Here is a 576,716-nt window from a genome sequence, read left to right on the forward strand (position 1 = left end):
TGCCATTTTCCTAGGCACTAGTCTCCATGTTGAGGTGTTACACTTTGTTGATTTATACATACTTAGCCTCACCTCCAGAGCACACATACAGCTAGCATGCCAAGGTATGATCCATGCAAATACCAATAACCTCATAAAACCTGGAACAATTCTCATGTTGGAACTGCTTCTGAGTCTGGCTTCTTGTACCAGATGTGGTCTTTTATGGTGGATTCTTTTATAGACATCCTCTTTCCTCCCCACCACCATAACCAGTGTCCTCTACTGGAAGGTCCCTCCACTTCCAAGTATTTCAGTCAATGCACACAGCTCCTGGAGAGAGAGGTTCACTGGTTTCACAACTCAGTCTTTACTTGGGTCCTACAGGAATACCCCACAACAAAGATAACACCTTTCTTGGTAGAATGAAATAAGTGGAAGTCTAGATTTTGATTGTATTGGATAAAAAATTTTCCAATATCTTCAACTTTATTTCAGCTTTGGAATTGGATTATTTATTAATTCTTATAATTATTTTATCTTTTCACTTTGATGTGTATCATTTTATAATTCTGATCAAGTTGTGATAACCACATCAAATAGAATTAATCATTATTTACTGGCAGATGGTTGCAGAGAACATTGGGCAGAAGCTACAAAAAAAAAAAAAAAATTCCCTAAACCTCTTTCTACCTTCTTAAAAGGTATTAGTTACACATAAGTTAGAAGCTTTCATTTGAATATGGATGATTCACTGCATCTGTGCTTCTGTAATCCCCTTCACCCTTAAGATTTTCCGTGGTCTGACATCAACATCACTTTGGCCTGCAATAGCAAGTTAGTCATGTTGCTTTTCCAATTTATATAAAGACATACTACTTTCTGAATTGATCCCCCTGGACAGTGGTTTCCAGACTTTTTAGCTTACAACCCTATATTTGTTTGATATAGACTCACAGCTTTCCAAAAAGTGCTGAATGCTACATAAATATTTAAAGAAGATAAAAAGGAGTTTTGAGAATTTGAGGTTGAGTTGTTGTATAGCTAGAAAATATGGTAGAAAAATCACAGAGTAGAATGCAGACATCACCCAATTAGGATGTCACTGTTTTGGTGTAGAATTCTACAAAATGAACATCACTGTGCCCAACATTATCTCCAGTTTTGAATTACAAAGCCTGCAGTCCTACAGTGATATCCTCTAATCCATGCAGTCTAGGCATTGTTTTATTTTTTATGTTATTCATCAGTATCACAGTCCTAATCTAATTAATATATCAGTCATGAAAGAGAAACTTAGCTATGGTTCTAAAAAAAAAACCATGTCTCTGCCCTCAGCTATGTTTTCTATATTCTTCATAAAATTTTGGATTCTTCACAGTAGAGTATCAGTTGTAGCATCCTCATTAGGGAGATGCATCTGTTTATACTAGTTTTTTTCAACAAATATAGGAAGTGTATTAAAAATGCAAAATACGATCTCTGTATTTGCCTTTCAGAGAAACTGCTAAATGTTATCATCCATAATGCACAAGAGTTGGTAAACTTTTTGCATATTTCCATTTTCTCATTACTTCCTTTCTCAAACTCAGAAAATTAAGTTGGTAAACTGAAATTTATCAAAAGCTTCAGGAGGTGGTTTCTTGGTCTTTGAGCCATTGACTTAATTACCAGCAGAAAAAGAAGAGGTCTTGGTGAACATGATTTATATACACAACCACATATGGTAAGTCCATATCTTCCCCTTTGCCTCAAATACTTGTTATCAAGGCTCACACAATTACCACATTTTCCATTCTCCTTAGCTTCATGAGTTGGCGTGTGTTAATTGCTATGAATTACTATTTTTTTAATTACAAAATGAGTCTTGTTCTTTTTTGAACACTTGAAAAATATAGGAAACTAAAGAAAAATATTAATATCTGCTGAATAACCCACTTTCTAGAGACAGTAAAAGCTTCTGCACATCATAAGGGGAAATTAAGAAAATGAAAAGATAACCTATAGAATGGGGAACATATTTGCAAACCTTATAGTTATTAAGGGATCAATATCCAAAATGTAAAAGGAACTCCTCTACTCAATAGCAATCAATCAAATCAGTCAGTGACCTGATTTAAAAATGGGTCAAGGACTTGAATAGACATTTCTCCAAGGAAGATATACAAATGGCTAACAGGTATATGAAACGATGCCGAACATCACTAATCAGAGGGAAATGAAAATCAAAACTACAATGAGATATTACCTCATTCCCATTAGGATGGCTATTATTAAAAAAAAATTGTTGACAAAGATATGAGAGAAAGTGTAACCCATGTGCACTGTTGGTGGGAATGTAAACTGGTGCAGCCACTGTGGAAAACAGTATGGAGGTGCTTTGAAAAACTAAAAATAGAACTATATGATCCAGCAGTCCCACTTTCTGGGTCTCCGGAAGAGTTGAAATCAGGATCTCAAAGAGATATCTCTACTCTCATGTTCATTGCAGCATTATACACAGCAGCCAAGATGTGGAAACAACCTGAGAGTCTATAAACAAATGAACAGATAAAGAACATGTAGTGTATACATACAGTGAAATATTATTTAACCTTTAAAAAAAGGAAGGGAATCCTGCCATTTGTGAAACATGGATGAAGTAGAGGACATTGTGCTAAGTGAAATAAGCCAGTCACAGAAGGACGAATGATCCCACTTACATGAGGTACCTAAAATAGGCAAACTCATAGAAACAAAGAGTACAATGGTGGTGGCCGGAAGTTGGGATGGGGGAAGGGGAGGAATTGCTGTTTAACAGGCATAACGTTCCAATTGTGATTGAGTCCTAGAGATTCGTTAGGCAACATTGTGCTTGTAGTGCTTCATAATATCATATGGCACACTGTAAAAGTTGTTGAGAGGGTAGATTCCATGTCAAATGTTCTTACCACAATAAAAAAGAGAGAGAACCAAATGGATCTCTCTCTCTCTCTCTCTCTCTCTCTCACTCTCACTCACTCACTCTCACTGTTGGATTTTATTTTGCTTTGTTTTGTTTTCAAAACAGAGCTGGAGCTCTTTAATACTGCATTACTGCTGAATTACCTTGAAATGTAAAGTTGATACTTTTTGTGAGCTGGCACATTGTTCTTCCTCTTGAATTTTAAAATTTGACTTTGCTGAGGGGAATTTCATTTTCTCTCATCTGAAATTACAAACAGATCTCTTCTGTGCCAGAGTTAAGCATGAAATCAAGGTAATTAAAGATGAGTAAAGCTAAAAGTTCCCTGAGCAAAATCAAAGCAAAGGAAAAAAATAAATAAAGATTGTCGTGACTGAAGTAGCATTACTCATAAATCCTCTGGGGCTTGTGCTTGTGCTTTTGTTTTTGTTTTATTTTTTTCCCCCGTTTTCTTTTCCAGTGTAGAATTAGATCAAAATTTGAGACCAAGAGAATGGTCAGAAAGGATAGTAAGCAGGTAGATAATTGCAGTGGTCTCCTCTTCATTTCTGTAAATGTTTGCTTGTTTGTCTAGCAAATGTTTGTTGTGTGGCTGTGGTGTCCCATTCTACAGTACTAAGATGCCAGTGCATCACATTTAGGCAAGCAGGTGACAGTTTATGACTTCCTAACTTAATACTGTCAGTGCCTTCAGCCAAAGACCACCAGGAACCACCTTGTTCCAGTTGGGTTTATTACTCATTGCAGTGGGAAAGAACACATGGCACGGGGAACTGTGGGACACTTCAGTAAGAGGGAGTTACAAGAATCTTGTAAAGGATTTGGTCTTGGATTGAGTGATTTGAGAGAAGGTATAAGGAAGAAAAGTTTGCCCTGGACTGGATGCTGTTAGAAAAAGAGAGCATTTCTGTGTTTGGGTATTTTGTGGGTAGCACAGTAACCATGTTTTTTATCTGTGCTTAGGCAAAACCATGAAGTGGTCTTGTTCTGTTTCATTTTATCATTGTCTCAGGGTGACCTCATCTGAGGTTAGAGATTGTTTATGTCCAACAGGAGAATAAAATGACCTTGCCGTGAACGTGAGACCAGCTTGCAATAACATTAAGGTCTACCTGTGATAATCAGATCAGTTTCAGATGTCAGGGGCTTTTTTTCCCCCCTCTCCTCTCCCCTCCCCTTTCCTTTTCTCTCCTTCCTTTCTCTCTCTCTCTCTCTCTCTCTCTCTCTCTTTCCTCTCCAATACCCCCCACCTTCTTTCTCTTTCTTTTTGTGTTTTCTGTTCTGGCATGACCAGGAATTCTCCTTTCTGGGTACAGCACCGCCCTTCCCCCTCCCCCGACTCACTCTGTTTCTTCAGGCTGCTTTGCTTACAGTGGCTCACTTTCTACCCTTGCCTCTGCTGTGGCCCCCTGCCCAGGGACTCCTGCACTGTGGCCAGTGCCTGAACAGGAACAGTATCAAGGCCCTTTCACACTGCCTGGATCAGGTGAGGAAACAGGTATGTTGCAGGCATACCATATTGGAACTTAGAGGGACCTGGGCATCCCTAGCTCCTTTTTTCTCCCTTACTTCCCCCAATTCATAAAGCTCAAATCATAATTTATTCCACAGACTTGCTACCATCCTCTTCCAGTCCATATCCTTTGCCAATACCTTAGGCCAGGCTACTGTGCAATTTCATTGGCGGTATTACCCATCTGTCTCCCTGTGATCACTTTTAACCCTTACAACCCCTCCCCTGCACTGCTTCCAGAGTAACCTACAAATGCAAATCCAAGAGTATTACTGCTTACCTTTAACTCTCCCTGACATTTAAGACAAAGACCAATCTCATTACAAAGCTTGTAACGATATAACCTTTATGTATCTTTTCAACATGTAGCTTTCTTTGACTTTATCTCCAGTACTCTTGCCATATTGCAGGTTTATCTGCTACTCAAATGGGTTCTATGTGCATATTTCCACCCATGTCTTGACCTTTATACATGATTGTCCCTCTACTTAGAACCCACCCTTCCTCCTTCTTCCCTCTAAGCTCTAATTCACATCTAACTTGCCCTTAAGACCTCTAACCCTGCCTTACCTAAGTCCCAGCGTCTTGTTGAGCGCTACCATAGCATGTTGCAGTTCCCTTCATGACACCATCTCCCTCGATTATGAGCCCCACGCAGTGTCTCCTTTGCCCAGAAGACTGTGTGTTGTAAGATGATAAGGAACTTATCTGAGTTGTTCACAGCTATACCCACTGCCTGGCATGGAGTGAATGCTCATCAAAACATTTACTGACTATTTGAACGTATTAATCAATTAATTGAATTTGACATACAAATAAAAACGCTACAATAAGTGCTACTGCATTAAATATATCACTGTTAGTACTAAGGCTTATTTTAATTTTAATAAACAGAATTATATAGGTTGTCTAGGGAAATTGATTAATATGTCAATATTGTTTCCTGGGAAGATGTGCACAGAATTCTGGACAAAAAAACTCATAAATAGGGGCTCCTGGGTGGCTCAGTGAGTTAAAGCCTCTGCTTTCGGCTCAGGTCATGATCCTGGGGTCCTGGGATCAAGCCCTACATCGGGCTCTCTGCTCACCAGGGAGCCTGCTTTCTCCTCTCTCTCTGCCTGCCTCTCTGCCTACTTGTGATCTCTCTCTCTCTGTCAAATAAATAAATAAATAAATCTTAAAAAAAAAACAAACAAACTCATAAATAGCTTTCTGTAACATACCCAATTATAATAGGTGAGCTGTCCAAGAGGCGCCTGGGTGGTACAGTTGATTAAGAGTCTAATTCTTGGTTTTGACTCAGGTTGTGAACTCAGAGGTCCTGAGATCAAGAGCTCAGCATAGAGTCTGCTTGAGACTGTCTCTTCCTGTGTCTCTGCCCGTCCCCTCCATGTGCTCTCTTTCTCAAAAATAAGTAAATCTTGAAATAGGTTGGCTGTCCATGATTTCCCTTATGTTTTTGTATTAAATACTATTTTATGTTGTAGCACTTAATTTCTATATTTTTTGTTTTCTGTCTATTCAAATGGATCATGGGGGCCTTAAAGACAAGGAATATATCTGTCATTTATTTGTATTTTCCACAAGTCCAGTTTCTGACGTATATCAGGACTGGAGTAAATGTTGTTCTATTAGATTTGATTTTTGCCCTTAATAAATTGGGCATGTTTAATAAGATAATCAGTTTCCATGAAAGGAATAAATGACATCTGGCTCCCCTCTGATCTTGTGAATTATTGCTCATTCATTATTCATTTGGTCACTAAATGTTTATAGGACTTTTGTATACTTGGCTCTGTGTTAAGTATTGGTTGTATAGTGAATGAAAAACAGCTACCTTTCTTTAAGGAGTTCATAAGTAAATAGATAATAATATGATATAAATGCTAATGGTAGAAGCACAGAAGAAGCATTAACTCTGATTAAGGGAGTATATGAGGTTTCGAAGTGTGAGAAAGGAGTGTGCCTAGGTTATTGTTTTCAACAGCTGAGAGCCATACAAAGCAGGGGAGTTGATCGGCACTTAGGGTAGAGGTAGAATAAGAGCAGAGAATAAATCTAGAAAGGTAGGTTGGATCTGGCCTGGGATTGTGAGCTATATTAATGAGTTATGATCTCATCCTATTAGGTGGTATGTAGAAGCTGTAGTGTGCAGCCCAGATCCTCCTTAAAGAGTAAATAACTTCACTTCCCCCGCTGCTGGAAGAGCTGCTAAGAGAAATAGCAATCCATTGTCGGCCCCTCAGGGGATTGCCTCACATGGAAAAAGCCGTCTTGTCCAAGTTCGTGCCCCCTTCTCCCATTGTCCCACATTCCATGATTGATTCACACAAGTGGATAAGGCCTCGTTCTTTGACCCCAACACAAAAGTGTTATCCCAACCTCAGAACTCCTCAGCTGAGACCTTGCTGAGACAACTTAACATTTTCAGTTCTCCCTCTGCTTAATTCTGCTATTTTCCCCTTCCTTTCCATAAGCACAGATCCTAAAATTGTTCCTTAATAAAACTCCTGCTTAGCAACATATTTTCCAAGTCTGTTAAACTGACGAAACCAACTTACAACAGGTGGTAGTAACGAGTCACCAAGGGATATGAAGCAAGAAAGTGATATAATCCAATATATATTTCTTCAACATGAGCTTTCCCACACATACAAAAACTAATTAGGTTTTAAACAAAAATGCACATCAATTAATTTATTTCATCAGGGATTATTCCTGTAGGGCTGAAAAAGCTGGTATGGCAGCTGCAAAAGCATGTAGTGTTGATATTTTTTTATAATGCATCATTTTTCTTCATTATTGACATCATATTCATCTTTTTTTAGGATTTTTTTAAACATCAGAATTCATTAAACTTTGTCACAGAGCAAAGGAACTACAAAGTAAAATCTTTATATTCAGAACTTTTATAACCAGGAAATTATCCTGATTAAGAAGTAAATATATAGTCTTGATATTTAGGAGATCATTCTAGATATAAAATGGAAAAACAAGACATCTTTCACAACATGTACATTAATTTTTAAAACTTTTTTACTTTACTATGACAAAATTAACATTTGAATTCTACAAAATGGGAGAGTTTTGTTCCACCATCAGATGATTGAAAATTGCATTCTTTTAATTTTGCCTTTCAAACATTCAGATCCTAAAAACAGATTAGGTAAGCCAATAGAGAATTATACAAAAAAGGGTTACAGTTGATCCTTTTTTTTTTTTTAAAGATTTTATTTATTTATTTGACAGACAGAGATCACAAGTAGGCAGAGAGGCAGGCAGAGAGAGAGAGAGAAGGAAGCAGGCTTCCTGCTGAGCAGAAAGCCCGATGTGGGGCTCGATCCCAGTACCCTGGGATCATGACCTGAGCTGAAGGCAGTGGCTTAACCCACTGAGCCACTCAGGTGCCCCTACAGTTGATCTTTTCTATTCCAGTTTTTTCTTTCACTTCTGTTGAATATTATCAGATTACCTTTAAATCTATAACTCAATCTACATTCAATCTGTAATTATTGAGAATTTATTATAAGGAAGGCACAGAGAATGATCATAAATAAAATCCATCTAAACCTACTGGAAGACCCAGTCCCTGACTTCCCTTCCACATGCATTATTGGGAGTGCCTCATGTGACTTCCCATGAATCCAACACCATGGGGTCAGCTGCCATGTGGGGTTTCTGTTTCTTTTCTCTTTTTCTCTGACCTCCTAAAGTTGAGCATCACTACATTTACTTTATAGGAGTTTCCCACATTGTGGAAGCACAACACGGGACCACTGAGGTTCCTTAAGGACTCGAAGAGTGAAAAATCTCTTATGCCAATCTCTCCAGATTGTGCGCAGCACCACAGGAAGGCACCAGAGCCCTGCAGTTGACAAAACTCTGCCTTTAGTTCCAAAAAAGAGAACTGTGTTCTTTGTTACACTCTTTAGCCGGGGTTTCCATTTTACTCCTTGAGGTATTAACCATTATATTATTACAGGATATGAGTTGGGACGTGGACACCATAAATGCAGACTTGCCCTTCCCTTCAGTGACTAAGGCTTTGTCAGTCTTTTCACGTCTGATTTCTTGGGATGACATTCCTTCCAGGAGTTCTCTTAGTTCCTTATATACATAGACTCAACTGTCTCATAGTTGACTCAATATTTCTGAACTCTGTGGTGTTCAACATTTAGATTGGGGATACTACAAAACAATAAGTGATTATGAAATATCTGCTTCAGGATATTCTAGAATTTCTCTAATTGCTAACACGCCTCAAGATGAGCTGAAGTCATCAAATATTTGTAAATAGCTGAGAGAAGGGAACAAATTGCTACTATTTACAAATGGTCTGCTCTTTTTTTTCTTTTGGAGGATCATAAATTTTAGATTTTTATATTAATATATTTTTAAAAGAATAATTGATTCAGTACTGTTTCAAATTTTGAGAATTGTCTTAATATCTTATGTAAATAAGACAATCTTTGTATGAATGAGAGAAACTTACTTAAAAGATTACTGAGAAGTTTGTATAATACTTTAGAGTTGTTCTTGGAAAAAGATGATGGTAAAACATTAAGAGGGCTATCATCTTAAAAATGGAAAGAGGGTTTGTGACATTTAAAGCCAGGTAAAAAACTTTAAAAATTGTATCTCAAGGAAAAATTGTAATTTCTCAACAAGAAAATCCCTATTCATCATTCAATATATCATCATTTAATATGAAAGACAGCAGAATGCACTTATTAAATGCTGAATAAATTTGCATTTTAGAGTAATTTAATTTTCACTAACATAATTTGAATGGCTCAAGTGAAATATAAAGGAGTTAACAGATCATTTAAAGTGTTAAATTTTTTTTAATGATTTTATTTATCCATTTGAGAGGGAGAGAGTGAGAGAGAACATGAGAGGGGAGAAGGTCAGAGAGAGAAGCAGACTCCCCGTGGAGCTGGGAGCCTGATGCAGAATTCGATCCTGGGACTCCGGGATCATGACCTGAGCCGAAGGCAATCCCTTAACCAACTGAGCCACCCAGGCGCCCTCAAGTGTTAAATTTTATAGGAAAAATATATTGGCAGGTATAACAGACATTCTTATTCCTAAGATAAATTTTGAACTCTTTAAAATGATAATCAGAAAAATAATATAGTTCCAGTATACTTAAATGATTTAATTCAGTAAGACTTTTTCTTTCTTTGCAAGCATGAGTTTTACTTGTGCCTCTAGAACTTTTATTGTTCGTAAAACCATTGTTTCATTCACAATTGTTTTTTCATATGCTGGTGGTTTATTGCAGAGAATTACACAAGATACTAGGATTTGTTAGGATGGAAAAAGTAGTGAAAATTATATTTGAATAGACAGCAACACCAATATTTGTTATCTGGATTTCCAATTCCAGACATTTTAGAGCACTTGATTTTCAGATACATAAGGAAGAAGTCTACAACCTCCCTTTATCACCTCTTCCAGCAACTAACAAAGCATACTGCAGGAAGTTTGACATAAACGCTTGTTGCAATATGTGACTTAAGCCATGTTTTCCTTAAAAAAAAAAAAAAAAAGGCAAAAAAAATATGACATTATCACCCTGTCTTTTTTTTTTTTTTAAGATTTTATTTATTTATTTGACAGAGAGATCACAAGAAGGCAGGGAGGCAGGCAGAGAGAGAGAGGGAAGCAGGCTCCCCGCTGAGCAGAGAGCCTGATGCGGGCTCGATCCCAGAACCCTGAAATCATGACCTGAGCCGAAGGCAGAGGCTTAACCCACTGAGCCACCCAGGCACCCCTCACCTTGTCTTTTCTTGAGAGGCTAGAAGACAAGGAGTTAAAGGCCTAGGAGAGAGAAGTTAAAGCATTGGTGAAACCTAACAGAAGCCAAGGTCTTTACACAAAAACTTTAAGAGATATTTTATCTGAATTTTAAGAGAGATTTTATTTAGCCTGAATTTGGAAGTTGTTCTTAAAAGAGGTTAGTGTACTTAAGGATAGGATGATCCCGTGTTTTTTTTTTTTTTTAATTCACTTGGAACTGTACAACCATATTTGGAACCATTGGACTAATATTGCTGTAAGCCAACTGGTTTTTGTTTTTTTTTTTTTAATAGCAAGTGGAGTTTGCCAAATCCATGCTATTCGTAGGTTTCTAGACACAGCTATGTTACACCATACCACTTGAATCTATGGTCAGAAGACAGCTCATTCTTACTTTTAGCACATACAGAAGCAGTTATAAATCTAGACCAAAGTAAAAATATATTTAAATTTTACATCCAAGGTTTGTAAGAGACCACTTGGTTAAAATTAAGTGTGACTATTAAGTTTTTATTGGGGGAGGGAAGGATATGTAGATTTATATACAGGATATATAAAATATATGCATACATTTGTGACATGTATATCTTTAGCCTCTAGAATTTGAGACTTAATTTCAGCAAGGTAAGCTGTATTATTTTTGCTTTTTGTCTGCCTGATTTCAACATTAGGTCATATATAAAAACTAACTGATGCCATTTTAATTGAGCCATTTTAATTTAGGTCCCTATGCCATTTTAATTTAGAAACAACATATCTGAACTTATAGATGTTTAGAGGTAAATGAGGCTTCCTTTTTTCTATTTCATTTAAATGTCTTAAATACATAATCAAAGCCGTCAATTTTTTTTTATTGTGTTGAGATCATGACCTGAGGCAAAGGTAGTCACTTACCCTTCTGAGCTACCCAGGCACCCCTCTTTATAGCATCTTTTTTTTTTTTTTTAAGATTTTATTTATTTATTTGACAGAGAGAGATCACAAGTAGGCAGAGAGGCAGGCAGAGAGAGAGGGGGAAGCAGGCTCCCTGCTGAGCAGAGAGCCCGATGTGGGGCTCGATCCCAGGACCCTGAGATCATGACCTGAGCCGAAGGCAGAGGCTTTAACCCACTGAGCCACCCAGGCGCCCCTCTTTATAGCATCTTAATCACCATCATTTTTGTGGTCTCCTCTGTTGATATATAGTTTACATAGTTTTGAATTTTATAAGGATACTTTATAAGAAGCATGTGCTGTGTTTTGTTCTTGTGGCCAGATATACTTTTTAGTGCTCATATTTGCACATAATTCTCACAAGTCACTTTGTAAAGTAAAGAGACAATGTTAACATAATTTATATTCCAAAAATCTAGGACGTTTAAGCAGATTTAAATACTCACTTTACAACAATTAACAATGAACCTCATGTTGTGGTCAACCACATTTAAATCTTACAACAATTCTTATGACAAGAATTTGTTGTGTTATTTGAATGTTTTATGCTTTGCCTATCTATTTAATTTTGGTTTTGAACATGATAAACCATTACTTCAATTATTATCTTCAGTTATTATGTTTTTGATTCAGTAAGGAGCTCTCATTCTTTGGCCATTAATTCATTAGTTTGATAGGCCCAGCAACTTAATTGTGCATCTCTAAAAAGTAAACATGAAGTTGAAAATATTTTTTGAGGAAAATGTACAAATATTTATTAGTAAATTTACTAATAATTACTGGTATACTGCTGTTAATGAACTGTTACAGGTTAGATGCAAAAGACACAATTCACACGTTACATCTTCTTTCAATGAAAATATATTTCTGACTAGTACAAAGATGATTTTTTTGGCTGTGACAAACCCTTAATACAATCTGTCAAGTAATGGCTCATTTCTCCTACCATGGGGCGTTCTTGATATCTTACCTAACTTCTCTGTGCCTCGGGTTCCTAACATGTAAAATGGGGATAATAGTAACAATTCATAAGCTGCTATAGAAATTGGTACTCATTTTCTAATGTTGCCATAACATATTATCACAAATTTCGCTTCTTAAAGAACACCCATTTATTGTATCTCGTGGCTCTCTGGGTCAGCATTCTGGGTGGAGCATGACTCAATGAATCCTCTGCTTGGAGTCTCCTGAGAGCAACATCGGTAAGACTATGTTCCTTTCTGGAAGTTCAGGGGATGAATCTGTGTCTGAGCTCATTTAGGTTGTTGGGCAACTTCAGTTATTTGCAGTAACAGAACTGAGGTCATCATTTACTGTTGACTCTCAGCTGGTGGTCAGTCTTTGATCCTACAGGCTGTACCCATTTCTTCTCACCTCTCCAGGTGGCTCTCTCTAGCAATAGTGGGTTGAGTCTCTCTCATACTTTGAATTTCTTTTGCTTCTGCTACATCTCTCTGATCTCCAGCCAGAGAAAGTTCTCTGCTTTTAAGGGCTTGTTATGATAAAATTGAGTCCATCCAGATAATTCAAGATAATCTTCCTATTTAAGGTCCATAATCTTAATTACCTCTGCAAAGTCCCTTTTATTATATATGTTACACATTCACATGTTCTGGGATTTAGGATGTGTACATTTTTGAAGGGCTATTATTCTGCCTATACCACAATATTAGAGAAATTAATTCATGGGACGTGCTTAAAACAATGTTTGATGCAAGTGGTTCTTATTTTTTATATTGTAATAACTGAAAATTAATACATACAGTGTACCATGACATCATCTGAATTCAACATTTTGTACAAACCCAGCATTGGCATTTCTTAGTATGATTGGTTGTGGCTGTCTTATTAGCCTACAACATTTAAAAAAATTAGTCTGCCACAATTTTTCTGTGTCACATCATAAAGTCATATTTTAAAATATATTTAAAAGCCAAAGTCAAATAAGGATATATTTTTCAATTGTAAATTATCATTTTGGAAGAGAAATTTTGTATTTAAACTAGGAGAATAATTCAATCTGAGTATTCATCAGATTTTGGGCTATTGCTATCACTTTGACATTAGGAAATTGGCAGCAACCAGGCAAGCTTATCAATGCATTAAAATTTAAAAAAAAAAAACCTGTCAGCTTGGGGTACCAGCTTGATCAAAAACTCAAATACAGACATATTTTAAGTCTATAGTAGTTCTTGATTATAGGAAAGTCATCCCAATGTTCTGAAGTTGTACTCTAATAATATTTGAAAATAATTTAAGAATTACAAAACAAAATTTAAGATATCGGGAACTAGAAGATCTTGATGATACATAAAGTCTAGCTGGAGAAACATTTAGGCCTGTACTAAGTATTTTTGTAGAAATACAACATGTTATAGTTGCTAATGTGAATCCTTTTCTCTGGTTTAAGCTCTTTGAAGAAAGAAACTGTTCTTTTTCACATTTTGAAATTCTTCATTCTACATAGAAACCTGCTGTATAAAGTTGGTTAAGTTAAATTTAACATGTTGCTTAATAAACATAGCAAAATAAAAGGAAAATTAGCTAGGCTTCGATATCCATAAATATGCCAGGGTTTTCGTTTTAGCTTACATATGAAGTATGATTAGTTCTTCAATTTCACAGAGAAAAAAATAAAATGGAAATAAACAGGGAAAATTTCTAAGGTACTGCTTCTCTTCCAGTTTCATCAGAAGATTAAACTCTGTATAGCTAGACTGTTATATATTTTCCAGATGCTTTCCAAGCTCTTAATTTTCTGTTTATTGCTGTTTAGAGTTTGTCATTACTTTGATGCAGCAGGTAAACTGACCAAAATACTTGTGGCAGAGCCAGTAGACAAAACAAAACAAAAATATACACACAAAAAGCTCTCATGACCAGTATGGTCCTCACAGACTTTTAGATGAACATCTCCCAGATCCTTTAAGCAACGAGATGGCAGACAAATAAATACATACCTTGTTAAATACAGTGGCAAACTGACTTGTCCTGAGAATAAGCCTAGAACTAAGAGGAACTAAGACTCCTGGAGGTTCTGACTCTGAAATTTATACTAAGTGGAAAAATTCAAATGGAAAAACAGAACTCCAGTAAATGGGTTGAGAGAGAACTAAAAAGGAAACATTAAAAAAGAGAAACAAAATACCGAAAGTGTTCAGAACGTGCCCCTGGAGCCATTTTAAATTCCTTGGTATAGCTTAGTAAATTACGTGTTCCTTAAATATCTGGGCTGTAACTTACCACTTGGTCACATGTTTAGGGCAGAACACAGGACAAACAAGATCAGGACCAGTGTGAATTTGTTCCATGATATACAATTGATTGCTTACAAAACAAGGAGTGTTTAGCCTTGTCACATTGTGGAAAAGTGTTTATCTTCTTCCACAGATGCAGCCATTGGTTAGAAACATGACATATGGCTGGAGAGTAGTTAAGAAGCTGGTGCCTCAAATAGGAATAAATAAACTGGAGGGTGCAACCACCATTTACATCCCTCTGTCTCTGCTCGTATTTGTAACACAACTAGGACCCACGAACAGTGGTTCTGTTTAGTGACATTTAATGACATGGGGAACTCTGAGGAAAAAAACAAGTTTAGGGAAGAGAGGAGAGGAAATCCAGAAAGCAGTTTGCACCTGCTGAGTTTAAGGTGTCTGTTATACATTGCATATGTTGATCCAGTAGACATTCTATAATCAACTCAAGGAAAAGTTTAGGCTGGAGATATGAATTTGGGGGTTAGGCATATGAATGATATCTAAAGCCACTGGAAAAGAAGGAGGATACTGGGAATAAGTACAGAAAACAAAAGACAATTGAAAATAGAAGATAGTTTTCTTAACATTAGGTATCAAGAAGAGGAGAAAAACCAAACAAGGAGACTGATAGGAAGCAGTAGGAAGCAAAAAGAACAATGCCTTGCAACAACAGTTCAGAGGTATGCCAAGAAGGAGGCAGCCAGCGATAATGGCAAGTGACAGAGGCAAATTTAAATGAGGGCTGAAATTGACCTCAGTACTTGGTAATGTGAAAATCATTTGCGAATTGAAAAGAACAGTTTTGTGAAGTGATGGAGACTGGACTGGGGTAAGAAAGTGTTCTATAAGGAAATGGGCATCATTGCTTTTAAAAGATGTAAACCATAAAGAGGAGCAGAGAAATGTGGTAGTGGCTCACAATGACCTACTGTTAAAAGGATAGAATAGTAATTTTTTTTAAATTTTTTTTAAAATTTATTTATTTGTTAGAGAGAGAGAGAGAGAGAGCACAGGCAGACAGAGTGGTAGGCAGAGGCAGAGGGAGAAGCAGGCTCCCTGCCGAGCAAGGAGCCCGATGTGGGACTCGATCCCAGGACGCTGGGATCGTGACCTGAGCCGAAGGCAGCCGCTTAACCAACTGAGCCACCCAGGCGTCCCAGTAATTTTTTTTTTTTTTATTGGAGATTTTGTATATGCTGAATTGGGAGGGGAAAGAAGAGAGGGATAGTCACTGGAACAGCAGAGTTCTAGAGCAGGTGAAAATGGTACTCATGAAGGGATTAGTCCTAAATAAAACAGAGTTCATTGACCATTATAGGAGACCAGTAATTGCTACTGACAAGGACAAGGAGACAAGAATGTCTTGGTCAGTAGGGTGGTTGACTAAGGCTGGGGACGAGATCATCAGAAATGGGAATGTGTAGAAATGGGTTGGGGGGACAAGTTCATGGATGAATCATCTTGGCACAGTCCACTCTTTATAGGCAATAATTATTAGAACTTCCCATGGAGTGTTTTAACATACCCATGAGTGAGAACAGAGTGCCTCTTGCCTGTAATTATAGCTACTGTAAACTCTTCCATGCTGGCCTCATTTGCTTCCCAAACTGGTAGTGATAGGACAATTCTCAGGCTGCTTTGAGACAGGAAAGGAAAGTCCCCCTCTCTGCTGTGTTACAGTTTAATTGTTGGACCTGAAGGTGCTGCTCTCACTTTAAAATCGTATTTCTCCCGGGGGGCTATTACACTAGGGGAAGGACTTGATTTCGATGATTTTTAAAAAAGATTTATTCGTTTATTTTAGAGAGGGACAAGGAACAAAGGGAGAGGGAGAGAAGCACACTCTTTGCTAAGCGTGGGGCTCCATCCCAAGGGGATGTAGGGGGCTCCATCCCAAGACCCTGACACTATGGCCAGAGCTGAAATCAAGAGTCCGATGCGCAACCAGTTGAGCTACCCAGGCACTCCTGGGTGCTTCATCTTCCCTCTCCAATATTCAGACCTTGTCGCAGAATACAACTCATTGTGTCAGACTCTTTTCTTACCATGAGTTTTCTCCCTGGGCCCCAGGCATTGGAACTATTTATGTTTTTCCTACTGAAATAGTACCCAACCCTGTGTAAATTAGTCACTGCAAATATAAAGCGGGTGATACTGAGCGCCTGGGTGGCTCAGTTGATTAATAAGCAGTTGAATAATAACATGCCTTCAGCTCAGGTTATGATCCTAGAGTCCCAGGATCAAGTCCCACATTGGGCTCCCTGCTCCGGGGGGAGTCTGCTTCTCCCTTTGACCCTCCCCAGTCTCATGCGCTCTCTCTCAAATAAATAAATAAAATCTTTTTTAAAAAAGTGGGAAATACCTGCAAGCTATATCTAATATCAGTTACAGCCCTGCCCATCATATGAGACAGTACAAATACTAGAAAACATGCAGGTCTTAGGGGATAATAGTAGAGCCCAGTGATCAACACTGGAAGACGCTCTCATGCAATTTCACAGAGCACTGCCTGGTGTGAAGATTGCAGCTTGCATAGCCTTGATTTTGAAAGTGTCCTCTTGCTTTTAGGAATAATCTCCTGCCTGGCCAAGGGCCCAGTTTTGACGGGAAGTACATGGGATTGTGAGAAAAATGGGGAAGCACTGTGGCTAGATAGATAACCTCCTGAATAATAAGTGACAGGTGCTATAACTCGATCACTCTCCCATTCAGAAGGCTGAATCCATTCTACCAAGCTCCAGGGGACAGCCAATATGAGAAGCAAAGCAAGAGTTACTGAGAGGAAGGCAGTTTGTTCTGGTCTCCCAAAGATTTCTTGTCTCACTCAGAACTGGATTACAGGGACAGAGACTGATAATACATGACCTTGACTCATTGTTAGTATTGCTGATAAGTCTGGTAAGGCAACTGATTAGAGGTATCAAGAAGGAGAAGATAAACACATTAGCAACTGACCTGAAGTTAGAAATAGCATAATTTATGGATATTGAAATGTGTAATGGATATTGGGATGATTTTCAATATAATCCTCCATAATGAAATTAGGAATCACAGAAAATTGAAGTCACAGCTAAAAAGGTTAGAATTAATTAATTTCCTTTTCCTTTTGGAGGCAATAGTCTTAGGCCTTTATAGTTCATGAAGACACCAAAATCTAGGTATACATTTCATAGGTATACCATAGGTATACCAAAATCTAGGTATACATTTCAATAAATGTCTCATAAATCTCAATTTATGAGACATTTTGCCTAAAGGGAAAAAAATGTACCTGTTGGAAGTGTATCTTTTTTCTTTTCCTTTCAATGGGAAAGGTGCAGTTTGCTTGAGAAAGAAAATATCCAGAAGTCTACACTGGTTCTATAATTCACATTGTGACATTTAACTGTCAGCTATTATTTCTAAACTATTAACTTTTATGAAAGCTATTTAGACAATGATGTTGATGGTTAATAATACTGGTTTCAAAAATATCAGCGGATAAAGGACACAGTTCTCAGGGCAGTTTTTAAAAAAAAATTCTGAATCCATTCTCCTTCCCTCCCTCCCTCCCTTCCTTTCTCTTTTTCTTTTCTTTCTTTCTTTCTTTCTTTTTTTTTTTTTAGGAAAAATCTGGGGACTAGTTTTGGCATCATCATATTTTTTTTTTCACTTTTGGAAGTATTTTTTCTTTTCTCATTTTAAACACTGTCAAGGATTGATTCTGCCCTGAGAGCATTGTAAGAAGAATTTCAAACTTCAGGTTAGAATGGTCCTTGCAGATGACTTTGGTACTATGTACATGGTGACCCACAGAGTGTCTAGCACACAGTAGGTTTCCAGGAACTGGCTGCTGAAAGAGTTCTAGAAGCTGGGGCAAGTGCTTTATCCCAGTTGAGAGTAATGCACGTGTTAAGAAGGAAAAGCCAAAAGCAAAATCAACACAAAATATTCCTCTTATTGTATTATTTATTTATTTATTTATTGGCTCTGCAGTTCCTTTCACAATAATGCTGTGAACAGTTTCAACATTCCTGAGCCAAGCCAGTTATTAATTCCTTGAGAAAATTAAATTGTTTTTTTTAAAAAGCAAAAAAAAATTTTTTTCAGTCTTGTTAGTAGAGTTATTTAAATTTCACCTAACTAATGTAACAATGTAAACTCAGGGATTTTTAAAAGTATTAACTATGGATACTCTTAAGGATATTGGGGATTTTATGAACCATAAAAAGGAGTTGTTGCACTCTAATATTTTTAATTCATTTTTTAAGTGTTAGTCCATTAAGACATTTCATTTCTCTGATCTGATTTTTCCCCAAGGCAAAAAGTGTGTGTGTGTGTGTGTGTGTGTGTTTATGTAAAGGGATCAATAGAAAAGTGATTCTCAGAAGGAAAATCATTAAATTCTCCTCCCCAGAGATAGAGCTCTATTCCATAAGGCATGAAGTAGTTTTACTTGTTATTAATAACTCCAGATAAATGACTCTTGTTTCTGAATGTGCCTGTATCTCCAGATTTAAGTTAAAATGTTCACATTCTTGTTGGTGACAAGAATGTGCTCTCAAAGCACAAAAGGGAGCATGGGTTTCTGTGCACCTTCACAGGAAGCCTTAGGTTATTCAGGAAAGCTAATTCCTCTGCCCATGATGGTAAAACAAGACCAGATTTCCAGTAGAAGAGTCCTAGGGGAGACAACGAGACCATCCCTAACACTTTAAGCACAGAGGAAATTTCAAGGCACTGCCAAGTAGCATTCAGAAGATGGCCAGAAGTAAACAGTCTTCATAAAAATAAGGTCTGCTAGAGGCTGAGTGAGTGGTCTCTGTTTAACCAGGGCATCATTTTTTGTCCCTTATTCTAATCTTTAATAGTAAGTAAAAAAAAAAAAAGTTGAAGAAATATCATCTAGAACTCAAATAGCGACTATATGTTTTCAAAAATATTTTTATTGATATCATCCTAATATGATCCTTAGAACATACCTGAAGAGGTATTTTGTAAGTGGCGTCATGTTATATAGAACAGTGAAGTGACTGTTCTAAAATCACATGGAAATTGAGTGTCCAGGTGCCATTCAGATTTCATAATTCCGAGCATCAGCTCTGTGTATAGTTCAGTGCTGCCCTTTTGCAGGGAAAGAATTTAGAATTCTCGTCTCTGCCCTCTTGACAGAGACATTTGGAAAACACAGACTCACTAATTATCTACATCCTAAAGCAAAATTTGAGTTAATTGTCACCATTTATTTTCATGGAGGAATTTAGTCAAGTAATTATGAAAATTATTTCAAAGAACAAAATCTGTTGGCAATGATGGACTCTAATGAGCAAATATTAAGCTGCTACATTAGTTCTCCAAAATTAGTGCCCTTTCTATTTCTTCCTTAAATGTAACAATTTCTTCAAGAAGAATTAGATATTATTAGTCCTTGACATCAAAAGCCATGGGGAACTAATTACATAAAGTTGAATGAATATCTTAACTTTGTTGTCTGGCAGGCCATGGCCAGCTTTGTTCATGGAAAGCCCCTAAGTAGAGGTAAATAGGAAACACCTGGACCCAATAGGCACAGAGAAAGAAGTGTATAATTGTGGTTGAAGATAGCCAGTTGTCCACAGAACTCATTTCCTCTTTCTCTATGCTATTCACTAAGGTTGCAGGTAGCCACATGACTTAATGCTACCCAGTAGAATCTGGAAACAAAAGTGATGGATGCCAGTTTCGGGTCTGGCTCCTAAAAACTCCTCCATGCCCTTTCTCTATTTGCCAGCTTGATGAAATAGACACAGAAGTCTTGGAAGCCATGGGCTGAAGATAAAGCCACAGAATGGAACAAGCCCAGAGCCCCGAATCACCACACGAACAAGAGCTACCTACCAGTCAGGAACACCAGTTTTGGAAGTTACGTAAAAACTAAACTTCTATTGTGTTTGAGCTGTTTCATAGTTTGGAGTTATTTGTGACAGCAGGTAACATTTCTCTGTCTAATGTGTTTAACTCCCAGCATATGCAAAGAAGAGATATTTTTGCATTTAGAATGTTCAGCAAGATTTCAGGACTTGCAATGTGGAAAGATTGAGCGCCATGATTTTGATGAATAACAGAATTATTGTCTTACATGGAATTGTAATCACATGGGTATTAGTGTGACCTTTTCAGGAGTGAAGCTTAAAGTCTAGTGTACCTCTCCCTTTTGGTCCCCCTAGACTAAGAATATTTCTCTTCTTGAGCAGGGCATAGACCTGGCATAGACCTGAGCAGGGCATAGACCGACCTGGGTGCATCCTCATGAGGAACGAAAGGAGGGTAGGGAGGACATGATCACTCAGGGTGTCTGTGTTGATGCTCTTCTCATATCTGTTTTGTACTTGATAAAGCTTGTGAGTAAAACCACTTGGTGATTTCTGCTATCCAAAAACTGAGCCCCAGCCTTCTTTGATCATTTATATGTGCAACCACTGTGTCTATGAAGCAGAATTTATTGTATAATAATCAAAAAGCAACTTTATTTTTATTTTCATTGCACTTCTGAGAGTACACTGTGAGGGCTCCTTTGTCCTCTGCTCCTGAATTAAATTTAGGGAATGTCTGGGTATTATCATATAATATATAGGTTCAACTCAGTAATTACTATGGCTAGTTAATTCACTGTTGTGATTAAAATTTTAAAATGCCTTTTAAGATTCACATTTGGTCCACTTTATTCTTCTGCAGGATAACTATCTGCAGTGGGAGAGTGGAGTATTTCTTTCCATTCCTTGTACATGAAACTAGCTAGAAGTATTTAGACTTAGAGGTATAAAAGATCTGTTGATATTATTATGTGGAAATATAATACCTGATATCTAATAACCCAAAGGTATAAAGTTAATATAACAAAAGTGAGAATGTATACAAATAGAGGAAAGTTAATTTTTTCTGTTAATAGTTATAATCATATCTCAACTACCACCCAGTAGAAACTGTTGAATATCAGCCAAATAATGACTTTAAATTTCAGGCCTTAAATCTTAATTCCATCCAGAATGCTGGTGTTTGATTTTAGGAAAAAATAATATATTTTCTCACTGAATTATAATTCAGTGTGAGAATGTGTTACCTCAGGCAACCATATGAGATACTATTAAAAATGCAATTTATTCTACTACATAAAAATAACTAAAAATGCTTCAAATCGCAGAAGTGATGTAAGCAATGAACTGAAACATATTTCAAACCCATTAAATTTCAAAACTTTGTTCATTCTACTTCTACACATAAACTAGCACTTGAGAAAGTCAGTGTTGTTTATTAAAATCTAAATTTCATTATAAGAAGAAAACATTTGAAAAACGTTGATAATTGTTGAGGCTGAGTGAGGAGTGCATGGAGATTCATTATATGTTCTCTAACTTTTTTGTGTGTGTTTGAAAATTTACATAATAAGTGTTGTGATAATTGTGAGAACTCTACATGAACAAAAAGTTATTTACAATTTATTTAACTGCTGGTAGGAAATCAGTGTGGCTCTTTCTCTGGAAGTCAGCTTCCAAAAGGAAATAAGATAAGTAAAGGGGGTAAAATATACCCATTGGAAATAGTTGCCAATCAAAGGGGAAGATCACTTCTAGAAAGTACAGAAGATTGGGTGGGGTGCCTGGGTAGCTCCGTTGGTTTAGTGTCTGCCTTCCACTCAGGTCATAATCCCAGGGTCCTGGAATGGAGCCCTACATCGGGCTCCTTGCTTGGCAGAGAGCCTACTTCTCCCTCTCCCTCTGCCTGCCGCTCCCCCTGCTTTTGCTCTTTCTCGCTCTCTCTCTCTCTGTCAAATGAATAAATAAAATCTTAAAAAGTAAAAAATAAATAAAAATTTTAAAAAACATAAATTTAAATGGCTATTTGTGTTTCAACCGATTTGCAAGGTATAACCACCTATTTAACCACGTATAACCAGAATCCTGACTTTTATGTTAGCCACTACATTGGTTCTTGTTCATTTTGCCATATATAGATGCATCCCTAAATGACATATAGCTTGGTTTTATCTACTTCTGAACTTTATGTAAATGGAATAATATGTATGCTTTATTGACTTGTTTCTTTCATGTAAAAAGACATTTGAGAGCTTTATCCCATGTTGATGTTCTCACCTACAGTTCATTTATTTTTGTTGCAGTTCTTTGCTATGACTATATCGCCAATTTATTTTTGCTACTTTTTCATTAACAATCTACTTTTGATGATGAACTTTGAGGATGTTAATTTTCCAGTTATTATAGACAATGCCACCTTGTTAATTGTGCAGATATGAACTAATCTAGGATAAATGTAAGTGAAATTGTTGGGTCAGTGGGTAGAGGAGGTAAGGGGAATTGCTGGGTCGGTGGGTGTAGGTTCAAGTGCTTTAGGTAGCATCAAACTGGTTTCCAAAATTTTTGTGCCAATATCCATCAGCATGCTGAAAGTCCTATGGCTTTATAGCCTTACTAATACTTTTCATTTTTTGCCACAGGCATATTTTCTCTTTTAAATGAAGGAATACCTATGATGATAAATAAGCACCAGGAAAAGAGAAAAATGATGCAGTTCAAGGCCAAGTTTATTACTAGCCTCAAGAGTTTCACATATTTTTCAGACTCTTGCCAATAATAATTTTAAAAAATAAAAGTAAAGCATACCCACAGGGAGTCACAAGACAATTACTTCTAAAGTAAGTCAGAAGTAACTGTTTGGAAAAGCTACAATTAAGGGAAGCAGAACTTTTAAATGAATAAGAATTAATATTGACATTTAGGATTTATTACTTATATCAGATCTCTTCCATTTATCCATTTTAGATTAACTTCCACCCTTCGCCATCATGCTCTCTGTCCTGGGAGGCTGACCTTTTCAGGACCCATTGCCATCTGGCTTCTGGTTGGATTCAGCTGTGGAGAATTCCAACAGAAAACAGGAAGGAAAAAGCTCTCTGTTGTGGGACCTGGTCTATGTGCCAGAGGTTTCAGCTCCTCTCAAGGGATCATCTCCGTGAGATCCTCTCATTTTGGGTTCCAGTAACCTCTTACTCCCCTTATCCTTTCAGGCCTAGATATGGTAACAAGTGTTGCTGTTACAGTGTCCAAGATATCCCACCATCTGCTGTGCTTCCCTGGCCAACCTTTAAAAATACTTTCTTTATTAGTAAACCTTTCTTGAGTTATCCTAACTTGAATATACTATCTATTTCTCACTGGAACACTGATTGGTACACTATCCCAGTAGTTCTCAGACCTCTGTGTGTATTAAAGTCAGCTAGCAGACTTGTTAAACTACAGATTGTTAGGCACCACCTCTGGAGGTTCTCATTCAGTAGATCTGGGTTGCGAACTGTGAATTTACATCTCTCATAGTCTCCTATTACGGTTTGATATTGAGGGGCCAAACTTTGAGAACTGCTGTAATATATGTTTCAAGTTCAGCAGGGCTTAGCCATTGGTCAAAAAGACACAAACTCCTTTGAGGAAGGAATGTTGCTTGAGTGGGGTAATGTGCCAGAAGCCCTAGATACTTAAGAGCAGGGAAGGAGGTTATAAAACATCTTAGGTGGTAACAAATACTTTTATTCTGTCTCTCGCTTTCAATCTCTCCGTGATTTCAGTGAATGAAAAAAGAAAAAGGCTATTTCTTTTATTTTACTTTTTTTCTTCCCTGAAATAAATGAAATCTATTCTAGTTAGAAAAACTTCGTCTAAAAATTGCTTCTTTAGGAACATAAAAAGTAGCATGCTAAATTACATAGCTTGGCAAATATTGTTACTTTCTTTTCTCCAAAGGGCAAATGGATGGAATAGGGAGCATGTAAAGAGAAAATTATCCAGGTGAAAAATGTACTGTTTATTTAAAGCACTTTGCCCTATTGGAAAATGGTGGGAGGAAGCCAATATTTTTTTGAGCATCTACTATTTGTCAGTCTTTTATAAACATTAACTCCTTTTATCCTACCCCCACCCACACCAAATCCATGTAGTAGATATTATGCCCTGCATTTTAAAATGAGGAAACAGACCACGAGAAGTGAAATAGCATGTCTAAAACCACATGGCTCGTTATAAAGTTAGTACTAGAAACCAGGAGTATCTCCAATGACTACGATTTTCCCACTAAGCCACACTGACCCCAAAGTAGAACTTGAAGACTATTATGGATGCTAGGTGGCCTTCAGGACTGAAGGACTTTGCCCTCAGTGTCTGAGAACGTTGCCAGTTGACAGCTCTTAGCTTCAGTTTTCTATGGGAATTGCCCTCTATCAGAGAGAACTGCTTTGCCACTGTCATACTCCTTCCTGCAGTAGCCTGTATCTAATCATTGAGGGTGACATGGAGGTAGTATAAAGTCTTACATCCCTTGGTAGACCTTCCTGTAATTGGACCACAGTCCAACTACTCCCTCTACCCAGTCCTGCTTCCTCCTCTTCCCTTCCATAATGGCTGACCCTGACAGTGTTCTTTAATAAATTGTCAGCGTGCTAATCTCCAACTCAGGTACTGTTTCCCAGAGAACCTAACCTATGACAAAGATAGACCCTTTTGCTTTCTAGATTGATGAGACAAGGAATGGCTCACAAAACTGTAAATTTCCTTATAATGTTAGACATTTATAATTTGGGTGCTCAGAGCTCCATTAAAAATATTAACAGTGATTTTACTGAAAAGGTCAATAACTCCTGTACCCAGTCTTGATAAATAAATGAGTTTCTAGCAGAACAAACAAAAACAGAAAAATTGAGGACCAGAAATATATGGGCAGGCCAGAGAGTGACCTAGTAATCCATGAGCACGTCATATACCATGGACATCAGTTGGTATGATTTGTAAAAGGAATGGAGAGTGGTAGTTAAGTCGGCAAGCTGGTTAATTCAAAGTTGGTTAAAAGAACTGCTACATTTCCAAACCTGAAGGGTTAACTGAGTTATTCTCAGGTTATCTGTGTTCTCTGAAAATTAATTAATTTACTTTTTAAAATGTTACTTAAGTTCCATAATTTTCATCCAATCCCCATCCCCTCCATACTTGTCAGTAGTAATACCTAATGTGTCTAAAATATTGTGGAAGAATTTTGTTCTATGTGGTCATCACCATATTATGTATTTTCATAGAATAAATACTTAGAGAATTAGCCAAAATGTGTGTGTGCACGCATGCATGAGAGAGAGAGAGAGAGGGGGAGAGAGAGATATATATTAGTGGGGCCAAATTCAAGAGATATTTCAATCATAATAATCATCATAATGCATTTTTTAAAAAATTTCTGAATCCTTTTAAGAAATGTTAGTGTTCCCTGGTAGCAGATTCAGTTTTGACATTTTTCTCAGGATTAGGGATGAGCTCACAAACTAATTATAGTCAATTTAGGATTATTTTATCACTAAATATAATTTTACAAACCATGGTCAAGTACTATCATTTTAGGAAGAGAACCAGTTTTTTTTCCTCAAAAAATCAGGATGGATGACAGATACATACTAATCAAATCCTTTGACTTGGAATTAAAAATGAAATATTTTAAATAAATTTTTGAGGTATAAATATTAATTTTTTTCCTGAAAGTATAACTATACAGTAGGATAAAGGAAAGGTAGAGAGAGGTAAGCACCACCTCAATGTTTAGTACATCCCTCTTTCCACGTTTTCAAGTTGCCCCAAAATATGGATAAGTTAGGGCAGAGCTTTCTACGAATCCCAAGAAGGGAAAGATGAGCAGCAGTCCCTCTCAAATAGGTCAAACTGACTAACCACAGCAAAAATGATACCCCTGCCCACAATGAAACCATAAAACAAATTCTAGATAATATACATGTATTATCAGAAATGCATTGCTAGGAAAGATAACTAAGCTTGTGAAAGTTCAGAAGCTCTGTCAACAGAATACATCTGTTGTCTGTTTCCTACCTTGAAGGTTTCACATCCCACTGCAAAAGAGAGCATTTTAGTGAGCTCAAAGAGAAGGCTCAAAGGCCCCTCCTTACCTTGGAGAGCATTTCTTCCCCTAAAGCCTGAAGAATGACTTGCCATTTGGAAGACTGCTCTCACAATGAGGGGAGCACTCATCTACCTCTGCCACAAGGGAAAGAGAGGTTAATGAGACTGTCACATGACTTGGGTTCTGCCACAGTGGTTCCAGTCTTGAAAGAGTACCCACAAGAGTCTGTACCAAGTACATTTATGAAATCTCAGAAGTCTTAGTAAATTATACAAGATACATTTAAAGAATCTCGGATGTTAACCTTTTGGATATTTTGGATATTTTGAAGTTGTCTAAAAATTCTAGGAGGGCATTTGAGCCCTTAGCCAGGGCTCTGTTACTCCAGCCCATGAAAAGGAATTGTGAGAAACACACATTTTCTCCTTTAAATACTCATTCAAACTGATTCTTAAAAAGGTATTAAATTTTTTAATGCTTACAAAAGGAAAAGAGATCTATTGGCAGGAAGTAAACAATACAAAAACTCTTTTAAGACCTGTAGTATTTATATGATAACGAAATATACCAAATCCCAAATCAGGAGATGCATTGTGATAGATACTAATATATATGTGCCTATATGAAGAAAATGAGCTGGCTATATGAAATTGGGAGTGTGCCTGAACAAACAGATTCACAGAAGACAAAATTATATAATCAAAAATTGGGACTGGGGTGCCTGGGTGGCACAGTTGGTTAAGCATCCAACTCTTGGTTTCGGCTTAGGTAGTGGTCTCCACGTCATGAGACTGAGGCTCCCGTCAGGCTCCACAGTCAGTGCAGAGTCTGCTTAGAGTTTCGCTCCCCATCCCCTCTAAAATAAAAATAAAATAAATAAAATAAAATAAATTATTAAATAAATCTTTTTAAAAAATTGAGACTAACAATTTTCAGACACCTTTTTGAAAATATATCTTAGCCTGTTCGCAAATTTCACATTGATTTACAAAATTTTTCAGGATCAGACTTCAATAAACCTATATTTGGTACTTAATTTTAGTTCTTGCTGTAATCACTAGGAGTCAGGCTCATGTAATAGTGAGTTCTAGAATGACAGACCTAATTCCAGATCTACTGATTATTAACCAGCTCTTTTCATCTCGAACAAGCCTCTTAAACACTGCCACAGTTCCTTCCATTTGTGAATTAAATAATAATAATTCCTATCTATAAAGTTAGAATGAGAATCAAACAAAATCTATAAATCTGTTTGAAAATGAATTATAGATACAAGATATAAAATATTATTGCACAGAAGCCATTTGTTAGGGTGAGGATTAAAAGTTAAAGGCATCTCAACTCAGGATGTGGCACAGCTGGGAGCCTGTGTACATAAATATATCACTTCATCACTATTTCCTTTTCTCCCCTTCTCTCCTAATAATACAGATCTCACTTTTCCAGTTTCTTCCAAAGCTTCTTTGGTAATCACCATATTTCAAATCTTTTTATTGACACATTGACATTCTTCTCCTAAAATGCTTCTCAGAGACATCTTCATTGATCCTTTAAGTCTTCTTCCACTTGATAGACTCCTTCTGCCTGGTCTCTGACACTGATCACTCCATATTGATAAGTATGAGGACAAGAACAGCTTCTATGAATTTAAAAAAAGTATCTAGTAGGTCTTTCAATGCTTTCATATTGAGAAAAGTTATTGTGATGTTTTTAAACCAGTACAATTTTACGTAAGTATAACAGGGTATCTAGATTTGTAAACATATTTATTTTTGAACAGGGTCAAGGTCTTGATAACAGTGCAGGCAGAGTTTTTTTTTTAGATCTCAAGCAATAAATCATTCACAGTGATTTAGGATAAGAACCTTAACTCGGTCAGTAAGCAGGGGAAGAAAGGGAGATTATGACAGGATCAGAAGTCCTATGGAAAATGGAATCAATAATACTGATTGTAATAGTATTTACTGGGGGAGGGAAACACCAGGTAAATAATTTAATAAATGGTGGTACTGTCAACCCCAGTACAGAATACTCATCCCTAAGCATTCAAACTAGCAACCCATAAGTTTTCTTAGGTATGCCATTCTCTCTGGACTCTGTGCATATCCATAAACTGGACCCTTTGCACTAAAATATCTTTCTTCCCTTGTCTTCCTAGAAATCTCTTTCAAATTCATATGAAAAGTTGTCATCCCTTCTGGGAAAGTTTCTTTGAGCCATCACACAGCTACAGGCTCCTTTCTCTTGCTTCTAGATCTACTTCTGATACTTCTATTATAATACCTACATTTTGTACTATATTTACAAGTCCATCTCCTGTTCCTCAAGGTCAGGGCTGTGTTTTACTCATCTGAATGTCTCCAGGGCAGCAAACAAATACCTAAAACGTGATATAGATTCTACAAATGTTTACTAGAAACGTGACTGGGAAGAAAAGTTAGGTTTGGTGTCTTGAGTATGAATGTGGAAATACTAATTATGCAGTTGAAAATATAGATCAGGAACACAGAGATGGCACAAAAATATGGATGCAGGATTGACTTAGATCACTGAGAAAAAATGTGTGCCTGAGTGGGAGAAAAAAGGAGGGGACAAAGGTAAGGGAGTGAGGGAATGAGAGCAAAAGCAGTCCCCAAACCAGGTGGAGAATCAGGGAAGAGTAGTTATACAGAAACTAAGAGAGGAAGACAGTCCAGATGGAGGAAGTTGTTTCCTCTTTTAGTTTCCATAAAACTACAATTCGCCACCTGGCTTGGGGACCGCTTTTGCTCTCATTCCCTCACTCCTTTACCTTTGTCCATTCCTTTTCCTAAGAGAGGAAGATAGACCAGATGGAGGAAGTTGTTAAAGGTGCCAAGCAAAGCTGCTTCCTTCTGTATAAAATGTGGAATATAACACCTAATACGCAGAGTTATGTTGAGGACTGAGTAGAATAGGTGACAATGCTTAAAATAATGTCAGGGACAAAATGGTGGCAATAATTATTTCAAAATCAAATACAGTGAAAATGGAGATGAGCAAACTAGTCTGGCAATTGGGAAGTAGATGGAAGTGACCACTGTGGGAAGAGCATCCTAGAAAGGAAGGGACAGAGGCTGAATTTCTGTGGGGTAAGCAGTGAAAATGGGGTGAGAAAATAGAAAGCAAAAAGATACTTTCCTTTTAGGAACTGTATTGATGAAGGAGAGAGGAGAGTGAGGTTGGTGGCCTCAGGAGAAGGGAGACTTGTGTAAAGAATGTTTAGTTGTAGGGCACGAGAATTTTGTATGTACATAGAGGAGGAGGAGCCATTAGAGAGGAAGAAATATTTGCCCAAAGAAGGGAAGAAAAGAGGGTTGGAGATTGGTGTACATTTAATAGAAAATTAAGGGCGGTATCAAGAATTCTCTCTTTCCCATGGGATAGGAGATTAGATCTCCTGATAACAGTGAGCTTCGTTTGGGCGTATAAAAGAAGTCATAAATGGATGAAGTGGTCACCATGAAAATGGGAAAGGAAACCGTTGAAACATAAGTTAAAAAAAAAAAAACTATTAAATGGCATTAGTTCCCATCAGTTCCTATCTGCTGCTCTTGTCTTGACCTTCTAACCACAAGTATTGCCTGCCCCTTATCATTGAGAGTCCCTTCATCCTACTGAGGAGCATGGATGAGTACAGAAGTAATCTTTCATTGACGAGGATCTTGCCTTTTAGGGCCAAAATCACAATGGGTCAGAGCCCTGGGCACTGAGATGAGACCTGATCCATACAGCCCCCAGGACTGAAACAAGCAGGGGAATTTCCAAGCCTTCAAGCCAAACGAAGGTTAGCATTACCAGGATTCAAAGCATGGAATAATTTTTTAAAAATCTTTTTCAGTAAAATGGTACAAATTGACCCTAGTGTTTTGAATATGAAGCTCCTAGCCTCCCAAAGATGATTCAAGGAATCTGACTCAAGTCTTCACAAAATCCTTTCTAATTTTAATTACAGGAAAGTAATTTTCATCTGCTTTGTAGTCTCCAGTTCATTTCAGTTTTCAGCAAAATCTCTGCCACAGGAGTCAAGGGTCCTCAGATCTTCTGCCCCCTTCTGTAATAACTTCCTTGGGGTCCTACTAGGTATCCCTCCCAATCAACTTCAGTCAGGGAACCCTTATGGAGGGTGCTTTAGTTTAGTCTTCTTATTTTTTCACTTGTTTTTGCAGGTTCCCAATATCAATAATATCCAGCCGATCAGTTGTTCAGGAAATTCTTAAGAATAGATTAAATAAGATAGGCCCATAGGGAGAATATGGCCTACAAGGAGTAACTTCTCCGTTCAGATATCCAAAATGTCCAAAGCTCTTTCTCAGATGCATCTAGGCTTTGGTTCACTGTCACAGGCCTAAGCAACTCAGCTCTTCTCTCTCCTTTAGCTGAGGCCGGCATCCACTCTGTTGCTTGGGTGTCTGGGCCCTCTCCCACAGCTGGATATAGAACTGGTCAAATTCTTTTCAGCTCTTTCCACTTACATTCCTTCTACTCACCCTCCTCATCCTTTCTTTGTTCCATTATAGACAAAACCCCTGTATTCTTACATTTAAGTGTGAGACAACCTAACATTAAGAAATCATGGGTACATTATAAATTTTAAAGTAATTCAGAAAGTTCTTATGGTAAGTATTCCTGACTCAGTGGGTTAGGTGGTAACTAGAAACCTTTGAGTTTCAGCTCTCTGCTCGAACTCTCTCGACTACATGGATCCCTCATGTCACCCAGCTAGTGGGTGGAGCAGGGTCTTGATCTCTGATCCATCAGGCTCAGACTCCAAAGCCTATAACAGTTATGCTACCCTGGCTTAAGCAGAGTTTGAAAACCTGCCATACTATCTTACCTTTATTTACATGACAGGGACTACCTATATTTACATGAGAAGTTTTACTTTTGAGGATGGAAAAATTACCCTAACTTTCACATCTTTCTTCCCTGGTATTACTTGTAAACATAGTTGATAGGAATCCAACTATATGCTGGTGTGGGTCCTCTAAGCATCCTTACATAACTGTACCTTTTGGCCTTTCAGGATGAGTAGGTCTTTTGTTGTCAGAGCAGCTCTGGGTTATACTAGGGAAACACAGCATATCCCCATGGGCCTTTGTTTTCCCTTGGTTCAACTAAGTGACCCATCTCTAAGAAAATATACAAGTGGACAGGAGTGGGGAGAGGTTGATAGTTGCTCTCTCTGTCCCCTGGACCCAAACGAATACTGGACTGGCTCTACATATTAGTTTTCTAATTGCTACTATAATATATTACACAAATGTGGTAGCTTAAAACAATCTAGACTTATTATCTTACCGTTCTTTGGAAGTCCAGCTCAGATGTCACTGGACTAAAATTAGAATTTGGTAGGACGTGGTTTGTTTTTGGTGACTCTGGGAAAGATTCTGTTTCCTTGCCTTTTCCAGCTTCTGGAGGCTGCTCCCATTCCTTGGCTATTGGCCCCTTCCTCCAGCTTCAAAATTCTCTCTGAATCTGTTCTGCCTCCCTCCTCCACTTTTTTTTTTTTTTTTTAATGATGAAAAAACTGTATTTAGATTTAGCCAGCTGGACTCAGTTCAGGTAATCCCAGTTTCATTGGCAACATCCAAAGCATCATAGTCAGGGGCCAGTCGAACATATGCCTTCTTCTCTCCATCACGCCTGATCGAGGTGTTGACCTTGGCCACAGCAATGTCATAGAGCTTCTTCACAGCCTGTTTGATTTGGTTATCTTTGGAGTCATTGTTCTGCCTATCACACTTTTTTAGGAATCACACATGAAGAACGAGATCATCCATTCCAGGAAGGTCAAAGACAAAATCAGGGAGTACATAAGGGAGAATTCTGAAAGCAGAAGCTTGACACTAGAGCATCTCTTACCAATTTTCTTCTCCCCTCTGTTCCCCTTCCCTCCTCTGTTTTCCCATATATGAGACTATAAGGCAATATTCCAGCAAAGAATGTACTTACAGCACATAGAAATCCAGAGAGAAGCAAAGAGGTGATTCACCTGGAGACGCACAGAGCTGTGAACTGCCTACTTGTAACCAGGGTAGATAATTTGGAGGGTTCATCTTTCTCATCTGTAAACTGGAGTTGCTACCTGCCTCAAGTTTGCATGAGGATCCAATGAGGTAATAGATGTATGTACTTCGGCACACTGTCCTATCATATTCTGGATGCCTCATGAGTCTAAGGATGTTACTGGTTTCAGATATATCTAAGGAAAAAAAAAAAGAAAGAAAAGAAGAATAGGGGGGAAAAAAGATTTTTACTTCTCCACAGTTTTTCAGAATAGCAGAATTTAAATTGCTGATTCCTAAGCAGTGAATTATAAAAGTTTTTAATGAGCGATGACATTGACCGAGGGCTTATTGATTAGGGGACATCTTTATTGTATTCAAGTGGAAACAAAAAGTAAGTTTCTCTATACACTTAAGGAAAGCCCCATGGCTGGGGTGCCTGGGTGGCTCAGTCAGTTGAACATCCAACTCTTGATTTTGACTCAAGTCATAAACTCAGGGTTGTCAGATCAAGTCCTGTGTCAGACTCCATACTCAATAGAGAGTCAACTTGGCATTCTCTTTTCCTCTCCCTCTATTCCTCCTACCACTTACACGCTATCTAAAAAAAAAAAAAAAAAAAGTCCTATGACAAAGGAAATTTGCATAATCCTTAGGAAAGGCTGCATATAGCAAAAATATGTATTTATCATAATTCTTACTAGCAAGCATCTAAAATAATCAGTAATGATATTAAAACCCATAATATTCTTCAATTATTATAATAATATCTTACCTTGAGCAAGTATGCTGTTTTAAAGCACTTCAGTTTACATCAGTTCACTTTTAATGTGTACATAGTTCCTGCCCTAACCTCATTTCCAGTTGTCCCATAAATTGATTGATTTATGCAACTTAGTCCTTGAGATTAATCAACTGTTCCAATTGTTTGTGAATTTACCTAAATAAATAGGACTTTCTTGATATAATTAGTCTAGATATTATAAAATAACATGAAAAATGCACGTTTTCCTAGGAAATATCAGACTTTCAATAGTATAGCCTGATCATTCTTAGCACCCTTACCCAGCCATTTAGCATTTACATTATATATATAATAGGAAACTATGCCACAACTCCTTATGAGATAAAAGTTCCACGTAATATCTGCTCTCACCAATTTAGGATTTTTAAAGACAGAATAAGAATTTGCTACTATATTGCCAAATCCCCTTGCTAAAATAGAATCCTCTAACAGGAACTTCATATACAGTTGAACAAGAAAAGTTCTTCTGAACCAGCTTAATACTGACTGTGGACACCTCTCCCAGAGTGTAGCTAATGGAATGGACTCCTCTCTTGAGTCACAGGTCATTGGAGCTGACCCGGGCCCATATGACCAGCCTGTAATATGTGCTCAGTTTTTGTTTCCTAACCCAAAGTGGTCAGTGTGATGATGGAACTCTCTTGCTCTACATCCTGAGTGTTCTCCACATAATTACAAAATAGATATGTGGAACATTTGGCATGTGCCTTTTTCCTGTAGGATCAGCACACTAGGCTGGAGGTAGGGAGAGGAACTGGGATGGGGATTTAGGATCAAGAATGCCTTAGAGCATCCTTAGAGCTATACCAATTAGAGGGGTGTTTTATCCATTTTGTCAAAAATTACTCACTTTATACTTAGGGTTAAAACTGAAAATGGGTTCTCTGCACTGCATGGGACATGGGTGCAATGGCATTAGACATTTCATGGAAGGAGTGTCTAAGAATGCTTCTGCGTAATAGCTTGACACCCAGTGTTACAGGACTGAAGGCTAGAAAATGGTGTGCATTACAATGCAGAGCATTTAAATAATCACTTAAAAGAACTTCTTGCAAAAGATCAACATGAATATGAAGCTTTTTTAGCAAACTATACTTCTTACTTTAAAAATTACCTTAATTTTTAAAATTCTGAATAGCCTGTCACCTGAGAGACATTTAGACTACTTGATAATGTTGCTAATTTCATTTCCTGCCCTGTTGCGGTAGCTGAATTCTTATAAATACTGGGTGTCTGAGTTAGGAACATATGTACACACATGGATATACATATATGCACATTGAAACAGTTTCTTGTGATAGCATTTCCCTCAGCCATAATTTGTCATATGAAGAAAAATATCCAATATTATATAAAAATAGAATGTGTAGATAATTATTTTGAGGTTTTCTTATCAATTTCTTGCATATTTTTTCAAACAATCTAGATTGTAGCTAAAATACATTTATTTTTAATGTAACTATTTGCTTCTAGACAGTTCAGATGGAACCATTAACAATTTTTCCCCCATCCTCCCCTATTAAACTTAGCTGATAATGGAATGTCATTTTATTGTCTTGTTTTTAAAAAATTTTAATAACAATGCAGGAAGGTGAGAATCCTGTTGTGGAGACTTTCAGAAAATCACCTCAGGTCAATAAGCTGATACATCTTTTTCTAGGACCTAATTTGAAAACTTGTAACAAACAGGGAAATTAGGCCTATGAGATACAAATGAGTCACCAGCATCAGCCAGCCACCCCTGACAGGACCAAGAACATGACTCTGGCCTCTGCAGTGCAGTCCTATCCCCCACTCAGTGCCCCTGCCCTCTGGCCTTTTGTTTCTGATGAAATGTAAGAAGCTTCCTGTCCAAACCACATGTGCTTGCAGTTGCCTGATCTCTATAGTAACAATGAAAAAGAAAAGAAAGCAAATTGACTTCACTAGAGTTGACCAGGATGTTAGGAATTCTTTTGTGCTGATTAATCATCTCTCTGCTATTGAACTTTCCTGCCTTTAATTTAAGAAATCCTGTTTGCGTTACTCTGTAAGTGAGATTTCAGTCAGTGACGTCTTTTGTAATGAAACCAAAAAATTACGTGGAACACAAGGCGTTCATGTAAAAGTTTACTATTTATCAGTGGCGATAATTAGGAGTGGTGATATTTTGCCAAATTCCCTACTATATGAATAGGCAATTTGAGAAAAGCATTTGTTTTCTTCAAAATACTATTACATTCAGAATCTTTTTACAATAAGCCTTAAAGAACTGACTCTAAGTTTGTTGAATAAAATATTGTTTGAAGTAGATGGATGACACCTGGAGACATGATCATCATTTTGCTACATGGAGACTTCTTTGGTAACAGCTTTATTGAAATATAATTCACATCCTGTGCAATTCGCCCATTTTACATATACAATTCAGTACTCTTAGTATATTTTGAATTGTGCAATCATTGCCACAATCAGTTTTAGAACATTTACATCACCCAAAAAGAAACTTCTCTACTTTTTAGCTATCACTTTCACAATTGCCTTACAACATCTACCACCCCAGCCCACAGCCCCAGCTAACCATAGCCTTCTATCTGTCTCATAAATTTGCCTATTTGGAACATTTTATATAAAGGAATAATATGATATTTGGTCTTTTGTGACCTCCTTCTTTCATCAGCATGTATTTTCAACATTTATCCATATTGTAGCATGTCTTGATACTTCATTCCTTTTTATGGTCAAATAATATTCCATTCTATGAATATGCTACATTTTATTTACTTGTTCATCATTGATGGACATTTGGGTTGTTTCTACCTTTTAGCTGCTAGGGATAATGATAGCTATGAACGTGCCTGTACAAGTTTTTGTATCAACATGTTTTTTATTTCTCTTGGATGTGTAACTAAGAGTAGAATTGTTGAATCAAATGATAATTTTTGTTTAACTTTTTGAGGTATTGCTGAAATATTTTTCAAAGTGACTGTAGCATTTTACATTACATAGAAAATTAATTTATGGGACACCTGGGTGGCTCAGTCGGTTAAGTGGCTGCCTTTAGCTCAGGTCATGACCCCAGGGTCCTGGGATCAAGTCCCACATCAGGCTTCTTGCTCAACGGAGAGCCTGCTTCTCTCTCTGCCTCTGCCTGCCACTCTGCCTGCTTGTGCATGCTCTCTCTCTTTCTCTCTCTCTCACAAAAAAATGAAATCTTAAAAAAAAAAAAATTTATCAGAATTTAATCTTGTGGGTAGTTGCTGTTTCAGTGTCGATACTTATTCTAACACATCCTAAGGTTCTTTGTGTCGTCATGTCAGTTATCAAAACTCCAGTGAAATCAGAAGAATAAGGGGGAAAACAAGCCCCAAGGGGCCAAAACCAATACCAAATGGTCTACCCACTAAAATTCATATTCATCCCTAGAAAAATCCTATAAGCTCTCACTCCTAGTCAATTTACTCTTTTTTTAACTTCTGATTTTCTGAAACTTTGAAGATGAGAAGAAAATTGGTGAGTTTCTAGAGACCAGATTATTGATGGCGACAAGAAAAGACCGCGAAATGCCTCATAGTGAGAAAAGAAACTGAACAGGAAGTGATAAAAGAAAACCTGAGACCTCTCAACACTGGAACTATTTAGTTTCAGGGAAAGTCCCTACACACTTGTAATTACTCCGAGATGTCACTGTATTGTTTCAGAGTGCAGTTGCTGCAGTCTTCAGTAATCAAAATAAGATACAATCATATCATTAAGAAAAGTGTGAAAGTTTTTAATACGGTTTGAAGAATACATCCAAATGATGCACTTTTTGAAAATTCATCTTTTAAAATTATAGACTCTCAGGGCTGGACAAGAGTTTAATGATCATATCTTACCTAATGTAATGTCATAGAAAAACCTAATAGGGGGACTATAGAGAACTGGTTGCAGGTTCAGAGATTTGTGAACTTCAGCACAGAATAGTAACTTTGGGTCTTAACTTGCATCATGAATGAGGTGCTGGATCTGAATGGATAATATACAAAGCTTCCTTTAGATTTTTTTATTCTATCTGTCCCTCTCAAGTAAGATTTCATGAAGGGTTAAGCATATTCTAATTTCCCAGAAGAAAATAAAAGAAATAAAAGAAAATACTTTGAAAACTTTGAAAAAACTTTGCGAACTCGTAGACTATTTAGAAACAGTCAGGAAACATTAAATATCTATGAAGTGTCAAGGTTTGTGATAGGCTCTTGAGACAGAAAGATGAATGAATGAAGCCTAGTTCTTTCCCTCAAGGGTGTGCAAACCACTTCTCATGTATGGATCATTACAAATGACAGAAGTTCTACAGAGGTAATCATGCTAACATATCTCATTTACTGATAACTTACTATGTACTAGGAATTATGCTAAGTGGCTTACATGCTTCCATAATTTAATTCTCATAACTCTATGAGGTAGACGTTATTATTCTCAGACACAAAGAGGTCAGGTAAGTTGCCAGAGATCAAAGAGGTGGTGGTTGTTCTGATTCTAGAGGGAACACAATAGGAAGAGAGCAGTTATATTTGGGAAGGACCTAGAATTTCAGTTTCCTTAGTCCTTTGCTAAGCCCTTCTGGTAGAACTACACTGAAAGCATAGGATAAGGATAGAGTCTACTATCATGTAGAAGTTCAGCTGCAGGTAATAGAAAATATTTTAGCTATTTTAAGCAGGAAAAAAATTTAAAATAGGAAATTAGAAAATAATTTAATACAGAGAATAAAGTATTTATAAAATTGTTAGAAGAGTTGTTAGAAGCAGGCTCTACTTGAACCTCCAGGAATGACTCCCAGAATCACATAGTAGAGCTGACCTGCCAAGAAAATTATGACTTGCGGGAGGGAATTCAAGAGCCAACTCCTGATTCCAGAGTCACTCTTGTCTTGGCTGTAATCTGAGTCCAAGAGCCTGCCACTGCCACTGTTGGCCCCAGAGTCATGCAAATCTTGCTAAATCAACATCCATAAAATTAGTGTCTCACACACCCTTGCTCTTAGGTTAAATCAGTTCTGAATGCAAGTGTCATTTGAGAGCATCTGATTGTCAGGACTTACGTCACATCTGGCAATCCTCACTTCCAACACATCTGGGATTTTTGTCCAGCCTCTGCCTATTAGAAGGAGATTGAAATGGTGTTTAAGAACCAATCTTAAAACACACACACACACACACACACACACACACACACACACCCCAAAAAAAAAACCAATCTAGCATATCCACTATAACCAAGAAAGAATTCTTGGGCAAGCTCAGTAGTCCTCACTAGTATTTCATTCTAGTATTTTAGAAGTCCTTGTGGTTTCCCCTACGATTCTTGATGGATCATCCTACATTCCAAAATGCATTTCTTTTGAAACTTGTGGTCTCATTACAACTCCAATTTTGTTTTATTTTATTTTTTCTTAAACATAATGAACAAGCAAGAAATATTTTAAATAAAAGTATCCATTTGATATCTCATCCTCTAAATTCAACTTGAAAGTTAAAGTATTTACTTTTGAAAGAGTAAGCATTTTTTAATCTTCTCTTCTTCTTTTTTTAAATCACAAGCTGTTACTTTGCCCAATTAGTTGTTATTTGTATTTGAATCTAGCAAGCCACCTGAATTTTTATGACGTCCTAGGCTTGGGGAAAAACAAATGGGAGGAAGTTTCAGGTTTCTTAGACTCCTTTTCTGTACAGAAGGACATTCCCATAGGGCTGACATTCAGTTTTCTAATCCACTCTCAGGACCCTCACCAACAATGACTGGTGTGCACTGGGGTTACAAATTTCATCAGCAGTGCCTTCCCCCCACCCCTGAATATCATTAAGATCCTTCACTATTCAACCCATATTCGTGTGCTTTTACAGGTTTACTTCCTTGACCCAAACCACAAACATGTTGGGCTCCATATGATATAGGAAAGACATTAGGGTTCCAAGCTGATGGCCAAGAAAGAATTCTTGAGACGTGTTTGGTGCAAAAGGTGATTTTACTGAAGCACGGGGACAGGACCCATGGGCAGAAATAGCTGCAATGGGGTCATGAAGAGTGGCCCATTATATACTTTCAGGTTAGGAAGGGGTTAGGGGTAGTATAAGTCTCTAAGGTATTTTGGAAGCAAGGTTTCTAGGACCTTGAGGGAGCTAACTGTTGTTGGGAAAAGGTCGTTTATTACTGTCTAATAAAACCTTAGTCATGAGACCCTTCAGATGTGTATCAGTGGGCCATATGCTTGGGGGGTGATTATCAACATGTATCTTGAGGGGTTTGGAGATAAAGGAAGTTTCCAAAGGAATTTTTATACATTAAAATAGACTTACAGGATCCTGGTGGGGGGGAGGGAGGGTGGTTGGGGCCAGGATTGCCTTTTGCCCTTAGCAAAGTATTAACATTGAGGCCCCTGAGTCTCTAGAGGAATGTCACTCTGCCTGTTTCAAAGACTTGTTAGTGGGCTCTATGGTAGTAAAGATATTTAATAATTTTTCTTCTGCCTTTGTTTCCCATATCACTGTGTCTCTGATAAGCAGAAAAATGTATTAACATACAAAAGGCAGATGCACCACCTGGAGAAGCTCATCTTTATGGAGTTACTGAATTGCTCTCTTAAGAGTGCATAGAAAAGAAGACAAGGGTCCCCCAAATCAGATTCAATATTGATGAACTACTACACTTTAGTTTAAACTAAATTTTAGTTTTAATTTAGATTTTTAATGGAATATCTTCAGAAATTATAAAAAGCAAAATATAGTCTGTAGAAGATATTAATGATAGAAGACTTATGCATAGTCCCTAAAATTTGGAAAGACAGTCATTTCATTAAAACATAGAAAACCTGAAAATTGTGATAAACTATATACTTTTTAGCAATATCCTCTTTACTTCTTATTTTATTCTTTTCTTGATTTTTAAAAAAGTTGTGTCAATGACAATATCCTGGTGTGCCCCTCACACCCTATCTCTGCTGGTATGCGGGCGATAATGAGGCAGCCAATATGTTATTGTCTATTTCTTGTTTCCTAGCTTTATAGGGCAATTTTAAGTACTAGTGCTTGCAGCCAGAGTCACTATTTGCTTCTGATCTACCAGCTACCAAAAAAGGAAAAAAAAAAAAAAAAAGACTCCACCATTTTCCTCAGCCTTAAAATACATGTATCACTATCATCCCAGGTTCTCAATGCTGCTAAGAAAATTTGGTGCCCTAGGAAACAGTTGAAGATCACATGCTAACCAAATGTTCATGTCACTGAACTTATCATTAAATGTTTATGAACTTGGTTCTGTCCCCATTGTGAATGAAGTTAGGCTGCATAAATAAAATTACACATATATGTATGTGTGAATCTGTGTGTGTGGGGGGGGAGGTGTGTGTTACTTGACCAATATCATTCAGTAACAAACAAGATTTAAAATTTCATATGACAGCAAGGAAGCTAACTGGTTGACATGATGGGTTTCAGTCCTGATCTCATATAACTTGGCTCATGTGACCATGGGGAAGCTTCTTATTCTTGCAAGATCTGCACTTGCACATGGTTTAAAAAGGAATTAAACTACATGGTAAGGTTCTTTGTGTCCGTAACTGAGTATGGCCGAACACCTTTAACTCAAAAAGAGTATTTGAAGGATCCCTTAGAGGAGTCTGCCTGAGATGCAGGTATATCTATAGTGTGGTCTCTAACTGCTTGACTTGTTGTGTAATTACAGTATCTTATAAGCCTCTTCCAATTCAGTAGGCTACAAATAGTATCCAAAATTCTTATAGCTTGAAATCCACAAAAGAAAAATAATTTTGAAAATACTTCTACCTCTTTGTTGCTTTTTCTGAAATATTTAAAATAGCCATTAATAACCACAAGAGCTCCTCTCCTCATTACACTCATTTGGGTTTTTGAGGAACAAAGTAACATACTGGGTTATCTCACTCATAATTTCCTATCATATGATTTCAGTTTTGTAACAGCTAGTTTTCAGTGACTTTCATAAACTGTATTTCTCCAAAAACTTAGGAAATGTGTTCTATTATCATCTTAAATTTTCTTCTAAGTTATGCCTTCTTGATAAATTCAAGTAAAGTGTTTCTGACATTAGCTTAATAGTATCAGCTATTTCCTATTTATAGTTCTCCTAGAATTTAATACTTTTCTTAGGTAGATTTAATGATTCTTTTCTTTCACATAATCATGGTTTTAGTAGCAAACAACATACATTGTATACTAAACAGCATCATTTATTTTTAAAGAACATTTACGTAACAGTTGCCATATGGATATGGAAAACAAGATGGGTAATGTAAGCCTATTATGTTGCTTAAAATATATTATGAGCATAACTAAAGGAAATATTGAGCCAATTTGTCACAGTTGTTTATTCTAAAGTAAAGGAAAAAAAGCTTTTGTTTTATAATAAACAGATGCCCATATCAGCATTGGATTTTAAATTATTTCACTACTCCCTTTTCAGATAGCCTAATTTATTCATTGTAGTTTTATCAATTAGATATTTTTTCTGAGAGGGATTTAATTCAAAAATTCACTGAGTGCCAAAATGTTCACAATTATGGATGTGAACATAATATAGTGATTTCCCATAGTGCATTGTTTATTTCAGAGTTGAGCAGATTCTCCCTTGCAAGGTTACATCTCTTTTACATTTACAGCCTACTTGAACTTCCAAGGCCTTCTGGGCACTTATTTTTTCAACAAATATTTGCTGAGCATCTACTACGTGCCAGACATTTTTTGAGGTACTAGAGAATCAATAAATAAAAGGTTGAAAATCCTTGCTTTCATGGAGGTAAAATTCTAATGGGGAATACAATCTGCAAGATGTAGTCTATTTTAGAAGGTGACGAGTGTATAGGAAAAAATAAAACTGGGGACTATGAAATATAATGGAGAAAGCTATTATGGAATGAATGTTTGTGTTCCCCCCAAATTCACCTCCAATCAATTCAGTAAGTGGAGCTTCGGGGAGGTAATTCAGTTTAGATAGGATCATGAGGAGGGTGGCTTCCTGATAGGATTATTGCCTTTATAAAAAGAGGAAGGACAGGAGAGTTCACTCTCTCTTCATGTGCACACACCAAGGAAAGGCCATGTGAGTACTCAGCAAGGAGGCGTTTCTACCAACCAGGAAGAGGTGTCTCGTGGTCAGTGTCTACTGACCTTGGTGTCACCTTGATTTTGAACTTCCAGTCTTCAGAACTGTGAGGAATAAATTCCTGTTTTTTAAGTCACCCAGTCTATGGTATTTGTTATGACAGCCTGAGCTGACTAACACGATGGCAAAGTTTGAAGTTTTAGATAGAGTAGCCAGGAAAGTAAAGATGTGAAGGAAGTGAGAAAGCAAACAATGCAGATCCTGGAGGAAGAGCATTCCAGGCAGAGGGAAGAGCAAGTTCAAAGGTCCTGGGGGGTGGGGGGGACGGTCCCGGGGAAAAGAGCTGGAATGGGAGAAGTAATAGAGAAGGCAGTGGGATATGAGGTCAGAAAAGTAATCAGGAATGTAGCTTTGTGTGAGCTACATTCTACATGTATGAATGAAGCTACATGTATGAATGTAGCTATGTCTGAGCCTTGTAGCTTCACAATAGCTATTTTGGTTTTTATTCTGAGGTGGGAAACCATTAGAGGGCACTAATCAGAGAAAGGAGAGGTCTGTTAAAACCTGGATATGTTTTAACTATATACATCTTGCTGCTATGTTGAGAACAGATAGCAGTAAATCAAGGTCAGAAACAGGGGAACCAGTTTGGATTCTGTTAACATCACACAGGTGTGAAATAATAGTGGCGTAAGCCAGGCTAATGGCATTTGGGAAGTTAAGAAGTACTGGGATTCTTAGTTCATTTTGAAGGTAGAGATGAGAGGATTGCATCTGGTTATGCAAAAGAGAAATTATACAGAGAGCAAAAATTAGATTCCCGTATGTTTGAGAAAGTATGGAGGGAGAGCAGTTGAAGGTAGTGAGCATATAGATTCCTCTTCCAAGGAGTTTTGCTATCAAAGGGACCACGATATAGGGTAGTATGGGGGGGTGATTTAAGAAAGTGTTTTTAGAAGGGAAAAGTAATTGCATATATATATACACATATATATATGTGTGTATATATATGTGTGTGTGTGTGTGTATATATATATATATATATATATATTTTTTTTTGCGGTTACAGTAAAGATCTTTATTTAGGTTTGGTCAGTACAGATAATATATACTGGAGTCACAGAGCAATATGCATTAATAGGATATAACCGTTCATAAAAGCTGAGTAACTATGCACACAAATTTCTTAAACATTCAGTCACCTAAAGAGAAAATGCACAGATGTATGGTAGAAAAACTATATCTAACACTGAAACTACTATAGGACTCCATCAGCAAGTCCAACTTTTAATGATAAAACTACTATACTGGGCAAACTTGGCAGTCATAAACCCACATCTACTCTAAGTCTGAATGGTGCATAAGTATCATAACAGCATGAGTAAGAATGCCCTTACACAGCACAGGTTCTAGGAGAGACACAGATTCATACAGACATCATTGTGTTATACTTTAAGGAAAGATTTCCATTTACAATTTCACATTAACTCACATAAAAATAACTTGACCCTACACAAAATGTCCATTTAGGAAATTCAAGTTAAAATTAAGTCTTACAATTTCCAAAGTAGCAGAGGTACTGAAGCAAAGAAGGGGAAGGGAAAAAGGAGGGGAGGGGAACCACAGCCACAAAAAAAGGCAAATTTTGATAAAAGTATGCATTAATTTTCTGGAAAGCATCCTCTCCCAAATTAAGTGACACTGTATAAAAATTTGCTGGACAAAAATATTACAAAACTGAACCCTGTACATTTGCACTTGAGTCCAAGCCATTCTGAACGTGGCAGGAAGCTGCAGGTCGGTTACCTTTCCCACTCACTGTTTTCGCCTCTTGAGGGTCATGATTGGAGTCTGTGTCGTTTGGGTGGTGTGTGAGAGAGTTTTCACTGCCTGTGGGAGAGTCTACGTTCATATCCCACACTGAGCTGATTTACATAACTACTACCTCCTCTGCCAGTTCTCTCCTCTGAGCTGTTGGAGGCCTTATTACCATTCCTTGGAGAAGGAAAGTCATCTTCGGCTGTGTCACCCTCCCTGTGAAATCCAGACCCGGACGTCCTCTGCCGGGAAGATCTGCCATTACTTGTTCTGTTGGCCAGCCGACTGCAGTTTTTACCTGTGGCCTCCGGCTCAGAAGATGTAGTCCTGCTGGTACTGGGGGCTGGAGCTTGAGACTGCTGCTGTTGGTACTGAGCCAACTGTTGGCAAGTCTATTTCAGTTGTTGCTGAAGAACTAGAATGGTGCTCTGCAAACCCTCTGCTTCTTCGTCAAGTTGAATGATGAAGTCATTCAGTTCATCCTGACTGCTTTTAAGTTCCTCACTATATTTCTTCTGTTAAGCCAACTCTGCTTCAAGTTGTGTGATAAGTCCCTGGGACAGCTGCCTTCCAAGCTCTTGATTCTCCTGGATAAGCATTTGACACTTCGCCATTAACTTTTTGCCTGTTTGGCTCATTTAAGTTTTGACCCAGAAGTTCAACAACAGTCATGAGGTCCACAGTCTAATAAGACTGATACATAGTGTCTCTGAGTCACTATGCTCAAGGTTAAGAGCGATGCATATTCCATTTTTACATTTTACTGGAATTTTACATGTTCAATTCATGATTTTAAATCTCTAGGCTTTCATTCCTCCAAACTGTCTGAAGACCCAGAGTGCCACAGACTTAAGACTTCAGTTTCTCCCTCTATTTTCTTCAAACAGAAACATTTCTCGAGTGTCTACATGTTCTAGAAGGGGAATTTTTCAGAGGTGGCTACTTCTTCGGAATAGTCCAACACCATCAGGCCTCTGAAGCAAGGGGAGGGGGAAGAGAAAGAAGCTGAAACACAAAGTTCATCTGGTTAAGTTTTACATTAACCATTACAAGCTGGATAGTATAAGAATGTGGCTTTTGGGGCTCAGAAAGTCTGAGTCTTGGTGTGGAAACCAGTACTTGGCTGTTCCACCACAGCTTTCTCGTAGTGGGACTGTCAGGGAAGTCTTGACTGGGGAGTATGATTTGTTTACCTATCAGGTGTAAACTTCCAGGCACTCAGTTCATTTTGGGCTTGTTCCAGTTTGTCGTCAGTCTGTTCCGGTTCACCTTTCATTTTTAGGAAAAACAAGTTGATTGCTGGGTCTGCCATTGTTGATCTCAGTTGGGCAACGCTAGGCTGCGGGACTTGCGTGAGGTACTGGATTTGAGTAGTACACTCCGGTATCTCTTGCTCCTTGGTTGCTAGTCACATTACAAGGATGTTTTCCCTGCGTGCAGACTCTTGTTGCTGTTGCTTTAATTTTTCTTCAGATTCCCTTAACCCAGTTATATCATTAGAGTTAAGATCTGTGTACTTGCCCTCCAAAGCTTGGACATATGCTTCATATTATTTCCATCTTAGAATGAACTCATCTCGTGCCACGGCTTTGAAGTCTGTTTCACCCAGCCGAACCTTTTTGGGAAGAGGTTCCTCCTTGGTCATCTTGAATCCTCTCCAGCTGGAGGCCACACCGGTGCCATCCAGTCACACAGGCCAAGACCGCGCTGCTGGCTGGCTGGCCAGACCTCCAGGCCGTACTACCCCTGGCCCCCGCGCTCCTCCTCCTGCCGCAGCCCTGGCGCTCCCCTTTAATTTGCGGTCTCGCTGCCACAAAATGGCGCTGAGGGAGGACCAATTGCATATTTTTTTATCTGGTAGGAAAAAATAGAGAGTAAGAAGTTGATGGTGCTTGAGGAAAAGCAAGATCAGCGAATAGGTGAAAGAGGATAAGCTGTAATGCACATATGTGGAGGCCAGCTCTAGCTAGTGGGAGGGATACTTCCCTCCATAGCATCTGGAGAAAAGAGAAAGTTAATAAGCATAGATGCAAATGAGTAAGTAGTTGTGGTGGTGGAAGTTTTTGGAAATTTGCCTCAAATTTGGGGGGGGGTGCGGAAAATGTAAAAAAGCAAGATCCATTGATAAGTGGATGAGGAAGGAGATATGAATTTAATGTGAACGGAAAAACTATAAAATAGTTATCTGGAAGAAGGGGAGAGAGGACAGGCTAATTATGAAAACTGGACTGTGATTTTCCATTTTTGCATGAGTAAAAATGTAGTAATAACACAACCACTTGCATAATTAAAAGCTAAATTCAGAACACAAATACCTCAAATCAATTTAAGGTCGCTGGTTTCCCAGATTTTTCCCACTGTGGCCCTGTATTTAGTTTAGGATAAACGAAGCTAACTGTGCCAAGAGGTGAAGTTATATTTTTGTGTGTGTGGTGAATTTTACATCTCTTTATTTGTATATCTCAAGAAATAGGGATTGTCTAATATAGAGTCCTCATATTATAAAGTAATCTGGGCGATTTCTCTTGTTTTACAGATGAGGGAACCAAACCACAGGATGATTTAAGTGTTCCAAAATCTTATATTCAGTAGCTAGTTCAGGCAAAACTAAGACACAGTTCTTCCAACTCCTAATTCATTGCTCTTCTCCAAGCATTTATATGCTGATTTATATATAAAAGGTGGAAGGATACATCTACACATACTGTTTATATTTTCAAAAGAAAGCAATTAAAAGAACAAACGAAAACCTAACAAAAATGATTACCTGTAAGTGTATGGAGGAAACACAGGACATAGAAGACAGAATTGAAGTTAGACTTAAAAATATACCTGGTTTTATAATTTTCCTTTCAAAACATGTACATATTTATATAAAAAAATTAAAATGTTAAAAATCACAAAAAATTAAATCTAATTCTATGCTAATTTGTTTATATAACCATATAGAAAATTAATTATTGTAAGTGACTCCAAAATATTTTGACTCTAAATCCTTAATCGTTGTAGCCTAAAGACAAAATGAATTGCAAAGTGATCTTGAACTATACTGTTAGTTGTAATAATATTTTTGTTATCTTGAAGCTATTATAGGCATATTATAAGACTGAGCAAATAAGTTTATTAATATCATTAGGAACCATGATTATTAGTGGAAGAGGAATACAAGTCTAAAAAAGAAAATTAAGTAATGTCCCATAAGCTTAACTTAAACTGAACATATCAATATTCTTCATCTTTTCTAAAAATGCCTAGTTTCTAGCTGTGTCCATGGAAAAGCCCTAGCAACAACAATAATACTTAAGGAGGACTGAGCTTCCTCAGTGGCCACATTCTTATCTTTAAATACTATTTCCCATCCTCACTCCTCCAAAGTACCAAAGCTCCTTGGGGTGCTTGGAAAATGGGTGAATCTAAGTTGAGGGTTAGAAATATATAAAGCTAGCCTAGGACATTTAGATGTGCCCCAAAGCGCATCTTTTTTTTTTTTTTTAAAGAAGATGAAAGAGTCTATTTGAGTGCATCAAAAGAATAATGCCTGCAAAAGGTTGAAATACATTGAGAATAGGAAAATTCACAAGTTAATAATGATGTAAGTACCACACACACAACTGTCACCATTAGAGGCTTCTTGGAACCAACCAATTATTCTAAAATATAACCAAAAAAGGGACAGCATCAAGCCAGTGTTTGCTGTACAAAATCTATTTCAGTGTAATCAATTAGTCTGGTAAGGGAAAGTTCTTTAGATAATTCTAGCTAGTAAATGCAAAGGGAATGACAGAATTAGAATATCACAGTTTTGTCATTGGTAATGAAATAATGAATCTATATAATTACCAATATAGATATGAAACAATTAGTGAGAAGCATGCATCATGTTGACATCATCTGGATCCATCTGGATCTTAACATCTCTTAAACAGAACAATCAGTCATTTTGCCAGGAAGTACACGGCATCCCTTATGCAACTTTCTTGTCAAAAATTTTTAATTAAGCCTATATATCTACCATTTTACAATAAATGTAAAGAAGTAAGAAAAATTTTAAATTGCATATTGGGAAGCAATCGGCTGACTTCTGTTTGTGGGAAATTTTACAGTACAAATGACTGAGTTTCTTCAATAAACAGCATTTTTTTACAAAATGGAAGAACTGTTATATATTTCAAAAAAAGAAACTAAAAGATATAGCGAACCAAATGTAATATATGAAACTTAAGATCTTAATAAAAACAAACCAATCCTAAACAGACATTTTTGAGAAAAGTCAGGAAACCTAAACATGAGTTGTGGGTATTAGGTAATCTTAATAGCTTATTCCAGGTACATTTTATGACAAAGTATTTGTTCAGTATGGATACTGAATATTTATGGAGTTTATTATGTTGTTTTGGGCTTACTTTAATATCCTCGGTCTCCACATCCAAATAAAAGTGCACTCAAATGATAGCACAGAGGTAGACGAATGAAACAAGATCACCAGAATGTTGGTAATTGTTGATACTAGGTGATTTAGTTAATGGTTCATTATACCATAATCTCTCTACTCTTGTATGTTTAAAATTTTTCTATAAAGAAACTGTTTTTTAAAAAAGAAGAAATAAAAGCAACAGCAAACTTCGTTGTTCATAAATTCTGAGCTCACAAATATTTATCCACTTAGGATAATTGCTTAGAAGTGTAATTGAGTATTTCAAGTTTTGACATATGTTTCTAATTTGTGTTCTGGAAAAAGTGTCAATTTACATAACCCTCCAACAATACATGAGAAAGTCAATTTCCATTCTCCTAACAGCCTGAGTTTGATCAGTCTTTCAATATTTGCTAGTCAGAAAGGCAGTAATAGCTTATTATTGTATTTACTTGTGTTTATTAGATTACTAAGACATATATATATATATATGTGTGTGTGTGTGTGTGTGTGTGTGTGTGTGTATAAAATCCACTGACCATTTATATTTCTTCTTTGGTGAAGGACCTGTTTATATGTATAAATCTATATCTATATCTATATCTATATCTATATCTATATCTATATCTATCTCTCCTATATTTCTTTTCAGGAATCATCTGTTCTCTTCAATTTTAAGAGTGCTTTGAATACTAACTTTTTCCTATCACATTAACTGCAGATATTTTATTTTCATTAGCCTTGTTTATGGTGATTTTTGAAATGTGAAAATTTTCGATTTTTATGTATTCAGCGTTTTAAATCTTTAGTTATATACCTTTCTGGCTTTTATTTTAGGCTATGAAAGGTCTTTACTTTTCAAGATTATAAAAGTATCCATTTATATATTCTTCTGGTTCATTAATAATTTTAACTTTTCATCTTTGTCAATATGGAATTTATCTTTGTAAGGACTGTAGTGATGTTCCAGCTTTATTATTTTCTTTTTCATTTTTTAAAGTCTTTTTAAATTTATTTTTATTTTATTTTTTTAAAGATTTTATTTATTTATTTATTTATTTATTTATTTATTTGAGAGGAGAATGTGCACAAGTGTGTGGAGGGGCAGGGAAGCGGGAGAAACAGACTTCCTGCTGAGCAGGGAGCCAAACTCTGGGCTGGATCCCAGGACTTTGGGATAATGACCTGAGCCAAAGGCAGATGCTTAACCAACTGAACCACCCAGGTGCCCCTATTTTTTTTTTTTTTTCAAATGGCTAGTTAATTATCTCAAACCATTTATTAAATAATCTATCTCTTTCTATCCATTTTAATGCTGCTTTTACCATATGCTTATTTCCCATGTGTATCTGGTTCTATTTCTGGGTGCTTATCTACTTCATTGATCTATTTAATAATTCATGCATCCAACTGACACTTTTAATTACTCTGGCTTTATTACTTCTTTTAAAATGTAGTAGGTAAGAGTAACTTCCTATAGCTTTCTCTTTTAATTTCTGATGATTGTCACATATTTTGTGTATATGAACATTGGAATAAACTTGTCATGGTTAAAAAACAAAATTTCATTCGGAGCCATATTATCATTACATTAAAATCATAGATTGATTTAGAGAAATTTACCATTTTATAATAATGAATCTTTTTATCCAATAATAAAGATGCAAGATGAGTCCCTTTCTAGTTAAATCTTCTTTCATATCCTCAGTAGAGTCTTAAAGTTTCTTCATAATTGTCTTTGATATTTCTTACTAAGTTTATCCCTAGATAATCATACTCCATGTTGCTGTTGTAAATGGCACCTTTCTCTTTTATGTATTTTTTAAAGATTTTATTTATTTATTTGACAGAGATCACAACTAGACAGAGAGAGAGAGAGAGGAAGCATGCTCCCCGCTGAGCAGAGAGCCAGATGCAGGGCTCAATCCCAGGACCGTGGGATCATGACCTGAGCCGAAGGCAGAGGCTTTAACCCACTGAGCCACCAGGTGCCCCTCTCTTTTGTATTTTACACAATAAACTGCACTTAAAGTGTACAACTTGATAAGTTTTGATATTTGTGTATAGCTGTGAATCTAACATCACAATCAATATAGTGAACATATTTATCACCCCAAAAAGTTTTCTGTGCCTCTTTGTACTGCTACCCTCTTCATTTCCTGTACCCCTTCCCAGGTAACCAATAATCTTAGCTTTCTATCACTATTAATGAGTTTGCATTTTCTCAGATTTCTGTAAATGAAATAATACAGTGTATCCTTTTTTTTTTTTTTTTTTGCCTCACTTCTTTCACTCAGCCTCACTATTTTCTGAGATTTATCCATGTTGTTAGGTGCCTCAATACTTTATTCCCTTTTTTGCTGAGTACTTTTCTATCATATGGATATAACACAATTTGTTTATCCATTTATCTGTTGATGGACATTTGAGTTATTTCCTCTTTTGGCTATAACAAATAAAGCTACCATAAACAATCTTATGCATGTCTTTGTATGGGCGTATGCTTTCATTTCTCCTGGGTAAATACCAAGGAGTGCAATGGCTGGATCATGTGTAGGTGTATGTGTGACTTTTTAAGAAACTGCCAAACAATTTTCCAATGGAGTGTCATTTTATGCTCCTACCAGCAGTGTGTAAGGGTTCCAGTTCCTCCATATCCTCACTGATGACTTGCTATGGCCATTCTTTCTATTTAGAGCTATTTTAATAATTATGTAATGGTGTATCCTGTTTTAAATTGCATTTCTCTGTTGACTAATGTTATTGAACATCTTTTCATGCACTTATTTCACATCTGTATATCTTCTTTTTTTTTTTTAAGGTTTTTATTTATTCAACAGAGAGATAGAGAGCACAAGTAGGCAGAGTGGCAGGCATAGGGAGAGAGAGAAGCAGGCTCTCCACTGAGCAGGAAACCCAACATCGGGCTCGATCCCAGGACCCCGGGATCATGACCCGAGCCAAAGGCAGTCGCTTAACTGACTGAGCCACCCAGGTGCCCCGGCATCTGTATATCTTCTTTAGTGAAGTGTCTGTTCAAATCTTTTTTATATTTTGGTGGCATTGTTTTTATTATTGGAATTTTGAAAGTTCTCTGTGTATTCTAGATAAATCCTTTTTCAGATATGTGATTTATAAATATTCTCTCCCAGTCTGTGGCTTGTCTTTTCATTCTCTTTAAAGTGTCTTCTGAGGAGCAGAAGACTTTAACTTTTGTTCATATATAACTAATCAAATTTTTTTAATAGTTCATGCTTTTGATTTTCATAGCTAAGAAATTTTTCCTAACGTAGTGATTTTCAACCAGAGATATTTTGCTCCTCTGTGAATATCTGGCAAGTCTGAAGACATTTTTGGTGGCCACAACTGGGAAGGTACTACTAACTTCTAAAGGGATGAGGCCAGGGATGCTACTAAACTTCCTAAATGTGCAGTACAGCCCTCCGCAACAAAAAATTATCTGGCACCAAATGTCAGTAGAACTGGGTTTAAGAAACCCTGGTCTATCCCAAACCAAAAGGATTTTCCCTTTGTTTTCTTCTAGAATATCTGTAATTTTAGATCTTACATTTAGGTCCAGGACCTGTTTTAAAAAGTTGCTTTTTTTGTATATGTTATGAAGTATGGATCACAGGTTGTTATTTGTCTGTTGTTTTCCATATGGTTGTTCAGTTGTTGTTGTTGTTGTTAAGATTTTTTTTATTTATTTGACAGAGACACAGCGAGAGAGGGAACACAAGCAGGGGGAAGAGAGAGGGAGAAACAGGCTTCCCGCCAAGCAGGGAGCCCTACATGGGGCTTGATCCCAGAAATCTGGGATCATGACCTGAGCCAAAGGCACACGCTTAACGACTAGCCACCTAGTCACCCCTGTTTGGTTTTAGCACAATTTGTTGAAAAGACTGTTCTTCCATAGAAGTGCATCTTTGTAAAAAATTCAGTTGCCAGTATACATACAGTATTATTTCTGAATGCTCTATGCTGTTCCATTGATTGTTTTGTCTATTTTTCCTCCAATATCATACTGTTTTGATTACTATAGACTTAAAATAAGTTGAAATTAGGTAGTTTTAGTCCTGTAAATATGATGTTATTTTTCAAAGATGTTTAGATTATTCTAGGTCCTTTGCATTTCCATGTAAATTTCAGAAACAGTTTGTCAATTTCTACAAAAAATGTTTGGTGGGGGGCGCCTAGGTGGCTCAGTGGTTTAGGCCTCTGCCTTCGGCTCAGGTCATGATCTCAGGGTCCTGGGATCGAGCCCCGCATCGGGCTCTCTGCTCAGCGGGAGCCTGCTTCCCCCTCTCTGTCTGCCTCTCTGCCTAGCTCTGATTTCTCTCTGTCAAATAAATAAAATTTTAAAAAAAATGTTTGGTGGTATTTTGATTGTATTGCATTTAGTCCATAAAAAATTTAGGGAGAATGACAGTATTGAATCTTCTCACTCAGATTGTAACACTTCATTTATTGAGGTTTTCTCTTTCAGGATTGTTTCATAGATTTCAGTGTACACATTGGCATCTCTTTTATCAAATTTACCCCCAAGATTTAATATTTTTGTTATTATTGAAAATGATACTGCTATCTAATTTCAATTTATGTTTATTGTTGACATACAGAAATGCAACTGACTTTTTGAATACAGACTGGAAGACTTGAACAGCAGAAATATATTTTCTCACAATTCTGCAGGCCAGAAGTCCAAGATCAAAGTGTGAACAGGATTGGTTTTCTCTGAGATCTCTTTGTTAGGCTTTCAGATGTCTATCTTTTCTTGTCTTTGAATGGTCTTTCTTTTGTATAGTTCTGTATCCTAGTCTCCTCTTCTTATAAGGACACCAGTCATATTGGATTATGGCCCATGTTAATGAACTACATTGAACTTTTTCTTTTAAAGACTTTATCTCCAAATACATCATATTCTGACATATTGTGGGTTAGGACTTCAACATATGAATTTGAGAGGAATACAATTCAGCCTATAACTTTAAGTAAGGTAAAGGATTGAGGGTTTTATTTTGGAGTTCCTACCTAATTAACAAGCTCCTGGTTTTCCCTATCTACTTTTGTTTGGGTTTGGGTTTTTCCTTCCTTCCTTCTTCTTCCCAACTCCTCTCTCTCTAATTTTTTTATTTTACCATTGTATTAATTCTTTATTAAAATAAACTAATACTTTAGGCACATTGCTTTCTTCTGAAACCTCAAATTCAGTGTTTTGATATAATGTTTTCACTCATTCTTTCTTTCACTTCACCTTTGCATTCTATATATTTTTCTCATCCTTTTACTTTACATTTTAAAGTAAAATCACTTTGTTTTAGGGCCATCTCTTACAGATGACATAGGTTTCTCCCCCCCCCCCAAACTCAGTCTTATTCTTTTAATTAATGTTTTTATCCCATTTTTATTTGTTACTGTGACAAACATATTTAGCTTTACTTTTTGTCATCTCATAAATTTTCAGTTTTCTGTGAGTTTTATTATTTCTTTTGTGTTCTTTATCTCCTATCAGATAGTTACTGTGCAGTTGTCATAGCTGTTGTTGTTTCTGTTCCTACCTGAGCAGATTTGGAAGGTGTTCAAGCAGTTTCAGACCATTTGTAGTTACCTTTTGCTGAGCTAAAAACAACCACTAAACTCTCTATAATGGAAACATGCTTCTTCACAGTCATTATTTTTCACTGAAACCTTTTTGTTGTTTAACTGCAGGGGCAGTTTCTGTATTATAGTCACCATAGTCAAGGACACATAGTCTATGCTTATTCTATGGTTATTACAGCTTTTTGGATTAGGCATTGGAACTTCCCTTTCAATATCTGGTTATGATGATAAAGCATCATTCAAAGACATTTTACATACTTCCCATAAAAGAATAATTTTTGCCTTGCTTTACTTTCATCTCTTGAAATACAGACAACAGTTTTTTCCTCACAAAAGAGTTTCAAGGATCTTATCATTTTAAGGTGATTATGGCTTGTCCTGAAATGAATAATAACCATCATGATCTATCTCTAGCCAGATATAAGGGTTACATTAAAAAGAAATATATTCTATATGGTTGCTATCCTGACAAATATTCTTATCAGGCATCTGCACTATGATGAATATGGCTTCTAATAAATACAATTTATCTTTAAAAACTTGTTTTAGCAGATCAACTATTGTTTACTTAGTGAACAGAAATGATGGCCTTGGCTTAACACTCATATAGCTTTTGATTTCCGTATAAAGCTCCATTATCTAAACAGACTACTAATCTCCTGACTCAATTCTCTGTCAGAATCTAACTTTCAAAGAAGAGCATGTGCTGTTGGTGGATAGTAGGGCTATTGTCCCTTTAGGTAACTTCAGCAGTTGTCCTCAAAGCCCGCCCAAAGGCTGAAGGTAAACAGAACATAGCAGAATTTAAGGTTTTAAAGTTGGCTTTTCAGTCAAAAATAAGTTGAATAAATTAGCAAAGAAGTCTTTAAGAAAGTCATCATTTGACAAAGTAGAAGTATTCCATCTTCTCTCTCACTTATACCATGACTTAGAAAATACATTTATATTACAAGACATCCTTAGACAGTTCATCCAGATAAATAGGTATCAGAAAGGGCCCTTAGATAAACAGATATCAGAGTTGGCTCTCTTTTTGCTTTACCAAGTTGTATTTCCCACAGGCACATCAACAATGTGAATTAAATGGTATCATTCCACAACTCACCTCTCAGTATTTAAGTCGGGTGGTGACAATCCTGAGTTTAGCCACCTTGAATAATAGGTTGGAAAAACATATAAGGAGGCATTGGGAGCTGATAAATAGACTCAATTTTGTTATTTCTTAGATGGATGAGCTAAAAAACAAATCAGGCTAATCTGAGACTTCACTTGGGAGTTATGTTAGGTCTAAGTGAAAGCCGCCACTGAATAATGCCTTGCCTAAAAATAGTCTTACGGTCAGTCCTTTAGGATATGTCTCATTCAAAGGTACTGCCTCCACGCTTTTTGTGCTGCGTTGTCACTGTGATTGAGTTGTGAACTTGTTCTCTTTTACCTCTAGAAATTTTGAGAATTGTCTAAAAGGATTTTTAAGGTCAAGATTATATTAACAGATATTATTCCATGTAGATAAATCCCATGGAAAAAAGGACAAAGTAATGATTTATCAAGACATGTAAAAGAAGAGCAAGATTATAGAAAGAAATGTAAAGTGTAATAATACATGTAAAAAAAAGTGAGTGAATGAGAATCCTCATTTTTAAAAAAGATTTTACTTATTTATTTGTCAGAGAGAGAAAGAGCACAAGCAAGGGGAAAGGCAGGCAGAGAGTGAAGCAGGCTCCCCGCTGAGTAAGAAACCCTACGTGGAACTCCATCCCAGGAACCCGGGATCAGGATCTGAGCTGAAGACAGATGCTCAACCAACTGAGCTATCCAGGTGTCCCAAAAATACCTTTAAAAAGAAGAATTTGTGGGGTGCCTGGGTGGCTCAGTAGGTTAAAGCCTCTGCCTTCAACTCAGGTCATGTTCCCAGGCTCCTGGGATTGAGCCCACATCGAGCCCCACATTGGGCTCTCTGCTCAGCAGGGAGCCTGCTTCCTCCTCTCTCTCTCTGCCTGCCTCTCTGCCTACTTGTGATCTCTATCTGTCAAATAAATAAACAAAATCTTTAAAAAAATAAAAAGAAGAACTTGTACTCCAAGAGAAGATAAAGGTGAAAGGACTGGAGAAGTTTCTCCAAAAAATTATTATAAACTCCTTTACACCATAAATAGAAATGTACTTAAATCCTTGACTGATATTTGAAAATTCTTAATTCAGAAATGCAAAATTATTTGTTTCTGAGAAATTTCTCCAGGGAGTTGATATTTCTCAATAAGGATACCTGTACATCTATTATTAAATCTTTGAATTCATAAGTTAGTAACTGGTCAAGAAAATTGTGTAATTTCTAGGCAACAAAAGAATTAGGTCTGTAATACTAATTCTTTCTTCAGTATTAGTATGACAGTAATCTCATGTCTGGAATTCCCTTAAAATGTCACTGGAAATCCCCTGTATAGTTTTTGCTCTGTGAAAAGTCAGGAAATTATGAAGTTATCAAAGTGATATCCGTGCCAATATTTGCTCATCCCAAAACTACATTGCCAAATCCAAGTTCCTTCTAATGTATCTGTATAGAAACAGGGCTTTCAAGAATGGGATTGCATGGAATAGGACACAGATAATGAAGGAACTATGGTGAACGGGGTGGGAAAAGGAAATTCTCAGACATGATCTGATGATGCCAAAGATTTTAATGTTAGAAAGGCAGAAGATTTGGGATCGACTTTAGCTCCACTATTTCTGTGCAGTGGAAATCTGGAAAATTTGCTTGATTTCACCAAGCTTTTTTCTCCTTTAACAGAATGAGTTTAATGTTATTTATTTTGCTGAGTTATTATGAAAATTAGGCCAAATATTGCCATTGAAAATACTTATAAATTGTAAAGCAGCTGCTGTTGTTTTTGCTGCCATTGTGTTCTTGCTGTCTGTATACACTCTATCAGTACTTCTCAAGCAGGGCTATGCATAAACATCCACAGTGGAACAGCTTCAACAGGCACATGCCTGGACTCCATTTGGGTGTTGAAGGTGGGCTCAAACATAACTCGTTTGAAAAGACCATCCGGGCAACTCTGGTGTGCCGCCCTTGTTAAGAACCATGAGGTTTATTATACTCTACTCCCAAGCCTCCGATTTCCTGGTCCCTAATGTGTTATCACTGCCGTGAACTAGAAGGCCACGAGGAGACCTCCTCTCTGTTTACAGTCCCAGATTTCAATCAATGGTCATTTTAGCCCAGAAGTTTCTAGTGGAGTGCTGACATTTGACATTTACTATAATAGTGAAGAGTTGTTGTTTGGGGAATAAACAATTCAGTAATTAAGGAATGCCAGTATTTTTTTCCTTCTAAAACTAGCTAAATATCCGTTTCAATTCTGTGTAATCTACCTATCACAAAGCCCATTCCCAGACTGTTTGACTGACATGGTCTATTCCTAAAGATTAGTCATTCTTCTCTCCATATTATTAGAGGTATAAAGATATCAGGGTGCATGCTCCATTTGCTGCTTACTGTATCTCTCAGTGGAAGACAAAGGAGTTGAAAACTGCCCTCTCAACACACACAATTGCCAATACTTACTCATTTCACTATATCCATGTAGCCCACGTATTATATTACAGGCACTGAACTTTACTTAGGAAATACATGTAAGTAGTGTTTGGTGGTGAGAAATTCCTGTCAAACAGAATCACCAGAAAGCAAATATAAATATAAATATAAAAAATACATATAAAATATAAATATAAATAAATATATATTTATATAAACATTTATATAAATATAAATATATAATATATATATGTGTGTGTCTGTATATATATATATGTGTATATATATATATATATATATATAAAAATACCAACAATTAGACATGTGATAAAAGGAAAATGAGTAATGTCTTCAGGTTAATTTAAACCAAAGGCAGGACATGAAGAGTGCACTAACCATAAAGAAAACCTCACACCCAAAGCGGTGGTGATTAATATTGCTCCTATCTGCTTAGCATTCTAACACCCTCCAAGGCTTATCTCTGTTTATTTTAATACCATTTATTGTTCTTTACTGCATGTAAACGCCCCAATTGATATGATCCTTTCCCACCAACCCTATTTGTTTCATTCATTCCTAATGGAAGTTGCCTGGCTAACTCATATCCATCCTTTCAGTTCACTTCAAGAGTCTCTTCTCCTCTAAGTCTTCCCTGATATCTACTCTGTTCCCTAAACTTAGGTAGGTACTCCTCGTTAGCTCTTCCTTGCTGCACCCATAGCATGCTGAAAACTGCCTTCTAAATTTCTAGGTTTCATAGCACCTATTTAATAGTTCATGAGTATGGAAAATATCTTCATTACTTTAATTTTCTTTCATTCCTACAATCCTCTTTTTCCTTTGTAACGTTTGTCAAATTTCTACATTCCTTATTCTTACACATTTGGCCCAGTTAGGAGATCTTTAAGCATTTCAGTCACACAGTTCATCTTTTAAACTGGTTCAGATTTTGCCAACAAACATGTGATATCACATATTTTCACAAAAAGAAATGCATGAATTGACCTGTCTTTCAGGCTTAAAATATTGTTGTGCTTCACACTCTCAAAGAAGAGCATAACTTAAAGATAAGGAAGCTATGACCATGGGTGTTTATGTGTGTGTCAGCTATATAAGCAAAACAAAAAGTTTTTCCCTTTTTCAAAATTATGACACCAAATCATATAGTCTGAATCAGTGATTCCAATGTCCTATGTGGGCCTGTCATCCTAAAAAGTGATATAAAATCAATACAAGAAGATTAATTTATTTTAAGATAGCTATGTGTATAAGTATATGCTATTATTTGGTTGATGCAAAAAACAAAAAAAAATCAAAGCAGAAAGTTTATGAAGGAAACTCCATATCCATCACCTTGCAATAACCACTATAAATAGTTTGGCATGAATTTCCAGGCTCTTTCTGCTGTACCTATGACATATACCACACACACACACACACACACACACACACACACACACACACTATTTTACATAAATGGTATCATACATCAATTTGATAAATTATCCTTTTCACTCAGTAATATATTGTAGACACGTTATTATGTCATGAGTAATATGTATTTATGTATGTAACAGTGGCATAATATGCTATTGAATGTATTTTAAAACTTTTAGGAGAAATAACAATGATTTACTGAAATAAGAGGACATCAAAATTTCAGGATGATCCCAGAACTTTGCATGGCAGGAAATTAGTGCATTGAGCCATCTGGGAGGGCTCTATGAGCCAAGCCAATATCCTGTCAGCTCATGGTTGTTCATGCCTCCACTGTGCAAGGCCCCAAGAAAAGAAAGACAGATGCATGATTACACTGCCTAACTCTGAACTCCTTTTTGTCTGTTGTCCTGTTCATCATTCTTGGTTTGACTTAATCATCCATCTTCAGCTTTTAATTGTAATTTTCATTGATACCACATGGTCTTTAACTTCAGTTTTGGTTTCACACACACAACAGATATTCATAAATCCAGCTCAGATGAGCCTGCATATTTTGAAGGCTCCTCCAGAGACAGAGCTAATGGAAACCAGTCCAATCAACATAATCATACTAAATATTCAGTAAAGACAACAGTGAAGTCAGAGGACACACACACACACACACACACACACACACACACACATATACAGAGGGACAAGTCAGAATAAAGATTGGATCAAAGTCAATAAAAATCAGAAGTTTTTGAAGAATACCACATGTACAGAAAGACTCACCACACTGAATAGGAAGTAATTTCTTAAAAAAGGAATGAAAAGAGGAATCTTGGATTCTGCGACTATCTGCTTTCTTGTCTGTAATCAGAAGTTCTAAGTTAGTTATCAGTCAACAAAAGCATGTGGAGTTTAGTTTCTGGTCTTGCTGTGACCCTTCCAGCATGAAAGAAACCCAACTCTCCTGGCCCCTGGACCCAGTATTTGCCTTCGTTTGAGAGTTCTTGAGATTAAAACCCTTAAATAAATTCCCAACCTGTAAGACCTTTCCTCTCAATCCCCTTCCACATCATACTCTTCATGATACTGTGTACTTCTTTGCTTAAACCCAGACTCTCTTATCTATCTTTTATACCCTGCCAGTGGGCCTTACCAAATTACCATTTCAGAATTTGTTAATTCCTCTATATTTTGGCCTCTTCTCTGAATTTGCTGTCTACTTTTTGCTGTCTCTGCAACCTGCTCTTAACCTTAAAATGTCCTCAAGTTTTCTCAAGGGATAGCATCACATTATTTTCTCTCATCCCATATACCCTCAATCTAGAAAGTATGATTGATGTTCTCTTGTTCTTCATTGCTACTTTTAGATCATTATCTCCTCATTCTCGAGAAGAGGGAGGGGAGAAAATGGGAAGGGAAATGAAGGGGAGGGGAAGTGGGGGGGGGGGAGGAACAACTCTTTGAGGCTTACATCATTCAGTCACGTCAAATTCTCTACCTCTTAAATTCTGCCATCTTCTGAAGTCAGGATCACTGTCAGTGATCACTAGAGAATTTGATTATTGGGTTGTTATAGTCCTCACCATTCCCAAAACAACATCCTTGTTCTCTTGGGTCACCTGGCCTAATACTTTGGGATCTTAGTTCCTCGGTCTCTGCATCTCCAATGAGAGTGATCTTGCCTTGGACCTCTGTGTCCAAAGCAATAATTCAAATATATTTCAAATATATTCTTTGAGCACTAACTCTTTTTCTCTCATTTTTAAAAATTATTTCTGCTATAACAATTCTTTGACTTTGTCATGATCTCCAATCTAATGCTTCCTCTGCTTTCCTCCAATTTATGTCCCTCTTCCTTATTTCCCTTCTGAGAACATTTAGAATACATGCTCCACTGTTTCACTAATACTCTTGACAATACTACAAATTTCATCGCCTTTCTACTTAATTCATTATTCCCCTCTAAAGAAACCCCATAGCTGAATGTTTGTGACTCTGCTTTCTTGATGCCACCCTTTCAGGAGCAGCATGCAGTCAGAGAAAAATCACACAACAGGCCAAGTTGGCTCCATCCTAAACCTGCAGTCACCAACTTAAAATGGTGCCTTCCACACCTCCTAATCTCATCACCTCTCTCCAGTTTGGCTCCTTCACTCTTATGCTCACCTCAAGAATTATGTCCAAAGTTTTCCACTCTCCTAAAACCACTCTCCCTAACTCAGCAAAATAACCTTTTCATAAGATATAGGAACTTTACAAAGAACTGGGAATTTACCTCATTTCCTTGGTATCAGACATCCATTTACATTTTCAATCATTAGAGCTTTCTTTTTTCCTGGAAAAAAAAAAAAAAAGCTGTCTTTTTTTTCCCCAGCTAAATCTGAATTCTCTACCACCTCTACTATGGACTTATTGTTTTCTTGAATGATTAAGAAGGTTTTGCTACTGACTTTTTTCCCTCTTGCCTATATATTCAACATCTCATCTCTCAATTGAACTTTTCCGTTGAGTTTTACACAGTTAACATTTCTTTCATTCATTCTCAGCAGTTCTAAATTCCTCTGCAGCTACTTCCCCAGGCTCTTCTTTTTTTCCCATTCAGAGTTCTCAGATTGTCCGAACCTTTCGTTTATGTTTCATTTCTTCACTCCTCAGCCTAATCTATCATCTGGTTAAATGACTTCCCTGAAATGGCTCTCAATAAAGTAATAGACCTCTGTAATAATGCTTAATTCAGCTTATATTTTTTATCTTATTTGGTCCTGCGATGCAATATGTCACCATTAACTACTTTCCTTCATGTGATCTCTTCACAGTGATCTCTTGATAAATGAGAAGAGGAGAAGGCCTAGGAATTAAACTCAAGAAGCCTCATTATCTGTTGACTTCGGAGGGAAAGATGATCTTTTGAATATAGCAGATAAGGCCTATACCTTGTGGTTTTTTCACTTACTCAAACTTTCATCCTGGCAACTTTATCTGTATCCACAGACTTAATATCCAACACCCACAGGACTGGAAAACTTTATATCCAACCAGTACATTTCCTCTGAGCTCAGAGTACTATATGCAACTATCTATACATCTCATTCAGGAATTTCAAAGACATTTCAACAGATGTCCAAAACCAAATTTTATATATATATATGTATGTTTGTATATGTGTATATGTATGTGTGTGTGTATATATATGCATGCATATATATATATGTGTGTGTGTGTGTGTGTGTGTGTGTGTGTGTGTATATTCCCCTGAATCTGGTAATTTTCCATTGTTTTAAAACTCAGGACATGGTACCACCACCCAAATAATTAAACCAAAAACTTACATGTTTTTATTTCCCTCCACCCTACATTCCATATTCTTTCTCATCAATTTCTATTCATATTTTATCCTAAATATCCCTGAACATTGTCCACTTTCTCCTTCCACACCGCTACCACTCTAGTCCAGGCTATTGAGAACTCTCTCCTGGATTAATGCAGTGGTCTTCTAACTAGCTGGTCTCCATTCATCGTAACTTCTTCTCATCTGTTCTCTGTGGTAAAACTAGTGATCTTTTCATATTAAAAAATTAATAATATTACTTTCTGGTTAATTCTTCAAGGTGTTCCAGTTACTCTTAAACTCAAAATAAAAATATGTAATATAACCTAGGAGGCCATGTGTGGCCTGGCTCCTTCTTATCTCTCCAGTTGTATTTTGCATTATACATCCATTACTCTCTCCTTCAAAGTTACGCTGACCTTTGCAGCCCTTCAGACTGAGCAGAGCCTTTGAACATGGTTTCTCCAACTATAATCCTCACCTACCCTCTCCTTACATAATTAATGGCTATGTATCTCTTACTTCTCAACTCGAGTGTCACTTTCTCAAGGAAACCTTCCCTCTCTTAGCAGGGGTAATTCCATTATCTCTCTATCTTGGCCCTGTTCACAGTTGCATTTATACACTTCTTTGTGAAATTAGGTGATTAATATCTTCTTCCCTGTGTTAGATGGGAAGCGACGTAAAAGCAAGTAAAGGTTTGTTTTCTGCTCATTGTTTTATCTCTGGACTTAGGACAATGTTTAATAGCAAGCAAATATTGGTTGAATCAGTGAATTGCCTGAAGAGGATTGAAACTCTCCTAACTCTGGTGCAGCAGAGAATTATTTTATGAACCCCTGAGTCAGATCTCAGTTCTGTGCTTCTGTGACCTATGATTCTGTCCCTCCTTTCAGAAGCAGGCATTTCCCCTCTTTACACTTGCCCATCTGAGAAGCATCATCAGTAGAGAAGATAAGTGAGGAGAAAAAGAAAAACATCAATAAAAGACTACCCCTTTACTCTTCTGTTAAAAATATAAAAGTTAAATTTACTGTGTACCCAATTCAATGTCGTCTACTCACTCTGTACTCAGGTACATGCCAGAGGACACTAGAGGATTTGGGTCTCAATTGGGTTATAGACAAGTTGTTCCTCCATCCTGAGGGGACAATTGAATGAAAATCCATGCATGGCATAGTTTAATCTATTATTTTAGGTAGCAGTAAGCTTGAAACACTCAGCACTATTTGCCCTTATGATATGGTGTGGGACTCTAAGCTTTGATTGTTTATCTAACATATTTGCAAACTCACATTGCATGAATTTAAACTTTGCCAATCATCACTCCTACTTTACTCATTATTGATGGGCATGGTCTGCTTTAGTCTATTTAGCACATTATATTGGATGACATTCCAAAAGAGTAAATGTGCATTTTCTCTAAGCACACACAATAGATTACAGTCCCAATAGCTTTTTAGGCACAAATGTTGACTCTGGTAATTTAACCATGACCCTATCTCTGAATTTGATTATACAGCCCTTGTACACTTTGGTAGAGCTGTAAGTCTCAAGCAGCCAGAAAGAGGCCAAATGCTAATTCTATAACATCTCAGTCTTGGAACCAACCATTTTTAGCAGAAATTTCACAGGAAAGACCTTTAATTTAAAAAGAAAACAAGGTAAAGTACAAGTAGCAATGGGTATACAATGGTGAACTAGCACTATCCCAGGCTTCTATAAACAAAGTCTATGAGAAGGACATAGGTAACAGGCTAGACTTAGTAACTCCTGTGCTGTAGTGGATGCATTTGTTTTTCCAGCTCTGACTACCAGCTCATCTCCAAGTGGAAGATAAGCCATCAACCAGTGGAAATTGGGACCATTTTTCTGGGAAGAAGTGTAGCAGTATGCATCTAGAGGCTTTAAAATATTCTTGGGCTTTAACTCAGAATTTCAATTTCTGGAATTTATCCTGAGGAAGGGTTGCGGGAGAAATACAGAGGTGAAACTACAGAGATTCTAGTTAAAGCATGGTTTTAAATAGCAAGGAAAACAAGTGGAACAAATAGAGAGTGGTTAAAATAATTATGAAATAATTATGAAAATGCAAATGATAGAATAAATACAAAAGGCCAAAGCCAGTAGTTAGAAAACCATTCATTTGGAGAATATTTAACAACTTGGGAAAATGTCACATATGATATTGAATTCTATTGTCATTATAATACTTGCTTAATAAAAGACATGTTGTTACATATATGCACAAAAGGTGTCAGAAAGGAAAATCCCTGAAGTACTAAGTGTTTAAGTGTGAGAAGTAAAATCATGGGGGATATTTATTTTCTTCAGTATACTTTGGCATATTTTCAAAATGTTCTTCCAAAAATAGTATTATTGTGAAATAGTGTTGCTTTTTAAATAAACAAGAATAATTAACTTTTAAAAATCTCCCCACCACCTCGATATGTATCAGTATCAGCTAGGAAACATGCAAAGTAAACAGAGAGGACCCCGGGCCTATAGCAATGGGGATTATACCACCAGAAAAACAGTAAGCAGGGCCTGCGGATTAGGGTCAAGGAAGAGATTTGTCTGTTCATTGAGACTTGCCTATTGAAACCTAAACAAATGCCAAATACTGCGCTAGCTGCTGTGGGTGAAGTAGCAAACAAAACAGATGCCTTCATATCCATGGAGGTACAATTCCACTGCCTGATGGAGGAGGGAAACAGTAGATAAATTGGAAAGAAGATAAAAGGAGGGCAGTATGTGTCTTGTCATTATCTGGCTATGATTTTATGAATTCTTATTGAGAAATGACTGAAAGTTACTATCAGAACTCCACTGTAAATTATTCGTATGATGCACATTAAATGTGTACAATTTTTATAGAGTTCATTGTTCAGTGCTAGTTCAGCCAATCTCATTTAGTTATCTTGAAGTTCATAATAGAACCACCCTTGGATCTTATTGTAGATGGAATACAAGCACCTGATTTCAATCATCACTGTAGTTATGATTCCAGTGCCTGCAATGAGTAAACAGATAAACTGCTTTTCTTTTGTTACTGAATGGCAATTTTCCTCTAGGTAGCCGAAAATTGGCAGCAATTGCATGCTATCACAAAAAAGATTTTATAATCTACCATTTTGTTGTTGGGTTTTTTATTGTTGTTGTTGGGTTGTTATTTTTTGTTTGTTTTGTTTTGTAATCTGCTTACTATTTAAATACTGGATGAAGTTATGGCAGTATTCCCTGGAGAAAATTGAGTTAGACAAACTTTTGAAAATTCCTAGAATAGTCTATTTCTAGCTGAACTTTGAAAACTGAAACTATATTTATCTTTCCAAACATAAGGAATATTAAAGTTAAGAACCACATTTGGGGGCGCCTGGGTGGCTCAGTGGGTTAAAGCCTCTGCCTTCAGCTCAGGTCATGATCCCGGGATCCTGGGATCGAGCCCCGCATCAGGCTCTCTGCTCAGCAGGGAGTCTGCTTCCTCCTCTCTCTCTCTCTGCCTGCCTCTCTGCCTACTTGGGATCTCTGTCTCTCAAATAAATAAATAAAATCTAAAAAAACAAAAAAAAAAAACCAAAAAAACGTTTCCTACAAAAATTAACCATTTCCTAAAGACCATCAAAGATTAGTATTAATGGCAAATTAAAGATTGGTATTAATTGCCATCACTGGTTATGTCCTCTCTCTTAACAAAGTCTAACAACTTCTATAACTGGCTGGCTGATTGCCTAGTAAACATACTACAGCAATGTGCTCAGTGGTGGAGAAAAGTCAAGTCACTGACTATAATCTAGTCCTAACAAGAGCGAGAGACACTCATTTGTCATATCAAAGCAAATCTGTGCAATAGGTGCCCACCTTGGACTTCAGTATTTTGGACAGACAGGAGACTCAGAAGAGATTTCAAGAATTGAGAAAAATTCGGAGACATAATTCAGCAAGAGGCATTCTGAATTCTAGTATTCTGTAGTCCCCTATCCCATTTCCTGTATCATCTGCATGGAGTTCTTAATCCCTTCTTTAGACGGTATAATGAATGCAAGGCAGTGTGACTCTGCTCCAAAGCTTCAAGGCTGCGTTGCCTCCTAAGTCTGGGTGTATATTTGATGACCAGTAGATCATTTAATCTGCTAATTCTATGTCCAAATGAGTATTCATTTATTCATTATCTATTTGTGTAACAGAAACATTTTCCTTTAAAAAAAAAAATGAAAGGGCTACCAGAATATAACAGGGATATACTAACTTTTGTGCTTCGTTAAGGTAACTTGTAAGAACTGGAGAAGTATTCATATAAAAGAAAATAGTATTTTTTGTATCCTGGGGCGAAAGGGCTTTGGGGGACAGTGTGTATCATGAAGTGGTGATGAGGGAGAGAGTTAGGGCTTTTCAGGATTACCAAGTGTTCAAGATGACAAGAGCTTGAATAGCTCTTAACTCCCCCACCCCCGCTTTTGGCAGGTGGGGGGACAGGTGGTTGCGGACAATGTATTTTGTCTACACCTTCTGACTACTTCAAAAAGGCAGGTTCCAGTTTCATAGGTCAAAAATGAATCACTCTGCTAACCTCAAAATCCTGTTTTCTTTTATGGGATGGCTGCAATAGTTAGGCCCCTCTTATCTCTAATACATTAAACAGCAAGCTGCAAGTTGAGAGAGAAACTTCTCACTGGAAAATCTTGAGAATTAAGTGGTTACAAGATGTAACATATATCTTCTGGGAAATATGCACAATAATCTTAGTGTGACTAATTCTAGAGCTGTAGATGAAATTACCATTTGTTAATTCCATTTGTTTCTAGGGAGAGAAAAAAAATCATTAATGGGATGGCAAATGTTAGAAACCTAAGACCTATAAAGGAGCATTTACCAAGGCTTTCCTGCAAACCTCTGGTTTAGATGGTATTTGGCTAGTTATACACTAGGGAGTAGGATGGAGTAAACAATAGCTTCAGTGATAAGAAGTAAAGAGGACTCAAAAGAGCTTTTCCACCAGACAGTGTAGTGCCTAAAATTCCCATCACTGATTATTCCTATGAGTGAAATGGTTTATATCTTACATTACATATTTTTTCAATGACTTATTTCCCACTGCATGTTTTTGTCTTCATTATAATCCTAATAATTTTGGGTTATGATTAATGAATCTTCAGAAGATTCCAGTATAATTTCCTTACAAATGACATAGGTGGTAAGACCTATGTGGTCTTTCTCTTAGTACAGAATTGATTTTTTTTTTTTTTTTAAAGCATAGATCTTGCAGCCTGTCAGGCTGGTTTTGCATCACAACTTCACTTTTAACTGGTTGATCCTGGACCTCATATTCCTTATCTGTAAATGAGAACTTAAAACAAAAAACCTAGGGACACCTGGGTGGCTCATTTGATTAAGCATCTGCCTTCAGCTTTGGTCATGATCCCTGAGTCTTGGGACTAAGCCCTGCATCGGGCTTCCTGCTCAGGGCAAGTCTGCTTCTCCTTCTCCCTCTACTCCTACCCCGTTCCACCCCGCTTGTGTTCTCATGCTCTCCCTCTCTCTTCCCTCTCTCAAATAAATAAAGAAAATCTTAAAAAAAAAAAAACAAAAACCCTACATAGAAGGTTGTTCAAAGAGTAAGCAAAATAATCGATAGAAAGACAACATATAGAAGATAAATATTAAATATCATCACATAGAGAACAATCCATTTAAAAATCAATGTATTTCTTCTCTACAATTTGCAGAAACGTTAGAAAAAATGCATATAGCTTGGGATTTCATAAATATTCAAAATAAAGAACAAAAAAAGCACCTACAAATAATTTTTAGTTCCTTTTCATTCTATACCTTTTAGGGAGGGCACATCTCCTTCAGCCGACAAGCCCTATCACCTTTCAACATCTCATTTCTCTCTTCTAATAAATGAGATGAGTAGACTAAGTGCACAGGCTTCAAAAGTTTTTATTGTTTCAGTTGATGAGATGCTATTCATTCAAATGAAAATTTCCCAGGAGCTCAACTATTAAAAGCTGCTTCATTTAAATTTGGGAATAGGTTAGGAGCAGAACTGTACCTACCCCACTAGACCAGAATAAAATATGTTACTTCTGTTAATATTCTGTGATCTCAAATACAAATTCAAGGTTCTTCAAAACCATACAGGCAAAGATTGAAGGCAACTGCTGATAAATGAAGTGATAAATCATGAAGGAAACTTTAATAGCATTATTTACTTAGTGGCTTCATTCTGCTGGTTTTAAAACTAGGTTTTAGGGGCGCCTGGGTGGCTCAATGGATTAAAGCCTCTGCCTTCGGCTCAGGTCATGGTCCCAGGGTCCTGGGATCGAGCCCTGCATCAGGCTCTCTGCTCCTCGGGGAGCCTGCTTCCTCCTCTCTCTGCCTGCCTCTCTGCCTACTTGTGATCTTTGTCTGTCAAATAAATAAATAAAATCTTTAAAAAAAAAAAACTAGGTTTTAAAGAAATAGGCCTAAATTTCTTATTGCAGGACAATTCCACAAAGCTATGTGTCATCAGCAAATGAAGAGTGTGGCATCATGGAATAAGATCAAGCATTTTTAAGTGCTGTAATTATGGGAAAATAATAATAATAGATGATAGATACTGAGGATCTAGTTATGCACCAAACAGATACTTCTAAGCACTCATGAGTTAGCCCATTTAATTCCCATGACAATACTATGGAATCACATGCTTTTTATGAAAAAATGCTTTTTATGATATTCTATTTTACAAATGACAAAACTTCAAAAATGTTAAGTAATTTGATCAAGATCATATAGTTTAATAAGTAGAACTTCTGGGATTTAATCCTAGAGAATCTGGAACTCTACTAATATGTCCTTAAAAATATTTCAAAGATTAGATGTGATTTTGATAAATAAAGAGAAGAACCCATAGAAGCATACATTAAATAATGATGTAAAATCATATAAATATAAATAAAATGCTTTAAGCTCCATAAAGGTTAGAGACCTTATTATTAGTTGGTAAGGAGTTTTAAACAATTTAGTTTTTCTTTCATGATATCTAATTTTATTTCTATTTCATTTTCTGTTTCATCTTCATCATTCAGTTTATTAAAGTCATTTTTAAAACAAACAATATTTAATTATAAATGTTTTTAACAAAGCAGATTATTACAAATTATATAAAATATGTTGACCCTTTCACAGGAAAATTGGACAAAGTGTTAGATTTCATGTTAGTAATGCTTTATTTCCTATAGTAAGCCTATAAATAAACTCAAGAGCATCCACTGTGTGATGTCCTTCCTTTGGAGAAAAGAAACAATAGTAGTTGCTTTGAAGTAAGGACATCATAGTTTTCCCTTGAAGAGGGCTACTCTACTTTCCTTTGAGAATATCCCCATCTTGTGGAGTCTCCACTGCCCTAAGGGCCTGTCATGTGGAAACTCCCGTTCGCTTTTCAAGCTGGAGGCTGGAGAGTTCTCAGATAAATACAGTCACTTATGATCTGGGCAAAAATCCCAACTTCCAAGGGGGTGTCTACACATGTTCAGTGCATATGCCCAAAGCATGTGCCCCAAAGTCTCAACCAGAGAAATGTAGAATTGTTCCAATGGCTCCAAACTGTCTTTTTGAAGTCTTATCTCCTGTGTGTTCTGATTACTTTGGCTTACCAGCAGGAAGACTGTTTTTGCTAAATTAATGCACAGGAGATGTGAGGGAGATGAATGTCCTCCCCGTTGAGAGGCAGCAGGAGGGCCAGCTGCGGTGGCAGATGCTGCCTGTTTAAATACCTCCGCTCTCAGCCTAAGTGCCCAAACCTTGAGGAAGACTGCCCTAGGCGGGAATCAAGGTTGTCAAACTCCAGCACACTTGCCGCCCTGATGGCTCTCCTGCTTCTTAGCAAGAATGTGTGCTTCCTGGTGCCTGCTCTCTGTAAGGGCGTTAAATTCACAACACGGAGGTATGATAGTCAGCACTGCGCTAGGAAAGAAGTGAGGTTATCTACAGAAGAATCAGTCCACATTTGAAAAAAAAAAAAAAAAAAAAGAAGAAGAAATAAATCAAAACCTTCCAAGAGACAAGGAGGAAGATTTTCTTTCCAGCAGGTCCAATTCAAGTTGTTCCATAACATGAAGACAACCCAGCCACTAAGCATCAACCACTTTAGCGCTTAAGAATAAAGACATTGACATGGATGGAACTAGATGGTATTATGCTTAGAGAAATAAGTCAATCGGAGAAAGACAACTATCATATGATCTCCCTGATATGAGGAAGTGGAGATGCAACGTGGGTGGTTTGGGGGGTAGGAAAAGAATAAATGAAACAAGATGGGATCGGGAGGGAAACAAACCATAAGAGACTCTTAATGTCACAAAATAAACTGAGGGGAGCCGGGGTGGGTGGGGGGAGGAGAGTAGGGAGAGGGTGGTGGGGTTATGGACATTGGGGAGGGTATGTGCTATGGTGAGTGCTGTGAAGTGTGTAAACCTGGCGATTCACAGACCTGTAACCCTGGGGCTAATAATACATTATATGTTTATAATAAAAAAATTTAAAGAAGAAGAAAGACATTGTTCAGGACTCCCAGTGCACATGGGCAAGGGTTGTTCAGCTCCCTAGAAAGTAGCTTATGGCTTATTGGTGAATCACGAAATCAGTTTTGTGAGAGGGGAAAGTCATCTGTTTAAAAAAATGAAAATAGATGAAGAATTAAAACATCTTCTAACCATGTATTGTTTAGTATAACATACTAAATACACATGCACACATATATACACATACATATAAGTTGTGAAGCAAATTAAATCATGACCCACCCCCAACCCCTTTACTTGAATATTACCTATCCCTATTTCATGTTCAAAATACATGTGGTCCTTTCATATCCCATCTCTTGCCTCCCCATCATAGTCCAGAAGTAAATTCTATCCTGAAGGATGTGTTTCTCATTCTCAATATTCAGAACTACAGTCCCTTATCTGAAAACCCATAGAATCAGATGTGTTTCAGATTTGGGTTTTCTTCCCCCCAGAAAGATCACATAGGTCATATTCTGTGTATGACAAACACTCTCAACAGAGTCTGGAGAAAATTCTGTAGTCAAGCTCATTATTACATCCAAGGCAAAACAGGCAAATACTCACTCCTTTTATAAAGAAACACCACAAATAGCCTTGTGGGTTATTTTTTGGTTTTGTTTTTGCTTTATTTTTTGCCACCAAATAATAAAGTTGCATATGAAAATAAACTTCCATGGGGCACCTGGGTGGCTCAGTGGGTTAAGCATCCAACTCCTGATTTCGGCTCAGGTCATGATCTCAGGGTCCTGAGATTGAGCCCCCCCCCACCCCCGCGTTGGGCCCCATGCTGTGCTTAAGATACTCTTTCTCCCTCTGCCTCATCCCCCTCCCTCTCTAAAAAATAAATAAACTCTCTTTTGTAGCTGTATAGATTTTGCAACCGCGGGAAAAGGAGCTTGTGTCTCCGTTAAATTTATTAAACTTTTCTCAGGTACTTAATCCTTTTTGCATTTTGTTTAAGAAAACTTTCCTACCCTGCAATCATAAAGCTACACTTTTAAATCTTTTTTCTCTTATTTGTAAAATTTTACCTTTCTTAACATATTTAATTCATCTGGAAATTATTTTTGTGTATGTTATGAGAGAATATTCCAATTTCTTCTCCCCCCCATAGATAAATAATTATCACTGTTACATTTATAAGACTCCAGCTTGGTTATGTATCTTATTTCCATGTATGAGATCTATTTCTAGGCTGGCTATTCCAATGATCAATTTTTACCCTTGCACAAATACCACACTCTCTTAATTAGCTTAGCTTAATAGATCTGGTAGCTGGTAGGGCAATTCTTTTAACCTTATTCTTATTCATCAGGAATATCCTGACTCTTCTTGACCCCTTGATCTTCTATTCAAATATTATCATAAGCTAGTCAGGTTCCTCAAAAACCTCTTTTGGGAGTTTGATTGGATTTGCCCTGAAACTCTCATTTAATTTAGAGAAAATTGACATCTTAGCAATATTGATTCTTCCTAACCCTGAATATGAGAATATCTCTGCATTTATTTTCTTAATGTCTTTCAATGATGTTTTATAATTTTCTCCATACTTACATTTCACCAACAATATAATTATTGCACTTATTTCTGAGTATTTTATAATATTGTTTATATTGAAAATAGTTCCTTTTTTAAGTTGCTTTCTCTCTTTGTTGCTGGTGTTTAGAAATGCAATGGATTTTTTATTTGATCTCATATCCAGTCACTTTCCTAATTTTTCTTATTAATTATAAACTATCCCTACACCTGTTCAGATTTTCTGTACAGTTATTTGTAGATAAGTTTTGTTTCTTTCTTCCCAAAAGATATATTTATTTCTTTATTTAAATTTCACTGGTCAGAAACTCCAATGCAATGATGAAAAAAAAAAAAAGGAGAAGTGATAGAAATCCTTGTCTTGTTCCTAATTTTAAAAAGAATATTTCTAAAATTTATCATTAATAATGTTTGCCATAAACTTTTGATAAATATTTATGTTGCTAGGTTGGAAAGGGGGATAATCGTGAATGGATGTTCAATTATATGGAATGATTTTCTGCTTCAACAGAGATGATCAAATGGTATTTGTCCTTTAATCTGCGGTGAAACATATTAATTGATTTTATGATGTTAAAACAACTTTATTCCTGGGATAAGTTCACTTTGATCATGATATATTATCATTTTTATAAAAACCATTGGATTTGATCTGATAATACTGTGTTTTTCATTTTGGCATTAATGTTCACGAGCACGACTGATCCGTAATTTTTCTTTCACGTACAATCCTTATCTGCATTTGGTAGAAGGATTATACTTATATTAGAAAATAAGTTGTGGAGATTTTCCTCTTTGTTTATTATCGGGAAAAATTTGTGTAAGTTTAGAATTATCTGTTTTTCTTAAAAAATTTGAAGAATTCATTGATAACATTGGGCTTGCTGTTTTCAGTGTAGAGAAATTTTTAGCTACTGATCTGAATTTCTGTTTCTTACTGAGTTGGTTTCTGTAAGTTAGAGTTTTCTATAAATCTATACATTCCACCTATGTTTTAGTGAAATTTTTGGTAAAAAATTATTACACTTGTGCCTTGTCTTTGGCTTGATAAATACTATCACAGGTCCATCTGTATTACTAGCCTTTCAAAATAACTAACTTTTGGGGCACCAGGGTGGCTCAGTGGGTTAAGTGTCTGCCTTCGGCTCAGGTCATGATTCCAGGGTCCTGAGATTGAGCCCCCCATGGGGCTCATTGCTCAGTGAGGAGCCTGCTTTTCTCTCTCCCTGCTGCTCTGACTGCGTGCACTTTCTCTCTGCCAAATAAATTTTAAAAATCTTTAAAATATTATTTTAAATAAGGTAACTTTTCTTTGTTGATTCTCTTCATTATATCTGCTTTCTCTTTCATTAATTTCTCTTACTTATTATCTAATTTTTATACTTTGGATTTATTTTGTTGATTCGTTTCTAAAATCTTAAGTTTAATAATCAGCAAATTAATTTTCAGCCTTTCCTTTTTTCTATTTTTAGCATTAAAGGCTAAATACATGTATATATATCACCTTCAAAATACTCATTATTCTTTGTTTTATTATGTGGTAGTTTTATTATTATTCTGCTCTAGGTATTTGTTATTTTCCAAAGAGAAGATGACTGCAAATTTTGTCCTTTAATATATGATCTCTTTCTTAATAGTATTGAGATCTATATGATATTATTCTTTGAAATGCATAAAGGTTTAGTATATAAAGCTTCATGTGTAATGCAGAAGAACATGTATTCTTTAATTATTGGCAGTATGGTTCCATGCATGCCCATTAAATCACACTTGCTGATATTTTGTTCAAATGCTCTGTATTGTTACATTTTTTTTTCTTCTGCTTGTCCTAAAAATAACCAAAGATAAGGGGAATTTGTGGATTTGTAAATTACCCTTGTCGTACTGTTATGTTCTGGTTTTATATATTTTCGTGCTGTTTAGAAAGATCCATACAAGTTTAGAATTTTTATACATTTCTAATGAATTGAACTTTTTACAGTTCTATAGGGATCTAATTTATCCTTAATAATGCTTTGTGTTTTACATTTTATTTTTGTTCCATTTTTTAAAAGATTTATTATTTATTTTAGAGGGAGAGAAAGGGAGCACAGGTAGGGAGAGGGGGCAGAGGGAGAGGAAAAGAATCTCCAGTAGACTTCCCACAGAGCATGGAGCCTGACGTGGGGCTTCTTCTCATGACCCTGAGACCATGACCTGAGCCAAAATCAAGTTGGTTGCTTAACCGACTGAGCCACCCAAGCTGTTTTACCTTGCTTGCTTCCTTGCCTTTTTTTTTTTTTTACATTCACCAAATTGAGCAACAGAATATTACCAGTTTCCCAGAAGGCCCTTGGTGTTCCCTACCAATCACTATCCCTCTGTACTCCCCAAAATAATCATTCACAACTTCTTGTTTTATTTTGTTTGACATGTTTCTAGTTATCTTTCCATTCTTTTATGGTCAGTCTCTCCTGGTTTTTATGTTTCCCTTAAATTTAATTTGATAATCTCTTTTGACTGGTAGTAGTTAAATTGCTATAATTGGGAAAACCATTACATTTTTATTTATTTATGATATAAATAACTTGCAAACTTAATGTAATTACATTTATTGCTCTTTGTATCTGATTGTTGTTTATAAATGTTTATGTTGTTACCTTCACATCATGGAAGGAGAATACTTGTCCATTCCTTCGATTTTGGCATTGGTCACAGGACTTGACTTGGCAAATAGGATGTAGTAGACTTAATGCAGCATAGGACTGAATTATGCTTGTGTGTTTCTTTGCTGTAGCCATGAGGAAAACATCCCTAGGTTAGCCAGCTAGTTTTGGAGGAAGATGAGAGATATGGAGCAGTTCCAAACCATTTAGCTCAGGCATGACTTGATTACGAATCTTCAATCCATCTAAAGACCCATGAGCATAGATGCTTATGTGTTAATTCACTGAGCTGTAAAAGGATTTGTTACTAAGAAATTTGTGGCAATAGCTAAATAATATTCTTATTGATATGCTTATTTGTTTGTTTCTACTATTTTGACTTTGTGTTTCTTATTTGTCCCACTATTATCTCCTTTTCCTTTAGGAAAGATGTCATAACTAAGATTCAGTTGGTTTATTTATTTGCTTTTTTCTCATTATAATACCTCCCCTATTTCTTTGGAGGTTTTATATTCCTTTCCATTTTTTGATAAATACTCCTAAAATTTTATAATTATTAAACAAAGTCTAAAGTTAATATCTTACCCTTTCAAAAAAAAACAAACAAATGAGAATTTAAGAATAATTTGATTTTAATCACTTCTTTCCAACATACCATTGTTTTCTAGTAGGTTAGTTATTTCTTTTTTAACTCCCAAATTAGGTCATTAAAATTAATATTTTATACAGGTTACTTTTTAAAATAATTGTTTAAAGATTTTATTTATTTGAGACAGAGAGACGGAGAGAGAGAGCATGAGCAGAGCGGGGAGGCAGAGGGAGAAGCAGACTCCCAGCTGAGCAGGGAGCGTGATATGGGGACTCAGTCCCAGGATCCTGAGATTATGACCTCAGTGAGAGGCAGATGCTTAATCGCCTGAGCCTCCCAGCCCCCCTCCCCATGCAGGTTATTTTTATCTAGGTTTTTTGTCTTTTCTTTTTTTTTAAGATTTCTTTAAATAGCTCTTCTTTGTTCACTCATTATTTTTTCTTCCAATTCAGGTCTTCATTTTTTTTTTCTAAAATATAATCTTTAACTAAAAATAAAGATCTTTTAATGGTATATTCTACCAGGGTTTCTTTATTTTAAATACTTTGATTTTACTCTTGTTTTTAATTTAATTTAATTTAATTTTTAAAATTTTATTTATACATTTGAGGGAGAGAAAGAGAGGGAGTGAATGAGAGAGAGAATCTGAAGCAGACCAACATGGGGCTCAATCCACAACGCCAGGATTATGACCTAAGCGAAACCAGGAGTTGGACATTTAACCCACTGAGCCACCCAAGCACCTCGTACTCTTGTTTTTAAAACCTAGTTTTGATAAGTCCTAGTTTCTTCCCACATATTGAAGATATTCCTCTACTATCTTTTGGCATCTATTATTGCTATTAAAAAACTCTGCGGTTAGTATAATTGTTACTCCTTCATATGTAATATGTATTCTCTTTCTATTGTCAAGATCCTTTCTTTGTTACTAATATTCTACCATATTGCAAAAAAATTATATGATTTATTTTTTATTTATCTGCTTGGAATAAAATGAAGTTCCTATGTCGTAGATTTCTGTATCACATGTGAAATATTTTTGGCCATCATGTTTTTAAATATTTCCTCAATTTAGATGCATCTTAGTTTTTTTTTTCCCCCTTCTAGCTTCCATAATTATGGAGCTTTCATATTCCATCTCTTCCTCTTTCTGTGCTGCTTTTTAGGGTGCTTATCTAGATTTATATTTTAGTTCAGTCTCTCTTCAGTGGTATTAACTTTGGTTAAGACATCCATTGAGCTCTTAATTTTAGTATTTACATTTTTTATATTTGGAAGCTCTATTTGGATGCTTTTCAAATATGTCTATTTCTATATATTCTTGTTTCTTAATTTTTTATTCCATATTTTAACTTCAAAAAATTTAGGGTTGTATATTTCATATCAGCAAATTCTAATATTTGAAGTCCTTGGGGACACACATCTGTTGTTTGCTGTCCTTCCAACTAGCTAGTTGCTAGTTGCTTTGGACATTTTTACTGTGAACTTATTTTGTTGAACTTATTCGGAATGCAAAGTGTCTAATACGGGCATACTTATATTCAGAGAAGATTTGTACTTACTTTTGTTGAGAGTCAGAAGTTACTACTAAGCTAGGACACATTATCCTACTTCAAGGGCCCTGAGTTAATGAGAATCTCAGGTTCATCTCTTCTGCTCTACTGCTTATCCAAGACTTATTCTCCACTTACAAAACTGATGTGTACTTTTGCTTAGAAAACCCTTAATTTCACCTTTGGGGTTCCCCCCTTCTATATTTAACTCACTGCTCTTTTGTTTTATTTTTTAACTGTCATTTTGTTTTGTTGATTTGCCATAGAGATTTCCCTTACTCTCTAGGAAGAGCAATAACCCATTAAAAATTCTAATCAAAAATTTGTCTAATTATTGCAGAACCTAAAAGTATACTTAATGAATGGGACTTCAAATATCTAATGACCCACATTGTCCAAAAATATTTTTACTACATAATCTTGTTAAGGCTTTAAAACAATTTTGTTGAGGATGATGCTGCATTATCACCAATATCAGATTAGAAAGTTAAGTCTCAAGTGAATTATGACTCTGAGGACACAGAATGCCAAGACTAAACATTTGTCAAGGCTGGTGCTTTGGAGATAAACTAGAATTTATGCATTGTAGGACTCTGACCCAAAGAAGCTTTCAGTGTAATGTGACTTTCTTATTAAATCAATATTTGGTTTTCAAATGAAATAAACTTTTTCCAGTTAATAATTAATAAATCCTTTTGATATTTTAAAAATTTTATACCTGCCACCTTTAAAAGTTGTTTTAAATTTTCCTAACTTAACATTTAAAAGTTCCTCAAATATTGCAAAATTTGACCAAATACATCAATAGGTGTTAGGATTTAATGACAGTTTAACTTTAAAAATTATTTTTAGCTTTAACTTCATGGAGACTGAGATAACAAAAAGCTGGCTTTTTTTTTTTTCTCCAAATAAGCCAGTGTTCCACAGTAAGTGATTTTGAAGCCAAAGTGGGATTTCAATTTCTGTATGGATTCTTAACCATAACTTCTCTGGGGAATTTTCCAAGTCTGCAAAATAATACTTGAAAATAAGTACTTGAAAATCCATAGCACTATTCATGTGAGCCTGAGCATCATTAAGCTTTACATGACATACTCCATCTTGCAGACATTGATATAGAAACACAGAAGCATTAAGTGATTTTGGCAAAGCCACAAAAGGGCAGCCAAAGCTGAGTCACTAGCAATATATTTCATAAGTATCTAAAATAAGAATCATTTCCAGGGGATTCTCAGGCTTAAGAGACTCTGAAATATCTTAGGACGGTGGTTTTCAACACCATCACCCAGGAACTTAGATAAAAATGCAAAGTCTCAGATGCTATCTCACACCTACTAAATCAGAAACTTAGGATGGAACCCATCAGGTCATTCTAGTATACCCTACATTTGAGAACTATTACTATAGACAAAAGTATGGACAAAAGACATGATTTTCCCCTTCCCATTTCCCTAGACAAATTGCAGTAACTTTCAGAAAAGAGATGAAAAGCAGTATAACAGATTGCAAAGTCCATAGGTGCTACCTGACAGTATGGTTTTCTATAAAGATGCTTTGTAGGACTGGTCCTCAACCTTGATGTCAGACTAAACTGTCCTGATATATTTTTTAAAGATTTTATTTATTTATTTGACATACAGAGATCACAAGTAGGCAGAGAGGCAGGCAGAGAAGCAGGCAGAGAGAGAGGAGGAGGAAGCAGGCTCCCCACTGAGCAGAGAGCCCGTTGTGGGGCTTGATCCCAGGACCCTGAGATCATGACCTGAGCCGAAGTCAGAGGCTTTAACCCACTGAGCCACCCAGGCACTCCATGATATTATTTTTGAGGTAAGCAATATGTTACTACTAATAAAATAATGACTTTTATAAATTATTAACTTCATGTAAATAGTTATGAGTTTAAGAATATCCTTACAATAAGGTCTCACTCAATCATGTATATTCTGATATATCTTTCTAAATTCAAGAGAAATATGCAGAGTTATAGCTTGAGTGCTACCAACTTGTCCATATCCTTAGGGTATCTTATCTATGTGACAGCCAATAGTGAGAATCATTAATAAAGCACATGCTAACAGTTTTAGAGCTACAAGATTGTTAGAGTACCGTAATTCTCAAAAATTCTGTACACATTTATAGAATTGTTTTATGTAAACAAAATTACACATTCTAGGCTAGCAACCTCCCACAATCTCCTAATTTGGAGTAATTTGAGTGATTAGTACAAAGCAATAAAGGGTATGGAAGAAAACAAGCAAGTCATGACCTGGAAGAAACCAAGTAATGTTCTATTTAGCATGGGGAATTGGGAGCAGAGATAAGGGAATGGAAGATTATGTCCTATATACTTTTGCCTATAGCAATAGCTCCAAACTTTAGGGTATACCAGGATGATCTGAAGGGCTTGTTTTCCTTTTCTCTACCCCAGCCACACTGACTGCCCCAGAAAAATCATGTGACATACCAAAATTAGATGCATTTCAGATATTGGACAGCATCATTTTAGGGGGTCCAACCTTACAGGCAAGTGCGGTCAGGGAAGAGAGTTGACACTAACAAAGACCCTGAGAGAGTGAGTCAGGGATCAAGCATGCAAGAGACCACCCATGAGCATAGGATCACCCCCAGGACAACATAACTGAGGAGTGAAGGATGGTTTAAGCTTAACTGTGCAAGAAAATTTGGAGTAAACTGGTCAGAAGTCAAATGCCAAATGTCAGAGGTAGAAAATTAGTCCAAACCAAGATATGGGAAATAAGATTCTAGTGCAGGTATTATAGAAGAGCAGAGAGATCATCAGAGATCTCTGAATGAAGAAGATAGAATTTTCTGTAGAGGAAAGAAAAGACAGTGACTACAAGTGAAAGTAATTAAATTTTTGTTGTACTCTCTCACATCTGATTCTCTACTTCTCTTTATTCCTAAATACAAAGATGGTTCCTGTAGTTCTTAACTTTTTCCAGGTTATGCATTGCTGTAGATAACACAATCAAAAGTTAGGATCAGGCTCCTGACTCCCGAAGCTTATAGGATAAAGCAATAGCATCCAAATAGAGAGAGATCTGCTTTGGGCTGTGACTGAGCAAGCAATTGGTTTTGGTCTTACCCTACCACCATAAACTACTATAAAACTCATCACTTTTTAAAAAAAATTTTATTTAAATTCAATTAACATATAATGTATTATTGGTTTCAGAGGTAGAGGTCAGTGATTCATCAGTCTTAAATAAATACCTAGTGCTCATTACATTACTTTCCCTCCTTAAAGTCCATCACCCACTTATTCCATCCCCAGCAACCCTGTTTGTTTCCTATGCTTAAGAGTCTCCTATAGCTTGTCTCCCTCTCTGATTTCATCTTGTTTTATTTTTTTTCTCTCTTCCCCTGTGATCCTGTGTTTTGTTTCTTAAATTCCACATATCAGCGAGATCATAATCGTAATTGTCTTTCTCCGATTGGCTTATTTTGCTTGGCATAATACCCTCTAGTTCTATCTACGTCATTGCAAAAAACTCATCACGTTTATCAGATATCAGTAAGTGCATGAAATTGGCTCCATGTTACTTGGGCTTTCTGTTTTAGGGCAATTTCCTGGCCTCAGCACAGAATAGTAAAGCTCACTTGGAGAGCAGGAGTCTTCGTAAGATGAGACAGAAACAGGAATTTAGTGCTGCTGAGTTGGCGGAAAGTTACAGGAGAGATGAGGAAATTTTACTTTTGGCAAAAATAGCAAAAGTTTGTATGGGGCTTCTGCTTAGGTCAATGACTGAGAACTAGGATGTCATGCACAGTGAGAAATATCAGGAGGCCAACCAGAAAGTGTTGACAGTCAAACTGAAAGCTGAGCAGAGATGTTGGTGGTCACACATTTCTGGGAGACACTGAAATTCTGTCCCAGCAAGAGCAAAATCCCAGTGGACACCTCAGGCATTCACTTGGAGCCTCAAAAATATCATGCTGGGAAGAAACGTCATATCGTAGGACACTGAGGACACAAACAAAATATTTAAAAGACCAACCACGAGAGTATTAAGAAAATATACCAGTAATTTGGCTGTCTATCTATTTGGCTATCTAATTCAACAGTCTCCAAAGGAAGACAACATTATCCTGACTCCCTACCATATGAAACCTACAGTGTTGTGCATACAATAAAATTTATGAGACATGTGAAGAAGCAGAAACTCTGATCTGTAATCAAGAGTAAAAGGCAGTCAATAAAAAGCGACCTCAGAATGACCCAGGTGTTAGACATAGTAGATAAGGACTTTAAAAGATATATTTACAAATATGTCTAAGGACTTAAAGGAAAAATGAATGTAATGAGAATGCAGGTGCAGAACCTCAGGAGAAAAAAAAAATTTAAAGAAGGAATTCTAGAGTTAAAATGCACAATATATGAAATTAAAAAAAAAAAAACTTACATCAGGTATGCTTGCTGGCAATTTAGACACAGCAGTAAAAATGATCAATGACCTTAAAGATCAATAAAAAGTATCTACACTGTAGAACACAGAGGGAAAAGGTTAAAAGAATTAACGGATTGTCTGTGACTTATAGGACATACCAAGTATCCTCATAGTCTTGATACTTGATAGCCTTAGAGGAAAAGAATGAAGAGAATGGTATAGGAAAAAAAAATTGAAAAAATAATGCAAAAATGTCCCCAAGTTTGAGAAATACATCAGCTTCAAGAAGATCAACAATCTCCAAATAGGATAAATACAAAGAAAATCATTCTTAAGCATATTATAGTCAAATTGCAGAAAAACAAACAAGACAAATTTAACAGAGAAATAAAGAATGAAGAGAAGGAGTAGCTTAGAAAAACAAAGTGTGAGATTGACTGGGACTGAATTACTTGCAAGATTTAGTGCATATATCAGAATTCCAGAAACTGTCAATAGGCTGAATGCACAACTATGTCCTTGCTTAGAGATTTAGATCCTCAGTCTCTGGTTCTTCCTCTCTGGAGAGAACCATGGACCAACCAGAAATGAATCACCACACCGTATTTGACCAAGTATGAGTGATCCTGTGTGCTAGACACCTGAGCCCTCTAGATAATGACATGTGCCCCTGTGCTGGTAGAACTGGAGAGGGAGACAGATCCCCTGCTCATCACCATGAAAGAGCTCAAGGTCTGAAAAATCTCCATCATCATTCGCTGCTACCTGCCAGACAGGAGCTATGAAGACTGGGGGGTAGATGATCTCATCATCACCAACTGAAGTGGAATCCTCTTTCTGACTGTGCCTCATCCTAGTTTCAGTTTTCATGTTCTTAATACATGTAAATAGTAAACTGTTCAACCTTTCACCCACCAAAAAGAAAAAAATTAAGAAAAATGTAGAAAATTCCTGACAGTGAATTGGTTTACAGGATAATGTCCCCCATTATTACTTCTTGTCTTTGTGCAATTGGATACAAATGTGTTACAGGGCTGACACTGGGGTCCATATATCCCAGCCTGAAAAGCAAGTAATGCTCCACAGCAATATTCCCAAATCACATCATACAAGATTAATAACTCCATTCTCTTATCACTGTGTCATGGTATACCAAAGAACTCTCTAGAATAGGAATTTAGAAATTCTTCTTTAAAGGGTCATCTTCATAGTTTTCCTCCTTGCTGCTGGGCCTATAAATCAGATAAGGTTCCTTGAGCTTGAAGAATATGCACAAACAGTAAAAATAGTAAAAATAGGGAGCGAGAGACTTGATGTGGTGCTAATAAAGCTTGCTGCTATAACTGCTGGTCATGGACCATGTCTTTGCCAATCAAGTCTTAAGGTAGGGGATGATCTTGCTGCAGTTAATGATGTTTACACTGGTGCAGATTCCTACTAGGATACAGGCGTTCTTCAAGTTTTTATCTCATTCATTCAAGAGCACCTCACTTCGCTGACTTGGGATCCAGGGTTTCTGCCTTGTGATTTGCTTCCACAAATGAAGAGCACTTTAACTCGGCCACCTCTACACAGTGCTGGTAAAGCACCAACACCAGTGCTTACAGTACTCCACACAGAACCTTACTGCAACCTGAGGCCAGAGGACTGCAAGATGGGGAGAGCATCCAGACAAGCTGAATCTGATCGCAAATCCTTTAAATCCGTAGAGCTCTAGACGGCCCTGTGAGAAGGATTCAACTTGTCATTGCAGGCTTTGAAGATAGAGGAATGGGGCAATGAGCCAAGGAGGCCTTGAGAAGCTGTGAAAGGAAAATGAATCTCCACAAAGGAGTACAGTCCTTTGGTTGTAGCCTTGATGTTAGCCCAGTAAGACCCATGTGAGACTCCTGACCTACAAAACTCTAAGATAATAAGTTTGCATTGTTTTTAACCACTGTATTTATGGTAATTTGTTACAGCAGCAATAGAAAAGTTATGCAATCTCTTCTTTCTTGGCTAATTGCCAATCTCTGCCACTAGGACCTAGGACCACCTGGTTTTACTCCCTGGATTTATAACTCAAAATCCTCATTCTTTGAAAGATGAAACTGGTACATTTGGAAACTTTACATATAACCTTTCTTACAGACCCAGTTCAAACCTTGACCCTTCTTCTCTCAAGATCAACTTAGAAGACTGGCTTAGAAACACACCTGAAGGGACGCCTGGGTGGCTCAGTTGGTTAAGCGGCTGCCTTTGGTTCGGGTCATGATCCCAGCGTCCTGGGATTGAGTCCCACATCGGGCTCCTTGCTCGGCGGGGAGCCTGCTTCTCCCTCTGCCTCTGCCTGCCACTCTGTCTGCCTGTGCTCGCTCGCTCTCTCTCTCTAACAAATAAATAAATTAAAAAAAAAAAAAAAAAGAAAGAAACACACCTGAAGTGGTCAGGCTTCAGTAGACTCAATGTAGAATAGTTAGAGAAAGGGGAAGAGACAAAGGAATTAAGAGAGGCTGACACAATGGGAGATGGGGAGGGGGCAGGAGGCAGATGATATCATTAACAATTGAGAATATCGCTTACACAGTTCAGCCCTTCACAGGGCCTGAAGTGTCTAGATAAAAAGTGTGCGCAATCGAAGTTCGGCTCCACGTATAAACAGAGTTTTAGCTTAAGGGAAAAAAAATCTTTTAAGCCCCCAAAAGTGATAAATTGCAATCTCTAATATTAAGCTCCTTCATGAATAGTTTGATTCACTTGATTTTCACTAAGCTTTTAAATACGAAATGCATCCACAAAATCAATTTCCCATCTGCATTCCTAGGTAGGAAATGGAAAGAACAGAAGTAGTTTTAACTAGAGGTCATTTATTTAAATAGGGGGGTGGGTAATAAACTTGGACATAGAACAGTAATCTGCACATTTTAAAGGACTATTTTACATGATAACAGAAAATTGTGTGTAATCTTGGCCTGATGCTAGAGATCAGCAGATTGGTTCAAGTTTGCCACATGCATGTCCTTGTTTTGGAAGTGATTCTCAAATGTATACTTTCCCATCCATATGCAAATAGACGTTAAGTGTCATCAATAGCTTTTATTTAATCTAGAGTAGCCACCGCAGCCTTCTGCTGCTGCTGCTTCTTCCATGACGACGTCGTTGTCGTCGTCTTCTTCTTCTTCTGCTTCTTCTTCCTTTTTAGTTTAAAAACAGGGTCTAAAGATTTACCCAAATCCTGAAAACTAAATGATACTGAATTAATACCTAGAAGCCAAAATAATAATACTTACAGAAAACCCAGGAGTGCTGTTTGTTCAAAAACAAACAAAAACGGGATGCCTGGGTGGCTCAGTGGATTAATGCCTCTGCCTTTGGCTCAGGTCATGATCCTAGGGTCCTGGGATCGAGCCCCACAACAGGCTCTCTGCTCAGCGGGGAGCCTGCTTCCTCCTCTCTCCCTGCCTGCCTCTCTGACTGCTTGTAATTTCTGTCTATCAAATAAATAAAATCTTAAAAAAAAGAAAAAACAACCAAAAAACCAAAACAAAACAATTAGGCAAAAAAACCAACAGGCACTCAGGTTAAAAACAAATTAATTGGTTTTACATTTTGTAGAGTTTGATTCTTCAAATTCCCAGGAAAGGGACGACAAGGACAGGGACCCCTTTGGAGTTTTTAGAGAATGTAGTTTCTTCCCACTGTTGGCTGCAGAGAGCACTTGAGATCCCCAAGGCATTTCAGCACTGCCAAGAAGAATCTCTGTCCCCCACAAACTAATGAGCCCTCAATAGCAGATATGACCCTTTGCCTTTCCTGGGAGAAAACAAGGGTGGCCCAGGTGGAGCTGAATATCAGAAAAAAAGCACTGTAGATCTTCACTGTTCTAATATAAGTTATCTATCAACTGAGCTTCCTTTTCCACATATTTAACAGAAAAACTGTTGTTAAGGTATAAAATGAAAAATTTTAAAACTTGACACAATATTACATAAAGACGGTCTTACAAGAACACATATATATGGGTGTACATATGGCCATTTTCCACATTTGATGTAATATTCCTCCTCCAAGTTTATTTGAAGAAACTCTTGATAAATCAATATAACCCTATAGTTGTATTTTATGTACATACGTTACATATAAAATGTTCAGGTATGTTGTATTAATTTTCTTTTTTAAAACCCTTATTCTGTTTCAGTTTAATAATTTCTACTAACAAGACACCTGGAGCTTGGGTTCTACTGATTGGGCAGTAGCTATGCACTAAAACACATATGAGGCAAATTTCCCTACCTTTAGAAAACAGAGGTGTGTAACTCTGTGAAGAAAATGCATTTTCTGACCTAGGAAACCTTTCCCAGACCTTAAAAAAAAAGAGTGGAATTTTTTTCTATTAGAATTTTCTTCAATTATTAGAATTTTCTTCTATTAGAAAAGTTCTAATATGCTTTTAGAATTTTTTAAAACTTATCATCATTTACATGTGATGACAGCCCAATCATATAGAGAGACTCTATTACTCTTTGGTTTAACAGAGACTTGTGTTCAGAAGAATGTAGTACTAAGAGAGTTGGTCACCAACCTCAAAAGCTTTACACTTTAGATATACAGATATAGTGATGTACATACATGCATTATTTTTTCTGAAATGTATTGATTATATATTTATACAACCAGTTGTATTTCTGATGTAAAGTAATATCAGGGGAAAATTACACTGGACAAAGTTGAACAGGCCAGGGAGAGTTTATTCAAGCTATTGCAATAGTGGAGAGAGATCGAACTCTGTTCCACAAAAAAAAAAAAAAAGAGTTGGGAGTTTGCTGAGAATCAGGATGAGCTAGTAGAAAAGTACTAGAGAACATTAATGGAAGGTTGATTATTTAGATTTGTGGAGCACATTCCTGACTTTACAAATGTTTTCCTCTGTGATAACACCTACTGTGTTTGTTAGCCCATTGAAGTTTGGCTCCTACCCCTCACTCCTTAGCCCCACACAGACCAGGAGACAGAGGTGCTCCCTCCTTTGATGTTTACATTTCAAAGACATGGTTCCCTGGTCCTTTAGAAAGTCATATCCTGAGTTGTAAAACCAGCAAGAAGCTGGAAGAGAATTTATATCATTTCAAAGGAGCTGAGAAAGAATGTATAATTATAAGTTTTCTAAAGTAAATGCTATAAGGAAAGGGAGATCATGGTTCTAGAGTCAGGAAGACTAAAGTTTCATCAAGGGAAATTGTAAGGCCATCTTGGTCCAGAACAAGAGAAGGGAGACTCTAATGATGAAGAGGTTACTTTCGAATAGTATCTTCAAAATAGAAAGGCAGTAGCCTCCTGGGAAGGAGGGAAGATGGTGCAAGGCTGAGATGGGCTTCTGCCAAGAGCAAGCTGACAAGTTTCATCCAAGGACTGGTAAACAGAGCGTGGGAGCCAGAGAGGAAAGTCTGAGCAGCAGTGAGTGGGGGGTGAGGATGGCCCTTAGTTACAGGAAACCAGGGGGTGAAGGGCCTTGACACCTGTGATTAAGAGTGCTAATTTGGCTTAAGAGGTAATTGGGCATTGGTACAGGACTCTGAGAGGACAAATAATGCAATCAAAGAGAGGCCAGAGGAAGATGACTGTGACAGCTGTGAGGGATTTGAGGGTGCAGAGGTTGAGGCGGGAAGACCAGTAAGGAGGTCATTATCACGCTGCCTGGATGTTAGAGCGCTCCATCTCCCCACTCTTTCCCACTCTGTCCCTTTTTCTTTTGTGAAACTCTTTTCCTGTCTCTCTTCCTTAATTATCTTTTCACACTCCAGTCCCTATGACCACCTTTTAAAAAATCCAACTGCCCTTCTTGTTTCTTTGAAATCTCTCCACAAGGCACACTTCAGCCAGAAGATGTAAGATGTAATTAAATCATCAGATCCTTAAGGCAGAAGATGTGAAGCAGTAATTAAGATACTTTCCCATTGCCTGATCATAAGACCCAACCTGGGATGCTTTTTTAATACAACATGCTTAATGTGTTTTGGGGCTTTTTGAAATATAAATTCCTGGGCCCCACTGCAAACCCACTGAAACCCTATTGTCCAGGGGTGGGATATATCAATCTGGTTTTTTTTGGTGGGTTTTTTTTGTTTGTTTTGTTTTCCAAGAGAGTACCCCAAATGATGGTTATGATCTGGCAGTTTGGGAAATGTGTTAAGGGAAAACCCATAGCTGCTGATGCCATGAGAGAGGCTTCATGGAAGAAGTAAGTGTTTAATGAGTTTGACTTTCTGTTTTGGTTCCTGGTGGCAATAGTACATTAGGCAAGTGGTGGCTAATGAATGTTTTACCTGGAAAACTGGTAAAGCACAGTGGAAGTATGTCCCTGCTAACCACTGATTGGCTTGAGAGAATAAATGTAATCAGAGAAGACAAATCTGCAGAGCATCACAATGGCTCTGTAGGTAAAATCACCACACTGGGGCTAGGCCAGAGACTGAACATGAGAGTGAGGTCCTGGACACACAGCTACTGAAGTACTTTTTTTAAGCTGTATTTGTGTGTCTCTTTAGCCCTGTGACAGTATAAAAGGACTATTGTAGGTCAAAATCTGAATGAGGAATTGAATATTACACCATATTGGTACTTCCAGGTTTACTTTTTTAAAAAAATTGTGAAGAGGGGTACCTGGGTGGCTCAGTGGGTTAAGCCTCTTGCCTTCAGCTCAGGTCATGATCTCAGGGTCCTGGGATCGAGCCCCATATTGGGCTCCCTGCCCAGCAGGGAGCCTGCTTTCCCCCTCTCTCTGTCTGCCTGTCTGCCTAATTGTAATCCCTCCCTCTGTCAAATAAATAAATATATATTTTTTAAAAATTGTGAAGATTTTATTTATTTATTTATTTTTTTTTTTTTTTTACTTATTGAGAGAAAGAGAGACTGCGAGTGGAGGGAAGAGCAGAGGGGACAGGGAGAGTGAATCTTAGGCAGACTCTCTGCTGAGGGAGGAGACTGCACGACCCTGAGATCATGACCTGTGCCAAAACCAAGAGTTGGACACTTAACCGACTGAGCCATCCAGGCACCCCAACACTGCCAGGTTTTTATTGCTGTGCACCAAGGAATCAACATTGAAAATGCTCCTTTAAAGTTTTGAATAAATGCAAAATGAAAGTATCTCAAAGGAATAGGATTTAACCTGCAGTATTATTTTAATCAGCCCAATTTTCCCCGTTAGGAAAAGACATTAGTATATCCATCTTGGGCCTTCATGAAAGCAAGTTGAAGGAATCTGAAGGAAAAGTTGAAGGAAGCACTTGGAGTCACACCTAAAACAAGGGGACACTCTGGTGTCATTTGCACTTTTCTGCTGAAGAGCTTACCACCTAGTTTCCCTTGCCTAAGTATACCAGTAGCAGCTGAGAAGAGAGCTGGACAGAAAGGGGCATGCAGTTTGAGTTGGGATTTGAAGGTTGGATGAGAGTAGAACAAGATAGTAACAACTCTCACGAACATCTATCACCGTCCAGCCAACTCTGGCGGGACACAGTGCTCATCTGATTGTTCAAAGATTGTCAAGACCACCATTCTCTCTTTCCAGCTGATCCAGATCATGTCCTGCTGAAACTCAGTTATTTTCTTTTTTCAAAGTGCTATCTTCTTTTGGTCAGGACCGTTACCTAATCTTCAAACAGAAACAAAATAATGAGCAGTCTCTACAGACCTTTCCATGTCAAAAGTTCTTATTCTCTAAGCATGTGGGGGAATTATATATGCAAGGTTCAGGTACAGAGTGACATGCAAGATGCTAACAATAGCCCCATCGTGTCCCACAGTGGAGAACCCTTGGGATAATTAATTTGCTTTTCAAATGCAATGGAAAAATTGAAGGTCCCCCCCACCTTGTATTTTCTTCTAACACAAATAGTACAGAAGAAATGAAATGACAGAAAGGCAGGATATTGAAGTTCCAATATTACAATCTAATACAGACGTATTCTAGAAAAGATGTTCAGCTTTATTGAAGTTTAAGTCGATATGTTGATTTGATATACTTATGTATCGAGAAATGATTACCAAGTAGCGTTAGTTAATACCTCTATCACCTCACTTAATTATAATTTCTTTTTTGTGGCAAGAACATTTAAGATCTGGTCTCTTCACAACTTTCAATTATATAATACACCATTGTGAACCATAACCATCATACATCAGATCCCCAGAACTTACTCATCTTTTTTTTTTCAATTTCAGCTTTATCAAGATATTATAGACATACAAAATTGTAAGATATTTAAAGTGTACATTGTGATGATTTGATATACACATACACTGTGAAAGGTCTCCCCCCATGTAGTTAGTTAACACATCCATCACCTCCATATTTATCTCTCTCTCTTCTTTTTTTCTTTGATGAAATCATTTAGTTCTACTCTCAGCAAATTTCAATTATACAATACAGTGTTATAACTATAGTCATCATGTTTTACATTAGATCCTCAGACCTCGTTCATCTTATAGCTGAAAGTGTGTACTCTTCTACTAACCTATCCCTATTTTTCCCGTGCCCTTGCCCCAAGGAGCTACCATTTTATTCCTTGTTTCTGTGTGTTGGACATTTTTTTCTTTAATTCCCCATATAAATGGTACTGTGCGGTATTTGTCGTTGTCTGGCTTATTTCAATTAGCATAATGCCCTTGGGTTTCATTCATGTTGTCACAAATGCAGGATTTCCTTTTTTAGGGTTGAATAATATTCCATTGTAGATACAAAAGATTTTTAAGGCAATTTGTATATGTGCTGCTGAAGCAAGCACTGTAAGGCAGTTTGAATATTAATGTAACAGAAAAAGAAATGATAAGGTATTAGTAAAAATGGTAATGGGAAGAAAAGTATGTATGTCTGTTGCATAATATGTTGGATTTATTACAATAATAACTTCTGGCCACTTTTAAGAACTCCATGTGTTCTTCCTTCAGTACCTTGATGCTGATTTCTGGTAATGATAGTCTAGAAGATGATGCCTGTTCTCTTATTATTGTGATTAGTAAATATCAAATTAAATTTATTTTAAATGTATTAAATAAATTATTAAAACAAATATGTTAAATCAATATCTTCCTATTAAAGTAAATATGGTATTTGGTTATGATATTTATGAATAAGGACTATATAGCTTGATTTTGAAACATATGAAAAAAGTCATAAGTAAACTTAAATTGCAAATGACAAGCTTGGAAGAATATTTCCTAAAGTTAAAATGTCTATATCCTTAGTATAGAAAGAGCTAATACAAATTACTAAGAAATATTATTAACATCCTAACTAAAATACAGATATAAGCAGATAATCCTTAGAAGAAAACTAATTATGAATAGGTTCAATGGCCAATCCCATTTTATACTAATTTGCAAATTAAAAAATGAAATATAATTACATGAGAATATTTAAGATTGGCAAAGGTGCAGTGATAAAGGAAAACTTTTATGTCTAGTAAAAGTATTAATGGGCATAATTTTTGTGAAAATTTATTTGGTAATAGGCACTGAAGTTTAGAGGTTTGCACTCTAAACTCACAACTAGAATACTATCCTAGGCAATAAGTGATGTGAAATGATTCACGCAGAAGGGTAATTCTCATAGAATTATTTGTAATAATGAAAAATAGAAATAGTCCAATTTTCACAAGAAGAATTGTTACAATAAGCTTGTAGAAGATTTAATGAAACAGGGAAATACAGTATATGACATTGTTTAAATAAATAACATATAAAATACATACAGATTATTTGTTATGTTATGATCCTAATGATATATTTTAAGTATATTGACCCACAAGATCTGTTACTTCAGGAATATATACTTTGGAAGTTCTCACATTTTTAAATATTACAGTGGCATATACTTCCCCCAGATTCAGTTTTTACAGCACCTAGAAGTCATTATTCTGATGTATACATAGTGTGGGGGATTCTTAGACCCATTTCTATCACGGAGTCAGGTCACCGCAAATTCCCTTGTCCATTTTAGCTAGTTTAAAATTTTAATTTTCAGGAGCTCCTGGAGGGCTCAGTCGGTTAAGTGTCCAACTCTTGATTCTGGCTCAGGTAATGATCTCAGGGTTGTGAGATCAAGCCCCATGTTGGGCTCTGCACCGGGCATGGAGCCTACTTAAGATGCCCTCCCTCCTTTTCCCTCTGCCCATCACGCCCCCAAAAAATAAATAAATAAAATTTTCATTTTCAATTGAACAACCATAATTTCTCATACTTTCCACTCTCCCTTCATATTCTTGGCACTAGATGCTGGTTTTCTTTTCAGGAGGACTTTTACAAGCAAATGAGATTTTTCTTACTCTATAAAAGCTAAGAGATTGGAAAGAAATAGAATTTCTTCATAAGAAATAAACTTCAATTCATTCTAGAAAACTTTTAGAAAAGTTGAATTTTAAATCTCAAAACATCAACTAGTTGAGAATATTCATTCAAAGGGGCTGAGAGGAACAAATTATGCTGTTGTAATCCTGTTGGAGTACTAAAGACTTTATTATTGATTTACATAGGCTTTAAATTTTTAAACAATTAACATGTTTTGTTTAGGTTATAATGTATTATAATTATGTATATGTTTATATATTATATAATTTATGTATTGTAATATAATCATAAAGCAACCTTTGTTTCTGGCCCAACAAGACAGTATATTTAGATGAGTGGACAAAAGCAGAAATTCTGGCTCTATTAAGACTGTCTGGGTAATCTTAAATAAGTTATTTATCCTTCCTGTGCTTCAGTTTTCTCATCTGTAAAATGGGAATGATCAGAGCACCTACATCATTGGGTTGTGATGATTAAATGGGTGAAGTAGGTGAAGGGCACAGAGTAGTTGGCAGCCAAATAGTTAAATGCTGTGTAAGTGCTCACTATAAGTATTTTGTTCTAAATAAATATGTTTAGTTATGAAAACTAAATGGGCTGAAATTTAAAAATTAGAACCAGTTTTGGATAGGAGATATTCCTGAGGACTGATTTAAAGATTTTATTTATTTATTTGAGAAAGAGAGAGAGAACATATGCACACACAGGCTGGGGAGACAGTGCAGAGGGAAAGGGGCAAGGAGACACCCTGCTGCGCAGGGAGCCTGACACAGGGCTTGGGGCTCAATCCCAGGACCCTGGGATCATGACCTGAGCTGAAGGCAAACACCCAGCTGACTGAGCCACCCAGGTGCCCCAAGGACTGATTTAAAAAGCATAATACCACTACTAATTACTTAAATCATTTATTTGGTTTTTACCTTGTGCTAGAGACTATCCTAATCACTTTACATATATTTATTTAATAATCACAGAAAATGTTATAAGTTGTACATTATTATCCCCATTTATAGAAGGAAACTGGAAAAACACAGTTTTAGAAACTTACCTAAGGTTACAGAAGACGGAAGTGAAACACCAGAATTCAAAGTCAGGTCTTCCTGCCTCCAGGATTAATGTTCTTAATGATTAATTTTTCTGGCAGGTATAGTAAATCAGCCCTAGCTGTAACTAAAATATTGTTTATTTTATAATTTAGTTTGTAATATTCTTTAAAATTTTGTCTAAATATTAGTAATTAAAGATCAGTTGATACTGCTTATTATTTCAGCAAAGAGGTCATTTATTATAAGCAATCAGTAATATTAGCCATGCCTATTAAAAATCTAGTTGTTTAGGGGTGCCTGGGTGGCTCAGTGGGTTAAGCCGCTGCCTTCGGCTCAGGTCATGATCCCAGGGTCCTGGGATCGAGCCCCGCATTGGGCTCTCTGCTTAGCAGGGAGCCTGCTTCCCACCCCCGCCTCTGCCTGCCTCTCTGCCTACTTGTGATCTCTGTCTGTCAAATAAATAAATAAAATATTTTTTAAAAATTTAAAAATTAAAAAAAATAAAAATCTAGTTGTTTGGACAATACAGCATACCATTGTCACTATATTTCTGTGATGACTTTTACCAAAAGGCAATGCTAGGAGGAAATAAACAGCTCCTGATGGCTTACTCGCACAAACTCAACCAATATTACCGTGAAAAGATGGAAAAATCCCAATGATATTGTTATAGGCATGAATGCATCATACTGTTTTAGAATTGCTGTTCCTTATATACTAATGTACTATTTTTTAAAAAGAAAAAAATAAATCTGGCACAGTTTTGAATATTCAGGTAGTCTGATCCCAGTGGAGTGGAATACCTTAGAAGATTCTTAGAAGGATTCATGATGAGGAATGTTCTTATTCTGGGAATGGGCATCAAGCTCCACTCCCCATTCCCAAATATGTGTGCCTTAATGGGGCTTCAAAATGCAGGACTAGAGAAGAAAAAGCCTCGCGTACTGCTTTAAACTATTAATAAGCAGTCAGGGCAGAGATGCTCACCTTGGAACATCAGCAACTGCTCTCAAAGATGTGCCCAGTATTCGATGCAAGACATTCTTGGAAAACTCTCCATTGGTAACAAAAGAATAGCAAAAGATGGAAGAAGCCTTGAAATTATCTTGTCCCTAATATAAATTATAAACTCTTCATTAAATCATCAGAATATGTTCTAACGAGGAGTGTTCAGCTGAGAGAGGCTGTTCTGCCACTCTCCATGTTGAGGCCATTCCAGGGAGAGTAGATTCTATGATTAAGGTGATTAAGGTAATCAGCCAGGCTGATTCAGACACTCAATCCAGCTGCTGCCAGTGGACCTGCTGGTAATCACCAGAAGAGTGCACTTTGGAGGAGAATTTCTCTCCACAAGTGCTCTTGTGTTTGTTCAAGTTGAAACTAAGTTGGAGAAAAAACCGTGCTTGAAAGTTTTCTAAGCTGTACAAACTATAACCTTCATTAAAGTGCATCCCTGACCGGAAGGCCCTGACCACATACCAAGGATTATGCTCCTGGGTTCTGCATCACGTTCTCTCTCTCTCTTTTTAAAGATTTTGTTTATTTATTTATTTATTTATTTGTGAGAGAGAGAGATGGAGATAGCAAGAGAGAGAGCATGAGTGGGGAAGAGAGGGAGAAACAGGCTCCCTGCTAAGCTAGGAGCCCTATGGGGCACTTGATCCCAGGACGCTGGGATCATGACCTGGGCCGAAGGCAGCAGCTTAACAACAGAGCCACCCAGGCACCCCTGCCTGCATCACTTTCTCATAAATTGCTCTGCACACAGTGAGCCCTGGATAAATTGCGACAAGGGGACTAAAAAAACTCCAACTTTCATTAATCAAGATCCCTTAATCTTATGTTTCATTCATCGTAGCCACCATCTTGATGGTGTGACTTGAGAGTTGATGAAAGCTACCACTCCTTGATAATTTTTTTTTTTATCAAGTGCTGTGATATTTGCTAGCCATATCGACAAAGTTCATCTTACGCAAATGTCTTAGTCCCAGTGCCCTTCCCTTCTTCTAACTACACGGATATTCTTACTTGTGGAAATCCTTCCATTTTTTAAATTTTAGAGCTAGGAGAAAACTGAGAGAGAATTTAATTCAACCATCTCCCAAGTGGACCCATTTTCCAGTGTGGTAGCCACTAACCACATGGGGCTATTTAAATCTAAATTGATTAAGTAAACTTTAAAATCAGTTCACCAGTTGCACTAGTCACATTTCAGGTGTCCAATACCAACACGCAGCTAGTGGCTATCATACCGAACAGTAACAATATGGAACGTTTCCATCATCATGAATTTCTGTTGGATAGCACTGATATAGACTAAGGAGGGTACTACTAGTGCTACATGATTATAGGTGGTACACAAAGGATTTTTTTAACAGCTATTATTTTGACGTGCACTAGAAATTATATAACTTATGGGTCAAAGACATTTTTTCCACGGGTATTATTGCTGAGGATAAAAGCTAAAATGTGCATTTAAGTTGAAAATGAGAGTTGGTTCAAAGAAAAATATAGTGCAAGGCTTACTTAGATATGACAAAATTGTGAAAGTGGTAGGTGAAAGAAGGAGGCTTGGGAAGTGGGAAGGTGTTAGATTTTAAAATAAAAATAAAAAAGAAAGGGTAGAGCTTCCATTATTAGCCTGGAGCATCTTATGTCCTCCTAACAGAGATTATCAGATAAAGTAACCTACCAGGTCAACAAGATGAGAAGCGAGATGTACAGGGCAGAGGAGTGTACACAGGGAGGGTAGCCTGAGGGCCATGGTAGTGCGAGGGGAAGGAGCAGAATGGTCATGTCTGGGCACATCAGGCACTTGTTGGGGAAAGCACAAACAAGGAAAGAGAGTATGGATTTTCAGTTCAGGCAAAGTCAAGAGCCTCATGAAATCCTTCACTGTTATTTACCAAGTTTTGAGGTTTGATGTGTATAGCAAGTGTCTAATGTGAACATAGTTCCAAAACTCTCAAAACTATAATCTTCCTCGCTACTTTCACTAGCTGTGAAATTTTATTAGAGAAGATTTGAGTGGAAAGGTAAGATCAATCACAATAAAAGATTATTTAATCTCCTAAGTAAATTTTCGAATTTACTGATCCTTGAGCTAATCCAATAAAACCTTCTAGTCTTGCCAACTCACATTCTGGGGAGCTACAGGTGTTGATGGTGCTCCTCCAGTGATCTGTCAGACAACCGCAAGTGTTCGTGACGTGGCCAGCATGGCAGTACAAGAGGCTGTAACTCACATATTCGAATTCACTTTTCAAATCCAGTGTCCCCTAGAGAGTGTTTAGTACTTTCCCCTAGATTCAAGAAGTCCAAGGAATCCAAGGATCAGACTGACAGTGTATATGCAGAGAGTAGAAGCTGTGTCTTTACAGCAAAAGCAGCAAAAGCAGCAGAGGAGAGACGTCTTCCTAGAGAAGCTGACAGACAAATGTTACCAACAAGATGTCAGCTGGCAGCTGTTGTGGGGACATGAGAGGTTGCCCTGGGAATTCTAGAAACACTTGGATTTTTGGAGGAGAGATTGGAAGGTGTGAGGTACAGTGGTTTTGGAGATGAAAGTAACTGGCCAGCATAATCTGATGATAAATGTTAACACAACCTGACTTGTCACCACAGAAATGCACATTCTCAGGTTGATAGAGTTGCACTTGGTCTTAGTCTCACACAAACCCTGTGAGCATATTATCCCCTGTGAGTTATCATTGCCATTTCACACTAGAGGATCTTGAGGTTCAGAGGAAATATGTTACTCAGCTTGGTCCATCCCGTGGAACCAAAGGAATTTCAAGCCCATACCCCGAATTTCACTGCTATTTTAAGAAGATGAGTTAGAGCAGGGTGTGAGTAAGTTAGCAGGCACAGTAGATAAAGACTTTGGGTCACTGGGCCTGGGAGGCAATCAGATTGCATTTTACTAAGGATTGGTTCTGCTTCCTATATGTAAGCACACAGGAGCCCCCTTACGTCCAATGATGGGTATGAAAAAGCAAAAACCAAAAGAATTAGAAAAGCCTAATACCTGTCTCCCCCCTTCCAGGAAATCTTTATCACAAAAGATGGACATTTAACTTAGCTCAACTAAAGATGGCCTATTTTAATAGAAAAGAACCTATTCTAAAGGGACATCATCAGGAAAGAAAAAAAGTCATTATGTAGTTTGATCAAAATGTTTCCCAAAACTTCAACTCATATTTGCCTAGAAATATCTCTGAACTTGATTATTATTGGGCCTAACATTCACACCAGAAAGAAAGGAACTATTCCTCTTGAGTTTACTTTCTCTTTTTGGGGGGGAAAAAAAAAGGCTTTTTTTCTTTTCTTTTTGGCTGCCTAGCATCCATTTTCCCCCTCTGACATTCCCAGGTCTCAGATTTCCTTAGGGGAATTAACTTCACCCCTCTTTGACGGGCAGAACAGCAAGTCCAAGTGCCTGCCCTCCTGCTGTGAAAACCGAAGAGACTCCTCCTACCAGAACTCCCTCTCGTCACCATACCACCATCCCATGCCACCAAGGAGTGGGCATGTGACCCACGGCCAACTGAACTTTCCTAAGATTTTGAATCTTGACTTGAGTTGTCCAAAGATGGAAGAAATAGAGTCCACTCTTCCCAGCTGCAGTGCTTGGGATGGTCAAGCAGTTCCAATCACTGAGACTTTTCAAAACTGCCCCCTTTTCAGTAAATTTTATTTCTTTCTTAAAAATAGTTATTTGAAACTGTTTTGGTTGAATTATGTCCCTCCAAAACTCGTATGTTGAAGTTGTAAACCCCAGGACCTCAGAATATGACCTTATTTGGAAATAGGATCATTGTAGATGTCATTAGTTCAGAAGAGGTCAGGGGCACCTGGGTGGTTCAGTCAGTTAAGTGTCTGCCTTTGGCTCAGCTCATGATTCCAGGGTCCTGGGATGGAACCCGAAGTATGGCTCCCTGCTCAGTGGGGAGCCTGCTTCTCCCACTCCCTCCCACTCCTGTTCTCAAATAAATAAACAGGATCTTTATTTCAAAAAAAGAAGAAGAAGAAGAGGTCAGACCAGAGTAGGGTATGCTCCGAATGCAGTATGACTAGGTATCTTAATAAATAAAGAAAATCAGACGCAGACACATATGCAGAAAACGTGCCATGTGAAGATGAGGGTAGAGGTCAGGGTGAAGTTTCTGCAGGCCAAAGAAATCTAGGATGTTGATCTTGATCTCAGACTTCCAGCTTCCAGAACTGAGACAAGAAGTTTCCGTTTTTAGTCACCCAGTTTGTGGGCTTTGCACAGCAGCCCTAGCCAGCTAATAGAGTAACCAAAACACCTAACCTGACTTTTCTTTTTTAAACATGAATGTTTCTGAAGAGTTTAAGGGAGCACATTCGTATTAAGTTGTTGGTTAGGAAAGACCTGGGTGGCCCAAGGAGAGGAGTTGCTAAGCGGGGGGAATCTACATAGGAAGATAATAGGCTGAGCTCTAAATTTAGATATGAATATTTTATAAAATGCTTATTTTCCCTGTAGTCACAGTGTAAAATTTTGAGGAGAACAAGCAGATGATTTTGCAGTTGGCAGATAAAGGAAAGGCTGGAAATAAACAATAATGCAACTTGAACAGTTTGAGTTTGAGAAAAGGTATATGATGCACGACTGTCAGGGTAAGTTTCTCTATTACAAAAATTAAGTGTTTTGCTTTTGCTTGTAGTCTAAAAAATGATGGATTATATTCGTTATTCTCTTGTTGATACCTTGATATAATGTTAGCATCTGCTCTGAGTCAGATGTTAATAGGGCGTGGGCAGAAGGCCCAGGTTTGATCTGATCAAGGTAACTGACTTTGTCTCTCTAGTGCCTGAGGATTAAATGGTCCCTAATTAACTCTTATTTTTTTCAGTAAATATCTATAGAGTATATACTCTGGGACAGGATAGGCTGGTGAATAAGACAGGTAGGTTTTCAACTCCACCTTGGAGGGAGCAACAAATGACACAGGAATGAATGGTCGGGTGTAAATTGCGGGGAAGTAACATTTGATCTGACAAGGGAAGGTCAAGTGAGATTTAGCAGACCCAAAGCAGGGTACATTGTCTGATGGAGGACTGTCACTGGCAGGGTAGAAGTTACTGTGAAAGCCTAGAAGTAGACAAGAATACTTCGGCAATAGGGACACAGTGAAAGAAGTTCAACATGGTCAAGAAGTGAGACTGGGGAGACCAGGAAAGCTAAATTAAGGAGTGGGAATTATCCTAATGGTAACATGAGGCACCATCGAAGAATTTTAATCTGGGAAGTGACTTGATTAGATTTTCCTTCCTTAAGAAATCATTCTAGTCACTGTTTGGAGAATGACACATCGAACAACTAACCTAGATGCGTAGAAACTGATTAGAAATCTGTTGTCATGGTGAGCAAGACAGAGATTAAACTAGGATAGTGGTCACGGAAAAGGAGAGGGTGTCATGTCTGGGAGAGGAAAAATGCCATGTCACCTAACTGGGGAGGTTGCATTTCATACCAGTTTGGCCAAGACTGCTATTCTGGCTTGTTGCCTGTGGGTTCTGTGAGAATGCATGGTAGTTCCAATGTGCCTCACTGTTAAAGACCAGTGAACCACCATGGTAGATTTCCCCATGAGACTTGGAGGGGGACTCTGTGATTTCTGGCACATGCCCAAATAGACTGGCCATGACCCAGTCCTTTCATCACTTATAGTACAGCAGGTCTGGCAAGCCTATAGCCCTCATCTCATCTACTTTTTCCAGACAACTCTTCGAACCAGGAAATGTTGAATTAGGGAAAACTAGGGTATGTGTCTTAGCCCCAGGCTTCCTTTCACCTGGGAGTTCTGTCACTTCTCTCCCGAATTGCCTTTTCCTTTTTTTCAACAGTACAGGGGCAGGCAGCAAGTCTACTGGCTAAGCAGAAGTCCAGCTGGGAAATAAAATGTAAATACCGTGCAGCCATCTTTGGAAACACTGAGTTTCCTAAAAAAGGAACTCTTTCTCTCCACCCAGAAGTCCCTTTCTGTTGACTGGGGGTATGGGAGAGTTGTATTTATAAGGCTTAATTTCTGCAGAAAGTTGTTTGGTCCCAGCAACTTTCGGTTTCTTGCATTAAGAATTCTGGGTACGTGGTACTTTTCCTGCACAGATTTGGGACTTGGTACAACTCAGAGCAAAAATTAAAATTCTGCTCAACCTCTTGTTATAATAACTCAGATGTTTTATTATAAAGTTCCTTGGGGTCCTGAATATGGGAATATAAAATTGCAGCAGGACACTTTAAAAATGGCAGGATGGGTTAGATACCTACCTTCTGAAAGCATGTGATTGGGCTGTGTTGTCTTAAGTACTGAAATGCTTATATTTTAAATGTAGCTACTCACTTAGTAGGCAGCGACTATTATAAGTACTTTAATTAACTAATTAATTAGTTAAAAATTTTATTTAATTCAATTTAGTTAACATATAGTATATTGTTAGTTTCAGGGGTAGAATTTAGTGATTCATCAGTTGCGTGAAACAGTGCTCATTACATCACGTGCCCTCCTTAATGCCCATCACCCAGTTACCCCATCCCCCCACCCACCTCCCCTCCAGCAATTCTCAGTTCTTCTCTATAGTTTAGAGTCTCTTATGGTTTCCCTTCCTCTCTGCTTTTATCTTACTTTATTTTTCCTTCCCTTCCCCTATGTTCATCTGTTTTATTTCTTAAATTCCACATATGAGTGAAATGATACAGTATTTGCCTTTCTCTGACTGAGTTATTTTGGTTAGCATAATTAACCCAATACCCTCTAGTTCCGTAAGTACTTTATTTACATATAGAATATATTTTATATTATATGTGTGTGTCTGTGTGTAGAATATATTTTATATTATATGTGTGTGTCATATGTGTGGGGGGGTGTGGTGTGTGTATAATGTATATATGGGATTGGCAAAGAGGCATAATTAATTGAAAGAAAGGCATTTAGGATATGATTAGTCAAAAAGAAAATTGACTTGTGTGGCTCTCCAGTCCAAATCACCAATCTCATTTTTTTTTTATTAAGGGTTGAGTTATAGACCAGATCAGCCTTTCAAAAAAATGTTTTTTAGGGTGATTTTTGAATCTACTGAACTTGAAGTTCCAAAACTTTCCACCAGTCAAAGGTTAAGTATCTCACACAAGTGGGCACTGAGTTCTCAATATAATTAAGGCTGCTGCTTCTGGCTGTATTTCTGAGGTCACCATGCTTGCGTGGCTGATTAGATTCCACTTCTGAGAACAGATACTAAACACATTCTCAATGACAGCAATTGCTTTAAACTCCTTAAAGCCTTCAAAATAGAGAAAGTTTAATTTAGAACTCTTAGTTAAAATAATCAGCAATTAAGACTTCAGGAAATTACATTTAAATCACTCCTGTAGCATCCTCGAAAAGTTCCACACCAATCTAGAAGTTCCTGTACGATAAAAGAACAGATTGTTCATTGTTAAGATTTTTGAACTTCCTTTTCTCCACCTTTTTATTAAATCTAACGCAACTTGGCAACTTGGACGTAACTCTAACTGAGCACTAAGCTCTGGGTAGGTGTAGTTCCAGGTAAAGAGGCCCACCCACTGGGACATTTTCTTTGGCAATTTGGTGAATAATGGCTTCTCTTCAGCTTCGTCCTAAAATAGGAGCCCACCCCTATCACAAATCCAAAGATTTCAAAACACACTTCCTCATTACACACAACAATCAACTTGGGTTTTTTAAATTGCTGTGTGCATTTATCAGCTAGTATTAGTTCAGCAAAGAGGGAGCAAAAGCTCACAAACACCCTACACAGTTTTACAAGACACATTGTAGGGGGAAAAGTGACTTAGAAGGATCAACAATATTCTAGGGTCTTGGGGGATGCATTCCTGAGGAGGTGGACCTCTAATTCCTGGTGGAAGGGGTCTCATTCCTTGGGGGGAGGGGGCATGCCTATTGGCGTCCTTCCAGCAGGGAGAAGCCCAGTTGGCGGGCCCATGGGTGATCTCATACCAGGTGGAGGAGCCATAATGCCTGGAGGTGTTGTTACCCAACCCACAGGAGTGAGTGGGGTACCTCCTACTAGTGGGTATTGAGTTGTAGCAGCTTCTACAGTGCCTTTTCCCTCTGGAATCATTACCTGTTGGGATGGCTCCCCAACCCCTTAGACAAGACCTGCTAATGCAGCAGGAACTTGGGGAGTTGGACAGCCAGCTGGCACTCCTCCTGCAGCTCCAACAAGTGGTACCCAAGCAATGCCGGTATCTTTCAGGGGTGGTCTTGTAAACTCCCCCTGTCTCTGAGAAGCAGTTCTTTCAGCAACTGGAATTTAAAAGGTGATTCTGGGAGCTGCCCTTGTGAGCTTATGGCAATTCTCATTCTGTAGTTCTGCTCCACCCTCCCTGTCCACTCTTTCCCCTAATCAGGGTCCAATATTTCCAAGTTATGGTGCCCTATACGTCCTTCTGAAGGAAGAAGGATCCCTCCAAAGGCAGTGATTTTGACACTCTAGCCCAATCCTGGCTCACCTTTTCATCAAAACTATATGCCCTGTGTCCCAAAATCTTTCAGGAAGCCAGCAAGTTGACATGCTTATTTCAACATGTATTTCTACAAAGACATAATGAACAACAATGGCCTGTCTTTCTCAGAAAGTATTCGCTGTCATAGTCCAGCCTTCACTACATAAATCTGAAACAGTGACACTCTGGCAAAGACAGAGGAAGAGATATTGTGACACAGAGAAGCCCTTTGGCTCTTCCTCGGTTATTTATTCCAATTACCACTTAGTTTTATAACTGGCTGCACTCACATATTTCATAAAATTATAAAACCTTAGAGGTGAAAAGGATTAGTCAACACTTTTGCTTCAAAGATAAAGAAACTAAAACACAGAAAAGTTAAGAAAACAGTCCTACAGTCACTGAACAGAGAGAGAAGCTGGCACTCCTGGCTCCAGTTCTGACGCTTGTCCCCTTATCTCTTAGACTCTGTTGATGAGCTTTCCAGAAAAACACATGTGCACAGCTAATTCTCTCTGTGGTTTCCAATGGGATGAGGGGAGTTGGGTTAGAGAGAGCATATATAAGCGTTTCCAAAAGGCATGTTCAGATTTAAGAAACATAATTAATATCAGAATATACTTCCAAATTAGGAAAAGGAAAATGCTATTGCTTCAATAACCAGAATTAGGAGAAATAACTTGTAACAAGATACTGGCCGGGAACAATTCCATCCTACCCATGTCAGTGATTCTCAAAGACTGATGATGGTGGGCAAGGGGCACATCAAACCCTCCACAGGAAGAATGAGGCCTCCAGCTTTATCTGAAATATAGAAAATAGTTTGACTATCTATCTTTTGAAAGTTGTGATTCCAATTATGAAATGTTTCAAATACAAAAATACAGAAAAGCATAATTTCACGTATCTCCCCACTGTATTCAAAATATATTGTTCTATCACATTTGTTTAATAGGTCTCTTTTTTGTTTAACTTTTTTAAAGAAGTAATATGTACAGGCACAGATAAAAATCCACCAGCAGTGTGCCTTCCTTCCCCTCTCTTTGAGCGACAGGCACCCTGATCAAGTGTGTATGTATTTTTACCTTTTAAGTTATTCTCTTTAAACACATATGCATAGATGCATAAATAATACATATTATTGTTTGATGTATTTTTAAGGTTTATTTAAATGATACTACTAGTGCCTATATCTTCTTACAACTTGTTTTTTTCATTACATATACTACTCAGGAGGGTTTTGTTTTGTTTTTTGATATTGACATCTGTAGAGCTAGGTAATTCGGTTAGGTAATTCAGTTAGCTAGGTAAGTTGGGTTTACTTATACAAGAACTACAATTTGGTTAGCTAGGTAAGTTGGGTTTACTTATACAAGTAGTTCTTGTAATTCGGTTAGCTAGGTAAGTTGGGTTTACTTATACAAGAACTACTTGTATAAGTAGTTGTATATAAGTATACAAGTATATACAAGTATAGTTCTTGTATATAAGTATACAAGAACTACTTGTATAAGTAAACCCAACTTACCTGTCCAGTCCCCTACTAAGGGACAGTTTTATTGTTTTTACTTTTCACTATTGTAAACAGTGTTGCAGTGAAAATCTTGACATACGATCTGTTGTGTACATGTGTGAGAGTTTTTCTAAGATGTATAAGTAGAGATAGAATTTTAGGATACATGAGTGTCCATGCATACTAATTAATGAAATATTGTTTTCCAAAGTGGTTGTGCCAATTTATCCTACAGCTAAAATTACCTGAGTCTTGTTTCCCCACATCCTTACCAACATTTGGTAATATCAGACTTATCCTTCTTACCTCTTGAGGATGAAATGGTTTCTCATATTATTTTAATTTGTATTCTCTATATAACAACGAAGTTGAGTATATTTTCATATATGTATAAAATACTCCAGTTTTCCCTTCTGTGAACTGCTTTTTAATATTCTGTATCTATTTTCTAAAAGTTATTTTTCTTTTCCTTATTGATTTATAGAAGACTTTATGTATTCTGAATACTATTCCTCTTGCACTTATATAGATAGAAAATATCTTTTATATAGATATATAGATAGATCTATATAGATAGATCTATATAGATAGAAAATATCTTTTCTTAGAGTGGGTTTTTTTATCTTATTTTTTTGCTCTATTTATAGTATATTTTGTCATACACAGTTTTTTAATGAAGTCAAATTTATCATCATTGTCTTTTATTTTGCTATTTTTTGATGTTGTTTAAGTAATACCTCTCACTTGAAGTCATATAATATTGTCCTGTATTCTTTCTTCACATTTTTAAATGTTATATAAAATGATATTTGCACTTGTTGTTCAATCCATCTGCAGTTTGTTTTGGGTATGGTGTTAAGTAGGAGTCTGCCATTCTCTCCTCTATGAATTAGCCTGATGTCACAGCACCAGTTAGCGCACAGCCCAACTTTCCCTCGTGCATTTGTAAGGCCACTCCGCTTCACACAAAGTTCCTACATAGAGATGGTTCTGTCTTTAGGTACTCTGTTCTCTTCTGTTGATCTCTTTGTCTCTCCCCATGTCAATAATACTGCCTTACTTAATACGATTATATCGAAGTTTACTTCTGAAGTGTTGTGTCTCTGCTTTTTATTCTCCTTCTCCTCCTCCTGAGTCTTATTCTTCATCTCTTTCTATAAAATTATTTTAGTCCATCCTTAGTGTTTCTTACTTTTGTATGACATTTAGGTCATTTTATAAAGTCCTGTGAAATTAAATTTACTTTATAAATTAATTAGAAACTTGTCATCCTTTTAATATTAAGTCTTTCAATCTTTGTAGATGTTTTTTTCTCAGTGCATTTAACTCTTCTTTTAGGTCCTTCAGTAGAATGTTGTGATTGTCTTGATAAGGATATTGCACTTCTTTTGTTATATTTACCTTTATGTATATTTGCTACATTTTATGGAGGATATGAAGATACACTGCTGATTTTGTACATTGGTCTTGCATCTAGAAATCTAGCTGAGCTATTTTTGGTACTAATAGTTTATAGATTTTACTACCTTTTTTATGAGACAATCATATTATCAGTGATGTCTTATTTTTTTCTTTCTTATTTGTTCACAGTTTAAAAGTTGTAATTAATTAATTTGTCTTACTGCATTGCCTAAAATCTCCAGTTCAATATTAAAATGAAGTGGTGATTTTATAAGGGATTTAAATGGAGCTTCTAATGTTTCTCCATTGAATATCATTTTGTTGTAAGGTTTTTGTTGATGTTCTCTATCAATTAAGGAATTCTCTTCCTATTCTAATTTTACTGTAAATGTGTGGATTGCTCTTTTTTTTTTTTCTTTAACCCTGAATTGGTATTGAATTTTGTCAAATAATTCAATCTGTTGAGATAATTGTGACTTTCATCTTCAATTTCTTTGTATAATGAATAAAATTAGTAGATTTGTTTATTTAAACCATCTTGGTATTTCTAAAATGAATCCCACTTGTTCATGCTACATATTTTAATACATTGTTTGATTTGTTTTATGAATATTTTATTTATGATTTTACACCATTGTCATAAATGATATTAAGCCAACAGAACTCCTTTGTGATACTGCAGTTCTGACAGGTTGGGGTTTCAAATGTTTACTGTACTCATGAAATGAGTGGTAAAGTATTTTCTTCTTTCTACTCTGAAAGAGTTTGTTTAAAAAGTAATTACGTATCTTTCTTAAGTTTGTAGAACTTGGCTGTAAAACCCTCTCTTTAATTTACTTTATTTGGATTTATTTGTAACTACTGATTCAATTTCTTTAACAATTATAAAACTATTCATCTTTTATGTTGTAATTTTGGTAAATTTGGTAATTTTTCTAGAATTTTTTTTTTACTAAAGCTTTCAAATTTATCTCTGTATAGTTTCTGAATACATACATACACACAGATACACGTTCAGTCTGCAATTAAACTTTATATTCCAAATATGATTTATCTGTGCCCACACTCTTTATTTCTTTATTATTGTTGCTCAAAATCTTCTATTTTGGTTCTTTACCACTGTTCAGCTTTATTGACAATATGGTTTCTTTTTTTTTTCTGTTTTATTCATTTCATTATTCTGTAACATTTTAGTCATTTTTTGGACAAATTGTATATAAACTCCTAGGCTTGGAGTTTCCCAGAGTATTGCAAAATCATATCTAAGCTCCAGTGAAGCAGAAGCAAGGGATTGTGATTTCCGGGGGAGATGTCTTCATTTTTACTCAGCTTCTACATTTTCTTTTTATCTTTCCATGCTGCCTCGGTAGGTTTTTTTTAAGGCTGTCTTTTCATTTCTCCAAGAGACTTGACTTCAAGCAGTTCTCTCAGTGTTACCTTCCCTTCCTTGTCTGGACCCAAGGCCTCCTCTTCTGACTCCATCTAGGTGTTAGAACCAAAACATCGGGATTTCCAGGGCCCCATATACCTCTCCCTGAGCAGGATTAGTCTCCCTCAGTTGCCATTCAGGTTTCTAGTTCTTTCTTCAGTTATAACTCATGGGGAGAATTCCATTTCTGTTTTGGGGGTTCAGATATCCAATAATTTTGTTGTCATTATTATATTATATCTTCCCATTTTCCAGATGTTTATAGCATGAGGGTATGTCTGTTATCCTAGTTGACTAACTTGTTGAAACAGAAAGTTTTCAATTTATATTTTAAGACACATAAATTCAATATTTAGAGAACTCTTACTTCTATTTTTCTGTTAGATTATATTAAGTACTACCATTTATAGAACATGCAGCAATGATGCAAGATACTTCATTTTGATTGTTGTATTTTGTTTTTATAGGTGAAAGAACTGAGGACTGGGGTTATTAAATCATTTCACCCAAGTTCACACAGTTATTCAGCACCAGAGGATGCAACTCACATCTGTTTGACCTCAAAAGAGATATAGCTGATTCTCAAACCGCTGGGGTTTTCTCCCATCTTAGGCTGCCTTTTGCGGGGTTGGGGGGGGTGGGCTCTTCTGTTGTTAAGCATCACTCCTTTCTTATATAAATCTACTAGTTTTAGGGATTTCAGTAAAAATCCGAAGGGCAGGAAAAATTCTCTATGACTTTCATTTTAAAGTGCTCCCTAGACACTCTCTTTATCCCCTAAAAAATTAATAACAATGTTTGAATACTAACAATTTATAATTATTAATATTATCATTTAAGGAGAGAATTAAGGAAAGAGAAGCATGGATTTCAACAACATCAGTTGGATCATTTTTGAAGGTGAATTCCAAACATGCAAATTTGTTTCAAACCTTCCCTGAGGATTGAGTGCAAAGCAGCTGGCTGGTACTTTTAAGCCGCTCACAGTTCGGCACAGTGGCTCCTAATGCTGGCAGAGCTCCTGTGTCACCAGGATCTGCAGAGCGTGGCAAGCCAAATGAAAGAGGAAGTTTGCAATTAATTAAAAATAAATGAAAACAAAAATCTTCCCCCAGTGGCTTGCTTCTCATCTTGGTTGTAATCCACAATCAACATGTGGAGGCCACGTGGGGCATTTACCAAATGGAAAAGGTATAGGACTGTGTCGAAGAAACCACAGACTGCCGCTCTGGACCACACTAATAATTCTTTTAAATCCTCTCATTCCACCTCGTCAAGAGACACAGCAGCATTTTAAATCTGACTGACCCATATAAATTACCTCTCTACTCATCCGGCTGTGAAATTAACAGTTGAGGAAGACAGGTCCTGTCAAGCTTGCTGTGCCGAGCTGCTGAAGGGTTCAGAATAAATGGGGGGTGGGGGTGCTTTAAGAAAACAAGGAGCCCTGGAGAGCTGTGATCAACACAGTGGTCTCTGATACGGTGCCTGCTGTTCTGGAGCCTGGTATCAGCTTGGGAAGGGGGTTCATCAGAAAGGCACAAGTTGTGTGGTGCCAGCTGTCACGCTGAAACACAAAGTGCTGTGAGCCTGGGGGCCTGCTGCCAAAGTGGTTGCGAGAGATACCACTTACCTCGAAAAGGTTAAGCCATTGGAACTTGAAAAATAAACCCAGAATTACTCTCCATTCTTTGTGTCACCTAAATTCATTGGTGCCCTGAAATAGGGCACTTAAACTTTCTTGTTCTTGGTTTCCTAAATATTTATGTAATACTGTTTCTAGGTGTTAATTTAAAAAAGAAAAAAAAAGAAGTTACCGTCTAATGAAGCTTCATCAGTAAATCATCCTATAAATCAGTAAATCATCCTGTAATTTTGTGTTGTTTGACAATGTCGTTTAGAAGAGGTAGAATGAACCTCTTACTTTCAAACTCCCATAATTTATTCCACAGCCTCACCAATCTCCAAGATGACAATGCCAATAATTTCTTTCCTCTGTCCTTCCATGTGGATACCTAGTCTAATTAGGGAGAATTGGCTTTATCTTTTGTTCTGCATCAGAAAAAGACGAGTCTTATCATCAAATTCTTACACATTAGAAGTTGAAAGACAACGGGGTGGGAAGATGACCTTGCCAGTTCTGCTTTGGGCACGTGCCTGTGCACGCATGCCTGCACACACAGAAATCTAGGCTGATGTAAATGCAGTAGCACCTATGCACGTTTCGACCTGCAGTCTGTGTGAGTTGGACACCTGCCAGCATGGAAGTAAGGCAAAGAATAGCTTTGATAGCACTGCATCCCAGTAGACCAGAGAAGCACAGGCAAGACAGTTACTTCGTGATTGCTATTAACCATTTTATTAATATTATTGGTATGAAGGATTATGTTGGTGACCTTTCATTTGTCACCTGATGTTTTCTTCAAAAAGATTTTGGACAGATTTTATGATCCTTCTTTCATAGATGAGCTACTTTGGTGCAGTAATGTCATGTAATATCAAAGATCACAACTTATAAGACAGAATTGGAATTAAAACCAAAGTTTGATGCCAAAATGTCGCAAAGGCTTTCAACTCCAGAGTCCATTGTAACTCAGAAGAGAGAAGACTAACACTGAAACCGTAATACTACTAATATTATAGTAGGCAATATAGTCCTTTCCTCTTCTCGTTCCCCAAACCCCTACTTCCAAAAGAGAAAACAAAATCAAGAACATTCTAGAATGAATCACTTCTGCTCAGACTACTGAAACTGAAAAACCTTGAAGATCATTGCCCATATTCCTCTTTCAAATAGAGAAAGCTGAGACTTAAAAATGGTCTCAGTCTCTTATGACAGAGCCAGGACTAGAAATAGACAATTCATATTCCCAGACCAGCACTCTTAATTTCATTACTAAAAAAAAAAAAGAAGAAGAAGAAGAAGAAGAAAGCATTTTCAAAATCAGGAAGTTGCTTTCCTGATTGTTCACCTGCTTCCATAGTCATTAGTCCAGAAACCCTAGAATAATTTGGAGAATGGCAAAGTTTTCTTTCTTTGTACACCCAATGCATGAGTTTATAGTTAGTGCTTTCCCTCACCAGGAAGGAGAAAATCAAAGCTATTAGAAGATGTTGTGTCACTTTTCAGAGAAGGTTGTATTTTGACATCAATATATTTTTCTTTTCATCCTTAGCTCTGACAAGGAAAGTTTTGAATGAGGTCAGTGATATTAATTTTACTTTAATTTTAACTTCCCAAGTGAGTTAGTCTGTAGAGTTTCTATTTTGGTAATTTGAGTTTTAGCAGTTAAGTTGTACTCTGATATTCTGTATTCCCTGAAATTAGACACTGGAGGGAATACATTTGAGACATGAAGAAGTCTCCAAAGAAGAAATTCATAATCTTCAAGCTAGAGAAAATTTGATTTACAGGAAAGTTAAACAACAACAAAAACCCCAAGCAAAATAAATAGGGATGACGGGAGCAACTCTGCCTGTGCAGTTACATATGAATAAATAAGCTAACATTCATATTAGAAATTTAATCCTACTTTGAAAATGTAATTGAAATTGATTCATCTTTATTTGCGTTTCTAACCAAAGTTAAGAAAAATGAGTTTCTAAAAGTAATTTTCTGGGCCGTTTTCTCTCAGTTCCAAGTGCATCCTTCTTTATTTTTTACTGTTTTGGGAAACTGGGGCTGGAGGTCTGCAAAACATATTTCTCCTTTGCTGGCTGCCTTCCTGCTGGGTTCCTCAGCTAGGAGGTCATGGAGGGAAGCTGAAGATTGGAGAAGGGGAGCAAGTTATTTCCTCTTCCTCTTGGGTTCAGTCTGAGGCTTCCTTTGGCAATTCTTAGAACCAGGGTCATCATCCTCTTCCCAGGGATAAGAGCATGAGGGAGGCAGTTCCTCAAACTCAATCACTGAGCCCCAGCTTAACAGAGGCTGTCCAAACTGCTGTGGGGCCAGCACCAGTGGGCACCACTACCTTCCCTGTTGCCTGATTGCCAGCATCACAGGGCTCTTTATTGAGCCAGTGAGGTGTGGCAGCAGCCTAGCCCCTCTCCTCAGAAGTCTGAGGGCCAGTTCTACAGAGTTCCTTTTCAGGCTCCTGGGAACGGCATCCTCTCTTCAATCCCAGCTCTGCAAGGTCGCCTTCCCAAACACTGGATTCCCCTGAGGATCCCCAGCCCTAGAAGGATAGCTGCATCCTGTAGGGATTACCTCTGTGTGTTTGCTTTTTTCAGTCCTCCAAATCTGGTTTAACCAATTCCCTATATTAAATTATTTTGTGAAATACCTTAGCATGTTTTTGGTTTTCCCAACTATACCCTGACATAGAAGTAAAAATGAGAGGATGTGTGGAGAAATAGGGCAAGTTGGTGGCCTAAAGGAATTGGAGTGAGGAACACTAAAACATAAAGCTTATAACTATTATTTTAAGTCTTAATGAGAACATGAGGGAAGGAATCTCTCATTTTCTTAAACGCAAAGGTCTTTAGTCTTCCAAGACCTGTCATGTGGTGGAGAGTCTGTAATAGTAGTAGATACCAAGAGGGTAGAACTAAGGAGTCCAAAACAGGACGGCTTGGCAAAGCTGAACTTCCTTTTCCATGACAAAGAACTTCCTGACCGTCAGCAGAATCCTAAGCTGGGAAGGTCAGTGAATTGAAGACTATTGAAGAAGAGATTTAATTTAGTATTCTCAAAATCCAAGATTCAATGCTTCTAGCAACAGCTGGCAATCAATAGAAAGGTAGAGGAGGACTGTGCATTGGAACATCCTTATGCTAGGTTTAATATTACACTCCAGAAGCAACAGAGACCAATCCCATTCCCTGTGAGATCAAATCGATGACCCAAAAATTGATCTCAAAAATGCCTGGAAAAATGCAAATGATAATTGACTAACATTGTTGCCTCCTATCTGATACGCCAAAAGCAATATGAGAAGTAAGTAATTTTAAGAAATCATGCAGGGTTGAGACACCAGTTGTTTCTATAGTAGAGTGTCATCAGGGGGGCAAACTAGCCAGTGTGTGATATCAAAGACTCTGGAAACTGGAAGCTCAACTCTTAAAAAAAAAAAAAATTATTTTAATATTCTGGTGTTAACACTGTTCTGAGATTTTCTTGCTCAGTATTGCATTTATGTAAACTTCCAGTCAGGAATATCCAAAGATAGCTGAGGGAGGCTAACTCTCTAATCAAGTTTAAAATAGAACAGAAGGGGCACCTGGGTGGCTCAGGTGTTAAGCGTCTGCCTTCGGCTCAGGTCATGATCTCAGGGTCCTGGGATCGAGTCCCGCATCGGGCTTCCTGCTCAGCGGGGAGCCTGCTTCTCCCACTCCTACTCCCCCTGCTTGCGTTCCCTCTCTCTCTCTCTCTCTCTCTCTCTCTCTGTCAAATAGATAAATAAAATCTTTTAAAACAAAATAAAGCTGAAATAGAACAGAAAAGTGAAAATGAAAACACAGAGACCTTCTTCTGGTCAGCAGGTGTTCCTGGATGCTGCCCCTCTTCTTTTTAAAATTTTTATTTAAATTCAACTTAGTTGGGGCGCCTGGGTGGCTCAGTGGGTTAAAGCCTCTGCCTTCGGTTCAGGTCATGATCCCAGGGCCCCGGGATCGAGCCCCGCATCGGGCTCTCTGCTCAGCAAGGAGCCTGCTTCCTCCTCTCTCCCTGCCTGCCTCTCTGCCTACTTGTAATCTCTGTCGTCAATTAAATGAATAAAATCTTTAAAAAAAAAAAAAAAGAAAATGCCGGGAGAACATTAAAAAAAAAAATTCAACTTAGTTAACATAAAGTGTAGTACAGGAATAGAATTTAGCAATTCATCAGTTGCATAGAACACCTAGTGCCCATCACAAGTGCCCTCCTTTATGCCTATCAACCAGTTACCCCTCATCCCAACCTCCTCCCTCCAGCAACCTTCAGTTTGTTTTCTAGAGTTAAGTGTCTCTTATGGTTTGCTTCCCTCTCTGTTTCCATCTTATTTTTCCTTCCCTTTGCCTATGTTCATCTGTTTTGTTTCTTAAATTCCACATATGAGTGAAATGAGTATTTGTCTTTCTCTGACTGACTTTGTTTCACTCAACGTTATACCCTTTAGCTCCATCCACATCATTGCAAATGGCAAGATTTCATTCTTTTTGATGGCTGAGTAATATTCCGCGCATGCACGTGCGTGTGCGTGTGTGTGTGTGTGTGTGTATCACACTTTCCACTAATTTCCATAGTCTTCTCCTCAAATCCATGCACTTACTCCAGTGTTCTGAATATAAACTTTTTAAGTTCTGTGATACAAGTTTGGTTGGCCTTTTCCTCTTAGCTCAGAAGTCCCTCATAGTATTCAAGCAATGAGAAATTCCCAAATAACAGTGGCCCTTCGAGGCAAAGATAATTAGTTATAAAAGCCCCAATACCATGTATGTTCAATGTTTTCAAAGGCTATCTGAATGTCATGTGTTGGCTCCTCAGGAAGTTTCTGAATGTAAGTAATTAACACAGATATAGGGGAAGGAAAAAGTCACACGTCTTGCCTTCTTTTCATTCCATCTTTCTGTCATCAACCCCTTACCTCCCTAAGTGCTGTAATTCCCTAAAAGCAGTTTAGAATTTATGCCCATCATGGGACTTTCATTTGTTTTTGGGAAACATTTCTGCCCCCTGAAAATCTGGTGGGAAATTTCAGTTTTCACCAAAAAGTTTAAATCAGAAATCAATGGGGGGAAAAGTGCAATGCAAAACAGCTAAAGTTGAGCTCAAACCCCAGAGCCTAAGGATAAAGCTCTGTGCAATTTTAACCATACCCTTCACCCAATAAATATTTACAAATACAGATATGACAAGACCCAACCAAAGAACTAGCATTATAATGTCATTTCTGGACAGCTGTTTCTTAACATACTGTATGGTATAAAGAAGTCTCACTGCTTGTTTGCATCCTTTGGTAAATGGATTCTTCCACATCTCTATAATACATTTATATATGATAGCTCTTTGAAATTTTGTTTTGGTATGGTTCACTTTGTTTATTAACACAGTGGGCTTCAATTTTGAGTTTCCCTTAAAACTTGCATAGAGAATGCCAAATGCTGGTTTGGGAGACCTGCAGTCAAGAAGTCAGGTCTGCGTACCAAAAGCAGAACATAGCTAAATGCAAAATGAGGGAATTTAATCAGCACCTCCACAGATTTGTTAAGAATGTGGGTGGTTAATGGGGCACCTGGCTAGTTAAGCATCCAACTCTTGATTTTGGTGCTTAGGTCATGATCTCTGGGTTGTGAGATCAAGCCTTGTGTCAGGCTCTGCTTTGGGCATGGAGCCTGCTTGATATTCTCTCTCTCACTCTCCCTCTGCCCCTCGCCACCTCCCTACTTTACCCCCAACCCCATTCATGTGCTCTAAAAGAAAAAAAAATTGGGGTTGCTAGTTCCACCTCTTCATTTAAGCAAAAATGGAATCTTATATGAGTAGCCTGTGAATTCAGAGCCAACCTGCAACTGACCTGGAGGGCAGTTGTTGCTTTCCCTAAAGTTCTCACCAACACATTAGGCCACCATGGCCAGTTTGGAGACCCACATGTCCACTGACCTAGAGCTGATGTCACACAAGGACACAGGCTGAAAGCGATCATTGGAGTTATTAATTTGATAAGAGATATGTTAACCACATATAAAGACAGTGATACAGCATCCTTAGCTTTGATTCTGCAGAGTGAAATTAACTTTTTATCTTCACCTTTGTGAATCTTTCTCATTCTTTAAGACTCAGCTCCAGTTCTACCTCCCCCAAACAAATCTTCTTAATTATACTCAATCAGTGTTCTCTTCATCCCCTGAAGTCTATAACATATAGTACTTGCCTGGGTTAGCAATTATCTTGTCACAGGCATATTGTCACCTCCCCAACCAGGTATTACATTTCTTTATATCCTTTAAAATGCCTAGCATAGTGTTAAAGACATAGTAAAAACTAAAAAATACGTACTGATTAGATAATCAATTGGTTGAAGGTTTTCTCCAAAATCATTTAAAATACTTCCTCCAACCTTCAGTCTATTTTCTTTGCAGGGAGGATCTGGATTTTTTTACTTTACCAGTTTGGCTTTCCAGTTTACTCATGAGTTGTATGCAATTTTGCCTTGGTTTACACATGTAGACCGGCGATGATATTCAAAATATTTAAAATATATTGGGGTACAGACCAATGAGAATGCAGCAGTTTACCGGAGGCCACCTATTGTGTCAGGCATTAACCCTTTGAGGAATTACAGTCAAGGCTCAGGTATGTAAGGGGATGGCCCAGAATGGCCAGAACCCCTGGAAGGTACTAGCACGGCAAGGTCTCTCTCTAGCAACAGAAATGGAAGTATTTTAATAGTTTTCAATAGTTTAACAACTAGTATTGCTAGAATGGTGCAAACTAATAATTACCAGCCTTGGCCTGGCCCTGAAATCTTTGAAAGCAGCAATAGCAAGCAGGGAAAATAAGCAGCCATCAGGCAGGGTCTGTAGAGAATTGAGTCCCCACTCTTAGGTGTAGAGGTTTAAAAAAAATAAAAACAAATAGAAGAATTCCCCATCCTTTTTCCTAGCTTTGTGTAGCCAGAATTTACAGGTACTTTAGAATTAGTTGAAACTATCATAAAATTTGTTTCTAAATTACAGCTTGCAGTAATTTATTTTAGTATTACCTAATGGTACTTAGTTTTGAATATTCGTATTTGTCATTTTCTATGCATTCACTGACTCAAATGTTATTATGAGTAACTGTTATCTATGTGCACTCTACCTTGTTTCAAGAAAAATGCTTAGGAAAATTCAAAAAAGATCCCATGCAATAAGATAAAATATTTGTGGTGTATGTGGGATGAACTAGATAAAAGTAAGAGAAGAAAAGATAGAATTAGGAGTGATGCTTGTATTCAGAGTACTTGCTATAAAGTCTGATATATTTGCAAAAAGCGAGCTATGAATTTGGGCTCTAATCTTTCTAGCAGATAAAATGCAGAGGGAAACATCAGTTATAAAATATACAGAATCCATTGAGATAAAAACAAACCAATTGCTCAGAGAAACACACTGATTCATTCTCCTGAGACTGCTATCAATAATAAAGGTGTTTGCTTAAAATGGAATTCTTTTACACAACTGCTGTCTTTAATCAAAAGCTTGGTGTAAAAAGCTAATAAACAAAAACCTTGACTTTTGCAGGTTTCCCACTTACACTGAACTTAGTTTATTTAAACCTCTCTTCTCCCAACTAAGTTCTGAAGATGATCCAAACCCTTATTAGTAAATAAGCCAGTCTTACAATTTTGAATATTGGACTAAGTAGTCTAATCCTATTAGAAGTGTTTATTCCCTCTTAACTGTCAAAACCTGAATGAAATAGATGTAGATTTTATAACAGGTATTTGGCCCTTAGATCTCCTAAAAGAAAACAATAGTCAAGCATCAAGGACAAGCTCAGACCTTGTAAATATGCCACAGCATTGCCAACTTCAAGCCTGGAATCCCATTTTGAGCAATTACTAGTCGTCCTGTTTAATTTGAAATTCAGTTTATGTGGCTCTTAATTCTAAGCAACTCTGCTATGAGGGAGAACTTTTTCTAGTATACATTTGGGATGTGTCCCTTTGTGTTTCTGAAGAAGAGATGTGTTTTAGAACTTTTTTGTGATAGGTTGGTGTAATTGGCTTCAGTGATTCAGAAACAGCATTCATTTCTGAGGCATTTATGAAAAATACATATTAATAAGCAAAGAGTCTCCCTCTTTCTCCCTTTCCCCCCCCAACCCCATTTCCCAAGAGGCTTCTTGGAGGAAACTGGAAGGTGTGATTTCTTTCAGTCATTCCATCATGCTCTCTTTTCTCATCCGATATGCTAAATCAGATAACTGCAAGGAGCAAAGATAAGGGCAGGGATGGAAAAGACATGGGCTTTACGTGTCACTGTGATCACAGCCTCCCTGAAGGCTCAGTACCCAGAAACCCAAAGTCCAGTGGCTGGTACTGCCATGCCTGGAAGGCATGCAATTAATGTGATGCGGTGGTGGTGAGTGAGAGAACAGAATGTGTGTCGTTTTGATCATTTTGCTATCGACCTGCCAAATCATCAAACCGTCTGAGGCTTAGTTGATTGTTATGGTTGGTTTGCAGAATACATGATAAGGCTGAACTTACTCTGAAATTCAGACTGAACTTTTTCTAAAATTCAGAATGTATAATTAGTATTACCTTGCTTACTTTAATTGTTCTGAAACTATAGAGGACTTAAGGAGCTATACAAAATTATTTAGTTTAATGAACTCAGTTTTCAACTTATCTAAGTCACTAATCTTATTTCCTTTAATAAGGGCATGAACAGAACTCCCCTGGCTCATTAATTCTGAAATCAGAAGTCGATTCCAAAGGGAATAATACTTAATATACTTAAAATGTTGAACATTTTTACAGCCCTTTCTCATACAAAGTCTTATTTAAACCTATCTTATGAGAAAGGTGTTGGTTTTTGTTTTTTGTTTTTTTGGTTTTTTGGTTTTTTTTTAGCTTTGAGAGTTTTGCCCTTAGCACAGGTACCCTCAGTGGGCATATAATAGAGCCTTAACAAGTACTCACTGGCAGAAAAGGAAGGAAGGGAAGAAGGAAGGAGAGATGGGAGGGAGAGAAAGGTTCATTTTACATGTGAGAAAATTCAGAGGAGTTAGTGATTTGTCAAAGCATATTGGGCTGGTGGGAATAACCTGAAGTCTTTAAATCCACTGTTCTTTATTGCTCAAAATGGCTTTTGTTCGGCCTTGTATATAAAATAAAATTTTACACTTTCTAGAAAATCACAAACCATTATTTGTGATCTCCAAATTGTTGTTCACTGATAACACTTGATTTCATTTCTTCACCAGTCTCTTATTCTGATAATTTTTATTATTATTCTACTCACTGTAATGAAATATTAACTCTAGCTGCAAACATATCCCAAAATTAGACCAACATTTTTGAGTGTTACTAGCAGCTTTAAGGCATGACTTCGGTATTTAACTTTTTATGCTAATTCTTAATTTGTTTCCAAGGCTTTGAGCAGAAATTTCTCATTTGCAACTCAAATCAAAGGGGCATGATTCCTTACTTTTTTATTGTTGCCAGTTTCTCCATGTCACTCATTTTAGCTCCTAAGCAAATAACTGAATTTTTCATTCAAATATCTCAGAAATATCATAGTGAAAATAAGAATACTTAAAGGTGCAAGACATATACATGGAAGATAATGTAGTTTCCTCAGGCTTAACAGTGAATAATAAATTATATGCTGAGACTATTCATTTCATACTGTTGTTGATTGTGCAACCCCACTGGTATAGATTGAACTGTATTCCCTCAAAATTCATATGTCCAAACCCTAACCCCGAGTGTGATGACATTTGGAAGCGGGACCTTTGAGAGGCAGTTAGGGTTAGGTAAAGTCATGAAGGTAGGACCTTCATTATGGAATTAGTGGCTTTATAAGAAGAGGAGAGAAAGATACCTCTCTCTCTATCATGTAAAGAGGGACACAGCAAGTAGGCTGCCACCTGCAAGCCAGGAATAGAACTCTATTGGAACCAGGATCAAACCAGCCTGAACATTGATCTTGGACTTTCCAGCCTCCAGAACCATGAGAAAATAAATGTCTGTGGTTTGTGCCTCCCAGTCTTATGGTGTTTTATTATAGCAGCCATGTGCCAAAAATTTTAATTTAAAATCTAAATTATATTTAGTCCATAATTAATGAGATGATTAAGACTGTGTTTTAGGCCTTTAAATATTTAGCAAATGTTTCCTGGTCATCGTCATTCTTAATCTTTACCAGTGTCACAGGTAACATGTCAGGAGGCTCACCTCCTTTTCGTAAACTAGCTTGATGCAGACCGGGCTATTAAAATACCATGATCGTTTGCCAAATTAGCCACTGAGCCAACCACAGCGGCCAGACTTTAACTTGGGGGTCAAAGCTTGTTTCTTCAGACTCACTCAAACTCAACCTTTATGAGTCATAGATTTCTGAAAAGGGCATTCACGACTAAGGAAAGTGATACAAATTAAATTGCCCCTGCCTCCTTGACCTTGGTCATTTTTCTATAAATGACCTATAAACCTATATGAATGACCTATAAATGACCTATAAACTATAGGTCCTAAATGACCTATAAACTATAAATAATATAGTATTATATTTTTACCTATCAAATTCTCTCTCCTGGGCCCTGGACCATGTCTTATGTGTTGTTGTTTTTCTTCTTAGCACCTGGCACGGAAACTGGCACAAAATGAACCTTTGCAATTGTTTGGTGAGTAAATAAAGGACTGAATGAAAAGACTGACTAACATATAAATGCAACACAAGAAAGCCACTAAGAGTATGGGCTTTGCAATCAGGCAACATAGATTCAGATCCCAGTTACGTCATATCCTAGTGAGTGACCACACTTCACTACATTTCTTTTCCTCATCTGTAAGATGGGGCTGGTAACAGTGCCTCCCTGAAGTGAGGAAACAACAAGGTAATGCACATGAGACTTAGCATAGTATCAGCATCAAAGATGTTACGTGCACGAGTTGCCCCACCTCTAACTATCTATGTTGCCTCAACATAGTTTCTTATCCCTCTTTACCTTAATCCATGGTGGAAAAAAGGCAGGTCATGAGGTTTACCTTAGAGGAGTAAAAAAATTCAATCAGAGAAGATAGTGAGTTTGAAAATATAATACAAATGCTAGGAACAAATGTTATTATTTTACTGTCCAAAAAAAGGAATCTCTTGGGAAAACAGTAGGAACAAAGTGTAATGGGCATCAAACTGAAGTTTGAGAACCAAGTTCTAATCTTGGTTCCACCATCCTAACGCTAGACAAGGAGCATAAATATCCTGGGCCTCTGTCATCTTGTCTAGAAAATAAGATGGTAGTCTAGATCATTTTTCAAATTAATTCTGTGTCTAAAATTGTATAAGCTTAAATCACTGTTATTTATACAATCTGAATTTTAATCTCTTGCTTGAGAATATGGCTATAAAACATTACCGTATCTCTCTAAGGGAGATGAGTAGTCAACAGGTGTTTTAGAAATGGGTAAACTGAAATGCTGTGTGACCAGTCCCTAGTCCAGCAAAAGTCAGTGGTGGAGGACACAGATGCAGACCAAGAGATGCCGATGCCCTGTTCAGAAATATACTTTTCTACTGAGTTTCAACTGATTCTATATTTAAAATTCTCCTGGTTAGGGGCGCCTGGGTGGCTCAGTGGGTTAAAGCCTCTGCCTTCGGCTCAGGTCATGATCCCAGTGTCCTGGGATCGAGCCCCGCATCGGGCTCTCTGCTCAGCAGGGAGCCTGCTTCCTCCCTTCTCTCTGTCTGCCTACTTGTGATCTGTCTGTCAAATAAATAAATAAAATCTTTAAAAAAAAAAAAAAAAAAAAATTCTCCTGGTTAAATAAGTTATGGTACCTGCAGAGGAATACAATAGACTCACTAAAATGACCTGGTAGAAAAATTTTAATTAGATATAAAGATATTGATGAAGAATTGTCCCAAAATGAACATATTAATATCCATTAGGGACAAAAACACAGGCACGTGAACACACTCACTTCACACTTTAGTAATAATGGCAGTTTCTGGGCATGAAAGGACATGAAAACTCATTCAGATGGGGGATATAGTAAGAAATTGAAAATACATTAAAAGCTCTAAGGGTCAGACTAATGGGTTGAGTTAAGTGTCTCTCTACAGGTGCATAGTTCTCTAATACCTCCGATTCTATACCTTGTTTGGAAGCTATAAACATGGGAGCTATTGCTTGCTCAATAATTTTTTGAGAAAATTAAGGGAGAAAATATATACTAAAGCCTCCAGCCCAGTGCCTGTCCATACTAAGTGTTGAAGAAAAGCTAATTCCCTTGGATTCTCTGTGTGAGGCTCTACTTAGAAAAGGCAAAAGAAAAAGAAAAAAAATCCTTCATTCTTGTTCCGTAATTTAATCTCTTTTCTCAAAATGGCCTCCTGAAAAAGGCTTCTAAATAAATGCACTTCCCTCTTGATTGTAGAGGCTGGGAACAGTAGTTTATTACTCCATGTCTATCTAATTCTGTTTTGGTTTAATGCTACATGTTTGTTATCTGGACACATTTTGGGAGAAAGATTGTATGAGATGTGAAAGCAAAGCACTACTTTTTAGCTGTGCCTACCATAGGGTTGCATAATATATTGATTTTATAACTCACTTATTCATCTATATCTCTTGAAGTCATTAAGCATTTTTCTGAGTCCACTGATAATCTACTTCTTAACGCTAAACTTTATTTCTGACACACACAACCCCGCCCACACACACACTTATTCCTCAGTCCTTCTATACTTTTTCTTTTTCTTCTTTTTTTTCTTTTTTTTCAATTGATCTCTTATTAACAAAAAATGAAGGAGATGTTTCAGGCATAGAGTAAGTTTTAGAGGTAAGCAAACTGAAATGGACTGAGTGGGTTACAATATACCATTGTTCATAAAAATATGAGAAGACTTTTGTTAATTTCATTGTCTTAGTTACTTTATTTATCTAGGATATTGGGTTCCTGTTTCTTTCCCAGGAAACTACTATTCCTTCTGCCAAGGTACAGTCAATCAGTTCTTTCAAACTCATGACCACACCATCCATTTCATTTTTCAACATCCACTACATCCGCTTAGGTGGGTGTCATAAGAGGAGGTCTGTAACAGCTACAGCAGGTGCAACTGCAATCTGTGTGTTCCCTAAAATATTAACATTTGAATTTCTTTAACATCCAGTCCTCTTCAAAGCTACGTATCAGACCACAGCCAACAAATCAGGGAGCAGGAGCAGGATTTGAGAGATTTGTTTACTACTATGAAAACTTGCCAGCTGCCTATAGTACCTATAGGTCTAGGATATTATGCTAAGCCTTACTCTCATTAAAGAAATACAAATTAAAATAATTATAAGGCAGTAGTTCTGAAGCTTTAGAGTGCTTAAGAATTGCCTTGAAAGTTTGTTCAGCATGGGGATTTCCAGATCCCATCTCAAGAAACACTTTGAGAAGATCTGCAAGAAAGCTAGATTTCTGAAATTTTTAACAAGCATCCCTAGTGATTCTCATTCAGAAGCTTCATCTCCCAAGCTTTGAGAAAAATTCCTTGGTAGTCCAAAAACATGCCTGATGAGTTAAAAAAAAATAAAATATTATAAAATCCACAGCTGATGGGACTGTGAACAGGAACATTACTAATTGCACAATGAATTTATGATAAATTAGACAACGTGCACAGCAAAAACTGTCAAAACAACCAGAGTCTGTTGCCTGGTATTTCTTTGGGGGGAATTGTAACCCAAGGAAATATTCTAGAGTATTTACTTTAATGTTAATATTTAAAGACAGTGAAGTTCTATTTATAAAATAAAAATACTAAACAACAAAAATTATTAATAATAAGGCAGTTTATATATTAATATATGTTTATTTAGCACTACTGTGAGAGATAAAGTACTAAGCCCTATATGAATATTACCATTTAATCCTCATTTTAAGAAAACCTTATTATGACTGAGCAAATAAGATTTATTAACCTGAACATATACTATATAGATATTTTAATCTCATATGTGTGGGTCATAATGATTCATAGAGATATAAAAACTAACATAAGGTGAAAATGGCAAAACACAATAACCTAATTATAATTTTAAATAGAGATGTAGAGATTATCAAAGATTATCGAAGGAATTAGTGATATAAAAGAATAGCAACATGTGAATATTAGATGTTTAATTAAATTAGTCACTTGACAATTTTTTAAGAACACATAATTCTGTGTATTCACAAACTAAAACAAGGAATGAAATCATTTCAGTGTGTCAACAATAAGAATATTAGAGGATGGAAATTATAAAACAACCAATATATTCAAATGAATGGTAGTATTACAGATAAAGAGAAACGACAACAATGAATTTTGTATGGTCTAGATTAAGATCTGAAGTTCTGAGTTAATTCTAAAGGATTTTTTGAAACTGAGAAATATTTTCCAAAAAGTCTGGGTATGTTTTAGAAGTCAAATAAACACTGGATTTCACCACTTTCCCCTAGTGTTTTTCATCAGCTTTGGCTAGCAAATGCTGGTCAAGTTTCTCTTGCCATCAGCAAGACCACCTGGACTCCATCTCATAGATTCCCTTCTTTCAGCAATGAATCATGATTTCAGTTGTTCCCATACATACTGTCAAATAAAAGCCACAGGACAGCTGTAAAGATAACCTCTATAATGGCTCAGATCCAGAATTACATTTTATGTGAGATCAATCTCTCACTGAGATTTTTTTTTAAAGTCCCTTTGAATTGGCACATGGCCAGAAAGGGGCCGATATTCTTGATAGTTGTAGACTCAAAAAAAAAAAAGTATATATACACATATATATATAAATACATACCAATCAAATATAAATCTCTATATATAAATCTAATTTTATGCACACACAAACATACATATGGATTCGCACTAATACCAAAGTCCATAGGAAAAGTTATTTTAAGTTAATTGACATTTAGTCACTTGGAGGAAAACTGGCAGATTCATTCCAAAATAATTAATTTTTGCTGAAAACACTCAGAGGTCTGTTTTCCCAAAGCAGTCCTATGAGCCATGTGCTTCACTGGTAAGGGCATACTTCATTGGGCACCATCATTGCTTTCCCATCTGGCAACAGGTGGCCATTAATATGAAATGTTATACTAACCCTGAAATGAAATCCATGCATAATCAGTGATTCTGGAGAGGACAGACGTGTTTGAAAGTCTGAAAACTGTTCATTTCTTTAAACAAGCAAGCCTTCATTCCAAACTCTTCAAAAAGAGAGAATGAGCCACGGGTATCAGCTATAATGAAGTGGTTTCCAAATTTTTGCATTTGTAGAACTTAAATCACCTGGAAAAGTGATATGTAGAATTGGAATCCTTCTCATTAAAAGCAGAGTAAGCACTGTGATAGCCCATCACAATAATGGTAGCCTTAGTGGATGCTCTCTGGGGCACATCTTATTGGTCACTCTTCTGAAGAAACCTTTTGGGCTCAGCAGGCTTCTAAATGTGGTAGCAAGGGAACTTAGGCAGAGGGCAGCTCACACCCTCAATACTATGAGTGAGAAGCTTTAATGAATAATGGTTTCAGCTCTTACACACATCATCAGTCCATATATCTGGCGCGCTCAGTCAGCCATGATCTGAACTCAAAATGGGTTGGGGCACAAGTCAAAATCAAAGATTATCCTGAAGAATTTATATCTGTGCCTTTGTTGATTCTGGTTTTCACTATGCCTTACTTTTATCAAGGGTTATTATGTAAGATATACACAGAAATTTTAAACTCAGAATAAGAAAACAAACAACGTGATTAAAAAATGGGCCAAAGACTTTAACAGACACCTCATTAGATGAGATATACAGATGGCGAACAAGCGTATGGAAGGATGTTCCACCACTTATGTCATCCAGGAAATGCAAAGTAAAACAACAATTAGCTACTACTATATACCTATTAGAATGGAATACCTATTAGAATCTGGAACACTGACAACACCAAATGCTGATGAGGACTCGGGACCAGAGGAACTCTCGTTCATTGTTGGCAGAAATGCAAAATGGTACAGCCACTTTGGAAGACAGTTTGGCAGTCTCTTAGAAAACTAAACTTACTCTTACAATATCTAACAATCACACTCCTTGGTGTTTATTGAAAGGAGCTGAAAACAAATATCTACACAAAAACTTAAACACAGATTTTTACGGCAGCTTTATTTATAATTTCCAAACTTGAAAACAACCAAGATGTACTTCAGTAGGGAAAGGGATAAACTACGGTACCTCCAGACAATGGAATATTACTTAGCACTAAAAGGAAATAGACTATCACGCTATGAAGAGATGTAGAGGGGCCTTAAATACATAGTACTAAGTGAAAGAGGCCAATCTAAAAAGTTAGGTAATACTATGTGAGCATAACTATATGACATTCTGGAAAAGGCGGAACTATGGAGACAGTAAAAAGATCAGTGGTTGCCAGGGTTTGGAAAGTGGGTTGGGATGAATAGGCGGAGCACAGAGAATTTCAAGGCAGTGAAATACTCTGTATGATACCATAATGATAGATACATGTCAATATACATTTGTCCAAACCTATAGAATGGTGCATAATGTAAACTATGGACTTTGGGTGATTATCATGCATCATTGTAGGTTCATTAATCATAACAAACAGATACCACTCTGGTGGGGGATGTTTATAATGGGGGAGGCTATGCACATGTGGGGGAAATTTGTGATACATGGGAAATCTCTGAACCTTCCCCTCAGTGTTGCTGTGAACCTAAAACTGCTCTAAAAATAGCCTTAGTTAAAAAAAAAAAATCTAAGCAAAGTAGAATCATTGGGCTAAGTATCTATCCTCTCATACTGACTGCTTTAAAATATATCATGCTCATTTAGGTATCTACCCTACCCATGCCTTTCCATGCCATGCTCACACTACTATAGCAGATCACATATATATTTGATTTTTATGTCCAATGAGCACAAATTAATTTTCTTGAGAACAATTTGTGAGAAGTCTTTACCACTCCAGGCTGTTTAGAACTATGAAAAACAAACTCGAATGTTCTTTGAATCTGTAAAACAGTGTATTCAGTGAACCCTATGTGAAAATATTCTGCCTTTAACCTTATAGAATGTCTTGTAGAGAGCCAGGTTTGTTAAAGTTATGTTCTTTGGTTTCAATACGTCCCTTTCATGCAAATGAGCCCGACTACCTAGCCTCTTGTCTCTTCTCACCGGGATGCCTACTGCTTATTTCTAATATATTGTCTCAAGTTTGAGAACTTTACCAAGATCACAAGCTGCTGGACCAACCTTTCTCTTTTCAATTTCCTTCTTTCCCCAACTAAATCCTTAATTGTCAAAAATATTAAAATGGAGATAATCTCTCACTGGAGCATTTGTGAAAATTACAGAGTCCTCAGTGACTTCCGATGTGACTGGGACCAGCTGCTGATAGTAACTCAGATAACAACGTGTTTCAAACAGCTAATCTAGTGAGGCTTTCTAAAAATATTAATAATAAAATCCAAGTGATTTAATTTCTCTAGATGAGTATAACGCAAGCTCACTGACTCCGTGCGTCATTGGGCTCTGGTTGCTAGGAAATCCATGAATAGAACTTAATATGCATTCAGCAACAGGCTGAAGACGCAATTTATCTCCATGGATGCTCCCTCAATTGCCTTTGAAATGACATTAAGATAACTTTGAAGCATTTGAGACAAGCCAGAGTCAGTGAACACAAAGGAAACAGACCATTTTTGGGCAACCATCTGGACTTCCTGCATAGCTCTTTGAAGTTCACACTCCCTGGGCTGTGCATATCTTAATGTATATTCTATCTAGGTAGGGATTATGGAGCTATGGCCATACTGTGAGTAGCAAATGAGGGACGAAGAATGATGCAGAAATGTGGGCTTTGGAGACAGATGCATCTAAAATCAAATTTCACTTCAGAATCTCACTAGTTTGGGTACATAAACTTTTCTGAGCTTTGGTTCCTTCTTTTATAAAATGAGAGTTACAGTACTCACCTTACAGAATGATTGTAAGCATTAGATATGTGTATCTAAACTCCCTGATATACTATACCAACACAGTTAATGACATAACAGAACTAGCAATGGAGGGAAGTAGCAATGGTAGGTTTAGTAGAATTGCAGCAGCACAAGTACAAGAGTAGTTATTGCTATCAGTGTACTACCACCACTATGATAACTACTACTACCACTACTACTACTGGGAATAATTTAAAGCTCTGCATAATCACTGTGACCTAAAAACAAGCTAAAGGGGAAGAATAGTTCATAAATAGCTACAGATCAGGGTGGGTGCCTGGGTGGCTCAGTCAGTTAAGTGTCTGACTCTTGGTTTCAGCTCAGGTCATGATCTTGGGGTCCTGGGATCAAGTCCCACATCAGGATCCCCACTCAGTATGGCATCTTTTTGTCTCCTTCTCCTTCTGTGCTTCCCCAACTTACCCTCACCTGTGTGCATTCATGCACACATGCACACTTTCTTTCAAATGAATAAATCTTTAAAAAAAGAACCCCAAAACAGTCACTTTCACCAAATTTCACTAAATTAAGCATTATTATTAATATTGTCCTGAGGATATAGGGGAAGAAAACTTTCCCCTTCTTCTCTTCTAGGTTCTTTGGCTTGACCTAATAATTAAATTTTTATAAAACAGGTTAATGAGAGAAAAGCCAATTTAATTACATATGGACTTGAGCTCCACAAAGACCTGAGAGGCTTCCCAATAGTCAGGCAATTGAGATTTATATGGCATCTTGAGCTAAGCAGAAGGGGGTAGAAAGTCTGGGACTTCAAATAAGAGGAAGACAATTCACAGGAAGATGGGAAGAGTAAATGTTTGGTTAACAAATGTTTGCTGTGCCAAGTGAGAAGACTTTCTCATGTTAAAAAAAAAATCTCTGGTCGTAGCTCTCTTCCTGATACAGGCTCTTTAATCTAAATTCTTCTAGGCAGTTAATGGGGAGATTAAAAAAAACTCTTCTTGAGTATGTTGGGCCTCAATCATCTTCAGCTCCAAACAATCCACATGGCAAAGTGGCACATTCTGGGGTAAACTACCCTGAACCCCATCACTTAACAAAGGATGTGGATAATGGTGCCATCCACTGATAGGGCAATTTGTTGGTGATAAAATTTTGATTTTTGTTTTGCTTGTATTATGAAGCCCACGTCCCCTAATTCACATTATGAAGAGGTCCTTGTTTTTCTATCAGAGTAGTACTCATGACAGCGATAACAAAGACTTAAAAAGTGTATACTCCTTCCATCTGCACTAGGAGGTGTCTTTCTCTTCCTTCACCAACTGGTCCAGAAAACATTGTAAAGCACTTGCACTTAACTGTTAATCTATTTGAAAGGACTCTACAGGGTTCAATCAGAATAACCTTCAGGTTGCCTGGATGGCACAGTTGGTTAAGCATCCGACTCTTGGTTTTGGCTCAGGTCATGATCTTGGGGATGTAGGATCAAGCCCTGCATCAGACTCTGCACTCAGTGCAGAGTCCACTTGGGATTCTTTCTCTCTCCCAGTCATGTTCTTTCTCTCTCTCTAAAATAAATAAGAACATCTTAAAAAAAAAAAAAAAACCCTTTCATATAAACCATGACATCTACATAGCCAGCCAATAGGAAAAGAAGTTAAACAATCCTTATGATTTAGAAGAGTAAACTTCCCCAATATTTTCCCAGTGTGACTTGAAACTCCATGCACCCATTTCTCTGCTCAGTCCTGGGGAAGTTCTAGTTCTCTTTTCTTTCTAGAATTTGAACCAACATAAGCTTCTGAAACCCCTAAATAAAGACTCATTTCATTTTAATCATGAAAACACTTTTTTTCTTTAAAGACCCTAGGAGATGATACTGCATCAAAATTGTCTGTACATAATTGGAAGGATTTTTCCCCAATTCTTCTGCTTCTCTGCCTAGAAATTCCCTCTTACAGCTGTACTCAGCAAAGTAACGATTTAAAATGTCTTGGACAAGCAGTGTTCCACATAGGAGAAATATTGCTTAATGAAAGATAGCTTGCCTCCCTTCTTTCCTTATGGCACTGTTCTACTCACATTGAGTGCTGTGTCCTGTCCCCCAACTCTCAGCACATACCTGGAGCACACAGGATCCATCCACCCAGTGTCTTGCTGGCCATACCCTTCTTGGCAGTGCCCTGTCAAAGACTCCTGCCCCCATCTCCTATCCTGTGACACTTTGGGGCCAGGCTAGATAATTTAATAAAGTATTTCATACTAAGGTGTTAAAGATTGATACTTATTTCATTGATTCAAAAATAGTTATTGTCTGGAGGCTGAGGGTATAGAGGAAGGAGCGTTGGATCAAATTAAAGATAATTCTAGCCTCCTCTTCCTGATGACTTGGAGAGATGAGCTGTGGCAAGGAATACAGACTTTTTACACACCGAGGAAAGCCAAAGAATTCTAGGCATTTAAAGTGTAAGTAAAGTAGAATGCATGTTAAATGTATACAACACAGTTGAAGTTTCATTTTACAGTCACGGGAATTGCTGAAGGTTTGGAAGAGAAGAGTTTTGTAACCAGAGTTGTAATCTAGTAAAGGTATCCAGAAGTGGAGTACAAAATCAGTTGTACTTAGGAGCATGGAAGTAGGAGGATGAGTTAGCTTTGCCTCTGCTCTCTCCATCTGGCTCAAAGATAGCATGGAGGTCTGAGCAGATTGGTGGTTATGCAATACAGGAGAACTAAGAACGACATAGGCATCTCTCTGACTCCCTGTTTTCAGGATGTTTTGGCTACTCCTGCTATCTGTTTCCCCACACACATTTTTGCCTGGTCTGTCCTCAGAAACAGGTCTAAGAACCTCAGAAATACTTGCACACAGGCCCAGGAGAAACACAGAAAGTGCGAAGATACCAGCTCCAACAGAGAAATATTTCCTTACTATTTTCTACTAACAGTGAGCTAATTTGATTATAACAAAAGGACAAGATGGTAAGTGACAGAGCTGAGCAATCACTTCAACCAATGTCCTCAAAGTACAGAAGAGGTAACTGAATGACTGGGATTTTGAAAGTCTTATCCAAAGTCCCACACTGAAAATAAGAATAAGCCCAGCCTCCTGGCTTCTTCTCCAGTGCCATTTTCAGGCTCCACCAAGAGCTTCCTGCCAGGAAGTTGCACTTTTCCAGTGACAAAGTATCCAAGTTCACTTTAGGATAGAGATTTTCACCTGGGGATAGGGAAAGGAGGAACTAGAGGGTATCAAAAGGCAGTCCATCAGTGTCTCAGCTACTACCCAGATTTACTGAATCATGAAGTTCCTGCAATTCCTGGATATCCTACACTAAAATCATGTAGTCATTTCAGTATCGAAAACCATCAAACTTTATGTTGCATCTGTCAAAACTTTCTCTGTGTGGATATCTGTTGTTAGGGATGATTGAGGTCACAGGCAAGCTGTGTTTGTGCTCAGCCTTATGAAGTAGGAGCCTGTTTTCCAAACACACATTCAGGTTGGTTTCTAATTCCACCACTGAAAATGAGGATTTTTGAAAAATAACCCTTCTCTTTTTAGTAGTTAGGGAGTTTTGTTTGACCATTAGTTTTATTTTCCACCCTCTGCAGAGAGGAGCATGAAGCGTATAAAGAAGCAGGGAAGGTATCAGGGGAGATCTGACTTAACTCAAACACGGTTTGCTAGTTCAAGGGTGGCAACTTCTGTTTAAATGCTTTGGAAGTACTCACCCACATTGATCCAAGAAATACAAAAATCACAAGTGACATCTAGACAGCTGGTTTTTAAAAAGTGGTTTGGCTTGAAAACTTTCAATTTGACAAGGAAATTATAGAGCAGTAGAGTAAAATAGCTGGGAGAAAGGAGTGGGTTTGGTCGGGGTCTGGCCTTCCCTGGCAGAGTGGCTGTCTGGCAGGCATGTAGCCTTGCCAAGCTGTAGTTCCCCATCTGAGAAATAAGAAAACTAAACCTGCCTTCACAGCCTTCTGAGATCATTGGTGTATGTTATAGACAAGAACATTGAACTCTCAGAAATTTCCAAGAACTGTCAAGTTCACAAAGCTGGTAAGAAAAGAGCCAAAATTCAAATTCAGGTCAGCTCACTTCCAGGATGACATTCTGTACTAATGGTTTTCAACCTGTGCTCTGTGGTCATCCGCCAGGTATTGGGGTGGGGATGGAAGTGGCAAATGAGTAGGGATCTAGAACCTTCCACTCTAGCTTCAGCAAGAGTGGCTCTGTACGATCGTTTGTATATATTGACATTTCATACATAACTTTGTTCAAGAAATTATTTTCTGGGCAAAAAACACATTGAAAACCTCTCTTATATTATACTGCCTTTTATACTGCCTTCCAACATATGCCTTTAGTTTCTCAAGCAGTGTTATTCCAATGAAATTTTTAGTGATGTGGGAATATTCTATATCTGCCTTGTTCAGTACAATAGCCAGTAGCCATTTGTGGCTATAGTGCACTTGAAATGGGGGGTGGTGTTAAAAGCAAATGAATTTTTAATTCTATTAAATTTTAATTAATTTAAATTTAAGTAGCCATATGTGGCCAGTGGCTACTATATCAGACAGTACAGTAATCTACAGCAGTAGATGAGGAGGGAAGGCCCTAGGGTTAACCAAAATTGAGCTATGATAATGATAAAACTTTAAGCTCAAACACCCATTTGGCAAAGGTAACAAGAAGCTGAAGAGCTTTCACTTCAAAAAAAAAAAAAAAAAGAAAGAAAGAAAGAAAGAATCAGATAGTGTGTCTTCTATTACTGTTTGTTCTTGTAGTTGTTTCCTAGAGCTGATTAAATGGCTGTTCTCATCATCATAATATGCAGGCAAGAGAGAGCTACAGTTGAGGATATCTGTGTTCCCTGCATAGCTGTTTGCCTGCACTGAAACAGAAGCTCTGCTTGTCTTCATAAGTTATTTTATATTCATCTTGGTATTTACAAACAGGTGATTTTCTAATGTAGCAATTGTTTCCTGTCAATAGGATAACTGAAAGATGAATTGCAATTTACTTCCTCTCACATGCTTTTGAAGTGGACCACCCTCTTCTCCTGGGCTCTGTTCCTCTCCCACCCCCGCTGGTGAAAGCCCCCACACCTGCCAGTCAACTGTCCCCACCCTGAACTGAAGGGAGAAGGACCTGGGGCAATGGGACAGGCTGGGAGAAGTCCTCACCTCACTGCACAGCTCACAGAAGTGAGAAAGTAGTCAAGTCAAATGTCTGTCTTCAAAGGATTATGTTATAGCTGTCTTCTTTCTCAGCCCCTGAATAAACACAAAATCAGAGTTCATTTTTTCACCTGATTCCAGAGAAACCAGTGCATTCATAGTTCAATTCTCTCCACATAGGTATAGCCTTCCCCACCCCTCCACCCCCATAGCTCAGTGAATCAGGAATCAGGCTACCTGACAACAGAGGCTGGAGCAATCATTTCTCATATTGTCATATGATGAATAGTCTGAACAATGCTTCGTTTAAACAAAAATCTGAGTCTCACAGCTTCAAGATGCCAGTACCTTTCCCCCCCCAAGCAATTCCACAGTGGGTCTGCATTAATTCATTCAGACACACTAGAGTTAGACATTAAAATAAAAATATTCTGAACCAAATTATTCCTCTCCATTGGAATAGAAATGGGTCAATGGATCAAACTTGGAAGATAGAATGTAGAACCGAGACAGAAGACTTGGTAAGGTAAAATTCTTTAAGGATACTGCTTGCCTCCTTTTACCCACCAGAATCTTGACCGCAGTCTTTAGGCAAGGTCAACCGAACTCAGAGTATCTATATTGATTCTCTCATGTAACCAATATTTATAGTTAATGTAAGGATATTCCTTTATGGCGGGCATCCTGACAAGTCATCAGGTTACTACTAAATACTAATACAAATGGACAGGTTGCTCCCACAGACCTGAGGCTTAATAAACAGTTAAGTAAGTAAGATAATTCATGATTTTGTGAACATTAAGAGCTATGAAGGAACAAAATAAAGTGATGTTTAGAGGGAGTACGACTACCTTAAATGGCGTGGTCCAAGAAGGTCTTACTGAGAAGATGATGTTGACAGTGAGACCTGAAGCAGAAGTAAGTTATGGAGTTTGCTTGGTGATGAGGGTCCAAATGGAACAACAGAAAGAAAAGAGCTGAAGCAGAGAAGATACTGCCGTGATGGAGGAAATGGGACTAGTGCGGCCAAGCACAAGGAGGGGTGACCAACCACTGAGGTGAGAAGTAGAAACCAGATTCCTCAGGACTCTGAGGGTCAAAAAAGCAGTGGGATGTATTCCCAAGTGCACCTGTGCTAGGGTTATAAGCAGGAGGGTAATACCAGCAACAAGACTTCATGAAAATGACAGTAGGGCTTTTTGAGAATGACAAAGGCAGAACTCTGTAGGAGATCAGGTTCTCTTCATGAGGCAGGAGGAAACTTGTAGTCTGGGTGTCTAAGGAGAACGTTCTGGACCCAACTGTCTTTGGTTTCTGTGAGTACCACATGTAGGGCTTGTCATGCCAGCCTCCTGCAGGGCCTCATCCTTTGTACTTGTTCATTGTACCGTCCTAAATCTCTGAGCCTCACGAAGTCGACTGCTGTTCCCTCCATCTGGAATGAGCTTCTCCAAGTATCGGCATGCCCCACACTTCCTTGCTTTCTTCAGGTCTCTGCTCAAATTTCACATTATCAGAGGAGTTTTCTCTGCCTGCCCAATCTAAAACAGACCGCTTGTCCTTTCCTTTCCCTCAGTTCCCCTTACTCTGCTTTATGCATCTTTATTTTTCTTCATGGCAATAATCACTGCATGACATGTCATATATTTATCTGTTCATCTGTTTTTTGTCAGTCTCATGCAAATAGAATATAAGCTTCTGGAAGGTAGGGTCTTTGGCTGTGTCATTCATTCATTCATCCTCCATGTCTAAATTAGTGTCTAGCACATCATAGATGACTGATAAATATGTGTAAAGGAAGTGCAGCCATTGTCCCTTGTCCTTTTGTACCTGAGAGCCTGGAATCTTGTATAGGAAAATCTGTCAACATCTGCAGTGGCAGGAGGAAGTGAAACCCACTTGGGAAAGAAGATCACCTCCTGCTCAAACACTAAACTCAAAATAAATACCCCATGCAACCCCTCAATTTTCCCCGCTGAGCAGCTGCTCAGGAGCCTCATTGGATATAAATTTCATGCCATTATCTTCTATGGAAGACATTTCTTCTTGGAGGATAGAAAGATTAATATATGGCTCAGCAAGAAGTGAAAACACCCTACTGTGGGTGCATTAAAAGCCAAAGAGGACGTGTAAGAACCAGACTTTGTCCATTACACCATGATTTTCTCAATGGCAGATACCATAATTGTTCACCAAGGCACCCACAGCACCAAAGAACCTAGTAGCTTGTCATTTTGTGTTGAATAACAAACACTTTAGTTGAAGGGACGTGATTTACGCACGTAGAAAATCAACTGAAGAGCCAGCCCAGCATGATAGGAGTTGAAAGCCAGAGCATCCCCACTTTATCTAGGCCCTCAAAGCAAAATCACACACAAAGAAATGAGTTCTCTGAAGTATAAGGATTGCCTCCTCCAGCAAGCCTTCCCTAAAAATTCCGGCCCAAACAAGATTTGTATTGCCTTCCTACTTGCAGCCACACTTATGTCACTTAGCAGTTTTTGAATGCTTTAATACAAGGATCACTTCTCTTCAACACTAACATCTTTGAGAGTTGGGTCTGCATCAGATATTCTTTTACGTGCCAGCACAGTACCCCAAACCATGTGAGGAAAGTAAGCAGTTAAGAGTATTTTCTAGGTATGTTCTAGTTAATTAACAAGCAATCTTTTTCCATTTCCATTTCTCTAAACCATAAGCAATTTAACCATGTTTTTCCACTCTGATTTGCATATCTACTTACAATGTCATCGTGTTTTACATATATATGTTCATTTTGCTTACACAAAATGAAGCTATTTTTCTGCAATCACCGGAATACTGTTAACATCCAGAGCCTAGAGTTTCCCATCTGGTAGCAAATCCCACAACAAAGAGCCTTTTTGGAAGCTTGGTTAATCCTCTAAAGAGATGTATTTCACAACTCAACTTTTATCTGATGTCAACAGAAACATATTTTTGTAGAATATGGTTCATGTGCAAGTATGCTGAATTCCTAGTTTAAAATACAGAAAGATGGAAAGGGTTGTGGGTAAATTTGAGAAGGGAGAGTAGTCTCATCAGTTAAAGTCTCTGAAATGGCCTTGAGCCATGACCCCCTTGGCCAGGGCTATAAAGAAAAGAGCTTCTAGTCAATTAATGAGGCCATTTTTTTTTCAAGCCCTTTCTCTAGGGAAGACCTCCATGCTGGAAGGTCAGTGAAGGGAGTTCATTTGGAAAAGATCGACAAAAACCAATAGAAGAATAAAAGAAAGAAGAATTCCTTCCTTTTTCCTAGATCACTGTTTCATTCTTACTGTTTTTTCCTCAAGTCTCTAGGCCTCCTCCCTACCTCTCTCAACTGAACTGACTTCACATTTCATTCAGGGGGAGAAAAGTAACAGGCAGTGAGAATCAAATTTCTACAAGCACTGCCACTGCCACCATTTTTTACCAGCATATACCAAGATATCAGCATCTGGGCCCATTGCTCTGACTTCCCTCCCCATTACAAAGGATAAATTGTCCTATCCAAGACCAACCCCTCTCTTAACTGTTGACAGACCCTACTGCTGCGTTGTCCTCTTTCTCACATGTGTTTTCAGGGTTTCTGTCTCTCGTAGGTCAGTGCATCATCATAAAAATGAAGTTAGGATCCCCTACTCTTTTTTTATTAGTTATTTTTATCAATATATGATATATTATTTGCCCCGGGGGTACAGGTCTGTGAATCGTCAGGCTTACACATTACACAGCACTCACCATAGCACATACCTTCCCCAATGTCTGTCATCTCCTACTCTTACTTCTTCTAGCCACTTCATGAGTTCTCTGCTTCCCTATACCCTACAACACTAGAAATAATTGTTTATATTTGCTCCCTCCAATTCTTCTCCTCTCTTTCAACTCACTCCTGTCAGGCTTTTAACCCCATAAATTCACCAACAGTGGAATCTCCAAAGGCAAATTCTAAGTCAGCAGCATTGACACAGTTGGGCACTGACTTCCTTCCTGAAACAGCTTCTTCACTTAGCTCTGTCTTTTGGGTTTCCTTCCCTCTGACTGGCTGCTTCTCCAGTCTCATGCACTAGGCTTTTCTCTTCAACATTCAAGTGTTCCTAGGAGTCAGTTCTCAAACCTCTTTCCTTTTCTGTTCTCACTCTATCTAATGAATTTAAGGCAGGTTCTAGACATTGGCAGTTCCCAAATATGTACATTTTCTCCTGTATATTAGACCTATATATATCCATTTACCTACATCATGCCCCCATGTATATATATCCAAATTCTTGATTTCACTCTCAAATTTGCTCATATCACTGTCTTTGTCCAGTAAATGGAAAATCTATTATTCAAGCTACTCAGGCCAAAAGGTAAGAGTATAAGCTTCTTGGGGGCAGGGTTCACAACATTTACCTTCATCTCCTATGTGCAGTGATCCCATGTGGTAATCAAATAGCCATTTTCCCACCATCCTGGCATTCCTTTTAGGTGGGGTTCCACCGTAGAGGACTTAATCAAAGGTAGTATAAGCACCATGCCAAAGATTGGAGGTGAGAGAAAACTTCATTATCACTAGGTATTCTCTGTAATCAGGCTGGCTTTCAAGAAAGAAAAGAAAATTCATTGTCTCCCCCCTGCACTGCATGCCTCAATTCTGCCCTGATCCTCAATTCTTGCTTGTCCTATTAGTTTTATATTAAGCTCTATTATGGATTAAAGAGATTTGGAGGTAGAAGCTAGTTGGAAAACTCAACATCATTCATAGAACTATTAGTATTGAGAAGAATATGTTGCGTTTCAAACTACAAATTTATAAGTAAACTTTAGTACTTCATCCATTAACATAGGAAATAGGATTTCTTGTTCTGTTCTTTGTGATTTGTATTTCCACTTCTCTGTCAATTATTCATTATTATGCAGCTTCTAAGAGGGCATGAAGTTAACAATAAAAATTATATTAATAATAGAGTGAGTTATTAAAATTTAGTTTAATAGCCACTATATTTGTGATGATAATTATAGTTATGACTAACTATGATTATAGCAGTCATTGTAATCATAATAACCTCAAGGATAGTTTAATGCTAATTACTCCATCATAAAGAAATGAGAATATAGAACTGTAAGTGAATATACTTATGATTGTAATGCAAAAGAATACGTGTGGATATTAATTACTAGATATTAGCCTTCTCCATGAAACTGGAGCAAAGAAACATTTTGGTGAATCCAGACTTGGTTCAGATCTGCTGTAGGTCTCCTGAGGGGGAAAAAACATTCATTCTTAAAACTAAATGTCTTACATTGAAACTGATTTGAGATTTAGGGAATGTCCTGAAAAGATCTTGGGACCTTCTTTAATTCTGAGTGGGCTAGAGAAAGAAAATATCATAGATCATAATCCTTGAAGCCCACTAATGGAAGAAACTGCCCCTCCATCAAGATCACATTAAAATACCTACAAATGGAAATTCCTGGGGGGCATTTTTATTGAAAAGACTCCTAAAGCACTCTCGTCTTTTCATGTCCATTCCTACAAGCTCTAGGGGACGTGTCAGTCTTACGAGAACAATGAAGTGTATGTGCCTAATAATTATGAAGATGGATGGGTGAGATTTTGCAATTCATAAATCTTATAAAAATCAGTATACTTGCCCAGTGATTATTTGTCTTGAACTCTATCTCACCTTACTTTTCCTTCTATCCCAGAAAGATGTCATTTTGTAAAAATTCCATGAATAACATAAGAAAGCTGGTAACTTGGAGTGAATTAGTTCACCGTTAGGCATCCAAGGTAGAAGAGGACAAACTGAGCCAACATGATCTTTATTAGATAGAAGAAAATGTCAAGCACCACGTTTTTAAAAGAAACACAAGATATATTCATTTTCACACATATTTGCTGCAGATGGAAATTTCATTTCATGATGGCTGGTTGTGGACCCTGGCCAAGGGCTTATAAATACCGAGAAGACTTTATTGTATAAGATGGCCTCACTAAAAAAGCAGCCACATAGAGACCCCAAGAACACCACCAGAGCTGGTTTATAATGAAATATTTGACAGTAATGATGATGTCAAGTTTCTCCATTTGAACCAACACACATTTTTATGGAATCATAATAAAAACTTTGCATAATAAGAATTTTCAAGGCAATTAAGAATAAGAGTAATTCTTAACAGTTAGGAAAGCCCTATTGGAGAAGGGAAAGAAGGAAGAGAAGATTTGTTGCCGATCTTCAATGGTGTGAAGTTAAATAAGTTTCAGTTACATCATGAGTGATGAGCATAAGAAATCTTGTATTGATTCTCAATCTGTAGTGAATATGCCAGCCAAGAATTTTCCAAAGCTTTGTTGGCTCTCCACACTCAGGCCTCTCAAGCGTCAGAGGCCCTCTCACCAGTAGAGGATGCTGTTCTTCCATACATAGGAAGCACCCCCCCACCCCCTCCCCCACCACCCCCCCAAGTCGTCCAATCCCATCCAGAAAACCATCCGCACAGGAAGGGATTCCTACCAGGCCATTTTGTAAGTGTGATTTTGCAATTCAAACAAAGAGAAGAGAATCTTTCTCTTAGCTAAAATTAATTTAAATATTTTCGTAGTGATTTCTAGGTCTAATTATTTGTAAGAAAATGAAAATAATGGAGGGAAGTGGGAATGAAGTACATGTGGCTGCCTAAAATATAAATATCAGCCACTGTTTTCTCTTCTGTGAATTTCTAGCTCCCACGAGTGAATCTGAAAACAATGCATTTCAATGAAGGGAGGGTGCTTCTTGACTTGATCAGAATTTTCCCTCTGGTAAATAATGAGGCCAGAGTAAAGGCTGGGGGCTGAAAAGCAAATGAAAACAAGACAGTCATTCAAATTAATAATAATAATAATAATGATAATAAAAAGCTGAAGGGGAAAATTTATCTCCAAGGGAAAATGAAAAAAGAAAGAGAGAGAGAGAGATGGGATTTGCCAAGAGGGAAGCAGAGATAAAACATAAAGCCCAAGAAAATAAGTATAATAAAAAGGAAAATAAGAAAAGAACTCGTTCCTCTGAAAAGAAGAGCTTGTAAAAATACAAGCAGGACAAAATTATACAGGGACCTTTCTCTCCCAGTAAGTAGCCTTTCATTCATTTGACAAGCTTTTCTTGAGTGCCTCGCACTTGCAGAGAACACTAGAAGTGCAGGCACAGAGCTGAATGGCGCCTGGTCCGATTTCCAGGAATCTTAGCATCTAAGAGCAGAAATACAGCATATAGAAATGACAATGTAGGGAAGAAAGTAATAAATGTCGTGAGAGAAATGGGTATCAAGTATTACATATGACAAGAAGAGGGGGAGTTGTCCCTGTGTTGATGGATGCATCAAAGAAGACCTCATAAAAGGGACAGGTTTTCAGTTTGACCCTTAAAGGATGAGTAGGATTTCAATAAGAGGATTTGGGCATTCTTTATAGAAAGAAGAAATGACATGATTAAAGGTTCAGAGTTGGGAAAGTAATTTGTTTTTACTGTGAGTGCTTGAGGAGAAAAGGAGTGGGATGCCTGGCTGGTGAGAGGCTCTTAAAAATCAAATCATGAAGGCCTTGGAAAGTCAGGCTAAGAAGTGTAGACTTTGTTCTGCAAGCCAAAGTTTTAAAATCTGGGTTTGTGCATAATTTTCAAGGAGCCTGTTTAACTCCCTCTGTATCATTGCGATTGTGCTTTTTTTCCTCCTGGGAAGAGAGCCCTTAATTTTTTTGTTTGTTTGTTTGTTATTAGAGATTTTATTTATTTATTTGACAGATAGAGATCACAAGTAGGCAGAGAGTCAGGCAGAGAGAAAGGAGGAAGCAGGCTCCCTGCTGTGCAGAAAGCCTGACGTGGGGCTCGATTCCAAGACCCTGAGACCATGACCTGAGCCTAAGGCAGAGGCTTTAACCCACTGCACCACCCAGGCGCCCCTGTTTGTTTTTTTTTAAATCAGATTCTCAAGTGAATCCATAGCTCAAAACAATTTAGAACATAGAGAAGACACCTCTCTTAGGGTGTCTGCCCAGCTCACAAAGTCTCCTCTTTTTCTGGATATTGACCATGACATATAAGGATGTGGCCTCTAGCGGCCAGAGCTGTGTAGTCTGACCTTGCCACAATGGTCACAGTTGAATGAAGCTGGGGAAACAACTGATCCAGGCTGACACAATCAGATCCCAAGAGTATACAGACGTGAACTGAGAAACCTGGAGGCAAGAGGGTGTGGGAATTAGAACTCTTAGATAAAATATTCATGAATTCCTTATTTTCAGGCATCCATCCCCACTTTTATTTCTGCCTTTCATGGTGCTAAATTGTTCAAATCTCTTTTGAATTCTGTGAGATAGCCTCAGTATCCTTGCAATATCCTTTTCTCTTTTCTTTGATTGGCTAGCCAGAGTTGATTTCTTTCACTTGTAACCAAAAGAACTTTGACTGATATAGAAACTGTATTTCAAACACTGAAATGAGGCAGTGAGAAAGTATTGAAATGTTGGCACAGAGGCATGACATTATCTAAAAATTATTTCAGAAACATCAGTGTTGTCTTTACATTTTTCCTCTATCTCCAGTCTTCAACATCAAATCAACACTATCCTTTAACCATTTTGTCTGCCCAAGATGTATAGTATCCATTCCCACTGCAGCCATCCTGGTTCAGGTCTTAATCCTTCTCTTCGTAGCCCATCAAAATGAGCTAACTTCAGGCTCTAATCAATTCCTCACAAGTTTGACAAGTGTCTTTTGCAACTTGTGTAAGATCATATGCATCAGCTCAAAAATCTTACCCCACATGTTTCTGTGAAAAAGTTTAAACTCTCCGGTCCAGCATTCAGAGCTCTTAGGAGTCTGGCCACAGTCTACCTTTCCAACATTATCAATCACAGATAATACTGTCTAAGTGGTCAGACTCGATTTCAGATCAGATCTTGGACTCCAGGTCTCTACATCCACTGCCCCCAAAGTTTGAAATGATATTTCTTTTCTTTTTACCCTGGTCATTCAACATAGGTGACATCTGTGTTGTCCTTCCCTGCTCTAACTGGGCAAAACTGTTCTCTTCATCCTTTGCTTTCTTGCAGCAGAGTCTTCTATTACATTTCAACATAGTACAGCTGTTGGCTCACCTCTGCCTCCCTTTCTGTTCTATGAGCTGTTCAAGAGCATGTCTTATTTCTTTATATTTAGGACCTAACACAATGCTTTCCAACAGTGGGTACTTGGTAAATAGTTAAGAAAAATGGTGGGTATAAGAATTAATGAAGGGAATAAAGGAGACATTGGGGGAGAGGTATAGAGAGGACCCGGTGTGTAGCGTGCTTAATCTCAAAACATTCCAAGAAGAAGGATTTGGTCAGCAGTGTCTGAGACTGGGCAGATGTTTAAAAAAAAAAAAAAAAAAAGGACTCAAGGTGGGGAAATGTCGTTGAATTCAGTGATGAGGCAATGGTTATGATATATTCATAATATGAAGAACAGTGGCTAGAGAGGTTAAAATGCTATTATGTGAGGAGGTGGGAATGAAGCAGAAGAAAGAGTAACAGGTTACTTCTTTGCAAAGTAGGGAAATGAAATGAGGTTTAACCTCGGGGAACAGTGGAGGAGTGAAATCAGAATGGTCCTACAGAAGAAGGCGGAAGTTGGAGGAGTGAGCATTGTCAGAAGAGAGAAAAGCCTCCTCTTTGAAAGAGGAAATAGGTCTGGATACAATGATTATTTTGGAAGAAAAATGAGATTTCTTAAATCCAAGAAAAGAATAAATAGAAAGAACTGCAGTCCCCAGTGTTATTCGTTTTCACTCAGCAGTACAGAGTATTTCCGATGCCTCTATCAAGAACTCTCCCCCAAGCAAAGTTCATCCAATAGAGAGTCAAGACAAAGGTAGAATAACTATAATTTTGTAAAGGAGAGACGTTAAGGACATAAAGACAGCAAAGATCACTTGAATTGTATCCGTTTCACGTCAAGGGCACCCTTATAATCACATTTAGTTACACATGGATGTGCTGTAGAAACAGCTGGGTGGACCTTAATTTAATTTAACTAATTGATTTATTGGTTTCATTAATTGCTGTCAAAGGATACAAATACTGTCCCCAAGGGCCACAGTTTAGTTGGTCATCACTACAGCTTCTAGAAAAGTAATTGGATTTCTTAGTTTAGCCCTCGAGGTGAGCTATCAATGAGCTAGCAGGATTTAACACTATAGTGCCATTGAAAATAAAGACAGAGAACTACCTATAGATATAAACAGTGCCTCCTTCCTTCTCATTCTCCTCAGTGGCAAAGGCCTTTTTCCATTAATCTTTTTTAATTCCTTTTTATCAGAGTAGATTTCCTTCATTTCTTCTCTAAGCACTCTCTTTACTATCCTTTTCTTTGGATTTCACCTTTCATTTTTAATCTTGGCTTTTCTCTAATTATCTTAGGTAGCAGCAGATCTTCATACATAAATGGGATATGAATCAATAAATAATTGATTAAATTGTTAACTCAGAAACTGACCCTTTGATTTTCTCTTTTGTGTTGCAGTCTTTGGACATAATGCTGAAGCCCAGAACCTTGAGTTACAGATGTTTCTCTTTCTTTCTTAAGTAAAATTAACACCTACTTGGTTTTGTGTTTTTTTTTTTTTTAATATCAAGTGTTAGGAAGAGAAAATGAATTAGAATCCCAGATTTCTTACCATTGGATCTTTTCCTATGTATATAGATGCTCTGGAATCTCAAGGAGCAAGAGCGCTAAGTAAAACCTTCAATGGCTGGTTTACTCTGTAACGCACTAAGACATAAGCAGCACTTTTAACCATGAAACAAAATCAGAGAGAAAAATATTGTCTTCCCTCCTTCCATTTTCCCTCTGATCCTCCCTCCCTCCCTTTCTTCTCTACCCAGATTTGGCATGCCTAGAACCTGTGTCAGTTCCCAGTAAAAACTAGCAGTGCCAGACACAGTAGCTAATACACCTGGGAGAACATAAGCGTTTCTGGGTGGGGAACTAGAATGCTAGGCAAAACAGAGGCTGTGGTGTGAAGTGTAGCAGCATTCAAGGTTAGTTGCTTATGCCTGCACGTATAGGAAACATCCCCTTGAGATACTTTCCAAATATTTGGGAGAAGAATAAACATTTTGAGCTGCTCAAGACCAATATCAGTCATATAAATAAAATGAACCAATGAAATTTGAGCCATGGCCACTGATGTGACCTCATTCATTTGCCAAGTCTTATAAAGCCCAGGGAAATTCAGGTATTAGGACATTCTTAGACTTCAGGGGCCTAAAAACATTTGTGCCCCACTTCATAATGTGTTCTTCCTTTGCCATATCCCTTCTGTAATTGTTGGACATATTCACTGCAAAATGCAGATACCCTTTTAAATATTTAAATTTTGATTCCCAAATTAACTTAGGACTCCAGTTTTTCTGAGAGCATATATAAAAATTATCTTACAGTGGCAGGATGAATGCAACAATGCGTATTGTGATTAATGCAGGAATAAAGAGGCTGAAGACATAGGGATAATTTCAATATTCCAATGTCAACTCATAGTTTAGAACAAAGGTTTTATAAGAGAAACTCTGTGTGTCCTAGAGTTTATTTCTAGGACTGCTAGAAATAAACATGCCTGTCTTAAATCTATAGTTCTTAGTTCTCCTACTTAGTTTGTGGTTCAACACTGCCTCCCATGGCATTTTACACTTGAATAACATATATCTATGTTAACGTGTGTGTGTGTATGTGTGTGTGTATCTGGTGCCCTTGCTATTACACCATATTGTTGTTATAACATTAGGGAACTATCGAAATACTAGAGTTCAGTCTTTACAAAATAATAATAAGCTTACTTTAACTGCCTGTAAAATACAGTTTGCTTACTATAGTGACATTCACATTGAATTACAGCACAATTTTGCATTGTACAATTTCTTAAGACCCTCAATATGTTTTTAGCTCTATGACTGTGATTTGATTTTAACTGTATACATAAAATATAAGTACAGTGACTACAGATGATCTGTTCTATGTAGTGAATCAAATGATCTCTATAGACCAAGAAAAAAAAAAAGTGAAAACTACCTCTGTGTTTTCCAGCCAGGGAACTTTTTTTTTTAAATCAACATCACTGTTAATATCATCTTGTCAGCTGGGGGCCCTTTCACAGAAGAACTTTTTAGGCAATGTCTGGTGCAAATATCACTGTAGCAGGGTCTTGAGTAGCTGTGTGGCTACCTAGACTCTCCGGGGCAATCAGCCCTTTTGATAATAATTCTGAAAATGGGTTCATGGGCTCTTACAACTAGAAAGACTCTTAGAGATCATCTTGTACAACCAAACTCCGGCAGTTGGGACCTACTTCTAGACACACAATGGATCTGGTTCTACCCTCACTATTTCACTTAGCTTTGCTTGGGCAGTACCACTTCCTGTTCAGAATCCAGAGCTGTAGCAACAGTCTGAATACCTACCCCTGTGAATGCTTCACATTTTATTTCATGTCCATTAAACTGAAAGCTAGCATTTCTATGGCAGAGCTCTTTTTATTTAATGTGAAGAATGGGAGCCACAGAACAGAAGCAGGACAAACCTCGAGGCGATTTGCACGAGAAATTAAGATTGCACAGCTCCAAGGACTAGCTGCCCAGTGTGCTGTGGCTGTCCTTGGAAACTGAGGGAACTGAGGGTCAGTCAAAGACCGACGAACCATGAGCTGCGTGCCATATGAGGTCCCTAAATCCTGCTCATTCTTCAAAACCCAGGTTAAATATCTCATCCTTCTTACTAGGATTAATAATTAATATCACTTCCCCTGAGTCCCAAGTGCTTTGTACACATCTTTACTTCAGTTGTCTAAGAGGCTGCCTGCCAGTGAGATTACGTAGTTCATTGAGGAAAGTGACTCTATCTTACCACTTTTGTTATCTTCAGTGCCTAGAATAGAATAGTTGTTTAATAATGTCTGAATGTAGAAGGAAATATCAAAGAAAAACGTGAGGATAGCATACTCTTTTTACTGAACATCAGGGAGCATCAGGAAAGGGATATAAAAATGTAGGAAATCTCTTCTCCTCTTTGTTTGACCTGTAAAGCCTATGAATAGAGTCAGATAATCCTAACCAGTGTAATAAATTCATTTCTGGAAACGAGGCAAGTTTACATTGTCTCTGCACCCCTGATAACTCTGACCAGTGTTATTTAAATTGTTTACTATTTGCTCAGGTAATTCTCAGGGCGGCGCATCCTCCAATAATGTTAACCAACTACACACTCACAATACGTAGATAGATTGTAGAAAAATAACAGTGTTTGCTTTTGTGAATCCCCGCACACAGCACACAGAATTGTCATGGCAAGTCATTTTATTAATGTCATTTGAAAACCAGATTGACTTCAGGAGCTATTGTCTGTGCTATTTTGCTGGTGTTTTCCTCCTTTCGGCGCTCTGTACTGTAGTCTTCACAAAAGAACACTAGAGGGATCAGCTTCATATTTTTCAGAGGGCTTTGTGTTAACCAAGCCAAGTACAATTATGGCTCTTCCCAGAAGAGGGAAAGAATAATGTTGGCAATAGGGTGTTACCACCCAGAACCACACAAAAAGCTCCAAATGTAACCAAAATGGCTTTCTCAGCCTTTATAAACCCAGAAACCTACGTGGCATTTTCCCTGGCTAGCGGCAGCACTGTAAGAAATTACCTTTAGAAAACTGGTTAGAGGTCTATTGGAGCTTTGAAAAGACCTCGAAACCTGGGGAGGGATTGAAGGAATAAATAAGCAGACTTGTTGTTTAATAAGGCTGCCAATTTTTTTTTTTTTTTTTTACTTCCAAGGGACAAAATCAAGTAAATGTCAGATTTTTCCCAGCTGGTAAACACATTCAGATTTCAAACTAATAAACCTCCAAAAGGAGTAGGGCTGACAATGACAAAGTAAAAAATCATGAATTCCTTTTTTTTTTTTTTTTTCAAAATAGGATAGAGAAATAATTCAGTCATCCTTAATCTGGACATTTTTCCTCTTCACTTCGCCTAAATTGTGGATGTGAATAAAGACATAAATGGATGAAACAGTGTAATTTTAGTGTTTATGGATGCATAAGAGAACTAATCAAGCTGGTGATCCAAGTCTGTCAGAACTTACACAGTAACTGAATCAAATAAAATTAAAGGGGGAAAAAATCCTCTTGTCTATAGTGTCACTCTATAGCTTTAATCTGTTGATTTCAGAAAGACCTTGTCAGCTCCTACACAGATCTGATTAGTGAACTACCGCATTTGCTGATCCTCTCACTCCCAGCCCCCACCCTGATCCCTGTGGTTTGTCCTAATTAAAATAAAAACCATACTGCTCTAATATTTGACCCTACCATTTCTCTTCTCGAAACTACGCAACAGGTTTTAATTGCACTAAAACCTGGAATCCAATTTAAAATCGATTTGGGGGCTCTAAGTCCATGTCTCAGATGTTCTCGTGGAACTGACCCAACTGCTGGTCTCCCTGCTCCACACAGCCAGGGATGTCATTCCAGGCAGTCAATCTGCTTGACTCCAATAACATCCTGACATGATTCTCCTTGTTCTTGATTCTGCCTTTCTCTTCTCCAATAAATAAACACTCAGCTAGAACGCAGCCACAATGGCCTATTTCTGTCCATTATGCCAGGTTGTCATTTATAGGATTTGATGTGCAACATATCTTGTCTTGTTTCTTCTGAAATCAGAAACTCCATGCTTTTTGACTCCTCGGTAAGTCCACAGCATGGGGGCCTCCGGGGTCCTTTCACTGGAGGAGCTCTGAAAGGAGGCTCTTCAGTCTCTGTTTTTATAAGCCAAGAGTGATAACGTAATTTCAAAAATTTCTGGAAAGTCGCTGTGATTCTCTTCAGCCATCCCTCTTCATTCCTCACTCCTGATTTGGTTGTGCCCTGCTCTGTAAAAAATAGAAAAAGAACTCTGGCTTTCCTATATTGTGGAACTTTCCAGCAATGTCCTTCCATAAAAGGGATGGGTCTTGTTTCAGAGCCAAAGGATCTGCCTCCGACAGTTTGGGCTGCATGGTGGTAGGGTGTTTTTTTGTGCTTTTTTTTTTTTTTTTTAATACTTTTAGACAACGTGGAAGTGTCTGGAATGGTGCCTTCAGTCCTAGCCATCCTAGGAATTACTCAGTGTTTCAGGGCCCTGAGCCAGTAACCACTGCCCAGCCACCTCTGCCACGTTAGCTCTGACAGGGAGGTGGATGAGCTTGGGTTCAGGAAGGCCAGAGTGTTGGGATCTCCCATGCTGAGAAATCCGCCACAAGATCAACAATAATTCTGATAGGCAAAAAGCACCCACCCCCTTAGTTCCTACTCCCACCCCCTATAGAACTGTAGCAAGTGAGTGAGTTGCTCAGATCTCACTCCCATCTGGGCTTCTCAAGGTTTAAAGCACCAAACCTCTTTGCAAGGTCATGACCCACCTATCCAAAGCCTGGGCAACCCCAATCCCGGGCTGCACCGATCTAGACAGGGCTCCCCTTTCTCTCCTTTCTTTCTTTTTCTTTCCTTCCTTCCTTCCTTCCTCTCTCCCTCCCTCCATCCATCCATCCATCCACCTATCTTTCTTTCTCTCTTGCTTTCTTTCTTTCTTTCTTCCTTTCTTCCTTCTTTCTTTTGGGAGATGGCGTGCCTCTTCTCTGCTCTGGTGTTTGAGCCATCTCCCTTGCGGCTATCAGGCTGGTAGGTGTTCTCTAAAGTTACAAACTCCTCAACCTAGAACCAGAGAATTTGAACCAGTACACATCAATGGGGTTAGGGTTGGTTTTTTTTTTTTTTAAGATTTTATTTATTTTAGAGAGAGAACATTGTGGGGGGGCAGATTTCGCACTGAGGCACTGAGCACAGAGCTTGACATGGGGCTTGATCCCTTGACCCTGAGATCATGAGCTTAGCCAAAACCAAGCTTTGGATGCTTAACTGACTGAGCCACCCAGGGGTCCCAGGTTGAATTGCTAATGAAATTAAGTGTGAAGAAAAAGGTGAAGCTTTGTTAGACTGTGGGCTTTGCAAGAAAAATGGATCTCTTTGGTTCCCAGCAGTTGGACTAGGTGTCTTGCTCTAGCCAGCTTTACTCATTTGTGTAAAGTGCTACTCTAACCAGGAAGTTGCACTGTCCTTTTTATTTTATTTTAAGATTTTATTTATTTATTTGACAGAGACACAGTGAGAGAGGGAATACAAGCGGGGGAAGTGGGAGAGGGAGAATCAGACTCCCCACTGAGCAGAGAGCCCAATGTGGGGCTCGATCCAGCACCCTGTGATCAGGACTGGAGTCGAAGGCAGACGCTCAATGACTGAGCCACCCGCCCCCCCCACACACACACATGCACTCTGTTCCCTGCGAAGGGGAATCAAGATGGGTTTCAATCTTGCTTGCTTCTGACAGTTATGACCCTGACATATTATTATGCATGAGTCTTAGTAAGTTCATCTGTAAAATGGGGTAGAACTGATGGTATGCCCACTTCTCTCTCTTATAGTCTATGCTCACTTTTCTAATATTTTAACATGAGTGGTCCAAGTCTCCCTTGGTAATCTAGTTGAATGGTTATCGAACGTTAAATCTCTTGGTAGTCTTGGGAATTGAATGTTAAATCTCTGTTCTGGTCATAATGTAACCCTCCTAGGGGCAGGATCCTCATGTCTTACGTTGCTTTGTATCTTCAGTACCTTCAAATGTGCTTGTACAGCAAACATTGGTTGAATTAATGAAAGGCAGGAAAACCTACTTAGTCTCCAGTTTCAACCCTGCCGCCAGAAAGCTGTAAGTAACCTCCAGCAAGTCATCTGAGTTGCTTGGGCTAGTTTCTTCATGTGTAAAACAAAATGTTTGCAGTACAGAGACTTTGGTTCTCTAAAATACTTGTTCTCAGTTAGGAGATTGTTGTGACCTCCAGTTCCTTTGTCTCCTGAATTTTCATCATCTTTGGCATCCCCTTGTGATTCATAATTCAGGCTCCAAGCCCACTGCTTGGTTTTGTATCCCGGCCCTCCCACTAACAAGCTCTGGGTTTGGGGGCAGTCTCTTCAACCTCCCTGAGCCTGTTTTTTAATCTTGAAAGTGGCAATAATAATGGTACTATCTCTGGGGAGTTGTTGGGATGAATAAGTGGCTACATTCATGCAAAGAATCAGAAAAATGTGGGATAAAGAGTAGGTGCTCAGTAAAATTTCACCTTAACTATATGACTGCCTTTCCGTCCCACATTTTGAGTTTAGATAAGTAAAAGTAACTGGTATTTGGGACTTTTGAACAGAATTTCAGTTTTTATTTCAAACTTTTCTCTTTCTGATCAGCAATAGTCTGAATTCTACACATAGCAACCTAGCTAGGTGTCAAGTATAAGGAAAATAATTGCTTTTTAAGAAGCCCTACGTGCAATAACCATCCCATTTATCAAGAATTTGACTAATAACATCTTCTAAAAACCAGTGTAGTATGTGTCCTTATGCTGATCCGAAGCCACAAATCAACAGATTTCAACCAAGTTCAGCCAGTCTTGACTTACGTATCTTTATCCTCATGAGGAAGATTTTGATTTCCCAGCATTTAAGATCAGTTTTATTACTTTCTTCTTTAAGGAGTGAAAAAACTTTTCACTGTAGAAATGAAGAAACATTGATAAAGTCACGTTGCTTGTTCTTAAAGTTTTTATTGTTACCATTATTAACCTTGCTTCAGCCGCAGTACCAGAACATAATTTTCCCTGTGGTAGAACATGGTCATTTTATCTGTTCTGAGCAAAGTTTGTGAAGACTGAAGTTGAAAGAGCTGTGAACTATGGATAACCCATACATTCCAAAATGGTTGTTACATTATTATTTTTCTCACAATTATCCCCCCCCCAAAAAAACCCAGATTTATTTAGTAAGGCTCAGAACAATGAAATAAATACAGTACTGATTTCAAATGCAAATGTCATGTCATTCCTAAATGAGTCAACCTTCAAAAGACAATGATAAATCAACCAGATAATTTCTGTGTGTCAAAGAGTTTTAAAGGTGATAGCTAGTAAATTGAAGTACACATCAAAGTTTCTCAAATAAAAATGTTAAATATAAGTTACTTCTTCATACACATCTAAAACCTGTCAAGTACAAGGGAAAATAATCTGTCTCACCCCCACCCATTAACTGAACAGATCACAGAAGTAATTGGCATCTTTCCACCTCCCAGGATTGGCCCCAGAGTAGAGTGGCAGCATCATAATTCCAGCTGTGTGGGAGTATCACTGTGTTCTAGCCCCTCCAGCAGCAATCATGGCAGAACTGTAATGTGCCCAAATCCAAGTGGCAATGCCCAGCACACAGTTAGAATACCAGATTCAAAAGCCATTTCTGGATGTGTCAAGGGTTGAGACTGTTGAGTTCTAGCTTAGTGGTCTTCTCTGCCAGAAAGGACAAGTGGTGATTTATAAATATATGTGCATACTGTGTGGCAATGCATTTTGAGGAGGATTCTGGACAACACTGAACTTCTTGCAGCCAAGCAAGCAGGGTCTTGAGCTTTAAGATGTGGGTGTTTGAGTTGATGACAACACCTATTTTCACCAGCTCACGAAGCCTGAGCCCCCCAGGTTACATGCGTCTTACATATTTTGAAGAGAGATTGATGCTACCTGTTGTTAATTTATGAAGTGAGTGGGCTGAGAATTAAGGAGGCGGATAAATCGTGACATGCAAATGATTTTTCCTCCCCCTATGGATCAGAACCTTAATCATAAAATAAATATTCTTACTCTTCATGTGGATGATGCAGGTGATCTCAATTCACAAGGGCATGTAAAATCCAATATGTATTTTTCCATTCCCAAGGCAAGAAGATTTTAAGTAAACTGTTTCCTTTTTACTGGAATTTGTGCTTATCAATGATTGCCACAGAAACAACGCGGCTGGAGATTACGGAGGAGCCCAGTTACTTGATAGCACCCTTCTCCTCTCTTAAACCAGAGTCCCTGCGCTGTGCCTTTAAGGCAGGGGGGGCTTGCTCCCAACACGGGGCTGAACTCTGCCCTCCGAGGCGGTGAGTCAGACTCCACAGGCTCAGACAAATGGAATCTCCCCCTGTGAGAGCCCACAGCATTCTGCAGTGAGAAGACATCAGAGCGCCTGAGGGAAATATTTCCCCTCCCACCGACTTGACCTCCCAGCTCTAAGTATTCTTTACTGAAAGGTCCAGAGTGTCCTGAAAGCCTCTGAAAATTGAAAAGTGTAATTCATGACACAAGCAAAACTTTTCCTTCCCCACCATCTAGGACCACCTACAGAAAATATAGGTATGGGCCAATGCCAGATTCAGAGCTAAGGGAGTAGACCCAGAGCCAACTTTCTTTTCAGCCTTTCCATAGTACCTGAACCACACACACACACACACACACACACACACACACACACACAGGCACAGTTCCAAGACAGGGATCAGAAGAGAAATTCTGTGAGAGACTACAACTCTTCCTCCACAGTGTGTGTGTGTGTGTGTGTGTGAGAGAGAGAGAGAGAGAGAGAGAAGGAGGGGAAGGAGAGAAAGTTACATCTAAAAGCTAATTTTTAACAACATTTTAGATGAAAAGAGAGATTTAGAGCTGAGAAGGAGGAGTAAGAAGGGAAGCGGCTGGGGGAGAGGCTAGGGACAAGGGAGGGAGTGGGAGAGAGAGCAAGATGATAAAGAACAATCAAAACAAAGTTTCTTCTCCCTTATTCCCACACTTGCAGATTTTTTTTTTCTTGGCAGCTTCCAACCTTGCTGACGTTCCCAACATCAAGTTTTAAAGACATGCTCAAGAGCCCCACAAAACTCAGTACGTGGACACACTAGAAACTTTCTGAGTCTCTGATGGCAGCTCTAAATCTGGGACATGGAGGAGTTGCCTATGAATGCTGCTCTTAAAAAGAACTCTATAGCCCTAGGAGCTGTCCCCTCTTCCTTCTAAGGCCCCAGGGAGAAAAACTGTGGTTGCCTGGCCATATCCACCCAACCCACAAGCCAGTGGTCCCCTGGAATCCAGCACAGGACCTCCCAGCACTGGCTGGGGAAACCATCACAGACTTTTGTTTGTAAATATTTCTGACCTGTTTGTTCAAATGTGCAAAATAATGTCAGAAAGCAACCAAAAAAGTAACAGCTTTTTTTTTTAAGTTCAAAGAAACATTTCATGTGAGGCACAGATGAAGTGAAATAGGACCTTATTTTATATCCCAAATTGAGGAATGAGATAGATAATTTATATAAGGAAAACTTTTTCCTAAAAGCAGAAATTAAAGTTTACTTAAGCTTTACTTCATAAGTGTAGTGCAGTACTAGCTTGTAAACTGACGTTGATATTTACTTGGTTCATGTTCTGTCATGGTATTTTGATTTAAATTTAAATACTAAGGTGGACATTAAAGTTCTGCTAATAATTTAGTCTTAATTTAAAAATGTGGTCCAAGAATATAATTTTTAATAACTTAGATTCTTTTGGTAACAACACAACCTTCATTAGTTAATGTTGTTAGCCTAGCAACAAATTTATCCACTGATTAAATATCTTAGATAATAAGATGAAAAGATTTAGAAAACTTGCAATATATTATTGATTTTATTTCCCTCCTGAAGAGATTTCCATGGGTTTCCTTTCTCCAACCAATTCTTTAGCCTAGAATCCAAAGCCTTTTAATAATCTGGTTATTTTCTTTCTCCGTCCCTCCCTCCCTCCCACCCTTCTTCCTTCCTTCCTTCCCTTCCTCCTCTTTTTTCTCTTATTAATGTCCTTATGAGCTTGGATCCATCTCTTTATGTCCCTACAGCTTTCCTCATGCTGTTTCCTTTTTCTGGAATGATTCTCTAACCCCCTCTCTGCCCATTTCAATCCCGCTCATCCTCCAGAATCTAAACAGAAATTTGCCATCAAGTTCAGTTCTTCCAATTGGATTTTCCTATACAGAGGGTTAATGTATGGCCTCTATTGTGCCTGATTGTATTTCTTAACGCCCCTCAGTAGAAGACGTTTTCTCTTTTTCTTTATCATGGTCATACCCTCCTCAACTACAACTGGCATAGCCTCCATGTTTAAAAAAAAAAAAAAAAAACTAATTCCCTGAACACCACCCCCCCCCCCCCCGCAAACCTTGCAATGAACAAGACAGAAATCATCAGAGCAATAACTTAAAATTTTTTTCTCCGTCATCTGCTGTGGTCTGCTAACATAGAGATAGAGTTTTCTTTAGTGCATACAGATACAATTGCAATACAGAAAAGTAAACCTTTAGGTCTCAACCACACAGACCTGTCAAGTAAAATGAGCAACTTGAATAATCATATCAAGCCGAATTCCCAGAAGTCCTCCTCACCCTGGGTCTCCAGATCACTACCATCCCATACAACTATGGGGATGTGTCTCTGAAAATTGAATTGGCTAAATGTGTCCATTTGTCTGATTTGGTTTGCCTAATCAATACAAAACAGGTTTACTACAAGGACCTTTCGAAAGTGTTCTTGTCTATTCCTCTAAAAATCTTAGACCTTAATCTGTTTTCATAGGATCAGCTACTTGAACTCTTCTTTATTTTCCAGAGTCTTCCATTTGGCTTATGAAACACTCCACCAAGTTGCCTAAAGGTAGATATTAATTTACTCACAGAAACTGAACTGTTTTCCCCTTAATTAAACATTGCTTTCTCAACCGCATTATATGCTTTTCAAATGAAAAAGACAAAACAAAACAAAACAAAGCCCGTTCCATTTGCTGAAAGGGTTGAGGACTTTTATGAAGCATTTCAACTGATTTGTCAGAAAGCAATATGCAGTACAGCTGTTCTCTACCCCTAAAGCTGGCCTCTCAGATTTTTTCCAGTGCCTTTTTTTCAACTCTCTCCCCCGCCTTCAGGCATACTTTTCTTCTCTGTTATTGCTCTTTCTTGCTTTCTCTTTGCCTGCACCCTTTCATTCCCAGCTCCTCACTTGTGTGTCCCAGAGGCGGGAGGCAGGGGTGTGAGTGGAGAGCACAGTCACTTTGGCACACATCCATATCCCTAATGGGCATCAGAATAATTCACTAATAATCACTCAGATGCAATCAAAGTATTCAACACAGAAGAAAATGTATAAGCACATTTTCTAAACAAGTTATCCTGCCCTCTATGAGGTTAAAAAAAAAAAAAAAAAGGTACACTGCTTGGGGAAAATAACATATACCTCAGATCTCCTACTGGATATAAATCAATGTGTTTCAGAAGTCTAGATTTTTCTGCCTAAGATTCAGAACTTGGAGTTCAGTTTTCATATTCATAATCAAAACAAACACCAAGTTTAAGAGACATTAACTTGAAATCAGGACATTTCATGGATTAAGATATTATTTTTCATTGGTATTAACTGTTTTGTGTTCTTTCTCAGGAGTAAATTAAGAAAACAAATCAAAGACAATTCTCAACCTTTCAAAAATGAAAACTAAAATGCTTGATCTAAGAATTATAAGTGAGTGCCTTTGGTTCAAGGTAGAAAGGGAAGGAGTCAGAATGAAATGACAGTGGCCTCCCCTGAGAATTTATAGGTTCATAAGTGTCAGGGTATCACAGAGTTATATCCAAAGCTAGAGAACAGAGCCAGACAACAGGTGTGACATCTTCCTTATAAAATGTGGTATATTGGGGGGGTGCCTGGGTGGCTCAGTTGTTAAGCATCTGCCTCCAGCTCAGGTCATGATCCCAGGGTCCTGGGATCGAGCCCCACATCGGGCTCCCTGCTTAGCAGGGAGTCTGCTTCTTCCTCTCCTGCTCCCCCTGCTTGTGTTCCCTCTCTCACTGTCTCTCTCTCTCTGTGTCAAATAAATAAATAAAATCTTAAAAAAAAATAAAATGTAGTATATCTATCTATCTATCTATCCTCTATGCTTTTATATATTCATTCATCAGTGCTTATAACATTCTAGGCACTGTGTGGATTCTGAAGATGTGGGAAGGAAGAAAACAAAGTACCCGTCCTCCTGATCCCTGCCTTCTAGTGGAAGAAGACAGAGAAAGGAGAAATAACCAGATAAATGGTATGGCAGATGGTGATAAGCAGTAAGAAGGTAGGAGCTGTTTCTTTAAAGAGATTAATTTTAAAAGCTCTCACAGAGATGACATTTGAGCAGAGACCTGAAGGGAATGAATGAATGAGTCATGTAAATATGTGGGAAGACTATTTCAGGCAGTGAGAACAGCAAGTGCAAAGGCCGTGAGGCTTGTCGAGTATGTTTCAGGAATAGCACGGGGACCTGTGAGGTTGGAGCAGAGTAATTGAAGGGGAAATAAGTATGAAGTAAGAAAGTCAGAGTGGAGACAGGGCACATCCCATAGAAGGCTGTAAGCAGGGACGCCTGGGTGGCTCAGTGGGTTAAGCCTCTGCCTTCAGCTCAGGTCATGATCTCAGGGTCCTGGGATCAAGTCCCGCATCAGGCTCTCTGCTCAGTGGGGAGCCTGCTTCCCCCCTTCTCTGTCTCTGCCTGCTTCTCTGCCTACTTGTGATCTCTCTCTGTCCATGAATAAATTTAAAAAAATCTTAAAAAAAAAAAAAAGAAGGCTGTAAGCATTTAAATGGGCTCTGGATTTCACTCTAGATGATATGGGAAGGATTTAGATGGCTCTGAGAAAAGAAGAGGCATAACCTTAAATATTTTAAAAGGATCATATGGCTGCATATGTAGAATAGACTAAGATAGCAATGGTAAAAGTGGTCATAGGTGATGATGTACCTTGAAGATAGAGCTACCAAGATTCAATGGATAGATTGGTGCAAAGGATGGAAGTGGGTGGGGGCAGTGAGAGTAAGAAGGAAAGAAGATCCCAAGATTCTTGGCCTGAGCAGTGGAAAGAGAGAGTCGCCATTTATTGCAATTTAGGATACAATTGAGTCAGGAGAGGGGTTTCTTTTTTTCCCCTCCTTTCCTTTTATTATTTTTTTAATGAGAGAAATTACACCATAATTATTCTGATGGTTATGATCCAATAGAGAAAGAAAAAAACTGATACTGGAGTCTTATCCTTAAGTAAGGGAGAAGGGACAGGATTGGCTTTGGTTAATATGCTGGGAAGTTCAACTATAGGAACAGGAGTCAAGATAGATATTGGTGGGTTGTTAGAGGTGGTATTGGGAAGCAGACATTTTCTTCCATTTGGTTCTATTTTCTCTGGTCTTTGATGAAGAATTAGGATAAAGGATGTTTCTCACTATCCCCCTCACTTTACCCTGACCCAGTTATCACCTCTTTACCACCATCCAAACCCTTTCCTGTGCCACCACCCCCTCCCCGGAATAGCTTGTCCATCACCAGCAAGCTATTCCCCCTCCCACTTATTCAGTGTTTTCTTTTAGCCCATCCTTGCCCTTTTCCACTTGGATCTACATTGCTGGGGCTGGGAGATTGCAAACATACTTCTGCAGGCCCCCTGCCAGTTGCCTTCCTTCTGCCAATAGAAGACAGTGTGGAGAACAGAAGGTGGGAGGGAGGGAGCAGTTTCTTGCTTCTGGCTCTGACGGTGTGGTAGTTGTTGGCAATTGTGGCAGTAGGAATCAGAGAATTCTGGACTCTGGCAGCCCAGCCAGGGCAGCACCTTCTTAGTGGTTCTAGCTTGGGTGAAATGGATCCAGAACGGACTGTGGCAGTTTCTCCAGTAGCACAGCAGCAAGGGTTGGCTTACGGGCATCAGCAGCTTCTGATCCCTGAGAAGCCACTTACCCCTTGCACCGCTTTAGCCACCTCCTCTGTCTCCTTTTGTTCCTCTCATCCTGCCAGACATATTGTAACCAGTTCCTTGAATAAAATTCCCACTGTATGAAAGACACTAAATAGCTTCTGTTTTCTTGACCACCAGTCTCTCTGTATGATGCACAACAAACACCCTCAACCCCCTTTTCAAGGCTTTCCTCCATCTCCTGCCTTAATGAAAATGGACTTTTCCTCAATGACACTGTTGCTTTTCAACACACTCATAGGTCACTGTTTATTATCTCATGCCTCAACTATTCTAGGTCCAGGATAGAGTGTTAATATTGTCATCTCACCCTATTGCTGCATTCAGACTGCCTTCCTGCCTGTTTTCTGATATCCTGCTCATTTAGACCAATTCCATTTGATTTTACTAATCTTTACCATCCCATCTGTACTGAAGTTACTCCCTTTCTTTAATGAAAGGTTTTGGCATCAAGCCCCAAACCTGGTTTTTATCATCCAAGTCCTGTCGAAAGCCTGAATGATCTCTGTGTCTGCGTGGATGACCTACTGACCCATCCAGCATCCTCTGCTTCCATTTTTTTTTTTTTTTTTTTGCCTCTCTCAAGTTCTTTTCCACTCCATTCCGGCCCCTCATTCTTGTCATTGCTTCTATTTTACCCTTTTCATAACCAAACTCACTAATTCCCCTTCTTATTCACAAATCCTCCTACCTTTAGCATACTGGATTGGGTACCCCTTGGCCTTTTTTCAACCTCATCAGCACTCCCAGTGGGTTGAGCCCTCTCTTTTCTCACACTTACTCATTAGATTTTTTTTCTCTCTCTCTCCTCATTTTCCTCCTGAGAGAACCTCATTTCATGATTCATGGTTTCAATAGCATTCTTGTGGATATCTTAACTCTCTTGCTATCCTTTCATTGATAAAGGTCCAGCAAAACCCCAATCCTGAGTTATCCAACTCTTTCTCCATGCCTGTACCTGCATGGGTAAACATAGCTAGGGAGGAAAAAAATCACATGAAACAGCAAAGTGGTTAATTCCTTTAAAACTTCAGAAGCCCAATCTCAAGCATGCTATGAACTTAACCAACTCTGACTATCTTAATATCTCTAGTTTACACTATCTCACTTTTTCCAATGACTTAAATTTTTTTTTTTTAATTTCCTTAAGTCTCTAGTCCATCCTTCAGTGCCTTTGCTTTCAGCACATGGTGATCTCACATGTTAATTCATAGGACAAATAGATGTCCGAATAGGGGCTTTCCTCAGTTTCTTGATAGCAAATGCACAAACCCATATATAGATGCCCATCTTTTTTACTTCCTGACTGTTACCACAAAGGGGCTGTGCCATATACTTGTTTTAGATAATCTTTCTACTTTTGCTTTAATTTTATCTCTTCACAAATTCTCAGAAACCTACCACTCTTTATTAATGCTTTTCTCTGCTTTTCATCTCAAGTTTTCCAGGTACTTCTTCCCTTTTTAAAAAATTGAGGTAAAATTACATAACGTAAAATTAACTATTTTAAAGTATGTAACTGAGTGACAGTCAGTACATTCACAATCTTGGGCAACCATCTCTTCAGTCTAGCTCCAAATATTTCATCACCCCAAAAGAGAACCTGTTTCCACTAAGCAATCATTCCCCATTTCTCCTTCCCTATAGCCCTTGGCAACCACTAATCTGTTTTCTAGCTCTGTGGATTTACGTATTCTGGATATGTCACATAAACAGAATCCTGTAATATAGGACCTCTGTGCCTGGCTTTTTTTACTTAGCACAATATTTTTGAAGTCCGCTCAAATTGTAGTATGTATCAATACTTCATTCCTTTTTGTGACTGAATAATACTCTCTGTAGGAATATACCACATTTTATTTTATCTGTTCATAATCCGATGGACATTTGGGCTTTCCTACCTTTTGGCTACTGTGAACAGTGTTGCTATAAACTGTGTATAAGTTTTTGTGTTAAACACTTGTGTTCAGTTCCACTGGATATGTAGGAGTGGAATTGCTAGGTCATATGGTAATTCTATGCTTGATTTTTCCAGGAATTGTCAAGTGATTTTCCATAGTAGCTTCCCATCAAATTTTGAACATGCTCATATCTCTCTAATTGGAAAAACAAAATCTAAACCCTATGCCCTTCTTCAGCTACTAATCTTTCTCTCATCTCCCCTAAGAGCAACTTCTTGGAAAAAGTTGTTTATAGGCTTATCCTTTTCTCCGCAGTTATTAAGTGTTGACATTCCTCCAGACCCAGGCCTAGGTAATTTTCTCTTCTTTTCTCTATTGTTTCCTCCATTGATTCTGGCATCCCTCCAATTTGTTTCCCAAACTGCAGCCAGTGTGACCTTTTCAAAATGTGAATTGGATCATGCCACCCTTGTTTTAAATAATCAGAAGATTTCTCTTGCTCTTGGATAAAATAAAAATTCCTAACCTACCTAACCCTGCCTGGTCTTATTCCACTTCCTTTCTAGTTATTCCTCCCACCAGGTGCTCTGTTCCTCTGGAAACCCAGCCATATGTCCTCCTTTCCCCCCATAGGCTTGGTTCTCACATTTTCTCCTCCAAGACGAGACCTTTCTCTACCACCATATCTTCAATTTTTAATTTCCATTCTTCACATTTTTGTTCATCCAGCAGTTCTTTGAAGCCATCCTTGACTTCCACGATTTGGTAAAATCTCAGTTCTTAGGGCACTGTTGTCTCGGTCAGTTCAAGCTACTATAACAAAAATATGATGCCTTAAAAAATAAACATTGTTTCTTGCAATTTTGGAGGCTGAGAAGTCTAAGATCAAGGCACAGGCTTATCCCATCTGGTAAGATCCCACTTCCTGGCTTGCAGATAGCCACCTTCGTGGCGTTATCCCCACATTGCCAAGAAAGGAAGCAAGCTTTCTTATGTCTCTTATATCTCTTTTTATAAGGACACTAACCCCATTCATTTCATCTCCATGACCAAAGTACCACCCCAAAGCCCCACCTCCAGGTATCATCACATTGGGGATTGGGCTTCAGCACATAAATTTTGAGGGACACAGACATTCATCCCATAGCAACCGTAATAAATCGGCTGAATGGTGATCCTCCAAAATTCATATGTAAAAGTCCTAATCCCCTGTAACTCAGATTATGACTGTATTTGGAGACAGGGCTTTTAAGGAAGAAATTATGGTAAAATAAGATCATATGGGTGGGATTTAATACAATGTGTTCTTATAATAAGAGGAGATTAGGGCATAGATAACACACAGACCAAGGAGGGAGGTAACCACGTGAATATACAGGGAGAAGCCTGCTATCTCCAAGCAAAGAAGACACCTCAGAAGAAACCAAACCTGTTGGCACCTTGACCTTGGACTTCTACCCTCTAGAACTGTGAGACAATAAATTTCTGTTGTTTAAGCCACCATGTGTGGCATTTTGTTATAGGAGCCCTAGTAAACTAATACAATCACCAAGAGTCTTTCTGTTTTTATCTTCAAAGTCACCTTGTAGTTCAAGATGCAGCTGGGGGGAAAAAAAGGCGAAAAGATAAAAAGGACTCTGTTCCCAAATAAGTCGTTTTCCCTTAAACAGCTCTCCTAGAAGTCACACACAACACTCACTTCATTGGCCAGCTGTTGATCTCATGACCACGCTTAGATGCAAAAAAGGTTGGAAAATGTAATTTCTCTGGCTCACTGCTACCGTCAATAAAACCAAGAGCGCTCTTGCTAAGGAAGAAAGAGATACTAGAAACTGTATGGCAGCTAGCAATCTCTGCTACAAGTGGCTAAGTGTCAATATAACCCTAGAGAATTAGAAATAATTGATGAAGCAAACTAAACCCATAGTATTAATTAATTTGAGGGTAATATATAAACACAATCTATGTATTTTTCTGTTTTTAATGCATATGAGAATTTGGTATATTAGAGTATCCAGTGCATTACTTTTGGGATTCACATTTAAATTGTATAATTACATAATTTGTTAAACTTTTTATTTTAACTTCAAAGGCATGGAAGAGTGTACTAAGTTTATAAATAGTACCAAGGCATTTTAAAAGAACTTAAATTTCATACTTCAAAGTTTAATTAATTGGAAGTCTTAAGATTTACTTAAGTACTTAGATTTTTCTTATTAATTAGACAGTTTTGGATCTTTAAAAAATCAAGTATTTTAAATTTATAAATTTAATTTAAAATGTTTAAACAATTTTAATTAATTAGGTTTAAAGATCCCCTTGAAAGTGGTTGCCGAAATAAGCTACATTGTTAATAGAATAATAAGATTCCTAAGTTGAATGTAAGATTAAGGAAAAATTAAGTTGGATCCATAATATGTCAAATATTAATTGAAAATCCAAAAGAATCGTTAATAGTTTTTTCTGTGCATAGAAACTGCCCTCAAGGACACTAGAAAAACTTCATATTGACAGGCACATGTTTGTGAAAGACTCAATGAGTCAGATGATGAGTTCTGAGTATTTGGGTTCATTGGAATTTTTGGAGCAAAAGAATGTCATGATCATGTTTTTGTTTCACAAGATAATTCAGATGGCAGTGAAATGTCCTTTCCTACTTTTCTGCCAGGTGATCCCTACTCGGTTCTTCAAGCCCCAGCTCCAAGGTCACCTCCTCCATGAAATCTGAACCAATACACAGCCCCCAAGCAGCACTAAGGGCATCCGTCCAGTGTGGTATTGCATTTTGCTCATCCTATATTATGACCATTTCCTTTTATTGAGGTTATTTGTGTCTGTCTTCTCTAGAAAGCCACGAGGCAATACCGCCTTATTCATTTTTGGATTTTTTTGTGTGCCTAACATGGAACCAGATACATCCAAAAATATATATTTCGATTGGACAGAATGCAACTGAGATGTAAAAATCAGGACTTGATTCCGAATTCAGATTAGACCATCCCACCCAAGTATAGACATCACATGACACTCTACCTCAGACACAGATGATGTCTTCTTTTCTGCCATTTTCTAATTTTTATGGCAATCATAATTAAATAAATAAATAGCTAGTCATGATTATTAATTATTTATGTCCAAGACATATCTAGCACCACAGAAAAAGAACTGGCTCTTCCAGAATTTCCTATCAACAGGTTTTCAGCTGTGTACTCACTTGCAAATGATTACACATTCGCAGGAAAGAAATGTGTTTTAGTTGGAAAAAGTCCCAGCAGGCCCATTGGGTGGGCATTTGATTCCTTGATAAAAAGCCAAGTCCTGCTGTCTGGAAAGGAGGAAATTAGAAAAGGGGCAAAGGACCATTTGCTTCAGGGCCTGAAATAACACCAATTTCAGCAAGAACTATGAGCAGCAAGATAGCTGAATTAAACAGTGGAGAGAAAAATTGCTAAGACTTCTTTAGCTATGAAATAACTTAGAAAATAACTTCAAAATAATTTCCTAACCCATGACAATATTTTGACCAAGAATATATTGAAAGACAATTTAGCAAGATGTTCTGGAGGACTTTAACACAGTAAAAGATCTAATCTTTTTAGATCCAGGAGAGATAAATAAACATCAATCCAATAACACACAACCTTTCAGGTATCTTTTAATCCTGAGATTATATTTTGTGTGTGTGAGTTATTTTCTTTGTGTATATGTGTATGTGTCTCTTCCCACTTCCCATCCCATCTCTCTCTCTCTCTCTCTCTCTCTCTCTTTTAATTATACTGTAAAAATCAAGCCAGCAGGAACTGCTTCTTAACATTTAATCATTATCCACCCTAGCTGTTGTAAATTTTTTTTTCTTTCCTTTTCATGGAGAAATTTTTCTTTCTATTGCCTATACTTCTTTCCAGCACATTAATTATCTTTCCTGTGACAAGCCCCTAATCCATTTTTTCCCCATGAAATCTGTAGCACTTAATGAAGATTATTCTCACTTTGTAAAGGCTTTAGAAGGGACTTTTCAGATCCTGTCTAAATGAGGGCCTCTTAAGTCATATGATGAGCTGAGATTGGAGCCCTAGTCTCTCAGATTTGATTAGCAGGTCCCGATGGCTTGCTACTACTTTGCTCAGCTCTGTGATTTTAGCAAGAAAAAAAGCAAAAAGAAAACAAGAGTAGCTATCTGGATAATAGCAGGAACAAGTCTGAGAGGCGAACATTCACCTGCCATATGCACTATAACTGAATACAGTCATTAGCTACAGATGCCTGGTAATTTGAAATGGGGGCCTTTTTTGCCTCTTATCCTAAGTAGCCTCAGTGTTGAGACCAGTACGTATAAATAATAGCCTATTCATCTTCCACTGGGGCTTAGAATTAGTGATTCTACCATGTGGTTTTCCCTTCCTGTATCTTCATGACCTTTCTGCCTTTTAAACAATCAGCACTTCATGATTATGGTATGCTTAGGTCTGCTTTCACTATTCACCCTCAAGAAGAAAAAATATATAATGCATCAAATCCCAGTTCTGAGAAAACAGGGTCCAGGTCTAAAAAGCAGATGTCATTGTGACTGTCACTAAGGAGGTCTGATGACAGTCTCCCTTCTTCTCTCACAACTGGGGTGGGGGGGGGAGCCATATTGCAGCCTTACCCTGTCAGAAAGAGAGACACCTTACCAGATGTTAGTTAGATTTGGAGTTGTCATCACTCAAATAGTCCCCCAAATTAGTGACAAATACACACCCAGGGGTTTTAAATCTGGGCTATGCATCTGACAATTATGGACTGCCCATGGCTGGGATGGTAAAATCAAAGTCTGGGAACAAGATTCCATGATTCTGAAATCAGTGCAAAGAATAAAGAATAAGGGGCGCCTGGGTAGCTCAGTGGGTTAAAGCCTCTGCCTTCAGCTCAGGTCATGATCCCAGGATCCTGGGATCGAGCCCCGCATCGGGCTCTCTGCTCAGCATGGAGCTGCTTCCCCCTGTCTCTTTCTGCCTGCCTCTCTGCCTACTTGTGATCTCTGTCAAATAAATAAATAAAATCTTTTAAAAAAAAAAAAGAAGAAGAAAGAATAAGAGAAGTGATGGCTTTTTTCAGTAACAGTGAATAAACTGGCTTCTTCTGAACCCCTCTGAATCCGATGAGATAGGAATAATAATGACAAAGACAACAGTAACAATTGACATTACTCAGTGTACTGAGGCGTTCCTCTCACTAATTCTTTGAGTCATCATAAGGAAGATCTTTTAAATTATGGCTTCCATGTAAAATGTATATGGGAAGGAAGTTGTAAATTTGTGTTAACTCTCCCAAAGTCTTATATTTTGGAAGTAAAAAAATTATGTTTTGAGGATTATGTCAGTGTGTATGTCAGAGCTGTACTTAGTTACTTCCTCTTCTCCACTGGGGCCTTATCATCCTAAGGCCCTGACCCTACCAGAGCTCCAAGGAGAACTTTGCCCACATCCCTCCTTCCAAGTCATATATATGACCCAGATAATATATGGTCATATAATATATGGTCATAATATATGACCCAGAACACAAACAAACAGAAATACTACCTCCTGTAAAAAGTCCATCCTTAGCCTGATGCCCAAGGCTATCAAGATCCTGGCATATAGCCTGAAACCTTTTATCTTCCAGCCCTCACACATGCTTTCCTCTGCCTAGAAAATTATTTTATTCCCCTTTCTCTGCCCCACCTCAAAGTTGGCTTCACTTGGAGACTCTTATTTTTGCTTTAGATACCCTAAAACTTACTTCGTCTAACAAGTCTTCCCCGAACCCCTAATCTAAGTGAGAAATCCCCATAAGGGTCTCCTGTGGCCCTATATATTTTGCTTATTATAACATTTATCATCATTCATCATATTTTCTTTTATCCTTTCTTCCTTTCTAGATTATAAAGACCCTGAAAAGTGTTAAATCGTATTTGCCTTATTTCCTAATACATGGTAGACCCTATATAAATAATTGTCGAATTTACGAGCTAGTAAATAAATGAAGAAGCAACACAACTCTTGGCAGGACAGACCAATTCTGAAATACCTTTTACAGATAAAAGATAGAAGTGTTCTTTTCCTGAAAACCCTAAAAAGCAAGATCAGTAGTTATCTATCTAAGATGAGCTTAGAGTCCTTTCTAGGTCCCTTCTAGTCCCCTAATGCACCTACCCCCTTTTTAATAGCAAAACTGCCAACACAATCTTTGGATGAATAATAGCATTGTTGTCATTATTTCACCACTGCAGTGGGTGAGTGCCTATGATGGACATGAATAGTGGGACTGGCCTTCGTCTTAATCAAGCACTGAACAGCACTTGTCTCCAGGTGTGATGGCAACCATTTCACTTCTCAGCATTATTGCCATTAGACAAAAGAGGCAATAAAGAGATTTCTGTTAAGTAGAAGTCTTTAATCTGTATAATTTCACCCCCACTGCTGATTAATTTACTAACCTTACCTCCTTTGTTCCAGGGCATACAGATTAAAAAGAAAAAAAAAATTGAACTCACACGTTACCTATGTGAATTCTGCACAAATATTTTACTACGTTTATCTGACAGAGATAACTAATTCACAATATACCACTTGAAACAATTACCTCTGCCAATGCTATCGATTCATCTGCAAGTTCTCATAGAATCAGAATAGCTGGACTGAACAATTCAGTACATACTTTTTAACACAGAGCATTCAGCACCCTTTTCTAGATTGATTAGGGGCCATTGTGTATGGAAATTTATACTATTGTTTTTCCATGTGACCAAACATAGGACTCAACAGCTTACTATTGAGATCGTAAACTGAAATAGTCAACAAAAATGAAAAGGAGGGAAGAAGGAGCATCAGTCATTAACACAAAATACTCCTTAATTCTCATATTCCCTGAAGGAACCACTTGAACCCATTTAATTGATGTTAAATGAGAAAACCAAGGCACCAAGAAATGAAAGTCTAATATATTTCAGCAACCAGATAAGTGAATGAATAAACAGTGGTCTGTGCCCGTTTTCCTTGGATTAATGTTCAACATCCTTGACAGGGCTGATGAGGCCCTTCTCTTAACGCTCCAGCGTCTTCTCTTAACATCCCTCCCTTGCTGACTACCCACTAGACAGACAAAACTTCTTACCTTTCTTTCAGATGGGATTTTGCATTCTTTTTGTTGGAAACTTCCAACATGCTGCTCCATCTACCTGCAGCTCTTCCCTCACCTGGAGGTGCTTTAGTTTCAGCTTAAATAACACTTCCTCGGGGATGTCTTCCCTGGCCCAGTCAGCTGCTTTTTCTGTGCATCCCCAGTACCTGCATTTCCCAGTGCCAGCACCTTGGCCACCTCCTTCGTGTTGCCTACCTAACTCTAAGTCTCCCGGCAGACTCTATGCTCCAGGACAGGCTGTGTCTGTTTAATATTACTCAGGTTTCTTTTTGTTGCAAGTGACAAAAAAGCTGCTGAAACTCACCTAAACTAAAAGAAAGATCTGGTAATTAAACAATTACCCCTGAACAACATGAGGGTTAGGAGCACCAACCTCCCACCCACCCCTGTGCAATTAAAAATCCAAGTGTAACTTTTGACTCACAAAAACTTAACAAGTAGCTTGTCTATTGATGACCAGAAGCCCTACGGATGACGTGAACTGGTATTTTGTATGTTAGATGTATCGCATAGTGTATTCTTACATAAAGTAAGGTAGAAAAAGGAAAAATGTTATTAAGTAAATCATAAGGAAGAGAAAATGCATTTACAGTGCTATACGGTATTTATTGAAAAAAAAACCCATGTATAAGTGGACCTGTGTACTTCAAACTTGTGTTATTCAAGGGTCAACTGTACTATGCTTGGTAAAAGATATCCAAAAGCACTATACATAAGGTCACATCACAAGAATATCCAGTGGAAGGTTAATGTATTTTGATGATTACATAATGTCCTGTCCATAATGTCCTTTAGGCTCCTAAACCTATTCCTAAATTCAGGGAAGCCTGACTCGCAGTTGTGCCTACAGAAGTCTCACCTTCAAGCTCAGGTCTACATTTATTATATAAGGGCCAATATGTATTCTAAGTAGGGGATGGTATACATATATCTTTATTTTTATGGTACTCTATCTCAGAATTGAGTTGTTCTTGTGCCTTTAGTGCCTTGGGGCTAATATCTGCCTTTTTTCTCCTCTGAGGCTCTGGACACCTTAACCGGACCTTAATCACCCCACCTTTGTTTTCCTTCATGCTTGGACCTCAGTGGTAGCATCCCTCTTTGTTTACTTAAAATTACCTTTGATTCTCAGACTTTGGATAATTTCATGCCTGCTGGACTTTTTCCATCTTCTGTTCCATTCCTGGCTGGGTTAAAACGGTAAATCTTAAAAATCTCAACATCTGGATCCACTTACATCACTGTACTCAATTCAGTTGGGTCCCTTCCCCTAAAGAGATTTGCTCATCCTGAATCATCTTTACATGCTCACTATTCACAGATGAAGAGCTCTTGGACACAGACTTTGTTTTGACCCATAGATTTGCCTGGCCCTTTCTGTGATGGTCGATTTTCTAGCTATTCATTCCAATTGAGATAAATGATAATTTTCCCAAAAATTCTATCTCATTTTAAGCTTCTAGAATTAGTAAATAGAGATACATTAAATAATGACTTCTATTTATAATCTAGCATTAGAAATTTACCACACGGAAAGAATAGAATGTTTACCATCATTTTATCACACTAATTAGTTTCCCCAGTAGGATGGCACATTGTGCCATTTGACTCTGAAATGCCCTCATAAAAAAATTGTAGTCAGGTCAAATACTTCCTTACCCAGCAAAGAAAAGCCTCAATGATTACCACACAGTGTTTTATTAAACACTAATTTCTTTAGTCTCATGAGGACACAGCATTAGCTTTCAATTATATCCTTAATATAATCCCCGGAATGTGCTCATTTCAACATATATTTAAATGTTTGTCTGACCGTTTGTGTCATACTGTTAAACATACCATTCCTAGGTGGCTCTTTCTAAAAATCATGAAAACTTAACAGTTCCAAAACCTGAATGTTGATGTAGTTCCTTATTTTTGTAGTCGACACATAACTGACAGAAAAACCAAAAAGTAGCCACTAACCTAAATATCTGGAGAGGAGGACTGCTTATCCATTATGTGTCAAAGTAATAATTCCAGTCATCCGTCAATTTGAATTTCCAAGAGAAAGAATAAACCACCTTGCTTTTCTTACTGTTTTCAAAATGGGCATCTAGTAGGCAAACTATAGCTCATGCGTTCATTTGATTTTATATTTGCTATCGTGCCTATCAGCATTCATCCATTAAACAAACAATGGATGCCTAATATATATCTGGACAATGCTAAATACTGCTTATAATTGTCAATAGATCTTGAACTCTAAAAGTCAATACTCTATCTCACCACTAAAAAAGAAACGCCAAGAGAAATTTTCTTCTTTTATCACTTAGTGATAGAATTGCTGCTGCTTACCTTTAGTATGGCTGATCTAAGGAAATCAATACATGTCATCATTGTCATGACTCAGATTCACACCATAAGTCTCATACATGAAAAATCTGACATGTACAGATTTCAGAATTAATTCACTAAACAATTTGGCATGAGAGAACCCGAATAAAAGTTCAGGTCACTGTATCAGCTTTCTTGACGTTTACTATTCCTAACTCCTTAACAAGGTATTTTGAATTTGACTGAAGAACCCACAGTTAATTTTATGTAAATGCTCATAGACGATTCAGGAATATAATAAAGGGATAAACTTTACTTTGCCTCCTTGGGACGACTGAAAGGATATAGCCAAAAAGAAGTGCCCCAGGGGCACCTGGGTGGCTCAGTGGGTTAAGCCTCTGCCTTCGGTTCGGGTCATGATCTCAGGGTCCTGGGATCGAGTCCCTCTTCGGGCTCTCTGCTCAGCAGGGAGCCTGCTTCCTCCTCTCTCTCTCTGCCTGGCTCTCTGCCTACTTGTGATCTCTGTCTGTCAAATAAATAAATAAAATCTTAAAAAAAAAAAAAAGTGCCCCAAATGTAGGTACAGGAAAGTTCCAGGGATTTCTCTCTGATTCAGGAGGGGTAGCTATCACACAGGACCTGACTCCTTTTGCTTTCTCTCCCCTTGGTCCAATTGCAGCACATCTGTTAAATTTTAGGTTTGGTTCAGGTAAAACGCTTAGTAGGGAGAGGCTGAAAATAAGGGCTAAAATAAGGATTGAGATTATCTATGACCTTAAGTTTTGCTTTTTGCCAGGACCACAAATAATAAAGAGGATATTTTTAAAGGTTAATAATTAAAGGCAACTCCACCCCCCCTTTCCCTTTGGTAAATAGGGAAAACAGGCAGTAAGACAGTGCAGTCTGCAATATTGTGGTTCTAAAGGAATGAGTGTGCTAACGTGGCCTCCTCCCTCTTGGAACCAAAACTATATCATTTGGAAAACCTTTATTCATTATGCAGAAGCGAAGAGACACACAATATTCCAGCTGGTCTCTGAGACTAATGTTACTAACAGCCACGTCACCTTCTCTCCCTTTCTCTCTCTCTCATTCTCCTTTTTAGTTTTCTCTCTTCTCTTGATTATTTTTTTCCTTCCTCCCTCCCTCCCTCCCTCCCTTCTTCCTCATTTCCCTTCTTTCTTTCATTCCATCATTCCTTTTTTTCCTTGCAAAGGAGTGAGTTTCCCATTTCCCATTATTCTTTATTTCCATAGCTTGTGCTTAGAAACATTCTTTTTTAAATGATGGCTACCAAGTGTTACTGGAGTTGTTCAAGGACTGGGCTTTTTTTGTCCCCATCAACTTGGCTTGGAGCAGTTAAAATAAAGGCTAATAAATCCCTTTTGAAAGGCCATTGCCCCTTTTCTAGAAAGTTCGCCCCTTTGTAGCAAGAACCAGGAGATATGCCCTAGAGAAGCAGCATGCTGTCCCTAAGGAAAGGGGACTCCCAAGAACAAGGCAGCTTGCTCAGGCCAACCAGATGAAATACCTCCGGTTTCTGCGTGGGACCCCATCGTCAATTGGAGGAAGGAAATGAGACCATGACTTAAAATGATTGGTCAAAAATGAGGAAAATTTCCCCATAATTTTAAGACTGTGTGTTCATGTGTATTGAAGAGAAGTAACTTTTATAAGAAGAAGGGAATTTTAAAAGAAATAAAATTAAATTCTGGCTACAAGGGAATACAAAACCCCAGAAATTTATAACTGAAAGTGTTTCTCAGACTGTACAACTACTCATGAGTTTTTAGTCTTCTTAAAAACCTCCCTAGTAATAGAAAAACATCATGAGTGTCGAGTTTCTGTTCTGCAGCTGATGCTAGTCTGCCTGCCTGGAAACACGAAGAGTAGTGACATATGATTTCAATTAAGTTCACAGTTCCACGAAATATCCTTCCTACAAAATGGAAAAAGAGCTAGAATAGGTACCAGTGTTACTGAAGGCCCCTGGGTTTATCCTTGGGCATTTTAGAGCATTGTTCCTGATAGATTTCCAGTAACAAGACAATCACATTCCCAAATCCTTAGCAAAGCCTAACTTGGAACAATATACAGCTAATAAATGAAGGAAGGAAAGAAGGAATGACATTAGTCACATGACTCAGTAAATCAAATGTTGCATGATTGAGTCTAGAGAATTCTTCTTCCATTTTCTAGGCTCTTCCCTGTGGACAACCGTTGTTTCAATATTATTTTTCATCCTCAAAGGAACTTTGTGAGAATTTATTGGATAGCACCTCAAAAACATTTTGAAAACCACACAAAACTATATTTCAAAACACGGTGCCCCCACATACCAAAATTATATCCGCTCTTGCTTTTTTTTGTACCTTTCAACTACCTAATTCTCTTCTTTGTCCCTAGTTTCATGGAGAAAGAATAAGAACAGAAAATTTCCTTTTTGTGCAATCCTTCTGGCTAGTCACATACTCACACCCTAGAAGCTATAAGAAGTCACACATCTAGAAAGTACTTACAAAAATCATTTGCCTCAATTCCATGTAGAAATAGTCTTTACTAATTAAAGTTATAGTTTAATAGTTATGTTTAAATAGAATTCACAAAGAGAAAAATGACTCCCTAACTTGATAATTTATTATGGTTATTATTCACTAGTATCTTTTATGAAGGAAAGCATAAAACTGATTTAAGCACATTGACTAAAAAAACACCTTTCCCTCCAAAATGTTTTCGGTATTTGCATTAAAATATTCAGATAGCTGTGATCTTCTGACCATTGTAGTCAAGCATAACAGAACTCTCAGTTGTGATGAGAAGTTTTCCAATACTTGGGGACAAAACAGCTGCTGTGTTTATGCATTCTACTTTGTCTTTCTGCATAATTATCTAACACTGAAAATAAATGTAAAGGATGTGTCCTGGAGTTACATCCACACTCACTCTAATCTAAACACCAAGGCCTCTGTAGGATGGCTAGGCATATGAACAGCACTATAATAAGAAATGCCTACAATTATACTCAATGGGAATGGTGCCATGCTTCCCAAAGCCAAGGAAGTGATGTCTCTAGTCACTAACTTGCATATGAATATTTCATACAACTAGATGAAGAGTTGTGACAACGAGGGAAAGTGTGTGATTTCCTCCTGTTAAAGGAGAGTTCCAAATCTAGAAGAGAAGCTGGAGATCATCTGGCACAATATCTTCATTTTATGGATGAGGAAACCAAGGCTCAAAGAATTCAATCTCCTTTTCTAAGGCCTCCTAACTATTTAGGAAGCCAAAGCAAACTGGAACCAGCAAAAACAAACAACCTTTTAAATAGGACTTATTTCTGAAATGTAACAGTAATCTTAGCAAGCTATACGGGTTATGTTTTCATATTTCCCACAAGAGCTGAGCTTCTAGGAAAGGGGGTCAGTCTCCTTCACTGCTAATAGACTTTCAAGCCTGAGTCTAACTTTTACCAGGGCCAAATTAGTCTCATAGAATTTTTTAAATTTTAGAGCCCAAAGGGCTTTATGGAGCATTTTACCAAAACCCTTAATTTATAGTGGGGAAAACTGAGACCCAGAGAGAATAAACACACTGTCCAGAACACAAACAGAACGTATGGTTGCAGATGCAAAATACGCCCTTCCCACTGTTGAGGCAGAGATGGTGATAATCAAAGGCATCAGAGAAGGGCACGTTAAGAAATTGCCACTGGAGGAAAGACTTGAAGGACAGGGAGTGAACTATGTGGGTTATCAGAGAGAGATTTTTCCAGGCGGAGGCGTTTTCCAGGAACAGGCCAGTGTGGCTAAAGCTGTGTGGACCAGGTAGAGAATAGTTGGAGATAAGGTCAGGTAGGTATTAAAAGGCGGGATCACGGAGAGCTTTGACAACCATTTTAGGGACCTTTGCCTCTACTCTGATTGGAATGAAGAGCTCCTTGAGGTTTCTGAGCAGAGGAGTGGCACCTCTTTTTCTTAAAGGATTGGCCTGGGAGCTTTCTTCAGAATAGATTGCGGGAGGACTAAGATTGCAGCTGAGAGGCCGCTCAGAGGCTCTTCCAGTAAAATCTGGGCGTGAAATGACAGAGGCTCAGACCTGACTGTAGAAGGAGGTGGTAAGAAATAGATTCTATGTGCATTCTGAAGCCTGGCAGACTGTGAGGGAAAGGGAAAGGTCGAGTGTAATTCCCAAGTTTCTGGCCTGAGCAACTGGAACGGATGAAGTTATCATTAACTGAGGCGAGAAAGGCCACGAGGGGCCCGGGGTGAGGGTGAGAAAGAGCTGGGACATGTGAATTTGGTGTATTTGTTACACATCAAGTGAATGTGTTAAGTGTGCTTCTGGACATACGAGTCTGCGGTACAGGAGAGAAGTCCAGGCCGGACATGAACATTTGGGAACTATCAGTATATATTTGGCACAGGTGGTATTTAGGACACTTTTCTTAAACTAAACAAATAGAAAAACAGTATGTCGTAACATGAATTGCATTTAGCTATAATTCCATGTCTTCTTGGACAAAAAAGTAGCAAAAATGTAATGAAAGAATGACTCAAACCCTACTAAATTTTAGGCTCACTTCGTGATTGTGTTTCTTTGTGGTTCTCAATATTAGGAAACTGCAATTTTTCTGGATAAAAGTACAGTCAGTCAGCAAGATACCATAAGGTTGCCTTCTTATGATTCCTAGTACATTTGATTCCTTGTACATTATGATTCCTTGTACATTTCCTTGTATGTATACATTTGCTTGATTTGTGGTATGATAGTTATTGTATCAAAGACGACCTCATTCTGAGTTCCGCCACAAAGTAATCTTTTAGTTTGACATTTAATGATGGTTTTCTTCACTTTTCATGATCTGAGAAAATGAAGAGACCTCGTCTGGGATATTTGGGAATGGGACCCTGGGTGCCTTACCAATCACTGACAAGGTTTGATTTACTCTAAGTAACATCTTGCCTCTTCCCTAGGAGAGCACTTCAGAAAATACACAAAAGATGTGTTTCATGAGTATGTAATACCCATTAGCAAACAATTTAAGGATCAATTAATTAGTCATTAAACTTTCCCTATTAAGCGTTTTGGCTTATATCTCTATGGTAAAGCCACTAATGAAAGTCGCATATGCTGAGGTTTCATTTCCCTTGAGAGAGTACATATTAAATCGTTTAAATTAGCTCTCTTTAAATATATTTAAATCCCTCACATTTAGAATATTTTAAATAAAACTTCCCGCCTAGGTTTAGGAATCTCCTCTTAAAAAAAAAAAAAGTGAGAGGAGTCTTATTAATATCTATTCCTAGAAAGAAAATCTCCCTACTGATTTTGTTTAAACTGAGAAAATAATGAATAATTAGAAGCTGTTGAAGAAGATACTTAACATGCAAATAATCTTTGGGGAAAAACAACAACGGAGGTAAGTTAGTTCCACTGCTAGACTCTTAGGAGTAAATTTTTGTGTTAAGACAAGATCAACTGACTTGTCTGCTTTCTCTGCAAATTCCTGCCTCCCCCACAAAACAAAACGTACTTGGGATATATTTAAAGTAGATAGGAAACTATAAAACAATACTAAGGGAAACTGAAGTGGAGGCAGCTGTTGGATTTATTTTGTTTTGGCAGTGTAGAAAGGTAACTGAAAACAGAGAGGCATATGGATGGGAAAAAAAAAAAAACACAAAATTTACAAAAGGCATAAGCCATCTAAATATCCAAAATACAAACTAAGAAATCAAAACACTTTATGCACAGACCCTCATCAGCGAATAAACAGTCTGTACATGACATGTGTTCCCCTTTTCTCTTCTTATTGTGAGAGTCTCAACTGTCATGCATTAGTCATTCAGTCAACAAATGTTTATAAGCCCCTCCTCTGTCCCTGCCCTGTGCTGGGCACCAAGGACACTGCAGGGAATAAGCTTGTAGAGCTTTCAGTCTAGTGGGAAAGATGAAGCCTGGAGCAGTCAACTGAAGTAGAGGAAGAGCACTTCTGAAGGGGAACCTTGGTCTCCCCTTCTCCTTCCCACTCTCTTACTACCATTGCCTTCATAAGCGGCTCTGCCTCGAGTCTCCTGTTCCCCCCTCTGCCCAGTAATTACCATCTGATCATCTAAGGGATTTCAGAACCCAACTGCTCAAGCCCATGAAGGTAAGCTGCTTATCTCCTGGATGGGACTCGCCATTAACTGCCCCTACAAATATTTTAGTTCATCTCATACATACCTATCTTCTTCTATGTATAAGCCACTGGAGGACCCAGAAAAAATAAATCATGTTGTCTGCTCTTATGAAGCTGACTCTGCTGAGCCGGGACAAGTATGAACATGAATAGCTCTAGCACAAGGCACCATATGATAAAGCACCCAATGTCATGCATAAATGACATTATTTGGAGGAGCCAGGGTGGTGGAAGGAAATATTCCATTCACATCAAGAAAAAATGCCCGGCTAAAGAAAGAAATCTGAGGTGGACCAGAAACAATGCTTAGAATTTCAATTCAATTCAATAAACAGAGAAGATAAAGAACAGTCCGATCTAAAGGCAAAAGATAGAAAAATCCCAGAAAGGGAAAATAACATGAGAAGAAGAGATGGCAAGTGGCCTGGAAGAGCTGGGCCATTGCTTAGTCCGTGTTTACATTTGTTCACTCGTGTGTTTGTGGAGGAGCATTTTTTGTGTATCTCTTGCATATTGACACCCCATCACAAATTCTCAGAAGTATTTAAGTATCAAAGTACTGGTCCTGGACTCAGGAAACCTAGGATCCAACTTTAGTGTCTGTGTGGCTGTGGGTGTGCCCTTTTTGATGACAGGGTTTCCTTTTCTGTGAAATGAGGAGAGAGTCTTATCTTCAAAAGAGTCCAGAGGTGCGGTGAGACAATACCTTTGAAAGCGTCCCACATTGTAATGGTTGTGAAAATGCTTCAGGTCTTTCCGGATACTTAACAGGTCCTCATAAAGGGTTTTGCTGTTTCATAAGTCAGTACAACTACAGCCAGAGTTTTTATTTAATTTCAAGTTATCAGTTTTGCTTGACAGTTTCGCCAGAGATCATTCTGTCACAGCAAATTGAACCCACCATTACTCTTCCAAAAATATTTAGTCTTCACAAATAAATGACACTGATATCAACATCATCTGTAATACTTAACTGTATTTTAATTTGGGGTTTGGGATTTCTGTTAGGGAGAGATGGTATATCACTTTTATTAAAAAAAATCACAACATCTAACATGGCTGTTATCACTTTCTGCAGGAATATTACAGTTTATGAAAGTTCAGGGTAGCACGATAAATTCTTAAAATTAAGGAGGAGAAAAAGAAAGTGCAGAGGAGATAAAGGAATAGTTAAGAGGTGATACTATTTCATTTCCTCTCCATGTCTGGAAGACATCTCCTGGAAAGTACATGTAAAGTTCAAAAACTGAGATAAGAAACATTGTTTTAAGCCCACATGTAAATGAAAACTTAAAATCTAGATTTAATAAAGACTCTGTTTCTGAAATTTCCAATTTAAAAGTTTGTGTTTTCTCCCCTGGAGTGGCATTTTGGTATATGAAACTTACCAGAAACTCACAACCACTTAAGAGAGTAGTACATATTAGATTGTCTCTGTGAACTTCTGTCATTACCAAATGCAAACCGATTTTCTTCTGAATCTCATATTTAAATATCATATAAAAAATTTCTAATGCTCCCTTGTGTCTGCAAGAGGATATTACTAAAATGTATTCAATTTTCTTTTTTGAGTATTCCATTGAAAGAGAGGGTCTACACCTCAATGAAATAAATGGTATTTTGTATATACCATGCTTTCAAAAATCTGTGCTAATACGATTTGGTATGAGTAAATAAAAGTGTCACCTCCAAAACTGACCCGGTAACTCACATATGAGGTAAGGGCCACCTTGTCACTGGGCTTGCAATGACAACTAACGTGATGGATAAAAAAAAAATCCACATTGGGTAGGAGACTATGGGATGTCATGAAAAGAGCAGTGGTTTGGAAGCTAGAGAACGTGAGCAAGTCATTGAACTTCTCTGGATTTTGTTCTCCTCATTGACAAAATGAGAAGCTAGCCACAGACAGAGTTTTTAAAACAAAAAGAAACAAAACAAAAAAATATAATTCTAATCATCATTTACTTAGCAGTTACAAACAGTTAAGAGACACAGGGGTTCCACAGTAAATCATCTCAGAAAATTTACAGAAATAGGGGCGCCTGGGTGGCCCAGTCAGTTGAGCATTTGCCTTTAGCTTGGGTCATGATCACAGGGTCCTGGGATCTAGTCCCACGTCAGGCTCCTTGCTCAACAAGGAGTCTCCTTCTCCCTAGGCACCTCCCCCCTGCTCGTGATCTCTCTCTCTCTCTCTCTCTCTCTCTCTCTCATGCGCTCTCTCTCTCTCTCTCTCAAATAAAATCTTTAAAAAAAGAAAAACAAAATTAGCAGAAACAGAATCGGAAAAAAGTCATGACATAAAGAACTACAAGTCCTGTTCCCAGCCATACTGGGGGATGGAAGGGTAGTAAAATGGGAGAGAATTGTTGGAGCAAGACTGTGAGAGAGTCCTGAAGTATCTTAGAAAAGGATAAAGCTGTTCATTCGGTTTGTATTCAGTTCCAAATGGACCTCCTGTAATCATCCATTCCTGTGCCTAACTCAGCAGCAGCTGAGTCCGATGGGGACCCATCTCTCTTCTAGGTCAGACACAGCCCTGAATTGTCTCCATGGTGAGTTCTCCTACCTCTGTTACTCTCTGAGCATTTATGTATAGTGACACATTATTGCAGGCTATTTTTAAAGTATAAACATTTTTTTTTTCTCAGATAGATTGCAGATCCCACTTTGAGGAACAAAGCAAGCCCATTGCATCCTTCTCTGCACTTGGGGCCCTGCTGAAACTGTAACCCACAGAGCAGAGCTTTTTAACATAGTGACCTTGAATAAATATTTGCTTATTAATTAATAAATTAGGTAGGGAGATTCTGTAATAGCTTCCAGTGATCCCACCTCCTAATATTCTGCCCTGTGTTATTCTCTCCCCTTGATTGTGGGCCGGACTTAGTGATTTGATTCTAATGACGAGATTACAGGAAAAGTAAGGAGAGGGGCTCCCAAGATGAGCTTACTTCCCTTCCAAAGAACGTGACTTCCATCTTGTTTGCCATCTCATGCTCTTTCTCAGACTCCTTGATCTAAGGGAAGTAAATGACCAAGTTCTGAAGAGCCCTGTGAAGAAGGCCACATGGCAGGCGACTGATGTCTCCAGCCAAAAGCCATCACGATCATGCTAACAACCATGTGAGTGAGCTTGGAAGTGGATTCTCCCTAAGTCAGTTCTCAAAATGCCTAGGGCTCTAGCCAGCGCTATGATTGCAGCACCGTGAGAAACCCTGAGCTAGAAGTCCCAGCTAAGCTACATCCAAATCTGTGACTCACAGAAGCTGTGAGATTATACATTTTTGTTGTTCTTAAGTCTCTATATTTTGGGACAAGTTATTATGTAGCAATAGATAACGGATATGACTAGCAAAGCAGTGAGAATGAAGAGAACATTCAGGAATCTGACATTCAGGGATATATAATCTTCTTGGATTAATTTGCTTTGAAGCCATGTTGGGGAAAAAATCCCATCCCCAGTATTCTTTACCATTGCCTCCCTCACACATGCCTTCCATTAAAATGAACCACAAATCCATTTCTACACTTGTCGTAACTTTTTGTTGGTCCATACCACATGCATGCCATTAGAAAAATCGATCTTTAAAGAATCAAATAGAGAATGGTGAGGTTCATGTACAATCTTGACTATTGAAATAATTAAAGCTATGATTCACCCACAAGCCCAGTCCATTGTAGTAACCCAAACGAAGAAGCTAAATGGCTTGTGCTTCCTTTGCCCTCACACCCGGTCAGCAGCTGAGTGCTTGTGCCTGGAGCTCTGTGCTCAGTCCTGGGGAAAGCAGGTGGGGATAACGTACGAAGTAGCCCACTCCAATTCAACAGTTCAGTCTCAACATGTAGAAATATGAAGTCTTAAACTAATTCCCCTCCTTTGGGTCAAGCCTGTATGTCCAGAGGGAGGAAAATATTAGGGTTGGTAGCAGTCGGCCTGTAGAAAAAGAAGAGTATATTTGGAAGACACCATGAAGATTCAAAACCTGTAAATACACTCTGGGAAAAGGAAAAAAGAAAAGAGCATCTGGGTTTCTCAGTAAGTCCAACATACTCAGAAGACGGGCCATTTTCTGCCAAGTTCTGCTACCATATGCGAAAGGGTTTTGTTTTATTTTATTTAGTTGGGTTTTTTTTAACTTTTTCCACTCACTGCCATATACCTTACCCATCTGAGGCACTATCTGGTGCATATGTGCAATACTGTGAAACCTAAATCCAGGTTTTACCACCTTGAGAAACAAACAGCAGTACACCCAAGCATAACAACCATGGGCTTCCTGCTTTCTTAAATGAACAGGAAGTTCCTCTTTCTCCAACGTTCCACTAATCTTGCTATGCACAAAAATCCTGGAAGTAAAAGTTGATTTCCCTTGGAGCTGGCTCCTGGAAATCCACTGTAGAAACAGTATATGCTAGAAGCTAGTACAATGGACGATTAACACATCAGATCTGGGCCCTTGTGCAGAGATCTACAGGTCATGGCCCAAAGGGCAGAGGAGACATTCTTTCTTACATACTCAGTTAAAAATGAGTAGTAAGTGCATTCTGGAGGCATTTCCCAAAGATCCCAGGCCTACAGAGACACCCCCTTGCTCTCACCACCACATCTTGATTCTTCTCTTTTCCTCATACACCTTACGAATCCAATTCTGTTGGCCTACCAGGAGTGACGCCAGGAAAGATTTTGGTATCACATACCAAGAGAAACCAGAAGCAGGGATTCAGCCCCTGACCTTCAATATAGAAGACACTGAACACATACCTTCTTCCCCAAACTTTGTTCATTCAAACCTCATAAACAAACAAACAAACAAACAAAAAAACAGTACTCAAAACAAAAAAAATTGGAGCCCTGATCATATACCTATAAGTCATGCCTGATTTTTATACTGGTCTATAGAATCAAATACATATAATTGTGCAGTACAGTCTCCCTACTCCATGTATCAATGGGCATATTAAAGTAAGGCAGTATATACCTATACAACCCCAAGCCTTTGAATGAACCAAAATGTTCTATTACCCGTGGCAAAAATGGATCTTCTCCAAAGTGTGACATTAGCAGATGTTCCTGATTGGGCAAGCACTTTAGAATAGGTCCTATGCTAAACACAGGGAATGTGAGCATAAATAAGTGATCATCTCTGCCTCCCAGAGTTGACCTTCTAGTAGGAGAGACAGATGAGTGATAAACCCAAGTATGTGCTAGATAAAAATTATATCACTGAGCAAGATAAGGAAACACTTTCCAGAGGAGACGGTTAAGCTGAGTGGGAAGCTGCCAGGTCATTTCAAGCAAAAGTAACAGCCTGAGCAATGGCCTAAAAGAGCCTGATTATTAGTGATATTTATCGCTCCTGCCTCATCCTCCAACACAGCTCCCTTAGCCACTTCTGCAGTCACCACAATGAAGTACTTTCTGTTCTCTGAATATGAGTAACATGTACTTTCTCACCTTTGCAAGTGATATTCTCTGAAGCATTTACTCCTTGACCTCAACTCCTAAGCCTTGGATCTGAGTACCACCTTCTCAACCTTCTGGTCTTGACTTGGATATAATGAATTCTCTGATCTCCCTGGGTCTGAGTTAGGTGCCATTTCTATGTTCCCTAACTGTATTCCATTACTTCCATACTATAGAGCTTAACATACTCTAGTGTAAGTTCTGCAGACTTATCTATATTCCCTGTAGATTGCACGTTCTCAGAGGACATATCAAGACTCTCTCTATCTTGGTCACCATCGTGTCCCCAGCATCCAACAAAGTATCCGCCATAGAGCTGTCAGTGCATGCAGAATGAACCAATTGTTCAAAGCTGGAGCAAGGGTAAGTGATAAGATTGAATTTATAGATAAGGTGTAGGTGATAAGATTGAATGTATAGATAAGAATTAAAGCTCAAAAGACCACATGTGCCCTGCAGTGTATATATGTTATCCTTTATTCAAGAAGTCATGAAGTGTTATAAGGAAGAGGAGAGTGTGACAAGGCAGCAGTAAGAGGGCCTGAAATAATGGCAGGGGCTGGAGACAAGAAGACTGATTGCAAGAGATACTGTATTTAAGAAGTTATATTTCCAGGACCTGATGATTTATTACAAGTTTAGGTAAGGGAGTGGGAGAATAGGGATGAGTCACAAAATTGGTAAAATGAAAAGATCTATGGGGAATACCTTTATCTTTCTCTTACATAAGAAAGATGAGTATTGTAAACAATAAGATGGCCCTGGGTATTCAAGACTAAAAACATGTTTACAGTTTATTACTGCGTGTCTTGATATTGTCAGCTCAATAAGCTACAGAGAATTTGTACGCTCATGGGTAGAGAATTCAGAATTTCAAAGGACTACTTCATAATTAAAATAGGAAAGGAATAGGTAGGATACCTTTTTATAATAACACAAAATTCATCATCTTTCAATTCTTTAAGAAATGGGTAGTAAGTGGAGGTTGAATCACTAAATCTTGACTTAGAAAAATGACCTATTATCTGCCTATTTTCTTATTACCCTTTGCCTTCAGATTACCAAAAACTTTACCAAAGATGAAAAACTCTAGCACACAGTGTCTTCCAGGAGATATTTATCCAACTGGAAATACTGAAGACACAACATTGTAATAGAGCAAGGGGAAGGATATGCTTGATAAGTGAGAGAAACTGTCAACGTCAAGGGAGGAAATGGTTCTCAGAAAACATTTTGAAGAGATAAGGGAGGGCACCAGGCAACAACAAAATGTCTTCATGTGGCTGGTGGATAGGGTTTGGGAAGAAAACAGAAAATCAAGAGCGCTGAGCACAGAGAGAATAACTCATAAGAAAGATGAAAAAAATCAGAGGGAGAAATGGAAGCAAACATGTGGTTAGAGAAAACAGTTACAAAGAAGCCTCCCACCCCCCAAATTTCACTCTGAGCTAGGAAGCACAGAAAGATCATGAACAGCATTAGAATTTGGTCCAAATTCCTTACCTCAGTAATGCGAGCCTCAGTGTCCTCATCTATAAAAAGGGGTTTCAATTATGGTTGTGTTAGTCGGGTCAGGCTGTCATAACAAAATACCACAGACTAGGTGACTTAAACAGCAGAAGTATATTTTTTTCACAGTTGCAGAGGCCGGAAGCCCAGGATCAAGGTCCAGCAGGGTTCCTGGTTTGTGAACTGTGCCTTTTCACGGTGTCCTTAACACGGCAGAGAGAGGGCTCTGTGCTGTCTCTTATTAAGAGTCACTAATCCCATCAGACCAGGAGCCTACCCTTACAACCTCTTTTAACCTTAATAGCTTCTATAAAGGCCCCATCTCCAAATACAGTTGTTTGGGGAGTTAGTGTTTCAACATATGAACTTTAGGAGGACACAGTTTGGTCCATAGTAAGATTGTCATAAGAAATGTGTGAAATTATGCAAAGTGCATTGTGCCTGGCACATAAGTAAGTGCTGAATAAATGTTAGCCAGTGTTAGCTATGAAATCATCATCACTACAGGCATCATCTCTGAAGTTACTTATACTTATGTATATATATACATATGTGTGTGTGTGTGTATATATATGTATATGTGTGTGTGTGTGTGTGTGTGTGTGTATAATTTTATTTATTTATTTGACAGAGAGAGACACAGTGAGAGAGGGAACACAAGCACAGGGAGTGGGAGAAGGAGAAGCAAGCCCGGTGTAGGGCTCAGTGTGGGGCTTGATCCCAGGACCCTGGATCATGACCTAAGCTGAAGGCAGACACTTAATGACTGAGCCACCCAGGTACTCCCCCTTGCCTTTTGTATATATCTTTAAAGGACTGTTACAGATGGGAAAGACACCTGTTTCCTACTGCCCCTGAAAACTGCCCAGCTGCCTAGCACACTAAGATGTTCTCAGGCCCGTTTTATAAATATCATCCAAGGCAGAAGTAGCTATAAAAGGAGTAGAGAGATGGTGAGACAGTGGAGGAGGACTAAGAGAAGGAGAGGTAGGGAGAGAGAAGACCAGGGAGGACAGGATGAGGAAGCACTGAGATCCTGTAGATACTGTCTTCTTCTAACACACTCACAAGTGTGCATCTAAGCTATCTAATGAAAGAAGGAGCATTAGAACTACTACCTCCAGGGATGTTCACTGCAGATTTCTACTGAGAAGGGGGCAAAAAATGCCATTATTTCAGTGCTAGTGTCATGCTAGTCCATTCAGAGAGACCATGGTAAGCAAGAGACCATGGTAAGCAAACAAGACTAACATCTCAGGTGGTCACAAACTTAATAGGAAGATTGTTTTGACCTAAAACATCTTTGAGTTTGCAAAACATGCTGCAACTTTTACTCAAAGGAGACTGTACATGTTAGGATCAAAGAATAAGACCAGCTATGGACTTAAAGTGTCCGTGGAAGCAAAAGAAACACTGTAAAAAGTGCCATGAATTTTCCATCCCATATTCTAGATTTTTAAATAAAAATACAGATAGAAAACCATTGCATTAAAAAGCCAGGAATATATAGCTTGTTTGAATCACTTAAATGATCACAAATCTCCATGATGTGTTTTAAAACTATCTATCTTCTATAAGGTGTGACATCTTCTAAGTTGAAATGATGCCCCACTTGGCACTACTACAAACAGAATGACTGATATTTATTTAGTGCCTAGAATGGCAGGCACTTTACAAACACCATCTCATTCATGTATTCCTAAAAAAACCTCTTGGGGTTGCTATTATTTTTACTATTTTACAAATAAGTAAACCGAAGAGTTTGCCCAAGGTTATACAACTAATAAATGAAGGTTAGAATTCAAACCATGTCTGACTGCAAATATATCTTCTCTCCTTTATGCCAGACTTATCATCATCCTTAGTGTGTTGGGACATGTGAGCATGACTAGGAAAAATGGGCCAGGTTGGAAAAAAAAAAAAACGTTGGCATTGATTTTGAAATCAATGTATTTTTTCAATGTCATTCTTATGAGTATTTACTTACTCAGATTTTTTTTAAGATTTTTTATTTATTTATTTGACAGACAGAGATCACAAGTAGGCAGAGAGGCAGGCAGAGAGAGAGAGGAGAAAGCAGGCTCCCCGCTGAGCAGAGAGCCTGATGCGGGGCTCCATCCCAGGACCCTGGGATCATGACCTGAGCCGAAGGCAGAGGCTTAACCCACTGAGCCACCCAGGTGCCCCCACAGATTTAAGTTCTTAACAAGATCTGCATTTGAACAAGATTCATATGTACTTTATTTTTATTTATATTTTATTTATTTATTTATATTTTTATTTATATTTATTTTATTACTTTATTCATATGTACTCAGATTTTTAAAATCACCTGCAAATGCCTCAATACTGGAAAATCACTCTACTATTCTAATTCCTTGATCATATAATGGGCTTTTTAGCCTAGATTCTAGAGCAGAAGATATGAGTTGCAATTCAGTGTTCCTCGTTCTAAAGTACGTGATTTCCAGCAAACTGCTTATCTCCACTTAGCATCTATTCTCAAGGGAACATTATCACCTATGTCACAGGGAAATTTTAAGAATTACATAAAGTAAAGTCTGCAAAAGCATAGTCAACTGCCACATGAGCACTCGGTGTTTATATTTAAAAAGTTAATGAAAACATTGCCGACATCTCTATTTCTGAATGAGAGTAAACAAGAGAGACTGTAAGGATTTTTACAAAGAACCATAATGCCTGGGAATTAGGACTCATTACCATGTAAACTCCAGACATAATCAAAGTGGTTTTCAAGCTTCATTGTTCCAATCTAGTTTATCTCTTCCCCCCCCTCCAGCCCCAGTTATTTTGATGGGTTTTCACAAACTATGCAGACTTCAATAACTCACTCTCTAATAATATACTCTGGATAATTGTTAGCTTCATGAAATACAATTGCCTATACTTTAAGTTATAATTAAAGGCATTACTTAAACCCTCAAATGGCCTTTGGAAATCTGAAAATGCAACTTGGATTCATAAATGCTAGGGAAGAATAGGAAATCCCAGAACCCTAAATCAGCAGACTCAAATTCATGTGAACTTAACTGAAAGAGAAGCCGCTTAATGCTTTGGTTATAACCACCAGACTTATACTGACATTAACACCAGTACTAAATGAGGAAATTGGGCACACTGAGATTGGATCTTCAAAGTTAAGTATATTTACTGATGAAAAAGCCTTTATGATTCAGCTGAACAAAGGAAATGCAGTTTTAAAAGCAGACCTGTTGAGTAAGGGGCAATTCTAATCATGAAGAAAGTCTAAATGTGCTTCTGTGGCATCTGACTGAATGAGAATGGTGAGTTTTGCAAATTAGGCATCTATGATTTGATTTGGTCAATTTGGGACCATTTGCCCCTTTTCTCATATTATTGGCTGCTGTCAAAGAATGGTATGATGGGCTGTACAGAAAGACCCAAGTTGCTGCCATTACTGAGAGCTTGAGCATTATATCGTTATTTTTTTAAAAAGTAATAATTCACCTATGTTTTAATAACATTATCAAAAGAATTCTGTTGTATTTGATACTCCAAAATGAAGTCAAGATCATCTCACCCCAAATTTCTGGTCTTTGTTTCCATCACTGCTTACGTTTAATTCATATATATATGTGCATCTGTGTGTATGTGTATATAGGTATATGTATATACAGACACACACACACACTCATATATATCATATCACATATAACCTAAATTCTATTCTTCCTGCCTACCTGTAAAGATCATAAAAATGTAAAATCTGGGTTTTTAAGTATGAGACTAAACTCCCCTCTCAATAATGAACGATAATATTGATTCTTCTATTAAGTACTATCTAATACACATTTTTTTAAGTTTTACGACCAAAGAATTTGCTATATTTAGGGCCATATATACACAGATAAATAAGCCATGAATCCTTCCATCAAAGATGTCACAAAAGAAGTCAAGTTTACATGATACCTCTACTTTATGAAATGAAGATGGCCAACGGTTCATACTGTTCCCATCTTTCTTTCAAGATCTATAGTCCAAGTTTTTTCTTAGGTTATCTCTAGATACATCATTCCACTAACATTATTGGCTGTCCCACTTTCTTTTCTTTCCTTTTTTAAAATTAGAATCAGATTAATAGAGCAGAAAGTGACTTCAGATCATTGAGTCCAAACTCCCATTTCACAGATTAAGAAAATTAAGTCTTTCCAATTCTGATAACACAGGCAGTTGAAGAAACAGGAACCCATTTCTGTTAAACCATGTAGATATGTATGATAAAATGGAATGGAGTAAAAAACACTTCAATACATAGCCTGGCTCAAAAGAAAGGGGGATTCCTAGAGCCAATAGGAGAAAGAAAATCCCTTTTAGCAGGAACAGTAAATTTCAAATAACACTGCCTCAGTTCCTAGAGGTTCTGCACCTCCCGATTGGTTATATCTCTGGCTGCCTCAATTCTTTTTCTGGCACTGTGGAGCTCACAGTACTTTCCCTGGCTGCCCCCAGCCCTTGGCTGAGCATAGTATAGAGTACGAGAGCCAGTGCATTCCTACCTGATACTGGACTCCTCCAACCAGCAGCCTTTGGTTGAGGAGTCCCCATCAGCCTGGAGGATGTTTTCTCAGAACTGTGCTGTGGCCAAGACTCTTCCAATCCAATCCTCTCTTTGCTCTTTTCTTCTACAGGTGTCAAATCTGTATTGACTTCTAAAGGCTCTCCTGCCCGGGCCATCCTATTCCTTTTTCCTTTATCCTTAGCAAACATTTTCCAAAATAAATTCCTTATACATCTATTTCCCATCTTGGTCATCTACTTCTCCAAGAACCTGAACTGACACAGATCTGAGTACTTTAATGTGGTATGGTACATCAGTTGGGAACTTGCAAAGCTCTGGACTGGAGAAACTTCCAGACAAGTACACAAGGAGACATTATGCAATGATGTTTAGTACAGCATGGTTTGAGATAATAGGAAATTGGAAACAACCTAAATGTTCAAATATATGGAAAGGGAAATTCAAGGTATATTTATTTAATGGTACAAGAGGTAGAGAATAAATCAAGCTACAGGTATCAACACAGATGAGTCTTCCAACATAATGTTAAGTGAACAAAAGAAGTTGTAAAAATATCCTTACAATATGGCATCATTGGTTTAAAGCTAAAAACATATAAACAGTACTCTACCTAGTTTTTGAAAATGTTAATAATTTGGGTAGCAAGAACAAACATCCACTACAAGAGTGGAAATCTCTGGGATAAAAAGTATGCAGAATAGGGTAAGGTGGGTTTCAACCCTTCTCTGTGATATTTTATTCCTTTTTTCTTTCTTAAGGACAACAACTGTTATTGATGGATACGTGGGTATTTGTTATAGTATCCTCTGTACTTTTCTATGTGTTTGAAATATTTCCAGATTTTTCAAATGAAATAAAATAAATATTTGTTGAAACCGAGGCCCAAAGAAATTGTGACATGACCAAGTTCACATATTTAGTTCATGGCAGAGCAGATATTCTTGGCTCTTGGATTGGCTCTCTGGCCACCACATTGTGCTGCCTCCATTGTCATGTGTCTGTCTAATAGGGAAGACCATGGTTGATAAGTCTTTTGTATCCTGCACAATGTTTAGTAGCATCATATATGCAAGAAAGCACTTAAAATCTACTAGATCGAATTGAAAAATGTAGCACTATACCTCAAACGCAAAATTATTTTATCACTGAGGCTATATCAAGAAAAGTAATCTCGTGCTATAGTTCTGACTGCAAAGTGTTCAGAAATGTGTGGGTCAAGCATTCGGCAGCTCTGGAGGGCCTAATTGCTGACCCAGATCTTGTCCAGAAGCACCAAAAAAGGGAGGAGGTAGTTCTTATCTAAAGAAACAGAAGTAAAGCTGCCCAGTTGGAAGACAGTTATAAAGTACACCCATACCATGTAGGTGATCTTGGAAAGCTTACAGTTTTCCTCTGTGGATTCACATGTACAAGAGCCCCACTACCTGCTATACTCAGAAATCCCTTTGTTCAGAATCTGGGAAATTCAACTAGCTCTACTCTCTCTATATTGTAATGATAAGGTAGGAAAATTCTTCTGAACAGGAAATGGGGACTTTACTGACCCTTGATTCTGTGGTCCTACAGAATCCAAATGAAAACATCTAAAAAAGTAAAAATAAATTAAAAAAGAAAATATGTATTGTCTGTTCCCAAGAGCTCTCCAACAGAGGAAAGGCCCAACAGCAACCAAAATAAAACACACTTAGGTATCTTAAAACTGAAATATACCTGGGATAATTAATAGCCACAGACAGAAAAGAACAATTAGGTTATACATTCATTATGGTCCTTTTTATATATTTCCATTGTGAAAGGCAATTATTTTTCTGACTAGTAAAACCTAATGCCTTTATACTAATTTCAATAGCATGAAAATTTGAGGTGAATATGTCCTTGAGGGTAAGCTTTGTCTTTTTCATCAGTATATTTTTTAAAGCTGGCAAAGTGCTTGGCACATTATTAATGTTTGTTGATTGAATGAAAGGAGGAATAAATGAATATAAGTGAAATTAAGACATATTTCTTACTGACAGACACTAATGACTGAAAAAGGGTTCCAACAAATGAGCAGAGTTGACAATTAAAGTGTAAATAGGAATCTAATGAATGTTTTAATTGATCTTCCCTGCTTTAAAATGTAGCCAGGATTTTTTAACCTTGAGATACAATGCTCAGCAAATTAGTAGACTGCCTTTGTATGAAAATCTCTTTAATCAATCTAATAGTTTGTCTACTCAACTATAGACTTTAAGACCTCTGCCAAATTGATGTTTTGTTTTGTTATTCTTAACAAGAGTTGTCTCTTAATAATAGATTCATATACAGAAGTTGAGTTTAGCAGTTAGACTTCTGTGAAAATCGAGAGCATATGTTAAATTAACAACAACAACAAAACAACAACAACAAGAACTCTTCAAAGTTAATAAACCTAGCAGGGAAAAGAAAACTCTCATTCTTTCTTGATGATTCTACCACCAAGAAAACAATACACCTTTAGAGTCTGAATCAGGTCTTAACAAGATTTTTTAAATGGCTCCTTTCTCCTTAGTTTTATAGAGGTCCCAAGACAATGGGTGCTAAACATTTCTTTGACCACTGAAAAGTTTGATACCATCTATATAAGACTGAGATGTGGTGAAAGAAAGAAAGAAAGAAAGAAAGAAAGAAAGAAAGAAAGAAAGAAAGAAAGAGGCAAGCAAGCCTGACCAAGCCACCCACCTCTACCATGTAATGGAGGATGGAGGCTAAAGGGGAATTGGAATTTAAAAATAAGATTTGGTAAGAGAGCTGTTCGTGAGTGTTGGGTCCCTCTCGTTCTCCATGACAGGAAAAGTTAGGCATGATTTCCCTCATCTTGAACCCACAGAAAGCGGCTTCAATGGAACCACTTAAGAGAGTTCAAGGTGTGCCCCAGGGTTGACAGAGGACAACAGAATAGAAAAACTCTAGCAGACGAGCAACTCTACTCTGATGGAAGACAAGAAGGATTGCTACAAAGAAAGAGTACGAAAGTTTTTTGTGCGAAGGAAGTGTGAAAGTTTGCATGAATGCAAGAGAACAGAGACAGCCTTAAGGTGCTCTAAATACTGCCCCTAATGACTGCCTCGAGGCACACAGTAACTCTTACAAAGGACTGTATGCCAGACTCCCAGGGACCCAGGGAGAATATCAAATAAGCAAGCATCTGCAATGATGAATTTCCCAGTACTTCAAGAGAACTGCAGGTCAGATACCCTAGTGATTTGGGGATGGAGGGTGGACAATTTTCAAATAATGCACTCAAGTTTGCCAAGAGGAAATGTCAGCTTTAAAAAAACCTGCAGAGAACACAGACGTCAGCTAATTTCACCACTGATCCAATAATACCTTTCCTTTCCTCTGACCTCCTCCCTCTCTCTCAGCCCCCTCCTATGGAGTTGGAACCTGCAGTAGCCCGGTGGAGAGGGAGGAGGAGGCACGGAAGCAGGAAGTGTTGACTCCGAGATGGAGCTCCCCAGTCTGCCTTTCCCTGCAGGTCACCTCTTACAGACCTAAGCTAAGAAAGACCATAAGCCTCGACTTCCAATAACATTAACGTTATTACACGGAAGTCAACATTTTAATAACTGAAATAAGATCTCTTGGGTGACTAGAACAGCACAAAGGGTTTCTCACTACCTAATACACCAAAAGAGTCACTGTGTTCCTCCTGGAATTCTTCCAGCAACAAAAAAGAGTTTGGAGTGGGGAGAGAGGGGGAAGCTCAACGTTGTCTTGTTATTCCACCCTGCCCATCCACTGTAGCGAGGTTACTCTGGCACATCAAAATTCTATTAAGTCCTGTATTCTGATCTTTATAATAAGTATTAAAGGGGAAAATGAGGACGAGCACAGACGTCCTTGTTTCATATTGATGTGGTCGAGAGGAAAGAAGAACTGGAGACAGGTGATGAAAGAACGCCCCAGTCTCTCCAGCCCAGTCCTACTAAGGAAGCCCAGTGTTTCACCAGCACTGAGTGAGGCAGACAAACAATTGCGAGGATTCCTTTTGCTACCGGAAGTTCAATGCCAGCTGAGGCTGTTTGTTCTCACTCGGCCCACCGTGGTCTCTCCTAATGCCTCATACGAACTGACCAGTTGGTTTTCTCACTGTGATGGTAATCTGCTTTCCTGGAGAGACCTGGACCCTCTGTCCCACACACCCTGCCATGAGCCAGGGTCATTCTCCCGACAGACTAATCTCCTAGACTCTCTGTGCCTGCCAAGCTCTATCCATCATCTGTGCTTCCTCTGCCCTGCCTCACTGACCAGATTCAAGCTCTTTATAGCAACACCCACCCCAGCCACAGCCACGCTTTCCCAGCTCTGATCTCAGCCACTACCCTTCAGCCGTTGCTACTGAAGTCCCTGTATGCCTTGCGGCTGAACCCATAGAAAGTTGGAACGGAAAGAGAACTTGAAGTGACTCATTTGCAACTATTTCTTGTCATTAAAAGTGCCACGACCATTAAAGAAGAAAGGTGGGAGGTAAAAATTGGGGCCTTAGAAAGTAGCCTTCTGTTATCTTATAAGACTAGGAAAGTAGCCACAAAGTGTTCGTAATGTTCCTCAGTGGTTATCATTTCAAATCAGACTCAGACCAGGAAGATGCAGGGATAATCATGAAATATGAGGCACGGTGCTGCCGAGCACCAGTTAGTTCCAAATGTGTTCATTTATTCATTTGCAGTAACAGCCTCGAAAATCAGTGGAGTGGTCTCTAGGAAGTAAAAGAGTAAAATAATTTTCCAACTCTCATAGTCAGAGGGCTAATTCAAGTTTCAAAAGCAACACTAACTTGCTTAAAGTACCATAAAAAGAGAGAGAGAGAGAGAGTGGAAATTCCATCCTGCTTTAATCACTGTCCACTGCAAGTTTCCTTAATGATTTCCAGCTGCCCCCATTTAAAAGTTGTTGCTTTGACAGAACTTTCATACAAACTTGGAACATGCTCATGTCCAAAAAGAAAAAAAAAAAATCTTACTTTGCTCTCAACTGCATTCTAACCAAAAGCAGATTTCTCTTGGATTATATAAGACTATGATGAGCTGGAAGGGGTGGGGGAAGGGAGAGGAGTCAGGCTAGGCCTCTGTTTTTTGCAGTCTCCACAAACCATTTCACAAGAGGCACAAAGGAAAATGTGAAAACCTAGGGAGAAAGCCCACACCCTTGGGAAAGCCAAAGTATGCTTCAACATACTGCTGCATTCTGATGTGAAGAAACGCAACCCAGAATTAAGCTAACATAAAATAATTGCCTCCAAATTCCTATCAGTTAAAATTTCATGTGTATGTGTGAGTGTGTGTGTTAGTGTGTCTAAGTGTGTAGTGAGTTAGTGAAGTATTTATAGCCAAAATTGTGCTGGTCAAAGAGTCTGCAACCAACCCTACCTCATCCATTTCTTTGCTTGGGGAGGGGAGCCCAGAACAATGGAAACGATGCACCATACAATAAAAGGTTAGATGTTAACAATTGAATAGGTTTTTTTGTTACAAATCATGAGCTTGAGGTTTCAAGACCCTTTGGGGTCATCTTTCTTTCATACAAGTGTGTATGCTCTTTAAAAGCAAAGAACAACTGTTTCTCAGTAATCTTTTCTCCCCCATGGTCCCTTGCACTAGCATCTGCTACTGAGGTCTTCAACGAAGACATGTTACAATGAATAAAGAAAAACTTTCAGAGATGGTTGTTAGTTAAGCTATAGGATATGTGGAAGGAGAAAATACATACAGCTTGATGGTTGATGAAATAATGATTCATGAATCTATAATGTTTTCACATATCATTAAGTTTTCCAAGTAGATGGAGTCCTATATTATTACCCATAGGGCAGAAAGGAACTTTGATAGGTCTTCAAATTACTCTCTCAAACTATCCCAGCCTACTGAAAATCTACTCTCCTTTTGAAAATGAGTCCTATGAGTTAACTGGGTAGTATTTTTTCTTGTCCACCACATCAATAAGGAAATAATCTGTCTACCCCAAGTCCTTTATTTTGCACATTGGATCCTTCGATGGTATAGGGCCTTTCATTCCATCCATCTTTAACAATATTAACAAATTCATAATAATTTTCTTTTTAAATCCAAAAGACGTGCAGAGGAGCTACAGGAAATAAAAGCTAAGTCAGTCTTGGAGTCGCTTCTCTTGGAGTCATCCTCATTCATTCTGACAAATATCTTTTGAGTACTTAGGGTGAAGCAGAGGCTGAAAGTCCCATAGATATTCCTCATAAATCTTATTTCCATCATTTAGGGACATGTGGAGGCTTCAGAATTTCTACCTAAAAGGGCCCTGGGGGTAATAATCTGGTTGGCTGGCAAGGATGCCAACTTCTATCCTGAATCAGCCACCTGTGAACGTTGAGCACAGTTTTACTCACACTGCATCTTTACGGGGGGGTGGAGCAGGGTACTTGGAGGGTTAGGTGCCCCCAAGCCATTTGGTACTGTCCTTGTGAAGGATCTTGTTTTATTCAATTTCTGGACTTTAATTCTGGTTCTTTCCAAGCTGTCTATATTATTTTCCAATTCTAGTACCAAAAATTATACTGAGGACTCTAATGTGGGCAAGCACAGAGATAAACAAATTCATCATTTTTTAATTGCTGGGTTTTGCCTATTTGTAAACCTCAGTAATTGTGCTTGCTTTTTGAACAATTTCACTAAAATTTCTTATGACTAGATAATTTTAGCTGAATATCACTGCAGTCATTTATATTCAAAAAAGGGTTCTGCAAAATGAAAGCAGGCGGTAATATAGAATGGGAGCCTGTTACATCTGTACCGAGCCTTCTTGTTGCCACTCTTTTAATGTATTCTTACTCCTATTTTTTCTCTTATTTTTCTTTCTATTAAATATATTAATATATAAAATACTATTAATAAATATTCCCGTGACACATTTTTTTTTCTTTCATGGTCTGTGTGCTTTACCTTCTTTACTAGGTTGTAAGTTTCTTAATTATAATGACATTGCCTAGTTCATCTTTGCATCTCACTGTCCCACATCTGGCACACAGAGCATTAAGAATGGTTTGTTGAGTGAATAAATGAAGGTACTGAACCCTGGACCCTGGAAAAAAGATATAAAATAAATCTTTAAAACTTTAATAAATGGATTCAAAAGCTGTTTCAGATAAACTATTAGCAAGTCATCACATCTAACACTTCTAGAAGGCCCACCAGGGAGGGTCACCATAACCCCATAAGGGTGTAAACACAGCTGTTGTTCTCTTCAGGATATGATTAGTTTTGATTTATTGCACATGTCCACCTGCAAGGCTTCTCAGAGCACACAGAGTCATAATCTCCAAAGTCACCTAGTGACAAGTGAGTCCCTCAGCTCCATTGCTCACCTGGATCAGCAGCTCTCATTTATCTCTCAGGCAGCTCGGAACTGCTCCTAGCCTCAAGGCCTGCAAACTTAGACTTTGTCAAATCAAATGGGCAATAATTTATAATATAAGTATCTTTTATAGAATAGTGAGTTATTTCTCTTCTTCTTTCTCTTTTTTTCCCTTCACAAAATAAAATCCTGGAATTATAGACCACAAATATAGTTAGTGCCTTTCTTTTTTAAAAGATGAGTGCATATTCCTGTCATTGGTCGCAAGGAAGATGAGATAGGGAATTGAAAGGATTCAAATAAACATGACAACATTTACTCTAAAAGGGCTCAAAGTGCATATGATAAACTGCAGAAGACTCCAGAAGAAAGGAGGAACATCATAAAACTCAGTTTTGAAACTGAGGTGGAAATGTAAACCACCAATAGCAAAGGCAGGAGAATGTCCACCAAGGAAACCATGACCCCCCCCCCAAGGAGTTAAATATGCTAAATTCTAATTAAATCAGGTTAATTCTAATTAAATCAGATCAGGTTACCACATGTACCTATAAATTTCTTCTGTGAAGTTTTTCTTATTTCCCACTAAAATAATGCATGGACAGTAAATACTTGGCCATGTGCAGAGAATACCATAAATGAATGGGAAAAAGGAAGTTATCCTTGGAGTTATCCTATATTAAGAACACCACTTAACACAGGATCCTTGAATTGCCTTGCAATTAATACTCTCATCCATACAGGAAGGCTGTCCCCTCTCATCCTTTTTTTAGCTGCCTCTGCGAAGAGAAGGGAGCATCTCAAAAACTTACTTACTTACTTACTTATTTATTCCATTTTATTTTATTTCTTTTCAGTGTTCCAAGATTCGTTGTTTATGCACCACACTCAAAAACTTATTTAGCTACTGATTTGAATAAGCACACCCACCCCATCCCACAGAAGCAGCTACTAGTTTGGAGGTTTCACGTGATAGTGTGAAACTACCTACCTAATTCTATATTATTGGGAAGCCAACTTTATTTAGTGAAGAACACTGAATTGAGAATTAAAATTCATGTTCGAATACTGGCTCAATCCCTTAGTACGTATGTGATTTTCAGTAAATTACTTAAGATCTATTTTTCTCAGTGATAAAATGAAGGATTAATGATACTTGCCCTAATAACCTCCAATATGGCTGAGATAATTAAATGTTACATTAAAATGTGCTTTGTGAACGCTAAAGTGCTATGCAAATGTAAGATACTTATTGAATACATTTGATGACACAAATGTCTGTCGTGGAAATTTTTCTACCAACCTGTGACAGAAAACAGCTCTGAGTCTTTCCTATGGCAAGAGAGCATATAAATACATAGCTATAATGTTACATAAACAGCTTTTCCGTGTCCACAAACCACCTGTCCCTACTAAAAACAGCCACTAAAATTATAGAGGCAGGCAAATTCTTCCAGGTAGTTTCTTTCTCTTGCTTTCATTGAGCTTTGGGGAAATATTTTTTAACTTTTAGTCTATTCCTCCTAACTGGTTTCTGATGTACATATGAAGGATAACTCTCTAGATGCTCACTCTTTCCAGAAAGTATTTACTTAGAGAAAATTAGAATTTAATTTATACTGGATGATCAATACAGACCTTTATGCATGCAATACATCTAATACACTGCAGCCAGATTAATTTCCCTAGTCAGTGATTAATTGCCTACTCTGTCCCAGGCGCTGGAGAAGGTGCCTGGAATTCAACAGAGAGCATGATGGGCAGGGTCTCTGCCCTTCTAAATGTCAAATCCATAGTTTCGTTTCAGAGCTCATCTTTCTCAACCTCTGTGACATTTGATTGTGTTGCCAATTTACCTTCTTGAAACTTCCTTCTCTCTCAATTTTGAAGGCATAATTCTTGCTTAATATAGCAGATACTATTGGCCAAGTTCCCCAGCCTGAGTTTCCAAGTCCTTCTCCTTCATCTCCTTCCAGCTAGGGTGGTTTTGCCCACTTAGATGTAAGATGAAGTCTATGCTAATGTTCCTACAACAGATAGGCAGCACTCCTTCCTCTTCCTAATTCTGTCTGCTGTAGTGTAGATGTGTTGACTAGACCTGTAGTCACCACCCTGCAGCTGTGGGGAAACTCAAGAGGACGGCTTTGTGGTAGCTACTGCCTAGGAGTAGATTACGCCGAGTTACCTCTAATTAAATCTCCTTGAAGAGACCTCCCGAAACCTCCCAATATAAATTAGCACCTCCTACTATTTTCATGGCACTTTGTGATTTTCCTTCATATAACTTATATATCTTTTAGTTCTGTATTTCACTGCATGAGTATTTATCTTACATCTTTCTCCTCCTCTAGAAAGCAAAGGGATAATTAAATCTTTCTATAGCCATTCCATATTCAGTGTCTCACAGATTATCTAGCACGTTTTACATGCCTCACAAATATGTGTTGAAATTTGATGATTTCTCCAGACTTAGATTTCAAATTACCCTCTGGGTATCTCTACTTGAATGTTCAGCACGTCCCTCAAAACCATAGGCCCAAAGTAAATTATATCTGTACTGAATTTCTTTTCCCAGTTAATGGCATCACCTGGTACCCAAGACCTGATCCTACAAACTTAGTATTTCTTCACCCTCCTTTTCATCCTCCTGGTACTGTTCATCCTTCCTTCACTTCAAGCCCTCATTTTGCCTGCAGGTCTGTGGTGTTACTCTGGTAGCAGACCGCTCACTCATCTTCCTGTGTATTTGAAACCCACTCTTATTTTCTACTAACCTACTCTTCAACTAACCTACTCTTACACCCATCTTAGAGATCAGAAAGATGAAACTTCTAAGGGTTTCAGAAACTTCATACCTCAGGTCACTCAACTAGTAAGTAGCAGAGCTAAAATTTACGCTGGTCTATACCCCAAAGTCAGGAGACCTGGGAGAGATCTTCTAGACTTCAGCATGACCAAAAGCCTCAGTCCAGGTATCCTGAATTAGAGGAGTATGCTTATGTATGGATTTACCCCTCAGAAGCTTGCATATTTCCTGAGAACCAAGAAAAGATCTTCATTTCATCCCTTCTCATCACACATTACCCACCCCTTCCCCAGCACGCTGCATAGAATCTGCTTTACTGAAGGATATCAACGGATTTTGGAAACAGAAACGGACAAAGGAAAAAAAAAGAAGGGGGGGGGGATAAGGAAGGATTAATCCAAGGGGAAAAAAGAGGATCCAAGGTGATAAGACATGAGGAAGAAACAGATAGGAATAAGAAATATAATTCACTTTGTTTAGATTCTTGTTCAGAAGTAATGCCTTTGCAAAAAATGTTGGCTTGAATTTTGGCTGATGTTTTACCTAGTTCAGCACAGGGAAAATTCCAACTTGGCCTTTTCCCTCAGGAACATTTATGAAGAGTTAAGAGTTCTATGATGATGTGAAGTAAAGAAAGTCAATTCACATATACCCTTCTTCAAAGTAAAAGTTAGCAGCTAAGTGCCACGAAGTAAATCACCTCTCCTCTAAAAGCTCTGCCCTCTCCCCTTCGAGACAATTATAGTCTAAAAAGCCAGTTTGATTTGTCACAATTTTTTTTTTACCATTTTGTGCTTTAAGAGTAATTTGGGACTGTATTTAGGGCTGCAATTTCTCCTCTAAAGCAACTAAAAGCCTTATTCTTTTCAGTCTGATAATTAACCTACCATGCCATTTCACCCAAATAATCTTCTGGAAATTTAACAACATACCCCCAAATCTTTTGTAGGCTGGGTTTGCTTCAGCACCACTAAATCACTCAGTATCATGTTCCTCATAGGCGGCGGCTGAAATGAAATATGCATACTATGTAATTGGAAAAAGATTCTGTCTCATTTGCCTCAGCTGTTCTTCCTTGTTGGAAAGGCAGAGGGAAAGAAGGCAGCAAGAATATCTTCCTGCTGTCAGTTTAGAAGAAAAGCCATCACCACAGAGCCACATCAGCAGGGGCGGGCCTCCGTTCTCTGCAGGCTTCTAACAAGCCCCTTAGACCTCCAGACACTCATCACGCTCCCTTGACACAGAATGGGATGAGTTTCGATAAAACAATATGGGGTGCAATTACAAACACATCTTAAGTGCCCGCTACTCATTGGCTCTGTTCCAGTTCCAAAATGCTCTAGTTCAGCCTCTCAAAAAAAAAAAAAAAAAAAAAAGGCACCTCCAGCCAAAGTGCCACATGTGCAGAGAAAGAACACATTCTGTTTTTATTTTTTTATGTGTTTCCATAATCCTCGTAATAAAATATATTAAAATGAGAATCTTCCTCATTAGGCTATGGTTTCTATGGGAGTTGATTTAAAATTTTATAAATTTACTATCACTTTTCTTTTCGGTTCTCTATTATTCAGAATTTAATTGTTCAATGCATGAAATAATGATAGCTAACACTTACTGGGCTTCCCATGTGCCACACACTGCTCTGAGTGCCTCATGTATATTAATTTGGTCCTCAAAAGGATCCTGTGCCAGTGGGTGCTCTCGCTATCACTCCCGTCTTTACAGATAAGGTAATGGAAGCGCACAGAGGATTAAGTACGCTGCTCCCGACCCCACCTAGGAAGTGGTGCCCACACCTAGTGCCTCTTACTCATACAGACCATCATTTGTGTGTTCGCTACTTCTTTTTTCCTTCCTCCTGTGTTTTCTTGAAGGCCTTTTTCATCACACATTCTCATAGAGAATGCTTACCTTTAGAGAATGTCCTCAGTATTGGGGGGAGGGGGAGGTGACATGAGGTGTACCCCAAAGTTGTGGCAGTAAGGGAAATAAAGTGGGCTCAGAGAATCCACCAGAAAAATCCCTGAATATCCACGGGACTCTCACTTTTTCAGCTTTCCTTGCAGTTGGAAGGAGCCACGTGACTAGTTCTGGTCAACAGCCTTTGAGCAGAAGAAAACCGGACTCACAGAAGTGTACTTGGTGGACAGAGCATTTGATTGTGTCGAATGCCACGGACAGGTCAAATATTGTGCAACTTGAGAGATGATTGTGAGAATTAGCAATTATGGGATTTTAGGAATAGGGAGATCATTGTTGAGCATGATAAGAACGTTTCTCTGCAGAAATTCATTAGTAGCCTCATTCAGTCAGTAATGTAGAGTACAAGAAACTACTTTGCTAGTGGGTATAGAATGATTGGCATATGGTTATAAAATCTAGATCCTTCTCAGTCCGATGCTGTTCTCTTTCCTAACTCAGAAATCTCTTTTGCTTTCTTTCCTTGTTTCATTATACATCCACGTGCTCACACACCTATGTCAAGTTGTCATACCTTGAACTATTAGTCCAAAGTCTTTTACTCTTTTGTAAAAGTGCTACACATCTGTATTTTTTCCTGCGATCTTATGGTAAGTAGACTCCACTTCTAAGCCCCTTAACTTTGGACTTGGTCATATGATTTGATTTGGCCAAGGGGACATTAGCAGAGATAACCTATGCATAAAAATTGAAATTTGCTTGAGCAACTGGACTTGCTGTCTTATACACCTACACGGCCCTGAGCTAGTCCACATACCCAAGATAGTTCACTGCTCCCACGTTGACAGCCAAAACTAACCTGCAGCCTAGATCCCACTTCAGCCAACATCAGCCAAACTTCAGCTGACCTGCAGAAGCATGCGTGGGAAATAAAGGACTTTATTGCGAGAAGCCACTGAGCTTTGCAGTGGTTGGTATATGGCATTATTGTGAATATAGCTGACCGAGGCAAAATTTGAATTCCAGTTCTCCTAAACGACCTTAAAAAAGGAAGGCATGAAGTTTTGCCTGGACTCTTCTCTAATTATAAGCTTCAGATTGATCCCAAAATGCCATGAAACCACTCCACCCAGTACCCACTACCCACACCACACAGAAAAATTGGTTCATCCTTCTCTTTAAAAATCAGACTTTAGGATTGGAAGAGATCTGAGTAGTCATGTCTAGCCACTTCTTTTTACATCTGAGAATACCAGGAGATGAAATGATATGTCAGATATCATACTGCTAATCACACAGAGAGGCTACCAGTATCCAGAGTCCTCCTGTTTTTTCAGTACTATTTCCACTGTGATACACACTGCCTGTCTTAATTCCAAACTGAGAACTCTCAGGTTCAAGCTATATCCAGAAACAAGAAATCTAGGATATAACATTATAAATACTCATTCTCTTGTCACCCATGGTATCCTCTTTCCATTTTATGAATTCATTTCTCTCCAGCATCTGAACCACTCCAACACACACACACACACACACACCCAGAATTGAATTCATGTTTTAGTCTTTGAGTATTATCTAAAAATCTTGGTTCCATCAACATTTAGTATAAAGTTATTGAACTAACAATTTCATTTTACAGTCAAGGAAATTGAGTCCTGAAAAAGTAAGATGACTTGCCCAAGGTCATACAACTGGATAGTGGAAAAGAAGATTCTAGATCCCAGAATTACTGACCCCTCTCTAGCATCTACCTCCCGAACCAGGCCATTTATAATCAACAATATATATACATTTGTGCCTTTGTGGTTTTTAATTTCATTACTTCAGGAGAAATTAATTTTGGATTCTTTTTTCAACCTATTAATTCTTGACATCTTTTGTCTGGAATGGAGATAGAGGTTTTTGCATTAGAATGTAATCCAAATAAATGTTCTTGAGGGATTTCAAAAGTCAATATGACTTTTACTCTTTCAAAAAAAATCATCTCTCAAGAGGATAGTGTCTTGCCTTTGCATTGCTGTGCTTTGAAACAAAAAGATAATTTGTATATTTAAAAGGTGCCTTTCATCTTCTCATCTGTAGAGCTTGGTGCTTACAAAAACAACTCATTAATTGTTTCTTCACCTTTTGTCTCTTCAGAAAAGAGGAGAAGCACAAACACCCAAAAACTAAATCATGTGGCCAAGGCTGGATAGGGAGGCATTAATTTAACACATTGCCTCTACAAAGTTCTGGTATGAACTTTTGTGTAATAGTATATTAGTATATTAGTATATTATATATTAGTATATTAGTGTATTGTATATTAATAATACTAATCATAACTCCCACAAAACTAACATTCACTGAAGTTATACTATGTTCTGGGCACCATGATATATGCATATATGCATGAATGTATTTATTTCCAGATCATGGTAATCTTTGTGTAGAATATTATTATCCTCATTTCACAGAGAGGAAGATGAATCTTTGAGTTAAATAATTTTTCCAAGGTAACAGCAGAATGAACATGCCTGATTTCTGGCAAAGATGCCTTGTCTGTCTTACAAAATATCACGGGGTCAAGAGTGGGAAAGTGCCTTGACTCTAGCACTGAAATGGTGAACAAAATAGCTTCCGAGGTTTTCGTGGTGAACAGCTGTAAGTACACATATATACGTACTTGTTTGAAGCACTGTGAATTTATGAAAAAAGGTGGATTTGAGCTACTCTGTGAAGGTAAATTAAAAATGAACCTTTGTTTTTAGAGGTCCCGGTTGTGGTATCCTTTGAAGAAGGAGTGTTCATGACTTAGAGGGAAGCCCCAAGGGTCTTGTACAGTATGAGGAACAAACACTCTGTGTTTTGTTGTGGGAGGTTGTGTAGGTGAGTTTACTTTGTGAAAATGCACTGAGCGGGACGCATGATTTATGCCGTTTTCTGTGCGTATGTTATTTAGCATTAGAGCTCCCATTAAAATTACCCTTTGAAAATGTCTAAAAACATATTGAGAATAGAAGCACTGTCTGCCTCTAAGGGAACTTTACGTTTACCAGCTGTGAACCAGGTGAGGCAGTGCAACAGAGGTTATGCTTATGAACTTTGAAGATGACAGGTCTTGTTCAGTTCCATTCCAATTAAGGGTTTCTAAGCTTCGAAAGCCTTGCTTGTGAAAATAAAGGGACCAAGCTCAGTGAGATCTATTATAGTAGTCGCTATATTTCATTGTTGCTTCATCTCCCAGGGAAGGTTTCTGTTTACTTTGTGTATTAGTCCAGAAAACAGACAATAAGATGGAATTAAAGGTGCACAGATTTCTTGGGGGAAACATCGGAGGAGGCTGAGAGAGTTGTCAGACAGCAGTGTTAAATCTGAACTTTGTGAAGGTGAGAGGGCAGGGTTCATGGTAACAGATAATGCATAAAAGGAACCAAGTTTGGGGAAAGGGAGAAATAATGGATTCAGTTCTGATGTATTGAGCTTGAGGTGTTTTAAGACATCTATCCCGAAGTTTCAAAGGGAAATAAGGGGTCTGGAGTGTGCTTCAGCTGCACGTGTGTGAGTCATCTGCATATCGGTAGTAAGAGAAGCCGGAGGCATCACGAGAGAGCTTAGGGACAGAGTACCAGATGAAAAGAGAAAAGGACCCTGAGTATTGGTGAATTCTGGTACTTAAAGTCAGGAAAGAGAAGGATGAGCCTGCAAAGATAACAACAAGTCCGCAAAGAGGAAGCAAGCGGTAAAGGATTGTGTCCAGTCAAGGGAAGAAAGAAATGATCAATAGTGACAAACACCACAGGGAGGTCAAGTAAGAAGCAGCCTGAAAATGTCCATTGGATTTAGAGACATGGAGGCCATTGTTGATCTTAATAAAAACTATCACAGTTCAGTGACAGGGACAGGCCAATCTCCCTCTATGATGGTGGAGATTGGGTAGGGAGGGACTTGGGACTTGGAGTACAAATGTAAAGGGCAAGTGAACAGATTGGGTTTTGAGAGGATGCAAACAGCTCTTCTATTAAACAGGAGGAAAGAAGAATAGATCAGATACAGATGTAGGCAGAGATATGTTTGGAAATGGGAAGATGAGAGCTCACGACGTTATCTAGTAGTTTCCATTTTCTCAGTGAAAATGTCCTTGGCTGAGAGCAATGGAAAGGATAGAGAAGTTGAAGGATTCTGAGGAGAGTTTGAAAGTCTTTTCAGAGAATGGGGGTGGGGACTTGGGCAAAAACGTGCAACAAGTTATAAGGCCCCTTTGCAGTTGTTGAGTATACACTTATGGCAGAATCTATGGTCCTGCTGTTCAGCCCGCTACAGCCAGGATGGGTTGCACAATGCGAGCTCAGGAAGGGCAGATCTATGGGTAACCTGGGGAAGACTGTCTAGCCTGCTGGGTGCAACAGAAACCCAAAGGTGAATGCATTTAGTGGTAATGGCCATAGTGTTATTGAAATAATACCACATGGACTTATTAAGGTTGAAGAGGAAATTTAGGAAAGGAAGGCAATGGTGTATTGAGAGATGTAAGGAGTCATGGAAAGAACCCCTGACCTTGAATATTTTTGTCCTTTAAGCACCTCTTCTAAAACCAATTGCTTTTGGTCCCAGGAAAAATAGTCATGTAGCAAATCTTATATTTGAAAAATCAGCCACATTTATGGTAGCCAGCACAACCAAAAACATTTCCTTCCCTTCATGAAGTTATATTGTAATGAAGTCAGATTAACAACATTTCTTCTAGAGCAATACTGTCCTCTAGAAATGCCACATACATAATGTTAAATTTTCTAGTATTCTTATTAAAATAAGTAATGAAAACAGGCAGACTTGCCAGATTTTTTTTAAAGGAATATACTTACACTAAAAAGTCATTCCTTGTTTCTCTGAAGCTCAAATTTAACTGGGCATTTTCTTCTTTTATGTGATAAGTCTATCCATCTAAACAGGGAAATAAATCTTAAGATTCTGCTTCTTATCACTTCAACATGTAACCAATGTTTTAAAAATTGAGATATTTTAAGTTTTAGTTAATTAAATGTAAATAAAATTTAAAAATTCAGCTTCTCATTCACCCTTGCCGCATCTCACGAGTTCGGTAGCCATCTGTGGCCACATATTGGACAAATTGTAGCTACTGTATTGGACAGCAGAGCTCTACACCATAAACTCCTGAAGTCATAAACGATGTTCACCTTTGTGATCTCCCCTATGAACTAGCATAGGAACAAGGCTCTGTAATTACCACCAACAGAAGGACATATATTTGAATACAAAGGATAGACAAAAGGTGGACAATAATGAGCAGAGAAGAGAAGTAGTATATGAATTGGACAAAAGGGCCTTCTAGAAGCCCGAGAAATTACACCCTTTGGACAGAAACTTAGATGAAAAAGATGGTCCTTAGAGAAACAGTTTCATAACCAACTGGAATCTAATTTTAAAAGAAAAATATATGTTGTGTACCTCAGCAATATATACAGAGACAGGAAAAGGTGTCTTTCAAGAAACTTTCTATCCCACCATGCACCAGACATTTCTTTCTCTGCATTTTACATGGAACTTAATTCCTAACATGAATATATTTTCCACAGAAACAGCATAACAAACTCCATCACTATAAAAACAGCAAAGACAACCTCTCCCTCAGAATTCCATAGAGCAAAGAGTTGTGAGGCTGGGTATCTCTGATGAGCATGGCTATTTTCTCTAAATCCTCTCAGGGTGTTTTCTGTTTTCCAAAATGAAAGCAACCTGGAAATTATTTACTTCGCGGTGGAGACCCAGAAGAAGAGTAATGGTAGGCTGGAAGCTCACAAAAGAGAAGGCTGAAGCTGTCCTTTTCCTCAGGGAAAAATAATCTGAGTTTGATGCAATGCAGTCATTTTTTCCCCGCCATTCTTTTTATCTGCCGAAGCTGTGTTCTCCGAGAACATTCATCAGGCACCTCTTTCTTGGTTAGCAGAGAGACTCTGTATGAATTCTAACCCTGCTATATGATCCATCTTGGAAAGAGGAAAATGTGATGAAAGGGGAGGGGAGATCATTCTTGTATTGATATTTACATTTCCCAGAACATATAAAACTATCATTTAAAATTAATTGCTCACCAGACCACACTCCCACTGAGAAAATGTTGTTTTATTCAGAGAGGCGACTGACCCGAGCCCATTTGAGTTGGAGACACTGTTTTAATTATCCTCCTCGCTTCACTCCTCAAACAAGCCCCCTTTAATGGTTCAGTTTGTGCAAAGTTCCCCTCCTTTGTATTTTTAGTCAACTGAAGCTTAGGCCTTATATATCATTTTTAATTAGTTAAAAGATTACTATTATAAACTTCTGAACTGACAAAACAATAATTGCTTTCCAGTCTATAAATGGTGGTGGTGGTGGTGGTGGTTTCTGGTGACAATCAGAGGACCGATTTTTGAAGTTAGCATCTACCTATTAGTAGTGAGGTTAATGTCCTGGTTTGTGGGGAAGAATAGTATAAAAATGTTAATGATCTTACAGTGGTTGGGTAATGTTTGAACATTGGAAAGATGGCACTCAACTTCACTACCCACTACTAGTTTATTGAGGCACGAACCTAGGAGCAATAACCTGAAAGGAAAGGTAACTGTTCAGTGAAGAATCATTAACTTCTACAACTTAGCATATATTAAGAACTGACAAGTTAGGAATCCTTAAATACGTTCACCTCTCAAGAACAATTCTTCTTATCTGTTTTTTCTCTTTAACCTCCCAAACTATTCTAGCAACCCTACAGAAGATAACATGGCCTAGGATGGAGTTAGAATCCCAGCTAGAAATAATTTAACTCTCCTTCATCCTGAAAATAATGTCTTACTAGCTCGGTCAGTACAAGTACAAATTGTTGGGAGACAATTTTCCGTGGGTCACATGCTTCTGCACATTTTGCGCCACAAACGCTGATTGCACTTTTATTCTGGACTGTATTTTCAAGGATGTTTGTATAGTCAACAGCCTTGGAAGAAAAAGACGGTATTTCCCTCCAAAACAAAGAGAGATACTTTGCATGCTTAGCCTCCGGTGCAATAAAGATAGTGCCTCCGTGAGAGCAAACACAGAAATGCTTACTGCCCGTTGTAAAATATTTGGGTTCCCTAAATTCAGAGTTCCACCTTCATGTGACACTGTCCCTTGCACCCCATTTCTGTTTGTTGGTTTGTTTCCATCACCCTGTGGAACTCAGGGAACTAGCAAAAGAGAAAAGAACGCTCATTTTCTGACCACTGCTATCACTGTGAGCAATAGTCCTTTATTTCTTACTCAGGAATTATTTATTTATTTATTTATTTATTTTTTGGTCTTCTACAAGTATCCGTGAAACGGTGTGGTCTCGCTGGCTAGCTTGCGAGTAGGGTAAAAATCTCAAAGCCTTGACAGTTCTTAACAAGAATCAGGGGGAAATGCACAGAGATGGAGGCTTTTCCCCCTCACATACCTGCTCCCGATGCTTTCCTTCATGCGGAGGCTGGAGAGAGCAGAACGTGAGGGCTTTCTGGGGTACAGGTTCTCAGTGAATTGTAACACACTAGTGCACTGCAGACCCTTCCTCAGTGTAGAGTTTGGGCTCAGTAGGTAGAATTTACTTGTGCTGCAACTGAGGACTCCTTCGGGTGGTGTCCATCGGACGGGACGCTGGGCTGACTGACCGTGCAGTGCAATATGGACTAGGGTACTCCTTGCTGAAGGTAAGAGAGTAAACTCAGTCTAGCAGGAAAGGGAACTGAACATTCACTGGAACATGTGGGGATCTTGCTTCACAAAGGGAAAGTATTGTCAGAGCGTTCAGAAACTGGATTCAGGCGGGGACCGGAGCTGAAGGCCAAAGTGTAACTAGTTGAAGAGGAACGTCACTTCAGTAAGTTTTTTCAGTTTTCCAAAATTTTCCCCTTTTTTAAACTGATATTTACCTTTTCTTCTTTTCAAGGGCACTGCCGCCCGATTTAGGATTCATTTCTTTTGGGTGCCTCAAAGACAAAAAGGTTATGAACTACAGATCTAGAACGTCCCCAGCAACGGGTTGGGTTGGTGCTGCCAAGCTCAGTGTCTGCAAGGAATCCCCCACCCCAAAGCCCAGGAGGTTCATTCTCACAGGAATTGACAGGTTACACCAAGGTCTAAATATAGAGCTGAGTGGGGATGCCTCGGTGGCTCAAAGTACTCTACGAACAGACTTAGAGATTTATTTCTCTGGGGTCAGCCCCAGACCTCACACATAAAGCTTTGCCAGTCACACCTAAAGGATAAGATAAGAGAAATGCATCTCACGGGTCCTTGCCAGAGGCAGAACTCCAGGAGGAGGTCTTGGGTCTCTGCAGAGAAATCGCAGGAGAGGAATTCCACATACCACAGAGGATAAGTGACAGGACGCAAGGAGGACCAAGGATAAGTGGGCTGCACTTAAGCCTGCCTCACCCTGTGAAGAATGTGGGAGAGCTTCCTCCCTGCCAATCCAAAGGACTTGCTGCCCTCAGATGTTCTGGTTTCCTCCCTTATGATAACGTAAATAAATGGCCCCGGTGCCTATGAAATCCTAGAGGTTGAGCTATAGGGAATGACCTCTGTCGATATCCCGAGAGCAAAGAAAAGTGATTTCTCTTAGGAAGAACCTCACTCTTCACCTTTGATTAGAAATAAAAATAAACAAACATAAATATTTTAGGTTAATGTGCTAATTGACCACCTGCTATGTTCACAGTTATCCTCTGTAAAGGAAAACCCAGCTGTCTTTCTATTGAAGATGCGTTAAATAGAAAGACCTTTCTAGAAAGTCTAATTTGAGGATGGCTCTATGTTCTAACAAGGACTTTTGGCCCCTGGGAAATATAAGGAGGAATATCCAGAAGCAGTGATAATAGATTTTCTGTTTTTTAATCCTGATGGGAAAGCTTATTTTGAAGAATTTCAATTCTTCATGCAAATATACAACAGATGACAGAACTGAGTAACTGCTAAGAGCTCAGCTCCTCCTGGACAGTCTTTCCAGGTTCTGATTTCCTATTACAACTCAGTTCTTGGGGCGCCTGGGTGGCTCAGTGGGTTAAGCATCTGCCTTCATCTCAGGTCATGATCCCAGAGTCCCAGGACCGAGCCCTGCATTAGGCTCCGCACTCAGTGGGGCCTCTGCTTCTCCCTCTGACCCTTCCTCCTCTCATGCTCTCTCTCTCCCTCAAATAAAATAAAATAAAATAAAATAAAATAAAATAAAATAAAATCCATTCAATTCTTAGGTCCACTTAGAAAGGAAGGAAAAGAATGTCTCTTGCTTCAAACTCATAATGGCATCCAGCTTTGCTTTGCCCACTTTAGGTAGATTGCTTGGTTTGGACGCTTACACTATTTTTTCTGGAAACCACTCGTACTTCTGGGTTGCACTCCGAAACCACTAGAAGTCGTCTGGCTGAGAAGGAATTAGAGTCCAAGTACTTTTTTTATGGCTTTATTTTACCTGCTCCTCCTGAGCACCCTGCACTCTAACAAACACAGAAAACACATTTATTGACAACTTTTTACAGTGATGTCCTACAGGAAGATTTTGATGTTACCCACTCCTTCCCGAGTTTTACTGCAAAAGAAGAAGCCCTGCTGAATCCAGCTGGTGACTCCCATGGAAAAGTTTACCACAGAAACATTTGCAATCAGTTAAGACTTTGGTCCCATAATGCTCAGCAAAGGAAGCTGAAGACAATTTAGAATGGAAATAAAACTCTATATGCCAAACGTTAGAGCTAAGTTTTCGAGCATCACCCTTGGAAGACGTATGTTTTTCTCCTTGTTTGGTGCCTAGTGAATGGAGATGAGTATGTCTTTAAGATTTTTATTCACTGTGTTTGTGTCTGCATCTGTATAGAACATTATCTTCCCCTTGGCAGGTCACCTAGACTTGCCCACATCTGGTTCTGCTTTCATTTCTCTTACCCTATTCCTTTCTGGCCAGCTCTCAAAAAGAACGACAGCTTTATAGGTGCCACGGAGGCATATGGTTGAAGGGAGTATTTTCCCTTTTACCAAGCTCCTATTTCTGTTTTGATTTCTTCCCCTTATTTTTCACTTAATTAGGAAGAATTACAATTGAGTAGAGGCTTTTATTAGTATTTAGGGAAAATGCCATGTTAAAAAGGCGTTTTAGAGTGATCTGAATGCTTGGAAACTTTCTTTTTACTACTGACCGCAGACTAGGTGGAGAGGTAATTCCACGGATGGACCAGGGGCTTCAGTGCTGGGCAGAGTTTGTTCCAAGTCCAGTTCTGCCACTTGGTGACCTGAATCCTGGATTTTCGCATCTGTATTTACGTGATTAAAGGAAGTCCACGTGTTTAGGTTGTTGTAAAGATTAACTCTACACGCATGATAAGTGCCTGGTAAAAGGGAAGTATTATTAACGAAGAGTAGCTCTTAATATTAGGCGGCAGTAAAATGCAACATTCTGATCATACTCAGCAATTAAAAGGAAAACGTGCTGGTTTTCATCTCTGTGAGAGCTCATTATTATGTAGTGGTTTTCCATTAGGCCCCATAGAATGTCATTGCTAATAATAAAGGCTGTGAAGGCTTACTGAGCCACAGAAGTTTTATTTGCTTAATGTGAGACAATAGGCCCAAGGACAATACATTCATGGTCTGGGAAAGAGGAACAGATTACTAGAAAAACAGTAACATGCTGAACACATCAAAGAAAAATACAGCACTGATAAACATGAAAATAAGTCCTGGTACCAGGAATAAGGTAAAACCATGATTATTTACTGAAAATCCAGGGAGCTCACCCTCTAAAACAGACAAGATTAGCCTCTATTCTCTTGATTATAACCAACTTTGGCTCCCGAGTGGAGGGGAAAGAATGGGTCCAGCTAGGTGAGACCAATGCCAATCTCAGTTAACCCTTTGAGCTGGCCAAGTGGAGTCACCTCAGAATGAGGTGTTACTGTAAAATGAAACACCTGTGAGCCGTAAGATCAAGCCCAGAGCCTTCTCTACACTCACCCTGGGTAGTCCTAGACATAAAGGAAAATGGAGTTTAAAATAAAGAATTTGAACAAGATCTTCAAAGATGACAGATTTGTGGTAGTTTTTTCACTCCTGGAGTCAAGTAAGATACATTGTATGATTCTCGTAGGATTTACATAACTGGCTGGATTTCAAGTTTGCTTCCTCCGTGTGGGTGATGGTGTTTGCTGCAGCAGGGGAGAAATCTATGATTTGTAACTTTAAGGCAGCAATTATCTTCTATACTTCCTAACAATTTCCCAGGCACCCCAAGACAATCACACCCATCTCTCTGTATTCTGTAAAAATATTTTTTGTTTCCTCTCTCTCTCTCTCTCTCAGGTGAGGTTGACTTTCATAAGGAAAGACAGGGATGGTGGTAAACACTGGAGTTTGTCTTTAATCAGTTTTCCTGTCTCCCATTTGGTATCACTTACTTCCCTCTGGGTCATTTCAATGAAATTAGACTTCACCGTGCCATCCTAAATAAAGGAAAAGAGGAGTATGAATTAATGAAGTTTGGGTAATATAATTCTTTTAATGAAATTCAGGTTTATTGCTTTAAAGAATCTATGGTAATTAAAACTAGACTGAGAACTGCTTCGTTGAGATTCAAATTTAATAAATAACGAAGCAAGATTTGCAATTAGATTATCATATCCAGGCGCCGGCCCAAGTATTGCCGACGTCTGCTTATCTTGTAAGTATACTCTTTTATTCATTTATTCACTCATTCTTTCCACACAGACTTATTGAGCACATATTATTTGCCAGGTTGATGCTAGATGCTAGCGATAGACTGGTTAGCAAGAGAGGATTGCTTCTTCACCGGATTGCATCTTGTATCACTGGAAAAACTTTTCTTCTAATTAATCTTTCCCCCTATGATCTTATTTACATGATTCCATATATCCATATAATCACAGACTCACAATAAGTCTAAATTAATGAGGCTTTATCCTAGTATCCCCCCCCCAACCAAGGGCAGAAACTGATCGGCAACTCTTTTCTTTTTCTGCAGCCGTGTGTCTTAAGAGGTAAAAAAACTGTCTCAATCTGTTTTCTTTTTCTCTGACGATTTGCAGGAAATAGGTGACTTTTGATCTGAAGAGACCCATAAGGTTAGTCTGTTCTTTATTTCTGCTGTACTAATTATTACAGAAGTTCTAACAAACAAGCTAAGAGAAGTAATATGAAGTCAGGGGAATATTGTTCAGTAAAAATGTGGCAGAAATCCATTTCGATGGAAAGAAGCTGAAACCTCCTCTAGGTCACCGTAATATAACTGTCTCGGGTGGAAAGGGACGTTGGAAAGTCATGGTTATGCCCACAAGTGTTACATAATGTTTAGTGTTCAGAAGTAAATCTGCCCCTCAGCACTACCAGTAAAGGGCATAGAGTCCTGTAAGAACTGAGTCTGGCCGTCCCATGTCTGCTGTGACCTTGGTCAGTGGCCTCATCACTTAAGGATGCAGGATAATCAACAGCACAGTAGTTGAAATCAGAAGCCTGATTTGTGACTGTGGGTGAAACTCTTTCCATCAGTGGGCTTTTCTTTCAAAATGATGAGGTCAGGCCAGAAGTTCTCTAAAAGACTCTCCAGCATTAGCGTTTTTCATTTCTAGAATTAGAGCTAACACCAGAGTTGTTTCCCAGGTTGGGGGAAAAAAGGGTGGGGGGCTTTGAACGGCACCTGCTCACTCAGCACTCTTCCTCAGTCCTTTTGGGACTTCCGCTAGTCCTTTTGGGATCGCCACACTGAACCACCCAAGGGTGGGAATAAGCCCATGTCATGGGTTGAATTGTGTTCCCCACCCCCAATTTGTACGTTGAATCCTAACCCCCAGTACCTCAGATTGTGACCTTATTTGATGATAGGGTTCTTAAAGAGTTAAAAGGGTTTAAAGAGTTGAAATGAAGTCATTAGGATGGCTGTAATCCAATATGACTGATGTCTTTATAAAAGGGAGAGATTTGGATATAGAGGTATACACAGAGGAAAGGTGATGTGAAGACAAAGGAAGAAGAAGACAGCCATCTGCAAGCCAAGGGGAGAGGAGCATATCCTTCCCTCTCTTAGCCCTCAGAAGCAATCAATCCTGCCAACACCTAGAACTCAGATTTCCAGACTCCAGAACTGGGAGCTGATAAAGTTCTATGGTTTAGCCACGCTGTTTGTAATACTTTGTTAAGGCAGCCCTAGCAAACTAACACACCCAATGAGCTAGTTCCAAGAACACAAAAAGGGGTCTGGCTATCTCAAATAATTAAAGGCTTGAATCCTAGACTTCTTGCCCCTTCTTGCCCCTTCTAAATACACACCCCAGTTAGCATGTTGCCGCCTCATAGCACCAACTTTGTCCCACTCCCCAAAGCTGTCAGGGATTTCTCGTCTGATTTGCCCACCCTCATTCCCTGCCTCAGAATGGTCTCCCAAATGGTTGGATTTGATAGTGAGGACCCCTTTTAGCTACAGTATCTGCATAAACGTATGCAGCAGGTAATAGGATCCACTGAGACAATTTAAGAGAAGGAATGGATATGAGTAATATGGTGCTTGAGGAAGATCATTACTGACAAGGCAAAGGAGGGATTAGGAGAGAGAAGTAGAGGTTGAGAGACAACAATCATTGTAATTGTTCAAACTGTCGGTCCATCGATGTGACCAAATAGTCAACAGAATTAGATCAATGAGTGATTTTCAAACTTGAGTGTGAGCTAGAATTGCCTGAAGACTTCTTAAAACAAAGATTGCTGGACCCCACCCTTAGGGATCCTGTGTCATTAGGTCTGGGGAAGAGGACCAGAATTTCTATTTCTAACAGGTTTCCCAAGTGAAGCTGATTCTACTGCTTTAGAGACCACACGTTGAGAATCACTGGGCAGGACTGTCACAGCTATGACATTAGAGAATTTGGCTCCAAGTTCTAGTTTAAAAAAATTTTTTTTCGAGTTTGGCTTTTGGCAAAAACAGGGTTTATTTATGTTTTCGATTTTGTTTTTGGCCTGAATTATCCAAGCTGTTAAATACACAAGAGTACCAACTCAATGATAATTGATCGTGCAAAATTCTGTCTGATGTGAGGCCACATTAACCAGGAATTAGAGGCATCAGATGCTAAAACTGAAGGGGAAAGATCTTGAATTCATGTCCTCAAATCTGGCTACAGTCTTCTTTTAAGTTAAAATGTAGGTGACTAACAATCATATTCCTCCAGCTTTCCTACCCCAGTTGAGAATCACTGATTCATAATTTGCAAAGACTTTGCATTTGATTTTCAAAAGCATTGCTGAATTCACAAATAATGGTTCTGTTCATTGTTCTATGTACGTAGGCCGGGAAAGTATTACTCCCAACTTACAGATTTAAAAAGGAGGCTCAAAAAGGATCTTGCCCCTCTTTTATTTTTGTTCTTTCCAGGATTTTAATAATTTTCCAAGAAAGATTAATGTTCCAGCTCCAGAAGTTTCTCTTAACTTATGTAATAGAAACAATATCGGACTGATCATTAAATTCACACAAGCAATTTAAAGCAAATCGCCACAGAATTAAGGTCCATTAAAAACAGCCAATCAGCCCGAACGGACTTCTCCATTCGTAAATTATGGATTCTGCTTGAATATTCATCCTATCACATTGATCAAATTTCTGTTTCTTCTGTGTCCTTAGAATTAATTTCATAGAAAGTGGCTTCAAGCCACGGATCCAGCAAATCGTCCCTTGTTAAATGAGGGGAAAATAAGCTTCTTGTTTCTGATTTTCTTCAAGTTCACAAAGAGAAAAATCCCAAGAACTGTACTTTCTATTAAACTGAGAAGAGAGATGTGTAATGAGGAAAGAATTTTGTTCAACAATAGCAGCAGTGCCACATAGCTGACCAGCTGGAGCCCCGCCCAGCTGCGGCCCCACAGCCCGCCCTTCCAGAAAGAAGCCAGCGTGGCTCAGCAGAGGCGCTCTGACAGAGGGCGTTTGCCCTCAGCCTTCCAGCCAAGAAGCCAGCCATCCCCTCCTCTAGCAGTATTTATGCATTTAGAAAACTTTAGCGTCTTTCTCTCTTTCATTTCCCAACTTCTGTCCTTTAAATCAGTTTCATGGCTCTCACAATGAGCATTGTGGTGTATTGGGTCCATCCAGATGATCGCTGGATTTCACTGAGAAATGAGTTGTTTTCATTTCCTTGGGGACTTAATGTTACTCAAAAGATGGGGGTTACACACTGACACTTGACCTTCATGAGAGAAAGCAAGAGAAAGACACACAGACACACAGAGACGGGGGTGGGGGCATTCTGAGATGGACATTTCGACCTCTCCTTCCTGATTGCTATTTAAAGCACTTATTCTGACTTGGAGAAAATGTAATATATAGTTCCTTAATGTGTTTAGTTAAGGACCTCATGAATCATGTGGATTTCTCCGCAGCCTAAGTGGCTATTATGCTGACCCAAGGGTGTGCCATTGTGTGGACACTTCATTTGTGTGTCCCTGTTTATTTGTAGCGAGCAAGCGCAGTTCTGTAAGACACTGATTAGAGAGGCAGTGGAAGTTGTTATCTACTCTAAGTTGCATACAGCAAGAAACTGCCAAGCGGTGTTCACATAATTGAAGACGCTGAGCTCTCAGACTTGATTGTGATTTTGGTTTGGGGCTTCCAATTCTAGCTCAGGCTCTCCATAAGTCCAAGACTACTCTTTATCCTGAACGATTCCTTTTCAGGAACAACACTCCCAACCACGAATCCTGGAGATTGCATACCAGTTGGTGCATTTAAAACTTCCTTTTTAACTACAACAGTCTCATCCTTAGTCCTCTCAAAACTAATGAACCAACGCTGCTTCCTTTGCTTACCACTGGATTTCAACTTTGCGAGGAATTTTACTAAGTAGAGAGAGGCAGTGGGGGTTGGTGATGGCGGTGAGTTAGCACGGAGCAGAGCTTTCTTAACAGCTGTTATACATCAAGAAGACAGGCTTCTGTAACCCTTTCCTGGCATCCTAGTGCAACACAAAAGCCGGACGTTGCGTGCTGATAAAGACTTTCCCTTGAAAACATACACACAACGTAACACCATGAACTAATTCATATTTAAATATGATTAATAAAATGTGACACCGTTTGTGTCCGCACTTTGGATTACCGCAGAGAAGTGTGAGGACACAGAGCCACTGAACAGTGTCAGTATCATTGACATCCCCAAATGGCGCTGCCGTTTGCTGGTTTCTCAAGGAAAGCCACTCTTTTCCACTGAGATGTAGATCAAGAAAGCACCAATCTGAAAAGTATAAAGAAAAAGTCTAGGGTTGCACCTGACCTTGGTCACATCTCAAAAGTGTGTTCAAGAGTTAATTCCAGGGCACCTCCCAGGAAATGACAAATGTTTCCACAGTCCAAGTTGTGCTCATTCCCCGACCCCCAATATCCAGACTTCCTGGCTTCAAATAGTTAGAAAAAGTGTTTGGTTTGAAATAATTCCTGAGGTTTAGCTTGCCTCACAACCACATTCTTTTTGCCCTCCTCCCCCAGCCCAGTTTTAAGAAAAGAAATAAAAAGAGGAAAAGGAAAATGGCTTGGAATTCTGATGACAGACTTTCATAAAATTGTCCACGTTGCTTGCTGAGGCAAACAGTGACAATGACGACAACAACAATAATAAATCTAAAGCATAGGGTTTCTGTAGTTGCCAAATATTTGTCTTCAATTTAAAGATATTTGTCTTCTTTTTCACACCTTGAATTCTTACTGTGGTTTTCATTTTGCAGTTTTCCATTTTAACTTAATTCCATTTCACCCTACTCCTGTGAAGACACCAACTGTTTTGTGAAGCCCAAGGTTCCTCGATGTACCAAAACCCTTAAATCAGTGTCTGTAAACTTTTTCTAACTTGCAGATGCCAGGGCCCCACCCCTAATAATTCTCATTCCGATCTGAGGCTTTACAAAGTGTAATTGGTCTTCCAGTGATTTTTACGTAGAACGTGGCTTGGAAAACACTGTTGGATAGTGCATCCCTATACACACACACACACACACACACACACACACAACTCCCATTTAGTGGTTACTATCAGAGAAGAATAGTCACCTTTAAGAGTTCTATTTGGAATTCTGCTGCAGAAGATATCCACTTTTTCCTTTACGCTAGACTTCTAGAAAAAGTGGCCAGTCTCCCTCGCCACTTCTTAACCCCACTGCCCACGTCCAGTGGGTATGATCTAGCTTTCCTCTGCATGATTCCTTGATCAGTGGTCAGTGGTCTTCTTTAGTCCCTTCCTTCTTAAACATATTTTCATCCTTAGTACTTGACCATCTTCACCTTCTTGAAGCCCATTACTCCTTTGCATTAGGAGCTCTGCACTCCTTCAGATGTCTTCTTATCTCTTTCTATGTTCTTTCTCTGTATTCTTATATTCCTTCTGCTGCAAAAAATTCCTCCCAGATCTGCCATTGGCTGTTGTACTTTCTATCTCCACACATTCTCATCTGGCAAGCTTATTCAGCCCCACAGCTCCAAGATTCTTCCCAGATTCTTCTAATTCTGACCTCTGTCCCATCTCCATTCCTCACCCTTTATTGTTCGCAAGACTCCCTCTTCCGGCTCTTCCACTATACCCTCAAAGCAACGTACTCAAAAGGGAACTAATCTTTTCTCCCAAGTCCACTACTCACATGGTGTTTTGTGGTTTCATAAATAGTAGCTCCATCCTCTCATCCATTGGGGCTCTAAGCTACAACATCATCTCTGATTCCTACACTACCAGCCTGCAACATTCAAACAGGGATCTAGCCCTGTTGATTCTTCTACCCAGATGTCGCCTTCCTAGTCCTACTACCAGACTAGACATAATGTTGGATTTTAAATAAGGGGAAGATTTTTTGAGAACAAGAGTATTCAGAAAAAGACTCAAAATGCTCAAGATGAAACTTGAACACTCCTTGAAAGACAAAGAGAATTTCAGTAAGTGAAAGGAGCTATGGAATGGGATCTGGTGGAAAGAACATGGGTAAAGGTGCAGATATGGACATAAGTGTGGCATGTGCATGTACACTGAGGATTTGTTGGACTAAAGCCAAGTGTGCTTATTAGTCTCCAAAAGTGACTCCCTGATAAATCGTGCTTCTAGGTAATCAGACCTTATCCCATCCCATCCCATCCTCTTGAATCTCAGTTGGCACTGAGGTTCTCTTTGTGATTTTGGGATGTAGTGTAGGTGGCACTGTGTCACCTCCATTCCATGGCTAAGATAGAAGTCGTCTTGCAGCTTCTGCTTTAGTCTCTTAGAACACTGTGTGGGAGCCAAAGAAGAAAACCGACTTCTGTGCTGGAGCTGCCACATGTAGACATTTCTGTCAACAGTCCCAGTTGAGCCCCAGACTTTCAGTCATCTCTGTTAAGGCAACACATATACCACATATACGAACAGAGCCATCTTGGACGCTTTGGACCAGAGCAGCTGATGGCTGAAACCTGAGTGACCTCAGCTGATATAAAGTAAAACAGAATAATCACCCAACTAAGCCTCACTTGAATACCTGAGCCACAAATCAAAAATTTGTTGTTTAAAGACACTAAGGTTCAGGCTGGCTTGTTAGGCAGCAGTAGACAACCAAAGCACAAAGGCAAATTTTGTTGAGTAGTAGAAAATAAGATTAAATATGTATAATGTTTCCAAATTATGGAGAGCCTTGAAAACATCAAGCAGAATGGCTCTTTCTGCTGATACAGGATAGTAGGGAGTAAATGAAAGTTTGGAGGAGTAGAATGATAATCATAGCATTGTGTGAAAGAGTTTGGCAGAAACACGCAAAATGCATACATGAATGGCAAGCATTTGACAATCTGATATAAAACATCTAGGGTCTAATGTTGGTCTTGTTGATATAAAAAAACTAATTGAGCTTGCTACTACCTCAAGGGATTGTTGTGCTGGCTAACTCGGTCATACACAGACAGTGCTGGAAAAGCTCATTCTACATACCGTATAAAATAAATTCTTATTAGCCAGACGAAGGAGAGACTGGAGGCATCAAAGCAACTACAAAGTTGGAGCAGCAATGTGCAAATTGTGTGAAGCGTTGCTTCTTTAGGATAAGGGATTTGGTCCCTTGCTAGCCTTATTTCCCACCACTTCCTGCTACATACTTTGTACCCTAACCCCATTAACCATGGAGGGTTGCTTCGGCACTCTGTTTCATCCTATACCCCCTACCTCTATGTCTTGTCTTTCTCTTCTTATCTACCATGCCATCCTATTCCTCTTTCAAAACTCACTGAGAGGTTTGCTTCTCTTACTGACTGTTCCTTGATTTTCACAGTTTGAATTAATAGCTCTTATTGTGGCCTCCGCTATACATTATACTCTACGGTAATTCCACATTATTTTAAATGGCATTTGTTGGTTTATGTATTTGTATTTCTGAGCAGCTTTGATTATCTGACACACAGTATGGGGCTTAATCCATATTTTTCTTTTCTGTTTTTATTAACTAGAACATTTGGGATAGTAATTTAGGAAGGTTGAAACAAGTGGCATCTTAAAGGAAAAAAATAAGATGTTACGATTGACTGAATTTTAAGAACAAAGACTATGAAAAAATCACAGGTGCTACTGACATTTCAAGACGTACAACTGAGAGACCATTATGGTACAAAGAGACTCAGGAAAATACAAAGATTTTGGACATAATGGAAGAATTTTGGAAAGCTTAGATGTGAATATGTTAAATTGAGAAGATGGCAAAACATGCGAATAGAAATACCCAGAATTAGTTGTATATTTAAGGCTAATATTGAGTTCATAGAACAAAAGTCAACATTGAATGGTGGTGCTTTCATTAGGATGATGATATTCAGTTACCTCCCCGTTAAAAGATCTCACAGGAATAGGGTACAGAGAAGGGAGAAGACCCATCTACAGGGATCAAGAGAAAGAAAGAGGTTGTAGAGGGAAACTGAAATGGGTCTACTTGTGGTGATTACACAGAAACCAGTAGCAGTTGCCTACCAGTCATCAGCAAATAATGTCCTAAAATATACCAGGTGCAATTCTAAGTTAGAGTCACAAGTCTGCCTTTCTCCCCTCCTTCCCCATATTTATTAGACACCATCATCCACTCAGTGTTCCAAAGGACATTTAGGAATTATTCACAATTTTTCCCTTAATCCCAGTATTCTCTCAGCAAATTCTATGAACCTGCCCTTGAAACACAATTCTCCTTCTCCTCCTGTCCAACCCACCACCACCATGTTATGTGATACAATTGCTTTTTAACTGCCTGCCTCTAATCTCAAGTCCCCAAGGTCCATCCTTCCCACTGCCAGAATAATTCTTCTAAAACACAAATCAAACCACAGAATTGCCCTAGTGAGAGTCCCTCGATAACTCTCTATTCCCTGTAAGATAGACCTTTGTCCTCCGTGACATGGATGCTGCCTCCTTGTCTACTTCTCTTCGGATTCTTTACCATAAACAGCTCTCATGTTCCATCCATGGGAAATTATACACAGGTATTTCAAAACAATATGCTTGGAAAGGAATTTATCATTTTCTCAGGCTTAAATGCACTTTTCTGCTAGGATTCTCCCTCAGAAATGTTATCACAGGACACCTGGGTGGCTCAGTCGGTAAAGTGTCTGCCTTTGGCTCAGGTCATGATCCCAGGGTCCTGGGATTGAGTCCCACATTGGGTTCCAATTGGGCTCCTTGCTCAGCGGGGAACCTGCTTCTCTCTTTGCCTGCCCCTCCCCCTGCTTTTGCGTGTGTGTGTACTCTCTCTCTCTGGAAAATAAATAAATAAAATCTTAAAAAATAAAAAAGAAAGAAAGGAATGTTATCACAAGGTAGAAAACTGATAGTCACATTTGATTTTCTCTTTTCCTGATTCTTATATCCTAAGTCCACCTAATTCTCTTCATCCCCAATATTATCACCCCAGACCCCACTACCAATCATCTCTGATCCGGAAGTATCTCTTAAAGTTCTCTTAAAGAGTCTTGTGCCACTCAGCTCTCTCCAGTCCATTCTCAAGAGCACAGAGAGTTGTCTTTCTAAACAAAATCTGATTGGGGTTAGAGTTAGAAGGTTAGGTTAACGTTTTGCTTAGGGCTTAATATTCTTTCGTGGATTCTCATTGCTGCTAGAATAAATTTCTTGGGATGCCTTTCAAGAACCACTCCCCCCACCCCACCACCCGATTGTCTTCTGGCTAACCTGGAGCATCTATGGACTCAACCCGTACCTCACCCATCCCCCTTCCCTTACCCAGATGGCACCTATTTGTTACGGACTGAATGTTTGCGTCCCCACCAAATTCGGCTGTGATGAATAACACCCCAATGTGATGGTATTTAAACACAGGGCTTTTGAGAGATTGTTAGGTATAGATGAGGTCATGATGGTGAGGCCCCCATGAAGGGATTAGTATCCATTTATGTAGAGGCAGAGAGACCAGAGTTCTCGTGCTCCCTCTTCCATATGAAGATAAAACAAGAAAGGCAGCCATTTACAAGACAAAAAGTGGGTTCTTACCAGAAACCGAATCTGTAAGCACTTGACCTTGGATTTCCCAGCTTCCAGAGCAGTGGGAAATAAATGTCTGTTGTTTTAGCCATTCAGTCTATCTATCTATCGTATGTTGTTAAGGGCAGCCCAAGCTAAGTCACCATTGTCATTCTGAGTTTGGTATTTCCCCAGAGTCCTTCCCTATGTCCCGTGGCTAGATCAGGGCCCCTCCCATAGCACCCCACATATTTCCAGTCAGATTCACCAGAGTTTATGGTGCAGACTTGTTTAATGTCTGTCTTTTCTGTTAGACTATAGATCATGAGAGCAGGAACCCTCTTGCCTTAGATTATCAGTGCCTGCCACGGTGCCTGAGACATAGTAGGCATAAAATACTGAGATATAGTAGACATAAAGTAAGTATTTAATAAGTAAATGGATAAATAACTTGATTGCACCATACTCCTATGCTTTTACATATTCTTGTTTATTTCCTGCAGTGCCAACCTAACAAACCCTCACCCATCAATAATCATCTTTTCCTCTTGGAGCTCCACCTTAATATTCTCAGACAAAGTTAGATACCTCATTTGTTTCCCTATAGAAAGACCTCTGTCATATTGTATTGTTTCTGTCTCACACATCCCCACTAAATTATGAGCAGCTTGAAGGCAATTATCATCTTAAGCATCCATTTCTTCTCAGGCTTATGATTCAAGACATGTTTGCTGAATAAATAGATACATGATTCACTTGAGAAAGAAGTAGGTGAAGTAATATTTCTTCCAATATGGAGGGATGGAGCTATCCTAACTATTCAGTGATTCCAGTTCTTCATTACCATATTTGAGAGGCATCATAGACACAAAAGGAGCAATAGTCTATTTTTTAAGATACTTAAAGATATGGAAAATAAAAGTGTTAATATAGTCACTTTACATTATGAATATACCTTCAGTTAAATTGTGAGACTCTTCCACCAATTTCTTATTGTTCACTACAGTACATCTTTTAACCCTTTCTTTATTCTTAAAAACAACTTTCTTTATTCTTAAAAACAGTTTATTCTTAAAAACAACTGAAGCAGTGGAGATTCCTTTATACTCTTTGGGGAAAAAAATCCATCTAAAACATTCGAGGTCATTCCATTTTAAGTTGTATTGTAAATTTCCACTATTCTTTCTTAAAGAATTATTTTTCTATTTGTAATTCTTTGAATTACCACTGTCATTCTCCGACTTCACTTTCTACAAATATTTTGGAGACGAAGTCTGCAAGAGATCTGAGTTCCAAGAAGCAGTGAACTATACTATTTCAGACCTTTGTCATTGTCTGGTCACAAGACATTGATGGAACCACTTTATGTCTCTGGAATAACTCCATTATGCTTCACATGAAGTGTGGTAATCAGGCCTGTAAAAATAGAGCAAATGGTCTCTTAAATCCCTTTTTGCTCCTCGCTCCTGACATGGGCTTTCATACCTGCTGAAGCTTTATCTGGAAAGTTTCCTTAGCTTGAAGAACATTTTGTATTATTTGAGACAATAATAGATGATTCACATTGATTTGCCATATTTTTTACTCGTCTTTCTTTCTCGTGAGATTGTGAACTTACTTACTTTAAAAAAATTGCTTGAGGTGAAATTCACATAAAATAAAATTAATCACCTTAAAGTGTAAAATCCAGTGGCATTTAGTATCTCTGCAGTGTTGTGAGACCATACATCATCTGTATAGTTCCAGAACATTCTCATCATCATAAAAGGAGACCCATACCTATTGAGTACTCATTCGCTGTTGCCCTTTCCCCCTAGCCCTTTGGCCACCACCAAATTGCCTCTGTGGATTTCTCTATTCTGGGTAATTCAAATAAGTGGAATCATACATTATGTAACCCCTTTGTGTCTGGTTTCCTTCACTTGGCATAATACTTTGGAGGTTCATCCGTGTAGCAGCATGTATCAATACTTTATTCCTTTCTGCAGATGACTAAAATTCCGTTGTATGGATATACCACATTTTGCATATCCATTCACCCATTAATGGATATTTGGGTTGTTTCCATCTTTTGACTAGTGTGAATAGAGCTGCTATGAACATGTCAACTTCTTAAGGACTGGAATTATTTATTTTGATATCTCAGTGCCTGGATAATTGGTTAATCAAAAATCTGTTGAGTATAATGATGTAAGTTAATGTTTTTAAAGAATATACAAAGACAAGCTCATAAACACCTCCCCACACACACACACATCCCGTGCTTCTCCTCCCGTCTTCCTTATCTCCAGTAATGATACCAATGCCCACTTAGTAGCCCACAGCAGAAACTTCTCCATTTTCCATATTTAATGGATTATGAAGTCCTATTAATTTTCATTTTAATTAATTTTAAGTCTTGAATATCTCTCAGATCTGCCCTCTTGTCTCTATCTTTACTGCTTCAGCCTTAGGTTAGGCCTTCATCATCCTTGTACGTTACAATGCCTTTCTAAACGACTGCCCAGACTCCTGGCCCTTCCTACTGCTCCTTGATAGGGCACAAATCGGATGGTATCGAATTGCTGCTGAAAACCCTCCAGTGACTCTCCAGACACTATATATTAGAGGAAGCCTCCTTAATATGGCACAAGATGCCCTTTATAGTTTTTCTTTTCTTTTTTTTTTTTTTTTGAGAGTTTAATTATTTGAGAGAGAGAGAGAGAGAGAAAGAACGAGAAAGGAAGGAGGAGCGGAGGGAGAGGGACAAGCAGACTGAGCTGAGGGCAAAGCGTGATACAGGGCTCGATCCCATGGCCCTGAGATCATGACCTAAGCTGAAATCAAGAGTCGGTTGCTATGGGGGGTTAGGGGGGTAGGAGAAGAATAAATGAAACAAGATGGGATCGGGAGGGAGACAAACCATAAGAGACTCATCTCACGAAACAAACTGAGGGTTGCTGGAGGGTGGGGGATAGGGATGGGGTGGCTGGGTGATGGACATTGGGGAGGGTATGTGCTAAGGTGAGTGCTGTGAAGTGTGTAAACCTGGCGATTCACAGACCTGTACTCCTGGGGGTAAAAATACATCACACGTTTATTAAAAAATAATAATTAATTAATTAATTAATTAATTAATAAATAAATAAAAGAGTCAGTTGCTTAACAGACTGAGCCACCCAGGCGCCCCTACAGTTTTTCTTTAACTTACAATGGTCTTGTTTTTTCACTGGTCTTTAATTATACCCTAACTTCTTTTTTTTTTTTTAATATTTTATTTATTTATTTGACAGACAGAGATCACAAGTAGGCAGAGAGGCAGGCAGAGAGAGAGGAGGAAGCAGGCTCCCTGCTGAGCAGAGAGCCCGATGTGGGGCTCGATCCCAGGACCCTGGGATCACGACCGGAGCCGAAGGCAGAGGCTTTAACCCACTGAGCCACCCAGGCGCCCCTAATTATACCCTAACTTCTAACTCTGCACATGTATTTCCCCTCCCCCAGTATGTCCCCTTCTCTTTCATCCCTCCATTCACTCAACAAATGTTAAGTCAGTATTACCTGTCCGTTGACACTGGGGTGAATAAGACAAGCTAGGCAGCATTGACATCTGAAGTGGATAATTATGTGTTATGGAGCCTGTCCTGTTTATTGGAGGGTATTTAGCAGCATCTCTGGCCTCTATCCACGAGATGCCAGTAGTGCCCACCCATTTTAGTGATGGTAAAAAAAAAATGTCTCCAGATACTGCCAAATCTCCTGGGGCCAGAATGGCCCAGGTTGAGACCCAGTATTCAAGAGGGAAATTTTTATAGCATTAATTATTTTTTAAATAGGGATTATGGTAAATGTCATCTGTCTCTGCACATGTTGTACCACCTCCCTGGGAAAGGTTTTCCTTTCCTTTTGGCCTGATGAATTCCTCTAAGAGTCAGTTTTAGTGTTTCCTTCCCCTAGTCAGCCATCCCCAGCAGAATCAGTTACTTCTTTGATCCTCCTGGAGACTCCCTTAGATCTTCATACATTGTTCACTGAATAAACACAAAATATCTTTATTTTAATGAGCTAATGTGTTGTCTTCTCCAGCTATGTAAGGCAATTTCTCCCCATGCGTAAATTGTCCCTATTTCAAATTTTAGTAAACAAGGGATTTCAGTGTATGCAGATTTAGTTTTGTATACTTTTTCCCAAGCACAAAATTTTAGTTCTCATATATAAGAATTATAAGTCACTCCTGTTGAGGATAATTAGAAAAAAAAAAAAAAGAAATTGGGTGTCAAGAATAAAAGTAAAGTAAAGCAGATGGCATAGCAGTAACAGAGGTTTTTGCCTTGAGGCTTTAGGAAATAAGGGAATCTGAGGAGACATAAACCAGGACCTTAAAATGGCACTCCCGCAGCTGCAAGGAAGCAGGGAAGTGATATTTGTGTAAGAGGGCCTGATGGCATGTGCTTTGGGGAGTTATCTCTGGGACTGAGGATTCGGGAGTCAACAATTCCAAATCATGAAATCAGAAAGGCATTGCACATTTGGATGGAGAACCAGATACAGGGAGAAAATATGCCTTTCATATGCATATTATCTTCAGCAAAGCAAAGCAAATTTATGGGCATTTCATTGAAATGGCAGGGGAGAGAGACCCTGAGAAATTTCTATTGAGCAAGAGATGGTAAATGGAAAGCAATTGTACCATAACCATTATTAGTAATTGAAGACGTGAAAAATGTTACCGATACTCTCTTTATTTAGCATGCTGTCTTGATGGTTCTACTTTAGGATGATACAAAGATTCATAAGGGTTTGCATTTAGTCCTTCCAAAACCTTATTTTCGCCCCTACATCTTAAGTACCTTGAACCGATACGTCTCCTTATCCTCACAATTGGGGAGAATCTACTGTATTTGTGACATCTCCCGAGACTGGAAACTATACCTTATCCCTCTGTCTATCCCCACATCTGCACCTGGCACATAACTGGAACTCCAGCTCTGTTGAGCATACCATCCAAAACAAGATGTGGCTAGAGGAACGGGCAAAACCCATTCTCTTCTCTCAGATGGAGACTCTGAGAGATAAGTGGCGATTGGGAGCAGGCGTGGCAGGAATGGACTCAGCTGCAGGCAGTAGCTGGAACTCAGAAGCAGGGAAAGCACAGAAATAACGAGGATGTGCCGGGCCCAGCCAGGACTGCCGTCAGTGAGGTCCTGCAAGAAGAAATGCAGGTGTTGCCACAGATGTTGGAAGATAGAGCCCTGGGGAAGCACTATTGCAGATCCAAGCAGGCAGGTCTGCAACAGTATCAGACAGGAAGGTAGAGACCCGGTGCTGAAGTGAGGGGCAGGACTCTGGTCTTCAGGGTGTCAGGAAAGGGCGGTCAGGGGAGGGTTGCCAGGAGCATGTCTCACAGCCAGCTCCCAGCACTCTGTCCTACATGGAGAGTAACGGATTCACAGAGTGACTGAATGAATGGAGTGAATAAAACCAGTCATTGAGGAGATAAGCATATTATCGAAAGAGGAACTTGGGTACAAGAACAGACAGAATCTATGTTGTAAGACTGGGCCTAACATTTAGACCGGGCTTTAGCTATTTTAAGCCCAGACAAAAGGAACAATGTAGAGAGTCAAATCCAAAGACGGACAGAAAATGCTAGAACGGGAGTTTCTTAATTTCGTCTTATCCAAGGACAGAGTCTGAGCAGAATGAGGTCTGAAGATGTGCGTAAGTGGCCACAGTTATAAAATCGGGACCCTGTCAGGAAACCCAGCGGGGACTTCCAGGCAGGAACAATGACTTCTGCGTCGGCTTTAGTCTAGCATCTTGCACATTCTGGAGCTCTGAATAGGAAGATTTATTTGCTTACTTACTCTCTTGGGTGCTTCAGAAGGAAAGTCCATTTTTTAAGGCTCTGAAGTGCCATCCTAGTGCAAGTATCAAAACATGACTTGGGGACCATAGGGAATAGAAGCATATGTCTGTGATGTCAATATATAAATAAAATGTTTCAAAACATCATCTGGGCCTTTGAGGGGGAGGCATTGTCCAGAATGAGTCATGGATTTGCAGTAAACCATGAATCTTTCCTGCCTCACCTGAACTAATTATCCAGGGAATTACACCCAGGCCCACAGAGTGGTGAATTCCAAGGTAGTGAAACAGGAAGAAGTTAATTGGTCCACAGAGGGACTGTGGCTACAGCCCAGACTTTATTAGCGCCAAGTTCCAACTATGAGGCCAGCCACACTCAGCTTTCCTCAAGAGTTCACATCGACCCTTCCTCATGCATTTTCCCACTATAAATGCTATTTATCCAAATAAATAGAGTTTGGATCAGCAAAACAGGATTGAAGCACAGTCTTCCTTTGATGTTACAACTACTGTAAATAAAAAAATAATCGCCTTTCAGAATGTTCAGCTACCCATTCCCTTTAACCAAGTAGAATTAAGAAAAGAAGCAGCGAGTCAACAAATATATTGGAAAGAGAGCAAAAGTGGATGTGAAGGGGGCTTTCTGTAGTGAAGGAGAATAGAGAAAATGAGTTATTATTTTCTTAACTGGACTCTCCCACTTTTCTATCTTGTCATGTTCACCTCTATTCTCCATGATGCTAGATTTAGGTCTAATTCATGCTTAACCATAAGTTACATTCCTCAATACTAAATCACCTGGAGGGCTGTTCAAACACAGACTACTGCTAACCCATGTCCAGAGTTTCTGATTTAGTAGATCTGGGATGGGGAATATGATCTGTATCTCTAACAAGTTCTAGGGTGATGCTAATATTACTACTGGTACAGGGACTATATTTTGAACCACTGACCTGAAGACATTTAACTTTGTTGAGTCTCAATTTTATCCTCTCTAAAGTAATTAATTTTCAGATAATTGTAAAGGCTAAATGCTGCAAAATATTCCAGAGAAATGCGAGTTGTTATTTTATTTAAAGGAAAAATCAAGACACTGGGGATCAGGAAACCCTCTGGTCATAGTCTATAATAAGGCAGCTGGTCATATAACCTCTCCAGGCCTGTTTCTGCATTTATAAAATGTATTAATTCATGCAACTAAAACTTACTGAATACCTGATGTGCCTAACATTAGCCAGACATTAAAAGTATGGTAGAAAACAAATCCTGATTCTACACATTTAGAATTATGGTTATGTTTTGAATGAACCCATAGTTGTTTTTCAACTCTAAAATTTTGTGACTTCATAATGAGAAAAGTTAGCCTTTTCCTGTTTTTCAATCACTTTGTTCTTTAGTAATTAGACTTATCATGTTTATATCAAGGAAAAATTAGGTGCTACTATTGGGTGAATAGGCTAAAACACACTCATGTATTATTAAAGTAAATTTCATGTGTTGACTGCCACTCTTGCCTATCAATAAAAAGAAAATTTGAAGTGTGTGGATTAGATGGTAAACCAACAATGAAGAAAATAACCAGAACTGATATTTAAGGTCCTTATTCTCCAGTGACATCATGCCAAATCTGTCTTCATTAACTGAGCAAACAGTTGTTGAGCATCTAATATTTAGCAGGTGCTATGCTAGGATAAAGGGTTGGAAGTGTGAATAAAATGGGCATTGTCTCTGCTATGCTAATGTACCTCACATTTGGGGCGTCTGTGTGGCTCAGTGGGTTAAGCTTCTGCCTTAGGCTCAGGTCATGGTCTCAGGGTCCTGGGATCAAGCCCCGCATCAGGCTCTCTGTTCAGTGGGGAGCCTGCTTCCCTTCCTCTCTCTCTGCCTGCCTCTCTGCCTACTTGTGATCTCTCTCTGTGTGTCAAATAAATTAATAAAATCTTTTTTTAAAAATGACCTCACATTTAAGGGGGTTAGTCAATGGAAAATTAACTCCTTTCATTAATTAATCGTCATTGTGAGAGCTACTAGATATTAGAAATACAAGACATTAGAAAATGTACAACAGGAAGATGTTCATCATCGCTTATCATCAGAGAAATGCAAGTCAAAACCACAATGAGATAGCACCTCATACTTGTTAGAATGGCTAAAATCGAAAAAGAAACAACAAGTGTTGGCAAGGATATGGAGAAAAAGGAATCCTTATGCACTGTTGGTGGGAATGCAAACTGGTGCATACTCTGGAAAATGGTATGGAGGTTCCTCAAAAAAATAAAAATAGATTGACCATAGGATCCAGTAATTCCACTACTGGGTATTTACCCAAAGAATAGGAAAGCACTAATTCAATAAGATATATGTACCCCTACAGTTATTGAAGCACATTTATGATAGCGAAATTATGGAAGTAGCCCGAAGGTCTATTGATAGATCAGTGGATAAGGAAGATGTCCTATGTGTACACACACACACACACACACGGGAATATTACTCAGCCATAAAAAAGAATGAAATTTTGGGATTTGCCACAACATGGATGGATCTAGAGAGTATAATGCTGAGTGAAATAAGTCAGGCAGAGAAAAACAAATACATAGAATTTAAGAAACAAAACAAATGAACAAAGGGGGAAAAAAGGCAAACCAAAAAAGGTTCTTAATTATAAGAGAATAGGGGATCCTGAGTGGCTCAGTGGGTTAAAGCCTCTGCCTTCGGCTCGGGTCATGATCCCAGGGTTCTGGGGATCAAGCCCCGCGTCGGGCTCTCTGCGCAGCAGGGAGCCTGCTTCTCCCTCTCTCTCTGCCTGCCTCTCTGCCTGCTTGTGATCTCTGTCTGTCAAATAAATAAATAAAATCTTTAAAAAAAATTATAAGAGAATAAACTGATGGATACTAGAGGGGAAGTAGATGGGGGGGACAGGTGAAATAAGTGAAGGGGATTAAGAGACATTTCTATTAATGAGCACTGAATAACGTATAAAAATTGTTGAATCACTATATGTACACCTGAAACTAAATAACACTATACGTTAACTACACTGGAAATTAAAAAAACAACAAAAAAAGAAAACATACAATGGACACTTGATTCATTCTGAGGTATCCAGGAAGCCTTAGACAAGTCACTTCACTTCTTTAAGCGTTAGGTTTTTCACTTATAAAATCGGGAATAATAAAACATATCTCTCCCCGAGATCTAGATAATGATTATTGGAGGTTTGAGACAATTTATGTCAAATTCCTAGCAAAATACTTAGCACACAATATAATAGGTAGTTATGATTGCTCATTAACTAACTGAAAGATTATCCATGCAAAAATTAAGAATCCCAAAGGTCAAGATCGAATTTTAAACTCTAAAGAGTCCATCAATAATACTGTTAACTTAATTTGCTAGTTACTTTTAAAAGATGAAATATAAATTATATAAATTCTAAATATGGTATCATATATAACGAAGTCTTTGTAATTGTTTTTCTGTATGCAGTGCAGGAACCAAAGAGAATGTATCTCGATTCAACTTAATGGGTAAATCAATCACCACCATCCAGATCTTTCTTGCAACTAAAGTGAAAATCTCCTTATTTTTTTCCAGCTACTTGAAACGAATTGAAAAAATATGATCCTGGAAACCAAGCCAACCAAAGTTCTAATAAGCCAGAGCGGACTTTTGGAATGCATCAGCATTCTGGTGCTCTTCAATTTAAGGATAGATTTGGAACTAGCTGAAGAAATGTAATCAGCATCTTCTCAAAGAAAGAGGTGGACTTAATTGAAAGCTGAAATTTGTGTGCCCTAATATATTCCTTTGGAATTATCAGGCTTAGAATAGACAATCACAAGATACCACAAAACAAATATATCCATACAATCTGTACACAAGAATACTGGGAGTCCTGCAGAAACAGTGCTTGTTTATTTCATATTTCTAAACTTGAAAAACGGGGCACTGAATCCCAGATTAAGCTGGGATTCATAAACTATGAGATAAATTGACTGTGTCTACATATTTTAAAGAGAACTCCTGAAAAAAGAATGATCATTCACTATCAAGTTAAAAAAAAAAAAATCTGTAAGCACTTAATTGCTCCTTGCTTCAATGCTAAAAAGCAAATGAGGGTGGGCATAATGTAGGAAGCCTAAAGAAGGAAAAAAGCATTTCAGTGGAAGTCTTTAGAATGGGGTTCATGTTAAGGTTAATCTGCTTTGGATGGTCTCTTTCTAACACACCTAATTCTCTGCCATATGAATCCTAACATCATCCTTACACTATACCCCACCCCCCGCCCCCAATTCCTGTTACACTCTCGGTATAACTTCAGTTCTACCCTAGATGTGTCGTGACCTCACCCTTCTACCTTCTCCTAGCTGGCTCCCATCCCATTGAAACCCCCTCACCAAGATCACAAGTGACCTCCGGATTGCTAATTTAAGCAGTCTTTCTAGCCTTTCCCTGACCTCTCAGAAACACATGAAACTTCGACACCCAAAAAACTGCTCTCTCCTCCCCCAAACAACCTGTTTACTTGCCTTCTGTGATGGGGACAGTATGGTTTTCCCCCATCCCATATGGCTGTTCCTTCTCAGTCACCTGGAGGCATTTTCCCTTTCTTCTGTCCATGGCTTATATTCTGGGCCTCTTCAGGGTTTTGTCCTGGGTTTTTCCTATTGTCCACTTCCACACATACATACAGCCTGGGGGATTTCACCCATTTCCATGACATCGGTAACCTAATGTCTTTAACTCCTTTGTCTGTAAACCTAGACCAAGTGTAAGTTCTGGACTTCTGGGCTATGTAGCTCATCGTCTGTGGAACCTATCCAGCCGGGTGGTCCACAGTCACTCAACACTGAACTTGCCCAGATTTGGCCTCTTCATCCTCTCTTCACCTCAAGTCTTCCCCTCAAATGTTTCCCAGCTCAATGGACTAGGCCTCCAGGCAGCCAGTTCCTAAGGCAGAAACCTGGTGACGTTCCTCCAGTCCTCCCTCTCCCTCAGTGCCCACAGTCAAACATCAGACTACTTCCGAGTCCAACAGCACTACTTTGGTCCCGACCACCATTGCTTTCGGGCAGAATTACTGCTGCAGCCTCCTCATTGGCTCCTCTGCAGCCGAAACCATCTTTTTAGATGCACGCTCTCATTGCATAATTCCTATGCTTAAAATTATACAAACACTCCCCATAGCACAGTTTAGAAAACACAAACACCAGAATACAGTTTAAACATGCTTCTGCTTTTTGATCTGGTTCCTGCCAAATCCAGCAATCTCATCTCGAGCTCCTTTCTCTCTTCACGGTCCCCCATCTCGTTATCCTACCCCATCATCCTCCCCCCCATGCCAAAATGCTTCCATTCCTCAGAACTGGCACATTTCCCAGTGTCTCTTCACCTGGGTCTCCTCCACCCCATCTCTTCTAAATCATATTCATATTTAAGGCTTGAGCTTGCTGCATTCTCCAGGAAGCCTTCCTTGACTCTACCCACCTAAATCTAGATAAGGTGTCCATCTTAAATCCTCTCATAAACACAAAAGCATCCTGTCCTCCCCATTGGCAGTCCTCTCCACACTCTTCTCTATCCTCCAACAGACTCTCAGCCAGCCTCCTTTGGGCAATGACTATGTCATTCTGTTTCCCAGTTATAAACCCTCCAACTAGTACAGTGGCTGGCACAACACTCCATATTATTTAAATGACTATACATTTAAATGGTCAGTGGGAACTGAGTAACCCAACTGATAGGATGTAGGGCAGGAAGCTCCACACCTTCCAAATATCACAGCGAGAAGGCAGCCCTCAAACCTTTTCAGCTACCGTCTTAATTATGAGCTTATCCCTTCGTGGCAATTGTTTGACAGCAACTGAACTCAAACTCAAACTAGAATGAGAGAGGATAGTATTGGGCTTTCCACAGGGTGGAGCCTCAACAAATGTTTAAGAGGAGACATCATTCCAATGCTTGCTTTGATCCAAGAAAAGAAAGGAATAAAAGTGTAAGACAACAAGGCTTTATCAGACTGTTCGCATCCCTTTAGCAGGCAGACTCTTGGGTCCTACTTTAAGGTGTGGCCCCTTTTGAAATCTGTGGGGTGTAGGGAGCTGAAGAGACCATCTGTTTTGCAACAGAGAGTACTTTAGGAACAGGAGTGCAGGTGTTAACTGTCAGGCAGCTGAAGACTGATCTCTGCCTCCCTTCCTCCACCCCTCCACTCCTCAGCCCTCAGTGGTTCCCCCATCTACTCCTTCACTCCTTTCTCCTCCTGCTCAACCACCAGCCACCACACCAGACCCCCTACACTCACACACCAGACAACCATCACCAGGACCATCCTCCATGCTTTGGGATCAGCTCCCTTCCCAGTCCCACCCCTATCCACACAAAAAGCTTCTCTCTGAGGCATAAAATATTTAACGGAGATCTAACTGTAAACACTCTCTTCCCCAACGAGCAGTTAGTAAGAAAGAGTCAAAATAATGTATAAAAATGGCTGGGATAGCAATCAGTCTTCCACTTAAAAAAGAAAAATTCCCCTTTGGTTTTCACCATCTTCATTGTTCTGTCTAGTCCCAGGGCCTCCCACCAAACGCTGATGACTGCCTGCTTCAAACCCTGCCACATCAGCAGGGAAGGAGCCTGGCAGCATTTGGTATTTGCATCAGTTTCCAGGAATGTGTTTCAAGTTATCAGTTTACTCTGCAGAGATGTTTTTTCTTTACGTTTATAAATGTGTGCTTGAACTGATACTTCACTAGTTTTCAAAAACTAGCTGAGCATTTTTTATACTAAAAAAGAAATGACAGTCATGCTTCCACAAAATGTTCTCCAGTTTAAATGATCAGATTTGACTGTGGATTCCTCCTTGTAAAAACCCTCCTAGAACTGAGCAGATAACCTTTCAAATTCCTTCCCTCCAAGTTACTTCAAAAAGTCTTTCTGAGTTATCCCCCAAGTCAGTGCCCTTAAGTAGAATAAAAGAAGGGTTTATTACAGTTCTGTTTTCTCCCTTTTATTTCCATTTACCTGTTTGTTTTTAAGTTTAGAGAAAACAACTACTTTAAGAATATTCAATCTCTTTGGTTTATAGCAGTTGCTGATGGAGTTAACTTAGGCAGAAATTTTTCCTTAAAGCACAGCCAAAAAAAAAAAAAAGAAGAAGAAGAAAAGAAAAGAAAAGAAAGGGGGAAAAAAACAAGGAAGGGAGAGATGGGGAAAAAAGAAAGGGGGGTTGGGGAAAGGAGGAATTGCAGCCCACTCACTTCTGTTTGGCACAGAGGGAATTGACCTAAAGATGTCCCTTTTACGTTGACTTCTGGGAGCCCTTGGCATTCTGAGTAGCACATGACTGCCTCACTGGGGGTGCAGAGCAGGCAGAAGTGCAGCCCCAGCCTTATGGGCCTGGAATGACATCTCAAGAGAGTTGGAAAAAGGGCTGTCCACTGAAGTTGACTGCACCCACTATTTCACAATTCTGAGGAGCTCTCAGTGAGGGCTTTCACCCTCAGTCCTGAGCTCAGGGTCAAGATTTCAGTTCCTCCTCTCCCTGGTGGGGAGCAAAGAATGGGATGGGGCTGAAAGGGGAGAAGGAAGTTGGGTGTTCCGGAGGGAGTTAATATCCACACTGATGAGGACGCTGCTTGGGGTGTGACCAGAGAAGACTGCCCCATCTCTCAGAATCGAATTGGAAGCCCCTCCAGGTGGGCTAGGTGTTTTTCCCAAGGTGTAGAGGGGAGCCACGAGGAAGCCAAGAACGTGCTTGGGCATTACCTGTAAGAGTGGGGTCAGTGAATACACAGGGAGGTCAGGGCATTGGGGGTCTCGTTGGAGAGTTATCTGAGTCCAGGCTCCTCATGGAGCTGATAAATCCGGACAAGGCATCGGTGGAGAAGAGAAGGTGGAGAGTGGAAACCTGAAGGGGAGAGGATGGATTCTCCACTGCAATCTCAGAAAGGAGAGACCCCGCAAGAGAGACGTTCAGGTGGTCACTTGCAGTCTTTTCGCAGGGGCCGATAATCTCCAAAGCTCTAGCCGAGAGTGGCCTCAGTATAGGTCGAACGAAGGACTTCCCAAATGGCTGGGGCCAGTCCGGTGTGCGCAAAGCAAATGCTCCCCAGTGCTCAGTGCCACGCTACCCCTCGCGTGTTCCCCCCTCCTCTCCAATGGCAGGCGTCCTCGGACTCCAACCCAACCCTGCACAGACAGAACCCCCCTCTCACCCTCTCCCGGAGCCAGGAGAGAGCGTTACTGCTGAAAAAGTGGGGGCACACATGCCCCAAAGCTGGAAAAAGTTGGGCGCGGGTGGGGGAGGGGACGGGAAGAGGGGGCGGGTGGCGGAGGGAGGGCGGCCTCCGGCTGCGCCACGCTGTCGAATCCCCACTCCCTCCTCCCTTGCTTCCTCTGCGCCCGCCGCGCGCCCTCCACCCTGCGGGTGGCCTGCAGGGCACAAGGTGAGACAGGGCTGGACAGCTCCTGCTTTGATCTCCGGGCTCCCGTCCTTTCTACAACTGCCTGGCTGCCCAGAGATCTGCAAAGTGTGCCCACGTCGGTGTCTGCAGAGCGCTCCGACGTGTCCAAAAGTGTTTCCAAACTTGGAAAGGGCGGGGAAGGGCGGGGGGATGGGGAGGGCGGAGGTATGCAGACAGCGAGTCAGAGTTTCCCCTTGAAAGCCTCAAAAGTGTCCACGTCCTCAAAAAGAATGGAACCAATTTAAGAAGCCAGCCCCGTGGCCACGTCCCTCCCCCCTTCACTCCCTCCTCTGCGCCCCCGCAGTCTCCTCCCAGCTGTGGCTGCCCGGGCCCCCAGCCCCAGCCTTCCGATTGGTGGAGGCGCTTTTGGAGGCACCCTCCGGCCAGAGAAACTTTGGCCGTATAAATAGGGCAGATCCGGGCTTTATTATTTTAGCACCAAGGCGGCAGGAGGTTTCGGCTAAGTTGGAGGTACCAGCCACGACTGCATGCCTGCGCCCGCCAGGTGATACCTCCGCCGGTGACCCAGGGGCTCTGCGACACAAGGAGTCTGCATGTCTAAGTGGTAGACATGCTCAGCTTTGTGGATACGCGGACTTTGTTGCTGCTTGCAGTAACGTCGTGCCTAGCAACATGCCAATGTAAGTGCCTTGGGCTTGTTGGGGGCTGCCGGGGGTGGGGGGAGAAAGTTTAGATGGGTGGGCACCCTGGTCTGAAAAATGAAATCCTGCAGTCAAGTCTAGATCTAGCTTGGAGGGAAGGCTCCCTGGCATGTGGAGAAAGGCAGGCAATTATGAGAAACGTGGAAATTATTTTAGAAATGAAAACAGAAAAGACTCAACCCTCCCCCAAAGTTAGGGAACTTTTCTCTCAACTCGAAGTGAGTCTTAATTTTATCTGGATCCTCTGATCAGTGAGGCTCGAAAGAGAACAGAAAGCTTTTTCCTAAGGGTGAGATATTGACAACTATCGGGCCCCATGGCTGCACTGATGCCCACCTTGTAAAACTTGAGGCCTGCTTTAGAAAGCCCTTGAATTTAGTCATGTAGAACTCACCCCCTAAGGGCTTTGCTCCTCTGGGCGGTTTAGGCTTGCCTGGATGATGACGATAACTATGAGGCGCCCTCTGGAGGGAGGACAGTGAAAGCACAGGGGACCAGGCCTTACGCTAATGGAATCCCCATGAGAGAGACCCCTACAGGTTTACAAAGGGAGGTGACCTGCGTTTCTGATTAAAGCCATTCCGGGTGGCTAGTGAGTGTATCCTGGGAAGGAAAATGATGTTACTTGGAATGAATACAGTCTGAAGAGTAGAATTAGCTTCTCCATTTATTATCTGGTCATGGACATGGTGACATTATTTAATTAAAATCTGTTTTGCCTTTCATTGAGCCTGCAAGTTACCTCTTTATCATGTTCTTAATGACAATCAGACATTCTGAACACAGCAAGTTGGAAAATATCAACACGGATCTGAAACTCAAGAGACCCGGGGTTTTCCAATGACTTGGCCCCTAATTTGCCATGTGACCTCGGGCAAGTCCTACTGAGCCTTTTCTAACATGCAGAATGCAGATTAGATGGACTCTGAGGCTACTTTCAGCCAAAGGTTTCATGACCAGACTTCTGTGTCAAGATAGAAAGAAGAAAATCGGTCCTTCTTGAAAATGGCTACCTAATTACCAAAGATACTGACTTGATAGGGTCGGAGGGGTGTCTGGCCACACCCAGCACTCCGAAAAGTTTGCTCCACCCACATGCCACGGTGTCTACCATTGCATCATTGTCGATGCATTGTGTGTGTGTGTGTGTGTGTGTGTGTGTGTGTGTGTGTGTGTGTTTTCTCCCTTTGTCCACTTTCAGTACTCACACTGTGGATACTAATGAGTGATTGTATGGCACAAATTCACATTACCCATTTTGTTTATATGAGATCTGAGGATGGGGGAAAAAGTGGGCTCCTCGAGGAAAGATGAAAACAGACCTAGGGAAGTCTGAAGGTACAAAAAGGCAACTCACCTTCTGACCAACAGCCAATGTCAGTCTGGAATAAAAGTTACCAAACACACATTTCTTCAAAATGGCTCAGTCTGAGTAATAAAAAGGCAAATTTCCAAAATCATAAGGAGTTCCGTTAATCAGGCCTGGGCATAATTATTCTTCCTACTGATGGACACAATGAAGTAAACATATCATTTTCCTTATTTAAAAGTAATTCTCATAAATTGCCCTTAAATATCAGTGCTGGATGTGGTCCACCCTCCTGAATTGTGACTCTTGCAACAGATGTTCTCACTCCAAATGACACACTTCTTGGCCACCTAATTAAAGCAATTTTTAGGGGTGATTCATCTCGTTGCCAGCTTGGCCACCCTTATATCCTGTGTTAACCTATAATTTTTCTACCGTAGGAGAGGAATTCAGTCTTTAAGGTCTTAGAGCAATTATGGCAAAGGGGGGGGATATTACTTCAGTGTGTTTTTCCCATTACTTCTCAAGATCTTTCGTTTTTCCATTTATACAGAGCAATTCCTTCTCAGGAACAAAAGAGATATATATTGGTAAAATGACCTTACCTAATTTAAGTGAACCAATGTAAAGCAAAATTTCGAATGTCTAAATGGCTCCATTTTCATAGTGACTAATTCGCAAATTAGACCTTTTGAAAAAGGACATTAAGAATGGTATAAACTCAATGAAGCTCTAGGTAACTTTTATAAAAAATGAAATATTTAGGTAACAAAGTTCCCGAAGTTTTCCCTTTTTTAGGTTTTTAAGTATCAGAAACTATCTACACCATAAATTATTTCCTCATCAGTGTACTGGTCTTACATTCAGCGACTCACCTATGCAGTTTATCAACTTAATTACTATGCATTGGAAATATCCTTTGGACACATTAATATTTCACAGCATTTATAAAATAGTAAATAATTAACAATATAATTCCAAATATATTTACATATTAATATTGCAAACAAATCACCCTGCTGATCCCTGCCATACTTTTGACCTGCATAATTTCCAAGTCATTAGAATATTCTTAATAAAAAATACATTTGATCCTTTAATTAGGTAAGTCAATTTTATAGGCTAATATGTCTATTTGTCAATTGCTGCTACGAATCAATGAAATGATACTAATGATTATTTACCTCTTTCCCCTTTCCTCTACAGCTTTACAAGAGGTGAGTAAAATTACTTTTAGAATTTGTTTTTTTATGCTGGGATGGTTTTGGCCGCACTTATGCCTTCTCTGGGGAAGGAAGAGAAGGTTACAGTGGTGTGAAGCAATTTGGATTTCCAAGAAAATCCTCAAGAGTTATGGTAGTCGAACTTTGCTGGCTGCCTAGAAAGTACCCACCCCAATTTCCAAAATGGGCGGTGCTATTGAATGAGACCACCCTTACAAGAATGCTCATAAGAAACAGAATAAATAATCCAGTGGAAGTTTGGGTTTTAAGCATCCACTACCGCGAAGCAGGAGACTTCACAGAGCTAGAGAATCTTGTTACTCCCTTGGAATCATTTGCAAGAGTATTAGGAACAAATTCTTAGCTCATGAATTGAATTTGAGGCATAATTAGAGATAAGTATGCATTTTGGTTCTGAGCATGTTATTTAATTTGTGGGTAAAATTTGAAATCATACTTTGAAATTTTGGAATAATGGTATGCATAATGTATGTACTCCGTAGATATATTTGTATACTATACAGAAATGGGAGCCATTTAAAAAAATACACAATTTTTCTCATAATTATTTCTTATTCTTTTCTAGGCAACTGCAAGAAAGGTAAGAGTCTAATATTTTTCCATAATATCTGAAATGATCAAAAATAACTTCTAATTTAACTAAATTTATAATAAACTACAGAAGGAAAATACTTTGTCAAGATTTTGCTCACATGGATATGCATTAAGTAAAGCATAAAATAAAGTAGCTTTGATTTTTAAGATAATCAAGTTTTATTCTCTTCCAGAATTATCTCTAATTATATTATACAAACTGGTGATTTACATACTAAAGAAAAAAAGACTTAATTCTGGAGATGGAAGGAGTATTATGTTAATTATAGGTAGTAAATGAAAGTTTATTTTAAAGGGCTTTTTAAATATACTGTTAACAGTGTAACAAAATGATAACTTTATCCACAGAAATCATATTTCTAAAAATAGTAGTTATAATATTGGCCTAATGACTGGAGACTGCAGCCTCTAGTCTCCCAGGTTGAAAACATTACATGTAATTATAATAAAAACAATGTAACTTTTTCTATTGTATTATGCCATTTTTACAGCTACTTTCTAATAACACAGTGTTTAGATCAGTCTTACAGACTAATTATTGTCAAGACTGCTTTCTCATTCACTGTAAATCACTTAGACATTTATTATTCTGCTGTTTGTATCTTCCTCACAGGGCCCAGCTGGAGATAGAGGACCACGTGGAGAAAGGGTGTGTAATTTTTGAACTGTTAAAAAGCTTTGGACCATATTTGAATAACTACAGTTTAGATGGTTCACAGGATTATCATGTATTGAGATATTTGCACCAACTTTTAAGCAGATAATGCCCTGCAGAAGAGGAGAATGAGAATTATTATATATAATCACTATTTTTCTAAATCAAGATTATCTTTTTAGAAAGCCAAGCTGTTAAAACCAGCCATGTTCTTTGCATTGGTTTGTCTTTGTTTTCGGTTGACTTGTCCAACTTATGCATAATGGACATGCATCTACCTACCCCCACAGTCCTCTCTTTGCACACGTTTTGTTTGCTTTTCAAGCAAGATCTCTTACAAAGCCCGGGAATAGTAGTGAAACAGCAGTCAACAACATGCTTCTGCCTAAATTCGTAAATGTGCAAGTTAGGTTTACGATTTATTCATGGTATTCTTAGATCTCTCTGCTCTGCTTATTTGGCATGTACAGCTACATTATATGACACTTTTGCCAATATATAAATACCTATATCTAATATCTATTGGGAAATGCAGTCTAAAATGTATTCCACTCCCAACAGTCTAGTAGAGGTGGCATTATGTCAGTAAATTACTGTAACGACATGAATAGTGTTAACGGTAGGAAGTCTGCAAGATTTTCTACCTTGTGATAAAGTGACTTTATTATCCTATCAACTAATCTACCATTCATACACAGTATACCAAAACAGTTGAGTAAGTTCATCAATCTGAAACTGACAATCAATATACAGAGAACACCACTGTGCACTGATCTCCATGTGAGATTTATAGAATTATAAATGGTAGCTATAATTTCTATCTTTATTTGAATCCTGGAGCTCCATTTTGAATTAATATTCAAAGGCTGAGCTATCCCTCTTCCAGTGGAACTAGTCTGCCCTGTGTCTTCTTTGTGTATCAGTCACTAAACCTCCTTCTAAGAAAGACCCACGTCATAAGTGAAGTTCAATCGATGACAAATATGGCATATTAAATTTCCTTACCCCTTGCACATTGAAAGGTCTGAACCACTGATCTTACCGCATATATTAGGTCTCCTTTTATACGTACAGGTTTATATGGGGGTCTGTCTAACCACGACCGAATTTGCTTTTTACAAAACAGGGTCCACCAGGCCCACCAGGCAGAGATGGTGACGATGGTATCCCAGGCCCTCCTGGTCCACCTGGACCTCCTGGCCCCCCTGGTCTTGGCGGGGTAAGGCGTCTTAAGTACTGCTAACTTTTAGCTCACTTCAGTGTCTTCTACCTCTATTGAAAGAAGGCTCATTGTGGAGCTTATTTTTAACAGTTAAGGGAGAATCTGCTATTTGGATATTAGTACATTTTATTTCATCTCTTTGGTTTCTTCATTCAAGATTTTGCTTTGCCTGGTTTCTTTGTGAGCCCTTGTCAGTTACAGAACTGGTCTTTGTGTTCACTGAAGGTAGCTGCAGCCCTCACGACTATTATTTAATTTGGGGATTTAATATCTTTCATCAGTAGGGCACAAATAAGAGGTGTTGCATTATTAAAGAGTTTGATTAGATTGAATTATAAGTGAAATCCCTGGTCTTCAGCAATTTCACAAACATCCTACTCTTTTTATTCTCCTTGGCTTGAAGTCTGCTGAACCAACATTCAAAGTAGTTTTAGGTTTAATTTGCTTGAAACTAATTTGAGAAAAGTACATTTCCCTTTTTCATTAATATCTTCTTTTAGCTTTATGTCTTTAACAATGGTATGAGTGCCAAATGGCCTCACTGCAGGAAGGAAAACATATTTGCTTAATTGGTTAGCACTATGAATCAGGAGCCCGATTCTAATATCCAACTGTATGCCAGTAAAATAAGACCTTTCTCCCCCAGAAGATCTTATTATGATTGCTTATCTACTGAGTGCATTAAAAAGCACCTCCTTTAATAGATCTACTACTATAAGAGAGATCTTTAACAGTAAAGTTATTACTGTGAACTATTTTTTAAAAGTTTAATCTTCCAAGGGGCATTTTAATTTAATTTTCCTCTAAACTTGAAAACTCTTTATATCCTTTTTTGAAACTCCAGCAAGAAAAAGTCCTCTCAGTCACTTTTGTGTAGTTCTAGAGGAGCGGGACAACAGGTGGAAATGCAAAGGTGACCTATCGGTCTCTGCTCAATTTCTCAGGAGTCTCCAAGGACTTAAAGTTTAGAAAGCTCCCCTTTCTCAGTGTAGAGCTAGAGGGTAGGAGGGGGGAGAGGTGATTGGTAGAGCAGAAAGGGTTTGAAAAGATGAGGTAAGGAAGCTTCCCACTTCAAACCAGGTGTGGACTCCATTTTAAACTTATATTCTCTCCTGACTTTTTAGGTACTTAGCTCAATATGGAATTATAAACTAATAAGTTTATAAAAATATCACTCCCTTTTTTAAATAACAACATAAAAATCTGTAGAAGTAGGATGAGAAAATGAACTACAGAGCTGGTAATTTTTATATGATGTGTTTTTCCTCTCTAGAACTTTGCGGCTCAGTATGATCCTGGAAAAGGAGTTGGCCTTGGCCCTGGACCAATGGTATGCTTCCCTCATTTTAATCTTAGCCAAAAAAATTACTGAATAGAGAATTTGTTTCTATGTAAAAAATTTCACATTGCCATTTCCTTAACTACCTAGATTAACACTCAATACTTCGATCAGATGAAGGCAACAAGTCCTTTTGTATTCAGATCTACAAGAATCTAAGCCTACATCTGGGGGTTGAATTTTCTCTAAAACGTGTGTCCAGTGTGTAAATAATCTCTGGACATAGTAACTATAGTTTAGATAAATCAATTTAATTTGAAAGAGTGATCACTCTGATTAATTTTTTTGTATCCTTTAACATTGCTCAGAATTTTAAGCAACCTGTAGAAACGCAGAGCTATTAAGTTCTATAAACTTGCTGGAAAGCAATAGCAAGTTCTAGTCCAGCCCATTTTTTAAAAAATATTTTATTGATTTCTTTATTTATATATGTATTTGAGTGGGGGGTGGAGGAGCAGAGGGAGAGGGACAAGCAGATTCTGTGCTGAGTGTGGAGCCCAATGTGGGGCTCAGTCCCAGGACCTTGAGGTCATGACCTGAGCCGAAACCAGGAGTTGGAGGCTTAACCGACTGAACCAGCCAGATGCCCCACCCATTTGTCCTATACGAGAGAGTTTAAACTTTTCTAGGGCCATGGAGGTGGTTAATGACAAAACTAGGACTTGCCTTCAGGCAGGATATCTGATAATCAACGACATCGTGTCTCACGTATCTAGTACTTGAATAAAACATCAATTTATTCAGCAACTATTTATCAGGCGCCTTCAGTGAGCTCTTCAGAACAGCATCCGTACTAGGGCTCTAGGGATGTCGCCGTGAATATGGCAGAATCTCACCCTCCCTCAAGGAGTTAACAGTACTGGAAATGTTTCTTTTTTTTTTTTTTTAAGATTTTATTTATTTATTTGACAGAGAGAGATTACAAGTAGGCAGAGAGGCAGGCAGAGAGAGAGGGGGAAGCAAGCTCCCCACGGAGCAGGAAGCCCGATGTGGGGCTCGATCCCAGGACCCTGAGATCATGACCTGAACCGAAGGCAGCGGCTCAACCCACTGAGCCACCCAGGCACCCCTGGAAATGTTTCTTTTAATACCTTTTGATTAATACCTTTTTAGTCTATTATAAATCCATACAGAAGAGAATAAGAGTATAATTTAGCATTCATATCACTCAGCACAAATAGTCAGCAACATATCCTATAATTTGAGTAATAGCTAGAAAAGTTCCCTGCATGATTACGATGATGATGGTGTATCTTTAACAAGCGAGCCTTCCAATAAGCATTAATAAGATTGTCAGAAAAAAAAAATAATATGAGCATGCACAATATATACTAGTATGTATAAAATAAAGGCAAAAATGGCTGGAACTAAAAATATTAAGTTAATTAAACACTGCAATTTAACGTTAACATGGTCTATAAAGTATAAATTTCACCTGGACAGTACATTCAGTGCTCTGTCTTCAAAAGAAGATGTTCGGTTGGACCTAATGGTCCACAGTAAGCTAATCTACTGTAAGGGCAAGATAATATTTTGTGTAAATTAAAACTCTCACTTAAGAAGTAATGTGCCTTTAATTGATGATTTCCAATTTCCTGATTTTTCTGGTAATTTTCAAACATCCATATCTAAAATGAAGAAGTAGAGATTTTCTTTGGCTTTGTTTGTATTGGGTATTTGAAATTAGCCATTTCAGCTAATGCTGAACATTAGTCAGCTTTAAAGCAGTACCTATGTCTCAGGAAGAAGCTAAAGGGGAAAAAAAAGTAAAATGCTAATAAAATAGCCTACATAAGCCCAGAAAATTAATATGGATTTCAGATTCCCCTGACTTTGGAACATTCTCTGGGGGGCACAAAACAGAGTGTTTCACTTTTAAATATCAGTGAAATATAATTTAAGCTTGCACCATCCCCACACAGTCACAGACATATGTAATCAACAGATATGTGGTTCACAAATAAGAAAGATAGGCAGCAATAAAGTATTAAAATAATTTTCCATGTTGGAAAATCAATAACTCTAAAACCCCACAGGGTTCTTCTCTGAATTAATGAGTAATCATCGTCCGTCTCACAGCCTCCACAAAATAAACTACCTTTTATGTAAATGAAATTGTTGCAAATATGCAGAAAAATGAATAAATATAATTAAAAATTCATGGTGTCAAAGAAAATTATTTTTAATGTATACCTAAAAAATTATTTTGATTGAAAAGTGACAGTTTCTTTTAATGTGGAAGCAATTTCTAAAACCAAACAAATAATTCTTATAATTAAGATGAGCTGCTTTTTAATAAAATCCATATTATTTCACTCTAGGCATTAATACCGTGGGGCAGACTTGCCTGCAGAGTCCCCATGGTTGATGTGTCATGAACAAATTACCCTAGACTTGCCTATGCAATATTTTCAGCATGAAGGAGCTGGCCCCTACAAGAGATCTTGCACAGACCTGCTTACTGCCAAGGGGAGTCAAGAATGTGGATTTAACTCACAAACTAGTAACACTGTCTCGCTCTACTTGCCTGGGACAGAAGGAAAAACAAAAGGAAGAACCATCTGCTGTGGGTGTGGGCCACAGTTTCAGTAATAACATTAGACCCTTCTAGGAGGATGTTTCAATAATGTTTCATTTTTCCTTCACCCCTCACTACCTCAGCTTTGGTCTGACATTTTCATCAGTCCCTAGCAGCCCTAAAAGGAGCTATAAGGTTACATAACAAACCTCCCTCTAATCATTAAGAAGGACTGTTGATCCTTTTCAATTGATGACCCTTGCGGCAAGAAAAATATCAATTTCTTCACTAAATATGACAGGAGGAGATGACCTATGATGGAGGCAATCCGAATGGAAATGCTTCACCCACGGCCCAGAAGGCGGTTGTATATTCCATACTGTGCACACGGCTCCAATTCATTGCTTTAGAGCAATCTCGATCAGCCCAGATGTCTGCAAATTTAAGGAACCTGTGGCCACCCACCCAACTGGGTTCTGCTGATTTGGGTAGGAGAAAAGGCAGAAGCAAAGACAGAGAAATAGTGGAGGAAATGTTGGTCTGTAAGAGCCTCCCTGGCAGAAACAAAAACTGTGAAATAAAACCAGGACAATTCTGTTTGTCTACCACAAAATGTCGGTGGCACTACTATGCCAGTGCTCTCCAATTCAAACCAAAGCCTCAATAACTTCTTAGTGCTAAGACTTGTCCTCTTTTCAGGGCTTGATGGGACCTCGAGGGCCACCTGGTGCATCTGGCGCTCCTGTAAGTACCCACAGCTGGTAACCTTTCTTCTGGAAAAAGCCAGAATTAAAGAGATGTGTGGAGTATAACGTACTGGTTTCTTTTAGGGCCCCCAAGGTTTCCAAGGACCTGCTGGTGAGCCCGGTGAACCTGGTCAAACTGTGAGTACATTTTCGCCCATTGTGGTAGATTATGTTTCTTCAAGATGTTTATTAATATAACCTCAATGAAATGACTGGTCTCCTGTTTTCTACAGGGTCCTGCGGGTGCTCGTGGTCCACCTGGGCCTCCTGGCAAGGCTGGGGAGGATGTGAGTATTTACTCATAAGCATTTCCAAAATGCCATTTAAACACTCCCTCCTCGACAAGAGTTTCTGGATTTAAATGAAGTATTCTGCCAAAAGCTGGATGTGCCCGACATAACTCACCCCATGTGCAAGATGTTATTTTAATGAAATCTTTGTTTGTTTGTATTTTGGGAAATTCATTGTCCATTAAGTATGTATTCGGACCCACATCTTTATAGAATGCCTTTTTCCCTCATCTTTAAAACCAAGATGTTCCAACTTTGATCTGACGGCTTAGCAAGAAAAGGCTGACCCTACGATGCTTTCATGTTTTAGGGTCACCCTGGAAAACCTGGACGACCCGGTGAGAGAGGAGTTGTTGGACCACAGGTAAGCTTTTTATCCCGGGGTCTCCAGCCCAGACGTCAGAGGCGTCTCCCATGCAAGGTGGATGGTAAAACTGGTATCGGTCTAAACGGTCACCTAGATGTTGGATTGCTTGTACCACTCACTGAAAGCATCTGACCAAGCAGGGAGCCCAGTCAAGAATGCATACAGTGTTTGTTAGTTCGAGGAATGTCGTTTTAATGACAGCAAGCTTGCGTAAACTAAATCCTGTTTTGCTCAAATAGCCTAGTGTTACTCAAGTGAGAACAAGTGGGTGCGCTTAAAATATCCTAGTCTTTGATTCCAAGTTTGAACTTCAATGGGAAGAAATACTTTGGAGGGAAGAAATCATTGTTTTCTAATTTAGAATGAAAACATGATTTGTCGTCTTCTGTGTTTCCTTTTAAGGGTGCTCGTGGTTTCCCTGGGACCCCTGGACTTCCTGGCTTCAAGGGCATTCGGGTGAGTACATTCTTTACCCAGAGAGTACATGCTTTTAGGAAAAGCCTCGACTATATTTAAACTCCTGGGTGACACATACTTGCTTCCAAATTCTTGGAATTCGCCAAAGTAAAGAGAGTTAGAGAAGAGTTCAGATGGCTGAAAAGTATGGTGGGATGCACTTTTCTCCGTGCACTCCCAGCTTCCAAGAAATGAGGATCCCTACGGAGAAAATTGTATAAAAGGCGTACGACTTTAAGAGGTACTTAAAACCATCTGAAAATGGTAAAAATTATTTAAGAGGGAGAGGCTGTGAGAGAGCATCTAATTCTATTTCCTTCCCTTCCAAGTGCAGAGAGGAGGCTTACCTGGGGCAAATGGAGCAAGTTTGCCTCTCGAGGCCGAGGCCGGCTGGCCTGGCCGGCTGGACCCTCCCTTGCACAGAAGGGGTCATCCCCGGGTGAGGGCAGGATTTGACCAAGCACTGTGATGGAATGGCATTTTAATAATAAGGATTTGCATTTCAGGGACACAATGGTCTGGATGGATTGAAGGGACAGCCCGGCGCTCCAGGTGTGAAGGTAAATACTAAGCCAGAACATTGTTGTTGTTGTTTTTTTAAATTGACTCTAATTCCCCATGACCCTCAGAAGGGATACTTTTAGTGAAGACTACTCATATTCCAAAGAATATCTTATTTCCTCTTCAGTACTTCAGAGCCTCAATGGTGAGGCTATGGGATTCTGTGACAAAAGTCCAATTATTAATACTATTTCTTTACTTCAATAGCTGTTAAACAGTTGAGATAGAAATAATGTCAATAGTTTCTTCCTTCATTTCCTATCCTCCAATTTCAGCTGATCTCTGTAGCCAAAATAAAAGTAAATAAACATATAATCAGATATTGGAACGCTATGTTATTTTAAACTGTGAATTCTCCTTTGCCATGCACTAATTAGATAGGTACATTCATGTCACAATACACTTTTCAACCTCTTTCCTGTGATTTATCTGTGCACACTCAAAAAATTTTTAATTAGGTAATTAAAGTCTCAGAAGTGTGTTATCTCTTGGCTAGGCTCTTCTCTGACAGCGTTTTCAACTATAAAATGTTCTCTCTCCTATTAAGGAGATAATGTGATATTAAAGTGAATACCAACGTAATTACAAATTAATGAGTAACGAATACTAGCGGGATTAGAAATGAACATGAATATGGAGAATCTGTTCTAACTTTCCAGCTGCCACACAAATGGATAAGGTCAAACTCATTCTCCCTAGAGCCTAATGTAATAGCTCAGCCTACTAGTCCCAGCATCATAAAATGTTAACACCAAAAGGAGCTCATTTTGCAAATGAGGGAAACTGAGGCATGGAGAGAATGAGTGACTTGTCCAGAGTCACACATCTAGTAGTTAGGAGGGCAGAGGCTAGAAGTTCTGACTCTCAAAGAACAACTTTTTGCTTATTCCCAAAGAATACATTTGACATAGAAGCCTCGAAATGAATGGTTCCTAAAGGGTCTGTGAAATCTGTTTCTTCCAGACCCTAATCAGATTCCTTAGTAGCAAAGTTCCTTCACATGTGCCATTTTATTAAATGACTGCTCCCCCTCCCCTGCCAGTAGCGTGGTTTTTACTCAAGATAAGAATATAGGTTGGAAATAAATAAGACAGCTTTGAAAAATATTACAAAGCTTTAAATTTCTATGCATATTTTACAAAAATGAAAATACTGAATGTTAAGAATAACTTTAAAGAGGGTAAATATGGTTCTATTGAAAGCAATTTATTCTCTGCCATCTCTTTTTATGATATCATTCCTGATACATAAGCCTAGTCAAAATGATACCCAAAATCTAAGGGGAAATATTAGAGCTGGGTTACATAACCCTCAAATGACCACATCTCCCTAGTACTCTCGTATCTGCTATTATCTATATTAAAAATGCATATTTTAGAAATTTAAAATTTTATGGATTGGCATAATTGAGAAAGTCTATCTGTGTAAGACATGTTACAAAATATATAAATGGTTCAAATTAAAATAATAGGGTAGGGGCGCCTGGATGGCTCAGTGGGTTAAGCCTCTGCCTTCAGCTCAGGTCATGATCTCAGGGCCCTGGGATCGAGCCCTCTATCAGGCTCTCTGCTTAGCGGGGAGCCTGCTTCCTCCTCTCTCTCTGCCTGCCTCTCTGCCTACTTGTGATCTCTGTCTGTCAAATAAAAAATTTAAAAAATAATAATAATAAAATAAAATAAAATAATAGGGTAAAAATGACCCAATCAGAAAAAAAAAAACCAAAAACTGATATCCTGTAATGAACAAAAACTCAGTCCTTCTTTTCCACGTAGGGTGAACCCGGTGCCCCTGGTGAAAATGGAACGCCAGGTCAAACAGTAAGTATCGATGACTTGATTGTAAATCTAAATGTATATCCTCTGTGCAAGCTGGAACTTCTTTCATGTTTTTGCTAATTACCATTTCCCTCGGCATTGTACTCTTTGATATGTTTCTAATAACCTTCTGCATACTTAATTGAAATCCATTACCTTTTAGTTGGAATTAGAACAAGACCTATTTATTTCTAGTGGATTCTTGCGCATGTTGGAAATTGGACAAAGCAAATGATGCCTGTGACATTTTAAAAATTAGCATTGTGGATTTCATTGAAAATATTTCTGCTTCTAGGGAGCCCGTGGGCTTCCTGGTGAGAGAGGACGTGTCGGTGCCCCTGGTCCAGCTGTGAGTGCTTCTGTTTTTGTCCCTTATCCTTTTAAAAATTATTCTAATAACTGCTGCTTAATTTTCCTCTGACTTTGTCTCCTTATTTTCTTCATAGGGTGCCCGTGGAAGTGATGGAAGTGTGGGTCCTGTGGGTCCTGCTGTAAGTTTTGACACTGAAGAATTTGGGAAGGGTTGAGAATTTGGGATGGAAACTATCTTCTTTATTAATTTGTAAAAATAATACCATTTTAGACATCTTACCAAATGTTCTATGTGGTTTCTCAAAGGTTCTATTTATAAGTACTATGGTCCCCAGGGCTCTTCATTGCTACATAAAGTAAAATCTACGTCCCCTTGGATACCTTGAATGTATCCCCTTTGGTATTAATGGCAACAGACTGTCCGTTTTCTCTTTGCCAGTATTGAATAAGATCAAGCCACTCTAAGCCACTTTAATCTTCTGGTCTTGTTGTGTTGTTAACTTGCTGGGAAGCAGTTTCTTACCATATTCTACTTCGGTTTCAGGGTCCTATTGGGTCTGCTGGCCCTCCAGGCTTCCCTGGTGCTCCTGGCCCCAAGGTAAAAACACTGCCAACCATTGTCATTACCTTGATCCATTTCTTACTGTGATGTGAAAGACAGGCCCTGTGTTTGCAGATAGGAAATTACACCACAGGGAGCTTAATGAATGCCCCTTTCAGAATGGATGTAGAATGACCCGTTTTCTCACTTAAAGCTTGATATGGATCATGTCTCTGTACTTGAGCTCAGGAACATAGATACAGAAGCCAACAAAGAACTTTATTTTATGGGACCCCTCTGGGATATACTCCCAAACTAGTGAGGACTGACTAGCCAAGAACCAGAGTGTCTATCACAGAGAGACAGAGGTAGGTGAAGATGGTAGGTACCCAAGATGGCCAAACGAGGCCAGGAAAATAGGAACCCCAATCCAAATCGGTGGTACCAAATGAGATGAGGGAAATGATTGCAGTTCCGAAGAAAGCTCGTGGAACTTGGGGGCTTAAAAATGGAGATATGCTGTTTAATTATCTGCAGACCAATGCCTTGTGTCATTCCCTCTTTTAGGGTGAACTTGGACCTGTCGGTAACCCTGGTCCTGCTGGTCCCGCGGGTCCCCGTGGTGAAGTGGGTCTTCCAGGTGTCTCCGGCCCCGTTGGACCTCCTGTAAGTAGCCACCGTCATCAGCCTCATGGAGTGGAAGCAGGCAGAAGGAGTGAAGGTGGGGTCAAAGAACAGAAACACTCCCATTGACTGATGACCTCCTCCTCTCTTCTTCCTCACAGGGCAACCCTGGAGCCAATGGCCTGACTGGTGCTAAGGGAGCTGCTGTGAGTATCTGGCCACCCGGGACCACTCTGCTTTTAGGCGCACTTGAGCACACGCCCCCTCGTCTGCCCAGCGCCTCAGGACCCACCATGCCACATTCTCTCCACAGGGCCTGCCCGGCGTTGCTGGCGCTCCCGGCCTCCCTGGACCCCGTGGAATTCCTGGCCCTGTTGGCGCTGCTGGTGCTACTGGGGCCAGAGGACTAGTGGTAAGTGGTCATGGCTGCAGCTCCCATCATCTTGAAAGGCCAACTTGGCTGTCATTTTGTCACCATCTCAACTTCTTGTGGTCTTCACATTTTTGGTTTTTTCTTTCCTGAGCATTTTTAGTGTATATTACTTCTATGAGTGCCTGTACATGTCTGGTCCGTCTATGTGTCTGTGTGTCTCTCTCTCACACACACACCCCTCCTGCTATCCTGGAACACTCCCCAGAGGTCAGTGAGGTAGATTTCTATATTGCTCTTCTCTGTTCCATGAAGCCAGTCCCATCAGCTCTTTGAATGTGAACCTGGACACACATTTCTCTTTATCTTGATCCATAAATATTCCAAGATGTTGGTCTGTGAAAGAGCTGTGACACCTGTTTTTCCTTTGACCGCCATTTTGTATTGAACCCTAGGGTGAGCCTGGTCCAGCTGGTTCCAAAGGAGAGAGTGGCAACAAGGGTGAGCCCGTAAGTAGTTCTATGATCGAATTTTATGGATTTATTACTTGTTTGATCTAAAAAGTCATATTTTTACTTTTTTAAAAAAGTGATTACTTTTTGTCTGGTTAGATACGCAAAAAAATGATTTTTCCTATTCTCTCCTCTTTTGCTTTTCTCATGAAACAGGGCTCTGCTGGGCCCCAAGGTCCTCCTGGTCCCAGTGGTGAAGAAGGAAAGAGAGGCCCCAATGGTGAAGCTGGATCTGCTGGCCCCTCTGGACCTCCTGGGCTGAGAGTAGGTTCCAGATGTTCTTGACACCCTGACATGCCAGAGGGATCTGAGGACACCCTTTCATTGGGAATTGGTCAGAACCACTGAGTGCATTTTCTAGATGAGGGGAACATCTGCTTTCCATCTCTTTTATTAAACCAGTGACTCTCAGTTTGGTCTGGAAACAATGCTGACCTACTTTTGTAGAATGCCTCCTCTACACATTCCTTTGAGGTTTGGGTGAAGTTTTCTGGCTTGGTTTTTTTGTTTGTATCTCTCCCTTCAGGGCATCAAGATTTCTTGCATGCAAGCCATGTCTCAGTAAACACTGCCCTATGGGATTCAGGGGTTTTTCCCAATCCTTCCTGTTTCGTGTCCTTTCTTACAGGGAAGTCCTGGTTCTCGTGGTCTTCCTGGAGCTGATGGCAGAGCTGGTGTCATGGTAAGCTGTCCATTACTCACTCCCGGTGAAGGAATCTGATGCTTCTTTTGGTGGGGCTGTCATTTGCTTTAACATCCTTCCTTCTCCCTTCTTTTGATTAGGGTCCTCCCGGCCCTCGTGGTCCAACGGGCCCTGCTGGTGTCCGAGGTCCCAATGGAGATTCTGGTCGCCCTGGAGAGCCTGGCCTCATGGGACCCCGAGTAAGTTTCAGATTGATTTGGAGCAAGTCATACCTGGCACTGTTTCCTTTTTGAAAGGGATGATTAATATTAGAAGACAAAGAAAAAAAAAAAAGAATCATCCAAAGTAAATCTGTTAGTAGATTTGCTGATGGTTGCCTTTTTAATTTAACTTTATCAAAGCCCAGAGATATTTTTACGAATTTGGTTAGTTCATCAATTGCTTATTTATTACTTGATCCAATGGTTGTGAGGTTTTTTTGAAGAATAGATTTATTTTAATATACCCAAATTAAGTTGGTTCTCCTATCAGCATGAATCTTTTATCTCAATTTGTGAGTTTTATATAAGGTGTCCATGAAACGTATTAGGACTATACATTATCAGTGTATTAGATTCATAAGTGAAATCATTTTTCCAGCAATCACAAAATGCTTTAATGTATTCAGCATCACACTAGCCATGGAGAAATGACCTTTAGATTCGTAGACACTCTAATCCATAGCAATAGAGTGATTTTTTTTTTGCCTCCATTATCTCTTATGGATGAATATCATCTGTAATTGTACCATAAACAAGTAATAAAGACACCAAATGTAGCAATAAAAAAATCCACTTTGAAAATTGCTTACTGAAAGTATTTGTTTTTCTACTATGAGGTAAAGAACATGATACATTTTGCCCATATAGTATGTTGCTTCCCAGTTTCTTGAGATCTCCATAAATGAGTCTGTGGCACTAAACTCCAATGAAAGGAAAGGTATAAAAAAAACAGAGAGAAGAAAGATTTCAGAGCTCTTTTCATAGCTCCCAGCTAGTGGCTAATACCCCTATAACGGTTTTCCCTGGGCAACAAACGAAAAGTCGGGGGTGGGGTGAGGGGAAGCGCTTTTGTGAGGTTTTAATAAATTGGAGCCTCGAGTATGTAAGTTAAAGTGCCGACATGAAAGCATCCTCATTTACTTTATAGGGTTTTCCTGGTGCCCCTGGAAATATTGGCCCAGCTGGTAAAGAAGGTCCCATGGTAAGAATTGCTCATTTTCCATTATATTTTCAAGGACGCTTCTTGCGCTCTTATCAAGTCTGTTCTGCGGCTTATTTATACATGAACACACCGAAAATAAATATCAGCCACATACATCATCTGGGAACGCAAAGTAATAGATTGTAATTATGGAGTCCAGATGAACGCCGGACGGGAAGGAGGGAAGGGGGAAAAAAACAGGGCAGGGAAAATTGAAGAGGGTGACGAGGGTCTGGAAAGGGAGGGGAAGGAGGGAATTGGGTACATCTGAGATTGACTCGGCTGTGTGTGTACTGACATCCTATTTAGAAAAGCAAAATGGATTCATAATTCGTTGACACTTTATACCAGGAAGCTCTGTGTGTTCCGAGGATGATTCTGTTCCTTCCTACGGGAGCATCCCCGGCTTGAGGTCGGGAGACCCCAGTCGATGCTGAGTGAACTTTAAATAAACTCTGCTTTCAGGGTCTCCCTGGTATTGACGGCAGGCCGGGACCGATCGGCCCAGCTGGAGCAAGAGGAGAGCCTGGCAACATCGGATTCCCTGGACCCAAAGGCCCCACCGTAAGCACACCACACCCTCTTCCCTCAGCACGTTCACCAAATCCCGGGTTCCCGGCTGCCGTCTGTCCACTGGACCTCAAGGGCAGGGGGTCCCTTTCACCACAAGAACACTGGAAGCCCCTTAGCGCAGTGGCAGCCGCTCTCCAGGGTATCACTGCACACCGATGGGGATCCGCCTCCAGACCTTGTGCCCCTGCAGACGCAGGTGGGCCTCATTGCACTTGGAGTTGCGAGATGGCGGGACGTGCCCTAGCGGACAGAATTCAAAGACTAGGAACCTAAGAAAAGCAAAGCAAGCAAGAAATTAACCTTTCAGAATTGTCGTGGTTAATTTGACATTGTGTCCTTTTCTAAAATGTTTTATTCTAGGGTGATCCTGGCAAACCTGGTGAGAAAGGTCATGCTGGCCTTGCTGGTGCTCGGGTAGGTGCTGACTTCGAGTATCTGCCCACGTAGCGCGTATCTGCCCACGTAGCTTTCCCTCTGGAAAACACGCGTCCTCTGAGGCCATCTGAGAGAATTCTGTCCTTGTCTTTTCAAAATGGCATCCCCAAAGACCCTTTTACAGTCCCAGAATATCTTTTTTCTTTTTCGACCACACTTATAAGGCAGTGGAGCGCCAACAAATCAGAATGTGTATTAGGTCAAAATTATTTATGGCCGCATTTGATTTTTATTTAATCTATGATTAAAAAGCTATGCAGATGCTAGTAGCATTCTCAGGCCTTCATAAATTGTCTTCCATCCATGGACTTCCCACAAGCCATACCAAAAGTTGGCATTTGGGCAGGGGACCCACAGTGAGTCATGCTAAGATGGGATGTGTTGAGAAAGTAATGCATGAGGCTTCGAGTCTTCTTAGACTCACAGGTAATGCTGAACCTCTCTGTGACCTATTGTAGGGGGCTCCAGGTCCTGATGGAAACAATGGTGCTCAGGGGCCTCCTGGGCCACAAGTGAGTATTTCTCCCATTCTTGTCCTTTGCTGCCCCAAACGAAGCTAGTCCTCCCAAATGACCGTCTCCCTTTTCCTGTGCAAAAGTTGTCTGGGAAGACAGCAATGGTGGTGTACATCTCTACTTAGGCTCTCTTTACTATTACTTTCAGGGTGTCCAAGGTGGAAAAGGTGAACAAGGTCCCGCTGGTCCTCCAGGCTTCCAGGTAAGTCCACAGAGACTAACAACATTGCCTTTGCCATACTAGCTGACTGTAAATCCCCAGAGCACTCCCCCGGACCCCCCATCCCCAGCACAGAGCATGATTTCAGAACTGAAGTAAAGAAGAGTCCACCTTTTCAAGGCAAACTTTTGTGTAACTCTTTAATAACCTAGAATAGTTCATGATCATGTCGATATCAGATAGCATCCAGAAAAAAACAATTATTTGCAAATCCTCTGAATAGAGCCACAAGATTGAGATTTGTGGTTTTTTTCATCTAGGGTCTGCCTGGCCCCGCAGGTACAGCTGGTGAAGTTGGCAAACCAGGAGAAAGGGTGAGTAAAACAAGGGATAGCAGGCTCATGGAAATTTGGGACTTCTCCTCCTGCCCCCACCTCAGGGAACGCAGGACTGCACTGCAATTATAATATGCAAAAAGAAACTTTATATTTCATATGTTAATGATAGTGTTCTACTTACATTGGTACTTTGGAGAGAATAAACGAATAAACCCAGTTACTCGCACTGTCTTGGAATAACAACTCCTTTGTTTTAAAGACTGAATGAAACACTGCATTATGAAAGGAAAATATATCAATGAATATTCCGTTTAATAGCCTTACTTTTTGTCTTGTTCTTGATAATGTTAACATGCAAATTATTTCCTTTCCCATAGTGAAAAAGTAAATGCACTGCTTTTCCACCAAACTAGACCCTGAAAAATTGCATTTAATGTTTTTCTTGGCATTCAGACATGACACTGCTAGCCACAATCAGGGCAGGAGTTCTGAGTCATTTTCTCTGGTAATTGTGATGAATGTGCCTCAATTCAGTTACATTCTGTGGCCTGGTCTCCTTTGTCAACAGTGGGGCACATTAAGGAGACAGCTGGTCAGTAATAAAGGAGATACACTTGGGTATACGATTAACTAGGTAATGTGCAGAATATGATCATTTCTATTAAGAAAGCAGTCTGTTATATAACTAAAAATAGGCAATGTCTGATATTGTTCATCATTATTTATCATATTATAAAATGAGATAATTTGTTTTAAAGTAATAAACTAAGTAATGGAAACTTAAATTTTCTGATCCCACGTTCTTGCATAGAAATATCTTTGATATCAGTGGAATTCCCACTTTTTGTATCTGTCCATATACAACTAAAAATTCTCTTGTTCCTAATAGCCCTGTACTTTTACACACTCAGGGAGCTAGAGCCTAGCTGGCTTTGTTTGGCTATTTCAAAAGCTATCTAAATATCTTAATCATAAGTGGATTTCAAGAACATAGATACATTTCATGATTTATTTCTATATCATATTCTGCCTAGGGTCTCCCTGGTGAATTTGGTCTCCCTGGTCCTGCTGGCCCAAGAGTAAGTATTATTTACTTTCATAAACTTCAGTCAATGTGTTTTTAAAATAAGTAGTGCTTTCTCTTAAAAGCTATTGATGACCTTGCAACAAGTTCCTGACACTCTTCTGTACTCAAACATAATCTGTAGAGAACATTTGATTTCTAAATTGAAAATAGACTTTTTAATTTAATTACTATTTCACAGCCCCAAACCACATAGTTCTAAGAAACATAAATGAGCTAATATATGTATTATATTCAGTAATTTATATAGACAAGTTATATTTATGAAAGTGGCTCAAACTGAGCCAAGGAAAAGTAGTATCTTACTAAGATTTTAAGTCACTTTTGCAATGTGCTTTGATGTTCAAAGTCTAAAGCTGAAATCATGAATCAGCTCTTACTAAAAAAAATAGATTTAATTTGTGTGTGGTCATTAGAATAACTGGAATGATGAGTTTGCCCCAACCATAATTATAACGAGGGCCTTTGAAACAGTTGCAATGTGGACTACATACATGTTAAATATTCTGGCCCGTGAAGTATCCTGTCATGGTGATGCTGACATGCAATTGGGACAAATGTAGATTGACAGGTAGAGAGATTGATATACACATGCAGACACACATACACATGTATATCCTGTTAAATATTTTAACTGTTACACACTGTTAATGCATAAGATTACAAAAGGGGGGGTGGGTATGAGTATATCTAATCCTATCTACACCTAGCATTGATCTTCTAAAATGACACAGTCTTTCCCTATGACTACCATGCATAACCGGCATTTATTTTTACCTATGGATCTATTACAAAAAAATAAAAACAAAAAAAAATGAGTTCCAAGTTCGAATATTATATTCTAGAAGAAAAACACTTAGGAGTTGTAGCCCCCGAACATTAAAGCCGAATGAAACTTTAGAGATTATCTCATCCCCTCCATTCATTTTGCTAGTAGAGAAATTAAGGAAAAGTAGTTATAATTTTATAATGGCAGAAACAAGATTCAAAAGCTTCAAAAGTAAGAACTCTGATATGTAAAATGGAATCTCTGAAAGCGATGAAGAGTGCAGCAGTTTAATTTCTCTCTCTCTTTCTTTCTCGCAGGGGGAGCGTGGACCCCCTGGGGAAAGTGGTGCTGCTGGTCCTTCTGGTCCTATTGGAAGCCGAGGTCCTTCTGGACCTCCTGGGCCCGATGGAAATAAGGTAAAATTTTCTGTTCTCTATTGCTGCTTTGGCCCACTATGCTCTAGAGTAACAAGATCATTTACAACAGGAAATGAATTGTTTTTCAGGTTTTTTTTTTTTTAAAGATTTTATTTATTTATTTGACAGAGATCACAAGCAGGCAGGCAGGCAGGCAGAGAGAGAGGAGGAAGCAGGCTTCTGGCCAAGCAGAGAACCCGATGCGGGGCTCGATCCCAGGACCTGGGATCATGACCTGAGCCGAAGGCAGAGGCTTTAACCCACTGAGCCACCCGGGTGCCCCTGTTTTTCAGGTTTTTTATTTCCTACTCTAATGATTTCCATCTCAGTAAATGACAATCTGATTCCAGTGGACCTGAATTAGCGTAAAGGAAGGGAAGTCCCCAGTGTTCTACTGGCATAAATGAATTAGTATGGTTCTTACTCTCACGTCATCACGCTGCTAATACTTGGATTTTAATCTAGAAACATCGCAAACATTTGGACACTATTTTTAAGAACAAAGTTTTACCTTCTCCTACTTCAGAGAGAAAAATTTCCAGAGGTAGTCTAAATTTTCATGATCAGAGAGGTAAAAATTGGACAATACATTCATCTCCCAGACAGAAGCCTGACAAGCTGGGTTTCAAACCGGAATCTGGTTTATATTTTAAAATAGGTGAAATGACACATTTCTAAAGAAATGGATTACTTTGACCACAATGAAGAGAAGGCAATTCCTATGACTCCTGATTCCTACCTATGGGTGGGGGGGGAAGCAAGGATTAGTTGCAAAAAGCTATTTGGGGAGGTGGAAGGATATTAGGAAAAAAGCTAAGAGGGAGAGAGGAAACAGGAAAGAAAACACGGTCCAGAGGATAGTACTCTCGGTTTTCTCTTAGAAGTTAGTCAATAGATCTGAAGTATGTGGAATTGTAGGGTTTTTATATAAAGTGGGAGCTTATACTCCCCACTCTTAAGGAGATTCAAATGTAAACATCTCCCCAGCTGACGAGGTTTCTCTCCATATCGCCTGCGTGGACTGAGTGACTTATCCTTGAGAAAGGTTTGTGGGCCAACATTTTTCACTCTGCGCGTCCTTTTGTCCGGGCCTCCACTTTTCGATGGCTGCCTGCCTGCCTGAAGAGGACCCGGAGCAGGTTACAGAAAGCTCACGGCCACCCACTCCCACTTCTCTTCAGCCACCGCGTCATTAATAGCGTCTCCCGCGGTTACAGCCTCCCTGCTTTTCAATAGCCCTCCTTTGTGTCTCTAAGCAGGCAAGAATGCGACCTATTAAATGTTGAAATTGGAATCCTTCAAGAGTTCGAGCCTTCATTTTCTTCTCTTGCTGCTGACATAATTGATTTCATGTGTGTTTGATTCCAGGGCGAGCCTGGTGTGCTGGGTGCTCCGGGCACGGCGGGTCCATCTGGTCCCGGTGGGCTCCCAGGAGAGAGGGGCGCTGCCGGCGTACCCGGAGGCAAGGGAGAAAAGGTACCCTCTCGCTGTTGCACCTTAACACGTGCTGTTGAGGAACTCTAGCCAAGCAGGCCACCCAGGGCTGCCCGTTTTTGTTTTTTGTTTTTTTTTTTTTTTGGTTTTTTTTGTTGTTGTTGTTGTTTTTTAAAACAGTTCCTGGGAGGTGGTCTGCTAGAGTTTTGAGACCTATCTCTACACATTTCCCTCTGCCACCTAGCACCTACGCATTTCTAAACTCACTAATCTGGCAAAATTCCTTGCTACCATGGAATTTCACGCAAACAGATGGTGTTGAGTAATACATGAGGCTCATTTTAATGCCACTAACAATAATGCCTCATCCTGCCCTAATTAATGGGAAGACGCTATATTGAACAGCTGTCAGCCGTGCTGCTGCATTAGTTACGCCGTAAGAGTGATCGGGCACCGAGGCCCATTGTGATGTCGCCTTAGAATTCCGTCCACGTGGATGTGTACCTTGCTTGATTATGCTGCAGGAGAGTGTATGGAAATTAGAAAAGAATATATTTCACGATAATCTGGAGAGGGCCCTCTATTATTTTTTCCTTATGTTTTTTTTTCCCCTCATTCAACAACCTAGAGAAGAGTAGGGACTCAAGACGTGACTAAATGTTACAGGACTAGAGGTGTGTGGGATTTTCTGTAAAAGCGTTACGGATTCGTTTTGATCCAAAAATTGGGCCGTAAAACCAAAAGTTGCCTTGCTTTATACTTTCAGGGTGAAACTGGTCTCAGAGGTGAAGTTGGTAACCCAGGCCGAGATGGTGCCCGTGTGAGTAGTGTTGTTTGTACTCAGACTGTTGTGTTTCCATTTCATTCGGTTTGAGTTGAGCAGCTTTCCAAGACAGAACTGACAAAAGGAGGATCTGGGTTTAGTGAGGATCTTCCTTTCCTTCCTGGGTCTATGTATAGTAGGATCATTTAACATGTTCCAAAAGAAAGATTGAACAGAACGTATCCCTTTGAAAAGCATAACCTGAATAACTTTCTACCTTCCTCAGTGTTAACTCTACTGAGTACAAACTATAAACCAAAAGCTCTAGGTTTAATAGAACGTTAAGTGATTTATTATAGGACTTTGGAAAAAGACCAGTAAAACTTGCATTTTAAGAAGCCAGAACCTCAAACAAGGTGCCATTTATTCAAATGTGTGTCCTAAGAATTTATCCCTCCAAGAGCAGCCCCCGTGATTAGCTGTTAATGCCAGAGAGAGGCCAAAGATCATGCCATGAAAGGATAATAACCCTGCCTGGAGAGTTGGCAACGTGGCTCTTCCAGGCCATTGGCTACCTTGGTTCTTCTCCTCGCTCCCTTGGAGCTGATACCTCCCTCTGGCACACTGAAAATCGTCCTTTCTCTGAATCCCCTAGCCCTGGTGGTTTCAAACAAGGCTGCTCATTGGCTGCTCACCAGGAAGCCTGACAAGAGCAGCGAGTTCAGATCTCCCCAATTCCTAACGTGCCCTTGACTTCCACATTCCTGTCACCTTGATCACTGGGGTACTTTCCTCCTGAGAGCTGCTTCTAATGGTTTTGATAATTAGAACTGAAGTGCATCAGAAGATTTCTCCATGTCCACCCCGAATGTGCAGTGACAGCATTCGGTCACGGTCTGAGCACAGCGAGGGGAAATGGCAGGGGTCACCTTTGATGGCCTAGGGGTGTAATTAATAAGATTTGTTTCTTTTCGGTGCTAGGGTGCTCCTGGTGCTGTAGGTGCCCCTGGTCCCGCGGGAGCCACTGGTGACCGGGTAAGCATGCATTCTCATGGAGTCGCGGCTTTGGGAGCCACTAGCAGCATTGACAGGTTTGCTGCCTGCCCCCACCCTAGAAAGCCCCCACAACTCATTTTTATGGCTTGGTATAGAGCCTACTTATTTAAAAACCTATCTGTTGTGATGGGGCCGCAGGAAACAAATGCTGTGTGTTTAAAGTTCTCTTTCCCTTCCTCTACATGTGCCAGCTATCTGATCTATACTTTAATCCCTATCATTTGTTTTAAAGACTTTCCCCATTGCCCATTAACAATATCCTAATGCACTGAGCCTCCTCAAAGCCTTCAATTGTAAAAAATCAATAAAATACATAGTGTGCCCATTTCACATCGAACAGTCCGCTTAAAATAGACCTTATTTATTGTACTGCACAGACTGCAGCAAATAGATAGCTCTTTGTCCATCTAAAAATTAAAATGTCCTCCTCCTCATATTGTGGGCACTGATTTATAGTGTTTTTGCAAGTGTATGACCAATACCACTTCCCCCAAAAATGAATACAATATTAAGCACAGTAAGAATCCATTTTATTTTACTCCCTGAGATGTGCATTGGTTTTCTCTTTGGACACAACTGCAAATTCTGCTCTCTACCACTGGTCCCTCTCCCTACCGCCTCTGTGAGCATTGATGTGACAAACTCCTCTTTGGTCCCATTATAGGGTGAAGCCGGTCCTGCTGGTCCTGCTGGTCCTGCTGGTCCTCGAGGTAGCCCTGTAAGTGGAAACCTGGGTCATCCGGGACACTCATAACTTTTAGACCTTAATGAACCTAAGATCGCTGTGCCATTCTTAATATCCCTTCCTCCCACCCAGGGTGAACGTGGTGAGGTCGGTCCCGCTGGCCCCAATGGATTTGCTGGTCCTGCTGTGAGTATCCTAGGACGCAACTTAATCTGAAAACATCCTCAAGCTGGCAAGTAGAGTGAGCTGGGACACCTGGACACAACTCTTCCTCTCTAACAGGGTGCTGCTGGTCAACCTGGAGCTAAAGGAGAGCGAGGAACCAAAGGGCCCAAGGGTGAAAATGGTCCTGTTGGTCCCACAGGCCCTGTTGGATCCGCTGGCCCCTCTGTAAGTTGAATTCACTGTAGTCACATGGTCTGTGTCATTACCCATGAACTCTTATAATTCAGCATAGATCAATCACGTGCCTGCTGTGTACCAGGAACATACTAGATAGAAGACGATTTTAAAAAATAAGAATTAACATTTGCATTCCACTTTATACTTTGTAAAGTTTCATAAACATCATCTCCTCTTACTTCTTTAGTATAACCCATGAGGGTGGTCGCACTGAAGTAAGGACATTTATTTCATGACACAGATGATCAGATGATCATTTTTAATTTCTGAATTGGTCTTTAATAGACATGGGAATGATTACCTTTGAAGAAAAAAGCAACATTTATAGGAAATGTCTTGTGACTGGACCCCATGTTTTTTTGGTTTGTTTCCATTTAGGGTCCAAATGGTCCCCCTGGTCCTGCTGGAAGTCGTGGTGATGGCGGTCCTCCTGTGAGTATTTCAAGGGACTCTGATAACATGTCTTTCTTTAGAATCTATTAAAAACAACTTGAAAGTTTGGAGATTTTTGGTTAATTCTGAACTATACTCAGGAGACTCTTGAGATCCAGGTTCACTTTTTTTCAGAGGAATTCTGATACTGAAGTTAGATCGTGGGTTACTAATCCCAACTGAAACTCATGCAGTGCATGTTGCTACCGCCTCACCTGAGATAACAACCAAAGTTAACCCCAGGTTGTTGAATTGTGAAATGGGTAAAAATAATTTCTCTGGTACCCCCTGTCCTTTTGCTGATGCCCCCCTTCTCCTGCCTGACCATGCCCTTTCTCTGACCTGCCCAGTGCTGTTACACTGACTCCTTGAGGACCCGAACCTCCCTAGAAATGAGCTGCACTCACTCTTTCCCGCTCTCACTGGACTGCAGTTAATACTCTTGGTCTGTTCTTGTACTTTCCTCTGAAAACAAAAGTACTTCTCCAGTGTTCATTTCTTTCGTACCCAGCCAGGTGGTTAGGATAGCATGGTATAAGACATTACACATCAATGTGTAATAATGGCATGGTGTCTTGTCTTCTTGTCCTTACAAGCGTCAGGTTATATGGTAGCATTTCAAAAAGGACCATCAGAGCCTTAATGCAAAATACGGGTGTTGCGACAGGGGCGTGCTGCTGGAGAGAGGTGCAGACATGGAGGTCTTCAGAGTCCTTGTTAAATAATACCCTGTATGAGGCTGCCCTACGTGCTCCTTGGTCCATCCTCGGTCACGTGTATTAAGGGTTGGCCAGAGGAGAAATTTCCATCTTACCCAAATCCCTAGAGTTGGTGTTGATTGTAGAACTTGACTGTGCTTGCTTCTTAGGGTGCCACTGGCTTCCCTGGTGCTGCTGGACGGACTGGTCCTCCTGGGCCCTCTGTGAGTAAATCACTTCAAAATATGTCATTTACTCTGGCCAAAAGGCCTTGTTTCTAGTAGGAAACTGGCAAGAAACTCTCTGGAAACCTGCTACTAATATTTTGCTATTACTTTCCTGGTCTGAAATCAGTTTTCCTGAAACATTAAGGCAAAATCATCACAGATTATATTTTATAAGATCAGCTTAAGAGGCTTTTATTCATGTGAACACAAGTCCCCTTTTAGGGGCATGGTCTCTTCGTTAAAAATAAAAAAACAGAACAGTTTTAGTCACATATCAGATATTTCTATATCTAATTACCCTTTATGGCCAACATTCTGCCTCCGTTGTTAAGGTATAATTGTTCCTGAATTTAAAGGTGGTTTGGCCTCTAATTTAATTCTGATTCAGACTCTCCTGTCAGGACTCAAGAGAATTTAATTAATTACCAAGGATTAAGTCTTCCGGTTAAGGTTTCAGGGAAAAAAAAATAGCAAAGATGTTGATTTCTTGGAATCCTTTTACAGGTTCATAACAGAAAAATCTTCATTCCCTGTAGGCATTTAATTAAACCTAGTTGAGAGCATATCTGATTCCTCAATTATGAACAAAATGCCAGTATTGGTTTTCTTCAAAAAGAAATGAGCAGAGTCTTCCCAAACCCAAAGTCCCATTCATTTATGACCCACTCATCTCACTCTCCAGAGTTCTCATTCCAAGATGCCAGGGGCCCGGTAGCACAGCATTTCTTCTCCTCACAGACATTTGCTGTAGCCTCGAACGCAATTAGTCACCTTCTCACAGCCTCGGGAGGAGGAGGACAGGGAGTTGCCTCTCTCCATTAGAAGGAATGTGACAGAGCCTCAGCAGGGCCCCGGAATGGCCAGGATATCATTTTGTTGCTTTCAGCTATTTGCATCTTCCTCTCTAGAACCTCAGCAGCTCTCTCCTGGGTCTGCGACCATTAACAGAATAAATGACTCAGTCATTTGTTCACAGGGTATCACTGGCCCTCCTGGTCCCCCTGGTGCTGCTGGTAAAGAAGGACTCCGTGGGCCTCGCGGTGACCAAGGTCCAGTTGGCCGAACGGGAGAAACCGGTGCACACGGTCCCCCCGGCTTTGCCGGCGAGAAGGGTCCCTCTGGAGAGCCTGGTACCGCTGTAAGTGATTTCAAGCTCTTCTCTGGTAATACCTCATACTGAATTAAAGTAAAGCCTTTATGCAGATCTTCAGGTGGCGTATCTCTGTTGATGAGTAAGGCAGGCTTTCACGTAGAGCTCAGTCAAGCCAGGAAATCTGTCCAGCATGTACTGAGCTGTCAGAGCTCTGGCAGTTGCTTAGAAGGCACTAGACGGGGATGACGATAAATGAAGGAACTCACTGTTTGATCAGAATGGCACCTCACTTGTCCTGGGATTAGAACAGAATCCCACTGCCATGGCCATCCTATTGTAAACGAATCAATCTCCGTAAGCTACCGATGTCTTAAACACGCTACGTCTGGTATTATCGTTACTCTGAAATGTGCCTTTATGAGACTGGGTTCAGTTAGAGGCCAAGGTCAAAACTTGCTTCTTGGCATAGATTCTGTAAAAACTCTATTGCACCACCCCGGATGGCTTCATTAATCTTGGTCACATTTTTCACTCTTGTCCCATTGGTCTCAGGGAGGAACCAGGTACAAAGAAATATACTTGCCAAGCCAACCTGTATTACCACCTCTTGGCTCCCCAGTGATAGTATTTTTCCTCTTTTTCAGGGCCCTCCTGGCACCCCAGGTCCTCAAGGACTCCTTGGTGCTCCTGGCATTCTGGGTCTCCCAGGCTCTCGAGGTGAACGTGGTCTACCAGGTGTTTCTGGATCTGTGGTGAGTGTTTGACACCATTCTTCTTCTCATTAACATAATAAAAGATTTTAAAAGCTGCCACTTCAGATGTGACAGATTGATCACTGAATAACTCCACTTAAGATTTTTTATTCATGGCATTTTCTTTATACAGATCACATGTCACTTATCTGAGAAGCTTTAATACCACCTTCCTTAGACACACGCTATAAAGATACAGCTTAACATTATGCAGAATGATTTTTGTTCTTTTTACATGCTTAAGAACTATATAAGCTCTAATTGCATTTACTCCTCTGCAGCATGAAATGCTGGCATCATTTATCCTGTAGGAAGAATGAAACTCTGGAAGTTCTGAATCATTCCATTAAATCTGATACATGACAGCAACTAGGAATCCTCTCATCTCCATAAATTCTCTCAACTTTGTGAATTTATTTCATTGGCGATATCAGATACAACCAGCCTTACCTAGTATGGAGTGACATTCCAAACTTATATGAAGCTGGCCATCTGAGTGTGGAGGGCGAGGAGAACACGAATGATGCTTCTTGCCATTCTGTGGCCCATTCCCTCACTGCACTTTCTCTTTTCCAGCCAGTATCTCCTAGCCAGGATTGTGCTGGGAGGGTGAGATTTGCACTCAATCCAACAAGAGGAATGTTTCATCTTCTTTGCCTCTAGGGTGAACCCGGACCTCTCGGCATCGCTGGTCCACCTGGGGCTCGTGGTCCCCCTGGGGCTGTGGGTGCACCTGGAGTCAACGGTGCTCCTGGTGAAGCTGGTCGTGATGTGAGTCTAACACGCGGTCTGGACAATCAAACCCAGCTGTGTTCCACTGTGCACAGCTTCATGTCCTCAGCTGAGTTCCTCTTATTCCAAGTCTCTGAATAAGATGGTCTGTGTCTCCATGATATCTATGTGTCCTGACCATTCCTGCTATTGGAAATATGAAAAATTACTTGGGCTGGGTGGTGGGGGGATGGCTCTTTAAAACACATCTCAGAAAACGAGCCTGGCAAGTTCTAACTGGCAGGTCCAACTGTCAGTCTGACTGGCGGTTCACTGTGGAGCACGGGGAGGGATGAAAACAGGGAAGCTGAACTCTAGGGGCTGGTGAGGTAAAGAGCCTCCCTGAGCACCTTAACCGGTGTGGTATCTTCACAGGGCAACCCTGGGAACGATGGTCCCCCAGGCCGTGACGGTCAACCTGGACACAAGGTCAGCACACCTCTTTGTGTTTCTCCAATTTAAAAGTGACTAGAATCCAGGCCTGCTGGATACTAAACTTCACTTTGCCTCTGGTAGGGAGAGCGCGGTTACCCTGGCAACATTGGTCCCGTTGGCGCTGTGGGCGCACCTGGTCCTCATGGCCCTGTGGGTCCCACTGGCAAACATGGAAACCGCGGTGAACCTGTAAGTTTGTAAATACCAGTCCCTTGGTGCTGTCCTCCTTGGAGGCTTCACTCTGACCTCCCCACACTCGGGAACTGTGGGGCTTTGGCGGGGGGAGGCGGGGGTGGGCAGGATTGGGCTTAGCTGACAAGTTCGGTTTTGCTTCTCCAATTTGCAGGGTCCTGCTGGTTCTGTGGGTCCTGTCGGTGCTGCTGGTCCAAGAGGTCCTAGTGTAAGTACATGGTGAAAATTTCTTCACAGATTAACATTTAAGGAAACTCAGTCCAGACTGAAAATAAATAATGTATAGGCTAGACTTCATGTTTTTCAAAAAATTCAGTCCATGTAGAGAATTGCTACAACTAGCTTCTAAGTCTCTTCTATTCCAGATCTCCTCTGCCTGTTTGTATTAAATAATCACAAAAATCCAGCCACTTAAGGGAGAGCTCAACTAAAGCAGATCAGGGGAATGGATGGCTGTAACACCCATGTGGTTCTCAACCCTTTGCATGTCTTGAGTTCGCTCTGTAAACGATTAAGCAATGTTTGTGAGAAAGTGTCATTTTCAAAGGAAGGTAAATTCTCTGTCCGCCTTTTTCTTTGCAGGGCCCACAAGGCGTTCGAGGTGATAAGGGAGAGCCTGGTGACAAGGGGCCCAGAGGTCTTCCTGGCTTAAAGGGACACAATGGACTGCAAGGTCTTCCTGGTCTCGCTGTAAGTAAAGTGCGCCCTTCCTGCATGTATACGGCTCTTAAATGATCTTCCTCATATTTTCACTGCTCTTGCTCTAAAATGAACTGCATCATATTCACTTCCCATTCTCTGGCTGACTTCATCTCACAGAGATAATGCTATTTCATCCCAACACAAAAAGGTGCGGGTTAAGGGAGATCGAAATATACATATATTAAAATCTCCTGGCAACAATGTCCTTCAACCCCACTTAAAATAAATATAATTAGAGGAATGACTAATATGGCACAGCTGAAATAGCTTGTAGAAAAAAAATATAATTGAATATAATAGACATAATGGGAGAAAAGAGCCCCATTTTACATTTTCAATTTTCTCAATCCAGAGTCCATTGAAACTAAAGTTTTCCATTCAATTTAAAAAAAAAAAAATCCATTTGTCGACATGTGTTCTGAAAGTGTGATTTTTCCTGTCCTCTCTTTCAAGGGTCAACATGGCGATCAAGGTGCACCTGGTTCTGTAGGTCCTGCCGGTCCTAGGGTAGGTCAACCTAAAAGACCTTGGTCTCTGAAACTGAGCTTATGGCAGGGAGGGATTTTTACTGACTCACTCAGACTTGATGTCCTTCTTCCCTAGGGCCCTGCTGGTCCTTCCGGCCCCGCTGGCAAAGATGGCCGCACTGGACATCCTGGTACAGTCGGACCTGCTGGCATCCGTGGCTCTCAGGGGAGCCAAGGTCCTGCTGTAAGTACTGTTCCATGAAATAATAAAGAGCATCACGGGCCTGAGGAATATTCTCTTCAGACTAGCCCAAGACAGCTGTGACCACACATTCAAGTAGCCCCCCCACTTCCATATGTTTAGTTCTAAACTGTGTAAAGATCATACAGAAGGAGCTGTACAGTCCCTGCAAGTATGCCTGGGATCAAGTTACTCTCTTTTACTTATTAGAATGTGCTTGTGTGTAACACTTGGCTGAAAATTTGCTGTCACTGACGTCTCTCACTGTGACCAAATATGAAACCTCCTCTTTTCTTGCTCTCACCTTTGCAGGGCCCTCCTGGTCCCCCCGGTCCTCCTGGCCCTCCCGGCCCAAGTGGTGGTGGCTATGACTTTGGTTACGAAGGGGACTTCTACAGGGCTGACCAGCCTCGCTCACCACCTTCTCTCAGACCCAAGGATTATGAAGTTGATGCTACTCTGAAATCCCTCAACAACCAGATCGAGACACTTCTTACCCCTGAAGGCTCAAGGAAGAACCCAGCTCGCACATGCCGTGACTTGAGACTCAGCCACCCAGAGTGGAGCAGCGGTAAGTCAGGATATCCAGGCCGGACCAGCCCTTCTCACAAGCTGGGCTTTGCAAAGTCCGTTCCCATGGACATTTACATTGTAAATTTTGGGGGTAAAAATTGCATTATCTGGAATCATACCTAATTAATAAAGCCTTTTCCTCTCCCAGCCAGCACCTAGTCCCAGGCTCCTCTTCATATATATTTTTGCCTTTCTTATGGTAATACACTCTGATTTGATTTTTCATGGAGGAGAGGAGAGGAGGAACTGTCTAATCCTAAAAATAGCCATCCTCTTCCTCTTAAATGTGGGGTACACAGTATTACTTATGGGAATTAAAATCTTTGTCTACTAATTATTAGAACCTATGCTCCAGTCAAGGAGAGGCTTTCTGAGTTGGGTCTTTTTTTTTTTTTTTTTTAAAGGTTACTACTGGATTGACCCTAACCAAGGATGCACTATGGATGCTATCAAAGTATACTGTGATTTCTCTACTGGCGAAACCTGCATCCGGGCTCAACCTGAAAACATCCCAGTCAAGAACTGGTACAGCAATTCCAAGGTCAAGAAGCACACCTGGTTAGGAGAAACTATCAATGGTGGTACCCAGGTGAGGAATCTTACAAACACTCCTTCTCTCCTACTAAAATATTAAAGTTGTTCACTTTTTAATGATCTGCATTTTAATCCTTTACCAAAATGGGATTATTAAAAAGAACCTGCTCTCTTCTTGGGTTTTGGTTCTGTGCTGGACTGCACATTGAAGATGGAGTGACTGGAAAATCCAGACAATCTAAAGTTATTATTCAAATTGGACTTACCTGATAATCACTGGAGAAACTAATGCCATTCAGCATGAGGAAGTGCCAGCCCGCACACTACATACGCCCATGCCTGTGTAGTCTCAGAACATGTGCTCTTCTGAATTTTTAGTCAAATGTCTTCACCAACTTTATTGAATGCCTACTAGTGGGAATCAGAAAAAGAAAGAGGTCTGACTCTCTCCTTGCTCTCTTATTCTAAAGAAGAAACATACACATAAAGTCTTATCTAAAACAGGTGCCTTTTTGAGATCATCTTGCCTCAGTCTGGTAGTTGCTGTGTGCCTTCTAGGGAACTAATATTGCACAGACAAGGGAATTGAGTTTCCTTTGTAGAAGCATCTTTTCCCCAAGGTTCAGATCTGAGTCCATCATTCCTTCCTACAGCAGCCTTCTTTTCCCCATCTCTTTTTTGACTCCTAGTATCTGAGTCCCTCTCCACTTAACTAGCATTTCTTATTCTCTGTAGTTTGAATATAACACTGAAGGGGTAACCACCAAGGAAATGGCCACTCAACTCGCCTTCATGCGCCTCCTGGCCAACCATGCCTCTCAGAACATCACCTACCACTGCAAGAACAGCATTGCCTACATGGATGAGGAGACTGGCAACCTGAAAAAGGCTGTCATTCTGCAAGGTTCCAATGACGTTGAACTGGTTGCCGAGGGCAACAGCAGGTTCACCTACACTGTGCTTGCGGATGGCTGTTCTGTAAGTCATAGCAACATATGGGTAAGGGGGGGGGGGCTGCAGTTCTAGCTCAGACCACTGCATGAACAGGTGAAGGAGAGACATACCTTATTCAATCCATTTTTGTAAGTGTATTTATTTAAATTCAGATGGCAAGTCCAGAGGAATTCTTATCAGATCTTGCCTTCGGAAATTCCCTGAAAAGCTGAACTACATACCATGGCTGTGCATTAGCAGTTTTTCTTTAAACATGAGTTTGTTAAATGATGAGGGCTTCCTGGAACTTAAAATTATTTGAGGTTAAAAGGCCCCAAGGTATAATTTATAGTGATATGCACGTTATTTGACTTCATAGTATTGTCTGCATATAATATACATTGAAGAAAAATTAAAATTTACTCAAAATATACCCACCCAGCTCTCCCTACCAAGACACACAACCCTCAAAAATGATACTGTAGCAATAAACCACTTGGAATATGTAAAAACACCCCTGATGCCTCTGTTTCAAAGATGAACATGGTGATCTGGGACACACTTCAGAATGAACACGCCCAAAAGTGGTTCTTAACTATCTCTATAGTGCTACATTTTATATATATATATATATATATATATATATATATATATATATATAATGTATAAATATATGTTACACACACACACATACATATATACATATTTTTTATATATTCATATATATTTTTTCTTTTTCAAACAGAAAAAGACGAATGAATGGAGAAAGACAATCATTGAATACAAAACAAATAAGCCATCCCGCCTGCCTATCCTTGATATTGCACCTTTGGACATCGGTGGTGCCGACCAAGAATTCAGGGTGGACGTTGGCCCAGTCTGTTTCAAATAAATGAACTCAACCTAAATTAAAAAAAAGAAAAGAAATCTGAAAAAACTTTCTCTCTTTGCCATTTCTTTTTCTTCTTTTCTTAACTGAGAGCTAAGTCCTTCCATTTCCTCTGCACATCTACTTGCTTAAATTGTGGGCAAAAGAGAAGGAGGAGGATCGATCAGAGCATAGTGCAATATGATTTCATTCATTCCCTCCCCCACCCCCCCAAAAAAAGATTTGGAATTTTTTTTCAACACTCTTACAACCTGTTGTGGAAAATGTCAACCTTTGTAAGAAAACCAGAATAAAAACTGAAAAATAAAAACCATGAACATTTGCACCACTTGTGGCTTTTGAATATCTTCCACAGAGGGAAGTTAAAAACCCAAACTTCTAAAGGTTTGAAACTACCTCAAAACACTGTCCTGTGAGTGTGATCCACATCATTAGGTGCTGACCTAGACGGAGATGAGCTGAGGTACTTGTTTTGTTTTGTTCAGAATACAAAGGTGCTAATAGTATTTCAGATACTTGAAGACCGTTGATGGTGCTAGAAGAATTTGAGAAGAAATAATCCTCTGTAATGAGTTGTATTGTGTATTCTTTTTTCATCTGATTTAGCATCAGTATTTTACATCTTATTCCCAAATAAAAGTATGCAGATTACTTGCCCAACCTTGTCCTCTTCTTTAAATTCAGCATTTGTTCTTTGCCAGTCTCATTTTCATCCTCTCCCGTGGTACCAAAAAGAAGCCTTGTTCTCGGACAAGCAGAAAAATTAAATTGTACCTATTTTGTATATGTGAGATGTTTAAATAAATTGTGAAAAAAATGAAATAAAGCATGTTTGGTTTTCCAAAAGAAAATATCGAGTAGAATTCCTTGCTTCGATGCTCTTTGTAATATAAATAATGGATTATAGCATCTCTACCAGCCATTAGACTGAATGTTTCTCATTAGGTAGAAACTATGCAAAAAAGGCAATTTGGTACAGTAGAAAGAGCAGAGAAGGACGACCCAGGAGATCTGAGCTCCAGTTGTGACTGCTCCTTGTGGCTAAGTGACCTCGACCACTTCACCTTTCTGTGTCTCAGTTCCCTACCTACAAAATGGGGGGAGATTCCCTCTCCGAACTATAAAACATTTGCCTTTCTCAAAATACTAAGACTTAAGCAAATAGGATTGTAGACCTAAATTTATTTCACGTGGAGATCCACAGAACCTTATGGTTTGTTATCTATTAAGCACTTTGAAACAGTGGCTGAAAGTTGGTCTATGTACAATTAATACTATTAACTAAAACAGTTTCAAATATTCAGTAAAAATGCCATACACTTAAATCTGATGCAAGTGAGTACAATGCCTGTGAGGAGGTAATGTGTGTGCCGTCAATCAGCAGAGACAGCTGTGGATAATAGTACCATGAACACCTACCTGCCAAATCAAGTTCATTTTCCTCCCCTGCACCTTTCAATGACATCTTTAATACACTTAAACATAGTAATGTGTCAAGTAAAATGTTAAGATTCATTTAGAGCTTATTTCCTGTTGCAGAACATAATTGTGATTGTAATATTTGCCTCCTGAAATAAGTCATCTCAAGATTCAATTAATTTCAAAAGCAAAAGACTGAACATGGTGAAAACCTAACATGAGCTCTAAAAAGTCAGCAAGGTCCACTAACCACATGGTAACTTCAGATTATGGTCTGTCCACCACCTGAATCGGAACACAGGGATGCTTTTTTAAATGCAGATTCCCAGTTCTCGACCACCAAATTACAATTTAGTAAGGAATCCATATTCTTAAGCACCTTGCAAAATTGTGTTGTGCATCCATCCACTGGGAAACCACTAGATACGATGATTTCCATAGCCCTTCAAAGTTCTAACAGTTTGTATCTGGCAAGAATGAAGCAATATTCCTGACCAAATGACACAAAGAAAACAAAACCCCTGTAATCAGAATATGAGTGCTCCCGACAAATGAACTGAAATGGCCAGCGCAAACTTACGTGATAACCAGTTAGAAATCTCTGGGTTTCTTCAGTCTGTTATGCCCTCAGGTCCACAGTCCAAGAAAGCTGGCTTAACGAAGGCTAAAGCGAAGAAGGAAGAAATCATTTCCTGAGTACAAGCTGAGAGCCAAACACTACGCTAGATGTTAATAATGCTTTGTCCAACTGAATCCAAACAGGCAGACTTCTTAAGCCAAGAGGCATTAATAATCACTTAATCCTGAGTGTGGGATTACAGGAAAATAGTTCTAAAAACAGTATATATTGTATATCTGATAAATACATACCTGCATATCTGATAAATAACAATGAGGAAATAAATGATGGTATATCCAATCAATACTAAAAAGGAATAAATAATGGTATGTCTAACAGACAGCAATAGGAAAAGAGTGAAATCTATCTTGATATCCCAATAAAATTTATGAGGATGATTAAACAACAAAAAACATGCTTAGAATGGGATGTTATAATCTTTAAAATATCACATTCAAGTACACTGTCATTAGAAATCTATCAAACATGCAGATCAAAATGCTAAGAGTAGGTGCATTCATGGAGGAATGAAAGGAACGACTTTTACGCCTACATTTTCCAAATTTGCTCTAATGTAGTTATATCACCATCATTTACAACAAATTTACCCTTAAGATATAATGAAAAGAAATAAGCAGCAAACAAGTGAAAACAACCGTGGCTGAGGAGTGGCCATCTCCAGGACAAGCGTGGCCCATCTCCCACCCACTTCTCTTCTGTAAGAGAAGGAAAAACCCAGCCCCCGAGTCATCACTTACTGTGACCTGGCCACATGTGGGACCTCAGGGAGGGGAGCACAAAGCTATACGTTCCAGGCGGCAGTACCCTTAGGGGGTTCCATAGTACGGCTGCAGAGAGAGAATAAAATAATGTGTGAACACAGTATTAAACAAAGTGTCCTCTGAGGATAGCAGAGGACACAATTAATGAGAGGGAATCACAGAAAATGAACCTTAGCTTCATGCAGCAACAGTGACATTTGGGTTTAGCTGGGTAGCTTTTGCCAGAGAGCTCATTTTACTTTCAAAGCCTCTATCTGGCCAGAGGCTTCTTCTCTGGAAGCCACATATTAGAACTGTCTGGTACTTACCAAGCCAGGAGGTCCACTGTGAGTGTTCCCGGGGCCTGGGCCGAGCCCTGAAGGCTTGACCCTTGCACGACCAGCCCCCTGTCTTTAGAGGCTAATCACCAGGCCCAAGGGACCCTGCTCACGACATTTCCTGACCCTTGGTCCCATGAAGGTCAGCCGCCTCTAACTCGTGCCAGTCTGAGAGGGAAGAAGATTGCGTATGAGAGAAGGAAGGAGCAGGTAGCCAAGACTGGAGGATGAGACATTAATCAAGTCTGGTAAAAACGGTCATTTAAAATTCTAAAATCAATACAGCTAATGCATTGGCAAAGAGCAAGGACACCTGACCAATGCAGAACACATTTATTATCTTTAATGCCAAAATACTGTTTTCTGCTATTCCATTTAATATCACTGAAAAAGAAGTTCAGAAATTGGATTATATATAAGAAAAGTTGGAAATGTCGTTTTGGGTCAGAACAACAATCCATCTAGATGAGTACTTTGCCTTTGACAGTGGCACCAAGGGAAATTTGGGAGAAAGAGTGGTTGGCACTTCCTGAGAAACCAGCCTCAAAACTCCCATTTAATAACCCATTGTAAATCTTTTTTGTACATAGATGTATCTAAACCCTTCCAGAGCCCTCTATCTGTTTTGAAATATGTTGGTATTACAGTACCAACAGGAGAGAGCTAATGCTGAATTGTTAGCTCAGCTTCCTGGCCCTCTGATCAAGTAGCTAAAATGTGCTTTCTGTCCCCGTGCCTGGATCAGCCAGGGACTCAACAACTTGGTGTCTGCAGGGAGCAGCGGTAACAGCAGCTTTGGGGCCATCGACAGCCCATAATGATTGACTTATCCCTACTGTTGGGCCAAATAAGCACATAATTTGTGGTCAGCAGCTGAGGTTATGTGTACCACCTCTACCACCAACAGGCCAAGGGCACGTGGGAAAGTCTCTTAAGTTCCGTAAGAATTTGGTGAACATGCCTGCTCTCGGAGATTTCCATTAGTGTGTCTGCTCTACCTCTAGCCCATGGAACCACCGGGAGGACCAAATGGGGCAGACGCAAATGTGCTTCGAGAAGTGGGGGCAAATGTTACGTACCATCATCAGGTCCAAAATTTTTAGTCACCTCTTGAGTTAATCTCCTATCCCTGGCCCACCAATGTAGGGAGAGCAGAGTCAAAAATTTAAATTTAATTAACACCACTCTTTAAATTGGTAATCGATCAATTTTGAGTCATGTCTCCCTGTCAGTAAAAAATGTGAGCCCTTATAATTAATTTTGTTACTCTATTTATATATAAACGTTATGCACGTACTAGGTACTACAGTGCTAATATACGATGTGCAGTGTAAAACCTACATGGGGGAAAAAAAGCCTTTAAGAGAGAAAATGAATACAAATAGGAAATTCCATACTCCAGTGGATCATTTTACACACCGCCGGCATGCCCATTCCTACCCTCTATTAGAGAGACTAGTGCCCTAAACAAGGATTCACGATGGGATTTGGGGGAGGGCAGAACATCAGTGAAGTCCTGAAATAGGGTGTTAAATTTTGTGTGTATGTGCATTTTTCTTGGGGATGGATCCTCAACTTTTTTCAGATACCTCAAAAGGGTTCATGACCAAAAATCATGTCATGAACTACCGCAAAAAGGCAGATTACTTATTTAATAAACCCTGGGCTTTCCTGTACTATGACTTTCATATCTCATCTTGGGTCTCACACCTGGAAAATGCTGCTGCTCCTGTTCTAAGGCCTGGGAGAACCAACCAGCACCAACCCACATTAAAATCGAGGTTTGGGCGCCTGGGTGGGTCAGTTGTTAAGCATCTGCCTTCGGCTCAGGTGATGATCCCAGAGTCCTGGGGTCAAGCCCCACATTGGGCTCCCTACTGGGCGGCAGGAAGCCTGCTTCTCCCTCTCCCACTCCCCGTGCTTGTGTTCCCTCTCTCTCTGTGTCTTTCTGTCAAATAAATAAATAATCTTTGAAAAAAATTTTAAAAAATAAAATTGAGGTTTGTCGTTCATTCTTCCACTTCCCCGCCATGGGCCCTCTCTCCTGCGTTTTAACAAGGCTTGGCAGATGCTTTACGACCCAGAGTTGGACTTTCCAATATCAAAGTGCACCTGTCCACAAACAAATAAGAACAAACAAATTCAATAATGGAGACTGATTAATGAGTTATTCTTTTTAGGTAAAATATGCATATGTTATTTTTTTTAAAAAAAAGAAGTTTAACCCAAAGAAATTGTAATTCCTGGTATGATAAAAGACTGTAAGAACAATAACTGGAACATGTTCTCCAGGGACCTTCAAATCCCCCCAGAACCAAATGTCTCCTTCTCATCTGGCTCTTTCTAAACAGAGCTATTATTTCCCCAAGCTATAAGAATTTTGGCCAGAATTAACAATCCTCATGGACTCTAGAAAGGCATCCTTAAAATTGCAATTCATGACATATTTAAAGAAATTCACAAACACAAAATGCCACTAAAATGAAATTTTTCTAGTGTAGCATTGCTCTTGGTGCCCAGTGACTTAATTAACCATCAACAGCATGGCGGGGGGAGGGGAAGCAGAAACAATTTTTTTAATGGACTCTATTAATGCCAGGCAGAATAAGAACACCTACTCATACACCACCGTGCTGAGTAGATGGCCTTTCTCTCCCTACGGGATGTCACTTTGAGTTCACTGCTCCCCCTGCTGACTGGATAATAGAACACCCCCGTCTTCAACTGCAGCCACATGCACACCATCCAAGAAGGAAAACTCAGATTTCAGAGGAGAAAATAGAATGGCCTCCTGTGCTTATTTCCTGTCTGCCCCAGACACACAGCCTTCCCTCCAGCTTCTGTGGCAGCCTACCTTCATGTCCTCAATGCTCCCGCCTTTTTTTACCCTTTTAAATCTATCCTTAATCTCACTCCCATGGAGCTGATAAAATGGAAGTCACAAGTAGGCAAATGTAAGTAAGCTCAAGGGGAGAACGAGAGAATGGCCTTCTGGGTGAGTAGAGCTGTCCAGTGCTACTAACGTTGCCTCACAATGCAGTGAGTAACTCCAGGAGTGAAGCAAGGAGTCTTGGGGATTACACAGAATGGACACAACAGGATGTGAAGGAAAGAACAGGGGCTTGGGTGGCAGAGCTCTCTGCCTATGAGCCCTGTCTCCACCATCTCCTCCTCTGTAAGATGGGGATAACGATGAACTGCCCACGGGATGGCTGGGATTGGAAACGGGAAGGCACAGTGGCTTGGAGGGTGGGTGGGCAGTGTGCAGGCAGCACCGCTGTGGCCTCGGCCCCAGTCCCCGCAAGGCTGCATCTTCCCTGCAGCCCGGAGCACCATCCTCACCCTTCCAGGAGCGCCGGCTTCTCTGAGGACAGTGGCCTAAACCACGAGCACATCTACAGTTCAGTGACACTTCCATTTCTCCCACGACAAACGGATTCCAGCAAACTTCCAAACCCTCACAGTTCTGGTGAATCCATCTCCACAATCCAATAAAAAAGCAAACAATGAATCATGGAACACTACATCAAAAACTAATGATGTACTGTATTGTGACTAACATAACAATAAAAAAAAGAAGTACTGAGCTTTTATTAGAAGCTTGAAAATCTTTTCAATTTTTTATGAAGAAAAAAACAATCCCACCTCAACAGTAAAAACACAAAGTAAAACTTCTGAAAAAAATTTTTTTTTCTAATTCAACTAGGCTCTGCCATATGCCAGTAGGTTCATCCGATTTGGGAGACAAAGCTTTCTGAGCAGAGACAACGGCACTTTGCTTGCTTGGAAGCCCGTTCTTGTACACAAATGGACTACAACTCATACATACATGTTGAATTAGCCAAACTCCTGACACTTAATTTTCACAGCTTCCCTTTTCATGGCAGCCGGCCCACAGGGCTGCCAGGCCTGGGCTCCAGCACTCAAAAGGTCAGCCACCGGGTGCTGGGCCCTGTCAGAGAGCCCCGAAGCCAGGACAGGAGACGGCGGCAGCAGCCACTGACCCATCGCCCTACTTCAAGCAGCCTGGCCCCGTCCCCAAATCCTGCCCCCGGTTCTAGCCTGGCCTCTTCACCCAGCATGGGCTCCTGTCTGCTGCCCAGTTCACTCAGCATATCAGGGAGCAGCTGCTCACTCCTGTCCTCAGGGGACAAGCCAGAGGCTGTCATGGTGATTGGGAAAGGGCTGCTAGGACCTCGGATCCCCTGTATCAGGACACGATTGCAGGCTAGGCCCAGGTTGGGCCGGGGCTCACCGCCGACTCGCAGAGGGATGAGCGGCTCTTCCGGCCCCACATCCCCTATACCCCGCACCAGAGAGAGCAGTGAGCCGGAGCCGGGACCCCACTCTGCACCAGGGCTGCCTCAGGCCGGGCCCCCACGGCCCCGCTCTGCCCCTGCCTTTTCTCCTATTTCCTGTAGTCTGTCTGACTCCCAGTCCCGGATTTGTTACAGCGGGGGGCCCTTGGGCCAACCTGAGGTTTGTTTTGTCCCCAAATCTCCCCCACTCACTGTTTCTCCCCGGGTCTGATGCCTCAATCTTCATGCCCAGTATATAGCCCCAAGATGGGAACACAGTGAGAAATATGCTAGTCCCCTCCCTCAGCTGTTGATTCCATGTGACAACCATAACTCCTTGGAATGCCAGCCACCCTCTTCTGAGGCATCGCAGAGCATCACCTTGAGATAGGACAAAGCAGGAACCTGCTACCCCATCCCTCCCTCCATAGCACAAGATTTTGGGACCACAAAAAAATATATCTATATTTTTATATTGGGGGGAGGGAGTAGAAAAGAAACCCCTATACTGGGCCCTACACAGTGGCAGCTTCTTGTTCCATAGGGTTAAGGAAGACTTTGAGGAAATAAAAGTTGTTTGAAAACAAAACAAAACAAAACAAAACTTTGTCTCTGGCAGCAGAAATTCTAACTCAAGAGTTATCAGCATAAGCGATGATCATAATTATTAAATCCATGTCCTTGGGGAAATTTCTTGGCCTATATGAATTTACTCAAGGGCTTTAAACATCATTAAGTCACCTATTATAGCCAGTGCTTTGAATGTCTTTATGAGTATTATTATAAGTGGATCCTTCAAAGAAGGTGGATTATAGTCATTTCCAACATGGTTTTTCTATCCCTCATTATAGGTCTCCTCTTCCTTATAATACAAAAGTCTAAACAAATTTTTAAGCCTTATCAATGTCACTAAATTAAAGTTTCCATCAACTACTTTGCTCATCATAAGATATGTTCCTAATCAAAAGAATAAAAAAAGACTTTACTCAGATAACATCTAGAAAATCGTCTATATAACCCTTTCTCTGGGTTTATTCATAATGAATATTTATTTCTCATTAAATATTACAATATAGTATATTCACATTGGCTAATGTGAAGCTCCACATGTATTCTTAGATAATCTTCAACTTAAATGTCACAATAAACACTCACCTTGTCACCATAAATTATAAAAAGAGTCTTGCTTTTCTTCTCCCAAGCTTGGGAGGGCTATCTATCAAACAGAGTACAAAGTCCACTAAATCCTTTGAACCTTTGAAAAGAGAAAGACAAATCAATGCCAAAAATGATGGGCCTTCTCACCAATACACAAATTAAACTGTGTATTTTGTAAGATATACAGGGTAAGTGGGCTTCCTTTTATTATCACTTTTGCTAGGTATCTGTCAAGTGAGTCTAATTCAGTAAAATAGATTGATTCATTGGGGAAAACCTCTAATCTCCATTCTGGGTTGGGGGAGAAAACCATACAGACAGTTTAGTCACCCTACACCACTCATATTAAGAATTGGTCTGAAATATTGTTTTAAAACTCCCTTTGTGATTGTAATATGCAGCCAGAGGTAAGGAAAACTGTACTCGACTAACGCCACAGGGTTCTGAAACGCTCCCTTAAGATCACTGGTGAGGTTGGAAGTGGGTGCAAATGTGCCTTTTTCTAGGAAGATGGTGTGCAATACTTAAAGGTTTTCCAGAGCCCGTACAGTAGCTACCTAACCAGAATTGCTGGGGGGAGTCAAGGTATCTTCATTTTTCAATGACTACCACTGAGGTGATTCCCATGTATTCTCAAAGTTTGGGAACAACTGGTTTAGTTGTGTCACTGTATTACTAACATATTCTTGGATGATTCTGTGACCCTCTCCCCGAAATGTTTAGGGCCACAGCTCTAAAATCATGGGCTCTAAGCTGCTTTAAATGAGAACATGTAATGGCTCATTGAACTCGTGAGCAATTAATTTGGGAACAGTTGCAGTATTATAAATGTGATTACTTATTGCAAACCCAATTAATCCAGTCAGGAGGAATGTTAATTACAAAGGAGTATGAAAATTAGCATGAGTGCATGACTAAATGCCTAAATTCTGACCTATTATATTGTGGTCTGGTAACTTACTTTAAAAAATACTTCCACAGGACGACTCATGTATGTATGTGTGTGTGTGGACATTAGTCCACACTCCAGGGCTGATGAGTGAACTTGGAGATACCCTACTTAGGAAAACCTAAGCTTTAGAGGTGGCTGCTGTGCCATTTCAAATGGGCATTGCTGAAAGCTACATCAGGGGATATATTAATTAGCATAAAAGATGTGAAAAGTAAATTTTTATTGTTGAAATAATGATTGTTAAGATAAATGACTACTTAATAAATATTTAATATTAACAAAATTTGAGCTAAGCCTTGCTCTACTAGTAGCCTGCCACTTGATAATAAGATTGACATGAAAAGACAGATAGTCCAATTGGTCTCCAACCACTAGAAGCTACCTATATTTATCTAAAACTCCTGAATCACTAAACTGGTTTGGATCAGGTTAGAAAATGACTCAAAAAAAAAAATTTTTTTTGAAGAATGGCAGGAGATGGCCAAGAAAATAACAGGCAAAGCAAAACTGTATTTAATTGATTAAAAAAAAAAGAAATTGCATACAATAACCGTATTTCTCTTACAAGCAAATGGAATATCAATCAAAACAAATCCAGACAGAGTAGAAAGCAATTGGGAAGGCTTCCAAAGCTCCCCAAAAATGATCTCTTCTAATTTGGGAACAGCTAAGATTTACTAGGCCTATGATTTTATGGCCCTTTCCCCTTCCATAACTGAAAAAATAGAAGAGGCAGATCCTTAGCCACCAGGGCCATTTGACTCCTCTTTCCTGAGAACGTAAAACTTGAAGTGGAGAATGACAGAGACTGGGAGCCAATGAAGTTGAGGCATGCTAATGACAGCACTCTAGGGGAGGCCATAAACTTCTGCTGATGAGATTGTAGAACCATAGTAGGTTTTGGGTTGTGCTTTGAATTATGAAATAACCCAGTATCCTTCCACTATCTATTTCACTTAAGTTAGAGGAAAGTTGATTTCTATTACATAAAACAAAAATCTTTTAACTCATACACCTAGTAAACAGATGTAGAGTGAACAGCAAAAACAGAGGACTGTAGGGCTATCTTAGAGTAAATAGATACTTAGAGTTAGTAGAAACAAGAACCAGAAATTTAAACGGCCTGAAAACATTAACCAGAGAAAAAATATTATAGGGAGACAATGCCACAAAATACCTTGCAGACAAAGGTACTGATAACATTTGTTCTGGACTATCTTCTCAGGGATGTTCGTAGAGTGATAATGAACAGCCCTGAAAGAGGGAGACAGTGTCTCCTTCCAGAGTGGAGAACAGGTTACTGTCCAATGTAATAAAGATAATGTCTCCCACAGGGCAAATGTCTGGCAGGTTTGCTTGCAGCCCACTGTAAAACATTCGGGTTCCCTATGCTTTGTGTTCCTCTGTTGTGGCGGGTCCAGCTGGGTTGCTCTGCACTGCCCCCACAGGCCCTGGGGGCAAGGGAACCGGAAGCAAACATAAAGCTTCTGTTGCTTGCCTTGCTGTGAGTAATATCTCCTTTGTCTCTGATCTAGAAGTTGCATGTCTTCTGCCAGCATTTGTTAAACTGTGGCTGGCTAACATCTCAGCTTTAAAGCAGAGAAAATTTCAGACCCTCCACAGTTCTTGACAAACATTTTGAAGAAAAATACATATCAGAATGGAGCTGCCTCAGATCTGTATTCCTATCTTTCAAGTTGCCTAGCAACTAGTTGGTCACCATTGATCTGACACTCTGCAGTAATGAAAGACCACACTATGTAGAAAAGTGTGATGGAACTGTATACTTCAAGATCACAGAGATTGTTTGATTCGTCTCTGTATCTCCTTTATCACCTAGCCCAAAACCTAATATAGACTGCATGCTCAATGATTTTATGTTGAACAAATTGTTAAATCAAAGAATTAACTAAAAAATGACTCTGCTGGGATATGTATGGAATTCTAACTGAGGTAGTTTCAAATCTGTAGCATAAGTACTTTGCCTTGGAATCATTCTGTTTCTTCAAGTTCACTTAATTGTGAATAATAGAGATGACTCAGGGAAGCTCATGCAGCAGGGACATAGAGTGGGAAAGGTAAACAGCTTTGCTGAAACCGGAGCTGGAAAATGCCTCTTTATTTAAGGGGGCTTTAGAGATCTCAGGAGCAGGAATTTGTGACCCTCTTCTCCGCAGCTCTCCCACTAATCTGGTTCGTTCATATTCCACATGTTTTGTCTTTTTAGATCTACTATTAATTGGCAGCTTTTTTTTTTTTCCCCTTGCTATCCTAATTCCTTAGGAAGAAATTTTGGTGCAGTTCATAAATCCCCTGGCAGCCTACTAACTGATGACCTTTGAGTAGACATCCCATCAACTGTGATCATTAAAGTCATGTGGTATAACACCTGGCCACCTAGGCATCAGAAGCCACGGGTGGGGCGATTTTTCAAGAGGGCAAGGGCATGAAGGGCCATAAACAACATCTCTATTTGGAGGTATGCAGCCTATCTATCCTCTCACTCTTTTCCTGTCACTTCTTCCTCCTGAAAAATATGTATCTTATTTCATGTGGTTTGAGTACTTTGTCTTCAGATAAGAATGTAAAACACAAAAAGTTCTTAGACATTAAAAAAACACATACCTGTACCAAAAAAACTTCAGTGGTGGGGACAAAGAACATGAATTCTGAAAAAAAAAAGAAAAAGACAAAATGCCATTAAATATACAAAAAAAAATGTTCAACTTGTCTAATAAAGAAACAAAAAGTACGATCTTAACTGGTCAATGACTATCCTTCTTTTAAAAATAATAGTGTTTTAGCCAAAATATCAGTCTTATGTACAGCTGGCATGAGTATAAATCAGTACAAAATTTCTGGGGAGCAATTTGTCAGTATGTACCAAAAGCCTTAAAAATATTTTTATACTTTTGAGCAGTTATTATTCCACACCCTGGAATGTATCCTAGGAAATGAATCCTTAATTTTTCTAAAGACTTTTGAGCAAGCAGAGTTTGTATGAAGAGTGAGACTCTAGTTTTCTTCCCTTGTCCAAATCTAAGCACATAGCTGTCCTCTCATGCAGCTGCCCAGAGCAACCTAAGCTTGGAGAGGGAGCGCTATACTGGTATGAAAGACAAGCCCATGAATCACAGAAGTCTTCAAACTTTGAGAAATGCCATGGCTATTCGCAGCATGAAGCTGACAGAAGGAACCAGAACCCTGGAGCTCTCAAAAAAGCCACAGCAAATCCACTCTTTGAACTGGCTCGCATGCCTAAGTGCCAATCCAACCGTCTGAACAGAAGGTGTCCTGGTAAGGAGTCTCCAAGAAACACCAAAAGGTTGTACTCATAAATGTATGTCTGACTACCTCCTCTTCCACTGAAGTCGATCCCCAGTTGGCTATGGTGAAATCACATTCTCCTGCCTCCTATAACCTATTGGCATGAACATGATAGAAGGGCCTAAAGGGAAGACACTACAACAGCATAAGTACTTGCACAAAAATAATGATCGACTCTCGTATCATATCTCAGGCTCAACAGTTGTCATAGCCTTATTATAGCAAAAGATTGGAAATTAACCAAATGTCTAATAATATTGGATTGGTTAGAGTAGATATGGCACATCCGTATGATGGACTGCAATACGGTTAGGAAGAATGTTCTCCAGGAATACTTAGTGATATGGGGGGAATTAATAACTATATACTAAAATAAACAAGTAGATTAGAAGTTGCCTCTCAGGCAGGAGACAGGTTTTTAAATCACGATGAAAAAAAAAAATCTCATATAGTTAACATTACCCTTGAAAATCCCCAGGTTGGAGAGCAAATACCATAACTGCATCATAGTTTTTCTTTTTAGCATTAGAATAGGTCATTGTGTCTGTGATTGAGCATCAAAGCAGCTGGTCTGAGTTTAGACCTTGTTGTAGGAAAAATATGTATTTTTAACCACTGGAGTCATGGTCACTGTAGCAAGATGCACATACCATAAAAGATACACAGGAATTGAGACACAGAGACTAAGGAAACAGTAAATTCCTATCACCCATCTCGTGCTTATTCTGGGGCATATACTTGTGAACAAAATGAAGGGGAAATTTTAAAAAATCTGTTTAAATTGTTGTCCTCTCACATGCACACAGAGTAAAATTCACATAAGTTAAATGTGTGTAATGGTTATCTGTATAAAATCACTATCTACAAGTCCAAGACTGCTTTAGAATTTTCATTTTATATAGATATGCATACACGATCCAGAAAGAGTATATGCAAAAATTGAATAGCCACCATCTCTAAAGAGATGATGGGTACTGTCGGAGTTTTCTCCTCTTATTTTTCTGTATTTAAAAAAAAAAATTTAAATGAACATATATTGCTTTCATTATCAGAAAAAAATAGTGACTTTTTTAACTGGCACTCACAAAACATAGATGCTATCTTTAAAACCAAGCCTTATTCTATTACAAATCCTTAGCAGTATATAGTATTTAATGCACAATCTCTGTATCAAAAGAACAAGCACTTGGTTAAACAAACTACTGCTAAACACGACAGAAACACGAGAACATACGTGGAGTGCAGGAAGTCTCAATCAACAGAATTCTATTAGTCTACCTCAGGAAAGCAGTGTTATTAGGGACTATTGAACAGGACACAGAAGCAGCCTCCTAATATTGAACTGGACATTAAAATGTACTTGTCAAAAGAAAAAAGAAGGTTCTGTCTAGATATGGATTATGTAAATATGCAGAGTCTATAGTAAATTATGTTAGGAGATGCCTTCTGAGCTTCCCTGAATTCCTATCCTTTATGCACTTGCCTAAAATTTCATTAAAATACCTATTATAGCAATACACTCTCTGCTCCATTCATAAAAAATGCATAGACGCATTCATGTAATAAAGGAAATTTCTCACCGAAACACATATATCACTCTGGTAAGTCTGTTTTAGTGATTGGAAAAAATAAATGTCTCATAGGAGAAGGATTTAAAAGACAGGTCAGTTAAAATAGTTCTTTGATTGCGTAAAATTACTGGTCGTTGATCCATTGTGTCAGATGTGAAATGAGATTAAACTGTAAGAGTCGGTTTTAAATTCTCAGCATTAAACTGAATTAATAAATTGAGCAAAGACATGGTTCAAGTAGGATTGAAAGGTTCTGCTAAAACCAGACTGTTTAGATCCATTAGCAACACAGCTATAAAGAAAGAATATCTTATCAGAAAGGAGTGTAGGCTGTGGAAAATTAATAGAGAGTGCTAGACCCAATCTTGGTGTAGAATTACATGGAAGGGATTAGGAAGTGAGGGGAAGGTAATTAAGTAGAAAGAACAGCCGGAAAGAACTGAAAAGCGAAAGATCAGATGGTCTGAGGTTGAGCCCCTCACCATCTGTTGGCAATCATCAAAATTTATTTGATCTTATTGTGTATTTACTTTGTCAAAGGGGGGGGGGGAACTCATTCTAATGAATGAATAGGTGGGATACAAGGTGAATGCCCATTATAACAGACCTCATTATTGCTGGAGTAAAATCATTGCCGTTGCAACATAACAAATACAATTAATGCAATCTGATTGTTCCATCTTTGTTCATGTCTCTGACATCAGCTTCATAAAAAGGTTCTTATGCTTTCCTGGCCTTTTGTGATTTAGTTGGAGGGGTTTGTCTGTAATTTTACTGTCATTGTTTATTGTACGTCTGTCTATACAATTTGCTCTTGTAAAATTTCTGAGTGACTGCATGTCTCCATTAGGAAAGTAGGTCAACCAGCTACTTATGTTTCCCCCTTCTAATCACCATCAGCACCTGTGATTTCAATATCAGATAAGGGAGTTAACCATCACCCAGTTATACAAAGAAGAAAATTCAATTCTTTCCTCGACTTTACCTCTGGCCCCCATATTCACTCAACTACCAAATCCTTCTGAATATTTTTCCGATATGCTTTCCTTTTCAAATATTTTGGTGCTTCCTCTCATTCTCCCCCCTCCCCATATTACAACTTGAGGCTTCCATGGTCTTTCACCTTAAGTGCTACCTGCCTCTCTGTCTCCCTCAAATCCATCTGCTATCACACAGAGAAAACACAAATCTGACCTTTCAATCTCCTGTTAAGAGATTTCTGTTTCCACATCACTTACAGGATAAAGTCAAAAGGCATCTGTGTGGTATATGAAACCCTTCACTACGGTGTCCCCTGACAATTTCACCTCTCTAGCTCTGCTCTCCCATCTCAGTTTATACCCTTCAGCAAAACCAGAGTGATTTATAAAGCAACTACTAATAAATAATTAAGGAATTTTTATTATAATCAACCCATGACATGCCTCAGGGATGAGTATTTTCATTCATTCTTTATGCCTGTGCCATGCATTACTATTTTAAAATTAGCTGCTTGGGTTTTCAAGTGCAAACCTTACAAGTAAGGCAGAATGGACGACGACACTGCCAGCTGTCACACAGGAGCATCAGGACAAGAGGTCTCAGCAGAGCTCGGCAAGACTAGCAGATACATCATCGTATCTCTGGACACATATTAGTATTGCCCACCAGTCGAGCAGTGTGCAGCTACACAGGAGAGTTATATATTTTCCTTTATTAAAAAATGATTGAAACAGTGTCGTTCTTTGTCTAGTATCATCTTTCACGTACCTAGCAACACACTTTTAACATGCCGGATATTTGAAAGCTTTATCAGAAAAGGTTGGCTGCCTCAAATCAAGGGTTTTATTTAATTTAGCTCTGAAGTTGCTGGAGGAAAATAAATTGATGTCAGGTTTTTAATTTTAAAGTTACATTTGCATTGCAGATGGACTATTTAACAGTTCACATAATCAATAAAATTACTGCTGAGGCACAGGATGTGTTAATGAGACTCTAATATCTGAGTAAGTTGTTTCCTTCTGAAAAGTCAAATCATGTTTGTTTGCTTGTGCAAGTTTGTTAATTATAAGAAATCACCTTCTTTCAATGGAAAAATAGCTGTTTCCACAAGGTACTTGGCTCCTTGCACATGATAGGGATTAACATTATCTTGATAAGTAGAGATTCCACCCCACACCCTCTACCCTAGAAAAGAATGTGCAGATCCAAATTTGTTTTAAAATGCTGATTCATTACTGTGCCAAATGCCAGCGAAGAAATAGTTTTAAATGTCTTGAGTATTCCACATATCTACACAAATGGGATGAAATAAACATTGGACTAGTTAAAAGTAACGCTACATTTTTTAAACATTTAATTTTCTTTTCAGAAAGAAAAGATGAGAACTGTTTCTATTACTGAGCAGTTTTAAACTACATATTTTAACAACTTTACTGAAGTATCATCAACACAATAAACTGAACATATTTAAAGTATAAAATTCAATGTATATATTTGATATATATGGATAGACTTTATTATTTCTAGTTAAGTCAGAAAGATAAGAAAACTATCGACTATATTCATAGTAATACAATCACCATTAAACCTTTAAAACACTGCCCTTCCAAGTTTAAAAAATCTATTCATACATATGTATGAATAAAATAGATATATGCTTCTACTTCTACCAAACTACTATACTGCATATACGTTCCCTCGTTTAACTATTAAATTTTCACGAATATTTTCCATGTCTTTCCTGATCATCCTAAAGATGATCTTCAGTAATACAATGTACATTTTTATCAGTAGTAAAATAATTACAAAATGAATGATGAAGGAAATAATCACCTGTAACCATAGAAATATAAACAAATAACCATACAAATAATCACTATTAAACTCTAAAACAATTTTAATCTACATAGATGAATTACAAATATAGATATGTATATATATACATATGCTCTTATTTTTATTAATTAGTAATCAAACTACCTGTATTATTTTGTACTCAAGTGAATTTTAATGAGCATATTGTATATTTGTAATTTGCACTGCCAAAAGTCAAAAAATACAGAAACGCACGAAGAAGGATACTGTCACCAATAACTCTAGTATTACAAAAAATTATTATTAAAACTTTGGAATAATATTTTTCTGGAGAGCTATAAACTGCATTATTATTTAATTCTTATTACTTGTAAACTATATTTGATATGGGCATTTTTTCATGTCATTAAATGCCTTTTTAAGGAATAACTTTAAATAGAAAATAGCTCTATAGTTGACATCATTGGTATTTTTTAAATCTTGGCCAATTTATACCTAAATTTTTCATCTCAAAAAAATGTATAATCCTTTGATTAGTAATGAAGTTTAACTTTTTTTTTTCAAATGCTCATAGGCCTTTAAAAAAATATTTATTTTGTCAGTTCTATATGCTATAAATATTTTTTCCCAGCTTCTCCTTTGTTTTTATGGTAATATTTTTACACAGAAGTTTTCAATATTTTCCTTTATAATTTTTCCTTTGGATTTTTGCTTAGTTTAAATATTCATTTCTGTATTTTAAAATTTATTTTATGTTTTTAATTTTCACATGTGGAATATATTTGGTAAATGATGTGAGGTAACCAAGCATCCTTGCACATGAAGTTGAAATGGCATCTTTATCACATAATAAATTCTTATGTATGCATTTGAATTTAAAATTTGTGCTAGTGGAGTGATGAAAGCCGCAGTTCAATCTCAGAGCTTTTGTTCCTTTTGTATCTGTTTAGTTAAATGTGGCATTGATTTAGGGTGGTGCTTTTTTTTTTTTTAACACTCTATAAAGTGCTGTTATTGAAGACTTACATTTCGATTTATATACACACATATAGTTATTTTTCCTCTTCAGATTTATATTTTCTGTTAAATCAATACAAGCTTTCTGCAGAAAAAATACTAACTAAACAAAAGTATAAAGAAGCAACAAAAAATTATTTTAATCCCTCTTAATCTTAGTATTCAACAGCAACCACGGATAACACTTTGACATAATTAATTCTAAGCTTTTTTTTTTACCCACTTCACCACTTTGTAGAGGCTATGAGAGATGTAAATAAAGGTTTCAAATGGTTTTATAACAATGGCTTTTTTGTTCTTTCCATAAGGCTTTAAATTGTTTCATAATAGTGAAATTCTTTATTCTTTTAATGGAGTATGAAATACATTTTTTAAAGAATCTATATGTATAAGCCCATACTCTAAAAACAGAAAACAAGTATGTTTTCTTATTTGGTGAAAATGAAAATTCTCTGTTTCACCAGCGGGTGGCAATCTCAACATATACCCGCTTTGGTGATGGTCATGGAACCCGTTCATGCAAAGGGGAAAACTAACCTAAAATGTCTGACAAACTCCAGCAGCTGTTGTTGCCCTTCAGTTGTTGTGATTCAAAAAAGAAAACAAGAAACCTGCAGAAAGAATCACAAGTGAGAACATTACACAACATGGAACAAAATTACCTTGGCTTAAAGAGGGCTCGGCGAAAATAAAAACTATGTGTTAAAATATTATTCCTTAGGCGCTTCCAAAGAACACAGTGTTTTAAATATTCTCAGATAGGACTAAGAGTTTACATCGAACAAACATCCTACAATTACATGAATTACAACTCTTGCTGAAAAAAAAACAGAACAAAACAAAAAGTAATGGAGAATATTAGTGTGATGGGAAAACAGCAAATCTGAGTTATTGGCGAAACATCCAAACACACAGTTGAGCCACCATGAAAGGTAGTCAGGAAGGTAGAAGGCTTATAAGGGCAGAAGAATCCACATGGGGATGGACTTGGAAATAATAGCCAGAAATCACACTTACCTCTGATTTCAGAAACAAAAATGAGCAGAAAATCAAAGTATTTGGTTTTTCAGGTGCAAGATTCAATGATCCCAAACATCAGATCACAAAAGAAAGCAGTTCTTGGTACTTTCATTGATAGTTTTGACCAACACATTTAGATATTTAGTCTCCAAGCCAAATATAGCAGACATATGGCAATTTTTTTAATTTCATAGAAAAACCATATTCTTTTTTGCATTAATGATTAAAAAAATAAAACAGCAAACAGACCTATATAGTACAATCACTTGAGGTGGGGTGGGGGTGGGGGGGACCTTCAAGGTGCTGGGCAGTCTGAGATCGAGGATAGGGCTCTGTGGCAAAGCTGAAGGGTGTGTCTCCAAACTCAAAAAGACAGAGCTCTGAATCCACTCTGTCGAACCCAGTTCTTGCTTCCTGACCAGGAATCCAGGCCTGTTGGCTATCTACAGTCTGTTAGTTCCAATTTCCCTCTAGTTTCGACTCCAGTGCTTTAGAACCTACTGAGCTGGGGGGAAAAGCAGGGCACAGCGGGAGGCTGACTCAGGATTCAGCAATGCTGAGGGCCCCTCCGGCAAACTGGTTAGGTGCTCCCTGGGCAAAGACTGAAGAGCCTTTAGGGAGCACTGCGGGGGGCGGAGAAGGGAAGGACAATGAAGCCGACCTAGACCTAGAAATAAAGCCATAGTGGCTGCAAGAGTAAGGATTTCTTTTTTTCTTTTTTCTTTTTTTGTTTTTTAAGATTTTTATTTATTTACGAGAGAGAGAGAGAGAGAGCAGAGGGAGAGTGAGAAAGGGAGAAGCAGACTCCCGCCTAAGCAGGGAGCCCAATGCGGCACTGGATCCCAGGAATCATGGATCCCCCGATCATGACCCGAGCCGAAGGCAGACGCTTAACTGACTGAGCCACCCAGATGCCCCAAAAGTAAGGGCTTCTAAAGTGTGGTGATTCTTATTTTTTTTTTTTAAGATTTTATTTATTTATTTGACAGACAGAGATCACAAGTAGGCAGAGAGGCAGGCAGAGAAAGCGGGCGGAAGCAGGCTCTTCGCTAAGCAGAGAGCCCGATGAGGGGCTCAATCCCAGGACCCTGGGATCATGACCTGAGCCGAAGGCAGAGGCTTTAACCCACTGAGACACCCAGGCGCCCCTAAAGTATGGTGACTCTTGATGGTAACTACCCCCAACCCAGCCTTGGGGATTTCTATTAAAAAGTGACTATAAATAGAAATCTAAAAACTGCAAACCTCTCCACCAGTATCAAACAGCAAAAAAGAGACATTTTTATTCCCTGCCTTATCCAGTCTTTTCCACCACTTCGCATACAATGTAAGGTTGCCAGATGCCTCCCCGCACACCCCTGCCACTTGCTTCTGATTACCAGTGTCACTCTCAGGGTATAGCTTACCATAATCAAACCCAATATCCTATCAATGAGGAATAAAGCAGGGCTTCTATAAACTGGACCCTTTTTCTGCATTAATAAAACACAATATTCCTTTAGCTTTTTTTGTATTGACTTAGAACTCTGAATAAATATTTATCAGAGGTCAGTTTGATGTGAACAGCGCTAAAATAGGCAATCTGCTAACTTAAACACTATGTGAAGCATATTCAGCACTCCGGCGGGGATTCAGGTCACCTCAATAGATGGTGATAGATGAATTAATGCAAGATCAAGTGCCACAAGGAGCATGGCAGATTCCAAGAGCTTTAGTAGTTCAGAGTCCAGAAGCAGTTACAGCAGACAGGACTTAACAGCTAACATTCACTGAGCGTCTACTCAGTGCCAGGCTCTGTCCCGTGTTCTCTCAGTAGCATGATCTCATTTAATCCTCACATCAACCCTGTGAGTTAGACACTATTATTATCTCCATTTCACAAGCAAGGAAACTGAGCCTTAGAGATGTTAAATAATTGATCCAAGAGTACACATTCGTAATTGGGAAGAGCTGGTTCTTGAACCTAGACAGCCTGACTCCATTCTGCTGCGCCTTCTTCCTCCGCAACTGTGGCGCCGTCGGTTTCTCAGTCATGCCCGAAAAATCAGAGGTGTCTCATTTAGCTTAGTTCATGGTGGCTGCTTTCTGATCTTCAGGGACTGACACTTCTAGGCTCCCTTTTTTATGTGAAACCAGGCACACTGGACATAATGAAACAGTCTGAAGCTTTGTCACATCTGAGTCCACCGCATTCATGAGGATCTGGCCCACGCTGGCAGGTTAGCACTCCGTGAAAATGAGCAGCATAAACATCAAAATAACCCACAACGGAAGATGTATGAGAAGAGCTAATATTATGGTCTATTTTTGATTTGGGGATAGTAACGTAGATAATTCAAAACTATTTACATCTTTTTCACTCAAATAACAAGCATGACAGGCTGCATCATGTGTGCAAGGTGTTGCAAGAGATACTATGGGTATTCACGGCGGGGCTCTGGGAGATGTTTATGGATCTCAGGAAGCCGATATGCTTCTTAAGGTTTTTCCCCTTGGGACTTAAGTTTTTAATCCTAAGCATGCAAGGTTATCACGACAGACGTGAGTATGAAAGATACTACATAACACCAAAGAGAAATACACCAGAAAGTAAAAAGCCTTCCCCCAACATTAACTGAGAATATTTATATTAGTTGAATGCCAACAACTCCAGGCCTATTATGATTGTATTCTCAGACTCAGGAAGACAGTGCTGTGAATAATGATAAAGTAGAAAGAATTCCTTCCACAGTAATAAAATGTTTGGGGTTTTTATACTGTTCTGAGGGCAGGGAGCAAAACAAAACAAAACAAATTTGTCAATAAACATATGAATAATCCCTATTAGAGTAATGAAAATGAAAAGTGATTTTATGTTCTTTAACAACCTAAACATTTACCTAGACAAGTACTATATTTAAGGAGCCAAATTCTGCCTCACAGGGAACCAGCTGGCCATGAAATATAATCTTTAGCTGGATGGAGGATAAACAAAGTTTACTTCTTTGTGCACAACATGCAGTGAAGATGGAAAGCACACTGCCCTGGGATTTGTCCGGAGCAGGTGTCAGCAGCCTCTGAAATGGCTGCCAAGTCTTTATTTATTCACTCTCTCATGAACTGGAAGAGGGAAGGATTCTAGTATCTTTAAGTCATTCACACACACAGGCCCAGAAGTGGATGCACTTTGAGGCAGTGAGGTTAAATCTATAGGCAGAAACTCTATGAAAAACACCTGGCCTATGTTTGCTGCGCCACTGAAAATGTGGGGCTGGGGCATCTCCCCCAAAGAACCTCTCCTTCCACAATTCCAGTTACTGCTCCTAGGGCTTCTTTAGAGTCCTTGAGAATTTCCTTTTATAATGCAAATACCCTTAAGAGAGACCACACCTTCTACCTATCAGCACAAAGCCTTAGGACACTGAAAGATACCACTCAAGCATACTTATGATCTTATGACAGGAGAAGAGAACATTTCAGTTTCACGTGTTTATCTAGTCCCACTGGTGTGGGCAGGAGAGGCAGAGCGACAAGGAAAGGCCAAGAGTGTTATTGGTTATGAAAGGGAGTAGCTGCTTATTTTCTGGCTGTTCTGCTTGTTTGCATTAAGATCTCAAGAGGAAGGTGCAGTAGATCAGCTTTGAGGCTGGAATACCACATTACAATCATATTTTACATATATTTAGGCTACTGAGTGGGTCAGTAAACAACAATAATCGCGTTCTGACCAGAAGCAGCATACTGTATTTGGGATTTAGGAGAAAAACAAAAAATACAGTGTGGTTTACCTCTAGATGGCTAGCCAACAGAATTTTTGCTATGATTTCCCTACTCACCAGAGACAACTGGAGCAATGCAATTAGTCCTCCAGATCATCGCGTTAAATAATGAGTCATAAGTGCACCTGGATCAATTAAGGAAACATTTACTTTTTTCTGTTTTATCCCTATATAATTTTTTTCTTTTCTTTCTTTTTTTATAAGATTTTATTTTAAAATAAAATAATAATCTCTTATTCCCCGTGGGAAGTAATCTCTACCCACAGGGTGGGGCTTAAACCAACAACCCTGAGATCAAGAGTTGCATGTTCTACGCCCCCGCCCTTTTTTTTTTTAGTTTGATCCTAAATAAACTGTCTTTAGTGTATATATGAGAAGAGGGATGTTACATAAGATTGATGATAGAGAACTAATGAGAGATCTTTAAAAATTTTCATAACTCGATAAATTCTGTTATCAAATAGAAACTGAGAGCCACCTTCAGACTCTACAATTGGGAGCTTTTAGCCTATTCTCTCTGTCTTCATATCCACCCATGTCTCTAAGATACTTTGTTGTTGACTACCCAATATTCATATCCTACTTCTTCAAGTAAACTGCACAGTTTTCCATGGAAAACTATTTACCTACCTCTCAACAATCAATCTGTATATTTGGGGTGGCATACCTGGTCCCTGGCCAATCAGGGCAACAGATCCGCCAGGAGTTTGGGTGGGGATCCCATGACCCAAGTTGGTCCCATTACAATGGTTCCAGGGATTTGTGAGGACACTGCCAGAGAAGAGACACTCTCCCTTCTCCTCTGGACTTGAATGCTGGAGAAGTTAGGTCTAGAGCTACCCTGAGAATAAAACAAGCCCAGGAGATAGCAGATTTCAGAGAAATGGCAAAACTAGGCCCTGATGATATCATCTGAGTCCTGTATCAAACCCCAAGATTCTCCTTCCATGAGCCAATATGTTCTTTTTCTTAAGCTATTTGGAGTTAACCTTTCTTTCCCACACAATCAGAGGACACCTATCTGATAGACAAATTTAGTTGCTTCTTCTTACCTTGTGACTATTGTGTCTTTTTCCCTTCTCTAATTCAGCATATTAGATATTTAACAAAAATACCAAATTTCCTGGACTAAATAAAGTATATTTTTTTTCATACTTTACAACCAAAGAAACTTTGAGAAGTGATGATGTAGCTGGCATTGCCTGCACATTGACAAAACTTATCTAAGTAAAAGAAGAGCCTTGTTTCGAGTTGGGATCTTTTTTTGCACTGGTGTCACACATTATACAGTTGCACATGACAAATTCAGATTCCAAATTTTCATTTAAAATACTTTCAAAACGACTGCATTATGAAATAGCACTGAAATGAAACATTGCAATAGCAGAAGATAAAGATTACCTGGCAAAAGTCGGGCAACACAATTAAAGGCGACAGAAATTGCCAAATCTTTTTAATAAATCATCAAATTTTCAAAGCTAGGAGAGATTGGGGCAAACGATACATGCTTATAAAGAATCATAGCCAGGCCTCCAATAGTTATCTGTCAGAAATATTGACTGACTTTCAAGAGAGGTTATTTAACTTCTAGAAATTCTTAATTCAATTACAGATAAAAAGAATGTAAGAGTTTAATCAAATAGGCAACGCTTACAAAATCCTAGTGCTCTCCCATGTTATAGTGCCCATGTATTGATCCTAAACATGTTAAGGAAGTTAGTCTCCTAGGAACTGTTTTCCATATGACTGTCCATAGATGAGAATGATTCAGAAGAGTCTTCAGACTCCAGATATATAGATTCAATCTCTATGAAGCCAAAGACATAAAATATCACTGTTTACATAAACTAACACAGGTACTAAGTTTTATTGACAGATTCTGGTTCTATGATACAGACTAACACATGCTGATATCTCTTCTTCAGACATAAAACCAGAGAATAACAGAAAGAAGGGAGGGAGGGATGGAGGGAAACCTTAATAAGAAAGGAAACTCTTGGTGGGTGTAAGCCTGTGAGGTATTACTGAAAGAGACTGGCAGCTATAGCAATGAGCCAAAGTTACAGCCATAAGTTTAGGAGGCATCCAGGTTATCTTCGGAAGTCATCATAATTGGAAGTCATTATAGGCCAAAAAATCTTTAGGCCCTCTACATCTGGAGCATGTCACAGTTGCTGTGCTAAGGCATTAAGACAGTCATCCTGAAAGGATATACTGCCCTTACTATAGCCACATCGTGTTCTATCAGGAGAACTACATCAACCAAACTGAGAGTCAATTCGGATACCATTAGGAGAGTGCCACAGCCTAACATATATGCAGGAAAATTCTATCATGGAAGATAAATGTCTAAATGAGATTTATTAATCCCATAGCAACACCATGAAAGACAGCTAACAAGCTCAGCCCCTCAACTAACAAGAAAGAACTTACACCTGAGGAAGTGAGTTAATAGAAAGTTAATAGAATATTTAATCCTATAGGAGAAATAAAGCAGGAAATTTAATCAAATGCCTTACAAGCAAGAACAAATAGTTACGAAACAAGAATAAACAGCAATAAAAATAATCAGTTAAAGATTTTTAAAATGAAAAATTCCCTCATTAAAATACACAACTCAATAAACAGACTGAATAACACTGGATTTACTGCAGAGTAAATTGCTGAGCTATCATATATTGCTGAGGATTTCTTCTAGAACATAAAACAGAGGCAATGATGTAAACTCTGGAGGAAATTTTAGCAGATATAGCAGGTAGATCCAGAAGTTCTAATAATTGACTTAAAAATTTTTCAGAAGAGGAGACGGAAGACAAAAAGGAAGAGCAATGCTTGGAGAAACAGAGGCAAAGAATTTCTAAGAACTAAGTGATGAGTCTTCCTTGTTATAAGTGCTCACCAAGTGCTACCAGAAAAATAATTCAACAAGAAAAAAATCCAAGTTTAGAAACTTCAGAGTAAAATTTCAGACCATGAAAGATAAGAAGTAAACCCTTCTATTTCTCCTCTTTTCCCGTTACCTAGTTTCCTTTCTTCCACTTCTCTTTCTTTGGAGGTGATAGCATGGCCAAAGGCACAGGAGGCAGTAGTGGGCCTGGAGCTGAAGGGATAGTTGGAGCATGGGGCCAGCAATGTATTTGAGGAGGTGCAGTGAAGACAGGGACGTATGCATGAGGACAGGGAAAGGGGAGTAATGAGGGGATGATGGTGAGGCTAAAGGCCAAAGATATGGCTCCTGTGGTGAGGAGATTAGTTGCATAGAGGAGGGTTGAGGGGAAAGAGTAACAGTATTAAGGATAACAGGAGCTAGATCTAACAGTGTTAGAGAGGTGAATTATAAACATGACAAGGACGAAGGCTAGAAAGAGGCCTGAGCTGTGAAATTGGAATTGGAGGTACCAATGTGAACTTCTGTTTGTTTGATATATTTATGTGGGTAGATACACAGATATAGAGATGTATGTATCATAATATTGTGTGTGCATGTTTATATATGCATATATACTTGTACCTTCTACTGAGAGACTCTAGGAGCAATGGCACTCTCGTAGCTAACAATGAACATAAGGGAGTGCCCAGATCCAGCGGATTCAAATAAGTATCAACAATGTCTAAATAACACAACTTAACATTTGCTTATATATATAAATACATACATGTATATCTATGTATGCACTTACATGTATATATAATCTAAATATGATATATATACGTATATATGAGTATGAGTGTATATATATATGTATACATACACACACATTACACACAGAAAATTAACTTCTTTTTCTAATATAAATAAGTTTACAACAACAAATAACCATGTGCTACCCACAAAGGTTCAACAAAATACAAAAAGAAAAAAAAAGCCCTGATATTATGCACAACATGTTCACTGCCCACATGCAATGAAATTAGATATAGAAACTAAGGCAAAAAAAACAAAATAAGAACACATAAAATAATAGTAAATGAAACATTTATTTTCTGGTTCTCACAACTATCAGTAAATGGATAGGGCATAATTGGTGGCATCTTACAATTGAGGAAATATAAGCCCAAATCTCTTATACAAAACTGCATAATCCAGAAACCTCTGAAAATCTAAAGAATTTTATATTCATTTGGTATCAAAATAGAATCTGATCTGAAATCATTTAGTAGCAAAAGCAGATCTAAATTGACAAGAGGCCATTAAAAGACTTTATTCTACTAAGAGTATGGATATTCCTATGTTAATGGCAAAAAAAATCATATTTTTGAGTAAGCAGTGCTAACCCAGGTCCCTCTGGGAGAAGTTACATCATAAATTCACATGTGGTATTGTAAGGATCTATTTAGCCAGAGCGATTCCATCCGGTTAAACATGATTTTGTTGTTTATGAAGTAAAACTTAAACTGACCCTGCACCCCCAGCCCACCCCCAGCCAGGGAACTTACTTAAAAGCATGTCCGGAAACCAGTCCCAGGAAACAAAGCCCAAATACAAGGGCGGATCAGGCCAGGTGGAGACATCCAATCAGTGGGGCGTGCATACTGTCTCCCTAGCTACCAAGGAGTATGGGCCCCGCCTTTTGGGCGCCTTTTGGGTGCCAATTCTGACCAAGGTGATAGACTAGTTCAAATATCTACTATAGGGTAAATTGTGATTCAACTGGTCACTTGTGTGTGACCTAGCATGACTATGCAGCTTTCTCATTGGCCACCTGCGTGTGGCCAGGTTCAACCACATGGCCTTTGCCCTTTAAAAGTTAGTCGGCAAGGCAGGGAGGGGTCGCCCTCTCTGTAAGAGGCGGCCCCAACCGGTAGGTTTGATTCTCCATGCTTGGCGCAAAATAAAGCTTTGCTTGACCTTTGCTTTGTATCAGTCTTGCTCCTTTGATTATGGACCCATCAGTATATGGATTTACGGTACCACTTTAAAATCTAAAAATTTTTGAATTCTGAAACACACATCAGACCTCAAGTGGTTTTTACAGGAAATGTAGACCAGTACAGTATTTCTTCTGCATTCTTAACCTAAGAAAAGGGATAAAGAGGGGAGCTGCTTAGTTCCAATATCTATTTTTCCACCTCCTAAAGTTTCCCAATCAAGCATTTTTCTGTGGCAAGACTACAATTTTATGGCCATTATAATATGCAAACTCAAATTGTTTAATTTTTTCTTTCTTTTCTTTTATGTGGAGAATGATAGAATGCAAACATTTCCCCTCACTTAGAGGCAGGGTTTTGATATCAAGAAAAAGAACTAATATTTTGATTGTTAATGATTCAACCTCCAAGGGTAATGAGTCATCAAAGTTTATGGAGGGGTGGGGGAGGGAAACAGGAGAACTACATTTAAGGAAAGGGAAGATGCCTGTGAGGGAAGTCTGAATAGAGAGGAGTGGGTTTTCCACCACCTTCCCCCTATCCCTGGCTAAAAGGAAGATGGAAAGAAGTGAGTAAATGAAAGGAAGTACCAGAAGGAGTCCCAGGAGCCTACAGCCCAAGAAAGAGCTTGCCACATGGGAAAAAACAAGTGGGTAGATCTAATTAAGGACTATTGCCAAGAGAACTATTCTAGTGCCCAGAAAAGAATGGAAGGTGAGAAGCAAGCAGAACTCTGTAGTGAGAATGTTACAACTCCAGCTGATCCTCTCTTTAGCAAAGATAAAGGACTTAATTAGAACCCAGTATTTCACCAACTGATTTTAAGCAGGGATGCTGCCTTCTTGGGTTATAGACTTCTACTAATCTCTTACTGAATAACCCATTGAGGAAATCTCCCTCCTGAGTATGATACTCCAGGACTTCTCTAAAACCAAGATGGGAGAGATAAAATCCTGGACAACTAGTATAGTAGTAATGATGGGAAAATTACTCCTTGCATTTCCACTGCAGGTGAAAGGGTAAAGAAATGAATAAAACTTCATTTTGTAAATAGCCTAAAAGACTGTCCTACAGCTGAAGGATTTGGAAACATAATAGCTTATGCCCCTAGCTATCTCAACATCTCTTTATTGATAGCTGTTATCAGAAGTGTGGGCAGTTTTAGCTACTGAACCAATTTACAGATTTTGAAAAAAAAAGTACAAGAAATCATAACAAAAATAATTGCTGTGGGGCGCCTAGATGGCTCACTGGGTTAAAGCCTCTGCCTTCGGCTCAGGTCATGATCCCGGGGTCCTGGGATTGAGTCCCATATCAGGCTCTCTGCTCAGTGGGGAGCCTCCTTCCTGCTCTCTCTCTGCCTGCCTCTCTGCCTACTTGTGATGGCTGTCTGTCAAATAAATAAAATCTTAAAAAAAATAAAAAATAAAACATAAAATAATTGCAGTGTAACAGATTAAATGCAAAAACAGATTTTGTATAGGCACTACTAAAACAAAGAAACAAACTCCAACAACAACAACAAAACCCCAGGAAACCTTTATAATCTTACAGACCTATTTCCCTTTTTTTTTAAGATTTTATTTATTTATTTGACAGAGAGAGTGAAAGAGCACAAGCAGGCAGAGCAGCAGAGAGAGAGGGAGAAGCAGGCTCCCCACTGAGCTGGGAGCCCAATGCAGGGCTCGATCCCAGGACCCTGGGATCATGACCTGAGCCAAAGGCAATCGCTTAACCAACTGAGCCACCCAGTCGCCCCTCAGATCTATTTCCTATGTTGACTAGGTCTATATCTTAAATTTCACCAGAGGCAAGCTCTTATCTTTCACACCTTCACAGACCATCATTCTACCCATTCAAATATGCCTAACTCCCATTAACACCTTGCACCTGCCAGAATGGCTATAATCAAAACCACAAGTAACAAGTGTTGGCAAGGGGGTGGAAAAAAAGGAACCCTCCTGCACTGCTGGTGGGAATGCAAACTGGTACAGCCACTGTGCAAAACAGTACGGTGGTTCCTCAAAAAGTTAAAAATAGGGGCGCCTGGGTGGCTCAGTGGGTTAAGCCTCTGCCTTCGGCTCAGGTCATGATCTCAGGGTCCTGGGATCGAGCCCCATATCGGGCTCTCTGCTCAGCAGGGAGCCTGCCTCACCTTCTCTCTCTGCCTGCCTCTCTGCCTACTTGTGATCTCTCTCTTCCTGTCAAATAAATAAATAAAATCTTTAAAAAAAAAAAAAAGTTAAAAATAGAACTACTTGAGGATCCAGTAATTGCACTACTGGGTCATTTATCCATAAAATAGAAAAACACTAATTCAAAGGGATACATGCATCCCTATGTTTGTAGCAGAATTATTTACAATAGCCAAATAATGGAAGCAGCACAAGTGTCCATCAATGGATGACTAGATAAAGAAGAGGTGGAATTTTATTTAGCCATAATAAAAGAATGAGATCTCGCCATTTGGAATGAAATGATTGGAGCTAGAGTATTATATTAACTGAAATAAGTCAGTCAGAGAAAAACAAATACCATATGACTTCACTCATGTGCAATTTAAGAAACAAAATAAACAAGCAAAGAAGAGAGAGAGAGAGAGAGAGAGAGAGAGAATCCAAGAAACAAACTCTTAACTATAGAGAACAAACATGGTTACCAGAGGGGAGGTAGGAGGGAGAATGAGTGAAATAGGTGATGGGGATTAAGGAGCACAATTGTCATAATGAGCACAGGGTGATATATGGAACTGCTGAATCACTATATTATACACCTGAAACTAATATGACACTGTATCCCATATTACTACTCTGGAATTAAAATTAAATAAATAAATAAGAGTTTCCATAAATGAGCAAGCCCAAGGAGGAATTATGTTAGATGATAATTTTCAAAAGAAGATAAAACCACGACTCTCATACAAATACAAAATTAACATATGCCAAAGGTGTTAGTTAACTTGTTAATTAAATGAGAGACCCATTACAATAGATTCAAAAGGAGACCTCAAAGAAGACACATTCATGAATCATGAATAATATTGACATGAATTTGCAAAACTGGCTTTTCCATAGGAGGAAAAAAGTTTTCCTTCTATATACAAAATTTCTGTGCATGTCTATAGACAAGAATTATTTGCAATGTTAGCCATTTTTCTACAACTTAACTTTACTCCGTACAGAGTTGTAAAATAACTTAGAGACAAGGTTGCATATTCCTATAGGTTCAGATAATCACCAAAGGCTCTGTATTGTGTTGAATATATAGACAGAAGTCTTCTTTGCTTATTCCAAAGTCTTAAATTTCCCCTTATAAGTATTACTTGAATACAATTTTCAAACTGTCACAGCTATTTCTGCAATTCTATAAGTCAAGCTGAGGATTCTGTTTTAAAAGAAATGTTCATCATTCATGTGTATAATAAATGTCAAGGCTTTTTGATAATTGTCAAAGTATCAATGACAGTAAGTAGGCAGAAATGATTAGTTTCTGTTCTGATACTTACTAGATATACTTACAGGTTGCAAAAACTTAGGCAAGGATAATGGGAGAGAAAAATATTTTGTCAATCATTACTTTAAAAATAATGTTTAGTAGAAGAAACATCTTGATAGTCATCAACAGCAATGTCAATAAATATTTTTATATGTGCTGTAATATTTCTGGGTAGAATAGAGATCAATAAAAGGATTCTGTTAATCCTCAAAAAAGGTTACTGAGAGGAAAATGTAGCAAGTAGTTCAAACTTTATTGGAAACATTATAAAGAGACCTAGTTTATCCAAATTATAATTCCTGAAATACTTTCTGCATTCTAAGACAAAGGTATAATGAACTAAATGCTAGTGGTAACCACCATATTAAGTGTGGATCAACAGATTGATATAATAAGGTTTTTCTTGAATACATTACATATCACACACATATGCTAAAGTCCCTTATATGTAGCAGAAAGAAACCCAGAGCTATTTTTACAATTTTAAATTATCACATCTGTGTAAATGTTACAGCATTCATTTTGGGGGGGGGAGTTCTCTTTAGGATTTGCTTGGTGCCAAGTCTTTTGGTCACAAAACCCTAAATTAAAACACCAGGAAAGTATCTGATTTTCTTAAAAACATTACTTACTGATATGACAGAATTATATTGCAGCAAATATAGGGATTTCCTTATATATTTTTCCAAAGAAAGATAGGGAAACTCTGCTTCCAGCTATTATAGAAAAGCATATATCAGAATACTCTTCTTGCCAAAATCAACTACCAAATGCACGAAACAAGAGTTTGACAACAGCAGAGAGTCCTGATGGCAGGCAGGACGTGAGAAGCCGCAGTCCTGCAGGAAAGATAAGCACACTGAGGTGAGCCATTTCCCCTCCAGGCATCTGCAGGTTTGTAGCAGAAACTAATGCTAAACAGAAAGACAAACCCAAATTGCAGCACGCTTACTGGGCTGAAGAGACAGAATTATGTAGTTGAGGGCAGCCAATGGGGTTAAGGCTTGAGAAAGAAGAGGAAATACATAAAAGTGAGCTTGAAATCCTGCATGCAATTTCCCTGAAAAGAGTTCACCATCTCGAAAAATGCACAAACACAGGGGAAGACTCCTAGGAACCTAGCTGACATAGCAGTATGGTAAGAGCTAGGCAAAAATTTTAGTAGTATGGTGTTACTGAGGACATACAGATTATAATTCAGGGATCACAAAAGTAGAAGGGATGCAGGACATAACTCCATGATACATTTGAGAGCATGGAAAGGCTATGCCTTAGAAATAAGGCTATCTATGTCCCAGGAATGAAGGCAAATTAGAAGTAGACCAGTCCCATCAGAGTAGAAAATCCACTCTCAACCAGTTTAAGGGGATCTTCCATGTATCTATCTTCCTGTCAAAATGAAAAGGGAAAGACATCATCATGTAAGACCACTAAGAATTTTTATTCAGGATGCCCAATACTCATCACATTTTAATACAGAAAATAAGAAGTTGGAATATATAACAAAAAATTTAGGAAACATTTGAGAATAGAAGTAGAACTAAAGATGACCCAGATATTGGAATTATCATTGGAGACTTTAAAATAACAATGTTAAACAGCTACATGCTAAGAAATGAAACTGGACCACTTTTTTACACCATACACAAAAATAAACTCAAAATGAATTAAAGACCTAAATATGAGACCTGAAACCATGAAACTCCTAAAATAAAACATAGGCAATAATTTCTTTGACATTGGTTATAGAAACATATTTCTAGATATGTCTCCTCAGGCAACACAAACAAAAGCAAAATTAAACTATTGGGACGATACCAAAATAAAAAAAGGTTTTGCACAGTGAAGCAAAACATCGACATCAACAAAACAACAAGGCAATCTACCAAATAGAAGAAGACATTTGCAAATTATATACCTGAAAAGGGGTTAATAGCCAAAATATATAACGAATTTGTACAATTCAATACCAAAAAATTTCAATTACAATGGGCAGACGACTTGAGTAGACAATCTTCCAAAGAAAACATACAGATGACCAACAGACACATGAAAAGACTAATCATCAGGGAAATGCAAATCAAAACCACAATCAAATATCACCTTATATATGTCAGAAGGGCTAAAATCAAAAATATAAAAAAATAACAAGTTTTGGAGAGGATATGGAGAAAAAGGAACCCTCATGCACTTTTGTGGGAATGCAAATCAGTGCAGCCACTTAGGAAAACAGCATGAAGATACCTCAAAAAATTAAAAATAGAATTATAATGTGATCCAGTAATTCTATTACTGGGTATTTTGTAAAAACAATAAAAAACAAACAAAAAAATGACTAATTCGAAAAGATACATGTACTCTTATATTATTGAATTATTTACAATAGCTAAGGTATGGAAGCAACCCAACCGTCCATCCATAGATGAATGGATAAAGAAGGTATGATATAGCTACAATGGAATATTACTCAGCCATAAAGAAGATATGATATGGATACAAGGGAATATTACTTGGCCACAAAAAAAGAATGAGATCTTGTGCAACAATACAGATTGACATGGGGGTATTATGCTAAGTGAAATAAGTCAGAGAAAGACAAATAACATGATTCCACTCATATGTGGAATTTAGGAAACAAAACAAAGTAAAAAGAGACAAACAAAAAAACCCCCAGACTCTTAAATACAGAAAATAAACTGGAGGTTGAGAGAAGGGAGGTGAGTGTGGATGAGTGAAATAGATAAGGCGATTAAGAGTACAGTGATCATGCTAGACACAGAGTAATGCACAGAATTGTTGAATCATTATATTGTACCCCTGAAACTAAAGTAAAACTGTATGTTAATTATACTTGAGTAAAATTTTAAAAATAACAATGTTCAATATATTCATGAAAGTAGAGAAAACAAAGAATTTACAAAAATACAGAAATCTACCAAAAATAAAGCAGAAACTGTATAACTGAAAAAGGTAACTGAAATTAAAGATTCAATGCATATGTTTAAAAGCAGATAAGATAAGGCAAAAGTAAAGATTAATAAACTGGAAGAGAGGAACTAGAAAACCTCTGTATGAAAGTCAGAAAGGGTGGCGCCTAGGTGGCTCTGCCACCTAGGGTTAAAGCCTCTGCCTTCAGCTCGGGTCATGATCCCAGGGTCCTGGGATCGAGCCCCGCATCAGGCTCTCTGCTCAGCGGGGAGCCTACTCCCCACCCCCCTGCCTGCCTCTCTGCCTACTTGTGATCTGTCAAATAAATAAATAAAATCTTTTTAAAAAAAAAAAGTCAGAAAGGAAATTCAATGGGGATAATTCAATGGGAAAAGAATAGTCCTTTTAAAGGTGGCACTGAGACAACCTCATATCTACCTGCAAAAGAATAAAGTTCAACCTCTATCTCAAAACTAACTCAAAATGGATTATGTGAACCTAAAGCCATAAAACTTTCAGAAGAAAACACAGGTATAAATCTTGAAGACCTCAGATTTGGCAATGGTTTTTTAGATAAGCCACCACAGCACAAGTGACAAAAGAAAATAGATAAATTGGACTTCATCAGACTATCAAATTAAAATGTTTTAGCACATTTTAGTACAAATGTTTAAAGTACAAACTTTAAAGGATCTCACCAAGAAAATTTAAAAACCCTCCCAGAATGGAAGAAAATATTAGCAAATCATATATCTAATAAGAGATGCATCCTAAATATGTAAAAAACTCTAACAACTCAACAATTAAGAAAATAACACAATTGTAAAATGGGTCAAGGTTTTCAATACTTCCAATACAGAGTACAATATTTCTCCAAAGGTCATACAAATGACCAGTAAGCACCTGATGCTCAAAATCATGACCTGAGCCGAAATCAGGAGTTAGACGCTTAACCGACTGAGCCACCCAGGCACCCCAAAACAATATTTTTAAATGTATTGCTACAAAATAGAAAGAAAATAATAAAATATACTTATTAATTCAAATTAAAGTTAGGGAAAAAGCAAAAGAAGGACCCAAAGAAAAGGAATAAAATCAAGCCTAATATAGTAAATTTAAACACAAATATGTGATTAATTACTACAACTAAAGGGCAAAGTTGTTCAAGAGATTTTAAAAATCTGTATGCTGCTTACAAGACAACTACCTTAAATGTAAAAAAACAAAAGTTGGAGGAAATATATGGAAAAAGTGGTAAAATGCAAACACTAACCATAAAAAAAACCCACTAAGATCCAATAAAGTAATCTTTAAGGCAAAAAGTAATAACGAGAAATAGAGACATAGAAATATAATTTTTAAACAGTCAATTCAAAAGTGCACTATCACAGAGGCATACCTGGTTTTATTGTACTTTGCTTTACAGAGCCTTGAAAAACTCTTGGGATGATGTCTTTTGGACACCTTCAATTTTAAAAAGCTGCGGATAGTATTTAATGTAACAACCCGGGCGGGGGGGTAGTTAGCTTCTAATCAAACATATTAATAATTCTTTAATCATACATATGAATATTCACATAAAGTGGGATAAATAAAATCTATAAATTGCCACAGATCAGCTGTCAGATCTTTAACCACTTAAGGAGTTTTCTATAAGATGTGCCATTTTCCCCCCCGCTTTTCAATTTTTGAATGGCAAATAAAGGATTGTGGACCTGTGATAGCAAACAGCCAAACTGCATTTATCATAAGCCAGGAATATTCTAAGTGTTTTATATATCAAAATATTTTATCCCAGCAAGCACTATGATTAGTGTCATGTTACAAACGAGGACACTGAGGCACAAAGAAGTTAAATAATTTGCCCAAGTTATGTTACCCACTGAGATGTAGAATCAGGATTCTGTTCCAGAGCTTATTCCTTAATCAACTTGCTACGGTGGTTCTCTGAAATCTAATTTAAGTCCTAATTACCTGTAAAGCAACATTTAAAGGCCATTTGAAATAACAATTTCTAAATTCAGCTGGATATCCGTGAGTTTCTGACCAAAGGGACCATTAGGACTGTAGAAAAACTCCCTTGCTCTGTGTGCATTCTTGCACTGTGAACAGAAATAGAAAATCTTATTCAAAGTACCAATATGTACAATATCCACCAACATGTACCAATAACCTCATTTTTTCCCCCTGCCATGCAGGCAGTGAAAGAAATATCAGGGAGTGAGAAATTGGTGGGGGAGGCAAGCAGAAGGGAAAATAACATGTGAAAATCAATAGGATCCGAAGTGGGTAGCCTTTTGTCATCCCCACATGTTCATCCTTCTCTTGAGAGAACAGGGTAGCAAGTTGTCTGGGCTTGGCTAGAAGTCACATTGCATTGGGTATCCTAGATCTCCTCTTGAAGAATTCTATAAAAGTCACATTAGAATGCTGGTTATTGATTTAGAACATTTCTTACCTCTGATTCACTCAATGTAGTAAATACAACTTGAAAAGCTTTACCAGAATTTTCTATAACTTAAATTCAACTGCAAAAATACAATGGCTTCTTTGAGGTCTCTGCAGTAACTTTAGCAAGTTATTAGCTTTTCTTTTTAAATCAGATAACCAGCATTTTCCAAATTAGATTTCTTTATAGATACATAGTAACCATACTCTATCCAAATATCCTCTGTTTAGGTGATTGGCTCTGCAGTCTAGGATATAACTGTTGAAAAAATGTTTTTTTAATGAGATGTTTTCAACGTTAGTCAGAGAAACAAGGTATTCATTGTGTCCCTGGCCATCCCAGATAGAGTCAAATCTAGGCTGCGTCCGTAGGTTGAAAATCATTTTAATTATATGTCTATATTCCTGCTGGAAAACAATCTGCCCTATTTTATACTCTTGTTTTCCTATTCCCATTTCATGCCTTGGGCCCCCCAGGTAATCACAGTGTTGGCTCTTACATTTGAAAAACAAGTTTAGTGAGATTAGATTTGAATCTCCTTGGTGAAAATGTTGGCTTGCTGTAATATTGTAGTTATGGCATTTGAGGCACATATAGAAGGTAAAGAACTCTAAGAATCAAAGGGTCCAAGAAGTTACTTAATTTTGAAAAAAGTGAAAAAGCTAAGTTAGCTGAACACATCTTGAAAAATCCAAAAAACAAATGAGAATATAACAATCAATGAATTACTTCCAAACCCCAGCAATGAATGGTATCAAGTATTCAAAAAAAAAAAAAAAAAGCGTAAGATCAAATGGGCAAAAGTGAAAAAGGACAAAACTATATAGATGAAAGTTTCAAATAACTTAGTAGCGCCTATTATCTCTCTCCCCAAGGGCAGAAGGGCCATTACTGCCGCTGTGGGACAGTGACATATTCTCTTCATTGCTGAATTGAACCAATCTCCTCTCTTATGGGTGATCACAGCAAGGGTAAGTACACTAAGTGAATCAGGAAAAGAGATTGCTGGCGGGGATGTCTGCAGACAAGGCGTGAAAGAGCGCTTCTCTGGGTCTCACCAGGGCAATCACATTATGGGAAGAGAAACTTTCAATCAACTAGGAAGAAAAGGTTATTATCCAGGAAGTCCTCTTTTTTTCACCTGGTCACTGTTAAACATCATGGGTTAAGAAGAAAGTAAGTGGCATTTGAACACACAGCGGCCAAGGCACCTTGGTGCGTACTTTGTTCCTGTGATCTTCCTTGTGACGTCGATGTCTTTCTCCCTCATGAGACCCAGGATACTACAGCAGAGATGCTGGGTAACTCGTCCACAATCACTCAAGCAGTAAGTGATCGTCTGGGATTCAAACACAGGGTTTGTGGGACTTAAAAGCACAAGGTCTTTCCACATTTGGAAAAGTTTCCCTCTCAACAAACAGGTGCCCTCCTTCTTGCTCTTGCTCTTCTTGGAAATATATTAACTTGTTCTCTTCTCCCTCACCTGAGGCAAGAATTCTTTGAACTGGAACAGAGACTGTTTCCTCTCAGACAGAGATTCCTCTTCAATCAACTGTTTTCCCTCGAATATCTTCAGGGAATTCCATCTACAAAAACACTTGGGACTGGGAAGCAGCAAAGCCAGGACAAAAAGACAAAAATCCTTTTAAAACGTGCTTTTGAAATGGAAGGGATAAGACACTGTTTTTGTTAGTAATACCAGTGCATCCTGGCAGTTTGGGTTTAGGTCTAGGATCTAGAGCACCCCTCAAAATGACCCGGGTGTGGCCAAGTATCCAGAGTGACTTAGAACACCTAGACTGCAGGCCTCCTCCGTGCATGCGGTGCCCCAAGGATCTCTGCCTCTGGGGACGGGAAATGTGGAAACAGACACTGAACATCCTCGAGTTCTTCATGTTCTTTGTCTACCTCCATGCCAGTCTTCGCTGAACACGTAAGGGAAAATTAGAGTGAGGATGGGGTACACGTATGAAATAGGACTTTTCTAACAGTCAGAAGCCCATCAGACACAACCCCCAGCAGAGTTCAATTTCACCTACCACAGTTTGCACAGTTTAGGATACCTCTTTTGCTGCTACCAAGGTATGTGGGGGCCTGGACCCCAAGGAGAATTACAAGCACAGGGTTTATGGATATTTTGTCCAGTTTATAAGGAGGCATGATGAAGTCTTCTCACCATAGAACACTTCTTTAGAGACAGGAATTTGTAAGATCTTCAGATTCAGGTCTCTCTTCTGGTCCACAACTGGACACACCTTCCTGGCTTGCTTTAGCAATGGGTAACAACGAATGAATTGTTTCAGAGATTCGGTATTCCTCAATTTCTCCTCAGCCTTCTGAGAATACTTGTGACTTCTATGTGCTGTCTATATACACATTTTTAAAACTGCACCTGTAATCTTAATTTATGCCTTATAAATGACACCCCACTAGAGGAAAAGTTGAAAATAGAATTCTCCTGAATTCAGTACATGAAGGATTAAAGTTCTCCCTAAGGCTGGGAAATGAGGGAAGATGGCCCTAAAATGGTTAAGCTTAGCCCGTTATGACTAATAATTGAAGATATGAAAGAGAAAAGAATAGCTGTGTCCTGGGTGTGTTAACAGTTAAAGAATGTTTGTTTAACCAATCCCTGTGTTCTGATTTCATACGCATCACATAAGTTTCAGGCTATAATTATCTACAGAAATAGAATGGACTGGTCATAGACTAGATTTCTCTGGTTAGTGTGACAACTATACTTCCCATTAAAAATTAATAAATTGGCACTCGATTTTAGACATCAACCTGTGAGCTTGGCTTACATCGAAGTGTCACTGAGAAATGCATCCATTCTCGTTGATTTGACTAAAACTTCAGGGTTTCAAGCCTAGACAAGCTCAGGGCTGGATCACTTACTGTGATAAATTCACCAAAATAAAGCCTTCTTATAGGGTTCTGTAAGGTGTCTAGAAAGCCAGCCGCTGGCTTGGCCCTGACAACATACCTCTCACAGACGGGGCCTGTCTTCACATTTCTATTACATTTGTGCACAGATGTTAACCACAGCAACCCATCAATTGCTGGCATCCTAGTCAGCCTTATGTGCAGGAATGTACCACAAACAGAACACATTCCTTACAACTAACTGGGGAAAATACACTTCAGTTGTTGTCTCACCCCACTTGTGTCAATTGTTGATTTTCACTTTTAGAAGAAAAACAAAATTAAAGAAGGGAAAGTCGATAATCGTTGCCCTCCTCTCACCACCAAGAACACCAAGCTAATGCACAAAAGATAACACTTAAAAAATATTCTGGACTTACAGGCTTTTTCCAATTTACTATACATGTTTACTTTCACCAGTTTTGATAAGAAAATACATGATTTTTTTCCTGTGTAATTTTTCTCTGTCTTAAACATCTGAAAGCAGACAGATTTGCAAATCCATCATCAAGGTAGGATACTGTAAATATATTTTATTCATGTTTACCCATGTTATCTAGAGAGTTGTTTGCTTTCCTACTGTTTCTGGGGAAAAGTGAGAGCTCTACTTCACAGGACTACCACAAACAACAGTAATGTAATTTCATGACAGCCAACATGAAGAAGCACTTCTCTATCAGTTTCTAGATGTATTTTGAATTAAATCAACCAATATTTATTGAGTTCCTAATATGCATGCTCAGCACAGAGAAATCCCCAAGTTTATATTCATGAAAATGCTGTATTTGAAGGAGGTTTTATGTGTTTATTTGAAATTGTGTCAAGACTGAGAAAGAGACAGGTGGGGGTCTTCATTTGTTCACTCTTGTTGCTACCATAAAAAGTGCGTTTTCCTTTTCCTGTGAATAGTGAAATAAGATCTGTAAGCCTTGGTTCTCACTCTATTATGGGTGAAGGGGAATTAAAATTTAACTTGGACATCTCAGCCACAGAAGTCTAGGTGTAGTCCACAGATCATAAATAGCCTTTGAAACTCGGTAACACAGGGACGGCTGTTGCCCCCCACAGTCACACAGTCCTGTGGAAAGAGAGGACGCTTCCGCTGCCAGAAACTCTCAGCACCATCACCATATGAACAATCCTATTTCCATTCATCAATAAAATGCCGGTGAAAAGGGAGATGGAAAAACATCCCACAAATAATTAATGATAACCGTAACAAATGTATATTATTTCTTATCTTTTGTATTAGCTCTTTTTAAATACATTTTTGTGCTTACTGTTTTTGTATTGTAGAAGATGAGGTATTTTCTGAATGGGTTGGGGAGACTGAGGAACCTCAGTGTCTCAGCGGCTTGGGACAATGTCCCAGGAATGCATTTTCAGGATGCCTTTGGAAAAAGAAGGAGCGTGCTCTCTGATGAGCAGATGGAATTTTGCAAGGTTTTGGTGAATGAACTGTGCTAAGAGTTATACTGTTCTCTTTCCCAGGAGTGAACATAAAGTCTCTGAGAACTAAAAGGTGCAATATTGCTGACTAGAAGCAATACTGAAAGTTCCACAGATTGAATTTTGGTGGCTTAGATAAATTTCGCTTGTGTGTGTGTGTACGTGTGTGTGTGTGTGTGTGTGTGTGTGTGTTGCTGTTGTTGCTTCTTTCTTCCTTTGGTGTAGCATTTTTTTTTTAAGATTTTATTTATTTATTTGACAGAGAGAGAGTATAAGTAGGCAGAGTGGCAGGCAGAGGGAGAGGGAGAAGCAGGCTCCCCGAGGAGCAGGGAGCCCGATGCGGGGCTCGATCCCAGGATCCTGGGATCATGACCTGAGCCGAAGACAGCCGCTCAACCAACTGAGCCACCCAGGTGCCCCTGGTGTAGCATTTTTAATGTCTCTCCACAGACCTCAACTTTTATTTATTCATAAAGTTTCTCAATAATTCCAGTATAAACTAAGCTAGCTTCTCCAGTATCTGTGATTGAATATACGTGGGGACAATTATCATTAACCACTCTACTTCAAGGCACTCTAATGTCCTTTTAGGGATCGATTTCCTCTTTCGGTGTATGATCGTAGTTGGAGGGTAACTATAGGTGCCTGCCCTGCTGGGTTCCCAACTCTAAGGACAGCTGGAGGATGGGCACATGACCTAGGGTCACCCATTGAATGTTTTCATCCTACACTCTGAAGCTAGCAAGTGAGGCAAGGACAAAACGAATGGGTGATAGTCATATGCAGCAGTGTCCCTCTAACAGAATCCTGACCAGACTGTTTCGGCTGTGCTATGCTGGCTGTACTTCCTACTTCTCTGCTCTTCAGAACTCTCTGGAATATTCTCCATTCCCAAGCCTGGCCCTCCACCTAACCTCCAACTTAATTTTGAGAGCCCCCTGATACTTTCTGAAGTAAGTTCAATTGTGCTTAGTCAGTGAACTTCTGTTGCATGCAACTGATATCCCTTACGAACATATTATAGAAGTCAGTACTTGATTGTACCTTTTCCTGTAATTTTTGTACTTCAGTTTTGTCTCCCCAGCAGGATTTTAAGTCACAGAGTTAATATTTACTAAGTGCTGAAAATGTTAGTAGAGCAGAAAACATAAGCTGAAGGGGATTTTTAAAAAGAAGTTATAGATGAAGAAACAGACCCTACGGCTAAAGCAATTTGCCATAGTTCACATGCTCAGCGGTTGGATCAGGACTAGAGCAAGGATTACCTGCTCTGCTGTTTATTACTCTTTCCACCAGAACGGGGCTTCCTTCTTGTTCATTAAGTCATTTTTTTGGAAACATTAAGACTAAACTATGAATCATATTCTCAGATAATATTCAAAGAGAATATAGCGTGCATTCAAACAAGGAGCCCCAAGAGCAGTTACATAGCACTCTAACAAAACAATAGGACTGCATCTGTCATTTTAGGATGTCATCCCGCGGAGCTAATGGAACACAGGAAATAATTCCCAAGAATGTGCCAAAGAAAGTAATTTCCCATAAGAACCCAAAGAAATATACTCCTATAATGATGACTGCAATAACTGATATACTATTCATAAGCCTTCATCTATCATGAGCTTTATAGAATTATTTCCATACTGAACAGAAATTTTTCTCTCAGTTTCTTCCATGAGACAGCTGCAATACTTAATGTTCCAGGATTAACCAAAAGGTATCATGTTGGATTCGGAGTGACTATTTGCATAAGTGTCGCAGAGAGAAGTTTAAGAATTATGCTGAGAGGTCTGTAATTCACATTAGAGAAGAAGCCAGGAACATTGCTGTAAGAAGGCCGAACACACGTCCCTTGCTGTCTCTGCATTCTTTAATGTGGTTACAGAAAAGCTGCACTCTAATGAGACACAATGCATACTGCTCCTGCCAGAGATTTCCATCTCTGGAGTTTAAACCTCAGTCCAAGAGGAAAGATTTCCTGTTCTGGGGTTTAAATCATAAATATCATAGAGCAGAACCTTTAGCTGCCATGTTTTCATTGCTTTGCATACGTTTTCTATGTTAACAAATTAATAGTTTGTTCTTTCTTTTGGCATGATTAATAGAAACTATTTATAACAACACTTGAATCCATAACTTCCATCTTATAACAAGCAGATATATCATCTAGAATCTAGATGTCAATTACAACTACTTAAGTACAGGCATCCCCCTGATGGGCAAGGATTTAATCCTTGGGTATGAAGAGCTGAGTGACAGAAAACCTGGAATAACACAAAGGAACTTTTCATAACTGTCTTGATATAGTAGTAGCACTGAGGTTATGAGCACAGGTGGAAGATGTCTTAGTAGTTTCTTACCTCTGAGACCAGAATTACTTAGAATTATATGGTACATGTGATCCATTAAGTTAAATTAGGTTAACAAATCTATAGGGAGGTTAGGGCCAAAAAAATGTTTGAAAAAATTTTGAGAAAAGCAAAACCACCATCAAAATATTTCACCAAGGCCTACAAGGCCCTTTGTTAGTTGGCCTCTGCCCTTTGCCTAAAGTATCTTCGATCACCTCCAGCCTCACTCACTAAATTCCATCTATAAGGACCTTCTTTCTTCATCTTATCTTAGAGCATTTTACACTTTTATCCCAGAATTTGGAATGAGTGCCTCTTTCTCATGGAAGTTTTCAACCCAAAGAGCTTCCCAGACCACCACAGCTAAGGGAGCCTCCTATTCCCCGCCTTCTTCAGAGTTACTTTCTACTCAGTCCTCCATTGGCTTCGTGGCACTGACCCAAATACAATTATCCCACCCATTTGTAACCTGTTCACTTATAGTTAGTACTCTATGGGGGAAAAACATGAACAAAAACAAATGAAAACACATTATTTTTTTCTAACCATTGCCTTCAACCTCGCACTGTTCAATTTTCCTTTCGTGCCTTTTAACAATAACTCAGGCAGCTCTCAAAGCTGTTGGGTCACTTTCAGTTATTAAAAATCTAGACCCACTCATTTATAAACCTCAAGTCTCATTCTCCTTCTCAGGATATCTCTTCCCAGCATCTTCCTTCCCTATTCCTCTCTAATTCTTCTGGTATTAGGGCTTCTGGAATTGGGGATGAAAAGGAAGAAAAATACAGCCAAGATCTTACATAACTGTCTGTTTGTTGGTGGTACTCTCTCAGTCACAGAGACCTCTCTAGGTAACACCATCTAGCCTTTGATGCTCTCCCTCCAGCAAGCCTCCAAAGGCTGGATCCTCAGAAAACTCTGAGTGATCCCTGGCATAGGCAGTCCCATTCTGGCTCACTTCTTCCAACTTTCCCAAAGCAGCTACCCTGGAGGTATGCCACAAAGTTCTTGGTTGTCAAGATCTACTCCCCAGGTAAGGTCACCAGGAGGACAACTTGAGTCCATCTACACAGTTATAGTGTCAATGTGAGCTGGGGAATATATATACTTGCCATGCCAAGGTGAGAGGACAGGCCACTTTCTCTATTCTGCCATTTGTTGCTGATTTGTTTCCACAACGTAGAAATAGCAGAGAGGCAGATCAGAGAGGACATACATAAGCATCTGACCCAATAGAAAACCAGATGCAGTCTTGCTTTCTTGTAGATACCCCCAATCTCTCCAGATGACTATCTTGAAGTTCCCCTCTCTTGGCTTTTGGGGTTAAACAAACATTCACTTGACTTTTAGGGGTATCTCCCCAACTCTGCTAAGTACAGTAGAAACAAATGGAGTAGAGGAAAAGCCAAGCACTCTCACTACAGACAACTGATTCTTTCGTTCTCTGTCCCCTCTCTAAGAGAAGTGGAATGAAAATGGAAAAAGGAGATGGCCAGACACTTGGGAGAATTAACTTAAGCAACCACAGCCTTTCGGGGATGTCTGTCCCCACTTCTTTGCTGTTGTCTTCAGAATCTGGAATACTAAGCACATGATTTAACCTCAGATTTGGCTATTGCCATCAATCTAGGAGTTTCTAACCAGCGAAAAAGGTCCTTACTAAGTATCCTGTATTAAATCATATTTTACTTATGTGTGTACATTTTTAGCCCTCCCATCAGAGGAAAAGTTCAAAGAGGGCAAGAATGCCCTAATTCATTACCATATCCCCAGCCTCTAGTATAGGGTTTGGCACATGTGAGGGGCTGATTATTGAGTGATTGATAGTATAATGAGAGAATAATGGAAGTCTAAGGAAAGTTGTAGTTTGGGGGTTTTAATTACTACCCCATGCACTGAGTAAGAAAAGACATCTCAAGTTTACAATAGTGACAACTCTATGGTCAAATAATCTTTGACAAAGCAGGAACAAATATACAGTGGAAAAAAGACAGTCTCTTCAATAAATGGTGCAGGGAAAATTGGACAGCTATGTGTAGAAGAATGAAACTTGACCATTCTCTTACACCATACACAAAGATAAACTCAAAATGGATAAAAAACCTCAACGTGAGGCAGGAATCTATCAACATCTCACTACATCTAAGCAACTACCAAATTGTATAGTTTCTATTCCTAAGGCACGTCTCAGGTCTGGCCCACTACTTTGTATTATCAAGTCAGTCAGTCTCATTGTAGGGGGATATTATGCTTCATCACAAAAAACAAAACAAACAAAAAACCCCAAACAATTTAGTCATACTGTTCCAAGTATCTGATTCTAGTTCTTGAGTTACTTTACAATTTTGTAAGATATCGATAACCAAGAACAATGCATAATAATTATCATCTATAATTGTGTAAATTCTGCCTGGTGAGGAGTCAATTTTCTTCCTTCTCCCCCCGCCATGAGGCCAGTTCTACCTCCATTTGCACTTTTTTTTTTTTAATATTCTTGATTCATGAATATGTCCTTTATTTAATAATTCCCCCTTGAACTTATGACACCTCACCAGTTTCATTAATAAGTTAAATAAAATCTTTAACATCTACTCAGTTTTATATCTGTATGATGTTATGATTTTACCTTTTTAAAAAGAAGTATATTTTGGGGTACCTGGGTGGCTCAGTGGGTTAAAGCCTCTGCCTTCGGCTCAGGTCATGGTCTCGGGGTCCTGGGATCGAGCCCCACATCAGGCTCTCTGCTCAGCAGGGAGTCTGCTTCCCCCTCTCTCTCTGCCTGCCTCTCTTCCTACTTGTGATTTCTGTCAAATAAATAAATAAAATATTTTAAAAAATAAAAAATAAAAAGAAGTATATTTTAACATCAAACAGTGATATACTGTCACTTCTTAACATTCAAGGTCATCAGTAATATGGTCCCTTTGGCCATCCTACTCCCCATGTAAATTCGTCAATACTAAAATAGCCTAAATCATTATGAGTACATGGTGGGAGCTTTTGTTTCCTTTTGCTGGTTCTCCACAGCTAGACCCAAGGACCACTGGGTGCACTGGACCACTAGGCCAGTCTTAATTTCATGGTCAAGAAAGTCCCCTGTGTATATGTGAGTCTGGTTGCTGTATAGCCAACAAGTTATTCCTCACTGATAATAGCAGTATTTGGGAAATCTGCTTTTATGATCTAACCGCTAGGTGATTCTGTCTGGACATAATGGGGATCTCTTAGGTGAGAGAGGATGAAGAATCTGTTTTGTTAACCTTTTTTTTTGGTTTGTCTGTTTGTTATGTGTGAACTCAGCTCAGTCAAGAAAACATTTTATTATCACTGAAAGTAGAACATCCCTTTGAGATCTGCACTTGTGGGTTGTTGTGGTTCTGTGTTTATTGTTAACCTAGGACTGAGGTGGAAGAGCTCAAGCTGCAAGCTCCCAGCAAGTTCCGGCCTCTAACCGAGAAAAACTTTCACCTCTCACTGTGTGTTTGATGTTCTCCCACCTCTGGAGCATGTAAATAAATAATAAAGTCTCTCAAATCCAAACTGCTCCATTCTATTCCATTGGTTCATAAGGGAAAATATACACTCATGTAACTCCAATATTCCCAAGTTTCTCAGAAAATTAAAAAAAAAAAATGGACACAAAAAACTAGCCTTAAAAATTTCTCACAGGAACCTCAAGGTTAGAAGCAGTTTTGTCACAAGTTCATGTAATAAAGTTGCAACTTTTACAATCTAGGTGAGTTTGATAACTCTTGGTTTGAAAATAGCTATCTGAGGGGTGCCTGGGTGGCTCAGTGGGTTAAAGCCTCTGCCTTCGGCTCAGGTCATGATCTCAAGGTCCTGGGATCGAGTTCCGCATCGGGCTCTCTGCTTGGCGGGGAACCTGCTTCCCCTCCTCCCTCTCTGCCTACTTGTGATCCTGCTTCCCCTCCTCCCTCTCTGCCTACTTGTGATCTGTCTCTCTGTCAAATAAATAAATAAAATCTTAAAAAAAAAAAAAAGAAAGAAAATAGCTATCTAATTCTCCACTGGTTTTATCAGTGCAATTGTATTCGTTTGCTATTGCTGCATGACAATATTATCACAAACTTCTAGGCTTAAAGCAATACACATTTATTAACTCACAGTTTCTGTTGATCAATCAAAGCTAAGTTCATTAGGCCTACTGCAGGAAGGGATAACACCACCTTGAGAGATCCCAGTAATGTCTCAAAATGGGGAAATTAGGGGAGGATAATTATAGGGCTCGGGGATCTGGACTTAAGTGGTTGAAGGCAAGTTTGTCAAGACAGAAAACTAATTGACATGGGGGACAGTCCTTGACATAATAGTTTAGGATTGAGAAATATAGCAAGGTCTGCTTCTTGACATGAGTCTTAATAAGTAAATGTTTTTTTTATAAGCTACCTATTTGGCCAAGTGAGCAATTTATTATCCTGATAGGAGACAGAGCTGTTTGGCCAGATGAACAAATCATATGGATGAATTGCTTTTCAGGAATTTCCTAAAGCAAATAGTAAAATTGTTTATTGGTTTATATCTTTATCCTCCTGAGCAAAAATTTCTTGGAACAAGTATTACTAAGTCAAATTGATACAGGGAATCTCAGCTCTCACTCACAAGCTCTGTGAATATAAAGGGCCTAAATTCTTAAATTTTTAATTCTGATAAATGATTCTCTAAGTTCTAGCATGTCCACTTAAGCAAGATACTTATTTAAGTTTAAAATCCTGGGCTACTCTTAAATGAAGTTATTTAATGCCTAACCTTAGACATTTAGACAATTTCTAGGTGAACTATAATACTGAAATGTGGTCAGTCAACGTATTTTTAATATGTATGCTTTTGTTTCTTACAGTGGGTATATTTGTTGGTCATGTTAATCCTTGCGTTCATTTTGCTAATTTAAAATGTAAAAATAAGTGTATATGACTCTAGAGAGTTTTATGTGTGCCTTCAGGAGTTTTGCCAATTTGCTGAAGTATATGATAGATACTTCTACATTTCCCTCCCAGTTTTCTCTACGAAATATAAGTTAGCTAATCTGACTGAAAGTTATCATCCATACAGGTAATCAAAGACCAGACCAAAGCAATTGTCACAGAAAACTACAACTATGAATACAAGGCAATGGAAGGGCACATATGGCCCTTATCACTACATCTCTATCTTTGGGGTAAATACCCAGTAGTGCAATTGCAGGGTCATAGGGTAGCTCTATTTTTAATTTTTTGAGGAATCTTCACAGTTTTCCAAAGTGGCTGCACCAACCTGCATTCCCACCAACAGTTTAATAGGGTTCCCCTTTCTCTACATCCTAAACAATGAATCTTGGAACACTGGGGGGAAAAAAAAAAGATCCTAAACAACCAACCAACCAACCAAAACAAGGCAATGGAAGGTGTTTTTGTTTTCAAGGAAAGGAGAGTAGCTTTGTCTTAAAAAAATTTGGTTCTTCCAGGGCACCTGGGTGACTCAGTGGGTTAAGCCTTTGCCTTCGGCTCAGGTCATGATCTCAGGGTCCTGGGATCAAGTCCCACATCGGGCTCTCTACTTAGCAGGGAGCCGCTTCCCCCTCTTTCTCTGCCTGTCTCTCTGCCTACTTGTGATCTCTCTCTCTGTCAAATAAATAAAATCTTAAAAAAAAATACATTCCAGAATGTATAAGAGGATTATGTGAGACAAATATTTGATACAGAAAGTTATAGTTGGCAGAAAAAAAAAAAAACAAACTATTTGTCTCAAACTGCAAGCTAGGAGTCTGAAAAAAATAAAATGTATTCAAGTTTTGACAACATTCACTCAGTTTTGGTGGATTTATTTGTAAATAATTTAAAAAGTAGAGCAGGGAATTAATGACTCCTTTACTGCTAAATAGAATATTAATGCTAAACTAGAATTCGGTTTTCTAAATATTAAAATGACAGTTTATCTTGAACTATTTGTCCTTCTCTTAACAAGGGATAGTAAATAGTTATTCTTTCACATTCTCTGTGATCTGTCTGCATGGCAGAAATTCCATATCCCATCAAAACAGTCTTCTGTATTTTGTGCTGACTTTGTTAAGCCCTTGATTATTAAGTAACAAGAACATAAAGTTCCTCATTTCTGAAATATCTAAGATTCCTTTCAATTATGTTACCTTCTTGTCATTTAGAATACTATATTGTCACTTTGAATAAGAGGTAGCCAACTTATGGTTTCTCAGGCACACCCGATCCTGTCATAATCGGTGATCTAAGGTGCTCTGATAACTCTTTTGATTTTGCTTTCCCATGATCATATCCCAGATTCGGAAAAACTAAAATTTCAGGATTTTTCTTTACATGTAAAACTTCTTTGAAAATTTCCCATAAGCATCCTAGAAGTTCATGAAGATTTGTTGTTTTGCCTTACAAAAGAAGTAATGCCCCAAATAGTTGTTTTCTTGACATGTTCTGTATTTCCTTGATTAGCTCAACACTATTGTAAGAACTAATCAAAATAGTGGTCAAATTAAAGGGTAAATTTTATAGATAAAATAAGACTCATATACATGTTTCTGAGATTGTACATATAACAGAATGAATTAAAAGGTCCTGGAGATCTGTCAGCACTCTCATAATACAGTCTTATTCCTGTTCATAATTCATTCTGTTCATAATACAGTCTTATTCCTGGGAAAAATACTAATCATATTATTACAAAAAATTATGTCCTGCACTCAATACAGATTGTACTCGTTTCAATTTTGGCATTGTTCATTACCACGGTAAAATAACTGTAATCACTTAGTCTCGTGATTCCTGTTATCTTCTGAAACTTGCCAAAAGGTATGGAAGTAAACATTTGTATCTTCATCAAAGAAAGACAATCTCAGAATTTCACAGAAAGGACTATATTGTGTTCTTTTAACTGTTGATATTTCAACAATTGGCTCAGGAGTTGCAACTCTAGAGCGTAAAGATAACACTGCCTACACAGTTGTCAGGTATATGTGGGAATGGTTGGGATTTCCAAGACCTATTCTACTTCAGAAGCAGATGACTTCACGAAAGCAGCCTGATGACCCAAGATGTAGCAGAACAAGAAATAAATACATAAATGAACAAAACGAACTAAATTTAATCATAGATTCTTGGTTTGGAATACTGATGGTAGTTATTTGTTATCTATTTTCTGATACTTGTATGAAGAAGTCCTTTCTTTTACTTGGTAACTTACCTCTAACTCTCTAACTCTCAAAATCAAGTGAAATATTTTAAAAATAACTTCTAAGACTTAGTGCCTCTTTCAGAATTTAAAACCAATTATGTATACTGAGCCTCTATATCTTACATCAAAATAAAGTTACCTGCATAGGGTTAATAAGAAACTGTTTTCCTTTCACCAGTATCAAATTCTTAAAAAAAAATTATGTGTTACCCCAACAGAGAGTTTTACTGCCTTCAGTTGTGACACCGTCACACAAGGTCCTAACCGGAGGGTCATAATGAAAATAGGTGACATTTTATCAGTTATGAAAATTCCATCATTAAGGAGCAAGTGTACTTTATGTGTAAAAGCAAGAAACCATAAACCAGGTACCACCCAAGAACACTGGTCTGATACCCGTGTTTTGGTTAAAGCTTCACAGATCATAGGCAGCATCACTCACTGGCTGGCCAGGAACTAGAGTATTTGGGACTTCAAATAGAAAGGAGTTCTCTGGAATCTATAAGCAATGAAGATGAAATCTTGGGACAGGAGGGGAAAAAAAAAAGATGCTTTTAAATGACTGAATCCTATATCCCTTAATGAAATTATTCAGCAGAATTTAGTTCTTTGCCCTGTATAGCTGCTCAATACTGAATGCTCAAGGAGGCACATATGGTTAGTTAATACCTTTTGCTGAACTATGTAAACAAACATAATGAAACCAGACGTGTGTGTGTGTGTTTGTGTGTGATCAAAAACAGCCTCTAAAGATTATTTATGATCAAAAGAATACATTATTAAGCAAAATTATTTAAAACTTGGAAATAAAGCAAAAAGGTGGGTGGCAGGACCTTTCAATAACGTACTGGGGTACCACTTAATAGATTAAATCAAGTATTATTTAATTATCATTTAAAGGAAGGTGCTTGACTATTTTCTATTAAACACCCGGTCTCTGTGACATACACCTTAAGTGGTAGATATCGACTGGTAGAGAACAAACTGAAGAACAATGGCTTGTGAATTTACCAGCGACAATGAACTTTGAAAGAAGAAAGAATCTTTTACTGAGCATCACCTAAGTGTCAAAAACTATACATTACTCATTACTCATAAAAACAATCTTGAATGATAGGTATTATTATCTTCATTTTACAAGTAAGAAAGTTGAAGTTCAATAGGCAAAATGATTTGCCACATTATTTAGCTAGTAAATGGTGAAGCCAAGTGTCAAACCCTGAACATTCTTTCAAAACCTACGCTCTTCTACATTATTCTACCCCCATAGTAAAAACTTTTTTCCTAACGACCACAAAGTTAGACCTGCCACTTCTGCAAACCAAAAATGATATCTAAATGTCACCAAAAAGAAAAATATGATAGTTAAAAAGGCAGAATTTCATGATGGGAAATATAAGTATATGTTCTGTGTGCATAGAGTAAAAGATCTATGAGTCATCTCCTGCAACCCACTAAGTGTTTCGTTGAAGATTGCTCTTCATCATCTAGCTAGATGGCAATTAGAAGCATGTGAGACAAAGTATCCCTTAGGAAAAACTGGCTCAAGAATAAATCATTTAAAGTGCTTTACAAACGTTACCTAATACATTTTCACACATCCCTGTGAGCTACATAGCCCCACACAAAAAGCGATTCTAATTTGTTTACAGACCTTCAAAGGTGATACAGTGTAAAGTGGAAGGCCCGGATGCTACTAACAACATTAGACTTACCTGAGGCCTAGGGCAGTTTGGGCCATTTCAGCTGAAACACCACTAAGTTAATTAACCTCTATTGTTTTCCTTAACCTGCTTAATGAAAATGTCAGTACCATTTGGGCCAGAAGGCTGTGAAACCAGGCAGGTCGTTTAGTATTTTTTTTCTCTGCATCAAGCTGCTCCATTCTGATCTGATCAATGGTTAACATCCTTCACCTTAGAAACAGTGGGAGATATTCATATTCTCCTTCCCTAAGGGACAGGGTGCCTTTTAAAAACCAGTGAACTGTGAATTTCCAGCTAATTTAAACAACTCTTCTACAGAAAGGAGAATTTGTCTTAGCCTTTGAGGAAGACCTAGGGCAAAATAATTGTCACATGACCATCCCTCTCCCCCCTTTATCTTTAAAAACTGTTAACGCAAAAAATGTTGATTTCACCTGAAAAAAAAAAAAAGTGTGCAACTTGGAATGGAGTGGGAGATGCATTTTTTTCTGCTCTGGAGAAAGGGTGTTGAGAGTGGTGGGTGCAGCAGAATTTCACACATGAAAATTTAGTATGTACTGTATTTTCTGGGTTTCAATTTTTAAACATACTTCAGTGTAAACAAGAAGATACTGAAAACAATGTTATGATAATCTTTCCTAAGCTTGTTGCCACTTCAGTCTCCCCCATGTTGGTAATGATCCCTGAAGCCACCACTTAGTTGCTCAAGCCAGAAACAGAAGTCACACTTGGTTCTTCCTCCTCATCTCCCACATACAAACCATCAGCAAATGTTGTCTATTTTACCTCTAAAGTTTGTCTCTAATCTGTCCACCTTTTTCTCATTTCCTCTGATTTTACCCTTGTTGAAACCAGGAAAGTAAATGAGAATCCAAGGACAGTTAGTAAAGCGCTTTCTCAGAAGTACAGACATTTGGAAACACTACAATTGGAGCAGAAGGAAAGAAGATAGAAGCTGGAAAAGTGGGAGAAAGATAACACAACTGGGGTATGTGGAGAATTTAGACAAAAATCCGCCCAGAAACCTGAGGTTGCCTCTCACACATTTCCCAGTCTGAAAACAAGGATAGATGTAAACATAAGGTGCATTCACGATGTGTTTGCTATATTTAAGACTATTATTTCATGTTTGAAACTTTTACCTTACACAACTTCCAAATGATTACTGAGATTTCTGTATAATTTTTCAAGGTGAAATCTTCCAGATTAAAAAAAAATGCAACTAAAAACATATGATAAGGTAACTGAGGAACAGTATAAAATTTCTTATTCTTTTTTTGTATCAGTTTTTGAATACTTGAGTAAACACAGATTGGATATTTGGGTTTTGTTTTGGGTACACTCAACTTAATCACAGAATCCAAATGCCAATATTCGAATTCACTGTAATAAAAGTAAGTTTCAAATCTACCATAGGAAATTATTCACTTGTCCAGACAAGCCAAAATTCAGTTTGGAAAATATTTATCTATCCCATAGTCTCAAAAATTTTTAGAAGAAAAGTGTATCAATTTTCTCCAGTGTTCTTCATTAAATGACCTTTAATTTAGATTTAAGAAACATTATTTATTAAGTTCAAGGCATATTCATGTATCAAAAGATAATTTTTAGAAGAGGATACAGCATGACTCATACAGATATAAAATGAACATGTGTCTAAGTTTTTATTTAATTCATTAATTAATGAAGGAACCAGAAGATATTACAATTGGTTCAAAGGAGAATTAAAAGAACCACACATATATGGCATTAGGAATGGTGAAATAAATTTGCTTAACAAATGTAAAACTTCAAAACTGCTCAATATCCACAGAGCAATAATCAACTGAATCCCAATGAGATACAATTTGCATTTCTATGGACAAAAATCATTTGCATTACTATAAGTATTATATAACTTAGAGCAATGTAAAATAACTCAAAGACAATAAAAGATTCAGAGACCCATAGAATCAGATAATCTGGACAATGCCCACTTTCCCATTGAAGACAACCACAGTATCTTGAACCGTTTCTAAGTCTTTCACAAGTTTTCTCTACAAAATACAAAAAGTACTAACTCCCTGTGCCCCAGTGCATAAAATCTAGAAGGAGGGGAATGAAGAAGACAAAGATAAACATAATAACTGAATAGATTATAAAGCACAGTGGGATGTATCCCAAAAGACTGAGCTGATAATTTCCCAATACACACAATCTGCACAAGCACAGAAGATATCTGTTCTGATTGGAGGGCGCCTGTGCTGGGTGCATATTTAAGCACAGACAGAAACAAAGTACCATGAGAAATCCGAGAAAGGAAAGAGTTATAGGAGCCATGGGCTTACTTCATGGAAGAGGCAAAATGGGGCAGTCTTTAAAGGAGAAAATTCTTCTAATTGTGTTAATCATTTCACAGACTGCATAGATCAAATCATCACACTGAACACTAGAAATATAAACAACTGTCTCTGTCAATCACTCCTCAACAGAGCTGAAGTAGGGAAAAAAGAAGACAGGTTTTAAACAAGCAGAATGTGAGGTGCAGGGAAAAAATGTATTTTAAGCAAAGGTTAGAGGAAGAGCAAGGTGACAGATATATAATGTTCCTGGCTTGTAGGTTAGCATGGTTGAAGGAAATGAGAGCTAAATAGAAGACATGGTGGTTTAGGCCAAACCACAGACAACCCTCAATGTAAAGGCTAGGAATTCTGTGTGTACTGACAGGGAACACCCAAAGTTTTAAGGAGGGAAATGACAAGACCAAACAGAAGCCTCAGACAAATAACTCTAGCAGCAATTGGCAAAAGAAAAAAAGAGAGAGAGAGAGAGACTGAAAAAGTGAGCTATTAGAAAAAGGAGCAGTAGGAACCTATTGCAATGGTCAGGCTGGAGCCTGAACCAGAGCATTCTGGGTGAAGGAAAGAGCATAAGGAAGCCAGAATAAGCAGCATACGGTAATTCACTAATTAAGTGATTTGGGGTTTTTGATTGTGCACTCAATATTAGTTAAAATTTGAGCATACACCCCTCCAACTAATGCATATTTATTTAGTCATAAAAAATGTTCTGGTCTATTAATAAACTAATATAAATAAATAATAAACTAAATAATAATAAATAATTATTTATAAATAAACTAAATAATAAACTAAATAAATATTATTATATTTATTAATATATTATTAATAAACTAATATAAATAAATAATAAACTAATAAACTAAATAAACTAATATAATACATGTAATTTGAAACATTCATAGTTTAATAAACTAAATAATAATAAATAATTATTTATAAATAAACTAAATAATAAACTAAATAAATATTATTATATTTATTAATATATTATTAATAAACTAATATAAATAAATAATAAACTAATAAACTAAATAAACTAATATAATACATGTAATTTGAAACATTCATATGTGCTCACAAACTTTTTTTGGTCTTAAAGAGAGTGGTTTAATTCGTGTTTGGATGCTTAACTTCTAAATGTCTTGTTAATTTCCATGGCTTCATATTAGTAGGTAACTCACCTCCAAGCACCACAGATTTATAGCAAGATCTGTGGTTTACAATGAGCAAATGTAAATTCTCATTTCAAATAATCGGGATAATTTCAAAATTTTTTCTGATTTCTTACAGATTTAAGTTATCCATGTCTACGTATGTCATATATACATATATATACACATATATATACGTATATATGTATATATACATATGTATATATACATATATACGTATATATACGTATATATACATATATATACATATATACGTATATATACATATATACATATATCAGATATATACATAGATTATGTATATATGTATATATACATACATATGTATATATACATATATACATAATCTATGTATATATACATATATACATAATCTATGTATATATCTGATATATCTATATGTGTGTATATGATAAATAGACATTTTTTAAAACAAGTAATGTAGTTGATGAAGAGCTTGTTATTAGCAGAAGATTCCATTCTATACATTCTTGTTTGCTAGTACTTTTATAATTAGAATCATCTTCAATTCACATTTACCACAGGGATTTTTAAGTCATCTTCTATTCTGTGAGTTTAAATAAAAGTGTAGATAACATGATCTGTCAATCCATTTGCTAGGCTTCTAGGCACAATATGCTTAAAGTCAACAAATAAGTGAGCTATTGCTGATCTCTTCACAAATGTGAATTCCCACACTCCCCTCAGGATTCCTCTCCATGTGCACTTGACATGACTCTACATACAGAACAAGTTAGAGTACCAGGGAAGCACTTACATTAAATAGTAATAAAACCTTATTTTATTGTAGTTAGGAATATTGAAATAACTTCCTAGATCTATGATAAGCCATTCCTGCCCAGACATGCCACATCAGCAAATCAAAAATTATCTAAGTTTTGTGTCTCTGTAAATGCCCCCACTTAACCAGAAATGCAGTGAGCCAATATGCAAACGCCAAGCTAGCTCTGGACTGCATACTTATTTTCTTGTTTCTTTTCATCCCCATGGGATGCCAGCCAATAAGATATTGTCTCTTTTTCTCTTCCTTGGTTCTTTATTGTTTTATCCAATAAAAATTCCTTGCCTTCCACCACATTTTGCAGTTCTGTGAAAGGAGCTATCCACTTCATAAGGTGTTAAGTGAAGTTTGTTTTTATCACCTAAATTATCTTTTAAAATCATTTTTAACAGGTATTCACTAGAAATAGAAGTTTTAGGGGCGCCTGGGTGGCTCAGTTGGTTGAACGACTGCCTTCGGCTCAGGTCATGATCCCGGACTTCCAGGATCGAGTCCCGCATCGGGCTCCCAGCTTCTTGGGGAGTCTGCTTCTCTCTCTGCCCTTCTCCTCTCTCATGCTCTCTCTCACTCATTCTCTCTCAAATAAATAAATAAAATCTTAAAAAAAAAAATAAAAAAATAAATAGAAGTTTTAGTACTTTGTTCTGACTCTCCAATGGCTCATCTGTGATCACACACCCAACTAAAAACCCATACTTGCTAAGGCAGAGGAGAAAGATGAGTCAAAAATTAGGAGGCATAGGGCACCTGGGTGGCTCAGTGGGTTAAAGCCTCTGCTTTCGGCTCAGGTCATGATCCCAGGGCCCTGAGACTGAGCCCCGCATCGCATCGGGCTCTCTGCTGGGCAGGGAGTCTGCTTCCTCCTCTCTCTCTGCCTGCCTCTCTGCCTACTTGTGATCTCTGATCTCTGTCTGTCAAATGAATAAATGAAATCTTTAAAAAAAAAAAAAATTAGGAGGCATGACTTGAAGGCAGTAGTGTCAGTAAACTAAATGGTAAACATAATAGAATGAATGGGTTTCGAAGTTATATAAAACTGGTTTCCAACACATTGAATCTAAGGTACCAGGAGATACTCAGTGAAGCTATCCCTGAGATATATGAACGAGGTCTAGAGCACATGAGAGGAATCTAAGTTGCATGCATGGATCCAAAGTGATAGTTGAAGCCAACTTGTAACATAGGTTTCCCAAGAAGAACAGTAAGCAAACAAGCAAACTCCGAAAAGTACTGACATATAAGGATTTGAAAAAGCAAGAGGATTCTTCTTGGAGATGCGTGAGAAAGAAGAGAGAGAAGGCTGTAGTGTCATAAAAGTCAAAAAGAAAAGATTTTAAGAAAGCAAATATTCCAACAATGCTGCTCAGGGAAGAAGGATAAAACTAGGATAAAGATATTGGATTTGGTCATTTAGGATGTGGTTGACATTTGAACAAGTGGTTTAAGTAAAGTAATAGGAGTAGAAGTCAGTTTTCAAGTTCTTAAAAATCAATTAAGCAGTGAAAGAAAGGAAGGAAAGAAAGAAAGAAAGAAAAGGAAAGGAAAAAAGAAAAGAAAGAAGGAAGGAAGGAAAGAAAGAAAAGAAGGAAGGAAAGGAAGGAAGGAAAGAAAAGAGAAGAAAAGAATGAAAGAAAAGAGGGTAATCACAGATTGCTCCTTCAAGAAGTTCGATAGGGGGGCACCTGGGTGGCTCAGTGGGTTAAAACCTCTGCCTTTGGCTCAGGTCATGGTCTTAGGGTCCTGGGATCGAGCCCCGCATCAAGCCCCGCATCGGGCTCTGTGCTCAGCAGGGAGCCTGCTTCCTCCTCTCTCTCTGCCTGCCTCTCTGCCTACTTATGATCTCTATCTGTCAAATAAATAAATAAAATCTTTAAAAAAATATTAAAAAAAAAAGAAGTTCGATAGGGAGAAGGGAGATTGCGTAGTGAATTAAGAAAAGTGTTTTAAATTGGAAACATTTGAGCTTATATGTAGGGCAAACAGTGAAGAGGAATAAATTGAAGATAGAAATAAAGAAGGGAAACTTATGAGACCAAGTTCTCAAATAGGGTTATACCAAGACACAGATGAAAGACGCAGCTTTAGGAAGAGAAAGGAGGAATTTTTCAAATCTGAAAAGAAGTATAGTTAATAATACCGTATTGGGTATTTCAAAGTTGCTGAGAGAGTAGATCTTAAAAGTTTTCATCACAAGAAAAATCTTTTAATTATGTATGGTGACTGATATTAACTAGATCATTGTGTAATACTTCATATATAAATATATATAAATGTCAAATCATTACATTGCACACCTAAGATTAATATGCTAGATGTCAATTATACCATAATAAAAAATTAGATCAATATAAACTAATGAATGGATATAGTGAAACAGAAACAGTTTATACCAGAAGATTCTCACCTCAAAATTGTGCTCCTCCTACTGTTCTCGCTGCTCCATTTCGTCTCCTTTTCTTGTCCTCTTTATCCCCACGACCTCCTGTGGTAAAATGAGAAATAGATATTTGGTTAGAAGAAGAGGGATAAATGTAGTAGTTGTTTCTGTTTTTAAGTAATGCACATTGTAAGTGTTCCTATGAGATGATTTCTCTTTTTATCAGATTATTAGGGGGTGAGGTAACCTGCAGAGCATTAGTAAACATTCTGGATGGTTTAGGGGCAGGCAAATGAACATGGAACCACTATCTAGTTTTTAACATCATCAGATTTGAGCTTTGAAAAGTTCAGTCTGGTTAGAGGTATGGCAGAGAAGCAGTAAGATTGGATTTTTGAGCCAGAATTGAGGAAGATGAGTGAAAGGAATAGGAAATTCAGGCAAGAAATCATGCCTTAACCAAGGCAACAGCAAGAGGATAGAGCACAGACAGCATATTTGAGAGTTATTTAGAAGGGAGAAAGGGAGTGGAGCCAGTGGAGACCTCAAAGTCAATTACTCTTTCTAGATACTTGTCAGAGAAGAAAGAAATGTAGCAGTAAACACACAGAAATAGTCCATGAATATATTTCATTAAAAAGAGAAACGTATTGGTAGAAGGGAAACAGCCAGGAGAGAGGGAGAACTTAAAGAAGACACAGAGAGAGGATGATTGACATAGGGATGACTGATGGAGTCATCAACACCCCAAGAAAAGGGATGGGAAGAGATTTAGAGCAGAGGAGAGGGATTAGCTTTAAACTAGGGGGAAGGAAGGACGAAGTCCACAAGCTATTTACAATATTTCAGAAAGCCTTCTGGAAATTGCAATTAAATAAAATGTCAAGTTTCTTTACTTTTGGCAGGCATTAAATCAATCCTGCGGGCCAACACTGGTTATCACACGCTGATCAGAAATTCTAATTTGCTGTTGATGACATCATAGAAATTGCTAGGATGTTATTGGCGGACCATATGCTGTTAGCAGAGTTATTTATCTGGTTTTTACAATATCTGATTTAATTCCTCCAGCATGTGATCAACCTTGGATCAGAAGAGTGACAGCCAAAATTAAGCGACCATTTCCAGGGAACAGTGCCTAGTGTTTGTACACTTATTTAACTTTATTGCTTATTAGCATTACATCCATGACAGTGATGTATGTGATTTCATTTAAGTGACAAAATCTTTCAAGATATGGGGTCCACGGATGAAAACATAATAAAAGGAGTTCTTGGATGAAAAGAGTTGGGATGACAAGATCTCAATAGTCCCTTCAAATCTTACATTCTATAATTTTAAGAGGGGTTCATAAACACAAGTTCAGGAATGGCTAAATGGGAAAGTTGTAAAGAATACTTGAAAACACCCCACTTAACCAGTGACTCACTTTAAACAAGGCAAATAGATAGGAAAGCAATGTAAATAACCATTTCCATCTGGAGGGCAGCAAAGGAGAGACCAAAAAAAAAAAAAAAAAAAAAAGTGGGTGAGGCCTAACGCTTAATAAAAGCAAAGGCATGCTTGCTTTATCGATAACCACAAAACATTAACCAACGTTAGGAGCAGGAATGATTGTCATGAGCACACTTTTTAATGTTTGGCGCATCCACCTAGCCAACCCTTACGTAAATAAAAATGAAGAGCGAGGATCTTTTCCCCTCAACACCTACACCAAGCTAGGCTCATTCTGTACCTTCTACTCTGTACTTTGGTGTACCTTCGCCCACTGGAACTTGGCAATTTTTCTTTTTTTAAGTTTCAAGAGAAACGGGCCAAGAAAGTAAGTTTAAGAATTGACTGGTCTTCTTCGTGGGTTGGGTGCTCGGGCTATCAGCAATTTCAACACCTGGCAAGTGTCTAGGATCAGCCAGACTGACCAGAAGCCAGGAATATCACATCCACCTGGTCAGGTTCGGGGAGGGGGGCGGGGGGGGCGTAGAAAGGTAAGGAAAAGGGTCTGTTGGGGAAAGGGGGTGTAGAATAACGTGACCTGTAGGTCTGTTTCCTCCAACCTGGGCTCAGGTAGTGGCCAGAAAGACAGGAGAAAGCCCCAGGGCTCGCTTTTGGGCTAAGTTGGACCCCTTGTCCCCTCTACTCACATCCTCATGTCCCTGTCGCTGCCGCCGCCCGCCAGGGCCCATGACCCGGTGACCCCGGAGAGCGGTCTGGGGCCCGCGACCCCAGAGCACTGGGCATCCGGACCCCCCTCGCAGGCGCAGCCGCTATTAAGGCAGGAGGCTAAAGGGGAGGAGGAGGAAGGGGAGGAGACAGGCGTCCAGGGCGCCTGGGGAACCGGCACTGCCGAGCAGGGGTGGCGAGGCTGGGGTAAAGCCGCCGAGGCGGCCGCGGCCGAGGAGGGGCAGGTGGAGGCCCGGGGCGCCGCGGCGGTGGGGTCAGGCTCCCCGGCGGGAGGCGCGGGTGGCGGCCGCGGGGGCTGGCGGCGGCTCCTCGCCTGGCTGCGGCGGCGGCAGCCCCAGTGCTGCCCCTGTGCGGCGCCCCTTCCCCGCTCCGCCGCGCACTGTTGTCATGGAGGAACCAAGATGGCGGCTCTGGCCTACAACCTGGGCAAGCGGGAGATCAACCACTACTTCAGCGTGAGGAGCGCCAAGGTGCTGGCGCTGGTGGCCGTGCTGCTCCTCGCAGCGTGCCACCTCGCCTCCCGCCGCTACCGAGGTGAGCGGGCCCTCCCCCTGCCTGGGCCGGCCGGGGGAGGAGGCGACGCGGCGGCTGGAGGCCGCCCCCCTCGCCCAACACACGCCCACGCTCACGCGTTCGCCCGCCCGCCCGCCAGCCCGCGCGCCGGGCCGGCGGGGAGGCGGTGCCCCCACGTGCCCCCAGGTGGCCCCGGCTGCGGGCCGGGCGCCCCTGGCCGACTGAGCGGACCCCAGTGCGGGCCGCCCCCAGAAAAGGGCCCGTGGTCCTGGGGCCCCTGAGCCGCCGGCGCAGCGGTCGGGGGAGCAGATCCGGGCCTGGCGCGAGCTGCTCTCGGGGTTCGGGCTCCTGCGCGAGCTGGGCCGGGGGAGCCGCGCCAGGCCCGGGCCTCGCGTGCGCCAGGTCGGACCCTCGGACCTCAGGGGCCAACCAGGGACGCCGAAGGCGGAGACCGCCTGGCCAGGGGCACCTTTGCCAGAGTTGGGGTCGTCGATTCTGAGCCCTAGGGGTCCGGCCCTTTGGCTTTTGTTTAATCCGGCCTCTGCCCTGTACTGCAGAGCCGAGCTGTTGTTGGACAGCGGCAAGGGCCGCCCCATTTTCCTGGGCCGCCCGGGCGACAGCTGGCAAAAGATGCCCTTGGCCAAATGGAGGAGGTATCACCCAGCCTCTGTGATTCAGAAACGTTTAAAGGGTTCTGGTTGCACACTTTTTACAAAGTAAAGGCACTGGGGCAGATAGAAAAGTTATGGGTTGACAGGAGTCGAGGTGGGCAAGGAAGTTACGTTGGAAGCAGTTTGAAAGGAGGCCTTCCGTGTGGGTTTTGAAATTGGTGTGAAGGGTAAAAGGAAATAAGACCTTATTTCAAAACGAATTATCTTTCGGTAATCAAGGGATATTTACTTGTCCTTGTTGATTGATTTTTTTTTTTTTTTAATTTTCTCTGTTAAAATGCCACTAGCAGAGAGGCTGGCAAGCTGAGGGAAATTAATAGTGATAGGATCTTTTATTTTTGTCTCTTAGTATTATTGAAGCCATTATCTGGACAGCTCTGGGTGACTATGAGATTAATTGGTCAAGATGTAATGTGTAATGGACAGGTGCACATTTAACGCTGTTCCCATTAAACTTCGCACCCACTTTGGCAAAATATCCAGTAAAGTGGGGTATTGGAATCTGAGCTCTGTTCTCATCCCAGGAGATCTTTCAAAGTGTAGGATATTTTGAGCAGTTTTGCTGCTTTTTTTTTTCCTGCAATTCTTGAGGATTAAAAATCTTTAGTACCGTACTGGATGAATATCTCTGTATATAAATGCACTGAATCGATTTTAAAAGATAAATTCTTTTACCCTTTGGCCTTTCTCTTTCACTCTCCTATAGGTCACAGCCATAGATCTGGCTGGGCTTTGGTTCATCCTGGGTGAATCTAACAGAAGTCAGACACTTTCACGTGTAAAGTGAAACTAGCAATGTTGATGCACTCGAGGTTGTTTTGAAGAAATTTTGCTAACTACTATTAATCATTTTATGTTAGTTTGGTATAAATGACAGTAACCCAACTCGATTTTGTCTATGTGAAGGTAAATGTTCTAACTGTGGTGCTACAGTGCTAAAGATAAATACCTGCCCCCCCCCTTTCTTTTTATATTGTGCTTTTGTCTTTTGATAAACTTGGGTACTAATTATTATACTTAGATTCTGTATTTCATCCTTTCAAGATCTGTCATCAGCAGAGAAAACAGAATGTCAGATGGAACTTTATGAGTCAGTGTAGCAATCTGGGGTTGTTTATAAAGCCTCCGCCAGAAGCTAGTCATCAGCTTCCGTAGGTGCTTCGGTGTCTTCAGTGTGAAGCAGTACACCTGGTGTGTGTACTTGCCCAGACTGAATGTCAAGAACTTGAGCCAGAGACTGTTTGGGAAAAATAATGATCCTACCAAGAAGTTTTTAGACATCCTCCTGCTTTGGCAGAGTCAAACTGAGTGAGATGTAATGTTCTTCACACAAAGATAACCCTACACTTGGATTGCATTATCATAAATCTTAAGAATAAGAAAGGACTTTACATTAGATACAGAGGTTTATGCTTTATGTTAAAATCTCCAGTGTGTGGGTGTACAGACGCCTCAGGCAAGGTAGAGTGAATGCAGCTCGAATACCCATCTTCAGTATCTCTTGCTTTACAAACTATCCAAAGGAAAGAAAGAATTATGTGCCAAAGAAAGTAAAGCTTGGTAAACACTACATGCTAACTTTGAGTACTTATTATATGCCAGATGCTGCTCTACTAAGGGTTTTACATGTTTGAACTCCTTTTGTCTTTACAACCATTCTGTGAGGTAGATGAAATTACCATATTTCTTCCCACCCCGCCATTTTTGACATCTCTGTAATCAGGACAAATTCTTAAAACTTTATTGCATGTCAAAGTTTAATTGATAACATTTTTTCCTAGTGTTACATAAAATAGTGATGTGTCTTATAATCAGCGGTCTTAGATCCAGCGAATTACGGTATTATTTACATTTTAAAGATGAGGCATTAGAGGTTAACTTGCCTAAGGACACACAATTAGTCAGTGATTGAGCTAGGATTTACAACCCAGTTAGTCCGCCTCATGCCATTAGGTTATAGACTGCCTTTCTCAGAGCTCCTTAGACAGTGGTGATGAATAGAAGACGGAGTGAGAAAGCATTTTCCAGAGGGACATGGATTAAATCATTTAGAAACACTAATTCAGCCTCACAGTACCAGTCAAGAGTTTTCCTTTTCTTTTTCAAGTAAAATGGTTTTTTAAAAGTTGAATTTGTAAAATTTCAAAATCTGACCAGCTTACTTTTTATTACCTATGTTTATCTTTTCCCTTCTTTCTAAACTCCAGTCTCACGGTCTCAATATGCTTTGCCCTTTTACACATCTCACAGATACCTAATTTTCTCTGCCTGCAGTGACCTCTCCTTAAAGTGCAGGTTTTTCTTTCAGGGTCTGATTCAAATGTCACCATCACAGAAATAAGAATTAGGAATCTAGTGTTTCTATAGCAATTAGTACACACTTACGTTGTATCATAGTAATTTGTATCCGTCTTCCCCACACAAACTGTGAGCTTCCAAGGGCATTTTATGCATCTTTAAATCATCTGAGCTTAACATGCAGAAGGAACTCCATAAACCATAATTGGACAAGTAGATTCTCAAAGTCCTTATTTCCTTCTGTTTTTCTCCTTTTATTTGGTTCTTTTGGTTTTCATTGAATTTCATGTTCTAATAGTATGTTCTGATCTCAACTTTAGAAGATAGAGGGGTTTTATTTATTTATTTATTTGACAGAGATCACAAGTAGGCAGAGAGGCAGAGAGAGGAGGAAGCAGGCTCCCCACGGAGCAGAGAGCCCTATGTAGGGCTCAATCCCAGGACCCTGGGATCATGACCTGAGCCAAAGGCAGAGGCTTTAACCCACTGAGCCACCGAGGTGCCCCGAGGGGTTTCTTTATTATTAATATTACTTTCATATAAAGTGGTAGAATGACATTTTAAATAGTAATCCTATTAACTACATTTTTCTGAATTTTCTCAATCTCTAACATTACTAAATCACAAAATGTCCATTAATATTGTGATTACGGATTAAAAACATCATTTCTGTGACAAGAGACCAGTAGCTATAGCCTTAAGGGTAGTTCCAATCTGGATAAATTTTAATTTTTTAATTGATAAAGTAAACTTGTCTCAAATGCCTTAATTTTCTTGAGATCTAATTCCTTTCTGTCACCAGGCATATTAAATGCAAATATTAAATATTGCATGTTTGGGAGAAAAGTGAGTTCAAAGTTCAGAAATTAAAGTAAGAAGGAAGCAACTCTTGGTCTCTTAGCCTTTTCTCTCTTTGCCAGAAAGATCCTGATCTATATGAAAGCATCTGTAATAGAGGCCACTCCTAGTTTGTCAAAAGAAAAATGTAAAAGGTGATTTTTCAACACAGACCAAAGTGTGACCTTGCTGAATTTTAGGCAAACAAAACATTACACAAATCATGTTAAAAACTCTATGGTCTGGGGGCGCCTGGGTGGCTCAGTGGGTTAGGGCCTCTGCCTTCGGCTCGGGTCATGATCCCAGGGTCCTGGGATCGAGCCCCACATCGGGCTCTCTGCTTGGCAGGGAGCCTGCTTCCTCCTCTCTGCCTACTTGTGATCTCTGTCAAATAAATAAATAAAATATTAAAAAAAAATTTATGGTCTGATATTTTCATGGTTGGTAGTATGAAACAGATAGCTTTGGTAGGATGATTTAGCCAGTCTAAGGTGCAGAATGCCAGAGGTATTCTATTCAAAGGGAAAAACAAGCTATGGTTTACTTAGCACATTAGATGTGTTCTTTAGTTGTTATATTTTGTTTTTCAGCCCTTTTTTAAACACGTGTTTATCTTTTTACTTACTTGGGCCTGGAGGAGGTACTGCTGGGGTCCGGGTACGGGTTGTTTTTAGTATCTTTCTATTATAGAAAAATTATACATAGAAAACCTGAGACTTTGGATTGACAAACAAAATGCTTATGGTTAAAATAATAGACTGAGGAAGAGGACAGCCATTCATCTAGATAATCTTAGTATTGGAGATAGCTGAAGTAAATAGTTCTCTCCCTTTAGTTGTATGTGTGTATAGTTTTTTTATATTTTATTTTGTTTTGTTTCTAGCTTGATTCATCCGAGCACTTGGCAACTTGCATCTCATACTGGTTGTTTTAAACTAGCTATCAAAATTATATGAGACAAATGAAAATAATGACTGGGATTTTTTTGTTTTCTTTTGTTTGGGGTTCTTCTGGGTAGATTTTGGAAGGGAAATATGTGCCAGCAGATATTTATGTATACTTAGCATACATGATAAAGATGTGGGACTTAAATTTACTTTAACATCTAGATTACATTTAGTGATTTGGTCCAAAAATACCTCTCAGGAAAAGGGAGCTTGTTTCAGAGTCTGGAGTTTTGTGGGAGTTTCTTTTTTAGATTAGGTTAATTTATTTTCAATTAGATTAAATAGTAGTTATTATCACCACTATTTATATTATTTTTCAGACAAGTATAAGAAAGTCTCTTGCCTTTTCGGTTGTCTAGTTAGCAGTTCTTTTACTTTTCTAACAGTTCTTTATATTAGATTCTATCTATTAAAATAGCTGATAAACAGTCTGTCCTCTGACGGGAACCTCAACCAATACTATACAGAGGCTATCGATTTCTGATACAAAGATTACTAAAAACAAACAAACAAAAAAAAACTTTGCATCATAAAATATATTAAAAAGCATCATCATCAACTAGCATTCATTAGCAAATTAAAAGTTTCTTTCCTGGAAATACCAGTAGTTTCTATTTTTTTTTTTTTTTAAGATTTTATTTATTTTGAGAGAGAGAGCACAAGCAGGGAAGCAGCAGGCGGAGGGAGAAGCAGGCTCCTCGCTGAGCAAGGAGACCCATGCTGGACTCAATCCCAGGACCCTGGGATCATGACCTGAGCTGAAGGCAGACGCTTAACTGACTGAGCCACCCAGGTGTCCCAAGACCAGTGGTTTCTAAAATATGATGTTTCTAGTGCCTTTTGGTTAGTGGCAACTCCAGATCTGTTTAGGGGGTGGGCGCAATATGGATTCGTCAGTCTAGAGCTGTTTTTTCTCAGTAGCTGAACTACTAAAAAACAATGTGTGAATGGTAGTAGTGAGGAAAAAAAGAACTCTGCATTTTTAAACACATTTTCTGGTAGAGAAAAGACTGGTTATTTTAAGATGTTGGTATTGTACTTCCATCTTCATAAAACCATATTGAAAACCCTGTAGATACTTAACAAATAATATAATTCCACATACTGAAGGTGTGTTTCTGTTTCATATTCTATTAAAAAAACAAAAATTAAATAACAACAACAAAAGGAAGGGAGATAGAAGAAGGAAAAGGAAGAAAAAGTCCACAGAATTAATGCCTAGTTATTTGCAACTTCTATTAAGTTTTTTAGAAAATACAAATTACTAACTTTTTGCTTGGTTTGTAGATGTATTTAGAGTTAGAAATGCTATAAGTATGGAATTTTCATTCTAATTTTAAACATTTACTAGATTTTTAATATAGAACCATTATAAAAGAATGAAGCAGAAGGATGTTCTTAGGAAAAAAACTTAATTGTGTGTTCGTATAGTCCTTTCTTTACTCCTTCTTGATTATTTATGTATCTTAATTTTGTTTTTTAGAACTAGAATTAGTTTTTAATAATTGGAAAGAATTAAGAACTGATTATTTATTGTTTTCTTACAGAGATGTTATTAAAAAATCTTTGAAATACCAAAAAAAACACCAAAACCAAAAACCTGCACAGGCTACATTTATAATTGCAAAATTTTAATAATTTATATTTTTGCTTTCCCTATTCAGTTTTCTACCAGCTCAACAATGCAGTATTTTCACTTCCTCTTCCTGTTCTATTTTAGAATTTATGACACTGAAATAACAGCACCTTCATTATTTATGCATACCTATCTTGTATTTGTATCACCTTTTATTTGTACGTTGGCCAGATAAATGGATAACCAGCTGAGAAAAGAGATGTGTTCTTCTACTTTAAATATTGTTGGGTGTTCTCTGTCCCCACCCTAAATGGTTCAGTACCATTTTTGTGCCATAGTATTCCTCTCTCCTGACCTTAACTATTTGTGACTTTTAATAAAGAACTAGAGAGTAATTTAAATAATACGTATATTTTATTGTAACCCCATGGCTTTTCTAAATACCTTGTTTTTCCCTTATCCATTTGACATATTTGGACTTTTTTAATGCCTCCAACTCTCTTTTAAACTCCTTGAGTCATGTAAGCTGATGTCCAATAAAATGGCCAAAGGAAAGAGGGGGACCATCTCTCCCGTTTATACAAAACTGAAGAGTTTCCCAGCTGTGGAACTTTCTGTATGAAAGCATGACAGCCTCAACCAAACTAGGAGGAGTTGGCTGGCTGATGAGCAGAAAGGAAGGCAAGAACATCAAGAGAAGTAGAGAGGCTGAATGTTAATAACTGTGAAATCTGTATTTGTTATTGATACTGGTACTATATGCCTTCAGCCACCATGTAGCTGACATAGTTCTAAGTCTTATCTTTGTAAATTATAACAGGGTGAAATTTTGGTAAGCTCAATAGGACGTTCTTAAACGAATCTTCTGTTTGCACATTTACAGAATAGGGCTAGCATACTCCCTCACAAAGAAGTTGTGAAAATCAGGGAATAGGTTTAAAATATCTTCATTACTGCTTTTCCAGTTGTGCAAATGGATTCTATACTATAGTAATTGAATAAAGTAATTGAAGAAGCCATTCTTTTTTATTCCTTAAACTTTTCTTTTTCAACTAGGAATGGTAAACAGATATAAGGACTAGTTTGAGATCATATCCCTAGAAAAAGACCTGAAGCAGAAGGCAGTTCTGAATATAGCATTTAAAAATACAGCATTTAAAAATTAGGCGTCCCTTCTACAGTGAAGCATCTGTCATTAGTGGCTCTTATCCTCTTGAATATTAATATATTGATATTTACTGTTCTTCTCATGGATGAGTAATATTCACCTAGAAGGTATAGTGAAGCATAGAAAACTTTGTATTTTTTCATCTCAGAGAGCTTACATGAGGTCAGATAATCAACATACAAAAATATGACTATTGTTTACCACACTGTTTGTTGAACCATTACAGGCAATGACTCATGTGAATACCTTCTCTCAAGTGGCAGATTTCTTGGAGAGAAAGTTTGGCAACCTCACAGTTGTATGATGCATAAATACAAAATCAGGTAAGATTTCTTCATTTTGTTGCTTGTTTTCTTTTCTAGCATGGGTCTTAATATCTAGTGGAGAGGGGTTACTGAAGCAAAGAAAATACTATACGGTACTTTTCTCTATGATGGTAGAGAATTGCTAACAGAGTGGGGGGTGGGGGTGGAGGTGGGGGCGAGCCCAGATGAAGATTCCTGCCAAAAGCATTAGGGAAATAAATTGTCCAAGCTTCTTTAACTCGGGTGAGAGAGAATCAGGCCCAAGGCAGTAAGTAGCCTGTGAGTGAAGGACTGTAGCTTTAGGACTTGAATATCTACCTCATGGAGTTATTCTGAGATGACAGATATAAAAAACTTGATACACTTAGAGTGCCTCTTAAGCACTTAATAAATGAGGGTTGTAATTATTGATCATTGTAGAGTTAGTTTATCGTCCACGGGCTGGTTGGTTAAACAAACCTGGCCACCTATCTCTAAAGCAACATAAGTGTGTGTATGATAATCCTGTACTACTTTCTTCACAAACTCTGTGCTTTGAAATGCCAGCATGCTGATTTTATTACTGCAATTAATGTTTCTTTGTTGATTTCAGTGAAGCAAAGAACTGTCTTGTAGATAAACATATTGCATTTATTGGCGATTCAAGAATTCGTCAGCTGTTTTATTCTTTCGTAAAAATAATCAATCCCCAATTCAAAGAAGAAGGAAATAAGGTAAAACTTACCTATTCTCTCCATTAGGGTATTGTTTTAGAAGTTAACCAACTGGGTAGTTGTAGGAGGAATATGCCTCTCCACATTAACAAAGAGGACTATAAAAGTTTTACTCTGGTTTTGGGAAAGGTGGAGGGACAAAGGGATGGTAACCACAATGGGGAACATAATGGAGAACACAAGAAGAAGTGGTGGATAAGGTATTAGTAAACCTTTTATACCGTAAACTACTAATTTTCAGAAATAGTAAGTTCTTTTAGTAGAAAAACATTTTAGAATTCCTTAGAAAGAAAACTAAGAGCAAATATCCCTCATTGTTCTTTTCATATTTTGCCATATTTCTTTTTAGTTGCTTAAAAAAGTGATAATAATCTTGTAATCTTTTAGCATGTACAGTTTTATGTCTTGCTTCTTTTCCCACCACTTACCATAATTCACCATATTATTATATAATCAATGTAAGTATCTTCATAATGGCAATGTGTTATTGAGTGGATATATGTATAATTTTATATAATTCTCTTTTCTTTTTGTAATTTTCTATTTTTTCTTTATTTTACAATTTAAAAAAAGGACATTCTTGATTACATCTTTGCATGAAAACTGCTTTTTAGATTATTTCTGTAGAATTGAATCTCTGTAATGCAAATATTAGGTTAAAGAATACAAACATTTTAAAAACTACTGATTAAATCGCTAAACTATTTTAATTTAACTGCCATTAACAATGTCCATCAGGACGTAATTTTCTGCAGCTTTGCTGGCACTGGGCAATTATACTGTATACGTAAAACAACAATGCGACAAATTTCTGCTCTTTTTATAGAAAATTTCTGATTTTAAAAATTTATCTGTCTTTGAAAACTAACAAGAATGGACCTCTCTACATATATTTGTTAATTTGTTGATTAGTTAATATTTTGTGGATTATCTCATCCTGTCTTTCTTTTTATACATTTTAAAATGATCCAAAATTCCAGTCCCTGTCTTCAACTATAGATGATTGGGAGTGGATGATAGTAGGGAGAGAAAAGTAAAATACAAGAAAGTTTAGAATTGTAGGGGGAATAGGTAATGATTTTATGATGAAAATCTGCTTGTTCCCCTCAATTTGCCCTGTGGTAAGGAGTTGAAAAATGAGGGACTTCCTAGCCAAGTATGTATCTAGTCAACAGTCACTACATCCTTGGGAACGATTCCTGTGAGAAGAGTCCATTGGCTATTCGAGATTCTGTCCACTAGGAAAGGCTAGTATAGATTTTAAATTTGAACAAGGGTAAATGAGAAAGTCCACTATTCATTTATTTTGATATCTGTAATTGTATTTTTCATTTGTATTTATATACACAAAATTATACAGAAGGGTTGAAACTGTTTAATGATATGAGATTATCACAGTTTTAGAGTAAAATACTTTCAGTGAACTTGTAAAAAGTAGAGAGATTTCTAACTTCAAAGAAGCAGTTTTAATATTTCTAGGCTAGTATGAATTTCTGAAAATTAGAATAATGGATTTGGCAGCAGTTAGTTAAAAAAAACTATGATTTAGTTTACAGCCAAAAGTAGGTACAATATGGTACATTGTTTCAGAGCCTTGGTTATAACACTAGGTTTCCAGTCTTTATTTTCTAGAGGTGCTCAGTTAACCCACAATTATCAAACAAGATACATTTAAATTTATGTGCATTTAAAAAAGAAACAAAGCGGGGCGCCTGGGTGGCTCAGTGGTTTAAGCCTCTGCCTTCGGCTCAGGTCATGATCTCAGGGTCCTGGGATCGAGCCCCGCATCGGGCTCTCTGCTCAGCAGGAGCCTGCTTCCCCCTCTCTCTGTCTGCTTCTCTGCCTAGCTCTGATTTCTCTCTGTCAAATAAATAAAATCTTTAAAAAAAAAAAAAAAAAAAAAAAAAGAAACAAAGACAGTTTGTCATAGTCTAAGAGAGACAGTTGCTGAGAAACTAGTTCAAACTGCTGGTGGAACATTTGCTGAAATGTATTTTACTTAGTTCTCTTGTCTGAACACCTTGAAGACAGAGATTGTGTATTATCATTATTATTTTTAAAATACATTTCTTGTGTCTTGTACAACCTGGCATATTGTAGAGGCTGATTATTATTATTTTAGCCTTGGTATGGGTTTCTTTGGGAAGTGTAGGAGTATTGAAGATAATTCTTTATTTGAATTTTTCTTCTCCATGTTGAGGCAAAAAAAAAAAAAAATTAAGCTGTAGAACAGGACTCTTCTCAAATTCCATTTTGTGGAAGACTAGTTCTGCAAAAAGCTCTGGTCAAATAAATTTGGGCAGAGCTGGACATCATGTCTCCCTTTTAGATGGTTTTACTTTAGGCTGGGATATTAAAAACTTGAGAAGTCTTGCAGTAAAACAAACAAACAAAGCCCTGTTTGTGTTGCTTTCAGCCAGAGGGCAAACTAGATACTGTGGGGGCCCCTTCGACCTCAAACCAGCTAGATCCTAGATTAAAAAATATATACTTGTTGATGTATTTCTAGACTTTGAGGAAATGGGAGACACTCCCCAGAAAAGGAACAAATCATGAGTCAAAACCAGAGATGGGAACAATAATAGCAGGCACTCAGTGGAGGTTCAGGCTGGCCTGAAGACAGATGCCAAAGGCTGCAACACTTTGTAGAAGGCGAAGCTTTGGGCCAGCAGATTTCTCAGTGGTAATATTGGAAGCCAGAGGACACTAGAGTAGTAACTTTAAACTTCTAAGACAAAGGAAATTTCAATCTAGAATTGTGTACCTAGCATACAAATGCCAATTCTCAAAATTTAGAACATTTTCAGATAAACAAAAGCAATAAGGGTTTACTGTTGGATAGATTTATAATAAAGGATTTTCTAAAGCATAAACGAAGAAGGGAAATAATTCAGAAAAAAATGATCTGAAATATAAAAAGCAATGGTTAAAGAAAATCCTAAGGAGGTATGTAAATCGAAAGTGTCTATATAAAATGATAATATCTTTTTACACTTTATAAAAAGACAGTATTAAAGAACTGGCTAATAATAGCATGTAAGTCAGAGGGATATGATCACAAAGTTTTCTAAAGTTCCTCTTTATTCTTTTAGGTATTATCTTACTTTAGAACTTAAGTTAAAGATGATAGTAAAATATCAAGAGCAAGGGCTAAAAGGATAGAATTAGGATGTATGAATTCCAAACCAGAAGAAGAAAAAAATTAAACAAAACCAAACTCCTCTAATGCCAAATATATGTCCCACACATACATAACATGCGCACACATGTATATGCTCATACACATGTGTTCGTATCTACCTATACAAAACCATATATGTACATGTAAAAATCACTTTTTATATATATTCCACATATATTTAAAAAAAACTGCAAGTAGTCTAAACTTGTCAAGTAAACACAGATTTTCTGATTGGCTTTAAAAAGAACTTTCAGCTGCTTAAAAAGACATATCTAAAACAAAAAGCTATGGAAGGTTTTTATTAAAAATGAGAAAAGATTTAGTAGACAAATACTAAAGAAAGATAAGGCATATTAATATAAGACAATAGATTGTAAGGCAAAAGTGTTATTAAGGATACAGATACTTTTTAATGACAAAAGTTTCAAATCACTAAGATTTTAAACTCGGGCATGAAATAAATTAACCTTAAAATGTATAAAGCAAAATTAATACGATTACAGTGAAGTGAGAGCAATTCTCTCCATCAAAGTGAGAGAATTGCTCACTGCTCATGCATTTAATGATAGAACAAGCGAAATTACTAAGCATATAGTTGACTAGTAACATGCTGATTTTATGAACTTAACAACTCAATACTTAAAGAATACACTAAAAAATCAGAGAGTATATTTTTTCAAAGCACACGTGGAATCTTTATGACAACATGTTGGGCCATTAACCAAGCCTCAACAGTATCAGAGAAGTGGTATCATTCTTTCTCTATTAGATAAGTTCCTTTATTTTATAACTTAACCTGATAAAAATTCTAGAAGCCCACCGTAAATGTTCTGAATGGTGAAATGTTAGACATATGTTAAATTCAAAGAGAATACAAGGATGTCCATTATTTCTGCTTTTATTCAAAATTGTATTAGAGGTCTTACCTGAGAAAAGATAAAGATGTAAGGATTGGAAAGAAATAGACTCAGAATTTCATATGATACAATTATCTACCAAGAAAAGTTCAAAGAATCTATAGAAAATTACTAGATATGTTAAAAATTTTAACTAGATAACTGATACTACGATGAACATACAAAAATTAATTGTAGTAACTCAATAAAGCTGTTAAAAATGAAGTGCTTGTCTACACACCAGGAATATAGAGTTCAAACTTATTTAAAAATTACTGTGTACAATATTAACAAAACCATATGGTACGTAAGAATAAGCCTAGCAAATGTGGAAGGTCTGTATGTAGAATTATCATAAAACTCTATGCTAACATAATTTAAAATGATAAATGGGAGATATGTACTATATTCTGGAATGGGAAGAGTCAGTATTGTAGAGATGCCAGTTATTCCTAAATTGATCTATAGACCTAATGTAATTTGAATAAAATTCTGATAGGATATGTTATGGAACTTTACCAGTTGATTCTAAATTTTGTGTGGAAGGGCAGTGGACCAAGAATAACCACAACAGGTCTGAAGAAAAAGGCAGAAAAGACTTATTTTCCAATATCAAGATTTATTTTAACTCTGTCGTAATTAAGGCAGTGTGGTATTGGTAGAGCTAAACAAAGAAACCAATGGAATGTGATCTAGAGCTTTAAAATAAACATGTGTGGGGCACCTGGGTGGTTCAGTCAGTTAAGTGTCTGGCTCTTGATTTCAGTTCAGGTCGTGATCTCAGGGTCCTGAGACTGAGCCCTGCATTGAGCTCTATGCTCAGGAGGAGTCTGCTTGAGATTTCTCTCCCTCCCCCAATTAAATAAATAAGTCTTTAAAAAACATAAAATAAACACATGAGTATAAAAAGACTTAATAAATAACAGAGATACCATTAAAGATCCCTGGAGAAAAGAAGTCTATCCAGTTAATGATGCTGAGGCAATTAGTTATGTAGATGGAAAAAGGTGAAATTGGAACCCCTACCTCACATCGTCAAGTAAAATAATTGCTAGATGAATATAGACTTAAATATGGAAGCTAAAATTTTTAAACCTTTAGCAAAAAAAAAAAAAATGCAGGGAATATCTTCATTACTTCGAGTAGGGAAAAGTTTCTTACATAAGAAACGAAAAGTGCTAACCATAAAATAAAAGATGGACAAATTTACATACCTTACGATTAAGAGAATCTATTCATCAAAAGATACCTTACAGGGGTGCCTGGGTGGCTCAGTGGGTTAAAGCCTCTGTCTTCAGCTCAGGTCATGAGCCCAGGGTCCTGGGATCGAGCCCTGCATCGGGCTCTCTGCTTCCCCATCTCTCTCTCTGCCTGCCTCTCTGCCTACTTGTGATTTGTCTGTCAAATAAATAAATAAAATCTTAAAAAAAAAAAAAAAAGATACCTTACAGAAGAAAAAGCAAGCTACGAACTAGAAGATATTTATAACGTACATCCAAGAGATATAAGGATTCAGAAATTTAAAAAAAAAAAAAAAAAGACAATCCAGTAGAAAACAAAAGAAGAAAAGCACGACCAGGCATTTCAAAGAAGAGGAAACATAAATCCTAGTGTAAATCTCAAAGGTGTTTAAACATTTGTAATTTGGGAATTTCAAATGAAGACTATAGTGAGATACCATTGTATACCTACTTTAGTGACAGAAATTAAATTTTACAGTGGCAAAAAAAAGTCTGACAAGATTTATTAAAGATTCTGTATCTCAAACTGTTGGTGAGAGTATAAATTGTTGCAAACACTTCAGAAAATAACGTCCATTATCATGTGAGGGTGTACATTTGTATAGCCTGTGAACCTATAGAAGTATTATTAGGGAAATTCTTATTATTCATTTATTAAGAAACATATATAAGAAGGTAACTATCAATGCTGTTTATAATCCAGATTTGGTGCATTATAGCAACTGGCCTAGACTCTACAAAAATAATAAACATAATATTTGATATATATAAATATAATAAATTGATGTACAAAGGTTTTATTTTTTTTTTATTAACATGTAATATATTATTCGTTTTGGGTACAGGACTCTGATTCATCAGTCTTACACAATTCATAGCACTCACCATAGCACATACCCTCCCCAATGTCCATCACCCAGCCTCCCTCTCCCTCCCACCACCCTCCACTCCAGCCACCCTCAGTTAGTTTCCTGAGATTAAGTCTCTTATGGTTTGTCTCCCTCTCTGGTTTCATTTTGTTTCTTTTTTTTCCTCTCTTCCCCTGTGATCCTATGCCTTGTTTCTCAAACTCCACAGATCAGTGAGATCATATGATAATTATCTTTCTCTGATTGACTTATTTTGCTTAACATAATACCCTCTAATTCCATCCATATCATTGCAAACAGCAAGATTTCATTTTTTATGGCTGCATAATATTCCATTATATTTTTATCTTTATCCATTCATCTGTCAATGGACATCTAAGCTGTTTCCATAGTTTGGCTATTGTGGACGTTGCTGCTATAAATATTGGGGTTCACGTGCCCCCTTGGATCACTACATTTGTATCCTTGGGGTAAATACCCAATAGTGTAATTGCTGGGTCATAGGATAGCTCTATTTTTGACTTTTTGAGGAACCTCCATATGGTTTTCCAGGGTAGCTGCACCAGCTTGCATTCCCACCAAGAGTGTAGGAATGTTCCCCTTTTCCGCATCTTTGCCAACATCTGTTGTTTCCTGACTTGTTAATTTTAGCCATTCTAACTGGTATGAGGCGGTATCTCATTGTGGTTTTGATTTGTATTTCCCTGATGCCGAGTAATGTTGAACACTTTTTCATGTGTCTGCTGACCTGTAGGATGTCTTCTTTGGAGAAATGTCTGTTCATGTCTTTGCCCATTTCTTGACTGGATTATCTGTTCTTTGGGTGTTGAGTTTGAGAAGTTCTTTATAGATTTTGGATACTAGCCCCTTATCTGATAATGTCATTTGCAAATATCTTCTCCCATTCAGTCAGTTATCTTCTGGTTTTGTTGACTGTTTCCTTTGCTGTGCAAAAGCTTTTGATCTTGATGAAGTCCCAGTAGTTCATTTTTGCCCTTGTTTCCCTTGCCTTTGTTGATGTTTCTAGGAAGAATTTGCTGTGGCTGAGGTCAAAGACGTTGCTGCCTGGGTTCTCCTTAAGGATTTTAATGGATTTTGGTCTCACATTTAGGTCTTTCATCTATTTTGAGTCTGTTTTTGTGTGTGGTGTCAGGAAATGGTCCAGTTTCATTCTTCTGCATGTGGCTGTCCAATTTTCCCAACACCATTTGTTGAAAAGACAGTTGTTGTTTTTTTTCCATTGGACATTTTTTCCTGCTTTGTTGAAGATTAGTTGGCCATAGAGTTGAGGGTCCATTTCTGGGCTTTCTATTCCATTGATCTATGTGTCTGTTTTTCTGCTGGTACCATACTGTCTTGATGATTACAGCTTTGTAATAGAGCTTGAAGTACAGAATTGTGATGCCATCAACTTTGCTTTTCTTTTTCAATATTCATCTGGCTATGCGGGATCTTTTCTGGTTCCATACACATTTTAGGATTATTTGTTCCATTTCTGTGAAGAAGTTGATGGTATTTTGATAGGGATTGCATTGAATGTGTAGATTGCTCTAGGTAGCATAGACATTTTCACAATATTTGTTCTTCCAGTCTATGGACATGGAATGCTTTTCCATTGCTTTGTGTCTTCCTCAAGTTCTTTCATGAATATTCTATAGTTTTCTGAGTACAGATACTTTGCCTCTTTGGTTAGATTTATTCCTAGGTATCTTATGGTTTTGGGTGCAGTTGTAAATGGGACTGACTTCTTAATTTCTCTTTCTTCTGTCTCTCTGTCGGTGTATAGAAATGCAGCTGATTTCTGTGCACTGATTTTATATCCTGACACCTTACTGAGTTCCTGTATGAGTTCTAGCAGTTTGGGGATGGAGTCTTTTGGGTTTTCCACATAAAGTATCATATCATCTGCAAAGAGTGAGAGTTTGCTTTCTTCTTTGCCAGTTTAGATGCCTTTTATTTCTTTTTGTTGTCTGATTGCTGAGGCTAGGACTTGTAGTACTATGTTGAAGAGCAGTTGTGATTGTGGACAGCCCTGCCATGTTCCTGACCTTAGGAGAAAAGCTCTCAGTTTTTCTCCATTGAGAAGGATATTCATTGTGCGCTTTTCATAGATGGCTTTTATGATATTGAGGTATGTACCCTTAATCCCTACACTGTGAAGAGTTTTAACCAAGAAAGGATACTATACTTTGTCAAATGTTTTTTCTGCATCTATTGAGAGGATCAAATGGTTCTTGTCCTTTCTTTTATTAATGTAGTGTATCACACTGATTTGCAGGTGTTGAACCACCTTATATCCCAGGAATAAATCCCACTTGGTCTTGGTGAATAATCCATTTAATATACTGTTGGATCCCATTGGCTAGTATCTTGGTGAGAATTTTTGCATCCATGTTCATCCGGGATATTGGTGTGTAATTCTTCTTGGTGGGAGTCTTTGTCTGGTCTTGGGATCAAGGTAATGCTGGCCTCATAAAATGAGTTTGGAAGTTTTACTTCCATTTCTATTTTTTTGAACAATTGCAGAAGAATAAGTATTAATTCTTCTTAAATGTTTGGTGGAATTCCCCTGGGAAGCCACCTGGCCCTGGGCTCTTGTTTGTTGGGAGATTTTTGATTACTGCTTTAATTTCCTTACTGGTTATGAGTCTGTTCAGGTATTTCTTCCTGGTTCAGTTTTGGGAGTTTATACATCTCTAGGAATGCATCTGTTTCTTCCAGATTGTCTAATTTGTTGGCGAAGAGTTGCTCATAATACGTTCTTATATATTGGTTGTATGTCTTGAGTGTTGGTTGTGATCTCTCCTCTTTTAGTCATGATTTTATTTATTTAAGTCCTTTCTCTTTTTGATAAATGTGGCCAGGGGTTTATCAATCTTATTAATTCTTTCAAAGAACCAGCTCCTAGTTTCGTTGATCTGTTCTACTCTTTTGGTTTCTCTTTCACTGATTTTTGCTGTAATCTTTTTTATTTCCCTTCTCCTGCTGGGTTTAGGCTTTATATGCTGTTCTTTCTCCAGCTCCTTTAGGTGTAGTATTAGGTTGTTATTTGAGACCTTCCTTGTTTTTTGAGAAAGGCTGGTAATGCTACATACTTTCCTCTTAGGATTGCCTTTGCTGCATCACAAAGATTTTGAACAGTTGTTTTCATTTTCATTTGTTTCCATGAATTTTTAAAAATCTTTTTTAATTTCCTGGTTGACCCATTCATTCTTAAGTAGGACGCTCTTTAGCCTCCATGTATTTGAGTTCTTTCCAACTTTCCCCTTGTGATTGAATTCAAGTTTCAAAGAATTGTGGTCTGAAAATATGCAGGGAATGATCCCAGTCTTTTGGTACCAGTTGAAATCTCATGTGTGACCCAGGATGTGATCTACTCTGGAGAATGTTCCATATGCACTAGGGAAGAATGTGTGTTCTGTTTCTTTGGGATGGAATATTCTGAATATATCTTTGAAGTCCATCTGGTCCTGTGTGTCATTAAAAGCCCTTATTTCTTTGTTGATCTTTTGCTTAAATGATCTGTCCATTTCAGTAAGGGCAGTGTTAAAGTCCCCTGCCATTATTGTATTATTGTCGATGTGTTTCTTTGATTTTGTTATTAATTGGCTTATATAATTGGCTGCTCCATGTTAGGGGCCTAAATATTTACAATTGTTAGATCTTCTTGTTGGATAGACCCTTTAATTATTATATAGTATCCTTCCTCATCTCTTATTATAGTCTTTGATTTAAAATCTAATTTGTGTGATATAAGCATTGCCACCCCAGCTTTCTTTTGATGTCCATTAACATGGTAAATTGTTTTCTTCCCCCTCACTTTCAATCTGGAGGTGTCTTTGGGTCTAAAATGAGTCTCTTGTAGACAGCATATCGATGGGTCTTGTGTTTTTATGCAATTTGATACCCTGTGTCTTCTGATTAGGGTATTTAGCCCATTTACATTCAGGGTAACTACTGAAAGATATGAGTTTAGTGCCATTGTATTCCCTATAAGGTGACTGTGTGTGTGTACTGTATATTGTCTCTGTTCCTTTCTGGTCTACGTTATGTTTAGGCTCTCTCTTTGCTTAGAGGACCCCTTTCAGCAATTTTTGTAGAGCTGGTTTGGTGATTACAAATTATTTTAGATTCTGTTTGTCCTAGAAGCTTTTTATCTCTCCTTCTATTTTCAGTGACTGCCTAGCTGGGTAGTAATATTGCATTGCACTTGCTAGGGGCCAGGCTAAGCAATCTGCTCAGGTTTGCTCTTGGTAGCTTTTGTTCCTTGAAGGCTTTCCACACAATGTTGGAGCATGAGAATGAAGATAGCAGCCTCCCAATCTCTAGCCCTGGAGGAAATGAGAACTTGGGGCCCCACTCCTTAATGCAACCTTAGAGAAAAGCAGTCAGTCACTCCTATCTCCCTGGTCTCTGGCTGCTGTCTGTGCTCACCCAGCCTGGGACCAAGTGTTTCTATCTCTGGTGCAGAGCCCCATTTGGAATCTCCAAACCCAGCAGATTCCTGCAGCACACTCCCGTGCCACTCCTCCCAGATGAGGAAGGAGGGGGTCTTCCTGGATCTGCCACTTGTGGGGTCCCTGCTTGACGAGTAGTGTCCTGACTGAGCCACAGATCACAGTTTATGGCAACTCCAAGCTGAGAGCCCACTCCTCGGCTCCGTCTCTGCTGCCAGCTTCCTGTCTCTGATCCGTGGGAGCTCTGCCACACTTAGGCACCCCGGTCTTTCTGTGACACTGAGGACCTGAGACCATACTTTCCCCACAAGGTTTCCATCCTCAGCTTAGCCACTAGAGTGACATCCCTCACTGGAGCAGACTTCTAAAAGTTCTACTTTTGTGCTCCACTGCTCTATCACTTGCTGGGAGCCAGCTGACTGGAGACTCCCTTCCCTGCAGTCTATCCATATATCACCTCATATCCACTTCTCCACATGTCCTACCTTCCAGAAAGTGGTTGCTTTTCTGTTCATAGAATTGCTGCTATTCTTTTCTTCGATCTCCTGTTGAGTTTGTAGGTGTTCAGAATACTTTGATAACTATCTAGTTGAAAATTGGGACCAGATGAAATTTAGGTCTCCTACTCCTCTACCATCTTGCTTGCCCTCCACTCAATGTAGGAAGGTTTTAAAAGGCCAGGAGTTGCTCTATATTATAAAAGATTAAAGAGACATGATAACTAAACACCTTATCTTAATTGAATTCTAGATTAAAATATAAGAGTTGGAGAGAGGACATTATTGTGAAATTAGGGAAATTTGAATGTGGACCATATATTAATATTTTATCAATGTCAAGTTTCTTAGGTGGGATTATAGTATTGTGGTTATATAAGAGAATATGTTCTTAGGAAATGCATGCTTTATGTATTTAAAGGTGAAATGCTGGGGCGCCTGGGTGGCTCAGTGGGTTAAAGCCTCTGCCTTCGGCTCAGGTCACGATCCCAGAGTCCTGGGATCGGGCTCTCTGCTCAGCAGGGAGCCTGCTTCCCTTCCTCTCTCTCTTTCTCTGCCTGCCTCTCTGTCTACTTGTGATCTCTGTCTGTCAAATAAATAAAAATTAAAATTAAAAAAAAAACTTTAAAGGTGAAATGCTATGTCTGTAGTTTACTCTCATATGGTTCAGTAAGAGAGAAGCAATGTATATGTCTGTGCAGAGAAAGACAAAAAACCTAGTATAGAAAATGTAAACAGTTGATAAAGTGTGATTGGGGTGCTCATTATAATTTTGTCACTTTTGCTCTCAGTTTGACATTTTCAAGTTTGACATTTTTCAGAATTTAAAGTTGGAGAGCAAGCCAGTTACATGAAACAATATAACATGTAAGGATGTATATCCATGTGACAAAACAATATGATAAAAGAGAAAGCAAAATATAAATAAAATTCAAAGTGGTGGTTCCCTTGGGTGAAACAAGGAATTAAAAGGAGAGGTTCATGTAGATCACTCTGTATTGGTAATGCTCTGATTTGTGCCATGGACTCATGAGTGCTTATTGATGTTTTCTGTGCTTTGTGATTACATATGTGACATATTCTTTTGTATATATCAAATGTTCCATTAAAATGGTAAAGGAAAAAAGAGAGAGATTGAGTTGAATTAACTGAGCTATGCAAAAGGAGGAAAAAGAAAGTTCATGACATATTAGTTCTCTGAAGAAAAACCTCAACAAGGTCGGAATGGGATAGTAGGAGGAAAACACACGTGTGATTTTGTCTGACCCAGTATTTCCAAGATATATGGGACCAAGGAAGCTCTTTCCTAGAACATATCTTAAAGTACCATTGGTCCCAAGGGTCCTTTTGGGAAATGATTCTTGAATTTTAAATGTTAGCCAACAGATAAAAGCAAACTTTAGTTCACAGAGATATAAATATAAATTCTATTTGTCTGCTTAAATTAATGAAGACATTTCAACCTTAGTTTTAGGAAGAGAATTAGCTTCTTTACTTTATCACCTCCACCCCACCCCACCCTGGATTTTTAACTCTGAAAGGATTTCTATTCTTTATATGGAACAGCTTGGTTACAAGAGGGTGTCTCCAAACCTTATTTTTTTTCTTCAATTGGACCACTTATGTCCAGTCTTCAACTGGAAACCCAAAATAACCTAGAGTCCTAGATGTGTACTTCTGTTCAGACAGAGCTGGTACTAGTACACTGGTGAGAACAGACTGGTTGTTGCTGTAGCAACAAACCACTCTACAGTCTTAACAAATGCTTTTCTCACTTAGTGCTGCATGTGGTAGGTGGGCTGGCAAGAGGCTTTGCTCTATATGCTCAATCAGGGATGCCTGCTTGTTGGAATTTGTACTTCTAGTTTTACCATTTGGAACATTCTGCCTCTGCAGTCTCAGCATTAAGTTAAGCCAGAGACTAGAGAATTGCCCTGGGAAGTGGAAAGTGACCCACATCACATCTAAGCACATAACATTGGCCAGAACTAGTCATGTGGCTCTTTCTAACGGGGGTCGGGGACTGGGATGGGGGTCAGGGACTGAGATGGGACTCAGGAAATGCAGAGAAGCAAACCATCCCTGCCATAGATAATAATACTAGGACTAAACTGGAATGTGGCATCCTTGGCAGAAAGGTAATTTATGTAGGCATGTTTACATATTTGTTTGCTTATTCGTAATTGAGGTTTTATCTTTGGATTATATCTTAAGTGTTAAAAATCACATAGAAGCAATGTGGTATCACTTATTTTTTGGTATTCTATGCAGATCTTTTTCCCTTCAGGTTGAATGTAGTTAATTGAGATGTGGTGCATAAATTAACAAAAGCAGCTAAAGGGAGAATTATTGACGTAAAACTAATTTATACATGAATATTTATTTCTCTGTTCTGTGTTTTTTTAATGGCAGCATGGAAACATTCCTTTTGAAGACAAGATTGCAGCAGTTAAAGTGGTAAGTTCATGTAATAGTAAGCTAAATGTTGTGTGGAAACTATTCATTGGTTAATTTATTTGTAGATCAGCTAATGCTTTGTGTATACTAAATTTATTTCAATGTATTTAAAGTAGATAAGAATAGCTAAAATGATTGAATAAATGTTTGGATGCACTGTTTTGTATAATAAAATGGAAAATTTGGTCTCTCAGATTTTTTTTTTAATCCAGAAAAAAAATCTGTATGTTAATTTGAAACCAGTAGGTGTTCAGGATTAATACCAGTAAAAGAATATATGTGAATTTTCTGAATTCCTAGTTGCAGTGACTTCTCCTAGGTACTGAGAATGCAGTGGGGATCAAGACAAAGATGTCCTGGACCTAATTTTGCAAGTCATTGTAGTACTCTACATGCATTAAATGTGATAAAAAGGAAAAAGTGGGGCATTAGGAATGTACAAAACAAGGAATTAAAAAGTTTCTTCCTTGAGAAAGAGATGTTTTAACTGAAGCTTCAAGGATCCGTAGGAGCAAATCAGGCTCAGCGGAAGAGTTTTATGAGCATCGTGGACAGAACAATATGTGCAAAGTCCTGGAGAAAAAGAAGCACAAAGAGCATCGTAGGAGCTGAGGGGGAGAGTGGCAGGAGAACAGGCAGAATGTCTTGGTAGAGGCCAGATCCTGCACCTCCTTAGCAGATTTAAGGACTTTGGAATTTATTCTGAGGGCCATTGAAAGTCCTTGAATATTTAAGCAAGAATGTGGCAAGATCAGATTTTGAAAAGATTACTACAGAGAGTAATTCAGAGGAAAGCAGAAGTGGATACAAGAAATATCATGAGACCACTGGGAAACTGAGGGGAGTGAAGGTGTTGTGGACCTGTGGTGGTGTATATCAGGTACCCTGTAAGACCCGTGCGTGTTTATTTTGAATAGAGGATATAAGTTTCTTTAACTTTTTCTTTTTTCATGTTTCTTTTTTAGGATTTTCTGTGGCACCCAGAAGTTAATGGTTCTATGAAACAGTGTATCAAAGTGTGGACTGAGGTATGTATTTGAAAATACAGGCCTTTCTGGTTTTAAGCAACCAAATTTTAAAAGCTCATGAACACGCATTATTTTGTTCCCCCTTACTCACCTGTCCCACTCTTTTGTACTTTATGCCGACTTTTTTTTTTTTTTTAAGATTTTATTTCTATATTAGAGAGAGAGACAGAGCACAAGCAGAGGGAGCAGCAGGCAGTGGGAGAAGCAGGCTCCCCACTGAGCAAGGAGCCTGATGTGGGACTAGACTCCAGGACCCTGGGATCATGACCTGAGCTGAAGGCAGATGCTTAACCAGCTGAGCCACCCAGGCGTCCCTATGCTGATTTCTTAGTAGCAACTGAATTGTGCTGGATTGATCCTGTCACTTTACTGAGAGGAGGGAGTTTTGATCCAAGACCTCTGCTGCCACCACTCTCACCCTACAGCCATTATGCTTATGCCACACTTTCCAGACAGAATCTTCTGTTACTGCTGTAGTTCATTCAAACCCAGGGTCTCTTCCCAGCATAACATACATTCTTTTGAGTGTTTTCCCACTTTCTTCTTGACTCATGCCCAGGTTCTTTAGGCACCTATTTTTTGTTAAACAGCCTGTTTTCTTCCCTTTTATCATTACACTTGTGACCCAGAAGTTGAGCCTGGTGTATTTTGGCTCATAATATTCAGAGATAAATTAGATATAAGAACAAACATGCTATTAACCTCGAAAACCCCTAAGTCCTCATGAGTCCACTCTTGAATCTCCATAGTTGTCTCCATGTAGCTCTGGGGCTGTCCTCTAATTAAATCTGTATTCTTTCCCATGTATGTTTGCATTCGGGATGGATAAAGCAATATTCAATTTTGTTGACCTTGTTTTGCTTAATTACTTCTGCTGCAATGGTATTTTTCTTTGCTTCTTTTCACATTACATGTTTAGTACGGCAGCCACTTCATACATTGAATAAGCTTTTGTAGTCAACATTTCTAACTTTGTGTCTTTGACAAAATGTGTTTAAGTTTTCAAAAGCAAAACATGCAAACAAATTCTAGAATTCAACTTTCTGGTAAATTGCAGCCTCACATAATTGTATTTTGTTTTTGTTGATACTTTTATTGCAAAAGTATAGAATAATGTTACGTGTATATTTCAAATGATTTAAACATGTTTTATATTTATACTGGACCTAAAGTGTAGCCATTAATGTAGTAGAAATTCACAGTTAAATAAACATCAGCGTAGTATAATGTATAAGTCCTGCAAAATAACAGAAGACCTTTGTAATTTACTAACGTAGAGATACATTGTGTATCCAGTATTTCAGTTCTTATAATTTGCTAAAACTAGATTTTTGGAACATTAGCTTCTCTTGTAAAACTCCAAGTGACTGTTGGGGGAAAGGAAAGATTCACCTTATTTAGGGAGATGGCAGTGTCTTTACCCAAGATTGATTAGTTGATTGATTTCATTTATTTAAAGAGTATGTATGCATGCATGTATTAATGTATTTATTTTGCAGTTTTCATAGTAAGCTGCTAGATCCTAAGGATACAGTGATCCATATTTTTATGATTTATGTAGTATTGGTAGCTTTATACTGGATATTAGGAGTGTGGCTAGAAATTAGCCTCTGTCTCCACCCTCAAAGAATTTGCAGTATCTAGTAGATAGTCACTTTGTGATGAATAACAATAAGGTAATATGAAGAGTAACTACAGAATTGAGCACAAAGGACCATGAAAGCACCATGGATAGGGGCACTGAGTACGGGGGTTGATTAGATATAGGTGATGGTTTAAGAAAGCTTTACAGAGAAGATAATATTTCCAGAAGAACTGTGGGGCCAGAAAGCTACACTTACTAACTAAAATAGCGTTATTGAAGCCTACAGGCATAAAAGCAAAGTTGAATTTAGACAACTTTACTATGATTCAACAGATATTTATTAATCACCAGCCATTATCTAGGTACTGGGCTAAAAACTGCTGATACCTTGGTTAACATAATAGAGTTCCTTTCCTCAAAGAGCTTCCAGATGAGTGGCAGATAGAGTTAATTAAGAACATGATGTGACAAGTACCAGAATAGGGGAAAAATAGGGTGCAGGACAATTACATAAAATAGGCACTAACTGTAAGTTTTCAAAACTAGTATTCAGATAAAGTGATCTTCAGGGTGAGGGTCCAGGGTCGCCTGGGTGATTCAGTCCGTTAAGCGTCTGCCTTCGGTTCAGGTCGTAATCACAGGGTCCTGGGATTGTGCCCCACATCAGGCTCCCTGCTTAGGAGGGAACTTGCTTCTCCCTCTCACTATGCCTGCCACTCCACTTGCTTATGCTCTCTCTCTCTCTCTCTCTCATAAATAAATAAAATTTTTAAAAAGGCGGGGGGTGAGGGTAAGGGCCTGGTGTGATAAAGGAGGGTTGTTTTATGCATAGGAAATAGTATATCCAAAGATACTGAAGATAGAATGTAGCCTATTCAGGGAATCTTTTTTTTTTTTTTTTAATTTTATTATTTATTTGAGAGAGAGAGAAAGCACAAGCAGGAGAAAGAGGGAGAAGCAGGCTCCCCAGTAAGCAGGGAGCCTGGCACATGGCTCGATCCCAGGACTCTGGGATCATGACCTGAGCCAAGGCAGGGGCCCAACTGACTGAGCCACCCAGGTGCCCCACCCATTCAGGGAACCTTACCAGCAATTTTAATCTGGCTGGAGCTTAAATTCAAAGTGCTCCTTTAATTATGTTTGGTTTTGGCTGTTAATTTCATGTGCCTCGAGAGTTGATAAGGTAAGCAGATATTAGTTCATGAATAATATCCTAAGCTCTCTTTGGTGTGGTATAGATTCACTTTATCTATCTATCAATTTTTGATTACTTTAAATACTTCATGGTATATTTACTAAAAATAAGGATATTGGGTTGAATTTTCCTTGAGGGTAATGGAGAACCTCTGAAAGATTTAAACAAGAAAATGATGGCATATAGTGGGGTAGTTGTGGGAAAATAAGGCTCACCTGTGAAAAAACCAACAATTTATATTTAATACTATTAAGTGGGTGGTAGTCATTAAGAAGTCTGAGCTACTCAGGTGGATTTGGAGAATCTGGGTACAGTGTGAGGTGATATTTGAAGTTACTTGAATAGAAGGCATTGAATAGGCAGCAGGCTTAGAGACTAAAGAAGAGGGCTTATGATGGATGATCAGAAACTTGTGAGAAGGGGCAGTAAAGGGAGTAAGAGGAAAAGCAGAAGAATAATTGTAACACACAGGGGAGGAAAGCGTTTTAAAAAGTGGACAGTCAGAAGTGTCACTTAAGGAACTAGAGGGTAGAATGAAGCTAACAGAATGTGGCAATCCATAGTTCCTTAATGGGAAGGTCAAGCCCCAAATCAGAACATGACCAATTAAGAAATAAATGAGAGATAAAGGAAATTATCATAGTGAGGGCAAAATGCTCTTCCGTGTAATCTGTTGGTTAAAGGTGTGAGGAGGGAAAGATTTGAGAAGGAGGCAGGGTTGAAGGAACAGGTTTTTGAGGATAAAGATGAGTTAGCATTTTATAGATGGGGGAATGAAAGAGACTAGGGAATGAAGACAAGATTGATGAAAGTTGGACATGGATCATTCATGGGTCTAGCCCTGTGTGTAAAGAGGGGGGCTACAGAAACACAGAGTAAGGAGTAGCCATGAGGAGGAATAGGGAGATATTTCTTGATTCTGTTGTCCAAGAAGATAGGCTGGTGAGGTTATAAGAATGGAAGAAAGATGGCTAGAGCACACAAGCCAGATGAATTCTGTTTTTTCTAGGAAGTTTGAGAATTAAATTTGATATTGAAAGTGAGAAGGAAGGCAAGAGGGACCTGTAGAAGGGAAATAAGATTTGGGATAACCAGTGTGAAGAATGAGAAAGGGAGCCATACCGAGCTAAAGAAAAAGTTGCACTAGAATAACAGTGTAAAATGAAGCACACTAAACTGAAATAATATCTGTGAAGGAAATTTTGTTACTCTTTCTCCACTTTCATAGTCTTCTACACCAGCATGTATTACCTTTATAGAGAGACAGTACCTGTTGTTTTTATTTTATGGATGAGTCAGATTTTTTTCTAATTAAATGTCTTGCTTATTTTTAATTGTTCCTTGTGCACATGATTATAATATCAGGTCTTTGATGTCGTGGAAAGTACACTTCAGGAGTCACAAGACCTAAGTTTTGGCTTTGTCCCTACCAGGCCTCAGCAATACCCTATAAACTTTTCTAGTCTGTATGCTTAATTTTATAAGATATGTATATCTTCTTCCCTATGTTGCAAGTGGCAAGAATCTATATTAAAATGATCTAATTTAAGGTAACTTAATAAATTACTAAGTACTATATAATTGGTAGTATTAGTAATATGACAATTTGCATTTGGTGAGGATTTCTACCAAATTTCTCCCTATATGATTTTTTTTTTTTTGCACATTGTGATCTATAATAATTAGAGGTTTATTTTGTTAAATACATATTGGATTTATTTTTCTCAAAGATGACATTTCTTGTATTTTTTTTTAAGATTTTTTATTTATTTATTTGACAGAGATTACAAGTAGGCAGAGAGGCAGGCAGAGAGAGAGAGAGAGAGAGGAGGAAGCAGGCTCCCTGATGAGCAGAGAGCCCGACGCGGGGCTCCATCCCAGGACCCTGGGATCATGACCTGAGCTGAAGGCAGAGGCTTTAACCCACTGAGCCACCCAGGCGCCCCCATTTCTTGTATCTTAATTAACATTTACACCATGTACCCTATAGCTTCCATGAATATTTTTTTAATTTGCTGCCATAATATTACTAATTACATATTACATAATATTACTAATATTACTATAATATTACTTTACTCTGTAACAGTTTACTCAGAATTCAGAGTAATATTAGGCCACATTAGATTTTAGTGATGTGTTTTGGTTTTTTCTAAGAACATCAAAGAATTAAACGTATCAGCTTCATGCCATTCTGTTAACCACATAACCATGTAAAGGCTTTAGGCATTGGATGTTGCATCTTGTTATATAACAAGAATACAGTAAAGAACCCTAGAAAATTAAAATGCATTTGGAAGAAAAAACTTAAATTTAAGGCAAAAAGTAAGTAATGTTACTTGTATTAATTCCCTTAACTGGATAGAACACTATTATAAAGCTTTTCTTTCCTTAGGATTCTGTTGCAAAGCCCCATGTGATTGTAGCAGGAGCTGCCACAGTAAGTTGTTATCTATATTCTTACATAATGATTTTTGTTTCATACTTAAGGACATGCTAAGAAAAGTTAATTTATGTTAAATAGAATTCTTGATTGTACCTATATTTCAGTTCCCATTTCTATTATAATTAGTGAGGCTGATGAATTTTCATGAAAAAATCTGAGTGAACTTCGTAAACTTGGTGTTAAAAGTCAATATTATTTTATATCTGAAATTACATTCTTCTTGAATGTTATACATTGTCTGATTTTATATCACCTTTTTCTAATTGCCTTCATAGAGTTCATGAAATAATTTGACCAAACTTTAGTCTAATGTTGAATAAAAATGGGAATTTTCTTAAAATAATAACTTCTGTTACAATAGAGTAAATTACAATTTTTTTATGGTAAATACTGAACTAATGCTTAATTTTTACTTCTTAGTGGTCTATCAAGATTCACAATGGTAGCAATGAAGCGCTTTCCCAATATAAAATGAACATTACCTCCATAGCACCACTTTTAGAAAAACTGGCAAAGACTAGTGATGTTTATTGGGTCTTACAAGGTAAGGAATGAGTAATGAACAAATGTCATTTTGTATATATTTTGAGGCATGGGTTTTTATTGTCTCGTGTTTCAAGAAGCAAAATTACTCTTTTGCGAGAATAAATCTTGAAGTAAGGTTTGTAAAATTAGAATAATTTGAGTTATTTGCTTTCCTTTTTGAACTTAAGGAACAGACAGACTAATAAATATAATAAATAAAAATAAATAATAAACAAAAATATCCTTCAAGGAGCCTCCACATACAAAACGGCTGTGGAATATAACAAAGAGAATAAGTTCTCAAAGGCAAATGTGATGTTTAGCTCTGATTTCATTTCTTACAGAGTATATTTATTATAATTGGGAAATATAGAAAAAATTATTAAGTCTGTTTCATAATATTAGACTCATTGGAAGTAAATGTATTTTGGAATTGACAAATTATATTTAAATCATACCATCTAGTTTATACTTGGTAATGAAATTCTTTAAGAGAACGTTGACATTAGTTCAAGTCATTTCAGGAGTTTATTGAATGTCCATTATTTAATGCCTACCATAATATGAAATTGCCTTTGATATTTTAGCAGTTCAACTTGCTTGTCAGAAATTCTTATGATTATTTCCAAATTGAATGTCAAGTTGAGTGGAACAACAAGGGTGGCAATAATCTGTTCTGCAATCTATATTATTGATAGACTCATTGTTAACCTTTCTCTTACTAAAATGAGAAAAAATTATATATGATAAGTGATAAGGACCTTGTTCCTCAATAATATTACTTCCTAATTGTGTCAACAAAGCAGTGACAGGAGAAAAAAAGATTGACTGCTACTCTTAAGTAGAGAGTATTCCCCAATCCAGTTTTAAATTCCCATTGCCCAGTAGAACTCAGCATCCCCAAATTTTAAACTCCTAAGACACGCTAGAACATAAAAATGTTTCCTGAAAACTGTGTACATAAGAGAGAAAAGGGATAAAACTTCTTTAAATTTGAAGGAGCTATTGATTGATTGAAAGCATCTGAACTTTAACAACAAAATATGAAATGCAGTCAACTAACTTGCATGATCACAATTTCTACCAAGAGGGATTTTTTAAATGTGTTTTTAAAAACATGTGTTTCATGTGCAGATCCTGTTTATGAAGATCTATTAAGTGAAAATAGGAAAATGATCACTAATGAGAAGATAGATGCCTACAATGAAGCTGCAGTCAGTATTTTGAATAGTAGCACCAGAAATTCTAAATCAAATGTTAAGATGTTTAGTGTTTCCAAATTAATTGCTCAAGAAACCATCATGGAATCATTGGATGGCTTACATCTCCCTGAATCAAGCAGAGAAACTGTAAGAATTCTTGTATCTGTCAGAAAATAGAGACTATGATAGCTAATTGGTTATAGCTATACATCACTATAATATGGTAACAAATAATTTATTTTATTGCAATCTTAATTACTTGTAGTTATTCTGTCTAAATATATATCTATACATAATTTTGCTCTCCATTACCTCGCTGAATATATTAGTGAGAGTTTTAGTAAAAAGGGGAAGTAGTTATGCAAGGGAGGAAATGAAGCTTCATTTATTGAGTGCTAGTCACTCTTAATATACCTTATCTCCTAAGAAACTTATAAGTTCTCAGCACGTTCATGTTTAAAAACTATTACTTTATGTTCTCTTTGCCTTAAACCTTAAATTTATAAGATTAAGCTTCTGTGAAGAGCACATTTTAAAAATATATAGAATCATTTTTATTATTTCCTTATAATTCTTAAACCCTAAGTATTATCCAAGGTACATAGTAGTTACTGAACAAATCCAGATTGACGGATGGAAGGGGATTTTAGGTTAAGTAAGAAAGAGAACAGCATAATTGTAAATTTTCACACAAAGTACAACAGATATTATTTAGTTATTATTTTCTTATAAAGCAGAATCTTTCTGAGGATCACATAACCCTGAGTATTCAATAAAAGTCAATGATTCTGTTCCTGTCTTGCAGAAAAATGTGTTTTTGCATATACAGCCGCTGGGTTCTCCATATACTTTAAAGGGGTTTTGTGGACCCCCCGGAATTGATTAAGAACCTTAGGTTGGAGTTTGTAGGCTAGTATTTTCAAGAGTGCCAGATATAGAACTTCCTGAAGTCATAGGGCTAAAAGAATGAGTTTTCTAAATAGTTGAGTCTCTTTGAATGCTTAGGCTTAAAAAATATAATTATTTTAAGTTCCAAAATTGCCTAAACTATAAAATTTTTATGAAACTAGATTTGACTGAACTTCAACTAGACAGAATATTGGCAGCTTGTCTAGAAGATTTTTATTATAATGATATCATGTTGAAGATTCCATATTTTATTTGACATTAGAAATCTTAAAACATTAGCATCCTAAGTGTTCCATAAACTGTAAACCAAATGAAAAGCAAATTACAAATATTGTTAGCTAGGAATAAGTGATTTTTTGGTGCCAGTAATTTTATATCTTTTTTTTACATCTAAAGGCTGGGACTGTATCGTAAGTATCCTGGTATCTTCCATATTAATAGTCTGCCAATTAAAATTCTTTGGACTTTGATATCTGTCAGTATTTTTTTCAATGAAGGTCATGGCCCATTGGCCGCCATGAAATGGCTATTTCTTTTTTTTTTTAAAGAATAGAATAGGAAAATGTCAGTGTGCATTCCAAATAGTAAGGAGTGGTATTGTTTCTTATATATGTGTTCTGGGTCACATTATAAAATGAATCTTTCACTTTGGATCATAGTCCAAGAAGTTAGAAAAACCCTGAACTGGCTATTATAGCTTGAAGGAATACCATTATTAGCATGAGTGTTTGGGAAACGGTAGCAAAAAGTACAAAGGCATTTTGGTTTCAGTGCTGAAAAGTCAGTAGTATTCACAAGAGAAAATCTAATGTGAGATATATTACTGACAAGATAATAACCAAATAACTTGATTTGTTCACAGAGTGCAATGATTCTTATGAACGTGTATTGCAATAAGATTTTGAAGCCTGTGGATGGTTCCTGTTGTCAACCTCGGCCTCCTCTTACTCTCATACAGAAGCTAGCTGCTTGTTTTTTCACTTTATCTATTATCGGATATTTAATTTTTTATATAATCCATCGTAATGCTCACCGGAAGAATAAGCCATGTACTGATTTGGAAAGTGGAGAGGAAAAGAAAAATATTATCAATACCCCTGTGTCTCCGTTAGAAATACTTTTACAGTCTTTCTGCAAACTTGGCCTGATAATGGCTTACTTCTATATGTGTGACCGTGCAAATCTATTTATGAAGGAAAACAAATTTTACACACATTCTACCTTCTTTATTCCAATTATCTACATCCTGGTTTTGGGAGTATTTTACAATGAAAATACTAAGGAGGTAAGAGTCATTTTCTTTTTAGCTAATGTTATCCTTTTTATCTCATTTTAAACTCTGAATTAAATAAATAGTATCACTTATGCCAGAGTATTCTAGCATGTATATAGAAGACAAAGGGATATTGTAGTTGTACTTTGCCTGGTGGACTCTTAACAGTTGCTTTTTTGAAACAGTTCAGAGAAAGTTCAAAAACTCCTGAGAAGATTGTTGAAAAATGGGTAAATAATAATCTGTGAAAAAAGATGTCATAACTTAGTGTTATTTTGCCTGTTTGGGGATGGAGAAAGTGGAGGTGCTCCCAGTTTTATAATGGTCTGCAAACATGAGATACTGTTATGAAAAAAATGTAACCGAAAAATATAATTAGCAAATACCTATATGCACATTTTATATTTACATATTTATACAGTCAGATATGTACACAAACAAATTCAAATGTACATAATAATGTGGGTACTGCTTACAATATTCTGAATTTCCTATTTTAGAATTACTGTAATTGCTTAGAGTATTAGTGCAACTTCTTTATAAGGCATGATTTATTTGAATAATAAATTCTTTTGTAAGAAATAACTCTCATACGAGGATGACTAATCAGTTTTTTCATCTCCAGTGAGAATATCCTTGGGAAAATATACCAATAGACCCTTTTTTCACAATAAAGTATAAGAGAACTATAAGGTCTTTTCTAGCTGAAACTCTAAGATTTTCTTAAAGAAAATTATAAAATGCCATTTTATAGCTTTACAAACTTAACTGTCACAGTATGAATGTAATCGTAATATAAAACCATGAGAAGCAACTTAAATATTTAAACTCTCTTTTAGTTTATATTAAGTTTCAAATTCATATTTTATGAAATTTTCAAATTTCGTATTTTAAATAGTTTTATTATATCTTTTATCAAATCAAATGCCAGTCTTTAATTGTTTTTCCCCCCAAGGTTCTTTTGACAGGTTCTTTATATCCTGTAAGAAAAATTTACTTAATAATAGCTTCACGATGAATTTTAAAACAGATTTTGGTTCTTTTCCACAGACTAAAGTGTTAAATAGAGAACAAACAGATGAATGGAAAGGCTGGATGCAACTTGTGATTCTGATTTACCATATCTCTGGAGCAAGTACAGTAAGTATTTTGAATTTACTTACAGAAAACATGGTAAATGGTGGGACTGTACTGTTTCTTCCAGGGCATCACCTGTTTTGTGTTTTATATTCTCCATCATTTCGAGACCTGTTTTATTTCCCGCCCAACCTTTGTGCTTTCCCATTCTTCTCCTACCACCTGACTCTTTGAGAAGATATAGTTTTAAGGCAATAATTTATTTGTAATACTTGGCCTTGATTTTAATTTAGTAGAAACAGCTGATAACCTAAGGTCATTATTTCATGCCACCCTGTTGGACAGCTCATTTTAACTTAGGAAGAAACTGTATAGATGCAAAGGATTCCAAATAGACAAGTTACGATCAGAAGAAATCAAGTTAGATGATTATATCTATATTCTACCCTTACTTGCATTTTAGGAAGTTTGGCCAACTGTTTTTACTCCTTTAAAGTTTAAAAACCTTAGAACCCTTTTGCCCCAGTATTCAAAGAACTCAGGTCCTAATGGACTACCATTGCACCATTGATGTGCCCTACTGTCTGAGTATCACCTCCTCCATGAGCCGGAGGACCTTTTCTTTGCTCACCTAGTGCCTTCTGTACCTGAACAAGATCATTTTTCCTTCTCCCTAGGTGTCTTAAAAGACAGGATTCTCGGGGCGCCTGGGTGGCTCAGTGGGTTAAAGCCTCTGCCTTCGTTCGGCTCAGGTCATGATCTCAGGGTCCTGGGATCAAGCCCCGCATCAGGCTCTCTGCTCAGCAGGGAGCCTGCTTCCCCCTCTCTCTCTCTGCCTGCCTCTCTGCCTACTTGTGATCTCTCTGTGTCAAATAAATAAAATCTTAAAAAAAAAAAAAAAAGACAGGATTCTCATGGTCTCAGAATACCTTGGATTTGTCAGGGATAGAAAAAATGTATTCCGAGTTGTAACATTCCAGCCACATTGCAGTTAAAATAAGCTTTGAAGGTGAACCCTGCTATCTAATAACCACTTTTCACACAAGTTTTATAGTGATGATACCAAACTAATTTCTATAAAATGGGTTTTGAAAATTTGAGAAACTCTTTCATAATTAGGGAGCTACCAAACTTTTTTTTTGCTTACATAAGCACACATCTGTAAACAGTATTTGAATCAATGATAGATTGAGGTAAGAGGGGGAGTGTTGTCTAGACAGAAATATTTTGAAATTTCCATAGCAGCAGTTAAGAAGGTAAATAGTACTGAGGATTTTTTCTCTAAAAATTTTTCTCTAACAGGTATCTCTAACAATTTGAAAGTAATATTATTCTTCATCGAGTCTTTGCATCATTTTCAAAAATTGTCAGTGATTTTATGGATGGTTTGTTTGAAGGGCAGAAGGTAAAAGAATGAAATATAATTTATACTGAAATTGTATGGCTCTGAGAAGTGTATTTGCGGCAGCAGTGAAATTCCTGTGACACAGTGGCTGAGGGGGACCTAGTGTGTTCACGTGGTTACAGAAGATCCCAGACAGTAGAAGAGATGTGAGGCAAGGAGAGATAAGGATAGTAAGATTTAGTTTATAAGCCCAGTTCAGAATTTGCAGGATATATCTGTCAAATTCTCTTAAAAGTAAGTAGAGATGAATATTGAATCCTAGAAATACCTCTGACATATGAATAAAGATTAGATTAATTGGAGAGGGGAAAAAGGCTTTGTTTTAAGAAAATGCCACTTAGAGACATAATTAATTGCTGACATATTAAAGGGTGATACCCCTATTTAAAAAAATCAGATAGAAAGAATTAATGGCAGATTAAGTTCCTCAATTCAGTGATTTCAGAAAGAATTTGGATCATAAAAAGATGAAGGCAATTTGGCATTCTATTATAATCATTTGCCAAGCTAGCATTCTAATTCTAATATATCTTAGACTACATCCCAATATATCCTAAACTACAATTTTTAAAAATCCCTGTTCTGGAAGGACATACTTTTCATTAACAGATCATTTGTTATGATTAATTAACATATTCCTGTTCTTTTATATAATAGGATTTTGTGGTTAAAAATTACCTGTATCTACATTGGCGAAGCATTATTAGCATGGGTTATAATGTATTTTGGGGACTTGATTCTTGGATATTTGAGGGATTACCCTCATTAAAAACTCTTCTTAACTGCCACAGTTATTTTAATTAGCTAATCTTAATGTTTTTATTTTGAGTAAAATATGTCAAACTTTAGTTGTGCCATGTTTTTATACTAAAATAAAAACCATAAAAAATTACAGAGCATTATTAAAATAATCCAGATAGTCTGGCAGATTGCAGTTGTTAGTATAAACATCCCTTTAAGACATAATTTATAGGAAATATGGATAAAATACTGTGAATTTAATATGGAGAGTACAGCAAATTAGGTTTACACAGTAGAAGATTTTGTGTTCCACTGTGGGTTTTTTTCCTTTGAGAGTTTATAAGTAACTTTCTTGAAGGAATCTGAATAAAAGATCTTGAGGAAAAATTTGTGGGACTAGAAAAAGAATAGAATCAGAAGCTAGTCTAGCTATTCATTATAATGCTGTTGGAATTCCAAATATATTTTAATACTAAAATTTGGTTGTAATACTTGACTCGTGAAAGATAAAAAGAAAAATAATTTGGATTAAAGGAGAATAAAGAGGAATGACAACTAAGTGCAATGTATGATCCTTGATTCAAGATTGCTAGAAAAATTTTTTTTAAAACCATAGAGGATGCTACTGGGACAGTCAGATGTTTGAATGCAGATTGTACAATAGATGCTGCTATATTCATATTAAATCTTGGTTATGATAATGATAATATGGTCATTTAAGAAACTATTCTTTCTTCTTAAAAGATACTTGTTAAAATGTTAAAGGATAATGTCATATAGTCTACAACATTCTTTAAAATGGGTCAACATGGTATATGGGTGCCCATTGTACTATTCTTGCAGTTTTTCTGTTGTCTGAAAATATGTTAAAATAAAAATTTGAGAGAAGTAGTACATGAAATTTGTAATAATCCGACATTGGCAAGTACTTGGCAGATTATTGTGATGGTGTTTAATTTAAATGGATAGCATTTACTGTTTTAAATGTAATAACCAAGTCTCGACTCTGTAGGCCCAGCCCCAGTTCTGAAGGGATTTCAAAGCATGTTTTATGGACAGTGGTTAAAGTAACTGGCAATAGTTAGCCTAGGTTGGCCAGATGTTTTCAGATACTTACAGAACAATCAGATAAATGATTGACTGTATACAAATGGCTCTAGAGCTAGACTCTCCATTATGGAAACCACTAGCCACATGTGGCTATTGAGCACTTGAAGTATAGTTGGTTGGAATTGAGATGTTCTGTGAATGTGAAAAGATACATCAATTAAGTATGATTCATTGTGATAAATGCATACTAAGTTCAAAAACTTTGTGTAAACAATATGAAATATCTTACCACATGCTTATTACATGTTGAAAAGAATATTTTGAAAATAGTTAAATACATTGTATTTTTAAAAATTAGTTTTATTTGATTCTTTTAGTTTTTTAAATATTCTGGTAGCCATATTAAAAAGGTACTATGTGGCTCACATTTTATTTCAGTTGCATAGCACTGTCCTACAGAGCTGAAGTTGGTAGCTTTTACGCAGTTAGATTTCAACTTTTCTTGAAAAGGAACTTTATGGTAGTAAATGATCAGCTGAAAATGGAATGGATTGCCTTGGGAATTTGTATGTTTTCTGCTATTAAAAAGTGTTCAAGGGGGCGCCTTGGTGGCTCAGTTGGTTAAGCATCCAACTCTTGATTTTGGTCATGATCTCAGGGTTGTGAGATCAAGCCTCGTGTAGGGCTCCACACTAGGTTATGGAACCTGCTAATCCCTCTGCTCCATCCTTCCCTACCTTCTAAAAAAAAGAAGAAGAAGAAGAAGTAAAGAAAAGAAAATAGTTCAGATACCTGAAGGGAATATTTTAGAGTACTTTCAAAAATAAGGTAATAGGTTTAGATTTGATAAATCCTGAGGTTATTTTAAGATGACATTTGCTACTTTCATCATCCCTGTGATTCTAGTATGTTACTCCTTCACTGAAAAATTTCTGATTTAATGATGAGATTAGACATTTAAAAAGAACTAATGATGAAGGGCAATAAATAAAAACTATGTTTGGTATAGAGACTATGAGTGCTTTAAGAATGCCATGGAAGGAACAATGACTTTCATCTGAGAGTAAAGATAGGGAATTTTGAACAGGGCTCTAAAGAAGAATAGGATTTGAATAAATAGGATAAAAATAAAAATAGGATTTGAATAAGCAAAATGTGGTCACAAGAAGAACATTCCAGGGTAGAAGAAAGAGATAAACAAAGGAAAGGTGACAGGGGGACACAAGAAGGGCCACTATGGGAGACAGAGAATCTTAAGAATTTGGCTAGAATGCAGGCATTAGTGAAGAATTGATGACCTATTTTAAATTCAGGGGTTTTTGCCTTCTCAAGAAAGAAAAAAGATGCGTTCAAGGGTGCATTCAAGGATATATATAAAAGATACTTACATTCAGGGACTTGTAAAATCTATCTAGGTGTCTACTTAGTTATGTTTTCCTACAAGGTATCACTTGGGGAAGACACAGTAGCTGGAAGTGGCCATAAGCAGTGTCAGTGCTGGATGGTACAGAGGTGATCAGATGAGTCTATAAAATGGAAGCCAAAACATCTTTATGTGGACTTAGGGATTCTCCCTGAAAGAATGATCTTACAATTGCAAGGGTTGGTTGTCACTAAATAAGGCTTTTAAAGATCATTTTAAAAAACAGAGTACTGGTTGTATTGTGGCGATCATGAATATCCACATAAAGGACCAATGGCTGATGGACAGGGTGAACCACAGTGTTCGAGGGCTAGGACTTATGAATTAAGTTAGGACTTATGAATCAGATGATATTGCCAGTGGTTCCCATAAAATATAGATCAGAGATGTGTTACATTTCATTTAACTTTACAAGTGGAGCTAGGATGCTCTGGAAAACCATCGTAAATGATTCGAAGGGCCTTGGTCATGATGAAACATTGATGTGGGAGTGTAAAATAAAATTGATTGATAAATTAAGGGTGGGAGGGAAGTAATATTTCTAAATTATGTTTGTATATGTTTTTTAATATAAATTTTTTCCTAAATATTATATATTGTGAGTAGTTATATGACAATTTACAAATCTAAAGTCTGTGTATTTGAGGGGGCCGAAAATGTGGGACTTCTGTTTTGTTTTTTTATCTTCTCATTGGGAAAATGGGAAATCTATAGTTACCTTGTATTCAGCGTATCTGGTGATTAATAATTATGAATACCATATATTTAATTCCAAGTGGAGGAAAAGTACAGAGTGTTTCACCTTGATTAACTCTTGCATTCCTCATAAGAACCTTCTTGTTTCACAGTTTAGAAAACTCACTTAAAGTCACATAGCTAGTAAGTGGCAAAACCAGAATTTGAATGAGGTTTGATTCCAAAGTCTACATTTTTTTAACCCTTGCTATGTTGCCTAAGTTTTAAAAATAAATCTTTTCATTGAGATCATGCCAACTGGTAATGGTGATCCATTGTCTTGATTAAATGTATTGGCTATGATAATTCAAAGTATAGTTAGTGACAACATATTTTTCCTATTTATTCTTGTCAACAGTTTTTGCCTGTGTATATGCACATCCGGGTCCTGGTTGCTGCATACCTCTTTCAGACAGGGTACGGGCATTTCTCATACTTTTGGATCAAAGGAGACTTTGGAATTCATAGAGTCTGTCAGGTAGGAATGTATTCAGCTCTTTTTCTTTCATTTTGGCATGAAAATATAAATATGGTCATTATAAGGGCATGACTAATTTGAATTTATGAAATTACACTTTAAAGTTGTGTTATTTCTGTGTTCTGTGGTTAATAATTTGAGATAAATAATTTATTACTGAGGGAAGGGAAAATGTAATTTAGATGAGTGCCTAATAAAGGCACCAGTACACAAGGGACAACATTGCTAATTCGGTTCAGTTTTGTAGAAACGCACAGCTACCTGGGATTATTATAATATGTTATGTTTTCTTTTTGAAGAGGATTAATATTTATTAAGTTTCTACCTTGCGCTGGGCACTGTCTGAATATTATTTTATTTACCCCTCATTACAACCCAGAGTTGTGGTTTTCATGTTAACAGAAAGGACACTGAGGCTCAGAGAAGCTAAATAATTTGCCTACGGTCACATAGTAATGGTACAGCTCTAATATCAATCTGCTCAAATCCTGTGTTCTTTGAATGACATCACACTGTCTGAAATAACTGTTACAGGGGTCCCAAAGCCACTTTTTAATTTGAGTAATATTATTTTGTATCTATGACAACTCTCAATTTAATCCTAAATGGGGTAAATCAACATCAAACAGAGATGAAATGGACACCCTTTTGTTGAGGTAATCTAATCTCTGCTTATAAACTGTAGCCCTAGGAAGGAGGCTTATGATTCTTCCCCAACATTTAACAAGATGGCATTTGTAGCCAGAGGACAGCTCAGGCTGGTACTTTGCTTGGATTTAGTTAATATAATGATGCATAAATATTTTATAGTCAACTCTTTACAATGATTGTAGAACAAATGTAATTTTAAGGATTAGTAAAATATACTTGTACAGTTATTACTTTAGTCTTAAATAAATGTTTATAGTCTGTCAGAGAGAATCTGTCTTTACTCTTCATGCATACCTGGAATGAAAACCATTCTCTTCTCCTTTTTAATAGGTCTTATTTCGTCTCAATTTCCTGGTAGTGGTGTTATGCATAGTGATGGATCGGCCTTATCAATTCTATTATTTCGTCCCCTTGGTCACCGTATGGTTCATGGTCATATATGTTACTTTAGCCCTGTGGCCACAAATAATCCAAAAAAAAGCAAATGGTAAATATACTCTCTTACTGTTAATAAATATTCTTTTAATGTACTGAATTTCTTTTTAGTTGTTAAAGGCTATTTTTTATTGAGACAGAATTTAAATTTATGTGTAGTGTTGACATTTGAAACTTTGTTCGTAAACAGTCTTTTTAAAAATGTTACAGCTAGCTAATTCAGTGATATAACAGGGCAGATCAATAGTTTGCATGTATACTGTCTGTGTGTTCTTTTTTTTTTTATCTAAATTTTTCAAAGTCATTTTACATATCAGCTAATGCAACAGTTTTCAAACTGTCTTGTACAGAGCCAGAGTGAAGAGCACTAGAAGAGAGAAGAGCATGCCAAATAGGGCTCCAGTCCCCTCCGTCCTTCCCCAGTCTTTGGCAGCTCTGCTTTATTTGATTTTTTACCTATATTGGGAATTTGGGAGTGGCATTCCTTTGCAAAAAGGCTTTTTGTGTTAGCCAGGTTTAAAGAGCACTAATATAATTTATCTTGTAGACCACCCTTAAAGCAGTTACTCTCAACCTGTTGTACGTACAAGGAAACCTAAGTGCCCAGAAGGTCGTCACCTTCAAACTCCTCACAGACAGTTACTGATGATGTTCACAGTGAGGTCGTGCGCATTTATCTTAATGCTTCTTTCCCTCAAGATCATATCGTTGAAATAAAAGCTTCCCTCTTTTGGAAAAATTAAAAGTTGTTTTTACTAATTTTTAACTTAACTCAACCAAATACTGTATATTAGAAATATTTTCCACTGACTTCCATTATAATGTCAAATAACTTTTTCAGGTAAGATTTGAATTCCAGCCTTTCATCAAGCCCATGAATGTCTTTGAACAGCCTCTGTCACTGAATCCCTCGACACAAACCTAGCGTATGAATCAAATGAAATCAATACAAATGAACTGTGAACACATAACTTAAAATATGCATATGTTAAAATACATCTTAAGGTTAAACCCTGATCCTTTAGGGAGTTCTTAAGCTCTCTCCTAGGAACTCTAATGTTTCAGCCATATTACCTAAGCTATATTCAACATGAATATTAGAATTATGTTGAACATATTGTTCCAAATTTTGTTGTGCCCTCGAATAATAAATAGGTATAGTGGAACCCAGGAGGTATTTTCTGATGTGTTTACAGTGGATGAACAGCAGATACAGAGGGTGTCAGGCGTAGGTTGTGGCCTCTTCCTAGCGAGGAGGCTCCAGCTTTTCCTTCTGGCCCTTCTTGTAATTTATACCACTTACATATAGTTTATGTATCCTGTGGGCAGCCTTCAATTATTTTAAGAACTATGCAGAGTGTTCATATGTTAACCAGAGACTCTTAATATGTTTTCTAATGTAAATTTATACCTTTTAGTAAATTAAATATTTTCTCTCTTAGGAAATTGTTTCTGGCATTTTGGCTTACTGTTGAAACTAGCCTTCTTGCTGTTATGTATATGTTTTTTGGCATATTCTCAGGTTTGTACAGTCTTTTCAGTTTATATTTTGTTCTATTTTATTTTAAAGTTCAAGTCTATTAAAGTATGTGAGAAGAGTCAGAGCTTTTTTTGAGCTTCATTTTTTAATGACTGTAATAAAAGTGTCACTCTGTAGTTGACTACTCAGTGTAGTTCTTTTGAGACCTATCTACTTTTGTTACCACTGTTTTTGTTGTAAGAGCAATTTAAAGCTCTTCCTCTGGCAATTGTTCAGAATCCATTTTACTTGACTTTGATCAATCAGACGTTTATTGAACGCCTCTTATACGACACTACTCTAAGTGGAGATCAAAATTCTCCTGACAGAATTTGCAGCTTGGTTTGTGCATTATTCATTGCATCAGAGTGTTACTTGATTTTTCCGTAACTGCGTAGAGTAAAATTTGGGCCGTTAGCAAAACCAGCTTAGGAGCAAATGGGTTGGTATAGATGTAGTATGTTTAATTTAATAAAATTTTGGGTCATTTTCGTATGTCTGCTGTTTTATCCCCCTAGTATGATGGTTGAGGTTTTCTCAGCTACTTAAGCAAGGTGGCCGGCTGCTACCTGCTGGTTAGTCCATCAGGCAAACAGATTATTTGGGCAGCATGATATTTATCATAAAATATTCTCATTTGAATGCCTATAGGTTATGACATATTCTGCAGTTGGCTCCCATCCCCAGCATTCCCTGTCTTGGGCTTCACTGTGTCAGGGGCAAATGCCACATAAGCATCACGTGTGTGAGTGTGTGTGTGTGTGTGTGTGTGTCTGTCTGTGCGCGCGTATGTGATCTTATTAGCTGGTTTTTGTTGGTTTGTTTTGTAGGCTTTCATACTTTATTTTCATACTTAGAAATAAAGCATTTTTATTTCAGCCTGACCTCCAAGGTTTTTTACAGGAGATTTATAAAGTAATAAGGAAATGACAGCAAACGTATGAAGAAATAGCCAGGTAACTGCAACAGCTACTTGACATTTACTCATTAAAATTCCAGACACTGAGGTGCATCTGAGGGAGAGAAGGGAAGGTGAACCAGGGGTTCAATAACAAGACTAAGAAGGTTTCCCCAGCTTTGGATCACTGGGAAAAAAGAGAAAAGACATGGCCTGGTATAGCCCAGTGTCTTGCACAAAATGGGAGCTCACTAAATACTTACCCATTGATGACATAAGAAACAAATTTTTAATGAGAAATAATATTTTAAATGATAAGCGTGTCACATATATCCAATCTATAAGACCATATATCTCTAATAGATACTATATATTTCTGTTTCATATTGATTTTATATTTTATATTTCTGTATTTCATATACATATCATATATATGATCTGTAAGTTCTTAATATCACAGCTCTTGGTAAGAATCATCCTCCGTTTTCTGAGGCATAGATTTTGATAGAACCTCTATGTAATAAGGTATAAGTATTTTAAATTCTTAAATGGTTAAATGGAGAATATTGCATTTCATTAAAATAATGAACTTCTAACCTAAGGATTCAGCATTACCTAAAATACAGTGCTGTTTTTTGTTTTTGGGGGGTTTTTTTTAGTTTTTAATAGCCTTTTTAAAAAAACTGTTATGTTACATTTTTTATGCTGTGGCATTAGGTCTAATAATGGAGCGCTCCTTAATAGAGTTTGTTGCATTCTTTAGTCTGGAAATTGAGGTTTTTGTTCTCTTCTTTGAAAGTCTTCATTAATGTGCAGGAATGCACCCAAGACTTCTGCCCCTTCATTCCCAGATTTTCTAGGCTTGTCAGATTAATAAGAGGGTACCATTCACTAACTTGACCACAGTAAAATTGTAAACTTTGTTTCAAAGGCTAGTAATGGCATTTGGGTATGGTTGATTGAGTAAGGTGACTAATTCAGAGCATTCTTTTAACTCAAATGGTTAATTATAGATTATTAACATTTAGAGGGGAAAAAACCCTATTTTAACCTTAACCGTCATTCTCTAGGATATTGATATCATATTGGCTAAGGTCTTTTGTATTTTGGTGTTTTGATCAGTAAATATTAGCTGTTTGTATACTAGATTAAAAACTTTAAATGGAAGAATTTTCCAGTTATTAGCTTGCTTTTTTTTTTTTAAATTCTGCAGTCTCAGTAGCCTTTCATGTGCAGTGAAAGTAAATTAACAAAAAGTTTCAAGTCATCTTTGTTAGCCTTTAGTAAAATAAACTTCTTTTCAAATGAAAGAAAATTTTTAAATTGTGAATGACTCTCATACAATCCTAACTTTAGAAAACTATAATAGATTTAGAAAACAAGTATTGACTCATACCATCTTAATCTGTGTTCTGGATTCCTTTTCCTAGGGTGCATTTGAGAAGATCTTTTCTCTTTGGCCATTGTCCAAGTGTTTTGAACTGAAAGGGAATGTATATGAATGGTGGTTCAGATGGAGGTTAGACCGTTACGTATGTATTTACCTTGTGATCTTTTGCCATTTCAAATTATACTTAAAAAAATTATTTGGAAAATTATTATTTTTTTTTTAGTTTTAGAATAAGGAAACATGTTGACTTGGTAAGTTAAAGCAGCCCTGCTCTCCCGTCTTTTTTTATAGCAGAAAAAGTGTGTGCATGGGTGTGTATATCAGCAGGAAAATACTGTAAAAATGTTGTCTATAAAGGGGCCTTTGTTTGAGTCCTAATTTTGACTTATAAATGATCCCTTATAGGGGTGCCTGGCTGGCTCAGTTGGTGAAGTGATCTCCGGGTCATGAGTTGGAGCCCCACGTCAGGCATAGAGATTACTTAAATAAATAAACTTAAAAAATCCCTCATGTACATGCTTCAGCCATTCAACACAATATTTATTGAGCCCCGAGTTAAGCTCTAGATGTTGGTTTTGTGAGGAATATAGTAGAGAAAGAAGACATACCACCAGGCTTCTAAGTCTTAGAATCAGTTTTAAAACCCAAGATTACTACTTATAATTAGGTGCTAAATTATGCAATGTGGATTTTGTGGTAGAAACGTGCAAAGAAGAGAGACCAGTGTCATAGGTGTTTCTGTGAATTTAATCTTAAAGGGAAGTGAAGATTCACCCGTCCAAGATAATGTAAAACATCTAGCACAGCATTTGGGAAATAATGGACACTGAATAAATATTAATTACCTCTCCTCTCTCTTTCCCCTTCATCTGCCATATTTCACTCATCTTTTTTTTCATTCAACAAATGTTTTCTTAATGCCTGTTCTGTGCCATTTCTGGTTTCTAATACATGTGTACTTGCCAGTGTACTACAGGGCATTTCAAAACCACAGATGAGAAAAAGCTTTGCTAAAGGCTTGATATCAAATAATTTTAAATTCTCAACTTTGTCATTAGAACACTGTACTGTGATATGATAGTTCGCTTTACAACCTTGTTTTAAAAAAAAAAAAGCAGCAGCTTTGGGGTGCCTGGGGGCTCAGTCAGTTAAGCGTCCGACTCTTGGTTTTCTGCTCAGGTTATGATCTCAGGTCATGGGAGGGCTCCACACTCAGCAGGGAGGCCAGGAGGCCACTGGGAGATTCTCTCCCTCTGCCCCTCCCACCACACCCGTGTGCATATGCACCCCTGGAAAAATAAATAAATCCTAAAAAAAGAAGAAGAAGAAGAAGAAGCAGCTTTATGTACTTTCTGGCCCACCTTATTTTTTTTTTCCATTCTTGTGTATGTACGCTCCTTCTTAAAAGCATGATCTTGGTGGTGGTAGTATTGATTTATTTGATTGAAAGGATCAACCTAAAATGTGTTTTATTTTGGGTTAGCATTTAAATTTTATCATACATTTCCATAATAGTTTTATTTATTATTTTTGTTGTTGTTCTTTTATTTGTTTTAATTCCAGTATAGTTGACATATAGTAATTAACAGTTTTATACATTGCTCAGTGCTTATCATAAGTGTGCTATTAATCCCCATCACCTGTCTCACCTAACCTACCTCCCCTCTGGTAACCACCAGTTTGTTTTCTGTAGTTAAGAGTCTGTTTTTTGGTTTATCTCCTTTTTTCTTTGTTCATTTGTTTTGTTTCTTAAATTACCCACATGAGTGAAGTCATATGGCATCTGTCTTTTCTGATTGACTAAATTTCACTTAGCATTGTATCCTTTAGATCCATCCATGCTGTTGCAAATGCATTTTTTTATGCCTGAGCAATAATCCATTATATACATATATGTGTGTGTGTGTGTGTGTGTGTGTGTGTGTGTGTGTGTGTATGTGTGTGTGTATGTATCTTTATCCATTTATCAGTTGATGGACACTTGGACTGTTTCCATAATTTGGCTTTTGTAGATAATGCTGCTGTAAACACTGGGGTGCATATATCTTTTTGAATTAGTGTTTTTGTATTCTGCAGATAGATATCAGTAGTGGAATTACTGGATAAAAGTCCTACTTTTAATTTTTTTGTGGAACCTCCATGCTATTTTCCACTGCAGCTGCGCTGTCTGCTTTCCCACCAGCAGTGCACAAGGGTTCCTTTTTCTCCTTTTCCTTCCCAACACTTGTTGTTTCTTGTGTTTTTATCATTTTTTTGAAATTATCTTTATTTCTTCACTTGCTGCTGAGACTGCTCAAGTGAAGCAGCTTATCTCATATGTTGCAAGAGCTGTTTGCTGTCCTATTGCAGATAGTTTCCAAAAGTCATTGACTTTATGTCATTTCTTGAAGTTTAAGTCTGTCATAGAAACTTTCAGCCTTGGGGCGCCTGGGTGGCTCAGTGGATTAAGCCGCTGCCTTCGCTGCCTTCAGTTCAGGTCATGATCTCAGGGTCCTGGGATCAAGCCCTGCATCAGGCTCTCAGGGAGCCTGCTTCCCCCACCCCTGCCCAGCCTACTTGTGATCTCTCTCTCTGTCAAATAAATAAATAAAATCTTTAAAAAAAAAAAAAAGAAAGAAGCTTTCAACCTTTAAGCTTTTAACTTACTTATTTTTGTACATATTGTCCCCATTTACCAAATATTTATGCCATTTACTGAAAAGTTGCTGTTTAAAACAAATTTTCTCTTCCTATTTTTCAGGTAGTCTTTCATGGAATGTTGTTTGCTTTCATCTATCTGGCTTTACAGAAGCGTCAAGTACTTTCCGAAGGAAAGGGTGAACCTCTTTTTTCAAACAAAATTTCCAATTTTCTATTGTTTATTTCAGTAGTTTCTTTCTTGGTAAGTTTCAAAATGTAATTGGTAATTTTTCAAAGTCCTAAATGGTACAGAAAATTAACTTTAAGAAATAGGAATTTAATCAGTTTTTTAATATTGAAAATCTTTACTTTTAAAGATCTTTTTTCTCTGTAGTTTTCTAATTGAACAGAAACGCCAAGAGAATGTATGTATAAGTTAAATATGAAGAATAACTGAGGATTCAGTGAAATAGAAATTTTTAAAGTTGTAATAATTTGGGGGAAAAATATAATGTAAGATATTTGACAGGAAGAGCCATCACTGTCATGATCACTCTTTCCAGAAAAGCACAGACCTATGCTCCTCTTTCTCTTCTTTCTTTTATTTGAGCAGTTGAACAAACCAAGTGATGACCAAACGTGTGAGCAGTTTTTACTGAAGTTTTTAAATAGCATCATGGAGTATAATGTAACAAGCAGAGAAAACTATGTAAAGATGCTGAGAAAGCTGCCTTGTGAAGGCCTAACTGTTTTCTTGAACTGATCCATATGTTTTTTCGGTTTAGACCTATTCCATCTGGGCTAGCAGTTGTAAAAACAAAGCAGAGTGCAATGAACTCCACCCATCTGTATCTGTGGTGCAGGTAATTGTCTTGATTTAGAAAATAAAATTTTTCTTAATTCTTGATAAGTATTCAGTCTTTAGAGGCAGTGAGATTTGAGATCAAACTATAAAATGTAGGTATATTACTTAATCTTCCTAAACCCTACCTTCCTTTACTGTCCAGGGACATTAAAATCTCTTTTAAAGGATTGTTATATTAAATGTATGGAAATGATTGGTATTGGTCAATTAGGAAGCACTTCGAAAATGTTAGTTCTCCTCATATTTGCTTTGTCCTCATTTACTCCTATTTCTTCATTTACTTATTTAATCATAACTATTAATGTATTAAGTCCTATGTTATATGTACATGTACATACATGTGTAAGAAGTTCAGTGTTAAGATGCGTACAGCTCCTGCCCTCATGGAATTTACATTCTAACAGAGATATGGACCTGTCAACATTCATTCATCGGACATTTTTTTATTCATTTAACAAACATTTGATACCTACTATGCACTAGATATCAGGCTGGGGGGATACAGTGGTAACCAAATCAGACCAGTTCCTGTCCTCCCAGAGCCTCCATTCTTCTGTTATAAGTAGTAATCATAGAATCACTGTGTAATGATTAACAGTACATGATATTACAAAAGAAGCTAATAAAGGGATCTGACCTAGTTGGAGTTGAAGCGAGTTGTGGTCAGGGGTCAGAAATTACTTCCCTGGGAAAATTAAGTGGAGAATGGAGGGATGAAGGCTGACAGCAGGAATTCAGGCCCTGTGGGGGAAGGGAGCATATTTGCATTCAGGGAATTTGAAGAAGGCCTTTTGGGCTATAGCTCCAAGAGCCAGAGTCTAGAGAAGTCTGTGTTAGTGACTGGGGAGGTGGCCAGAGGCAAGGAGCAGCTCAAATCAGCCTGGCATTTTGCAGAGGTCCCTCTGGTTGTGGCTCATTATGGGATATGGTGGTAGTATGGCGATAGTTAAGTACCGGGTGCTTTGGTAACACGTGGGACTTCTTTCCAACCCACCCTGGTGTCAGAGCAGGGTTCCTGGAGAAAGCAGTGTCTAAGCCAGACCTAAAAACTGAGCAGTAAAGAGGAGCAAGGATGATTTCTAGAGGATCTGCTCTGAGGTCTCAAGTTCTCTGCACTGCAGAACTCTTATTCCCGTAAACCTCTGTATAGTCTGAGAACCAAGCATGTGACAGACTCTTCAAATAGAATTGATAATGAAATTTTAAACATTGTACTGTATTCATGTAGCATTTTCATGACTTCTATAGACAATAGTAGTGCTCACCAATATCTTTTGCATATCGCATGTGATATCATCTCTGTTACTCCTGATTGAAGGGAGGTGTTACCATTCACAGTGCACCAGGACAGAACGATATAAAGAGAGCTAAGGGAAAGAGTGACTATATAGAAGAACTCACAAGCACTCCTGAGCCTTATCACCTTCCTTTCCAGTCACTGCCCTCTGCACACTCCTATTTCCTTAGTACTTTTCCAGTGAGGGCTTCAGGTCCTCTGTTGCAGAATAAAAGAATGGACTGGGAGCACAAATTTTTGGGAGCACTAATTTTATCAGCAGCTATTAATTTTCAAGGGTGCTAGTCCCCTGTTGTAAAAATGAGGGCATCCAGGGAGCCCCAAATTTTACATCCTTATCACGTTTCACTCTTACTCTCAGACACCAACAGGTGAGGTAGGTGTGGGGGTGTAGGTATGGATGTGATTATTAAAAATTCATATACGATTATATGTCCTTAGCATACTTATCTGAGGGTGCTTAGGAGTTTAGCATGCGCAAGATTCCCAGTGTTTTGTTAGAAAGTATTTTCTCAGCCTGGCCCTGCTTATGGATCAATCCTTTTTTTTTTTTAAATTCAAGTACAGTTAATAGTGTTATATTAGTTCCAGGTGTGCAATATAATAGTTCAACAATTCTATATATTTCTCAGTGCTCATCAAGATAGTGTACTCTTGGAGCACCTGGGTTGCTCAGTGGGTTAAGCCACTGCCTTTGGCTCGGGTCATGATCTCAGGGTCCTGGGATTGAGACCCGCATCGGGTTCTTTGCTCAGCAGGGAGCCTGCTTCTCTCTCTCTCTCTCTCTCTCTCTCTCTCTCTCTCTGCCTGCCTCTCTGCCTACTTGTGATCTTTCTTTGTCAAATAAATAAATAAAATCTTTAAAAAAAAAAAAAAAAAGGGGGCGCCTGGGTGGCTCAGTGGGTTAAAGCCTCTGCCTTTGGCTCAGGTCATGATCCCAGCGTCCTGGGATCGAGCCCCCGCATCGGGCTCTCTGCTCAGCAGGGCGCCTGCTTCCTCCCTTCTCTCTCCACCTGCCTCTCTGCCTACTTGTGATCTGTCAAATAAATAAATAAAATCTTAAAAAAATAATAATAAAATAAAATTAAAAAAAATAAAAATAAAAATAAAGATATTGTACTCTTAATCCCTTTTATCTGTTTCAGTCTTATAGATCAGTCCTTGAATCCTGACCTTTTAGTTTTGCCCATCAGTCTGGATAGAAATTTCCAGAAAGGCTTGCTGTAGAACTGCATACAGGTGGTTAACTATAAGTAATATATATTAAGTGCTAGCATAGTACCTAGCAAGTTACAACTGCTGAACAAATTCTAAGTGTTATTATTATTTCATTATCAAGCTAATAATGATGACTCCCTAGGTCCCAGGGGTCTTCTCCATGGCTATCATTTCTTTGATTTTTCTATTCCCCTGATCACATCGTTTACTAAGTGTATGACGAAACACAGACTGGAATATGATAAGAAATGAGTACACATTGAGAAAGGGTAAATTAACGTTAGAAAAAAGGAAAGTGATTTGCTTAGGGCTCTTCCTGGATTTTCTGATGCTCAGACTAGTGATTTGTATTTATCTGTGTCATTCTTCTAGCATTTTACAGTTTGTACAATACATTATAATAATTAAGTATTATTAATACTTTAATTAATACAATATAATAATTATTAATACAATAATAACTCATTGAAGGGTTTCATGTGTAAGGGCTTTATGTAGGTCTCACCTTTATGATTTTTACCATTTATATATGCCACCTGTGCTGTTAATTACCTAATATGTTTCTTTAAATGGCTCACAATGCATGTTATGAAAAGTACCTTATATATGTTTTTCCATCTAATGTTCCCATCCACCTTCAAAGTAAATCTTATCCCTATTCATATGGATGAGGAAACAGACCTAAGGGAGTAAATAAAGCACCTCACCTTCAATCCCAGACCTATACAAGGGAAAGGCCAGATTCAAACTTGAGTCTCTTTGACGCTACTGCCCATGAAGATCACTCAACTTAACAGTACCTGAGTAGTTCACTTTGGTTCCTTTCTCCCAATGATAGAGTGACCCACAGATCTCCTACTTGTTCATCCTGTATGCATCCCAGAGGCCTATTCCGAGATCCTTTGACCAGATGCCCAGAGTGATCAACACCGAATATGGGATTTTTCTCTGAAATATAGATTTTTCTATCTTTTTATGAGAAAAGGTTTTTGAAAGGTATCTATGAAGTCGAAAACAGTTTTTTCTTTGCAATTTCTTGCTTCTTTATAAGGACAGTAGATTCTAAAGAGAGTTCTTTGCTTGATAAACTAGTTACTGAATATGACCCTGAATGAGAGGTTTAGAAAACTCAGGATTGTTCCATCTGGTACAAAAAGATGTGGGAGAAGGGTGAAGACCAGGTGCCCAAAAGCTGGAGGTTGTCTTTAGGGAGAAGAGATCGAAAGGGCAAAATATATGACATGTGAATGCAGTTCAGTATGTCATCTGCCTGGCTACATAGTGCAAACATGAGGACACCTTCAAAGTCGTGCCATTTCTCAGAGCATATTTACATGGCTGTTAGTGGAAGGGGCTTTTGAGGAGTGCAAGAGGGGTGTATGTTGCTGCCAATCAGGCAGATACTTTATGGAAGAAGCCAAATTGTATCGTGGGATTTTTAAAATTTGCCTACACAAAATATGATATCATTTCTTTCTACACAAAGGGCCTCAGGTAGATTTATAATTTTTCAAATGTACATAAAATTGTTCAGCCGTGTGCTACCTAAAATCTGCACTAATACCCGGTATACAGACCACATGTTGAGAAATCTAGCTTGGACAGAGTCTAGAACGAAAATAACTTGCTGGGGTGCCTGGGTGGCTCAGTGGGTTAAAGCCTCTGCCTTCAGCTCAGGTCATGATCCCAGAGTCCTGGGATAAAGCCCCACATCAGGCTCTCTGCTCAGTGGGGAGCCTGCTTCCTCCTCTCTCTCTGCCTGCTTCTCTGCCTACTTGTGATCTCCATCTGTCCAATAAATAAATAATCTTTCAAAAAAATAATAACTTGCTAAAACTTTCCCTATCGAAAAAAAAAACATTGTGTATATATCAAATTCAAGAACATAGATAATAAAGTTATCACTTGAAGGAAAGCAAATGCTTTTATTTTTTATTTATTTTGCCTTTGTGGTTTTTCCTTAGATTTTAGCCTTCATCCTAATAAGGAATATCCCTGGATATGCCCGATCAGTTTATAGCTCATTTTTTGCTTGGTTTGGAAAAATTTCATTAGAGGTTGGTACATTAATATTTTGTTTGATCTTACACAGCCAAGTGTTACGTGTGTGTGTGTGTGTGTGTAAATCCGAAATACGTTTTTTAAAAAAAATCAAAGCTTTGTTCTTTATGGAAATACAGAGAAGAAACTCAGAATTTTCAACAGCAATAAAGTAGTATATTTCTAAAAGCTTATTTAAATGACTAGACATAGATGACTTTCAAATATTCTTTTTATTGTCTTAAGCTTTTAAGCACTAAATTGCTGAGATCAGAAAAGAAAAAAGTTAAATAGATTGAAATGAAATTTATAAATAGATATAAATGAAGTCGAGCTGAAGGGATTTTGATTTGTTCTTCATCTCCATAATTAAATATTACTGGAATTTAGTTTATCAATACTTATCCTAATAAAATTCACCATTATGATTGGAAATTTGGGAAAATTTTTTAACCTTATTACATTTTATATGAAATACTATGACTTATTTAAAGCCTTAAAGTAGGTTTAAAAGAAATTCTGAATATTCTCAGCTCTATTATTCAAAGTAAAACATTTTAATGAGGAAACAGAACAGATTTTAATCTGTTTAATAAAATATATATTTTAGAGTATAAGATTTATTAAGTTGTCCTTAAAATAGAGAAAATAAATTTTTCTGAGTTCTTTAATAAATGTTCTATTTTTTTTTTTGTCTCATAAGTGAGACTGAATAGAATTTAGAATTAACCAAGAATGACTTACCAGGTCATTCAGTAAATAAAAGAATGTTTGTTTTGCTATCCCCTTAATATTAGGAGCATGAGCATTTTTATTTAATGAATGAATTTTTAATTTGGTATTTCTAGTAAAAATATCAAAATTGTATAGTCTCATATTTGAGAGATAGCTTGCATTTTTCTACCCTCTGATATTTTGAAACAATGTGATGAAAGAACCACATTTGTAACCACATTGAAAGTTGTAGGGCAACCCTCTGAGGTCCCTTCCCTTTTCGGGAGCTTTGTAGTATGGCTCAATAAACTTTGCTTTGCTGCCCACCACTCTTCAAAAGAAAGTTGTAGTGGTGTCAACTAATATGTATACTCACATGGAAGTTGCAGTATATTTTAGGAACAGGCAAATGTAGTTGGAAACATTTGACCATGCAGAGCAAACTTAAGGATATCATAATGCCCGTATCACTTCCTGTTCATATATCCACATAAGAAATATATTCACAAATACGTGTAAATATGCAGTATGCACATATGTACACAGACCCACAGTAACTCTTTATTTGGGGTCTAAAGACCAGAGTCCAGAAATCCTTCTGTCAGCTGTCTTCTATGTCATGCAAAAAAGAAAAAAAATTAAAAAATATATGTGTGTGTGTGTGTGTGTGTGTGTTGTGTGTGTGTGTGTTTTTTCTAGTTGTAAGGTCCCTGTGTGATTTCTTGGGGACTTTGAAGCCATGCTTCAGCAAGTAGGGGTTCTGAAGAGCAGACTACAGTCAGCTTTTCAGGACCAAGAGTGAAACGGAAGTAAATGGTTTGGAAAAAGCCTTCTAACATAATTATGCTAGGAAATGTTTAAATTAGGCAAAATTGTGATGTAGTCGTTGACCCTCTGTATATATCTAACTTTAAATACTCTCCTTCCAGCTCTTTATTTGCCAATATCACATATGGCTGGCCGCCGACACCAGAGGCATCTTGGTACTCATTCCTGGAAACCCTATGCTCAACATCATTGTCAGCACTTTCATATTTGTTTGTGTGGCGCACGAAATTTCTCAGATCACTAATGATCTTGCACAGATTATTATTCCTAAAGATAACTCATCTCTCTTGAAAAGGTTGGCATGTATAGCTGCATTTTTCTGTGGACTCCTCATCTTATCGTCGATTCAAGATAAGTCAAGGCATTAGGTTCCTAAAATCCTAAGAAACTTAAAACTCTTCAGGCTAATTTTGTGTCTACCTAGAGGAGAAAAGCGTCTATCTGGAGATATAAATGTATATGTAAATTAAAAACGCGTGTGGCAAGAGGACAGCTCGGTGGCGTCTGTTGAACATGTGTGGTTGTATATATCGGAAATGTACGTCTCCAGTGTGAAATCCTGAAAACCAGTTGAAGCAGAGTGCATTGTATAGGATTGCATGTGAAACGTCTTTTCTACTGGATCTGTGTATTTCCATTTATAAATGATTTTAAGTTAACACAGGCAGGGAAATAATTACCTTTCCAGTAAAAAACATAATTTAATTAGCTTAGTGGCACCGCTGAGTGTTTTGATCTTGACTAAATTTGTGGTAATTAGATTGTCTACACCTGTATTCATCATGGAACTTCCTACTTCACTGAAAACTTTCTTACTCCAGAATGACTGCAGTATTATTTTCTTACCATATGTGCAATGATGTGGAACGATGAACAGTATGCCTTTAATTTATATGTGTTCACGTGCTGATGTTACCTGTTTCCTGACATGGTTTTTCTTCCGGACTGTGGTTTTCAGGTATACCTAAATCTTTGTACACTTTGTCTCACAGAGTTGTTTTAGGCTCCATGACAGGGTTTTGTCACTGTCGATGTTGTCACTTCTTTTATAAAAAGGCCAAATTTTCTTTCCAATTGAAACATTCATCCGTTTGTTTCCTTTCCTTAAGCTATACCAGTGTGATACCAGTTACCCTGTGGATCCAATTAATATGTTTTCCTCCAACTAATTAATTTCTGTCTAGTACTTCCAGTGTTTGGAAAGCTCTTTATAATCATTTTGGTATTTCCTATTACCTCCCCTCCCCCCCGTTTTTTAAAAAAATATATTTATCAACCTGACTGGTGCAGTGTAGTAAAAGATTCAAGCTGTTTTTGACTGCGACATATAACCATAAGTAGAATTTTAAGTAAACCGGTGACTTTGGGCAATATTTGTTTTTTGTCTTGTTTTGTTACAAGCTAACTGTTAGAGGTATAAATTTATTTATCTGTTGTACAGATTTGATTATAATGTTTAATGTTTGAAAGATTGCACTTGTTTGCTCTTATTGTGTGTGGGATAAAATATATTTTCTGTTCATGGTATATGAATATATGGAGTAATTTAAACAGTAAATAAACGTTCTGTGGATGCTTATTTTTGTATGGGCAAAGTATCGATTAAACTGTATGTGTCCTTTTTTTAAAAAAAAATCTGGATCCATTCATGATTGGTTCAAATTTCTAATTTATTTCTTCAGCTTGAATTTGCTTTTCCAAACTCTTTGTGCATAGGGAGAGGTCACTGTGATAGTTGAATAAGGAATGATTTAGTTATGAGGGTGCCAGAGGATAATCTGCCTTTCCACCCAGGAAGTTCAAGCACTGTGGTTTATTAGTAGTCTTATTTGAAGATCTTAAAATTTTAATTATTATTTCTTTAGCACTGGATTTATGTGCCAGTGATCTCTTCCCATTAATTGTGGAATAATTCTCAGACAGAAATGTGTGTTCTTTCTTTTTCTCTCTTCTTCTGCCCTTACTTAATCTTTTGACATTTCCCAGATAGACAATTGTAATGATTCATTGCTCTGCCTGCTAGACTGCAGCCTTATAAGTAGAGGATAGTATAGTTATAAATCAAAAACTTCCAAGTACTATGATCACATTATTCTTGCTGGTGTGGCTTGCCAATGAGTAGAGTGCATTTTAATTTAGCTTGTAAGTTTTATCACCTAAAAAAGATTCTTCCTGATGAAACAATTGAAAAAGAAAGATGACCAGCATTTCTGTTTTTTGGAAGCACTTATGTCTTCCAGTAGTGATGCCCAATGAATATGTTTTCTCTCCTATTCGAATTCAACCCTAAAACTTAACTAGCAAGCCCTTTCTTCATCACGTGCTCTCATTTAATATGCCCCACTGTTTTATTATATATAATAATTGCAAGATAGTCCTTTTGTAATTAAAGTATATTCTGTTTACATTTAGTTTTCTTAATGAGTCTTATGGGTAAGAGGTGATTGTGGTAGAAGTTGCCATAAGGATAGCATCTCTTTATGGTATAGGTTTTAATACCCTTTCTGCATTGATTCAGATTCTGACTAGCATTGCTCATTCATACCATTCTTCAGAAAAAGATGTTTAGCAGAATATTTCAACACACTAAAATTGAGATAAAGCCACAGAGGCTCTCTAAACTCAGATTTTCTCTACAATAGATCGCACTGAGACATCTACCATCTGGTCCCAGAAGGGACTTGCTTGACTCAAACCTACCGCGATCCTTCTGTTTCCTTTGCCAAACCTTCCCATTTCTATGGATAGCCAACATAGCCTTAAAAATTCATAGCCTTGACCTAAAACCATTCACTGTACCTCTAAGCTAGATCCTATGATTTGTTTTAGGTGCTGGTATAAAATAACATTTGCACCCTACCATTCCCTTGTAAGGTAAGTTAACCAGTTACGATTTTAAAGGTGAGTGATTTTTTTCTCCACCAGTGCCTTATTATTTCAAATGTTAGCATAGGAAGCTTGTAAGTATAGTAAAATTTAATAATATGTGTATCTGTGTTTATTTTTAATTTTTTTACTAGATTATAATTAATGTAAATAAATAAACTATAGGACCAAGGGCGGAACCTTCATGTAGTAGATACTCAAGAAAAGCCAGTTCTCCAAAGAATGTGCAATTTCTAGGACAATGCGTGGCTTCCTTTAGATTGTCCCTCCACCTTGAGGTTGGACTTTTAACAAACCCTGGGAGAGTCAAGTTGGAAGTTCTATGTTGAGCTGTTAATTACAACACTGTCATTTTTAGCCTATAAAAATGGCAGTTTCAGGGCGCCTGGGTGGCTCAGTGGGTTAAAGCTGCCTTCAGCTCAGGTCATGATCCCAGGATCCTGGGATCGAGACCCGCATCGGGCTCTCTGCTCAGCACGGAGCCTGCTTCCTCCTCTCTCTCTGCCTGCCTCTCTGCCTACTTGTGATCTCTATCTGTCAAATAAATAAATTTTTAAAAATCTTTAAAAAATAAAATAATGGCAGTTTCATATGGCTCAACCTCACTGCTTCCCTTTTGTAAAAAATAACTCAGATAGTTATCTTCAGAACTTATCCTGACATCTACTTCAGACATTCCAAAAACTAAGTCTGGTTTTATTAAGAGTGATTTTGAGGATTGGTGAAAACGTAAAATATGCCCGTTTGAAAAGCTCCATTAAATCTATATTTGTCTTTCTTCTAATGAAATCCCTTCTAGTGTCTTGTGCAGATTAGAAATATTTTATATATTTTTAAATTTAAGGTTTTTTTTCAGTGATCCAAAATTCAGTGTTTATGCATCACACCCAGTGCTCCATGCAATATGTGCCCTCCTTAATACTCACCACCAGGCTCACCCAACCCCCCAAGAAACCCTCAGTTTTTTCTCAGAGTCCACAGTATCTCATGGTTTGTCTCTGCCTCTGATTTCCCCCAACTCACTTAAAAGTTAGATCTATAAAGTTATATAAACAAGAGACTGTTTTCCAAAAGTAGAGTTGATATCATGAACTGTAAAACATCTAATGGTTTAATTAGAAATGACATATTTTTTTCTTATTTTTAAAATACCATTCCAGAGCATAAAAATGGGATAGATGAACATTTTAAAAAGAAATTTGTGGTTACCTAGAGGTATTTTTGTCTTCTAGAGGGCAAAATCTTCATACTTAAAAGTAATTATTACAATATTTTAAAATTCAGCTAGTTTTATTAGCTTTTACTCCTTATTGAGAAAACATTTGAGAGAATTTTCTAATAATAAAGTCACTAAAAAGAAAACTATTAACAAGACTTTATTTTTTAATTCTAAAGCTGCTGCAGATGGATTATTTAATTCTTTTGCTCTCCATTGCCAAAATAACAAAGCTGGAATTAACTACTGGTTAAAGCTCTCTCTGTTTATCACCCCATCTCTTCTTAATATGAATTCCAGCAAGGACAGTCTTACTATTTCCAAATATCATATCTTCTTTTGTTCCCACTCTTTTCGTCTACCTAAATCCAACTTATTTTAAGAATTAAGAATTTAAGAATTTGAACTCCACCATCTCTGTGAAAACAATACTTTCATTATCTTACTTTTTTAAAAAAACGATTCTAGCACTAATCTTCAGTAAGTTTACAACTCTAGGGTCAAGAGGGTATTTCTTACGGGTTTAATAAGGAGCTAGACACAAAGTGGACATATAGAGGCTTAACCATCAGCCAAGCGATTCTGGCTTTATTTCTCCCATCTTAAAAACAAAACTCCTCTTTATTTCTTGTGTTCCCAGAGCAACTGCCTCATTTATTTTCTCTTACAGACCCAAGCTGCTCTTGTCAAGATCAACGAGAACCTCCATATTGCCAAATGCAATGATCAGTTCTCAATCTTCACCCTACTTGACCTATGAGTAGTACTTGACACAGTTGATTTCCTGCTTGCCTGTCCAGCCACCTTCTCTATGCTTCCAGGGCATCATCATCTCCTGTTGTCTCCCCCCCTCAGTAGCCATTCCTCCAGTCTTGTTCCCTGGGTCCTCTTCACACCCTCAACTTCTAAATTGCAGTTCTCCAAAACTCAAATCTTAGACCTCTACAATCACTTCTTAGAGATACCACCTAGTCACATGTCTTTATTACTTATATTCTGAGGACTACCAAATTTATATTATCAGTCTAAACCTTTTCTCTACAATTTAGACTCAAATATCCAACTGCCTACTTAACATCTTCATTTGAATATCTAAAACACGTATCAAACATAACAAGTCAAAACCAAAACTAAGCTTCCCAATACTGATCATAAAAACACCACAAACTTCCTCTTCTCGGTAAATGGTAGCTACATCCTTCAACTTGTTCAGATAAACAATTTTAACTCCTCTTTTCTTACTCCTCCTCTTCTTCTTAACTCCTCTTTTTCTTACCTTAACATCATAACTTTTAGTACATCTTGGCAGCTTCATTTTCAAAATACATCCATAATTCAGTAATTCAGCCACTTTTCATCACCTCCAATGTGATCACCAGCTCTTTCCTGGAATACTGTAATGGCTTCTTTTTTTTGCCCCATAGTTATGACCCACTTATACCTTTGCTTACCTATTTTTTTATTTTCTATCCTTCCCCATGAGAACCTGATTTTTCTGAGGTCAGGGCTTTTTCCGTTTTATTCACCATGGTATCCCCAATTCTTAGAACAATGCCTATTAGTTATTTGCTAGGTGAATTCGTGACCTCCACAAGAAATGGTGTCAAGTGCTAACCCCACTTGAGGCAGGTAGGCAGTCATGCAAGGGTGAGGCAGCTGGGAAAAAAACTTTTCCTTAGCCATTTGGACAAGAGGCTAAAGATATACTGTCTTTGACTATTAGAATGTTGATTTGCATAATGTTATTTTTAAAAAAAATGTAACTCACACATGCAGCCAGGTAAATAGTGACTCGGCAGCAGGGTAGGGGTCTTTCTGCCCTCCTTTGCAACCACCTGCAGAACTGAGCCCCAGCCATACCATATAGTCTTTTACTCACTGTGGGTCCATCCTGTCTTTCCTCATTTTCTTGCTTTGTGCTGGGGCCATATGTCAACCACCATTTTGCCATTGCACTTCCGTGATTATTTTTCTTGTAGTAGAGAATTATTTATTTGGACTCATATCTCTATTGGAAGTAAGAAGGCCATGTATTTTAAAAAGAGAGAGAGATTGTGCTTTTTGTGAAAGTCAAAAATATTCCTCTGTGTTTAATAGGCAAAATGTAACTGTGTCAAAGAACACAACTTAAAAATTCATTACGAAATAAACTAAGCTAAAACCCATTGCCAGTACTTAGAAACGTATATGTGAGTGCCAATATAAATAAAATAAGATTAATCAATTAAATGAGCCTGACATTTCAACAGGACTTGATTTTAAATAAAAAATTTAAAAATAATAATGCTGTGAAATTTGGATATATATTAAGTGAAAAATTTTCATCAAAACATTTAACAGATGGTAACTTTTAAAAGCATATCTACTGAATGTAGCAAAAATTACATGCCCAAAGAAATAAGCAGAAATCACATGCCAAGAAGAAATAAGCTTTTGAAAATGGGATAACTGGGAAAACTCATCTTCCTCAGTATATCAAGGTACATTAGAGAACTTACAGAAAAATTTATGAAAAGTTCATTTGTGACATTTTCTATTGTAGTTGAGAGTCCAGGTATCAATAATACCACCTACTTGGCTATATTTATGTGTACTTTCAGAGAAAATTCTAAGGTCACCAAGTGATTCAGAACCATACCTATGTCAGATTCATTACTGATCAATTTGCTTGAAAAAAAAATCTTAAAGTTTGATATAGGCTAATATTAATATTAATCAAGTTATAATTAATAACATGACAAAATTGGAATACCTGAACTCTGCATAGACTTTAGGAATAGTGGCCTTAGAATATAAATACTAGTATGCAGATATTTTATCCATGTTCAGAAGTAACAATTATGAAGAATTTGGGAGACTATAAAATTGAATGAAATCACATATCCTTTGTCTCTAAAGGAGTCAAAGGTAAAATTGTGCTTAATATCACAATGAAAAACCTGACATTTACAATTAGTAAAAAGATGGTATCAAGATTCTTATCTCAAGAGAGAAAAATGTCCTAATTAAATTTATTTTCCCTTTTAAAAATTTTCAAATTTAAAATATCTCCAATTTTATAAATGTTTGTCATATTAAAGGCTTATCATACAGTAAAAACAAAGTTCTGTTCGGTATCTGGCAGTTTTGTGGGGTTTTGTTTTGTTTGTTTGTTTTTCATTCTTAGCCCTCTTCATAGCGCTGTCTGTCATCACAGTAAGTACTTCATTTTTGACTATAGCTTTTTCATAACCGAGCCAGTTATGTTTTTTGGTTTTGTTTTGTTTTGTTTTGTTTGACAAGTCATCAGATCAAAGTCCTGCTAATAAAAGGATTAGATCCTCCCCTGTGAGAATACATGAGGTTGGTTTCAGAAGATAGTTAATGTCTGGAGGGGCAAGATGTGTTTTTCTTGCGTAATTCAGGAGAAGCGCAGTGACAGCCAGCTCTGGTCTAGAAAGAGCAAACTAGAACTAAGAAGCCATCTCTCCTTTTCTTTACCTCCTTCCATCTCATCTCCACCTGTGACAGAAAACATGTAGTTGAAGTCTTGAGGGGCCCAGCACTTTCAACACACACACACACACACACACACACACACAGGGGACATGGAGCTGGAGCTCTTTCTCAGAGACTACAAAGTTTAACTTGGAACCTATAAAGAAGGAATACATGGACAAGAATAGCCAAGAAAAGAATTTAAATAGACTAATGAGAAGGGTAGAACTTGGACAATTTGATGTTTAGACACATGATTAAGTTTATAGTTATATCAGTGTGGTATAGTAGATGCCACAATATATAGATTAATGGACAAAATAGCAAACACAGAAACAGATTTTTAATTCAGGAGATACTTGGGTAAGGTAATAGTTTGATTTCACTTTCTGGGGAAAGGTAGAAATATCCTTTAAATAGCCCCAAGACAATTGCTTAACCATGGGTATGGGAAGAGTACACTCATTCTTACTCTATATATCAGAAGACATTTAAGATGAGAAATGGGTTTAGAGACATAAAATAAGTAGAAAGTGTAAGTGCATATCTCAAGATGAGAAAAGACCCATTAAGAATAAAGCAAAGGGGCACCTGGGTAGCTCAGTGGGTTAAGCCGCTGCCTTTGGCTCAGGTCATGATCTCAGGTCCTGGGATCAAGCCCCGCGTCGGGCTCTCTGCTCAGCAGGGAGCCTGCTTCCCCCCTCCCCTCTGCCTGCCTCTCTGCCTACTTGTGATCTTTCTCTGTCAAATAAATAAATAAAATCTTAAAAAAAAAAAAAAAGAATAAAGCAAAGGATAAAAACAAGAATCGCTTCATCCCATTACATAAAAATTTAAAACCAATATACCAAAAGACATAAATAGGAAAAATACAGGCTGGAAATTTTTAGAACATGAGTATTTGACAAAAAAGTAATATCCTGAGTATATAGAGAGCTTCTGAAATTTAGAAAAACCAAAATATTTTCCAAGTTCCAGTTGGTTCCTGATTAATTCTATACAGAAGTTCACTTCATTCAGCTACCTTGACGTACATTACTCAAATAATTTAGCTTGGAAGAACATCAGGAAATCACAGTACTCAAAGCTAGGCTTTCTATGGATGCTTTTTGGGATTCAGGGGGTGGGTTTAATGGCCGCTATGTCTAGCTATGCCTTTTTTACACATTTTCCAGACTAATATTAATTAAGACTAGGTTATATTGAGCAGAAATTTGGACCCTAATGGCCCATCTGCCTGCACGAGAGTGCATATTCAATGTTGTTTCTTTCCTAAAGAGAATCTTGGCCAAACTCTATAGTATTCCTTCAGAAACTCCTGATCATTAGATTTAAATTTCCTCAAAAGATGTCGCTCCTATACTAGTTCAGTGTCCTTCTGAGACCACTTTTTTTCCTAGATCCCTAGAACAGCCTAACTTAATGTATGGGATATACAGCAGAGAACTCCCAGCTACCTAATATCTGTTAGCTATGGGTATGAAGCACAGTATTTTTAAAGGAACATTAAGAATTTGCTCTTTGTCACCTCCTCAGATCCTTTAAAATGTACCCCAGAGCTAAGTCAGGCAAGTCTAGCAAAGACCACCTGTACAACATTTTCCCTATGTAACCCTAGAATCTCTCTTTAGTTTGAGGCTGTTGGTCAGCCTTGCAGGACACCCTACAAAACAGTTACATGAAATTCATCATTGTGTCAACTGTAAGAATGTTGTTGATTATGTTACACAATGGTCGCTTTATGTGGACTCTCAAGAGTTATTTCATCCTGGCCCTAGTACTGGAATGTTTGTGCTTCTCCTGAACAGTTCATCTGCTACTATCTTACAGACACTGTGAGTTGGCTTTACACATTTGCTGATAAAAAGCTAGAGCCAAATTTGTGCTTCATCCCTAAAATCAGGGCACTTTGGCCTTCAATATTTTTATTAGCCTCCTTCTCAAATGTTGCAAATCCTTCCCCCAGTTGCCATTTGCCTTCTATTTTGACTGCTTATAGTTTTGGTTTTTTTACATAAAAATGTTCAAGCTCAAAATGTATTGGTCATTTTGATGACTCTGTTGCCCTTAAAGCATGAGACTCTGGGGACACCTCTAAAAGGAGAGAGGAAAGGATGGAAATTTGAGCCAGAGGGGCTTCTTCTTGCATGAAACTCTGACAAAGTCTCCAGCAGGCTGAGATGCCCTTGAGCAAAATGACAGATTCAGAGGAGTCCAGCGTGGGAGAGGAATAACCTGGTCAATGGACCCTGGCCCCCCTCATTGCTGGCTGGGAGCAGCCCAGGGAGATTGAGACCTTGACGTCAACAGTGAGGCAGATACAACAGTGCTGTATCTGCAGACTGTCTATTCCCCTCTCAGGTCAGCTTCTCTTACAGGGAGATGGGAACAGGGCACTTCTGCACCAGTCACCACTCACCCCTGGTCTTGTGCATGCATCCACACATGTTCAGGGAATTTGTCCTCCATGATTTTCATGGGCCTCTTTCTGAAGATAAGTCTTAACCAGGGCAAAAGACAAGTTACGGTCCATGTCTGTGCTGTGAGCCTTCTAGACACAACCGATGGTCCAATCTCCCTCCTCCACCATAATTTCGATTTCCATCCCTCTTGCCCTTAGCTCTGCCGCTCTTGATTGCTTACCTAGAATTGTGATCCGGACTCTCCTTCTGGAAGGGTCGCTGAGCTCTTGGTGATCACGCTCATTAGACTGAGGGTGATGCACGTATTCATTCACAGTCCCAGGAGGACAAGGGAGTAGGAAGCAGAACCTACGTGGATCACCTCGGTTCCACGCACATTCTTTACAGCTGTCATCGTGTACAAGCAGCCCTACCTCCTTTTGCTAATCAGGAGCATTTGCCCTTTCCAAAATGGTGACTCTTTTTGTTTCTTGCGTGCTGGATGTCACAGTCGGTTTTTCTGAAGTGAGATCTGGGCAGCTTACCTCCACGCCCAGCGCAAAGAATGAGAAGGGAAGTATTTGCAGTCAATAATAATAATAATAATAATAATAAAGAAACCCAGATATTTACAATGAAATTCATGTGCTAAGAGACCAGAAGAAAAAAATGGGAATAGAGTTATTTATATACATATGTATGTATGTGTATATGTGTGTGTGTGTATGTGTGTGTGTGTGTATATATGAATTCATATATGAATTCATAATTTGGTGAACATAGAATTTTAAATAAGCAAGGAAAGGAGAGGAAAATAAAATTTGATTCCTTTTAAAGGTTTTATTTATTTGAGAGAGAGAAAGAGAGCATGAGAGGAGAGAGGTCAGCCGGAGAAGGAGAGGTCAGCAGGAGAAGCTGCTCAGCAGGGAGTCTGATGTGGAACTCAATCCTGGATCTCCAGAATCATGACCTGAGCAGAAGGCAGTCACTCAACGAGCCACCCAGGTGCCCTACAATTTGATTTTAACTAATCTCTGATACAGAGATAGTTTAAACATATAAATAAAAGAGGAAAGCAAAATGCATACAATCCCAATACTCATATAAAAGAAATATTTCTCTTGATCGAAAGAAATGCCATAAATAAATAGCAAATTGGAAAAAGTATTTTAAAACCAATAGAACTACTTTTAATATCTATATATAAAGAAGTCTTACAGGTTTTTTTTTTTTTTAAACAAGATTTTCTCCAGCTTATGACTAGTTTATGGTTTACGATTCCGTATAGTACATCATTTCATTCCATTACTTTGGACTACCTTACATAAATAGTTTAACTTGGAGGGTACATCAGGAAGCAACACTGCTCAAAGCTGGTTACTCTATGGGAACTTTATTAAGTTTTTCCTTTTCTTTCTTTCTTTCTTTCTTCTTCTTTTTTTTTAATGTGAGCCGTGGGCTTTTGGTTATGCCTTCCTTAAACATTTTACGGAACAAAATTATTGAGTCTGTGCTATATGGAGCAGAAATTTGGGTCCTCAGTAGTCCATCTGTCTGTGATTAAGAGCCATTTCCAAGTTTTTTCCCGAGGAGCATCTTACCAGGTCATAACTGCCCACAGCGTGGCACTCTGATGGTTCTGATTTTTAATATGCAGAGAAAATGTTTCCCTCACCCTAGTTCCCCTGTCAGCTCATGTTTAAGTTTGTACTTGAAATCAAACAAAACAGCTGCAGTCCAGATATTGTCAGAGTGGGGTTGACATTTTCACATTTTTTCTGACTGTTATTTTTAGTCTTACTCTTCCCATCCCATTTTATCTTATTTTATTACTCTTTATTGTTGTGATTTATTTTTCTCTTTTCTAACATGCTGCAGTCATCCAGTTTTTCTTTTTCCTACTGATTTAAACCTTTTATCCCCTGCATCTACCATTCCAGTGGTTATCTTTAATTCTCTCCTCAGGCTTCTAATATTATCTGATCGGGGTCATGTAAAAAGAACAAGCATATTATTGGAACAAAAATTGCCATGGTCCATCACTTCTCGCATGAAGCATGTGCACACTTCTTTTTTGGCAAGGTGCTAGCCTTGAAAATACCAATGGAGTTATAAGGAGAGATCAGAAAGAAGACACCAGAGGATTGGCAAGCGTCTCTCTCAGCATTCTGGTCGTCTTTAAAATACCAGGGAAGATATGTGGAGATAACAGAAATAGGAATGTATACTGGCGCCAGCCCGTGTCCTCTAGTTTCCTCTATCAAGGTCAACTGCCTTCACTATAAATCTTTTTATCTGTTTATTTTTGAATAGGAAATAAATATAGATGATTCAAAAAATCAAAAAATATTAAAGGCAGAGAGTGAAAACTTCTACTTTTCCTCCACCTAGTTCTCGGGACAGCTACCCGTGGCTTGTACTTATTAGCTTTTTCTGTATTCTTACGAAGTTCCTTTATATAGTATAAAGAAATAGGAATATACATTCCTACTTTGCTCTCCTTAACATAAAATACACCATATGATTCAGGTTTGTGTACTTTTTTTTCCACTTCATAATAGTCCTTGGAGGTATTTCCTCATCAATGTATAGTCTCCCATTCTTTGTTACCATAGTGTTATGTGACCTTGGGGCCCCGCTGTCCAGCCACCACCCTCTCACTGACTCCTGTGTTGATTCACATTCCCTTTTTAATTCGTTCCAACCAATTACTATTACAAATAATACTATAATATCTATTTACGTGTCATTTTCCACCAATGGGAGTATGTATGTAAGTTCACCAATATGGGGTTACTGGGTCAGAGGGTATATGCATTTTTAATTTGGTATTTACAGAAAAATTGCCATCCTTAGGGACCCCAGCAGTTTATACCCCTGACCAGCAATGCATTTGTGCTTGTTTCCAGCAGCCCCACATCCTCAGGGCATATCAACTTCCATCTGGTCATATATTTAAAAGCAATTAATATTTCCATTTCTGTGAACACTCTGCTTATACTGTCTGCCCATTTATCTATGGTTGGTCTTTTTCTTGTCAACTCTGAAGAATTCTTTATGTGTTTGGGAGATTAGCCCTGGGTCTACGGTACAAGATACAAATACTTGTTCTCAGTCTATCTTTTCTTTTTTATGGTGTTTTTGCTTTGTGGAAGTTTTTGGTTTTTGTTTTTTGGGTTTTTTTTTTTTTTTTACACAGAGAGAGGTTTTGTCAAGCTTTTCATTTATGACTTCTGGGTTTTGAATAGTTTTTGACTAGTTACAGATTTCTTCACTCCGGAATCATAAAGGTAATCACTTGTGTTTCTTTCCATAACTTATGATGGGAGGTAGGGATCCAACTTAATTTTGTTTCAGAGGACTACCTCTTGCTAATACTATTTATTAAAGAGTCCATCTTTTCCATCATCGACATTACATGCTCCCTGTAACACATACTAAATTTATAAATTTGTAATGGACAATTTATGTACTTTTTTACTCTGGATCAATAGCTGTTCATACAGCAACCTCACACAGTTTTAATTATAGAGGTTTATCGTATGTTCTATTATGTCATAGTCTGTTATAATATGGTTTTATGTCTAGTGAAAGTACCCTTTTGCTATTTTTTTTAATCAGACATTTTTAAGCTATTCTTGTTTTATTTTTTTCTAAATGAAATTTAAAATCAGCTTAGTCTGTTTCCAAAAACCCTGTTAGTATCTATATTGGAATCACATTCACTTCATAAAGTAATTCAGGATAAACAATATCCTTCGGTTATAGTTTTGGTCCAAAACTAGTATGTGCCTTTCTATTTGTATAAGTTGTCTTTTACATCAGTTGGGACACATTAAAGTTTCTATTCCAATAAGACTTGCTCTCTTGCAGTTAAGTTCATTCTTGGATGTTTTCTCTTTTTGATGGCTGCTCTAAGTGGGGTCGTTCTATCACTGTAGCTTCTCCTGGTAAATGTTTGTATATGAAAATGTCTCTATATTAATCTACATCCTCTCTATTCTAAGGAATTTTGTAAAAAGACTTTATTTACTTATTTGAGAGAGAGAGAGCACAAGTGGGATGGGGGGTAAGCAGCAGGCAGAGGGAGAGGGAGAAGCAGGCTCCCTGCTGAGCAAGAAGCCCCGGGCCTTATTCCCAGGACCATGATACCAGGACCTGAGCTGAAGTCAGATGCTTAACTCACTAAGCCACCCAGGTACCCCAGGGAATTTTTTATTACTCATTTGTAATAGTTCGTTCAGTTGATTCTTTTCAGATATGCAATCATATCATCTTTAAATATTGATTATTGGGCCTCCTCCTTTTATTATTTTCTGCCTCTAATGCTTTTATATTATCTTATTCCGGTTTGTTTCTTATTGTCTTTATGTTGTCTTGTCAAGAGCCTTCAAAGAAGATATTCCTGATTTAGTCAGAGTGCCTGTAGTGTTCCACAAAGCAGACTGGGTATATTGTATTAAGGTAGTAGCAATCAAATATTCATTTAGAGTATTTGGGGGTCAAAATTGGACTTGAAAATTTTGTCAAATGACTTTTCAGCTTCCATGGAGATGATCCTCTCATTTTTCTTCTCCAGTCAGTTAACATAATTAAGATATTAAATATTTTATAATATAAAAATACATTAAATATTTTTAAATATTGAAGGTGCATTTGCATCTTTTCATACGCTTACTGGCCATTTGTATCTCTTTGGAGAAATGTCTGTTCGAGTCCTTTGACCACTCTGAATTGTGCTGTTTGTTTTTGTTGTTGTTGTTGTTAAGTTGTAGGTGTTCTCTACAATTTTGGAAACTAATCCCTTATGGCATATAATTTGCTAATGTTTTCTCCCATTCTGTGTACTGTCTTTTCATCTTCTCGATGGTGTCCTTTGATGCACAGAAGTCTCTCATTTTAATGAAGTCCATTTTATCTGTATTTCTAAGAGTTTTATAATTTTAGATATCAGTTCAGGTCTTTGATCCATTTTGTGATCATTTTTATTTTTATAATATTTCTAATTTACAGTAATTGAAAACAAATCAATGACTATGTCTCCAATGCTTCCCTCTTTTAAAAACAAGTATCTATCAAATTTGCATGTCACCATTCTATGTTGAGTTGTGGGAGTGGGGCCAGTTACAGTTTCAGTATGTGTCTCCATATCAAAAGAAGCCACATCGAAAGAGAAACATCTGAAATCACAATGTAAATCACAAGATGTAAATCACAAGAAAGTACTTTAAGTCTGTTGCCATGTTTGAATGAGAATTTGGAGTCTTGAAAAGAGTCTAGTGTATTTTGTGTGTGGAAAGAACATAAATAATTAGACCAATGTGCAGACTATAGTAGATCAATTGCATTAGTGGCCCTGTATAGTAGGTACCCCACCGTCACAGTCTGCCCCATTATCTTATATTTTTCTCCCACTCTGATTTAGGACTCAGCCAGTTTACCTGCTTTGGCTAATGGGATATCAGCAAATGTGTCACAGAGAATATTCTGAAAGAAGATGCATGTGTCTGCTAATCTCTGGCATGACTGAGTTATACTCTTCTGTGTTTCTGCCATGCTATGAGAACATGTCAGTGCCAGCCTCATTAAATGAGATAAACTTGGAGGAAACCAAGTTCTCCCATCATCCAAAAAGAGGTCGTCCAAGATGATCCAGTAGTTAGCTGGACATAATGAGGAAAGCCAGCTGAGATTAGAAGATACTTCTAATCAAATCCAGTCTAAATAGTTGACCCATAGGAAACTAAAAACAAAACAAAACAAACCCCCCATTATTTGGGCAGGGGAGGTGTTACATAGCCCAGTTGAAGCAGATAAATAACATATCAATAAACAAGTTACATAGCATAAATCTATCTAGTTGAAAGATAAACCTTCCATCCCATTTTTTATTTTTAGGCACTTGGCATTTCTTAGAAAATAGACTTAATAGGCTTGTGAGTCACTCTGATGCAGTGTGTGGACATGATAGATCTGAGCTCTTCTAACAGAGACCTTAGGTATCTAATCCATGATTATCATCTATCAAGATGTGGCGTCAAGGGGCGCATGGGTGGCTCAGTGGGTTAAAGCCTCTGCATTCAGCTCAGGTCATGATCCCAGGGTCCTGGGATCGAGCCCCGCATCGGGCTCTCTGCTCAGCAGGGAGACTGCTTCCTCCCTCTCTCTCTGCCTGCCTCTCTGCCTACTTGTGATCTCTCTCTGTCAAATAAATAAATAAAATATTTAAAAAAAAAAAAAAAAGATGTGGCGTCAATGTACATTGCTATGTCTCACTGGGAATTCCATGGACAATCAATAAAGAATTCTATTTCAGTGACCCTGATTTCTTGGCTTGGTCTGGGAGCTCATGATGTCAACATTCAAATCTCTGAATGCAAAGAGGAAGCGATTTTAATTATTCACTTCAATTTTCCAATCATTTTCAGTGATGAGCTATCACCACCGACAAATCAGGGCATAATTCTATTTACTTTTGAGATGTGTTTGCTCCTCTTTAGGTTTGTCTAAGATAGCCCTGTGTTACACATTCACCTGAAACAAGACCCCTGAACTTCATTATCTTTATTCCATGGCAGACCTTTGAACACTTTGCACTGATATAGACATTACCAAGCATTAGTATACATACTAGTTAACATTTTACTGATATTCTCTGTTGTAGCCAATAAAATGTTTTAGAGGCTTGGCACAAACTTATATACACAAAAATTTGGCACATGGCAGTGGAAATTCCTGAGATGGCACATCTACACTGCTCTTTGCCCTAGTAAGAGACGGCCTTTTGCCCTAGTATGAGACGGCCTTTGTAACTAGAAAAAAAGTTCAAAACTAAACTCTTGACTTTATCTTTGAGATATTTTTTGCCCAGACTTTTCAAACTCAGTAAATGGATCAAAAATAGACCCAGGAACTAAGACCATAACTCTGGAAGTCATCTTAATTCCTCCTTTCCCCCACATTTCCAATCTGTCAGCAAATCCTATCAATTCTGTGTGCAAAATATTTCTCAAAGACAAACTCTTCTAGCCATTTCGTCTTCCCCATTGTATTCCTGAACAGTTGCTCTTTTTTTCCTCTGCATTAATTTCTTTCCTTTTTATCCATTCTTCATATTTTAGTTAACATGTTATTTTTAAGAATTTTTTGAGATTAATTTCAGATTTGCAAAAACTTTTAAATATAATACCACTATTCCCATATAATCAAATTTACCAGATGTTAATATTTTACCACACTTACTTTATCATGTCTATCAATATATCCATTCATCTATGTATACAATTTATTTTCTAAAAGAGCTGAGAATTCCAGTCCAAAATCAAACGTTGCATTAGTTGTAATGTCACTTTAGTCTCCTTAAATGTGCAGTTTCTGTCTGTATCTCCATGAGCTCGATACTTTTGAAGAGTAAGGCCAGTTAGTTTGTAGTATATACTTATGTTTTATATAGTAAGATTTAGGTTCAGGGCATGCATTTTTGGCAGGAATACCACAGAAATGGTGGTTCTTATTGGTACATCAGATCAGGAGACACACAAGATCAGTTTGTCCCATTACTGGTGATGGTAGCTTTGATCATTTGGTTGACGTGTTTTCCAGGTATCTTTACAGTAGAGGGACTATTTTCCCCGTGCCAATGCTAAGGTATAGTGATAAAAACAGGATCTCAAAGAGATATTTGCACATGTTCATTGCTCCATTACTTTTTTTTTTTTTTAAGATTTTATTTATTCACTTGACAGAGACATACACAGTGAGAGAGAGAGCACAAGCATGGGGAGTGGGAGAAGGAGAAGCAGGCTTTCTGCTGAGCAGGGAGCCCGATGCAGGGCTCGCTCGATCCCAGGGCCCTGGAATCATGACCTGAGCCGAAGGCAGACGCCCAACAACTGAGCCACCCAGGTGCCCCTGCTCCATTACTTTTAATAGCCCAAAGGTAGAAGCAACCCAAATGTCCATTAATAGATGAATGGATAAAGAAAATGTAATATAAACATACAATTAAATATTATACCACCAAAAAGGAAGGAAATCCTGTCACAAGCGATAATATGGTTGAACTCAAAGACATTAGGCTAAGTGAAATAAGCCAGTCATAGAAGAACAGATACTATATGACTCCCATCATAGGAATTAGCTAAAATAGCCAAAATCATAGAAACAAAATGTGGAAAGAGGTTTGCCAAGGGCTGGGGAAAGGGAGAGAATAAATCAGTGTTTAGTGGTATATACAGTGTATATAAATGGGTTCAATTGAAAGATGAAAAATTTCTAGAGATCTGTTGCACAACATTCATACTTAAAAATGGTTAAAATGATAAATTTAATGTTATTTTTTTACCATAATAATAATAAGAAGAAGATGGCCAGAACATTATGGGAAAAAAGTGTTTATCCTCAGTGGTAATCATTTATTTACTCATTTATTCATTTATATCAAAATAGTTTCAGGGATCTTACTTTATCTATAGATTATATTACTGTATTTAGTAATTGTCCCATGTTTGACCAGTGTGAGCTAAGCCCCATCTAGCTGGTTCCTGAATACTTTTGATAAATCTCCATTATTCTTTTTCTTATTTTCTGGGTTCTGGGCTCATCTATCCTTTCTTTTCTGAAGCCCTGTCTCCTAGAAACCAAAATTTGAGTGCTTGGTTTTGTGGGGTATTATTGCTTCTAAGTCCTTTCAGTGGATAGAACTAGGAGGTATGTTATTCTGTTAGACCAGTTTATTTCAATCTTCTCTCATTTTTTTACCTGTTAATTTGCTTTAGGAACACACATGGAACCCCAAATTTAGGTAATAAAAAGAAGCTTATTGTATAAATGTCATATAAAAATTAAACATAACATTTACAAAACTAGTAGTATAAGTCTACAATACGTTATTGGAAACTCTTGGGACCACATGTATTTTGGTATTCAATTATTTTCAGATTTCATAAATGTAATACTTACATTATGTAACATACTCAGTAGGGTAAGGGCAATGCCATGTAGCAAAATGTTAATGTTTTATATAAAAGCATCACACCAAGTGGGATTAAGAAAGATAAAATAAACTTCATTTTTGTTCCGGTCAGATTCTACCATTAGATAGATTTGCTATGAACTCTTGAAGAAATTGAAATCTTTGGACTTAGGAATTGCAGATAAGGGATTGTGAACCTGTAATCATATGTTTTTCTACAAGAATTTAATGCAATATTTCTCCAAAATTTGTTTATCTAGTTTATTATATCTAGTCCGTTTCTTTGTAGTAGCTGTTGTTTTTATTTCCAATTGGAAGTTCTAACTCACAATTGAGGTTATTGGGGATGATAGAACTATTTATTCGTATAATTATATCCTTCATTGTTATATACATCAATTAGTTCATAATCACTAATTACATGTTTTGCCCAGTCCACATGTGTGGCAAAACAATGCTCATGTTTACCACACCATTTCCTCTTCCTAAGTGCACAGGAAGACTATATTTCCCAGCATCCACAGCAATTACCTTTGGAGAACCTGACATTGCCAGATAATAGAGTATAGATGAAAATGAGGGGAGCCATTTTGAAGATGAGCTCTGAAAAACATCCCATGTGACACTTCAACTCTCATTTCCTTTCCCATAGAAATCCTGGATACCATGTGTTCCAGATCATATGGCATACAGGGTGGAGGAAGACTGACCTGTGATGTGAGTGAATAGTGTTTTATTGTGTTAAGCCACTGTGACTTCAGGGGTATTTTTGTCACATCAGCACAGCTTACCAAATAATTCTTCCCCAAATAAAAATCCATCCTCTCCTGGCATGAGTTTTTAGCATAGAGCAAAAATTCATCAAGCCATTCTCTTTTAAGTATGACCATCATGTATATCACAAGTTGACTTATAGGTTATGTGTCAATGGTTTCGTGCCACTGCAAATTGAAATGTTAACCAGTAAGTTCAGATGATAGTAATTGCCTTTTAACATTGCATATCAACGATATTGTGCGAAATCCAGTAGTGTCCCTTGCTTGATCAAGACACCTGACTAACAGCTTATTTAGCTTTCTTTTCTCACTTTGAGTTTCCATAACATATCTCAGCTTCCCTGCTCCAGGATTTACTCCAGAGCACCAGGATCTTGTTTGGCCCAGTCACAACAAAAGCCTAGAAGTACAGGACAGATAATGACCCCTGGAGCAACTCAGCTGCAGGATGGTGAGTCCATGGATGAAAATCTAAATCTCTTATCACTTTGAAGGGAAATTCTGAGGTGTATTCTACACAGTTCCTTAGCATATCCCCAGTAGAACAGAGTTCTACTTTCTAGAACAATAGCCAGATCAATAACATACTCTGTGTTGGCTTTCCTACAGAACCTCTTCACCTCCTCAATCTTTCTGCTTTCACATTGTGGCTTCCTGAGATCATGCCCAAATTAATAAACTGTTTTAGGGAAACCAAACTAATTCAAAATTTCCATTGGAGTGCTGTCTTTTGTGAATTTGTTCTATAAAAGCAATCAACTTGATTCCCAGTTGATTAGAAAGGAATTACATATTGTTTGAAAACGGTGCAAAAACAAACAGTACATTAGCTACTGAGGTGGTAACGAGTAAACAGATTTCTGATTCAATAAAATCCACTTTAAAGATTGACACTTTCCTGTTTTGGCTTCTTATATATATAAAATCTTCACAAAAAAAAAATCATGTATTCTAGGACACAGAGACTTCTCTTCTATATTTGTAAAGGAGCTCTAATCAGTTCTCATTATTATTTTGAACTGAAGGGAAATCTTCAATCCACGCTGGGGATCTGAGCTCTCTAAAAGGGGAGCTGGTGGAGAGGAAGCAAGATTAGGCAAGGAGGTCATCCAACTGCAATGCAAACCTGAGGCTCTCAGCCAACCTACCAGGGAGCTCCAGAGTAAAGATTTCCCATTAGAGGAGTCCTAGGCCCTACTACTGACACCATGCTCAGCCATGGCAAGAGGGTGGCTGCCCAGGAAAAGTGTTCCTCTGTTCAAAGGACATGGCATATCCTGAAGGTGCTAACGACTGGCAGCTGGCTGTTAACCATTCTTTTTGTAGCTGAATGGTAAATTCTTCCCTGAAGGAAGATTCAAGCAGCACATCCCCATGGCTGCCACAGTTTTACAAATATAAACACCAGTATGAAAACTACATGGCAAATTACCTAAGATGAACTACAGTCTATTAACTGAATGTAAAGTGAGATGATCTAGTTGGAGTCCAAAATGGCAGAGGAGCAGGAGACCTTAATTTCATCTGGCACCAGGAATTCAGCTAGATAGCTATCAAATCATTCTGAACATCTGTGAACTCAATCAGAGATCTAAGAAAAGAATAGCTGCAATGCTGCAAATAGAAAAGTGACCACTTTCTGCAAGGTAGGAGGTGCAGAGAAATGAATCCAAGGCAATATATGGGAAGATAGACCATGGGAGGATGGAGCCTCCATTAGCCGGCTACCAGCAAATGATAGGGCAGCAGCGTACAAAATCAGAACATTTAGAAGTCCATAGGTGCACCATAGCAGCCTACAGGGTTTGGAGACTCAGAGCAGGGTCATGTGCTTGAGATAGAAATGCTCAGTCACAGGCCAAATGAGCATGGAATATTGATGGAGACCAGGGAGGCAGGAGTGATTGACTGCTTTTCCCTGAGAGTGCACTGAGGAGTGGGGCCCCAAGATTTTGGCTCTGGGGCCAGAGATGGGAGGACACCATTTTCATTCTTGTCCTCCAAAGCTGTACAGAAAGCTTTCAGAGAACAAAAGCTACCTGGAGCAAACCTGAGCAGATTACTTAGCCTGGCCCCTGGCAAGGGCGGTACAGTTCTGCCTCAGGCAAAGACACTTGAGAATGATTGCAATAGGCCTCTCCCCCAGAAGATCAGCAAGAACATCCAGCCAAGACCAAGTTCACCAATCAATGAGAACAGCAAAACTCCAGTGCTAGGGGCAAATAGCACATAGAATTCATGATTTTTTCCCCAATGATTCTTTGTTCTTTCAAATTTAATTTTTTTCTCTTTCTTTTTTCAACCAATTTATTTTATCAACTCTTTTAAAAAATATTCTTTTAATTTTCAATTTTACAGTTACATTCTATACTTTAATTGTATTTCATGAACTTTAAGAGCATGCTACCAAAGAATGAATGATTCAACCAGGAAATTTAAAAAGTTTTAAAAATTCATGGAAACAAAAATGAAAACATAAATGTTCAAAATCTTTGGGATGCAGCAAAAGTGGTCCTAAGAGGAAAGTATATAGCAATACAAGCCTTCCTCAAGAAACAAGAAAGGTCTCAATTACACAACCTTAATTTACACCTAAAGGAGCTGGAGAACGAACAGCAAATAAAGCCTAAACCCAGCAAGAGAAGAGAATTAATAAAGTTAGATTAGAGCAGAAATCAAAGAACTAGAAACCAAAAGAACAGTAGAACTTAGCAAGGAAAGTAGGAGCTGATTCTTTGAAAGAATTAATAAGATTGATAAAACCCTGGCCAGATTTACCAAAAAGAAAAGAGAAAGGACTTAAATAAATAAAAATCATGAATGAAAGAGGAGAGATCACAACCAACACCAAAGAAATACAAACAATATATAAGAACGTAATATGAGCAACTCAATGCCAACAAATTAGGCCATCTGGAAGAAATGGATGCATTCCCAGAAACATATAAACTACCAAAACTGAAACAGGAAGAAATAGAAAACCTGAACAGATCCATAACCAGCAAGGAAATTGAAGCAGTAATCAAAAATCTCCCAAAAAGAGCCCAAGGCCAGATGGCTTCCCAGGGGGAATTATACCCAACATTTAAAGAAGAATTAATGCCTATTCTTCCGAAGCTGTTTCAAAAAATAGAAATGCAAGGAAAACTTGCAGACTCTTTCTATGAGGCCAGCATTACCTTGATCCCCAAATCAGACAAAGACCCCACTGAAAAGAATTACAGACCAATATCCCTGGTGAACATGGATGCAAAAATTCTCACCAAGATACTAGCCAATAGGATCCAACAGTACATTAAATGGATTATTCACCAAGACAAAGTGGGATTTATTTCTGGGATGCAAGGGTGGTTCAACACCTGCAAATCAGTGTGATACACTACATTAATAAAAGAAAGGTCAAGAACCATATGATGGAGAAAAACATTTGACAAAGTACAGTATCCTTTCTTGATTAAAACTCTTCACAGCGTAGGGATAGAGGGAGCATACCTCAATATCATAAAAACCATCTATGAAAAGTGCACAATGAATATCCTTCTCAGTGGGGAAAAACTGAGAGCTTTACCCCTAAGGTCAGGAACATGGCAGGGATGTCCACTATCACCACTACTGTCCGACAGAGTACTAGAAGTACTAGCCTCAGCAATCAGACCAACCAAAAGAAATAAAAGGCATCCAAATCATCAAAGAACTCAAAATTTCATTTAAAAAAATTTTTTTTCAGTGTTGCAAAATTCATTGTTTGTACACCACACCCAGTGCTCCATGCAATACGTGCCCTCCACAATACCCACCACCAAGCTCACCCCACCTCTCACCACCCCCTCCAAAATTCTCATTCTTTGCAGATGACATGAAACTCTGTGGAAAACCCAAAACACTCCACCCCCAAATTGCTAGAACTCCTACATGAATTCAGCAAAGGGAGGATATAAAATCAATGCACAGAAATCAGATGCATTTCTATACACCAACAACAAGACAGAAGAAAGAGAAATTAAGGAGTCAATCCCATTTATAATTGCACCCAAAATTATAAAATACCTAGGAATAAGCCTAACCAAAGAGGCAAAGGATTATACTCAGAAAACTATAGATCACTCATGAAAGAAATTGAGGAAGACAAAAAAATGGAAGAACACTCCATGCTCGTGGATTGGAAGAACAAATATTGTGAAAATGTCCAAGCTACCTAGAGCAATCCACACATTCAGTGAAATCCCTGTCAAAATACCATCAACTTTTTTCACAGAGCTGGAAAAAATAATCCTAAAATGTATATGGAATCAGAAAAGATCCTGAATAGCCAGACAAATGTTGAAAAAGAAAACCAAAGTTGGTGGCATCACAAAGCCAGACTTCAAGCTCTACTGCAAAGCTATAATCATCAAGACAATATGATACTGGCACAAAAACAGACACATAGATCAATGGAAGAATAGAGATCCCAGAAATGAACCCTCAACTCTATGGTCAACTACTCTTTAATGAGGCACAAAAGAATATCCAAAGGAAAAAAGACAGTCTTGTCAACAAATGGTGTTGGGAAAATTGGCCAGCCACATGCAGAAGAATGAAACTGGACCATTTCCTGACACCACACACAAAAACAGACTCAAAATAGATGAAAGACCTAAATGTGAGACAGGAATCCATCAAAATCCTAGAGGAGAACACAGGCAGCAACCTCTTTGACCTAGGCTGCAGCAAATTCTTGCTAGACGTATTTCCAAAGGCAAGGGAAACAAAGGCAAAAATGAACTATTGGGACTTTATCAAGATAAAAACCTTCTGCACAACAAAGGAAACAGTCAACAAAACTAAGAGGCAACCCACAGAATGGGAGAAGATACTTGCAAATGATATTTCAGATAAAGGGCTGTTATCCAAGATCTATAAAGACCTTATTAAACTTAACACCTAAAAAAACAAATAATCCAGTCAAGAAATGGGCAGAAGACATGAACAGACATTTCTCCAAAGACGACATACAAATGGCTGACAGACATATGAAAAAAATGTTCAACATCACTAGTCCCCATCAAAATATTAAGTCAGAGGCAAGATCATTTTTCAGAGAGAATTGCAGAGATTAAGGCAATAATCGCCAATTTGTGAGATGCTGACTAATAATTTTCATTCCATTCAATTCCTTAATATGGTCAGTGCAAAAACTAGTGCTAACTCCAACTGCATTTTCCAGCCTTCACAGTGATCTCTTTCCTAGAAGAGATGAATAAAGTTCATAACTTTATTCATTCATTCTCTGGTTCCTTATTTGTGTATCATTTATTATTGATCCTGTTTACTTGGACTTCCCAGATCCTGCTTGATTTCAGTGAAAGGAGCAACAGTTTGTTAATTCTCTGCCACTGTGTCACAATCTAGTCATCTGGAGTCATGGCAACCTTTCCTCCTAGGACTTGAACCCAACCTGTTATATTTACAACCTCCAGCTCTTAGGTCCTGAAGAACAGCAAGTGGCAACCCTCTATTTGTTTTGGGAAGGAATAAAAACACAAGATAAATCTTTAGGAAATCAAAGAACCTAAAGATTTATCTTATATTTTTATTCCTATACCCTCTGTTAAGTTATCATGTCCTTGGCATTGGGCTGGAGGGGGAGGGGTTCCAATGCCCCTAAGTGATTATTACCCCTAAGTGAAAGACACCTTGTTGCATACAATGGTAACAGGGAATCTTTTTAGATTTTGGAATCAGATTTACACAGCATCTGTGTGTCCTTTGACTAACAAGTAACACAGAAATCTGCCCAGAGCAGAGTAGGAGAAGGTTTTCTAGCTGGTCTAGCCTACAACAAGAGCATCCCTGTGAGTTGGTCTGATAACTGCATTTTAACCAACAGTATTCACGATGTATGAAGCAGACCACTATGGTATGAGGAAACTCCTGAAAGTAGTGTTATTACAGGTAAGCTCAGGGGTTTGGATCTAATTCATGCCACCAACAGCAGGTAACTATTCTCTTTTTGAGTAACAGCTCCAGGCTTGCTCATAAAAACAAGCATCTGATCATGGAACCAGGTAATTATGCAGCCCAGGCCATCCTTCATAAACAAGGTATCATCAGATCCATAATCAAGTCTACCTTAAAACCAAGTCTACCTTAAAACACTCCAGGAAAGAATATATAAAAGAACATATTGAGACATGCCATAAGGATCCAGCATTATTTAAATGGGTTGCTCACCTGGAACCCAGAACATAGATATGTTCTGTATTTATAGAATATGCTTAATAAAATCTTACTGAATAAAGAATGACCACATGAACCTGTTCCTAGCAATAGAAGTTTCCTACTATATAGAAGGCAATCAAATATTTTCTGAAATAAATTTTACCCAACATTAAGCTTCATTAATAATATTTATTTTAAAGGTCCCTTTTTATTTGTAACAAATATAAAGTCATCAATGTTTTACAAATTGTCAAAAATGCATTAAGTACAAAAAAAATACATTAGTAAAATGAAAGTTATATTGTATTATTCGCTACAGACTTAATACTGTCGACATGCACACCATATTTCGGAAAAGCTCATGCATTAGTGGAAAAGAGAAGAAATGAGATATAACTGCTATGCTGGCTGATTACAAATTCATTGCTTCAGTCAGTTTCCTTTCTTCAGGGATACCATTTACCTGGAGTGTGGAAGAACGAACATGCACATGAGTTAGACAGGGTGCAGACACTTTTAGATTTTGAGCGAAACAAAATATGACAAGGAGTAATTTTCTATCTTCTTAATGCAATTTAAAGGAATTATGTTGACATTCTTTCTCTGTATTAAAAAAAGAAAGAAAGAAAGAAAAATTCTAAATCAGTCCTTTCCTTCTTAGGCCAAAGCCGTTAATGGTTTGTACCTCTCAGAAGGTATGGTCTGAAAATTCCTCCCACAGTAAACAAAAAGAATGGGGTTGACTGCAGGACGTAGGACTGTACCTTTTAATCGTGGCTTTTTAGAAAATATCGTGTGGGCTGGAAGGGCAAAGAAAATGAGAAAACCTGAAGGGGCATCAAACCTAATGGCTTGGGCCTCGTCCAAAAGGCAGTGCTATTGTCAGCCTGTAACTGCTCTATTATCCCAGCGAGTGCTTAAGTCCAGGATTACAACACCAGCAGCTAGTTTATTTCTTAAACTTTTGGTGATCATTAAAAAAAAAAAAAAAAGAAAGAAAAGAAAAAATTAACTAAATAAAACAAACTTCAAAATATACTCTTCCTGCAAATTCCATATGAGTAGCTACAAATAAAATTACTTGGTATCCAAGAGACAAACCCTGTGTTTAAATTGTCTTCATTAAAAAAACTGTGACCCCGCATAGTGCTTTGAGGTACTTGGAAAGAGCAAATTATGATTTCAAATGTGGGTGCCTCTTTGTGGTACTGGGATGACCAGGAAAAGCTGTTGTACCCAGGAAAATACATAAAGAGCACTAAGTCCATGGATGTGCATACAGAGCAGAATAACTTGGAAACTAAAAAACAAATTATTTTTTCATTCAAACAAACAGAATGGGAATAAGGAATGTAACCTGCCCATTCAGCTCTTCTCTCTGGGAAGCAAAACTCGGTTGTACGTTTATCAGAGACAGAAACACAACAATCTATCATAATTACAAAAAATGCTAGGGTGGTCTCTCTCCCTTTAGCACTTAGATACTTTGGGGACTCATCGAAAACAACAATGACAAGAAGAAAACAACCAAGAAGAGAAAGTGCACTTTAGTCAATAATGTGCTCCAAATTACAGAAAAATATAAGAAAACAAGGAGGTAATAGGCTATCGTATTAACTAAAAAGGAGATCAAAGCTTCCTTGACTCAAGAAAAACGCCTATTCCCCAAAATCTGTTTCAGAAAAATAATCTAAAAAATTGGGTTGAACAACCTAAAAATCCCCCAGGGAAATTCTTTGGCTCTTACCCCATTTGCTCAAGCATAAACTGTCCTTGTAGTTATAAATGCTGCCTATTACTAAAAACTAGCACATTAACAAGTCTACTTGCTGAAAATCTACACCACTATCAAATATGTCTCTCTAATATCATCTACTCAGGCTCCCTTATTTCCTCTAAGAGACAATGAGTAAAATCTGGATTTTTAAAACACACAAATAAATTATTTACTGTTTTACTAGAAACTGTCTCCCTTCTACTCACGCCTTGCATGAAATAATTAAGAATCAGAGGAAAGGCATCTTAGAAGAGTTAGAAGTTTATGAATTTAATGAAGGAAATGTAGAAATATTCCTTTAAATGTTTTCTTCTTTAAAAAAAAAAAAGCCAGGCAATTAGTGTTAATAGGGATTTGTTTTTTGTCTTTGCTCTTTAGGTAACAGATATTTTATAACTAAGTTTGTTCCTTCATCAATCTCCTGAATGCTTACACAGTAGCACCATGACATCAATATATTGAACACCCTTGTTGAAACATGTTAGCATTTAATTAAAACAAGTGAACAAAACTGTAGGGGAAAATTCTGATAAACATTATCTCGTAATTAAAATCTGAAGAGCAATTTTATTATACTTGCCTCAAATCTTTGAAAAGTTGTCAAACGAAAATCTCCTTAAATTCCCGAAAGCAGTAATAGAGAAAATAATTTTTGAATGAAAACATCTAATAAATTTCTATATGTGCCTAAAGTTTTTAAGAGACTTACTTAATAGCTTCCCTACTACAATACCACTATTCACACTCAGAATTCCACATCCAACTTACATTTTTAAAACTTCTCTTGCTTTTCCAAGAGAGCCACAAAAGGCATTACTGGTTGCCTGGCAATTAGAACTAGGAATCAACCACTAATTAGAAGACAATCATGAATAAGTTATCTACTTGGTACCTAGATGAATGAAATAATTGGCTGTGGAAATTTTTTAGGGACACTTGAAAGAAATAAACTTAAAGAAAGCAAGTCTTAGGGAAATAGAATAGTCAAGGGAGAATCGTCCGCCATCTTGTTGTCACCGGTCATGTTATAACAGCTTTTTAAAGTGGCATTAAAACCAGGCCAACCATTTCTCATTTATCCCCCTGAAGCCTCAGTGATTAGTCACAATGGTTTCCTTTTGTAAGAGTCAGTTTCAAGCTGCTCACTTACTGAGACAAATCCTGGATGCATCCAAGCTAAGAATCTTTCATACCAAGGGGAAGAATAGGGAGCTTCGCTGAAGGAAGGGAATTTTATTCAGTCTTCCTTAATTAGACAGGACCTCCATGGATGCTTTTGCTCTAAGATCATTTACCCTGTGTTTATCACTCTGATGCCAATCTATGCAATAATCTAAGCTATTATTCTGAGGTTCTAACTCTGATTAAGGAATGACACAACTGTTTTGCCTTAATCAATGAAACTAAATGTTCATAAATTATGTGGTACTATAATAGTCTCTTAATCTGTTAGCTTCATACATTAATATCAACTTACTACTTTTAGTACTTACCCGTAGTCTGCTGTTGGGGAATCTGAGTCTGATGTGGCAAGTTCCTAGAAATGATTGACATTTTTGAGTAAAATGGTGTTTGTTTATACATATATAAACAGACAGCAGCAGACCTACTAGAATGAAAAATTTTATAGCTAAGAAGATCCCCAGAAATTATCTAACCCAGCCTACCACTGTGAGTTCATGCATGAGAAACCTAAGGTCTGAGGAAGATAAATAATAATATTTGATAAAATTCAGAAAGCTCCTACTGAACACTATGCTCTACCTCACAACAACCCTATGAGGTAGGTATTATTTTTCCCAGCTTACAAACAGGCTTACAGGTCCGAGGCTACATAGCTAAGAAGTGGCAGATAAAGATGTGAACCCAGGGACCCCAGGGCTTGCAGTTAGAACACGTACACTTTCAAATCCAGGTCTAGAGCATATATACACATTCACACCCTCTCCCCGAACAACATACATACCCATCTTCATTCATTATGCCATAACTATGCTCTTCTATCCCTGCCCAGGCAATGACACTGGCCATCCACCCACCTGTACTAGTGAAGATGCAGAAGTCATCATCGACCCTCCCCTGCTTCCCTTCCTACATCCCAATCTTGGGAACTCTGGACGATGCTCCTCAGTCTCTCTTTGTATCTGTCCTCTTCTTCCCACCTGTGTTAGTTGAAGCCATCACCCTTTCTTACTTGGAACTTTGCAACTGAACTGAATTTTTTCCTTAGTCGCATTCTTGCTCCCTTATGATCAGCTGTGCACATTGTTGTCAGATAATCTTCTAAGACACAACTCCGATTATGTCATTCAAACAACACACATTTCATTACTTCCTTATGTAAATTAAGTCTGGCTCAAAAGACCATCAATATATCTGGTCCCTACATGGAGCTCCCCCAACCCTGACTGCCTGAAATAGAACCACTGGCATCATGGCCGTGACCATCTCTTGTACCCAACTGCTCCCATTTGTGCTTGCAAACTCAGCTTAAAGTTTCTTACAATGAACACGAGTTACTCTTATAACTTAAAACTATCCCACAAGGAATGTTAATAAAAAAATTTTAACTTATTATTTGTTTTAATTAAAAAATATCTCAAGTACCACTTGTTCTAGCCTCCTCACCCTCAAAGCACTGCCTCCCTACTAGGTTACCATATAGTGTGGTTTCATACACATGCAGATAGTTGTTGTATTTCTCATCACATCATGTTTCTTGGCCCCAAAGTGCCTTACCAGTAAGAACCCCCTATTTTGTTCAATCTCCCCAACAGTAAGCATGCATTAAATAGATTTTGAATGAACACATGTACAAGTGCAGATAGTTAGAAAGATTCACATAAAATACATATATTTATTAATGTTCATACTCATTTAGTTTCAAATTTTAATATTAAAATTCATTTGCAAAAAAGTACAGTTTAGATTCTATACTAGGAGTCAGCCTCTTGTTACAGAGTAAGGCTAGATCCAAGCCACGAGTTTTCAGTTTTTTTGTTTCTCTTCAGCAGTGGAATTCCTTTTAATTGAAATCCTAAGCAGAACTCTTGATGTACAAAAGAGATAAATGTGAGGTTGCCTGGGTTGAAACAAGGGAGCCAGAATCCTGCCTGCTTTGTTTCTTTTGCCCCACATGCTGGCCCCTAAGGCATTTCTAAGAAACCTCCAAGAAACAGAGTTTGAAAACCACTGATCTGAATCATTTCAGCCAGGCAAATATTATGTTCGAAATACAACAATCTAAAGTGGAAGGCTATATATGCTAAATACTATTTAAACTCTTAATCTATGGGAATGTTAATGACTCTGAGTAATTTTTTTAGACTTTCAGTTCTATTTTAAATATATTATTAAGGAAATAGCGAAATCAATTCTAGTTCAATTCGAGGCAGTTACTTAATAATTCACCCCAATAATTACATTCTTGTTTGCTATTACCTATCAACCCTACTTATCCTTGTGTGAAATTATGGAGTGTTTTATTTTCCTGTTTATTCTTTCAATACTTCACATGATGTATTTACACTGGTTTTGATTATGGAAGTAAAAAAGATTAATTTATAAACCACAGAAGAAATAAGTTCTAGATTTAAAGATGGGAAAACAAACATCTTTAATACAGAAGTCAAAAAGCAATTTCATGGGCATTTGGGAGGGGGGTTTTTGTTTTAACTTCTCAGGTACAACTAATGTGGGCCTATCTATTCTATATTAAGAGGCTATTAAAGCACATACCACACACAGACACACACACACACATTCATTTGCCATCACCTCTAGCTCCACCTAGCCGATTAATGGATTAAATCGATACATTTTGACAAAACAAAAATACTGAAGATGACAAGGAAAGCCTTTCAAAAGCCCCAAATCAAGGACACCCTAAATTCAAAATCAATATTTGGCCAGTAGTTGGAAGCCCCCTCATTCCCGTTGGCCAGCCCAACTTACCCTTCTGTGGAACACAGTTTGAAAACCACTGATCAAAGTCAATCTCCACCCTGTCATTTCTTCTCTAGCCCGATTTTCTTTCTCTCCACTACACCACTAAACTGTCTAAGCAGGAATGGACTTGGCGAGGTTTGAGGAGAAAGTGTTGGTTGAGAAAGTGCCACACAGAAGGTAGCAAGAAATCTGGAGATCTGTGAGGAAGCAATGGTATGACTTGGGTTTAGGAATTTAGAATTACCTGCAGTGCTTGTCCCAACTGTTTATTTGAACGATGTACGTGCACTATTTGCAACTTCAACTGCAATATGGATGAGTTCTATGAAAGTGCTTCTATGTGCTCAGTATGTGCAAGTCAGTATGACTTTAATCTTATGGGAGCCTAAGAGGGTCTTTTGTTTTTCTTATCTTTTTAGGGGCTCGACAAGAAATGTGTGGAGTAGCAACATCCCCATCTCTCCAGGGTGGGCAGACTTGGTTCTGTTTTCAGAACCAAGTGCAGGTGAGTCCGTGCATGTGAGATGGTTCAAATGTCCACGGTAGGCATACTTGAAGTGTGAATTCACTGAAAAACTGAAGGGAGGTACCTCATGAGAGCACTGCTTCTGAGATACTAGAGACTCCCAATTCCTAGGAGTGACCCTGTTACAGTCAAGCAGACTGGACAGTGAGAAGCATTTCCACCTTCAGTGAAAACACACCGCTGAAGGCAATTACACAGGAGAGTGGGGCTGACTTCAAATGGAGGTACACTAATCCTTCAACGAAAGGACCTCTATAAAGTCATACAACTATTTAGAATGATTACGTTATTAATGGACTAATGGAAAGATTATTATGTGTAAACCACATTACATAGAAAAAGAGATTTAAGAAAACCAGAGTTCTCTAAATTATTAGCATTAATTATTTTCTAATTGTACTACCATTAATTACATGCATTTAAATAGACAATTATGTAAATTAGCCATTGCACAAACTTATTCTTTAAGGAAGCAAAGGTAATAACGTACAAATTAATAAATAAGTGATTTGGGGGGAGGACACAATTATTTATTATTTGTACAACCATTTTACGGTAATTTGACATTCTTGGATCTCCTGTAGAGTAATTCTATGAGTTAGGTTGATGATTATCAACACATTAGATTCTAACTTGCTGGAAGACTCAAAAGCAGAGAAAGGTTAAGTGATTTGCATTAAGCCACAGAATCTGTGCCAGAGTTGAAAATAAATGACATTAGTTTGGCTATGCATAATACAAAACACTTCTCTTTTGAATTAGTGTGGAGTCACTTAACAATAAGGAATATATTTAACAAGAATAGTATATTTTTGGAATTTCCCAATTATTTCAGCACAACTGATGTTGCCTAACCCTTGAATTTTCTACAATTTTTTTCTAAAAAAATGCCAATTTGAACCCCTTACCTACTTTTAGTAAGGAACCATCCTTGGATTAAGGAAGGAAGGACACAGAGAAATTGGAAAATGTCACTGTAATTTTTAATTTCAAAACCTAATTGTCACTGAAATCAGTGTAGAGCATACACAGAACATAAATGAGAAAGGAGATATTCACTTATTTCTTTCAGCTATTTTCTCCTACTTGTATAAAGCCCAAAGCAAGCCTACCATAGCTTTAAACTGAAGCTGTACAAACCTATAGAACCAAAAGCCATCAAAGAGCTATTGCATCCATTGCTGAATTCAATGGGAAAAAAAAAAAAAAGGTCAATGGCTCTGAAATATCCTTGGCTGCTTGACACTTCTTGTCAACAGAAAACCATTATCTTGGTCCCCTCCCCAAAAACATTCTCCTTAACTGATACTATCTTTGAAACCTAATTTTTTATTTATGAAATTTTATCATAGTTAGTTCTCATTATTATAAGGGGAAGACAAATGGAAAAATACTTTAGACAACAGCTAAAATGATTTGTTACTATATCTTTAATTAGAAGACTCAATTCTAGTTTTACATTCGTTAATTTATAAAAGATTAAGCACGACTTACCTCCTGTTTTGAGGGAGACCTAATTACTCTGGATTAGGTATCATGTTTAGAACAATGAATAAGGAAAATTTTCATATAGACAATTAAAATCATTCTAGAAAATGTTTGGGCACTTTTCCCTATTATTGATTACATAAAATCTTCTATGAAGATGCCTCCCACTAAGGAAAAATCAACTGATATGGATGTTGGTATGAGAAAAGAGTGACAAGAAGGCAGATCTACCCCCTAAAAAAACACATAATACATCACAAATTTTAGAATAAATTCTTTTTTAGAAAACTGAAAATCTGAAATCCTCCAGCCAATGCCTCCCATAAAAGAGCAAAGTTACAATTTCCCAATGGTTTTTCATTTTTTGAGGCTTAGCATTCAGTACTAATCAGTACTCATCTCTCACTTCTCTAACACCATTTTCCTCAGACAGCTGAAGGAGGAGCGAAAAGTCTTGAAACTGGTAAGTATAAACCCACAAACGGTCCCCACAGTCTAGGTCAAGCACCCGGACCACCCCCTTTCACACTTTTCTTTTGTACATACCTCTTAGGGAGGAATCCAGAGACACTGTTCCCATTTTAAAACTCCAGGTAGAGGAGTGTGAATAACCATCCCTTCCCCACCTCCACTCCCCAAGAAACCACCACGCTGGCTTTCCCAAATCCTCAAACCCAGCTCCTTCAAGTATTTTATTCAGGAATTCTCAACACTTTTTCCTGCTCCACCTGACTCACACGTCCACCAGATTCCAAACCAACAGAATTAGGGCCCTGGGATCTGCGTCGTAAAGGCTCTGAGAGTGAGTGTGCTCTGCAACTTGGTTTGGAAACAACCAGGCTAGACTCTCTCTCAACCTACCTTTTAGGACCTAGAATTCTAGGACTTGGAATTTGATTTTCTTCATTTAAATCATTACAAGATTTGTTTCCAAGGTACATCAGTCAATCTGTAAGAATATATTTTAAGTTAAATCTTTGGCATAAAACATAACCCTTAATCACAACAGTGATTCTTTGGGCAAAGCAAATTCATTTTTAAGAATTTATGGGGCACCTGGGTGGTTCAGTTGGTTGAGCGTCCGACTCTTGATTTCCACTCAGGTCACTATCTCAGGGTCGGGAGGTGGAGCCCTACTGGGGATGGAGCCTGCTTAAGATTCTCTCTTTCCCTCTTCCTCTGCCCCTACCCACCCTGCTCATGCATTCTCTCTCTCTCTCTCAAAAAAAAAAAAAATAAAAAATAAATTAAGAAAAAAGAATTATTTTATAATGTAATCTCTAGCAATGAATATGGTAATAAGGGGACAGCCTATAGAGAAAAGTTCTTACTGTTAATGGTAACATATCCTCACTGAATTGCAAAGATAACTGATTAAGTAAAGATACAAAATGCTTGGCTGTGTTAGGAGATGGGGAACATTCTACAGGATATGTGGCTAGTGCTCTTCAAGGCTGTCAAGGTCATGGGGAAACAAGGAACATCTAAAAACTGCCCAGGCCAGGGACGCCTGGGTGGCTCAGTTGGTTAAACAGCTGCCTTCGGCTCAGGTCATGATCCCAGCGTCCTGGGATCGAGTCCCACATCGGGCTCCTTGCTCAGCGGGGAGCCTGCTTCTCCCTCAGCCTCTGCCTGCCACTCTGTCTGCCTGTGCTCCGCTCTCTCTCTCTCTCTCTCTCTCTCTCTCTGACAAATAAATAAAATCTTAAAAAAATATATTAAAAAAAAAAAGACCCTGACTTTTAAAAACTGCCCAGGCCAGAGCAAAGTAAGAAGACACACCAATTATTATGTCTTCTACAAAAATCCTGGAACAGAAGAAGGACATAAAGGGAAAAACTAGTGAAATCTCACAGGGCACCTAGGTAGTGCAATCAGTTAAGCCTCCGACTCTTAGTTTTGGCTCAGGTCATGATCTCAGGGTCCTGGGATCGAGCCCCGAGTCAGGCCCCACACTCACTCAGTGTGGAGTCTGCTTGAGTCTCTTTCTCCATCCTCCTCTGCCCCTCCCACTCATGCTCTCTCTCTCTCTCTCTCTCTCTCAAATAAAATCTAAAACAAACAAAAAACTAGTGAAATCTCAAATTATTAAAAACAAAAATCTGAAGTCTGCTTTATAGTAAAGCACCAATGTTGGTTTCTTAGTTGTGACAAACGTGCAACGGGAGAAAAGTGTGTGAGGGAATCTTTGGAAACTCTCTGTGTTATCTTTGCAACTTCTCAGAAACTCGAAAATCATTCCAAAATAAAAGTTATTAATAAATACATTAGTAAATATCAAACAAAATTGACCTTACATTTTTATACTATGATAATTTTAAGAGCCTGTTTATATTGTCTCTGCAATCTGGAATGTAGAGGGAATTCTGTACAAAATGAAGTCGTCCCTTCTGAGCATGTGCTCCATCTCCTGGTCCCTCTCCAGGTTCCCTTCCCACAACCTATTCAATCCACTGCCTGTAGCCTGGATCAGAGATCCTTCTGAGTTCAATAACTACATTATCTTTGACTTAATAGCAAGATAGGCAAACAATCCAATCTCAGTTTTGACCTAATTTAGCTTTGTCTCTTACCATGCCTCAATTTTATCATCTGCAAATGATTAAATATTGTTTTACTGTCTAAGGTATGGTGCCAGTCTAAGTCCTGTGAAGTATCATACCAAGAAGAAAATGTTACTATGTAACTGACAAATAACGGTCGCAGCCCCTCATCATACAACTGTTACGAGTTCCCTTTACCTCACATTTTTCTAAGGTTCTCTAGACCTCCTAGACTGACTTGTTTAAAAGACCCAAGCAAATTTCCACGTAACTCTGAAGGAAAGCTTTGAATGTCCTTGAGTCTTGCTTGGAAGCCAACGTCCTTATGCCTGAATATTTCTGGTGTTGAGTCTGAAGAATAAACATGAAATCTTGTAGCTAGCCAAATCATTTATGAATCAATAAGGTTAGCATGAACATGGGAAGATGAAATGTATGCCCTTTTGGGGAGGGTTAATTAACAAATACCAGGCAGCATTCTCCAAGCACATACTTGGTTATCAAGTACACTAATGCCTCGTCAAATAGAATATCTCATTTTAATGTGGAGGATTCAATTCAATCCAAATGACCAAAATGTGTATGTATGTATGTGTATACTTGGTGCTGAAATACAACTTTAAAAACAGGGCCATGCTTTTAAGGTAAGGAGTAAAAGCTGAATTTGCGTAAAGGACAGCTGTGACGAACCTGATACAATGAATTTCCCTATTATCTGGCATGGTTGGAAAATGAGGTTAATCACATATTCTGGCTTATAGGGAGTTACCATAGAGACAGTGCACATATTATCCATTTCCAAGAATAAAAGAAAGATAATATACACTCAACACTGAAACTACACCGAATGTAATTTAATTTCCCTCTGATGAGTCAGACGTACTTGATGATCTCGCAGTGCCTCAGAATAATCATTGTGCACATCCTCAATTATCTATCTACCCTATTTATATAGAAGTGCCAGTTAATGGAGTTTTTCCATTAGCAGAAATCTGAATAATGTGAAGGTTTTCTGGACTTAAAAATACATATATGGTCAAACTGTCACAAGTTCAATAGAATAACCTATTGCATTTGCAAATAGAGAGATGTCATCGACATAACGAGAGTTGATGGGGTTACGGAAGGACCAGGAAGATGTATTTGGTTGTGAACTAGATAGAAAATTTTGTCGTGTTTGTATACAAATAGAAACATGGCAAAACCCTAACCACAGAAAATGAAAATACTTTTTAAGGAGCGACTTTCATTCTCAACATAATATAGTTAGAAAGCTTATCTAAATGATACAGCCTTTTTCTTTCCCTTAAACTTCACCAGCAACAGAGTTTTACTGATTTACAAACATATTTAAGTTCCCCTACTCATTATAATGAATATTTCTCTATTCCAAAATTTGACAGCATTGTTATGAAGAGCTACCTCTTCTGGACTTTTTCCATGGATTCATGAAGCATAGCAACACTCAAGGCCTCTGAGAACCCTTGTAGTTTTAAAACAAACAAACAAAAACTGTTTCTCAAGTGTATTTGACCATTTCATTTTGGAGACTATATATCAACATTTGAGGACTATATACCCACGTTTCACTAGCACTCTTGGGTAAAGACAATACGGAATGGAAGCCTAAAAGAATTTAAAAGTTCCTTCCATTTAGAAATGAATGATAAGGCTGTTCAAATTTTCATCTAAAAAAAAAAAGCAGGAGGGCACGTATTGCATGGAGCACAGGGTGTGGTGCATAAACAATGAATTTTGTAATACTGAAAAGAAATTTTTAAAAAATTTTAAAAAGCAGAAGAGATTGCTAAATTGTGAGCTATTAAAGTATTCTTGAAATTTTACTAATTTTTTTCATCAGTATCTAATCCTGGTAAAGTGGGTTTTAGGATGACCCATTAGCCATCAAAGAACATAGAAATCTCTCTCTTCCATTCAGTACAACTAAATTCTGTGAGCCTTTAATATTCACATCCCTGATAGAACATTAATGTTTCGAAAACTCAAAATGATAATGTATGCAAATTTCTCCACTGTCAATCAGACTTCAATCAATTACTTACACATACATGCACACACAAACACACATCTTAGCCTACTCAACAATAAGTAAATGCTAGAGAAGTTTAGGAAAATACAATACTTTTAGATTTCTGAAGTATTTTGGATAAATTTATCAAGTCTGACTATCTATACTACTCATGTTAATTACTGTTTAATCTCCAAATCACCACATACATTTTGCATGCTTACAAAAAAGCATTTCAATGGGAAAATGTTTGCATCCACTATGGTTCCCAGAGAAGTCTTTAATCAATAAGAGGTTACCTTATACCATACCCTAAAGTTTATGAGGTGAGGAGGAGTAGATTTTTCTCTGTATCCATCATATTCATAAAAGTAAAATGAGAAAGAGGAGAATCTCAAAATCCAACCTGTGACTTCACTGGGAAACTCAATTTAGCCCATTTTAACATATGGTTAAAATAAGGGGGGAAAAGATTCACGTTCTTAAAGATAAATGGCAATTTTACCTACAATTCCCTTATATTGAAACTGAGCTTCTAGGCATATAATGTGGGCAATTTCCTCAACCCCTTCTCCCCACCCCCATAGGTACCCGTACAAAAGACTTCTTCCAGGCTTTCTGATCATAGTCCTTCCAGCACTACAAAGGTGGGCACTGATAAATTGTACTTAGAGTCAAAATTAGAACTATTCATTTTGATATACAAGCAGATCACAAGAAATCACATAAAAACCTTTTATCCTAAGGCACAAAAAATTACATTAAGTAGATGTGTGGTAATAATATCAACAAATAGGTTAACAGAACCCAATAATTCTAATTATAGCTCTAAAAAATAATCAATTTGTAATGCTTCAGGATACGCATTTCTTTTCACAATTACCTCATCTTTAAGCACACGTTAGTTTATCAACAGTGTCAATTTCTTAACTATTAAGGTGAATGTCATCTTGTTTCAATTAGTGAAGAAAAAAAAGATGCATCTCCTGAAAGTAATGCTTTGTATTTGGGTCAGCACCACGGGGTTGGGAATCTACTATCAATGTCCTTTTGGTATTTTCTCTTAAGAGTTATAAACAAACAAACAAACAACAAAAGCAATAATGAAAAGTTCTGGTCTTTATGGAAAATAAGTGGGTATCTTCATGCATATTAATAATGACAGGAGCACGTGGATACTTACTGCTGCGTCTGCATCAGTGGCATGTTCGTGCTCTCATAACTGTCCGTGTGCAGAGGCGGTATGATCTCCCCAGTTACGGGGTGAAACACAGGGAGCGTTGACAGGGGCCATGCTATCTCTCTATTCTTGGACATGTCACGAAGTTCTTTGGTAGATTTCTGAATAGCACTATGATGGACCAGCTGGATGCTAGATCGAAAAGAAAGAAAACACACGCATATTTAAAATCCAATATTAGCCCCATGGGTCATCAAATTTGAAAACGTTATGAATTTTTTTTCTTTTTAAAATAAGATATTATTGCACTTTGGGCATTCTAAAGGTTATCTCTGAAAGGGATACATTTCACATGCTTTTAACACAGCAAAAACTGAACACTGTAAACGAATTTTTTAAATAAACGTGTCTTGCATAAAACTAAGCTATAAAGCATTGTGTTAATATTATAGCCCTAAGTAACAAACTAGTACGCTATTTAATGTCTAGGATTAAGATTAAACTACCAGAGCTTTTATATAGTTCTTCTGATGGGGCATTTATCAATACTCACAGAAGTTTCATTTTATGGTAGGTTATAACTGTAGATTCAGGAAAACGTGTATGAAAGGTCTTTTCATCTGTTCTCTGGTTTATAGAAATGCAGATTGGGAAATCACATCATATAAATGGCAAGTTAATATTATGAATCTGAAGTTTTAGGTTTAATTTTTATCTACATAATCTTAGTTTTCAAACCCTTTTTATTTTTAGTCTCTACCCATCCTAAATATCTCTATTTAGAAAGCAGCTTTCACATTTATGAAATAAACTATGAAAGATGACGAATGACAAAATCAAAGCATGACACACATGTATGGAGCACGAGGAGCAACTGAGAAGTGAAAAAACATGATAAAGAAAATAACAGGAAAGAAGACACTTACTCTGGTGTTTGCATGTTTCTCTTTTCCCTAGAAACAAAACAAAATTTATGAATTAAATAATAGCATTGATATTTGGAACATTAAGACTATATGCTCATGGGATCTTGCATGATGTGGAAATGCTGACATTGTTACCATTAAATGCAACCAGGCAGCATTTGCCACCAGGTTTATGACATTATTTGGATGAGTACACATACAGAGATGGAATACTGATGAGAAACACACAGAAAAATGGGAAAAAAGGAGATTAAGCATCAAGCTCTTGGAAATAAATTCTATGACATAATGAAATCAGGCTACATGTAAAAAATGGAAGAATCTGTTACTTGCTGCTTTATTAATTTTTTATCCTTTCACTTTGTTGCCCTGACTTCCAGATAATTTGGGGAGATTATTTTAATTGATACAGATGTCCTGAAAGTGCTAACTAATCATGAAGTGAACACTCCTTCCTCCAATTATGCTCTTTTTTTCACTAATTTACTCCTAGGTTTATATGTATACATACATATCTTTTAAACATTTAGATTATATCACCTGTTTGACAAGGATTTCAAGGAGAATTCTGACCATCACTTCTGATCAAACTATGACAATTTATTTACTTAAAGTGCAATTACCGTGTCTATAGACTCCATAGTCTCTGCACAAAATGGCTTATATAACCAAAAGAGCTAGCCTCAGTTATTCTTGGGACTGTTTTGCCAGCATGAATTTATATCTAGCCTTAATAATTGTTGAATAAGGTAATTATATCCCCTAATTTGATTTACTAGACTTGAAACTATTTTAATTCATTTTAAAAGAATAAAGTACTGTAGTTTGACTTGAACACAATTTCAATTAATTTATAAAGTGTTTTATGAACCAAATGAAACTTGGCTTTTAATGGAATCTTATATGTTGTTATCAAGTAGGCTCAATAATTTTTTATTAGTGTTTTAAAGTACTCACACTCCTTCCCGTCGGCAGCACATGATATAAGCAAGTATTAGAAAAAGGACCAGTGCTACCGCCGAGGGCACAGCCAGTGTAATTAGGAAATCCGTGTAATAGTCTCTGCTTTTCAAAGAATCAGAAGGGGGTTTGTACTCTCCACCATCAGGTAAGATCCCCTCTCCTCGAATCACTTCCTGATAGGTGGACACTTGCTTTGTTTTATCGACCTGATATAAAAGAAGACAATTACACATCGAATTAATAACTATAAACATTATGAGAATTGAAGACCCAGATATATCAAAACTTTCTATGACACATTTCTAAAGAGCCCTCTTTTCCAACTGCATTATCATCTTGAACTTGCCATTGTTTATGGGAGCTAGGAAGAAGTAATGAACAAAAGTAACATTAAAGGGCTTGTGGTGGCCCACTTTCTGGGCCCTTTCCACAACAGACAGACATGTGTACATGAATCCACACATAATACATGTATGTGTGTATGCGGCTGTTCTTTCCAGTTTCCTTCCTTCAAAGCAGAAGTCCTTAATTCTACCGTGTACATTTCTTGTTTCCTACAGTAAACTTCTAGAGAAGATGCTAACAAGCCATGAACTGGCAGACAACCAGGTGTGCGGGTATGGTTTCTAAGGTTAGTGAAAGACGAAAGAAAAATAAAATGAGAGACAATTTCTAAATGATTACAAACTTGATCTTTCTTTCTGCTGTTGAGCTGACAGAAGTGATGTGGGGGAAGGACAGCCCAAGAAACACATAACTCAGCCAATACTATAGTTTCATTAAATTCTAACCCAGAATCAAAAAATGCACATTGGCACTATATTAATTTACCTCCACATTCATTGAACTGTTTTACTGAGTTGTACTTAATTATGTTGCGGTTTTTATTGAAGGACGCTGTAAAAATGTCCATGTGAAATTTGTCACTACATTTGCCCCCCGAACACCCTCCCCCCAAAATATGTTGGGGAGAATGATTCATGGCATTTCTCAGTATCCTTTCAAAAAATACCCACTTGAAAAATTTTGTCAAGAGTACAGCTAGCGAACCTTCATTTTCTGCAAGGGAATCAATGCTCTGACTCTTTTAAGAAGGAGAACTAAGTAACTGATGAATTCCCTATTTTAATCCAGGACACAGGAAGCTTATTGTCAAACTTGACCTTAGGCTTATTTTTTAAATAAAGTTCAGGTCCCGATCATCCATTTCTTTTCTATTTTATTTATTATGTTCATCGCTTCACTATTTCAGTTAAGCCTTCTGATATCTTCTGTGGTAAGATTTGGCACATAAATAAATACGTGTAAAATAAAAAATGAAAATCCCAGTACTCTTCCCATTTATAAAATCTCACCATAGAAACTACAAGCTTCAAAGCATAAGTCATTTTTAAAACTTCAGAAATTAGGTCATATTCCTAAACATAAACAATTTACAGCATGAACACAAGTAAAACGGTGTTGTTAGGGCCGGCTGCCTGCTGACTCCTGTTCCAGGTACCTACTCAAGTTATGACTACAGTCACTCAGTCTTTGGCATCCTTGTATGATTAGGACGATGGTGGGCAGAGTAAGTTTTGCAAACTCAGCATTTATCTATAATACACGTAAACCGCAGCAGCTCAATATTTGACTTGATTTAAGACAAAGAAAGAAAATTATTTTCCTAAGACACAGTCACATCAAAAGAGGAGTCTAGGGCCAAGGGCCACAGGTGCACGTGTTACAGGATGAATACTATGTTCTCCTGTCCTGGGAGATCTGGGAAAGTTGCCTGCAGTTGGTTCTCCAAACCATGAAGTGACAGTTGTGTTTATGTGTCAATAACTTTGTTTAAATGTCAACTTTAAACTTAGATCTAATTCACTCACCACCAATCATCAAGAGTTGACAGAAGTTAAATCTAAAGGTCACTAAAGAAGTAAAACAACTTACCAATCTTCCAGAAAGCAAAATCAAAAAATAATATAAATTTTATATGAAATATTATACATATATATCAAGTGTATATGAAACCTTACCTACATCTTCTTAAGTTTTTTAGCATCCTAGTTAAAAAGTAATTTAGAAAGAGATATTTAATATTTATGGGGCTGTGGGTAAGATTCTAATTTTGTTCACTTGGAGTTTTTTGTTATTCCTTGAACTTACCCTACAATTTGCATTTTTAGGACACTAACTCATAGCACACTTGCTTTATTTTCAGATGTATTATGGTACCCCAGTCTCTCCTTCCAAGGTGGGTAATGGCAGCATATTTGAGACTTTCTTCATACGTCACACGGACTCCATACTCTATCCTGGCTTAGCAACCACGTGAATATCCAAGGGGGTCATTTGGACCACCTGTCAAGCTAATGCAGCCCCCAAAACTAATCAAGGGTAGTCTGAGGACAAAAGTGGAGATACACCTTCCTAAATGGATGCACTGTCAACGAGCTTGCCAAATTCTTAAAGCCAAGGGAAGTTAACAAAGTAAACCCAGGATTTGTTCCTAAAAGCAATTCAGCTTTTAGTCAAATGTTAACTCCAGCCCCATCACTTCCAATTACATTTGCAAAAGCAAAGTAAAAACTCACCAATGAGATTTTGCACCAGTCGATGTAAAACTGAGTACGAAACTTTTTATCACATGTTATCACAGGCTCCATTTCTTGACTGCATCTCAATTGATTCTGTGGATTTTCAACTTCTCGTAAACAAGAAGAAAACGGTACATCGGCACCAACCATGACATAAACGCTGCAAAAATGTGAAACTCTCAGGTTATCCTTTGAGAAAATTGGAAACACTGAAAAACAATCTACCCTGAAAGCAGGATTTATCCTTTTGAATTGAGGGATTATCTAGAATCATCCCTAAGGTAGGGACCTGGGCTTTAAAAGCAGTGATTCATGTAGGAGCTGCCTTCCATTCTTTCCTTTATTCAACCAATATTTACTAAGTGCTTTGGTGTTTCAGACATTCTCTTGATTCTAGGTTAATTTCTAAAAAAAAATTTTTTTCATCCTGTTTACTTTAATTCAAAGTAAGCATGTGTCTGCCATATTGTGATTACTATGTTTTGTAGATCACTTACCTTTAAAGATTACCATTAAAGTAAATTATTTAGAAATAACACTATGACTAAAGCAATAAGTAATTGTAGGTAATGAATTTCACTTGATTTCATTTTAATAAGATGGGAAATTACATCTCCAGAGCTTTAGGCATTTAGCTATTTTGCCCAAGAGTTCTATCAGCTTTTCTACTGCACAGACCCCTACTGTTAGGTCTCCTACTACAAGGTCTCTCACTCTTTTTTCTAAGAAGTCAATCTAAGAGAAAAACTATTATTTGGTAAGCACAAATTAGGCAAGCAAAATTTATTTTCTTGGTGTACATCTTAGTGATTAAGGGGAAAGAACTCTACTTAATTAGTCAGGAAGAGTTTCACACACACAAAAAAAGAAGTTAGTGATAATAGTATTGAAATAATCTTGAAGCAGGTTGAGAAAAGAGAATCTCACAGGTCTTTCAAAAGAAGAAAGAAAAGCAGGAAATTACTCTAAATAAATGTTTCTTTTCCTAGTGACAATACTACAGCTACTTTTGAAATAAATCCATCAAAATTCCAGCTGTCTTCTTTGCAGAAACTGACAAGCTGATCCTAAAATGTATATGGAAATTCAAGGAACCTAAAATAACCACAAAAAATTCTTGAAAATGACAAAGTTGGAAGACTCACAATTACTGATTTTAAAACTTACTACACAGCAACAATAATCAGAACAATCAGCAATAGTAAACCAGCCTAAGGATAGACAAGTAGATCAACGGAATAAAATTCAAAGTCCAGGAATAAACTCTTACATTTAGTAAATTGATTTTTGTCACAAGTGCCAAGATAATTCAATGGAGGAAAGAACAGTCTTTAGAACAAATGGTCCTGACACAACAGAGTATCCACATGCAAAAGAATAAAGCTGGGCCCCTACCCCATACCAGAGGAGAAAATTAACTCAAAATAGATGAGTGACTTAAATGTAACAGCTAAAACTGTTAAACTCTGAGGAAAAAAAGGTATACATTTTCATGACCTTGAAATAGGCAGTAATTTCTTAACTACGATACCAAAAGTTTCAGCAATAACAGAAAAAACTAGATGAGCTGGACTTTACCTAAATTAAAAATAGTGTGCTCCAAAGGTCACCATCAAGAAAGTGAAAAGGTAACCCATGAAATAAGAGAAATATTTGCAAATCATATATCTAATAAGGAAATTGTATCTACAATACCTAAGGGACTCTTACAACTCAATAACAAAAAGACAATCTAATTTAAAAATGGCAAGGGCCCTGAATAGACATTTCTCCAAAGAATTACACCAAGGTCCAATAAGTGCGTGAAAAGATGTCCAACACCCTCAGCCCTCAGCAAAAGAGAAATCAAAACCACAATCAAAACTACTGTTTCCCATCCATTAGGATGGCTACGAGAAAAAACACAGATAATAAGAAGCGCTGGAGAGGATGTGGAGAAACTGGAACTCTCCTACTCTGCTGGGGGCAATGTCAAATGGTGCCTCTGCTTTGGAAAACGGTCTGGAAGTTCCTCAAAAGGTTGAATACAGAGTTACCATATGAACCAGCAACTTCACTCCTAAGTATATACTTTAAGAGAAATGAAAATAGATGTCTATACAAAGACTTGTACGTGAGTGGTCATAGCAACAGTACTCACAGTAGTCAGAAAGTGGACACCATCTAAATGCTCACTGATGAGCAAATAAGAGGTGGAACATCCATACAACCAAATATTGCTCAACCACGAAAACAAGTAAAGTACTGATACGTGCTACAATAGGGGTGAACCCTGAAAACAATACTGTGGATAAGTGAAAGAAGTCAGTCACCAAAGACCACATATAGTATGATTCCATTCATATGAAATGTCCACAGCAAGCAAATTTATAAGGATAGCAAATAAACAGTAGTTGCCTAGGGCTGGGGGGTGGGGAGTGGTGGTGGTGGTAAGTGGCTGCCAATGGGTATAGGATGGAGGAGTTGGGATGATATAAATATTCTAAAATTGATTGTGATAATCACTGCACAACTTTGTGAACAAGCTAGCATCCATTGAGTTAAATACTTTAAATAGGTGAATTGTATAGTATATGAATTACATCTCAATAAATCTATTATTTTTAAAACTGATAGTAAGTGAAAGTGTATCACAAAAATTCAAAGCTATGTCAATGTAAGTATGAACCCACACCTTGAGTTGACAACTGTGTCCCAGAGTTTGACTACACAAACTCATTTGGTTGTTCTTTATGTCAAATTTATATTTTGACTTGAGATTCTTTGAAGGAAACTTTTTTTCAAAAACTATGGTGCCTTCATTAGATAAATACTATATAATGGGCTAAAGCTAAAGAGGAAAATAAAAATAAAAAATTCAGAACAAAAGTATATATGAGAAACCACTGGTAAGGTATTTAGATGATCAGTGAATATAAATATATTCCATTTAAAACAAGTTCTTAATTGTAAGCTTCACATAAAATCAAATTCTATTCCCTTATTAACTGCCTACCCAAGACCATATATCTCCTTAATAATTGTGACATTATACTTATAAACAGAAATAAAATGAGTATTTTTACAACTGTTAACTTGCTTTAACATGACATTGATTTGCATTTACAATCAGTAAGATTTTAAATTAATTCACTTCAAGATAACATAAATGGGCTAGAGATTTGATGCTTTGAAATGTTTTATTTTTTCCCTCAAATTATGAAAGCAATATAAAAACATTACATAAAACCTGGGATATAAAAACAGAATTAATTTATATTACTAAGATAACTATCTTCATTTTCCAATGTACCTTGCAAAATGTTTTTCAAATGCATATATTCTAACCTAATTTCAATCATCTCCAAAATACAATTTTGTACTCTGCTTTTTTCCCTTAATGTGTCATAAGCATTTTCCATATTGTACAGTCTTTGTAATTATAGATTTATGGCAATATAATTTTTTAAGTGCACATGATTTATTCACAATTACTTTAGGGTCGGACATGTAAGTTGCTTCCAATTTTTTTTATGTTATAAATAATATTGCAAAGACTATCTCTGTGCAATTCTTTAATGTTACTATCTTAAAAGAGATGCCTAGAAGTAGAAACATTTTTATGACAGTTGACACATACTGCCAAATTACTTTCATCTCTCCTTGGATGATCCATAGGCTTCACAAACTTAATATGTTCCGAACTGAGCTCATCGTCACCCCACCCCACCTTCACCTGTTCCTCCTTTTCCATCTTCTCTCCCGATGATTGGCATGGCCAGATGCTCAAGCACCATCATACTTGACTCCTGTCCTTCTTTCCACATATTCAATCCATCATCAGTCTCTGACATTTACCCCAAAAGAACTCTCACATGCACCTGTCCACTTTGTTCCATCTCCCTTACACCCTAGTTCTGATCACCATTGCTTTCCACAGGGCAGGAAGCAACAGCCCCTTAAGGGTTCTCCTTGAACCCAGTCTTTCTCACTGTCCTCAGGGAGCCTGTTTGAAGAATAAATGAACGAATAAAAAGCATTATATCAGTTTTAAAACACAAGCCACTGTATATTTGAAAGTTGCTAAGAGAGTAGATCTTAGTTCTCATCACAAAAAAAAAAAATTGTAACTACATGAGGTGATGGATGTTAACCGAACTTATTATGGTAATCGTTTTGCAATATATACATACATCAGATCATTATGTTGTACAACTTAAACTTGTACGATGCCATATGTCAATTATATCTCCAGAATACTGGGAAAATCTGTAAGTTAATATATAAAATGCAAACAGACTACAAATGCCATGCTCAAGAGAAGGAGATATTAGATTTGCCCTGCAGGTCAAAAAAAAACAAAACAAAACAAAACAAAATGTGTATTTATTGTTTCTTTTGTAGAGCCAGTAAGTTTCAACAAGATGGCTTTAAAAATTTTTTTATGTGTGGCTGTGAATAATAACCTAATGCGATACATACTGAAATCACATTTTTCATAATCTGTTTTCCTTTTAGCTAGCTTCTTGACATGAAGAAACTTAAAATTTTTATAAAGTGAAACAAAGGTGATTGTTATCTTTATGACCTTAGCCACGTGTTTTCAAACTTTCAAAGGTGTAAACAGATGAGATGGGAACATGCTGCCGAGTTCGAGGCTCTCAAGCAATGTTGATGAAACATGGTGTCTCAGACCCCCAAGAATTAATTCACAGGGGTGCAATTTGTTCCTTACGAAGGAGTCTTTTCTTCCAATTTGAACAATTCAACTTCCCCTGAGGTAGAACACATTCATTGTGGCCTTTACACATACAATGTTGAAAACTAAGTAACAGGTTAGAAAAAAAAAGATTAAGTCAACACTCTGTCTTTTTTAGCCAGATCTCTGCCAGATCAATGGATCCAATGATTGCATATTTGACCTAATTGTCCAAGCAACGAATGTGGTCGATTCTTGATTTTGTGGAGATAAAAGACAGTTTAGAGAAGAATGTGTCCACGTGTTACCTGTTGCCTGGGAACGCTTGAGCTCTTAGAAGAAAATGCACTAAGATTCCTGCCCTCTGTCCCCCACACCACTTCTGTGCATATCTGCAATCAATCGACCAAAAGTAAGATGAAAGATAAAGAATAAGTATAAATAAAGATAAATAAGTATAATAAGTATATATAAGTATAATAAGTATAAATAAAGATAAATAAGTATAAATAAAGAATAAACTAAATAAAAGATCGAATGCAGAATTAAAAAAGGAAAGAGAGGACAGTTCCAGACTCTAGTTCTGCTACTTGCTTGCTCCTCTTCCTTGGAGAAGGAATACATTATTCAAAGAGGGAACTGGCTTGCAAGGGTCAGACCCTTCTACTGTGTGTGTGTGTGTGTGTATGTGTGTGTGTGTGTGTGTGTGTGTAAGAGAGAGAGAGAGAGAGAGAGAGATAAGGAAAGATCTTCCTGCTTGTAGAAAGGAGGCATTTGGGTTTGGTCTACTCTTTCAACCATGTGCTATTTTCTGCAAATGTCCCTAATGCTTTGGAATAAAATCTGAAAAATTCTTCCTGGTATGCAAGGCCTTACCTGGTCTGGGGTTTGCCTCCTTTGTAACTACCACTTCTGGATCCCTGTCCCCCAAATCCATATGAAATAGGTTTCCAAATCCATCAGGCTTCTCCTACCTCAGGGCTTTTGCCCAAGCTGACCCCTCTATCTAGAATCTCTCTTCGTTATTTTTTGAGCAAGTTAATTTGTATGCTTGAAACTCAGATCTTCACCTCCTCTATGAACCCTTTCCAGGCACGGACCTGAAGTGAGGAAGAAACACTCCGTGAATACCTCGACAGTGGTGTGTACAACACGGCTTTTTAATTATCCAATTACCTGTCTGGTCGATTGTTTTTTAAATCACTATACCACAGAGATTAATATACTACTCCCCAATAGAAATACTTGATATGCGAATCTATGTGTAGAACACAGAATAGATTTTAGACATATAGTCACACTGATTTCATGTATCGGTTTATTTTTATACTTTTAAAAGTGGATTTATATGGGGGCGCCTGGGTGGCTCAGTGGGTTCAAGCCTCTGCCTTCTGCTCAGGTCATGATCCCAGGGTCCTGGAATCGAGCCCCGCGTCGGGCTCTCTGCTCAGCAGGGAGCCTGCTTCCCTTCCTCTCTCTCTGCCTGCCTCTCTGCCTGCTTGTGATCTCTGTCTGTCATATAAATAAATAAATCAACAATCTTTTTTAAAAAAGTGGATTTATACGGGCTTCCAATTTTTACATTATTAAAGGCTCTTTTTGGAAGTTCCTATCCTATATCACCACCCTTCCATAAAAGAATATTTGCACCAAAAGTGTAGGAGGAAAGTTCCTTAAGAATAAAGGACAATCTTATAAGTCACCAAACACGGGGGCAAATTCAGCAGAGCACTACGGCCTGGCCCAGGATCATGACCTTGCATCAGAGCAGTATTTGGCATCCACTGACTTACATTCTCTTCCTCAAGTTTAATTTGTCACTGAGGCCTTTATAGGGCAGAAAGCAAACAATTAATTAGAGGGAGCATTTTGTGAGATTGTCTAACGAATAAACGAGGATTCTCTTTGCTGACTGAGGCTAGATCCACACGCTTTGGTAACCAGAGGAAATCGTGGCAGGTTTGACAATCTCTTATGAAAAGTGAGTATATTCTTTAATCCTCACACCCCATCATTCCCTTCATAGCTGCCGTTTACACCACATCACTCACCCCGGCTTGGCGGGGATGCCGTGCCTAGAATGAAACATGAACCTGCTGCTCCTCTTTCCACCGGCTTCATCCTAGGCTAAATGCAGCCGCCCGTCCTTAGCTTCTGGCAGAGTCTCTGGAGCAAAAGCAGCACAGAGACCGCGCCCAGAGGGAGCACAGTTGCCAGGGTTATGGGTCTGGCAGGGGAAGGCCAATCTTTTCAGGAGGCTCAGCCTTCCTTTGCAGGAGCTTACTGACTTTGAAGTAAATCTTTGTAATTGTTTTCTGTTAGATTTAGGAGAAGTCTGAAAGCTCTCAGTGAGTGCAGAGGTAAACGAACGCACATGAGGAAGGGATGAGGACGTGGGATGCTACAGAGTGGGCTCCTGATGATGGACACTCAATGGTCCCTTGGGCTGGGGAAGGCCGGGGCACCTTCTCGGATGTTCCACCACTGAGAGTTTCTCCTATTCATCTGCTGTGTGTTTGACTACATAGATCAACTATGGAAAAAACCTTCATTTAGGAGACTGTGCCGCCATGAGAGATAGGAGATAACCTCATGGAGGTTTTATTCGTTTGGTTTTTTTTATCAGAGACCTGAGACTTTTGTTACAATTAAGTAGGATACTTTGTCAGGCGTTCAATTAATACCTTGGAAGCATATGATAACCTTTCAAAATAAAATCTTAGAAAAGAGAGGGATGGAATTCCTTAGTTATGTCTGATTGTAGCTTTTTATTTTCTTCAAGATTTCATTTTAAAAAGGGATTTATAGCCCACGTTATTTTCAAAACAAAGTAGGGAGACAAAAAGTTTATAAAGTAAATGAAGTATTACAATATGCATCAACAAAAAGAAAGCACAACACAAGAGATGAGTTAGCCAAGCACAGCGTTTTGTTTCTAAGTTTAAGGCAATAGGGCAAAAAGTTAGTTTTGTTACCATGGCATTAGATAACAACTGAAGGAAATGTGCAAAATCATTCACGGGGACAATTTTTTTTTTATTCTGGAACTATACTCAAGTATGCTCGTGTTTCATTGGTGTTCATATAGGGACATTGGAGCAGTAGGGTTGGTATTGGGTACAATTTATAGAAATGCTATTTTAAAAGACTTATCATATGAATACTTTGTAAAGGTTACGGCTTAACATTAAATTAAAACTCATGGAAAGCATTTCAAGTTGGGAAGGGATCTGAGACAACAGGGTCCAAATAAATGCCATGGGACTGACTCTCTCAAATATCTGACAGCACATGCCGCCCTCTAGCAGGTGCTGGGGGATCAGCTAATGACCGAATTCTTTAGCAAGTACTTGGAGGACAAAAATTCTGTTCTTAATTTAGAGTCGCATGCTCAGGCCCAGCCCTCGACTCAAAGATTCAGAATCTTTAGGAGGAAGCAGAAGCCAGGAACCAACCAACTATCTACCTATCTATGTATCTATGTATCTATCTATCTATCTATCCATCTATCTATATTTTGTAACTACTGGGTGTGGAGCCCAATGCAGTCTTGAACTCATAACCCTGAGATCAGGACCTGAGCTGAGATAAAGACCAGATACTTAACCGATGTATTTATTTAATTTATTTCTTTAATAGATAATTTTATATTATAACTTATCTATATAAACATATTATAAATTAATATATTACATATTATATTATAGATTATAGATAGGCAGCCAGAGCTATATTTTTATAAAAGCACTACTGGCAATTTTTAGGCAAGACATGGTTGGGTAGCACTGTTGTAGGTCAGAGTCTGGTTTTGAGAGTTGATTAGTTCAATTGTCTCTAAAAGGGCCTCTGTGGGTGCAGCCCGTGTGACAGAATAGGGAAGAGGAAGCCCAGAAGAGAGCACAACAAGACAAAACTCTACCAGTGCCTGGTTTTCAGGCTGCTCTCCTCCACCATCTTTTGGTCATTGTTTTAACAATCATTGTGGAACATGACTTTAAGAAACTATTGAAAAGACCTCATATTGGGAGAATGTTTTCAGGGGAGATTCCCTGTTCGTCATTTCCCACAGTTCTGCTTTAATTACTCAGTGGGACAGAGACTCATGTTGGAAAGCTGAAGTAAAAATAAATGTAAGCTCTAAAATTATGGTTTCATATAGAAAACCAACCAACAGATAGACCAAGAGATAAAGCAACTCTTTTTCTCAAAGCACTTCTATGTGTGCTTGACTGACTTCAAAATCCATTACTGTAACATACAAGCTACAATTTAATTCTGAAATTTGTAAGTTGGACTTCACAGCTCACTGCTTATCCCTTATCCCTCTTCTGCCTACTCTCTCATACTTCATCTATGGCTGTTTGTGATATCTTCCCTCATTTCCAACACAGTTCTCCTTTAACGCTGCCCTGAAATTTAATTCTTATTAATCCAGGTACTCTAGATGTCATCTGTATAAAAATGTTCCCATGTACATGGACAAAGGAGGGATTGGAAAAGGATGTGCTATATAAACTGTGATTTATTCTGTATTCCATACATTTATGGGGTTAAAAAAAATGGCAGATCTGCTTCAACCTACACGTTAAAAATTAAAGATCAAAGTTTGATTCAACATTGACATTCAATCCTCTCAATGTACCCAGGCATAAAAAGTGTTTCTTAAACCCTATAAGGGTCTAAGTCATACTTTGTAAGGCATGAGAACAGACAAATCCCTCTCAAACGTATGGAGTAGAAAAAAGTACCCCTTGGAGCAAAGGGGGAAATCGAGGCACAGAGGAGTGCAGCATTTGCCCAATGTCACCCAGCTCATGAGTGACAAGGCCAGGCTTCAGGAATAGGTTTCAAATCCACTCCAGCCATCCGTCACCGACACATGGTGGAAAGAATGTTAAAGGCGAAGAAATAGTTTCCTAGAATAAGGTTACAGCAGCCTGAGTATCCTGCAGCTGATAACTGGGGCATCAATTTCCTTTGAAATGCAGGGCCCTAAATAATCAGCTTCTCTAAGGAAGGTACAAAAGACTCAGTGCTATAATTTATGATGCTGATTCTGATCTACAATTAGAATTCAGAGGACCTGGAACGTCAGATATAAAGAACCATTAATATAACCTCTTTGTCAATATAGAAAATTGCTAGTGTTTCCCTATCTTTACAACACCTACTTCTTACTAATAAGAATGCAATAGGCCATCTTCCATCTATAAAAAATTTGATAAGACCACCAGAGTTCAAAATGCGTATTTAAGGGAATGAGATAAAGGTCTGCTTACCCCTCCTTCATGTCATTAATGGGAAGCGGAACTCTGCCGCCCCTGTCTAGGGCCGACGTGATGTTTATGGCGTTCAGACGCTCTGGCTGCCACACGTTCTTCACCGCCCCAAGAAAGTCTCCAAGAACCTCGCTGGCCAACATTTCTTCTACATTCATGTTTTTAATGAAGAATTCTGCTTGGTATGGTAACGGGAAGTCTAATTTTGGTGGAAAAGGGTATGCATATCTTTAATGAAGTTGTCTTTTGAAAGAGAAACAAAAGAACAATTCGAGATTTGTTGATCTCTGTCACAATCCTGGCTTTGGGGAACACTATTAATATTGACTTTAAAGGCTTTCTGTACAACAGAGGACATATTTAAAGACATAAAATACATTTGACATGAAATTTTACCTACAGTGTAATCAAATCCAAGGGATAGTGGGGCAATTTATAATTATAGGATTTGGCCACAAAAGAAAAAACTGCCAAATCTGTCTCCATTTTGCCAGTGACCTGTCAGTCTCCTCCTCTGCCAAGGTACCCAGGTAGAAGCATTTCCAGAACCCTCCATGGGTAGGGACAGTATTTTGTATTCGTAGTGTTTTCAAATTGACAGATCTTGTTTCAAGGACATTGTCTTATTTAATTGTTACAACCTTAGGTAGTGCTATGTTCATTTGAACAGAGGAGAAAGTTGAGGTGCAGAGCAACATCTTTCCCAAGTAAGACTTCTCTGTTTGGGAAGGATGTTGGTCTGTGCCTCAACAATTACAAAATATCTGTAATTACTTGTGAGTTGTTTATGCATAATTTGAAATACCTTCTTTTTAATCTGCAATATTACTGATCTTTTTAGAGCATGCTAAAACATTACTTTTAGAGCATGCTAAAACAAACTATGTTCCAAAAGAAATCTGAAATCACAATAATTTCACCCTTTTGATCACTTCATAATTAAATATTCTACAGAATTATATTTTTAATTTCTCACAAAATTCCACATCTCACGTTATTAGAGATTTAGCTTTTTTCCTCTTCAGTATCTCATCAAACTTTCCCTCTAAAGATTTTAAAATTAATATTTATTTTAAAGTAACCAATGCCCAATTCAGACTCTGGGTATAACAAAGTAGGATGGAAAGAAACAGAATTTACAGTTGAACCTTGAGCAACAGAGTTGGAACTATGTGGGTCTGCCTATATGTGGATTCTTTTTTATATAATGCAGTACTGTAAATGTATCTTCTCTTAGGATTTTCTTAAAGTTTCTTTTCTCTAGCTCACTTTGTTATAAGAATACAGTATATAAGCTACATGTAACATACAAAATTAGACTTATTTATGTCATCATCGGTAAGACTTCTGGTCAACAGTAACCTATTAGTAGTAAAGTTTTTTGGGAACTAAAAGTTATACACAGATTTTCAACTGCTCACGGTCAGCGCACCTACCCCTGAATTGTTCAAAGCTCATTTGTGTTTCAGTTTCTCAAATGTTACTCTTTAATTAAAAAAAAAAAATCATTTCCTACATTCTGATTGTTCTATTACAGAATAGCTTTTATTTCTTTAATAATATTTCCATAATAATAAAGGCTATCTTTTTTAGAATACTTACCATGAGGCGGGCCAAGCTAAAGGGATTGCGATGAATTATCCCATTTAATACTCACAACCTGAAGGTGAGTTGGTACTCGCCCTGTATTTTCAGAGGAGGAACTGATCTGTAGAGGGGCCCAGGATTTTACCATCATTTGAACTTGCCTCAGATGATTTTTATCTAAGCTAAAGGGGACTGTATACAAAATGCTCAGTGGAGCTCCCAGCCTAGAATAAGAACTTATAAAATAGTAAACTTTAGCAATTATGATAAATAATATGAACAAGTTGTTTACCTCAGAAGGAAAAGAAGTTGTTTCTGGACTATACACACATTTAAAGCCTACATTTATCCTCTGATGTAGTTCCTTAAAACTCATAGATCTGTAAAGTATTACACTCTTATTCAATAATTAAGTAAAAACTAAAAATTACACAATAAATAACTGAAATCGTGATGACCTTGTTTCTTATGAAGCCTCTTAATACCAAAGGATGCCTGATGCCAGAGCTGAAGTCAGGGAAGAGAAGAGGTTCAGGCTTTAGAATTTTCAAGAGAGTTTTCTGGAGTGCAGTGTCTCTTCCTAAAGATTTTTGCATGACTCTAATCACAGAAGGTTCTTCTTTCATCTTCTACACTGCCATTTATCCTGCCTGTGATTTTGTTAGATTTGTTTGATGTATGGCCCATCTGCAGTCTTCTAAAATATGATATATTTATGCTATTTTATGTAGATAAGTTTCCTGTTTTATACAGATACATTTCCTGTTTTATATAGATAAACAGTAGCTTAATCATGCCACATTTTTCTCCATACTGAAAAACAGCCATACATAAATATGTCATGAAGAACAGTTTCCTGGCAATAAATAATATTTATAAATAATGCCAAAGATAGTTTTGAGTGTGCTAGAAGTCTATCATCCATTCATTTCACTCAGTGTTTTTATACCCACTTTTCTAAAGAAGCATGCAAAACAGCTTTCCTATTTTCAATGCTCCTTTTTGGAGAACTGTTACTTGGTTTTTCCTAATTCATGTGACCCTGCTTCGTGGCTCCTCTCTGAGACCCGCTGCCGCCACACCCTTAGAGGCTCTGGGCCGAGCAGCTGCCGGCCGTCTACCGCGCCAAGCACTACTGCCAACCCTTCCAAAGATGAGTCATAGGAGCTTTCTAACTTTGGGGAAATCCCATGCCTGCTATATTTGGACATCACAGGGGCCAAGGGAACAGTAGGCCAACAGATTGGTGGCAGGCCTCTGAGGCTCTCAACCCAATTTAGAGAATCACTCTATGTCCTCTCCTTGAGCTTCGTGCTCTGTGATGCTACATGACTAATTTCCCATTAGGTCTCCCAGGGCAGGAGACAGCTGGGCAGGGAGTCGGACGGAGCATGATTATCCTGAAATGCCACTCTTGCTGTTTCTTTTCCTAACCTCATCTGGGAAAAATGGTGTGTGTGTAGGCCCTGCTTAAAGATGTGTCCATCCTCTTGCCCGAAGACGGTCCATCCAGACCAGCACAGATAGATGCATGCCACCTGGTTCACTGGTTTTCATATATAAAAGGCAGCAGGGCAGCTCTGCCTGAGATAAAAGCAGAGGCTTCCAAATCCCATCTGGTGTTCCTCCCTGACCAGCCCACGTTCAGAATCCCCGATGCAGATGAATAGCCTGTAAAGCCAACCTCCAATCCTGCAGAGGTCTAGCAGTCTTCCATTAGTATCTGCTTGAACACGGGTCCCTGCATATCAAACACCTGTATTCTGTATTCTGTATCTACTAGAACTGAGATCAGACTCGAGGAGGAAGTTCAAACTGTAGACCAGCCTGTCCTTCTGTCTGCAGGGGCTCCTGTACCTGAGAATGGGGACCCCCCCTTGGGAGCATAATGGTGACGTTAGTGATCCAACTGCACTGTCAGGTAACCATTTCACTACACTGAGGAACTCCTAAGGAGAGAGGGAGTTTTGTGATGATTCTGATCATTAGTAGTATCCCACTATGGATCCCACCATGGATACTGGATGCAAGCATCCAATTAGAATTGAAGGTGGGGGCAAAAGTCCTCTTGTTCCAAGCAGGAATACCTACCAAAAGTCCTTGGGAAGTAGAAAAGGGGACAGGGAATCTTCTGTCCAGGCCCACAGAACTGGCATTTTGACTTGCTTTTCATATGTGAAGGTTACTTTATTTTTAATTTTTTTTTAAGATTTTTGTTTATTTATTTGACAGATCACAAGTAGTCAGAGAGGCAGGCAGAGAGAGAGAGGAGGAAGCAGGCTCCCCGCTGAGCAGAGAGCCCGATGTGGGGCTCGATCCCAGGACCCCGAGACCATGACCTGAGCCAAAGGCAGAGGCTTTAAACCCACTGAGCCACCCAGGCGCCCCCTGAAGGCTACTTTAAACTTTAAACTGGCATATTTGTGGTCTGCAATTGATACTACCAAAATACCTGGGGAAAAACTCATGTAAAAGGGTTCAAAATCTCGAAGCAATCTACGAGGTTATGTTGTGAAGCATCAAGTCTATAGAAATTACTTTCCTTCATATAGTATAAAGGCAATTTTTAACTCAACCTTTATTGAACTACCACAAATTCCAAATTAGTAGGTCCTAATAAAATGTTTCATGTTTGATCATTTAATTGTACTAGCAAATAGAACTCTGAATTACCTATTAAGGGTGCACAATTGTTTTACTAATTTTAGGGGTAAAAATGCTGTGTCCGTTCTCCTTCTGTTACCCTCAGAAATGATATCTAGGGCAGAGAGGCATATCCTGTGATATATAAATTTTAACTATAAAATTTTCAGCAGTATGTATTTTTCCCAATCAAATGCCAAAATCAGATCAGACTATTCGAGAGCACGATTCTTGGAATATAATAACCTTGCAAATCCTTGGGAATCACTTACCATTCATGTATATGTAACTCCAAATTGCTGATGGACTCAGACAATGCATGATTAGCTATTTAGGAAGGAGACTGTGACCCAAATTCCAGTTTATTTCCATCAACAACTCTCTGTCCTCACATACAGTTAAACCACTACCAATGATCAGTTTCAAACTAAAATTATAAAACTAGCTACTAAGTACTGATTGTGCACCCTGTGCTCAGCCCTGTGTTAAGCACATTTCAATCCTTAACTCATGGACTGCTTCCTTACCCCAGACTTGGGAGAGAAATGCTAGTCTTAGTCTCATTTTGCAGAAGATGAAATGAGAGCCTGCAGAGATAAGTGGCCTTATGTGCTTGGCTTTCTAGTCTGAGCTTCTCAGCGCCATCACCCATCATGATATTTTATAACCAGTTACAGATTGCTTGGGTTTCTTTTCTACACATTACCATTTTGTTAGTGACATTAGGTATGTGGTACCTGAAAACCCTTAACTGTATTTTGCACAGATATAAACCATAATGAAATACTTCTTGCAAATAAGAAAACAATCAGCCACATATCTTCCATACCTACCTTCTGCTGACATTATATTAATTATCAAATTATGCCTTGCAGTCTCAAAGGTACGCCTATTGTAGGCAGTTATCTATTAGAAAAAGAAAATCATATTAAAGAAGTGAAATGTTATTTGGGAAACAGAATTCATTAAGGACAAAATGAAAACAAATTGTCGTTCTTTCCATTTTCATTATTTATGTACTCACAAAATGTGCCTTCTCCAGGCAAGAACAACTCAGAGCTTTTAGCAATGTTATGGGAAAATAAATAATTAGGCAAGTCTATTTAACATGCTAAAACAAAAAGTTAAAATCAGAAAGACCCTTTTACAGGAAGACAGAAGACCGTTAAGTGCTAGCAGCAATGCAGATGCGTCATTAGTAAATGGATTAACCATTAGAAATTACTCACCACTGCCAGTCTAAGATTTCAAAAACAAAACAAAAAACACAATACATTTTCGTACTTTTCAATGGAGCTTGAGGATTATGCTAAGAAGTACCCTTTTAAAAAAAGTTTATCTTCTGTGTTGCTTGTATTCAGTACCAAACTGCACACCTTCCCGTCAAAATATGCATGAATGACCCCTTAGAAATCATATCTCCCTTCGGATGGGAGTAGAGCAGTGAGGATCATAGTCTATAAGGCTTACGCCCCAAAACACAAATCAATCCTTTTGTAGAGTCCAATATTAGTAAACATTTGCAGAGCCAATGAACTTAACATCAAAGTCAACTCAGAAATAGTCACTGCAAACAACAAACAAAGCAAAGGCCAACAACAGGCTATGGCTTCAAAAATTAAGGAATAATTAACTTCATAACAGATATTAAATCACTCAAACAGGTCTGCAGTACCTCAAAAACAACAAATGACCGTGTAATAGTCTCAGCGTCCCAACACGAGCCTCCTGGCAGTGACTCCAGCTGGAGGGAGCACTGAGACGAGAGAGCGGGACAAAACTGACTCAAATAAAAAAGAACAAACTTCCCCGTTTAAAAATAAATATCAAAGATTTTTACAGTGTCGTATCTGAGCTTTAAATGAAAGAAATCACACTTATCGGAAATAAGATTTGAAAGGAAAAATAAAACACCAGAATTTTGGAATAAACAAATAAATATTTGGAAATAGTCCAAATATTTCAAATATTCCAAATATTTCAAAGTACATATTCTGAAAAGCATATTATTGCACAAAGTTAAAAGGATTTCTCTGTCCGCAATTTGTCAAATTTCTGTTGAATTTAATGACTTCCTTGTTGCTATCTGTTGGGACACATAATCAACGAGGTTCACTAAGGACACTAAAATTAAGACTAGTCATTAAAATAAATCAGGAACTATTGTTCACCAAGAAGCAACTGAAATGAAGCAAAAAAGACTTGAGAATCTTCATGATTTTAAAGGTTTACCCTGCAGAAAATTTAATCATACTCTCAAAGGGAAAAAAGTATCCATTTTCTACTATCTGTTAGACGATCTCATGGCTAAAACTCAGAAGCATTAGACATTTTCTAGTTAGTGGCAAGATTTTGTGTCTAGCCATAATTATCACAAATTTCATTATTATAAATTCATAAATTCTAATTTTTTTTAAAGTCACAGGCTACTGAAGAGGGCGAAGTATGTTTCACAAATTAGGAAGAGAATTTTGTTATCTGAATTTATATTTAAAGTTTAATTTTAACAGCTTTAACAGAGTGCAGTCCTTCTATCACTTCTAATGAGATATTTAAATACAGTAACATTCTCAATCAAATTTTACTTATCATGACGATGTGAAGCCCTTCATAGCAGAGAGGTATCATGTGTGTACATTTTTTTGATCCCTCATTTCTAGAACAGTGGCTGATCTATTTTAGATGCTTAATAAATATCTACTGAATAAATTAATCAGGGGGTTATCTGATTAGGAGTTTAAGATATACAAAACTCTTTTTGACTATATTAATAGAATATTTTTAAATACTGTAAATATGTTACTATATATGAATAAAGAAATGTTATTTACAGATAAATCACTACTTACATTAAATGAAACAGATGCTAAATTTTCATCATTATCTTTTTAGCATATTTGACATATTCATAACATTATGTTAGTAGTATGGTACAAAAACATCATAAATCCCTGAGAATCCTGGCTCAACCCAGGTGTTTCTCTCCTATCCCTCTCTTCAACCAGAAGTAGCCATTTTGAGTTTTATGCTTATCATCCCATTTATTTTATTTTATTTTATTTATTTATTTTTTTTAAAGATTTTATTTATTTGACAGACAGAGATCACAAGTAGGCAGAGAGGCAGGCAGAGAGAGGAAGGAAAGCAGGCTCCCTGCTGAGCAGAAAGCCCGATGCGGGGCTCGATCCCAGGAGCCTGGGATCATGATCTGAGCTGAAGGCAGTGGCTTAACCCACTAAGCCACCCAGGTGCCCCTCATCCCATTTATTTTAAATATAGTCTTATTATAAATGCATGTATGCTTATAATCCATTATTTAGTTTGCTTGTGTTTTGAGCTCCAGAAAAATGTTTAACTCTGTGTAGTCTTTTGGGATTTGTTTTTTTATTCAACATTTTGTTTAGAACATTTATCTATGTTGTTGGGCAAGCTGATGTTCATTGTTGCTGTAAACATTCAATGACTTGTAATAGAGTTGTATGGAGACAGATGGTACTTCAATTGTGCTGAGTGTAGCATAACTAGAGAATTGTCAAATCACTATGTTGTACACCTGAAACTACGTAGCATTGTGTGTCAACTCTACTAAGAAAAATTTTTTTAAAAATTCACTGTTTGAAAAGGCCCCATTTTTAAAAAATCTATTCTGCTGATGAATTTTTGTATCTGTTCTTGTGCTGAGAGACTTTTGGGTCTCCACTGCTCTGTGGATATCCAACGTTTTGCTATACAAACATTGTTCAATAAGCATGATTGTCCATGCCTTCAGAGGACGTTTGTAAATGTTTCTTTTGGGGATATGCCTAGAAGTGGGACTGCTGGATCATAGGGTACAGTGATACTCAGCTATGTGAAATATTCAATACGATACTGTTTTCCAAAATACTTATCCAATCCTCATATCCACCCTCAATGACTTTTTACCAAGGGTAAAATTCTCATTGTGGTCTTAATTTGAACATTTTTCATTACTGATGAGAGTAAGTGTCTTTACCTATGATCATTTTTGTCTTTAGTGAAATGTCTGTTCATGTCTTATTTCTGATTTTCATGTCTTATTATAGGAGTCCTTTTTTCTATTTTAGATACACATCATTAGCCAGCTATATATTTTTAAAATAACTTCTCCCAGTTTGCAGGTTGTCTATTTATTAAATGGTTTGTTTTGATGAACACCAATTGACAAGTTTAATGTAGTAAAATTTCTCAATCTTTTTTCTCAAGTAAAAATATGTAGGTATTACTTAAGAAGTGCTTCCCTACCCTAAACTCAGAAAAATATTCTTCAACATTTTCATATACCGGTTTAAAATTTTGCTTTTCATGTTCAGATCCTTAAACTATCTGGACTTGAGTATTGCATTTCCTATGAAGTAAGAATCTAATTTTATGTTTGCCATAGGGCAAACCAGTTCTCTGAGCAACCTTCAATAGATGTCCTTTTCCTTAATCACCTGCGGTACCATTGCTTCTGATATACATCGCTGTTCCTTATGTTGATATATCTGTTTCTGGGCTCTCTATTCTAGCAATTGGTTAATTTGTCTATCTCTGCATCAATACAACCTTATGATAATTACTATAGATTTACAGTAAATCTTGATATCTGGAAAGAAAGAAATCTTTCCCCCTTTTTTTCTTCTTTAGGAGTAGCTTGATTGTTCTTGGCCATTTATCATCTTTACAAATTTTAGAATTAGTTGACATTAGTTTCATGAAAAAACCTATTGCAATTTTTATTGGAATTGCATCAGATCTACAGATCAATTAGGGGGAAGTGATGCCTTCATGATTTCGAGTATTTCTATCCCTAAAGAGATGACTACCTTTTCACTTATATAATCTTAGTGTCACTTACATTTTATGACTCTCTCCATACAAACTTTTCATACATTCTGTTAGATTTATTCTAAGTACCTTATAATTTTGTTGTTATTAAAAATGTTATCTTTTAAAAACATTTATTTTCTCAATACTTGTTTTTCATGTACAGAAATAAAACCAAATTTTTTATATTGAGCCTATAGCTGACTGCTAGACTTTCTTAAAATTTCAGTAGTCTGTAGACTCTTTGTATCATTGACTATTCTATTTCTTTCCTTAAACACTTACAGATTTAATATTTTTTTCTTTCTTTACTGCACTGGCTAGGATTTCTAATATATTCTGTAACAGATGTGGTGGAGGGGTTCATTCTTGTTTTGCTCTTCAATTTAAATAGAATTCCTCTGTGTTTTCCCATTTAAAAAATGACATTTGTTATTATTTTAGGTAAATAACATAACTTCACTGAATATTTTTAAAAATTACTTTGACAATAACTCAAAATAACTTTCTTCTATCTATATTTCTATATCTATATAGATGCAGGGGTCTATATATTCTACTTCTATATCTATATATTATCTTAAGGAATCAGATTTATTAATAGAAATCATCGAAAAGTCGTGTTAATACAAACTTCAACTCAAAGGAAGAAACACCTTCTCTTGGCGGACGTGAAGTCTATAGCTGATTAAAACTCTGGAGAAAAACTCAAAGCATGTAATTCCCTAAGGGTTTAAACCACATAGAAAACATACCCTCAGGACCTGTACAAGCTCCTGGAAATTCCATTTATAGGTCCTATGGTGCTGCCCTGGTCACTACCACTAAACCTTTATGAAATTGATCAGTTAAATTAGAATCTAAGTTCCTGTAGGCATTAGGGCATAAAGAACTCTCCTGCCATTAACTGCCATAATAATTCTGATTTTGGTGGGTAGAATAAATGAGGAAACACGTCTAGATTTTATATCCATTTATTTTTTAAAACGTATTCATTCCCATTAAAGGCTCAATATTAGTATTGTTTTTTAATTTCTAATACCTTCCAGGTAAGATGTTAGGTGCTAGGCTAGAATCTGATGAATTCGAATACCACCCATCCCTCCAGAATAAAGGTCAAACCTCTCAGCATGGCTTAGAAACCCCTCAAAGATCTACCCCTACCAACATCAACACCTCTGTTTTGCCCTCTGGGTTGTGTCCTGCCTACCAGCCACAATTAGAGTTCTCAGAGATCATGTGGTTTTGTTCATACATCCAAGGTTTTGATGTGTTGTTTTGCTGACTAAGACAGCCTTCCTTCTACGTGTGAAGTGAATTCCTATTTACCCTTTTACAATTCTGCATCAAACAGTATCTTCTAATTAGAATGGTTATAACAATGTTGGCTAACAATGGATTTCCATTCCAGTGCTTCAATGACTGGACCAGACTCATGGCAGGGCTCACCTCTTACTCATCTTTCTACCACCAGCAGTTACCATAATACCTAGCACATGGTAGAGGCTCATCAGATCTCTGTGTAAAGACTTTATTTCAGTGAACATCAAAATTTGAAATTAATATATAAAGCAAATAAGTGTTTTAAGTTTGTATTTCTTTTCTTTTTTTTTTTTTTTTTTTTTTTTTTAAGATTTTATTTATTTATTTGACAGATAGAGAGATCACAAGTAGGCAGAGAGGCAGGCAGAGAGAGAAGGGGAAGCAGGCTCCCCGCTGAGCAGAGAGCCCGATGCGGGGCTCGATCCCAGGACCCTGAGATCATGACCTGAGCCGAAGGCAGCGGCTTAATCCACTGAGCCACCCAGGCGCCCTGTATTTCTTTTCTTAAATGGAATTCATATTATAATAATCTACCTTTTCAAAATGTCTTTAAACGGTTTCCCCTAATTTAGATTGCTCTTTTTTATATATAAAAACTAAAACAAAGACCTTTGTAGATGAACAGAAAGGAATGGTACATTTCCAAATGTTACCTAATGTGTTTCTGTGCACAAAATACTGAAAACCACTGTGATATAATTTTAATTTCAGCATTTGAAACTAAAATTAAACCCCCCCAATATAATTCTGCTCTTTCTAATTAAATTACCTCAATTATTGTTGGTTTCCCCACATTTTCAGCTGTTGGAGACCCATATAGGACTCCATCACTATATGGTGTCCTTTGGATATATCGAAGCCATCCAGGTCGGTCTGGGTAACCCATTAAATTTGTGTTAAATGTTATAGGATCATTACTAATCTCACCTAGATAAAAAGCACAGAGATAAGACATAAAAGTTACTTTCACACATGCTGCCTTCATCATTTCAATCAAAATATTTCTAAAATCTTTTCTTACATTTGTAGCAAACTAAATACACATCCCCCCCCAAAAAAAAAATTCATCTGGGAATTTAGATTAGAGCCTCAAGTAAAGAAAAAATCTTTTTAGCGACACCATCGAACTAAACTCAAAGGATATCTCAAAATTACAAAAGGGTCATCAAAACAAAAATAATGTAATTTTAAAACTTTGGAGAATGAGTTGCTAAATCCAAAAGAACTGTAACTAAGAAACAGTAACAATAGCATCATTTGTTAGAATGTTCCTGGCCTCAACAGACACAATTTCACCTGATTTTTCAGACACACCTATAAAGTGGTACTATTATTAGCCCTAATTTTAGTGATGGGATATGTAATTTTTCTGTTAAGTAACTTCTCAAATGGTGAAATTAGAATTTAATCTCAGCTGATTCCAGAAACTATGCTCTTACCTACATATTTTCTTCCCAAACGTTGGAGCTACTGTTCAAAAGGTTCAGCTACATAGTTTTGCAAACACAGACTGCCACACACAAAAAATTTTTTAAATAACTGATGAAAAGATTACTTTTTCTAACTGCTGGTGAGAACATGGTTAACTGTTTTCTATGACTGTTTTCAGGTATGTTATTCATCATATAATCTATGAAAATAATATTTATATTAATTCTATGCTATAATTTTCAGAAAATTCCTTTTTGTTACTTACGAGTTATAATAACATTTTTCCTTGCTATTCTTCCTATATCTTCATTAATTTGATGGCATTTGTGACAATCCAATGTAACATAATTTAAAACAATGGTGAATTAAATAAAGCATCATAATTGGTATTAATCTCCATTATATTATTATGAAATTATATAAAATTATCTCATATTGTAAAACCTTCCTTGAAAATTCTTTAATACCATATTTCATTCTCTTCTAAAACATGTGTTTGGTCTTGCAAAAATCAATGTACTGTGTAAGAATCTAAGTCTTAATACAGAAAATAGTAATTGTACAGCTATAATTATTTCTATGCAAACATAGGTAGGTCATTTGTCAGATACACAAAACTCAACACTGGAAAACTAGAAATAAGCATTTTTTTTTAAAAATTCAAAAATGAATTATTTCCTTCTGTAATTAAATTTCTAATCTTAAAATTAGAAATGTCCTACAACAACCAATTTGTCACATATACAGACCATTTCAAATAATGTTAATAATATTTGATCAAAAATCATCTAAATTATGGACACTGAACAAAAAGAAAAGTTTAGCAAATTAACCACTTTTTTCCCCACTGAGAACATACCAGGCTTGGGGTAAGGTGGAAATTCCCCCTTAAAATACTCTCTTTCCAAAACATGAACAAAGAGGACACCTGCGGACGGGTATACATTCCGATCAGAGTGCACCTTCGAGAAAATAGTGTACACTGAAAACAAAGAGGAAAGACACAAGATAGAAAGACAAATAATGAGATATACTTTCAATAATTTTTACACTAAAGAAGGGTTTTACTTCTTTAGAAATTTCTGGGAAAACTGAAGCAACATGCAAGATATTGTTAAAAGTGTGTTTTAAAGGGAAGTGATTTCAGGACAAAACATGGAACAACTCTTTCAACATGGTGTGTTTAGAGACTTTCAAATATTATGTAAACAAAATTAGGCACATTTAATGATTTAAATTGTTATTAAATAATGAAGACATTCGTAATACTTTTTCAGTAATTTCTTTTTATGGGCATTATTACCAACAAAATATATCATGAGACTGACAAACTACATAATTACTACAGTTTCTCTTTTCCCTTTTTTCAAAGTGAAGTCTGAAGAGTAATTTTTAAATGGTAAGAATCTAAACTGTATTAACTATTCACTAGACATAGCATATCAGACTATGGTATTATATAGTATCATCAGTATATGTAAGGTGACTTTCATATACACTTATAAAAATGCACTGGATATGTTTTCTGTACTATTATTTGTATCTCTCCTCGTATCTCTCCTTGATTCCATTTTACCTGATCTTGATATTTTATAATTCACACAATATAATCTATTCTACTATGCTATATTCTAAATAAACAGAAACAATCAGATAATAAAGTTCAGGGTAAGTAATTTTGTTAAATGCAATGGGGCAGATTTCATGATTTGCTGATTGCTTAAGATATGTGATGTGAGTACACTAAAATGGCTAAATTGGTTTGATTAGTTCCCACACATTGTTTTTCCTGTGGTATCATCATCTCCACCAACACATTACTGCCATTACACTTGTCACTTTTATAATCTCGTTCAGTTTTTCTATCTTCCTGATTGGCTAGTGGTTCCAATTTTTAAACAGATAAATCCTATCAGGTCAGTTCTTTTTTCTGAAGTCACTAACGGATTTGTAAATGTAGTAATTAACTTTGAGAACTTCAAGGTTTCTCACCCTAGGCTCACAATTAACTAAAAGCCCTAGATAGCAAGATCACTGACAGTAAGTTTTTCAGCATAAAAATAGGAACTCCCACAAAATGTTTCTTTATCTGTGAAAACTTGTCCCTGCCGTTCTGTGGATGGCTGCCAAAAATGGGGAACTGAACTAAAATATTTGGCTTGTAGTTTCATGTATCCATAGCTTTGCTACTAAAAACACAGCTTCAAAGGCTGTGTAACAGACGGAAGGAAGCTACAGGTTACGTTTCAACGAGGTATGTACAGAGACTCCTTCCTTGACCTGCTTTGCTAGTATTCCTGAGTAGTCTGTACAAGGCATTTAGAGGACCCAGCTTCTTCTCCCCAAGAACAATCTACTCACCTGTGGAAATGGTCTCATTCCAAAGAACAAGAATGAACAAATCACAGAAAAACAGTGACAATGGGAATTTGAGATTTTTTTCTCCCGTTGGACTCCACAACATCCCCTGAGTGCTAGGTGCTGTGGAGAATGTGACACATTCTCTGTGGAGGACACTCGGTCCCTGCCTTCATCTTGGCTTAGGAGACCAACGCCTACCTAACTAGGTAGGATCCCCGAGGTCTAAACTCCTCTGGCAATACCTGGAAAGATGTCGAGGAGCAATGGAAGCTGGAGAAGATCTGGAAAAGATTTATGTAAGAAGTAGAATTTGACATGGCTCCTAAAATACTAGCAAGATTGTGAAACTCATAGATGAGGATTTGGGTATTTCAGCGGTGAAAACTCGTACAAGATACAACTGTGGGGTCACGGGGGGACCTTTCAAGGAAAAAAATTAAGCCAGTGATCCTGGGGTATAATTAAGGTAAAAGGAGAAAAACTGGTAAGAAGAGTCAAATTACAGAGCTTTGTGAACCCCTACTGAGAAGTTACTTCATTCTAAATGTAAAGGTATTTAAATTCCAGATCACAAGCCTACATTTCAAAGCACAGGAGCATTTTGAACAATCTAAAGGAATCTCTTCAGAGTTTATCTAACTTATTCTTTTTTCTTTTTTTTTTTTAAGACTTTTTATTTATTTGACAGACAGAGATCACAAGTAGGCAGAGAAGCAGGCGTGGGGAGGTGGGGGAGCAGGCTCCCTGCTGAGCAGAGCCCGATGCAATGCAGGGCTTGATCCCAGGACCCTGAGATCATGACCTGAGCCATGACCTGAGCCGAAGGCAGAGGCTTAACCCATTGTGCCACCCAGGCACCCCTATCTAACTTATTCTTTCTAGAGATTAAAACACCTTGAAGTCTAGCACTGAATTTTATTTACCTTTGTTTTTTTTTTCTTGGCACCTAGAAGGTGTCTGACATAGCTGAATACTTTTATTGATGCCTTTTCAATGGATGAATACCTTCTAGTTAAAAAGCACTGCAGAGGTAAACACAGGTGTTATGTTTGTGGACTCTGTGTGTGTGTGTGTGTGTGTGTGTGTATAATACTTCACTTAAATTTCAGTTTTATAACTTGAATTAATTCTCACATGTGTGTAGCTGTTTAGGGGTTATCATCCTCCATTTACATTATAAACTCCTAACAGTCTGCCTTAGTTTTTGCTGCTATAAGGTAGTAAAAGCTAGCTTACAAAGCCAAAAGAAAGGTTGTTCATATGAAGCAGTATTAAAAGGATTCTGTTTTCTATATAGCCCTTGGCAAGGCCTGAAGTGGAACCCTAAAAGGGTACCTGCCCCTGCCTATCATTTCACTTCAAGGACTAGTACAGAACATCTCCATTTCTGCTTTCATAAAAAATAAAAGTAAAAAAATAAAACACCTTTCTGTGATCTACAGAGCCAAACCACAATTTTCTGTGGCCCTCCTGGGTTTTAAGATGACACGCACATTTCTTTATTCACATGTACTCAATTGCCTTTTTGCAATCTGCTGAGCCGCATCCTTGCTGGTCAGTTACCTTGGCAACTCCACAGTAAAGCCTGCTTCTCTGTAAGTATAGTATGCCATTCCCTTTGAGAAAAACATGATATGGACGTATGGCACATTCATCATTGGGAAATGGAAAATGACTAAGCCAGTATGTTTTGTTTGTGAAAATAATACTTCATTTCTGTAGCATCAGTTTAAATTATGGGCACCCACACATCATTTTAGAGAAGCACCCTTTGCCTTTACCTTCCCCATTTGTTACTTGCAAAACAAATCGCTCTTCAACAGAGGCTATTTGGGCAATATTTACACCTCGCTTCCTTTTGCAAACAACAAATGACACAGGATTCGAAGTTACAGGCTCTTGTTCTAAACATGAGCTGTATCAACAATGCTGGTATGGTCTGCACCAACAGCAACAATTGCAGTTACTTGGCTAACACGTGTTGCACTCACATGTATCTAAGTAGTTCTCCCAAACAGAAAGCTTGAAGCACACTGTCTTCCTTAAAAGCAAATCTTGACTATCAAATTTAAACTCTAAAAACGCGCAGTACTAAAATCTAATCATCTCTGAAATATACATGTGTACAGTGTCAGGCTAATCAAGCTAAGGTCACAGGGTCTGGTCTCTCTGTGTATTGCATGGCTTTGCAATTGTCTACGGCTCCAAATCCATTACCTCTGCAAACACATGCCACTGGATACAAATGAAACTGGAAACCAGTGTGTGGCTAAATCCTGTGCAAATCCATCACCATTAATGGGAAAAACAATTAAACCAAAAGTCCAACCCCCAGGGGGTCAAAACCACCATCTTCAAACAGTGAGGGTAGCTAGATTTGCAAAGATTAAAAACTGAAGACAGGTAGTCATAAATAACAGATTTTTTTTTTTTTTTTAGGGAAAAATTACATATCTGAGAAGAGCAAAAGGGTATATGGGCAAGTAGCCAGGGTGATTATGTCATCCTCCCTAAACGTAGTTCAATGTCCTTCATTACCACGCCACCAAAAACTTGATGAAAACTATTCTTTGTATGTTTTAGTCATGAGGTACAGAAAACTCCAGGCCATTTCAACAATTATGTGACAGCAGAGAGCCAAGAATCCAGTAACAGACAGTGATAGCAGTAGCAATAAAGTGGGACCTCATGCTAGCTAAATAGCATCCTGTCTTCCTTTATTAATAGTCCATTTGAAATTTTCTCCCTAAGGGACCCACATCGTGATGAGCGTGTGCATTTGAGTGCTTATTTACAATTACTTAAAAACAAAAGCAAATTTGGACGTATTTAGTAAACATTAAATTTTGAAAGGATTATGGTGGTGCATTGCTAATGAATTTATAGCATATAACTTCACAGTTATCACAATGATTATTTTTAATGGCATAGACACATGCACAGGCACGTACCAAGTCCCTTCTGTACAAAAAAGTCCAGAGAACACTCACCAGACCTTTTCCTGCATCACCAAGAACGAGTACATGGTTGTCAAAGAAACTAGCTGCTGAGTGTGAGACCCTGCAAGTTCCAGCTAGATTTAAATCTCAAAGCTGTCTCTCCACAGAACTCTTTGAGAAGAAAGTCATAAAGTAGCATTGGTATTCCCGTCCGGGTGGGCTCCGTTAGATACCTATTATGTGCGTGTCTCTCTCATAGATGCTTTGTCAACAAATTAATCATTCCAAAAGATCCATTTATACGATCACCTGCTAATTTTTAAGGTTTAAGACAGTAAATCCTCACTTTACCACGAACCCCCTACCCCCCCACCAAGAAGGAAACATTTCAGGGAGCTGAGTTGTCTCAAGTAGTGAATCAATCCTTTTCCATGATGGTAGAGGACCATCATTTGGCACACCAATTACCGCACTCTGCTCTATTATATAATGACGCCCTTTCAGACCGTTGGGTTGCATTGTCGTTTACTGATCACACACCTCCGCCAGCGGGTCCCAGTCTGCTAATGCTTTTTAAGGTTGTGTGTTTTATAGATTTTCTGTTTTCTCATCTGTAGACAACTTGTCAGCTGTCATTTCTCATTGCTATCAGTATGTTTCCTATAGCAGCTTTTCTATCCCTTCTAATTTGCTGCTATTAATCTGCTGCAGGTTTAGAAACCAGACTACCAAATGAGGTGATGTTGCGTGTTAAAGTAAGAACACATTTGTTCTGTCTTAACGCACGCGGGGCTCTGCTAGATGTGAAAAACAGGAGCCTGCGTTTGCCGCATCGATTGTGGCCACCCGAAGACCCTTTTGTGGCGTATTTCCTGGTCCTTAGCTGATGCAGTCATTCTGAATAGATGATCTGGCTATAATTGGGACTTAGCCATTACTTGAGATGGCAGCATAAACTCCATGTATTAAATGCGTTTAGAAATAAATAAGTGTACCATAGAAAGTCTTAATTCAGCCCATACATTATGTAAACATGAACTGTCAAATCAAAATGAATGGATTTAATGTGTTGTGTAAAATAATGTCTTACATATTTGCTGTGTGGGAAACATACTGCATAATTTAAACAAAGAGATATATTGATTAAGTGATCTATTACCCTTGGCAATAGCTAAATCAGCCTAAGAATATTATAATGCAATATAATTAATAAGTAATTTATTAATAAGAAATTAAAGCCTATTTCTAAAAGCATTTCAATTTTGTTAATTTGCCTCTCATGTTCAGAGAGTTTTAAGAGATAAGCTGTTCAATGGGAAGCCTGATAAGGGTGCTTTAAGTGAGTGCAAATTACTTAAGTAAGAGGATGCCTATTTCTCAACTCTTCATAGTATTGCCTTAATAATAAGTATTATACAGAAAAAAGAGTGGGGGTAAAAATGATGAAGAAGGTTTTTAAAAACGTTTAAGATGAAAGATAATACCTAACAGTCATTAATCTGGTATAGCTTTGAAGACCAAACTTTCGCCAAGCACCAAGATACTTCCATTCCTCAAAATCCTCTTTACATTAAGAATCCTATGCTAATCTTTTTTTTTTTTAAGATTTTATTTATTTATTTCACAGACACAGATAGGCAGAGAGGCAGGTAGAGAGAGAGGGAAGCAGGCTCCCCACTGAGCAGAGAGCCCGATGTAGGGCTTGATCCCAGGACCCTGGGATCATGACCCAGAGGCTTTAACCCACTGAGCCATGCAGGCGCCCCAATGCTAATCTCAATGTTAAGAATCAGAATATTATTTTCAAAGAAAGTTACATTAAAAATATAATTCCTAAACTTCTTTTACTATATGATCACCGCTGGTCATTAAAAATCGTAAGTTCTTCCAGGAAAAAAATAATCCTTGTCTTATATTTTAACCAACTGAGCCACCCAGGCGTCCCTATCCTTGCCTTATATTTTATAGCTTTAACAGCTGCAAGCTCCTTCTGAGGCTCGGGGCCCTGGTATCCACAGCACTCTGAGAAGCTGCTACCAGTTAATCAGAATTGGTTATAAGAGATGAATCTCATCTGCTATCTCTGCATTGAGAGAACTCATTTCAGGGTTTTCAGAGTCTGACATATTTATGGTTTCCTTCCCAACCTATTTTTTAATGTGTCATTTCTATAGTCAAGTTAAAATTTAATTACCAAACCTGATCATTGCTGTAGAAAAATATTCTGAGGGACATCAGTCTCCAGCCGAGCACACAACCTGTTTGGTTGTTTTTCCTCACTAAGATTTACCCAGTGTTTTATCCATCCCTCTTTATAAATCTTGGTTTTGAATCGGAAGCTTTTCTCAGCAGTCTGCCTTTCACCTTTGAGTTTACTCAACATCAAAGTTCTGTAGGCCACTCATTTGGCAGTGGCCAGTGACCGCGTCTATTTCGCAGACCATGCCTAGGCCGTAGAATTCATCACAAGGAAGGCATTACATTGCCTTTTTAAACTTCATTCTTCTAAGAGACAAGGGCACTGTGCTTTATGTGAGGTGGAAGACAAACCACGATTCGTGTCTTTTTCTACAGAAAGTAAAAAGGTTGTTTTTTCTTTCTCTCTCTCTCCCAACCAAACCACTTACCGAAACTATTTTGTTAAACATCTTGATTTTCCATATAATGGTCACGTTTTTGTTTTGTCCTGTTGTTTTTTCCTTAAATGTCAGTTGGAAAGTGGTTGCAAACCATTGTTAATTGGTGATCAATAAACTTAGTCTCATGAATGCTGCAGTTGAAAAGGGCTTTAGATGTCATTCTGTCTGAGCGTGCCAAATATATTTCTCTACCAAAGACAGATCATAACACTACTTCCTACTTGGATAGGCCTCAGCATTCTACTTAACCCAGAATTCCTGACAGATGCTACCGATCGGAGTTGGCATGCACTTGTTCTCCTGGAGAGCTCAGTCCTTCATTTTATAGGTAACAAAATTGAATCCAGAGAGACAAAATGGCAGGTACACAGCCTACAGGAATAGTAAGAGGAAAAGCTGGGGACTTGAAGCCAGGAAGTCGCATATTTTGTTGATTTGAAAACACAAGGTAATACATTTGGTGGCTGTACATTATATTATTATGACCTGCGAGAGCAAGCTAATTATGCTGCATAACACCTCTGCTTTCTTAATTATCTCTCTTGTTTGATGACAAACCAGAATTTGACCAGATAATCCAAGTTCACTCCTTATTTTGTGAAGTGATCGTAATAACACTGCACAACTGGAAGAAGTGCATTGACAATCACAATTTCAAGAAAGAAATAAACCTAGAGACTCTTTTGTTTAAAGCAAGAAACAAATCTGAAGCTTAAAAGGAGACATTTCAGCCATCATAACCAGAGCCTAGAAGGAGAAACTCATCTCCTTGATAGATGGTCCTTTGAAGTCCTGGAACTTTGTGATTCTTCGTCCTGACTTTACCACCTTCAGAGGCAAAGGAGAACATGTATGTTCAGTCCTAGGAGTACTTCCTGCTCCTCTCCAACCACACAGAAACAGAAGGCACCTAGAGAGATATTTCTATCTTTAAGCCATGCCCATTCCTTGACTGTCAGTGAGCTAAGAGGAGCTCCTTTATGATGGCAGAACAGAATTCTACAAATTATTCAGAGTACATAGACTTCATTCCCAAGAAGGTCAAATTCAAGTTTAACATTTAAGTGGAAAATAAATAGGAAATCAGTACATGATTATTTTTTACTTTCTCTTAGGAGAAAGTTCATTTCTTGTTTCTTAAGAAAAAAGCAATGAAAGTCTGTCAGCAAACCTAAGGCTAACCCATTTTGGAAAATGAGTTGTCTTGAGTAAGAAAGGAAAATTTAGAAACATTTATCTAAGTGAAGTGTATAAGCTGGTAATATGAAGGCTTATTCCTCTTTTACTTAAATTATTCTGGGGTAAATTTTAAGTTTGTCTATCTCTATGTGAGGAAAAAGAAAAGGGAATCCATATTTAGAGAGCTCTTTATGATTTTTTTAAAGTATTTAATGTATATCAAGGTAGAGTGATGCCAAATGTATTGTCTGAGACTCCAAATACCTCAAAATCCTATTTATAGAAAAGACACATCGCACTGCTAAGTTTGGAACTGAACATTATTTTAAAAGAAAGTTATACCAAAAAATACAATCACTAAACTTACCTTACTATATAAATGTTCTTATAATCTTTTGTGCTCTCTTGAAATTGTCAAAAAAAGATGATTGGGAGTCACGGTCAAGAACATCCCAAAGAACATTTGATATCTGTGGTTAGCACTTAAAATGGCCTTGCTACATGAGCAACTAGAAACAATTCTCTTCATGCAGTTAATGAAATGTATTATTCTCTCAATATTCTCTGTACATAGAACTACAATGGTAGGATTTAAACTGGATGAGGAGACCAGGAAGGGAGAAGAAGCTAAGGAGGAGTTCAAAGAAACCGAAGATGTGGTAGCTCAGTAGATTCAAGATGTACTGATCACTTCTATTTTGAGAATTATGGTTATCACTCTGGTTCCAAGGAGAAAAATCAATTTAGGGTCCAATGGGAGCATGAAGTTTAAAAGAGGAAGAGACAAGTATCTCTTGATGATTCTGGAGAACGCTGTATGCAAAGGTCTTGAAATAGTTCATTTCACTAAGAAAACACCAGAGTGAATGACTCAACAGGACTTACCAGCTTCTTATGGAACACCTTTTTAGCAAATCAAATAGGAAACAGAGGGACATATTCAAAGACGACAGGAGTTCTAGAGATCAGAGTTAAAGAGAAGGAACTAAAGAAAAAGAAAGGATGACTGTCAATATAGTGCAGAATGGTGTGAAGTCCAAAGGGAGAGTTTTTGGTGATCTCATGTGGGGCACCAGGAAATCAGGGCAGATCTCAAGTCCTCAGGAGATGATAAAGCATTAGTATATTGCAGATGGTAACCTCGAGGGCCATCTGGGGCCATAACTAGGAAGATTAGAGCACAGGCAGAGTGGATGTGTCTAAGAAGCTGAGGGCCCTCAACTTGGTTAAGGAACCTGCCAGACACAGGTGGCCGTCCCGGGTAATTCCCTTGAAGAAATCTTGAGAACCCCTTGAGAATATCTAAGGAGTGTTTGGGGCAAGGATTATGAGATGATGGGATTAGGACCTAGAATAAGTACATTAAGTGCTTTTTAAAATAAATTTTTGTGATCTTCTCATGGGAAGTTATTGTTATAAAACTCTTTTTTTCTTATAGGTATTAGCAATAAAAATTCCTTAGAAATGCAACGGTGTTTGCTGGTTTGTTTCAAAAACAGCAGAGTAGAGGAGAATTGGAAGCCTCTGTCCTATAGTGAAACAAACATGGCAGTGGATGATTCCACATAAGGAATAATTTGGTGCGAGCTGGAAAAAAGCTAGTGATCCTCAACTTCAGGGCTGTATGAAGACAATGAGGTAAACCAGGAATCACTCCTACAAGGTACCCAGGATTTGTTACATGGCAGCAATTTTAGCACACAAAATCACTGTTCTTTTAAAAATATTTTTAAATTATTGTTATTTTTATAGACACTTGGTTGCCCCAAAGTTACGGAAATGAGGCTACATGTCAATGTGTATGGTCACATATAGCCAAAATTGTGTGTTGGGGCGGGGGAGGGTGTTTGGGGCAGAGGGTTGTGGGCAGAGAGATCTTAAAGGCAAATAATCAAGAAATATTAAGTGAAAACTTATGATGATAATTGACATTTTGAAAACAACTAATCTTTTCATTATTAAGTCTTTTTCTCCCTGATGATATGCATTATTTCAAAGGTCCTGGCATATTGCTAATGGACACATTTATGATAGGGAAGAAAAAATTTAGGAAAAATAATCAATCATCCAAGGGTCAGGTCCTCTTTCCGATAGAAAATAAGTGCCATATAATTACTTAATAGCAAAACATATCAATTTGGTTTTGCAACAAAACAATCAGTCAAAAAATCATCCACAATTAGCCAAAATATTTTATGACCATTTTTCTAAGGTTGTATAAATATTGTTTTTAAAATAATTTATGTTAAATGTGCTTCTTAATGTTTTTCAATGTTATAAATAAATTGTTATAATGACCACACTGTAACAATTTTTATAAGTGGCAAGCTAGTGACTGGATAAGGGTCACAATAGGTTAAAAACAAGAATTATTTTTAGTTAAAAAAAGGGCAAAACTATGGCAAAGGGAAAAAACTTAGAAAATAATGGATTAAGAACATAAAGGATGAGAGGTTTTAGAAGATTAGGAAAACAAAACTGGAGTTTTTCAGACTAACTCATCAAAAGAAAAAAAAAATCCACACATGACTAAAAAAGCAAAAAGAATACTGGAAGCGGACATTTAATTGACTCCCCAAAGGGGATTTAGATTTACCACCTAAACTCACCATCTTTCTTCCCACCAGTCATTTTTCTGCTGATAATAAAACTGTTGGCCTGTTTGGTCTTCCAGTTAACTGTTCCATTTATGCCATCAGCACAGCTTAATAAAAAAGCTTTTCAGAATAAAACAAATGCATAAAAATGAAATTAATGTCAAATTAAAATGACTATCCCAGGTCACCTACTATTAATGGAGATTAGATTCCTTCCAGCCCAACTAGCTGTTTAATTCCATTTGATAAATATTTGTTGCATGTCAGTACAAGGAATATGTGGGGACACAGGTACTATACCCTAACAAGTTTACAATCTACAAGGATGGACACACACACACACACACACACACGTAACAATTACACATACACACAGTGAGAGAAAACATAGGTACTACAAAACCCTGAGGGGGGAAGCCATTATCTCTGGCTAGGGATATTGTGATAAGTTTAAAGTATCTTTTAAATTTCACAGTTGAGGTTTGGAAACATTACACTGGCAGAAATAAACATAATAATTAGTGTTAGGAGGTAATAAATAGGAAGCTATCTCTGGAATGTAGGGTAGCAGTCAACCTATAAATTGAAAATAAAGGTGGGGGCAGTTATAGGACATCATGGAGAGAGTACTAAGTTTTCAAATTGCTGCATGGAGGTTAGTTTAAAAAGGGGAAACAAAGATGACTTTGGATATTTGATCCAGGAGGGGGACACAGAACAGTGATACATTAGGAATCCCTCCCCAAAGGAGTCAGTATCAGGAGAAAGATAAATTTGAGCCATATTAAATTTGGGGTACCACTTGGATATCCCGGTGAAATCATCTAAGAGAAAGATGGAAACAGAACTCTGCTACGTAAGAGAACTTACTGGGGATTCAGATACAGATTTGGACGTTCATCCCCAGAGGAATGATGTTTGAAGCCAAACCCCAGTACAATTCTTTATACAGACCATACTCCCAGGTAACGTGTATTAGGCACTCTCATACAAAGTGATCTGGAGAACATACACCTTCACATTCTTGAGTCATTCATCTACCCTATTTCCCATTAACCAAACTACCACTCTCACTGCTTACTCCCCCATTTTTCATCCTTACATTTCAGACATGGGATTTGGGTACCATTTTCCTAACTATAACCTTGGGTCTCCATCTCGTTCTCCCTTCCTCTAGCCATCTCATGTATGTTCTCTCTGGGTTCAGCTCAGTCCCGGAATCCCCCAGGATATACCTCACAGTCTGGTCCTAGTTTCTAGAGCTGAAATATAGTAAGAAGGAATGTACACACACACACACACACACACACACACACACACACACAAAGTAGGAGGGACAGCAAAGGCAGAAGAACATGTTAATAAATATATTTATATAGCAAGCACAGAGGATAATTCAGCAAAGAAATCAGGGACAAGGCAGTCAGAGAGGTTGGACAACTGAGCCTGAAGTGTCACATATGTCACCAGAAGAGCTATCAAGGAGAGTGGACTGTGCACCCTCACATATTGCATAAAGGTTAAAGAGAATGAGAGGTTAGAAAAGACTGCTAGATGTGTAAAGTGAGAAGTTACAGGGGACTCCTTCAAAGTGGAGCTCCAACAAAGGGATAAGAATAGAAGCCGGACTGCAAAAGGTCAAGATGGAAATGTAGCAAATACAGTTAATGTTTCAAGAATACTGGCTGGGATAGGGGAGAAAGAGATGACATGCTAGATAGACTGAGACACAGCACGGTGCAGAGAGCTGGTTACGTGAGGTGGGGAAACAGATTTTGTTCAGAGGCAGAGGAAAAGACAAAGGGAGAGAGAAACAGAGGATAAAGAAAAGGAGCAAAATCAATGAGACACAATGCAAGAGAAACCAGAATGGGTGAGACCAGCATATACAAGCAAAGAAAATACTTCCTGATTCAGAAAGTAAGGACAAGCTAAGACAAATTTGGCAGGGGCACAGGAAATGTTCGTGTTGAAAGGGCTCCTCACCTTAGCAAATCAGAGATGAAATGCATATTCTTCTTTAAACCGAATTTTGTAGAAAATTCTGAGCTTTAACAAAATTAGGAGAAATACCAAGTTCCCTTCCAAAAATTAAAAAAGAGGAATACAATTCAAAACCCAAGTTATGAAAAACCAACAAACAAGCAAACAAAACCTCAGTGATTGTTTCAGTGATACTGCAAGTGGAAATCAAAGGTTCTAGCACCCGGAGCAAATAAATGACTTGGTGGGTGTGTAATTTTTTAAAATATGTAAACTTAAGGGCACTAATTTTATATCTACTAAAAGATCAATCTTCTGGATGATTCACCTAATAAAAGGTTGATTTGCTTAACAACTGAAATTATGTCCTTTTTAAATCTAGATGAAAAATACAGTTGTCACTTCCTAAATAATTTATGCTAAGGTAGGAGCAGAAATGTTCATAGTAGTCTCTTGTGACAAAATACCCACTCTCTGGGTTCTCTTGATCACTGGGTTCCAAAGGCGACAAGCTGATCCCTTAAGAATCACACGGGCCGCTCTCTAAAAATACATATTCACACCCTCCAAAACTTCATCACCAAAAAAAAAAATTAAAAAACATATATTCACGACTCCACCATGGAGAGTTTAGGTAGGTGGGTTACACAATTTCATCAGGCAATTCTCATATACAAATATGAATGCTAGAAGACTGAGGATAACTATAGAACCCAAAGGTAGATAGGATATTCAACTGACTCACATCATATGTGCCAAATGTAGGCTGACCTTAGAGCTGAAAGCCTTCCCCACATCTGCCCCCCACTCTCCCATGGATTGGGGAGTTATCATAAAGAAAGAATGGCTTGAGTATCCAGATAGCACCCTTTTTGTTCCCTCCTTTATTCTAGCCCAGTGGTTCTCAGACTGCATAGGCATAAGAATCAGTGTTCAGAGTTATACACAAAAAACTATACATATTGTACTTTATGGGTGATTTAAAGAATTTACTAGGATAACAAGTCTGTGAGATATTTTTGTCTAACCCTCTGTCACGTCCTCACCAGGTGAGCCAGCATATCATCGCTCATAATTTCCAGGTCCTCTATAAGGGTAGTCCAGTTGGCTTTTACAGGATTCAAAAGACAAATCTGATTGGTTTCTCAATCATTAAAAAATGGAAGCAGGGTAAGACATCCCACTGATATTGCTCTACTTTAAGGCCAGCATTGCTTTGAGATTATTCATTTTTTTTTTAAAGTCCATAGTGATCCATCTAAAGTTCTCCACTGACCACAGAAGACTGCAGTCCAATAAATCTAAAAAAAAGAAAAGACAATTTTTCTATGACTCTATTCGCCAGACAATGTCACTAAAGACAAGACACAACATCACGGATGGCGTGTCTGCTTAAACATTCAAGTCCCGCACCTCAGGGGGAGAAATCTCAGTAACATGGAAATAACTATTTGTTTTTAATTGTGTGTTCAAGATCATGGATCCACTCCACTACCTTCTCGTATAGAGAATTACTATAATCCGTGCAATGACAAATGCAGATACTCACTGAAAAACGTTATGATTTCAAAGTTTGATTTTTGTTAGAAAGGGACCAGAGCCTTTCTTTTTCTGTGAGAACAGATTTCCTTGGTTAGCATGGGAAAATGTAACTCAATTTAAAAAATATTTGCCCTATACATAACTTTTCAAGATTAAATCTAATGTGCAAAAAAATTTCAACGTGTATAGACTGGTTCTTGGACTCTTTCCAAAGATAACAGACCATCCCCAGAAATCTTGAAAGAAACTCCACTGTGCTCACTGAGTTCATGATACTCTCTGCTGCAATTGTACCTGGATGTGAGTTTTGCTCTAATTCACCAACAGAAAAAGCAAAGAATAACATACATACTGCGTTTACACAGCCCAAGCTAAGAAGACATTCACATGATCAACTGGCATATACAATTTAACCAATTGCTCAACACTCCCTCTCAAAAATCATCAAAGCCTGAATTAATCCAAAGGTGGCTGGCATGCCCTTAAAATTCCCTAGAAACCATACAATACTTAAAGTTTGTCATAAGATTCCATGATTTATTCTGAGTCTTGTAGCAACATGACTGACGACATTTCATCTGGCCTGGGGCGAGCACTCTCTGAAGAGACATTACTCTTTCCCAAACCTGAATAATTCGCAGACTTGGGGAGGAGGGGATTGTTATTTAATAAAAGCAACTGAAGAGCTTTGAATGGTGACTGATTGCTGATGAGCTAATCAGAATGTCAAGGGAAAGAAATAATAAATAATAACTTACTCCGACATCACTGTCCAAGTAAACGGCAGGAAATGCCAAACGAAATTTAATCTGATTAACGCACTCACCTTAGAACCGAGCTGTCACCTCATTCTCTGTCCACTGTCTCATCTGTCTCTTTTCATATTTCACTTGAAGGGGACACAGACTTTGTTTTCATAAAGTGGATATACAGCTCACGTCCCCAACATCTCTCTGCTTCGTTCACCATTCCCCATGTCGCTATGTTGCCTCCTTGCCCTCCACATCTTCTCTTCCCTTCCTTTCTGCAACCATCCTTAATACTTTTGCAGTTGTCTCTTACATTAAGAAATCTTCTTTCTCTTTAAAAAAATAGTCTTTGACATTATTGTTAGCTACCATGGTTTGAATGCTAGGTGTGAGGCATGCACTCAGGGTTTTATACATATTAACTGATTCAATCCTTACATTATCACCTATGTGAAGAAGGTATTATTAGTTCTATTTTGCCATGAGGACAAGAAGTCTTGGGAAATTATGGAACTTACCCCAGGTCATGTGTTTACTAAGTGGCACAGTTGGATTTTGAACACATTTCTTGGCTTACTACAAAGTCCATGTCATCTACTCTTCAGTACTAACCCTAAATGGTTAAATGGGAAAACAATGTGTAAACTACATATTTTTAAATGTAATTTGAAATATTGTTATTACTAGTAGGTCATCTTCAACTTAGTTTTCTTTCTAGAAAAAGTGAGTTTCCCCTGACTGTAGATTAGAAATAGCTGGAATGAGGTAATGCCCATAAAAATTAATTCCATGCATTATAGGCATGAATGCATTTACACACACACACACACACACACACACACACTTCATTAAAATAGGAAATCTAAAAAGTTGGAAACTATGGGGGGAGAAAGCTTTGATGAGAAGGACTGTCTACTCCAACCTCAGGAAAAAATACTGCTAAGAGAAATGTTAACAGCAGAATTTTAAACCCAAGAATGCCAAAATAAGAAGCCTTCAAACTTTGTTAAAACATTAGAGTTCCAGCACGGCAAAACATCAGGAATTATTAAACACACTTGAAAATTATTAGACTTCTATAATTTTAGCACAAGCTTGGTAAGATATTAGACTTCAGAGTGAAATGAAGTTGGAATACAGAAAGATAGTATTTTCTATCAGAGTGTCTGAAGACAGAGTGTCTGGGTTGAAATCCCTGTTTTTAATCCACTGTTATGCAATGTCTCTGTACCTCAGTTTCCTTATCTAGCAGGGACAGTCTTGTGCCTTGCTTCATAGAGACATTTTACGAGTTACTAAATGAGACAATACAGTTAAAACCTTCAGAAGAGTGCTTTGCACATGATGATGTTCTCAAAAAATGTGAGTTCTTATTACATTTAATCTACAACTAATATGAAGGAAACTTTAGATTCCTTTAAATGTGATTTCTTGAAGTAGATTGTTAAATGAAAAAAAAACACTGTAGTGACTACAGTTGGCATGAGAGACGTTAGTACTCCCTTTTTTGTTTTCACAGTCATTAAGACACATGAGAAATGATAATATTTCTATAGCTGAGTGGAGTAAATGCCAGAGGCTACTAATGAGCAGAGGCAACAGCCCAGGGACTCCAAATACCCCCCAGTCCACGCGGCCTCATGGAGGACTAAGAGGATGGCAGTGGCCAGGCATGCCGGATGAGAGCTGCACCGTAATCCTTTTGAGGAAAGCCAGATGCAGAAAGAAGCGAGTCATATTGATATGTGCTATCTCTGACTCTCAGAAACTCTTAGGAATTTTTCCTGAGGAAATGGTGCAACAGAAGCAAAAACTGCATGGAGACAAGATTCAGCTTTGCATCATACATATCAAAATGGGGGGGGGGGTTCAATGTCCAATAAAAGAAAAAGTGTTGATTTGATAGAATAGCTAAAGGAGAAGGAATGATGAACCTCTTCTCTCGGTAGTTTTGCTCCTTTGCTCAAAGAGCCTGAGCAAAACGTATACTGTGTTTCCAGAGCCCGGAAACGGTACTATCTACGTTCCATCTCAGCAATGTTGGATGAATAAGGAGCACCCGTGGGACCCTTAACAAAAGAGATCCCTGATATATGCAATAGGTATACGCACCATTATAATTTAATGTCTTGATCTGCAAAATGTTGGACTATTTTGAAATTAATAAAATTAGCAAAAGGCAGAATACAAAATAGTACATAGACGATGTGAAATCTAGTGTAATAGTGCAATCTAGTGGAAAAGGATTAAAAGGCAGAGTGTAAGAGCCACTACTGAGTTAGGGAAGTTAAACTGTCGGAAGAATTCTGTTCAAAATTAAAAAAAAAAAAAAAAACAATAATCCTTGCAAGGTTTTTCCAATTAAGAAAACTCTGAAAGAGAAATACTCTCACATCGGTTGTTCATTGGAGCTGTCATTCCTTTTTTTTAATATAGAAGCCCTATATCCTCATTGCAGCGCATTCAAATAGTATAACCAGGAGGGTATAAAACATGAAGATCCCCTCTTATCTATCCCCCTCCAATGCCCAGGGGAGCCACTTTGCGTCTTTCCACGTGTGTGCATAGGCAGACAAATGTTTGTGCACATACCCATACACATACACTGTGCTTTTTTTTTTTTTTTTTTTTTTTTTACATAACATGATCACCCTTTTTTCCCTTAGCATATATGTTGGACTTGTTTACATGATATCACATCTGAAGGTTGCATTACTCAAACAAAATTTCCTTCTCGGCACCTCAAACTCAGCCTGTCCCTAGGAGGACTCCTGATCTTTCCCTTAAAGTCTGGGCCTCTTCCGGCATTCCTCCTGCCCTAAATGGTACCCCCATTCATCCTCCTGAACATGACAGAAATCTAGAAATCATCCTTGACGTCTCCTCCTGCCGATCTCCACAGCGAAGGCGAATTCGGTCCACAACCCACTCCTGTTGCTATTCACTCCTCAAAAAGTCCCTCCTCGCTTCATCTCCCCCCCTGCCCAGGAGGGCTTCATGTCCTTGGGGGATTACAAAAGTAGCCTTGGGTATAGTGTGCCGCAAGCAGTTCTGACCCCTCCAACCTCTTCTTCACAAAGCGGCCAAAATGCTCTTTTTGAAATGCAAATCTGATCTAGTACCGCTTAAAACCCCTCCGAGTTGGTTTTAGGATACAGATTACACTCTTTAAGGTGGTCTAACAGGTCCAGCAAAATTCGGTACCTGACCTCCTATCTCACCTCCTCTCACATGGCTTCCCTCTTCTCTCTCTGCTCCAACTTCACTGGACTTCTTCCAGCACCTTCTATTTGCCCAGTGAACCGGCCCCCAGGGCCTCTACAGAGTTCTTCCTTTTACCTCAAATCTCAAATACACCTTTCCTCTTCACCTCACTAACATTTACTCATCCTTCAGATCTCAGTACGTGCTCAGAGAAGACTTCCTTAATCCCCCTGCCTGGCCAGATCCTCTCCTTAGAAATCCTAGTAGTGTTGGTAGCACTTACTATAGCTCTAAGGGCACATTTATGTGTAATTATTTAATTAATCTTTGTCAATCCCTGTAGTGTACAAGTTTCATAATGGCTGGGACCGTACAATCCCCAGCAACCAACACGGAGTCTCAAAACAGGTTGACATCCAGGAAATAAATAAATAAAAGAATATTTAGTAAAGATGACTACTATGTTTTCTAAGTTTTCATTATGGCTATCAATGCTCCATGAAACATCCTTATACTTCTACTTCTGAGTGCTTTCACAAGTCTATCTGTAAGCTAAACTCCTAGAAGGGAACCGGCTAGACAAAAAAAGGGCATACATTTCAAATTTTGATAAGCACATGTAGCAATCTGTTCTGTTTCCACTTCTGCAGTACTGGCCTTTGATGAGAATCAACTCTATAGCTATAGAAAATGGAAAATGTTAAAGGTGTTACACTGATGAACTATTTCATAGGAGAGAAAAACCAGTGTCATTTTACCGCATAACAAGAAACACCAATTTGCTAAAGAGGAAAAAACAAAAACAACAACCAAAAGACCTTTGAGGCTAATTTTTTCTTTTCATCTGCATTCCAAGGTAAAAGAATAACTTAACATCTATGCCTATTGCTGAAGAAACCGGAAACTAAAATATTTCACTCTAACTACTATAGGAAAATTAACTGTGATCTCTTCTTTCAAATTCGCAATAAACCCCAAATCTCCATAATAATCAAAATGGTGACCAGATGAATGAATGAAACATTAAAGAATGGGAAAGAATTTACACCAGAGCTGCCTAACTCCCAAGCTTTTTTGAAATGAGCAGCTTCATTTGTCAGAAAAGAAAAAGTCTGCCTTCCATGTCACAACAGATGCCGTGGCAATTCCCGTGGTACAAAATGCCGAAGATCTATTCTAAAAATCTGATTAGTCCAAGGCAATTAAGTAGAAAGTGAGACGTGCTAAAGATAAGTGCTTTGTACGTAAGAAAGCACATTGAAACCACTATTGCATAAATATTGCATAAAAATTCTTAGACGAAGGAAGATCCAAAAAATAAAAATTCTACCAAAGTGACTCTGGAAGACAATAGCACCTTAGCTTTACCCACGTTATTTTCTTTTTTTTCAAGAATATAACATTAGTAATCACGCCAGCAACTTGTGTTTTGAGACAACTTATTTAAAACTTTTTTTAAGTTTTAAAATTTACCACTGAGGGTTATTTACTTCCCAGGAGCAGGAGCAAGCATTGCATTCAAGGAATCACAACTAGCTGCCTGTGGATCAGGTGAACGAGCAGTGACAAGCCAGAAGCTCATCTTTGAGCATTTCTCTCTCAGAAACATGAGCTCAGCGCAGGAACGCCTGTGGCATCTTCAACAACTGGGAAGCGAGCCATTACAAGTTGCCCTGTGCATTATTACAATCCCACAAAAGTGCATGGCACTTTTATAAAAGAGAGAGAAAATAAGGAGAAACTTGTTCAACATGAAAAATATACTTTACACAGTTGGAGCTAGAGCGACCATATCCCTGACCTAACAATCTGAGTGAGAACATTGTTGGTATGTTGCAGGGGGTTGGGGGTGGGGGAGGCAGGAGTAAAAGAAGTAGGAAAAAGTTGGGGGAAAATGATGCTTGAAGAATATTTTCTTCTTTCTTCACATCTCTCATCTGAGTCCCCTTCTGTCCCCCACTCCAAGGCTCCAGGACATAAAATGAGTTTCTGTGGAGTCAGATGTGTTACAGGTTATCACTCCTCAGAAATGTGGTCCTCTGCTGCACACTCTACAGATTAATTTTGAGCAATCACGTTTCCAAAGTTAGATATAGTAATCAAAATAAACAATCAATAGGTGGATGGAGGAGACAGAAAATCTGCCACAAGACATGTTTGAGACACAAAGAATGTGCCCCTGGGACCGTCAGAATCCAGGCTAACCTGAAATGGAGAGAAGTTAAAAGAGCACAGGGTCGGAAGCTACTTTTGATTGAAAGGTTTTATCTTCAACTGAAAAGCTAAAAATTATAACCAAGTATGTCAAGGACATAGAAGAGTGGTGAAAACTGCCCCCTGTTTCCCCCAGGGTAAGAGGATCCAGTGGCCAAGGGCTTAGCTGTCCCGCACCAGCAGCCAGCAGCGGCTGCTCCCCCTTAACCCTGGGTGCCCCAGCATCGGGCAGCCACTGCCCGGGAAGCCTGTTCCCAGCCAGCGAGAAACATCAGGAAAGGAAGAACTATGGGAAACAAGTTAAGGCCCCCGGACACTCTGCGCGGGGCGGGGCGGGGGGTGGGGGGGCGCAAAACAAAGCCAAAAGCCCTTTAATTCTCTTCTCCGATAGATATTCATGTTTGAAACAGAGTAAGAGGGTAGGAAGGAATGTGTTAAATTGCCCCATTACAGCTACTTTCAAGTTGTAAGAGATCAACTTGCAATCTTTTTAGACAGTTTATCAGAAACAAATGAAATGTTTCCATCACAAGCTTCTTTGCTGCCTACACGAAAATGTTATCACAGCCTTCAGATTAAACATTAATTGCAATAAAGGTGAATATTTTTGATATTTTAAGAGAACAGACCAAGTAAAAGTGTTAGGTTGATTCCCTTGCTGAGCTGCACTAACTGTTAGAAAGGTCTGGAATTGAAATCCGTCTCTACCTTTCACCCACTGGAGCTAGTTCTGCTTTCCGAAACAAACAGAAGAGAGTTTATGTCTACTTTTCGTCTTCAAGCTAAACATTTCCAGACCCTTTGAGGATACCTCCTGTGACAGGATTGCCAGACCCCTCACCATCCCCACGGACTGTTCTGGAAGTTGTCTAATTTGTCAACGTCTCTCTTTAAATGTGACAGCCAGAAATGGACACAATACTACAGATGTGGTTAATTAGAGGGGGGTACTATTAATTTTTGTGACATATGGACACTATACTATTCTCAGAATCAGAATCTGAATTTGATTTTTTCTTCTTTTTCACAGACACATCAAGCCACTGGTTCATATTAACCTTCTTTTCCCTCAAAAATTGCCACCACATTAAGTCACCTCCTTCCTTATATACCAATGAGTTATGATGTATTTACTGCTATAAAACATCTTTTGCATGGCACAGCAGCCTGTTTAAGTAATATTAACTCTAAATTCTGTTATCTACTTATCACAGTTACCCCTTTGCAAGTCATCCCTGGATTTTAATGCAAGCCTCTTAAATCTTCATTCAAATCATTCATAAAATTCACTGAAAAAGAGAAGACCCAGGGCAAAGGCTTGAATCTTTCCCCAGGGACCACTCTTGGACCCCAACCCAGTAACCTACACACCTGGTGGGTGCTTAGCTTAGCCTACCTCATACTCACAAAGCAATCCGGCTAGTCTACACACCATCTCACATAAGAGCATCTAAAGCCTTAACAGATGCTTTGCTGAAAGCAAGATGCACTTATGTTTCAAAACAAAGTGTACAAAACTACACATATTAAAATTATAGTCTTTGAAAAATACATATGCAAACAGAACAAAGACTAGAAAGAAAGGGGCATCAATGGAAATGTCTGTTCTAGCGTCAAACTGTGGAGATTGTTTTTTATTCAATACTGTCTTTACTATAGTTACATTGTTTAAAAATTGAAGACACTAGGAATTCTGCTTAGAGAGAATGTTGTTTGGAGGCAGATCATATTAAACAGCTTTAAGAGCATTGAGACTCCATCTGATCCTACCAACTAAAAACCCCCATCAAAAAATGTTCATTTAAAAAGACTTGTTGATCCTTAGGAACACCAGCTTCTTTTTTTGAATTTTGCATTCCTGTTTTTGGCTAACATTTGTGGAAATCAGGAAGACAGCAGACCGGAGAACAGTATTCTCAAGTTTAGAAAAAGCTTGAGAGTGTGTGTGTGTGTGTGTGTGTGTGTGTGTGTGTGAAAGAGAGAGAGTCTGTTCATGACTGTCTGTCTATATGTCTATTATGTCTGTCTCTCTGTCTATCTCTGCTGGAGAAGTTCAATAGGATGAAAAGGAATGTTAACAGTTCTATGAAGCTTTGGACTAAACCACAGCTCCATCTCGAGAATTTCTAGCGGACACATAAACTCATATCATCTATTCACCTGGAATCCTTATTTTGCAATAAGAGCAGGAAATAAGATCAGCAATAGGATTTGCATTCTGATGTTTAGAGCTGAAGCAAGGGTAAGGTTCAAGAAAAGGAGTCAGAAAGAGTGAGTGCGTGCTACAGTTTAGTAAAAGAGAAAAAGAAACAAAGTGGCTGGTTATTTGGGAGAAAATAGTATCTATAAATCCTGCCCTTACTGGAATCCTCAAACAATCTGAAATTTGATGGAGAGTTTTTTAACATGTCAGGGTTTCTTCACTGATTCAGCATTTTGTTTAGAGCATGGTTTTCATCAGCAGGAAACCCGTGTTAGAATCTGAAATACATGTTGTCTTTATCTCTTTGAGGTCTCTCACTAGTTCTCTCCGGTCCTGTCTCTCACTATTTTTAACGTTTGAGAGAAAGACTAGTGAAAATTTCAATTTGCTTAGAAATACAATTTGTCCATTGTCCTAGAAGCTAAGCTAAATACACCAGGTAAACCAACAGCTTTTAGATTGATGGCAACTCTTATAATAGTGATAAAATAACCAAATACTAAGTCTAGCTAATACTGACAACTGAAAACGTTACTTTGCTTAGAAATAAATTTTCCCTACCATGCTAAAAGTTAAGTCAAATGCATGTAGTAAATCAGTAGGTTCATAGGTCCATAGCAAATTTTCATTTAAAAGAGATTAAATGTCCAACTAGAAAGTCTAGTTATTATTTGACAAGTGAAAATTCCACTTTGTTTTGAAATACAATTTTCCCACCACCCTAGAAATTAGGCTGAATACCTGAGGTAAGTCAAGAGTATCACATTTAACATGGCAAATTGTCATAAAATAGGTAAAAGTCCAAGTAGAAAGTCTAGTTACTACCTGACAAGGGAAAATTCTACTTTGTTTTGAAATACACTTTTCCCACTACATAAGAAGTTAAATACAGGTGGTAAATCAACAGCTTCATAGATCCACAGCAAATGCTCATAAAAATGTTTTCAACTGTCCAAATACAATGCCCAGTTATTATCTGATAAAATAAATATGCTTATTAACACCCTTCTTTGCTTTGCATGCAATCTTGTGCAAAATGGGTAAGAAACAGTCAACACTTGGAAATATCTGAGAAAATCCAAAATTCACTTAGGATACTAAATGTCAAAAAAAGTGTTTAAAATTCTTGTCTACTAATGGGGGGATAGTTAATGTTGTATTGTTAGCTAACACAAATATTATCTAAAATATTGCCTATCATAGTTGATTTTTGTGTTTGTTTTTAATATTGTCTTGTTGTTTCAGATTTTAAAAGTTTTATCATAATCACTTACCTATCGATATTGTTTTTTTCTTAGAAAATTCTGTTTTTAAGCAAAGTAAAAATTATTTTATATGTTGAGAAATAAAAACACAAGGAAATATACCAAAATGATAACTGTGTATGTTAGAATAGTGAAGTCAGGGGAAATTCTTAGTTCTCTAGTTTTAAATATTTATGTACCAATGTTGTTCATTTAAAATTTTAATTAGAAAAAGTAATTAATATTATTTCCTTTTAAAAAAAAACCTGGGCAAATATAATGTTATTTGACAGCTCTCTTTGGGAAAAAATTAATTTGAAAAATTAATTTAATCTCATTTTTAATTTTTAAAAATCATACATATGCAGCTCCACGAAGAATATATATTATTTTGATACGTAAGCATGCATAAAGAAAGTCTGAAAAAGTAAACTCTATAATGTTTACGAAGGTTAACTCAGGATGAAGGGGTTACAGGTGATCTTGATTTTCTTGCCTTTTCCCCAGTTTTCTGGAGTTCTTTTCTCCTGAATTTTGCATAGTGAGTAGGAAATCAGTATGATAAAAATAATACTAAAGCTGTTTTTATATTAAAAAAAAATTCTGGTTAACATTTTGAAATAAAAAATTTAAATTGGTTCAAAGTGGTTCAAACTTTAAGTGTCTTGGGATAGATTTTTAAACCTTCTTTTTCCTTACCATCTATACTGGTTTTTACTCTCACTTTTTAGAAAAAGAATATCTATCAGTTAACAATTAGGTGAAGTAACTTTTCTGGACTGGAAAAAAAGTCTAAGGGGTTGACAGTTTGGTGGTCAGGAGAATGGTACTCCGGCAAACATAAGAATCCTAAAATTATTTTAACTTGCAGGAAAGAATGAACATCTTAAGAGTAAAAGGCACTTCTAGAAATTATAATTGTGCTCACCCCAACTTCCTAGAAAAATATCTTTCATTGTTGGAAATCTTCACTTCATTCATTCTCTCATATATCCGATGGTCAACATCTCATTTCTGATAAAAAGTAAAATCTCAGTAAATGTGCTCCAGTTTTGTTTATTCCTAGAAAAGCCATCTTCACGTGCAATTCCTGACACCCTGTCATCTACAATGGACCAAATTCTTAATTCTCCCATACGTATAAATAATCTGTAGCAATATTACTAAAATATGCTCAGTGTTAGCCTTCGAATACAAATGTGTCTCACCCATATTTCAGGAACCTCACTCAGCTGTAAACAATTGGTTTTCCCTTTTAACTAAACTTCTTTTTCTAAGATCATCCACAAATTGTCCTTTTTCTTAGAACCTAACACTTTGAGGCACTTAAATGGAAATCCTCCTTACGGCTTTTTTTTTTTTTTTAAGCATCTTTCTTCATCAGTAGTTTAAAGGCTTGTAACTCACTGCAATTTTATCTAAGGTAAAATATGTATGTTTATATGCATAAATACACACAAACATTTGTGGCCGAATCTCGGCAACACGCTTGAAAGGATTAAACATGCGGTTACCGTGACTAAACGTATTCATTCTCTCTACAAGATTTAGAAAAATGTAACGTTGCAGGGAGAACTAGGTCTCTGTATAAACCTTGTAATCACCACCAAAAGGCCATAGCTGGGAGCCTCCAAGCACACTGGAGGCACCCACAGCTGTTTTTAATTGTTTTAGCTTTTCAAAATAGTGCAGTTGGTGGGGCAAACGATGTTGTTTGCAGCGACTCTGGCCCCAAGCTGGGGTTAACCCTGACCTGAACGCCCTGTTTAGCTCCCAGCATTTCACGATTCTGCTTCCCCGCTCCATAAACCCTAAGGAAAACGAGATCTCCGCCGCCGAGAAATGCTCTTAGGAAGAGGGGGGATTAAGTGTTTCAAACGCACATTTTTGTTTTCTCTCCCGATCGGATTCAAGGAAAGGAAAGAAAAGGATGTGTTTGCGTGGAAAGGGACGCAGCTTGACACCCATTTCCTATGGCTTGTCTCCGGGGCCGCAGTGCCCCATTCGTGTGGTAACGACCCCCAGAAAAATGGGCGACTACCCCCAAATCTTTGCTGCAGGGATGGGGAGAGGTCCACCACCAGGGCTGGGAATTGGGGGGTGCGGGTAGGAATGGAAATTGGAGATGGAATTTCTGTGCGCTCTGGGCAGGGAGGGGCCCGCGGGGGCGCGGAGAAAAAGAAAAGGCCAGGGGTCAAGCCTGGAAAGGGACTCACAGGGTCCGAGAATTGGGGTACGGGTGTCCTGGAGGAGGGGTATAGTGGGGACAGGGGCAGCAAGAGGGGCTGACACCCAGAGAATACACCCAGATACCCAAAACCCGGGCGGGGGATGGGGAGGCGGCGGCCTGTTGGCCCCAGGACCTCCCGTCGCGCGCGGGCCACTAACCTGTCAGCAAGAAGGTGCCAGTGGTCGCGGGGCTCATCCTGCGTGTCCCCCGACCCTGTCCCGTCCAAGCACAAGGGTCTCCCAGCTCCCACCACCGGGGCAATTGCATTCTTGGCCTGGCTAGGCCAGCCGTCCTCGATTCTCCCCTCCCCTCCCTTTCTTCTTTCCTCCCAGCTTGGCCAGTTCAGCATCAGCATCCTGCACCCCCTCCTTAATCCCGTACTCCCTCTAGCGGCGGGCCAGTGTAGCGTGGCCATCGCCCCCCACCCCCATCCCCCATCCCCCCTCCGCCCCCGCTCCCCTCCGCCCCCCTAGCCCGCGGAGCACGCTGGGATTTGGCGCCCCCCTCCTCTGTTCAGCCTATATAAGGCTCCCAGTCGGCGCTCCCGGTACACGCGCTTCAACTTCGGTTGGTGTGTGTCGAAGAAACCTGACTGCGACCTGGGGAGAACAGCGGAGAGGGTCCACCGAGCCTCGAGAAAGGTCCGCTGAGCGGGCTCGCGTCCGGAGCCACTCCGGGCTGCAGAGCACCCAGCGGAACCCACGCCTGGCGCAGGTGTGGGACCCCGTCCTCCTGTCTTCGCAGAGGAGTCCTCGCGTGGTGAGTATGCGGTGAGGATGTTTCTTTTATTAAGATCACATTCCTTCCCTGTCCTTTTCGGGAGCTGCGGGAGATGGAGTAGTGCCCCTGAATGTCTCCACGCAAATCGTGTCACGCCTTCACTGGCAGTACCCCAAAACAGAGTGGAGAAACCAAGCCTTCAGGGCTCTGATTTCCAGGACTCAAGTCCAGATAAGGGCTGTAGACAGACATGAGCTGCGGACAGACATGAGCTGCAGACGGACATGAGCTACAGACCAATCTGCAATTTGCTCTTCAAAAGCGCTACATAGTGATAGGCGCTACAAACTAATTGGCGCTTCGATGCGCTATAAACGGATAAGCGCTTCAAATGCGCCATAGGTGGATGGGCGCTTCAATAGCGCTACAAACTGATGGGCGCTTCAATGCGCTACAAACTGATAAGCGCGTCAAATGCGCTATAGATGCACGGGCGCTTCAATTGCGCTACAAACTGATGGGCGCTTCAATGCGCTACAAACCATTACGAACTGCAGCAGTATATGAGCTGCAGACTGATGACTGACTTGCGCTTTAAATGCGCTACAAAACCTGAGCTGCATCAGATGAGCGCTACAAGAATGATACCACTAGCACTACAACAGCGCTTCATTGTGCTCCAAGGCACAGGAACTGCGGAGGTACATGAGCTGCAGAGAATTTACACCTAAAACGCGCTACAAAGTAATAACAGCTGCAGAGGTATACAAGCTGCACTGTTTTGCGCTACAAAGAAACCAGCTGTAAAGGGGCAAGAGCTGCAGAATAAGATTACTCTGTCTTCTTAGTGGGGGACCCCACCCTTTGTCTCTAACACACCTTTTGGAATGGCTCCCACTATGTTTTTCTGCAGGACGGTTGTCTGCATGATGGTGCTGTTAGACAAAATGGAGCCCCGGGCAAAAATTAGTGTTTAACATTCTGCCCACACCATTCCTGCTATAGCTGTGGAGTGGAGGGGCGCTGACTTGAGTGCAAAAGGGAATCTTTTGGTGGTGGCAGAGCGGGCTGCCTTGCCTAGTTGCGCTGGATCGAAGTGGCGGTGTAGTTGTAAAGGTGGCGCGAATTGGCGTCCAGCAACAGTTTGTGGAAACTGTTGGTTTGCTTAGTTTGGTGGGGAGTGGTGGATCTGGGGGTGATTGCGCTGTTGCATAAAATGAATCTGGCTGGGGAGGCTGGTGGGAGGGGTTTGGGGAGGGGGTTCCTAGGAGAGGCAAACAGCCAGTCTCAGACCTGCCCCGCCCATTCTAGCGCGCCTTCTCTGCAGTATCCGCTCGGAGCGTGCTTAGCGCCTCCCAGCGCCTACTCAGAGCGCGCCTCCTCTGCAGCGCGCCTTCCTAGAGCGCGCCTTCTAGATACTTTCTCCCCAGCCCCGCCTCTCCCTGAACCCCCTCCTCTGTGGTGGCTCCCACAGACCCCACCTCTCCCTGAGCCCGCCTCCTCTGAGGCCGCCCCCTCAGGCCCCGCCTCTCCCCGAGCCCGCCTCCCCCCCAAACCCCGCCTCTTCTTGAGCCTGCCTCCTCTGAGGCGGCTCCCCTAAACCCCGTCTCTCTCTGAGCCCGCCTCCTCTGAGGCCGCTCCCCCAAACCCCGCCTCTCCCTAGGCCCGCCTCCTCTGAGGCCGCTCCCTCAGACTCCGCCTCTCCCTGAGCCTGCCTCCTCAGGCTGCTCTTCCAGACTCCGCCTCTCCCTGAGCCCTCCTCCTCTGAGGTGGGTCCCCTCAGAACCCCCACCTCCTCCTGAGCCCACCTCCTCTGAGGCGATACCCCCAGAAAGCTCCCCTCCCTAGGCCCACTTCCTCCGAGGTGGCTTGCCCAGACACCGCCTCGCCAAAGCTTGGCCCCTCCCTGAGCCCGCCTCTTCTGAGGTGGCCTATGGCCCCGCCTCCCAGAGACTTTCTGCGCGTGCGCAGTGTGAGCCCCCAACCCCTCCCTACAGGCCCACATCCTCTGCGCCTGCGCGCCTTCACTGCTTTCACTGCCTGAGCCTGGCTGCCCAGCCCCTCCCTCTTGCGGTTTCTTGGTGGCGCGGATTTTGCTTTTTATCCATTAGTGTCTAATAAGTATAAGAATAATAAATAAAAACAATTAGCAAAAATGCTAATTATGCCTGGGATTTATAAGCATTTTTTACAAGTGCTTTGTATATTAAATAATATAATTCCACAATTTAAACTCCTGATAGTGGGTTATGAAAAGTGCTTCTGAGCAGACATGACTGGTGCCCCTAAGGGCAATCCAGCTAAATGTTTTTACTACAAATGAAATTAAATTGTTTTAAATACTTTCACATTTAAGGGTTTTCAGAGACACTAATGGACATTTGTGGTGGCTTACTGAAATCAAATTATTTGGTGGACGGAAAATAAGGAACAACTTTTGAACTGTGCTTCATAGGAGTGGTTTATTGGTACTGTTGGCTTGGTCTTGAGGCAAGGATGAGGTGTTTATCTGTGTGCCTGTGAAGCTGGTTTTTTTTTTTTTTCCCCTTTGGAACTCTAGGGATTAGCCCTGGCTAACTTGCCTACATATTTATTAATTGTGCCTGGCACATGGTAGGCATTCATTAAGTATGTATTAAATGACCAGAGTGAATTGGCTTATTCAGTGCCTTCTTTGGAGTCTGCAGGGGTTTTCTGGTTTGTTTTCTATGGTGTTTGCTGTCCTGGAATGTCCCAGGCATTGCTTGCTTGCCTTATCTCTCACACTTAACAGGATGAAAAAAAAAAGTGCATTTTTAAACTCCAGTAATGTAAGCTGTAATTATAATACAAAACTATATTTAAGATATCCAAAATAATTAGCTTTTTAAAAATGAAAAGCAAAAGCTAATTATTTAAATTTGGGGTGAATGGAATACTTAATGGTGGTACATAATTGTCATATTTGAAATTTGTATAATGTAACATCAACATTACAAAATATAGATTGGAGGGTTTTAGCTGGCATTATAAAACATGCATATAAAACAAATTGATGCCTTACCTCCAGTCAGATATACCACATTTATGTTTCTAACTAAAGGAAGAAATTTTAAAACCTGGTTTCCTATATTATAAGCCATGAGCCAGGACTTTAACTCCCAAATATCTGTCATCTCCCCCCAACAAGTATATAATTTATATATTTTACATATTTGTATTTAGAGTAATTACAGCTTTCACTTACTCCCCAGGCCCACCTTGCTGTCCTAACTCCCACCCCCTTTGGAAATTTGGTATCTTCTTTTGCATTCTTTTAAAGTTCAAAACAATGGTAAAAATGTGCATATTAATATAATTTGCATTTCACAAATAACACACAAGGTACTAAAAAAGAAATTGGGACATTTGAAAATGTAAGGCAATTAAGAGTTGATTAATGAAGTGTCATTTTCTAATGAGATATTTAATGTGCAATGGTTTTTGGCTACTGTTACTCTTTGGTGTGTTTGGGGAATAGAAGTTTTTAGAAGTAATCATGAAGAGTCAAAGATTAATCAAATGTATTTAATTCCTATATAGATTAACACTGATTTTTTTTTCCATGTCTAAAGGTGACATCTGTCCCATGGGCTTGGCTCTATGCTGTGCGTCCTTTCAGGTTTTAGGAATGGGGCCTCTTGACCTCACCTCTGCAGTCCAGCCCCTAGTAAGGGGGGGTTGAAGGAGCCAGAGTTCTGTAGCTGAAATAAAGTCACACTGCTCCTGTTTCCAAGTTAACTGGTGCTTTAGTTACTATTTAAATATTTTAAAACTTTATTTACACTGAATGTTAAACCTGCCTGCCCACTATACTACCATTTTTAAAGATAAAACTATTCTTCTCTGGGCAGTTATCTCCTTTAGGACTTGGAGTCCCATCCCAAAATTAAAAATCCCATGGGTGGGTACCTGATGCCTGATCTTGGTAAAGGTCAGGGGTCTCAAACTGGTGAACTTGCAGGTCAGATAAGGTCCTTAATTTTACCAGCATTGAATTAAAAATTTGTTAAAGAATTCAGTGTCTTTGGGAGGGGACATGCATCCCCAAATTACATAGTCACAGCCCCCTTCTTATTGTCTTAACTCTAGTTTCTTCGCACTTTTATGTTATCTTCCTGACTACCAAAAGCATTTGAATTTTAAACACTTATTGATCTTCTGATTCCCTAAACAATACAATGATTGTTTGCTGATTTCTGAACATGTTGTTATACCTATCCTATTATTGTGTTTTGCAGATGTTAAAACCTTCAGACTTGGGCCTCAATAAAGCACACCCCAGTGACTGTGATTGACATGTAGGTTGTTAACTTTCATGACCTGGGTCAGGTAGCCCCAGGCCATGCTCTGAATGCCTTTCCAGAAGTCTTCTCTCTAAGTTTTCAAACTATTAATGTCTAGATGACAAAAGTGGCACCTGAGTCACCTGACTTATGCTTATTAGTTGTTTTTAATGGGACATTAAAACTTTTAATAAATGGGCTGTTTCTTAAATAAAATTTTTTATTAAGTAATTTTATTTTATTAAACATTTATTAAATAAAAACAAAACTTTTTGATAAAAATTGCACTATTTCGTGACCTTTTGAGTGTCACTAATTTAATTATCTTTATGGAGTTAGAAATGAAACTGTGTCACAGGTTATGATTTATTTTCTAAACTTTCAGACTATTTAGAATATTTTATCTCGAATGCCAATTAAAACTATTAAAATGGCACAGTGATTATGTCCCTCAAAGACTCTGCTTGCTGTATAGCCACTCCAAGGACAATGCAGAGCATAAAGTGGCTGGGGGTGGGGGGAGTGGGGGTACAGGGGAAGGGCCTAAAAGATTATGAGGGGTTTCAAGGAAGGAGGAGAAAGGGGTATTTCGCTATAGCTAGAGACAAGGCTGAAGTGTACAGGCATCATGTTTGATTACCATTACCTTTTTTTTCCCCTTATACCCTACTGATTGAAATAGTAGGTATTTTTCACCGAACTTCTTTGAATAACACGTTTATCTTTGTGATTTTTAATTAATATAATTAATTTAGTGTCCCATTTTTGCCTTGATGGGTCAGAGAGGAATAGGTGGCCAGGACTGCCAAGTTAAAATTTGGTGAACAAGCAGTCTGCCCGCTTTCTAAATTATGTTTTTAAACTTTTGAGCACTTTCTTAAAGTTTTCCAAATATGAGAATTTCATGCTCATTTTAAAATTATTAAAAAGTTAAAATAAGTTACTATAAATGCATTTAACCCTCTTTTTAAGAAGTACATAGGCACTGTTGTATGATTTATTGTATGTGTGATTTATCGTCCCCATACCCATAATTAAGACCTTTAATCCCCAACCCCCCAAACTCCCCCCAACTCCCCCATATAGCTACTCACCACCTAGGAAGGGGTACAGCCCTGTCCTGCTCTAAATTACAAACTTTTGGGTGGGACTGTGCTAACAAAAACTTGTTTAAAAACCAGAAGTTGCAAACTGATGACCTGCGAATCAAATGAGGCCCTGGGTTTGGCCAACAGTGTATCCAAAATAAATTAATGTCTTTAAGTGGGAAATGCATGGCTAGGTTGCCATAATTGCAGCCCCTCCCTATTTTAATTTTAGTTACCTTCCTTATTAATAACTTTATTAATATTAGCTAAGTTATTGAACATTCAGTGCTTTACTTACATTATTTAATTAAATCTGTATTATAAGTTTGAGGTGTACTGTTATTGGGCCTCTTGGAACGTCCCATTTTATAGCCCAGCTCTTCCTGGGGGGCATCAATTGATATTTGTGGATTGACTGCATAATAAGGAGGGAAACTGCTCAGTGCCACTTCTGTCCCATAGGGAATTCTCTTTGGGTAATCAGATTATGGTTAGATTATGGTTGGATTTAGACAATCCTGTGGGCTCTGTGACAGTTGTTAATGTTAATAATGAGTTGGCAACCTCCTTGGAGGTAGTGTCTATATTGATGAATATAGACATTGTGATTCTAATCCCCCACCCTTTTTTTGGTTTCCTCTTGGCTGGAATATTAGCTATTTTTCAGGTAACTTGTCTAATAACAGTTATCCTTCTGGCTTTACTTGCGTGTTTTTATTTGGTCTCCATCTTTGACTTGAAAGTTTCTTGCCGTGCTCTCTTGGTACAAAACTGTTGTTTAGAATGTCTCAGCATTCTTTTATAGTTAGGGAAGGTAAACTTGCTGTTGATATAGTTATGTATTATTGAATACATAATAAACAGGTGACATTTGAGGAGGAAAAGGTCATTTGGACATGAAAAAGTAGGGTGCTTTTTGTTATCTATTGTCTTAATTGATTAACTTCTTTCTCCCTTTTGCAAGCTTTGTGTTTGTTTATTAATTATTAATGTAAGCAAGTAGAACAAAGAGATACTTTAAATACTCATGTATTTAAAGTATTTTAGTGGATACTTTAAATACTCATGTATTTAAAGTATTTTAGGGAATACTTTAAATACTCATGTATTTAAAGTATTTTAGGGCATACTTTAAATACTCATGTATTTAAAGTATTTTAGGGCATACTTTAAATACTCACGTATTTAAAGTATTTTAGTGGCTACTTTAAAATGCTAAAGTGTTTTTTGAAATGTGCTGCTTTTAATGTGTATGTTAAATTTATACTTTTATCTTTGTTTACAGAAACAAAAAGCTTTTGAAAACAAAAAGAAGAAAGGGTGGAAGAGGAGGCCAGGATCCGGGCCTCCATCCCCACAGGAGCGAAGCTACATCTGGGAGGTCTCCTCCCACTCCAGCTCTCACCCTGGGGCCCGACTGCCCACCTCCTCCTCCTCCTCCTCCCCCCAACGGCCCCTCCTCCTCCTCTTCCTCTTGCTCCTCCTCCTCTTCCTCTTCTTCCTCCTCACGCAGCGCCCAAAGGGGCCAGTACATCCCCAACCTGGCCGAACGAAGGCGGGACGATCTCTCTGAAGAGATCAACAACCTCCGAGAGAAGGTCATGAAGCAGTCCGAGGAGAACAACAACCTGCAGAACCAGGTGCAGAAGCTCACAGAGGAGAACACCTCCCTCCGTGAGCAAGTGGAACCCCCGCCTCAGGATGAGGAGGATGACCTCGAGCTCCGTGGTGCTGCGGCGGCGGCTGCCCCACCCACTCCCCTAGAGGAAGAGTGCCCAGATGACCTTCCTGAGAAGTTCGACGGCAACCCAGACATGCTGGTTCCTTTCATGGCCCAATGCCAGCTCTTCATGGAGAAAAGCACCAGAGATTTCTCAGTCGACCGCGTCCGCGTCTGCTTCGTGACCAGCATGATGACCGGCCGCGCCGCCCGCTGGGCCTCCGCGAAGCTAGAGCGATCCCACTACCTGATGCACAACTACCCAGCCTTCATGACCGAAATGAAGCACGTCTTCGAAGACCCCCAGAGGCGAGAGGCCGCCAAACGCAAGATCAGACGTCTGCGCCAGGGCATGGGGTCGGTCATCGACTACTCCAACGCCTTCCAGATGATTGCGCAGGACCTGGATTGGAACGAGCCCGCCCTGATCGACCAGTACCACGAGGGCCTCAGCGACCACATTCAGGCAGAGCTGTCCCGCCTCGAAGTAGCCAAGTCGCTGTCGGCGCTGATCGGCCAGTGCATCCACATCGAGAGAAGGCTGGCCAGAGCGGCCGCCGCTCGCAAGCCGCGCTCCCCACCACGCGCGCTGGTGTTGCCGCACATCACGAGCCACCACCAGGTAGATCCCACCGAGCCCGTGGGCGGCGCCCGCATGCGCCTGACCCAGGAGGAAAAAGAAAGACGCAGAAAGCTGAACCTCTGCCTCTACTGCGGAAATGGAGGTCACTACGCCGACAACTGTCCTGCCAAGGCCTCAAAGGCTTCGCCGGCGGGAAACTCCCCGGCCCCGCTGTAGAGGGACCTTCAGCGACCGGGCCAGAATTAATAAGGTCCCCACAAGATGATGCTTCATCTCCACACTTGCAAGTGATGCTCCAGATTCATCTCCCGGGCAGACACACCCTGTTCGTCCGAGCCATGATCGATTCTGGTGCTTCTGGCAACTTCATCGATCACGAATATGTTGCCCAAAACGGAATTCCTCTGAGGGTCAAGGACTGGCCAATACTGGTAGAAGCGATTGATGGACGCCCCATAGCATCGGGCCCAGTTGTCCACGAAACACACGACCTGATAGTCGACCTGGGAGATCACCGCGAGGTGCTGTCATTCGATGTGACTCAGTCTCCGTTCTTCCCCGTCGTCCTCGGGGTGCGCTGGCTGAGCACACACGATCCCAACATCACATGGAGCACCCGATCGATCGTCTTTGATTCTGAATATTGCCGATACCACTGCCGGATGTATTCCCCAATACCTCCGTCGCTCCCACCACCGGCACAGCCGTCGTTTTACTACCCGGTGGATGGATACAGAGTTTACCAGCCAGTGAGGTATTACTATGTCCAGAATGTGTACACTCCAGTGGACGAAAACGTCTACCCGGATCACCGCCTGGTTGACCCTACCATCGAAATGATACCTGGAGCGCACAGTATTCCCAGCGGACACGTGTACTCACTGTCCGAACCCGAAATGGCAGCTCTGCGAGATTTTGTGGCCAGAAACGTGAAAGACGGGCTGATTACTCCCACAATCGCCCCGAATGGAGCCCAAGTTCTCCAGGTGAAGAGGGGATGGAAACTGCAAGTCTCCTACGACTGCCGAGCTCCCAACAGCTTCACCATTCAGAATCAGTATCCTCGACTCTCTATTCCAAATTTGGATGACCAGGCTCACCTGGCAACGTACACTGAATACGTACCTCAACTACCTGGATACCAGACGTACCCCACATACGCCACGTACCCGACCTACCCAGTAGGATTCGCCTGGTACCCAGTGGGGCGAGATGGACATGGACGATCGCTCTATGTCCCCGTGATGATCACCTGGAACCCACATTGGTACCGCCAGCCTCCGGTACCCCAGTATCCACCGCCGCAGCCGCCGCCGCCACCTCCGCCGCCGCCGCCGCCGCCGTCTTACAGCACCATGTAGACACTTGTCGTGTCCTTCAGGATCTCTACCCTCAAATTTACTCCTGCTCAGCTTCTCAATCAGTGACTGTGTGCTAAACTCGGCTACTGCATCTTCAGGCCAACCTGAGGCACAGCCCTCTCTGAAATGGCTACGGAAAGGTCAGGGCCACCCTGGACTGGCACACATCCTAAAAAAGCACCAAAAGACCTCCGCCATTGTCTGAGAGCGACAGAATATTTACCAACACATTTTATCTCTCAGTTTTCCACCTTAACTGCCAATTTAACTAAAATTCCTGACAAGTTTACTTCCCAGCGAATCCTGGAAACCTGGGTTTTACCTGCTGAAACCTCTGTCACCATCTAAATTAATAGGCTGCCAGATTCCACGTTTAACATTTACAGAGAAGCTGATGCAAACACAGGAGATGCTGATTTCTTCATGGAGGGGGAGATGAGGCGGAGGAGGACATGACTTTTCTTGCAGTCTCGGTACTCTCTTTACATCACTGGAGGACCGACGCCTTATTAAGGAAGCCAGAATTGTTGGTGCAGTGTAAAACGGCTTCCGTGATCTTTTTGCTGCACCCTTAGAAACTTCACCATCTTCAAACTCTGCGTTCATGGTTCCGTTAATTCTCAAGGAGCAGCAACTTGACCGGTTCTCCCAGGAGCAGGCAAAACCCCTGCAACAGAAACACCTCAGGCCTCAGAAGGAAGTGCTCTCTCAGAAGGGACTCTTGCATGGTTAGAGTGTGCCTTCACACCCTGGTGCAAATCTCATGTACCCAAGAACTCTGGCTTTCTCACAACACCTTACCATCATCATGCCAGTAATGGCTTCCACAAAAGTGTTAAACTTGGTAACCGGAGACTTTTGGTGGCTCCAGGTATGTTAGATGTTTATGAGGTGTGACTACCTTGCAGTCCCGTACCCAACTCTTAAGAGACTCTGAGTTAATGTTACCAACTTGTCCTGGTTCTTCGGAAGAAAGTTCAGCAGTGTTGTTAATTGGCTGGAAGAGGATCACCTGAAGTGTTGGAAGCATCTCTCCATGCGTCTGCCTCCATATACATCTGGGCATTTCATCATCAGTCCCCTCACTAGACTGTAGCATTAGGATGCTTAGAGAGGGGACATGAATTTAGCACCCAGACCCACACTCCTATGCCTGCGAGGGTTATCTTTGAAGAAGAGGAATTGGGACACTGGACACTGTCTTGAAGATACGGACTTCTTTAGTGAACTTTAAATCCAGACGGTAGCCTGATGGGTAACCTCACTTTAAAAGGATCAGAGTTCACACAGTGAAAAGGGGTCCCCTCTAGAGGATGGAGATGAAAAGAAGCTGCCAATGAATGAAAGGCCTCAAAGCAACTCAAATGACTCAAAGCAACAGACAACACAAGCGTTGTCTTCGGTCCAGAGACGACCTCTAGTCTCCTGGATGCTTTGTGCTAACCTGGGACTGCCTGACTTCTTTAGCCTGGTCTTTTGCTACTACCTTGAGCTGTCTGTCTAACCTCTCTCTTTCTGTTTAATTCTTTACGGCTGCCGTTATCTCTGCTGCAGGATTTGTGTCATCTTTCCTGCCTGGTTGGTGAGACTCCATTTTGCTGCCACGCACGGAGAAGAAAGAGGCAGGCGTCAAGGGGCTTGTGTTTCAGTACACAACCTCCGATTGCTAAAACACAGTTTGAGCAGTAGACAACATGGTATAGATTTCAAATTGCGTATCATCAAGAAGAGTCTAATGGTGAAGTTTCATTTTTCATCCACGTCATCTTTCACCCATTCATTATCACCCACCCTTATTCTTGCATGTTTAAAATACTTAAAAGTTTTAGCTGTAGGTTACTAGTGTCTTTTAACAGTGTTTTAAAGTGGTGACTGCTTTCAGAAGTTATTTCCATTGAATTACAAAGTACTATCCCATTCTTATTGTTAAACTAATTAAAATTGATAAGTAATATAGTATAAAATTTTTCTTTACTGTGAACTTCTCTTACAACACTGTGAATGAAAGGCTCCTCAGAGCTGGAGTATTGGTGTAACAGTTCATCCCGTTCTTCTTCAATCTGCTAGGTTAATGTCATATGTGACATCAATTTTATCAATTGGGCCTTTAAAAAAAAAATCACACAAAAAGATCTACAAATTCAAAAAAGATACCTAATTGGCTATTTAATTCTAAATGACTTCCCCGCTCCCCACGCCCCGCCCCCACTTTTTTTTTTTTTTTTTACTTCAATGGAATCCGAAAGCTTGTCAGTCACTCATGTGTTTTAGAGTAATTACCTTTAAAATGGTGCGTTTGTGCTTCTGGACTATTTTGAAGCGTCACTTCAGTTTACCTCAAATCAACCCATCATCCATACATTTGAATTCAAGTTGTTTTGTGTCAAATTTACAGTTGTCACTTGATCTTCAAGCTGCAGAGGGCCTAGAAATAGGTCATTGTCTGCGGCCCCGGCATGAGCACACGGACATTTGCCATCACTGCAAGCAGAGTCTGGAGATGTCCACCAACGACAGCAGCGGTCAGGGAAAGCATGGTGGTGTGGGTCAGCGACGCATGGATGAAGACCCTGACGCACATTTGGCTGTTTAGTAAAGCTTGTGAAAAACTGTTGGCAGTGTGTTCTATGCTTTATTGCTATATGTACTATCTATAAATGTAGGTGTTAAGGATAAGTAATTTCAAATTTATTCTATAGTATCGGAATTTAATAAGTTTCCTTTCACTGAATTTATTTTGTTGCTGTTGATTATGTTAATTGGATACTTCAACTTTTTTTTGGCATTTTTTCCACAAAATGCCTTTATTCGTAAGAAAGGACGGAGCAAAGAAATTAAATCTCTAGGGAGTTAGGGAGCAAAATAAAGCATAAAGGACATATATCAAAACATCAAAATTATTAAAGCCAGTATTCAGCCTTTTTGAAACAAATTAGCAACTTTGATTTGACTTTTGACCCAAATTATTGGTGTTAATTAAATCAAGGAAGAAGGTATGAGCTCCTGTTGTTAGGCAAACCTGGAGAGAACTAGGGAAGGCGTTGTGCTAAGATCTTGAAATGGAGGATGTTTACATACATCTCTGAAGGGTCAATTTAGTTTGAGCAATGAGGTATTTGTACTTGATGCTGGAAAATGAAGAATGAGTTTGATTCAATCATGTGAGGTGACGTAAGGAACTTGCAGGTGCACAAAATAAAGAGGGGCACATCTATATGGTGCAGTGTGGATTTGTGTTTAAGTTTGCAGGTACCTCTTGGGCTCCTGAATTGATCTGCCTGTCATCCACCACAGACGTCGAACGTCAGCTACAGTTCCAAGATTGGCAACAGAGAACACTCTGCTGGAAAGACCCGGGCAGAAATGAAGGACCACCTGCCGAGACGAAGAGCTGGGTGGGAACCACGCTGCATTTTCATCGAAAGAATGAACATCTAGTGGGACTGAAAGTTCTTTGTTGTTTCAGATTGTAGAATGTGATTGATGGAATTGGTCTGTGGAAATTGCATTGTTTTTATTTCTTTATGTAATCAGTTTTAAGTAATAGGGGATATATATAATCGTAAGTATTTTAGGGTGGGAGGGACTATTAAGTAATTAAGTGGGTGGGGTTAGTTTAAAAGTTAGCATGATACTGTGTATTAGATAACTATAAGTGGACATGTGTACTTACTTGTGATCCTTTACCCTATGATTGCTACCCTTAAAGATTTCAAATAAACTCAGAGGGAACTGCAGGGAGATCAAACTATTTAGGGAAAATTGGACATGGATAAAACTCTAGTGGGAAAAAGTTCAAAGGTGATTGAATAAATAATTTAACTTTGCCCTGGGTATTAAGTCCAGGGCTCCAGATTGTGAGCAAAGCCTTTGGAGAGTTACAGGATGAGGAGATAGACTTGCTGGAATGAAATTGATAATGAAGGATGGTAAATATTCATGGAAGTTACGGAAAAGTGAAGAATAAGAACCCTGTCAGTGGTCCTCCTTCCTATCCCTGCCTTTTCTTCCTACCCCTACCACCTCCTTACCCTTCCCCATTTTATTGCTGTATTTCTCTCTATTTACTAATATTGTATTGATGTTATAATAAAAATTCAATTAATAAAGATTTAGTGGTTAAGTGCAAACTGTGTCCTGATCATTTCAGCGTCATCCACCAACATCAAAGGAACAGGGTTGGGGGAGGAAGGTGGGGTTGTAGCAGTGAGGGTGGGGTGGTGGGGAGGGTGGGGCAAGGGAGTGGGGGGGGAGGAAGGCAGGGAGAGGGAAGGGTGGAGCAATGGAGGTGGGACAGTGGGAGAGTGGGGGGAGGAGGGGAGAAAGGAGGGTGGAGCAATAGGGGTGAAACAGTGGGGAGGGTCTGGGAGACTAAAGGGAGGGTGGGGTAAGTTTGGAAGTGGGGGATGGTATAAAGAACATACCAAACAATGGAGTATCCATTATCCAGAATATTCCAGGGATCAACTAAATTATTCCTGGCTTCAAAATTACATATAAAATAAAAACAAAGCAACACAATTAATTCTCTATTGATACAATATAAAATCCTTAAGATGCAAAACCTTACCGTATGAAATAAAGCCGCATAATTAATAGTGGTTCTGTTGACATAAAAAAAAACTTTAATATCAATACTTCATGGCCTACTTGATACTTATTAACAGAAAGATTATCAAATCATTAGTAAGGGCTGAAAGGAAGACATACTACTGAAGTAAGATGGTGATGTGCTGGAAATGAGCGTGTGGATTTTCAAAATACCAATTAACACTAAAAGAGTGATCATGAAAGTTATATGAAGAAAAGTGACACAACGTGGGTCCGTGAGGCACTCATCATATATCTCAAAACATAATAACATCAGAGCAGTAATAGGTTGCATATAGAAAACTTGAAAAGGGGACTTTAATGTGCCAGTTTCAAAGAGTTGCTGGATTCATATGACATAGTGGTCACATAAACACAATGGTTTATTGGGAAGGGTACGTAGAAGATGGTGACTAAATGGAAAGAGCTAGAGCTAATGATGAAAACACACAATTAAAAACCATCTCCCCTGGGAAGCAGGCGACCCTGGCTAGTTGTCCATTCAGCCCAGAGTACACAAACTTCCACAGGTGTACGGAGTGGTGGGTGGAATTGGGGAAATTGGGAGTGGGGGCACAACCAAATGCCTCTCAAATGCCTGCATGGGGAGTTACTTGTAATTTAAACAATATGGTGAGAAGCTATCAACCAAACCACTTTGAAAAAAAAATGGAAATATCCTATGCATCCCTGTTTTGTGACACCTAGGCTCCTCCCCATCCTGAATTTATACGAATCTATATTCGTATAGATAGCTATACGAATTACATAAAGAATCCCTCTTATCCAGCATAGTTGAGGCCAATAATTAATCAAAACAATTGTTTAAAATGAGGACTACACTATTTAACTTAAAACACATAAATATACTTTATTTTCGTAAATATTCTTTCATTGGTCAATTTTTTTTTTTTTTTTTTTTTTTTTTTTAGAGAGAGAGTATGAGTTGGGGGAGCAGTAGGAGGGGGAGGGGAGGGGCAGAGAGAGAGAATCTTGGGCTCCACGCCCAGCATGGAGCCTGATACAGGGCTCAATCTCATGACCCTGAGGTCACGGCCTAAGCTGAAATTAAGAGGTGGACACTTAATGACTGAGCCACCCAAGTACTCTGGTCAATCCTGAAAAAGATCTATGTTTCACTGATTGAAGCTCTTACTTTCTTGAATAAATTATATTAGTAATATAAAATAAGTTACACAACAATGGGAAAATATACAACTTCCAAAAACACATAAAAGTAATTAAATATGGGTGTTAAGAAGAATCACTTTTGACCCATACATCAAAAAATACACTAATAAATTCCAGATAAATCAAAAATATGAGAAGGGAAAAATGATAATGGTGGGGAAAGATAAAATTATTCATGGAATAATATAACTAAGATGAATGGTTTGGGATCATAAATAACATACACAACATAATAAGGAAATATTTGGTACATACCTATAAAATATGTGATATAACTTATTATTCAGGCATCTAATATTTTATTGAAGAAATAAAGTAAATACCCATACCCAACACCCACCCTGAACTCTTTTTCCATCTTTTATGAATATACATAGAAAAAAATCAGGTATAAATAAACAAGTAAGTGCATGTTTGTGCATGTGTGTCCACATATTTATTGATTTCCAGCTTCTTTAACTATATGTAAAAAAGAATCTGTGTGGACGTAAATAAATAAATGTGTGTGCGTGTGTGTGTGTGTGTGTGTGTATCTGAATATATATTGATTTCTGGCTTCCTTAAATATATATATAGAAAAGTATGGGGAAATTAATTAACTAATTAATTAATTAAATAAGTGTGTGTGTGTGCGTGTGTGTGCGTGTCTAGCTTCTCCAAATATATACAGAAAATAATCTGAAAATAAATAAATAAGTGTGTGTGTGTGTGTCTGTCTTTGTGTGTGTCTATGTGTCTGTATATTTATTGATTTTTTACTTCTTTATATACAGGCAAGAATATGAAAATAATAAATAAATAAATAAAGTGTGCATCTGTGTCTCTGTATATTTATTGATCTCTGGCTTCTTTAAATATATATAGAAAAGAAAGTGTGGTGTGTCTGTGTGTCTGTGTTTGTATTTTTTTTAAAGATTTATTTTTTTAAGGATATATTTAAAAGAGAGATAGAGAGCAGGGGGAGGGGCATAGGAACAGGGAGAGAGAGTGTTTTAAGCAGATTCCATGCTGAGCACAAAGCCCAACCACGGACTTGATCTCGCCACCCCAAGATCACAACCTGAGCCGAAAAAAAGTTCGTTGCCTAACTGACTGCACCACCCAGGTACCACTGTGTCTGTATATTAATTGACTTATGGGCTCTTTGAATATACATTAAAAGAATCTCAGTGAAAATTAATTAATTAATTAAATGCATGACTGTGTCTATATGTGTGTCTGTATATTTGATTTCTAGCTTCTTTAACTACATAGAAAAAAATCTAGAGATAAATAGATAAATAAGTGTGTATATTTATGTTTGTGTATTGATTTCTGGGTTCTTTGAGTACATGTAGAAAAGAATCTGGATGGAAATAAATAAATAATAAATAAATAGTGAGTGTATGTGTTTGCGTGTGTATGTGTGTGTTTATTGATGTCCTGCTTAAGTATAACATACAAAAGCATCTGAAATCTGGATGGAAATAAGTAAGTAAGTATATAAATATATAAATAAATCTGTGTGTCTGCGTGCCTGAATATTTATTTATTTATTTATTTATTTATTTATTTATTTATTTCATTATGCCAAACACTAGACGAGGATTTGGAGGACATAGTGCTGGGCACAGACTTTGGACTAGTGCAGTTGAAGGATGAACACCCAAGGATTCTCCAGCCCAAAGACCCCAATTCCTCTTAGCACCATAGTTGCCCAGGCCATTTGTGAACAGGCACTACATTATCATTGTTTAGTGCAAACAAAGGATCTTTATTAATTTTTGGCATTTGAGTTATTTTTGTAGAATACACCAAGTTTCTGAAATGTTTTCCTGTATTTTGATTAGTGTTTATTTGAGAATTAGGAAGGATCAATAACAGAAAAGGAGGCTATATGGCTCTTTCCACATAAGGAACTCTTTTAGCACACAATAAAGTTCCTTAATTCTATTCCCAGATAATCCCTAGAGATAGGTGATACAGGTACATCTAGAATCCTGCTTTCCAGGAAATCAGTATAATTTACAGAATACCATTTTGACTCATGACAATAATCCCAAAGAGAAAGCAAGAGAACCTCTTGAAGATCATTAATGACTGTTTTATATCCGGCCTTATAGATCTTAGATAAGAAAATTACTGAATTCAAATTAATTATCACTTGCATAACTTTGTATTATTGGTTAGTCCTTCTCAAACAGTGCATGTCATAAACCATGAAAGAAATAGGTGGGTGTTATACTCAAAAACCTCATGAAAACATCCTCATAAAACTTCATTATAGCTAAAAATTCTTTTTAAAAATAATAAAAACATTTTTCTATTCTATTACTAAGAATTTTCAGCTTATTTAAATCTTATTTACATCAACCTTATGTTAAAGTCCAATAAAAGCACAACATCCTACATTCTATGCCAGAATTTATTTTAAGACTATGTTTTGCTCATTTCTATAACTTTGAGTCATCTAAGTACCACCCCAAGTTTCAACACTCTCGCAGTTCTTAAGATTACTCACAGTAGGGTGATGGCATTTTACTAGCTTTAGGACCACAAAATTGGCATATCAAATTACCCCATCTGTCCAACACTGAAATAATGCCCAATTCTGAGAATTAGATTTAAGCCTTTTTCCTAGGGGCTATTGGATTTTTAAAATGTTGATTAACTTCATACTTATGTGTTCTATAAATGGTTAATCCTTATAATCTACTTGAAATATTTGTTATGGGCTGAATTTTGTCCCTCCAAAATCCATACGTTGAAGCCCTAACTCCCAATTTGGAGATAGCATATACACATAGAGAAAAGAACCAGGTGAAGACAGGGAGAAGGATGTCATCTGCAACAAATCCTATTGGCACCATCATCTTGGATTTCCAGCCTCTAGAACTGTGAAAAAAATACATTTCTGTGTTTAAGTCACCCAGCCTGTGGTATTTTGTTATGGTAGCCCTAGAAGACCAATATATAATATTGTATATACAATACACAATATTGTATATTATGTTCCATAAATTTTATATTTTTATTTTTTAAAAAATTTTATATTTTTTATAATTACAGAGTAGTAGAGTATAATAAATGTAAGCTTAATATTGTGTTGTCTTTTTAAAAAGATTTTATTTATTTGACAGACAGAGATCACAAGTATGCAGAGAGGCAGGCAGAGAGAGAGGAGGAAGCAGGCTCCCTGCTGAGCAGAGAGCCGTATGCGATGCGGGGCTCAATCCCAGGACCCCGCGATCATGACCTGAGCCGAAGGCAGAGGCTTTAACCCACTGAGCCACCCAGTTGTCCCATAATATAGTGTTTTAAATAGGATGTATTATGTGTCATATTCTATTGTTATTTAATGTGTTCTACATCATAATATAAATGTAGAATGCTAAAATAAATGTAAATATAATATAATAAATATAGGTATAACAAGTATAAATATATGCATATATTTGGTGTTTATTTTGCTAAAATAAATATAAGTAATATGAATACACTCTTTCTGGTTGATGTTTGTATTTCTATATCAAAACTAGTGGAATATCTATAGTACAGTTCACAACAGGTGATAGAATCCCCCACAGCTTTACAACCTTGTTCTTCACCTTGATGCAAGTGGACTTCTGGAATTCAAGAGCTAGAGCAAAGAAATGGATAGCTTTCTGTTGCTGGCAGCCCTCAGTGTTGGGTCATGAAGAAGCAATGACTGTCACCTTCATCTTTCTAATACTACAGGGGAGAGTTTCCTCACCAGAATGCCCCTAGGAGGGCAAGTTCTTGTTAGATGAGCCACTGTATGAAGTGAGATTAGATGAGAATGGTTTCCCTCTACTCTCCCCAGCTTCTCATTCTATTATCTGGTTAGGTTTAACAATTAGATCTATGGATTGCCTGTCACACTTGGAGAAGGGGCCACCAGTAGCTTGACAAAGTAAGCCTATACCTACCTTTGGGCATCTCTCCAACAACGCAGACTGCTTCTTTGTTTATTTTATGCCCAGTGGTGGACAGTTTATTTTTTATTCCCAGAAATCTCTGAATCAGTCATAATAGGATGTTAATTCCAAAACATTTCATAGCCTAGGCCAAAATTTCATCCCATTTATTATTTTAATCTCAAACTATGCCCCCAAAAACACACATTATATTGGATAGACAATTTAGAAATCCATATGATGTGGAAGCCACATTAGAATGTGTGAACCCACTGCTACTTCTAGGAGAAATTAAAGCAAAAGGAAATGCCCTTCGGAATAAGGCCAGAGTTCACAATTTGTTCTGTCTAGTTTCTTATTCCGTTCAGTCTATGTAATGGGATGTCACTGCCCTCTGAGCAGAGTAGGGGTCACTTACGTTTGGACTGTCTGGTCCTGAAGGGATGCTGGTACATTCTTTGGAATCCCTCAGATTCAATCCCAGTCTCTCACGTGTCCCTTTGAAAAAACAATCTATAGAACACATAAGAAAACAGGCAAACCTCATTCCATTGTACTTCACTTTACTTACTGTGCTTCACAGATATTGTATTTTTTTTTTTAAATGGAAGGATCGTGGTAACCCTGCATCAAGCAAGTCTATCGGTGCCATTTTCCCGACAGCATAAGCTCACTGTGTGTCTCTGTGTCACATTTTGGTAATTCTTGCAAATTTCAAATTTTTTCATTATTATTGTATTTGCTATGGTGATTCTTCTTTAATTTCCCAGTTAAACCATTCTTTCTTTAGTAGCATGCTCTTTAGCCTTCATATATTTCAGTTCATTCCAACTTTCCTCTTCTGTTTGAGTTCATTTCAAAGTACTGAGGTCTGAAAATATGCAGGGAATCATCCCAATCTTTTGGTACTGGTTGAGACCTGACTTGTGACCCTATGTGGTCTATTCTGGAGAATGTTCCATGTGCACTCAAGAAGAATGTGCATTCTGTAGCTTCGGGATGGAATGCTCTGATTATATCTGTGAAGTCCATCTGGTTCAGTGTGTCATTTAAAACACTTCTTTTCTTTTTGATCTTTTACTGAGATGATCTGTCCATTTTAGTGAGGGTGGTGTTAAAGTTCCCTACCATTATTTTACTAATGTCAGTGTGTTTCTTTGATTTTGTTATTAATTGGCTTATATAATTGGCTGCTCCCATGTTAGGTGTATAAATATTCACAATTGTTAGATCTTGTTGGACAGACCCTTTAAGTATGATATAATGTCCTTCCTCATCTCTTATTACAGTCTTTGGATTAAAATCTAATTTGTGTGATATAAGGATTGCCACCCAGCTTCCTTTTGATGTCCATTAGCATGGTAAATGGTTTTCCACCCCCTCATTTTCAATCTGGTGGTATCTTTGGGTCTAAAATGAGTCTCTTGCAGACAGCATATCTATGGGTCTTGTGTTTTTGTGCAATCTGATACCCGGTGTTCTTTGATTAGGGCATTTAGCCCATTTACATTCAGGGTAACTATTGAAAGTTACGAATTTAGTGTCATTGTATTACCTGTAAGGTGTCTGTTACTGTATTTTGTCTCTGCTCCTTTCTGGTCTGTGTTACTTTTAGGCTCTCTCTTTGCTTAGAGGACCCCTTTCAGCATTTTTTGTAGGGTGCTTTGGTGATTGCAAATTTTTTTAGTTTCTGTTTTTCCTGGAAACTTTTTATCTCTCCTTCTATTTTCAAAGTCATCCTAGTTGGATATAGTATTCTTGGCTGGATATTTTTCTCATTAATGCCCTGAATATATCATGCCAGTCCTTTCTGGCCTGCCAGGTCTCTGTGGATAGGTCTGCTGCCAATCTAATGTTTCTACCATTGTAGGTTACAAACCTCTTATTCTGAGCCTCTTTCAGGATTCTCTTTTTCTCTCTGAGATTTGTAAGTTTTACTATTAGATGTCGGGGTGTTGACTTATTTTTATTGATTTTGAGGGGGGTTCTCTGTGCCTCCTGGATTTTGATGCCTGTTTCCTTTCCCATATTAGGTAAACTCTCTACTCTAATTTTGCGCCAATATACCTTCCCCCCCACCACCACCACTTTCTTCTTCTTCTTCTGGGATCCCAATTATTCTAAAACTGTTTCACTTTATGATATCACTTATCTCTTGAATTCTCCCCTCAAAATCCAGTAGTTGTTTATCTCGCTTTGTCTCTGCTTCTTTATTCTCTATAATTTGGTCTTTGATGTCACTAATTCTCTCTTCTGCCTCATTTATCCTAGCAGTTAGAGTCCTAATTTTTTATTGCACCTCATTAATAGTCTTTTTTATTTCGACTTGGTTAGATTTTATTTCTCCAGAAAGGGATTCTCTAGTGTCTTCTATGCTTTTTTTTTTTTTAATCCCAGCTAGTATCTTTATAATTGTTATTCTGAACTCTAGTTCTGACATCTTACTAATGTCCATATTGATTAGGTCCCTGATAGTACTGCCTCTTATTCTATTGTTTGAGGTGAGTTTTTCCATTCTGTCATTTTGTTGAGAGAAGAATAGATAAATGAGAGAACAAAATGCTAAAAGCATAAAACCCAAGAAAAATAACACTAACAAATCAATAAATCAGAAAAGACCTGACACCAAGGGGAAAAGAAAAAAGAAAAAAGAAAAAAAAAGAAGAAAAGGAACATGATCAGGCCAGTGAATAGAACAGTCATACACTAGATTTTGGATGTATTTTGGTCTGTTAGAAGAAATTGCATCCCAAAATTTTAAAGAAAGAAAAACATATATATACAAAAATAAGGTTAGGTACAAATGAAGAAATGGAATATGACTGTAAAAATGAAAAAATTTTAAAAAGATATTAAAAAAGGAATTGATAAGAAGTTGGTTGAAAATGGAAAGAAGAATATTAAAAAAATAAAAATGAAAGAGAATGTGATCAGATGGATGAATAGAACAGAGCCATACACTAGATTTTGGGTATATTTTGGTTTGTTAGAAGAAACTGCATACCAAAATATAAAAGAAAGAAAAAATTATGTATATATTAAAAAAATAAGGGTCAATATAATGAAGGGATAGAATATGACTGTAACAATGAAAATTTAAAAATATTTTTTAAAAGGAATTGAAAGAAGTTGGTTGTAAAAGGAAAGAAGAATAATTCAAAAAAAGAAAAAGGAAAAGGAAAAAATAAAGAAAATTTTAAAAATTAATGTTGAAAGACTAAAGAATAATGGGGAAAAAAGCCATGAATTCTATGTGCTGTATTCTGCTAGCATTGGAGTGTTATAGTTCTCGTTGATCAGTAAATTTGATCAGTAAATGTTCTCACCAATCTTCTGGGGAGGGGCCTGTTGCAGTGATTCTCAAATGTCTTTGCCCGAGGCGGAATTGCACAGCCCTTGCCAGGGTCCAGGCTAAGTAATCTGCTTGGGTTTGCTCTGGGGAACTTTTGTTCCCTGAACGCTTTCCATAGAGCTCTGGAGGACGGGAATAAAAATGGCGGCCTCACAGTCTCCGGCCCACAGGAGCCGAGAGCTCAGGGCCTCACTCCTCAGTGTGCCCTCAGAGAAAAGCAGTCCATCACTCCCATCCCCCTGTTCTCTGGCTGCGCTCCCTGCTCACCCAGCCTGTGACCGAGCGTTTCTATCTCTGGCACACGGTCCCATTTGGAGTCTCCAGACCCCACGGATTCCAGTGGCACTTTCCTGCGCTGCTCCTCCCAGGGAGGAAAGGAAGTCTTTCCAGATCTGCCGCTTGTTGAGCCCATGCTCGAAGAGCAGTGGCCCGACTGTGTCTTGGATCCTGGTTTATGGCCACCCGGAGCTGAGAGCCCCTTCCTCGATTCCATCTCTGCAGCCGGCTTCCCCACTCTGATACCTGGGAGCTCTGCTGCACTCAGGCACCCCCGGTCTTCCTGTGACCCCCAGGACCTGAGACCACACTGTCCTAGTAAGGGCTCCAACCCCGCCTTATCCTCTAGAGTGACATCCCTCACCGGAGCAGACTTCTAGAAGTTCCGCTTTTGTGCTCCTCTGCTCGCTCCTCTCACTTGCCGGTAAGTGGCTAAGGGAGGCTCCCTCCCTGCCGTCTGTCTTCCCATACGTGACCTCAGATTCACTTCTCCACATCTCCTACCTTCCTGAAAGTGGTCACTTTTCTGTTCATAGAGTGGCTGCTGTTCTTTTCTTTGTGTTCTAGTTGAGTTTGTAGGTAATCAGAATGGTTTGATAGCTGTCTAGCTGAATTCCTGGGATCAGACGCAATTTAGGTCTCTTACTCCTCCTCCGCCATTTTAGCAATATGGAGTTTTTACATTGAGGTATGTACCTTGTACATTTTTTTAGTCATAATGTTATTACATACTTAATAGACTATAGTATAATATAAACATAACTTTTATGTGCACTGGGGAACCGAAATATTATTTGACTTGCTTTATTGTAGTGGTCTGGAGATACATAATATCTCCAAGGTACGCCTGTATTACAGTTAGACATGGACACACACTATGCTCCACACTCCTTAAATTTTAACCAAGCAAAATGATGTTCTTAAGCCTGAATGTGTGGTATACATCAGTCAGTATTAGTTTTAGCTGCAGATAAAAGAGAACTCCAAAGTAACAGTAGCTAAAGCAAGAGAGAGGTTATTTCTCTCTCAAATAAAGATCAAAAAGAAAGAGTCCAGAGGTTTGAGGCCCCTGGGCGGTGCAGTTGGTTAACCATACAACTCTTGGACTGTTTCAGCTCAGGTCATGATCTCAGGGTCCTGAGATGGAGTTGGGCTCTGAGCTCAGCAAGAAGTCTGCTAAAAAGCTTCTCTCTCCCTCTCCCCTCCTCTTATTCCCTCTCTCTCAAATAAATAATACAAGAAAGAAAGGGGGGGAGGGAGAGAAAAAGAAAGAAGGAAGGGAAGGAAGGGAATGAAGGGAAGAAAGATAAAGGAAGAAAATCTTCCTGGGTTGTAGTTTTTACTACAGGGAGCTGTAGTTGACTATAGGGTGAGGCAAGTAAGAAACTGCACCAGAAGATCAGATGCAAAGGCCCAAGAATTTCCAGGGCAATAAGAAAAGAATGAAAAATGCTTTGGGAACTTTGTAGGAAATGAAGAAGTTGTTGCCCTGCACTTACAATAATTCTGTCACCTTAAAACTCACATGATCTTAACCATAACACTTTGAAGTGTATTTTTATGCTGGTATTTTCTTAAATGTGTCCAAATCTTATATAATCACTTGGTTTTCAAAGTATGAATAGCAGAATACCACTTGTTCATTGCCAGTAAAAAGAAAGCTATTACCTTTTGTACATTAACCTTGTATCTTAAAACCTTGCTATAATTACTTATTAGTGGCAAGGGTCCTTTTGTCAGTTCTTTCTAATTTTCCATATATATGACCATGGCATTTGCTAACAAGAACAATTTTATTTCTTCGTTATAAATCCATGTGTGTATATATATATATATATATATATATATATATATATATAGTGTTTCCTTTTCATGTCTTATTGCATTAACCAGGAGTTCTAGTACGGTGCTAAAAAAGCTCTAAGAGGTGACATCCTTGCCTTGTGCCTGATCTTAATAGAAAAGTTTCACGTTTCTCACCATTAAGCACAATGTTAACTGTAGGATTTTTGTAGGTATTCTTTATCAAGTTGAGAAAGCACCCTTCTAATCCCAGCTTGCTGAAAGTTTTTGTCATGAATGCATGTGGATTTCATAAAACACTTTTTTCTGCATTGATTGATATGATCATCATGTGACTTTTCTTTCTTAAACTGTTGACATAATAGATTGCACTAATTGATATTTTTAAAGATTTTATTTATTATAGAGAAAGAGAGAGAGGGAGAGCAAACGGGGGGAGGGGCAGAGGGAGAGGAAGAAAGAGAATCTCAAGCAGACTCCCCATGGAGCATGGAGCTCAACTCAGGGCTTGATCTCATAACCCTGAGATTATGACCTGAGCTGAAATCAAAAGTTGGATGCTTAACCAACTGAGCTACCCAGGGACCCCACATAAATTGATTTTTGAATTTTAAACCAGCCTTGCATAATTGGGATAAATCTCACTTGATCATGGTGTATACTTCTTTTTATAGATTTTGTTGAATTTTTTTTTGCACCTATGTCAATGAGAGAAATTCATCTGCAGTTTCATCTGTAGTTTCTTTTCTTGTAATGTCTTTGTCTGGTTTTGATGTTAGAGTAATGCTAACATAAAATGAGTTAGGAATTACTCTCTCTATTTCTATCCTCTGAAAGCGAATGTAGAGAATTGGTATGATTTCTCTTTAAATGTTCGGTATAATTCACCAGTGGACCCATCTGGGCCTGGTGCATTCTGTTTTGGATGCGAAGTTATTAATTGTTCATTAAATATCTTTAATAGATATAAATATTGTCTGTTCTTGTGTAAGTTTTGGCAAATTGTATCTTCTAAGGAATTGGTCCATTTCATCTGAATTATCAAATTTGTGGGCATGGAGTTGTTCAACTTTATTATTTATTATCTTTTTAATGTCCATAGGATCTGTAATAATGACCCCTCTTTTATTTATTTTTTTAAATTAATATATAATGTATTATTTGTTTCAAGTGTATAGGTCTGTGATTCATCAGTCTTACATAACACTCAGTGCTCAGGGGCACCTGGGTGGCTCAGTGGGGTAAGCCTCTGCCTTCAACTCAGGTCATGATCTCAGGGTCCTGGGATCGAGTCCCACATCGGGATCTCTGCTTGGGGAGCCTGCTTCTTCCTCTCTCTCTCTGCCTACTTCTCTGACTCTATGTCTGTCAAATAAATAAATAATAAAAGAACAAACAAAACACTCAGCGCTCATTGTAACACATACCCTCCCCAATGTCTATCACCCAGTTACCCCATCCCCCTGCCCCCCTGATGACCCCTCTTTCATATCTGATGTTAATAATTTGTGTCTTCTCATTCCTCTTGGTTAGCCTGGCCACAGCATTATTGATTTTACTAATCATTTTTTAAACCACATCTTTCAGTTTTGCTAATTTTTCCTACTGTTTTCCTCTTTTCAATATCATTAATTTCTGCTTCAATTTTTATTATTCCTTTTCTTCTGCTTGTTTTAGGTATACATGGCTCTCCTTTCTCTGGTTTCCTAAGCTGAATTATTGATTTTAGAATTTTCTCTTTTCTAATATAGAAAACTTTGCTGCTAAGCATTGTTTTTCCTGCCTTCCACAAATTTCGATAAGTTGAATTTCCATTTTCTTTTAGTTCAAAATTTTAATATTCTTTTGAGGCTTCTTTAGTGACCCATGTATCATACAGATATATGTTGTTTAATCCCCAAATATTTGGGACTTTTTCAGATCTAGAATTTTACTGATATATTTTAATTCCATTGTGACCTAAGACCATACTTTGCATGATTTTTATTCTTTTAAAATTTTTTAAAAGATTTTATTTATTTGACAGATATTTATTTGACAGATATCACAAGTAGGCAGAGAAGCAGGCGGTGGGGGGGGGGGGAGCAGGCTCCCTGCTGAGCAGAGAATCCGATGCAGGGCCCGATCCCAGGACCCTGAGATCATGACCTGAGCCCAAGGCAGAGGCTTAACCCACTGAGCCACTCAGGCATCCCTATTCTTTTAATTTTTAAAGGTGGCTTTTATGTTCCAGAATGTAGTCTACCTTCATGAATGCTTCAGGTGGACTTGAGAAGAATGTGTATTCAGCTAGCTCCTATTGTATAAAGTATTCTACAAATGTCAATTAAATCAAGTTGATTGATAATACTGTTCTGGTCAATTATATTCTTATTGATTTTCTGCCTGCTTGATCTATGCATTACCAACAGACAGGTGTTGAGGTTTCCACATGTAATAGTGGATTTATATATTTCTCCTAATGGTTGTATCAGTTTTGCCTCATGTATTTTGAAAGCTTGTTGTTAGGTACACATACATCAAGTGTTAGGTTTTCTTGGACAATTGATATCTTTATCATTACATAATATGTGTCTTTATCTCTAATAATTTTCTTTTCTGGATTGTGCTTTTTTCTGCAATTAATATAACAAATCTAGCTTTCTTTTTTGTTAATGTTATGGAGTATATCTCTCTCCATTCCTTTACTTTTAATCTATATCTTTATATTTAAAGTGGCTTGTTTGAATTTTTTACCCACTCTGAAATCTTTGTCTTTTAACTGGTGTATTTAGGCTATTCACATTTAAAGTGATTATTGATATAGTTTGATGAATATTTACTTTGTTTATAACTGTTTACTATTCATTGAACTTTTTTATTCCCTTTTCCTCCATTTTTCCCCTGTTTTCTTTCAGAGCATTTTGTGATTCTACTTATCTTTTAGCGTATTAATTATGCTTCTTAAAAAAATAATTCAGTAGGGGTTGCCCTGGAGTTTGCAATATTTATTTTTAACTCATCAAATTTTACCTTCAAACAAAGGAGAGTGAGAAAGAAAGTGGCTTCTATCCTGGTGATGTTCATAAGGGGAGAAATTCCTTCAATATTGGAAAGATGTTCAAAATTGCTGAGTAGCTAGAAGGAATGACAAATATCACTACATATTTTCTTAACTATTTTTTCTCATATTTTCCATGTCTTTGCTCAGTGCCTAAAAGGTGAATTTCTTCCTACTTTATCTTTCAGTCATTAGGTTGGTCTACAAATATTTTATTACCCTTCAGTCCTACAGTGGAGTTTTCTTTCCTTTTTCTTCTTCTTCCTCTTCTCCTTCTCCTCCTTCTCCTCCTCCTTCTCCTTCTCCTCCTCCTCCTCCTATATCATAGTGCCATGCTTTTAATTTCAAAAAATCCTCTTATTCTGATAGCTTCATTTTTGGGGTACAATCACCTTTCAAATCTATTTGCAGATATGAATTATAAATTTTTGGAAGATCATCTTTTTTCTCCATATTTGTGTATTGACTTTGGTATCTCTCTTGCTATTCATTTTCCTCAAAATGACTTATAACTCATTGTTTTGTATTTACATTTCTAAATGTAAATTTCATTTCTAAAATGAAGTATTTAGATCCTTCTAAATGAAGGATTTGGTTCATTTTCAAGCTTTGGCCATTTCAAGCTTTCTATCCTGTTGAGAACTGCCTCCCTCCCCCCAAAGAAGGAGTGACTTTAGGTTCCATAAGTGTGATGGGGGAAAGCTTAAGGAATGCTTTTTGCTGGGGGATAAAAGGCAATTTTTCTGAAGGGCCCATAGATAAACAGACAACCTACTGAACTACCCGAGATGGTGAGATAAAGAAAGAATCACTGTGGTCCAACTCATTTTAACCTAAAGCTACCTGTCCTTGGGGTTTTCTTCATGTTCATTCATGCCCATTTGAAGGTCAGGTTTATTTTTACCTTATTTTAGCCCAGAGGCTCACAGTGGATCTTCATTTCCCCTAAGTCAGAATTTCCACCTTATTTATCTCTTCTAATGGGATTTAGCCAGTGAATTAAATATGGTTGAAGTTGGGTTTGTCCCAACTATTGCACAATTCTTTAATGAACTGGCCTGTGGCCAGCTCACATTACCAACCCTGCTGGCTCAGTGCTTTGCATTCCTCTAAGGTTTCTAGCATTCATCCCACTATCTACTGTCTATTTTCAAGAAATTCCTCGGATTTTCTGTATGACAGTAACACCCTCCTCTGTCTCCCGTGCTGTTAGATTTGTTCCTTTTCTTGTATAACTCCTATTTTTTAAGGTGATTTTACTGTCATCTCAGTGTGGTGGTGGCATTTTTCCCCCACTTCACATGGGTAAATATATGAATGGATAAAATCAGAATGAACAGGTTAGCTGAAACTAACTATGCATTGGTCTGATTGAAAATTAAACCTTTTCATGGGTATATTTGGAATTCGTACTTCTGCCAAGGTTCTGGGACATGGGCATCTTTACTATACTACTGTAAAAATGCAAGGTATTAATAGATATTTGCAAAATTCATTTCAATACTTCAGAGAAATTTTTGTAGCTCTTTTCTGAACTACATATATGTCCATTAATGTAAGTATATTTTTCATATGACAATGAAAATATTTATTGTTGTTATTCTGGAAGATGAGGTTTTGAGTGATGCTTTTTTTGCTTTTAGATTGTATCTCTCAAATTTTCTACAACAAATGTATATAATTAAAAGGGGATATTTAGAAATAAATATATTTCTTTTGTTTTTCTTCAGTTTGCTAGACAAATGTTATACCATGCCCGTGGCTACATAGAGAAGTAATCACTTTTTTTTTTTTTAAAGATCTTATTTATTTGTCAGAGAGAGAGAGAGAGAGCGAGTGAGCACTGGCAGACAGAGGCCGAGGGAGAAGCAGGCTTCCTGCCGAGCAAGGAGCGCGATGTGGGACTCAATCCCAGGACGCTGGGATCATGACCTTAGCCGAAGGCAGCTGCTCAACCAACTGAGCCACCCAGGCGTCCCAAGAAGTAATCACATTTTTGAGCAGTAAATTAAGGTATGGAAAATCTAAAATCTAAATTTAAGGTATGGAAAAATCTAAAAGCATAAATAGCCTTATATGTACCAGTTGCATGGAGATTTCCGGGTGTACTATGAAGTTTAAAACTTCACGCATTATTTCTTTTCTGCTTTTTCCTGCCAGCTGCTGACCTTCAAAACAACATATTATTGAGATGACTCATGAGAATCAGTGTGAAATAGAATGTGTTACCGCTAGAAGTTTCTTCCTCCTTAGACTGCTTAGAACTGTTTCAGAGTATTATTGTATAAAAGAAGAAGAAAGTTCTGAAAACTGAGATTGGAAATTAGTTCTGTCAGCACACCTAGAAAGAACTATAATTTCGTTAGGAATGTGTAACAAAAGAATCAATGTTAACTACTCATTTAACAATAACATTTATTATGCAGAAGAAATAATACATTACCAGCATTATAACATGAGATCTCGTCTAAGGTCTACCATGGCAAATACAGAGCTTTGGTTGGCTCCATTATAATTTGGCTAACAACCCACATCTCTCAGATTTTCCCATAAATTATATGAAATTATATGTACAAAGATTATTTTATTTAAATATTATAACATTAGCATTTCACCTTATTTAATTTTTGGGACTCACCCTATTAAAAACACCTAAGGAGTGGGGGCACCTGGGTGGTTCAGTGGGTTAAGCCTCTGCCTTCGGCTCGGGTCATGATCTCAGGGTCCTGGGATCGAGCCCCACATCGGGCTCTCTGCTCAGCGGGGAGCCTGCTTCTCCCTCTCTCTCTGCCTGTTGCTCTGCCTACTTGTGATTCTATCTCTCTCTCTGTCAAATAAATAAAATAAAAAAAAACAACAACAACAAAAAAACACCTAAGGAGTAAGAGACAGAAGGTGACCCTAAATGTGGAAGTGACATTGGAAGGCATTTTCAAGACCTCAGAAAAATAGAGTACAAAGTATTAACATTTTTATTTGCTATGAAAAAAAATAGGCGAAATTTGAAAGCGAGGTGAAAAGTTGGGTACAATGTCCATGTCCCTTCAGTGTCATACTGAGGTGACAACCACGAAAGAATTATCTAGTGAAAAGGTTCCCAAACTTCAGTGTGTGTCGAAATCATCTGAAGGAGTTTGTAAAATTATACTTTAGTACATATAAATGAATCAATTGTGACTGAATTTTGGTGGTCTACTGCATTTTGTTACATAATTTTAATCAAGCATTATACACGGGCCATCAGGGTAACATCTTTTAAATTGAAAATTACATATTTGTGAAAGATTAAATGACTCCAAAATTTGTGTTATTTTGACAGACTTTCTTTTGTTGGCTCAGATTTATGTGTTTTCACATTTTCTTAAAGCTGTATCAAAAAGTTGTATTTTCTGATGCTTATTATTAATCAAAAATCATTTTTTCTTCATTTTCATTTAAGCAACTTATTGTAAAGACTCCTTTTTGTGTGAACGTGTGGAAAAATACATGGCTTTATGTATGTTCTTCGTAAAAATTTGGTGACAGCAATATCCATGTAAGATAAATACATATTTTAGCATAGAGAAATAATAACAGAACATGGAAGCCAGAAGTTTATGTATACTTTCAGGACTTAAGTAAATAATTGGGGGAATCATAGCTTCAAATTCAACTTTCAAATTATCCACCAATTTCTTGTGGGTATGGGGAAATCACTAAACTTTAAAATCCCTGCATATCACTATTTGCCAAGTATTGTCATATTTGCAGGTTTATATTACATTTCAGTTAAGTTATAGGCTACATTTATAAATTAGAAAAAAGTAGTGTCAAAAATATAAGCCACCATGAGATATTATTATTTCACACTTATGGGGATGGCTACTATTAAAAACAACAACAACAGAAGATAGTAAGTGTTGGCAAGAATGTTGGGATCCTTGTGCACTATTGGTGGAAATGCAAAATGTTGCATTTGCTATAGAGAATAGTATGGAGGTGCCTCGGAATATTAAAAATATGGTTAACATATGATCCAGCAATCCCACTTGGGGCACATATCTAAAAGAACTGAAAGTGGGATCTTGCTTCCACATAACAGTGGAATATGATTCAGCCCTAAAAAGGAAGGAAATCATGTCACATGCTACAACATGGATGAAACTTGAAGAGATTATGCTAAATGAAACTAGCCAGTCACAAAAAGATGAATACTGTATGCTTCCACTCATATGAAATACGTAAAGTAATCAAATTCATAAAACACTAGAATAGACGTTGCCAAGGGGTGGGGCAGGGAGAAATGGGGAGTTGTTTTGTAATGGGTACAGAATCTGTTTTGTAACATAAAAAAGTTCTGAAGATGCTTTGAACAACAGTGTGAATATACTTAACCCTACTGCACTGTACCCTTAAAAAAAGTTAAGATGATACATTTTATGTGTTTTTTACTGCAGTTAAAAATAGAAGAAATGTGAAAAATCTTTCTGGATAGACCTAAATTTTTATGGCTTTATAAGAAGGCAGGTACAGGAGTATAATTTAGAGTCCACCAAAGGATTCTTTTCTCTCTAACCTGTCTTTATGTCACAACTGCCATCCTTAGAGCATCATTCGTTGAGGTTACACACATATTCCCTATTGTGAGTAAATATCTAACATAATGACCTATGATTAAGTATTCACATTTTGAGGACATTTATCCAGATTGTTAAGAGTAAGCTTTGATAGGATAAGGGGGGAAAAAGCAAGCCAGTGTACGGTCCCTGGTGACAGAGTTGGAGCCTGGTGAAGTTTGATCGTTTACCAAAAAATTCACCTATTTAACTCCACCTTGGATCTGCTGAAACTTTTCCCCTTCCTGCTTCCTGTTGCCCTGGGGAAAGTTGCTACTACCAGAGAAAAAGGGATTTTCTGCGTGTAACCCATGCATTCCATTCTAGGGGCAGGCAGAAGAAACACAGAGAATCACTTTCCCAGCCCTCCACCTCCAGGCCACTAGCATGCTGTGGTAAGCAGTATTTTTCCTGTTTTTGAAGTTAAATCCCTTATCGATTGCTTCTTCTCATTTCCACATCTTCTTTCAGTTTGACTGAGGAACGTTATATTATGATCCCTACAAAGGGACCAGAAGTGCTGATCTATTTTAAGGCCCATTCAAACACAGACCACCCACCTCTCAGTCTTGTGCTGTGTAACTTCTGGAAAAAATTCCATTCTTAATTTTGTGGTTCTTACGCATATACCATACCCCCCCCCCAAAAAAAAGTCATTACCATGGAAACTGGAGGAGTAAGTAACTTGGTAACTTTAATAGAAGTGCTCACTTGCCTTTGCTAAAGCTGGAATAACAACTGTGCATTTACCAGGGGAATACAGAACTTTCTATCATAAAGTTGGCTACTTTTCTCTGCCAGGTGCTCCATAACTCTTCAAGAGTATTCCCTATACAGGAGCAGTATTTTCTGTATTAACAATTTAGGGAAATGTTTGTTATTGACATAGCAGTATGGTGGTTAGTGAAAAAAATTATACAATTAAGACAATTTGTATTACCTTATGTGTCTATATTTCTCCCTTTTCTTCTATCTGAGGCTTCGAAAGGGCATCCTGGAGGGGTTTGTGGGATTTGGTTTCCTTTGCTTTTAATTAATCATTGAAGTGATTCATTATATGAAATTCAGAGAACAGAGTAAAATATGAAAAAGATGAAAAAAAGCCATCAACTCATAATCCTGGCTCAATTTCGGTTAATTTGATGTATATTCTCCCAGTATTTTTTCTTAAGCATTTTTTTGTTAACATAGCTGCAATTATTGAAGGTTTCATTGCAGTTGTAAAAGAAATTGCAGGGACACCTCAGTGGTTTAGGCAATTAAGCATCTGCCTTGGGCTCAGGTCAGGATCCCAGGTCCTGTGATACAGCCCCATGTCAAGCTCCCTGTTTAGCGGGGAGTCTGCTTCCCCCTCTGCCTGCCGCTCCCCGTTTGTGCTCTTTCTGCCTCTCCCTCTGACAAATAAATTTAAAAAAAGAAAAAAAAAGGAATTGCAGATTCCTTGTTTAAGTGGCTGGGGTACATGGATAAAACTGCTTTGTTCAGTGCTCCTTTATCTTTATTTTTTTAGCAATATGATTTATCCAAGCTGTCATTCAGCATTTCCTACTAATATATCTTACTTTTGTTTTAAAATGTTTTTTCCCTGGTTGACATGTAGGGTTTATGTAATTTTGGGAATTTTTACTTGATTAAAACTAACTAATTTGATTGATAAATCTTGCTGTGAGGAAGATACCAAGCAATCATGTTAGCGCCACGGTGTCAGAGTTTGGATTTATCTGGAACATACTCACTGCTGACAGAGTGCCATGGGATATAAGATGCCAAGAGGGCATAAGTGACAATGGGATGAGACTTCCATGGAGGCAGTGGGGCAGTGGTTGGTCCTTCCAGCTCTCGTGATAATGCTCTTAACTGCATCTTATGGGGTTGGCTCTGAAAGTGCTAGGCTGAGGCTATGTGTGTATGGAAATTTCAGGGAACTGGAACATGCTGTAATCAGGGAAAGGCTTGTGAATTTATTTGAGCTTCCATCCAAATGTACTCTTATTTTTTTTTTAAGATTTTATTTATTTATTTGACAGACAGAGATCACAAGTAGGCAGAGAGGCAGGCAGAGAGAGAGTGGGGGAAGGAGGCTCCCTGCTGAGCAGAGAGCCCTATTCGGGGCTCGATCCCAGGACTCTGGGATCATGACCTGAGCCGAAGGCAGAGGCTTTAACCCACTGAGCCACCCAGGTGCCCCCAAATGTACTCTTTATAAGAAGACTAGCGATATAAGTAGCCATTCTCTCAGGATACTCATAGATAGCATTTACTGAGTGTTTACCATATGTTGGATACAAGACATTTACTATCTAATGAAATCCTCTCAACAGTACTATAAATTAAGTCTTGTTATTCTCACTTTAACAATGAAGAAACTGAGTTACAGAGAAAGCAAATAACTTGCCCAAAGTCAGTACCTACTTAGTAATGAAGTCAGAATGTGAACTTTGACAGTCTAACTTGAGAGCCCATTTTCTTAACAATGTTTTACAGTGTTCTTTCTGGTAGATTCAGATCAATAAAACTTCTCAAGACTCTATGAGTCTTATTATCACTCTTCCCTGAAAAAGTAACACCAATTACTAAATGCCAAATATAGAGAGCACTTGTCTTTAAGTCTCTGAAAAAACAACAACAAGATAAACTCAAACATTTTGTAAAAATTGAACTCCGTATCTTTTGTCTTTTGAAATGGACCAAAAGGATTACTGGACGTCTTCAATGGAAAATTGAACAGTTGTCTAAGCATACCATTACTGGTATCTGATTCTATAGGTTCTCTGTACTTCTCATTGCCTTTGAACTCTTTTATAATTCTTATAAGGTATAGATAACTGATAGCTATGCAAATGATTGCTGTCCAAGGTCATGCAGGTGGATTTTATATGGGGTTAATGCAACTGACTTCTCTCTACCTCCCATGGAATAAGCTAGTTTTGCAACTACTTGCAAATTAATTTTAGTATACTTAATCTGTATATATGTGTGATTCTTTAAATCTCATTTGAATCAATTACAACATCAATGACTTCCTCCTTAATGAATAAATGAATGAAAATATTTGGCAGGTGTCCAATTTACTCTTGTATGAGAATCATGATTATGTCCTCTTTGAAAATCTCAAACTTCCTTTTCCTGTTTTATTCCAATCAGTTTCCATATTCTATACATTCTACTCAAATATATTTCAACCTGTCTTTTCTGTTCCTTTTGCCTAATCTGCACCCTCATCATCTCATCAGTGCACTCTAGCAGCAGTCTAACTGTTATGTAAATGTTTGCTGAATAAATGCATGAACACATAGGTTTGGGATCAGGATTATAATAGTTATTGTCAATGAAGGGAACAGCTGGGTTGGAAATAGCAGGAGATACCAGCAGTCTAGAACATTTTTGATTTCAAAAATGTTTCTGAAATATGGTTTCATTGATAATTCTTTTTCTGATAAAATGTTTTAGTACAATATGCATAATAATATAATTGCTCTTGCATTCAAAATTCAACTGGCTTTGTAGTGGCTTGATGCCTGGTTTTATTTCTTCCTCCTTCTCTTCCATTTCCTTAAGCATGGCTGGATAACACCAAGTAGTTGTTCATCACCTAGAGCTTATACTATTGGGATATTCAAATTAACAGTAATCCATTCAGTTGTTTCTTATATATTAGGCGCAGTAACAGGTTGGGTTTGACTGGTGGTAGTAGGAGATGGAGAAGGGGGCATCATCAATATGCAAGATTTTCTTTGCTCTTCAGAGTACGAAATAGGTGATGGGGAAGAAGGAGTGTCCTTGTGTGTGATGAACACTGGGTAATGTAAGGAAGTGTTGAATCACTACACTGCACACATGAAACTAAAATTACACTGCATGTTAACGAACTGGAATTTAAAGAAAAACTTTAAAAAATGCTTTACATTCCTCTTCCTCTAAAGAATACTTCTCAAAAATGTCCTTTGTCCAAAGTTGTTTTGTTGTTGTTATTGTTGTGGTTGTGGTTGTAATTTTTAAGGGTTTCCTCTGGCAGGTGCCCGCTTCAGTGTCCACTCTTGCATACTCTTGTGGCAACATAAACAGGACAAACCGTAGCCCAGAAATCCCACACATAATCTGAATGTATAAATTCAAGAGTGAAAAAAAAAAATGCCCCGTGTAAATCCATGAACTTCAGGATAATACCTTGAACTACTGTTTGGAATCCAGAAGGCACATGCAGGGACCTTGTATGATATAAAATAAAAAGTCATAAAGAGGTGTCCACAAAGAAGTTCTAAAGGTGGAGGGATACCCAACAATGCTAAGATGATACTGAAAGTATTCTCAAACGTACCTGTTTCCTGAAGTTTGACTGCACACATAAAATGATTAAAAATAATACTCTTTGAAAGGCTCAGAAGCCTTCCCAGTACTTGTGTAAGTGTCATAAAGAATAGGAGGCTTTAACATTCTTGAAAGCCTCAGGCATATTAAGTATGCCACTAGCAAAATATTTTAATTTACCAGGACCACAGACTAGAGAAAAAGAAAGAGGGTTTGTTCTGCCCCTATTGAAGTTGAAACTACAAAGGTTATATATGTTTCCATTTTTAGCTGCCAAATTGTTACTATGTAAACATTGTTAAGAATGTCCATTTTTATCTAGCCGCCTTATAAAACAGATAAAATGTCAAAATACTCTTTTAAAACAATTTTAAAAGTCAGTAAAAATATTAAATTGAGCAGCTTCAATATTTACAAATGGTACTTTAACACAGATATGATTCTTATGACTGCCTAAACACAATTAGAATTTATATAAATATCTACTAAAATTTTTCCCTTTTTATCAAGTTATTATAAAATTATGTTTTAACTAATTTAGACCTATTAGCTTTCATTAAGAAAATTATCTATAAACTAGTACATAATTACACAGCCCAACATTTTCTAATCTTTTACATATGAACTCTCTACATTGTAAAAAATTATTTTGTCCATTTTTGTGTGATATAAAATAAAGAGTGAACTTAAGTGAAAATTTTTAAAATTAGAATATCAACAAAGAATAAAATCTAATATTTACTTTAAATAATAACTTTAATGTTAAAATATTTAAAATGATAATATCTAATAATTTTTAAAACATATAGGGATAAGTTTAGACACCTTATTCAGTAAGAAAACAAAAATGCTTAATTTCCTTTGAATTATGTAAGACAAAACCTACTTTGTCAAGAGTAATATTTAAAATGAGGGTCGCCTGGGTGGCTCAGTGGGTTAAAGCCTCTGCCTTCGGCTCAGGTCATGATCCAGGGTCCTGGGATCGAGCCCCAGATGGGGCTCTCTGCTCAGAGAGGAACCTGCTTCTTCCTCTCTCTCTGCCTGCCTCTCTGCCTACTTGTCTGTCAAAGAAATAAATAAAATCTTTTAAAAATAATAATAATATTTAAAATGAAATATGTTTTATTTCAGAACTGAATATAAGTTAAAGATACATACTAATGTGTAACTACATGTTACACATCAAAAAGAGCAAAAACATCTTTCATGGCTTTTCAATTTTAGCATATTCTTCAAAAACTGTGCTGGTTTGTTTAAAAATTTTTTTTCCATTGATGAGGCAAAAACAGTATTTTCAGGCTTATTTTTGAAAAATTTTCCACCAATAAAATAGTCTCTTTGGGGTATAGTAATTACATCAGAATACATGGATTACACATTGTTTTCCCATTTCTCATGACATGGATTACAAACTAAGTTTTTGAAGTCTTTCTCTTGAAGAACTATTTAAGAATATATATTCTGGATCTGGTGAAGAATAGTTTTTATATTATAACCATCAAAGAAGCAGGCAGTTCTGCTTCTTGGTATGGCTAAATGATAAGATTGATTTATTACAGTAATGAACAATATAAAAATTGAGGAGAATAAACTTTTCCATTGCACTATAATATATAACTCTTTCATAAGAATTTTATCAAAATTTTTCCACAGATAAGATCATATCACAAACAATGAAAGCATTAACAAATCTCTTGAACCTGTCAATTTGTTTTATATGATATACAATCTCAGAAAATTTATATGAATAACATTTTATCTGTACAAAATTATCCTTTCATTTGACAATTTTTCCCATAAATTGCTTATATAGTAACAAGCTAATTCAGAAATATAGATTATATCAGGGCAACCTAAAATATTTCTGGCATCTCTCTTTTTGTAAGGTAAATGTATAAATCATTGTGATTTTCCAGGGGCTCTTTGAGAATTTCAAAGATAATTTTATTTTTAATTTAAAAAGACATCTAGTGCTTGTTTCGGCAGCACATATACCAAAATTGGAATGATGTAGAGAAGATAGCATAGCTTCTACATGAGTATGACATGCAAGTTTGTGAAGCATTCATGTTTTTTCAGCAAATGTTCTCATACAAAGAATGAAGTTGAATTCTAATATTATACCATATAAAAGAGATTAACTTAAAGTTAATCGAAACTGTTAGAAGAAAAATGAGGAAAAAGCTTCATGACGTTGGATTTGGCACAATTGTAGCTTGGATATGACACCAAAAGCATAGACAACAAAAGAAAAAATAAATTGGAGTATATCAAATTTTAAAAACTTTTGTGCAATAAAACACACTGTCAACAGAGTGAAAAGGAAACCCATGAAATGGGAGGAAATACTTGCAGATCATATATCTTAATTAGGGCTTAATACACTGAAATACATAAAGAACTCCTACTATTCAACAAACAAAATAATCAGATTTAAAAATGGACAACAAAATTGAATTGACAGTTCTCTAAAGAAAATACACCAGTGGCCAATAAGCACAGACAAAATGTTCAAGGAACATTTTGAAAAATGGAAATGAAAAATGGAAATTAAAAGTACAATAAGATATCATTTCCCAACCATTAGGATAGCTGTTTTCAGGAAACAGAAAGTAACAAGTGTGGGCAAGGATGTGGAGAAAGTGGAACACCTGATGTTCCTGGTGCAAATATAAAATGGTACAGCCACAACGAAGATTGGTATGGTGGTTCCTTTAAAAAAAAAAAAAGAAAAGAAAAGAGACAGAATTACCATATAATCCAGCAAACCCACTTCTCAATATACACCCCAAGGATTTCAAAGCAAGGTCTTGAAAAGATATCTGTACACTCATGTTCATAGCAGCATTAGTGAAAACAATCCACATGTCCATTGAAGGATGAGGGGCATAAACAAAACATGGAATACATAAGATGGAATATTATTCAGTGTTAAAAAGCAAGAAAATTCTGACACAAGCTCCATGTGGATGAATGAACCTTGAAGGCATTGTGAGATAAATGAGTCACAATATGACAACTGCTACATGATTCTACTTACACGAGCTACTTAGAGCAGTCAAATTCATAAAGACAGAGAACAGCATTGTGGTTGCCAGGAGCTACAAGGGAAGGAGATACTGTTTAATGGGTAGAAAGTTTCAGATGGCCAAGATAAAAAAGTTCTGGAGATGGATGGTGGCAATGGTTGCACAATATCAAAGTACTTAGAATACACCTAAAAATGGTTATGATGGTACCTTTTATGTTATGTATACTTTATCACAATAAAAAAAATGAAAAAGACACCCTAAAATTTTATTTTCCTGAATTTAGGATTTGATCTCAAGGAAGTAAAGAATTATAAGAAAAGATTTGGTCATTTGACTGAGGTAAAAACACAATTACCTGTGAGCAATGACAAGTTATAGCCTAACTACACATAAATCTAAGTGACAACAATATACAATAAAAAGAGAAGGTTACAAAATTGTCAGGAACTTTAGCTGTTCTGAAGAGAGGTACTTTTTTTGAAGTTATCCAGAATATAATAAAGGTAGTATAAATTACAGGAAATTATTTTGGTGATATACAGAATTTCTGCTAAATTTTCAGATTACACAGAAGGTAAAGAATAATCTTTTATTACTCTTGTTAAAAGTGACTAAATATTTAAAGATCAATTTATATATATATTTTAAAGATTTTATTTATTTATTTGACAGACAGAGATCACAAGTAGGCAGAGAGGCAGACGGGGGGGGGGGGGGAGGCAGGCTCCCTGCGAGCAGAGAGCCCGATGTGGGGCTTGATCCCAGGACCCTGAGATCATGACCTGAGCTGAAGGCAGAGGCTTTAACCCACTGAGCCACCCAGGTGCCCCCAATTTATATTTTCACAGGGAGAAAATAAAATTCTAGTATTACATAAATTTAGTCTTTGGCAGTAAAGAGTATTAACATATATTAATAAATATATCAAAATTAAGGAAAATTTGCTAAAATCTTAACATATTTTACCTGTTTTCTTTCAGACTCAGATATTGTAAAGAATGGCAAATAAAATACACTTTCATCAAACCTTCTATAATTTGCTATACACACACAAGTTTTATCTTTCACTGTGTTTTTTAATATTCTGGAACAAACTGAACTTTACAACAAATCTATTCTGTTTTTCCTCAGAAAACATGCCAGGCTAACTCTCCTGATTGTCAGGGACTGTATTTCTCTTTTTCACTTTGTAAGATTTCATTTTTTCTTGATTTTCTGAGATTTCTTATATAACCCATAGTATGTCTATTAGGAGAATGTTCCATATTTATTTGGATGATCATCATTTATCTTTCTTTATCCTGGGTAATATTTCTTTTTTTGAGGTCTACATTATATATTAATATACCACACTAGGGTTTTTTTAATTATCGTCTACATAGTAGGCCTTTTAAATAATTTTAACCTATCCACTGCAGGGAAGTAATAAATTACAAAGGAGCAAGAGGAAATTTGGGGGTTGATGGAAAAGTTCAGCATCTTTATTGTCAGTGATATCATGAGAGTTGCATATCTATTAAAGTCATCAAATTGTATACTTGAATCGAGTACAGTTTTTGGTACAAAAATTATACCCCAATAAGGTTGACTAAAAGCAGAATATACTAACAAAAAATACCTAGGAACTCTCCAAGTATTTGGAAATTACACTTCTAAATAAATTGTGGGGCAAAGAGGAAATTACAATAAAAACCTAAAATATTTTGAGCTAAATAATAATGAAAAGACTCCTTATTAAAATATGCAAGATGTGTGGGGCACGTGGAGGGCTCAGTCAGTTAAGCATCCCACTCTCGATCTCAGCTCAGGTCTTGATCTCAGGGTTGTGAGTTCAAGCCCTGTGTTGGGTCCACACTGGGCATGGAGCCTACTTAAAAAAAAAAAAGGAAGAAGAAGAAGAAAAAAGAAAATAACAAAATATGCAGGATACAACTAGAGCAATGTTTAGAGGGGCAACTATCATTTTTTTTTTTTTTTGGCAGCTATCATTCTTGACGTTTATGTTAGACATGCAGAAACGTTTAACAATATTGATCTAAGTTTCTACCTCAGAAGCCTTAAACCAAAAACTAAATCCAAACTAAATAAAACAAAAGAAACAAGAAAGATGAGAGCAGAAATCAATGAAATTGAAAATGACCAACAATAAAGAAAATTTACAAAGCAAAAGTTTGTTCTTTGAAAATATTCATATAGTTGATAGAGCCCTGGATAAGAAACAGGCTGTTTGTCTTCCTCTGGGATATGAGCAAACTTATCAAAGAAAATTAGATATCTCGGTGTTCTAGATAATATTATATTTTACTCTAAATATTACCATGACAACTATGGACATTAGTCTTTGCTAACAGTTTCAGGTAAGATTTTGGAGAATGTGAGGATGTTTACTGTGTGAACAGTGAAGGTAAATATATTCTCAGTCTCCATGCAAAGATACCAAATTATGTTGTGTTCACAGTATATGAAGAATTATCCAAAACTTGGAAATAAAGCCAAGAGAGTACAGATATATTTTCAATGTCATACTGGATCATTATTTAATTTTAAAATGAGGTTTATTTAATTCCTTAAGAAAATTAAACTGGCACTTTTACCTGTGTTTTATTATTCTTCTTACTGTTTGATTAGAGCTCAGACACTGAAATTCATATTATCTTATAGATTTCTGTGTGATAGAAAAGTTAACTTCCAAAATGTGTTGTATTTTTTTGTTTCTCACTGTGAAGTAACCAGTTTTATACCTAAACCAGCAATTTTATTCTAACATTACTTTACTCAAGTGCCTATAAATAGATCGTTTCTCAGAATGTTTTTTGAATTAGCTTTAACGTTTTAATTGCTAATGTTAGGAGACAATTCTCCATGGGTCTCTCACAAATCTGTGTGTCTTATGAGTAGAGGTACTAATTGCCTTTGTTCTGAATTATCTTTCCAAGAATGTTTATACAGCAAACAGCCTTGGATGATACATTTATTTGCTTCCAGAACAAATCGCAGTTTTGCTTATAGCCTTGGAAGGTAGAGTCTCCCTCCTGAGCTTGGGGTCAGGGACACTCAGTGTGTATTACCTAAGCTCAGAGTTCCTTTCCTAGAATGCAACCCACTACATGTGCAGGTGTCACCTGTCCTCCTTCATATCGCCGTGGAGAAAATTGTGGTTTGAAGAACTGGCATCAAATATGCTTATGCTCATGCTGCTCGCTATGCTGTAAATAATAAATTTCTTTTTGCCTCTGACCCAGGCATTTTGCATCCCCTTCTGGCATCCATGAATCCACTGCAGGTAATGTTTTTGCTTGCAAATAGGATAAAATCTCAGACCCCTCACAGTTCTTGACAGGTTCTTTATTATTTAAAAAATTGGACAAAAGGGGTGCATGGCTGGCTCAGTGGGTAAAGCATATGACTCTTGATCTCAGGGTCATGAGTTGGAGCCCCAGGTTGGGTGTAGGGATTTATTTTTTAAAAAAGAAAAAGAAATAAAATAAAAAATTAGACAAAACATTTGACTTGTGTTCATTCCATGTGTGTATGAGAACTGTGTTTCAATTCTTTGAAAATTATACTTTAACATGTTGCTTGGTTATCCACTGAGATACCCAAGTGGACTTATCTGCTAAATTCAATAGAATGCCATCGTCCAAGAAGTGAACTCAATGAGTGTTTAGCCAAGGCCGGTTTTTTCCTTGGCTCCTGTAGGGTTTCCCAATTAACTGTGGAAACTTACCTTTGCTGACTCACAGTTTCTACAGCCTTTCTCTTTTCTTTCTTCCTTCCTTTCCTTCTTTCTCCCTCCTGAGTTTTTTGTATTTCTGGTGCTTGGTCAAACCTGTTGGTTACTTTCTACAACCAAGAGCAGGGAGGAGTGGTGGTGTAGGCTGTCTTGACTGTGCAGTCAGTTGAGCACCTTGTGTGTACATGAATTTAATTTGTGTGTAGCCAATAAATGTTTCCTACTTGATTGCAGGAATGACTGCTAGTCTGTTTGTATGGTCTTGCCATTCAGTAATCTTCAAGGGATGATGGAGATCTGTTCTTTGTCAGGTAAGAGACAACCGAGAATCTGGCTTGTTTTTCTGTTTGACTATTTGTGAACTCATACCAATTAAGAAAATATTTTTCTGTTCATTGGAGAGGAGAGTAACCCTTTGATATCTGAACTATGGAGTTTTTATGTTCTGTGTTTACTTTTACTTGAGGTTGTAGACCTAAGGCTGCAAGCTCTCTCTCTTTTTGTGATTGAGGGAAGTTTTTAGCTTTTGGGGGGGTGATTCCAAATATTTTCCTATCTCTAGAGGTATTAGTAAATTAGATTGTAAAGTCTTACAAAAGGAAAGGGCTCTGTTCTGATTGGTTTTTACAAGTTAATAAAGTTACAATAGTATATTCTATCTAATGGTCCCAGAATTTCTAGAAATAAAGAAACTAAATTTTAATATTTTATAAATGTTAGTCTTTTTAAAAAACCATTTCTAGAGGAATTTAGTTCAGAAGCACTTTTATATAAGAATCCAAATCTACATTATCAAGGTTAAATCTTGGGCAAATCAGACTAGATCTATAATTTTGGGTTTCTCTAATTTGGCACTATTGACATTTTGGGCCAGAAAATAACAATTTAAAAGATTAAACTCTTTCAAAAGACATGTCTCATTATAGATTCATTTAAACACAGTTTTATTTGTTTTTTAACCCTAAAAAATTTGTGTAAACAAAGATTATTTATTGGATTCATGGAAATAATGCAGGAAATCTTAAATATTTAAATGATGAAAAATCAGACTCCTCTTGTACTAAAATATTTTGCTAAGGATTTTTACATGTTAATAAAATTAGTAAGAAGACAATGTTGACTTTAAACTATAATTACTCTAATTTGTCCAAAGAATTATCTACTTAAGAAGAATATCTTTTCTTAATTTTTCAAATATAGATAAATCTCTGTATTAAAATATCAGAAAATTTAAAGACTGGAGTTTTGGCAAAAGTTCCCAGGGTTGAATTTTTCTTTCTGGCTCAGAACTATGTCTATTACTAGAATTCACAGTTAACTTTTTTTCTGAGTTTCACTCTTGGCAAGGGAAAACATACAAAAGAAGCACAGAAAATTTAATATTTCCCCTGACTTCCCCCTTTTTTGGAAAGTCTTCACTTTGTATCTGCACCAGATATTCCCAGAATTTATACATAACAACAGAGCATGTGCATGAGCAGATTCATTTCCAAATTTTCAAAGGTTAAAAAAAGAAAAAGGAAAGGGGAAAGAAGCAGGAGGAAGCCAACTTAAAACAGTTATTCTATAAACAGTTATATTATAAATCTCCCTGTAAAAGGCTAATCACCTAAACTCTACAAGGAAAGAAAAAGGGTTAGATGAAAGAAACCCTATTTTTACAAATATACACACCAAAGAAAAAGCATTACAGCTTATTGAAGCAATAACTAGGGTCTTTAATGATTCAATCAAACCATATGATTAAAAAGTTGGTACTTACTAATCACCAAAGTAGGAAAGTCTGAGACGGTGATCTCTTAAAATAAAAAGTGACCTCTTGTGCAGACAAACAAGTCAGAGAATCTCCTCCCATGGTTTTCTTCTTATTCTAAATTTTTTCTTAAATGATTAATCTAGTCCATATCAGAAATATCCCAGAGTGGCCACAATATTTCTAAATCTTCCTTGGTAAAATTAGGCCAGTTAGAGAAATATGCACCTGAATGAAAGTGTGAAGGCAGCACAGGAATGGCCCAGGGTGTGAAAGAAGGAAGACCCGAGATGCCTACAACACTTGTAAACATCTTTACAGCTTTGAGACTTCTGGCTCTAGGCAAAAGAAACTAAATTAGTAATTATCAAAGAAACAAAGGCAAGACTGAGGAAAGATCTTACTAGGTTTGAATAGGTGGCCCGTGCAAAATGGATCCAATAAGGATGCTGGCTGATGGGCCCTTCTGAACCTGTCAGCCCTTTGGGATAGATTGAGAGACAGACTACTGAAGCTACCACATGCATCATTTCCCCTCTAAACTTTGTCTTATGGACTCACAACAGAAAGTGACAAGGACAAAAAAAGAAGCAAGATATTATGTTATTGATAACAAATGAGTTCTTCTTCCGGATATAAGAGTTTTCAAATCTGACCAGATCACCAAAGGATTCCTGAGAAGAATCCTCATTCCCAGGACACAAAATAAACTGTTTCTCAGAAAGAACTTCACATAAATCTGTTGGACTTGAGCACCAATGCAGGACCTACCTGACCGCTATAGTGGGAGAGACCCCTGAACAGGAAGTTCAAGCCTCAAGGGTATATGTGGTTTCAGAGCTGAGGGCCTTGGGCCATGTTGGCAAAGGGCTCTCCACCAGATCTTCTCATGGTCTCCAAGAATGTCAATGTTAATTCCCCAAAAGAACATCAGAAAAGCATATTGATCACGCAAAGCTTGGTTTGTTAGACTTACTGTAGTAAGGGTACCTTCAAAGTCTTAGCACTGTCTCAGAAGGGAGATTTCAAAAAACAGTATTTAGGGGCACCTGGGTGGCTCAGTGGGTTAAGCCTCTGCCTTCGGCTCAGGTCGTGATCTCGGGGTCCTGGGATCGAGCCCCACATCGGGCTCTCTGCTCTGCGGGGAGCCTGCTTCTTCCTCTCTCTCTCTGCCTACTCATGATCTCTGTCTATCAAGTGAATAAATAATAAAAATCTTTTTAAAAAATTGTTTAAAAAAAACAGTATTTATAGGGTTTAGGTGGCTGGGTTTATGAGGTTTCAAGCAAGTCTTTCATAGCAGGTAACTGACTGTGATAGTTTTGACACAATAATTTCAGATTGGTGAACACGGTGAAGTGTTTTAATGAGTAAACTGTTGAAGGAGAAGCAAGGTGTTTGCCCAAGCCAGCTACCTACTATCCTAATAGTAGAGCTATTTATCCCAATAAGCCAAGTATTTGCCTGGACAAAATTAGTTTGCAGAAATGCCCTGAACAAATAGTAAAATGTACTAATTTATAGTCTTATCTTCCTGGACCAGAATTCTCTGGAACAAACAGTTGTGTCATGATGGCACAGGGGGTCGGAGTTCCCCGAACCTTTCTATTCTGTGACCTCTGTTATGGCTTGTCCAGGGATCTACTGCAAAGCATCATTGGCTTAAGATGATTTCCCACATAAAAATCAGTTAATATAATTTTCTTCTGTTCCTTAGAACATACACTTTATTTAGAATGGTATATTATCTTTTATGGATCTGGTAATATTTCTGGCAAAGGGGATACTAGTTGTTAATCCATCAAAGTTAAAATAAGTTTCACCAGGGTTTGGATCTCGGATTCTTTCAGGCTTCCTGAGTACACTGGCCTGTCCTTCCTTAATCGACTCCCATTTATAACTAGCAAAAATTCATCAATCTTCTAAGGCTAGTAACCATTCCTTCGGACTTTAATATCTTGCAGTTTTTTACATAAAAATTTAGGTTAAGAAAAATTAGCAGTTTGCTTTTTTGATCTTTTTGCAAAACTAACAATTTGGACATTTTCCTTCTTTTTTTTTTTAAATATTTTTTATTTATTTATTTGACAGACAGAGATCACAAGTAGGCAGAGAGGCAGCCAGAGAGAGAGGAGGAAGCAGGCTCCCTGCAGAGCAGAGAGCCCAATGCGGGACCCGATCCCAGGACCCTGGGATCATGACCCGAGCCGAAAGCAGAGGCTTTAACCCACTGAGCCACCCAGGTTCCCTGGACATTTTCCTTCTAACATGACTGGTAAATCAAAAAAAAGATTACAGATAACAGAATCAGTCCAGTTACTTCGTAATAGGAACTATTTCACTGTTTTGGACTAAAGCAAAAATGTCTTTGTCAATTATAATTCAATGGAAGTGCCTGAATTGGAAGCCTAATATACATATTTCATTGCTTACATTTATTAAAACAGAGAAATTAAAACATGATTTGACTCATTAAATATTAACACATTTCTATAACCCATCCAAAAAGGGCCTTTTAGTTTGATAAGTCAGATTAAGAGGCAAACATAGATAGGCAATACAGATCCATACAGAAAATGATCCTGCCTGTGTGTCAGTAGAAGGATCTTAATAGTCAAGAGTACATCCATGGGGATGCCTGGCATTTAAAGTTTATTTTATAAATATCCTCTAATATTTATGAAAATTATAGTCCCAGAAAATAGAACATGAAAAGAATGCAAGATACAGTCAGGTCAAAGATTTTTGAAGGTGAACAGGAAGATATTTAAATATCTTAGGAGACAAAGAAGTGAAAACCTGACCGAGATGATGAAGCAAGGGACAACAATCTTACTGAGACTGCGTACTTTGGGAAGACAGGCTCAGGCACGTCCTAAGCCATGTCAGTAAGCTGTTCCTGACAATCAGCATTCACCCACACAAGTGTTAACAGAAACCGATGGCTCATTATTTTAAATGGAAAATCTTTAATATATTAACCATCAACTCAATGCCTCCAACTGATTTCTTAAAGTACAGGAAACCAAAGTATATGAGTAACAGACTCTATTATTAGGATGCGAAATCATTATAACTAAATGTATCATATGCAGTAATGCCTCAATGCCTCTCTTTACACCATGAACATCCCAAGAGTGACATCTCTTTTTTTGGCTTTATGTTACTTTTGTCAAGGCTTCTACATGGACCCTGTCATTCTGTCAATTGTATTTGGATCTCAACCCAAGGCTTTTTCCTCTCGTCATTTTAATAAAAAATATTGCGTTGAGCTTTGGGGACATAAATATACATTTTCCCCCATATAAACACCAGCCTGGAATATTGTTTTGAGAAAGAAAGTTCAGGGTATTAAAATCCAAGAGGCATCCTAGTGGAAAGATCTTAACCGAGGAGAGAATAGGCAGCTTATGTCTATATTAGGAAATCTGTGACTTACTTGTGATTTAAATTCATGGACATGAACCCTGTGAAACTCTTCTCCATCCTTCTTTAAAGATATAGTGGTTATAACTAAGACTAAGTTTGTCACTATTGTCATTAAGAATTATTCTAGAATAACTCTGCCTGAAAAAGGAAGGAAATGCTGACATGCACTACAATATGGATGAACCTTGAGGACATTATGCTAAGTGAAATAAGCCAGCCACACAAAGACAAAGACTCTGTACTATGCTGCCCATATGAGGTATCTAAAGCAGTCAAATGCAGTGCAAGAGAAAGTAAAATTGTGGTTGCTAGTGGTTGGAGAAGGGGAGAAATGGGGACTTGTTTAATAGATACAGAGTTTTAATTTTTTCTAAACAAAAAGGTTGTGGAGATTGGTTGCATGACAATGTGAATATGCTTAACACTTCTATAATGTACGCTTAGAAATGGTGAAGATGGTAAATTTTATATTATGCATTTTTTTTATGGCAGTAAAAAGGAACAAAAGAGGAGGAGAAAGAATCATTCCAGAACTTCAGCTAACTCAGAAGACATCTTCAAAAAAAAAATTTTTTTTTTTTGTATAATATAAGTATCTCTCTTGAAGCGTCTTTTCACCCAGGAAAAATATGGAGTCTGTATAAAAATCTTAAGAAAATAAAATCCATGGTGTTAATATTTTATATAAAGGAATCCTGCATATTTGCTATGTTTTGTCATAATGTTTGCTTATTAGCCTTGTAATTCCATTTTCTAAAGTGTATCTGTGTAGTTAATTTAATTTGTGATATTAAATTCAATTCTTACTAAATTTATGTACATTCTTGAAAAACTTAAGATAATGTATTTATAAGTTTAGGTTATGAGACCATCAGAGTTAAGTAGTCAGAAAGACTCTTTAAGTTAGACGATTATATTGCTGAAAAGAAAATTGAATATTTTAATGTGAAATGTTAAACATAAAAGGAAATTTAATAAGTCGAGATATTTAAGGGAATTTAATATGGTTGTAAAATCCCCCTTACAAGCAATTGTAAAAATTTGCTAAACTTTTTTTTATCTAATTTGCTAAACCTTTAAAAAGAATTCAGGGTATAGGGTAAATTAAAAGCTTAGGAAAGAGTCAAGTGAATAAAATAATCATTTAAAAAGAAACCTAAGTAAACGGGCTTTTCCACACAGAAAAACTGTTCTTGAGGGCATAGAAAACTCACTTTCAAGAAAAGAAAAAAAGAAACCGCTCATGTTCATGCTGATAATAATATTTACTGTAAAGAAGAGAGCTGGGTTGCAGCAAGCTAACAACTCGTCATTAACCACCTCTGACAAAGTGTGCGCAAGTTGGGTATCCTACAGAATAGAAATAGAACTACATTCAACGATTGCAGAGAACCAGGCTAAAAATGTAGATGTGGAGTATTTGTCTTCCTATTTGAACTATATCGAACCCTTCTTGGTAATTTTTAACCTCAGAGCTTTTACTCAGTTCTTTATTCATTAACTGCCTCACCGGCAGGCAATTTGTGAGTTGCAGGGTCAGCCTGAACCTGTGGGGCCAAGACTACCAGGAGCCTTGATAATGAGCGAGCTAATTCTCTCTTCCTCCCCGGGACAGGGTAACTTAGAATTCTGCTCAGGTGCGAAAGCAGTTTGAAACTGACTATGTCTCCGGTTCTCAAAGATTTTCTCACAATCAAAAATAGATTTTCTTTGCTTTTTAAGTAATCTGCAAAGCACCCCTGCTCTGTAACATGTACATTTAATAATTTGGGGGGAAGATAATAAGGATGACCTGGTGTGATACCATTTTAATGAGCCAGCTTCTCTCTGAGCTCCGGGCTTTGGTGAATCGGAGGCACATTTTTAAATGACTCAGAATCACTTATTGATCACCCTCTGTGTGTAGATGACTGTGTTCGTATTATTGACAATTTAAAAGAATAACAAAAGTAAAAGCCTTGGACTTCAAAGAGTTTCTAACAGCCATTTTGGAATATGGAACACTTCTGGGCGGGCAAAGCCAAGGCAACATGCTGTAGCCATATGTCAGCTTCAGGGCACTGGGTCACACAGTGGGATAAGAGGAAAGGAAATGAGAACCAGAAGTAGCCTATAAAAATGAAAGTGCCTCCAAAGAAATCCCCAGACCAATGGTCCAATGGAACCTGTTGAGCAGGAACTAGAGAAATCCATCCGAAATTATACCTCTTACTAAGCCCAAGACTTGCTCCAGCTGTAAGTTCAATGAAGATTTTTCAGATTAACAAAATAATAATAATAATAATAATAATAATAAATCACCGGTCTCCTTGAGAGAATGAAAATACAAATGGACAATGTCAGACCATATACCACAATTCAGCTCTGCCCACAACCTTGGCAGCAATCAGCCCCAGATGATCAGGACTTGGTCAGTGACTGCCAGTTCCCTCTAATGATTGCCCAGCATCCAACTCAGGACCAACCAGAGAAAGCCAGATACATTTCCCAAATCAGTCGTGTCAGATGCCCCACTTCTAGCTAGCCCCTCTCACTTTCCCATGCCAACAACCTCTAATCAGAGCTGAGGCCTACCCCATCTCCACCCCCCACCCCCACCCCATTATTAAGCTTCCTTGCCTTGGAGTCTCTGCCAAAGGCAAGCAATGGTGGCTGACCCCCACCTCTCATCCCCGCCCATAGCAATCTCTGAATACAGTCTTTCAAAATTCTTATTTGGGTGGTACTCATTTATTTCCACAGTTTTACTGGGAGCCCCACCTAGATATGATCTGCACTGGCTGTTGCCACGGTCCCCAGCCTTGGACCAGTTGCATTACCCATGGACACCCCTGGTGCCCTGCAGCTCTTGGCCTGTGGAGACCTGGCCTAAGTGGTAAGTCGACACGGGGTCTGAACTCTGCTGTCTTTGCGTTGAGTTCCCTGGCTATTTATTCTCCATTTGATAGACATTGTTATTGGTTCCCATTTGTTTGGCACTCATTGGAATCAGATCACTTTTTTTCATCTGTTTTGCCGTGTTTTGTGCTTCTGCTCTGGGGTATACTGCCTGGAACTGTTTGTTAGAAGAAGAGAAGAAGGAGAATGACAGGTGAAAACAGGCCCAGGCGCTATAAGCCCATGGCTCCCGTTGACTTCACAGAGTCGTGAATTTCCTGCTTACTCAGCAAGTGTCCATTTGGACAAACTCTGCAGAGCATCGCCAAAACCCAGAAACTTCCCCTTCTGTCTTGACTTCTGGTCTTGAAAGCTTGCCTTTGATTCAAAGAGAGTGTTTCCTCTGGTTTTATTCTGCGGGGCTGGGGGTGGTGGTGTTAGGGGTACAGATTAGTGGCTCTACCATTGAAAGCCAACCTTCGGGTGAGGGACCTGAAATCTTGAGTGTGGGAACATCACATCTCTGTTGACCACTGTCAGCTCTCATGGAGTCCTCTAAGCCAAAAGCTTCTCCTTTCAGGAACAATGTCTTCCTACGTATTCTCTCAACGCAATCCTAACAAATCTTTCAAAACGGCATAATGGGGCCTCCAGTGGCTATGCTGGGGAACATCTGATGTGAATAATACCATTTGAAAGGCACCTGAGGAAAGAGAGGGAATGTGGTTTCTCGGGTCTAATGAGCAGCACGTTTTGATTGGTAGGCAGAGACCTAAATGAAATTCTGAATAAAAAATTTACTGAAAGAGTCTTTGGCCAAAGACAAGGAACAATTTAACAAATTTAAGCAGAAACAAATGGGGCTTCTTTCCCTAGTGAATCCTCTCCCTCTGTGTCCTCCAGCTGCCTCCTTATAGCCAGTTCTCCCTCTTCCTCTATCCTCTGATCTCTCTCCTTCTGCACCTCCCTGGACTTCTTTCTCTTCTTTCCATGGTCCAGATTTCTCTAAACCCAGAGAAGACTGATAGTTATTCATAGATGAATTATTTCAGGCACATATAACCTGGAGTTACCTGGCTTATAGGTACACCTACGTGTTGATCAGAAGAACCTCAGACACTAAATTCTGGATGGCAAATATTGGTTGGATCAACTCAGAAAGAAACCTACAAAAATTCCTCTTTGGACAGTAAATCTGAGAGTCAGAGAAAGGCTTAAAAACGAGATTAAAGTCTCCTAAAATCATGCCTGAAGTATTTCCAATAAAAATTGCATGGACACCACCATTGCCTGCCCAACCATTCCAGCCAAAGCAGGGAGCTCTGACATGTCCCACAAGACCTTGCTGACCAAGGGCATCTGAATTGGCCCTGTGATGAGGGTTTGTAGCTTTGTCCCAAACAATGGCCTGGGGAGACGGGCAGGATGCCAAGGCTGCCCTGCATTTCAATCCCCACATGGAACAGTCCACAGTGGTGTTCAACACCCTGGAGCTGGGCCCCTGGGGCCCTGAGGAGCATGGCTCAGGCATCTCCTTCCAGCACAGGCAGCGCTTCGAAGTGTTCCTTGTCACCACTGAAGAAAGATTCAAGGCAGTGGACGGTGACTCCAAGTACCACCACTTCTGTTACCAGTTCCTGCCAGTGTGCAGTTGCCTCTTGGAGGTGGTCAGGGACCTACAGCCAGAGGCCACGAAGATCTTCAGAGCCATCTCAGGAGGGTGGGTGGGATGGGGTTTCCAGTGTTGAATGGCAAATAAAGTTTCAGCCCACATGAAAAAGAAAAAAAGTGTGTGTGTGCGTGTGTGTGTGTGTGTATACACATATATATTATGTGTGTATGCAATATGTGTGTGTGCACACGTGTGTGTATACACACACACACACACACATATATACATATATATATATATATCCATAATTGAATTATGGAAACAGAAAAAAACCTGAAATTATAGGAACAGGTCCTCGATCAAGATTTATAAGATCTAAATTTCCCTCGTGATTTAGTTCTGCTACAATATGTAGATGATGTCATACTTTATCAAGAGAACAAGGAAGCCTGTGGAACAGATCACTTGCTCTCAGCCGTAGCAAAAAAGAGACATAAAGTTCCAAAAGACGTTAAAATTTTACCAAAATTCCCCTCTTTAGGTATGCCCTAATTAAAAAGGGAAAAACACTCTCTCCTAATAAAGACAATCCAAACATATCCTACACCCATTGTAAAAAGACGGTTGAGGGAATTTCTAAGTTTCACTGGAGATTGCAGACATTTGGTGCCAAATCTTCATGAACTGAAGATCTTTCAGTACATTTGACTATAGAGGTGACTGAGCAATCCCCAGTTGGTGAAGATCTAGATCTCTTAGCCATCCCTGAATTGGTCAACCTCTCACAAGTGAGAAAATTACCAAAGTTTGGCAGGGAGGGGGACTGGGAGTCCAGAAGTCAAACTGATAATGGCCAGACCATAAGTGTAATCCTACTCTGACCTACGACATCTGCTGTAATCAGCCCAGAACGATCAGAACTTAGTCAGTGACTGCCAGCTTCCCTAATTTTTGTCCTCGGTTCTAAGTCAGGATGAACTAGAGAAAGTTAAATAATCTTCCCCAAACTAAGCACATGAGATGCCCCATATCTAGTTCGCCCTTTTCCCCACCATTTATACTCTCCTGTCTGCCTTTGAGTCTCTGCTAAATGCAAGTGACGGAGACTGACTGCCTTGATGTAGCAGAGTGAGTGAAAAACCCTGTCTAGTCGCACTTGGGTTGTCTTTGTTCATTCCCCATCCTCTATTCAGAGTTTTCCCATTTGAAAAATTTGGATTTCTAGCTGTGAAAAAGTTCATGAGCACCATCAATCACACCCGGAGCCACTATAAACATTATGCTATTTGATCTCGAACACCAGAGACAATGCATCTGTGTAAAAATGCCATTTTGTCTTACTCTAAAATATATACGTCTATACATCTTTACATCTATACATATATATACAGAGAGTCATAATCATTTATATGTGCCCCAAACTGTGTGTTTATCCAAAAATCATAGAGATCTCAAACTTGGTGGTTTTTGGAGTCAAGCTAACTTATCCATGCTTGCCTCTCTTTAATAAAACCAGAATACTGTCATCCCACTTTCTAAGTCACTTCTGACAACTAACCCTATAACCATAATATGGATCCTGACCAGTAAATTGCCAGTGACTTCCCAGTCATTCCCACCAGCTGGTCTATTAAAAGAGTTGCTGGTAAGAAAAGAAGCTTGGGGAACACGTTTTCCAGTCACCTGGTATTATAGACATGTCAAAATTACACACAGTTAAACACCAGCCAGGCCTGCAGGAAATTTAACATATCTCCACGTGTGATAGAAAATTATCTGAGAGCCAGAAATAAGCATAAGGGAGTAGAGTGTTTTTTGTTTTTTTGTTTTTTTTTTTTTTAGTAGAGTGTATGCTTTAAGCACAATGCTGGCTTGCAGTTCTGATTAACTTCTGATTGCCTGCAGTATTTTACAACTCTGTAGGGACAGAAATTGACATGCAGACTTTTGTCCAAGGGAGATATAAATAACTTTTACCTTGTATTATATATTGTCCTATAAAATATAAACCAGGAATTTAATACTAATATTCTTTCATTAAATTACCTCTAAATTCCTGACTCTTTAAATGCTCTCTGAACTTCTCTTAGCATCTTACTGATTCCCTCATTAACTGATGAGTTGAATAAAATCTCTGACATACATTCATTAGATATTTTCATGAGACATGATTTCACCTTTTTGAAAATTATCCTTGAACCATTAAAAATTTAAGCTCTTAGAGGAAAGTTATATGACTTTTTTCTTTTTAAATATTATAATATGGTAATATATAATAATAGTTATCCTAATATTGAATCAACCTTGCATTCCTGAGATACCACACATATAATATTGTGATACCAAATTTTATTTGCAAATGTTTGTATTTAGAATATTTACATTTATAATTATTAACAAATAATTTTCAGCAAAAGGGAAAATCATGACACTTGAACAAATATAAAAATATGCACATATTAAAGAATCTTTTTAATTTCTTCCTTATGAGAGAACCAAACAGATGGTATAATCAGTTCACAGAAAAAGTCAAATAATAGGAAAAATTATATGGAGTAAAGGAATGTTGAGAGGAATTGCAAACGGAGGCAGAACTATTTTTTTCAGAGAGGGGAGAAAATCAATTAAGATCACTAGCAGACAAAATACTATTTATGCATTTATCATTTACCTAAACATAGATGCAAAATAGCTCAAAAACAGTGAACAAAAGTAGAATCTGATGACACGGAAGGATATGATATAAATGAAGCAGTTTCTATTGAAACACTCAAAAATTTTTGACATAATTGTTGATAAAATGGGTCTGTAATTTCAATTTTTTAAAAGAGTTTATTTATTTATTTATTTATTTCACAAGTAGGCAGAGAGGCAGGCAGAGGTAGAGGGAGAAGCAGGCTCCCCACTGAGTAGAGAGCCCGATGTAGGACTTGATCCGAGGACCCTGGGATCATGACCTGAGCTGAAGGCAGACACTTTGCTGACTGAGCCACCAGGAGCCCCTGTAATTTCAACTTTTTATGTAACCTGCACTGCATTTTGGTATTGTAAAGGGGGAAAATATTTCTTCAAACTTTCTATTAAAGAAGAAATTTAAGACACATGGATGTCAGTGAAAATGGTGAACCATAAACCTCCAAGAGCCTGTATCTCCCAGAGAACAACAAAATCCTGGCAAGAACTGTCAGAATCAACCTCATAGGAACTCTGGAAGACCTCAAAGGTTTGCAGCAACCAGGAGAAAGGCCACAGATACAGGATAAGAAAATTTTGTGACATTCCCTTAGCCTTGCCCTGCCCCTCCCCCAGCACAAGAGCTGTACAGATGTGGGAACATGGTTCCAGAGCAAGCCAAGCAGATCTTGTTCCTAGGAATTGTATTTTTCTCTTTTGACCTGGCGGTGGGTTTCCTGAAGGACCCATGTAAGGAGCCTGCCTTTGTTTCACCTGACTTGGAACCCTGTTGGTGGAGAAGCAGCTACATGGAGGATGTTTCTTTACAAGACAGAAAGTCAAAAGAATGAGCCTCTGTCAACTGGACCAAAAAAGCAAAATTGGGACAAAGGAGGGACACACAGAAAGAAGGGATAACAACTTGGAGAGTGAGAATCTTTGGGGACTAAGGGCTTTGCAAAGCTTCTGCCTATAATGAGGAACCTAGAAAACCACACACATGCCTGGGGTGGGATGGCTGCTCAGAAAAGAACGAAAAAGACCATAACTTTTCACCTCTGGCAGATCTTTAAGTTCAATGAAAACAGGAAGCGAAGGCTAAGTGAGTACATGGACAGGATAAGCAACAAAGATGTGCCTCCACACCGTGCCACTCTACAAAGACCTGGAGAGAATTATTTTCTTCTTTGTCTTTCTTCTTTTCTTTCTTTTCTTTTGTTTTGGGGTCCAGAAGTTTGGTGGAAATCCCTGTCAAGCCATTAGTGAACAACTAAACTAAAGGAACAGAAACTTCAGAGTCAGACATAACAAAGAATACAGTCTTTACAAAAATAGTTTAGAAAAATCACGAAAACAAGAACTAGAACCCAATGCAAATGAAAACAGCAAAACTGGAGAGAGGGGAGAATGTAATTTCCAGACTTACCACATCATAATATTCAAAATGTCCAGTTTTCGATTAAAGAGCATGAAGCATACAAAGAAAGAAAAGACTATGGCTCTTTCCCAGGAAGAAAAACCAAAATGGACAAAAACTGTTCCCAAGGAAGCACAAGCACTGTACTTGAGTTGACAGAGACCTCGACAGATGGTCTTACGTGTGCTCAAAGAGCTAAAGGAAACCATGGACAAAGAAGTAACGGAAACCAGGAAAATGATATTTCAGTAAGCTGAGAATGCCAGCAAAGAGACAGAAATTACAAAAAGGGGCCAAGGGGAATATTTGAGGCTGAAAAATAGAATAACTGAAATGAAAAATTCACTGGAGGGATCGAATAGCAGATTTGAGTAGAGAAAAGGAAGAAGAAGAGAATTTAAAGATAAGTCAAGTGAAATTTTGTCATCTGAGGAACAGAAAGAAAAAAAGGATGAAGAACAAGAAGCAGAGTCTAATTGCAGGACACCATCGAGCATATCCAGAAAAACATAATGAATATCTCAGAAGACGAGGAGGGGGAGAGACAAGAAAAATACCTGAAAAATACTCAATATTTCAAGAAATAATGGCTGGTATTTTCCCAATTTAAGGAAGACCCAAATCTATACATCCAAGAGACTCAATAAACTCTGAGCAACTTCTTATATTCTTAGTAGTCACTTTTGTTTTCTCTTCTGACTACCTAGAAATTTTTGCTCATCATCTTAGTTTTCTAATATTTGTGTATATATACATGTCTATGTCATCCATGTATTTAACCAGTTGCACTGACTGGTTAAATGCATGGATTATTGATATAATTATTGATTATTTATTAATTATCGATTATTGATGCGTGGATTATTGATTAATTATTAGTTATTGAATAATATTTTCTTTCTCCCACTTTTTAATTTTTTAAAAAGATTTTATTTATTTACTTGACAGACAGAGATCACAAATAAGCAGAGAGACAGGCAGAGAAAGAGAGGAGGAAGCAGGCTCCCCGCTGAGCAGAGAGCTGGACATGGGGCTCCATCCCAGGACCCTGAGACCATGACCTGAACTGAAGGCAGAGGCTTTAACCCACTGAGCCACCCAGTCTCCTACTAACATTTAATGCTATCTCTCTCTCTCCCCTCTCCACAATCTCTCTCTTTCAGATTCAATATATACTATAGATAAGTTTGTAGACTCTCTTGATCTCTGTTTATGTCTATATCAGCATCCTACCATTTTAATCAAGCAGCTTCAAGAAAGTTTTCATATCTAGTAGCACAATTTCTCCAACACTACTCTTTTTCCACAAACTTCTTGGCAAGTTTCATGTGTTTATTCTTTTACAGTAACTTGAGAATGATTTTATTGAGTGCCAAAGTTAAATATCTTTGGGAATCCAATGGGCATTGCATTCAATGTATATATTATTCTGGGAAGACTGGACATGAAGTCTTCTCATCCTGGAAAATGTCTTTCTACTTAATCAGATTTACTTATGGTACTTAACATTTTCTCAAAAGTTCTTTTTCACAAAATATTATTTTTCTTGTTTAATATAATCCTACATATCATATAACTTTTCACTATTATGGATGCAGGACATTTTTCTATTTTAATTTCTAGCTGTGATTTTTAATATAAAAATTCTTGATTTTTGAATATTTATTGTTAGCCATTTATTGAGTTCTCGAACTAGCTATACTAGTTTTCAAAGTTGAGTTTCTTGAATTTTCTAGACAGATTCATAACTATAAAGCATAATCTCTTTTTTCAGTAGTGGTCCTTATGCCTTGTACTTCTTGCATTAGCTAGAATCTGCAGGAAAAAAATTGAATAGTGGTGATGGCAGATACTCCTGTCTTTCTTCTGGTTTCAATGACAACGCCTTCAGTGTTTTTCTATTTTGCATGATTTGTATTGTTGTTGGTCTCTGAGAAAGCCTGTCTTTCTTGTTTCTTTTGGTTGGAGTTATAATCAAGAAAGGCTGATGAACTTTACCATGTTAAAAAAATTATCAATTAATATCACTACATGATTTTGCTTTTTGTATTTCTAAATGTTATATTGATAGGTCACCTAACTATAATTGTCTTTCCACTGTAAATTCTACTGCTGAGTAAAATCCCTTCTTCTCCCCCTGCTCTGTAGGACCTAGTTCCATCCCCATAGCCTACCTTCTATTTCCGAGATCATTAGCCTTTCTTACATATTGTTATCTTTTTTTTTTTTTAAGATTTTATTTATTTGAGAGAGAGAGAGAGCATGAAAGGGGCGAGGGGCAGAGGGAGAAGCCGGCTCCCTGATGAGCAGAGGGCCTGATGTGGGACTTGATCCTGGGACTCCAGGATCATGACCTGAGCCGAAGGCAGTTGCTTAATCAACTGAGCCACCCAGGTGCCCCTTACATATTCTTATCTTTGCCAGGAATGCTCTCTCCCTAGTTCTTCACGAGTTGAACATAGTCTCATCCTACAAACCTCTGTATCTCCTCAGACTAACTATCCCTGACCAATCTATCTAAAGATGATTCTACTGGGTATTGTCCATTTCATTGATTGATTGATTTGCTTTACATCAGTTTTTTTTAGACTGTAATTATCTTGCTATTTCTTTATGGTCTATTTTAGGATCAACAGGTTTTTTCCATTAAGGGCTAGGTAGTGGATATTTTAGATTTTGTGATCCTTGTGGCCTGTTTCAGCTACTCAGTTCTGGCACTGTTGTGTAAAGCAATCAGAGGGAATGCATAAAGAAATAAATGTGGCTATGTTCCAACAAAACTATTTACAAAACGGGCGGAAAGCCAGATTTTGTCCATAGGCTGGAGTTTGCTGACTCTTTTTTGTTACTTTAGTTACTCTTCTTGTTCTTTTTTCAGTTATTAAAATGAATATCAAGAACTTGAAGCATTTATTCAAGTAGAATTTTAGCTATGTTCTTTTAGGTTTTTCTCTATTATGTTTTCCATTAATCTCTTAATGATTTTACACTTCATTGTAAAATTTATATTTCTTTTTGAGATCATATTAGAATGTTTCCAGTCACAAAGCAACTAAGTTTATATTGTTTCTTTGTTAATGATTTTAGGTTTTTCACATTGAAAGATCATTACTTTCTTCATTTAAAAATTTTCAAGCTTTTTATCTGCCCAATTTCAGATGATTTCTTACAATTGTTCTGTGACTGTGAGGAAATAAGAAATATGTATAGTGATACAGATAGCTAGATACAAAATATCATATACATATACATATATTGGTGATTGTTCTGTTCAAAACCTCTGTATACTTAGTTATTTGGTAAATACAGTATTAGTCATATCATATCAATTTCTATTGTATTGTTTATCATAAACATCATTTTTGTTGAATACTTTTCATTTTATTACACCTGATTAACATCATCAACTAATTTTTTTTAATTTAATTTAGTTTAATTTTTTTTAAGTAGGCTCCACACCCAAGGTGGGGCTCAAACTCATCGCCCTGAGATCAAGAGTTACATGCTGCACTGACTGAGCCAGCCTGGCACCCCCTATCATCTGATGTTTTAATTCATCTTCGCCTAACATATCTTTCTCCATCTCCTTATTTTCATCATCCATTTGTTTCTTATAGTCAGTATATAGCTAGATTTTATTTCTTAAACAGTCTAAAAATCTTTTTATGGGGGAATTTAATCAAATCAATTATTTAATCTGATTTTGTTTTATTCAACTTATTTTATATTTACTCCTTAATTATGTTATAGACTTGTTTTCCCTTCCCATGTATTTCTTACACCAAACTTTTTGAAAAGTTCTTTTTCCTTAGTAAATTGTTCTATCATATAGCTCATTTTAATGTTTTAATCAATCACATTTAAACCTCTAAGTTGCTCTGTTGATCTGCCAGAATGAAATAATGATTATTGTATTGTTCTGCTTCATCTCTCTATTCTATCATTCTCTGCATTGTTTTTGGCTTTTGACTTATTTCTCTAACTTGAATTTCTTTTCCTGTTTTATTGAAAAATAATTGACATACATCACTGTGTAAGTTTAAGGTGTATGCAGCATGATGGTTTGATTCACATTTATTGTGAAATTATTACCACTATAGATTCAACTAACATCCATCTTCTCATATAGACATAATAAAATGAAATGTTGGGGGGACAGGGTAACCGGGTGGTAGACATTAAGGAGGCACGTGATGTAATGAGCACTGGGTATTATTTAAGACTGATGAGGGGCACCTGGGTGGCTCAATGGGTTAAAGTCTCTGCCTTCAGCTCAGGTCATGATACCAGAGTTCTGGTATCGAGCCCCACATCGGGCTCTCTGCTCAGCAGGGAGACTGCTTCCTCCTCTCTCTCTGCCTGCTTCTCTGCCTACGTGTGATCTCTGTCTGTCAAATAAGTAAATAAAATCTTTTTTAAAAAAAGTATTAAAAAAGAAGACTGATGAATCACTGACCTCTACCTCTGAAACTAATAATACATTATATGTTAATTAATTGAATTTAAATTTAAGCAATTCTCAAACAAAAAAGTAAAATGAAAGGGAAAAATATTTTCTCCTTGTGATGAGAATTCTTAGGATTTACTCTCTTAAGAACTTTCCTGTATATCACACAGCCGTGTTAGCAATAGTCATCGTGTTGTACACTCCATCCCTAGTATTTTTTTTATCTTATCACCAGAAGTTTGTCCCTTTTGACAACCTTCCATTGATTATTCAAGAAAATGTTTGATTTCTATGTGTTTGTGAATTTTCCAGTTTTTTTCTTGTTATCAATTTATAGTTTTATGCCATCGTGGACAGAGAAGATACTTGATATGATGTCAGTCTTCTTGAATTTGCTTAGACTTGTTTTGTGGACTAACATATGCTCCAGCCGAGAAAATCTTCCATGTATGCTTGAGAAGAAGGGGTATACTGCTTTCGTTGGATAGAATGTTCTATATATGTCTTTGTCCATTTGGTCTATAGTGTTATTCAAACCTCCTATTTCCTTATTGATTTTCTGTATAGATGATCTATCCATTGCTGAGGGTGAGGTATTAAAGTCGCTAACTATTATTGTGTTACTTGTATTGTTTTTTCCTTGTTTTAGCTCTGTTCTTGTTTAGCTCTGTTTTACTTCTGTGAGTTCTTCTTTGTATATTTAAGTGCTCCGATGTTGGGCACATAAATATTTATAATATATCTTCTCTTTATCATTATATAATTCCTTCTTTTTCTCTCTTTACCATTTCTTTTTAACTTTCAAACTATAGTTGTCAGTGAATTATACACTATTATTACCATATTATGGAATTTAATTATAACTATGTATCTACCATTATTTGTGAAGTTTATGCTACTTTCTAATGCTTTTACAATGTCAGTTAGTATTCTTTTACTACGACTCAAAGAACTCCCTTTGGCACTTTTTATAAGACAGGGTTGGTGGTAATAAACTCCCTTAGCTTTTGTTTGTTGGAGAAAGTCTTTATCCCTACTTCATTTCTGGAGAATGGGTTCTCCAGCTGTAGAAATATTGGTTGACATTATTTTCTTTCAGTATTTTGCATATCTAATTCCATTCTCTCCTGGACTGAAAGGTTTCTGTTAAGAAATCTGCTGATAGTCTTATGGAGAGCCCCTTGTACACAACTTTTCTCTTGCTACTATTGAAATTCTTTTTTTGTTGTTTGTTTTTAACTTTTGACAATTATAATGTGTCTCAGTGTAGCCCTGTTCATGTTCAATATAGTTTGAATTCCTTGGGCCTTGTTGATCTGGATGTCCATTTCTCTTCCAAGGTTTGGGAAGTTTTCAGCTGTAATTGCTTTAAATATACTTTCTATTTATTTCTTTCTCTCCTCCACTGGGAATTCCCCTAATGTGCATATTGCTTTTTAACTTGTGTTCCATTATTCCCATAGGCTTATTTCACTCCTTTTCATTATTTATTCGTTTGTTTGTTTTGCTCCTCTGACTGGATAATTTCCAGTGTCTTATCTTCCGGGTCACTTACGCTTTTTTCTACATGGTTGAGTCTGCTTTTGAAACTCTGTTGAATTCTGCAGTTCAGTGCCATTTTTCAACTCTAGGATTTGTTTGTTTGTGACGGTTGCTCTTTCCTTGTTTAACTTCTCAGTTTGTTCATGCATTGTTTTCTTAATTTTGTTTAGTTATTTATCTGTGGTTTGTGGGGTTTTTTGGTTATTTGTAGTTCATTAAACTTCCATAAGAGGATTATTCTCAATTCTTCGTCTGACAGTTCATAGGTCTTCCTTTCTTTAGGGCCAGTAATTGGTGCTTTATTAGTTTACATTGATTGTATCTTATTTACTTGATTTTTCGTGATCATTGACTCCTTATATTGGTCTATGCTCATTTGGAAAATCAGGCTCTTCTTCCAGACTTCACAGATTTGCTTTGACAGAGACAGTTCTTCACCTTTCAGCTCAGTTGGGATTTCTGGGTGTATCTACTGATAATGCCCCTAAGTAGGTGGGTCTGTTTTGGAGTGAGGCAACTGTTCAAGCTCCGAGGATGGGATGTGTGTCTGCCACTTGCTAAGAACAGTTGGATTGGACTAACAGCTTGGTTCTCTACCCAGGTGAGGCTGCATGATGGGCTTCACAATTGCCTTGATTCTCTGGCCAGGCTTACTAAATGGTTGGAATTGGGTACTATATGCAGTAGTAGAAGAGGTTATGAATTAGCTTCCCTGACTTGGTAGGGAAGGGACCCAGAGATTATTGTTTGGGGACCCAAACAGGCCGAGTGTGCACTGAATTCCCTGGTAAGGTAAGGCTAATAGTTTTGCCCAACAGACAGGGGAAGCCACGAGTAGTGCTCTCTGCTGAAGTGCAGCCATACATAGGACCGTTAAATGGGCTATGTGGCTTCCCCAGTGCTCTGGTTAGGTTCCCTGGTCAGGCTGAAGGCTCTGTTCAGTAATCAGTAAGGCTGTGAATTAGATTCTCCGCCTGGGAACAGGGGGAGAAGTGGCTATAAAACCAATAAAGCTCTTTGTTTGCTGTCTTAATTGGAGCCAATCTGCTGTCCAAGTTCCCTGACCAAAGAGGGCCACTGGCTTTGTTCTGCAAACTTTGGCTCTGCCCCCCCACTTCTTGGCCTGCGTGCCCCTGGGCTGCACAGCTTCCGGGAGTTACTGTCAGCCCTCCTTGTCAGATGGGGCTGCAAGATACTCTTCACAGTGGCTGTGATTTAGCTCCTTGCCTGGGTGAGAGGAAAAGGAGTGGCTCTAGGGTACTCTCAAACTGGCTGTCTGCTTGTGAGGGGCTGGGAGCTATCTTCAGTCCTCAGCAAGGAATTAATGCCAAGCCTTTGCATAGCAGAGGAATATTCCATGCCTGGTACTGGGAGTTTACTCTGGAACCAATCAATTCTGCTCACTCACCTATGGGCTTGAGCACCCCTGGGTTGCACAGCTTCCAGAGTGGTCCTCAGCCCTTCTGATCAGATGGGGCCAGAAGACACTCTCTAGAGAGGGTGGGGCTGTGATTTAGTTCCTTACCTGGGTGTGTCCAAACTGGGTTTTAGGGCCTGTGAAACTTCTTTGAGGATCTGAATCAGGCAAATCTGCACCAAGCCAGGTTCCCTGGTCAGAGTGTGCTCCTGACTCAGCTCTGTGAATACCAAGCTGCTGGCTGAGATTACTGCTTGGGCGCTGCAGGTATGAAATCAGCCAAGATACATGTGCTGGTTGTTGCAAGCCCTTCACCTCCTTCTTTGTCAGTTAGATCACTGTGGTTGAACCCTGCTGATTCCCCTGGGATCCTGTGGTGCAGGAGCAGAGTGGGGGCTCCCACAAAATATCCCGCAATGCTGGGAGTCTGGTTTATCCCCTGGGTTCTCTTTTCCCACTTGAGGAACTGAAGGCTCAGAGGAGACCTCTCCACATAGTGCAGCTTTGGTTTCAGGGGAAGGGCGATGTGGTCAATGTTGTACCTTTTCATATGCTTCTAGGCAGACTGTCTTGGTCTCCAAATCTCTGAGGGTGCTTCAGCCTCACCCCCATGCCCTAGGATTCTGTCAGTGGTGTCTTATTCTTGAGTAGTTGTTAGTTGTTCTTGTGCAAAATCAGGAGCAACCTATGTCCCCGTCTTGATGGCACTCTCTCTGCTTTTTCTGACAATGGGATTGCTAGTCTTTGACAGAGCTTGTTACAAAGCAGAGCAGTGGAGGCAAAATATCCACTCTGATAATTCTCAAGGTCTCTTAGATATTCTAAATGACTATAGAAAGAATGAGCTAATGAGGGGAGTGGGTACAGGGAGAAGAATTTCCTCCCTCAGAAAATATCTGGGATGAGAAGATGGTGTCCAGCCAATTTCCGTGTTGTTGACCCTCTTCCTGTCAGAGGACTGAGTCCATTCCCTATTGCATTGTTCCAGGGCAAAAGGTCAAGCATTCATTGGCTATGATTAGACTTGTTTAAGTCTTAACATCTGCTTGTAATTAGTATGAATCCTTCCAAGATTCTGATATATGATAAGTTCTGTTCCTTAGTTTCCAGAGCCAGTGCACATGTTTATATAATGTGTGTTTTCATAGATATTTCTTAAAAATATAGAGCATTTTTTGGTAATTTTTGAAAAAGTAGCACACAATATTGCCTAATATTTGGGAAATGCAAAAGGGCCCCCCAAAAGAAGATACCCATAATCAATTTATATAGATAATCTCTATTATCAGATTGTTTTTAATGTATTATTCTAATTTTGATTTTATATCTATTTTGTAATGCTAAAGTGAATCTGTTTGCAAATTGCTCTATATTCTGAAATGTATATATCACAAGTATTTCTCATTCCAGTTATATTCTTCAATAGCATAATTTTTGTTGCTACTTATTATTTCATCTATAATTTCCAGAGAGTTATTTTCAAATTTATAATCCCCTGGATTATGTCTATATCTACTTTCTCATTCTTAAACTTGTTTGTTTATGTTTACCTTCTATTATTTTTTATTAGAGTATGCAGAAGTTATTATATTTATCTCTCTTTTCTTTAAGCAGCATTTTAAAAAACTTCCTTGGTAAAATTTTAACATATTTAACTAAAATAAAACATTTAACTTCAAACTTGTATAAAAGTTGATGAGTAAGGACAAGAAACTCCCATTTACCCGTGACTCAAATTCACCAATTGTTTACATTTTGCCCATTTTCTGTATTATTTTATATAAGTATGTTATATGTAAAATGTATATCAAATATTTTTCTATTGCTATTCTAAGTTATACTAATTTTTTCTGAAGTGTTTTGGGAATAAGTTGAAGAGATGCATATTTTCTCTAAGTGTTAAAGAATATTAAATGTATGTCTTTCCTAAGAATGAGGATATTTTCTTGTAACCGCAGTGTAGTTATTAAAATGAGGAAGTCGGGCATGGATACACAATTGTTGAACCATAGTCTGTATTCAGTAATGTTCTTTATTGCATTGCTTTGGTTATCATGTCTCTTCAGTTTTTCTTTAGTCTGGAAGAGTTCCTCAGTCTTTCTTCATCTTTCAAATTTTCAAATTTTCACCTTGAAAATTTGAAGAGATCTGAGCAGTTATTTTGCAAAATGTCTCTCAATGTGACTTTGTCTGATCTTTCCTCATGATGAGATGTGGGTTATACATCTCACAGAAGACATATTGTGTCATTGTCAGAACATGATAGAAGGAGTGTCATGACATTAATTTGGATCACTTGGTTAAGGCGGTGTCTGTAGGTTTCTATACTTTGGAGCAATTGTGTATCCCGTTGTCATTAATAAGTAATTTATAAAGAGACAATCTGAAGCTATGAAAATATCCTGATCCTTTTCATTCACTGATTTTAACATCTCTTGATGACTTTTAACTCTATCATTCCTTCTGCATTTACAGATTCTACTGTAAGAAAGACTATGCATGGATTCTTATATTACTAAATTAGTTGTAATCCATTACTATATTTATTTTGATCTATGGTTGTTCCAGAATGACCCAGTGTGAGTCCCTTGAAGTTGTCCTCTTTCTTCTTTGTTTTTTAACCTTCAAATTATGTTGTTTTTTCATTAGCACTAACAACTGTTTCCTGTAGTTAAATTTGTTTCTATGTGTACTCAAGAGTATATTGAATTGTTGATGTATAGGAGATGCCTCATTAAATTTCAACCTTTTACTCAAAGGACTCCAAACAGAATAATCTGGATGTGTTAAGAAATTTCAGAACATCCTGTTAGGTGTCAAACACACTGACCTTCTCTCTTGTGCCTCTTACCCTTTTAGTTTTTAGCACAGTGGCTTATGGAAAAGCATCTATTGGTTTTTATCTTTGTGATGACTATTTTCTTGTTATGATGTGGGAGGAGGCCCTCTTCAGGTCTATAAATGTTCTAATACTGCCCATGTGTCATGTGTCAGCCATGAACCCATATCAGCCATCAAAATTTTGATTTTTTTAGGGGCGCCTGGGTAGCTCAGTGGGTTAAACCTCTGCCTTTGGCTCAGGTCATCATCTCAGGGTTCTGGGATCGAGCCCCACGTCGGGCTCTCTGCTCGGCAGGAAGCCTGCTTCCCCCTCTCTCTCTGCCTGCCTCTGCCTGGTTCTCTGCCTGCTTGTGATCTCTGTCTGTCAAATAAATAAATAAAATCTTAAAATTTATTTTTTTATTTTTTTAGGAACCATTTTGCTCTCTCTGTTTGAAAGCTTGTAGATCTTTACATACTCCGTGCTTTCATTTTTTAATGTTGATAGGATTATTTTTTAGTTCATCCATGTAAACACACAGATGTATGTACACACAGGTGACACAGTTTCTTCCTAGATTTCTGTGTCAGGTGTACAAGAAGAAATAAAGAAGAGTCCAGACCTGCTTTTATACATTCGTAAAGAGAAAGTCTCTGTCGATTATCATTTTCTTTGTCTTGAATTTTTCTAACCCTCTTTGCATGTATACTAGGAGATATTCTGCAGTGTCTGGTTCTTGACTTGGATTTTTTTAATCTGTGACTTAATTGTTCTGAATGAGCCTGTTGAGAATGCCAAAGAGCCAGTATTTGTTAGGGATTATGCTTCCTATGGAGTCATTCCCAACCAATGCCCTGCCTGTCCTTTTCTCTGCTCAGTAGTGGAGGCCAGGAATTGCAGTCCATGCTTCTGCTGAGGCTCTCCTTCACGCTTCCAACATATCTCCATGTTTCTTTGAACAGTTTCTTACTTCCATTTTCCCAAGGTAACCTGGTTGTTTTTAGTCAAGAATGACATTGAGATACTAAGATCTGCATAGTAGGGCTGATCATTGGTACTGATGCTTATTGCCTATAGTCCCTTTTAGCAGAGAGCTGGGAAATATCTTCATCTATTTATATCTATATCCTATATCTGTATTTATCTCTAGCTCTACATTTTAATTTCTATATCTAAATAACTGGAGTTTCATTTTGAATTCAGTACCACAGATCACATAGGGTTCTCCTCTTTCTATATTTTTATCCCTCTGTCACTGTTTCCTGAACAGTGAGAAATCTGCATTCCATTAGCCTCAATACTTTTACCCATTTGCACAAATTCAGAGTACACAGAAGTGAATTTCAGAATTGTCAACTCATACCACTGAGAAAAGTAAGCCTACTAACAGGAACCTTGTTCATAGATCTGTTTTAGACGAATTGCATATATACAGTTAGCTGCACAAAACCTAAGTCTACAATTGATGAATTTGTACAAGTACATACATACATATAATCCACATTCAGGGCTCCTTAGAGAAATGTCTGATTTTAGGGCTGGGGCAGGAAATAGACAAGATGAGCCTGGAGCATCTTATAATGCCAAAAGTTTGGAAGTCCTTAGAAAAGGAAAAGAAAAGAATCATAAGGGCATATGATATGGACGTATAAGCAAACTGAAAGATTTTCCAGTGATCAAAGCTGCAGCTATTTGAAAAAAAAGTATTCATTATAAAATCAAGTATAAAATAAGAATTCAAAGGGCACCTGGGTGGCTCAGTGGGCTAAGCCGCTGCCTTTGGCTCAGGTTGTGATCTCAGAGTCCTGGGATCGAGCCCCACATCAGGCTCCCTGCTCAGCGGGGAGTCTGTTTCCCCCTCTCTCTCTGCCTGCCTCTTTGCCTACTTGTGATCTCTGTCTGTCAAATAAATAAATAAAATCTTAAAAAAAAAAAAAAGAATTCAAGAGTCCATACTGATAGAACTAAATGACTGAATAAATAAATAGAGCTGAAGAGACAAATTTCCTATGCAGAGTTCCAAATAATTTGTATAGATACTCTGCTGTCAAGAAATGGGGGCATCACCCCCCACTTTAATGCGGATGTGCATAGTAACTTGCTCCCAAAAGATGTAGTATCAAAAGGAGGGGGTAAGGTAACTTTACAGTGGGGAAACCTGGCAAACACTACCTCAGCCCACTGATCAAGGTTAATGTCAACAGCAGTTAAGTTATACTAATAGTATGTATGCTTGGTTGAGAGTAATGGAAATGGCACTTTATCTTTGCGGTCTTCCTTCCAAAGATCCATAGCTCCAGTCTAATCATGAGAAAAATACCAGACAAATTCCAATAGAAGAGACTTACAAAATACCTAACCAGAACTCCTCAAAACTGTCCAGGTCCTCAAAAATAAGGGAAGTCAAGAAGAATGTAAGGAGACATGACTAACTGTAATATGGTGTCCTGGATAAAATCCTAAAGCTGAATTTGGGTTAAAACTAGGAGAATCTAAAGAATACATAGACTTTACATAAAAATAATATATCAATATTAGTTTATTGTGACAAATACACTGATGTAAGATGCCAGTAATGGGAACGGTGTGAGATATAAGGGAACTCGGTGGTAACATCTCAGTTTTTCCGTAAGTCTAAAACTGTTCTGTGAAATGAGGTCCATATTTTTTAAAGTATATGTTGAAGTATAAAAAGCCCACATGGCTTGGGATTGTATGTATAAACTCTTAGCAGTCTAAAGGTCAATTGTATTGAGTTATGATTTATTATTCTTTCCTTGGTTTGCAATGTTAGCTGCATTCTTTTGATAAAATGATTCGGAGTTATTTACTTTCACTCCCTTAGGTGAAAACTTCCACGTCTGTTCTTCAATATGCTATTCGGTAACCTCTTATTGCAATATTTTTTAATAAAAATTCTTTTCAGAAACAATACATTATGGAGTTGGATTTTCAACTTTATTAAGTGAAGGACATTCATTCTTCCCGTGATAGCTTCAAATAAATCTTGCATTCAAAATGCAGATCTCACATATATTACTTTTGTGCTCTGAAAAGGAAGATGTGCCTTGTGAGAGAAACAAAATACAGTGCAATATGTGACAATTGTGGATCTTGAGGGCTGAACGTGACCCCGAAACAAGGACCAAACGCAGCATCATACAAATTATACCAACAATGGCTAAACTGTAGCAGCTGTGCATAAAGTAAAATAAGCAAGACAGAATAAAAGACTCAAAGTACATCCCTAATTGGAAACATTTAGAAATGGGAACAACGATTATGTAGTAAAGTTTTTCACTTTTTTCAGAATTTCTCAACATGGCGTAAGGGGCATATTCACCCATATCTATATAAATACACAGCCAATCCCGTTCCTCTGTTTGGGGAATATTTATTAAGATCAAAGACTTATGGACATTAGGGAAGGTATGTGCTATGGTGAGTACTGTGAAATGTGTAAACCTGGCGATTCACAGACCTGTACCCCTCGGGATAAAAATACATTATATGTTTATTTAAAAAAAAACAACAAACAAACAAACAAAAAAGATCAAAGACTTTTCCCTGATATTAAAATTCTGTACAACCCCAGACAAATTCTGGAAAGAAAATTGTTTTTCTGTTTGGACAGAAATTCGTATTCTGTGTTGCTGTTAAAGGGGGGTAATTTAGCTCAGAATAGGGGGCTTTCACTAAAGCATGACGCTGTTAGAACTACAGAAAGCAGCCTTTAGATATTCGGGGAAGAAACTGCTATCCCTGAAGAAAATTATACTAATTCAAAGTAGGACAAAAGCATAACTATATGCCCTTTCAGTATCCTATCAGAACATTGTCTAACACGACCACCCGAGGGTTACCTAATTCTCTAGGGGATGTACCTTTGTTTGACTTACTAGTTATGTTTGATTAGGCCCAGGTTCTGTGAATTGTGTGTCAATGATATGGATTTTTTTTTCCAGTAGAGGTGCAAATGATTTCTCTTTGGCAGGAAAGATAACCCAAAAGGTTGTAGGTTTTATTGCCCAGTAGGATACTAATCAGTTCTGTCTCTCACTGAGTACACTGATTTCAGCAAGTCTTTTTTCCTCACTGACTTAATATAAATCAATCTCAATCAAACTCTCTCTTTCTGTATAGATGTACAGCTGCGCAGATTGATATGCACATATAGATACATAGTATGTATGTATAACATATATTATGGATATATGTGTATCACAGACATTCTTTGAGTTAGTTATGACCCCATTTCTTTTTTTTTATTAATAACACTCTATTATTTGTCTCAGGCGTACAGGTCTGTGATTCATCAGTCTTACACAATTCTATGCCCCCATTTCTTGACACCAGAGTACCTACACAAATTATCTGGAACTCTGCATGGGAAATGTGTTTGTTTAGCTTCTATTTATTTATTCAGTCATTTAGCTTTATTAGTATGGACTCTTGGATACTTATTTTATACTTTGTTTTAAATCCAATATTATTTTTTTTTCAAATAGCTGCAGCTTTGACCATTGGAAAATCTTTCAGTTTGCTTATATGTCCATTTTATATTCCCCTATGATTTTTTTTTCTTTTTTTGCACTTCCCAACTTTTGGCATTATAAGATGCGCCAGTCTCATCTTGTCTATTTCCCGCCCCAGCCCTAAAATCAGATATTTCTCTGACTGTGCTACAGGCAACCTTATTAATAAGTCAAATACATGTCTGATGCACGTTTATTCTACAGTTGTATGAGAGTCATGCTATAATACAATGATTCAAAGTTATTTACTTCTGCTTCCCCAGGTGAGACCTTCCACCTCTATTCTTCAAGCCACTAAAACAGGTCACTGAAAAAAAGTTTATGCATAGATTCACTGGTGAGCTACATTACTGCCACCAGAGTTCACCTCTTCCCTGTGGCCCCACATGCCCTCATGTACTTATGATTATGAAGTGGCTCAGGACAGTGTTTGTGAGCTACCATACCTGCTGATGGAATAGAAGGGGCTTAACTTTTGCAAAGCTGATCAGTTTGACCTTGTGATGGGTGAGCAAGTTGAATGTTCCATAAGCTTTCAGAACATTTAAACAGATAGAGAAAATGCTTTTGTTTAACATTTTACACTTTAAAAAAAAAAAAAGATTTTTATTTACTTGTCAGCTAGAGAGAACGCGTGCACAAACAGGAGAGTGGCAGACAAAGCAGGCAGAGGGAGAAGCAGACTCTTGCTGAGCAAGGAGCCCGATGCAGGACTCGATCCCAGGATCCTGGGATCATGGAGGCAGCTGAAGGCAGCTGAAGGCAGACACTTAACACACTGAGCCACCCAGGTGTCCCAACATTTTGCACTTTAAAAGAAATCCACTTCTTAATAAAAATCAATATTTACTTATTTCTCATCAAATATTATCTTTCAGGGGATGAAATAGATTTTTATCTGTCGATTCTACGGGGGGAAATAAATAACTAATTAACATGATTATTTATCAAGTAGTCAATTTTATAAATTGTCCTTGTTGTGATAAAATTGCCACAGGATCAAAGTACATTGAATAACTGAAATACATAAAACAGGGACGGAATAACTACTGTGTTAAATTTTATTAATCATCTAGATAAATTAATGAACAACAAATATTTGGCTGCTCAGTCAGCCTAGGAATAAAGTTCCAAAAGATGATGGTCATCCTTGAGATCTTCCTATATGTAGCTTCTGGGATGAAACAAAGAAATGTCATCAAAATATCTGGGCGGGGGTAGCCAGTGTTGATGAGAAGGCCTTAATTGTTAGACCTTTACATTACACAGTCAGCATTTTACAAATAAACAGTCATGGAAATACAAATCCTGTCCCAGGGAAAATCTCTTGCTTTCTCTGCTTCTGTACATTTGTCAGGTTCTTTTTTTTTTTTTTTTTAATTTATTTGTTAGAGAGAGAGAGAGCGAGCACAGGCAGACAGAGTGGTAGGCAGAGGCAGAGGGAGAAGCAGGCTCCCTGCCGAGCAAGGAGCCCGATGTGGGACTCGATCCCAGGACGCTGGGATCATGACCTGAGCCGAAGGCAGCCGCTTAACCAACTGAGCCACCCAGGCGTCCCCATTTGTCAGGTTCTTACTGAATCTGTAATTTATGAGTAAGTGACATGGTTAAAATTTGAATTGAAGACTTTAATTCTACATTTAGTGTTTTCTCCAAAAGATGATAGTATCCATATTCTGATTTTGATTATTTTATATCAGTGTTTATTAAAACCTCATTTCATCTTTTAGCAGGGGAAATAATATTTTCAGGGTTTAATTCCATAGGAACAGGATATATACATATATAGTAAATTCTGAAATAGCTATGCCAACAAGAACATTAGCATGAGGGGCGCCTGGGTGGCTCAGTGGGTTAAAGCCTCTGCCTTCGGCTCAGGTCATGATCTCAGCATCCTGGGATTGAGCCCCGCATCGGGCTCTCTGCTCAGTGGGGAGCCTGCTTCCTCCTCTCTCTCTGCCTGCCTCTCTGCCTACTTGTGTTCTCTGTCCATCAAATAAATAAATAAAATCTTTAAAAAAAAAAAAACATTAGCATGAGAAGTGAAAACATCATATTTGGTGTACCATTTGAAATGGAGATGGGTCCCACCAACAAAGAAGTGAATGTGTGTTTCCTTGTTCATTCACATTAATGTGTTTCATGACAAACCTCAACTTCTAATTGTTCCCCACATATTTTCTGTCAAAAATATTTAGTGCCACCCACAGCGGGGTTTCCCAAAGCACACATATTCAGAAAACTTGGGGAGTTATAATTCTTTCTTTTTTTAAAAAAAGATTTTATTTTTATTTATTTGACAGACAGAGATCACAAGTAGGCAGAGAGGCAGGCAGAGAGAGAGGAGGAAGCAGGCTCCCTGCCGAGCCGAGCGCCCGTTGGGGGGCTGAGCCTGAGCTGAAGGCTGAGGTTTTAACCCCCTGAGCCACCCAGGCACCCCAAGGGGTGTTATAATTCTTTAATGAACTATTGTCTTAATTACAGAGACAAATTTCACTTTTGACCAAAAGGCCAAAAAAATCTAGTAAACCTTTGGGTTTTTCAATTACTTTAAAAGACACACATAACACTACTATTTAGACAGTCTTCAGATAAAAAGGTGAGGTAAAGGCACCTGGTAACTCAGTTGGTCAAGCATCTGACTCTTGATTTTGGCTCAGGTCATGATCTCAGGATTGTGAGATCAATTCCCGCATTGGGCTCTAAGTTGGGTGTGGAGCCTGGTTGAGATTCTCCCTTGTCCTCTCCCTCTACCATTCCCTCTCCACTTAAAAAAAAAAAAAAGGAAAAGGAAAAGTGATTTATAAAATAAGTCACATGGAAAGGCCAGCCACACTAGATTGGGGATTAAGAACCTCAGGTTCCAAAAGAGTTCACACTGCAAGTGTGATAGGACAAAATTAGGAAACCACCTGGGAGTGTTTTCTTCAAGTGGAAAATCAGAGGGCTGGGTTAACTTCTAGAAATGTCTATGTTCCATCCTTTCCATTTCACAATTCATTGACTTCTCTAAATTTGCCCATAATGAAAAATAAATTCCAAATAAAAGGCGTATGTTTATGAAAACATAAACAAGCATCTAAAGTTTAAATATTTCTACTCAGGGAAAAAGAAAATTGTTGTCATAATTATACCTAGTTTTTACATTACTCAAAAAAGCTAAAATAACCTTATAATACAACTATGAATTTCTGTTACTGGAGAAGTGTTCAATTTATTGTAACATTACCTGTAACTAAATCAAGTAAAACAAAATTGTAAATATCTCTTAAAGTTGGACATTCTGTAATATTTTTTATATACTGACTAAAAGTGTAACTATATTATACGACAAAGATTACAAAATAACTTCTGAAAATAAGCATTTCACAGATTGTCACTATTTATCTGAGAACATATAAATACAAACTAAAATGAATCATAACATTCACTTTTGAGTAAGACTGATGAAATCAATAGTAAAATCCACATAGCCGAAATGCCCAACTTCGAAAACTAAATAATTTGTTCATCAGTGTGAATTCTGACAGCTTTTCTTTTCCAATCCTCTCATTCTTCTTTCTCTATCAAAAAAATATATCCACTGAAGTATATCTTCAGAATCATTAATAGCCAAGTATTGTTGTCTGACTGAATAATTTGGCACCTTAGCTGAGCCTACCCCCCAACCCCCCACAAAAAAGGCAAATAATTTCCTGAAGAATTAAAACATGGCTCTTTCTATTAGTGTTGGCATTTCAGTTCTGTTCAGAGACCCTCTCAAATTTAGCTGGAGATAGTTTCCATGGTAACTGAAGAATGTGCTCTGATGAGTCTTGAAACAGACAAATAAGAATCTTTGCTTCTTACAAGTGGGCAACAATTTAATGCTTAATGCTCTCTAATGCTTAATGGAAGACATTTGAATCTATTTCGGTTTCAGACAAAAGCTGAAAAAAAAAGCCAGTTCTGTCAATTACACAAGTCTAAAAGGTAGATATTAGTAAAGTTGAGGTGAATACAAGCTGTTTTATCCTTTTCAAGATATAAGAATATATAGCAATATATTATTATCTGACATTAAATATTTTACACTACCATGAAGAACTTTAAAAACCAATTTTCTTAATCCAAGTAAATATATCACTTTCCATTGTCATTGTCAGTTTTTTACTTAATTACTTCCTAAGTAATATACAGTTTATAAACACTGCAAAAGTTCAAAATGGTGTTTCATTTTTTGTGGGATTTGTTTGTTTTTGGTAGAGAAAATTGGGGATGGGTTAATGGGAACGTACAAGTCAATATGTGAAGGAAAGAAACATGGGCAAACTATTGAATTGAAAAATAGGTATAGCTTTTCAAAGTCTAAAAAAAAAAAAAAATCCAGGAACATAAAAAAGAAAATTAGTATTACTCAAGAACAAATCGTGGCCCTACTTGAAAGTATCTCTGCATAAACTTGTGTAACAAAGATAATGAAAACAGATGAATCTACCCTAATCCAAAAAACAAAATCAACAAAAAGACAGTTAACTCCCTAGGGAGGAATCTGTGTCTTTCTTGATTGTGATGTTGGTTACCAAGGTAATGACTGTATCTGAGAGGCCCCTGGCTACAAATCCAATCTCTTGAAGACCTTCAGTAGAATCTAAATCAAACAGACCCTTATAATGGACTAACTTGTGTTCCCTAGTGCTCAAACACCTGAACCTTAGCAAATGAAACTTATTGCAAAGCAAGGCAAAAATCAAGGTCATTGTTGAAGAATTTGCTTTAAAATTGCTTTCACCTCGACTCTCCACAAGTTGGAATATGTCGACCTCGCATCATTTAGAACCCTGTGACCCAGGCATTGTAACTGACAGGATAGCCACTAGCCCATATGATGCATCTGTGTGATTTAGAGGGTATGAACGCTGGTGTTAGGGCTCGCAGCAAGTAAAGCACACGCTGTGCTGAAGCTACCCTCCACTTCTTCATGCAGACATACCTGTGCAGTATATAAACGGCACAAGGCAGCCCTTGCACTAGGTCTTGAGTATGTAATGATGAGTAGAACGGGCCAATGAACACCAACAGAAAAGGGAAAAAAAAGTGACTGGGATCTGGTTGTTTTATAGGACTATTAGTATTTAAATAAACTTGATCAACATTCCTTAAGAACCTACTATGTGCCAGGAATATTGTGTAAGGGTTATAAGGATGGGATCCAGGAAGTACAAAAGAACTCTCAGGATATAACTACTTCTTCAAGTTCCTATACTAAGAGACTTTTTCAAACCAGTCAGGACGTCTGGCAGCCTAAGGCCACATTCCTGGACTACCCACTCTTTCTGAGATCCTGCCTGAAAAAGTTTCAGGCTGTCAAAAGAATTTGCTGTTTGTTTTATTCAGTACCTGACAACAGGCCCCTGCCCCCACCTTTTTAGAACATTTCCGAATAAATAAATACATAAATAAATACATCTTATCATTGTAAATCCATCCCTGTCCCTTTGAGATACATACTTCTCTCCCACAATTTAGGAGTGTCTTTCTTAAGAACCTGAAGCCATCCCTTTGAAATATAAATTTAGGGAGGGATAGGACCTCTGTCTCCCAGTCTCTGTGGGAGTGTGTAATCCTAACTTCAATAATTGCTAGCTAGGAGACACAGCTGGCCTAATTGCATTTACACTGACGGACCCTCTCACCTACTTTTTGTCATTTTTCACTCCCCCGACACTGCTCGAACCCTCCCTTTCCCTACTCTCTCTTTCTCCCTTTAAAACATTCAGTCACCTCTGCACCAGTTGGAATGGAGCTCAGTTCTTTCCCCTACTGTCAGTAGTTCCTGAATAAAATCTGTTTTCTCCACTTTAACTAATGTTTGACCATATTTATCTTTGACAGATCTAAAGGAAATATTGTAGTGTGAAAAAAATGTTAAAAAATAACCACCTGAAATTAATATTACATTGTATGTTAACTACCTGGAATTTAAATAAAAACTTAAAAAGACCATAAATACAGAATAAAAATGCTAGGATAGTACATTTAATTAATTAAATTGAGAGTGTGTGATATATGGTCTGCACATCGATACAAGTGATAATATAATAATATGTGAGAAGAAGGGAGACATCTATTGGGCAGAGGAGGAAGGCAGTGTGGTTGGAGTGGAAATTTAACTCGGCTTTATGCATTTGTGTTTGGACAAGGGAAATAGAATTTAACTTAGTATTGACACAGGTTCATTTTATTCCAGAAGACATAAGCATTGCCATAACCATATTAATAAATTCCAAGATCCGTAAGGGGAGAGTTCTTACCTGATTGTTTTTTCATACCTGCGTCATCAATGTATAACATACAATGGTCTCAACAAAAATTCATTGAATTAACAAATGAGGTATTATTTAAATAAAAAGAGACTAAAATATGTGAACTAAAAGGCAGCTAATGAAAACAATAAAAAATGAAAGAAGAGACATTAGAACTGATGTCACAGAAATAAAAAGAATCATGAGACCAGCATGAACAACGCACTAAGAAATAGGATTACCTAGAAGAAATGGATCAAGTCCTAGAAATACAGAATCTACTAAGAATGAATCACAAAAAATAGAAAGTCTGAACAGACTTATAACTAGTATGGAGATGGAATCAATAATCCAAAACCTCCCAACAAAGAAAAGCCCAGCACCAGACTGCTTCATTGGGAAATTCCACAAACATTTAAAGAAGAATTAACACCAATCTTTATCAAACTCTTCTAAAAAAATGGAGGAGAACAAGTATCTCCAAACTCATTTTATGAGGCCAGCATTACTTTGAAACCAAAGCCAGACAAAGACACCATGAGAAAAGAATATAGATGCCAAAATCCTCTGGAAAATACTAGTAAACCAAATTCATCAGCACATTAAAAGCATCATATATCTTGATTTATCCCTGGGACACAAGGATGGTTCAATGTAGGAAAACCAATTAATGTCATATATCCCATTAAGAAAATAAAGTGTAAAATCATGATTATCTCAAGAAATAAGGAAAAAGCATTGGCAAAATTCTATACCCTTTCATGAAAAAACTCTCACCAAACTACCAAAGTACCTCAACAGAATAAAGGCATATATGAAAAGCCCACAGCTGACATAATCTATGCTGAAAATGTTAAAGCTTTTCCCCTCTAAGACTGAGCATGAGGCAAGGATGCACACTCTTGCCATTTCTGTTTAACATAGGGTCATAAATCTAGTCAGAGAAATAAGCTAAATAAATAAATAAACAAATAAATGGCATTATCGTCAGAAGTAAAATTGTCCCTGTTTTCAGATGACATTATCTTACATATAGAAACTCCTAAAGCCCCCACCCAAAAACTGTTAGAATAAATGGATTCATTAAAGTTGTTGAATTAAAAAAATCAACATATAAAAATCAGTTGAAATTCTATACACTAACAATGAACTATCTGAAAAGGAAATTAGGAAAACAATATCAAAATAATCAATTTACAGTTACCAAAAGAAAATACTTAGGAATAAACCTAACTAGGGAGGTAAAAGACTTGTGTATTGAAAACTACAAAGTATTGATGAGATAAATTAAAGAAGACACAAACAAAGGGAAAGACATCTCATGTCATGGGTTGGAAGATTTAATGTTGTTAAAATGTCCATATAATCCAAAGCAATCTATAGATTCAATGCAATCCCTATCAAAATCCCAATGATGGGTTGTTGGGGTGTTTTTTTTGTTTTTGTTTTTTTTTAAGTAAGCTCTACTCCCAACATGGGGGCTTGAATTCTTGACCTCAAGATCAAGAGTCACATGCTGTACCAATTGAGGCAGAAAATGGCATTTTTAAAAAATAGAAATTGTAAAAAACAATTACATAACTCAGAAACACAAATAGCCAAATCAAATGTAAGAAAGAACAAAGCTATAGGTATCACACTTTCTGATTACAAAACTATAGTGATCAAAATAGTATGGTATTGGGGAAAAGATAGGTATGTAGGCCAATGGAACATAATAAAGATCCCAGAAATAAATCCATGCATATATGGTTAATTGATCTTCAACACAGGTGACAAGAATACATAATGGAGAAAAGATGGTCTCTTCAGTGGTCTCAGGGAAATTGAATATCCACATGCAAAAGAATGAATTGGACCCTTAGAGAATTTAAAAAAAAAAACACCTCAAAATAGATTAAGGATTTAAATGTAAGGCCTGAAACTGTAAACATCCTAAAGTTAAAAAAAAAAATAGGGGAACACTTCATGACATTGGTCTTGGCAATGATTTCATAGATAGACCAAAAGTAAAGGCAACCAAAACTGCAATAAACAATAGACTACATCAAACGAAAAAGCTTCTGTTCATCAAAGGAAAAAATCAACAGAGAAAACAAGCAACCTACAGAATGGAAGAAAATGTTTGCAAACCATATATCTGACAAGGGATTGAATTCCAAAATATATAAAGAATTCCTAGAATTCAATAGCAACAAAACAAAACAAAACAAAACAAAAACAAAAACCTAAAAAACTGATTTCAAAAATGAACAAAGAGCTCGAATAGCTGATTTTCCCAAAGAAAACATACGCATGGCCAGCAGGTACATGAAAAAATGCCCAACATCATTGGTTATCAAGGGAATGAAAATCAAAACCACACTGAGGTATCACCTCCCACCTATCAAAAATACAGTAAGTGTCAGCAAGTGAGTGGAGAAACTGGAAGCCTTTGACACTGTCAGTGGGAATGCACAATGGTGCCACTGCTATGGAAAACAGTACGGAGGTTTATAACAAAATTAAAAATAGAACTACCATATGATCTATTAATTTCACTTCTGGGTATTATCCCAAAAAATGATGTCAGAATCTCAAAGAGATATTAGCATTCCCATGTTCATTGACACAGTATCCACAGTAGCCAAAAATGTAGGAACAACTTAAATGTTCATCAACAGATGAATGGATAAAGAAACGGTGGTATATACATACAGTGGAATACTTTTCAGGTTTTAGGGGGGAAAAAAGGAAATTTTGCAATATGCAACAACACGGATGAACCTTGAGGACATTGTGCTAATTAAAATAAGCAAGTCACAAAAAGATGAACTGCATAATTTCACTTACATGAAGTATCTAAAATAGTCAAATTCATAAAATCAAGGAATAGAATGGTAGTTGCCAGGAAGGAGGGGGAAGTGGGGAGTTACTAATCAATGTGCTTAAGTTTCAGTTAAGCAAGATGAATAAGCTGTAGAGACCTGCTTTACAGTATTGCACCTAAGGTCAACAATAATGTGTGGTACACTTCAAAATGAATTTAGAGGGTAGATCTCATGTTAAGTGTTCTTACCACAATAAAACCAAATTCAAAAAAGATCTGAGGGCATGTCTTGAGATGCAGATAAATTCCTTGAATTCAGTTTGATCTTTTTTCAGGTTTGATTTTTAAGCTTCATTAATTAACATCATTGTCCTTTAGTCAAAGGCTGTTTGGCTCTACTGCAGAGATAATCCAAGTCTGAGAACTCTGATGCCTTATTCATTAGGAGGACATTTGACTTCAGGCTGTTAGAACACAATGTGTTCCCACCTCCCTGCGAGCTCCAGGAGTTGTTGTGTCCGGTTTGGTCTGGTGGTTCTTCGTCAGAGTCTGTACTTTCTTCTTGTGCCTTCCCAGATCAGTGTCTACTCAAAGACAGTAAGATTCAGGGGCGCCTGGGTGGCTCAGTGGGTTAAGCCTTTGCCTTCAGCTCAGGTCATGATCTCGGGGTCCTGGGTCTCTGGTCTGGGGGGGGGTCTCTGCTCAGCAGGGAGCCTGCTTCCCCCTCTCTCTCTGCCTTCCTCTCTGCCCAGTTGTGATCTCTCTCTCTCTGTCAAATAAATACATAAAATCTTAAAAAAAAAAAAAAAAAAGGAAGATTCTTCTGCAGAGCAACAGAACTCTTCCCTAATAGCTCCATCCTCTTCAGTATTATGTCCTGAAAACTGTAGCTCCCTTGACCTCTGCAAACTTTTAAGCTGTATTCTTGCCTCACCAACACTACTAGGCTATATGCAGCTTTCACCTTAGTGTGCTGCTGAGTGAACACTGTCTCCAGGCAGTGAGCTCTAGGGCTTACCTTCTTTGTTTATCTGCTCTCAAGGATATGAAATAAGAATGAGCGCAAACTCCTGGTCATAAAGTAGGTCGGAAAACAATGAAATGACATTTTTTAAAAAGATTTTATTTATTTGACAGAGATCACAAGTAGGCAGAGAGGCAGGCAGAGAGAGAGGAAGGGAAGCGCTCCCCGCTGATGAGAGAGCCCGAAGTGGGGCTCGATTCCAGGACCCTGAGATCATGACCTGAGCTGAAGGCAGAGGCTTAACCCACTGAGCCACCCAGGAGCCCCAAAAGGACATGTTTTTTTTTTTTTTTTTTTTTTTTTTTTTTTTTTTTTTTTTTAAAGATTTTATTTATTTATTTGACAGACAGAGATCACAAGTAGGCAGAGAGGCAGGCAGAGAGAGAGAGGAAGAAGCAGGCTCCCCGCTGAGCAGAGAACCCGATGCGGGGCTCGATCCCAGGACCCTGGGATCATGACCTGAGCCGAAGGCAGAGGCTTTAACCCACTGAGCCACCCAGGCGCCCCCCAAAAGGACATGTTTTAAATATTGAAAGAAAAATGCTGTCAGCCTGGAATTTGACACCCAGCAAAATTATCTTCCAAAATGAAAACAAACCAAAGACTTTATTTTAGACAAAGAAAAGTTGAGAGAATTAGTTACCAGAAAACCTGGATTATAAGAAATATTTTTAAAAGTTTGTAGAACAGAAGAAATGCAATTCCAGATGGAAACTTGGGTATGCACAAAGAAATGAAGACTGCCAAAAATGGTAAATCCAAGTACATGAAACACAAACATGACAGAACTATAAAGAAAAATAAACAAATCCACAGTAAGAGTTAAGAGATTTTGACATGACTTCCTTAGTAATTGTAGAACAAATTGATAGAACAATTGATAGTAGCTTAAAGAGCAAATAAAGACAAAAGCAGTAAAGTATGAGATATGCCCATGATAAATCTACTTGACCTAATTGATATTTATAGGACACTCCTTGCCATAACCACAGAATACATGTTGTTTTTCTTCTTATTTGAACTTCTTTTTTTTTTTTTTAATTTCTTTTCAGTGTAACAGTATTCATTGTTTTTGCACCACACCCAGTGCTCCATGCAATACGTGCCCTCCCCAATACCCACCACCTGGTTCCCCCGACCTCCCACCCCCCGCCCCTTCAAAACCCTCAGGTTGTTTTTCAGTGTCCATAGTCTCTCATGGTTCTCCTCCCCTTCCAATTTCCCTCAACTCCCTTCTCCTCTCCATCTCCCCATGTCCTCCATGTTATTTGTTATGCTCCACAAATAAGTGAAACCATATGATAATTGGCTCTCTCTGCTTGACTTATTTCACTCAGCATAATCTCTTCCAGTCCCGTCCATGTTGCTACAAAAGTTGGGTATTCATCCTTTCTGATGGAGGCATAATACTCCATAGTGTATATGGACCACATCTTCCTTATCCATTCGTCCGTTGAAGAGCATCTTGGTTCTTTCCACATTTTGGCGACCGTGGCCATTGCTGCTATAAACATTGGGGTACAGATGGCCCTTCTTTTCACTACATCTGTATCTTTGGGGTAAATACCCAGTAATGCAATTGCAGGGTCATATGGTAGCTCTATTTTTAATTTCTTGAGGAATCTCCACTCTGTTCTCCAAAGTGGCTGTACCAACTTGCATTCCCACCAACAGTGTAAGAGGGTTTCCTTTTCTCCACATCCTCTCCAACACACGTTGTTTCCTGTCTTGTTAATTTTGGCCATTCTAACTGGTGTAAGGTGGTATCTCAACGTGGTTTTAATTTGAATCTCCCTAATGGCTAGTGATGATGAACATTTTTTCATGTGTCTGATAGCCATTTGTATGTCTTCATTGGAGAAGTGTCTGTTCATATCTTCTGCCCATTTTTTTATATGATTATCAGTTTTGTGTGTGTTGAGTTTGAGAAGTTCTTTATAGATCCTGGATATCAACCTTTTGTCTGTACTGTCATTTGCAAATATCTTCTCCCATTCCGTGGGTTGCCTCTTTGTTTTGTTGACTGTTTCCTTTGCTGTGCAGAAGCTTTTGATCTTGATGAAGTCCCAAAAGTTCATTTTCACTTTTGTTTCCTTTGCTTTTGGAGACATATTTTGAAAGAAGTTGCTGTGGCTGATATTGAAGAGGTTACTGCCTATGTTCTCCTCTAGGATTCTGATGGAGTCCTGTCTCACGTTGAGGTCTTTTATCCATTTTGAGTTTATTTTTTTGTACGGTGTAAGAGAATGGTCCAGTTTCATTCTTCTACATATAGCTGTCCAATTTTCCCAGAACCATTTATTGAAGAGACTGTCTTTTTTCCACTGTATGTTTTTTTCTGCTTTGTCGAAGATTATTTGACCATAGAGTTGAGGGTCCATATCTGGACTCTCTAATCTGTTCCACTGGCCGATGTTTCTGTTTTTATGCCTGTACCATGCTGTCTTGGTGATCACAGCTTTGTAGTAAAGCTTGAAATCAAGTAATGTGATGCCGCCAGTTTTATTTTTGTTTTTCAACATTTCCTTAGTGATTCGGGGTCTCTTCTGATTCCATACAAATTTTAGGATTAGAATACACGTTTTTTTCAAGCATAAGTGGAATTCACCAAGATAGAGCATTTACTGTCCACAAAAGAGGTCCCTATAAATTATATATCATGTTCTCTATCTATAGCAGATTTAAATTAGAAGTCAGTAATGGAAAAATACCTGGAATGTGTTCCAAATACTTCCAAATTTAATAACACAGATCTAAATAAACATGGGCCCCCAAAAAATCGCAATGAAAAATAGAAAATGTGACCTAAAAGAAAATGAAAATAAAACATAATAAAACTTATCGGCTGCAACTAAAGCAATTATTTATAGGAAGATTTATTGCTTTAAATCCTTATATTAGAAAAAAAGAACATTCTAAAATCTATTATCAAAGATTCCCCATTATGAAACCTTAAAAAGAAGGGCAATATTAAGCCTAATGTTAGTAAAAATGATCATAATAAGAGCAGAAATCAATAAAACAAAAACCACAAAAAATTGAGAAAATTAATGAAATAAAAACCTGTTATTTGAAGAGTAATAACATTGTTAAGGCTATAGTTGAGTTGAATAGTAACAAAACAAAAAGATAACTCAGATTACCATATTAGGAATAAAAGAAGAGAAATGGCTAAAGATACGACAGTCATTAAAAAATAAGAGATTACTTTAAGAATGTATGCCTATAGTCTGAATAACCTAGATGAAATGAACAAGTTCCCTGAAAAGCACAAATTACAAAGTAGACTCAAGAAGAAATGGAAAAGCCAAATTAGTTTAAGACTTTTCTAAGAAAAACACAAATTTGCAAAAGAGACTCCTGAAGCCAAATAGCCCAAAGTCCTATATTTATTAACGAAATTAAATTTTCTAAATAATATCCTTCCACAAAGACAGCTTCGCAGTGCAAAAAAGCAAGAAAAGGAAATAAAGAGGCATAGAGGTCAGTAATGAAGAAGTAAATCTTTCTTCATTCACAGATATCATCATCTACATAAAACTACCAGAGCTAATAAGTGAAATCAGCAATATAGTACTACCCAAGTTAAGATACAACAACCAGGGGTGCCTGGGTGGCTCAGTGGGTTAAAGCCTCTGCCTTCAGCTCAGGTCATGATCTCAGGGTCCTGGGATGGAACCCTGCATCGGGCTCTTTGCTCGGCAGGGAGCCTGCTTCCCCATCTCTCTCTGCCTGCCTCTCTGCCTGCTTGTGATCTCTGTCTGTCAAATAAATAAATAAAAACTTTTTTTAAAAAATCACTTTCTCTTTAAAAAAAAAAGATACAACAACTAATCATAATTCTCTATGCTATAAATAAATAATAAAGTAAATTGTATAAAATGATACTGTTTTCAATAGCATCCCAAAGCATGAAATACTTAGGAATAAATTTAGCAAAATAACTGAAAGAAGTGTGACCAAAAGTTACCAAACATTGGTGAGAAAAATCAAGAAGACTGAAATAAATAGATGTTTGTTAATGGACTGGAAAACTAAATATTTAGTTTTCCACTAATTGATAGATTTGATGCAATCCCAAAGAGACGACAGCAAGACTTTTGTAGAAATTGCTAAGATGATTTTAAAATGTATATGAAAGAGCAAAGACCTAGAAGAGCCACATTATTCTTCTTAATTATGATGTTGGAGGAAATAAGCTGCCTGATATAAGCTGTAGTAGTACATAAGTAGATAGATATAGATAGACCAGTGGAACTGCAGAGAATCCAAAAATAAACCCATGCATCCATGGTCCTTTGATTATTACAGAGCTGCTGAGATAATTCAGAGGAGAATCGTTTTTACAAAAATGGTGCTAGAACAATTAGGTTTCCATTTTTTTTTAAACGAAACAACCTACACTTCATAACATACATGAAAATTGACTTGAAAAAGATCACAGACCTAAACATAAACACAAAACCACAAAATTTTAGAAGAAAATCTTAGTGATCTTGGGATATGTTTCTTTAACAGAACAAACAAACAAACAAACAAAAAGCATGAGTGAGAAAAGGAAAAATGACAAAATATGCTTCATAAAGTTAAAAAGGTCTTTTGCCAAGAACTGTGAAAGAACTGAGATTTCATCCAACTTGCAAACTAATGAGGTAGCCTCCCTTAGTTCCACGGATGTTGTCACGCAAGAATCCTGAGTCAGAGCCTGATTAATCATGCCACAGCAGAGTAGTGTCACCATTAGCCTAATTCTACCAATTCTCTTTGTCCCCAGAATCCCGCCGGGGTGCGGCTGATGGGCCCAGATGGATGCGTGAACAGACAGTGAGTTGCACTGTAGAAGAGGAACCTGGAGCTTAAGGAATTCAAATCTTTTATGATGAGCAATAGGCATGGCTGCCCTTTGCACCTGAAGGAAACATTATCTTTATTACGTTGGACAGTCAGCATTCCTGCCCTCTGCACTGCAGGGAGAAACTGTCTCCTTCCTTCAAGGCTGAGTGCTATATAAACACCCATTAAAACACAGTCCAGATAGGGGTGCCTGGGTGGCTCAGTGGTTAAAGCCTCTGCCTTCAGCTCAGGTCATGATCTCAGGGTCCTGGGATCGAGCCCCGCGTCGGTCTCTCTGCTCAGAGGGGAGCCTGCTTCCTCCCCCCTCTCTCTCTGCCTGCCTCTCTGCCTACTTGTGATCTCTGTCTGTCAAATAAATAAAATCTTAAAAAAAAAAAACACACACACACAGTCCAGAGAAAAGTTCTGTTAGCAACTTGCTCACGATAAATGAAGAAACATGAGAAACCTGCAAAGAATTGTCTCCCAAACCTGTTCTGTTCCAAAGATACAGTTAAGTACATGAACAGGAAAGGCAAACACAAGAAAATTTTTACAGTGCACACGTGTGACATGTTGTGCGATTCAAGATGTACGGAACTTCCACTAACTGATAAAAATACAAACAACACTACTTTAAAAATAGGCAAAAGATTTAAATAGATATTTCACACAAGATATCCAAATGGCTACTCAGTATATGAAAAGGTTTTGAACATCTACTTGACAATTTAAAAAATAACAGTACTACCAATACACACAACAACGTGGTTGAATTGCAGAAATATTATGCTGAGCAAAAGAAACCAGATACAAAAGAGCAAACTGCATGATTCTAATTTTACTAAATTCTAGAAGAGACAGAATTAATCTATTGTGACAAGAAGGAGATCAACATATGCTTTGGGGTTCAGGGTAGAGTTTGACTTCACAGAGCTAAAAGGATCCTTGTAGAATAATTGAAACATTCTGTATCTTGATTATAGTGGTGGTTACCCAGTTGTATACATGTGTCAAAACTCATTAAACTGTACACTTAAAATATGTGTCTTTTATTGCATATAAATTATTTCTGCATAGAGTTTATTGAGGATATAGTCCAGTTACACAAAAGATGACTTAAAATAATAAATTCACAGGTAAACATTGTGCATGAAAAATATGGTGTTGGAGTTGCATACAGTGAAACACAGATTTAAGTATAATCATCTAGTATCTATACAAAACAGCATGCAGTTTTTTATAACTAATATTGAAAAGGTATTAGTAATTATAGGAAAATCCAGTAAGGTAGCGGGACACAAAACTAATACTCAAATCTTTTTTTTAAAAAGACTTTATTTATTTATTTGAGAGACAGAGATCACAAGTAGGTGGAGAGGCTCGCAGAGGGGGAAGCAGGCTCCCCGCTGAGCAGAGAGCCTGATGTGGGGCTCAGTCTCAGGACTCTGGGATCATGACCTGAGCTGAAGGCAGAGGCTTTAACTCTCTGAGCCACCCAGGCACCCCTAATATTCAAATCTTAATTGTTGGTGTACCTGGGGGGCTCAGTCAGTTAAGCATCTTTCCTCATCTCAGGTCATGATCTCAGGGTCTTGGAATCAAGTCCAGCATCAGGCTCCCTGCTCAGTGGGGACCCTGCTTCTCCCTCTCCTGTGCTCCCCACTTGTGCACTCTCTCTCTGTCAAATAAATAAATAAAATCTAAAAAAAAAAACTTAATTGCTTTGCTATTTACAGTTTAAAATACAATGATGAGGGGTACCTGCATGACTCAGTAGGTTAAGTGTCGGACTCTTGATCTCAGCTCAGGTCTTGATTTCAGGATCACGTGTTCAAGCCCTACGTGGAGCTGGGCTCCACACTGGGTGTGGAGCCTACTTTAAATTAAAAAAAAATTTTAAGGAGAAATACAATGGTGAGTATTTCATTCAAAGTAAGGATGTATAAGCAAAAACTTGGGAATATACTTGGAAGGAAATACATAAAGGACATATATGAAAAATATTTTGCAATTCCACGATGGGACACAAGATATACTTTATTTTTTTTTGTAAGATTTTGTTTATTTATTTGACAGACAGAGATCACAAGTAGGCAGAGAGACAGGCAGAGAGAGACAGGAGGAAGCAGGCCCCTGCTGAGCAGAGAGCCTGATGTGGGGCTCGATCCCAGGACCCTGGGATCATGACCTGAGCTGAAGGCAGAGGCTTTAACCCACTGAGCCACCCAGGTGCCCCACAAGATATACTTTAATAACATAAGATTGTTTTGGCTGACCATTGCTGCATAAAAAAAAAAAACCCACCCCAAAACTAAGTGACTTAAAATACTCACTTAGTAGATTGGCTGGGGTGTAGCTGGCCTGTGAGGAGCTTGGCTGGGCAGCTCTGCTTCTCCCTGGAATTCTGCAGACTAGTTGGCGTCCTTCTTCTTCAGATTGTGACAACTGGGATAGATCTGCTTGACACAAGTCTCATCCTCCTCCTGGGACTCTAGCAAACATGAGTAATGTTCTCCAAATGGCAGTGGCAGAGGCTCAAAGAGGCAGGCCCATGACTCAAGCGCATCTCAAATTCTGCTTCTGTGATTTCTGCTAATATATCATTGACCAATGCAAGTCCGCATGTTTAAGGACAAAGTCAATGGACAGGAAAAAATTACTCCTCCTATGGAGGAGTAGAAGGGACTGCAAAGTCACATGGAAGGGCTGTGTTGTGGACTGAATGTTTGTGTCCCCATAAAAATTCATATGTTGAGGGAACCTGGGTGGCTCAGTTGGTTAAAGCCTCTGCATTCGGCTCAGGTCATGATCCCAGGGTCCTGGGATCGAGTCCCACATCGGGCTCTCTGCTCAGCAGGGAGCCTGCTTCCTCCTCTCTCTCTGCCTGCCTCTCTGCCTACTTGTGATCTCTGTCTGTCAAATAAATAAATAAAAATCTTAAAAAAAAAAAATTCGTATGTTGAAGCCCTAACTCCCAGTGTAATAGTATTAGGATGTTGGGCCTTTGGGTAATAATTAGCCTAATAATTAGCACTCACAGTGAGATTTGTGCTTTTGTATGAAGAGGAAGAGACACCAAAGCATCATCTCTCTGCCATGTGAGGGTACAGTAAAAAGGCAGCTTGCTGCAAGCCAGAAAGGGAGGCTTCAAATAACCAAATCTGCTAGGACCTTGGAGTCCCAAGCTTCACAACTCTGAGAAATAAATGTCTGCTGTTTTTCTTTTTAATTGGTTTCAAGGGTAGAATTTAGTGATTCATCAGTTGCATGTAACACCCAGTGCTCATTACATCAAGTGCCCTCCTTAATGCCCATCACCCAGTTACCCCATCCCCCACCCACCTTCCCTCCAGCAACACTCAATTTGTTCTCTATCTTTAAGAGTCTCTTATGGTTTGCCTCTCTCTCTGTTTTTATCTTATTTTTCCTTTCCTTCCCTGACGTCCATCAGTTTCGTTTCTTAAATTCCACATATGAGTGAAAGCTTATGGTATTTGTCTTTCTCAGACTGACTTATTTTGCTGAGCATAATATCTTCTAGTTCCATCTATGTCATTGCAAATGGCAACATTTCATTTTTGATGGCTGCATAATATTCCCGTGTGTGTGTGTGTGTGTGTGTGTGTGTGTGTGTGTGTGCGCGCGCGCGCGCGCGCGCGCGCACGCTCCACATCTTCTTTTATCTATCCATCCACTGATGGACATCTGGACTCTTTCCATAATTTGGCTATTGTGGACTTTGCTGCTATAAATACTGGGGTGCACATGATTCTTTGGATCACTATGTTTGTAGCTTTTGAATAAATACCTAGCAGTGCAATTGCTGGGTTGTAGGGCAGCTCTATTTTTAACTTTTTGAGGAACCTCCATACTGTTTCCTAGAGTGGCTGCACCAGCTTGCATTCCCACCAACAGTATGAGGGGGTTCCCCTTTCTCTGCATCCTCACCATCATCTGTTGTTTCCTGACTTGTTAATTTTAGCCATTGTGACAGCTGTGAACAGGGGGTATCTCATTGTGGTTTTGAAAATGTCTGCTATTTAAGCCACACAGTCTCTAGTATTTTGTTATATGAGATGGAGCTGACTAAGACAGGTTGTCATTAAAGGGATCGGTGAAGGGCGCCTGGGTGGCTCAGTGGGTTAAAGCCTCTGCCTTCGGCTCAGGTCGTGATCCCGAGGTCCTGGAATCGAGCCCCGCATCGGGCTGTCTGCTTAGCAGGGAGCCTGCTTCCCCCTCTCTCTCTGCTTGCCTCTCTGCCTACTTGTGGTCTCTGTCTGTCAAATAAATAAGTAAAATCTTAAAAAAAAAAAGGGGGGGGGATCAGTGAAGAACAGGGCCAATAATGCAATCTACCAAAAAAAAAACCCCTGGATTTTGGACAGAAAGAGTCTGCAGTTGTGGTGATTATTAAACATTTATACAAATTCCTTGACATAAACTAATTCTTTGACTTCTCCCATGAAGAGGGGTCCATGATCCTTCCTTATGAACCTGGGGAAGGCTTTGTTTATTAGTAGAATGTGCCAGGAAAGATGCTACCTGACTTCTGGGGCTTTGTTAGCAAATGTTGTTCAAAAAAACAAAATAAAACAAAACAAAAGACCTCAAGGGGCACATGGGTGATGCAGTGGATTAAGCATCCAGCTCTTGTTTTTGGCTTGGGTCATGATCTTAGAGTCATGAGATGGATCCCCATGTTTGGCTCTGCACTCAGCAGGAAGTCTGCTCAAGATTCTCTCTCCCTCTCCCTCTGGCCCTCCACCCCGACTCTCTCTCTCAAATAAATAAATGCTTTTAAAAATGCCTTCATACTTCAAAATGATGATTATTGTGCTAGCTGAATTTGTAGATTTGCACAGTGTGTTAGTACACATGTTTTGGCTGGAATGACTAAAATGTACCCAATAATTAACAGCTACAATGGTGCTTACCTTTAGATTAAAAAAAAAAACAAAAACATTTTGTATAAAACCCATCAACAAATGCAAAAATAGACAAATAGACTTACAACTTTGCTTGTAGCACTCAGCTCTCAAACCACATGACATGAATCACAGTAGTTAAGAATAAAAATAAAACAACTGTATAAGACCCATTTTTCCTGAATATTCTAGAGAGCAGTTGGGAGGCCACGGGCCCGGGGCCACACTGTCAGTATAAGACAAAGCTGGAGGCGGATAAAGTTAAGAAGGCCACGTCCAGGCCAACAGAGTAAGGTACACAGAGCTGAGGTCATGAAACCACCGAGAGAGCTGACGGGAGTCAGTGTGGTACCATATGGAACCAAAGTAGCCCGTCCTCGACTGAAGTCCTCTCAAAGCTCTTCATCTTCACTGCCTTCAGAGAGAGCAACGCTGACATCCTACAACGCAGCCGGTCTGCTCACCCTGAGAAGCTGAATTCCCCACGCCACAAGTCAGCTGGCCAGGGCATGTGTGGGGACAAATGAGAGAAAGATGGCTGAATGGTGCCTGGAAGTTGTACAAAATTAGGGCAGCAGCGAGCAGAGCGTCCAAAACAAAATCGATAGAACACAGATGCAGAGTTTGAAGTAAAACTGAGTAAGTGAAAGAATGTGAGGGAGATGCGTAGAAGTGGACAATGGCAACTAAATTTGCAGGAATTGGAGTAAATGTATTCTCTTATTTTGTTTTGTTTTTAGCAGGACAAAGACAGGCTGTCCCTGAGATGAAGATCAGCAATACATAAGTATTGTTTGTAGAGATGATAGCTTCCCAGGCGAACAGCTCGAACTTTCTATGTCAGCTTGTTCCTCTAAAACAAAATATAAAATCTATCTGCCTCCTATTCTCTCTCACTCTCTGTTCAAGTGCTTCTTCCAATTGAAAAATAACTTCTTCATTCTTGCTACCACTACAAGGTTTTCCTCTACTTCAACACCTGGTCCAAATCTCCTTGACAGAGCTCTGCTCAATTTAGTCAATCTTTTGCCTGCTTTAGCGTTTTTCACCAATTAGCACCTTTTTTTGATGTTGCTTTGTAAGTATGCCTGAGGGTTACTAATGTGTGGGTTCTATCATTTTGACTAGACCGTAAACTCTGGAGGTGAGCCTCCACATTTTTTTCCAGCTTTATTGAGGTATAATTGACCTTGTGTAAGTTTAAGGTATACAATGTGATGTACACTGTGACACGATTATATATTGCAATATGATTACTATTGTAGCATTAGCTAACACGTCCGTCATGTCACATAATTACAATTTATTTTTGGGAAATATAAAATGGACAGAAACAGGATAGAACATTTAAGGTCGACTCTCTTTGCAATTTGTAAGTATGTGACACAGCATCTCTTAACTAGAAGTTTGTGCTGTTTGACCAACATCTCCCTAATTCCTTATTCCTAATAAGGAATAATACTGTTTGACCAACATCTCCCTAATTCCTAAATATTCCTAATTCCCTATTCCTCATCCACCCCTAGCAATCACTATTCTGCTCTCTGTTTCAGGTTTTTTAAATTTCACAGGTAAGTGGTATCATACAGTGTCTGTCTTTCAATGGCTGACTTACTTCACTTAACACGATGCCTTCAAATTTCATCCATGTTGTCACAGATGGCAGAAAGAAAGAATTTCTTTCTTTATCATGGCTGTGTGTGTGTGTGTGTGTGTGTGTGTGTGTGTGTGTATTTATAGTGTATATCTGCATCTTCTTATCTACTCATCCATTGACAAACACAGGTTGTTTTCATACCTTGGCTACTGTGAATAATGCTGCAGTAAACATGGGAGTGCAGGTACCTTTTCAATATCCTGTTTTTGTTTTGTTTTGTTTTGTTTAGAAACATTTTTTTAAAATATTTTATTTATTTATTTGACAGACAGAGATCACAAGTAGGCAGAGAGGCAGGCAGAGAGAGAGGAGGAAGCAGGCTCCCCGCTGAGCAGAGAGCCCGATGCAGGGCTCGATCCTAGGACCCTGGGTCCATGACCTGAGCCGAAGGCAGAGGCTTTAACCCACTGAGCCACCCAGGTGCCCCCAATAACCTGTTTTTATTCCTTTGGATATATATCCACAAGTAGGATTCCTGGATCATATGGTAGATCTACTTTTAATTTTTTAAAGGAAACTTCGTACTGTTTTCCATAGTGGCTGTACCAATTTACATTCTCACCAACAGGGCCCAAGGGTTCCCTTCTCTCCACATCTTTGTCAACACTTGTTATCTTTTGTCTTTTTGATGATAGCCATTGTATCAAATGTGAGGTGATATCTCATTGTGGTTTTGATTTACATTTATCTGATGATTAATAATGTTGAACATCTTTTCATGTACCTGCTGGCCACTTGTATGCCTCATTTGGCCAAAAAAAAAAAAAGCAAATTGAATTCAATAGCACATTAAAAGGATCATGATCAATGGTGTTTATCCTTGGGATGAAAGAATAGTTCAAAATATACAAACCAATGAATGTGATACCCCACATTAATTGAATGAAAGATAAAAATCATATGACCATTTCGATAGATGCAGAAGAAGCATTTGACAAAATACAACATCCTTTCAAAATAAAACCCTGAACAAATTTGGTATAGAAGGAACATACCTCAACATAATAAAGGCCATATATGACAATCCACAGCTAATGTCATACACAATGGCCAAAGCTTGAAAGTTTTTATCTGAATATCAGAAATAAGGGAAGGTGCCTGCTCTAACCACTCTTACTCCACAAAGTACTGGAAGTCTTAGCTAGATCAACCAGGTAAGATTTAAAAAAAAAAATTAAAATCATCCAAATTGGAATGGAAGAAGTGAATCTGTCTTTATTTGCAGATATAATCTTACCATATTGCATCATATCTATCTATCTAGAAAATTCTAAACACTCAATCCAAAAACTGTTAGAACTAATCAACGAATTCAGAAAACTTGCAGGATACAAAATCAAAGCACGTAAGTCAGTTGCATTTCTATACATTAACAACAAAATGCCTCGAAAAGAAATTTAAAAAGTAAATGAAAAAGGACTCAGTTTATTATAAGTATAATCAGGGACTCAGATGGAATAGAGAGGGAGGGGGAAATGAGACAAAACAATATTGGAAACGATATCCAGGAATTTCCTTAAACTAGTGAAATATATAAACACAGAGATTCAAGAACTTCAAGGAACTCCAAGCAGGATAAATAAAGAAAACCACACATCAGACACATTATAGTGAACTGCTAAAAATAAAAATGAAGGAATTCTCATAAAAACAGCCAGAGAAAAAGACCCATTACATTACAGTAATAGAAATAAAGCTGGGGTCCCTGGGAGGTTCAGTCTGTTAGGGCTCTGACTCCATTTTGGCTCAGGTCATGAACGCAGGGTCCTGGGACTGAGCCCCAAGTCAGACATTGCACGGAGTGGGGAGTCTGCTTGAGGATTATCTCCCTGTCCTCTGCCCTTTCCCCCAACTCATGCTCTCTCTCAAATAAATAGATTTTTAAAAGAAAGAAAAAGAAAGGAAAGAAGGAAGGGAGGGAGGGAGGGAGAAAGGAAAGGAAGGAAGGAAGGAAGAAAGAAAGCAAAAGAAAAAAGGAAGGAAAGAAGCTCACAATTTTTCAAAAGAAACAGTGGACGCAGAAGACAAGTGAATGACATCTTAATGTACCGAAAGGGAAAAAAAAAAACCCACAAAACTAACAGATGATAATTTTATACTCAGCAAAAATGTCATTTAAAATGAAAGTGAACTGAAGATGCTCATAGGTATGCAGAAGCTGAAACAATTGTCAGCACACCCACAGGACGAGAAAGATTCAAATAAATTATTCAGGCTGAAATAAACTGATACCAGATGGAGGCATATAACACGGCCGAAAGGAACAAAAAGTATCTGAAATGTAAACATGCAGGTGAACACAAAAGAATTATCTGTTAAAATCAGGAATAATCGATGTCTTCTAGACTTACACCAAATGTAGAAATGAAATCTACATTAGTAGCAGCAGGAGGTGATAGCAGCGCCGGATCCAGCCTGAACTACCTGACTCTAAGAGGGAAATGGAAGACATCCTCGAGACCCGAACATTTCCCCTTGGATAGGGGACCAGAGGGGCTTGGCATGTGGCATAAAGACAAGAAGTCACCTAAAAGATGCCAGTGTTCCTTCCCTCTGCATGGCTTGCGTTTTCCAAAGTCCCACTTTGCAGGGCAGCATTTCTAGTGAATACGTATAATGGGGAGACCATTCGGGTGTGGGCCCCTTCCCCACACCACCTTGATTGGTCGTTTTCCACTGATCAGAGCCCAGGCGAGGGGATCTCAGAAGAACATAGAGGAAGGGCAAGGAAAATTGGGTAGGGGGTGGGCGGTAAAGGGTAGGGGAAGATGCTATAATGAAACTGGTTAGTCAACGTTGTCTTAATATTGTTGACAATTCTGTAAAGTTTCTTTTTATGAATGTTTCTGTTTAAGGTCTTTCACCTTTGTTTAGAAATCCTTCCCTTTGGGGAGAAAATGTGTCACTTGTGGAAAAGCTTATAGGAAAGCCCCTCTTGCCACCCCCCCCTTTTTTTTGCCTTTAAGCCTTCTTTAAGTGACACATCTTCTAGATAATTAAGGTTGTGAATTTTTACTTTCGCTTTGTTGTTAATGAACATTTGTCTTTCAGATGGGATTTTGTGATAATGCTTAAATGGCAAAAACAAAACATGATTTTGTGCAATTCACGAAAAGCTACTGCAAGCAAAATAAAACGTTTCTTGGCAAAACAAAACAAAACAAACTCACAACCCCGAGATCAAGAGTTGTGTGCTCTACCTACTGAGCCAGCCAGGTGCCCCGTTTTTGTTTTTGTTTTTGTTTTTGTTTTTGTTTTTGTTTCAAGCTGCTTTAATTTATTGAGACGAACACTGTCATAAATGGGGCCTGTTTGCTACAGTGTGCACAGGGCCTCATCTTTCCAGCCGTGGCAGGTTTCGAGTCCGGCCTGGGTTCTCCTCCTCACATCCCATCGCAGCTGCCCTCCCTACATTAACAAGGGAATACTGAGATAGCTTTGCCCGCACGGCATAAACTGACCCTTCACTGTCTACATCACAGTTAGGAGCCTCCTGGTAGAGGACAAATTAAAAGAGATTTTTAAAGTGAGAGTATACTGAGGCTGTTTTACAAGAGTTACGGGAGGTGCCTGGGTGGCTCAGTCAGTTAAGCGTCTGCCTTTGGCTCTGGTCAGTCTCCCAGAGTCCCAGGATCAAGCCCAGCATCTGGGTCCCTGCCTTTTCCCTCGATGGCCGCACTCTCTCTCTCTCAATAAATAAATAAAAAACCTTAAAAAAAATAGTACAATAGTTTGGGCCAGAAATTCATTAACACTATTTAAAGTAGATACAGAGATGGTGTCACAGATGAGATTTATGCACTTAATTTTAGAGATGTTCTGCTTATCTTGAGTTAGAAGACACTGGCACCACATGAGATTTGGAAGTCTTATGTTCTAGACCAAAATGGGATAGGCCAATTTCCTGTCATCCAAACAACTGAATAGTAAAAGCCATAAGGCTTTAAAAAAAAAAAAAAAAAAAAAAAAAAACTTTTCTTGTTCTTTTCCCCTGTAAAACATGAATGGGCAGTGCGATACTAGAACTGTACTTTAAAACTGTTTTGTATATACCTGCTCCAAACAGCCACAAATACGGTATTCTTTAAACCTTTGCCCATCCGTGCTTGGAACAGAGTCTTCCAAAACTTGGGGTAACTGTGGCTTCACTCCTTGGTCTGGGGTGACAGTGGCTTCATTTCCTGGCTTGGGCAGCTGTTTATCCCTCAGCTGAGTCCCCTGTTCTCCAGTCACTGCAGGGCCTGCAAATTGTGGTGAATGGCCCTCAGCATATAGGCCTCTACGACAATCCAGTCCCTGGTGACCTGGAAAGCGGCAATGAGGGAACTCAGCTGAATCTTCTCGTTGGTGCCAACACAAAGTCTGTACTCACTGTCTGCCATTTTGGTCAATAAATGTACTCGAATTCAAGAAGGAAAGGCAGCTCTGCACAAACAAGCCTTTATCTCTATCAGGATATCACGTAACACCAACCCTTTCAGCATTTTCAACTCCGTAATATTTCTGTAGGCTGTGGTAAAGTCTTGATTCAACACCCAGTCCAGAATGTTGGCAATGTCTGACCTCAGTGGTGCCCCGTGCAGGTGTAGACAGTCTCCTCTGTCATCTTCACAAGGACAGGAGTGTAGGAGATTGGAAAATGTAGTTAAACTGTCAAAAGATTTCCTAGTTATCCATAAAATGGTAAAATTACTAATACGATATAGTCTGAAATAAGCTCAAGGATAACTCATAATGGGCAACATAACCATGTAAAGATTAATACAAAGGGTATAGCTAAAAAGTTAGAAGAGATAAAACAGAACAACTTTTATTTATTTATTTTTATTTTTAAAGATTTTATTTATTTGAGAGAGAGAGAGAGAGACAGAGCATGAGCTAGGGGAGGGGCAGAGGGAGAAACAGACTCCCTGCTGAGCGGGTGTCCTAGGCAGGGCTGGATTCCAGGACCCTGAGATCCTGACCTGAGCTGAAGGCAGACGCCCAACCAAGCCACTGAGGTGCCCCATAAATAAATCTTTTTAAAAAATCAGAGGATATTGAAAATTTAAAGTTTGGATAAAATTTTAAAAATTCTTGAAAACTCCAGGCAAGGACGACTTCCAATATTTTTCAAACATTTATGGAAGAAATAATTTTATACAAACTCTTTAACACAATAGAGAAAAATGAGAGACTTCCCGATCAATTCCATGAATCTGGCATAACTCTGATACCGAAACTACCAAATTCTTGTAACGACATTATAGGAAGGCAATATTACAGGTAATATCTCATCTGAATATAAATTTTAAAATCCTCAACAAAATATTACCAAGTAAATCTTACCATGAATATACATATGAATGTTATACATAACCATTATATGCACAATATTTTATGTACATACTGCTGTTTTATGTTAGAAACTATTTTTGTTTCAGAAATGAAGGATTAGTTTGTTATTTGAAAAGCAAACAATGTTAATTTGCCACATTAAGAAGAAAAAATTCAATAGATGGAAAAATAGCATTTTAAAAAAGATCAAAATTCTGTTCATGTTATGAAGATTTATTCTTCTCAGGAAGCTAGGAATAGAACATCCTTAATCTGAAAAAGAGTATCTGGTAAGATCTGTTTCTATCATTGTATTTAATGGGCATATATTGAATACTTTCTCTTTAAAATCCGGAACAAGACTAACTGGATATAAGCAGAATTCTACCAGTATTGTGTTGGAGCTCTTTGTGAATACATCAAGACAAAACAAAACAAAACAAAACACATCAAAAACCATAAAATAAAAAGGAAAAGA

At 38.1% G+C, this 576,716-nt stretch overlaps 4 protein-coding genes, 2 long non-coding RNA genes and 1 pseudogene across 10 annotated transcripts; 3 read left to right on the top strand and 4 right to left on the bottom strand.

Moving 5' to 3' along the window:
* Positions 1 to 44,006: 44,006 nt before the first annotated feature.
* On the bottom strand, positions 44,007 to 45,743 carry LOC308352572 (pre-mRNA-splicing regulator WTAP-like; annotated as a pseudogene). Its single transcript has 2 exons — positions 45,289 to 45,743; positions 44,007 to 44,728 (listed from the first exon to the last, which is right to left on the bottom strand). The product of its transcript is annotated as a pre-mRNA-splicing regulator WTAP-like (transcript).
* Positions 45,744 to 233,888: 188,145 nt separating this feature from the next.
* Positions 233,889 to 269,901, top strand: COL1A2 (collagen type I alpha 2 chain; the record flags this gene model as incomplete). 2 transcript variants are annotated; one of them, XM_080817967.1, is made up of 52 exons in its annotated part: positions 234,041 to 234,110; positions 236,647 to 236,657; positions 237,250 to 237,264; positions 237,892 to 237,927; positions 239,060 to 239,152; positions 240,429 to 240,485; positions 243,712 to 243,756; positions 243,843 to 243,896; positions 243,992 to 244,045; positions 244,359 to 244,412; positions 244,818 to 244,871; positions 245,378 to 245,431; positions 247,205 to 247,249; positions 247,542 to 247,595; positions 247,693 to 247,737; positions 248,103 to 248,156; positions 248,667 to 248,765; positions 248,885 to 248,929; positions 249,037 to 249,135; positions 249,549 to 249,602; positions 249,762 to 249,869; positions 250,234 to 250,287; positions 250,389 to 250,487; positions 251,437 to 251,490; positions 251,956 to 252,054; positions 252,424 to 252,477; positions 252,957 to 253,010; positions 253,162 to 253,215; positions 253,494 to 253,547; positions 254,546 to 254,590; positions 255,682 to 255,780; positions 257,149 to 257,256; positions 257,981 to 258,034; positions 258,959 to 259,012; positions 259,698 to 259,751; positions 259,851 to 259,904; positions 260,001 to 260,108; positions 260,499 to 260,552; positions 261,421 to 261,474; positions 262,454 to 262,615; positions 263,215 to 263,322; positions 263,986 to 264,093; positions 264,469 to 264,522; positions 264,610 to 264,717; positions 264,875 to 264,928; positions 265,303 to 265,410; positions 265,876 to 265,929; positions 266,026 to 266,133; positions 266,443 to 266,701; positions 267,108 to 267,292; positions 267,973 to 268,215; positions 268,916 to 269,901. In XM_080817967.1, 52 exons carry the CDS (start codon positions 234,041 to 234,043, stop codon positions 269,060 to 269,062), a joined length of 4,104 nt encoding a protein of 1,367 aa, XP_080674093.1. In that variant the 3' UTR covers positions 269,063 to 269,901. The 2 variants fall into 2 exon arrangements, with proteins under 2 accessions (XP_080674092.1, XP_080674093.1); XM_080817966.1 differs by lacking the exons at positions 236,647 to 236,657; positions 237,250 to 237,264 and having other exon boundaries at positions 233,889 to 234,123.
* LOC308351982 lies at positions 259,547 to 267,645 on the bottom strand. Its single transcript, XR_013967623.1, has 3 exons — positions 267,504 to 267,645; positions 266,000 to 266,140; positions 259,547 to 259,749 (listed from the first exon to the last, which is right to left on the bottom strand). It is a non-coding gene; the product is annotated as an uncharacterized lncRNA (long non-coding RNA).
* On the bottom strand, positions 269,469 to 330,851 carry LOC308351981. Its single transcript, XR_013967622.1, has 10 exons — positions 330,756 to 330,851; positions 328,180 to 328,257; positions 287,853 to 287,926; positions 281,230 to 281,273; positions 277,650 to 277,749; positions 272,188 to 272,364; positions 271,856 to 271,945; positions 271,059 to 271,142; positions 269,721 to 269,798; positions 269,469 to 269,594 (listed from the first exon to the last, which is right to left on the bottom strand). It is a non-coding gene; the product is annotated as an uncharacterized lncRNA (long non-coding RNA).
* Positions 329,818 to 386,103, top strand: CASD1 (CAS1 domain containing 1). 2 transcript variants are annotated; one of them, XM_080817969.1, is made up of 18 exons: positions 329,818 to 329,974; positions 338,570 to 338,666; positions 339,241 to 339,361; positions 352,915 to 352,959; positions 353,925 to 353,987; positions 359,163 to 359,207; positions 359,634 to 359,757; positions 360,873 to 361,087; positions 362,712 to 363,134; positions 364,173 to 364,262; positions 369,912 to 370,031; positions 371,013 to 371,169; positions 372,560 to 372,639; positions 374,965 to 375,066; positions 377,665 to 377,805; positions 378,329 to 378,406; positions 382,888 to 382,980; positions 384,607 to 386,103. In XM_080817969.1, the coding sequence occupies exons 2-18, from the start codon at positions 338,644 to 338,646 to the stop codon at positions 384,871 to 384,873; spliced, it is 2,187 nt and encodes a 728-aa protein (XP_080674095.1). In that variant the 5' UTR covers positions 329,818 to 329,974; positions 338,570 to 338,643; the 3' UTR covers positions 384,874 to 386,103. The 2 variants fall into 2 exon arrangements, with proteins under 2 accessions (XP_080674095.1, XP_080674094.1); XM_080817968.1 differs by lacking the exon at positions 329,818 to 329,974 and adding an exon at positions 330,384 to 330,867.
* Positions 386,104 to 410,608: 24,505 nt separating this feature from the next.
* SGCE (sarcoglycan epsilon) lies at positions 410,609 to 477,589 on the bottom strand. Of its 2 annotated transcripts, none has more exons than XM_080819017.1 (11): positions 477,410 to 477,589; positions 451,027 to 451,095; positions 449,506 to 449,663; positions 443,420 to 443,492; positions 438,357 to 438,555; positions 428,397 to 428,559; positions 425,812 to 426,023; positions 424,855 to 424,881; positions 423,932 to 424,120; positions 413,708 to 413,751; positions 410,609 to 410,900 (listed from the first exon to the last, which is right to left on the bottom strand). In XM_080819017.1, the coding sequence occupies exons 1-11, from the start codon at positions 477,516 to 477,518 to the stop codon at positions 410,884 to 410,886; spliced, it is 1,260 nt and encodes a 419-aa protein (XP_080675143.1). In that variant the 5' UTR covers positions 477,519 to 477,589; the 3' UTR covers positions 410,609 to 410,883. The 2 variants fall into 2 exon arrangements, with proteins under 2 accessions (XP_080675143.1, XP_080675142.1); XM_080819016.1 differs by having other exon boundaries at positions 451,027 to 451,149; positions 477,410 to 477,575.
* Positions 477,590 to 478,377: 788 nt separating this feature from the next.
* Positions 478,378 to 485,882, top strand: PEG10 (paternally expressed 10; the record flags this gene model as incomplete). Its single annotated transcript, XM_080818718.1, has 3 exons — positions 478,378 to 478,530; positions 478,656 to 478,774; positions 484,649 to 485,882. The coding sequence occupies 3 exons, from the start codon at positions 478,378 to 478,380 to the stop codon at positions 485,880 to 485,882; spliced, it is 1,506 nt and encodes a 501-aa protein (XP_080674844.1).
* Positions 485,883 to 576,716: the final 90,834 nt, after the last annotated feature.

This window comes from Martes martes, assembly GCF_963455335.1.
Source record: "Martes martes genome assembly, chromosome: 11".
Lineage (NCBI taxonomy): Eukaryota > Metazoa > Chordata > Mammalia > Carnivora > Mustelidae > Martes > Martes martes.

Bases quoted from the DNA above. Each gene is read 5' to 3' on its own strand.
- CASD1 (XM_080817968.1), top strand. From the start codon at position 330,735: ATGGCGGCTCTGGCCTACAACCTGGGCAAGCGGGAGATCAACCACTAC. The intron at 361,088-362,711 runs GTAAGAATTCTT...ATTTGTTCACAG, and splicing joins CTGAATCAAGCAGAGAAACT to AGTGCAATGATTCTTATGAA. The intron at 364,263-369,911 runs GTAAGTATTTTG...TCTTGTCAACAG, and splicing joins ATATCTCTGGAGCAAGTACA to TTTTTGCCTGTGTATATGCA.
- SGCE (XM_080819016.1), bottom strand. From the start codon at position 477,518: ATGCAATTGCCCCGGTGGTGGGAGCTGGGAGACCCTTGTGCTTGGACG. The intron at 428,560-438,356 runs GTAAGCAGACCT...ACATTTTTGCAG, and splicing joins ATTAATGACATGAAGGAGGG to CGTTTATGTCATGGTTGGTG. The intron at 424,882-425,811 runs GTGAGTACTTTA...TTTTGTTTCTAG, and splicing joins TGCTGCCGACGGGAAGGAGT to GGAAAAGAGAAACATGCAAA.